The sequence below is a fragment of the Tauraco erythrolophus genome, chromosome 4, assembly GCF_009769465.1.
Source record: "Tauraco erythrolophus isolate bTauEry1 chromosome 4, bTauEry1.pri, whole genome shotgun sequence".
In the NCBI taxonomy this organism is placed as follows: domain Eukaryota; kingdom Metazoa; phylum Chordata; class Aves; order Musophagiformes; family Musophagidae; genus Tauraco; species Tauraco erythrolophus.
In genome coordinates, this window is record NC_141468.1 from 55847702 (window position 1) to 56383022 (window position 535321).

The 535321-nt window shown below is 40.3% G+C and overlaps 6 protein-coding genes across 12 annotated transcripts; 3 read left to right on the plus strand and 3 right to left on the minus strand.

Moving 5' to 3' along the window:
* Window positions 1-348: 348 nt before the first annotated feature.
* On the plus strand, window positions 349-230902 carry ANO4 (anoctamin 4). Of its 2 annotated transcripts, XM_086610056.1 has the most exons (30): window positions 349-576; window position 1105; window positions 4456-4692; window positions 94725-94931; window positions 112755-112865; window positions 122031-122167; window positions 129372-129530; window positions 157143-157243; window positions 157500-157601; window positions 160971-161015; window positions 165568-165699; window positions 177068-177174; window positions 179146-179201; window positions 179739-179860; window positions 187550-187684; window positions 188422-188518; window positions 189043-189103; window positions 195609-195691; window positions 201830-201970; window positions 204720-204884; window positions 208469-208505; window positions 211106-211217; window positions 212654-212711; window positions 215370-215467; window positions 219101-219243; window positions 220269-220421; window positions 222127-222274; window positions 224692-224811; window positions 227851-227956; window positions 230711-230902. In XM_086610056.1, exons 1-30 carry the CDS (start codon window positions 349-351, stop codon window positions 230900-230902), a joined length of 3594 nt encoding a protein of 1197 aa, XP_086466182.1. The 2 variants fall into 2 exon arrangements, with proteins under 2 accessions (XP_086466182.1, XP_086466183.1); XM_086610057.1 differs by lacking the exon at window position 1105 and having other exon boundaries at window positions 349-550.
* A 7272-nt stretch (window positions 230903-238174) lies between these two features.
* Window positions 238175-262748, minus strand: SLC5A8 (solute carrier family 5 member 8). Its single transcript, XM_086610058.1, has 15 exons — window positions 262416-262748; window positions 260027-260092; window positions 256042-256093; window positions 254399-254466; window positions 253372-253526; window positions 251175-251315; window positions 246848-246977; window positions 246409-246497; window positions 245890-246002; window positions 244502-244569; window positions 244117-244203; window positions 242894-243087; window positions 241576-241679; window positions 239838-239923; window positions 238175-238306 (listed from the first exon to the last, which is right to left on the minus strand). The coding sequence occupies exons 1-15, from the start codon at window positions 262746-262748 to the stop codon at window positions 238175-238177; spliced, it is 1818 nt and encodes a 605-aa protein (XP_086466184.1).
* Window positions 262749-281871: 19123 nt separating this feature from the next.
* UTP20 (UTP20 small subunit processome component) lies at window positions 281872-345847 on the plus strand. Its single transcript, XM_086610958.1, is given in 63 exon segments — window positions 281872-281916; window positions 282600-282680; window positions 283503-283569; window positions 283757-283889; window positions 284353-284541; window positions 287198-287279; window positions 288354-288491; window positions 288894-289049; window positions 290711-290857; window positions 291376-291510; window positions 292951-293028; window positions 293719-293897; window positions 295864-296019; window positions 296548-296636; window positions 298356-298461; window positions 299671-299821; window positions 300243-300305; window positions 300620-300778; window positions 301827-301903; window positions 302765-302844; window positions 303538-303781; window positions 304740-304952; window positions 306741-306831; window positions 308434-308519; window positions 309471-309596; window positions 310158-310324; window positions 310820-311028; window positions 314041-314184; window positions 316031-316110; window positions 317010-317230; window positions 318175-318319; window positions 318774-318861; window positions 320239-320382; window positions 321026-321076; window positions 321168-321320; window positions 321865-322020; window positions 322423-322563; window positions 323512-323649; window positions 324922-325061; window positions 325578-325657; window positions 326507-326796; window positions 327286-327425; window positions 327903-328059; window positions 328854-328952; window positions 329566-329733; window positions 330442-330608; window positions 331557-331698; window positions 331995-332111; window positions 332953-333123; window positions 333830-333958; window positions 334479-334589; window positions 335267-335346; window positions 335944-336013; window positions 337038-337220; window positions 338136-338267; window positions 339721-339853; window positions 341041-341240; window positions 341587-341658; window positions 342442-342598; window positions 342601-342710; window positions 343425-343551; window positions 345354-345499; window positions 345638-345847. Coding segments are annotated over 63 exon segments (8385 nt in total). The 3' UTR covers window positions 345794-345847.
* A 667-nt stretch (window positions 345848-346514) lies between these two features.
* Window positions 346515-355447, minus strand: ARL1 (ARF like GTPase 1). Its single transcript, XM_086610959.1, is given in 7 exon segments — window positions 346515-346874; window positions 347074-347084; window positions 347087-347252; window positions 347969-348080; window positions 349080-349161; window positions 352480-352617; window positions 355437-355447. Coding segments are annotated over 7 exon segments (555 nt in total). The 5' UTR covers window positions 355441-355447; the 3' UTR covers window positions 346515-346832.
* A 1335-nt stretch (window positions 355448-356782) lies between these two features.
* NUP205 (nucleoporin 205) lies at window positions 356783-427052 on the minus strand. 6 transcript variants are annotated; one of them, XM_086610962.1, is made up of 45 exons: window positions 426872-427052; window positions 426270-426312; window positions 424806-424985; window positions 405450-405592; window positions 403532-403703; window positions 402411-402555; window positions 401327-401486; window positions 399136-399367; window positions 398806-398970; window positions 397823-397998; window positions 394698-394814; window positions 393005-393142; window positions 391729-391879; window positions 390729-390934; window positions 389183-389365; window positions 387978-388028; window positions 387176-387385; window positions 386291-386390; window positions 384493-384630; window positions 384052-384241; window positions 382844-382964; window positions 382262-382343; window positions 381672-381836; window positions 379263-379387; window positions 378190-378304; window positions 377029-377178; window positions 375931-376005; window positions 374941-375098; window positions 373915-373995; window positions 372857-373048; window positions 370912-371182; window positions 370368-370466; window positions 369008-369156; window positions 368084-368275; window positions 367734-367855; window positions 366453-366591; window positions 366120-366246; window positions 365106-365182; window positions 363468-363596; window positions 362061-362187; window positions 361137-361303; window positions 360616-360739; window positions 359579-359707; window positions 358789-358862; window positions 356783-357139 (listed from the first exon to the last, which is right to left on the minus strand). In XM_086610962.1, exons 4-45 carry the CDS (start codon window positions 405546-405548, stop codon window positions 356987-356989), a joined length of 5976 nt encoding a protein of 1991 aa, XP_086467088.1. In that variant the 5' UTR covers window positions 405549-405592; window positions 424806-424985; window positions 426270-426312; window positions 426872-427052; the 3' UTR covers window positions 356783-356986. The 6 variants fall into 6 exon arrangements, with proteins under 6 accessions (XP_086467088.1, XP_086467089.1, XP_086467090.1 ...); XM_086610963.1 differs by having other exon boundaries at window positions 426865-426885; XM_086610964.1 differs by having other exon boundaries at window positions 426858-426872.
* A 490-nt stretch (window positions 427053-427542) lies between these two features.
* CNOT4 (CCR4-NOT transcription complex subunit 4) lies at window positions 427543-509726 on the plus strand. The gene is given in 20 exon segments (XM_086610968.1): window positions 427543-427578; window positions 464880-465123; window positions 472655-472852; window positions 475276-475362; window positions 475898-475999; window positions 476809-476934; window positions 481580-481704; window positions 485410-485456; window positions 485459-485564; window positions 488281-488338; window positions 488621-488804; window positions 488807-488869; window positions 490444-490467; window positions 490470-490490; window positions 490493-490777; window positions 490780-490848; window positions 490851-490937; window positions 508395-508607; window positions 509383-509638; window positions 509640-509726. Coding segments are annotated over 19 exon segments (2268 nt in total). The 5' UTR covers window positions 427543-427578; window positions 464880-464949; the 3' UTR covers window positions 509683-509726.
* Window positions 509727-535321: the final 25595 nt, after the last annotated feature.

Consider the following 535321-nt stretch of genomic DNA (forward strand, 5'->3'; position numbering starts at 1 on the left):
ATACGGATGCATTTGGCCCGTCCTGCAGCAGACTTACCTCTCCATGCAAGGTGGCTGTGTCTGGATATCCTTAACCACCATTGCTAAGAGAGCATTTTGCACAAAGAAAGTGTTAGCTGAATAAACACAGGTCTGTATCTGCAAATCCTCCTGCGTGTGTTGGTGTCTTCCCCAAGGGACTTCGGTTTCTCGCTGAGCAGCTTGGCTTGAGGAGCAGCCACATGCACCACGTGAAGAGACAGCAGGTCCTGCTCCACCTCGGCTGTGGGAGGGGAAAGGTGTGCCTGACTGCTAGGGCTAGGACTGGCTGGAGAAGTGAGAGAGCAGGGAGAGGAAAGAGCTTCTAGCATGTGGCCAGCGTGTGCCATACAGGCTTCAGGAGGTGGCAGGAGCACAGGCGAGAGGCTCTGGATGGGCAGCAGCAGAAGAGAGAAGAGGCATTGCAGGATGGGGGATTCCTGGGCACCAGAAAACAGGAGGGGTCTGCAGGTGCACAGGGCACAACTGATGATCCGCTGTCACCCTGCAACAAACTCTGCCCAGAGCCCAGGTAGGACAAGTGCATGGACCGTGCAGGTTACAAATTATTTTTTCATCTCCTTTGGATAGTTTTGGCTCGTTACATTATGGGGCAGAGGCAAGAGTTTAGTGAAGTTGTCTAGTTGTTGTATGGCATTGCTGCATTCATGGAGGAGGAGGAATATTAGTGGTTGTTTTTGAGGATTACTGCTTCAGGAGGATATACAAAATTTTAGGTTTTCAGGGAGAATTTTTGGGCACAGTGGTGTCTGTGAGAGATCAAGCCCAGGGGCAATCCAGGCTCAGCAGAGAGAAAACTCAGAGATGCAAAGCAACTGCTTCACAGAAAACTGCAGAGAAAAAGGGAAACAGCCAAGGGATTGCATAAAAAGCTGTTGTCTGATAGGAAAACCTGGAGAACTGGAGTAGCGAGGTTTGTATCCATTTTCAAGCTTTAAGATTTATTCCTCAGGACATTGCATCTGCAAAGCTCTGAGGGACTATCAAGTCCTTTTCAGTCCTCTTCACCAGAAGAAACAGTTCCAGGACATACAATTTAATATAATTTCCATATTGATAATAAAGGGTGCATGTGCTTGTTTTTCCACAAAGCGTAGTTATATCTAAACACCTGGGAACAGCATTAAGCTTGTGCAGGAACATTGTCTGCAGATTCATAAGTGTCCCTGTGTTTCCAACCACAAATTCTATTACGCTGCGAAGCAGCCTCCTTCAGCAAATCTCGGCAACCCTTTCCCTGCCATGCCATTGAGAAGCTGTGCTGAGAGCTAGATATCGCTTTCCTTTTTTGTTATAATTGTGACACTCTTGGCACAACTTAAAAAATATGTTATTGCTGCAGAAGCTGCTGCTTCAGATACTTTCTTCTGTTTCAGTTGTTGACTTGCTGTCAATCGGTAAAGCAAAGCAGGCAGCAACAGCCCACGCACCTATCGCGCAGTCACGTGCATCTGCCTATACTGCTGCAGGGTCAGCAGGGTCCGTGCCTTTCGCGACGATCCATGGTGTTGTGCTTACCTTGAAAGATTTGGCTTTGAACTCTGACAACTTTTTTTTTTTTTAAGTGAAACGTCTGCAGGGCCTTCCCCTCCCCCCCTCCCTCCCACCGCCCCCAAAAAACAAAGCTTTCTGCAACTTCACCAAGCACAATAGAAACTGCTGTTACGGCTTTGAAACTTAATGATTTAAAACTGTTACATTCACTTTCTGAGCGTCCCAGCTTCTCAGACATACCCATAGTTTTGCGTTTGCACAGTTTTAAGTATTACTTTTATTAGGCAATTGTTTTAATGTGGCTACAAGAAGTGGTTATGGTGAAAGCTGTTGTCAACCGATGAGACTAATGAGGTTCAACAAAGTGAGAAACTTGGAGAGCTTGCCTTCACTTGAGTTCTGACTAGTTTTATTTATAAGCTTTTAATAGTCTAACTTAGTTTTTCAGCCTCAGTCTGTACATTATACACTTAAAGCTGCAGCATATGCTCCCTTGCAGACAAAACTGAAAATGAAGCTGAAGGTTTTAGTATAGGCAAAATAGCTTTGCACTGGTGAAGAGATAAAAAGATGACTAATAGTCTCTTTGATATGAAGTGTCTGTGTTGGATCTGTTTCTCAGAAATGATCAATTCCATGTACTTTCAGGTAAGTTTATGGAACGACTCTCTATTGGTGAAAGTGAAAATCAGTGTCTACTGGAAATGATACCAGAGAAAGGAGTGACTACAAGCATGTTTAAAAAATGTGAACATAAAATAGGATGCTAGAAGTGCTTATGGATTTTTCATGATTATATCGACAGTTAAAAAACAGACATAAATATTATATCCTATATACACAGGTACATATTAATGCTCTAATTTTCCTGAGCATTCAGGATAAAGCAGTCAGGTAGTATGGGATAAGCATAGTCTTTAGTTAGTGGATATCTGTATAGAAAGAAATCCAAAGTAGAACTAGGAAGGCAGAGTAAAAAAAACTGTGTCCTTTTTGGTATAGCCAGAAAAAGCCACTTGTTGCTAGCTCCACGGTCAGTATTATCGATAGGCTCAAATGTGTTGGATGTTTGCAACAGAAATATAATAATATATTGGCAGCTAACATATAATAACATATTGGCAGCTAACTCCCTACAAAATCAATCAATTTTATGTTTCCGTAAAAGCATGAACTGAAGTTTTGTGGATGAAAGTAGGGAGTTGGATGAAAGTTTTTGATGAAAGTAGGGAGGATGGGGCTTGTTGTTAAACATGAGATCTACTGCAATACTGATTATTATTGAACAATATTTTACTACAGTTCACTGAACTTTCTGCAGTGCCACCCAGCTCTTTCTCTGAAGTGGACACACTTGAGAGTCTTTGATGTATGCATCTGTCTGTCTAGTGGGTAGCTCAAATAGCTCTTGATATGCACGTTTATTTAAAGAGGTTTATATCCTAACTCCTAGAGGCTCCTCTTCTAAAAGATCTGATGAACAATTTTTGTTCTGTTGTTCCCTTTTGAGGGACCTACATTTAAACAGCTTCCACTCTTCATGTGCATTTGTTTGATGCTTAGATACAGTATCTGACATAATTGCGTTTAGGGTGGCTAAAATGTAATGTTACATTAGATACTCTCATCTTCCCCTTGCAGAAGTTATGAACCAGTAGTATGGCTTACCACTTCCATTCAGGCATGCTCTGTTGTTAAATACTTTGTTTTCTATAGAAGAATTTATTACATGATCATGTCTGAAGTCTGAGTTGTTGCATCCTATTTCAGCGCTTGACGCAACAGCACTTGTAATCTCAAGTGAGTGTTGCCATCATTGCTTGAGGGTGCTTATAGGACCATCAGAGATTTGAAGCATTTGTCTGCATTTGAGAGTCCAGTTTTGAGGATGGGACTTTTTGTATTCAGATGCTGCCAGTCTTGCAAATATCATGAACCTGAGAGTTAAAAAGAAAATAAGATGTTTTGTGTTTTTCTTGCAAAGAATCTATCAAAAGTAAGATAAAACTTGTAGGAGACATATAGAAGTCTCCTTATTTTGTAGTGATAGGTAATTTACACAGAAACATGCCAAAGGTTGCCTTTTTTTCCTGTGGGTTTTTTTTTGGACAGGGGATGGGGACAACAGTGGAAGTGATATCACTTGCAGTAGAATGATCTCTCAGGGCAGCTGTCCTCCAGAGTCTCATGGCATACTGTCATAATAAGCCCTACTGGTTTTTGTCACAATGTCATATCCAGTTAAGCTATTAGTAAGACAGAACACAAGTCTTCAAAAAGCGCAGAAATATTTAAAGAACACAAAATAAACAGCAATTTAAAGAAGATGTGAAATAGATTGAAAAAAAATCCGAGCTGTTGGTTGATGGATAAGAGAATTGCTAAGAACTATAGCAGAACAGAGTGCATTGGGGCAGGGCTGCACAACTAACAGCAGAGAAGGATCTGAAGTGGCAGTGGAGTGGTTGTGGCTCAAAATTCCCGACTTCCACTGAGCTTTGAACCTCAGAGAGTTCAGGACAGTGGCAGCAAGATGCTGATTTAAAAAATAATCAACACTGGCTTTCCAGTCTCGCTGAGAAACCTTCAGGTTGTAAAGCTTGAGCAAGGCTCTGGAGAAATCTGGTCCTGCAAGATCACAACAGATTGTAGGTTCACATTGGAGTTATGACGACTTATTTAATGTTAAATGCTGTTTTGTTCAGTATAAGGAGAAACACATACTGAAAACATACTTTCAATGTCACATCAGAATTTAACAGCATTACTGATAGTGGACTAGAATAAAATATGGCATTCCTTTTCAAGGGGCAGGCAATGATCGAAACAGAAATTGATATTACTTTATTATAGCTCCCTTCTCCAAAATTGAGCTGCTACAATACAAGGACACAGGTTTTAACTCCTGATGTTTGTTATCAGGTTCTGATGCTGTTGGCCCTCTTGCAATAGGACTGCTTCGTTGGAAAAATCCATATGTGTATGGGAACCCTCACCTGCCTCTCACTTTCTCTGAAGATACCTGTGTTCCTGTATTTCAATGTTTTGCTACACAAAATGACTTATCGTATCCATTATCCTGCCCAGCTTCACTTTCTATCACTCCAGTGCCTTCTTACAGCAGTAGTAGTCAAGAAACTTTGAGTCAAGACTCTACAGGTAAGTGAATACTTCTTTTACGTGTCAGAGCTTAGTTTAATCATCAATTTTAGTGCTCAAGTTAAATAGCTGATTCTGCTGCCAGACTGCTTTAACTGCTCCTGAGGAAGGAATAAACCACAGAAACTTCATGAAGGAAGTTACACTTATGCCAAGTAATCCTTATTCAAACAATTTGCCTCATGGTTTAAAAAGTATTAGAAACAAAAAGCATCATGTTCTCAGCCACAAGATATAGTTAGTGTATGTTTGCTTTAAAACTGGTAGACCAACTGTTTGATGAGGGCGGATCCATGGTAGCATACGGAGGCATTTGAGGACAGTAACCTCTCTTCTGTGTCCGTCATAAAACCTTGCACGATGGAGGATACCTTTATATGTCCATCATGTATCTGAAATGCTTAGGAGCGCCTGGCTAATCACAAAATAGGATGTACAAGGAGCATCTGATTACATCCATGGGAATGCACTTGTGCTCCCACCCTGTTACAAGGCTTCTAACAGCAGCATTCTGGTCAGTGATGGACTGCTTCCAAACTGGGGCTTGGAAGTGTCTCAGGGTCTGCAGGAAAGATGATGGCTGATAAAGGGCTGTGGTGTTAGGAAGAATCACATGACCCATAGTCTGCTCCCATTTGCACCTGAGAGTCTTTGATCACGATGATGATGAAAAGTGGGTGACAAGCTCAGTGAGGTTTTTCTGGCTGGCGGATGAGGCCCTGATCTATATGCTTTCTAACTGAAGCCCTGTAAAAGGACTTTAACTCATGTTGCCTTTTTTGTGTGTTGCTGAGTGGAAGGGATTAGCAATGGTTTGCCTAGGTGCCAGGTAGCAGAAAGGTATATATGGGGCGTGGGGTCTTAGTGGATTCAGTACTGAAAGCAGTAATGCTGGAAAAGCGCTGATCTAAATACCTAGTGCTGACCTAGTTCTTAAAATGTCTGTAATACTTGTTGACAACAGTGGCCCAATGTAATCTGTAGTAAAAAGTATAATCAAATATTCACATTACTGATGTTTGTATCACCATCTTTTCATTGTAAGATTTGTAGTACATTAATGTAATTTAGTTGTTCCTCTATGTTACCAAAAGACAATGGACCTGAAACTCCGTGGTGGTGCTGAAATCCAAACAAAACTGATTTTTCCCTTCCCAGAGCCTTTCAATCTAGTGGCTCATCCTGTGGAGCTGGCTGGATGTTTATGGCAGCTGAAAATTCTGGGCTCCAGAGCTTTCCTAATGCCTGCTCTGATGGTGACACCTGCGAAGCAGGAATGTTAGGGCAACTGCTAAACAATTAATGCAAGGTTAAAAGTTGTGACTTTGTTTCTTGTTCAGCTTCCAATTAAGAGCAGTGGAAATCTGCACCTCCTGTTCACAATCCAGTGTTCTTTGTATGAACTCTGTGACTGTATTCTGGAAGCTTACTTTGTATCATAGCTTATCTTATCACTTATTTTAGTGGTAGAAATACTGTATCTGCTGTGAGATACTGAATGTCTTTCCCATGTGAGGAGTGACACCTCTGGTTTTAATTGTGAAGTTGTTTTGGGATAGTGAGGTGGCAAGTGAGCCTTACTGTAAGGTTCACGGGCACCTGCCACCTAGAGGTGATGTTGTGGAGAAGGAGAGAAGTGTTAGTTTAAAAATCAAATAAAATAGTAGTAAAATAAAACTATAATAAAACTTGATAAGGAGCTGCTAACACTGCAGCACAATTTCCTAGTTCTGAAGTAGGGATGCATATAGCCAAAGGTGCCAGTATGATATTATATTAGCAACACAAATACAAAAGACCTAATTTTGATCTTGATTTAAGAAACTACAGGGTCTTTCGAGAGTTCACAGTGAGATGTTTATGAAAGTGTTTCACTGAAGAGCAGCATAGCAGCACGGTGATAGGTCAGCACAGAAGTAATGTCCTTTTCTAACAGGGTTGGGAGATCCTGGCACCAAGCATGACTCATAGCACAAGAAGGTACAATCTTCATCCTGTCATGAAGGCTTACTGTGCTACTTCTCTCTTGTGAATTTACACCAAACTCCCTATAACATTTTAATAATATAATATTAAAAATCAAACTATGCTAAACTACCAAAACACAATACTTTCAATACATACATCATAGTTTCAGAAGAATGCTTTTTTAACTACAAATGCTAGGAAAAGTTCTGGCTGCTTCCTCCCAAGCAGGACATGTTTGGGGCCTTGTAATGACCTGTGCTTGGGGATGTCTGAGCTGAATTTCAATGTTTAGAGCAAAAGATAGTGATCTTAACGGATGATTTGCATTCTACTTGAAGCATTAGTCTCCATTTAGTGCTTTTGTTGCTTCACAGCATTCTGTAATACTAGCTAATTAAGAGAGTAGTGTCAAATTTTGTCCTTGGATATAGAAATAAAATTGACATCAAAATCAATTTCATGTACTCCAGAAGGGAATTCTTGAACGTTTAATATTAATTATGATTTGAAATAACATTTTTTGAGAGAATTGCCCTGGTTAAGAAAAACTGCTTCTGTTGAGAATGGGACAAAACATGAGGAATTGGTCTGTACTAATTTCCTAACCTGGGAATCTTGTAAGGGAGTACCAAAGAGGAACTTAGTTTTGATAAATGTTTGATAACTACATACTAGTTTTTGAACTGGATTCTGAAGGGTTCCTGTTACTTAACTTTGTCTCATCTGATGATCATTACCCAATGCATAACTACCTTGAACAATATATTCCAGAATATCCAGAAGACTTTTCTAGACAACACCAGCTGGATTGACAGGAATAGATTTGCACTGGGTATAAATGAGTGGGTAGTTGAACAATACCTGTCAATTTTGTGTGATCTGCAACTTTTAAACAAATATAAGATATAAATCATGAAAATATTGAATATAACAAGACCTTTATGTCGTCTTGAAATGATTTCCCTTTTTTTACCAATAATAATCAGAATCTATTCTTTCAACCACTTCTGACCTGAAATTAGTGCACTTTCATCTAGACTGTATTTCTGTTGTTTGTTCATTACAGGGACCTGACCCCTTGTATGCTAGATCAGCTATTTTGAAAGTAATTATATTGATTTGCCATGAATTGCTCCTGACGAATCTGTTGGCTCTTTTTTATCATCTTGTTTTTTTCAAGGTGCTTACAGACTGCTTGATTTATTGCTTACTTACTAATTTGTCACCACCTCTTTTCAAATATCAATGTTAGGCTGACTGGACTATAATTACCTAAAGTACTTTATTTGCCCTTCTCCACTTCTAGGGGACTTTATTCCATCCTTACTTGGATGAAATCTTCCTTGAAATGTATTTAGGTTCCTCAGTGAGGCAGCTGAAATGTGAAGTAGGCACTGATATGTCTTTTCTGGGTCTGTGCCTGATCCCTGGTGTGTGAATGTACGAAATAGAGAGATTTCCAGATAACTTGTAATCCCAGCAGAGACAGAAAAAATGCAGAGGTCTAGAGTCAGCAGGACCCTCTTCAGGGATGCACCTATGTCTGTCTTGTAGTTAAGCAGAAACACACACTACTGGGGAAAAAAAAAAGTAGTGTTTTTATGATTGTGGTACACAACTTCTGAGAAGCATAAGAAAATCTGAAAGAGTGTTCCAGCTTCATTGTTCAAATTTCTTGGAAGTCTGGCTGCAGCTTGAGTCCCCTGTTTTGGTTATGTAAATTCCTGCAACCTCTCAATTTTATTTTGCTGATGCAATCATAGCATCAAGCCTTTTCCTTTTGTTTCTACACTGCAAGATGTAGTTTCACAGTAATATTGTCTCCTGCTGTGAATGCTATGTTTGACATAGACAAAAGCAAATTAATTTATTACATACTTCTTCATTTGTATGTAAGTACATACTTAAATGCATGCTTAAATGGATTCTTTAATTCTGCAGCTTCCATAATTTTTTTGACAAAACTATCTTGTCTCATGCAGCTTTTAAAGTTTCTTTTAAATCACACAATAACAGTAAAAAGCTATATAAAGACATAATATGTGACACTACTTTTTAGTATGGTGCAGGATTCCAGATAAATTTATTTGATAAGCTAGAAGCAAAGGAAGTGAGTGTAATAGATCTAATGTTAGCTGAATTTTGTAAAAAGAATAATATTGCTTTGGAAGTTATTTGCTCACCTGAAGAAAAATAAGACTTAGAAGAATTGTAATGTGAATAAGAAGATGATTGAGGCAGACACGGCAACAGTCTTGGGAGGAGAAGTACTAAATGGAAGGAAGATTAACAGTAGAGTTTTCCCAGTACTGGTTTGGAAACAAGGTTAATATTTTTATGGATGACTTCCTCCTGGAAAGGAGGAGTGTGTTGATGAGATGTGCTGATGAGTCTAAGCTGAGAGACATCATCACTACAGAGGAGAATATGAATGCCAGGTAGGAAGAAATGAATGGCTTTTGAGAACAGAACAAGGAAAAAGTGATGAAATACAATAGTGCAGGTTTTAAGACTGTGCGTAACAGGATTTTTTTATTATCCCTCACCACCCCCATGAGATGGTAGTCCTTATCTGGAAATGGTAGAGGAAGATAAATCCAGCTACTAATCAGAAGTGCGCTGCAGCTATAAAAAACAAATGGAAGCCTGGGATGTCTCAGGTGAAATACTTGCCACAGAGGGGGAGATTAAAATTGTTTACCCAAATTGACTGCTTATTTTCAAAAAGGATAGTGCTGTACTGGAGCTTAAGTAGAGAATAACTACCAGAACAATACGAGAAAAAGAGCTCATCTTATAAGAGGAGAGTAAAATGTTTGCTGTGTTTAGACTGGAAAACAAAAGCTGTTTAAAAAAGGAAGAACCAAGACAGTAGGACTCGGTTTCTGTTTATTTAATTATTTAACATTATTAAGGTTGGGAAATAGCTGGTTCTGAAGAACAGGCATCTGATCCATTCCCTTATTCTGACCAGCAGCCTTCAGAGTCTGAAGAAACTGTTAAGTGACCCTGGAGATGCAACTGCTGGTGTTATCACTTAGAGTTAACAGGTTCCAGTTGCAAATCTTAATTTGAAGGGCTCATAAACTGCCGGACTCCTGGGGACTGACTGCGTGAAAGCCACAAGATGGTGCTGACACTCCTTATCATGGTTAGAAAGCATCATCTAAGCTGCAGAGCAACATGCAATTGCCTGCCTGTAACTGGACAAAATTTCCATGGACCTTAGTGCCTATTAACCTATAAACAACTAATAAAGTCAGTTCGTAGTTATGCACTGATTCTTGTTAAGGAGTCCTAATACATGCTGTGTATCCTGGATGGAAAGAGGGAGATGAATATAGAAAGAAGGGAATTGGAAAGATGATAGTTATTTCTTCGAGGTTGTACCCTCTTTTTTGCCTAGCTTTCAGCTACAAAGGGATTGGTGGAATTACAAAATTGAGAAGCAGAAAGAAAACATATTTGTGTCACCTCTGATTAATATCTTTACTTGAATTTCCATGCTCTTCAACTGCCAAGGGCAAAATCTGCTGTGCCTGCAGTGCTGCTGATTGCTTGTGCTTCTCTGTTTTCTTTTTATGCTTGCTTGCATTGAGGCAGGGACCGTTTTGGGAGGCTTGTTTGGTGTTCTCTGTACGGTGTCTTAAAAAGAAGTGGCATAGGGATAGGTTTCTGCAGTTTATGAATCTAATAGAAACCTCCTAGTGAGGATTATAAAGAGGGAAAACAATGGTTTGCAACAATGCTACTTGGGAACCCTGATGTCAGCTGAACCCAAGAAATGATGCAGCTCAGCCGACAACTGCATAGACTTATCTCGGTGCCCTGACTGCCAACAGCCTGCCTTAGCTACTGTCCTGTCCTGTCTGCCAGCACAGGCATTGTGTGTCTGTTCATTAATCAGCGTGACCATGAAGAGGAGAGGTTTATCTTTCTCAACTATTTCATTCAGTCACCAGCAGAATGTCCCAGTGTTATGAATGGTAACTGCTAACTACTTTTACCAAAATTAGAGGGGAGTGAAATCAGTTATGGAATGCCTTTCCTGCAGTGCTGTGTCATCTTTTGCTCCTGAAATGCAGTGTGTGCATTTTTCCCTTGACTGAAATGAGACTAAATATATGCATACTGCACTCAATAAGTGTTATGAATTAGGATTTTTAAAAGGGCATTAAGTATTTTAGTAACATTAGTGTCCTTGCTGACTCTTGGGACAGAGAGTTCCATTAAATATATGCTTTCAAAGATCTAAATATGTGTACTTAACCAATTTCAAGGCTCTGGCTACCAATAGGATTGCTTTTATGATTAAAAGATGTGTAATATGGCTTACTCAAAATTCTGGCTTACATTAAGTGCACTGATCATTCTAAAAAACTCATGTTTAAAAGGAAGGAAATACAAATTGTGAAACTTCTGTAGCCTTCTGACCTTATTGTAGGATCAAGCCTAGAAGCTGCTGAGATGCCTGGTTCTGATCCAGCAAAGAAATTAAGTGTATGCCTAATTTTGGACTTGAGAATTTTGCTGCTGAAATAATTTTTTCTGGTTCTCTAACAGTTCTTAACACTTATCAATGAGAACCCAAAATTTGCCTAAGCACAATGAGCTGGTAGTTCCTGTCACAACAAGTGTATTTAGAAGCACTATATCAGCATTATGCTTTGTTGCTTGAAGGCAATTACCACTGGTGATGCTAACACATGCCTCCTGTACTGTGTATCAGTGGGCTTCAATCTTGTCTTTAGAGAGCATATTTAGAGCTGGAAGTGCATTTACTCTCCAGCCTTCAATTTCTGCTTTTGAAATTAACTACAAGGCCAGGCCTTTATTTTTATATAGAATGTGAATATTTTCCCTTTTTGCTTATCTGAGGTTGGCTCATTATTGCAAAAATTTAGACTTGAATCTGAGGCTATCACCATTTATTCATTGCTGGTGCTTCACGTAAACTTAAACTCAGGAGGGTCTGTAATACACAATCTCCCTCTCAGTTGCTATTTAGCTAACACAGACTTGGATTTGTAAGTTTTTGTTCTTTTTGGTCACCTTATTCTTTCTTTAATACATTTCTGCAATGTCCGTTGACCACAGTTATTGCAAAAAGAATTGATTTGAATGTCAGATTTCATGGAGACTCCTTGTCTCTGGGCAATATTCTGGTTTTGTATGCTAGTCAGTTAATGCAGAAAAGGGTTAGGATGGAGTTCTGATCAGTAGCAGAACTACTGCTTTTTACATAAGGATGTGTCTCTGTACCACTCTTCCAATTGCAGCCTTCTAGTGCTAGAGAATCTTTAAGACTTAGTGCAAGAAGGAAATGTTTAATTAGCTCTTTAAACCTCACAGGGGTTTACTGGTGCTGTGCAAAACAGCAATCTGTTTCACTCTTCTGCCAATGACGTCTTCCTTTGTGAACAGTGTACCTATCTTGCATATTTTATAACCAAAATACTAATGCATAGTAAAATACAAGCATAAAATTATTATTTAATACCTTCTTGTTAATGTTAGAGAATCAAAATAGAACATTTCCCAACTTCATTTCTCTGGAGATAGTGTCTGCAAATAGAAGGCTTTTTATTTTGTTGCTCATTAGACAATATAGCACAGTTAAACCTTGAAGTGTTGTATCTGTAACTGACTGATATATATCCTTATGCTGGAAAAACCTATTAAAAAAAAAAAAGAATCTTTTAATAAATTTCCTTTAGATAGTCATGATAAAGAGTGTGAACCAGGAAAAAAAAAAAGACTAATGTTGAAAAAACCATAATGAAATCCCATTTTTTTTAAATGAGCTTTTTCAATTTGATATGGATGATGAAGTCTTGGTCCTTTGAAAGAGAAAGGATGTGTCAGAATTTGTCAAGTAGGAAGCGTTCATGTGCAGCGCTGCAGTACAAGACTGAGACAGAGAGCGAGAGCTGTATAATTAAAATTGAATGAACTATGCACAAAAGCTCCAATAAAGACCTTATTTATTTTCTTCCTCTGTCTTTAAAGCTTAGTTTAAGATAACTTGTTTTGTTTCCCATCACTTCCCCCATTAAAAGAAGGATATTCAATTTCCAGAAAAAAGCCTGGAAATGCCCATTTGAGAAATGCAGTGTTGTCTACTCTTTCACCTACTAGGTTTCCTTCTTTTTACTCATTTTTCCTTGCATTTTTATATTTCTTCCTCTTTAGTCATTCCCCTAGTATTCATTGCATACCTCTGAAAATATTTTTGTTCTCTCTCCTGTCCAGCTCTTTCTTCTGTCTACAAACTGTGAATTTGGCCTCCTTTTTCTACCTATTATTTTGCTTTTCTCACTTATACTGTTTGCAGGAAAGAGGCACTTCCAGCTATGCATGTATGCCCTTGACTTGCTTCTGCTCGTCTTTGAGGAGGAGATAGCCACAGGAAACTCCAAGTAGCTTTTCCTCTCATGCTGGCTGTTGCAAGAGAAGTGGTTTCCCACCCTCTAGCTCACAGTCAGGGTGCTTTCCTTAGTTTGTACTTGCAGGAAAAGAAAAGGTTAAAATTGAGACCAAGAAAGAGAGCAAACCATGCTGTTACCCGCAGCTCTTACTTGGTCAGGATGGATGTCCATGGGCCCATAGAGGAGGCAAGCTGCTGAACTGGTGATTAGGGCTGAGGGAAGAGTGGATCATCACGCTCCAGAGAGCTGGTGTGTGGCCAGCTTCCAGCTGCGAGCCTGTTTCTATAAAAGGTAAGCAAGGGGCCTATTTGGCACTTGCTGACCTAATGTCCAGTAGATTATCTGCTGCTTTGTACTTGTGTCTAATCAGTTTTAATATTTCCTTAGCATTTATATCTAAGCAATGTCTTTCGGCTGAGAAGTCTGAGGAGCTTTTATTGGGGGGGGAGCAAAAAAACCTCAGAATTCCTAAGTCTACTGACGTGCTCGTATTTGAATCCTAACTATTATAGTGCAGGAGTCTCCTTAGTTTGAGTTGGAGTTTGAAAATCAGGACTTTGTTTAAACTCCTTTGGAATCAATGGAAAGACCCACTTGTGCTGCAGTATAAGGTAATCTAACCCAGGATGAACAAAACTGGTGTTCAAGTATAGCATAACTTTTTTACACATATTTTAGAACCACCCCCACTGCCTCCTGTCAGTTCACGTGTTTGCCTTTGGTATTACTGCGTTTGTAGAACAAGCCCTTTTTTGCTGTTGCACAACTGTGCTCTCTGTGCTATCTGTGCTTCCTTTCATTCTGTTGTTTCCTACCCTCCTTGTTTTCCTTCTATCTGCGAAATAAAGCTGCAGAAATCCCCTGAAATGGGTACTTACTCCTTGTGGTCTGCACAGAGGGGCAAAAAATAATGCATATATCAGATACCATTCTGCGGTTACAGGCGTAATTGCTGCTTTGCAGATGACAAGTTCTCAAAGCCCAGTCATCTTTTGCACATCAGGACTACAGACTGCAAACACACCTCATGCACAAACACGTTTCTTTCTTTTAAATACTTCCCCTGGATGCTTCTTTCTCCTTTGCCAAAAATACTATTATTCACATCCTTGAAAAACTTCAGTCTTTGAGGTAAAAATAAGTTATTGGAGATTAAGTTTGTGGGGGAAGGGAGAGCATCAGTGCAGCCCCATATATAAAGATAAGAACATCCTGCACCTAAAGCTGATTGAAAACAGACATTTTTTTTTCCTTAGGCAGATACTACACTATGTCATTCTGTGAATGGTAGGTAAGAGAGGAAGAAACAGAAAGGTGGAGCCGTTATCCAACTATTCTACATGTCACAAGGGTAGAGTTTGATAGTCAGAACAGAAATTAGACCCCTCTAGGTGACCTTCAGGATAGCAGATTAAACAAAATATTATCTGTTGTGTTGTTAGTAGAGTTGATAGCTTAGAAACTGAAATAGTAAACATCCTCTGCTACACTGGAGTAAAAGGCATCTTTGCCATAAATTATGAGCAAGCAACAAAGCTGTAACAATAAAAAATTTTAGCTATACATTTTGCTGAGTTGAGTTATATAATAGGCTTGAACTGAGACCACAAGAGGGTGAGGATGAAATTAAATGAGTCATTGTTAAAAATAGGACGTGGATCTGAATTACATGTTCAGTGTGCTGGGCAGCTGAATAGAGGATGCAATTTGCTGTGAGGAATAGGCTGTGTCTATACTACATAAATTTTGAATGCTACATAAACTCATAACGATTAGGGGTTACTGGTGATTTTAGTTGCTGTAAGAACTGCTTGACAACTGAAATAATCTGGCAATTGTATGTATTGTTACAACTAGTATTGCAGGGACAAGAAAAGCATCTGGCTGCTCCAGTGACAGATGTTCCCTCCCATGCAAGGTGATGAGGCACAACACTTTTAAATCTTTCTTTATATTGAATATCACGAGTTGTAAGTGGGAAAGTGACTATATAAGCCAAATGGAAATAGCAAAAATAAAAAGCATCTGTGTTGGTGTATATATAGGAAATCATGAGCTTGACTTGATTTTAAGCTATAGCTGGTTACAATGGGGTTCCTCTCATGGCTAGGAGGATGTGATGGTTCAGTTTATAGGGTGAGGGAAGAAGTAATCCCTTTTAATGATGATTAAGATGGCAGGAAATTATGACCTCTGGCTACTACTGGGGATAGAATGCTTCAGCAAGTGGACTAGAAGGCTTGTAGTCTGACCCAGCACATCAAATTTTAGATTATGTTCCCACACAATTTAAAGCATGATGAGCTTGAGCAGTGGTACATCTGTTTGTCACTGTCATCCAGATGGCTTTAAAGAATTCTTTGACCAGCATTTTCATCAGAGTAGAGTAGCTATTAGTAACTCGGTTGGATTGGTGTGTTTTCATAATAAGCTCACATTGATCTAGATAAAAAGCACCATGCATCATGCTGGTGCTGTGGGGGCATCTAAGTTCTCCACTTCATTTAGATATTTGAGAGCGGAAAAAAAAAGGACATTTCCCTTAGCTTACTTTGCATCCTAATTGTGGGGATGGGTGACACTGAAGAGCAAGTTCTTCAAAAAACAAAACAAAACAACAGAGTATGTCTTGGTCACCGTGGAAACCAGGCTTATGATGAAGAGGTTGTATATCTGGTAATACTTTATACTGAGTTTTGATTGCAATAAAAATCCAAGTTATTTTTTCAAATTCTTCCATTTCCTCTTCTGCTCTATAGTTTACTTTTTAGATGATAGGAAGGAGGAAACTGCAAAATATGGAGGTTCGTCTTTAAAGTACAGTAAAATACTTATTTCAGCAAAGTAGTAACCCGTTTTGCTGAAACAAGTTTTTGTGTAAGGCTAGAACATGCAAATGGAAGCTATAGCAAAGGAATTCAGTGCTTAACAACTCTTTGGACCTGCGTCAAGTTTAAAGGTCAATTACTTTAAAGAATATGTGGAAAATTCTGTCAATAAAGCAATGGCTAAAATTGGCCATTTGTAGATATAACGCATCTGCATTTCTAAACATCTAGACATCCAGCACAGAGTCTCATGATTTCAGTAAATTTATTCATGCATGTCTGTACATTGTGGGCTCTTAGTCCAGAAACACTACCTTCATGTAAATTACCAACCCTGAATTTCGTGGTATGTTAGAAGTTTTTATTAAAAATATTGTTGAAACTGCCAGTCAAGGTTTTTCTGAGCTCAGGTATATGAATCAGCAGTAAATATTTGAAAGCTGAACCAGAAGAATCATCAATGCCTGAATAAAGATGACTTTATATAAAAATGTGAGGATTGACTGATGTAAGCTTCAGTGAAACAGCTTCTGGGACACTTTAGAATAACATCAGATAAGGTTATCTTTACAGAAATGAACTCCTGAAATTCTTTTTTAATGGGCTTACGTATATAGGAGAACGGATACAGGACTGAGGTAGTTTCAGTACATATTTTAGGATGCAGTCTTTCCGTTGTCTGCAGTTTCATGAGCACACTGATATTGTTCTTAAATCATGAACACACTGTTCACTCTTACTTAGAGCAACTTACTAACTGAATACCAAAGTAGTAGTAAATCCAACTCTGAAAAACTGTAAATGCAAATTTAAATGCATATAAACTTGACAGGTGATATACATGTTTTTCCTTTAAATAAGGAGCTTGTATTATCAATTTTTATCAATAAATTATTCATCAATGTTTATTAAATTTATATCTTAGTATAATTTTAATACAATACTTTTTAGTATGGTATTTCCTGATCAGCGATAATACTGCTGATCAGAATTGTATCTGACAATGACACCATCTTCTTTCAGTACTTGTCGTGTTCATTCAAAGTTTGTCTTCCTTCTTTAGCTGTGGAAAGTATTGTAGAATTTTGCCACACTATCCTTTTGAAGTTGACGGGGTCTGTTGAGATTATGTAAAATTAGTTGCCCCCAGTGACCTCGAGCTCAAGAGTAATCAAACATGTTTTTACTTTTTATTGATAGAATCTTTTTTTAGTGGAAGACTATATTACCTTGGTTTGTGATTCTTTCAAATATCTATATGAGTCTCAGGCATACATAGAGGAGGGTTTGGCTCAGAGAAAAGCTTTGGTTTTTGTTTCCAGGCATACTGTTTAAAATTCTCTTTGGCAACTGAGGAGACACGACATAGAATATTGCAAGACTGAATAGATGTATTTTGTTCTTAACACTGTTTTACACTCATATAGGTTTCATTCTGAAGCAACTTAAAAATGCATTACACTTCAAGCATGCCGCTTGTCTAGAAATTGCTTGCATGCATGATTATTTACAGATTTAGGTATTTCATTTAAAAATATGCTTATACCTCTTTCAACAACTGTGTAATAAACATTCATTTGGCTCTGCAGATCCTGTGCACGGCTGTCTTCAAATTAAACCTCCTGCCTCCAACCCTGTATGCAATAGTCATCCTTACAAAAATATTTACTCAATCGCATTTAAGACTCTTATTTTTGTGTTAAATTCCTCCCTTTCTTTCAATCTGATCCTTCTTTATACAAAGATACTCTAGCTTTCTACAGTGCATTTGCCTAATAAATTTAGAATTTTCTATGATAGTGACAATTGTATTAATTTAATAAGATGGGATAATTTTCTATATTAATATATCTTTATGCAGAACACTTTTGGGAAAAGTAAATAGTTAAAAAGCATAAATGTGTTAATAAACCAGTCTGAAAATAGAAAATACTCATATCTGATTATTCACGTTGATATTCTTTAAAGTTATTAGAATAGTTGTTTTTTCTTAAAATATAAGCATATTTGAGGTCTGGAGCTTATGTTCAGTCTTCTGAAAAGGCTCTTAATTTCCTTAGATAAATAAGTCAATTAATCATACATACTGCTGGGACCATCATGGATGATCTAGCAAAATATTTTAGCTAATGTGTGGTTTTCACACACATTTAGATTTAGTGAGTAATCTTTTTACTTCAGTGGTGCTTTACTGTGCTTTAAGATTCATGTTAACACATCTTGATCAATTAGGTCTTGAATGGTCAGTATCTTGGTTCATGTCTCTCTCCAGCGAGGGCATTTGGTTCTCTATGCACAGGACCTCTGATTGCACCTTTGCAACTTGCAGGGAAGCTGGTCAGTAGGAGACTTCTGGGAGATTTTACTTATGAAAACCATTTTGGCAGCTTAAGTAATGAAACGATTTGATCTACATTGAAATAGAAAGAACATCTTTTACTGATGCTGCAACTTTTTGCCCTGAGATGGGACTTAACAGCCTCAAAATGCATTTATTCTTAAAAAACTTTGACATTCTGTAATGTAGGGTACCTGCAGAAACAGTCACAGGTATTTAAAAATCTCGAAGTCTTCTGATGATCGACTGTCACTTTCAGACTTCAGAAGGTTTTTCCCTCTTCATTTTATTCAATAACAACTTTCAGCTAAGAAACTCTCTCCTTGACTTAGCTGTGAGTGGAGGGAAGTGTGCTGAGGAAGATAGTCTGTACAAGAAAACCAAACTTCTCTGAACTGTGATTAAATGGGACACCTGAAAGGCTCCCTTTGCATGTCAGACCTGTCCCCTACATTTTTACATGCCCTTGTAATAAGTCCCTCTCCAGCTTTCCTGTAGGTCCCCTATAAGTAAGGGGGAACTACTAGAAGGCTGCTATAAGATCTCCCCGGAGCCTTCTCTTCTCCAGGTTGAACAACTTCACCTCTCTGAGCCTGTCTTTGTAGTAGAGGTGCTTCAGTCCTCAGATCATCTTTGTGTCCCTCCTTTGGACTCATTCCAACAGCTCCATGTCCTTCTTATCTTGAGGGCCCCAGAGCCAAACGCAGTATTCTAGATGGGATCTCACGAGAGCAGATTAGAGGGGCAGAATCACCTCCCTCGACCTGCTGGCCACTCTTCTTTTGATGCAGCCCAGGATACGGTTGGCTTTCTGGGCTGCCAGCGCGCATTGCCTGCTCTTGTTGAGCTTCTCATCAACCAACACCCCTAAGTCCTTCTCAGGGCTGCTCTCAATCCATTCTCCATCCAGCTTGTACTTGTGTTTGGGATTGCCCCAACCCATGTGCAGGACCTTGCACTTGGCCTTGTTGAACTCCATAAGGTTCTCACAGGCATATCTCTCCAGCCTGTCAAGGTCCCTCTGGATGGCATCCCTTCCCTCCAGCGTGTCGACCACACCACACAGCTTGGTGTCATCAGCAAACTTGCTGAGGGTGCACTCAATCCCACTGTCCATGTTGCTGATAAAGACGTTAAACAGCGCTGGACCAAATACCGACCTCTCAGAAATGTCACTTATCACTGGCCTCCACTTGAACATCGAGCTGTTGACCACGACTCTTTGAGCGCAACTATCCAGCTAATTCCTTATCCACCAAGTGGTCCATCCGTCAAATCTATGTCTCTCCAGTTTAGAGACAAAGATGTCGTGTGGGACAGCACCAAATGCTTTGGACAAGTCCAGGTAGATGATGTCAGTTGCTTTTCCCTTATCCACCAGCACTGTAATCCCACTGTAGAAAGCCACCAATTAGTCAGGCACAATTGAGACTGACTGACCTGTAGTTCCTTGGGACATTCTTTTTTGCCTTTTTAAAAATGGGGACTATATTTCCCATGGTGGGAACTTCACTGGACTGCCACGACTTCTCAAATATGAGGGATAGTGGCTTAGCACCTTCATCTCCCAGTTCCCTCAGGACCCGTGAATGCATCACCTCAGGTCCCATGGACTTGTGTACCTTCCGGTTTCTTAGATGGTCTTGAACCTGATCTTCTCCTACAGTGAGTGGTTCTTCATTCTCCCAGTCCTTGCCTTTGCCTTCTGTGACTTGTGCAGTGTGGTTAGAACATTCGCCAGTGAAGACTGAGGCAAAAAAGTCATTGAGTACCTCAGCCTTCTCTATATCCTGGGTAACCAGGTCTACCATTTCCTTCTGGAGAAGGCCCACATTTTCCCTTCCCTATAGAAGCTTTTCTTGTTGCCCCTGATATCGCTGTCCAGATTTAATTTTATCAAGGCTTTGGCTTTCCTAACCTGATCCCTGGTTGTTTGGACAATTTCTCTGTATTTCTCCCAGGCTATTTGTCCCTGCTTCCACCCTCTGAAGGCTTCCTTTTTCTGCTTGAGTTTGTCCAGGAGCTCCTTGTCCATCCATGCAGGACTCCTGGCATTTTTGCATGACTTCCTCTTTGTTGAGATGCATCACTTCTGAGCTTGAAGATGTTCTTTTGTATCCCAGAGTCTGGGGATGAGACTTGGAAAATGCTAGCCCCAGTTGTTGAAGAAACACATGAAGCCAAGAATAGCTTTCCTGCTTGTTAAGAAAGCAGATGAGAACAGCAACAACAGAAATCTAGGAAGCTGTGAATAAACATGGATATGAGAGCTGAGAGGCTCTGCTTGGATGGGAGGCAAGTAGTTTGGTGCAGCAGCCCCTAGGCTGCCCATAGGACTCAGCTCTGAGGGGATGCAGTTACCCCCTTTTTTTTTTCTCCCCTGTAGCAAAAAAGGTGCTTCAGGATTTTCAAGTGACAGCTCAGGGAAGGATCTATCGTCTTATAAAACAGGTTTTGGTTCTTTTGTTCTCCTCTGCAACTTTGTCATCAGGAATAAGCCTTTGGCTCTGACAGAATAAATTTGTACTGCTTTCACCTTTTCAATCTTGTTATTAAAAATGAATCCCAATGAAGCTGGCAAACTTAATGTACGTTACTCCTCCAATTACAGTGAGTATGTATAGGCAGCCACTTGGGAGGTGAAAGAAGAGGGGATGGATGCCTTCTGCCAAACTGCAAGGGCAATTTAAGGACTGGTATCATAAGAGGCCAAGTTACAGGGATAAACTTTCCTGTCTGGCATAGATTAGTGTGTCCTCACAAGCAAAGGTGGTGGAAAAACAGCTCAGTCCTCCTTTGGCCACCTCATATTGTGTTTGAGAAAGGTGTTGAAGCAGCTGAAATGGCTTCGCTTCCATGCTGGTCTGTTGAGAGGCTTTGACTGTTGTGCTGAGGAGACACCTGTGCTGTCCTGGCGCTGGTATTGCGATCTTCTCAGCGGGATTTGTGGCTCGCTGCCCCTTTCTCTGCGAGGAAGTGCTGCTGCGGTGGCAGAGGCAGGGTGGCCATGGGGCAGGATGTGCCGTGTGGGAGAAGGAGCAGCAGCGCTTCTGGAGGAGACCTGCACCCTGGGCCCACAGTGATGAAGCCGTGGGTAGATCCCTAGCACCCTCCATCAGCTCGCTCCATGAAAGTAAAAACACGCTGTTCAATGTGTGCACGTGGAAGGGGCGGAACAGCTCAGCTCAACCAAAGGAGAGAAGGTGGGTGCTGCGTCTGGCCTGCCCGTGTCCTGCAGGGTGACTGCGCATAAGGGCACAGGGTTGTTGGGTGAGGACAGGATCAGGGCCATCCGCAGGATGACGTCCGGGCCCATCCTTAGCCCCCGAGGGCTCGTGGTTACGGTGCCCCAGCCCCCTGCCTCGCTGGCCTGACTTGATGCCGGAGCATGGCTTTGTAATTGCTTTGGTCAAATTCAGGCCAGGACCAGAAAATGGAGGTGTTTCATCTACTCAGGAATCTGTCACCTGAGCTAGCATCTCTGAAAGGGAAACCGGAGATAAATTGGAAGATACTGGGGAGCAAAACCCATCTTACTCTCCTCCAGCCCGCTCCGTAACAGCGGTCATCAAGACAGCATGACCTCGTGTCATCCTGGAGACATGTGAAAGCATGAATGTAAGCTGCTTTTCTGACTTTATACACTGAATCTGACTACTTTTAAACTTAGCAACGTGTTTTTCTGAGTTTAGGGCTATGAGACGAACTGTTCTGCTGCTTCATGGAAATGTAACAAAATCTTTCTGAGCCCCAGGCAATAAAGTGCCTGAAACGTGAGGGAACAAGGTGGAAGGAGAAAAAAAAAGTTTTATAGTAAAAGTGGATATAAATCATTTGTTTGAATTATTTTCTGCATGTCATAGATAATTTTAGCCAATTGATCAGTGTCTTGTTTTGTTTTCTGTGTATGTAGATGAAAAATTATTTTTTTTCTGGCTTATCATTACTTCTTGCTCTACAGCTACTTACGGTGATCATTTTTTCTCAAGTCACTTACTTCCTGATGGTCTCTGTTTAGTGTAGAAATGGCCATTAATCTGAATAAACAAAGCAATTACTTCTTCCAGGGCCACACTAACACTTCAAATCCACAAATGTTAGATAAAAAAATTGAGGTAAACCAGGAACATTAGAAAATTATTTTGAGTCTGTGACTTTAGGAACCATGAAGTACGTTTAAAAAAGAAAAATATTAGCCTGAGGAATCTGTTGGATTTAAGGAGCTTTTTTTCAGGATAAGACAGAAAAAGAGAACTAGAGCATGTCCAGATACAAAATCTCTCCCTACCTGCAGGACTATCTTTAAATAGTGTTTTTCTTCAGATGATAACAGTATTTAAGCAGAAACAATGTAAGTGCAAATGACAGTTAATACTTCCAAGTGTGCACTGGTCATTAACCAGTCTTTGGTAGTACTGGAGAAGCTGAGGGTGGATCAAGATAAGCAAAAAGTCTTTTACATTTGGTTTGTCTTTCTAACCTCTCTTGCCCAATTATCTCCTGTACTTTGCACAGGACATTCCTCCCACAGTGTGCGCATGGGGAGCCACAGATGGAGCGTTTCGATGTATCATTAGTGCCAGCTGGACACTGCTGCTTGCATGATGCTTTTAGCAGCAGAGTAATGAGCACCTAAGTCAGCAATCTTTCCACCTAGTCTTAGTTTCATGTAATAGCAGCAGTTATCAGATCTTTAAGTAACACAACAGCTTTTTCCACCAGGGATATTCATGTCCCTTGAATCTTTTGTATAGGATTTATTGGTCTCTCAGGCAACTTGCTTAAGACCTTAAAGCAACATTAATTCCAGATATCAGTATCAATTCTTTGTAGTCAGCTACAGGAGCAGTTCCGTTGGGATACATCTGGATTTTCTTCCCGACTCTTTCTGTTGAACTATGTAGGACTTGGTACTTTTACTATCTTCCAGGGACGGCACATCCACGTGTAGCTGTCTTCCATGTTGCCAGCAACTCTCCAAGGCTGAACTGCTTTCTTTTCCTCACTACAAATGAGAAGGCACTCTAGAGTGGTTGAAATATTTTTACCTTAAATAAAACAGCAGTTACAAAGAAAATAAAAAGAAAATAAGAAGTTATAGGTTCACTACCAGAAGGGATTTGGATGTGTGTGGAGTGGGTGGGAAACGGGAACTAAACCAGTGAATAATCTTATTCAGGCAGAACTGTTGCAATGTCAGTGCCTTTTTGCTTTTGATGTTTTCAGACCAGGGTGTTTCACTTGGGAAATATTGATATTTCCCAAAATTTAGATCTTTTGGGTGCTTTTTTTTCCCTAGATGAAAATTTTAGGCATGTGACAGACCTCCCCAAACTTCCCTGGCTGGTCCCGTGTGTCTAAGCAGCAACTCTATGATTAGGTGCAAGACCTACTGCACTGCATATTTGGCTGAGGTTATTAACTTCCTACCATGCTCCCACGATAGGTGTTGAAAGTGTATGGGCAGAGCACGGTGTTACACTACAAACATTCTTTTTCAAGGTCTGAAAATCTGAAAACCAGTTGTCAAACACCTTTTTTTCAAAATTACTATTTTTCCACATTTTAAAACATAATCCATCTAAATTAAAGGATGGGGGAATCCAATACAAGGGTTTCATAAACTGGGAACTTAATAAAGCACTTCTGTTTGCTTCAGTCAAAATATCTTATGCTGTCCCATTAAGATTCTTTACTTAACTAAGCCAGTAGAATCTGTAAAAATACTGTAGAAAACATTTCTTCCTTTTTTTTTTCCTCACTGTAACTCTTCAGCTTACCTGCCAAGCTGAAGAAACAGTTGTCTTGACATCTTTAGGATCTTGCCTTTTTGTGACTTTCGACACTGGAGAATCAATAATGGTCTAAAAATATTAAATTGTGTATTTAGTTCACACATTTTTATGTGTCATTGTAGTATTGAGAGGGATAGTCATCAGTAAATACACATAAAACACTGAGTTTGTCACAAACAGATACTCTTTTTATTACATTTTGTCCATTATATTAGGTCTTAAGTGCCATGTTATGTCATTTATTTCTTGGTGGGGAGCCAGTTCTTTTGAGCTCTTTTGAAAAGATCTTTTACCAGGGGATGTGAGCTGCGATTAAACGGTTGTTTTGAAATACTGTTGTCAGTGGCTGGCAGTATTTATCAATGTGGCCGGAGTGATGCATTTATAAGTATGATTCCAATCATATAAACTACTTCAGGATTTCTCTTTTCATTTCCTTTTCCTTTTGATATAACAGAGATCCAACAGGATTATTAACGGTGGCATTTCTAGAATTTTTCTTACATTAAAAAAAAATCCATTAAAAGTCACAAAACTCAAGTACATCATGAGTCTTGTGGTTAATTTATGTCTGTTGCATTCCTAACATTTCAAAGGCTGAATGTCTGAAAATGGAGACAGTTTAAATGGTTTGTGCTACTGAATGAGCTGAAATAATAGACCAATTAAATAGATAGTAAGTTTATTTAAAAAAATAGCTTCTCTTTCTGGGAGATCACTTAAAAATAATCCTGTTACTATTTCTAATATGTACTTAAAATATTTCTATAGAAGAAAAACTCCTTTAAACTTTGATAAAGGACTAGGACATAGGGAGCTCATCCCAGCCTCAATAGGCATGATGGTATTTACTTTCCAGAGTCTGATCAGCCAATTTTTGGAACTTCTCAGTATGGGGCCTTTTATGTAGGTTATTGCTGAGAGGAAGAACCCAGGATAAAACTCTCTTCTCTTCTTGATTCTGCCTGAAATATCAGTTAAAGATATTCAGTCTCTTTGATCATGAGCAGGGGCTGTGTTTGTATGTTCATCAGTGGTTATGGTTATTATTGGTGGTTATCATTATCAATTTTGCTGTTAGTTTGTTTCTATTTGAGAGATTTCTTTGGTTGTTTGGGTTTTTTGTGGTTTTGTTGGTGGTTTTTTTTTTGTTTGTGGGTTGTTTTTTTTGAGACTTGTAAAGTAATTTAAGCTAGAAGGCATGTCAATCATCTTGTCCATCCCTTGCACTGAAAACAGCAACAGCTTAGATCAATTCAAATTTTGGTTAGTTCAAATTAGTTTCATATCCTTTAAGTGAACGGTAAACCTCACATCAAGAGTTAATAAAACACTTTGTCTCTTCATAGAGATCATGCATTCTTACTTACCATGTTTTATTTTAAATGATTCTTTATCTAAACCCCTTAAAAGTTAGCAGTGAAGGCACCAAGCGTTTACATGCTCAGCAACACTCTGTATTATTGTAAACTCTCAAATGTGTGTCGCACATATGCATGTGTGTACATACATATCCTAATCGATGATGGTTTTGTGTTTACTTCATCATTTGGGGTGTGTGACCCCAATGGACCTGCCCTCTAAATCTCAGTGGCCTGTCTGTGGCATCTAATGCTTTCTCCTGTGTCCCTGTTCTTAGTGTTCTGTTTGCAACATCTCTGACTGTCTGTTTTGCCAACTGCACTAGAAGCAGGGCTGAATGCAGCTATGAAACTGCATCACGGAACCAGCAGTGCACAGGATACAGGGCACAGTTTACCAGGTGATGCTCTGCTGGAGCCGTTCTGCTATATCTACTTGTGGTGGGTCCTTTCTCTCTTCTCCAGCATTAACTTCAGTTCATTTTTTTGCTTTCATAAAGATGAATGATTCGTGTATGATCACCTCCGATTTGATTAATGGTCTGGCACAGCTCTAAGCCACTGGCTTTAATAGCCGACTGGAAAGCCCTCACGAGTGTTCGGGGGCCTGCCTTTTCCTGGCATCTGGTGCTATGCTCTCTAGGTGGCATCTTTCTCCGTATTCCTCTCAGGAGCTCAGTATGGCAGCCTCTCCCTGCTGTGTGACCTGGTGTAACATGCCTGTTTCCTTGCAGGTAAAAAAGTCCTACCACTTCTCTTTGGTCCACAATCAAATATTAAAAAGATATTTGGGGATCAATATGTGAAGATCATTTACTTGTTTGTTTATTCATTTATTTCATACTTTGTTAAATGTTTATTGTGCTTGTCCAGTGCATCACACTGTTATCTCTGAACCTTCACCAAATTTGGATCTTGCTATTTTACACTGCTGGTAATTCAGTGCTTAAAAATTTACATAGAATCCACTCTTTGTTCTAAAGAAGCTTTTTTTTTTCTTGTCTCCACCCTAAATTCCTAGCCTGTTGACAGAAAACGTCACAGGCTTTAAAAATGTTCCTTTATTTTTCTGTTGGAAGAGTGGGAAAGCAGATCTCAGTTTTGGCAGTAAAAGATAAGCAGACCTCAGTTTAATCCCTTATTGGACAGATTGTCATCTTAGTGCTGTGGTTATCCATGCTAGGAACTAAGCTATGAGTTGGATTTGATTATGAGATTATGCATAGTCTAAATCACTGCTCTCCAATGAACCATCCTGGAAAAGTTTGTCCTTTTTGTCTTCATCTCAAATGAACAGCAAACTTCTCTGTTTGTATTGGCAGTGAAGTCCAAAGATGTGTGGCAAAATGACTTCCTGTAATTTTGAAGGAAAAGCCTTAATAGTTGTTTGTTTGGTGGTTTTTTTTTTATTTTGAGCAGATTATCTCCTGTCCATCTGTTTTAACTTTTGTAGAGATAGAAGTATAAATGTTTTGCTTAGAAGAGGGGTAATTTTTATGGGCTATGATAAGATCCATTTTATTGTTAGACGTTTAATTTTATTAGGTAAGGAAATACTAGAAATAAATGGAATATTCTGTACCATTAAATTATGATCTGTTAAGAGTGTTTTAACTGCTTCCTGTGTTATGACACTTATGTCTTGATAAGGTCCATGGTAACTTTACATATACTGCACAAAATACTGTTAATATGGAGCTATGCCGCAGCAGCATAACTGAGTTTAAAAGGTTTAAAAATGGTTAATCACTAAATATTTAGTATTGGTTCCTCAGTCTAGAAAGCTACATGAAATTAAAACTTCAATTTGGTGGAATCTATGTATCAATTTGGTGGGATCTATATGTAGGTATATCTCTGTTTATACCTATCAGCTTTGGCTTCAGGCTGCAATTGTTTTTATTAAAGATGTCTTGAAGATGCATTAATAAAACCTGTACTTTATACTTTGAGAAATATTACTTGTATATAATTTTCTTCCTTGATTTATAGAAAGTCTTATTCTGAGGTCTTCAGTTAAAGACCAAATATGATACTGTAGATAGTGGATCTAGTAATGGTGTGCTTGGTAGGAGTTGTGCCCCTCACCTACCTCTATACAGCTTTGATTTTACTGTCACCTTTGGGAAGGTAGTGAGGAGGTGAGGGAACATTCTCACATTGCTGTAAAATGAAAAATATTGTATATTTATGTCTAAATGTTAGAACTTATGAGTGTTTTGGTGTATGTAAGGTTTTTTGTTTTGTTTTGTTTTTCACATATGTCTGTACAAGCCTATGCCTCTGTAATGTATGTTATCTGTAATAACTTAATTTTCCTAGCTGTTTTATATAAATATCTGTAAGTGAAAAAACTTCCTATGGGCAGCTTGCTATTATTCCCTAGATAAATTCCTTTTAGACAAAGTCTCTGAATGCTGACATGGTCATCACAGATTTTTTTCTGCCAAATGATGGCTAAGAAACATAGGTTTAGGGGGTTTTGAGGAGTTTTTTATGAACTGTTTTTCACCTGGGGCTTTTGGCTTCATCATTGAGAAGCTCATATTTTTTTTATTCTTATTCTATAAGTCTTGGAAGCTCTCTAATTAGAATTAGAGATGCCATAGTCAGCAGTGGTCATTTCTATCCACACAGTCTTGTCAGTTACTTGTACTGCTTCCCACCTGCATTAGATTTAAATTTATGTTGCAGAAATTAAAGTCTCTCTAGATGACTACTTATTTTATTCTTCTCTATCTAGATATTTTTAGAACTTCAGAAATAGCTGTATGAATGACTTAAAAAAATAATCTAAAGTAGAAATTATTAGTGATCATTTTGATTTTGGTTAACCGATATCTTTTTCTTGAAGTCCATCATGCTTTTTAGTTTCCTTTGTCTGTTCGTGTGATTGATATTGATAATTCCTGTTTCATTGCTAAGAGATTTGAAAAATTAAGTAACTTTTTTATAATTATGAATTGTTTATTTATCTGAAAGTCATTTAGGAACATTTTACTTTTTCCAAGGAAATGATGTTTTGAAGAGTGAAGTCTTACTAAGAAAAATATATTTATTTTATAACTATAAGATAAAAATGATAGCAGGAAAAATATTTGCTGCATTGGCAGCCATGAATATTAATGTGTTTGATACAGTAGAAAATAAGTAAGGTGCCTCTTATAACCAGGAATTGTTTTACAGTATGTTAGGAATTGAATTTTTACTTAAAATGTGTTGGACTGTTATAGTTCTGTTGTAGAAATAGTAGAATTTTCCATAACAATGTTAAAAGCATTTTCCCACCTGTATTTAGGGGGAAAATGATATCATAACCTGACATACTTGTCAGGTTACTGCAGAGTATTGCAGTACTCTCTCAATAGTTTCTAACTAGAAATGGCAAATTATTTTAGAATCAACAGAAAGATATTTTCCTTTAATGTGTTTTAAAAGAATTGGTTAAATTCCTACTTGACCTCCGGGAAAAAAAAAAAGTCTTGAAAAAATGCAGAACCACCACACCATAGACTAATAGATCAGAAAACATCTAAGCCTACCAAGATGACAAGTAAGGAGAGATTTTTGTCAGTGCTCAACGTAAAGGGTAACTGATAACTGGAAAGCACTTCAGTCTAAGGGATAATCAGAAAGTTGAAGGATGTTCCAACTGAGCAGTACCAAGCACAAATTTTCCTCAGTTACCTTCGGCTAAGATAAAGTTAGCAGAAACTTTGCTGCTTTCTGTTGCTCTCATGAAGATCCTCAATACTGGGCACCACAGCTGCGTTTGAAGCCTTGGGGAGGCTCACAAGCACCCTGACCAAACAGAGAAGGAATGTTTTATGCATTTCTTACCTTCTTGGTTTTATTATTTAATTCTTGTTTGCTTCATTTAGTTCAGAACATGGAAATTTTCTTTTGCATACAGGAGTGATCCTGAAAGCTTGGAGAGCTAAATGACCCACTGAAAATTTAAACGCCTCTCCTCAAAATCTGTTTTATTCCTTTATAATCCCTCTCCTGTCTGCATCGTGTCCCGTTCACACATTCACCTGTTGATGTGTGCTCCTGAGCTGGGACCTGCACATTAGTACAGTCCATCGCCCTTGGACCTTCCTAAATCATTCACTTCTTTCTGAGCAGTTGGCAGCTCGTTTGAGGTTCCAGTAGTGAGAACGGAGCTTTATTAAATTCTGGGTATCACCTTTGCCTTTCAGCTGAGGAATGTTGATTAGAACTGTTGTCCCATAAATTATTGGGGAGGAATAGAGAGAACACCTCTGGACTACCTAGTCCTGAGTTTGTTTTGCTTTCTGGACAAACAGGTAGGATAAAACAAGCCTTAATTTTGACTGGCAACATGCTTTTGGATCTGTTGCCAAAAAAGTGAGTTTTTTCTCTCCTTTAACTAGATATAGAAGAACAGCTGGTTTCAATATTTTTTTTTTTTTTCAGGCAGAAACTGTTTTACTGAAATGGAAGAGAGAATTATCTTCTTTCTGGGGACATATGTGTGTTTTTTCCCCCTCATTACTCCTAATCCCTGAAGTGGTTTGAAAAATAACACTTAAGAAGTTTGCCAGTGTCCCTGGCATGTGGTTATGGCCTCACCAACCACAGTTGGAAGCATATGGAGAGGATCATCTGCAAATGAAGGAGGAGAGAAAAAATCAATTTTCCTAAAGAATTTACTTCAGCTATGAAAGCACCACAAAGAAATTGGGATCGTTTGTTCACCAGAAACATAGACCCCACATTAAGTCCACTCTGAACATCTGTCAGAGACTTCTTTCAAATTCTAGAATGTTGCCTCAATAGGAGCTTAAACCTAAATTGCTTGAGTGTTCAGTTCTCTGCTTTTAGCTGAAAGCTTGAATTAATTACTCTATTAGTCTTTCTTTGTATCTTTTGGTTCATTATCTCTGTCACCAGAGAGCATGTGGACGGAATTACAGCAACTCTTCCCACTTCTGTAAGCACAGCCTCTTCTCACACCTCCCATGTTTACATAGGAAAGTCAAGGACAGACCCCTCCAATGCCTTCCTTTTTATGAAATTCAGGTCCTGTTTTCTTTGCTATGAGACTCAGTGCAAAATATTCATAGCATTGTCCACTAAATTCTGCCTATGACCTCGCTTTCTTCTCTTCAGACAGCTGCTACACCAATGTTTGTTTTTTCATACATCTTTGTCGGGGAAAAAAAGAGATTTGAGAGTTTTATTTACAAAGGATTTGCCTCTGATTTCTCCTCTGTTTATTGCCCAGTTCAGGACCTTGACTATACAACATGGGGAAAAGAAAAAAACTAACCTTATTATTTTTTGGCTGTGGAATGAATATTAAAACATGATGATAAGGGTGTGTGTGGACATCCTTTCTGCTGTAATGGGTACCTTGAGAAACTTTTTGAAGGTCTCCCACAGTCAGTTTCCTGAAATAGAAACTGCCTACTTCATCAAGCATTTGGTGTGTCAAATAGTAATATTTCTGCTAGCATTGCAATATGTTTTGAAAGCTTACTGTAGAGTTTAAATGTATTTTCTACTGCTGCTTCCCTCTTTTCTTGTGCTCACTCCTGTATTGGCTGTATTTTTAATTTTGGTCATCTATATGTATATGTGCTGTTATCTGTATGTATGCCACGTGCATTATTTGTATATGGTAATTGCCCTCCTTTCTTTTCTATTCTTTTGATCTGTCCTTCACCCATGCCTTCTGTCTCTTATGCCAGTTATCTTGTGTTTTTTGAACTCGTGGTGTTTCTGAAAAGGGAAGGATAAATATCATGCATGTTCTGTTGATAGCATGAATCAAGCCTATTAAAACCTAAGTGAAATGCAAGAAAGTAATGGACTTTCCTCCAAGGGGAGAAACTTTCTTTTTTTAAAAAAAAAAGGAAAAAGAAAATTTTGTTTGTGAGCAACATGGTATGTCAGCCTGGTGGTCTGTGAAAATCACTGCTGCCGGCTAGTGGAATTTTTATGCTCTTGCACTATATTCACACTTTCAAACATTTCAGAACAGATTAGTTGTATTCAATTGCACTTTAGATTGTCAGTCTGCACTTCAAGCCATAGAACCTCTGATATTTTTTCATTTTTTCAGCCCCTCCAATAGGCTGTTGTTGTTACCTGGTATGTTCTGCAAATACTTGATACTGACCAAATAATATGGGTACCACTGCTGGAATGCTTTGAGATTTGTTTTCCCTGCATTGATCCCTTACACTACATAACCTTTTCATGTTCTGAAATGTAACTATCAGCTGGGTGATATTCATGTTTACTTTGTGATATGGCAGAAAGCCAGGATTGACCATTTTAAAAATGTTTTGAAAAGGTGAGTATCTCACTTTGTCTACTGGCAGAGTGTCTGCTTTAAGTAAATGCAAGTTTGCATGCTGTATTTAGGTTTGCTCCACAGTGGACCGCACTGTGCAGTAGGACCAGAAGAATTTCTCCCCCATAGCCAAATGCAGGCATTTGTATTTTAGAATCAGGAGCACCTTCTGGAAGTTACAGTGTTGGGCAGCTTTAATGTTGACTCCATCACTTTCCTGTGCAGGTTGGTTTGATGGGTTAAATGCTATAGAAGGGTTTGTCTCCAGATGCTGGATATCCTTATTGCAAATTAAGTTAAGGTTGTTTTTTGTTGTTGTTTTTTTTTAATTATTATTATTTTGATGTTCAATAGTATGATAGACAGCAGCACAAACAATGCAGTTGTCACCTTGGTGGGCCGGGGGAGAGGGACCTTGGTTGTGTATTTCCTCTGGATCTGGTGCTGTCAGGGGTCTGAGATGTCATGTCAAAACCAGCACCAGCTCCAACAAGGCATTTCACAGCAGTAGGGCTGTGCTGTAAAATCTCTTATAGACTTCCTTCTCCTCCAAAAAGAAACCTTTGAACAGGAAGCACTGATTAATGTATATTTTATATAGGGTTTATATATAAGTTAATGGATATTTTATATATTTTTATATATTTTATATATTTTTGTATATATTTATATACCAGAGAATAAATTGCAAGAGATGCCGATGGTTAAACCTCCAAACTTTTCTTGCTCTTGTACTATTGCACAGGTGTAGAAAACGACCTGTCAGAACAGCATCCCAGACAACCTTGAAAGCGCTGCCCCTCAGGGGAGAAGAGGCGGCGCACGGAGGCAGTTCCTTTGCACGCGGGCCCGGCAGACCTCGCTGGGGTTAAGCAGCAGATCAGGCGGGCAGCGGTGTGGGGCAAGGCGGAAAGGAGCCGGGCTGCCCGGCCTTGGGCACCGCTCACGCTGGCCCCGCTCAGTTCCCCTGCTTGGGTGCTCCCAGCGACGGATTACAAACGCTGCTGCCGTTTCTGCGCTCCGTTCCACTTGGAGGAGAAATCTCTTCTTTTTTTTTCCCCACCCCCGAGCCCACCTCTAGGATGGAAGTAATGGTGAGAAGACGAAGATGAAAACAGTGCGGTCTGAGTGACTGGAAATACAGCAGCCTGGTTTAGCTGCAGTGTGCTGTAGGAGTCGTCTTCAGACTTCTTACCTTCTGCTTTTTTCAGCACAAACTGCTTGCAGGTTTTGGAAGGCTGTGAAAGGACTTACCGTTTCTGTGTTAGTGTTTTCTGTGTATCGACATATTACCTTGTTTTTCCCTGGACAGCTGTGTTCAGAGCTTCATGTGGAAATCTTTCTATTGAAAAGAGATAAAAAGGATCCCTAATCTGATTCTCTTTGGATCTTTCTATTTTTATGGTAAGTGCCAGCATGTATTGGCTGAGCGTAGCTTCTTTGCTGCAGTGCTCGTGCTCTCTCTCTCTCTCCCCCCCCCCCCCCCCCCCATCCGTGGTCTGTTTTTCTCCCCCTGTATTCTTAGATAAGCCTCGTGACCTTCACTCAATATCTAGTCATCATTTTCAGTGTCTTCATAGCAGATGCTGGCTAACTGAAATACAAGTTTTCTCTTTATTTTGCTCTTTCCCCTCTCCGAGCTGGAGCTCTGAAGAAGTGATTGCAATCTGAGCACTGCCTCTTTGTCCTTGAAACGGGAGGCTGGAGCGTTGCTCACGATTGCCCGTGGCAGCAACGGGATAAGGTTCTGGGGAACTGGAATTACAGATTTGGTAAAGGTGACTTGTTTCTATACGTCTGCACCACTGTGCTGAAAGGGCACAGAAAGCCCCTGCTTGACTAGCCATCTAGAAAACTCTGAAGCCCCTCAGTGTTCAAGTGTGGGGCATACATGTGGTTTGATCTGATGTTTGCTGTCACTGGCACGGGAAGGACGGGCTCTTTCAGCATTTTCAACATAAGCCTATGTCATCAGGTGCTTGTAAGTTGGACCTTTTGCATCTTGTAAGTGCAGACTGGCTGGGACAAGAAGTTACTGAATAGGCAACCTGATAACCCTTGTCCCTCTCTGGGCTATACGCTTGCAAGTTCTTAGCCTCCCGAAGTGCTTTTACAACTCTGCAGTAGAAAAGAAGTGCTTTTAAGTGTCTGAAAATCTATGCTTGTTAATCCATGGTCCAAGCTATTTTAACAGCTCTGATTTTGTAAATAGGAAAGGTCATTATTTAGTCCACAGTAAACTGTGCCCTTAAGACATCTTTTTTTTTTTCCTCCCTATTTTGTTGCGTGAGATTTAAAGTAAATGCAAATATCTGATTTCTTATAGAGAGATACACTCCTTTTGATTTTGTTATGAGAGAATTACAAACATATTTAACTTAAATATGTTTCATGTTGTGAATCCATTATGTGGATTGACTATGTATAGTCCTTACATATTGCAGGAATAGTAAAAACTTAACTAAATCTTCAAAGGTCTGCTGAAGGCATAGATGTAACACCGGCTCAAACTCATCACAGGCTGGTCTGCCTTCCGAGCAAGGCAAAGAGGTGATGTGTTCTTATACCTTTATTTTGCTGAGGTAGGATAAGAATAAAGCTTTTATTCTGTCTCTGCATTGCCTTGTCTGGGTTTCAGGAAGAGATACGCTGATGTCTGGAAACTTTTCTTTTGTTTACTGTGTCTTACATTGTGGCTTAATAAAATATTTTTGTTGGTGATTTATCCTGTAATTCAGAGGAGTTTGCTTCACATTGAGCTGTTCAGTTCATCAGAGTTTGTGTACCTCCTTCCCCCTCCCAAATGAGTAAAAACTTTAAAACACTGCAGTTATTTTAAATACCCTTCAATTCTTTTCTGTGCTTGGGTGTAACATCTGGTTGTATTGATTGTGTGGGTGTGTGTGTTGGAGGGAGAAAGCTCAGGGATCAGAGCAGGACACTCAGCATTAGGCAATTGCAAAAGGCACTGAGGTACTAGCGGGTAGAGGAGGAGGCTTACACAGATCTGCAGGTAGAGGACTTGATGGTGCAGTGAGGTACCTGCTGCATTGCCTTCGCAAAAAAAGCAGTAGTGGACAGCATATAGCCCAGATGTCAGTGGCCCAAGTCATCTCCCCCATCAGACTGCACGTTCTGGCATCGCGTTGGTACAGCTGATCCTGAGACTTGTTTCTCCTCTCACTGACGTGGTCAGGGCACGCTGCAAACCTGCCTCCCTCCCACTCTCTGGTAGGGAGCAGGTCTATCTTGACACCTGCGCAGCTCAATGAACTGTTTAAAAACATTTACCACTAGAGCACTCCTCTCCACTGTCTGTTACAAAAAGGCTTTGGCACAATGTAGGGTCTATGTGTTACTTAAATATTTTTGTTTAAATGGGTAACGAAGGTGCCCAGTTTGTTCTCTTCCAGTTTCACTAAGGGCTGACACAATGACAGAAGCAAAGAAACTTTTTGCTGTGAAATGAGACTGGCAGAGGTCTTGTTAGAACACATGGGGAAGCAGTCCTGAGTGCCTGCAGGTTGTGCCAATGTCTTGGGGAGACCAGGCTTAGACTTTTCTTGATGAAATGTAACAAGTAATTGTGTGTGTGCATCTGTGCGTGGAGCATCTGCTTCCTGTACCATTTTATTCCATGTAAAATACTGTAAAACTTAAAAAACCAAAAGGGTTTGCAAAATATGTGCACAATCTAAATAATTCTGAAGATCACACAGTTAAATATGGTACAGCATGTTTTTATTTTAAAAATTATTATTAGAAAATCAAGTATTCCTGTCCCTTAAAATAATCTATGTTCTTAACTCACATTTAATCAAAAGGACTGTTTTCACTCAAATTTACTCCTGTCTAAATAAAAGCTAATTTTTAACCTAAGTGCATAATCATATGTCTTTTTCAGTAAAAGTTTAAAAGCTGAAGTGCATAACATAATGTGCTTTCCAAATAGCTTTGAGGCAAAAGGAAGGGAGGAAAAACAATAATCCTGAAGTATTTTCTCTAGTTTACATCATATGAGCTTGAAATGGGATGTTTACATTTGGAACCTGATGTCTATGTACTGCAACTGAGAAGTCTATGCACCTAAAATCCTTGTCAACGCATGCTGTTGCAGGGCGAGGGCTTAAAAATTAAAGATGCAGTCCTCTATAAAAGCGTTGAGAGGTAGAGAGAAGAGTGAAATCCCCCAAATAACATGAAATTCAAGTAGGTAGATGTGCTTTTCAGTTCTTAGGAATCCTATGAATGCTCTGTTAGGGGAATGCATGCATAGTACTTCCTTGTTTCACAGCGTGGTGTCATGTTAATTCCTTTGCAGGGTGGCTGAAGACTGCATAGAAAACAACTGCAGGGGGAAAAAAAAAAAAAAAAAGCTGTGTTCCTCAGCCAGCCAAAATCACCCAATGGTCTGATGAAGTCACTGCATTATTTTTTTTTCTTGTATATGTTCAGTATGCGTTCTTCACCTGACTTGTCTGTAGAAACAAGTTCTTTAAAGCTTTGTAGTCCACAAATATTCAACCATATACATTGATGATGCGAATGTAAAAGGGTATGTTTTTACAGAAAGCTCACTCGTTTTTTCTGTACTGCCTCAATAGTTTTATGCTTTCTATCTGCTCATATCCTTTCCGACAAAACCTGTGCAGGCAGCTATTGATTGTCGCTGGCTGAAGAATCCAGGTGGTAGATTAACCATGCCCCAGCTTCTCTCTCTGCCCCAGACTGGAAGGTGATACTGGGATAAGCAGGATGCAGAGCTGAAGTCATCAATTCCAGGCAGTGTTCTGGCTAGTGATTTTTTCAAAGCTCCTTCTGAAAACTGTTTACAAATGTTTCAAAGATAGTGCACTATACCATATTTTTACAAAGCATATGTAACTAAGTTACAGTATACACATTCTGTGTACGTATTACGTTATATTAATTGTGCTTTTACCTGGCTGTTTCTTCATACATACCAGCCCAAGCATGAGCACATGTGGATAATCAGAAGTTGAATGCAATTTCTAGGCTTTTTGTGTTATTCATAGAGCTAACTTTCACAGTTTTCCTGGACATATTCTCTCATTTAGTCTGCAGATTTTGTCCAGGATGATTTCAAGGACTTTATAGCTGTAATGTTGCAAATACTACAGATCTTCCTCTGTATGTCTGGAGATGTTAACAGGTGAGCTGTCTTCAGTCCAGTTGCTACTTTCGCAGTTCATGGATGTCTGGAAGTCCTGTGCATGAACACTGTACTGCATAACCTGTCAGAAGAAGTTTGATGCCTTTGGGAAGTGTTGGACAGGGTGTTCATGTGCTACATGCATTCTCTGTATCTATGAGGCATTGTTAAATGTGTCTTAGGTGTCTTCTCTGCATATGCTGCCCTCTTAGTAAGTGCTTGCAGTCTACACCTGTCATATCTTGGGGGAGTTGTCTTTTCTGCGTTTTTACAACTGCATAGCGCTTGTGTAGATCTGTCTGATTCTTCATGGAAACCATGGCCTTTCAGTTCATACCATGCAGATTTGCTCACATATAACTTCTGTATAGGAAACACTGGGCAATTAGGTGAGAGGTCTTCTGTATGTTAAAGAACTTTTCTCCTGCATAGCATAAAGAATGGTCATTTTGTTCCAGATTCAATGTGGTAATAATGGAGCGGCATTTGGCCTGCTTGTTTTAGGAAATATCAAAGGGCTGAAGCATTCCCAAGGGACCGCTCTGTCTCATAGACTTCTTTAGCATCTGAACATGGCATTTAATGCGAAATTTTGAAGGTAACGTGTTTACTTTCAAGCAATAGTGGAAACGTTTATAACCCTTTTTAGTGGAAGATCTGGAGAAGGCAAAACTCTTATCCTAAATTGACTCAACCAATTTTAAGTGGTCTCATTCTGGTAATCTGAGATTACTGGAATAAAGAATTTTTTATATAGTTCTGTTTGCAGTATAAAGTGAAATAATAATCTGGGTAAAAGTTATGGGCTAGTTCCTCAGCATCCCAGTGGAAGGGATCTTGGCACTGGAGCAGGTAATGCAAATGCTCAATCTCTAAGAACACCACCTCTGAGCAAGATGGATACCACTGAAGCTGCAGTTAAATCCCCAAATAGGGGAGCTAATGGCACACAGCTTTCTCCATGTGGATAGATTTTGCCCTAGGAGGGCACAGTTCTAGAGAGAATATTTTCAGGAAAGCCTCATGTTTCTAAGAGATGTATGTAGACATTTATAATACTGCAAGGCCCATCTCTCAAAATAGCTTCCCTTTACTGCCTCAGGAGGAGCTACAGCAAGCACACCTCCAAATGTGCCTCCAAATCCAGCCCTGAGAGAAGACTGGTTCCCACCAGATGGTGAAATCTGAACATGAGTTCAGAGATTTCCAGACTCTGCGTTCACAATGTGATTGTCCAAAGGCAGGTTTACTGTCTAAGAATTTTGCACAACTTGGTCCCTCAAAAGCCCATACTACCCATGGATAAATATTTTTTAAAAAATAAGCCCCATGAATTATTCTGAATGCACTCACTGGAATCACTTCAGTATTGATATTAGCTCTTTGTACTGATTGTTCCCTGCCAGATCTAAACTTCAGGTCATCCACAGGAGATTAGACCCACCAGCACATCTGGGCACCAGTCTGGCACCATAGAAACAACAATTTTCAAACAGTTGATATTCAGATAACACCAGCCAAGGTTAGAGCCATGTCATGCTGGCCATAAGTGTGCTCTTAAGATCCCAGGATTACGAAGGTATGGACGATGATCGTTGGAGATGGGCTCCTTGTCTTTTCTGCCGAGGTAGAATAGTAGAAGTTAGTGTTTCTAGATCATGGCTTCAAACATGTCTAAGACAGATGTCCTAAATCTCCTTTAGGAGGTATTAATATGTTTGATATGAAGCTAGGAAGAGCAGGCTTCTATATAATTTAAGTTATCCATAGGGTTTATATTACTACCACTGGGAGATGGTTGAAACGGACACCTGTTTCAGGACAGCTTTAACTTTTTGCTCTTGTTTGTAGCCCCCTGCAGTATTGACTTATTTTATATTCCTTATTTTATATATGGTACTTATAGCCTTCAAATACAGAAAAATGATTGTGCCTTCCTTTGGTTTTGGAGGAGGAAGTTGTTTAACAAAATCACTTGAGAAGAGCAAGACTTAATCTCCTCTCAGCCAGTTTGCTGTAGGGGAAAGCTAACCTGGTGATAGCTGGTTTGGATCACCAGGAGATATATTCCAGATAATTTTCTTTGACAAAACTGTTTTTCATGAAGATTAGGCATGATAATCTACACATGCTGTATTAGGCTCCTGGAGACTTTTTCTAAATGAGCTTAGTACTTTTGGAGAACCACTTCTTATAAAATGCCAGCTGAAACTCATAGCTTTGTGAAGTCCATTGGTATGTTTCCATGTATCCTGACAGGCATTCAACCTCTCACCATATTGTTCATCCATCCCCCAGGCTCATTTCAGATCTTCTCTTGTTTGTGCTCTGTGTCAATATCGCTCTCACTGTTTTCCCTTGACATGTACTTTTTTGCCTTTTCACATATTGATTTACCTTCATGTTTTTCTTAGTTTTGGTTTTCTTTTGTTGATTCTTCTTTGTTCTTCATAGAGATTATACCTGCGTTAGGTTGGTTGGGGTTTTATTTCATACTGATTGTCCTTTACTCTTTGTTGTTGAGGGTTTTTTACTGTTCTAGTTGCCACCCTGTACTGTATTCAGTCTAGGCAGAGCCCCACTCTGATTCGGTCCCTAGGAAATAGCAAATACTGTCTTTTCTAAATGAAGAGCTTGGGCTGCAGTCCCAATATATGTGAAGCTTGTGGAGAAAAGTGCAGAACAGGAGGCAACGATAAGCAGGCTTAGCAGGACAAAAGGTCTGGAGCCTAAGAGCCAAATAAAATGTCAGCTTCGTTAGCATGAATACTCTTCCTGCACATGCAAGGAAAACAGCATATTCTGTAGTTGTGGAATCTGAGATCAAAGAACCATAAGGAAGAAGAATTAGGCAGACAATATTGGTCAAAGTTGTTTCAAGCTCTCTGCAGTTTCATGCAGGCAACACTGCTTTGGTTTTTGCTCAATGTTTTTGAGGTTATTGCCATAAAAATTATTTATTTTACACAAGAAGGAGAAAATGAATTACATTGAAAACTGCTCTTCCCTCAGGAGAAGGAAAAGAATGCCTCTTCTAATTATTTCTTATTGTCCTTTGTTCTCAAAGACACCTGCAGCATTTGATTTTCTAACCTATGTTATTTGAATAACGAACACTTCCAGAAATGGATGGGGGGAAATTCCTGATCCCATGTAAATTAAATCTAGGGTAGTCAGCTTTCTACCCATAGACTTATTTTTGTTTTGTATGATGCTGAGTGTTGAAAATAATTGTCCTGGCTTTCTCTCTCTGCATCTTTATGTTGACCACCAGGTCAACTTAAGTATAATAAGTTCTTTCTAACTGGTCACACTGCAATTACTGTTCAGCCATAGATGGAATTTTCTTATTTTCCTTGATAACATAGAATTTGTGTCATGTGGATTTCAGAAATGCTTTGGCAAAAGATTAGATAACCCTTTGCTTCACAAACTAAACTTCACAGAATTTAGTTAGTTTATGTTTCTAATAATGATGGATTCTCAACCATTCTGATTAATATAATATGGTAAAATTCTGGATATGCAAACAACTTTTGTGAGGCTTACATCAGTACTTAGGGCCTCTTGGTGAAGTTGCTACTGCAACTTATCATTGCACTATGTCACCAGGAACAGTGCTGTAACCAATCTAAACATTCTTGTGTAAGAAAAATATTACTTTATTTTCATTTTTAACTAAAAAGCAACATTACTCAATCATTTTTGGATTAGTAAGAAGATTTATGTGTTAGCATACCACAAAATAATTTATTTGTGACAAACTTTTAGACTTAAACGATCCACTTACTTTCCTTAAAGCTCAATCAGATCAGCATTCAGGTAACTTTCTATGCTGTTTTAATTCTGCTGCTTCTATTTCAGCTTCCATCTCTGATCTTCTTCCTTCTCATTCTCCAGTCTGTGCTTCCGCTGCTCTCTGAGTGTCCCTCCCGTCCCTTGACTCTCTTCTAGGCTCTGTTCTTTTCCCCCTCCAGTATTTCTTTTTTTTCACTCCTTCTGTTCTTTACCTGCTCCTCAAGGCTATTTCTGTGTCCATGTGTCCCACTCGCATCCTAGTGTTTATTTTTTCCCACAAGTTCTGAGCTGTGAAAAAATGAACTCAGACCACTGAGTTAAGGTACTTCAGCAGTGCTTCTTGAGCAAGTTAGTGTTCTTTGCAACAGCAATAGCAAATAATGATTTTCCATTAATTGTTTGATAAATGATGCAATGAGGGTGTTAAAGGTCACACTGTAATATAGAGATGTATCAGAGCAGAAGCGTGGTGTCAGATGTCAATCTGATAATCTCATTTCCTGAATTTAAGGTAAAATGTTGGAATTGAGATGTAATATGTGTTACAGTGAGGATACTGTATGATAGGCCTGTGCTTGTCCTGATGCTCCTCGTGTGAGATTGGTTGCTGAATGGTGTCACCTCTGCTCATGAATTGTGTTGAGAAGGGAAATAGCAAGGTTTAGATATGTGCTTCGTTTCAGTCCCAAGAAGAAGAGTGAGAAGCAGCGAGATAGACGTGCCACAGATTCACTGATTTTTGATGTTTTGCTTCATGATCAGATGAAAGAAAATTTGCACGTCTGGGAATTGCTATGTACTTTCAGCTACCATGCAGTAGCATGACAGTTACTGCACAGAAACTTGTTCATTGTCAAAGATTTAAGTGTCTTGCTCAACATCATACAGAAATTTTATGTCTTAGTTGAACCTGGGGCTCTTGAAACCCATGCCAGTACCCTGTTCATGACAGGCTAGCCTGTTCTTTCCACAATGACAGTATAGGGGAAAAGGGAATTTCAGAACAGATAAACTACATTCAAATAGGCAAGGTAAAGAAGAAAACTTATAATCATCTAGGTTCTAAACCAGATAAAAATCCTCAGAGAAATTTTAACAAAGAAAAAAATTATCATATTGTTGTATAATGTGGAGTAATATTTAAGATATTTGCTGAATAACTTTGGAATCATTGCTGCTTGTTGTTGCCCGTCTAAAAATTCCCAGTTGTGTGTTTTCTAGGGCATAGTATGACTTCTGGTTAGCTTTTGATGTGCTCGGAAACTCACTCACACTTTGGTTGCAGTACACTCCGGGCTAAGTAACTTGCAATTGACGTTGTGTTTCTGCTTCATTGTTGTCAAGCAGATGTCCTCTTTGCTTTATAGACTCCAGGGGAAAAACATGTTCTGGGCTCACAGTGTTAGCACTTAATCTTTTGAACTGTATTTTTTGAAACATCTGTAAGCCTGCAAGTAGATTTTTATACCTCGGGTATGGCTTTGTGAGTGCTTCTTTACATTCTTGGGTACTAGCACTATGCAATCAAGATATGTTTTATTATACTAAAAAGCATGGGAGGAGAGTGCAGCTTTGAGCATTTAAGAACCAATAAATGCCAGAATTTTGGTTGGCTGCAATTATGCATTATCCTGGAGTCTTTAGTCATTTGTTCACCTGCAGTGGTTTTACTGAGTTCCCTTTGTGGTTTTTTTTGTTTTCCTTGTTAAGTAGTTTGTTCTAGTCCATAGTGTATATGACTCAAACTATGCTCCAAATAACAAACAAACAAATATCTCTTGACAGATGTGTTTTTTATGTTAATTGCCAAAAAACTTCTGCTAATCTCTAGATGGCACATATTTTTTCCTTCACAGAAACTGTGAGTTGAGATGATATTGTTTCCCCTGCTGGTGTTGTCTGTTCTTATTACTTTGTAGATGGGGAGCTGAGGTTCAGCATGAAAGAGAGAATGCTCATTAGCTTGGGGTGCTAAATGCCAAAGGCATGATTTTTTCCATGTCTTTAGCACATTATAACATTTCATATAATCAGAATAAGGTTTAAATTGACATTGACGGCAGCTATGAATGCCGTAACTTTAATTAATAAGGTGGTGTAAGCTGGGTGCTCAGACAGTGACATACACCCACTGAAGTCACTTCCTTAGCAGCACTGAAGTCAGAGGTGGGTGTGCAATCAAACCTCAAATTCAAATTCTTTAATTTTGAGACCAACATTTCTTTTCATGCAGTTTCAAACTGTGTTTCTGCATCCACCTCCCAGTACAGCTTCCTCTCTGCATTGAGGCTGGGGAGAAGCCACGTGGAGCTGACGGTTATCTCAGAAGTGTGTGGCCCAAGCAGGATAAAAATTCTGTGCAGTCAGGAATTAAAACCCATATCATCTTGCATAAGGACAAAAGTGCTGAGTGTATTTCACAGATGCAGCCTTAATCCTGATACTTCTTTAAGTCTGATGGCTTGATATTGCAAACTCGACAGTCTTCTGATACAGTTGTGTTATATATGAACACTTAAATATTTTAAGACAATTTAAAATCTAGAAACTTCATCTTCTGATATTAAGAAAAATGTTGGCTATATATGTAGGACAGATATTTAAGAGCCTAGATTTTCTTCCTGGGCTTGAGCATAGTGTGGAATCAGCCTGGTAGCCATGGTTGTTATTCCACAGCTGGTAGACCAGTTAGAAGGAGGAAGTGCATCTTTTGCTACAGAGCTTCCTAATAATCCATTGAGGGTAACTTAGTGGAAGAAAGTGTCCTTTACTGCCACAGGCCTTTCTACCTCGCCATTAGTGTAATTCTTCCTTCTTCACGATATGTTGTGGCTGGTAGCCATGAGATCCCAGCAGAAGAGAGCATCTCTACTCTTTTACTTCTACTGTTGCAGTGACCTCCTTGAGCTGTAAGAGGGACAAAAGCAGGGGGAAAAAAATTGCCTGTGTTAAAATATTCTTGACCAGCACAGCATGACGATAATTTCATCCAGTCACCAGGAAGGAATAGGATAGGAGCACAGCATGGCAAGGGCAGGGGGATCTTTAGAGAATTTGGATGTTAAACTGCAATAACCTTAACTGTACAGGAGAAATGCTCCTACTGAAGCTTTTTTAGTAAGAAAAATTTGGGAAGCCTGCCTTAATGGGATAATGAGCTTCTATCAAATGTCAAATCCCTGCTCTGAGATACAGAGAATACGATTATTTTTTGGCATATCAAAGTACGTTTGTTCTTATTTTTGTTATCCTAAAGGACTGAGTATCTTTTGCTTTAGAATTAAATAAACCAAAATAAAACCAGCCACTCAACTAACCTACAATAAAAGCTAGAATCAACTGCTTCACCCAGAAGATACTTTGCCACATGTATTGTTGAGAGAAAAAAAGTAAATAGCTTATACCTTTAGGTAATTTTTTTTTTTTACTATAATATCTATCTTTCTAGATCCAAATACATAAATGTTGCTGAATCATAGAATGGTTTGGGTTGGAAGGGTACCTTAAAGATCATCTAGTTTCAATCCTCCTGCCATGGGCAGGGACACTTTCCACTAGATCAGGTTGCTCAAATCCTCATCCAACCTGGCCTTGAACGCTTCCAGGGATAGGTCCATGGGTGACCTGTTCCAGTGTTTCACCACCCTCATTGTAAAAAATTTCTTCCTTAGCTCTAATCTAAATCTACCCTCTTTCAGTTTAAAGCCATTGTCCCTTGTCCTATCACTACACAGCCTTGTAAAAAGTCCCCCTCCAGCTTTTTTGTAGGCCCCCTTTAGGTACTAGAAGACTGCTATAAGATCTCCCCTGAGCCTTCTCTTCTCTGGGCTGAACAACCCCAACTCTCTCAGCCTGTCTTCATAGTAGAGGTTCTCCATCCCTCAGATCATCTTTGTGGCCCTCCTCTGGGCCCGCTCCAATAGCTCCATGTCCTTCTGTTGTGGTCCCCAGAGCTGAATGCAGTACTGCAGGTGGGGTCTCTTCTTCAGATCTTCAGAATTGAGTAGTGCTTTCCTGTGGCTAAGATGTTATAAAAGGGCCTGAAATATTTAATGTTCTCTTTCTGAATTTTAAGCAATGTTGCTTTTAAGTATGTTAAAGCAGATGTCCCAAGTCAGAAATGGTATTTTAAATTTTGAGGCACCTCTGTTTGTATGTGCAGGGCTAGTGATCTTATAGTATATTCACTGATGTGGTTAATAGTTGGAAGCTGCTGTTTTAAAAGAAAAATCAATGTTGATTAGCTATTATGTGAGCATGAATCCCATCTTTACAGTTTCAGTGTTATAAGTAAATCCAATTAAATTGTGAAAATGTTTTCATTCTACCTCATTAACACAGTTTTTAGTAAAGGACGTAATATGGATAGTGTAATTGCAATTGATCAAGTTCAAAACCCCCGTAAAAATCTTCTCCTGTCCTGTTTTAGGTGTCAGGAATAAAGCAGCTAATATTTTACTTGTGTGCCCTTCAAAATAACACAGGCATTGCCTTGTTTCAGAAGCTTTGCCAGAGGGTCTGGCCGGTGAGCCAAGGTTATGGGAATGCAAGTTTTGAATCAGCAATGCCTGCTGAATGCTGCTGGAGTGCCGTTGGCAGGAAGATGTCACAGCGTGGCATCCTACAATGCTGGTGGCTTTGTGGGGATTTGTCACTTGTGCTTTACTGTCCCAGGGCAAGAACAAGAATTGCATTTAATGCATAATCCCAGGAAAGGGCCTGACCCTGTTTCTGCCTGTTGGTTTTCAGTATACACCTTACTCTGCCTTCAGCTGAAGGAAAACCATGAGCTAAATTTTCCATGCTTTAAAATAATTTCTTTCAATAACTTTAGATTCTTTCTAGATTGAGATATATCAGTGGATATATTATGGGTTTAATAAACCCTGAAGCCAAGGCAGAGAATTGCAGAGCTCAGGAAACAGCACTAAGAATGTTCCTCCAATCATCGTTTATCACTTAAAAGTGTAACTTGAATGCATCATTTAAATGTTTTTACATGTAATCACACTTACAATTGTGTGCTAAAAATACTGACACTCAGAAGGTGGAGGCATTCATTTGCATCAATAGAAGCATAGAGAGCAAGATGGTAGGTCTAGTTACTCTACATGGCAGTTTTAAGGCAGTAAGTACCTAATTTTTTGTCAAGGATATTAAAGACTTATTGATTTCCACTGAAGGATACACAAAATGTTCATTTTCCCACAAAGACCATTTCCTTTCAGCATAAGCAGGCATTTATTAGTTGATCTAGGAAAAGTCAGGCTTGCAACCTTCAATACCTGGTTCACTTTTGTGTTGAATTTCATGCTTTGGCAAAGTCTGGAGAAGTTTTTCCTTACTCTTCGTATGAAAAGTCCAACACTAATATTATACTGTTAACTGTCAGATGCTGAGCATGTTGGTGCAACGTTAATTCTTCTGGGTTTAGTATTGCTGTTTTGCTGAGCAAGCTCAGACTGCAAGTGCGATAAAATAATTCAGAGGCAGGTGCTTTCAATAAATGGAGTCAGGCAAGAGACATTGCAGATCTGTTCTCATACAAGAACATCAGTAGGAATTGATGTAATTGAAAATCTTTGAAAGAGTGAAATAGAATCTAGTGCTGCAGTTTTTCAGGAAATCAATTATAAGTAAAAATGCATGGTTTCTGTTTTCATTCTGCTCTGTTTTCATGGTTTCTGTTTTCATTCTGTTTTCATTCTGCACCAGGGTATTGCCTGGCTCAGGCAGAAGCTGCAGTTCTGCAGTTATACCTATCTGGTTGATTTTAGAATAAATTTCCAAAAAGTTTAAAATTCAAAGCCTGACTTGGTGTAATATTTTTGATTGTAGTCACATCTTCCTTCATAGACCGGTATCAGTTTTTGTAAAGTACATCTTATTATTTCAAAAGTTTTAGTAAGTAGTCTGTACAATTAACAGTAGCAGAGAATGAGTGAGATCAAATTTCTTTTTTTCCAATTCCAGTTTATCACATTAAGTGCATCCTAGTTTCACTCTTGCTTTATTTGGCACCTTCATACAAAGACAGTAAGTGTTTGAGACAAGAGATTTTTATTTTTTAGAAGTATATGATGTCTAGCACCTGGGATTGTGGGATCTTGAATGCCATTGGGAACCAAATAACTTTTTGTGCCCTGTGCAGATTTCTAAGGTCCTAAAATTTTTTTAGGCTGTTTTGGGTAATTTCAAAGTTTTGACAGAGTAAACTCCACTGCTTACTGAAAGCCCCAAATAATACAGAGGTCAGCACAGCAGCCTGCACAGTGGAGACAGGGATCAAGTCACTCTGTGTCTGGTTTGGACAATGGATGGTTGCCTTAACTAGAAGCTCTTTGTGGAGCTGAGTTGCAAAATATCTCCTTGTTTCCATGCAGATTTTTTACTAGCTCTGATTCCCAGTGTTTGAAGAGGAATGACACTGCTAACGCAGTAGAAGTTTACGGCAATAACAAGTGGAAGTGTGAACGATGAGAAGTAGCAGGGTCAAGAGTTTTCTCCGCACAGTTTGCAGTTTGTAAGCAGCGCAGATGTGTTGAGCCTGGAGCTGGATATTACTGAGGACGTTCAAGAAATCAGGTAGGTGGGAAACAGGCAGAGAGTTTTGCATTTCTCTTGCCCATGCTGGAAGGATAACTTACGGCTCTTAATTAGTGATGGTGATGATCGGATCTCACTCCATAGGTCATCCAGCCTCCTGGAGTCTCTGGGACTCCTGGGTTAGGAAGCAACCCAGCCTCCTGTGCAGCCCCAGAGGCAGGACGCTTTCTGATGCATACCACCATAGTCTGCATGGAGCAGTTACCCACTGTAGGGAAAGTGCATAAGGCCAGGAAATTCAGAACTGTATGGTTTTGTGTTTAATTAGGCTTCTATATTCCTCAGGGTTAAAAAAAAAATAAAGAGAAAAAAGATAGTAGGGAAAGTGTTTTTTCCCCTCCTCTTCCTTTAGAAAGAAATGTGTTTTGTTTTCAAGGGGAAATGAAGGTAGAGAACAATGAACTGGGATAGGAAGTATGCTTTAGATACAGCATTTGCACAGAAAAATTGCAGAAGAGTGAATGAGGATAGGATATAAGTTACTGAAACGTACATTGTTCACTGCTGTGAAGCTCTAACGTTTCCTCGAGGTATGTTTTTCAGCCAGCACAGAGAAATAATTAGATTATTACAGTCAAATAAATGACCTGCGTCTTCATGTTATAATCACAGAAGACCCATGGATTTTATGGGCACTAAATTCTATATGAAGTTTGAAGGCTAAATTACTGGAAATTAACAATGCCTTGCTTAAAGTTTATGGAAGGATCAACTAAGGGAAAAAAATGCTGATTTACTTTAATAATAGTATTATTTCAGGATCATTACATAGAAAGAGACCTGAATTAATAAACATTTTAATTTGGCAATTAGTTTTTAATGCTAGACATTTATTTGCAGACAGAAAAAGCTCCTCGATTCTAGCTGGCTGATTACCTGGAAGGAATTCTCGTAGTTGTTTGTGTTACAGTTCCAGGAGATTAACGTGGGGCAATGCCTAATTCAAGATTGAAGTGGAGAGTATTTCTTGCCATGGCTAAATCTGTGAGCAGCCAGGGACTGCCTGGTTTGCAACAGTGAAGTCTCTGAGAAGCCTTCATGAGGACTATAGTGTTTAGGAAATTACAAACAAATGAAAGAGCTGATGCTAGTAGGAGATGAAACTGAGAAGAAAGGTATCTATCTCTAGAGCTATTGATGTCAACCACGCTTAGGTGAGGCAGTCCTGGCATCTGTTGACAACTCACAGATGAAGCTACCTTATGATAAGCAAAAGTACCATTCAAACTGGCCAGGCTCAATGCTGATTTGATCCTGCGCAAACCAGCATTCAACTTGCACAGAATTGTGATGATCATATTTAAACAGAATTCCCATAGATATGGTGCTGGCTTGCAAATTTCCAAAGAAACAGAAAACAAAATATTGACATTTAGGCAAGGAATATAGATAGTGGTGAAAGAGTTTTTGAACTGCTTAATGAAACTCCATGTGAAATGTGTCTAGATGTACAGGATTTTAAAGGAAAATCCACTAGGATGCGATATGTGCAATAATCAAGGAGGCCCATCAGAGGGACTCAGTGATGGGTAGGTACAGTAAGTAGTCTCTTGTTCAGGAATTCATCCCTAAGCATAGCAAGAAATTAATATTATTTGAATTTCAATAGAGTATGTAGTGCGTGTTTAGTTCTGAATAGCTGCGGTGCAACCTGACCAGAATCCTTACCCTGCTCTTGAAACCCAAACCAAGAGGACCTGCAGGGACACTGCACAGGCAGTCTGCAGACTGGGGGGAGAAAACACTGGCTTGGCAGAGGTCTGTCTGCTTTGGGTAGCTTATTCTGTTCTGTTGAGATAATTTATTTGAATTCTGGTAGCAAGAGATAGTGAACATAGAGACATAGAAACAGTGTACGTTGCTGTGGGTCTGTAGAGTTCATGAACAACTTGGATAAAACTTCTTCATTAACACCACAGTTATATCAAACAGAATGAAACTGTGTTAGTAACAGGAGGGTGACAAAACCATTCTAGTATTTCTGCAGACACAGGAAGATCCTGAATTTTTAAGTATGGACTTCCTTGGGCTACTTTAACGGAAACCAGATATTTTCAGACAAATGCACTATTGGTGGATTTCTTTAGATCGATTTCCCATTACAATGAGGTCAGTGTTTTAAACTGTGGTGTTTCTTAATTATTTAAATATTGTCTTATTTAAAATATTTATTCGAGAGAGAAACAGAAAATGAGGTAGTGGACTGATCTCAGCATAGTATATCGGAAGGGAGGGGACCTCTTTTCTGATTCTGCCGATATTTTGCAGTTTGACTTTTGGTCAAATCACTTGGGCCTTGTCTACTACTTTGCTGATTAGGCTCAGTTACAGCCATTGCTGTAACTGCACCAGATCCATATAGGAATAAGCAGCACATACAGGCAAGATAAGCTTTTCCCATTCATCTTGTGAGGATCTGTCAGTAATGCTACAGTGATGACTAAAACATAGGCAGCCCTTCATCTCTCTTCTCTTCTCTTCTCTTCTCTTCTCTTCTCTTCTCTTCTCTTCTCTTCTCTTCTCTTCTCTTCTCTTCTCTTCTCTTCTCTTCTCTTCTCTTCTCTTCTCTTCTCTTCTCTTCTCTTCTCTTCTCTTCTCTTCTCTGTTGTGTGTAAAATAAATTTTGTCTTGTGGGAGAGGTTTGAAATATGGATTAGCCAAAGTTTGGAAACAGTTTGGAATGTATACATTCAAAGTTGTAAATTTCTATTGAAATGTACTTTGGCTCTAAATTGAGGGGAAAATAACACAAGTTTGCTTAATTTAATTATCTGACTACAAGCATGCTTATCTGTAATAAGTTTGCCTAATCAGAATGTAGCATCTGCAGTGGGATATGGGAATGAGAGTCAGGACCAGGTCATTGGTGATGAAGCAACATGGAGTGTGCAGGTTCAGCATCACACGCTGCGCAGAGTACACTCCTTGAGTTTGAACTGGAGCTTATCTCAATTTCACTGCATTTTCACTTATGTTTGCAAGTCAATTAGAGAAATACTCTGCTGTGCTGTCAAACTAATGACATCCAAGAACTTTCTGATCTTCTGATAAAAAGAAATTGAAGGTCACTTTTTCAGATCAGTGAGTTTATCTCTAATTCAGTGCAGTAAACTAAATTGACTGTGTATTTTGCAACAACAGCAAAAGTTTCAGAAGTGCTGGAGTGCACATTCATTGCTACAATAATACACATTTGAGAGAATCACAAGGAAAGGACATAAGATTTCCATGGTATCTTAAAACTAATGAACCTCCAGGAGAATGAGATTTTGTTTTGACTTTCAATTTAATGTCTGGGCTGTTCTGAAAAATTCAGTCAAAGTCAGGTACTGTTCATGGCCATATTGTTGGTAAGATGTCCATCACTATGTTATTGTTACTGAGGAAGATATTGAAAACTCTGTCTTTATCATACTGTTGTATTCTGAAAAACATACCCAGGGGCATGGGCAAGCAAAACTTCTTTTGCAGCCAAAGCTTATTGCTAAAGTGTGAACAGATTCCTGTCTTCATAAAGAGAAATATTTAAAGTATTGGTCCATGTTTTCTCAAGTCTCATTCTTTGCTTGGAAGAAGGGTAAAAACAGTAGGAGCAACAGTTCCCAGTTCTTGCACTGCCCCATCCTGATACTGGACTTAGCTGCCTCTGCTTCATGAGCACCAGCGAACTGCAGGCAAGGATTTCTGCCTTCTGCTGTAACCCATTGCCTCTGCCCAGACTGTGCAGGGCATAGCACTGGCTACCTTCCTGCCTGCTGAGCGTTCCCCTCCATTGCTGCTGATCTCCATTTGGCAGCTGGGACCAAAGTTATGTCCTATTTGTACTTTTCAGATAATGCAGAGAGGAAAGAACTGACGCTGCAGATTTATGCTTAGTTTGGTCAGGACCATTGCAAAGCCTGGCATTTCTGTTCATGGACAACACTGATGACAGACGTTTATTCCACAGGGAAATGCGGCTACTTTAGAGGCTGATCCAAAACATTTCTTATTCATTTCCAAAGTCAATTAAAAAATTAACATCATGGCTCTTATCAGTGCCCACACACAAAAAAATAAAATCACTTGAAACGTGGTGCAGCTAGCTGTTATCTGACTTCTCTTTATATGCTTAAAAGGATGAGCAAAACCAAGGAGCACATTTCTAGCCTCTAGTTGAGTATAACACATGTGATAAGCTTCTGTTTCAGTTTTGCAGAAGAGTTGGTGGTTATTGCATTCATATTTCTGAAGCCTTGCTGATGAGCAAGAAAGCACTGGGAAGATTTTGAAACGAGACTGCTCCTCTGTGAAATGATTCCTCTAATGTTGAACATTGACAGGGCAGCAAAGAAAGGGAGTGGTGGGCAGTAAAATAAGGAGAAATTGACTCAGTTAAGCTTTAGATCTTTTTATTCGCATTTAGTTGTGGCACAGCACTGTTGCGAATCTCCAGGAAAAATGGTGTGTGATTTTTATCCTCCTTGGTTACTTTTTTTAATGTGTTGCCCTAGAGGCAAAGACAGTGGAGATGTTATGGTAGTAGGTACAACAGCATCTACAGTGTAAAGACCAGTTTTCTAAGCCAGTTCACACAAGTGAGTATACCTATGAGAGTAGTTAGCATTTATAAGCACACATCAACTGGTTATGGGCATGTGTCAAGTGGTTTCTGGATTATTTTTTTTTGCTGTTTGGTTGTGTATTGTAGCCTGGTTGACGCTGGAGGTCACTTCCCAGTGGTAGATAAGAAATGGACTGGTGGATTTAACCCTGCTCCAGTCATGTTTAGTACCTGTGTGGTCTAAACCAAGACTTGAGAGTGGCCTGAACATTGACATGTCTCTAGATTAGAGCCAATGAACTTGAGCATTGGTGTTTATGCTGCAGTGCTTAATCTGTGACAGCTTTGATTTCTCTGGAAATTGCAAACAGGAGGGAAGCAGCAGTAAAGTGTGAAGAAGCTCCATTTATTTCCATCTGGATTATTTGGCTGCTCAGAAATGCAAGGCAACTGGTTTGTATGAGGTATTTGGGCCTGTGTGTAAGCTCTGGGAGTAAGTTCTGCAAGCATTTGATAAAGCTTCAATTAAGTGTTCATCTGGCAGCCAAGCACTAGATAACCTATCTTTCCAGGTCACTAGCTATTTGCTGATTAATCCCTGCTCTCCATTTTGAAAGGACTGCTGTCATTGAAACAACTGCTTTATCTCCTGGTAGCTGACATAGCACCCTCTCTTGTCCCTATGCTCTGCTCAGGTCCAAGCAGGGAAACCACAGGAGCAGGTGGAGAGAGAGCAGGAAACATTCCTGTCTGATAAACTGCTGGGACATGAGGATGCATTCTTTCACCTAATTCCCTTCCTGACTCCTATGTCTGTGTGGTGGGGTCCAAGGAATCACTTCGATATAATAAAACTTGTCTTGCTGTGTAAGTATTGCAGCATGCATCAAAATTTTACACAGGCATAAATTCAAAAGTATCATTTTGCTAAATGAAAAGGCTGCATCCAGCTATATCCTATCCAGGACAGCCGCAGCTGCACCGGGAAGGTAGGACTTGCCGGATCATAGAATCACAGAATGGTTTGGGTCGGAAGGGGACCTCAAAGATCATCTAGTTCTAACTCGCCTGCCGCGGGCAGGGACACCTTCCACTAGATCAGATTGCTCAGAGCTCCATCCAACCTGACCTTGAACACTTCCAGGGATGGGACATCTACAGCTTCTCTGGGAAACCTTAACAGCGCTTCACCACTCTCAGAGTGAAGAATTTCTTCCTTATCTCTAATCAAAAATCTACCCTCTTTCAGTTTAAAGCCATTGCCCTTTATCCTGTCGCTACATGCCTTGCAAAATGCCCCTCTCCAGCTTTCCTGTAGGCCCCCTTCAGGTACTGAAAGACTGCTATGAGATCTCCCTGGAGCCTTCTCTTCTCCAGGCTGAACAACCCTACCTCTCTGAGCCTGTCTTCCTAGGAGAGGTGCTCCAGCCCTGGGATCATCTTCGTGGCCCTCCTCTGGACTCATTCCAACAGCTCCATGTCCTTCTTAAGTTGGGGTCCCCAGAGCTGAACACAGTACTGCAGGTGGGATCTCATCGGAGCAGATTAGATGGGCAGAATCACCTCCCTGGACCTGCTCGCCACGCTTCTTTTGATGCAGCCCAGGATACGGTTGGCTTTCTGGACTGCAAGCGCACATTACTGACTCATGTTGAGCTTCTCATGAACCAACAAAGCAGGATTTGTGCAGGAGAATAGTTAATGAAAAAGAGAATCAGGACCACTGGGAAACAAACCATACACGGAGGGCTGTCCAGTGCAAACAGAATAAAACTGCTGACGAGATAGAAAATAATCTTTCCTTCCTATAATCCTCCTCATCTTCAGTAATCCCAGCACTGCCTAGGGCAATGCCAATTTAATATATAGCAGTGTAATTATAGAATGTCACCTTACCCTAAAAAACAAGGTCTTGATGGAAAACCTGAGATTATCAAGTCAGTACAACAGATAAAGAAATTCTATGAATGATTACAAAGCAGAACAGAAAGTGCTAAATCAGACTATTTCTTCATCTACTGCATTGCATTTGGCAATGAACTGCTCTTAATGCTATAGAGAACAACGAGGCTTCCTCATGGTACATCTTGTTAAGGCCATATTATGGTGATACTTCAGAAAATAAGGCCTTTTTTTAACCCTTTCAGGTGCTTAGTTTATTTCTCTGAAAGACATGGTCTATTTTCCCATGTGACATCATCAGAATTTGCAAAATTACTAACACCTTGAAGTGATCCAGTGCACGTATAAATTCTTTTGTGCTGTTGGTGCTTGTATCTCGTGGAGTCCTGCAGGTTGTCAATGTAATGGATTTTAAATGAGACAAAACGCCCTTATTGATCCCAGTGGCTTCAAGCAGCAGTTCTTACTGCTGTCAGACGTGTAAGAATCAAGACGGGGAAAGGAGAACAAATAACAGAGGATGGCTCATATGAACTGTCCTAAATTTGCCTCAGCTCCTTTAGGACTGGAGGTGGGAGTCCTTTTTTCTGGAGTCTTTGTTCTGAGCTCAGGAGAAAGTGAGTTTCTTTTTTGTCCTTATGTTTCTCCAAGATTTCTGCATGCAGTTCTGAAGAGTCCATGGATTCTTTCTTCCTTCTACCTTGCACTGAGCTGAAAATGATATCCCTTCTGCCACAACACACCCCTGAGCAAGACACGTGGGGGATCCCTTCCCCTCTGAAAGCCCAGCCCCGAGGTGGAATGTGGCCCCTTCCACCCCACGAACTTTGCAGAGAGCCAGAAAAAGGAGGAAACAGGAGTTAATGCCTAGGATCTCAGAATAAGCATTCCCATACAGGCAGTTATTTTAGGAAGAGCTGTTCTCCCTCGGTAGAAGAGCTCCCACGATGCACGTTTATGAAAAGGAATGATCATCTGAAACTCTGTGGGGATACTTTTGTAAATCTTCAGCTGTGAACGTTTAGGTTACGCTGCCTATCGATTTTTGTCTAGTAGCTGTTAGACCTGTAGTCAGTCTTGTGTTAAGCATATTTTGGTTGATTTTTCTTGCCATTATGTTTCCTATGTTACTTCATTATTTGAACATCAAAATTGAATGTAGTGCTGTGAACAGAATAAGGTATTCTGCTGCAAGGAACTTGTAGTCTAATTCAGGCACAGTGACGCACCGGCATACATAATATACTGGATAAGGATGCAAATTCAAAGTAATAGAGGTGTCTGGGGAAAAATCAGTGCTGGAGGCTAAATTGCCACTCCTGAAGAACTACTAGGCTGCCAAACACAGGGAAAATGTTGAACAATACAAAAAATGTTTTTTGCTCTCTTTTTTTCTTTTCTTTCAAGATGTTAATTCCTAACATGCCGTCAAATAGAGGAGAAACACCAGAAGAAAACAGAGAGAGAATAAGATAGGGATCCACTCTATGTTCCTGTTTTCTGAACTGGTGCCCAAAAAACGGAATTGGAGATATGCCTTGTGAGATAAGAACTTCAATTAAAAAAAAAAAAACAACAAACAACCCACAAACAAAACCAGAACAAGGTGGATTGAGCCTGGATTACAAACCAGTATTGATGTAATCTGAGTTTTGTTGGCAATGTAACGTGAGTTTGTGAAGAAGTATGTAGTGTGTATTTGTCTTTATATGTACCTGTAAAATTGAGACGTTGTCCATTGCTTATCTTGCAGAGTGTAGCTGCAGACTGATGAGGTAATGATCATATAAGGTACCATATAAGGTACATAAAATATCAGGAATACCTAAAGTTAGTGAATCGAGATTTTAATCTGTTCCTAATCTGAATGTCTAGTGGAGATCTAGGTAGTTACATGCACGAGTAAAACGTGGGAAGAGTGATCCTATCAAATTTGCTGGCAGTCTTTTACTTTGCATTTAAACTCTTGTCTAAGCCGTGATTCTGTGCCATTTGTGGTTCTTCTGTTTCAAGAGTGGTATCCAGCATTTCTTAGGCCCAGTGCATGGTCTTTCAGTACTGAAAGTGTTTGTGGATCTAATCCACATTTCATTTAAATGGTCAGTAATGGCAGTGAAGGAATTGTCAAACATATCTTTGTGTACCAAAATCATTAACATCATGTGGCAATTTTGTCCCTGATATCGATCCTTCAAACTACAGCTGTGTCCAGCAGTGACTAGAAAGTCAGAAGAATCAGAAGGAACACAGTCCAAACATGCGTGGACAGAGAACTTCTCTGCAAACTTGCGGATGGTGGCTGCTAGGCCTGACACCAGCTGCGATTCTGACGTGCAGTGTGTTCTCAAACAAACTACCTAGCTTCTCAAGAAATATACTGGTGTCAGGTAAAGAAAATTGTTAAATACAGGACAGTTTTTGAAGGGTAGCCATCAGAAGTGTAAGAGTTATGCACAGATAGACATACAAACACATGTGTACCTGTGGATTATTTAAACACAGAACAACGGAAGAATAATGAATTTAGTTAATTCCAGAGAATTAAGTAATTATTTCTAGAAAAATCAAGTGTATTGATATATTAGCATTTTGATAATGTTACAACTGAGATTACACACTGAGAGTCAAGAATTACTTTAATTATGTTGGTGAGCCTGCAACTCTGACTCTTGTGGTAGATGAGCTATTAGCATCACACAGCCTTGAACTTTTTTACTTTTCTAAGTATTATCATTTTCATTCTGCTATATCTATAGGTTGAAAGGGATAAATTTAAGGAAGCTGGGTGGGCAGGTCTTTACAGTAGCTGTTCTGGACTACCCATAGTCTTTTAGTGTGACCACAGGAGTATTGCAGAGGCTGTGTGCATCTAGCAGGATAAGGCCAGTAACTTTTCTGTCTTACGGTTTAGGTTTTTTTTATGAGGACAAACCTATTAAAGACTTTGAGACATTCACGTCCTATGGGGCTGAGCCATATCCCTCTTTAAGATAAATAAATGCCAGCAAAATAAGCAGTATGTCTTTCTGTGACATCATTTCATGAGGCTGCAGTAATTCTCTGTTATCTTTTATAAAATGTATTTAACACAAGTTATTAGAAACCCCACAAAATATCTTGTCTAGTCATATTTTCTTATGTGCACTTGCCACTTCATATATATCATGTTGTCAGTGAAGTACTCCCATCTTTCCTCAGGAGTAAGAATGTTTTATGACACTCTGGTCAACAAATGCCAGACGCCAAATAGTGATTTGAAAGTATTCATTTTCTCCTCTACTTCCAGCACAAGCATTTTTCTGTCAATGCACTGGTAAGCATTTTAGCACTGTCAAAACTAGAAATCAAAGAACAAGTGGATAAATGTTTATAAACACCTTTGAAAACAGCAGAGTTGCCTTTCGTTTATTTGATTAAGCCACCATTTTAGAAAAGCAGAGCTCCCAGGTCTGTGTCTTTGGAGATTAAGTAAATCATCTGATTCCCAAAAGAGCCAAGCACTCAGAGGTGTCCACGGACTTCTACAAAAAAGTAATTAGCTTTGTACCGTGGGCATTTCGGAAACCTAGTCTTGCAGTCTGAAAACAGTGGTATTAGCAAATTGGGGCTGAAAAAAAACTGTACTCCAAAGTTAACATACTTTTAAATGAGAGCAAGGCAACAAACAACCACCGCAGACTCTTTAGCAGCTAAACAAATGCTCATCTGTTCTTTGCATTGTGTGAGGGCTGCAATTGTGCAAACAGAACGTTTTTATTATTGTATTAGTTTCAAAAGCTAAGTGATTCAAAGAAATAAACTGAGTCTATGAAAAATCAAAAAAAAATAGTAACAGCAGGCCTGGTGCCTAAGGGTCTTACTCATGAATGTAAAGACTGGTTTTATTATCAGCTGCGTACTCTGGTAAATAATGGGCTTGAGCTTGCAATTCCCTATTCATGTGAATATTTCTTCTGCTTTTGTATTAGCCAAGATTACTCATGTGTTTATGAGTTTGCAAGCCTACTTGAAAGCTGAACGTGATGGGAGATAGCGTACAGAACCTCGCTGTCTAATGCTGTGAAGGGGAGTGCTGGATTTCTGCTTTTTGTTGTGGTGCCTCTTTTGCCGTAAGCCTCGGTCTGCCCTGCTCCGTGTGTGAAGACAACACTCCTGTGGGGAGTTAATGTGCTGGAACAGGTTACCCAGGGCATTACCAGTCTTGTAGGTTTTAAGCTGAGAGACGGCTTCTAAGAAAGAAAAATTTGACTTATGGATGTATATGGAAAGTCCCTCAGACTAGAGAGTCATAGGGGTCTTAATGGAAACAGATCATTGTCTTCAATGCAAACAGAGTGGTTGTTGTGAGGAACAGGTTTAAGTGCCTACTGTCTAGTTTACAGCATGTGTGGAAAATGAAGTATCAATTCCTCTGTTAGACTAGAAATCCTTCTGAAAGTATTTTTTCATTTGCTTTGCACCTTTGCTGTCAATTTCAGGGATTGGTGTGACAGATCTGTGTTTGAGCTGTTTGCTTATAGTAATGAGTTTTGGATGTGCTGAGGATACTCACCTAAGCAAGCTGTAAATTAAGAAGGAAAAAATAAAAGGGACTTTGTTTTCTATGTTGGGCTGTTCCTGCTGTGAGGTATTGCAGGCTTAGGCAAGTTGGAAAATGCCTGCTGCTTTTTGTACCAAATATTTGTTATGTACTTTGGTTTTGGTCACCCATACTCAAGAGAGCTGACCTGATACTCGAGGCAGATCTCCAAGAACTGAAGACAAAAGCAGTAGTAGCTGGGACAGCATGGGACAGGGGATTCCCCTGCCCTCTATGGAAAATGCTCTTAGGACTGCTTTCTGAAAGTTGTCTTTCTTGTACATTTGCACCAAAATTCTTTTCAGGTAGTGATTGTGAGGGTCCAAGTGTGGCAGCTGCTGTCAGCAGTGGACTGTAAGTTAGGTAGTTGCTGGTCCCACTGGTGGAGGCTGCCACAGGGCTGTTCCCACCTACCCTCAAAGAAGAGGGCAGCGCATCAAACCTGGGGCTCAGCTTAGCAGCTGCCTCTCCTATTGACTGCAACCGTGGGTGATAGGTGGTTTCCACCTTCCCCCGTGTTTTGATTTCCCTGTGAATTTATTTGCTGTACTGCTCCAAAACACTTTTTCAACTCCTGTGGTCTTACAGCAATTTACTTTGTCTGGCTGTTGTATCCAGAAAAAAACTAACAGGAAATTTGGATGAGGAAAGAAAGGACTGAGGTAAAAATTGCAGGTGAGCTACAACTAAGCACTAAGAATACTTGAGATATTGTTAATATTGGATATAACACATACCTAGTGCAGAAGTTCACAGTGCTGAAAAGGCATCTAGATAGTAATCATGGAGATGTTTAAAATGATGTTGTTATGAGTGACTTAGCAGCAACTGCTGGAAGAGAGAGATTTTTCTTAACATAGTAGAAATTCTTGGATTTCAATACTGCTTATGTTTCTTTCAGTACAGTATTTTTGAATGCCAAGTGACCCTACCGTATGCTGTGAATACATCATGTATTTGTTGCAGGATTGAGGAAAACAGTGATAATTCAAATAAACTGGAAACAGAAATCTCTTCAAATATTTATTTAGAACAGGAATATATTTATCTTTTTGGACATAAAGCAGTGACACCATAATTCAGCAAAGCTCCTTCTCACCTCTGCTCCATGCTGACGACATGAAGCGGGCTGAACAACAGTGGAAAGGCAGGGAGTTTAATTAGTATGTTGTTCCTCTGTTCCCCTAATTCTAGCAACAGGGTCTTATTACCTTGCTACTTCAACTGTTTTTGCTGTTGAGGCTTCCTGAGTTGTAACACCATTTGGCAAGGTAGAATTGTGCTTGCAGGGAAAGGCCACAGATTATTCATGGGAAAACCCGGGGAAAGTTGGCACTGCTGATGTCCCTCTTACACCCTCTACCAGCTTCTCCTTTCATTTTTTTTCTCTGGTTGTTAAAACTTTTATTGAAAATTCGAGAAACTCTGAAAATACTTTTTCCTCACTGCTTTAAGATGACTAGATTTCTTACTATTTCTTTATGCAACTGTGACTGTGAAAAAATAACATACTGTCTCAGGCTCTGATTTTCTAGTACAGTCTAGTACTAGATCATCCTGATCGATCATTTTATCTCTTCTTTTTTTTTTTTTTTAAGAAATGTGAATACAGCTAAATGTTATATTCTTAATCCATCACAACAGTAATTATATTGCTGTTAAACTGTATTTGCGTTATTCAGTTCTTGTCTGGCAAGTGTGTCGTCTAATCTCAGTCGTTTGTTTTCCCCATTCACTTTCAGTTTTGCTCCCCTCAACTCCCTTACCAAGGATATATCCGTGACATTGCAGTTTAATGATCAATATAAGGCAGGTAAGGTTCATAATAAACTGGTCATGCTGCAATCTGTTAATGAAGATTTTTGACAACAGAGCTGAGTACTGATGAAGTCTGCTCCTTACCCTAGGAGAACATTTTCTGTATTTTGTTCATGAATTGACACAAAAGAATTTGTTCTCCTACAAGCTGCCCTAAGGAAGTATTTGGGAAATATTCAGAACTGATTAAATTATTCATTATGAATACCTGACCAAAATAGTTACAGTTTTTTTTTGCACAATCCTGAAAACTTGTAATTATAGTAGTCATTTTATCTGTTAAATGGGCTGTGCGCTGCAGAGTGCATGTATTATCTTCCAAAGAGGAACAAGAATTTATTCCCTCAGGCAGCTTGGCTGTAAATAAATATAAAGTTATATGTAACATTGCAGAAAGCAAAAAGAATCCAGTTTAGTCAGTGAGAAGTAAAATAAATAAATAGGGAAGACCATTAGCTCTTTGGCAATAAATTTGTATGCTTTTAACTTATTATGAGGTAATGAGGATGAAAATGGTTTGAGGTGGAAGCTGTGCAAAACCAGGCACTTTCAGACTACAGAATTAAAATGTCTGATGAAAAAGATTAATGCAAAGTATCTGAGCTAATCCAACATTTACTAGGAAAATTCAGGTCAAACCTGGGATTAGTGCTTTGTGTTCTCTACTGATAGCCTTGGTGTTTCCCTACTTACCTCTCTCACTCTTGTATAGTTACTGAACTTCCATATTTTTTATATTAAGAAAAAAACCCATGTCTCTTACAGCTGCTATCTGTTCTGTTATCACGAACAGAGCAATGCTATTCTTGTGCCCTGAAATTTTGGTGAAAAAAGCTCCAGATAAGTAAATATCAGAGATGGCGCTGAACAGCTGTTTCTCTGGGTAAAACTCATCTGTGCATCTGTGAGTAGTTGGGCTTTTTGTTATCTGACATCTAAGAGGCAGTAGCAAAGCGAGGGTGAAGGAAGAGGGCAGATTAAAAAATATCCCTCAGACTTTTTCCCAGATGTTTTTACCTCTCCAAAGTTTTTGCTAGTGTTTAAGATGTTTTATATACCATTATAGAAATGTTGTTTTGCTAATGTTAATAAGATCTTAATAATAATTCTTCTGGGCAACTTTTGCAAATCTTTGCTTTGTAACAAATCTCTGTTTTGAGCAAATGATTTTTGACAGAGTGGTATGTCCTTGCTGTTTTGACAAAGAACTATTCATGTTTGGCTAAGATATAAAACCTTATAAAAATCAAAATTCATTCATAGGCAAAGAAAAGTGATAAAATTGTGCTTTGAGACAGAAAACAGAGACACAAAGCAAATATTTCAGAATTTATTTGCCCAAAAATATATAACATATATAATTTTAGGCTGATGTAAATGATTTGCAAATTTAAGTCAAATTCAGCGTGAAGAACCTTCTGAAACAAATGGAAAATATTTGAGGAGATCGTAATGCTGTGTTTCAACAGAAGTGAGGCCCTGCATCATTCATTTCAGCATCTGAATGGTACTGTGTTCTCAAGTGGAACAAAGATAAGTTTAAACACACCTCCACACACCCCGCCAAATTGCCCAACCCAGGCACTCACACAAAAAGGTTACACTGGAGGGCAAATTGCATTTTCCAAGGAAACCATACATCTCTCTTTCCTGAAAACTGCCATATAAAATTCCAGAGTCTTGGTGTTCTGGCACTCCTGGTGTGAGAACTATGGGTAAGACTTCAATGTATATTAAGTAAAGACACTTCTGGGCAAAGCACTGCTAAGCCAGCCTAAAACATCATGATAATGGAAGCTTTGGGTATGTGCAGCCAGAGCAGCAAATGGGCAAAACTCACCCCATCAGCCCCACCAGCCCTGTCTAAAAGGCGTCTGTTGCCTTTCCAGATGTTTTAAAGCAAGCACATCTTTCAGGGCAGAGTCCTAATGGAAACGGATTACATTTTAAGCAACTAGGAAAGAGACATTTTCAAAGGCAGAGGGAAAAGAAAGAGCAGAGGCTGGCTTAAAGAGACCTATTTAGGGTAATGAGAGGGATAGCGCAATACTAGCAAGGCAGCTTGCCTGTCTTACAGTGCAAGCAAAGGAGTTAATTTGACCTTACTGTGTTGAAGAGGAACTATGCTCCATCAAGACAGTACAGGACTGTTTGCCTAGGGAAAAAAAAAATAGCACCTTTACAGAGGAAGAAAAGGCAGAGTCAGGAAATTGTTAACTAGTTAGTTTAGCATTAATCCCCCTCCCAAAAACCATGGGAAAAGTTACTAAGCAAATAAGCTTTTGATACATATGTAGAAGATAATACGGAGATGAGCAGCAGCCATCAGATTATGTCAAGAAGAAATTGTGTGAAAGCCATCTGAATTTCCCCTGTGACAGAGTAGCATGATTTCTGGATATGGGAGAAATAGTAGTTGACATATTTTTTGACTTCGGTAATGGTTTTTGACAAAGCCTTTCATGATGCTCTCCTTTGCAAACTACTGAAGCCTGATACTCATGAAACTCTCATAAATTTGGTGCAGTATTGTTCTGAAAAAAACAGGCACAGGATAAATATTAAACCTGTTACCCTGAAAGGCTATGTCAAACTGGGCTTTTTAGAGAGTCCGCCTGGTGTTTGGTACTGTACAATAATTTGTCAGAAACTGGTGTGATAGAATTTGGTCTACTCTGAGTACATTTACACATGGCACAAACCTGTCAGATATGCTGCAGATATGTTGAAGGGCAGGAGTCAAACTCAAAGTAATCACGATAAACTTGAAAAACGGTCTGAAAAAAAATGGGATTCTGTTCAGTTGGGGTGACTGCATTTAGATAGAAAAAGATCAACTGCAACTGTGGAGGACAGGGAACAAGAAGTAGCTGGTTTCTAGAAAAAGATCCGTGGGTGGGGGAGTTACAGTGATACAAAAACTGAGTATGAGCCAATAATGTTGTACTGCTGCAAAACAGGCAACACAGTGGGATGTAGGAGGAGGATAGCTGTCTGGAAGATACTTGAAGAAATCCTCCTTCTGTTGCTGGCACAAAGAAGATCTCAGCTTCAATATTTTGCCTAGTTTGGGACAGTACCCTTCTAGGAGAAGGTAGAAAAGCTAAGGAAAGAAATTTAGGAGAGAGCAGCAAGAGCAGTTAAAACCTGGAAAACAAGGTGTGCAAGAGTACAGCCACAAAGCTGTTGGTGCTCAGTCCGGCAGAGAAAAGACTGAGAATGTGCGTGTATGTCCCTTCAGTTGTGCCACATGAAAGGTGATGGCAGATGGGAAAGGAATAACCTGTTCTCTCTGTCTGCAGTGAGTAGATCAAGGACAAGAGATCTTAACCTACAGCAAAGGAGCTTTGGACACTAAGGAAAACTTTCTAATTGTGAGGACAGCAAAATACTGGAGGAGACTGCCTGGGAAGGGAGTAGGGGGCTGTGTTCTCTCTCCTGGAAGCTTTCCAGGATGTGTTAAAGTGTCTTGTGTCCTGCAGGGCTTCCATCTCCCAATACAGAGGGTAGAGGAGAGGCTGGGTGACCTTGCAAGCTCCTTTCTGCCCTGTTTCCCTTGTTGCTGTGACACTTGCCCTGATGTAGCAGGGTTCATACTTCCCAGCAGAGCCAAGTTGCCTGCTGAGCTCTGCAATGAGACGGCTCAATGCAACTATCACCTCACGTGGTGCTGTTGGAGGCATTACGATACCAGGTTTTGGGCACCGTTTTAATGTCATCATGGGCATTACCTGCTCCTGTTAAGTGGACAAGGTCTCAGAGCATATTTTACAGTGCTGCAGAGCAGCTTTACATTAGGTTAAGATCTGACCTTTTGAATCCAGATAGGTTGTCATGCTAGATGTACTTTCATGCCTGCGGTACTTGCTATGCTTTGTGTCTCTGTTAGGATTAAGACTCTAATTTGTGCTAATATTTCAGGTTTGCAAGGCTACGTGACAGACTTCTTTAGGATGCATGTCTCCAGGTAATATTCTAAAAGTGCCCCAGTTACTAAGTAACCTCATTTCACATAATGAGGTTTATCTTTCTTATGTCTTACTTCTTAAATGTCTTTTCCTACATCTGAGAACAGCTGTGGGCTAAGAAACTGTGTCTTCCTGAACTGTTACAGTGGAGAGTCTTGGTGAGAACTTGGCTGCACTCATAGTCACTTGCATTTTGTTGCTAAGCCACTGTACAACAATCCGCTGTTACTTGAGCAACTATCACTGTGTTTCAAAAGGGCTTGTGTGGTTTAGAGTGGTCACATTTTAACTGAACAGTTTCAGAAAGTTTGTCATCCAATAAAACCTGGTCGTAGTGTATCTTCAGTAAAACTGAACAGGTCTAAGCAAAATTATTTGCAATGCTTATGTGCTTTAAACAAGAAGGGGGAAAGATTCTAAAGATGTAAGGTGTTAAATGACATAAAACCTCGTGCAATGAACTTGTGATGACATTTTAATTCAGATCTGTGCTGAGAAAAAAAGATGAGTTCACTTGCCATCTCTTCTCCGCCTTCAACTCTTGTATAGGCTCAGTATGTACAATTAACTCTGACTTGCTATTGTGAATCTGAAGGGAAGTTTTATAACAAGCATAGAATTAGATAAGCAATGCACTGACACTTTCAAGTCATGGCAAAATCATGCTAGAGGCAATCCAGGTGGTAGTTATGTAGTCAAAAATCACTCCAGTCAAATTAAAATGAATTTTCCTCTCTGAGGCAACTGATGACTGAAGAAGGCTCCATTAGTTCATGGTGTTTCATAGCCTCTATGTAACAGTATTTTTCGCAATGAAATTTGAACTTTGTGGTAAGGGTTTAGGAACAGGTATTTTAATTCTATTTGCAGTAGTTACAACTGTGCTAGAGAAAAATATATGCTTGAGAAGGGATGTGATATAAAAATGATCTCTTTTCCCAGATTCTTTTGATCTCTTTTCCCAGATTCTTTAGTACCAAATGAGTGGCATTTTATTATATTATTTCGAATCCTACACCTGTAAGTCAGAGAAAACACTAAAAGACAGAAAAGTTTGGGGTTTTGTTTTTTGTTTTGTGGGGTTTTTTTTAAGTAAAGGCCATAGGCTAAGGTGACTTCAGATAAATAATAATAAAAATGAGGTTAATGTATAGCAACACAGCATTTGTCTGTGTCTTATGCTGGGAAAACATGAATCTATTAAGATATAATTTTCACAGTTACAGTTCGGCATTCAGCCAGATGAACCTGGACTTCTACAGTCAACAGCAAAGAGAAATAAGATGTTTGTATTTTCACTGAGAGTTACGACACACGTTCTCTGAGATATCACAATATCTTCAGAGCTTTGCATGTTGCTACCAGGTTCCTGTAAAAATATTAGATGAGTGTTCAACTGCTCCACATGCATGACTAGAATCACTGATGATGTGGTTGGGGGCTTTGCAGTCCATATTGCACTGATGTTCACAGATTTCATGTGGTAAAATCGAGCACTGAATGAAAAATGTAATGAAACGTAATGTGGACGGATAGTGTTCGCCATTGTGATAGGACAGGAACCACATAACCAGGAGACTGACTAAGGCTTAGTCATCTTATACTGAAATTAGTATTCCTGAGGTCGCTTCGTTTCGTGGCATTTACACCTTTTATGTCGTTCACCTCTGATTAATGCATAGATAGATACATTCCCCTCAGTTTATTCCAAAGAGGACAGCTTTTCCACATTCATATAATAAAAATAAGAAATTCAAGATGCAGTATATGACTGCAAACACAGTTAAAAGTCAGTATACTTTGGGAGTTTGCTATAAACTGAAGATAGAAGAAAGTGATCTCTTTTTCATTACTTCTTCACAAAGAAAATATATTTGAAAATAAGTAATGAGCTGTCTTTCTCAGCCACAGAATGTAGTTGCTGATTGTTTGGTTGTTTAGTTGCTAATTAGCTCACCATTAGAACAGCAGAAAACAGGATTAGGAAAAAAATCACAGATCATATGTGATCATCAAAAGAAAAGCTGTACTGAGACTGAAAGATTCACTTTGAAGTGAAAGATATAAAGATTCACCTAGACTCTGGATTATCAGACCACACTATTATATTTGCTGTTGTGCTTTTAATGTGTGATTGAAGCGTTAATGCTATGGCAATGTGGGATCTTGACGAGTTTTCACGGTGGTGCTTCTAAATGCACCCTCTAGTTTTGTGGTTTTGGCAGACTGTGGAATGTTTATCTACTTTATCTGTGGCCCAAAGCCATGTCATTTTCTGCCCACAGCCTATGCTTCAGCCCTGTCCTGCGCATCTCTCCTAACCCTGCAGGGCAACAGTTGAGTTGAAGCTTGATTTTATTCACTTGTTGGTCTGTCTACTTGCTGCCCTACCTTCTCTGAGCCTTTATACCTTTTATTAGCTTGGGTGAGCTTACTCACACTTCTGCCTTGAACTTACTTTTGTTGCAGTCGGTTGCTCAACAGCCGTGTGTTGAATGTATTCATGTCATTAGAATCAGGCTGCTTTGCGAAGTACCACACAAGCTAACAACCTCATGGCTAATCTTCAGCTCAGATATCCTGTATAGTTTTGTTTGGAAGTGTTGCTCTACCTTTCTTGTCATTATTTTTTCCACTTTTTTTGAAACAGATTGCCTCGAGGGAATTGTGCAGTATTGCTATGTTTTACTGCAGCCTGTAAGATCTTCCTTCTTTCCCTAGGGAAATCAAAAATGTTAATGTTGTTAGATTTAGAATATCCTTACGACTGTATTTTGCAGAGATGACAAGTATTGCTGTTACTGTAGTAATAGCTGTGATGACTGATTACTTATTAAATATATGTATGAGTTTTTTTTTTCAAATGTATATAAAAATACATACATAGAAAGAGAGGCAGAAAAATCCTTTTTCTATGCATTCACTTTGGTTTGGTTTTCTGATTAATTTCCTGTGGATAGGACAGAGACTTCTTTGTCTCTGTGGTTGTTTGTTTTGTTTTGTTTTGTTTTACCAGCTGGATCTTTATTGTTTTCATGTAAAGAAACATCAGTAGTGCAAGTTTTCTCTGGAGGCCAGGTATGCAAACCGCTCCAGTTGTTTGAAGATGACTCCCCAATCAAACACATTGTAGTTGGAGTTCCCTGGAGCACCACAGTCAGGGAAGTGTCTGATAATGGCATTTGTAACATTATAATATCTTAAATGTCTCTAATTCAAGCAATGACTATGAAACGTTTTAGCAGGTTGTAAGAGACTTAGATGATTTCTGCCTGTATCGCTAGAGACTGCTGCGACATTTTTCTGAAAAATAAGGAAGGTGTAGTTTCAGCCTCTGGGAATGAACTGAACACAGAAGGCAGAGATGAGGGAGAGTGAGCACGGTGTGGAAGTCATGAATGAAAACTACTGAAATTTTTCTGATGCCTTGTTGATCCAAGATTGCTTTTCTAGGAAGCAGAGATGGTTCACAGTGAAAGGGCAAACCAAAAATATGTATTTCCAAGGTAGTTTGGGGCAAAGTAAAAGGTGTGAGGCAGGAGGAGGTTGGTCATAACTGGATGTCAGAAGCTGTTACATTCACATGGGGAAGCAGGAAAGAGAGCAGAGACTGCAGTTGGGAGAGAAAATTGAAAATCTCTGTGTAGGGTGAACTCCAATGCAGCAACATTTACAACAATAAAAAATTATTTATGTAAGGCAAAACTAGAAAAGACTCTACAAATCTCTAATAGGACCCAAGAAAGTGAAGTTAATGGGCAGCAGGATGGTAGATAGAATTCAAAGTAGATAAACCCCAAATTAGGTATATATCAGGTGAAATAATTTTAATTATTTGCAAGAAACGATGTGCTAAGTCAACTATAATGATATCTTGGAAAGTACTTTAAAGCAAGTTAATTTTTCATGAGTTTTAATTTCTTTTGCTTTTTAAATAAGAACTTTAGCCATACCATGAAGATATCAGAGGAACTTTGGACTTAAAATCCCAAGTGGAAGTTGATGTTTACATGAAGAGTCTACCCTGAATTCCAGAAATGTGGCCTATTAGAATAACTGATGCATTAGGCAATCCCAGATGCAAGCTGGTATGCAATATATGGAAACCTGTAGGCCTAAACCTAAACAGTAAGCTGCTGTAGGATCCTCATCCAAAAAAAACTATCTTATAGAATGATAGAATGGTTTGGATTGGAAGGGACATGAAAGATCATCTAGTTCCAACCCTCCTGCCATGGGCAGGGACACCTTCCACTATATCAGATTGCTCAAAGCCTCGTCCAACCTGGCCTTGAACACTTCCAAGGTTGGGGCATCCACAACTTCTCTGGGAAACCTCTAACAGTGCTTCACCATTCTCATTGTAAAAAATTTCTTTGTTAGATCTAATTAAAATCTACCCTCTTTCAGTTTAAAGCCATTGCCCCTTGTCCTATCACTACAGGCCCTTGTAAAAAGTCCTTCTCCAGCTTTCCTGTAGGCCCCCTGTAGGTACTGGAAGGTGGCTGTAAGATCTCCCTGGAGCCTTGTCTTCTCCAGGCTGAACAGCCCCAACTCTCTCAGCTTGTCTTCATAGCAGAGGTGCTCCAGCCCTCGGATCATCTTTGTGGCCCTCCTCTGGACTCGCTCTAACAGGTCCATGTCCTGTTTTAACAATCAGCCTGACATTATTAAGTTGGCATTTACATCTTTCAACCAGTGTAAGCTTTTGGCTGGTAACTGAAATGACAGCATTGGCACAGGAATCCTAGAGTCCTGCAGCTAGAATCCATAAGTGAGTATTATATTAATCCTTTTATATATACACCTTTTGTCTGCAGTCATGGAGAAGTTATTCTGGTGCAAGAAGTTTCATTTACTACTCTAGTCAATAGCAACACACTGCAACACGCTGGAAAGAAAATAATGGTGGTCTCCAATCTTCTCAGCTTTCTACTGCAGCTTCAGATAGAAATATGTTTTACATGGATTCACTACATAAGGATTTCCCTGCATGCCAAGAGAGTGGGGCAGCACTGCCAGTGTGATCCAGGCAGGCTGCAGAACAGATTTTGTCCTGTGTTATGCCTGTCCCAGCAGTGCCATTTCCCAGCTGATTGAGGAGAAGGTTTGCTTTCATTAAATACTATACCCAAATACCATTTGGCATACTGGAATATTTGTGAATGACACACAGTTTACCACCTGTTGGAACAATTTTTCTGAATACTGATTTTAAAATGTAATTAATAGATAATCTTAGTGCATGCAATTACATGAGGATGTTTTTGTTTTGTTTGGGAGTAAATTGTTTTTATTATGACACCTACATTCATGATTTTGGCATTTAGGTGGTTTTTGTCCCTGGATACAAGACTTAAACAGTGGATTAAATCCACAGAATATTTCAGTGCTACTTGCACAATGATAACTTCATTTCCAGCGTAATCTAAAAACCTTCCTATAATTACATGATGTCTTGTAAATAAGCCATCTCCAGAAGGCTTCAGAGAATTAAATAACTGAGGCGATATACAGTACAGAAAATAGTGCTGCAAAGACATTGTAATGCAGTTGAACAAATTAAACCAAATTAATTAAAAGATCAAAGATAGAGGAAATGGAGGAAAGAATGTTTTAAGACAACTGAAAGGAGATGGAGAATAAGTGACACAGGGATGTTTTTAGAAAGAAGGAATATGTTTGGGTGACGAAAGAGATGGGGTGGGGAAAGGGTGGCAGGTTCTCAGGAGGGGGAGCTGCCGAGGAAGCCTAAGTAGCCTCAGAGATGATACAGTGTGATCTGAAATTGAACAAAGCGAGGGTCTAAGTGCCAGGAGAGCAGGGCTGGCTCTGGGCAGAGGTACCCCAGGCAGCTGCTGAGGGCTGCAGGAGGGAGGAGGAAGCAGCCAGCCTGGATTTTTCTGTGCTTGTGCCAGAGTCCTGGAAAGGCAGCCTGTGGGCGAGACAAGGAGATGTGAAGCAGCGACACTTAACGCTGAGATGTCTTCTCAAAAGTGAGGTTATTACTCCACCCCTTCATCCCCTGGGCAGCAGCAGAGCAGCAGACTCCAGCTCTCTCTGTTTCAGGACTGGTTTGGCCCTCCTTGGCCCAGACCAAGGACCACAACCTGGTATAGTAGTGGAGGGTGTCTCTGCCTATGGCAGGGGTTTTGGAACTAGATCTCTGAGATCCCTTCTAACCCTCACCATTCTATGATTCGATGATATTGGGGATGGCATCAGTCTGGAGCCAGGGCTGCATGACGCTGTCACCAGCTCATGGCAATGCCCTTGCTATGTGTGATGACTTGTTGCTAGTGGTCAGTGAGCCCCCACCATGACACTGCCAACTTCACTTTTTAAACAGTATTACTCGGGAATGGGCTGGTTAACAGGAGGTGGCATCATTAACAGCAGAAGCAGAACCTCTTGTGGGAAACGTGTCTACTTGCCGCAACGATCGTTTGCCCATGATTTACTACTTTCTTTTTCCCTTGTAAAAACCACAGATCAACATTATTATACCATTAGCATGAAGTAGGTCGGTATGAAACCATAAATGTCTGCATTCAGAGCAAATTACAGTGTGTCAGTGGTGCTACATGATCTATTACAATGTGACATTGCTTATGGTGTAACTCTGCTGAGGAAAAATGACTCTTCAGGAATAAAAAATTATTAATGAGTTCTCAGACAACAAGTGAAATTTCTTACCATAAGTTTACAAAAATTGCCAGGGATTTCGGTTTTGTTTGAGGTTTCCCTTTATTTATGGGGAGGGGATCTCCCCCTCTTAGCTTGGAAGGTGGTTGACTTTCATTAGGGAGATATGTTAGTGAGATACATTATCAGATGTTCACCTTCATTGTTATTGCTTCTCTTGTTGTTTCCTAAGTAGTTTTGCAGTATGTTTTCTGTTTCTTCTGGTTCCAGGTAAGCCTGGTGAAGAGAAACTGGTGACTGGGATCTACACCTGTTCTTAACTTCCCTGCAATGTTGTATAGTATTATTAATAATTATTTTGATATTAAATACAAGAAAGATTATTCTTACTCTCTTTGACATAATACATTGCAAGTTGTATTTAGTATAAAATCACCATAGCTCCAGAACTGCTAGATACATGACTAAAGCAGATTACATGCTTTCTATTGTATTTGATAATGCATTAGCAAACATAAAAGCAGGGAAGGAAAATGTTTATTTTATCAAAAACCTGGGGAGGAAAAATTCATACTAGACAGAACTAAGAATATCTAGTTACAGAAGTGGAACAGTGAAGGGAAAAAAAAAATCCCTGTTTTGGAAAACTTAAGCTTACTTTTTTTTTTAAATAACTTCAGTATTCCTTGTATTGAGTAGGTAGAAATAATGTTTTAATCTTTCCCAGCAAGAAAAAGAAAACCACTATGTTTTGTGAGTCATGTAACAGCATGCATCTGAATTAGCTATTTGCAGAGGTGTTGGAAGTATAGCTACAGAGCTAGCCATGGAGACGTGTACACAAATCAGTCCTCAACCTGCTTCCTCCATAAGATCTATTCCTCCCTCCAAGTGTTATGCAGGTTACTGCAGGTTTCTATTTCCATTTTTGTCATTGCAGGACATTTTTTTTGCAAATGTTTGCTCTTTTGTTGAGGCCAGAGGTTGCTAGTGTTTTGCCTAGCAGCCCAGACTGTCTGCTAAGCTTCAAATTCCTCTACATGAGCTCTCAATAATCTCCTACTTCTAGTTTGTCTTCACAAGAGATGATAGCAAAATTTCTTCTGTCATCTTAGAGTTTCTCTGCCAGGTGGCGTGGCACTGGGCAGCTTCCCGCTGGGCTGCTGTGGGGTTGAATTGCCAGTGTCAGACAAACTGAAGGCTGGCTCTAAGTTTACCTGACGTAGATGAACTGTTACCTCTTGTAACAGTTCATCTGCCCAACCGGTACTCTCGTGGCTGTTCCCGTGACATGTGCTTTGCAGCTCAGCACTTCACCCTCCCTGCCTGCAAACAGCCTTACTTTTCCGGCCAGCACTGGGCTGCTGTGCAGGTCCTGGGAGTTTGCAGTGGAGTGGTCCAGCATTAAAAGGTGTTGATTCCTTCCTATTTGCCTTGCCTTTGCCACTAAGCTCTTTTTATTGCTGAATATCCAGGTGAAGACGATGTGTGCATAGATTTCTGTTTGGAGTTGAACTGCTTTATTTAGGTGTGTTGTATTTTGGCTTGTCTTTTGAACCTAGTATGTTGGATAATACTGCATCTGCCTTCTGTTTACATATAATAATGCCAGCCACAGGATCATGAGGTCTTTGCATTGCCCAGGTCTCAGAATTTGGAGCAGTCATCTGCAGTGATTACACACAGTGCACAGCGAGGAGACTTTCTCCATTTTCTCCCAGATTGCTGAATCTCCCTTCTGCTCTCTTCCTCAACTTGCACTGTATGACACAGGCATGCGTCATGACCCAGGACTGGTAACCTGATATACTACTTGGCTTTCCCCTGTCCTTTCATGTGAAGCACTGTTCATCTCACGATGTCGTTCCTTAATTCTGCTAGGACCATGTGGAAATCTCCTCAGACAAAATCCAGTCTTGAGGGGAACCCTCATCTCTCATCTGGCAGGAGGAGGGTGCAGGAGGTATGTTTTGCCTCTTGCAATCTGCCTAGTCATGCAGTGTGAATGTTTTTTGAGCCCGTAACAACTCTTAGTTTTCACCATTCTCCCAGAGAATCTCCCATTCAGCGAGACATATTAAATTATTGTAAGAGACTGAAGCCTTTATCTTCTCTTCCAAAGAACTATTGGTGTGACAATGTAGAAAGTACGCACTTTTTGGTTTTTCTTCTAGCAACAGTGACCAAGGTGGTTTGAGTCTCTGTAAAATGCCTTGTGCATTGTCAGGACCGGTATCATGTATTTTGAGCTACTGGCACTGTGCTAAGGCTGCTGTGATTGGTCTGTCTGGCACAGCAGTGCAGTTCTGGCTAGTTCGTGGGGGAGCTCTTCATTAATATTAATCATGAAGTAATATGCTAGGATTACTGCTTTGCTTATTTCTTTACTTACCCAGACAAATGTCTGGTCCCAGGTCTTAGACCATCCCCGCTGTTTGCTGACACGTGCTAGGTGCCTTGAGTATCCTCAGTGTCTGCTAAGCTGTATGAAGGATATGAAGGTATAACTGTTAGTTACCCAAGTCCTTTTGTCTCCTCAATCTGAGCATTTCCTGGATGACTCAGCTGCAGTCTCTCAGATGTCCTCAAATATTTGATGTTTGATGAATAGACAGCTCCACCCCTCCTTGGTGTTCTGCTCCAAATACCTGGTAAAAGTTGGATATAACTTCATATCATGTTCCTGATGTTTCTACCTCAGCTCTGTTTCTCCTACAAGAGCGTCCTTGCTGAAGCTTTGACACTTGGTTCAGTTTACACTTCACCTCTAGGCCCTGGCTGGTGTTTGCAACAGATCAAACTCAACAGTAGTTAAGGCCTTTTTGTCAAACAAACTGAGGAACCTCATCACCTTCTCCATTATGATGGGACATCTCAATGCCGCAGGAAGTGGTAATTTTGCCTTGGGTTAAATGGGTTTTTCTATCCTTGACAGGTACTAAATAGAAATTATTCCTACTAACTAGGAATTTATATTCAGTGCTTTACTACATGGTTTTAGGCCTGTGAAGGCTTTCTGCCATACGGCTTCCTCCCTGAAATTAGGCTGCTGACTGTTTTGGTGGGAGTGATTGCCTTACAGTCAGGCCAGTTACTTTTTCAATGACTCCCCTGTGGTTAACACAATCAAGTTCTTCAGGAAGCTTGGGCTACATAGAAGGAAAACAGAGGATTTATTTATTGCTTGAGCTCTAAGCATCCAGCACCTTGGGGACACCATGTTGCCGTCATCTCCCAAAACTACCCTCAGACCTTGGCTTACCCTGCATTTCTGTCATGCAATGTGGAGGATGTCCCTCATGTCTACTTCCACAGACTCTGAATGGCAATCTCTGCTCTCTGGATATCCTAGAGGCCACACGTTTGTATAGCAGTCACAGATTGCTTCTATGGTATATTAATAGCACTTGGCCACAATTCTTCAGTCTAATGGTGCCACTTAGCAGTGCTGCAGGAGATTACATTGCAGTTGCTCCCCCATCCAGCTGGAACTGAATTGGTCATATGGATCTAATAGCAAAGTTGCAAATTTAGCAGCTGAATTGCTGGCAGCTTGTTCTGGTAGTGCAGAATACTGAGTCATTCGCTACATTCACACAACAGCGCTTTCGCATCTGGAAATGATGGGGTAGATACGACCATGGTCTAGAGTGGAAAAGAAAAGATTGACCAGTCACACTGCCCAATGTTAATGGGAAAGGCACTGAGGGAAGAGAAAAAGCTATATTTTTCTTCTCCTTTTGCAGGTAAACTTATTCCTCTTTTCTCATTTCTGGGTTCTGTTAGTTTAAGCCTAATCTCCTTATTCTGTGCTACTAGCACTCATCATTTTGATTCAATCCCAGGGTGGCTCAGCTGGCTTTCCTATTGGGAAGCATTTCTTCATATTTAGATCGGTGTCTCTGCAGTGCCGCATTGTAAGATGGAAACATCCACAAAAGTTTTATCCTAAATGATTCATTTATGTTTCCAAGATAGCTTGGAACTTCCAAGTTTATAATGAAAATATTTATTCCTCATACTGAGTTTTTCCCCCTTTCTGAGAGGAGGCTAAAATAATCCAGTGTCTCTTTTTATTCCCATTCTGTGCAAGACTAAAACTTGTCCAGAACTTTTACCATGTGTTCAAGTGTTTTGGACACTGTACTCAGCAGTTGTGTTTTCATTTGCTTCTCACCTTCATTTCCAGATGGGCAAGCTCCTGGTATACCATACCAGGTATGTTTCAAGAGGGAAGGGAGATCATAGCACAATTTTGAGCTGGTGTATGTCTGCCTGTGGTGGCCCAGGGATCTCTCTGGCTGGTTCCTTAACCACCTCCCCCACGTGCCATTCTCCCCTCACTTATGTGCTAGGATCCCTTGAACTGTGGTGGTTTTTTTTTCAAGGAGTTGGTTGTCACATACTCATGAAGTCACGAGGAAACATCACCAGTTTGAGCAAGGGTGCTAAAGGAGAAGGTACAGCTAAAACCACGCCATTTTCTTTTGGTTTATTTGATTCATTTAGCCTTGTCTTAGCTGAAAAGCACACTTCCAACTCCAGGCAACTTTTATGATATCTGGCTCTTTCACAGTATCGAGAATTAGCCAGTTGTGCTCTCCTTGCCAGCAAGCATCCTTCATGGTATGCTCAAGTATTGCTTGCTGGTTCTGAATGCTGACACCACCCTAGTGAAGGACCAAAAGGCCAACACTCGGTTTTCATCTAATTTCAAAAGCAGATGGATACCAGATACTTAACTGCTTTTACAGTCCTCCAGTATTCCCTCTATGTGCCTTTGCCTGTTTAAAGACAACACTGCCAGTTAGATTAAGTTCTAAATTAAAGCTTTCTGGGCAATATTATTTTTAAAACCTACTGCAAATTAAAAATAGAGGATAATTACACAGAATGTTCATTTCTAACGTACTTATTCTATTGCATGCCAAAGCTTAAACAGGTCAACACTGGTCTTATTCTTTCCATGTGCAACAGGTTCACAGTGCTGTGTGAGGGACTGTAAAAAAGGTTCCATTATTTCTCCTGGCTGTTTTTAGTGTCAGCTCCAAGGCTTGTGGGAGTCCCAGGCCAACAGGTAAGGTCTGGTCTCTCTCTCTCTTTCATTGTCCTTCACTGCCAGCTAGTGCAGTTGCTGGACCACCAAAGCACTTCAAAGTGCTTTGCAAGTTGAGAATTTTCAATTTGTGCGTTATCTGGTGCCTGTTGCAGACACATTGTTGTCTTTCAAAGTGGCTGTAACAGGCTTTACTGGTTTTTTATTGACCGGTATTTGGACTAGTTCCCACCTTGCTTATATTCCTTCTAAGCAGTGGTGTTTCCAAAGCAATTCACACTCAGGAAGAAACTGTTCTGCAATTTGCTGAAGCAGTGTAAATGAAAAGCAAGTTGTAGCCTGAGGAAAATGTGAGTTGAAGGAAAGGAAACAGAGAGAGACAAAAGGAAACAAAAGAAGTACAAAACATGTGAATGATGCTTCACTACTCTTCTTAGTTAGCTTAGCTTACTCATGAACGCAACATTACACTCAGCTTTCAGAGAAACGTCATGGAGCAAGTTAACTCTGCTGATCCTCAACTTTGTTCTGAGCTAAAAGGTGCTGCATAGAGACCTCCAGCAAACTCCAGAGATGGAGTTTGACCTCTGTATTTGGAAGTAGCAGGCAAGGGCTGAGTGGGTTTTCAAACCACTGAAAATGGTTACAGAGAAATATTAGCAATGTGTAATGCCCCATACCATCTCACCTCAGTCTCTTCCAGTGACAAATGGTGCTTTTCAAATGTGGTATGAACATTCGTATCTTTAAATGAAGGTAAATCAAGAACACAGAAGTTCGTCTTTGGTGACAAGTAGCAAAGCTGAGTAGTGGTCAGAGTCCTTTATCTCTCTTCTGGTGTTTCTTTCTCAGTTCCACAAATTCTGAACCCAACAAGGGTATTGTGCTTTTCTGGAGTTTAAAAGCATACAATGGTAGCAGCATGGGGTTGCTGATGATCTCTCTGGAAAGCTCTTCTGGGGCTTGCTGGAACAAATACAATCTTGAAAACGGAGCAATGTACTTTTTCAGACAAGTAACTTAGAATCATAGAATGGTTAGGGTTGGAAAGGACCTTAAAGATCATCTAGTTCCAACCCCCCTGCCATGGGCAGGGAAACCCTCCACTACACCAGGTTGCCCAAAGCCTCATCCAACCTGGCCTTGAACACTTCCAGGGATGGGGCATCCACAACTTCTCTGGGCGACCTGTTCTGCTGCCTCACCACCTTCAATGAAAAAAATTTCTTCCTTATATCTAATCTAAATCTCCCCTCCTTCAGTTTAAATACATTGCCCCTTGTCCTATCACTACACGCCCTTGTAAAAAGTCCCTCTCCAGCTTTCCTGTAGGCCCCCTTTAGGTACTGGAAAGCTGCTATAAGATCACCCCGGAGCCTTGTCTTCTCCAGGCTGAACAGCCCCAACTCTCTCAGCCTGTCTTCATAGCATAACTTTTCAGAACTGTTTACATGTTGGACTCCAGTTTTCTCCTTGCTCAGCAAATGGATTTTTCATTGCTTTAACTCTACGTGCTGCAAAATACAGTTCTATGGAACTTCTTGTTACACTGAAACCAAATTGGACTTTCTTTAAGGAGCTGGGACTTGCTGATAGGTGTGATCCTTCCCTATAAGGAGGCAAAAAAAGCATGGGGACCGGTCATTTAGGAGCAGCATTGCTGCTCTAGGGGCTGGGGAATGAGATGATGATTGTTTCCTACCCAACTTTCATTGCCTTCATATCTGTTACTCTGATGCCATGCAGATACCAGTATGTCTCCTCAAAGTCATAACGTGTAAATGCAAAGCTTATGGATTTATTAAACTTTATGGTAATGACAGAGCAGCAGTGGTAACTATTCATTTGTTCTGCCATTCTTAAATAGGTGATTTATTTCATTGTCCTCATGATCTAATCTGTTTAACTTTGAAATAATTTTATAGAACTCAGGATATATTACAATTACCATGACTGATGCGGTAGTAGATCAAGTAAAGAGCCTCTCCTGAGTAGTCATTTGAGGTAAAACGGGTGACACCCAGGCACTGCACCACAAGAGTCTCAGAATGTTTTTCCTTCTCTTTGTTTAAACCATAGAGCTTTAAGGTCAAGCAGGTCTCTGAAACAAATTTGATTGATTGTGTTAAAACCAACTCTGTCTACGTCAGACATTTTAATTGTGCTTGTGGAGATACTTCTGTCTACAGAGATAAAATATTAAACACATAATGAATAATGCAGCTGTCTCACAGTACTGTGATCTTTATGTGAATAAGGAAGTCATAAATTGCCTGGGTATTGAACTGGCACAACACTTGCTATTATTTCTGCAGTGACAGCTTAGGCAGTGACAAGTTGCATGATGTAATGTAGGACATTGTATGTTTTTTCAAGAAGAAATGGTACTTTTCCATCTCTCACTACAGAAACAGAGTTTTGCATTTGTCTGTGACCTGGCAGCTAACACAGTTGTGTGGAAAGCTAAGGTTTAATGTAGCCCTGCACAGCGTTGTGCAGAGAAGTCAATAGATGGAGACATCGTGTGAAATTGAATCTTGAGCCATGAAAAGAAAACTGCAGATGCCTTGGATAAAGAGCTGTTCATTAATGACCTTTGGCTTCAAGACTCTTTCTTTGGAGATGCAGTTCTCTCCTCTTTCTTGCCATGCAATGACACTATTTCAGCTGACTTTGTTGTTTTTTTCTACTGAGCTCCAGCTACCACTGCCATTCCCTCCTTACCTTTCCTCCTTCCTTCCACTAGTATAACCTGACCTACTGGCTGCAGTCTGACCACTGTTGCTTTTGTCCCTCAATTATTTTTTCCATTTTTAGGTAAAAATAGATATTTCCAATATTTTTCTGAAAATATCTCTGTTACTGAAGTTTGTTGCACACAGGCTATATCCTTGAATCTTCAAGATTAAGATGGGATTTTCATTCCCATTTGCCTTGCTGAGGACTGGGCCCTAGTATGGAGCATTTCTTCTTTAAAGAAAAAACTTTAAAAGGGGAGAATTTCACTTTTAAAATTAATCACCATGGCAACCTTTACAGTGAATTTCCAAACATAGAAAGTTGCCTTTAAGAAGCATGCTCGTCTAAGAGAAAGGTGAGTTTTTACAGCTTCTAACAATGTTCCCAGAAAATATGAGATTTTACAAGAATCAGTTAGAGGGAATTTTATATACAGAAAGGAAAAGTTATATGATCCTGATGATGTTTTTTTTTAAAGAGTGCTGCATGCTAACTAATCATAATGCTGGCTTAAAATAGACTTGGAGAACTAGACAGAGCCTTACAGTAATACTTGTGATATCACTAGATATCATCTAGGTGAATTTCTAGTTAACAATTTGCCAATGTTTCTCTCATACTTAAAATGTTATTTTTCCTTGTCCTAGTTCTGGGCTGCCTTTTCATGCATATTCAGAATCCTATAGGGAAATATTTTTTTTAAATCAAAAAAGAAATGTAACAGAGTAGAGAGGGATAAAACTAAGTCGTTCATGCATTAAAAGAAGCAAATACCTCACACACTGCAGTTCACTGAAATGTAACTTTAGTACTCATACCTGTGTTCCTCTGATTTTTCTCAGTACTCAGCTGAATTATTTAATATCCTATTATCTGTGTGTATTAGATATAAGGAACATGGAATTTCTTTTCCTTGAAATGAGGACTCTGATGTCACATTCTGAAATCACCAAAATAAGAACATTTTAGAACAAGACTTTCTATGTCCAGAGGAAGTGTGAGACTGGGACACGGATCTTACAGAAAGCTTCAGTCTCAGCGAAGATTTCAGAGGGTGGTAGGGAGGCTGATGGACTGGCAGGAGACAGCTGCTTTTCATCAAATTGCAAAATTACCATGGAAAACATTCTGCTAAAAAAAAATCCAGTCAGCCCTACTGAGATTCAATATAATGATTCAAAAGTGTATTGGCATGTGGGGGAGTGTTCCTGTACTGCATGAGGGAGCAGGAGAACAGGTCAGTAGAGGACTTTCCTTTTCTGCGTTTGTGCCATCTGTGATTGTAATTGTGAGGTCCGAACTGCCCACGGGCGGCTGGCTGAGCTGCAGTGCTGAGGTCCGGAGCAGGCACGGTGGGCTTCGGCCAGGCACTTCCCGAATAGTTTTATTTAGCTGTGTGGCCACAGTTCATTTGTATTTCCCTGGTCTTGTCTCCAGCTTGGAGAAGGCAACCTGGTTCTGGACTGGGTGATGCTGTCAGAGGTATTTCTCTGTGCAGGGCATATCTGGAAGAAACAGATTATAAAACACCTCTAAACGGGAAAGTTTTGGGAAGATCTTTTTAAGATTTAATTTATTAATGTAACGAGTCTTTTAAAGGTGACAGCCTTGAGTTCAATACCTCAGTAGTTCAACTAAAAGTAAATGCAGCTAAAAATAAGCTCGATTACTGAATTATTCATGTTATGTAACATCTTTAGAAAAGTTTAACTTTTAGACTGAAGTTATCAGTAAAGTTAGTAACAGTTGTCGTGGTTTAACCTCAGCCAGCAACTAAGCACACACAGCGCAGCACCTGCCCTGGTGGATGAGGAAGAGAATCAGAAGGGTAAAAGAAAGCTCATGGGTTGAGATAAAGACGGTTTAATAGGTAAAGCAACAGCTATGTGGGCAAGCAAAGCAAAACAGGAATTTATTCAGTACTGCCCATGGGCAGGCAGGTGTTCAGCCGTCTCCAGGAAAGCAAGGTTCCGTCACACATAGTGGCTTCTTGGGAAGACAAATGGCATCACTCTGTTATTCACTTCCTTCTTCCCCCAGCTTTATGTGCTGAGCATGGTGTCATATGGTATGGAATATCCCTTTGGTCAGTTGGGGCCAGCTGTGTCCCTTCTCAGCTTCTTGTGCACCCCCAACCTACTCACTGGTGGGGTGGTGCGAGCAGCAGAAAAGGCCTTGACTCTGTGTAAGCACTGCTGGGCAGTAACAAAAATGTCCCTGCGTTATCAACGCTGTTTTCAGCACAAATCCAAAACATAACACCATACTAGCTACTATAAAGAAAGTTAACTCTATCTCAGCCAAAACTGGCACACGGTTATCTGAAGTGTGTGTTCTTTTGAGATGTCTCTGCCATCATGCAATGGTATTTTTATTTCATGTGAAATGTGGGTAAGTAAAAGATTGCATTTTGTGCTTTTGTAGTGGAGGATGGGATCAGTGTGATCTGAAAGGCTGTTTTTTCTTGTGTGTGCAGGATCTTGTCAAGAACTTTATTTTAAATTCCAAAATCAGCTGAAAGCTTGACAAGTTGTTTGGTCAGTGAGCAGCTCAGCAAGCAATACATATACAAAATACCACTGAGGCATGGTGTTGTGTCTGCAAGAAACCTGATAGTGGGTCATGCCGAGTGATTGCAAGTTGAATAAAAATCTTTCAAAAAAAAGAAGTGACTGTTGTGAATTACCATGATCAAGTTTCTGAAAAATTGGCTGAAGAACTGACCTTATACAGGTTGTCAGATGTTTTCCTTCCCCAACGCTTCTGATAGATGGGATTATAGCTAGGTCAAAATATCTCTCATACCATCCATCAGCACATAGAAAAACCTAGTACATAGTCTTTTTACTGAGAAAGTTAGATTTGGGATTTGCACCTGTCAAAGGTGCACTTTATTGTCATGTTTTTACAGACAGTCCATGTTTATTTCTATAGAAAGGGTGAACAGTAGACTTTATACATCATAACTAACAGTTGTGGTTTTAAAATTAAGAAGAGATGAGCCACGGTATAGTGCAGTAAGAGAAGGGAGAACTTTGTTTCATACATTTATAGTCTGTTGCACTTGTATAAATCAGAAAGAAAGCAGTCAGGGAATTATCACTTTGTAGTAGTTAAGAACATTTGTGGTCTTTGTATTCACTGAATTGTGAATTTAGTGTCACGGAGAATAATCACTGAAATCTAAATTGTGTATATTCACATAGATTGGATTAAAGTAACTGTTTTGAGATTTTTTTTTTTAATTGAAGATAATATATTAAACATTTTTACATATACCATTAAATTCCAAGGAAAAAGCAGTTATGGAACTGATAACAGCACCAAATATCTTGAGCACATTTGGACAGCAATTTTTAGAACTTATGGAGTTTTATGAATCATCTTTGTATTTGGACTAATTTCTGATGTATTTACCTATAAAACGGATTGTTAACTGGAAAAGCTAAGAAGAAAAATACAGAAAGGCTCAATATTGTCAATGATGCAGTTCACAAGTCCGGGTGGAGACCTGTAACTGGAAAATGCATTAAGAGAGGAATAAGTTTGATGATTGCAAAGGCAGGAGCAAACCCAAAACTCCACAGTTTATGAAAAAGGGAGGAAGTGTACCAATCATTTCCTTGTGTGGCATGATCACTGAAGGAGGTATTGTCAGTAGCCATAAAATGAAGATCATGCCCAATTTTCAACAAGGAGAGATGTCATATAAGGAAACTGAAAACGTCATGAACGTTATTGAGGAATTGAGAGGAAATACTCTCTAACAAATTATATTCTTTTCTAATGTTCATTTTCTCACAAACCTTCATCCACTCCAATTCTAACTCATCTACTTCTTTCACTCCTAGGCACATAATATGCTTTATTGATTGAGGCTTTAAAATCAGCTTTGGAAATCTATTTCCAGATTGCTGTTCGTGCAATTGTAATTATGACTGCTGTGATCCATTGATAGCCTTTTGTAAGAAGGCTCCTATTGCTTTGTAAATGAAGAAAAATGTTTCTGGTTGGTGGTTAACTCCTCATAGAAATTTAACAAGAATTTTATTTCTAAACCCAGCCTTTTCAGGATTTAGGCTTGTGTTCCTAAAGGATTAGAAGGAAGAGATGAGTCTAATGGAACCCCTGATTTTCGATGCCATTTTGATTTGGGGGCTTAGATCTAATATGAAGAGGTACACATTGCTCTTTCTTTCAGGGAGTATGTAAGACAGCTTTATGTAGTTATGCTTAACCAGGCATTCACCCAGGGAAGCAGTGAGGTAGGTAGGTTCTTTGATTGCTTTTATGTTGTTATTTTTTGGTTGGTTTTGGGTTTTTTTAAACAAAAAAGGATTTTGCATTTGGAAGGCTTTGATTATTTTTGTTCGAGTCTTTTATTCATTGACTAGGCTGCACATCAGTATTTTTAGGTTTAAATACCTTAATAATGGACTTGATTATTCTCTTGGTTTCTCAATACACTACTGCTTCCTGTATTTGAGTTTTCTTTTTGTGGATCATGTACCATCATAGGAGCAGAGTACACAACTATCTGTGTTCAGATGCTGTGTATTGCTCAAAGACAGTTCCGGTTAATGACGTATTAAGCTCTTCTCAGAATCACTAAAAAGTTTCAGCGTTGTATAGGCAGTTTTGGTGATGAAATTTTGGTTTAGAAATTGTTCATGAAGATTACATTCTACACATCTGTTGAAATGCATGTTCTTGACTCTGGGCAAAGTGATATCTGTGAACAGAAACAGTCTTTCTTCCTTTACTATATGGTTGTTTTGAATACTCAAAAATCCTGTGATATTCAGAACAGGATTCTGAGACTGGAATGTTCATAACAAATATTACTTTCAATATATTTTCAATACTTAACAAATGTAACTTGTAACAAATATTGCAAATATTTATTATGTATGCATTGTAATTTTTTTAATATTTTTTTTTTACTTTCTATTCATGGTTTTGAAAATGAATGAACAGTAATGGGACATTGAGTGTCAGAGGTATTAGTGAAGAAATGAAAAGTTTTATGAAAGAGTATTTGTGAGAGTCCTTTCACTGAGAACACATCAGTCACAGGAGCTAAATTTAGGCACATGTTTCTTTTTATACGTTCTATATTCATGCTGGTTTAGGCAGATTCAGAAAATTTGTCTTTCTTCTATGTCTTCTCTTAACCTTTAGGAACATCCAACTAACGTCCAGTGTTTTATGTAGTGCATAAAACATGGCTTAAAGTTTGTCTTGCATACTTTATATGTTTTTCTGAATTGCTAACGTACCAGATAATTATTTACACATGAAAGAACAGTGGGCCTTGCCCTTGCACAAGGCTGTTATTCAGTAAATGAGTTAGAGCATGGACTGGTTTCTACACAAACAAATCTGTATGTTATAGACATCACATCCTACAATGTAGTTACTGCATTTTTGTAGCCTCCTACCATTCCTTCTGATTCTTTTATAAAGACCTCAAGAAATTAAAATATTATTGATCAGTAGAGCACTTCTTCCTCTATGTGCTAATCTGCGAAATTCAGACAATCGTTATGTGATTACTGTTGTCTTTCAGAGTTTATTGGTCTTCCATCAGCAATACAGTCTAGCTCAGAAGTGAAATAAGCCAGACCTGTGCTTCCAGATCCGCATAAGTTGAGAGCAATCAGTTGAATCCCTGTGAGGAACGCATGTATGAACATGGCAGGTTTACATAGTCTTTTCAATAGCATCTTGTTATTGTTAATTGCCTGGAGTCTTGCCAGAAAGATGAGATGGCAGATGAACATAGATTTTCACTGGCATCTGATGCACACTATAGCTGCCATCCCCTCTGGGGATCACCCTCACTTTATGACCGTTTAGAAAGCTTGGCACCATAGGCTTTATCACAAGCAAAAGTATTACTTACCAAGAGAGAGCATGCTGGAAATTAACGATGCACAAAAGAAGAACAAATAGCACACATACCTCAAAGTTTGTGATACAACTGGCGCTCGTTAACATGTCTTTTCCATGGAACAGACTGAAGTCAGGCTTAGGTGTTTCAGTGCGCGTGGCTGTGAAGGCTGGTGCTTCTTCCTTGCAGAACAATGCTTGTCCAGGCTCTGCTAAAGTGTACCACAGCATGTCCTTCCAGCCTGTGTGGGAGCCCCTTCCCCAGGAGGGGTTGGAGGCTTCTGGGCCTCCCTCTAGCTGTGCTTCAGTGTCAGACCCTGAACACATGAGGTGCTGGGGCCTGGGACGTGTCCGTTGGTCCCAGGCTGTAGGAATAACCTCTATGTCCACAATGGACAGTCATTTTGAAGGGAAAAAGTCCTCGTAGGCATTGGACTTGACCCAACATGTGACCTGTTTATGCAGATATACGTCTAACCAGATGCATTACTTTAAAAGTATTTTATTCAAGTCATACGCCTTGCTGCAATGTGGGATATAAGATTATTTTTCCCATTGAGGGAGGAGGGAGAAGAAACGAACTTTTCTTGTCTTAGGCCCTACCCCTGAAGACATTGGCTGTATAGGGTCTAATTGAAATTGTCATGAAAATTAAAGTCAATTGATAGTTAACAAAACTGTCTGCAGGCAGAGACCATTTTAACACTAAGCCTGTAAAAGGCCCCCTAGCTGGGGCACAGGGTGGGCGAAGGCAGTAGCGCACACTTGACCTGCTGCTTGCAGGTTCCCTGGGGAGCAGGGCTGGGGCTGGCCTGGTGCTGGAGCCACGAAAGAGCATGGATGGTGAACTGGTCCCCTGAAACAGGACGCAAAAAGACAAAGTTAAATTAAGCTTAGTTGCTGTGCTGAAAACTGTCACTGTCTGCGCCGTGGAGGCAGACGCGTTCAGACTTATCCTGAGCTATCTTTTTTTCCCATCTGTGAAGTCTCCTCATTTTTCTCCTGTTTCACAGATGATGTCTCAAATTGATTGCACTGTTTTGCATTATAGAGAATAACCGATTAAATGAGATAAAACAAGACTTGTGGTATTTGAAATGTGGTAGTTGACATTCAGGCAGCACATTAAGATGTTAGAGAAAAAAAAAAAAGAATTCTCTGCTTTTAAATCTACCTACACTCAATATATATCTGCATGGCTAGTGCTTCACTTCCTTCTTCAGCCAGTGAAAAGCACCTGGGTCTTGAATTTGTGCTTTGTTTCACAGGGCATTGAGGTTTGCCGTGATGTTTGTGCTACATATCACTGCTGTGTATGCCGTTACCTTTGTTGTATGCATATGGGCAAAACGTTCAAAATCACTGCAGACAGGCTTAGTTAGAACGTCCTTGATTTCGCAAATCAGAGTAATAGCTGGTTGTTAAGAAAGAAAATTTTGAACGCCGTGCTTAACACAAGTAAGTTTTAAATCACTCAGTGTTCTGAGTCTATTTCTGGCAAGTAAATGCTACGCATATATAGTAAAATGAATAAGACAACAGTTAGTGCGCAGTTTCTAAATCAGTAAGTGCCACTCTAAGAGGACAGATCCAATCTTCCAATTTTTTTTAAAAATAGATATTGTCTCAAAGAAAGAAGTGCTGACATGATGTTATTTACTGTGACAGTAACTAACATGAATCTATTGGTTTCTGTATGAACCTACATTCATTCTAGTGCAAGACTATTCCACTTGCTTATAGAGATGGTGAGTCAAAAGCCAGAACATCCAATCCACAGAAATTCTTATATTCTTGCAATTTTTTCACCTTTAAATCTCTTTTGAGCACTTTCTGAAGTCACTTTTCAGCACAATGCTTAAAATATTTATATCAGAATTTGCTTCTGGCCAGTTGAAATATTTCATCTTTGTTGGACTTCTTGGTTTCACTCTATTTGGTTTTATTATTTTGATGAGTTTTGCTTTCTGGTTTTAATTTTTGTTTTGAATTATTTGCTACTATTTGTGTATTATAGTAACATTATTTGATGATTGGTGTTACAGATGGTGTTTCAGCAATTGAAACGATAATTATTTTTTGGCTTGCTCAGAGGCAACTGGTATTCTAATTGATAATTTGTGTTCTATTTGATATGTTAAATTACAGTTTTCAAAGTGTTGTGTTATTACAAAATAAAAAGCCAGGATATTGCAATCCAGACAAGGTCAGATTTATTTCCTGAACAAAATTTTTGACAGTGACTCTTGACTTTAGGACAATTTTTTTTCCTAGCAAATTGACCGATTTTTGATAGAGAAACATTCTACTGAGAAAATTTTATCAGCCTCAGTTTTTGATGTCTGTTGTGTTTATCAGACTTCAGGAGAAGGTATTCTTTCTCACTGCTATTTCCATACCGGGGCAAGCAAAGGAACCTTTTTAAATTTTATTTCTTTTTTTCCAAATTACTCTTCAGAATGGTTGTAATATTATTAAAAGTCCAGTTGTAACAATAAAGTAAATCAAAGTAGATACTAAAACAAACAAAAAGAGCAAAGTAATAAACACAACAACAAAAATGTAAACAACCCCAGCAAGATTTCAGTTAGCTGGGATGGTGACAACACCACTGATTGCAGCTTGCTGGGTGAACTGGAGGGGCATATTTTACATGCAATTGTTAGGCATTTATCTCAGTAGCCTGGGAAAAATGGCAGCATATATACACTATACATTGTGGGGTTTTTTTGTAGAGAGGAACTAAATAACGAATTGCTAGATAGAAGTAGAAACTCAAGACTTATAAATGAATCAAATTAGATGTCTTGGGAAAAAAGTTTCATTTATTCACCCAGGTGCAAAAGACTTGCATAGGCAGCACCTTGCGTTTGGCACCGTAGTCTTGCAATGTGCCCATGATAATCATCAACAAGTCAACAGCAACTGAAATGAGCTTTATATTCACTTAGCTAAGCTTTTCTCTTCAGTCATGCCTGAGGAAGACAAGTGGTTTTTCAGACTGTCACATAGACCATTAAGGTGGGACTATTATGACTCTCTCCAAGACATTTTCATGACTTCAGGTTGTTACCCTGCATCTCTGAACACTAGTTTTTTTGTTTTCAGAACACTGAAAAACTAGTTTTTCAGTCATGCTAGATAGTCACTGTTGAATGTTAGCTTGCTGTAATTTAATAAAATACCTTTGGGGCTAGGAAAGCAACCCTTTGATGGTGGGCCTAAGGTAAGCACAATCTTGTCATTCATTAGGACTTTGGCAGACACTGGCTCTGGACACAGTTATAGCGCAGGTAAGGTAGCCACTTTTGTAGGAGAGAATAAGCTATTCTGGCCTAAAGCACATTTGCAAGTGTAAACCTATGTCCCCCTGGAGCATGTGGCTCTTTTAACTGTTCATTTCTAAATTGGTGCAGAGAAAGTTGCATGAACACAGTGTGTATTTAAGCTCTTCTTCGTGGAGTCCTGGTTCTAGTTCAGACACGCCATTGATCACAGTTGAAAAAGTAGATCCTAACACCACCAGTGACTGGCAGGCATGGGATGATGCTACCCTCCTCCCATTGAAGAAGGGTAATTGGAAAAAAAAATGCAGTGACGAGTAATACACCTTTGTGAAGATTTGTTTTGCTGATACAAAAGGATTGTACAGTGATGCTTGTACAGAAGTGATAAACATGAGACCTAGAAAGCAACTGAAGTGGAAAAAAATGCAACATACAAATGAGAGAAATAATGCAATATTGTTTCCTGCAGCCTTTGACTGACATAGGGACCTGGAGCAGGTGTTAGGAGGGAGGAGATCCCTGATTCACTAGAAATCCACCTGAAGAGCTGGCAAATGCGAAAGGGAAGCAGAGCCCATCCATAAGTATCCTGGGGCGAGTGAAATTACAAGGGAAAGAACAAAACCAGGAACACCATTGTGCCACTGTGTAAACTCTTGTTGAAGGCATAAACCTTGAACAAGAAGCCTACTTCTTGAAAATTTCTTAATGTGCATTTCAGGCCTTCATTTCTTGAAAAAGGAAAGGAACAGAGAAGGAGTGACCAGGGATGATCAGAGGTATACAACAGCTTTTTGGTGAGGAGCAACAGTGTAAACCAGATCTCCTAAGCTTAGGAACAAGAACAACAGAGAGAGGATATGATAGGGCACTGTAGTATCATGAGTGGAACAGAGCAGTAAAGAGAAGTGATTATTTGTGATCTCTTCCAATACAAAACTTTGGAGATTACATGTTTTAGGCAAAGAAAAAGAGCTGTTCCTTCACAGGCTGTATATTTAAGCTCTGTGATTTCTTTCCATGGAAAATTAATGTATGCTAAAAATTTATGTAAACTCAAGCCAGCTGGACAAATTTATTCATAGAAAATGAGGAAAAAAGTAACCTTTAAGGAATAGTTTCTGAAACTACTATGGGTCTTGAAAATCTTGTCAGCTCTCCAATACGTGAGGGGGGTGGGAGGGCAGGAAGACCATACAAAGTCTCAGAAAACTGAACTCATGTAACTTGTCAAGATACACGGTGTTATTAAGTGTTTTTTTCTCCAGCCAGTCCAGTTCCAGGGAAGTTCTGTAACTAGTAGCTCTTCTGTTTGCTCATTTGAAGGTTTGCAGTTGTGGGTTTTTTTCACATGTGAGGTAGTCCAAAGTGTTTCAACACTGGGCTTAGATGCAATGTGATGAATCATTTGCATTACCAATGGCAAGGGACTTGATGCTGTGTTAGAAAGGTGATATTTAAACTTCTGAAAAATGTTTTAATCTCATGTGAGAATCCAAATATTGTTGTAAAATTTTTCCCCAAGGTGTAGAGAAAGATAGTCATGCTTTTCTGAATGTGTTTGTTATCTAAGTAGGGCATAAGGTGGGGAAAAAAGGGAACTGCCTTTAGACTGTGCTTTCAGGCACGTGTACAGAGAGCAGCAGGTGAATTTTTCTCTCATGCTCGTACATTTCCACCTAGGATTCAGAGTAAGCTGAAGAATCCATCATGGCACCAAGCATAGCTGTCTCTGCTGAGTCTCAGATGAAACTGGTTTTACATGAGAAACCTTTTATGTTACTTGCCCTTTCTGAGCTCCCCCTTATCAAGGCTAGCTTCAAAATGTGAAAAAGCAGAGTATCATTGACATTAATGGGAAATGTGGCAATTTGCACAGGATGAGGAAAGGGTGTTTAGTAAGGTGGACAAATTAGCTCACTTTCTTCTTTCCTAGATGTAAAAATTGAAAGGATCTAAATACATAATTTGCCCTTTTATATACTACACCTTAAAGCCTCGTTTTCTGCTCTCTGCCCATGCTTCCTTATGACCTTGCTTGTCTGTGCCTTGATGACCTGACCTCAGACTTTCCAGAGTTGCTTCACTTCTTGTTGCCCTACATGACACTGCAACTGACATTTTCTTCCTCACTTCTTGAACTGTGCTCCCCTGCACTTACTCTACTCTGAAAAGGTACTTGAAGAAAGGATCTACCTCACTCTGCTCCTAAGGCATCTGCATAGGACTAAAACAGAATAAAAGACCCACATAAAGAGAAGAAATAGCTGGAGTAATCTGTCTCTGGCATGAACACTGACACTGATAATATCAAACCAAAAGAATTTACTGCATCTGCCAGCACCAGTTTGTTATCCCAGAGAGGGTCTACAAAGTGGGTCAGGGCACTCGAGGCTAATAGAGCATGGTTAGCTAATGGATCATTTATACAGCTTTGTAACTCTACATTGCATTATTATTGCTTATGCTCATATTATCTTTGACTAGAGAAAGACACATCAGGAAGGAACCTATAAAGTGGTACAGGATGGAACAGACCCCAATCTGACAGTCACTACAGGAGTGTGCCTCCCCAGATATAGAGGTGTCTCAGTCCTGGAACAGTATAATCTGGATACGGTGCCTTGCTGATGTCAGTTCTGGCGCTAGAGCCAACTCCACCAGTACCAGAGCCACTGTACTACGCTCAGTAGGATAGGGCAGGCATGCTGCTTGAGGTCCACTGGGTGCAGGTGTTGCTCCATGCAGAGGTGTGCAGTGCACAGCACCTGATAGCCAGGGCTAAGACATGACCAAAGCAAATGCCCTATCAGATACCTTGGCAGGGTGGCTTCTGAGCAGCGCAGGATGTGGTCCTTCATCACTGTAGCATTTGATGAGTCAACACAACAAATATCTCAGTAACATAAAACTTTGCATGCAGGCACACTGTAGTGCTTTCTACTTTTAGTAATTTCTCCCTCCTTTTCCTTCTTTATGCTTGATTTTATTGCTTCCTGACTTGGAAGTACTTTAGTAGTCCACTTTTAATGTTCTCATATGCAGGTTTTAACTAGAGCATTATAAATTCTTTAGTGTTATAAGCAAAATAGCACTTTATAACAGGCAAAATATGCTCAAATGTAAAAGAAATGCTGCTTTGGAAAAATTTATAATAAAAAGACATAGCCGGGAGCAATAAAATTTAGCCAGAAGCAGGATAGAGGCTGCTCTTCCCTGCTGGTGAACTGAACAGCTGAGAGGGTTTGGTAGAAAGGGAGTGAAGGTGTTTCTCTTACATGAACCTGCAAGTTCTAACAGAGGCATCGGAGGAGAACAAAAGGACAGCAAGAAGAGCAGCTTGTATGAGGAAAAAAGACAGAAATTTAGGTAAGGAAGAAAAAGACATGAAGATTTGAAAATACAGGGAAGGAATTTTGCAGCATTCAGGAAAGGAAAAGAGCTGAGTGATACACATAATGCTTGAAGGCTCGCATTGCATCCAGCTTCAAAACACTGAATTTCTACTTCTCAGTCTTAAATACTTGGTCTGCAGCCAGCCAGGGGTAGGTGACTGAACCCTGTCCAGAAGCAAGTTCTGCAAAGTGACCAGTGGCTACTGACCTTCATTTAGGCTTTTCACTTGCCTCTGCACTGCAGCCTTGGGTTTAAATGGTGCTTGTGATCCATTACATTAAGAGGCAGGAGAAACTTGTGGGTTTTGTAGCAGCCATATTGCCTGTCTGAGCATGCCAGGTTGCTCATACCCAGCAACCAAGGCTGCCAAGCTCACTTAGAAATGACCATGCTGCAGGGACAGGCACAGTCAGCAGCCATGTAGCCAGGCATGAAACAGCACTGGGATTTTGGTGTCAGCAACTATATGGCCAAGCCTGAAGGCAGGAGAAAAACGCCACCAAACATAGTTAATTGAAGACCCAGTCTGCAGTGTACTGTTCTTTCTTTCTAGATGTCTTCTGTGGGTATTGTCATGCTGCAAAAAGTAATTGATGCCAACTTTAACCTCTATTCTTCAGAGATCTCTGCACTGTTTTCTCACATCTCTGACCCACAAACCCCAGGATTCACCAGCAGCATGGGTTATTTGCAGGAAGAACAGGAGGAGTTTAAAGTCTGCTTAGTGCCAGCAGTTCATCAGGATTTCATCTCATAAGCTACACGCACTGTTCCCAATAGCTTTTCTACTTCTGATTCCCCCTCCCTTTGTCTCTGTTTTTCTGCATGTTATCTGGGGATGTATTTTCAACTGCCAGTATCTCTTTTAAAAGGACTTTCGCCCACATGAAAACAAGGTAATACTGCAGTTTACTGCAATATCACTGTCTACATTTTTGCAGACATTGGCTTTTAGTTTAACAAAAGAATCGTACATAGAAAAGCAAGATCTGATCTCTCTTTGGAAAAATCTGAAATGGTAATTAAACAAGGATGCTTGTGTCTATTTCCTGTACACGGTTCTTATGGAAATAATGGAAATTCACTCTCCTAGTCAAGAGAATGTCTTATGTGAAGAAGATATCTGCCCTGGCAAGGAGAGTGGAGTGAAGAACTCCCAAATATATTGAATATATCGGTGACATGCCTACTCTGAAGTTTTAAATAGATCCAAAGAACAATCTGTAATATTTCCAGTAATGCTAGCACATTCTTCCACATACAGTTTGGTGTTATCATTTTGTAGCGCTACGCTTCAGTGGAAGAAAAAAAAAGGTTACATATAACCAGAGTCAAATTGTTGATTGAACATAATTTTGAATGTGATCAGTCTGCAAATTTTTCAGTCTTTAGGAATAATGAACTGGATGCAGTATCCTTTATTTTGATGTCTGAAAAAATGTGCTGCACAAATAGTTTAGGAAGCTGAGTCACAGCTGCACAACAGTTTATAGACTGTTTTCAGAATGCGAAGAAGTAATTTACTTGAACCTCAGAGAAATTCAGCAGTCAGTTTATGTTTGGAACCAGTTCCTAAAATAGATCACTCATTTAATAACTAAATGAAAGCACAGTCTTACTGAGATCCAGCTATTAAGTATGTGCCTATGCCAGGTTCATGTTCAGCGTTGGTAGAATAACTTACTGACTCCATTGTAAAGCTTCAGAGAGATGGTTGTTTTAAATGATATGACAACCAGTGGTGATGCCAAAAGGAAACAGTTGTGGCTAATTTTTTAATACCTTAGGGATAACTGCATGGTATTTTGAGCAACACAAGGTTCTAGTGACTGCATAAAAAATAAAGAGCTCATTTTACAGCTGGGCCTTAGCTTCTCTCTGGTTGAAGCCCCTTATGGCTAAGTTATATGGCTATCAACACAGTCAAAGGAATGTGTTGTCCAGGCATGCTCATTGTCATTCTGCTCACTGCGCTGCCTTTCCCAAGATGAACCAGCTGAATAGGGTGACTGGGATTTGCTGTCTGTGTTAAAGAAGATGTGATTTCAACAGTCTTTAGAAACAGCTGGCAGTTACATTAGCCATGTAACCGGGAGGTATGTGAGCATTTAATGCAGGAGAGTCCTCATCTGTTCACCCTTCCTGCAGGAGATCAGCTCTGGTGAAGTGCAGAAAAGTCAGGTAGTAAGTGTGCAGTTTCAATTCTGAACAAGCAAAGCCATCTTAAAGGAGAACAATTTGCCCAGGCTTTCCTCACGTGTGCAACCCTACTGTTTTCACCATTTGCCTACAGAAGTGGCAGCTCTCTTCCTCTTGGTAGTACATTATGGATCAAAGTGTATTAAGACTTCAGAGTCAAAACTCTTCCATGAGCCTGAAGGCTCACATGCGTAGACTTTTAGTGGAACTGGAAGACTAGAGTCATTAAGGCATTCTTGGACATTTCAGTTCAGGACTCTTTTCACAAAAATGAGCAGTCTAATCAATGATGTCTGTTTTTGAGTGACCACAGATTACAATGTGATTACGGTATCCACATTTCCAGTTTTTAGAGTCTGCTTTTCCATCTGCTTCTCAGTTCACCCGTTTATAGCCGGTTAGGGTTTTTCCTTTATTTTTTTAAAACAAAGAGTGGCTGCTGCTAAAAGTAGTAAGAGTCACAATTAAATTAAGTGTAAAACAGTAGCATAGAATTATCATTCAGCTATGTTGCCTGAAAGGGATTGTCTAAAGATTTGCACCAGAGAGTGCCGAGAGTAATTTAAATGAAGTTGGAGCAATTGCATCAGTGTGAACAAAAGGAAGTCAGAATCAGCATTTTTTACTGCAAAATAGTATTTCTTTCTAAGATTGTACAGTAGATAGATAGAAAATTTCAAATTTGCTTTTGTCTTTGGAAAAGTAAAGCCTTTTTTTCATCACAATTTCTATTTAAAAATTGGCTATGTGATAGATTTGAGAATGTTTGATGTGAAAAACGATTTCTAATGTTATAGGCAACGTTTCACAGGACTGGTAAAAGTGGAATTGTTTTTCAAACGTAAAGTCATGTTGTTGTTGCTTGTAGCCTTACTATTTTCTGCAGAACAGACCTTTATTTTTCCCCTAAAAGCTAGTTGCTACCTGAAGTATAGCATCTTTTCCATATGATGAGACTTCCTAATACTTGTGAACGCTCAGAAGAAAAGAATCCATTATTGCCAAGTTCTAGCCCATCCATCAGAAAACTGTCATTTAATAAACTTTGTGGTGGTTACCTCATTAATATCATCCTGTGTGAGCTCTGTGTTTTTTTTGAAGGAATGGAAGATAATTCCTCCTGCAGGCCAGTAATGCAGTAAACCATGACTGTGTATTAATTTAAATATCTATTAGTGACTCTGATGTCTGCTGCACAGCAGCAAAGATGTTCACATTTTTAATTTTCATAGCAAATTCATGTTTTTGTAGTTTTCTTTTTTTTTTTTTTCCCCTTCAAGAAGGCTGTTACAGCTCCATTTTAAACTGTGGCAATTTTTGTATTTTAGTTTTTAGTTATTCCATGCTGGTCTCCTGTATCTAACAGCACTAATTCTTATTCCTGTCAGGTATAAGTTTATCTATTCATGGGGCTGAAAAGCGTGTGCAAATCTGCCAGAGGAGAATTGCAGCAAGCTACTCAGTGTCACAGCGTCCGCCCGTGGTCGGGCATCCTTTGCTCCCACAAGTCAGAAGGTCAATAAAAATGGAAGCCTCGTCTTCTGGATCTAGTATTTCAGCAGTCACTGGTGGAAAAGCAAAAAGTCATCAGCCAGGTAACAGATTTGGCTTGACACCTTCTTTGAGTTCCATTTCTTGTGTGATGTGCCATGATGTTGTGAAGCCGGTATTAATAGCATCAGATCATGCTTGCATGGATGGAGGTCAATCTATCGATCGTCAGAGCTGTCGATTGTTTTGTCTACATTGGTATGGTTTTGTCAGTTATAGATTATAGGGAATAATAACAATTGAGACAGCTGAAAGTGGGAAATAAAATTGTAAGTTTAATCATTAAAAAACCCCACCATAAAACATGTAGTGGTATCCAAAATGTTAATGCAAAGAGAGCTTTGGGCTATTGTTTTTTTAATACTGCTCCATACATATATGTTTAATTTTGATTATCCCTGAGCTAATGGCAATGCTCTAGAGGCTACAAGCATCCCCTGTGGAACTCAGTAATTGACACTAATGTTGATTTTGAACAAACGCACAATCCAGGGCATAGAACAAGTCTTGCTGACAGAATGCAAACAAAAAGTTTTTATCTGAAGGAGATTTTACAACATATGTTAACTGGTTAACAAAATGAAACTTTTTAAAAGAAAGCCAGAATCTCCCGGGAGCCATCAAATTTTAATTGACATCACGAGTTCATTCGTTGTTATGTTAATTGCCAGAGCTATTTTAGAAGTATCTTTTCTTATAACAGGGGAGTACATTTGTGCTGGCCATGTTCAGTCATTCTTCATAGTGAAAATTAAACTCCAAATTTCTTTCCTGAGTAGGGCGAATTAAGGCTGCCCATGAAGTCAGTTTTGTAGCATCTATATGAAGCGTTTCAATAATCTTCCAGCGTTGCTGTCCGGGAAAGAGCATGATGCACCCTGTATGCAGCTGTTTGGATGCTGTGAGGCAGAGTTTATTTGTGTGAGACAAACAGTTCTGCCTGCAAACCATTAGTGTGCTTCCATTACCTTGCAGATCTAGGCTTAATTTTCGTAGAAGTTGAAAATTTAGCTTATTTATTGTGAGTTGCTATGCAGGTCTATTGCCATGAGTTTCATGCGCCCATACTATTTAGTCACCATAATCTTTGTCAACATAGATTAATTAAGAATTTACAGTGATTCATAACCATATGCTTTGTTTATTTCAGTTCCTCTGTTCACTTGTTTGTCCTATTTTTTCAGCTTCTATGTTTTTTCTTTGAAGTACAGAAATTACTACTACAGAAGAGTTAAATGTTGCTAAAGATATATAATCATGATTACAGTTTGTTAAAAGATTGACAAAAAACCTCATGCATCACAGTTTTTGAAAAATGTATCTTGAACACGCACAGTAACTATGTTCATTTTGAGCTGCTACACATTCTACATCTATATGTTGCTAGATATGGCATGTGCTTTAATACTAAATAGTGTACAAGGAACATATGCAGGCTTCTGATTGAGAAAAAGATCCCTTTTCAGGTAGACCCCAGAGGTTTTCTAAAATGGAGCTGGTTAGTGAGCATTGTTTGGTTGATGATTCTCTGAGGAGTTTAGCTTTCAGTACAGTCATATGAGATTAGTTTTGTCTATCATATTCTGCTCTTTAGACAATAACAGCATCCATGACCTAGAGATAACATGCTTGGCAGATTAGTTCAAGGAGGCATTTAGTATTATGAACTTCACTGAAGTTAAGAGGAGTTAAGAGGAGTTAATAGCACCCAGAGCCTTAGAGGCTGCAGACTTTTATAAATATGTTGTATGACAGGAGTTTTCTCTTAAGCAATTTACAGTGTCATTGTTTCATCTGGAATGAAATAATGTTTTCATGATATGGGTCTGACTTTTTAATTCTAGATAAGAACATTAAATTTGTCTCTGTGTCCAGGTTAACTTACAACCTGGACCTTACAACCTTGCGCTGTATGCAAGTGGAGTCTAAGAAAGATTATGGTCAGGCAGCAATAGTAATAAATAGCACTCCTAAGAGAAAATTTTAATTGACTCCTAAAACTATATGTTATTCATTCTTAGTCAGTCACAAATGAACAGCTGTAGCTTCATACATACGTAGCTTAATACACTAGCTGACCAATGGCAGTGCCTTATCTAAGGCTGTACTTTGTAAATAGTTTGGTGTTTTAGAGAGAAAACGTTCTGACATATATTAATTACTCAGGTAACAGATCTTACACCATCATTTGCCAGGCTATCCTCCTTCTGTTACATACAGTAAATTCCTCAGGTTTTTGTTCAATTTAATTTTAAATAGCTCATACATCTGCCTTCTATTGGAGTGCTGTTATCACAATCAAGTGGGTCTCACTGTTGTAGTAGTATACGTTATATTCAGTCTGAAATTACCTTTGTCCAGTTAACAAATATTCTGAACACAAAGACAGTCTGGCATAATAGATTGTACAGAAAGGTGTTCCGAGGACTTAAAATGGCATTTCTAATTCTTTTCTATCAGAGAGGCTAGAACCATGGAACGATCCTTGATACAATGACAGCGTTAGGAATGAGTGTATATTTTCTCTCTAACAGGACATGGCTTCTGTTTTCTGCATACTGCTTTGTTTCTCGTGACCACTTTTCTTCTTTTCAGAATGACACCTTTTATTATTTATTATGAATTCTTAATTGGCAGCTGTTTCTTTTGACTGAAGTTCATAGGTGGCTACATGCTAAAGAGGAGGAGGAACTATATGTACTGTTGAGTTATATAGTACTCCTTTTCAGGCTGCTTCCCTGCTGGTTTTATTTTTAGCTGGTAAGGAGCCTGAGGCTGACAACTTCTGCTGGTACTCTGAGTGTTAGAGTGGCTAGTGAGCAGTAAGTTGTGTGTAATGTGCCTTATTAAAAACAAAAATAATTTAAAAATTTGTCTTCTGCAAGCTTGCAAAGAAGGTATCAAATAACTGAAACAATACACAGAGGAAAATGGAGAAATGAGTGGAAGAAAATGCCTATTAATGGTGAAATGAAAACTCATAATGCATCTGCAGGCACACCTGTATGAGGGAAGTTCCTCTTAGAAAGGAGGAAAGCAAAGAGAAGTAAAGCAATCAGATGGAAAATTTAGATGCAATATTAAGGCATTTATGCATTCCTTCTAGAATCAGGGAGAGACAGTATATTTAGTTTTGAGAAACCTCCCGTTATCACCTCCCAGTTATGCAAGCAGTTGTGGTATATTGTGGCTAATGGGATACCAGGCTACTGATGCATGGGGTTCAAAGTGCCTGGGGCAAACCTTTGGCTGCAGTAAATTCTTACAGCTTTCCTGAAGACAGTTTATAATTGATGTGTCTGTGTTGTGCACAGGAGGCCTATTTTGAAAGCGATGGTAATCAGCATTTAGGTCATCTGTAAAAGCAGCAAAGCCAAGTACTGAACAAGTGTAGAGGAGTTTAAACTGCCATCCCAAGTCCACTCCTTCAATGTCAGGTTTTGGCAAATCTGGGGCAAAGAAAAATGCTTGCCTCTCTTCTGATAAGGTTTCACCTTCACTATGGAGTAAGCAGGGCTTTAATTTCTGGGTTTCTGCCTACTCTTTCCATTGATACTCTTGATTCCAAATCAGATCAATGTTGCCTTACTTCTTCCTGTTGGTGATGAACTCCTTTATTCTTAGACTCTGCAGAACTTGTCAAACCTGCTTTCTTTAGGAGTCATTAAATGTGTTGGCTGTAGTAAAATTGCCTTATTTAGTAAATCTAAACAGCAGTAAAGTGAATTCTTTCATTACGTGAAAGTCTCGAATCTTCTTAGGTCTTCTCTACTTGCAACGCTTGCTAACAATTGTTACCCGTTTTGTAATAACAGGGATTCAAAGGTTCCTCAGCAAGATTTTCTTTCTCTATGCTTCCTGTAAAGATCTCCGGTTAAACCTTAATGCATTTTGAGGTTTATATAGAAGTGCATATATAATAATGTAGATATTCATTTACATCACTTGTACAAATCAGATCTACAGAGAATCCAACATTAAGGGTTGTCCTTGAAATAATACATTTCCAGAGTTTAGTAAATATGTTATGTAAGGAATCGTCACTTCAGGAAACACGTAAAAATATTCTAGAAATTTCTGCTTGCAATAGTTTACTGTTTAGAAAGATCTCCTTCAAAGCCAAAGAATGATACATTTTGGAATGGAGATTCCTTGCTACCTGAAGTGATACAGGCATATCCGTGGTATTTGGGAGAACTTTATGTTCAATGGCCGGGAAACACCAACTGAAAGGACTGTTTTGTGGCATTACAGTGGAAGTCTAGTGAGATCATTGGAATTCAGTGAGAATCTTTCTTTTTTGCAGTCTCTTGCCTTTTATGACAAATAGGACCTGATAGATATGTTATAAAACATATCTATCTATATCTTATGTTGTAAGGAAGATGTGTTTGCCTTAGGAATGCTTTTCTTGACTTTTGGATCCTCTTTTTTTATTGCTCATCAAACTGTAGTGCTTTTATCGATGCCTATAGTTACTGGACATGAAAATAAGAAAGAAGAGCTAGTGATGGTAGCCAACAGAGCAGCTGATTTAGGAGGCAAGGAAAAATGTATGGGTCTTGAAACTGTGACAATCAAAATTAAAGCAAAAGAGGAAATGTATGTTTAATGAGCTTAGTCACAGCTTAATGAACTTTGAATCATCAAGCAAGTTAGAACTGAGTCCTTTAAAAATGATAATATACTGTGCAAAAGATATCCTTTTCTCATGACAAAATGTGCACATGCATTCATAGTGTTCATCTGATTGTGAATGGTCTTTAGAAGATTTGTGTTAGTTAGATGTGATTTGTTGGTTACATCACATTCTCTTTTCTTTGCTGACTGGCAAGATGTGTGGCATACATCTCTCAGACTAAAAGAATAAACTCTTGCAAATAACTCCGCCAGAAAGCTCTGTCACGCAGATATTTCTTGGCAGCAAATGAATGCATGGTGTGGGAATGGCTGATGTAAACTCACCTGAAAATTTGAATTTACACTGACAGTAGTGCTGTTATCTTACTTATCTAACATTATTAGGGGAGAAGTCTTTTTCGATATGCCTTCTGCTGGGTATATATAGAACTTCCTCCTATGTGGAATGAAGCATGGAAAAAGGAAGGAGATTTTTAAAAAATTTAATATTCCCATCATTAAGCTAATTTTCATATTACAAAAAAATATGTTTACAAGAAATGTCCCTGTGCAGAAGGGACTTCAATGTCAAAGAAACCAGCATGTATACTTAACTTTTCTCTTTATTTACAGCCTGTGTTCAATACAATGCAAGTTCGTTGCACCAAACAAAATTTATCCCATGTCTATACCTCAAGTGTGAGCTGGAAATAGCTCCCTGCTGAACACAGAGACAGTTCATTCTCCTGACTATTGGTGCTCTGGAGCCTCTGCAAAGCTCCTAATGAGATGAACAGTTTGCCTCAATTACAATGCAGACCTTTTGTCACTGGGCTGAGTGACAGGTCGTCACATGGTGATTATGCGGTACTTTGAACTTAAGAGCTGAACTAGCTAGCAGATGATGCAGAGCCTTAAATCTTCTGACACTTTGCTTAGTCATTCAGACCATTTCAATCATCATTTCACTTTTCTGGGGCAAAAGCCACTTCTTTGAAAATTCCTGTTCCTAAGCTAAAGTTTCCTAAAATGTTAGTTCTAGCAGTTTGAAGAATAGTTTTGCAAACAGTATGGTAAAAAAAGCTACAGGGTAACGCACTGTTTTTCAATACTAACTGTCTTGTTTAATTTAAAAATATTTTCTTTAGTCAAAAATTGCATCCCTCTGTATCGATTTGTGCTGCACATGACACATAAGTACAGATCCTACCTGGGACCTGTGCATGCCTTCAGTAAGTGGTTTCAAAAATAATACTAATAATTTTGAGTGGTGGCTTTGAGGATGTTCTACTTCTCTGGGGAGTATATATTTTTAAACTTGTCTCTTTTCAAAGACTTCTTTTTTTCCCTTCTACTTTGATCAGTGTGCTGTTTGCTGTTGTAAAATGATTTCCCATTCACTCTTGCAATCAATTATGTATGGTTACTTTAAAATCAGTACATCTTACCCTCAGATTTGACTCCCATAGCTGTTGTTAGTTTACATCATGTAGTTGCCTCATGAAGGCTGCAAAATGCCACTTCCTGTGGATATCCTCAATCATTCCACCCTCAAAGAGTTTCCTCTCAAAGGGTAACTTATCCAAAATAGGAACAGGCAGCCAGATATGATTTGGTACCAAACAGGGAATATTGCTGATCCCAAGGCAAGGTTATAATGTCCTGAGACCAGTGTACCATAATTGTCTTAAAACAATTAAGAAAATTCTTGACCACTCTAGCTTTTACTGAAGAAAATAGACAGTATGTATAAAATTTTGTAATATTTTTGAGAAAGTAATGAGCCATTTTATTTTAAAAATAGCTTATCACTCAAGAAGCAGCAAGAGAAACTTTGAATAATTAGTTATTATGTTCCTGTAATGCTTGACTGAAAAATGTGGCTTTTTCTTAGCTTTATAGTTCTTGCTTAGAGGGGGCTCAGTATTATGTAAGCCTCTATTTCTAATGTAAAATGTATTTCGTGTATTCCAAGGAAAGATTCTTGCAGGTAGACTGTCAAAAGACGGAACAAACTAGCTTCTACTTTGGTAGATAGGCTTTTAAGATCAGAAAAGGGATTTGACTGTAACAGGGCTGCACGGCATTACTAATTTCTGCAAAAGGTTTGTTTCAATCCAGAAGATAGCAAGACCTCTTTCCTTACACCAAGCCTGCTGGTTCATTCTGAAATCTCAAAATTAAGCCAGACTTTTCTTTATAATGAAAAGAAAAGAGATTACTCCTTGGGTGAGTAGATACGATACAGGTAAGTGCATCTAGGCATCAGAACCCACTAGAAATTCCAACCAGTGCAATGTACTGTGGTGCCAAAAAAGCCCCAAATCCTGAAGCAATTGCATAAAACTCAACATCGCAGCTTACAGCAGGCATAAGGACAGCAGTGAAGCAAAGGTGGCATCATTTTTGATCTTTTCCTTATTCCAGAAGAGAACACCCTTGCATTGTGCAGACCACTGCCCTTCCCTGTGTCATAAGTGGCTGGATGTCTTGGGAAAGCAGAGATGTTCTCTGCATATTGGGTAACAGAGACATGATCTTTGGTAGTCATATCCTTGGGACATGCAGTTCTGTACTGTGCTATGCTTCAGACGCCCTATGGAGCACAAAACACGTGCGTTTTTGAGGTCTTCATTGCTGACAACATTCAGAGTACTTAGAAGAAGGGAGATAGCACTATAGTTTAGTACTTTATTTAGATTTTGCTTTAGGAACACACTTAGCACAGGAAAGGCACAGACCACAGCATCTGATGGCATAAAGTAGTAACCTGCACTTTGATGAAACTGGAAGGTTTTTAAGGGTCATCCAAACAGCACATACTTTCAAGGCCCTTTGTGCTGCCAGGATGCCTGAAAATGATGACCCTTGCCATTCAGATGCTTTTCTACTTCTTGCAAAGAAGACTCTGCTTAATGACAATGACTGGAAATAATCTTTTTTGGACAGGCATCCTGTATCAACAGTACAAAACTAGTCCATGCATTTTAATGGACTATTATTTCTATTTCTGTCTATTTCTCCTTAGTGAGTCTTGCTAACTATAGGTTGCAGGACTATGTAAGAAAGGCCAACTGCACCGGTATTAGGGGCAGGATTCCTGTTACTTGTCTCTCAAAGACAAATTAAAAATCTGAGAAAGAATATTTTACATTATTAATGTATAAATATTACCTCCATTCTTCAGCTCCAATTTATAACTGAATGATGATATTTATCTTAATCTCTCCCTAATTGTGTCTCCACAAACCCAGAGTGATAGACTAGGGTGGGATTCACTGGTCTGTGTTTAGTTTCTGTACAGCAAGGCGTATTTCAAGGGGTCAGCATGATAGCTCTTGTCTGAGACTAAAGTAATAAAGGCTTTGCTGTGACAGTGAATTTCTGGGCTTCCTGGCCTTAGCCTGGATGTTAGGGGTTATGATGACACTCTAACCAAGGAGCAAACCCACTAGCACATAAAGGCCAGAAAAAAGACAAAAGGTAGAGGGAGGAATGCAATGGCTACCTATTAGCTCACAAGCGACAGTGAGTATAACAGGAACAGACTTGTAGAGGAAAGGGGCATTGGTAGCCATCAATCATTGTCATCTAGATGAAATCCTCTACTCTGAAAATCTCTTAAGTCTCTCCAAACTGAAAGGGACAGACTGGGGATAGACGAGATGTGCTTGCTCTGTCCATATTCCCTTTGCTTAAGCATCTGCTGTCAGAAATAGGAACCTGCACTGGATAAACAGGACTGTTTCTGCTGTCCTGTGTTAACAGTTTTCACATTCCTATGCTATGTTCGTTCCTCAGTGGTCTCAGGACAACTGAAGTTCCCAAAAGGGTTTAGCTACTGGTGCTTTCTACAGGAATGATTTACCAGGATATGTTTAGACTGTGAAGGCACTGATATGCTGTGGTATAACGTGAGCCTGTATAATTGGTTGTTACATTAAAATCCACCTGGAAAAGACATTTGGTATCGTGCAAAGTGGTTTTGATGTCTCATGTTAATGTGGTGCTCTGAAGCTATCTCTTAGGTCATGCCTCTTGTCCCCGTGCAGCTAGCTTTTCTGCTTGTCTCATCAGTAAACTGCTGATGTGAGAACTGGGCAAGTTTTTTGCAATAAGCAGTTTATTCAGCAAATGTTTTCTCCCTCTTCTTTTCATGGATTACCTGCTAGCGACTCCTGATATTGTTAAAGGTAAACGGTAACTAAGGGATTTATAATTTGCAAGTTATCAAACAGACAAATGTTTGAACTTTTGTGATAGTTACATTTTTATATGTGCACTCACAGTGTACGAGGAAAGAAGCAGAACTAAAGCACAATTGTTCCTACTGTTATTTTATATAAATAAGAGTAAAAGAAAATGGACTGAATTGTTCAGTCCGTTTAAATCTGCCTTCTTTCTAAATTCTCATTTTCAACATGCAGCTGTGCAGAAATGTCTCTGCTTAGTTACACACGGTGACTTTGTGCCATTTTCAGACTGTCTCCTGTGGATTCCTATCCCAGACCTTGTGGGACTTGAAAAGGATAACTTTGTTCCCAGTAGGAGAGCACATACTTCAGTGTTCTGCCTCTTTGTGTTGCCAGAGAAGAGAAGTGCTTCTAGGGAGTAGTTCCAAACGCTCCTTGCACAACATTGTCACTCTACTGATTGTGTAAGGGTCTGCACAAGGGCCATGTAGAGCCAGGCAGTTGGAAATATTAGACATAGGAATATGTGACATGCTACACTTGGGGCTTCTGTGTGGACATTTGGGTCCTTTCAACTCTCAGAACATAGAGGCATCCCTTGAGCATAGATGGGAAATGAAGAACTGCACAGCAGTCTAATGGTTTGGGTGCTTGTCCATGTGGGAGATATGGATTATCATATCTCCTCATTGTTGTCCCATTAGAACTCACTACTTAAGAGATGCTTTCCTCTTGACAATAAGAGCACAGCATTGGTGGGCTTGACTGTCCCCATGACCACAGTTCATTTTGGGCAGTGATTGAATTAGAAATGCAAGAAATGAGCAATAGCAGGACCCTGTCCCTGTAGCCTTGTGTTTGGGATATTTTGACAGTGGAGGAGATTTTCAAGGCAGGACTTTGCACCGAGGGCTATCCATCCATTTTGTCTGTGATTGTCTGTGGAAAAAGCATACACAGCATGAGAGAGAGAGAGAGAGAACAAATGCTGAATGTAGGACTCCCCACTTCTCTGTAGTTAATGGGCTGAGTGGACTTCTCTGAGTCTGATGCCAGCCAGTGTTTATTGGAAGGGAGAATGGACACTATGTATCTTCAAAATACCTTAGTCTGTGATAAGTTAGTAATACTAGGTGTTTAGAATTTTCTCCTTCACTACTGCTGTTTCTGGAAGATAAGAAAACAGTTTATATTAACATAATTAAACATATGTCATGCCTTAGAGTATATTACAATACAAAGGGAAACTATTTTTAAATTGCCTTTCAAAAATAATTCCAGTGTTGTTATTACCATACCCTTGGCATGATCATGCACAGAGACAGCTATGGCATAGGTTCTTCATGTTAAACAGAATTATTTGGGGTTTGAATTTCTTCTTTTTTTTCCCTAGCATTCGTTGGACTTTCTTATGGAAAATGAAGTATCCCTATGTATTTATTCCAGCAACTTTCAAAACTAATGTTTCTGCATTATGTGCTGAGAAAATACTTGTGAAAGAAGACATGCAGCCTTTGCCTTGACTTAAGTGAGACTTTTGATGGAAAATCGTGCAGGTCTGAGGGAACTGCCGTTTTGTATAGATGTATCTGCAGCCACCTTGCTGGTTGCAGCGGCTCAGCTGGGAGTGAGGCCTCAATGACTGAGTAGAGTTAATGTAGGGAGCAAGGACCACAGGAGACAGGTGAGCATGACTTACCAGTGTTACTGCTCTGTGTACTGGTGGCTTGCAGATCATCAGTGTTAAGCTGACCTCCCAAAAGACCTTTGACATTTCCAAAGATTTTTGGTCTTAAATCCCTGTGGGGAGGTGAAAAATAGCTATTGAAAAATACTGATATTTCATCTTTTCATATCTGTTCAAGAGGAAAACAAGCACTGAAAGACAGAGTTATCCTTCATGATGCAAAACTCATTTCTACATGGACTTAGCCTGTACTTTCAGAAACTGTCATAGCTGTATATGGACAGGACAAACCCTTCCACCTGGACAAAGGAGTTGTAAGGAAACTCTGAAACGTCCTCTTTTTTATTTCCATGGAAGAAGGCAATATCTACACTAGAGTTAGTCAAGAGGAACTAATGTTTTATGTTTAATATGAATCTGACCAGTATCAATGTTAAATTTTGGACTTTTGTAATTACAAACCCATAAATTAAAATTTATGCTATTTTCAAAATGTGACTACTGACCACATGTATTTTAAACATACCTAGTATTTCCTTCTCTTACAATTCTGTTTCTTTATTCTTTTGTTTCGTCTCTTTAATTGTTATGTGATATTTTCTCTTATTAACAATACTTCAGTAGTGTGGAATTTTGCACTATTGCAGGTAACATTTTTAAGAGCAGGAACAATCAATTAAATAACTTTAATATATGACAGTATCTCTAATATAGTCACTGAAGTAAGATTGATACCCAGAGTAATGCTCTGGCATCCAGTTTATGCTGCAGGAGAGAAAAATGCTTAGACAGAAAGAATATTACAATACTTTACTGGTTGGTGAGGAACAAAACAGAATATGATATAGGATCTCTTACATAAAACAATCTGAGATTCTCTCTGAGCAATGTAGAAAAAGCAGCTCTCTTTTAAAGACTTGTGACACATCAGCCTTCCACCTAATGATTCATAATCAGCTATCTCTGAGCCCCTAATTTCAGGCCAACTTTATCTTGCTAGGAAGACACATGTATATTAATATATATTTGCATACATCTTATGACTCAGAGAACACCTTTTTTTTTTTTCATGCAATAATTGAACCAATATATTTTTCATGCATTGAGGTGTGTTATACAGGGCAGTCATGGGATGGATGTTGGGAAGACCCACTATGGTGTGCATATTGTTTCATTCTTGTCACAGAAATGAGAAGTGCCAGAACTGAGATCAGTTAAGCTATGGATTTCACCTGTGTGTATAGCCCTGACTAACAGGTATAGATAACACTTTACACAATTTCCATTTGAAACTGTGCTTTTGTTGTAGATGACCTGCCTAGCATCCACAGCAAGAAGCCAGTAGAAAATGTACCTGAAGGGGTGGATCCCTCACCACACGTTGACCTGAGGTTGCCTTTAGTGAAAAGGGCACCATATGCAGCAGCTTTCTGCTTGCTGTACAGAGGCTCTGGTGAGAAGGAGCAACTCTCTGCAGAAACTACAGGCAGTAGTTAATGTAGCAAAAAACCCCTGCTTATATTAGAATTTTATTTGCTCTTTCTAAATATTGCCCTGTTAGAAGTAGACAGCCCTGTGATATGAGCACCTAGTTATTTGCTACTTCTATTTAATGTCTGTGCTGAAGTACAACCATTGTGAAAGTGCATGTTTGCTGTCAAAACAAGGTGGGTTTTTTTTAAAAAAATAAATCAGCTCACTATTCTGATTGCAGTTGCTGGATAGTTGCCATATCAGAAAGATCCTCTGAAGCTGTGAATTTTTCTCTACAGAAACTTCTAGAGCTGTAGACAAAACATTTGTTTTCACTTGCTGAGTTAATTGGAAATGAGGGAGGGCAAAGAAAAGAGATTGTGATTTCAGAAAGCAACTGAGTCAAGTATTTCTATTCCGAACAACAAACAGAACCTAAGTGGTAAAACTCTTTAGGAAGCCCCAGCTGCCTCGGTGAACTGCAAAGGTCAGCTCTGTTCTCAGATGTCCATTTAAAAATATGGAGTAAAAATATGAGACCTTTATTGAATATTGAGAAATAGCACACTTGTTCCATCAGCTTAATTTTACATTCTTTATTTATGTGCATTTCTCTGTGCACCCAAGTGCTTATGTTCAATTTCAGACCACAGGGTGAGGATATCTATCTACAAATATGATTTGCACATCACAGCCCGTGTATTAACATGTGCAGGCTTTCAACGTCTGGCTCTAGGTGTTCACTGTTCAAGAAGATAGATTTTTGCTTGTAAAGTTCATGCACAAAACGATGACTGTGATAATTGTCTCAATACTTGATACACTGTAACAAAGCATCATCCAGCAAAGAACCTGAGTCTGTTCTTAATTTCAAGCAGACACAAAATCTCTATCACTGCAGTGGGAATGACCTTATTTAACATTAGTACCATATTAACTACCTTGCTACATAATTCACTTAATCTGATATATGTAATCATTTTAATTTTTAGAAGTATGTTAAATTTCTGGTTTAGAACAAGCTATCTCATTCAGCCTATAAAATGAAATGCCTTTTTAAAATCTCATTTCTTTTCCTAACCTAATCAGTAGAGACCCTTCAAAAAAAAAAAAAAAAAAGGTAAAAATATTTTATACACTACTTTATGCATCAATGAGTAAATCAAAGTGAATGCTATCGGGTAATTTAAAATATTGCTTCAGTTGAACTAAAATGTCTCACTGAGAAAAATCTCACACTGATCTTTTAATAAAATCACATAAAATTTGATAACGCTAATATTTCTTTCACTTTTTTGTATTTGTTTCTTTTTCATGTTTCTGTTGAAGGAGGGTCTTTTCCTCCTAATCTCCCAGGCAACATTGCTTAGAGTTTACTCAGTGGGACATGTCACTGATAAAACATAAATCAACAGCTGCTAAAGCAAGAAGGAAATGCTAAAGCCAGGCTAGTGATCCTTCAATAACAACAGTGATACCAGATACTATCTTGGTTCGGTTCGTTGCACTGGAGATGTGTGGTAAGATAAAGAAAATAAATCTCTTTTGGATGTGGGAGAGAACACTGTGACTTTTTCTAAACAGTTGCTGGGCTAGAACCTCTGTCCACCAACAAATCAGCAAACTTTAATTTGGTGAGTCCATGAGCTATCACATAGGGGTTGCTTCTCTCAGCTAAAAAATGCAGCACTTCCTCCTGCCAAGTGAGTGCTGAGGGGGAGGGAGGAGGGTAGAGGCGAATGTGCCCTGATTCAAGTCTGTTTATTGACACCATGAAGATCATGGGAGAAGAAAGTGTTCCTGCAACCACTTATTTAAAAGCAATATTTTTGGCAGATACATTTATGTTTCTACTTGTGTCGGTGAAGGCAAGTTTGTGATTAGCCATGTATTACGTCACAAATGATTGGTAGAAGATTATGCCTACAATTTTGAGTGAAATCAGACTGGATGATGTTGTTGATGTGATACTTGTGCAGTGAGGCCAGATATTAATGCTACTGTAAATCAGAGAAACATATATGACTGTCACTTGTGTGGATTGCTGGTGGCTCCCTGTAATGCAAATGGGTCAAATACAGGAGAGGAGATTCGAATGCAGAAAAACTTGTCTTGGCTTCCTAGGCTGAACAATAGTCAGGTTTAGGCTGGACGTTTTCTGACTACTTTCTAGACAATAATTTTCATTAATTAAATGTGGCTTTGAAATTGAATATGTACATTCTCCAATAGCTTCATTTTATTAACAGGCCTGTGGTTAGATAGTCCATCAGATATCAGCACTTCGGGACCTCCATTGCTGGCTGGCTGTCACTTCCTTTCTCCCTGGTCCAATTAGTTCAGATATGTTGGAGATGGGGCAGGGATCGTGCTACCTTCTTGCATTCTGAGGAGCAGTGATTTGCGTGTAATAAGGATGGAGAGTAATAAGGGGGAAGAGGGGATATTTTATATTTATCAGTATTGCCATTATTTTGCTTTAACTAGGGTTGAAATGGAGAAGAAAGGCTGGTGGATTTGAGGATGCAAATATGTAACGATATATGTTAAAAGTGGTAGCTGATTATTTAACACGAAACTGAATGATATCACTTGCAAAGCTGCTTAACTGAATTGCTGTCCATTGCTTGCTTCTCTACCTCCATCCTATTGTTTATATGTCTTTTCTAGCTGCTGCAGTATTTTTCCTTAGCCCCTAGAATTCTCTCCTGGGGCAAATCCTAGCCTTCCACTTCTGAGGCCATCTGCAGATTTCCCATGGCTGCTATTATATGAATAATCAGCTGTCTCACTTAAGAAATTCTCTTTGTTCTACATCATTAAGTGCTGAGTCCTGCTGCTGCTATGACAGTTCACTTTAGAGGAATCTACAAGAGGAGCTGCCTCTGATGTTAACAGTAGGTCTTTGCTGTGGAACAAAAGAATATACTGGGGCAAGCATGAAATGATTTGAATTTATAATATTTTAACATTGGGAAATAAAAAAGGCTGAAGCTGATGCACGTATACCCATTTTGAGATCTGTATTTCCTTTCCAAAAAGTGAAGAAGGGTCTATAAAATAGTGTGGTAGTTTGATGGGGGGGTGTTCTGGTGGCAGGGGAGGGGATTTGCTCCCTGTGCCACCAGATCTGAGTCCCATCCCCCCCGGGGGGGGGTTGAGCCAAATCGGCACCTCTGCGAATTGCCCTATTTAAGTTGAGACAAAGGGGCGGGAAGGGACTTTTTGCTCAGGAGCGAGGAGAGAGCAGGAGGGCGCTGCCCTCGCTCCCGGCTCCCGGCCGGGCAGCCGCTCGGGCCCCGGCCAGCGCCATGTGCTCAAGATGGCGCCGGGGGAGCCGCATGGGGGACTCGGGAAGCACCTTGCTCCCGGGGTGCCCGCCGGGCCGAGCTCCTCCAGAGAGGATTAAGATCTAAGAGAAAACAACCACAACGACCAGGTCAGTTAAGGATGGAGCAGGAGGAGGTGTGCTGGAGCTGAGGTTTTCCCTTGCAAATCGGTGTGAGATGGCAGGCGGCCCCCCTGCAGCCAGGGTGTACTCGGCGGAGCAGAGACCCACTCGTGGCCCGTGGAGAAACCCACGTCGGGGAAGAGATGCCTGAGCCCAGGAGAGGTCGTGGAGCAGGGGATGCACGACAAGGTACTGTGAATAATGGGGCATGGAATGCACGACGAGGTCGTGGAGGCATCTGGAGTCCGTGGGACGCCCCACGCCGACGCGAGTGGCAGCAGCTCCCTAAGAGGCCGAGACTGGTAAAGCCCGAACTGGTGCAATCCATGGGGAAGGATTGCAATCCTGCGGGCAGGACTCACGTTGGAAAAGTTTGGGGACTTTTTTCTTCATGAGTAGGGGATCCACTGAAGCAAGGGAAAAATGGTGTAAAGACTCCTCCTCCTTTAAGAAAGGAGCGGCAGTTAACAACGTGGATGAACTGACCTGCACTCCCCATTCCCTGTCCCCCTGCGCCGCTGGGGGCGAGGTTGAGCCAGGAACGAAAGGAAACAGGGTGGGGAGGTGTTGTTTTAAGATCTGGCCTTGTTTTCTCTTTTCTCCTCTCAAGTAACCGGTTTCGTTCCCTTATGTCTCCTGTTAAGTAACTGTTAATAAATTGTTTTGTTTTATGAAGAAAGCCTGAGTCATGTTTTGCCCGGGACCATGGGTCCCGGGGTGGGTGGGTGCTCCCTCTCGGTTCTTGTCTCGACCCTCAGTCCAAAAACCACGACAAATAGGATTGAGTAATTTTGTGCTCAGGAGTATAATTTGTACCTCTTATCAAGGTAGTGGCGAGATAGTCATTTGTCAAGGAGAGAGGGAAGATACAATGGGCTAGGAGGGAATTCAGAACAAGACCAGCTTGTTATAGGCAGACTAGAAGAAAAGAAAATCAAAAGCATGAGTGATAACCTCTCGTGCAGGCACAGTAGTGGACTAGATGACATGAAGGTTTCTTCTTCCACTATGACCTTTTTGTTGTGAAGTCCTTTCCCAGATATCTCCCTGACCATTGCAGCTCTCTGCTTAACTCTATTAGTTACTCAAGAGCATCACATCTAACAGATGCCTTTGTGAAAGGTTTTGCTGCCCCTCTTTAAAAACTAGCCATACGCCTGGTAGCTCCCTCTCTGTCTCTGACTGTAACCAAGCACCCTGTAGCCAGCAGCTTAAGCCCATTTGCCTGGTACCTTTTCCTGCCTACTCTTGATGTGCAGCTACCTTTTTCTGCATTGAAAAAGTGTGTTTTCAAAACTTCCTACTTTCTTTGCTCATGTTGAAAGAGCACTGAAATGGGCAAATCTTGTGCCTATTTGCATGTGGAAATGGGTTTGAAACTGTGACCCACTGGCTGATGTTTTTATTCTCCAGTGATTTTAAACAGCAACCATTACCTTACCAGCATGACCCTCTTCGAAATGGACTGCAGTATCAGAGTGCTTCCTAGACCATGACATGCCATCAGCTTGGCATGTGAGAACTCCAGCTCTTGTTGGAGCGAGTCCAGAGGAAGGCCATGAAGATGATCCGAGGGCTGGAGTGCCTCTCCTATGAAGACAGGCTGAGAGAGTTGAGGCTGTTCAGCCTGGAGAAGAAAAGGCTCTGGGATGATATTATTGCAGCCTGAAGGGGGCCTACAGGAAAGCTGGAGAGGGACTTTTTACAAGGGCATGTAGTGATAGGTCAAGGGGCAATGGCTTTAAACTGAAAGAGGGGAGATTTAGACTAGATCTAAGGAAGAAATTGTTTACAATGAGGGTGGTGAAACACTGGACAAGGTTTCCCAGAGAAGTTGTGGTTGCCCCATCCCTGGAAGTGTTCAAGGCCAGGTTGGATGAGGCTTTGAGTAACCTGATCAAGGCGAAGGTGTCTCTGCCCATGGCAGGGGGGTTGGAACTAGATGATCTTTAAAGTCCCCTTCCAACCCAAACCATTCTATGCTTCTATGAACTTACGGTGTCCTGTGGCTGAAACTTCCTGTCCATACTCTTTTTGTCCTAATGCTTTTTTTTTCTGTCTTGAGAGTTAATTCATCCTTTGTATGTTAGTGTGTTTTATTTTAGCCTGGTTGTTCCTGTAATGCTGTGTCGTTTGTAACAACACCTCTTGTCTGTTTTCACATTTTGAAGTAAGTTTTGTAGATGGTATGGTGAGCAGATGCTCATGGCATGGCAGCACATGTTCATCTGAATAAGAGACGAGCCAGCAGTGACTCTGCATCATTTCTGATAGCAGGGGAGGTTGTTGTTTCATTCTATTTAGCTTTGAAGAAAAATTGTTTCTACTAGGGGAAAAAATTAAGTAGCTGTATTCAATGTGTATGTTCCCTCACCTCTAAGCCTCTTAGCTGGATTTTCTGCTGCACTGTCGCAAACCCCATCAATCTCTTCAATTTCTTCAGAAGGAAGAGAAGATTTGCAGGTTAACCGGCTGGAAACACAAATATGGATAAACCCAGACATACAGAAGACAGATGTGGACTTTTCAGAAATTCTTAATGCAATGCAAGAAAGTAAGTTATTCCTTGGATGCAAAATTTGGTTTATGGTAGGAGAATCAATTGAGATACATTGAAATTGTAACTGAAGGAACATACAAAGTGATTAACTGAATAATAAGTGAGTATGTATTACTAAAATCTCTGAGAAAGTTCAGTGGGTTATTGAAGGCTACTAAGAAATATTCTACTATCAGAGAAGCCATAGTAAGACTTGAATTATTATGTGCCTAGGGATTCCAGTAGTATGTATTTCCTATGCAGAAGTAATCAGAAATATTAAGATTCCTGTTACTTCAATCTATTCTTTACACTCCTGAATGGCTGTGTGAACAGAAAATGTCATCCAAATGCTGCAGTCTAGGATCTAAGGTTGGATTTGAAGTTCCAGCTGTTCCAAAGTGTTGGGGTATATTCACATTTTTGCAACTGGTAATTTTAAAGAGTGGAAGTGATGAGCTTGTCACGACTGAAGGTCTGTGTATATTAGATACTGCATGAAACCATCTCTTCTCATGTAATGTGCTGTGGACTTGGAATTGATTGGTCCACCCTTCTTAAATGCAACTGCAGAATGATCTCAAGACTTGTGCTAGAAGAAAAACTTCTCTGGTTAACAACAGCAGATGTCCTTCGTACCCAAAACCGACGCAACTCTGGAATCCAAAATAATCTGGAATTTCAGTGAAAATTTTCCACAATAGATTGAAAAAATCTTACGCAGGCCAGGCTTCCCGGTTTCCCTCTTTTCCAGTTTTATTTTAAACTGGATGATTTGTGTAGCAATTTTCTAAAGTGAGAAACAGCAAATATATTCTTGAATGATAAAAGATGTATAAGAACATGTAAAACCCTGCACTCTCCCTGATTTTTGCCATATGAATAAGGACTCACATGGTGGTAGGATCAGGTCATTTGGTGGTGGTATTAGTTTGGAAGTGGAATGAAAACTCTCAGGTTAGTATGATGACAGGGTAATAATTTGAAATTGAATCACCTCATTCTTTAAGCTGTAGGTTTAGGATGAATCCTGTGTTTTATAACTTAGAAAGCTTTTTCCATCAGGAAATCTTAATATGAGATTTTGCTTTCTCCTCTCTTCTCCACACATGTACAGCCCAGATGTAGGCCTGGGGGCAGTTGGGGTGTTGGCTGAAAAGGCTAAAAAGGTATTATAGTCTTTCAGAGGCTGAATAGATGGGATAGATAAACAAGGATAAGCAAATTCAGGTTGGGAAGAGACCATATCGAATACAAGAAACAGTTATCTTCTCCATTTCAAGCATATGGCTGAGGAGACTAAAAATTGATTTATTTAAAACAATTTGATGTCAAGATTAGATTTATTAACGATGTTTGTCCAAGGCAGCTTCTTTTTAAAATGGCCATATCTCAGCTTCCCTTGGTACAGTGTCATATTTCAGTATCGTACTCTCTGATTATATCCCTGTGCTGAATAACCCTGAATTTTTTTTCAACAGGATGCAGGTTTACTTATAACCTCAAATGTTAAACTTCTAGCTAAAAACCTTAGTTTCTTTTAAAAGTATGCCATTTTTCTGTGGCCATAAAGAAGGCATTCATCTGACTGGAACATCGGGATTTGCAACGAAGGTATCAAGATTTGAATTCATTGTCCAAGCTTCCTTTGTGATCAACAGAATGTAACTAGTGTGTCTATAGCCAGTTTGTCTCTTTTAAATTAAGTGTCTAACATAGCTTAGATGATCTGTAACTAGGAAGTGGCTATTTGCCTCTGTTGCCTGCAGATGGAATTTAGGAAGATAAACTAACTTGAATGACTACTACAAGTTAGACACAAACATCTGCACTGAATGTGTAAATGTAGGTGAATCCTACTCTAGGTAAAACAAATATTTGCAAGTGATTAACAGGAATAACTGGAATAGAAATAGGCTCCCAAATTGTTTTAGCAATTTGAATGTAATTTCAAAACTGAATAGCATTAAACAAAGTCTTTTAAGGATTAACATTTTGATTTATAGATTATTTTAGAGCCATTTGAGAAGGATGCAGCTTTTACAGCCTTGGAGACAATGTTTTTCTTTGTCCAGACCAGACACAGTTGCTGTTGGGAAGTTAATCTCTATGTCCTTCAGCTACGTCTTCTGGAAAGACAAAAGGATTGCTATGACTGTACAACCCAGTTTGCAGAGGCTTGTTAAGTGTCCAGGGGAGTGTCTTGTCACCTGCAGTCTTTTGTGAATATCAAATAATTAGGATGAACATGCCTAAATATTCTTTGTAGGGTGGTTGCTCTAAATAATCATTGTTACTTTTATTCTCAGTTGTTGTTGGCATTGAATGAAAATTAAAAAAGGATAATGATGCTTTTAAAGACCACATATTTTTTTCTTGCTGACATGAGTTTCCTGAGCATTTCCCTATTCAGGAGGTGCCTTGTGCAACTTTAGCTAGCTGGTATATCTTTCTGTTTGGTTGACTGCCAAGAGTGATTATTCAATAGCAGAGATTTTATTTTTTTAAAAAAAATTAGTTACTTAAAATGAATATTTTGCTCTAAAGCTACTTTTTTTTTTCTTTTGACCTATTGAATCTCTTAGACTGCAACTGAAGATAAAGATTTATCATCTCATTGTTTACCTCTATGCGAATATGCTACTATTATAAGAGACTTAAAAGTAATTTCTACTATATCAGAGCTAAATTCTGCATTTAAGTACCATAGTTCATGTTAGAGTCTTAAACATATTTTTCTAAAGATTTCTGGTAAGCCTTTTATAAAACAGTTTCCTCTTGACCACACAATACTCAGAAATTATCTATAGTTTATCAGAGACAGTCAGAAACAATAATTACTAACTGAAAATGGCCATAGACATGTACTGTAAAATATAGGATTGCAAAACAGGGTGATGCATCTGACATGAAGCAAACTTGTAAACTAGACAGCAGAGGTGTCAAGATTCTGCATGAACAGATATAAACGAGAATTCCCTATTTTTGCCTACTCACAGCATGTACTCATGCCACAGCCCCAGGCAAGAGCAGAGCAGCCGGGGGGCACCTGGGGCAGCCCCAGCCCTGGTCATTGGGTACCTCCCGATGCAGTAGGGCAGGGCTGGGGGGAGCTGGAGACTGGCACTGCTGCGACATCACTGGGGCAAGGGCTGACGGTCTTGGGAGTCTGAAATGGTATCCTGGGATCTGGGAAGGATGGGGAGAGCCCCAGAGGTCTGAGTAGGGATGTTCAGGGCTGGGAGTGCCCTCAGGGGCTAGCAAAGCCTTTCATGGCTTCTTCCTAGTTATTACACTGAGAAGATGGACTTCTTGTGGAAAAGCAGTAAATAGCTTTATTTTTTAAAAAAAAAAAAGCTCAGATTTCAAGCTTTTTTTCATTAATTCCTATAATTTGCTTCAATGTATGAAACTTATTTTCATTGCCATTGCATTAAAGCCAATATTCTAAGAAGTCTCTTGCTTTTTAGAATATTTTTCAAAATCCGGTTTACATTGACTCTCACTGGATTTAATAAAAACTAATTTGATTTTTTCATTGTATTTCTCATAATCTGGTAGCTGGAAATCAGTGAGTTTCCTGAGACAGGGTTGCTGATCCACTGTGTACTAAATTTAGCATTTAGGGTGATAAAAAGTTCAGGGCTGCATGGTATCTGTAGGATGGGCTCCTTGAAGCAAAGGTTTGTAAATTGTATTTGCCAGCCTTACTGAGTGCAGAAGAATGTTTGTGTCCAAAAATACAAACAGATGCTGTAAAAACATAACATGTAGTGCAACAAATGAAGAAAGGCTCTTGGTTTTACATACTCAAACTTTTCTGCTTTGCAAGTCTCTTCTAAACAGGTATTTTCTACTCAGTATTTTTATTAGAGGGTGTTCTCCAATATTGATGCTTTTAAACCTAATCATTTTTTCCACCTCCATTAACATGTGAAAATGCTTACTTATTATAAACATTGTCACTAAGCATTTTTAAGGAGATTCACTTTTCCATGTTACTGATACGCCTAAAAGCTTCCAAAGAGCAGTTTCTGGAATATCGATCTGCACCTTGCATTATCCAAAGCTGGAGTATACTCGATGGCTTGGTGTGACAATTGGTAATAAAATGACAATTAATTAATAGGAACATGATCTCTGAGCATACTTCTATCTGGCCACACAAAAACATAGTCAGATCCTATTTTTTAATGAAAATTCTTATTTTTAGGCACCTCCATTTCTAAGTATCCATCTTCAGAAAGTTAAAGGAATTGTCTTATCTTTGAGTCCTACCTAAATCAACCTTTTTCTTCAAAGTGGCTTGTGGACCAACTGAGATCATGCAGGGACTCTCGCTCAGAATTTCCCAGCATTTAGTTTTCAGAATATATGGTTTTACTATATTTGAGATAAAAATTGACATTTTTTCAGCTTCTTAAGGGATTCTGAGTTATCAAATAATTTTGTTGTTTTTTTTTTTCCTGCAAAATGGAACATGACGGGGAGAAAAGAGCTTGCATATTTAAGCTGATCTAAAACCAGAGGGGAAATTTTTCATATCTCTTGAAGCAACTCACATGCTGCTCTGTATTCCTGTTAAATTTCACTGCTTAAAAAGACCTGAATATCCACTAGCACCGGTCTGTCTCCCAAAGAGAATAAATATATAACAACTTTATTATATCGTTCTGTTAAGATCATTTGTGGATATATGCATGTCATGATCTGAAGAGGACAGAAATGATAGAGCCCTGATTATGCCTTTAGCAACATTTTGCCATGAGGTGTTCATGTCCATTGGAATAGAATCATAGAATCATTTAGGTTGGAAGAGGCCTTGAAGATCATCAAGTCCAATCATTAACCTAACACTGCCAAATCCACTACTAAACTATGACCCTAAACACCACATCTACACGTCTTCTAAAGACCTCCAGGGATAGTGACTCAACCACTTCCCTGGGAAGCCTGTTCCAGTGCTTGACAGCCCTTTCAGTGAAGAAATTTTTTCCTAATATCCAATCTAAACTTCCTCTGGCACAACTTGAGGCCATTTCCTCTTGTTCTATCACTTGTTACTTGGGAGGAGACTGACACTTCTCTACAACCAACTTTCAGGTAGTTGTAGAAAGCAATAAGGTATCCTGTCAGCCTCCTTTTCTCCAGGCTAAACAATCCCAGTTCTCTCAGCCACTCCTCATAAGACTTGCTCTCTAGACCCTTCTTCAGCTCCCTTGCTCTTCTTTGGATGATCTCCAGCACCACAATGTCTTTCTTGTAGTGAGGGGCTCAAAACTGAACATAGTATTCAAGGTGCAGCCTCACCAGTGCTGAGTACAAAGAGACAATCACTTCCTTAGTCCTGCTGGCCATGCTATTTCTGATACAAGCGAGAATTCTGTTGGTCTTCTTGGCCACCTGGGCACATTGCTGTCTCATATTCAGCTGGCTATCAACCAACACCCCCAGGTCCTTTTCTGCCAGGTGGCTTTCCATCCACTCTTCCCCAAGAGTGGCTGAGCTAGCTACAGGCAGCAGGAGACCTGGCTTGGAAGTACCATCACCATTGTTAAAGTAAACAGGATTTGCTTTTTAAATTATTTATTTTGTTTTGTGGAACAGTATTTTATGATTTCTTTTTTTTTTTTTAAGTATCCAGTGGACTTGAGGTAGAAAAATGGTCTCAGCAAATGTTAGAGCTGTATGTTTAGTGTCTGCGTGTGAAATACTGTGTATTTTCAAAAACCTACACAGCAAGGCAACTGCAGTGTAAAGATCTCCACTTTCTCACCAGCAGCATACCTTTACTGCAACTGAAAGAGTGTAACAGACAACTTTAGCGCTGACGAGGTAGTTCAGCACATCTCTTCACTACTTATCCTATTTGCTGAAGCTACCAACAAGCATGCCAATTATCTGTGTACTTCTGATATAAGCCATTTTCTACTGTAGGCAATCTAAACAGGTCTTGGTAGATAGTTTCACTAACCAGCTGAGATTCACTGCTTCCACAACTTCTAGTAACTGCTGAAATGGGCTGGATTTTAGTGGCCTTGAAATAAGACTTTTTGCTCCTCACAAGTGCTCAGAATAATCCAATAATTCTCTGCTTGAAACCTCCAAACACATTCACTCTCTTACACGCCAAGTTGTATATCTCAAAACTTTCAATTAAAACCGATATATTTTGGAACCTAAAGCATTATTGGCACTTCAGGAAGCATCAATTCTAGTGTCTCGAAGGCCTCATCTTTTATACCAAAGCAGTCTTAATGGCAGGAAAAAACTAGTTCAAATTCCCTTGAGCATAGCATACAGGCAAAACTTTTGGTTTTATAGCTGTCATTGCCTCTGCCTGCAACAGATATATATCTTGCGTAATCTTCAGAAAGCTTCAGTATTTTATTATTTTTTGTATTTTGCACAGTTGTTTCAGACTATATTGAGGAGTTGGTCATATACAGGGTTCACATGTCGCTCTCATGGAGGCTTTCTGCTGGGTTTCAGTTCAATGAAGTTTCAAGTCATTCAAAATGTTTTCTGTTTCAGTAGTTCTTTCTGTTGAGTATTCACATGAATTCGTCTCATGTGAACATGTATGCAAAAGCTGGTCATGATCTATATCCAGATTATTACTTGACAGAGTGGAACGTTTCCAGTCTTGCCCTTTGAAACAGTAGGAGACTGAAGGGCAGGTGGTTAGACTGTGCTGTCTTGCAGCGGTTCCCCTGTCCTTTATAAGCATCTCTAGTATGACTTTTGTGGATTGAAATGGATCAAGGTGGCAAATAATTCTTTAATATTACTGCTGCATGTGCTACAAATTGGAGTCTTATTTTTGCCTTTTAAGTCTTCTGAAACCTCTGTAGGTTGGACAGGTCGGATGCAGGCACAGTGACAGTGAGGAGCTGTGGGCTCCCTCCATCGTATAAATCAAAACAACACCAGAAGGCTCTTCTCCAAGCCTGTCAGTAAGCTCACCCCTAGCTGGGAACAGGATGGTGTGAGGTGAAGGCTGGTTTTAAAGTGAAAAGAGCCATCCTGGTTATTTGTCTCTAAGAGTATCCTGGCACTTTTCACAAAAGTAAGATAAGTAAAATAAATAGACCAATAGCAAAAACAGCTTTTAAATGGCAGCAGAAACTTAATATCTGCAAAAAAAAAAGAGTGTTTATGTCTGTGATGTGTTCACAGACTATGGTGATACACACAATATAAAAGAGCGTGAAGTAGGTGAAGCTATTACTCCCAATAACTCTATAAAAGCTGATTGAGATTCTGCAGAACAGAGGGTGCTATCTAAAACTGATGAATTATGATATAAAGTGTTTAGTAGGGATTAACTGTTGTGCAATACTAATATTGGGATACAAAAAATGATAGCAGTCCCAAAATTGCTGAACTCAAGGACTAATATGTTATCCTAAAAACTGTTAATGTGGCACAGAATTTTTATTGTTATGCTGTCTACGTGAAAAAAAAATATTGTTAAAAGCATTAAAACCTCAGATTTTCTATTAAAAATTATGCTGCTTAGGTTAGTTTGTTAGCCTAGTATTTAGACTGGATTAATTTGGATGTGAAAACTGTTCTGTTGTTTCTGAAATTTTTAGTGGTTTTCTAAGCAAAAGTATTACTTTGAAAATACAGTGTATGTCATTAACCTTGTCTTTATTTTATGTATGACAATGAAGAGTTCTTGAATATTTTGGTAGGGTTTTCTTTTTTATCTACCTATGGCTGTAATAACAGACTTCAGGTACTGTAAAGGACTTACAAAAAGGGAGAAATCTCTTCCTCATGTTCATGATTGGTAGGAAAAGAATAATATATTTAAATTGCAACATAGGCGCATATTCAGGATGAATATTATGAAGAAAACTTTCTCCTGCTTTGACAGTGAAAAATAGGCCACCTGCAGAGATTGTGGAGTTGGTAGCGTCAGAGGGATTTTAAAAAGGTTTCCGGCTATAGGCCCGGAAGAAGGGAAAGGTGAAAATGAGGTCACAAAATGCTCATGATGGCTGGGAACAGTTACTGGCCTTTAATTTCTGGCAGCTATTCAGTCTCTCCACAGTGGGGGAATGGATTTTTCCACCTGCAGCCAGTGGTTAGAAATGGAACTAAGTTGCTGCCAGCAATTAGAGGTATTTGGCTGTTCCCTGTTAATATAAATTCTCATCAACAGGAATTACAACTGACTGTGACTAAGTTAAGGGAGTTGCAGAGAAGCAAAAGGATCAGGAGGTTATTGCACAAAAAAAGAATGATTCCAAAAGTCAGTCAAGTTTGCAAAAAAGTGTGAGGACTAGTGGGTTAGACAAATTTCTGTCAAGAGTAATAGATATTTGATTCTGCTGTAGGGGATCAAATTAGGAAGGGGCTCATTAGCTGACCTTTGGGGGTCCCTTCTACTGGTTACAACTCTACTGTCATAATTTTGGATTTTGCCTGTGAAACATCAGGTTGGAGAGATAAAGTCTATCCACAGTTGAAGCTTGTTCCTCAGAAAAGCCATTTTTCTCCCCATCCCCCAGCCCCCCATCTCTTCACCGCCCTCTCACAGCAGACCTGCAGAGTACATCTCTTCACTTTTTATCAGTATTGGGTTTGCTACAACATCCTGTAGATTTAACCTGTCACTTCATGAACGACTTAGGGCTGTGCAGTAGGTAGATCTGAATATGCCAGCTTTCTATACATCAAAATATGCCAAATTGTGCACAGACAAACTTCTACCCAGGCTCATTTATTCGGTGCCTTTCAAGTAACAGTACTTCTTTGAGGTCTTCTGCCTCTTGCCGCCCCACCGGTCTGTACAACTTCTAACTCAATACTTTATGTAGTAGGTTAAAAATATACTTCTTTATAATAAGAAATCTTCAGAGACCATAGTAATCCAGAAGGCAATTGTTTAAGCCACTTACTCCAAGAGATGCTGAGGAGATAGCTAATGTACGTTTTATTGTGACAGAAAATTACTTATTTGTCATCAGAGAGATATTGTGGTATCCTAAATCTTTATGTGGCTCACTGGTGAAGAAAACACTCCTCCAATGCACATGAGATTTGAAATTTACCATAGTAAATACTTAATCCAGAACTAAAAAGTGGGATTGTTGATAATGTGTTATACTTGGTGTCTTCATTTGACTCAATGGTGACTTGAATGTGTATTTTTGGTTTTGGTTTTAGTAGCTAAGGATGTCAACATTTTTTTTGATGAATTAGAAGGCGTGAACAGCCCTTCCAAAGATGACGACTCCCTGCTTCACCATGGTAATTTGACCAGTACTTCTGATGATGCCAGCAGGTTGGAAGTTGTGGGAGAGGTAAGAACATACAGAATTGTTAATATAATAATAATTCATGCCCCTTATAAAAAGGGAATAAATGTAATTTGATTTAAAATCTCATTCCGTGAAAGACAGACAACTTGTATTTGACCTTTGTCATGGGCACTGTTTTTCCATTATAAAATTATAATGCTGAACTATAAAATATCTCAAGTTAAAGGGAGGTTTTATTGAATTTGTGCACACCATTGAAAAGTCTATACAGGCCTTTGTTGTCTGCTTGTTTTCTGAACCAGTCAAGTCTAATGCTTCACTGCTTCTGAAAACAATGGAAAAGTTTTCCTTATATTAATCCTTTAGGGGGAAGGAGGGAGGAGGAGAATTTATCATTAGTCTCTCATGAGACGTGCTGGGTATCAGGTATGTGACACATTCCTTCTAATGAAGAACAAGTGACACCGTGGTGCATAACAGTGATTCAGAGAACATGCCAGGGAGGAATCATTCAGCGCATAGTCCCTTTTAAATTTTATCTTAAGGCAGGCAAAGCATCATGGACCTAAGTAGGAAAATTTGGGCCTAAATCTCTTTTTGTGTCTTTTGTGCAGCAAAGAACGTGATACTCTCTAACTTTGCCTCCAACTGACCTACAACCAATGGATTTTAGGGCTCTCTCCTCCGGGATTGAGGAGACTAGGGACTTGTCCCCTTTTCCCCACCTCAGGGGTTCAGCTGTATCCAGACTACTTACTGGAGTGGTCTGATGTTACCTGCAAGCTGTGCCTGAGGATTTTTTGCAGAGGGCTGACTGGCCCAGACCCGAACTGGCAGGGACCATACTAAGAATTAAAAAGCATGGAAAACTGTAGGATATTGCTGAAGCCCCTGCCTTGACCCTGTTTTGTTTACTAATTTAGCTAAAGTTTAGAAGATATAATTACAGATTATGTCTTCTTCAGGAGCTAGAGGGTTTTGTGGTGCAAGTTCTTTTGTGAAACAGTGCTGAGGAGAGAGTTAGAGATTTTCCTTGTGCTAGAAATTCATCCCATTGAGAGCAGCACTCCTGGAATGTTTAGACAGATAAAGCAACAAAATTCAGGGCACCCAGAGAATGTTTGACCTTGCTCACAATTTCTTCACCTTTACTCATTGCTCTTCCCCCAGCTTCCCTTACAATTTACAAAGGGCCCTCTTTGCCTACTTGCACTATAATAGGTTAATCTGACATGATATTTCTGTGTTGTATTTTGTGGTCATGTACCATATGGTCTCTAACAAAAGTGCACGGGTGAAAGACATAAGATCTTTGCATGTTAGAGAAGAAAAGTGAACAGAAAACGGTCAGAAGGACAGAGGATGAAACAGAGCAACGTATGCTGCTGTTAACGACAAAACATTTTTTTTCCTGTTGATGTATTCTTTGTTGTTTTTTAAAGGGAAATGGAAAATGTCTGAGGAATATTTTCCTACTTGAACAGATTATCTTTTCTTTTGCATAGCTATAATTGAGGAAAATAGCAATGTAGGTCATGCATATGTATAAGAGGGAAAAAAAGAAACCCAAACAAACCAGAAAATTGAAAGTCTTAATGAGAGCTGAGGGATGCTGTAGCCTACAAAAAAAATTTCAAGGTATTTGGCCCCTGCTTAGTTTCAGGATGCACTATTTAGATGTTGTGTGGTTTGTTTGGATAAATATGGGAGCTCAACTATACAGTGTTCGGGTGAACTCTGAAGCTTCAAGCTTCCTTTCAGTCTTTCAGTTTAGTTCAGCAGCTAAGAGAGCCTGCTGATCCCGCTTAATGCCGTCAGGATGGGGGATCTAGGCCCAGTGAAAGTCTCTGAATGTATTGATGTTCATTTGGTTTAGTTTTAAAGCTAACATTGCAGTCAAATAATTTTAAATGGTTTCTGTCTGAATTCATCAAAATGAATTTACAATCAAAAAAATTTGCTAGTACATAGCAAAGTCTTCTTATCACTTTTGTGAAGCTGACAAGTTGAAATATTGTTTGCTTCAACTGTGGTTCATGCTTGACCAGAGGATCCAATGAAGACTTCATGGATGGAGCTTTATCAACAGTTCCTTAACAGATGCAGAGCTAGATTGGGATTCAGCTTGTCCTTTGACTAAAGATGTTTTTTTCTTTATGTTGCATTCAAAAACAGCTACAGTCTGAGCAGATTAAAAATCACATTTCCCTTTGTGTGCGTTGATCAAAATACTTTTTACATATGCCAATATAACAATTAGGTATATACCTTACATTTTAAATCCTGGGACATATTATCACTAAAATATTGTATTATGTCCACTGAAGTTTCATTTTCTGAGAACTAGAGAGGCAGCAGAAAGAAGATAAAAAATTAAAGAAGAAATGGTTTAGGAGCTGTACTCTAGGTATGCATCCATTCCGTGTTTCTTTCTATGAATCAATAAATTAGTCTTCTTTATCCAAACAAGGGAGAATGATGGAGCTGGGACAAAATTTGAGCTTGCATGTCCCATTCTTGACTTTCCAGCTAATGTAGGTAGTTTTGTTTGAAATTAAAATTATAAGAGTCACTCCTACAGTCTTCACTTTAAGCATCAAACTGTCTTTTGGAGGCGGTATTATTAATATTGCACAGAATAGAGCTTGTTTTAGCAATCTCTTTTACAAATTGGAACTTACACTGGAGATTATGGCAGAAAAAAACATATTCATGTTGCAAAATAAGAGTTCTGATGTTCTAGCTCTGGAGTCCCCAACACAAGAAGGACATGGAGCTGCTGGAGCGGGTCCAGAGGAGGGCCACAAAGATGATCTGAGGGCTGGAGCACCTCTGCTATGAAGACAGGCTGAGGGAATTGGGGCTGTTCAGCCTGGAGAAGAGAAGGCTCTGGGGTGATCTTATTGCAGCCTTCCAGTAATTAAATGAGGCCTACAGGAAAGCTGGAGAGGGACTTTTTCCAAGGGGGTGTAGTGATAGGACAAGGGGTAATGGCTTTAAACTGAAACAGGGCAGATTTAGATTAGATATAAGGAAGAAATTTTTCACTCAGAGGATGGTGAGGCACTGGAACAGGTTGCCCAGAGAAGTTGTAGATGCCCCATCCCTGGAGGTGTTCAAGGCCAGGCTGGATGAGGCTTTGGGCAACCTGGTGTAGTGGAGGGTTTCCCTGCCCATGGCAGGGGGGTTGGAACTAGATGATCTTTGAGATCCCTTCCAACCCTTATCATTCTATGGTTCTTTATGACACTTATGGTAGCTTGTGCAATTTCAGCTCAGTTTTCTTGTGTGTATTTACCAGAATACAAGCTACATAATTTTTTTCCACCAAACTCCGTTGTGCTTCATTGATCAGGATGGATATGGAAAGAGATTCTCTAAGCTTTCAGAAAAAACTTCAAATCTGTTACATCCTAACTTTTGACACTTGATTTTGCAGCCTAAATAATTTCATTATTAGAAAAGCTCCATGTAATTAAATATATTATGGTGTCAAGAAGAATATACCAACCAGTGAAGATAAATGGAAAAATAAAGTTTCAGCTTCCACAAAATTATAATCTAAATGGGCAAAAGGATATTAAGAGAGAATACAGGGAAAATATAATATTTCTTTGATTAGAACTGTGCCTTAAACACTGTTTGGTTCTGACTTCCTCTTGTTCTGCATAAATTCATAAGTTATCACTGTTAGTGGTGCAGGTATTAACCCCCTCCACCAGCTATGAGGTTGCATGCAGGAGACTCTAATTTCAAGTAGCCACAAACAACAGGAAAAGATGATCTCTTTAGAATTCAAAGCTCCTATCTTCATTGAGCATCCATACTGATAATAACCAGGTACCAAAATAACTAGGAATCAAGAAAAAATCTAATCTGTCATTAAATTAGTGAACATTGGAATCCCATCTGATATATTTTTTTAAAGACCTACAGGTGAAGTTTCAAATGTCCTTGATTTCCCCATCTGCACTTTTGTAGAAATGTTCCATTTAAAGTCTCTATTGCTGTTAGGGTTACAAATCCTCTGATTCTGGATCATGAAACATTTGGGGTAAACCCTTTAGTCTGAAGCTCTCTTAGCATGTATGTGTGTATGAGTCATATGTCTACGAATGTTGATGGCTCCTAATGGTGAGTCTGAGAATATGAAAACTAGTGCATTCCTTGGAAAAAGGATTCCTGGTTATGCAACTTTAGATATGCATATTACAAATAAAGCTGCAAAGATAGCCAGAAACACTAAACTTATTGCTAGATCAAAGTCTCCCCTGTTTTCCCACTGTCTTCTGGCATCCTTTTTCAGATGAAGGACTAGAGGTTTGATGTACTTTACTAGACCACTTTCCCACCAAAAACTACAGTCAGATCTGATTCTAGGTATTTTTTTCAAATCAGTTTAGGTAAACTCATTTCTGAAGTCATAACACAGGGAAAGGAGATGCAATGTCTCGAGAAGGGTCAGCGAAGATCAAGGTAGGAGAAAAGTCTTTGTCTAGAATATTGCAAGCCTGCAATACTGTGGAAAACATAAAAGCCCTGCAGCTGCTATTTCCTGACACCGCTGGTCCAGCCTGACTGTCTTCATATCATATTAGATCTTCAGAGTTCTTGTAAGTCCAGGCTCAGTCTATAAATCTGAGGCTATAACAGAGGGCAACAGAAAAGGTTCTTTCTCAGAGGCCGTATCAGTCTGGTAGGGTTTATCAGTCTGGATTTGACATAGAATCATAGAATACTTTGGGTTGGAAGGGACCGTAAAGATCATTGAGTTCTAACTTCCCTGTCATAGGCAGGGACACCTTCCATTAGATCAGGTTGCTCCAAGCCTCGTCCAGCCTGACCTTGAACACTTCCAGGGATGGGGTGTCCACAATTTCTCTGGGCAACCTGTGCCAGTGCCTCACCACCCTCAGAGTGAAGAATACTATGTTCTTAAAATGAAACGGACCTCCAGATACAGATAAGAGTAAAGCTGTCTTTCTGAATAAAAAATGACAATACTGTAGCTGGGAGCATTTCATGAATCCAAGAGAAAGTAGTTGTCTCAGGAAGTCAGATTTATAGGGGAAGAAGTCCTACAAGTCAAATAACTCAGCTAAATCTCAGAGACACTCTTAAAAGTCAGGTTCTACATGCACTGATGAGTCAGTGTAGGGCAAACCAATTTTCCTCAGAGAAAGATGAAACATAGGAAGCATAAAGGGCAAATCTGTTTTTCCAGTGCAGTCACTACTGCATGCAGAGAAAGACACGTTCCTTGTGGTACGCTCTAGATGGGTCTGTGCTAACATCTTAGTTCAGATAAGGAGTATGCATTTGAATTGAATCTCTCAATTGCCTGTACCCATGCTTTGTTTGCATTCCAGAGCAGTGCTGGATTTCAATCCTGGATTCCTTCTGGTTGCAAATAAATTGTGACGTACTCCAGTGAGTATCCTGGACCTAGACTAGAGTGGGCTCAAAGTAAGCCCTCAAGCCTACATAGCGTGTACAGCAGGTCCTCATCACAGACTGTTTTGCTCTACAGATCCTTTCCTATTACACCACTTTACTCGGTAACCAAGACACAGAGTGACTCTGAGACCTACAGAACAGAAAGGATGGTTCAGCAGCACTTTTAGAAGTCAGGGCAGGACCACCGAGCTGACCCACTGTCTCTAAATCTCCTACTGCACCGTTCCTTTAAATAACCTTAAACACCCTTTTGGGTTTTTTTACGTCTTCTCAACATAGATATTTTATGGAAAAAAAATAAACTGTGTTTCCTGAGCTGTTTTCATATTTAATGCTGTGTGAAAAATACTTCTGATATCCTGATAATATCTTTTGTCAGCATGATATGCAGTATAGATACAAATGGTTTGTTACTGTTATTTCCTTAGGGCTTAAATCTTTTTTCTTGCCTTCTTTTTCAGCTCAAAGAACTGTTGCACTATATCAAGTCTGCATTAAGCTGTGTCAGGAGTCAGGCACTGTAATAACAGAATTCCCCTTTCTGCCTTCAGTAAACTGGATGTGCCAAAGGGATGGGACATTTGGGATGCTTTCTTTGGTTTTTACATTTAGATTCCTGTTTAGAATCAGGAAGAAAGCTTACACTAAGTTCTTTGAATGGGAATATTTTTTTTTCTGTAAGAATCATTTGTCCTGTTACTTTTTGCTATTTCTGGCAGAAATGGTTGAGAAAATTCTCGAAAAACAGAGGAGTTAGCCTAACCTTGGAGCTGGACTGATCTTGAGGTCTCTGAAGGCTCCTGCTCATTATACTGTCCTGAGGGAGTGCTGTTTATTCCCATATATCATTCACAAGAGTACATTTCTTGTAGGAAACACTCCAGCCCGCAAACTGCCACACAGTTTCAACTTGTTTTAAAGTGAAAGCTTAACCCCTGGACGGGACTTGTATTATGTGGAAGTAGTGCTAAATTGTGAGGAGGATCTGTAGAGAGCTTCATCTCATGAATTTCTGAAAAAAGACCATTATTTTGGTCTTTTAGATCTCAGGAGAGGGACCTGCTTGACCTCTTATTAACAGTGAAATCAAGTTGTTTCTTTCTGTCAGAACAAACATTTGAACAGGCAGGTTCTTTGCAGAAAATAGCCAAGAAACAGTATTTATTGTGTTTATATACTGCTTAGTCCAAAGACCAGGAATTATTTTCACATAAATCCAGTGGGCTTCCTCAGCTGTTCCTTAAGCCAAGAATACTTTGTAGTTAGTCTGATAAGGTATGATGAGGTAGGTACAGGACTTACTATAGTCTTCGCAAAGCAATGAGAATCTCTGTGCCAGGTCTTAGTGTTTCTCACCACATTTTGTTCATGCCCTTTTTTATTCTTCTCACATGTACAAAGATGTTCTATCATACTAAGTTCTTAATTTTAAATTTACACTTCAGTAACACTATTCTCTGCTTTATTTTATGTGTAAGAAGTTGTTCCTAGTTTTCAGGAGGGTGTAAGGGGAGGAAGGTTGGCTTGTGATCTCTAGTCTCTCCTATCCCATGCCTATATGACCAAACATCTGCCTAAGACTACCTCCTGGTTTTGAAATGGGGAAGTCTGTACTACTTTCAGATGACCTCAGAGGCACTGTATGTAAAGAACCTAATAACTTGAACAGCTTGTTCTGATTCCTTATCTTTCCTGTTGAGTATTACTTAAAACTGCTGATGCAAGGAGCAATATAGCAATTACCAAGGCAAATTAACATTGCTGAAATGTTTGACTTTTCTCTTTACAGGAAGTACCTGATAAGAATAAAGCCAATGGGCTATATTTTAGAGATGGGAAATGTCGGATTGACTACATCCTGGTATACAGAAAATCTAATACACAGACAGAAAAGAGGGAAATATTTGAGAGAAATATCAGAGCAGAAGGTCTTCAAATGGAAAAAGAGGTAAGAGAGCTTTCCTGAAAAAAACTTCCAGCATTTAAAGCTGCATAGCATCTGAAGCTGTGAGTTTTCTTTACTCTAAAACCCTTTTACTCTGTTATAGCAGTGGGAAAATGCTTTTAATCATGCCTAAATATAGGTTATTTATTGCCAGAGCAGTGGGAAAGCATAGCCTAAAGGAAAATCAGACACATGGATTGAAGGCCAAAACAGGACATTACAGTCATCTCTTTCAACCTTATGCACAAGTAGGCCACAAAATTTCATGCACTGTGCTGGGTTTGGATGTCCTGAATTATACTGAGTGCAAGCCACATTTCTGCACATAAATTTCCTTTCAGCTACCTGCTCCACTCTTTGCTGAGGCTCTTGATACTCTTTCCAGAGGCCTAATTAGACCCCTGCCTGCCTTCTCCTGTCAGCTTAGGCACAGCTACTTGAGCAGTATTTTGGTAGTTTGAAAACAGCCTAAAGTCTCTCCTTCTGTCTTAATCCTAAACATTGAAAGCATTGGACACTACACATGAATCATTGATATCAATGTTATTTCCAACACAATTTCCTAAAACAGCAAATCATTTCTGGACAAGAGTGAAAAAATGAAAGTAAAGCGTCTAAAAATGTATTGATGTAATAGGTAGCAAGAGCAAGGCTTAAAGAGACCATCTCTCTTTTGCCTAGGCTATGTTCTTTCTTAAATTTTCATTAGTTGTACTTAAACAGGGCTTAAGTCTCACTTCCGTGCAAAATAGATACTGCTAAATATTTAGCTTTAGATGTGCTTGATTGACTCACACTCCTGCTAATATGCATTGTCATGCTGCCACTGATGGAAACAGTAGAGGAGTTTTCAGGTTACAGGCTTTGATCAATTATGTAGGTGCTGTACCTTATCTCCCTTTCTTTCACAGAATTCCTGGTACATGTGTAGCTGTTCTGCCTGTGTACTTGAAAGGCACACTGTTTCTCTTCAGAATAGCGAAAATGGTTCCTTTCTTTAATTGTTTTTGAATGAACATGGTTGCTGGTGAATATAAGTTTATAGGAGCATATCACTGGTTACATCAACCAGTTACTATAAGCTATTCCTGCGAATAACCTGGAAGTTAGCATCTTTAGTGCTGCAGTAGTTGATAAATGTTTTCAATGGCAGCCATTGTTCATTACATGCTTCCTGTAAACATACCGCTGTCTGTAGGAGTTTTAACCCAACATCCAAGAACATGAGAGTGTTGCTCCAGCTGTTCAGCTTCACATCCCGGAGTTCTGCCCTGCTTCCACCAGGAAAGATGCTGAAAAAGTCTCTGAAGTTTGGGCAGTGTGGAAAATGAACCTGGAATGAATCTTCCGTAGTGATACATCTGCCCAATGGTTTTGAACCAATCTTTTCCTATTTCATGATTTTTGCAGATTTATTACTGTGCTAAGGTCAGCAGTGAAAGCTATGAAATCACTTTATATTTTAAGTATTATGAAACTTATTACAATGTTCTTCACAGAAAACTTTTTCGAATTAATGATCTGAGTGCTTACTAAAGAGTTTTCTTGTGGCTTTCAAGCCCATTTACTTGGACTTTGCTGCCTAGGCTGCATGAATGTTCTGCCCATTTGATTATTCATTTCAGTTTCTATTATGCTACTGACATGCAGCTTTATTTCTTATTAATCTCATTTGGCCTTGGTGTGACTTCTTGCCAGCATCAGTAATTTTACATTTTTTAAACTCAGAATGATCACAATGAGGTTGAGTTACATGACTCAGGCTAATGTTTTTAAAATCTAGGGTAGAAATCTTCTTTAACATATGACTCTGACCTAAAATTAAACCCTAGCATGTATATTTTATGATCACGTTAGTTTCCAAATTGAATTATAATCCTGAAGGAAATAAGTACATTCTTGGTACGCTCCCTCTCCGCAGAGTAACAACCATGCTGCATAACACTTAGGTTTAAACTAAGCGATGTGGTTGGTAAATGCCTAGATTATTTCTCATTATTTTTACTTCGCCTTTTGGTGAGACCATGCACCATTCTGAGTTTCAGTTCTGGAAGATTTTAACAGCTGGTCTGTTTTCTAATTGTTCATACATAATACATTGCTTCCACTGGGAAAATTTTGCTCCTGGATAAAATGAGAGAATTTTCTGTGGCTTTGGCCACAGAAATTATACAGAGGCAACAGGCTGTAGCCACTGGACTGAAAGAAAGCTTTTGCCTTCTATGGATTTTGTGTGGTTGTTGGTTAATTCTCCTTTGACTACTGGCTGTTTGTATATTGACATTCAATTGTGTTAGTCCTGACTTTTTAATGTGTAATCAGTGGCGGAGAGGAAAACTTACTGAGCTGTTCACACTGCAGTTTCAAAACCGTATTCCTCACTAGCACTGCAGAGAGAGAAAAATGTGCTGCAGTGGCTCGTTGACAAGTGTAGCACAGCAAAATACCCAGGAAATGGTGGATGCAGGGAGTGAAGTGTTCGCTTAACAGCATGAAATGAGAAAGTGAATCTGAAGTGATTTCATAAATGCTGAGATAACTTCAGGCACAATGTCAAGATCATGTAGCTGAGAAAAGTCTGAAAAGGTATGTGTTTCTGACTCTAGAAAAAGGTGATAACATTTTGCATATATCCCCCAACAAATTCACACTCTCATTCTTCAGCTATACCACCTCACTCTCCCATGGAAGTTCTGCCGGATTTAGTGCTTGTGTATGCACTAGTAAACAATGAGGGGATCCCAGACCAAGGAATAAATCGCTGAATTAGTGAAAGTGTGGAAAACAGAGCTCTACGAGTGAATGTTAATTGAGTGTAATAGCATAAATAGTTTGCTGACCCTTATCCCTGCTTTTCAATGTATATTGGGTCTGGATAGGATGACTATGTTCTGCCAGTCCAACATGGATCACATCCAACACATGCGATCATATGCACAGAAGCTCTAGGTAAGTTAATTGAAAATATAGGTCACTCCAGGAAAATAGACTGTGTTTTATTTTCAGCCAGAAATAAAATTTCCTATATTGATTTATCCTTTTTTTCAGTGTCTCATAAGCGAGAAAAATAACTGATAGCCTAGCTCTGGGATTCTTGATGACACTGCTGTTTTCATTTTTTAATACTCTTTGAAACATACTTATATATTGTTTAAAGTGAAGAGGGCATTCTCCAAAAGGAGTAAGTTCTTAGAGATGAGGTTCCAATAGCATTGCCAGTTTGTAGACCTTCTGTAAATATCACACAAGACTCATGCCTTACAGACTTGACTGGCAAATAGTTAACAGGAGACAGGATACTACTGTACACATTCTGAAGGTATGTTTCATATTTATCCAGAGATAAACCTAATACTAACATCAGCCCATTGACTCTCAGAAAAAAAAAAAAAAAAAAACAAAAAACAAAACCAACTTGCAATCACTTTTCTGTAAAGAGAAAATACGAATAGTGTCTGTGATTCCAAATACAGTGTTCATCCCTCTGGGACAGTAAAAACTCAGTATTTTTCTGGAAAACTTATCTGTTCAAGAGAGAATGAAGAATCAGAATTACATTTGCCTGTAGTATTTTTCACAAGAATAAAGACTTATAAATTCAGCCTCTTGGCCAAAATCCAGCCAAGTTCCCTTATCCCAAATTATTCCTGCAGATTCAACAACATATTTTAATCCCTATCATAAATGACCAGTAGAAATAAATTGCTGTAAACAGTGACTACACTGTACTGGTATGTGGATGCAGTATTGCAGATTTCTTTCAGTAAGGTTCTTTAAATTATACTACACTGATCGAGCATGCACAGAGGCAGCCACCATGGAGCAGCTAATGTAAGTGTTCAGTTGCAACCTATTTAAGCTGGACTGTAATGCAATGCAAATGCAGGATAGAGGTAAGGTAGTTCAAAGAAATCTATGCTGGATGAACAGACACAGACCACCCTTGGATCTGTAATTTTTAAGAGAGAAGATCATCTTAGATTTAAGTAAATACAGTGTTTCCAGAATGAATCTGATGTTGGGTAGGATCTGGTCATGTAGCCCTTGGAATAGACTAAATTTAGTTTGAACTCGGCATGATTTATTGGGTTTTTTTTCTTCTCATGACTGCACTAAACTAATTCATGCAGAGTAGTTCTACTACTAAATGTTCTTCATACCTTTTTGATTGGATACAGCTTATTTGAAAAAGCATTTGACATGCCAGTAGAAATTGATAGAAACGTAGTAAAGGGGAACTAATCATATAAGTAGTGAAAGTAGTATTTAGGTCCTGTATTTTATATCTTTTGCATATTATGTATACTAATGTTTCAGTGTAAAAGCAATGACCTGTTTTAGAGCAATAGCATTCCTTATTGCCTTAAAAAGCAGGTCTAGTCACAGCTACTGGATGCAGAATACGTTTCAGGAACTAGTTTCAGATATTTTACAAAAAGCAGTCCATCCATTTGGGCTTCTGCCTGCACGTTAATCTTTGCATCTCCCAGATGAAATAAGATGTTAGTGTAGTGTGCTGGTCCAGTTTTCAGGAACAATACGATTTGTGTGTTTTTTATGTTACACACTCGATTAAAAATTTAGACATTGCCACCACAGGTGTCAAGCTGCCACCAGGGCGTCTCTAATTGCATTCACTCCTTGCCTCAAGCAGCAGCTGACATTTCTGAGGCAACATCTGGCAGCTGATACGCAGCTGGTGTATATGATAGGCAATAGAAATATACAATAGATGTTCTCTGGCGAAAAATCAAAAAGACAGGGAAGAAAAACACAATATAAGCTTCACTTTTGTTGTAAGAACAAATATCTACTAGAAGGTGTAATCTGAGTCTGAAAGTTATGTTAGCTTGAGGCTGAACATTATGTTTTGAGGTCTTTTTGAGTAGTTGATGCAATACAATTTCAGGATACTATTATTTTGTGACTTTGCAAGTTTGCAAGCAGATGGAGATAGATTCATGGCAAGGTAGCAGGAGTTCTATGAAGCAGTTTCTCTTAATGTGGCTGTAACTTTGCAGTAATGAGGCAGGACTTTAGAGGCTAGAAACATGTATTCAGTAAGAGACTTATATTTAGCAGCGACTTGGAGCCTGGTTTAAAATGATGAATGTTGGGAGAAATTACAGATGACAGAAAGAACACACAATATAGTATCTCTGTGACTCTTGGCTCATCCCTGAGTGTAAAACCAAAATAGACTTATGACGATGTCAAAGTGAGGTAAAAGTTAGAAATAAAGAATGAGTATGAAAAAACTAAGAACTTCAAAGACTGAAATTTAAATATAGTTGTGCTCAGAAAGTGGCGATGTGAAAAAGAGATGTTACAATCAACAGCTATTCCTTCTAAGCATAGTCAAATATTATCGTCTTTCTCTCTGGCAAAAATGACATCTACTACTTTTGTTGTTGTTGTTGTCAGTACTGCAGAGCCAAAACAGTTACGTGAGACTGATCTGCTTTTTTTGGTTTGTGCGTCATTGCTGTGATTGTTCATGAGAGTCCTGTTACGTAAACGTTATTGCTGATTGTGATTCATGGGCAGAAAAGAATTAAGCTGACTTCCAGACCCCAAGTGGCATTTGCAGATCTGAGTGAGGAAAGGTGTTTTATAAACTAAGCTTATGTAATTCAATTCTGTGAGAAACAGTGCACAATAAAATCTCCATGCCTTTGGAGTGACTTTAAGTTTCTTTTTTGGTTATGACTTCAGTTTATTCAGTTACTGAAAGAACAGTAACTTGTTTGTAACTTATTGCTGCCATAGATGTTAATTTCATCCACCAGGCATACAGTTTATAACAGAGTGCTCAACCTAAGGCTCAATAACTATTTGCAGCTTGCCAGGAGAGTTGTTGTGATTATCAGGAGCAGGCTGTAGGACAGCTGAGGAATCTTTTCCTGGCTGCTATTTTCCTTTGGTACTCATATTCTTTTCCTGTCATATTGAGCTTATGCTGCACTTACCAAAACCCTTTATCTAGTAGAGAAAAGAGTGACTGGGGAGATCTTCCACCGCCAAAATTACATCTGCTGTCCTCTGAGGTTTTTTTTACAGAGAGGAAGATGTCTGAGTGTGTGCACTGTGTGACATATGTGCAGTATATGCCCTCCCACTAGGAAGCACCAGCACAACTGTGCACGTGATGATCATCCATACTGTGCAGGCGTGGTAGGTCAGGCCACATGGAGGATGTCACCTATGGGTAAGAGTTTTCCCTTTAGAACGAACTATATAGCTCTCCACCTAGAAAAATTAGGAGTTTCTGACCTAATGAGGCTCTTAATTCCAACACAATTCACATCTTCCTTTTCTGTTCTGTAATAATGTGTGACTCCTTTAATTTCAGTGGGGCAGATTGCTGGCTGTCACCTTATCATGTAAGTCAACAGCTTAGTGACAGTTTGTGCTAGCTGAGGGGTCTGTCTTTTACACGTTAATGCATTTTGAATTACATCATTTTGTATTTGTTACTATTTACACATCCTGTCTTTCCTTGCTGATTTAATTTTAAACCATATTCAAGGACATTTTCAAGACAAAATGAAATCAAATTCTTTCCTGTTCTTTTTTCTTTTTTTAATAGTGATCTAGTTACTGTTAGTACCTCCAGTCTTCACACGTGCTTGGACACATATATGCATATGCACGCATGTATACACACAGCAGAAACAAGGATAGACAGTATCTATCTCAAGGTAATGAAAAATACTATGTAGATGTTCCAGTCCCTTGGCATAAGGGAGAGAACTTTACTTTCGTGCCAAAGCTGCAATAAGTAAAGTAAATAGTAAGATGTGAGTAACAGTGGCATGCGTTTCCCTGTTTGAATAACTGGCATTTGGACAAAACTGGGCCCTCTTGGTCTTTAGAGATCGCATGTAGTTCAGTGTTAATCTACTACTTTAACTAATATCAAGCATTCAGTAGCTTTCATGCACTCTAATAAGTTGTTTCAGTCTCTCACTTTTCTCATCCCATTATTCAAATATCTACAGCTAATGAACTTACAGTACAAATTATGCAGCCTGCAGGAGCAGTGGTTTCACAAACAGCAAAATATCCCATTATTAGCAGGTGCAGTTTGTTATTTAATGTTTAAGCACTGTGTCTGATTCCATGCACAAACCACGGATGGGGACATCAAAGTGACATAAACTATGCCTGCAAAAAGAGAATCACACTAAAATGCAAGCCCACCACATGCATTTTAAGTGAAAGTGCTTCCAGCTATTTAATTTAAAACATTGGACCATTAATTTCCTCCAAATTCAGCCAGAACAAGTTAAAAACAGACTGGTCTTCCAAAGATTTATTGTTAGTTCATTATCTAATGCAAATAGCAAGTGGAGTCTCTTTTTGGTAGTGTTTTACAGAAAAATGTATAGGTACAAATAGAACAATGTCCTTTTCCAGAGGGTGCTCTGTACCAAAAAGCGTCATCACTAAGCAGTGGAGGAGTTTCCAGTTACCTGGGCTTCTGAGGGAAAATGTTTTAGCTTTCAGATACTATGTCCACTTTAGTGCATAGTGGTAATTTAGAAGAGAAATTTGAGGAGGAACATGGAAGTCTGGATGAATAGAGTTTGAACTCAAATTTCAGTGTGCAGTTTTCAGAAGTGACCTTCATGATTGTCTGAGGAAGCCCAGAAATGAATATGTTTCTGAGTTGACAAATTCCAGCCTTTTACAGGACTTTGTAAAGCTAGTAGACTAAGAAACTGTTGCTGAAAAATTGACCTACATTTGAAAAAGTATATCTTTTTCATGGAGTATGGAGGTAATATAGAAAATATGTACATAACTGAAAAAGGGTAAAATGGCCCTTGAGATATTTCTTTTCCTTCAGGAATGCTGAGTAGGATTTTTTTGTCAGAGTCTTCCATCATCAATCTTCACAAATCAGAATGTCAAAAACCTTTTGAAGGACACCAGGCTCATGGAAAAAAACAGACGAGCAATAGGTTAAAAAAAACGGTGACGATTACATATGATACGTCCCCAATATGTCAGAAGTCACCTTTCCCTTTACAATAATTGGTCTTAAACTGCAATTATTTTTGAGATGTTGTTTGCCTGCCAGTGGCATCAGGAACAAGCGTAATACACAAGGCTACAATCACTTAATGCACAGTGAGAGTTTTCATTGCCCAGAGGTGACGTGACTGGTTTGCTGCAACAGTCCCTGATAGTTCTGACTTAATGAGCAGAAATCTGGAGCTATTTGTAGGGAACAGAAAGACAGAGTATATAGAAATGCCAGCAGTACATTTCACATTCTCATTTCATGTTGATGATTTTGGTGTTGAATTTGTTTTGAAATGAGGACATTGTATTTACAGCATTACACTTCTAAACAAACAGTAATGATTTCAAACGGGCACAGTACTTTCTTGGTTTAGGTGATATTTACGTCTTTCCCTGAAGAATGAAGTGGTGTGCAGCTGTCCTCCCTGGAAGTAGTCCCAGGAGGGAAACATGAATCTGGAGAGGACAATTCCATTTCTCACCAACTTTTGGCACAAGAGGGCCCCTCATTGGCTGGTTGCTTTTTGTTATACCAGGTTAATTCAGCCATGGAGTGAGTGGAGCACTGGCACTGTGTGCCTTGGATTAACTGTATTTTAATTGTGGTAAGAGCCTCACAAAATAGAGCTAGTCAAATTATCTCAGTATTCAGACTTTATTGAAAAAGGTGTTTCAGTTTATGGCTCTCTGGGCCCAAATTAAATCCAGCATTATCCACTGCATATTTACGTATTTGTTTCTTGCTGCTTCAGAGTGATAATGAAGTGATGTTGTAAATGAAGTTTAATAAAGCATGACCTGAGGGAAAAATGTTTCTGAGGTAGCCGTATCAACTGAAACCTCTGACAGCCAAGTAGATATGTCCCCCTGTTTAAAGTTTTATCTAGTTCACGAAACTGTTCTGTGCATAAATCTTTCGTATTCTTATCTGAAAGCTTTTAAAACAGTTTCTAAAAGTGCCTTGTAGGCAAAGCAGTGTAAAGACTCATTTCTTTTTTCTTGGAGAGAATCTTCATGCTACAATACTTAACTACTTTTCTTAGATAGAGCTTGTTGTTGTTTCTGTTAATAGACTCAAATAAATCTTTCCATTTCTAACAAATAAGCTTGACTCCCCTTTCTGAAGTCTCCACTGTCAAGCACTAATGTAAGAACTTCACGCTTACTTTTTTTAACAACCATCTCTTACACCTTTTTGAAATTAAAAACTTTTCATAAAGAAGAAAACTTCCACAGTAAAAATATAGCTAAGAGAAGAACAAAGACATGTAAATCTGAATACCATAACTCTATACTTCATTTTCAATGTGTTTTTTTGACCTTCCCCTTTCAGGTTAGTTTATAAGTGTCTCACAACTCATCCATCTAATTTTAGTGTATTCTTTTCACTTTTTTAGTTTAATTGGCTTACGTTTCAGAAGCAGAAATTGTTTTTTGAAAGAAGTGTATCAGTAAGTTTGTTTGCTTAACTGGTAGTTGCTAAATTCCGATGAGTATATTTTTCTCCACTTTTAACATTCTCCTTTTTCTCTGATGTCATTCTCTTCAAAATGACCATTTAAATGAGACACTTACAACATTATGATGATTCCACTAGTTGTGCAAATCTGATATTCTCGATTGCCAAACATCAATAAAAATAAAGTTCTGTAATGTAATTTTTAATTTCTTTAAAATAGAAGCTATACAGATGTTATCCACATTTAGGAGAAAGCTACTCAGACATGTTTACATGTGTCACTTTTTCTGACTTCTTGGTAATTCAGGCATATAAGATAATTTTGGATATAGACTTCAATTTAATGATCTGAAAAGGATTTAGCACCTCTGGAGTGTACAAATTAAGTCTGAAAGCTCCTTTACCAGATAACAACAAGCATGGTCCAGTTCAGGAACTTCCAAATGATTATGACTAAGGAGTGAAAAGCAGAAGGAAGCTGGTTTTTTCTTTGTTGCAATCCATTTTGTTAAAAAGGAATGTATAAAGTTTCTGTATAGACTAGAAGAATCAGATGGAAGATACTTGATTTGCTTGTAATGCTGAGCACTTGTTATCTGGCTCAAAGCCAAAAGGTGCGCTCTATGAAGGTTTCTCTTAGGATTGTTTTCTTCACCAGGTCCATTCCTTTAGAATTTTTCTCCTTTCAGTGCATGCACATTGACTAGGTAGCTAGTGAAATCACTGTTTCTTAAGTTTGTTAGCAAATAAGAAAGCACTCTTGCCTAGTCCAGAGGACTGGCTCTTTCTCTGCCCTTTTATACAATCATGGAATAATTTGGGTTGGAAAAGACCTCAGGAGGCCTGTAGTCCAACCTCTTGCTGAAAACAAGTTTAGCTATGAGATCACAACTGTGTTGCTCAGGACTTTCATGTGCTTTTTTCCAGGTGGATACACCTATTCATTTTTTTGTCTGCCTTTTTTTTTTTCATCTTTCCATTCCATAAAGGAGCCCAACTACTTTTTTACATTTATCTTAAATGAAAGGCAGACATTACACTCAGTTTTAATATGGGTTAGTCTAACCTTCAGTAATTCAAATAACTCCTGCACTGCTCTTTATATGCTCTTCTCCACTCAGAACCTTGTCTTTCCATATCTAAACTTCTGTGCCTTTCTGTGCCTTGTAAATTAATAATCTGATCTGTGACCTCATTTTCTACAGAATCTAGAGAAGCTCAGGCTTCCTACTGTCATAGGAGTGCTTATGGGAAAGCACATCTGAAGGTCATCTTCCTGAAGCAGAACTGTCACCAGTGCTAGGTCAGGATGGCCATGACTTTTTTCTTCTGTATTTGTAGTTCAGTGGAGACTACACCCTGGCTCTTCATCTCTAGAATCCTTGAGTTTGCACTGTGAGTGCTATTGCTATTGGAAACTGTGGCTTTCTGAGACAGAATTGGATTAAACAAATGTCCTGAAACTGCAGTTGAGTGGATAGAAGCTGTGATATGTAGAACATCCATGGTCAACAGCCTTGTTCAAATTTATGGATTTTATCATTAGCTTCAGAAATTCACAGGAGAGAAGAATTTAAGTAATAAAATACAGAAAGTACTGACCAAAATCAAGAAGCCTTTTAAAGTCCAAAGGATACTAGTGGGAGGCTTTGTTATTTGCAAGTCTGTACTTCCCTATGTATTCTCTGTGAAGAGAATGAATAAGGTGGGATGGGGGAAATGGATGGCAACCAAGGCCTTGTAAAATGTTCTGAATCACTTGCTGTGACTATGATGTGTCCCAGACAGCTAAGCAGTGAACTAGAGCCACCCGTGAAGGTGAAATTGCAGGAAGTAATGTGTCTACACTACCACAGAAGTTAGGGTAGGTGGTGAGCAGGGTAACAATAGCCCAGGGAAAACAAGGTGGCTGTACTGCAGAGCCCCAAGAGGGAAAAGAACCATCTTACTGACTGGAGCTGTTTGCTACGTAGATATCTGGCTGGGGAGGAGCAAGACACTCCAAGCAGCAGTTCATCTCAATCTGAGGAAAACAGAACAAAAGAATTGTACTCTGAAGGTGCCTGTTCTTTTCCATTGCAGACATTTAAACATAGTTGCCCTGAATCATACCTGTGATGCCTGTTTCTTGGGAGTAAGACTTCAGGCAGCTTCTCAGGATCAGTGAGCTTAGCTCCATGATACAAATACAGCAGCCTGTCAGTGTCCAGCAGGTGAAACTGAGTCAGATGTATGGCACACACCATACCTATAAACTACTAAAGATCAGCATTTTTGTTTGTCCTGTGCCCAAGTGATATCTTTGGACTTATATGAGTAGATCTGAGGATTCCAAGATAACCCCAATACTGGTGAAGAGTAAAGCAAACAGCTAACAGAATTGTGTGACTATTGTGAAGTTTAATTCTAAAGCCTCCAAGCTATGGAACAGATTAATGCTTCTGCAGATTTTCTGTTCTTTGACATCTTCTTTCTTTGCTGTTTTGACTGTGAATTGATAAGTGCTTGCAATGCAAATTGACATTTCCATCTAGCCTGAGGTGAGCACATTGGAGTTTTGGGAAAGAGCGGGAGAAAGATGATGGTCAAAAAGCATTAAGAGGAAGCTAGTGTCAAGATGTGGAGGCATATCCACTTTAAATCACCACAGACAAGTGAGAAAAGAACTCTTCTCACTGTATAACTCCCTCTATAAAAATCGGAGTGTAAAATCTCTTTAGAAATACAGTGCAAGCCCTTAACATCTGGAAACAAATATTGTGTATTTATGGAGGATGATTTAACAGAAGGCAGGGAAGGAGAAAAGCAAGGAATTATTAGTTGTTAATATAGATTAGACTCAGCAAACAGTTTTAGCTGAGGAAAGAGGGAAACATTTTGAAAATGTGAAAGCATTTCATTTAGACAGATTCCAAATTAAATGCCTGATGTTAAAATGCCATGCTAGTTGATAAGAAGGGCTTAGCTTTACAAAAGAGAAAACAGAAATAAAAAAAAAGAAGATAAAACGTTTAGAATTGATAATATAATCCAGTAATAGACCAAAACACGCTATTTTGTGTGGATAATATTTAAGCTTAAATAAAATTGAAATTTTTCATGTGTTTGCCTACAAATTTTTCATAGAATCATAGAATCATAGAATCGTTAGGGCTGGAAGGGACCTTCAAAGGTCATCTAGTCCAACCCCCTTTTTAGAAGTATTCTTCAGTTTATTTCATTTTCGTAAAATTTATTCAGTTTGATGTTGAAACAAAATGCATTTCTCTCTTAAATGGCACCACAGATGATCACTGAAATGTTCATATGGGACTAACTATGCCAAGCTAACAAAAGTTTTTATTTGATGGTTCTATTCTTAATTTATTTTCATAGACTACCTGTAAGACATCAAGGATATCTTGAATCAGATACTGTGTAACATAAAAGAAAATCTCATTTCCTGAACTAGTTACTAGGTTCCTGATGCAGAAATGAGCTGACAGCAGCCTTTGCAGTCAGGTTCGCTGCACAGGCATTTTACTTCCTGTGACTACAGGAAAGTAAAACTAGATCATTAGCTTAAGACATGGTGCCAGGCACACAGTTTGGTTCAGATCTTATTAGGAGATAGGCGGAAGTGAATGGATTACTTGCACTTATATTTCTTGTCCCATACGCAGAGATTATGACTAAAAATTTGCAGTGGGAACATGAATATGTTTCAGATTCTCTTGAACACCTACAATTTATATTTTCTAAGAAGTGCATATGCTCCTGTCTAAACACTTTACAAACATTTTGCCTAATTCTATCCGTAAAGCCCGGGAGCACTGTCAACAAGCTGTTACCGATATCCAAAAGCACTGATCTGTTTCGTTTTGTTATTCTTGAGTACTTAGTCTCTTGTTAATTGAATTGTTCTGAGTTAAGTGTATGTCTTTAGCAAAGGGAATACATGTTTCTAACGCCCTTAAACATTTAATATTGATCTTGAAACCTATAGAACCTGAAAATCTCAGAAATTAATTTTAAATAAATTAATGTGTTCCACACTAAGTGCTACATACAAATACTGTTCAAAATATCCTAAAATTATCTCCGAAGGAAATTGGATAGATTTGGAGAAACCTACACTTTAAATATCTTTTTTGCCTGACTGATCTTTAATTTTTATCAAATAACTCTTTATTTCTTTATTGATTTTAGTATGATGAAAGCAAAACAAGGGGTGGTGGTGTTGACGATGGGTTTAGTTTTTCCAAAGTCAGAAGTCACATCTTCATTGCTGCCTTCTTGCTAGAGATCACTACAGTAACATCCACATTAGGAGCATGATATAAAGCTTCTCCTTTTATCCCAGACTGGACACTGTCAGCCCATGCCAGTGTTAGATGGGATCTGTGGATCCACTTTACTTGTGCCTGTTGCCTTTGAGATGGTGCTATGCCTTGGTCTTTTCAGATTCACCTGAGGTTCATATAAATACCAAAAAAGTTTAATGTGCAAACAAGTCTTATTTTAGCAAAAGTTTAGGTAGCAGAACTAAAGAAGAAAATATAGCACACAACACTTTTAGCTTATACTTAACACTTAAAGCTCTCCCTGCTTGAGCCGCAGTCTCAGCCACACTGGGGGCACTAAGGAAGTCTTGTCTGTCTTCCTTCTCATGCTGCAAGTCTAGCAGGACTGACTGGATCTGTGGAGCATTTTGAGATTGCTTCTTAACCCAGCCTTTTCACCAAGGTTGTACTCCCCATCTTCTTTCAAATATTTCCATGTTTCTTTTCTGGATCCTGTCCCTTGGTAGGAACGCCAGGGATTTATTCCAAATATACTAATAATGTATCAGTCTCCAGCCCTGCTCTGTATTTTTCTGACCTCTCTTTGGAAGTTTCTTTGAATTTTCCTTGCCAGTGTTATCTCTAATTATGAATTCAGTCCTAACAACGCTGTTGAGCTTCATGGCTTCTTGTAGCAGCCAGATGCAAGGTGTAGTTGTGCTGAGCATAGGACCAGTCTTCCAGATCTGTGGCTTTTAAAAGGAGGTGACACCATTATTTCCTCTCTGAATTGTCTCATTCTCTTTTTCTAGTATTTGGTTCATGCTATGCATATTTTTCCTATTGTATTGTCTCTCAAGATGAAGTGCTGTGTTTCCTGGATCTTGTATTATCACATCTTCCAGGGCAGAGTGAAGGTGAGCTGTGCCAAATTAATTGATTTTATAATGTTTTACAACTGCTTGATTCTGTTGCAAATCATAATAGAGGAGATTGGAGGAATGTGAGTGTCTCAAGAGGCTTGGAGTCTCTCCCACAGCTCCAAGGACAGACCAACTACATCCCACCAATTGTTTATCCGATTTTTTCCTATACACTAGATATCTCCCTTACTAGGTGACTAATGTTTCAGTATTATTCTGAGTACCCAGAGAAGTTGTGGATGCCCCATCCTTGGAAGTGTTCAAGGCCAGGTTGGATGAGGCTTTCAGCAATCTGATCTAGTGGAAGGTGTCGCTGCCCATGGCAGGGGGGTTTGGAACTAGATGATTCCTTCCAACCCAAACTGTTCTATGATTCTATGTTTGTTTTTTTTTTTAACGTATTTGAAGTAAATATTCTTTGCTATGATTTAATCCTGTTATTTCTTGCCTGATGCACAAGTAACATGGAGAACAGTTAATTCTCTTTCTATTCACAACTGTGTTACTTATTTTTAAAAAGTTACTTGTTATCTGCTTAACATTTTTTCTATATTTTGAATCACCCTGACTCTTTCAATTTTTTCCTCTGGGTTAAGTTTCTCAAAATGCTTTATCATTCTTATTGTCTTGCTCTGCTCTTTCTTTAATTGATCCATATATTTCTTAGTCAGGCTGGACTTTACCCTCTGCTGAATACAAAATAAAGGATCAGGGATATTTAAGCCCTATAGACACCTAATTTGATTTTTTTTTCCTCTTCATGCACTTTGCCCTACTCTGGCTTCTGTTGCTAACTTTCCTTCTTGATCCTTGTAGTGATGTTCAGTGTGTTCAGCTTTTCTGCATTTTCTACCTTTCAACCTCCTCAGTATCTCTGCCTTCTGTGCTACAATAGTGTGTCAGACCTAGAGTGTCATACAAGAGAAGCCATTTCCCTAAGCACAGAGCATGATTTTTTTCCCCTCGTTTTTCTTTGCTCTTCATTATACATTAAAAAATTTCATATACTGAGATAAATTCATCACTTTAGGCACTTGGTGACATTTCCAACATTAGATTTTCTATTTTCTCATCTCTCTTGCTGTCACTGCACTTTCAACTAACCATGTACAGTGGTGGTGATTGCTCAGTTGTTATCCAGACCTCTTTCTTTATCAGCATTTTTGATAGTTTCCTGTTAACCTTTCATCTCCCTAAAGGGCAGATGGCATCTATGCTTAAATGTTGTCAGAAACAAAAATGTTTTCAAAACTTTCAATTTGCTCCCATTTTGTGCTTAAATACCATCTGTGCAAATCCAGAACTCCCACATTTTTCTTCCCTTCGTTTGTGAAATTTTATATATGTTTATTTTATACAAGATTCCTCCAGCTCAGAACTTAAGATGACTTCCTTTTATGTCCTCAAATTGAAATTCAAAAAAAAAAACCAAACAAATATTTGTAATTTATTGTGCTCCAGAGGTTGTCCTTGACAGAGGTCTGACATTGGAAATACCTCCACTGTACATCATACAGAGTCAGAGGGTGATGGGTAGGACTTATTGCCTTCTGTGGTTGTGGAAGGGAACCTGATGAGAGAAAAGTGACATTGACTGATGTGGAGGAGACAAGCAAGACAGGTGGGATTCTGGAGAAGGAAACGAATGTATCAGCAAGAGAAGCTTGTCAGGGGGTGTGTGTGTAAGACAGAGAGAGGGAGAGGGAGCTGCTTTAAAATATTGCACTGCAGAAACCTGTTATTTTTTAATTTCTCTTTCCTCTTTGAAGAGCAATGTGATGATTGTGGACAGTAGGGCAGTGAAATTTCATTTAGGAAAGAAATTCACCAGTTGTGTTACTGTGATGGTAACGATTCAGTTTCTCAGCTTTCGGTAGCTAGTAGCAAGAACATAGATAGGTAGGTGCCATACAATTTTAATACTATTTCTTCCCTAATTGATTCACCACCTGTCCTGATATTTGAAAGAGATTATGCCTGAGGATGTATGTGTATTTGTACAGCAGAAGTAACTATAGTGACTCTATAAAGTTGCATCGAATGGTGCAAAACGTATTTCAGCACTACATTTCTTGGACATGCTTGGCATTGTATTTTAAATATTTGACAGGAACTACAGACTGCAGCGTATGAACAAATATAATTCCCTCAGTTGTGGTTTGCTGAGAAAGGGTTCTGCAGTTTGGGTATTTTTTTCCCATTATCTAGTGATGTAACACTAGTGGAATTTCCCCTCTTTTTAAAAATATCATTTTCAATATTCATTAGGCCCAGACTGTTTTTGTTTTAAGCAAATTCCTTTCAACAAAATGGTTGATTTGTAAGTTATAGAGCCCTTGATGTATGAGCCATATTGGTTGGTTGTTGTTTTTTTTTCAGAAATCATCTGTTGGAATTATAATATTCCTGTCAGGAGATCTACACAATAAAAGAAAAATCTATAATAGTGCATCTACAAAGTGTATAGAAAAGCTGGCATTATTAAGTGAAGTGAGATTTTATCTTACTTTTCTTTTCACATTGCATTTTTACACTTCCTGTATAAAAGAATGAAACAGTCTGCTGTAAATACACCAACTCTATTAGTTCCAGAAGTATAATAGGTGAGAATTTCAATTCCACTCCGAAGATTTACACTGAATAAAGGTATCCGAATAGTACTGCAGAGCTAAAAAACACTTTGGTGATTTCTTCAGACCTTTGGTCTGTGAATTCTCTGCTGCAGCTCTTAAAGGCCCAGCCCCTCTATGGAAAGTGGGCAATAAAATAATAATTCTAGAAACATGTACATATAGTGTTATTTCTGTCAATAGATAACAAAGACATTTGCACTTTTGTAAGCCAAAGAAATCTGCGTTTTGCGAGCTGGGGACTTCTTAAAAAGAATGAGTATTTCTTCATCTCCAGGGAAAGATAATACTGTCTATTAAGCAAAGATCTTCATTGCTGTTGGTTTCCATGGTGCAAGTGAATTTGGAGAGGGGGATCCTTTACCAGTGTATGTGTTAATTGAGCATTTAGTTTCACGGTGTCATAGGGATCTCAATTTTCAATATTACACAGGAAACTATTTTAGGATTAGTTCCATCACTTTGCAACATACACAATCAGATCAAAACTAACGTTACCTTATTTGATGGTGATATTGGCCTTTAAGCAAAAAAAGGTTTGCTTGTTTTCTGTAACTCCTCCCATGTCATCTTAATGGAAGAGCTCTGAGCTAGGAGAGCAAATCATCTTTGTGCTCTGTCGTATTTGTCTGAATCATTAAAACACTGAGCTCCATCTGGTACTGCTTTGCTGTGCTGTGTCATACAGGAGGTGTTTTCATCCAGCACCTTATGTCAGTAGGCACACTGGGAATGTCTATAATTAATCAATGGTAGAGCTCATGTTTAAGTGTCTGCCTTGTCAGTACATTGTGCCATATATGGATGTCACTTTATCACAACAAATTAGAATAGTCCTAAGCAAAATCATAATTTGCCCTTGTTGACTCTGTTTCATTTAAAGCACATCCTGCAAATTAAAGGATTCATATAGAGGTGCACAAAGGATACACTATTCTTCTTTCTTAGTTTAGAAGAATCTTATCTCCAGTTAGTTTCTGATTACTCTACCTTTACTTAAGAAACTTTTATTTGTCTTTTGTTTCTGGTGTATATTTTTTTAACATCAGATGGTCTAGTTATAGACATAAGTCAAACTACTTTGACCTTGGCTGAGTAGAGTCAGGTGAAAATTTGTGTAAACCATCAGTTATCGGGAATTTCCTCTCTGCACTAGACCATAACGTTTCTTTTCTTAATCAACCTGAAACTGTTACTTCGTGAAGCCAGCATATTAAGATGCATTTGCCTTTATCTCCTGTTGTTATGCATATTTAATTTTTGTGGGAAGTCTTACACAGTAAGAGTGTGCTTGGGATTTGTAAAAAGATAAACGTACATAATTATATTAGTCTGAATTGTGGGCTGAACAGTAGTAATCAATCCTGTTCTCACCATTATATTTTGCTTTGGAAAGCACTTCTCTTTCATGTAATAATGGTGTTGTATCTGGAGAGATGGCTGCCCTGTCATATAACTTGGAAGATTTCCAATACAACTTCCCTTGTAAAATTATTATTTACATCCTTTAAATGCATCAGATCTCTTGAGTACCTTTAGTAAGGCTACGGATTGCAGTTGCTCAGAAATTCACTATGGCCATCTTATTAAAGGAATATAATTTATTGGTTAAGGTTTATTTATTTAAGGTTGGAACTGAATGATCTTTGAGGTCCCTTCCAACCCAAACCATTCTATGATAACTATTTGCATAATGGAGAAGAGAAAAGGGAAGATGGCTCACTTATGTCTCTGCCTACAAATGAGCCAGACAGAAGAGTTTTGCAGCACTGAGTTGAACAATGTGAAATGAATTATCAGAAGACAGCTCCTCAAACTCTTTCCAGTTCTGATAGTCCTAGGAATAAAATAAAGCACAGAAAACTGAGATGAGAGCCAGGCAAACAGGCATTTGAGTCACCCAGACTCTAAGAGTATATGGGGAACTATAACTGGTAGAGTTATGTGTTCTTCACATGCATCTTTCACATTCATTTGGCTGAGTCTTGTTTTTTCTCTGGTACCCTTCCTTTCCTGGAAAATGGGGACCTACATTAAGTCTGAGAAGGTGCTGTCAGAGGGGTCTTCTGTGACTTTCCTTTTCCTGCAGAGCAGAACAAAATGTGTATCCTGCACAACCAGGTATGGTGCAGAGACACACACACCACACACATCCCCCGTCCCCAGGTGTTGCTGAATGCATTAGCTTGGGAATTGCAGGTATTATAGTCATGTCAGCATGGGATAGCACCCAACCTAATCAGCTGTGCTATCATGCACATGCACTAATGCCGCTACTCTGTCTACAGCTAGGGCTAACATCTCTGCTTATAATTCCTCACCTTGTGGATGTGTAGCTGACTTGAAGAACTCAAGGCTTCATTGTGCCTTGTGGACCGAACTAAAGCCTCTCTCCTGATAGTGTCATTTGGAGTAGGCTCTTCCTCAGCCATGGTTTCGTTGAGTTCACTGGCGTCTCTCTTTAGAAAGAATTTTGCATTACACTGTCTAAGATAGAGGTATACAGACTGTAACAGAGCTACAGGACAGTTCACTGCATCCTGGAAAGTGTTGACACTGAAAAGACTTTGCAGTCTAGGCTGATAGTCGTATAAGTATTTCTTGTCTTCCTTGATTGTACGAGCTGAGAAATAAGACGCTGAAGAGGGAGCTGAACAACCAAATAGCTTCATCTTGCTGCAGCATAGGCAAGTGCTCAGAACTTGGGCTGCTGCAAAGACTTCTGTGTCCACATGGGAGGTCAGTAGTGGCTTTTCTGTTCAGAGATGCTGTGGTGCCCGGAGAGATTGTAAGGTCTTCATCCACATAGATATTCAAGACCCCACAAACCACTCTAGTTGTCCTTGCTTTGAGCAGGGATTGGACTAGATGACCTCTGGATATCCCTTCCAACCTCTGTTATTCTGTGATGCTGTGATAAGCAGCTTGTTTAGTTCCTCTAGGTTATTTGTATGCAAAAAGCTATAATATGCCTGCCTGCACTTTGTATGTTTGATTGATTATTAAGTTTGTTAAATTAACTGTTGGACAAAAAATAAATTGCCTTTTTTTTTGCCAAAGCAATGTTTCTCCAATAAGCCTCTAAGAGCAAACATGAATATTTAATAGACAATTCATTAAATGTAAGTATTTTCTACTTCAAAAAACGATTAATAAGACATAAATCTGTACTAGAGAAATATTGGTTTCATATTTTACACTTGGGATAAATCACAAAGGAAGATGTCTCACAAAATGTAGTTCAATTTTATGATGTATTTTTAATGGCCTGTGATGCCAAAAGTAAAATATTGTACGTAAGAGACCTTTTTAGCCCATAGTCCAGTCAAAAAGGTTTGATAACTGTGTAAAACAATCAGCTGTGACTGTATAAAATATTAACATTTTTAACCTAAAATTGCAGTGTATAACTGATGTCTCATTTAAAGAGACTTAGTGTCAAGTAATATATTCATAAGTAAAAATGCATTATTCTGCTCAGAGGTTTTAGCTATCTGCATTTTTAAATCTTCAAATAATTAATTTCACATGTTTATACTATCTTCTGATCCAGAGGAATTAAAAGATGCATCCTACCTGTTTGTAAGATGAAATCTATATGATTAGCTATTTTGGCACATAAATTTTACCCAGATGGGTCAAACCTGTATTCATTCAGTATTTGCTAGTGGGATTACGAAGAAATGTTTTATCATTGCCTCACAGTCAGATCAATCTCTTCCATTAAGATGGTCATGCTGCAGGTATTTCTAATCTTTTTCTCTAGGAAGTGAAGTCCAAGTCAGATGATATTTTTTCTGTGGTAGATTTACGACATCCAAGTTACCTTACTGTGAAAGCCATCCTTTAGATTCAGCTGACATTAGCTAGAATTATAGACATCCTTTCTCCTTTTGTTTCTTATCTCGAAGGAATTTGTATCTCTCTACTGCAGACTGTAAACTCATCGTTGCAAAGTAAATTTGAGCAATAAGGTAGTATTTGTATTGTACTTTTAGTCAAATAACCTATCCTGTTCTTCAAGTTTCTCTCCCACTCACACATTTTTGCTACATGAAAGGACATTTGCAAACATTTCCCCTTGTTACTAACTCTGTTCTGTTCCAGCATTGCGATCCTGTCAGCTGCTGCCAGAAATTAAGCACTGTAACAATGACACCTGCTCTGAGTTGGATTAGATGACACATTGCCTGAAAGCTGGCAATAGCCAGCCACCTGCCTGCTTTACTAACTCCACTGGAGCTGAACCTCTGGAAGTATTTTGCAAAGTAAAGATGAAGCTTTACCTCATCATCAAATTTTGCCATGAGATTTCATATAAAAATAATTTTAAATTGTAATCATGTGACTCTGTCTCCTTATATCAAGTTATTCTATATTTTATATGTCAGTCTTCTCTTATGTCAAAATTGTTATATTAACAGCTTCCTATTTATTAGTTAGGGCTTTCTTTTTTACTCTTATTTTCATCCTTACTGCTTTTACCCTATAGTTTCTTGTAAGTCAAAAACTTATTAAAATCCTAGTTGAAATGTGAGCAGTATATTCCCCTTTTTCGCTAAACCTGTACTTTGATTGAAAGTGTGTATGTGAAAGATATTTGCACTATTATTTGCTAGATTCCTCTGATCCATGAATGTAGAGGTTAATGCTTGTGAGTATGTAATATTTTTCCCTGAGACCAAGCATATATTGACAGTATCTAAGTAATTACCCAGTGGTAACGTATGCACTTTTGAAAAGTATTGGCAGCATATTACTGCTGCTTTTCCAGTTCTATGGAACTACCCTTGTGAATTTACATTTACTCTGTTTTTGCAGAGGAAGAATAGTTTAACCAACTAAAATTTGCTGGTTTTTGTTCTTCCACTTTATTCACTACACATGGCAAATCAATCTGTGCTGTTAACATAACAGAGGGATTCTCAAAAACAGTGGAACCTGTAGCAGTTACTATTTACTACGTACTCAGATGTCATATGGATCCTGATTATAGAGAGAATTGTTACTACAGGAAGGATGTTGATTGTCCCTCCTTTTCTGGTTTTTCCTGCATTATGGTCTTAACAGAAATAGGCTATGTTTGCCAGAAATTAAAGCACTGTTTGCATTCTGGCTTTTTAACTTGCTTTGCAGAGTCTTGCTAAAGTACGTGAGGTTTAATTCTGGTTGCTGGATCTGTTTCAAAATCTTATTTTTCTCCTTTTACTTTTATAAGAAAGACTTAAGAAGGTGAAGAGAACCTCAGTCTTGGGTATATTTCTCTGAAGTGATGATAGGAAAAACACTTTAATGGCAAATTCTGAATTCTTTTCTCTGTAGATAGGCATACATGAATGAGAGCATTGTTTTTTTGCAGTTGCCTGCCTAGTAGCTTCAAGGCGAATAAATTAATTACACCATTCAATTGGAGACACTGTAATTTTATCATTCTTCAAGGTTATATGCCGCGAATCTCTTTTCTCAACTTTCTTAACTTTTAGACTCAAGAAATGCTTGTATTAAGGTGAGTCCTACAGTTGTTTTCGTCTTTAAATGACTTGACAATATTATTGATAACGAACAAAAAAAGTACTTGTTGGAGGAGAATATTCAAAATTATATTTGACAAAAGGCACTAATCTCCAGCCTTGATCCTGGAAGACAGCCTGCAAGTACAGCAAAATGTGAGCTTTTCAAGAGATGTTCAATGTCAGCATAACTTTACTTCCATTCAGACTAACAATGGTAACTTCAAAGAGTGGAGTCAGGTCAATAGTGAATATATGTATTTAAATCCTGCCATCAAAAGGAGTCAGAATGCCTGCAGGAGTACATGTGAGTTTAGTAGCTGGCACTTAAATTAAACTGCAGTTAACATCACTCTGTGCCTGCTTTCAGAAGGAAAATAGGAACTTGCCCTTTACAAGTTTTTCTTGGCCTAGCTAACTACTAACTCACCAAAGCAGGTGTTTATGCCTTTGGAGTTACGTAAATGGCCCCTACTATAGTCTCTTTCACTTCTTATATAGTGATACTGGAGAAAAAATATGGAGCTTTGTTTCTAAACATGTTTGTGGTTGATTTGTTTTCCTTGGGAAATGCAATGTCTGTAAAAACTTGATGGTAAAAGGGAAAAGTAGTCTTGCCAGAAGGACAAGTCTATAATACATGGATCTATGGCACTGCCTTTATTCCAGGGTTAGCAGCAATGATGTGGTACTAAAGTCATTTGTCAGTGAGTCAGAAAGTTTGGGAATAAATGAATATCTCTGATATATAGAGAGATTCATTATATAGATATTTATATGTTATATAGATATATACCTATATAGAGAGATATCTCTTTTTTATATATTATATAGACATAGATCTATATAGATATATAGAAACACAGATAAAATAGAGATATGGGCTATAGAAACCTGTGGTTATCAAATACTGATCTAATATTTTTAAGAACTATGGAATACGATTTCCAGCTGTAAAATGGGATTGTGAAGTAGAAAGAAGAAAGAGGGAAAAATTACACCTTGTGAAAAATAGTAGATTAATGGCACTGAACACTGAAACCCATTATATATTGACTATCTGTAACCCAGACTCTAGTGATTTGAATTCTACCATACAAACTTGTTTTAAAGATCAGGATTTAAATAAACTAAATACACTTTGCAAGTGCTTCTCAATCAGAATAATAATTAAAAAAAATGTTCTTGTAAGAAACAAGTTGTTTTACAAAGAATGCTATCTTTGTACTGAACATTTTGAATTTTCATGAATTCTTATGTCTAGAAACTTATAGTTTCCAACCAACATTTCTCTGGAGAAGAGTACAGTTTTTCCATAGGAAATATTCTCTTCTCCAGTCAGTTTCAGTAAGTGAGTTGCCCAGAGGCTGTGACATCTCTGCCTGTGAAGATATTCAAGACTCAAGGGGACAAGCCCCTTAGCAACCTGATCCCAGTTGGCCCTTCTTTAGCTAGAGACTTGGCTCAGATGACCCCTAGAGGTCCCTTCCAACCTAAATTAGTCTGAGATTCTCTGATTCTGACAAGTCTCTTGTCACACTGGATTTTCACTGCTCTGAAGACCAGCAAGAAAATTACCGACCAGAAGAAAATCTGTTTTGCTATGAATATTCCTCCTCAAGAAATCAGTTTGAAAAACCAGTTTATTTGAACATTGGTGACCTGGCAGTTATCATATGGTGATAGCTGTATAGGCACTGGTGCCACAGGTCGATTCCAAACACATTCCATTTTTGTGTTTGCAAAGTGTTTTATCTCATTTCCCCTTGATTCCACTGTTTTTCTTTCTTCATCATCTAGACATCACTTTCTAGCAGATCGCTCATGTCGATAGTTGTCTTATTTAAATTTCCGAGGGGAGCAATGTTACATTGATTTTTGTTTGCATCCTCCTGTAATGTGAAATTGAGTTTACTTCTGCAAACCGTTTAATGAGCCAAGCCTCGAAAGTCAATTACAACAGAAGAATGCTCCTCTCCTCTCAATGAAACATTTAGAAGCTGAAGGTTACTGTGTCTAATTACTAATCTAACAAAGAGAATTTAGCAGATTCCATTCATCAAAGTATTTTTGTAACTAAGATGGTGCTCTTGATATTTTTTTTTCAGATATTTTGATTTGCTATTTTCTCCTTAGGGTAAGCGAGTGTGACATTTTATTCAATTACTTCTCCATCTGGATTTGTTCTTCTCTTTCCAGTCTTGTTTTTCTCAATCTTTCTCAGTGCTTTCCTTGACAAATACTTAACATGAGCAAACTCAAGAGAAATGGATTTCCATATTAATAATTTAGCGTTATTGTCACTTTCTTCTGAAATAACTGAACCTCCCAAGTGTGTTTTGGTTAGATATTCTGTTGACAAAGTTGATAAAATAACATTACAAGATATTGAGTAAAAAACATTCTTTACACATCTTATTTATATTTGTGATAACTATATGGAATTTTTTCATGTTTCTTTGTGAAAACATGTAACACATAAGAAATCAAATTTAGATTAAAATTGTGTTCACTTATGAAACAGCAACTCCACAAGTCATGTTACTGTGGCTGCCATATCTAGTAAGGCTTAAACTGCAATGTGCAGGAAAATGCCTATAAGCTTTCTCTTTAACATCGATCACTAAATTTATAGACTGTTTTAATAAATTTGCTCCATTTCTCAAACTTTGTTAGTGTTTCAGGACCGTAGTTTCTTTCTGTATATTGGGCTTATCAGATGGTTCTTCTGAGTTTTGATGGAGTTTGTTTGCGTTTTTTTAATCTGAACTGTTTATGACAAAACTACCAGTCCACTGCTGACTTAACCTCATCTTTGAGAGAGTAGTTTGCAGGAAATTTTTAGGGTAGCAGAGCTTAGTCTGGGTTTTGTGGATTCTGAAGTCGCTGAAGTCGCATGGGAAAATAAAAGATAATTTGTAAAATGTACCTATAAAGAAAAACGTCGTTAGAGACCTGATTTAGAATCCATAAAAGTCAATGGAAAGAGTACAACTGAATTAATAGTCTTTGACGGAAGTGTCTTGGGTGTATTTTGTTGCTGTTGTATCATTTCATGTTGGAGTATTTTTCAGAAAGTCATCAGCAAAAGAATAGTAAGATTTTTTTAATGCAATTTTTAATACCAGAAAGTCACTTGTTCCACTATGCACTAAATCCATTTTTTTCGTGCAGCCCAATAGTACTTTGGGTATAAATACGTCTCTGTGTCCATTTTTGAGGATTCCAATATTCTATTTGTTTAAAAAAATGTTAACTGTGTGTTGACTGGGTTAGGGTTTTTTCTTTTTTTTTATGTGCTAAAAAAATCATATATATCTATCTTAACTGTTGGAGCTTTCATTCCTGTCACATCACAAGGTAGTGATAATATTTTATCTGCTTTAAAGATATAAATATGCTATAGCATATTCAATAATTCAGTATATTTTCTATATATATTCAATAATTTCAGCATGAGAATAGTGGAGGGAAGAATCAAATAGGCATCAAAAGTATAAATGTCAGCCATCCACCCATATAGTTACTGTAGCTCCCAGATAAACAATGGTAGATCTAAGAACTCCTTATAAGCTGTGTTAACCAAGAGTTAATGTGAGAAACACTGAATATCGTACAATGTCTAAAAAACTAGGAAATCATCCCTAAAGCCAACTAAAAATTTTCTTGCCTGGTTTTCTCAGTCTTCATACTTTCCTTTTCTCATACCCTGTACATGTTTACTCATTTCCTGGGTATTCCCGAAACTCAGCCTGTAGTAGTTGTCCCTGTTAATGTGATCCATTCAGTTGTCTCAAGCTGTATTGTATGCAATTTTATGAGAATTTCATTGATTTTCATTAGAATTTGAACAATTCATCTTCCAGTACTAACATGTGGCTGTCTGTGTTCTCAGGTCAGCTCCACTTGACCCAGCTGTAGCTTTCTTGTAAAGTACTATTTCTTCTCCTGAGTGCAAACAGAGCTAAAATTCTCTTCTTCTTCTCTTTATTGCATATTCTCTGTTCTTTGCCAGACAGCCTCTGTTAGGTAACAGCCATCCTGGTGCACATACCCTACAATAAAGCTCTCTTCACGCCACATACAATCCATAGAGAAGAAGACGGTAGCACTGCAAAGAGATCTTGCTGGCTTAGTCATGGCCCTCGACTTTCCTGGGGAACAAATCTGTACAGTACTATGCTGTGTGCAGCATCAGATTTCCTTTTTCCTGCTGACTTTAACATTCAGAATTCATGGGGCCAAGAGGGAAGATGGAGGAAGGGAGGCTGGAGACCAGGGCTCTGTAGCTGGGACGTCATTATTTGTCCATGTGGGGCAACAATGATAAGACCACACTGTCATACAAACTTTTCTTGATTGCTAGATGTGTCTCCATACATCCGCACTCGTGTGTGAGTGCAGAAACCCAGGTCAATTGGCAGAATCAGATCTTGACTTGCCATTTTGCTTTTAGCTGAAGTTCGGTACCAAGCTTCCAGACCCAGATTTACCCACCAACCTCATTCCCACCCACACTTGGTTAACACACAACTGCATCTCAACCTCCCCTCCATGTCCTCTTTTCCATGTGAAGGAAACGCACATGCAGGCCAGAATGGAGTCACAACATGGCTTTCAGGAAACCAGAACGAAAATGAGTTGACAAAATACTGATAAAACTACACATACTTGAGAAAGAATCAGGAAGTGGAAGGGGTGACACAAGACCAGAAAATAGATATTGATCACTGAGCATGGTTTCTTTCCTTTTTACTTGAAAAAGTAAGCCTTGGTGGCTGTTTTGTTTTTCTTTTGCAGTCATCTCTAACAAACAGTGATATCATCTTTGTGAAGTTGCATGCCCCTTGGGAGGTCCTGGGCAAATATGCTGAGCTAATGAATGTAAGAATGCCTTTCAGGTAGGTGTAGCTGTCTTTTGTCTCAACCTCTGAAATCACACTATACTGTAAAGCTAATGTAATAATAACACCAAAATACACGTGGAAAAGCTCTTCTATAAGATACCACACGTCTTTAGAAAATATAAACAGAGTACATTAGATACCATATTCATTGCTGTTTCTTGTTAATGCCTGCAATTTCAGTACAATACTGGTTTGAAATTAAGGTGAGCTGTAGCAGTGCAGCTGTTTTCATGGGGTATTCTATCCTTAGGCCCTTTAACCCCTTCAGTGCTGGAGCCCCCTGCATACTTGTGCGCTGCTGTTTTTTAAATGGACATTTCATTGAAATCAATGGGAGGTCAAGAAGATCCAGGTACGTAAGGCAGCACAGAAGGTGCATGTCTGTTGGACGTATCTGGTATGTTCAGTACCTGTAAATTGCTTGTATAGAGTGTAATTATGGAGACACAGATTACAAATAAGTATCTCATCTAATAAGAGAACAATTCAGACTATAAATGCTTTTTTCTTTGGAGAAATAAAGAACTTATATTAAATGCTACTGATAGCCAAATTCATTCCACATTGTCATTCAGATTATTTTTATTAATTATTTAATATTATTTGCATGTTGGGCTATAAAATTTTCTATGTAAAATATTGATTTTACTCTGCTGGTTATCAGAACTGTTAAAATAGCATAAAGACTTCCATTGGAACCGACCAAAACTCATGAACTGAGAGGTCTTGATTCTTCTTTCAATTAGCAGGGTTTATAGATGCATAACTCCATTGATTTTAATGGAATTACTCCTGAACAAGAAAAGGATCAGACCCAGAATATGCAACTAGTGAGCTGGTGTCCTTTGTAGGATTTCTATTCTTGTTTTCTTCTTAAGGATGAAAAATGACTCTGGTATGAGACAAGCTGTAGCAGTACAGAACTTACTAGGAAAAATGGATATATATTAAGGACAAAATTGCAATTATTATGTTTGTATTTTGGTTTTCATTTTTTCAACAAATCTTCAACTGTTGTTTCTTGTGTTTTTAATCCTAAAGAGAAAAAATATAAAAGCTATTGCAAGTCATTGCAAGATATTAGTATTCTTTTTTTAAAGTATTCTAGCCATAGAAACAATAGGCTGGGCCAAAAGTGTACCTCCTTTGACTTCTGTGACGTTCCTTGGGATGATCCTGCCCCAGTAGGAAGATAAAGTCTCATAATTAAGGAATACACCAGGAACTCAAGATTTTAGTCACTGTGAGAAGCTTGTTACCTTATCTGAATTTCTTTTTTTGAAATCTTATCTCCCAGCAGATAGCAAAGTAGATGCCATACAGATTATATAGAAAGCACCAAAAATACTAAAGGTTTCTTGACCAGTTTCAGGACCATGGCTTCATGCTTTCCACATCCATAGAAAGAGGATTATCACAGTATTGTTAAGAGGAAATTATGGTAATTTACTAATTGGAGTAATTTACTAATTGGAGTGTTGGAGTCCCCAACACAAGAAGGACATGAAGCTACTGGAACGAGTCCAGAGGAGGGCCACAAAGATAATCAGAGGGCTGGAGCACCTCTGCTATGAAGACAGGCTGAGAGAGCTGGGGCTGTTCAGCCTGGAGAAGAGAAGGCTCTGGGGTGATCTTATAGCAGCTTTCCAGTACCTAAAGAGGGCCTACAGGAAAGCTGGAGAGGGACTTTTTACAAGGGTGTGTAGTGATAGGACAAGGGGCAATAGATTTAAACTGAAAGAGGGCATGTTTAGGTTAGATATAAGAAAGAAATTCTTTACATTGAGGGTGGTGAGGTACTGGAACAGGTTGCCCAGAGAAGTTGTGGATGCCCCATCCCTGGAGGTGTTCAAGGCCAGGTTGGATGAGGCTTTGGGCAATCTGGTGTAGTGGAGGATTTCCCTGCCCATGGCAGGGGGTTTGGAACTAGATGATCTTTGAGGTCCCTTCCAACCCTAACCATTCTATGATTCTATGATTCTATAATATCTGCTGGGCAGGCTCTTAAATTTTATTTTAAGAGCAAAAGTACTTTTTACCATTTAAGAACAAGGACCAGCATTTTACAAATTGTCGACTAGTCTGTACTGCCTGTTTCCAGGTGTCCTTGTCTAACCTCTTGTTTTAAGGATTGCTGATTGCTTAAAGCTCCCAATATTTTACGTTGGAATTGTCCAAGGTCCACACATCAGTGAATAAAATCTGTGGTGTTTCAAAGCAAAGGTACCAAAACAGTGGATACCTCTGAATATTTGAAGTAAAATCAAGAAGTGGATGGCATCTTCAGAAACACTTAGCTTTAACCTTCTCTGCTCCTGATGAGTAGTGCAAGATAAATAACACTATCTTGTGGAGGAGCTGGCCAAAGAAGGCTGGCCAACATGAAATTGTTTTGAAAATTTCACTTCACCAGTGCAATATGGGCACTGATAATAAAAATAATGTCAAAATACTGTGTGTTATTTAAATTCTAAGTTCTGAAAATTAACCTGGAATACTAACCAGTTTTTTTCTCTAGTTTATAAAGCATCAGTGCTATCTTATTTTAGAAAGCTCCCAACCATGCTTGCTTCCAAGGCACTAACAGCATTCCTACAGCACCTTTAGTATAAACGAATATTGAGAATATGCGTGGTGCGAGCCCTTCATTTTCCAGAAGTGGTACAGTTCAGCATTACACAATGGAACCTCTCAGAATACATAGAAATCACCTTGATTTAGCAATGACTTTCAGTGAATGACAAAGTCAGCCTCTGGAGGAGGAAACCAGAGTTCAAGCGGGCACCCAAATCTCCCAGTAAGGAGTATCAGTGTCAAACCTGCACCTAAAAGCCCTTAGATTTTCCTAACTCTCGTGAAGATGTGATCTCTCTGCTGAAAGACAGTTTGTTGAATCCTGACAGCTGTGCTGTTATAGGCACACACAAGGAGAACAAGAGCCACCAGCAGCAGAATGGGACAGGAGGTGGACTCCCCATTCTGGATGTACACAGGATGGTTAAGGGGCCGCTCTGCCCACCTGGGGCTGGTTGGGAAGCAATCCAAGAGTGTAGTCAGCATGTGTCTGCTCATGCACTCTTGTCTGCTCACTTGTTCCCCACACGCACTCCCACGCAGCTTATTGCACTGACAACAGAAACAAGCTGTGCCTGTATGAGGGGCAGAGGGACTGGCTGCACACTTGGGGAAGGTGTCCAGCACGTGCTCATTTGCTTGTGTAGCCGATATTCTGTTTCAAGGGACGTTACCCCAACAGCAAGCACTGGTCCCAGTTGGTACTGCATGTGTTATGGCATATTGCAGCATCAGGTACCACTTTCCTGGCTTTTCTAAGTGGTTCACCTTTCTGTTTCACCAAATGCAGCCTTAAAAATTCACTAGTGGACATGAGATAATTTATCCATATTTGTATCAGTCCTATAGAATTCCTGCAACAGTTTGTGGACTTCTTTGAAAAAGATACATCTTTGGGTCGCTGCCTTTCATACATGGCAAGTAGCAGAAAAAGAGAAGACAATGGGAAAATTAGGACCTCCTTGCAATTCAAACGCCACCAGAGTCTGTGTGGCTTCCTCTGACAGTTCTGTTAATCTCTCTTTTAGTCTCTTCCTCCACCTCTTACAGGCTTCTGTCTTCAATCTCCTTTCCTTCCTTGCTAGTTCATACTGTAACTGACGATGGGTTTTCTTCTCGACTGGCTTCATTTTTGCTGTTCTTCCAGGAGAAAAATCTATTACCTGCACCGACGATACAAGTTCATGAATAGGTGAGTACAGTTCTTATGCCAGTCCAGTTTATTTTTGTTTGGACCCAATAACAAAAATAATGGTTAAGGTCAAGCTGGAAGGAAAAGTTTATTGGCTGTGTTTGTAGGAAGGCTAGAGGGAGTGATTACACATTAGGACATCTGCGAAAACAAATACAGCAGTTACATTTTTAAGACATCTGCCATATGAAAGAGGCAATTCATTTTATCAGTGTTGCCTTTTTTAGGAATACGGAAATATTTTTCAATTCATGGAGTCTTATAGAAGAATGAATGTGTTAGTGTAAGCACTGTATCTTTTTTTTCATATATCTCATTAGGGAGTTTCTTGGGATTAAAATACCACAGTAACTGCTTTTTTTTTTCATCTTCATGCACCTTGCTTACTTGTAATAGCAATGACATTATTTATTTATTGCTTCCTCTGTGGGGATGTTTAATACTTTATTGGTAGACGGGAAAGCAATGAACCAAGTTCATCTCAGCTGTAATGTTATTGAGCTTGAGAGATGAGTATTTTTCAAGAATCTTTGAAGTGCTTTCACTCAATTATTAAATATCTTTAAGGTTATGTTCAATGCATGTTTTATGCCTGACTTAATGCAATTAAAAACTTCCAATATTGCTGTTTTCATTTTATTTTTGATACCTTGGCCAATTAAATGAAAATGTCTACAAAAAGCCTAAAAAAATGTACAGGCTTGGCAAAGACCAGATCATATTTTCATATTTAATACCACGGTGCTGTTGATGCAGTTTTACAAAAGGGTCTAGTAATTGATTCACTATCTCACTCTGAGGTCAGTGGAAAAACTCCCATGAACCTCTGACAGAGAAGAATTAAATTTGAAAAATCTGCATTTTGAAGTAAACAGCTGTATCGCTTTGGAGATAATGTCAGTAGATCCACCTCCATTGGAAAATAAATCACATATTATCACTCTGCAGTATGAGCATATTGAAAAGCATTTTGTATATTAAATTCCATAACACTGTGCTGGTGACATGAGAGTACAGCATTGATCTCACAGTATAGAATTTGCTTCTTTATATTAGCAAAAAACAAATGGGTTCTTTGTGGAGTTAAGACATTTTACCTAGTAGGCACAGGCTAATAGACAAGCACAGTTCTTCTAAAGCTTGTTGATACTCCCCACATTCCTTCCCCACTTTACAGTAAATACTGAAGCACCTATTTCCTTTGGAATTTGCCTTGATTTTAATTAAGAAATGGCTGCTTTGACTAAAGCAATATATTAAATGGAAGGAGTAGGTGAATATTCTAACATTTATATGTGGTATATGAAATTCTGCTTTACATTCATTTTCTTATGAGCCAGGATGTGATTTGAAGTCAGTATGGGAAGAGGTATGATCTTTTCCTGATTTTTCAGTTTCTGAGCAATGAGAACACTTGGCTAAAATCAACTTTTATGTTCAGGTCTATAAATAACTACTTGAAGCGGAAAAGCTATAATTGAATAGTGCTGGTGGGAAAAAAAAAGTCAGATTTATTTTCATTTATGTGAAACTCAGATATACAGCTTCAGTAAAAGCATCTATTTCCTCTCTGCTCTTAGTTCGGTGAAGATTACCAGTATCTGAAACTTTGGTCCATATTTTGAGTTAAGTCAAACATTATATTGACCTTTGGCAAAATTTATTTTAAAGAGCAATTTTGTTACAAGACAAAGCCCAGAGCAGGTCACTTGAAACTTGTGAACTTTCAGAGAGAATTTTCTCTCTGAAAAATTCTAGTGATCCCAAAATTTCAAATAACGACACTCCCCTAATACATTCTAGAGGAAAGGAGTGATATCAGATACCTATAAAGTACCTAGAACTCTACCTATATTGTAGTTAAAAACTGAACTAGCACAATACCGAACACTACAATATATGTAAAGCTCTTTCAAAGCTGTGCCACAGATAAAAATCAGTTTTGATTCAAAACATTTTCTTTCATTTTTCCTCACAGCCTTTTCATGTGAGGCTAACAAGCGTTTTTAAAGAAGGAATTTCAGAAGGGTATTATTATCAGATCTTCCAGTCTTCTCTTTCATTGTGGCTAACTCTACAGTGCCTTGTCACTCCATGTGGTCTATTATTGTTCTTATGTAGGTTGCTCTGCTTTCCAAACACCATCTCCCTGTTGAGCCGAGTATATAAGCATCTGGTGCTTCTCCATAGGGTTAAGCAATACATGGGTTAGTCATGAAGAAGTGCTAGACACTGTGTGTCTGTGTTTGTTAGCATCAAAGCCCCTCTTTCAGCTTTGTTCTTGAGAGATGCTCTTGTAGAGTACAAAGTCTGGGCTGATGGCTGATGGCACTGTTGGAGTGGCCTGGAGGCAGTTTAAGAGTTTGGTTATTTTTCTTTTCCAAGGAGATAACTGGGGTTTGTTCCCTAGGGATGGCTTTGCTGTACTGTATGTTCTGGGCCTTGCAGAAAGGTTTTGCAACCTTTTCAGACCTGTTTGCCAGCAGGCTCACCGAGCATGCCAAGTAATCTGAGCCTTGGGAACCGCAAACCTGTCAAATTCCGGGTACACTCTGTGAGAAGCCAACATGAATAATGCATTGCTCTTAAGTGGGGAAAGCACTCTGCGTGCACTGTGCCTGCTTGCCTGGTGTGATAAACCTGCAGCACGGGTATCTCAAACGTGCACATTGACTTGCAGGATGAATGGGAAAGGATTGCAGATTAGCAATGGTGTTAATAGCTTAGAGAATTCATACAATTTTAGTCAACAAATGAGCACGGAATGGGATATTTAGTAAACCCTTCTGCCTGATTCCTCTTCCCTTTTCCATACTCAAAGTCACTAAGCCTGCAGTATATATATATATATATATCATATACAGTAATGCAGAGCTTGTGGCCTTTACAAAGCAAAAACGATGCCATGAGAGAGGGAATCCCCCTGGAGAGAACTTAGATTTTCCCTTGTGGTTCCTATCAGTGTCTGCACAGACTAGCTCAAGGCTGTCAGGCTGGATACTGCAACTGGAAAGTTACAGTTATCAGGCCCTTTAGAGTGCTACAATCTGACATGTCGCCTGCGCTTGGGCACAGGCATTTGCAAACTTCCTCCTCCTGTGCTCTGAACTTCTGGGCCAGGGCAAACGCTCCCCATCAAGAGTTTATGATTAATTTAGTATAAATCTTATGTTATGTTCATATACACATTCCACTTCTTCCAAGCAGTCCTGATCGTAAATTTGACCCCAGCCTCCATGCTATTCCCAGAATGGGAATACTCAGACAATACTAAAACAAGTAAAGCTAATTTGTTTACAATTTTTAAATGTGACCATATTTAAAAATTAGCATTAGCTTTCCTATTCAAGGTAAAAATGGATGGATGAAGGTTGACTGTTCCAGGAAATATTATATGTATTTTAAATGAAATTATGTAATTTCACATCACTTTCCCAAACACATATCTGCTTGAGTATGGATTGCCCTCCCTCAAAGTGACTGTGCACAGCTCAGAGCATTTACTGGTCATGGTGTTATTGCACTGACTTCTGTCAAAAGAAAAGAAGCAACTACATTTCCAGTCCTTGAGCTTCATCCAGAACTGGACTTAAAGTTCAAAGGATGCTGATTCATGCCCTTTAGCTCCAGACCTGCAAAGATTCATCCAGTGACTGAAATACGTGCATAGTCCATAATTTGTAGTCTATACTTTTTTGCGGGCAAGGATCACTGAGTAGGGCTTGAAGGTGTTAAGAACTTCTGAGAGAGTAGAGCTTGTGCCAGACATATCTCTTCTTTCTTATATGTTTTTCATTATAACATTTTAGTTTGGATTTGGATTTGGTTTAGATTGTCTTCTCCATTCAGTTCTGATTCTTCCCTTTCCCTTCATTTCAGTGTGTATCTTTGCATGTGAGCACTTGCAGTTAAATCTGCCCTATCTCCAGCTTGATCTTAGTTTGCTTTCACCTTCTAAATGTAAGAATCTGAATAGCAGTCAAGTATTAGTCTATACAATGAGTATTCTGGTTTCATGGAGGTTATAGTGTTACAATACACTAGAATTGAACCAAATGAACAAAGTAGCCTATTTCTAATAACGTCAGTTATGAGGTAAGAATCTGTACGGAGAGCAGTAAAGGAATGCAACTTGCTGGGCTTTAGCTGCCAAAGCTCTCTGTCACAGTCTCTGCTGTTCTAATGTTTATATGTTCAAAGTCTAATGTATCAATTAAGCCTGAAATTAAACTAACTGAAAAGTTGAGAAATAAAGATTTAGAGAGTTGCCAAGAGCTTACTGGGTTTAATAAGATTTGTAACAGCATGTACCATCAGCACTGTTCTTCAGTTGAGACAAAATAACATGCGGCTCTGCTGAAAGCTGATTATTAATAGTCGGGTTCAGCACGTATAATTTGGTCTGCTGTGAAAAAGTCAAAAGACATTGTATCTTTCCTAGTTGTAAATATTAAGTGGCCTAGTTTGCCAGCATGTGTTCTTTGTAAGTGTTCTGTAATGTAATGAAAAAACAGTCTCAAATGCTTTTTCATATGCTTTTCCTGTGCTGCAGGATCGAGAAACAAATAAGCAGGTTTCGAGGATGGTTACCTAGAAAGCCAATGAAACTGGACAAGGAGACACTGCCAGATCTGGAGGAGAATGACTGCTATACTGCTCCATTCAGCCAACAAAGGATCCATCAGTGAGTATTTTATTATATCTTCATTACAAGATGAAAACTCTTCCTTCTGGATTCGCCTTGGAAAAAATTAATTTCTTCCTTCATATCTTGACTAGTGTCTTCAAATTAATTCTTTGTCACAAAAAGGGAAGGAGAGAGAGTCCTGAGAGAGCCTAAACTCTGTCTACATTTCTAATAATTAAAGGTCCAGCTCAAAGCTAAAGGAAATCAGTGGAAAAGTTTCTTTTAATTCACTGAAATTTCAGTTACATCTCTGAAGTAGTTAAAGTAGTTCTCAGGTCAGAATTTCAGTTCTTTTTTGTCTCTTAAAGATGTGATTAAAATTTCTTTTTCAACATTGTCTTTAGCATAATCAAAATTAGTCCTTCTAACATTGATGGTGGAAATAAACGGATACTGTGTTTCATTCCTAGTTAGGACTGTAGAACTAATGGAACTCTAAAGAAAGAAGAGAATGTTGTTTTCTTTGTATTTCTCTTTTACTTTTACGGAAGTAAAACTGCTTGCAAAATGCCAGTGCTAAGACCTATCAGTGACACTTGTCCAAGCATATCAATGGCATCAAGTTGCACCAATGTCACTAGTGAAACATTTGACTACAAGAAGCCTTTATTCACTTGCAAAATGCAAAACAGAAAAAGCCCCATGTGACTTTCAAATCCTATGTTGAATTTCAGGGCTGTCAAATTTTTGAGAAAGAGAATGTCTTATGTGTAGTTACAGTGTTTGTAATACTGAAAACAATCATTAACTATCTGAGAACAAAATCACAAAGAATAGGCAGCAATGACTAGGATACTAATAGAAGACACGATGAATTACAGGCAGCTCAAACTCTAAATATCTGAAATATGTGATTTTATTCAGGGCAAAGCCAAGTCGAGGCTTAAATGCCTCACTTTGTATGAACAGTTTCTCAAGGACTGGATTTATTAACTGCAATAGGAATGAATAGAACAGACCTCCTCTGCAATAAGTAGTGTCTTTCCAAATATAGCAGGAAAACAAAAACAACTGCAAATCTCCAAGGAAATTTCAGGAGAAGTCTGCTCCTAGCACCAGTCACCAGCCAGGGTCAGCTCCAGTAAATATCTGTGCCCTGAACAGATACCAGAATCAGACTACAAAGTCTTCTGATACTTCACCGAAAAGATGGGTCAGTTATTGTGCCCTGCAAGAGAAAAAGTAGGTGCAAATTAGTTCAAGAATAGACCAGTAAAAAAAATGAAGAAATTGGGATGTCCGTGTTGATGCTTTTATTAATAGTAATATTAACTATTAAATTCCCTTAAATTTACAACACATAAGAAAGTGGGGTTTTTTTGTGGCTGGAAGGAAAATTGGCATATATAAACTAGAATATTTTTTTAATTCTTCTGCCTCGCTTGTCTTTGTGTTGGTAAACTGGCAGGGGGGAGTTTGTTAAATACTGTGTTAGTTTCATTAACGTTCCTGCTGTCGTTTGGCACTTCCTTTACATCATTGCAGACTTGAAGCTCTACTCCCCAGCAGGCCTGACATTTTCTGATTTGCTTTCTGTGTAGTCTTCCTTTCCTTTTGTGTGGGCTTCAATAAAATGCTGGCTGAGCTGCCCTCCTTCTCCCAAAAGGTGCTGGCTTTAACAGGATTCTTGTGTTCCCGTTGTGCTTCAACCTGTTGGCTGTGTCTGTTTTACTCTGCTTCACTAAAATTTTGAAATATAATGACTTGTTCAATACTTGTCTAGTGAGTTGCATGCACGCATTTTAATTGTTCCAAAAATTTCAGGGTATGTTGGTAAGCAGAGCATTTCAGGAACAACTTTAGTATGTGCTTTCAATCTTTGATTGTGGAGTGTAAGTATCAAATAATTGGAAATGTTAAGTTCAAAAGAATTATTTTATCAGTATCAGTTAGCAATCAGGAAGTGTATTGTGTTGGGGTTTACTTACTTTGTGCAAATTGCTGGTTCTTCCAAGATGTACACAAACATTCTGTTGAAAGACCTGTATATGGCACGCTAATAGTAAAGATGCCTCCCTAAACATGGGGAAGGAATGAGTAGAATTGGATTTTTTTATTTATGTTTATCTCAACACCTATTAACTGATGTAGCCATTACTGTGACTAGCACCTTCATCTGTCTGAGTCGGTTGTGCCAGATGAGGATTTGATCACTGAGGACATGATTTCTCTTTAACCTCTACCCGCTGCTAAGTGTAGTAACCTTCACAGGGGCAGCACTGAAAATTGCCACCTGCTCAGACCAGTAACAGAAACACTCTAAGGTTGATAAAATCCTCCTCTGTATTAGATTACAGCTTCAGTTTTCAGTTGTCACTGTTGCATTACATAAGCTTTTATTTTTTTTAACGAATAAAAAGTTATTAATTGAATAAAATTGATTTTTTTTTCAAACCTCTCAAGTCTTTTCTTTAAATTTCAAACCCAGAGACCCACAATACTGGTTTAGGAATGCGAAGATAAATAGTTACTGAAATTCTTGAGCTGCAGAAATAGAGAATTGTCACCTACAATAATGTTATAAAAATTTAGCTTGCAGTTTGTTAGTGGTAAGAAAAGTCCATGCATTTTCATATTTGGTGTAGTTAAGGTTTTGCTGAAATGCTCTTGCCATGCTATATTTTCATTACAATGCAGTTAGAATGGAGTCTACATAATTGTCATGGGCAGTTACTTGTGGAGTTTACATTGTCTTCAACAAGTACAGCATCCTACAGGCTAGAGTAACAGTGATAGTCTCTTCCCTACTCTTGGGCTTTTAGATGTGACTCTACATCCCTTTCCGTTACACACTTGTGCCAAAAACTGATTCAGACAGAACATGCACAGGACAGCGTCAGTCCCAGTACCACATCAATGTCCAGCTGGCTGACATCACTGTTTAAGACTTTTAATCCAACATACGGTCTTTTTTTGAGGAAGAAAAATGTTTGTAACACATTGAGCTCTTCAAGTCCTCAGAGAATGGGGAATAAATGCAAGGCCTTGTGTACTGTGTAAAGGCAGTAGCTGCATAATGTCACTAATGTCTGCTTTTCTCTTTTACCAGGTCTTATGTACAGATTTTGAATTTCAAGCTTTTAGGAAAAAAAAAAATATTCTTGCAAATCTGGAATCCTAAGTGAGAAGAAGAGATGAGTGAGAAGTACATTAAACTGTTCTTTAAGAAATAGCCACAGGAGCCTAAAGCATATGATCAGTCTTTAATTACACTAACAAGGATTTTTCTGGCTTTTGTACAGGTATTTCTGGAGAGCAAGATATGTACTTTTGCCAGTTGCACATATAGAATCATAGAATGGTTAGGGTTGGAAGGGATCTCAAAGATCATCTAGTTCCAACCCCCCTGCCATGGGCAGGGAAACCCTCCACTACACCAGGTTGCCCAGAGCCTCATCCGTCCTGACCTTGAACACTTCCAGGGATGGGGCATCGACAACTTCTCTGGGCAACCTGTTCCAGTGCCTCACCACCCTCTGAGTGAAAAAATTCTTCCTTATATCTAATCTAAATCTCCCCTCTTTCAGTTTAAAGCCATTGCCCCTTGTCCTGTCTCTACACGCCCTTGTAAAAAGTCCCTCTCCAGCTTTCCTGTAGGCCCCCTTTAAGTACTGGAAGGCTGCTAGAAGATCACCCCAGAGCCTTCTCTTCTCCAGGCTGAACAGCCCCAACTCTCTCAGCCTGTCTTCATAGCAGAGGTGTTCCAGCCCTCGGATCATCTTCATGGCCCTCCTCTGGACCCACTCCAGTAGCTCCATGTCCTTCTTGTGCTGGGGACTCCAGAGCTGAACACAGTATTCCAGGTGGGGTCTCACGAGAGCAGAGTAGAGGCGCAGAATCACCTCCCTCGACCTGCTGGCCACGCTCCTTTTGATACAGCCCAGGATACGGTTGGCTTTCTGGGCTGCCAGCGCACATTGCCGGCTTATGTTGAGCTTCTCATCCACCAGCACTCCCAAGTCCTTTTCCTCAGGGCTGCTCTCAATCCATTCTCCTCCCAGCCTGTACTTGTGCTTGGGATTGCCCCAACCCACATGTAGGACCTTGCACTTGGCCTTGTTGAACTTCATGAGGTTCTCACAGGCCCACCTCTCCAGCCTGTCAAGGTCCCTCTGGATGGCATCCCTTCCCTCCAGCGTGTCCAAAACACCACACAACTTAGTGTCATCTGCAAACTTGCTGAGGGTGCACTTGATCCCACTGTCCATGTCACCAACAAAGATGTTAAATAGCACTGGCCCCAGCACTGACCCCTGAGGAACACCACTCGTCACTGGCCTATCTATGATTTCTGTCTTGTTAAAACTCAATGTTTATCTAAGACATGCTGAACAATCACTTAATGGCCATGTAGTGAATCGTTCACAAATGCAGCTATCTTGGAAGTATAAATCTCTATATGCTGAGTTTTCAGATAGGCTTTGTCATATACAATAGCTGGAGGCTGAAGAATTCTTCCTTCTTTCCTGTTTTTATGTGCTTTTAATTTTCTGAAATACTATTCCTTAAATATTCATATGAGCTTGTCCATGTTTGATGTTTGTCCAGATATTGCAATATTGCAATTTCAGTCTGGAATTCCTTATTTCTTCCTTTCTTCATAGCCTTAGATATTTTTCACCTCAACAAAGAACAGGCAGTTTATTTTTTTTTGATCTAGCCACAGTTTTCGCATTCAGGTCTTCAGTCTGATTCTGATGATGTTTGAAACATGGTCTTAGTAACTAACAGTTTTCATTTGTGATAGCTGCTTCTAAAAGCACAGAATGACAGATGACTGCCAGTGCTTACAATATGGAGTCTGGGGAGGAAAATAGTTAAGACCATAACCAGCAAGGCCCAATCAGGCCTCTTTTCAACAGGAACTAATATTTTTGACATACCAATGTACAATGAACATGTACAATTTGGGTAGATCATATTGACAGTCATTTTCTTTCTGCATTTTTCTTTCTCACTCAGATGGAAAAGGCCAGATGTGGAGAAAGGCTAACTTTCAGAAAAATACTAGATTTGTATTAAAAGACACAACTGCCCTCCCTCCAAAACATGCAAAGAAGAAAACTGCAAGAATCATGTTTGTGAGATGTGCCTATAACTTTTGCAGTGTGGATTCAGGTTTACTTTTAAAGGGATTATGGCATGCCTTGTAGGGTATATCACAAAATTGTCAGTACTAGAGAAGACCAAAATTCATCCTATTTCTTAAGCAACAGGAAATCTCTTTTTGGAGTAAAGAAGCTCTGCCTGGCTGAGGCAAGCATTTTGTTAGAATTCTGTGGAATACAAAATGATTTTCAAGATAGTCTTCTGGGTAGTATCTCTCTTCTGCAGCCACAGCTTGGGAAGGACTTTATTTATGCCAGAATATTTCTTCTGGAAATTATCAGCTACAAGAATGCACAGTTCACAATATGTGAGAAATGTTTTCCATCGGACATGAGGATAATTATTTTTCTACTACATCTTATTTTTTTATGTAGTAAACTGCTAGTCAGCTGGGAATAGTAACAGTTGTAATTAGCTGCAACTTCTTAGATAGCTGTATACTAGCTAGGAAGATGTTTTAAGTTGCTGCTTAGAGATTTCAAACTTTATATCAGGAGCTGTTTCCCCTTCTTTTTCTTCCAAAGGCAATTATCTCTCTGGTTAAGTATTAATCTAATATATAATTGAATAAACCACTTAAAAATAAATATCTATTACTTCAGTGAAAATAAAATTTAAAAATTGCTCAATTAGGATGACTAGGGCAATATCTGTGTTAATTGAACAAAAATGGCCCTGTAAACCAAAGGTTAATGAAGTTATTCTCATTTGTACTATAACCCCTTCTGGTACATGAGGATCGTGTCCTGTATCTGCGTCAGATTTCCAAGATACATTTCTCTGGATGGACTTAGATTTTAAGCTTTCTCTGGTGCTCATTTGACCCTAATAAATCCCATTCCCACCAAGATGATCTGTGCCAATGTTCCCCTGAGCTGCTTCACCCCAAGATCAGGTATGGGTCAGGGAGCTGCCACCACTGGGAATCGAGGCACGGGGCTGCATGGACTCTTACTTGTTACTTATTATTACAGAATAATAGCTCTATTTTTGCAAATGGCTTTTTATAAGCAGAGAATCACAATTCTGTAAGATTCCTGCACTTTATCAGACTTTTGCACAACCAAATTTGGAAATGTCCTGTAATGTTTGGGGTTTTTTTTAATTCTTTCTGATTCTGGAATTTCTAATTACCTGGCAAACTGAATAAAACAGGGCATCTCTGAAAAAATTCATAAAGTTCATTCTATCTCAGATAAATATTCCTGAGCGAACCAATTCAAATTAAAAAGTGATTTGGGTGGCAGAGCGATTTAGGGGGAAGGGCAAAGGAAGGTGGAGCAGAGATTCAAATGCTTTCACGGCTCTTGATTTTGCTTCAGCAGTTGTGAGGCTGCGCTGTGCCAAATCTGAAACAGACAATGACAACGCCACTAATACATTCTTCATCCCAAAGTGATTCTGGTTTAGGTGCATGATGTGAAAAATCCCTGATAACCACTAATAAACATTTTCTATTAGATAAACCAAAAAGCCATCTACAGTCTTAAAAGTCACACAAAATGAAAATAAACAGAAAGTGATAATAATATGCCCATTTTCAAACAAATAAACTACAGGGATGCGTGCTAGTATTCTCACTGGAATACTGCAGGTTCATCTTGTTGCTGCTACTACAACTGATTATTTTCTTTCTCTTATGTTAAATGAGGTAAAAACCTGCTATTGCCTCAGCCAAGAACAGCTAGATACTGCCAGTGGTTTACCTGGAAGTGCAGAGGATTGGGCATTTTTCCTGTACTGAAGAATACCCTTCTCATAGAGTGATTGCTACTTGGAACAACATCTGTGCTTTTAGTTTGAACTGCTTCCAGCAGTAGGCATTTGCTTGGAACTTACTTTTTGGTATGGCAAGTGTCAGACATCGAATGTTTCAGTATCTGGGCTTCCTGTGGAGTAGATGCACATTGATACACGCGTGCACACATCCTCGCTTTGTAGCTTTGTAACCAGGCCATGAGTGTTCAGCTTTCAGGTTCTATACGCTACCAGTACAGGAGAAAATAGCCTTTTCTTGCCTTTTGTTTCTCCAAAATAAATTGAAAAGTAAAACCATTTTGTTTTCAAATGGGTGTTAGACAAAAATTCAAGAGCTAAATTTACCCCAAAAGGGTTTTTACCCCCTGCAAAATTACCAGGGAGAATGTATGAACAGCAATTCACTGACAGTTTGTTCTTGGTTGAATTTACTTTGAGTGCCTTTTTTGGACAACAGTTAGTTTTTCTGTGCTCTGTTATCCATAGAAAGATAGTTTGAAATCTCCAGTTCAGAGTCTAATTAAGAAAGCTACAAATATAATTTCAAAGCAATTAACCTTCACTGACTCTCCATGTTGCTTACAGTAGGAATGTAAGAGCAATATTTCCACAATGACATTTTTAAAAGGGACTTTAATTAAGGATCAACTCTGGAACCTTTCCTGCCAGAAGTGCTCTCATTATCTTCATTGGGATTTTCCTTTCAAGTAAGAACAGCTCAAACAAATAAGACTTACAGGACCAGGCTAATGGTTATAACTGTTGTCAAACAAATCACTGGCTTTATTATCTACCTATACATTAACTTCATGGGTAATAAAAAAAATAGTGTATTAATCCTTACTCATTTTTTGTCTCACAAATGAGATGACAAAGTGATCAAAACTTTCAATGAACAGCTTCCTAAATAAAGCCTAAGCTCTTACTGAGCCTGAAAACAAGCTGTATTGCTCCTATGAATATTCAAACCCTTATGCATATTGAAATTCTAACAAGGGCAGCAGAAAGAGAACAGCTGAGGAAATGGTTCCATCGGAAAGCAATAAGGGTTAAAAAGCTCTCTAGAAAGCCTCTGCCTTATGCAGTTTATATCTGATGAATGTTTATCTACACCTAGTTTGGAAATATCTTCAGCTCTGGCCTCTGTGAACCGAAATTTGAAGATGGAGATTCTCCATAGACTGAAAAAGACCTCCTTCTCTGAATTCCTCATTGGATGCTTTAGACCATGAAATAGCCTTGATGGCTATTCTGTGAGTATGGATTTACCACTCACATTCAGAAAGAAGACAATCTGGAGCACAAAAATTTTGGAGGAAGAAATGCCCATACAGTATAGGAGAGAAGGGTGGTGGTAGAAGGGGGTAAGTCCTACACTGAACAGCACGATTCTCATCCGACATGAGCAACTCTTGTGATTTTTGGGATTAATTGAAACCTCCCTGACATTGTCCTAGTTTACGTCAACCTCTAACTGGGATGTTGTAACACATAGTTACAACTACTTGAGCTATTCTCAACCTTTCAATGCCTCCCACTCATGTCTGCCTATTTTTGTTTCCTGTGCCAGAGCTCCCTACCCCCTTGGTTATGGTGATACAGCTCTTTCTGGGGCTACTCTATAGATAATTTCACATAAATGATCTGAGTATCTGAGATAAACAAAAGAAAAAAAAACTGTGATTTTTATACTCAAATATAGGTGAGGATTATTTTTAACCTTTTCCACATGCAATTCCATCCCAAAACAATGATATTGTTAGGGATAGCCCAGGACATCAAGAGGATTCATTTTGGCACTCCTTTTTTACCTCCAGTAAACTCTAGCATCTCTTCTGCATCCATGTCTCCATGAGAAATGTTAGAAAACAATGAAGGATATGTTCTTGGCCTACTCTAGTCATGGTGAGTTCTCCCTCTCATCTTCCCCTCCTGCCCACGGATGCCTTTTAATGGCACAAGGATGGGCAGGGCAGAACCTCTACAGCTTGTACACTTATACATGTTTTAGGACTGCTTCAGCTAGCTCTGGAATAGGCAGAGGTCTTCATGGCAATTATCATACTGAGGTGATCACATCTGCTTCACAGACACATTTGGTTGTTCCTTCTCAACCAGGTGAGATCAAAAGCGATAACAACCCAATTGCTATGTTTACAAATTAATGCAAATGACTGAAGTGTTTGTTTAAACAAGTCGTTCTTCTTTCTTTTTATTGTTGCATAATGTTTGATTTTAGCCTTTTTTTCATTTAGGACTCATGAAAATAGAAGTGACTAAACGTAGAAAACCTGATTAACCTGCTTGTCCAGAAAAGCTGTTGAAATAACTACTTGTAGTTGCAGTATGACATCATCATGATAACAGATGGGCAAAATAACTTTATATCACAAGGAGAATAGATTAACATTATTGATGTTACCTGGATCAGTGTTGCTAGTTTCCCAGATAAGGTGATTCAACTCTCAATTGAAACCTACAAGAAGTCATAGCTAAGTCAGAAGAAAAATTACTGTGCTGGTTTGTGATGACAGTTGGGGTTTTTTTTGCCAAACTCCTAAAAATTACTATTTTGTATACTAACTACTTTCAACTAAATTTGAAACAGCTTTACCAAAAGCTGTAACTGTCTCAAAGATAAGCACAGTTTTATTTACTTTGTGAGTATCAGCAGCTTGAAATGGAATAGTGGTCAAAAATTGTGCCTATGCAGAAAAGGCAGTGGCCAGTGCACACCAATTGTATGTGCTAGTTGGTAGCAGCCCATTGGTAAATTGGCATGTACATGGTGGTCAGCTAATATGTATATATCCAATTACTTTTAATAGGTAACTGTAGGGCATATGTAGGACTTTGGGAACAGTAGGGATGTGGGAGGAAGCCAGACGTACAGCACTGAATAGATTTTGGACACAGAAGTGACTTGTGAGTATCTAGGCTGGAGTGGGACATGAGACATGAGATAGTAACCTCTAGAAAAACAGGTTTCATTAATTACGGTGCTCTTGGAGAAACTTGTCTTTTATACCTTTACTTTGGGAATTTATTTACTATCTACCTTTGAAGCTGAAAATAAGGAATGTATAGATGGCCTTGTATGGAAAATTTGACAGAGAATTTTGATAGTAAAGAGGAGCATGTGGAGTACCCAAAGTCCAGAAGTTGGACTCCATGCCTGTTTTTCCAAATGACTATGGAGATGTAAAGCCATGTATGTATTCCCATGGGTAAAGAATTCTTTCTGAAAAAGCGGGTTTTCATTTAGGTAAAACTCCCTGAGGGGAAAACTGAGTAGTGGATCCCATGTTGTGCAGAAGAGAAGGTGACATAAATCCATGCCAAGCTCCCTATTAAGATGATCTCTGTTAAAGTCAGATTTGTCTAGTGTGCAGTTCTACAGGCTGGTCTCTCAATGACCTCTCTATGATGTCACCATTTTATTTATCAGTTTATTTAATTCCTTAGCTCTTCACCAACACAGAGGAGGAAAACAATCTTGCCTCCTATCCAAAGTATTTTTAAAAATATCAATCTTTCTATTTAGTCAGTTACTAAGAACCGCATTTTAAAATATAATTTCCTCAATATATGCACAGGACTACTTAACCAGAAACTCCATCTACTTATCTGCTTCTTCAAGTACTAAATGACTTTCACTGTCTATCCTGAAGCCCTACACACCTCAAGCAACTGTAAGAATTCTTTAGCAGTATTTAACTAACAAGATGAAACAGTATTTCTAACCATTTATATTGTTTGCATTTTTCCATTAATTATGATGATATGCTAAAATATCTTGTTTTTCTTGAGTATGTATGTTGGGATTAAGAAATCTATATAAAATATATTATGCCAGACAATTTAATCAAGACAATATATTTTGTGGCTTTTTTTCTTTTTTTTAATTTCCTGGACTTAACACAATTCTGTCTAAACTATTGAACCTGCATTCATACATAACTCCATAAGTAGCTTCTGAAAGCTAATTTTCAATTCTATTTTAGCTTCCAGGATCAAACATAGAAGTATAAAATATTTTCAGTTTCTAACATAGTATCTTATTTTCAGTAAGAATAATTTACCAAGTAGATGTTTCCATCTGACTCTTAATGGCAAAGCATAATAAAGAAACCTGAAATAGAAATTAAATGTGAATTTCTACAGCTGCACTTACAAATCTTATGCTTTCACAAATTTTTATTTTGTAGTTTTCAGTGAAGTATCTAGAAGTGATGCTTATCTTAATGAATGCTTAAATATCTTTGATCTTTCTTCAGACTTCTCCATGTAATTATTGGTTAAGGAATGAATATTGTTACTGACATCATCTCATCCTGTGAATCACCTCACTTTATCTTTTTATCTTTATCTTTTAATCTTCCTTGCACTTGCTCACATATTGTAGATTTTTAGTGTACTGTAGAAATGGAACTAAATATTTACTTTAAACATGCTACTATATATTCCTGAGATGCCCTTTGTCTGTATTTTTCTACAGCTTCATCATACACAACAAAGATACTTTCTTCAATAATGCTACAAGAAGTAGAATTGTACACCATATCTTACAAAGAGTGAAGTATGAAGAAGGGAAAAACAAAATTGGTAAGTGCTGAGCACCATGCTTTAAAACATGGGTGCTAAGTCCCGTCAAAAAAAGGGGAGAAGACTGCCTGGGCTCGTAACACTCTTATGCTTCCTTTTTTATCACCTCAGTTTTGAGCTGTTTACATCTCACCCACTGCTGTTGTAGGGGCTTTTCTTGGAAGACTTGATCGTTGCCCTGTAATATCAGGCTGCTTTCACAGGCACATATGTCACCACATGGGATTTATCATCTCTGCAAGGAAAGAAACTGACTTCAGCAAGAAACGTGTACAGACTAATGACCCTGGAGAAGCAGATAGACTCATGCAAAAAAGCTTTTACTCCTTCATAAAATGTATTTGGAAGGATGGCAAGATTTGTGCTGCTGTACATCTCAGCCTGTAGGGCTTCTCTCTAGATACCTGTCCATCCCTGAGGGAGATGGAAGGTTCTGTATCTCTGTAGCTGCTGCAAGTCAAAAGGGAGTTCACCAGTGACGTCCTCGGTGCAAAGGATGCCATGCATAACTATGGCATCATTTTCAAATAGTGAGTGGAGTGGACCTTTGGAGCAGCACATCTACAGATCCAGAAGAGCACCCAGTGACAGAGGAGGGCTGGAGTACAAAACAGTGGGCCTCTTCTGTCTTGTGATACAGAGCATGTGCTGCTCGTGTACCACATAGAGACTCGGACATCACAAAAGGAGAGGCAACCTCCATAAAACTCTGAAGCCTATTTCATTTGCCTGCTGTTTGAACCCTGTCCTTCCTCAAGAGGTAGAGAAACATCCCAGAACTTCACATGTTTCTTCCTCAGCTCCTGGGATGAGGGCAGCAGTAGGTCTGAGCAATGCCAGTGGGCCAAGGGGAGAGAAGAAAGGGAAGAATTCATGCAATGCATGCAGCCATTGCATCTAGCACACACGTTTGCTGTCCCTGCCTGCCGCAAAATCCCAGGCTCCCTCACGTATCTACTTGTGTTGTACCTACCATGAACACAACCTTGCATTGATCACTGGGCAGAACAAAGCCTGGCACAGCTGTACAGGTTTTGCTTTTCTGCCAGAGACTTTGGAAGAAAGCGTGTTCTGCCAAGCCGATACTAAATGCAATCACTGCAAGTGCTATTTATGTTGAATTAATACTTCTCATTGTTGTGTTCTTGCTGCTATCATTCCTCTGTGACTTAGGAAAGGACTCAGGATTCTTTGCCTCTTGGTCAATGGGGTTCAAATGCCTTCAAGTTGTTAGTGCCAGTATTTAGTTTTACATTGTCTGATAGTTGTTTAGTCTGATTTTGATGACTTTCCAAGTGAAAAGTGCCCACATCTCAGCAATCATTCATTATTTCTCTCGAGATTCTCATTAAAGAAGGACAAGGACTGACTGAGTGGGATATATGATTACTTTTTTGTGCCAAATAGCAATCATTTTGGTTCTAGTTCAAGTATATTTTCTGGTCTTGTAATACTGCAACCTGTCTTGTTGCTATTCTTTTAGTCCAGCAGCTTTCATAAAACACAAACTGAAATATTTTTCAATGTTGTTATCATATGGAAATTAAGAGTTTCAGTTGCTTTACTGGCCTGCAGTTCAAAAATTTAAAGATTTTGCCTGAAGTTTTCAACTCCCAAGAGATAGAGCCTTTTGTCTAAATAGCTTCCTTAGACCATAACTGATGGGTTCAAACTTCAGTCCTGGTGTGAGATACCTGATTTCACTGACGTTACTCTAAACATGGATTTGGCAATTAAATATTTAAAGCTCCAGCATAATAAATTATAGGTTATTATTAATATTTGAACAAGTCTTTCCTTGTATTATATCTTAGTTCATCAAAATCTATAAAAGATTAATTTTTCTACATCTTTTACTGTCAATGGGCTTCAAACTTTGTTTAGCTAGCTTATTATGAAAATGCGTTTTGCTTTCTACTTAGCAGTTTTTCTGGTCTTATTGGTAAATAATTGGATACTTTTGATTCTTAGGTCTGAATCGATTGCTCAGTAATGGCTCCTATGAAGCTGCATTTCCTCTTCATGAGGTATTTGTCTCAATTTTTTTTTTTCTTTTTGAACAGACATTTCCAAAAAAATGAATTCTTAATTGTGTAATCATTTATCCTCAATCGTATTAATGTGTTTACTCTCTTTTGCATTCTGCATCTGCCTCTGACATCCCTCCCATTTAGTAATGTTTTTTTCTCAGAAGAAAAATGCTTTTTTTTTCTCACAAAAAGAGATGAATAAGGAGACTTGTCCTGGAATTGTTCTGTAAAAAGTATTTGGGTTTGATAAATCAGAATGTTTTCAGAGGGGAAAAATATCATGCTGTGGTTTTCTCTTTGAGATTCTCCAGTTTACAGCCTTTGACTTGAACACCGTTGATCATAAATTTCTTAGGAAGAATAATCTCAAATCTTAGTGAAGTCAGAGGAAATTTTCCTTTTGATGTCATACTTAGCTTTTGGTGCACAAGTATGGAGTTTGCATAAATTGTGTTATCCATACCGCTAGTGAGAGATTTCTCAGATATTCTTTTTTGCTGCTGTTGTTCATTAATGTCCAGATTTGTATTTTAGGGAAGTTACAGAAGTAAAAATTCAATAAGAACCCACGGGGCAGAAAACCACAGACACCTCCTCTATGAGTGCTGGGCTTCCTGGGGAGTGTGGTATAAATACCAACCGTTGGACCTCGTGAGGTAAGACTTTCCTCCTTTTAGTATGTCACATTATAGTGCTCTGAGCATAGGCTATCTCTCTTTGACAAAACCATGAAAAGCTCAGTTGATTCATGTGGTTTTCTGTGCTGGGTTTATGTGATGGGGCTTTGGTAGCAGGGGAGGGACTGCAAAGATAACCCCTGTAAGGAGCTGCGAGAAGCTTCTCCAGCTCCAAAACTGGTTGGACCCACCTCTGACCAGGGCTGAGCCAATCAGCGCCTCTGTGAATGACATATTTGAGAAGGCAACGAAGAAACCCACACCATGTGGGACCTGCAGTGAAGAGAGGGGGGAGGCAGGCGGTGCTGGGCTGATGCCACTTGACTGGTGATGGCCACCGTGGCGCAGCTTGGAGCTCTCCAAAGCTCCAAAGCACTCCGCTCGGGCAACTGCTGGGCTGAGTTCATCCCACCAGGACTGCCAAGGTTTGTTGGGCCAGTTGGGCCCAATGCAGCTGCAGCAGAGAGAGGACTGAGATCTGAGAGATCTATGCAGACACTAAGGTCAGTGAAGATGGAGTGGGAGGATGTGTGCCAGAGCTCAGATTCCCCTGCAGTCTGTGGTGAGATGGCAGGCAGCCCCCCTGCAGCCCATGGAGATTGATGGTGGAGCAGAGATCCACTGGCAGCCTGTAGGAGAGGACCTCACAGTGGAGCAGAGATTCCCAAAGGACTTCATAGAGGACTGTCTCTGTGGGAAGGACCCCCACACTGCTGGAGACTGACAGTGGAGCAGAGATGCATCTGAAGTCCATATGAAGGACCCCACGCTGGAGCGAGTGGCTGTGCCTGAAGAAGCCATGACTCCATGGGAATAGCCCCTGCTGGAGCAATCCGATGGGTGAGGGATTGCATCCTGTGGGAAGGAATCACATCAGAGAAGTTTGTGGAGGGTTTTCTCCTGTGGGAAGGGACCCCATGTTGGAGCAGGAGAAGGATGTAAGGAGTCCTCCCCATTGAGGAAGGAGTGGCAGAAACAGTGTGTGACAAACTGATCTGCAGCTCCCATTCCCCATCCCCCTGCACTACTGCTGCAGGGAAGAGGTAGAGCCAGGAAGAAGTGAGGGGTAGAGGAAGGTGTTTTAAAGATCTGGCTTTATTTCTCACTATCCTCTCTGAAGTAACTGGTAACAAATTAAATTGATTTGTCTGCAAGCCAAGTCTGTTTTGCCCAGGGCCGTGGTTGGTGGGTGATCCCTCCTTGTTCTTATCTCAGCCCTCAGGCCTTTTGTTGCATTTTTCTCCTTTCCATCCCACCATGGGAGAGGAGTGAGCGAGCAACCATGTGGTAGCTTAGCTTCTGGCTGGGCTAAACCATGACATTTTTAAAAACTGATCCTGAGGTTGTGGGAATCCATTTCATTCATAGTGCCACCACATTCAAAGAAGTATCTATAGCGGAGCTTGTAGGAGCTGAAAGTGAAGAAAGTTTCCTTCTAGAGTTTCCTGACATCATAACTTCTAATGCAGGGTTTGAAGAATATTTAAGAGAGAAAAATAAAAGAGAGAAACCTATAGAGGCCGAAGAGACGAAGGAACTCGTCTACTGGACGAGTTCTTCTTCCTCCTCAGAGCATGGCTTTGGTGAAAAATAGGCTCTCATAGACTAGATCTTGTTCTTTTTTCCCAAAAAGTAACCACATAAGGAGCCTTGGATGAAGTTTAATGTTACTTACAAATGACATAGAGCAGAGCTTACAGTCACTGAGAGTGGTACATGGGTGGAAGTCTCTCCTCTACCACCTCCCTTAAACTCAGCCCAGCTACATCACCATAGTCTGGATTTGTATTCATCTCGCAAGTAGCCTGCGGAGAAGAAACACTGAGAAAGCTGAGATGTGACTCCAAATTCTTATGGCTTTTTTAAATAATGTTTTCAAATACACTTGCATGCACTAATTGAGGATTACATATTTTTAATGCATATATAGAGAGCCAGAGCCTTCACTGATCATGTTGGCAGAACTATTATTGGGCATTAATGGGCTTTTTCTACTTGAAGAGGGGAATGTGAAGCTACACAGGCCTATTAATAAAGTCTTAAGATGTACAGGAATCACTGAAGATGTTCATACATTGGGCATTGAGAAGGATCATACAGAGAATGCAATTGGTCCGCCATATTAATTTCCCCTTTTATAAGTCCTCTGACTGATAGAAACCTTTGCTTTCATTGATTCTCAAAATTGTTTTCAGATGAGAGATTTGTAGAGCGTGGCCCTGGAGACAGATGGTGTTATTGATTAAGGCCATAAAAAACCTATCCATTTCATAAAACAAGAGGTGTTCCATTTCCTTGGAGAAAAAGTTCGCAAAGAAATACAATAACAAAATTTTACTGAGTCATGTAATTTTTAAAATGCTTTAGAAAACAAAATAATGTATTTGTACCTGTAATTTAATCCTGGAAGCTTCTTATTTCTTTTTTAATACACTGGCCTTGACAGAAATATAGAATTTCTTTCAAATTACACTATGGAAATTGCTGATTTACAGAAGAGCCAATAGAATCACAGAATGTTAGGAATTAGTTATGCTGAAGTTTTTTATTTTTAATTTCCCAATATACAGTAAGATATTAATGTCATAGTATAAACGACTTATCCTAAAATGTTTTTTAATCATTTGTCTATGGTGGTCAAGGCTACTGTTCTTCAGCAACATTTGTGGTTTGTGAAAGTGCTCTTAAGCCAATATCTGGGGTTTGGTTTAACTTGGTTTGTGAATATGAAAGATCAGGCATCTGGAAGGTTTTTTAAGTATAAGAATAAATGGTAACAGAATGAGCAAGCTTAGACACGTGATTGTTCTGGACCTTGGTAGCAGCCTTCTTTGAGTAGCCTGGATTTGATGTTTAAGATATTGTAAGCTGCTTTAGCTTTTTGTCAGACAGTGACATCCACAGATTTTTCCACAGCTGTTTTACAAAAGGAAAAGCCATCAAAATATCAGACCCCCTAGCTGAGGTCATGGGTGTCCAGCGGTCGTTCAGAGCAGGTGTTTCCCCAAAGAGGAGGGGGTCAGGGGACACTATGAGTCTCCCCGAGCGTTCACAGCAGCATGAGTCTTGGTAGCCACCGAGCTCAGCAGGGTTCAAAGCTGCAGCCCCAGCCCAAGCTGCTGTTTGCTACCTGGAGCACACCCAAGGCTGCAATGAATTCACTGAAGGAGGGGTGACAGGGAAGGGGAGAAAATGGCTTTTTCTTCTAATTTCACAGATGCTAGATCCCTTGCTTTTCCTTAGTTCCTGCCAAATCTTTCTTGTCTACTGCTGCTCTCAGCAGCTCACATGTCTAGTGAGCTGGAGATTTTTCCTAGAAGAGCTGACAACACTGGCAAGACCTGTTGTTCATTTCACATGGAAGTACTCAGCATGCATACTTTAAACAGAAGGTTTTTTTAGTACCAGTTCTGCAGCAGGAGCAACTTTTTTATTTTCTCCCCATGCCAACAGCTATGTGGGGTGTGCTTGAAGGGAGTAGTGTTGCCATCTGTACAAAAGGAGTGGATGGATGTTAATTCTTCCACAGACATCTGGCCAGAACTTACTGCTGCTAGCTGACACTCTCCTTTACTATATGTTTTAGAAAAGCTGAGGAGTAAATTAGATGTAGATAATATAATTATCTCATTAATAGATATATTTCCACCTTAAAGTCAAGTTGCCACAATGGTAAGTGAAATTGTTTGTACTTTAGTGCTGTTTTATTTTTTCCTTAGCTGTTAAAATGAAGCCTTACATCTCCGGTGCTGTCAATTTGGTGCCTCCCAGATTTCATTTAATCTCATCAGTTGGCTGTTATGGAGATACTTGTCACTAGAAATAAATGAGAAAAAGTCATTTGAGGGGAACTGCATGATTCTGCTTTCACTCTGATTTGAAACATGTGGCAGTATGAAGGCACAGACTTGGCACAATTGCAAAGGCACTCTTATTTATCAACAGATATGGTGCCATGACTTCAATTACACTTCCGTTGGCATTTAGTATCCATAGTTACTTTACAAGAATAATTTAAGATCCGTAGAATTGATAGCAATTGGAAAGAGGCAAGACTTTCTATTTTTATATGTTCTGGAACCATGCAAATCAATGGAAACCGTTGCAGTGATTCCTGGGGGCTTTGGATCACCTCCTTCACACTTCTGTACATAGCTGCTTACCTCTAGGTTGTGCACAAATTGCTTCTGCTGCTGCTTGTGCATGTTATTTACAGGACAAAAAAGGAGGGAGAAAAGTATGTATTTAAAGTGATTATAAAACTACCTAAATGAACCTGAAAGCCAAAGTAAGGCCTGAGTCACTTGCATTTTACTCCATGTTTACATTAAATGACTTAGTTGCAAGCTGACAACTCCCTTTCAATCTCGTCAAGCCTTCCTCCCCACTCCATTGCTCCTGGTAAAACATGAGAACTTCATGTTTCCAAAACACCTGTTGGAAAGCTGTAGCTGCCTCACAACTTGTTTCTGTGTTGTAAAAAGTTCTGTAAGGGATTTCATTCTGACCTACAAAAGGATTGATGAAGAAAGATAGGTTCTTCACTTGAGTCCAAACCTGTCTATATTCTATCTCCATGACTTCTTTCTAGGCATCCTGAAAGCAAAATATTGTATAATGAAGGTCATTAAATATAGAGGAATGCAATATCACATTTTATGGGTCTGAAACCAGACTTCGTAGCTTAATACTTTTCAAAAATGTGCCTAATTGATTGATAAATACTGAAATTGAAATCTTGGCCTGGTTAAGCTAGTGATAGTTCTACCATTGGAATGAGGTGAGAGGAGAGACAGCTTACCACTAAGGAAGATGATATTGGAGGGCTAGAATACACAGTAGCATAAAGTTGAGAAGCTGAAATTATTTTTTTTATTATTATTCTAATGGTACAGCATATATGAGGATAGGAGAAATTGATTATTCTATTAGGTGTTTGGGATTTTTTTGTCTCTGCTTTTTAGATTAGTTGTAGAGGAAATTTTCTGTGGGAGAACCATCAAAGACACAAAACTTTTTTTTCTATTTCTTATTAGCAATCAGAAAAATTGTATGGTAATAAGTTGGCAAATTTAACAAAAATGCGAATATTATCAACCTGGAAAATTTCAAAGAGGCCTTCAATGAGCAGAGTGATAACAGGTGAAATTTAGGTATAAATAATGCACAATGATGCACCCTAGAAAAAGAATTCCTGAATTTATGTACATTACTGAGTTCTGGCTAAAGTGCCAGCATGCAGGTAAAAGAACTGCCATCACTGTGGACAGCTATATGAAATTTCTGTTTCCATATATAGTGACAGAGAAGAAACAAAGAGCTTGTTCCTCATATTTGGTGCAACTTGAAGTGAAAGAGTGGCAAAGGTATCTCTAAACTATCTTCATCTCCTGAGTGTCATGATGGTCCAGGCTAATCCAATTATGGATTCGAATAAATGTTGAATTGCTCTGAATATACCACCTGGGAAAGTCTCCAAAGACATTGTAACTGCCATAGTTTGTTTCTGTAGCACTCAACCTAGTGGTATCTGAGCAGAGACTTAAAGAAAAAAATATGCTAACCATGGGGCGAGAAGAAATATTAACTTCATCCTGATACAAATCACAGTAGCATATAGCCTGTGGAATACCAGCTGTGAAGCAAAGAGCAATAGTGGAAGATCGAGGCTATTTTTCCATATTTAAACCAATAAGCATGAAAGTAATGTCAACGTTGATCCAGCACTTATTTTTAAAACCAGGATCACAAATTACCTCAGATGTCTTTTCCTTTCATTGCAGAGATTTGGGTTGCTCCTCATCATGTTAATTCTCCTTTGTGCACACACCGAACCTTGGTTGGGTCTTCGTCTAGGATGAAGTTGTTTGCTTGATCTCCTCATCAAAAAGAGTACTATGATTTGCACTGTTAGAAGGAAAGGCTCAAAAGGATAGGAGATGAAGTCGGGGGGGTGGAACAAGGAAACATTCATCCTTGAATGTAGAGAATGAAATAAAAAAATGCATCTTGAAGAATGTTAAGTTTAAGTTTAAGTCACTACTTCGTACTATGTACATGGACAAAAACAAGTCAGTGAATATTCAGTGCAAGTAAGCTCAAAACGTGAGCTTTCTTTTTGAGTGAAGCAGGCACAGCTTGACATCCTCAGTGTCAGGTAAATAATTAGGCCACAGGGTCACTAACACTTTTAAGTCAGGTCTCAAAAAACTGTTCCCAGTGTGTCTTTTTACAATCAGACCTACTGCCCTCGTCAGAACTGAACATGTTATCATTAGCTTACCACCTCTTTAGCCTGTAAGTTTGAGCCTCTGTTGAATAACAGAAGAATGAAAACAACATGACAATATTTGGCCTCTCATACAGTGCTGGTAAACTCAAATGATAATAATCAGCGTAGGGCAGTGTCGTTCAGCAGCGCATGAGCTCAGTCCAGACAGATATTGCTCATGCTGGAAATTCTTGACATGCATTTGAAAAATGATGGTTTTGTCTGTTCCAGACCAAGTGTTTCTTTCTCTTCTCTACTGTCTTCAACCCTAGAGCCTATCAGGGGTCTTTTCCTCCTCACTGTGAAAGTGTAATCAAAGATGTTTGCTGGTAACATAAAGGAGTCAGCACCACTGGCTTACTGCATTCTTTGTCTCTGGACAGATCAGAAGTTTCATCATTAGCATAAAAGTGGGTTTTCATCAGCAGCTATTCTCAAATTCACTTCATATGCAAGTTTAAATTGTCTGCAAAGTCTCTGAAGTGCAAGAATATAATTTTGCCTTGTTCTTTAATCTTGCAAATCTCCTAAAGTCTGCATTGTAATGAGGGTAATTGCATATTGATTTGTAAAGCATCCTAATCTGATAACCAGCCTACTGTGCACAAACCATCAAACACAGGACAAGAACACATCAAGCACACAAAAAACTGAGTTCAGCAGTTTTTTGTGTGCTTGATGTGTTCTTTAACATGTAAATAAAATCTTAGTTATGTTTGGGAGAAACAAAAATGCTAATAAATATGTAGCAAATAGGACATTCCTGGCCAATTTGCTGTTAGTGTTTAAGCAATGTAGCTAGCAAATTAGGATTAATTCAGACTACTTTCCTCAAATATTTATTGGAACTCATTTGCACTGTCCACCTATGGTAGAATCATGACATTAGTTTTCCAGGAACTGAGCTAAGAAAAGAAATAAGCAAATGAAAATAAACTGAACAATAACCTCTACTTAGTTATTTTCTTAGAAATAATTTAAGCCCAAGTAATTTTTTCTGTTATAACAGTTTAAGGGATGAAACTGATTTTAATGCAATTATTTGGGAAGTACATTTACACAGCCAAAAGGCAAAGACAGCCATCAGCCTCCCAGATGTCAGCTTTACAAACTAGCTTTTAAAAGTGAACTCAGTGTTTCCTGTCTGAGGTTTCCACTCATCTCACTGTAAACTGTGGTTAGTGAATTTTTAAAATAATTTTTTAAGTTCATTCATGAGGCAGATCCCTGAGCGTGGATTTAGAAGCCTAGTTGCAGACTTTTTTCTTCAGGAAATTCTGACTGCTCTTTAATCTACTCTTCAGATATGACAGAAATATTTCTTTTCTGTTAACAAGCAAGATAAGCAGATTTATTCTAATCAGCAGGTAACTTTGCTGTGTTGTGTTTTAAAACAGACGATACTTTGGTGAGAAAATTGGGCTGTACTTTGCCTGGTTAGGCTGGTACACAGGGATGCTCTTCCCAGCTGCCTTCATTGGATTGTTTGTCTTTTTGTACGGAGTCACCACTTTGAACCACTGCCAAGTCAGGTAATGTGAGTGCTTTTATAAGGGAAATTACAGTTATGGGTTATTATTATTAATTTAAGAGATCTTCATATGAATTGTTAATTATTTCATTTTTTCAGTATATACTCAGGAAAAGACTGTGATTCTTTCTCATAAGGTACCCGGTATTGAGCTTCCCTTGTTTTGCTTATTGGGATGGCAGGCAATGTTTCTTGCCTAGGTCCAGTTGCTGATGGTGCTGGCCACTCAGAACAAAGTAGGAGAAAGTAGGGCTTTTTCATCACTGCTGTAACAGGCCAGTAGAAGAGTAGGGAATTTTCACTCTCTTCAAGGCCTTTCCCAAAGGTCCATGTCAAGGAGGCATTCTTCAGATTGAGAACTCCCTTCTGCTGAGTGCTGCATCTCTGCATTCTTGCACGCTTAAGACAATGCTTGAGAGAAGTCACAAGACTAAGTCAAACTTATCTTTAATCATTCTCACCCATATCCTACCAAGGGTCACTTCTGACTCAAGGAGAAGCTGGAAATGGTGAAGAGCTACTGCGAGGCTGGCCCTGAAGAACTGTCCTCTGCAGTTATGACTGTAAACTCTGAAGTCTTAGACAGTCAACAAATATTAATTATACACATGCGGTTATGAACATCTTGGCTTCAGTTACAGAACCAGTATTATTCAATAAGTAACTGATGTATCAATCCATTTTAAGGCTGATGGTTGTGCATCAAACTATTAACTTTTATCTTTTCTATTTTTCCAGTAAAGAAGTCTGCCAAGCTACCGATATCATAATGTGTCCTATATGTGATAAATACTGTCCCTTCATGAGATTGTCAGACAGCTGCGTTTATGCTAAGGTACATTTTAAACTGCGTAAATAGAAATACTTTCCTGGTAAAAGTATTCATTTTGTCTTTTGCATTTGCCTTTAGTGAACTTGGGAAGATAAAATCTTCAAAGGACAGATCAAGTTCAGCCAATATTATCATCCATTGTCTTTTACCAGGACTTAGTTTGGGTTGTAAAGCACTTGAACGCAATTTGCACTTAGAGACTCAGCAGTCCCAGATGTCATGTCCTAGATGCATATGCCACGGTGTCCTTGGCATCAACCTTTATCTTAATATCCATCCTTTGTACGTAGCTCTGTAAAATGAATGCTTTGGTCTGAAATGATGCTCATACCCAGTGTTAGAAGGGGTCAGTCCCAGGCCAGGCTGGCAAATAATCCAGTTGATTGACAGATGCATTTCACGTGTCAAGGGAAGGATTCTCAGGATTATCAGGCCAGCTGCGCTCATGATGGTGATAATTTTATTTGAATAAAATAGGAAATAAAGCCTTATTATCATAAATTGATCACAATAAATATCTCCCTCAGGTGACCCACCTTTTTGACAATGGAGCTACTGTCTTTTTTGCTGTTTTCATGGCAGTGTGGGGTAAGTTTTTGGTTTTATATAAATAATTGTGCAATCTTTTTCTTAAAATTGTCATGCAACATAGGCTTTTGTGATTTCCGGCACACTTTTTCCAGACACTGAGAAAAACAATATAGGCTTTATTCTTTTCTCTTTCTGCAAAAGGAAGATGGAAGTGGTTGAAATCAAGTTTTTTATGTGATAATAATTTTGATTAAAAAAATAAACATGAATACAGTATGCAGTGTCTATGTAGACAGTTATATTCTGGGGGTTTTGTAAGTGTTTTTCAATCTGTTGGCACTAAGGCCTTTTCTCTGTTACCGATTAGGGCTTCTCTCAGCTTAAGGCAGCTCAGTTTAGTGTCTGCACTAAAATGAATTAATGTATGTTTTTTCCCTCCTTGCAGAAAGACAGTAAAGCTTAAATACATGTAACCTGGTTGTAACTAAAGCAAAACTGATGAAATAAATGAAAGATTTAGTTGAATGACAGATTGATCCAAGAGTGGTCTAACTGTTGCCATGGAGGCTGAATTTTGCCCATAGGACAGTTCTATTTCTGGCTCAGCTGTTTTTCCTGCTGTGGTCTTGTAGGCAGAATTGAAGGCAAGAGGAAACAATAATTTCAGGCAGCACAAAAAGTCTTTCAAAGATTCCCTGAGCATGGCCAGGTTCTTAACTGCTACCATGCTGTTGTGAAAGAAGGTTAACACCTTTAGAAAATGGCACAATGATGTGCCTCAAAAATGGCATCCATCTCACAGCTCTGGGTGCTTGAGCTGTCCTGACTCAGCCATTGTTCTCCAATTCTTACTCGCATATCTCCAACAGCTTTGGAAAGGTATCAAAGTAATTCTCATAATCTCCATTTTAAACTGTAAATCTCTTTACTGAGCCACAAGAGATATCCAGGAGCCAACACAAGTCATCAGGACAACATAGACTAGCCTACCAGTCTGTCTCAGTTTCTTCCTCCAAAACTGTGGTTTTGTCTTGGTTAACTAAGACCTATTCATGCCATGAATGACCTATTCATGCCATTGCATGTAATATTGATGGTATTAAAATACCACAAGTTACATTACAGAAAAAATCCACAGATCGTACAGATCTTATGTTTCTCTCTGGTATTTCAGCATTGTTTTAGAGCTACTCTAGAGCTGAGAATCACCATAAATTGCTAAGTCAAGCCTTAAAGATTTTTTAGATGTTTATTCAGCTTTTCCAACCACTTTCTCTACATGTTCACAGAAGCTGAGAATTTCCAAGGCAGTTTAGAGACAAGGACTTCCATCTCAGCTAGGAAAATTGATAGACTAACAGATTGTTGAACATTTGTGCCACTGTTCCTAACTACTGGTGAGCATGTCTTGGGAGTGCAGCTTTTTGCCCCAGTGCTTTTGTTCCTCCTTAACAGTAACACCACTTTCAGGAAACAGCTATGCTCAGAGCATTATACCTGTGTCTTAGCACTGCCCAGAACCAGGGCTGTAGGAAAAGCAGGTAAGGGGAGTCCCTCACTCAGGTAACCGTGCCTCGTCCTGCCTCATGGTTATTTCCTGGGAGAAGGCTGAGCATGCCTGCCTGCAAAATATTGTGAGTCCTCTCTCTTTCTTGTCCATAGTTAACAGGAGCTGCACCTCACTTTGGTTAGCCTCTCCTTCCTCCCCCTCCTTCAGCATCACTGTCAGAATCCCAGACTCAATTCTGTCTGGGGATATCTTCACAGCAGCCTCCCAGGACTGGGAAATGCACTGCCCATCCATGCATCTCCAGCACCTAAGCCCACAGAGAGATAAGAAAAAATATAAGAAATGCTGCCCTCTAGATGACTTGGCTAGTGGAGAAGAGACTATAGAACAGCTGCTGGGGTGAGAGCTTTCCCCATCGCTTTTGTTGGTTTACACTGTATGGGCAGGAAGGAGGTTGTGAGTGTAGGTTAATGGTTTGGGGAAACGGGGCAATCCCATGGCTCCACCCAAACTATAGTTTCTTAAATAAGGCTTTGCTGAGACAACAGTGAGATTGTGGAGATATTTTCCATATAGTTAGGGCTAAGACAACATTAGAACAAGGAAAACCACACTCCCCAGGGGTTTTCTGGTACTGTATTTATGAGCTGGCTTACTGCCTGTCTTAAATGGATTTTCAGTCTGCAGTAGGCCTATTGGCAGCTGCAGGCACTACCATCATCTCAGTAAATTGTAAGGGAAGAGAAGAAACAATGATAGCAGTTTAATCGTGGAAATGTTTTTTCTGTCAGCATGAAGCAACTGGCAAGTGCATGACAAATTGGCTGTGAAAAGTTCAGCCTTCTAGATGATCCAGTTTGACAGACACTAGCATACAGAATAATGATAGCAGTGCTTTTAAAAAAAGAGAATTAAAGCAAAAAAAAAAGCAGCTAGAATTGTGTTACCTCTTCACCTTGAGCTTAGCCACTGTTTTATTATCTAAAGTACTTTATTCACTGTCTTTAGATCCATTAGTTATCTCTCATCTTGAGGGAGAAATCTCAGCTATTTGCTTGGGGTTTTCAAAACCAGGCATGCTCAGGTTAGGCTTTCCATGAAGAAGTGATATGTATGGAGGCTTCCTCCTTTTACTCTAAAGACATCTTTAATTGATGGACAAAGTGAGTTGCTCACTTTTTGAATAGAAATAAAATGCTTCTCCAAATGATGAGCAAACTGCTGTGCCCAGGCTAGGGAGAGGAATTACCACAATGAATATCATTATGGGCTGCTTGATTTGTGGAGCAGCAGTGAGCCTGGCTGTAGGATTCTGAAGCACAGGGACTCAGATTTTATAGTGCTTCATTGTGGGATAAGTGGGTCCCATCAAAGTAAGTTGGAATTATCAAGTACACCAGGAGATACTGGAACAGAAACACATTTTTCTTCAAAAAAATTAATCGACCTATCACTTCACTTGTATTTCTGCCCTGTTTAAGCAAAGTTCTATTTCAGAAGTAAAAGTAATTGATATAACAGGAAAAAAAAAGAAGCTACTTACTAAATTGTACCCGAAAGACATGACTTAAGACAACTTTCATTTTAAACTGGTGTAGCGAAGAACAAAAGCTGGTCTCCCTTCAGTACACTGAAGGAATTTACTGGTAGTTTCTATAAGCTTTTTTGTATTGGAGCTTCTGTTGAAAGGGAAAACCTTTGCAAAAGAATTGAAGCTATACATCTCTGTGGTTTATAGGAAATAGTAAGTCCCTATAAACACTAATACTTTTTTTTGTTGGTGAACAGATTATCATTGATGCTCACTGAGATGTCATCATCTCAGAAACTAGAATTTTTTCTTCAGAGAATCTCTAGACTTGATGATGTTTTCCAGATGCTCAAAGCTTTCAGAAAGAGAGGAGCAATAGCATTTTTTGTATTTCTGTACAAGAGGGAAACACCTACACTTTGCCTTTTATGAATGCCTTGAGATATGTTGAGCTTGGTGAAAATGTAGGTTCAATTTCTAGGAAAAACTCTCTTTTCACTGTCTGAACTGGATTCTTTAACAAAGACAGAAAATGAGAAAAAGGCATTCATTCTGAATAAATGTTGACACTTAAAGTGCAGAAAAAAGTAATTCTCAGAAAAAAATCTAGGTAAACTTAATAATCAGTTGGCTTCCAGCATGTTGCTGTAAAGCCAAATGAAATTGCAGCTTTTCCTTTTCTGACTGAAGTACTGGGAAAAGTTAGTGCAAAGATGTCACTATCTAGATGTTTCCTGAAGCTCAGTAGCAAAGTTCTGTAACTGACCAGCTGGAAGGTCCAGCTGTTTATCATTTCTAGTGCTTTGCTAGAGACAAAGTGGGCTGATGGTAGTTTCTCTGTCTCTGCATATCTTTAGGAACTAAGGGCCACAAGAAAAGTCCTTTTGAAATTTATTTTTGCCTACCTAGAAGCGTGTTTCCTTTGATAAAAGAAGTAGCTTTAGAACACTTGCTGAAAGGCAAAGTTGGGAAAGGAAAAAAGGTCTGGCATGAAGAATTTAACACTTTTTTCAAGCAATAAGAAACGCCAACATGAAACATTTTTTCTGAATATATCAGTTTTCTCTAGCGTAAAACATTCACATTGATCTGCTCTCTGAGGAGAGAGAATTTAAGGAGGTTCTCAGCAATATTCCTGGTATACAGAGTATATTCCAGAAATTTGGATAGATATGTTAAATAATCTTCTGAAATACAATAGGGAGAGGATTTCTGAGAGAGGATCAGGATTAAGCTATTTTCTAAGAGAGGCCAATATCACAACTTGTTTCAAAAGCATCTGAGGAAATGATCTTAAGACGGTTGTTCATACAAGTGGATGTTGAGGACCAAGCTGCGAGGTTGAGCTCTGAAGCAGGGCAAGCATAGTATAGAAAAAGCTAGCAAAATACCTGGGAGTTAAGGCCAATGAGAAATTCAAAATTCCAAGCAGGATTTTTGAAGAATTCTCAGCATATGGTTTAAACGTGCCGATTGGGAAATGGGAGAACGATAAGTACAACTGTGTCCCGTTGAGCCATCAAAGTCAGAAAAGAATGCTGAAGTGTGATATAGGGTATTAGTGATTACTTGACTAGAAAAGAAGCAGAGAAATTTCAAAATGCAATACTTTTCAGGAGACCTCAGTAGTACAGTGAATCAATCAAAGATGTTTATTTATAGCATATTTTAAAATATCTAGCAAGGGAAGAGTGCATAGTGGCCTGGATAGAGGGAGAAAAGTGTAGCATGGTAAAACCTAAACGAGCACTGTGTAGATCATCCTATTTGCTACTTAATGATTTGAAAATAGCTTTCTAAAGAAGCTTCAGGAACTGCACATACTTACTCTGACAGATGCTAAGTATGCTAAATATAACATGTATAGATTCCTCACCCCAGGTGTGTGAAAAACAAAAAAGAAAAGAAGTACAGTTCAGCACAGACATATCTGAGATGTTCATGCCTGTGGACTCATACGCCCACTTGAGTCCTGCTTCCAGCTGCTTTTTGGAATGGGAACAGAGTGGTAGTAATCAATCAGGCTTGTTTCTCCCAGGTCTCCAGAAAGTACAGGGCTACTTGTTTAGCCTGTACAAAGTAATTCAATATGATTAGGAGAGAAGCAGCTCCACCAGAAGACAAGTCAAGGAATGAACAATGTGGTGGTTCATCAGTGGCGGAGCCTCATTAGCACTTACTAGTTTTGCTGATCCCAACCAATCGTACTGCAATTATTACAAAAAGTCATAGAAACATTAGGCTCGGGAGATTGAATTAACTTTCTTTATTAGATTAAATCAAAGCAACTGGTTACCTGGCATAGTATAACTCCAGCTTTCAGAAAAAGGATGACGCGATATATGAAAATTCCTTCAAAACAAATGGCTGCCTTCTTAAATATTCTTTTGATATCTCTACCTTATCTGCAGTGTTCATTTTCTAAACATATCCTAGCTGCGTTGGCTAATTCATTAAAACATAATAATTCCTACTGGCTGAAAATTCACTTTCACCAAACTGATGCTAGTGATTAGCATCATGTCACATCACTATCAATATGCTGCAGCAGGGCAGATAGTCCATTAAGGAGATGCTTTTAGGACTGGATGTGGAACATATTGCCAGGCTATTGTGACGCTGTTACAGCTGATACTGTGCTAGCTCATGGACAGAGGTTTATGTTCTCTGTGGTTATCAGCCTGATGCTTTTCAGTGAGCAATAAAGAGAAGAGTTAAACCTCATAGTGGGAGAGGAAGCCTTTCCATTGGTTTGTGTTAGCTTTAGGCAGCTTCTACATTCTTTTAAAATAACAAATTAAAAAAAAAAACATAACTGTATGCAGGCTCAGTATTAATCTCCTTTATGACTGAGTGCTTCCTTGGTTGTTCTTTCCATCACAGAATGGAAGCACAGTCATGTACAGGCATATTACACTGTCTTGAACCCTGTCTATAAGGGCTGTATAGCACAGAACGTTTAACTGTCAGATGTTAATGCCACACCACGTATACACACTCATGTAGTGTAGAAGAAATGGTCTGAATTAGAAAGGTGTAAGACAAAATTTCCCATTTCCTGAGTAGTACTCTACAGATTTACGCTTGCACTGGAGTGTGCTTCCTCTGGCTTCTGGTTTCCATGTATTGTAAATGGTCTTCAAATAAAGTTGTTACTTTATCTACAATAGCCCCAAGAAACCTTTAGCTTCATCAGAAATCTGCTGTATCTAGTAATGATGACTCACAGGAACAGTTTTATTCTTTGACAGTCCTCCCTTGGTTGGTTAGAAATTAAACATTCTCATTTAGCACTAAATGAAATCTCTAAAGCCTCAATCATACTTGAAGCAAGCAAAGTAATCCTTAGAAAGCCATGCTTTTGAAAGCAGTTTTGATAATCAGCATGATTTGCTGTTCAAAGGAACTCATTTATGCAAAGAAATGAAAATAATGTAACAGCTTCATTCAACAGTTCTGTGATAGTAGTTAACATTTTCTTGCCTTAAAAATAATCTTGTATTTTTTTTCTATTTGCCCAGCAACTGTTTTTCTGGAGTTTTGGAAAAGAAGGCGAGCAGTAATTGCTTATGACTGGGACTTGATAGACTGGGAAGAAGAAGAGGTTTGTATTAAAAAATGTACTCCTTAATCTTTAACACAAAAAGATTTGGTTAAAAATGTAAGCATGTTTTTCTTTTGGATTTATTTTCAATTCATTCTTCAGATCTTCATAAACTAGGAAATAAGCATTTTTCTCCTCACATGTTTCCTCTGGGATGTGAAGAAACTTTCCCCAGGCCAAACGGTCCTCTCTTCTTGTCGCTCACCAGCCTGGGCTGCGGCACCAAGGACGCTGTTGCATCCTCCCCAGCCAGGAGGAAATGGCCTGCCTCTTGTAGGCAGGATAGGTACCTTGAGTTGATTAGTAATTAGTTCATTATCTCAACTCAGTCCAGCTGGGTAAGAATGATTGGTGCCGTATCTTCTTACACCTTTGTAAATCTGAATTAATTTCAGCATATCGGTAGCTGTCATTGTGGGAGACTACAGGAAAAAAATGCGCTTTGGGGGAAGCTAATAAATTTTGCTTTTGAATCCAAGGAAATCCCTGACAGCCCAGGGTGCCATGAATTTTGGCAAATGAGCTTTTATCTATTCTTTTAGATAACCGCTAAGAATAGTGACGGAGAGAAAGCCTTAGGAGGCTTGTACCAGCTTCTGAACGTTAAGGTGCTGATTACCTGAGTATACAGTGCTGCAGAGAGACTGAGGGAGAGGAACCAACTCAAAGGACTTAATTCATCCTCTGTTGGCAGAGGAAATCCCCTTAGGGAGCAAATTAAACAGCGAAAAATAGCCTTAACTTTTTTCTCTGGTAGTTGTCAGAAAGAAATAGCATGCTTTTGGGACAGAGAGCTGAGGTCTAAGTGGAACTAGGAGGTTTTGTTATGCAGAAGAGAACCAAGATTTAGTCAGTATGGCAGAAAAAGGGCTCCTGAGAGAGATTTGGGCATACAGGTGTCCACAGAGTCTGCTTTCTTTCCTCTCCAGAGGCTGTTCCGAAGCTCTTGGAGGGACTGTAAGAGGCTGCTGTAGTGGTCTCAATGCAGTTGAATATCTATATTTCTGCCTCTGTGGAAGAATTTCTTTTTCATTAATCTTGCCTGTAGAGAAACAGACTTCTGAGTTATGGGATTTCTGTCTCTACAAGACAATGTAGTTCAATGAGGCCATGAAAAAGTACAGTTGCTTATTTGCTGGTAGGATTTTTTTAAAATGCTTAATGACTAAGAAAATAATCCAAGAACATAAAATGAAATCACTTACACAACTGGAAATTGAGTTACTTATAACAACAGGACCGTCATTATTTGTGCACATATGTTGTCAATTCTTGGTGATACTTCAGGACTATTGTCATATATTTAGAAAACACTCTAATACTGATTTAACTCTCCTGAGATTCACAGCCTGCTCTTGCCAATGTTCACGAGTCACAGAGAGACCACACTGAGATAGTCCTGCCTGAAGTTCAAATATTGGTCAGGATTGATCTGCAGCAACCATGTCCCCTCATGGCTAGTTACAAAAAAGTCACTGCTGCTGCTGACAGCTAAGGCAAAAGATGGATGTACCAAATTGCAATTTTCAAGTCAGTCTCAGTGTTCCCAGAATGAGAATGAGCCTTTAAACTAACAAAAGCAGGTGCAGTATGAGGCCCTTTTTGTTTTTCGCGGGAAGCCTCATCTTGCAGATGTTTATAGTGTGGGATATTATATATCTGCACCTTTCACCATTTGACCTGCTCGGATTTGGGATTATGCTGATTTATAAAGCCATCCACCTGAATCTTGTATGATCAGTTAATTTACAAATATTGATATCCTGGTAAGATTGTCCTTAAGTGATGCTTTGCTTTTTTTTTTTTAAATTTTCCTTTCCCTGTAATAATACTAAGTGATTTCTGGTTGCTGTGGTAATGCTTAGAGGAGTCTTTTGCTCAGGTGTGAGCACAACAGCTCCAAGCCCACTCAGGACCACTCTTTATTCTGTTTCACTTTCCTCCCTATACACATGACCAAACTCCACTTACAACCTTGCTGCTACTGCTGAAAGTGCATGTCCTCTTGCACAGCCTGGACAAAAGCATTCCCATGGCAAATTTTCTCTGTGCTTTCTAAGCTTTTTTGGAAGAGCATTACCATGCCTATGCAACTGAACGTTTAGCTGGAATAAACACTGAAATGAGAGAAGAGAGTAGAGTTGCTAATTTTTCCTTTTCCAGTCAGAAAGCCTGAAAGAGCTTCTGGTAGTTGAAACTATGTGCATAGAAATATGACATGTTTATTTTACGATATCTATCAAATAACTTTTTTTTTTTATAAGAGATGCTTACATTTCACTGGCAGATTATTTCAGTTTGGCCTGCAGGATGTCATATGCATGTCGGTAATTTTCAGAGGATATCTGCTCCCTGCGGATCATCATTCTCACACCAGACTTTTTCCAATGAGTTCTGTCAACAAGACCTCAGTCAGATACCCTGGGGCAGCGATGAGTGTACCTGCTCCAGAGCTATTCATTGCACCTTCTCACAGTTCTAGAGGGAGATTTTTAAGTCTCTACAGCAAGAGGTAGCAGTCTTTTCAGAAGCAGTGTACCAGATGGTGCCTTTCTGTCTCAAATTAGAGATTTAAAATGCCAATGGGAATTCAACTGGCTGCTTCTCAAAGACTTATGTGACCAGTCATCAGAGCATCAGCGTCTCATTGGCATTTGAGGCAGCAGTTCCTCCTTCGTTCAGCAGTCAGTGGGATCCCAACAGTAGGAGCAGATTGCCTCCCAAAGGCATCTTCTTTGAAGATGCTACAGCTGCCAGTGCCCATACGTACTACACAACTCAAGCATGTCCTTGCTTTAAGGTCAGCTCTGTGGACTGCTGCCTCTGCTTCTTGAGTATCAAATGCTGCACTTTTCCATTGGCACTGGGGTCTTTGCAGGACTTTTCTCCTGAGATGGTCACAGTTCGGAAGCAGATGTCCCAGGTGAAAACATGTTGAGATCATTTCCCTATCCTGAGGTTCAAAGTCCACCTCTTCACTTTGCCATTGCTTTCAGCTGCAAGCAGGATGACCTGCAAACCACAGGCTTTGCAAGGAGACTTACTTCTGGGGATGCTGTCGTTGTCCCAGTGACCAAGATTCAGATTTTCAATCTTTTGCAAATCCCTTTTGTGCATCTGAGGTATAGAGGACAATATATCCTCAGACTAGGAAGGATAAGATTCCTGAAAGAATTCACTTATTGAAGGACTCGGAGACCTCCCAAAAGAAAAGGATCTATTTCACAAAGAAACTTAGAGTAGCTCTTCTAGTGCAGAAGAGTGCCTAAGGCAGTGCACATTAATCCATATTTGATACTTCAGCAATCAGTGTGGTTTCCTCCTGTGAGCAAAGAATGATCCATGTTTGAGAAGTGGGAAGGAAATAGAACGGTCTGTTTTATGGAGATTGAAAAAGACAAATCCTGTGAAGTTTGATCATGAAGTTGTATATGTCAGTGAGATGTCAGTGAGAATTTTGTCTCCATAAGGTGAAAATTTTACTCCTAAAAGTGCTGTTTTCTAATAAAATAGCTGCTAATTAAATTTCCTCTCTACATTCTGTTCAGTTATCACTGGACAAAATCAGCCTATTTCTTTTATTAATCATTTCAACGAAATCAATTAAAGAGTTCTAATTACCATTTGAAGTTACAAGCTTTTGTTAATGAGGATTGTTATTTTTCTTAACATATCTGCCATGTCTAGCTTTTGCTTGCTTTAATTTTCATTATCAAATTGGAAAATAAGATTTTGCTACAAAGGGAAATTTATTAATTCCTGCCAACAATGGATTAAAAAAACAAAACAAAACATTTTTAAGACTTCCTATCACTTCATTATCACTTCTCTGTTCTATATGAAAAGACAAAGAAATGAAACAATGAAGATGATGGGAAAGAGAATTAAATTTGTTCAGATATGCAGCCTTGTGAATTCCTTGCCACTTTGGATTTTCATCCAAGGCAGGCATGAAGAAGGCCCTGCACTGTCCAGGTCTCCCAGCCTGGGCACATGGGCTGAATGTGTTCTCACTCTTTCAACCCTGCATATCTGGATTTCCTTTTCTCGTAAACTAAGTGCAAGGTGAGAGACATGGACAATAACTGGGCCTTGGCTGGATGTGCTACAGGAAACTAACTGGGCAGAGTTCTTGGCACTCCCAGCTGAAATATGGCTTCTGTTGCTATTTACAGCATACTTGTTTCTTTTTCTTCAGTGTCACTTTCTTTGTATCATTAACTTCAGCCAGATACAGCACTGTTCGCTTCCTGCCCCAAGCTGTGCTCAGCGTTGCTGAGTGTCATTAAACAAGTATGAAGGTTCATGCCAGAGTATCAGTTTTGTGTGGAGATGTATCTGGAAAAATAGCGTTTGCATTATCTGATTTGACTGGAGATGATAGGAGGTACCTAGGTTCATGGACAGGTGGATGTGATAAGGACTTTCCTATAGCGCAGATTGTAAAAGATAATCAAACCTTGGCTTGGAGAGAGCTGCAGAGAAGAAAGGCTTTCTTGTATACAACTCAGTAAGACAGCTGGCAGAACCCTTGCACAATCTGCAGGGTGCAATTCTCAAGTGCCCTGCTTCCGTGCTGTCACACTCTGTCCTTTTGCATGACCCTGGGCACACGGGAATACTGCTTGCATTGCTTCTCTTGCTAGATTATGGTCCACTCCGCAGCCTTCAGCCTTCATATGGCAAGAACGGCTTGAGCAAGGTAAAATAAGAGTAAGATGTTACTCTGCCTCCACAGAAACATACCTACTCTTTGTATATAACTAATGTAGGGCTGGTTCCCTCAAGCACATAATTAGTTACACAGGCATTACAGCTGAGCATACACGCCTCTTAACTTTTTTGAAAACTGTATTACCAGGTTGCTGCTTGAATTTGGAAATTAACTGTATTGAGAAAGTGCCTTCAAAATTTGAGAGAATGAGAATGAGTCATGATTTTTTCCCCAGGGAAATTTTATAAAAAGGATGTAGGATTTTAGGATATCTTATTTTTATTCACATTCTAAAGACTTGTATGAGCAATTAACATTCACCTATTTCAATGCGGTCATTTAAGGTCCGGGCATTTACGACTTTCAGTCAGTCAAAGTTCAATTAATGCAGTTCAAAGATTAGAAGTGACTGAAATTGGTAGACTGGGTTTTTGGCTGTTACAAAGAAATGCACAGAAGAGGCCTGGTGGAAAAGCTGCAATGACAATCCATAGCTGCTTTTGTGCTCCCTTGTAGCCAGCTGTACCATGGGCCAGCTCTCCCGTACACATCAGAGCATTGTAAAATTTGATTTAATGTATATGGACCTCCAGGAGCTGTGAGAGTCCATCTTTGCAGCCTGATGCTTTCTCTCATCTGTGATAGCATCCCTGATGTCAGACTTGGGTGAGGTGGCACAGGATACGTGGCTATTGGTGAACCTCCCAGATGGCAGGGCAGTGGGGTAGCCCTGCTGCAGCTGAAAACTATGAGGTCTTACCTGAACTAAGGGTGAACCCTACCTTTTGAATAGGCTATAGACAGACATAACCAAGTCTCTCCCCAAGAAATTCCAGATATCATTTCAGAAGAGGGTTTTTATGGCAAAGCAGGACTTGACATTTCTGCTGCTGAAAGCTGTTCCTGCTAATAATATTGTCCAAGTTAGGAAGGAACTGAGCAATATTAGATGGCATGGCTCCTTTTTCATATGCTGAGAAACTTTTGCTCATAATGGGACAGTAATCAATTACCTAGCAAATAGCAATTGGATTTGGAAAACAGTTTCTTTTGTTTTGTTTTTTTTTTTTTAGGCTTTGTTGTAGAATTCCAGTATCAATAGGATAATACCAGGCTGGAAAACTGTGGTATCAATCTTAAAATTTTTTGGCTTACAGCCATATAATTTGAAAGAACATTGTTTAGATGAGTAGCTAATTGGGGAGTTTACTAAATATTTCCAATATGATTTTATACGTATAGTGATTTATTCTAGTTTTCGTGAAGCAGACCTGATTTCCCAGTTCAGCTTTTATAGTAGCTGTGCCAGCTGCTAAATTCAAAGATGTCATTCCCAATAACAGTGATTCGATAAATGATCTGAAGTTTCCTACAGAATCTTTCCTAGCTATGCTGTATGTGAACGTTGTCTGTCTGTTCTTTAGGAGGAAATACGTCCACAGTTTGAAGCCAAGTACTCCAAGAAAGAACGGATGAACCCCATATCTGGGAAGCCAGAGCCTTATCAAGCATTTGCAGATAAATGCAGCAGACTCATTGTTTCTGCATCTGGAATATTTTTTATGGTTTGAGAACTTTTGTTTATTAACTGATTGAAAAAATACAAAACAATATTGTCTCTGCTGAGAGAGTATGGAGATATTAGATATGACTGCTTGAAAGTGAAATAAGCTCTAGGATGTTTACTGCAGGCTGAAAATCTGTATATAGCAAATCACCTGAGTTTTCTGTAAAGTCTTGCACTAGTTTACTCTTCACTGAGTCTCACAGGTAATAAAGTCCTTCCTTCAAGGCTATACACAGAACACTATACACACAACGCTATACATAGTGATACACGTGCTGGAATAGTGACACTATCACATTTAGACACCAACTTCAGATGACTGAATCAGCTCACTGATTTCCTTGCCTTCCCTGTGTAGACAGTGTAGAGTGATGGAGAAAGATGCCATGGAAGAGGCAGTTGTTCTTTGTTTTCTACAGAGAACCTAAGGTGATTGGAGCGCTTAATGATGTTAATATGTCCTAGTTTTCCAGTGTATTGAGGAGGTAAGAAAAGAGGGTTCATGCTCCTAGTGCAATTGAAATGGGGAAACCAATGTTCGTTGTCTAAAATGAGACATCTCTCCCCTTGCAAAGTGCAAAACTAAATACAGCAGCAAAATCTCTCCTAACAGAGCACTGCATGCATTTCTGCTGAAATGGTCCCATCTTTTAACTTCACAGAAGCTGTTATTCACTGTTATTTACATGACAATAGCGGTGGTAGGACTGGTCTTGAAAACATAGCTGGCATCAACTCAGACCCTCATGGAATTTACTAGGGCTTTTCCAGGAGGCTAGAAAATCATAGAATCATAGAATGGTTTGGGTTGGAAGGGACCTTAAAGATCATCTATTTCCAACCCCCCTGCCATGGGCAGAGAAATCCTCCACTACACCAGGTTGCCCAAAGCCTCATCTAACTTGGCCTTGAACACTTCCAGGGATGGGGCAATGATATCTCTGTATAACTTCAGGAGCTGTGGAGAGCCAGATAGGTGAGCTAGCCCAGGAGCTTTATGTTTGAATGAGAAGGGAGGGAACAGGACAAAGGGCTTGTAAGAAACTAATGGCTTCAAAATTATCCAAAGCAATCTTGGACAAGAAAGGCGAGACCGTTATTGAGATGAGCTGTGCTCTGTTATGTCAGGTGGATGAACAGAGACACACAGAGAAACACTGGGCACGAGGAGCCAGTGTACTGTCTGACTCAGCCCTTGAAGACACATACCACTGCTCAGGACTGCAGTCTCTGCTCAGAATTGATTCTACATCTGCAGCATTTTGTGTATTTTCCTTACATTTTTTTCTTGAAGAGGGACAGTTTTCACTCTCTACCCTTTGCAAATGCAGTCGTTAATCTTCTTAGCCTAGTGATAGATCTTGTTCAAGTGCCAGAAGGAGTAGCCTTTATCTGAATTGCGTGCACCACAAATTGTCCCCATAACAGTCCTTGAAACAGGGAAAGGATTATTTTCACTGAAAATATTTGCTGGGATAGCGTAGGCTTCCAATGAGTTAGAGAAACTCTGAATTTTCCCCCATTTAGGTAAAAATGTTCCTTAAAAGTCACAGCTTTAAGCACAGGAGATATATGCTTACCAAAACTTCAAGTCAGAGAAGTTCTCAAAATTTCACGACGTTGACTCTCACAGTCCAGTTACTAACACAGCTTGAACCAGGTTAGTAGTTCCCTGTTAACCAAGGAAAGTGGCCCTTCTTTCCCTCAACACTATGCAGGGAATCCGGAGACAATCCTTCACATTCACACAAACTTTTCTTTTTCTTCTGCACTGGGATTATGTCAATCAATTTTATAACTAATAAAATATGAAACCTGCTTGATTAGCATTCAGTGTTTTCAAAATCATTTTACCCATTCAATTAAATTAGATGTATTTCAATTTTAATAAGTTTAAGTGTCTATCCTTAACCATGGAATACACCTATCTTTTGCAAATAATCGTCTGTCTTCTACTGAAGAAACTCTCCGTCTAATAAGGTAGCTAAAGGGTACTGTGTCAGAGTTTCTATGAGATTAGCCACCCATGCTAATTCTCAACTGTTTGTTCTTTAGGTGGCTTGCTAAACTGTGAGGTAAATTGGTCTCGACCTAAAACAGTTGTCACTTAGTGCTCAACTGTTGCATGTAGGACATCAAGTGATTTAGCAGCCTGGCTCAGCTGCGTAGTTTTCACATTATAACTGTCACATTTGCTGAAAGTCTTATCAGAGAAGAAATTACAAGGGCAATTGAATTTGTTACCTTCTCTGGATAAAATCTTTCCAGAACTGTAGCAAGAAACAGCTCGCTGGAGTAGCTTGCCAGAGTTGCTGTTGGAGACATTTTTTCCTGTAAGTGTGAAGTCCATCAAAGCGCAAAATCCGCCACAAATGTGACACCATCAAGCTGGGACATCAGCTTGAGACTAGCCTTTGCACATCCAGAACATGGATGTAAGGAAAATCTCTGATTCCTGGAGCTGACAACACTATTTCCCACATTAATGCTAAGGAGGAGATACATTTTCAATAATTTTTTTAAAACTAAAAATTATTTTAGTATTATTTCAAAGATACTTTGCATTATGTAAATAAAAAGGACTTTGCAATAAAAAGAATATTCATGATGAAACCTTTCTCTGGAATCAAAATGGTTGTTTTTCAAGTCTTTCATTTCATTGTTTTAGTTTTCAAAGTTTCAGGGAAAAGTTATCTCCTATTATATTGAAAGTTTTCAGGTTCTTCTCTGATTTTTTCTTCCTTTAGATCTGTGTGGTGATTGCTGCTGTTTTTGGCATTGTTATTTACCGTGTTGTGACTGTCAGCACTTTTGCTGCCTTTAAGTGGGCTTTAATCAGGAATAACTCTCAGGTTGCAACTACAGGAACTGCAGTGTGCATCAACTTTTGCATCATCATGCTACTGAATGTGGTGAGTAAAACTAACATAACTCAAGCCAGCAGATCAGCAGATATCTCAGTCTGCAGACCACTGAATGCTTTCATTTGCTTTTTCAGCAAATGCAGTGTCTTGCTAAGCTAGTCATGACATTATTGTTTATGGACATCATTCGCTATTATGTAAAGTACAATGTCAAACCCAAAACATTATGTAAAGTGTGCTTAAATGTTCTAAAAAGTCTTTTAGGGACACATGTCCATGTTCCTGTTTTATCCTCTGCCTCTTTTTTCCTTTCATATGTTTGAAGGTTTCAGTCTGTTTCATTAATATTCTTCTTTTTAATTAGTATTTTGATGTTATTTTTTAAATGCAGTAGTCAATTCTTATTTGTACTAGTTTCAATAATTCCAGACTCAATTTTCAAGGTAGTTTACTAGTGAGGATATATATATATATATATATATAGACAGAATGTCCATATGAAGAATAACTCCCTTGGGCTGAAGACTTCAAGAGGCTTGAGCAAATGTGACTTGTTCCATGAGCTGCCTATGGCCTTTCCCAGACTACCCCAGAGACATGGTCTGGGTGCAACGTAGCTGGGATGGCTGAGGTAAGGCTATTTTTGTGAACTGGTTTGGAACCAGACCTGGGACAAAGACAAAAATGGAATTTCTACATGGTAACAGCCCCAGTAAGACAGTATAACACAGACTAGATGGGGAATGAGTTTCATCCTTGCGTCGAGATGCAGGTACTTCTGTACGTTGCTGTGATAGCAACGTGTCTTCTACAAGTTGCTCTTGGAAAGAGGTGTATGGCCTTTTGCTATCAGGTTTTTGCGAACTGACATAAGAATGCATTTTAAGAGGAAAGAGGGATCAGCCTCTTACAAACCATCCAGGTACTGGAGCCAGGGCAGAGTGTCTACCCACTCAGTAGCAAGTGCGTTCTGCAAAAAGCATGTTAGGCTTTGCTCCAGGAGATATGCTGACTTCCTAGGGGAACTATGAGATGTTATTTCAGGCCTGCACATTTCCAAGTGCTGGTTTGGAGATTACTTTCTTTCCTGTGCAATACCCAAGCATTTCCATCATCTCAAAATGAATTTGAACAGCCTCTCGTTTATATAGCAGGAAATTCCAAGAGCCTTTGCTTCAGGACTTCACTTCTTCCTTTCATATAGGCAAGACTGGATTGGTGACTAGGACAGTCTATCAAGAACTATTGACTTTCCTATGTTTTCCCTAAAGTGGGACTATAGGCTGAGAAAGGGCAGAAAGGAGAGATGGAAGCTGTTATTCTCTCTGGATTTGTACTGAGGGCTCTCTTCTTTTGTGTTATTTTTGATTTATTATTTGTTATCTGCAGCTTTTGGGGGTTTTCTTTAATCCATCTAGAGCACACAATAAGTGTAGAAGAAATAAAAAAAAACTATATATATCTATGTCAGTACAACATGCATTTCCAAGCTCTCAGTATAAGTCATTGTATATGCAGTGAAGCAGCAACAAACGAACAAAATTATTTGGTTCTCAAATAGTTTTACAGCTTAGAGAAATTTTTAAAATAAAGGAAGTTGTCTTGAAGGTGCCTTTTGAGAAACTTTTATTTCCTAAAATATATCAAATAAATAAAGCACTGCAAAGATGGATTTCTTAAACCTTATACTCATTACCATGCAATAAATACCACAGCCTTAGATCTGGATATAGCTCATGGAAATAAAAGATCCCCAAAATATGAAACTGCATGAGCTTTCCAAAAGAAGGACTTAAGAACATAATCCCTTACTTCCCATGAAGGATTGATGTAGTTTACTGAAGGACAGAAATGGGATTTCTTTAAAAAAAAAAAAAAAAAATTTTCCCCAGGAGCAATTCAGGTAGTTGAATCCTCTACAAACTATGACTCTAGAAAAGTAGCAGGAAAGCAAGCAAAGATACAGTAATAAAATCAGAATGAAGAAAAATGTATATAACAGTAGGGAATTCACTGCTAGGAAGCCTGGAAACCCACCAGTGATTCCGATACGAGTTGACAATCTCTCTAAGCATCAGGGGAAAGGTCTAGACAACGAGTAACTTCTAGACTGCATGCTCTGAGAACTAGGTACGTATACTACCACATCCATCATGACAAAACTAAATGACTTTCAATCATAATGTCTCTCAGATACGTGGGAACAATCATTAACTTTACCTAGGTTAATAAAACCTGTTAATTTCAGTGATATTGCCCATAGAAAATACGAACACAGCACAGAACATGATCCTAAACAAGGCCCCTCGAGGCTAATAGTGATAAACTGCAGTGGCAGATAATTAGATCCAAACATTGTTAACAGAATCTCTAACACAGTCTTACTGTTCCAGGAGGAATAGTAACAAAATAGTTTTGATACTCTCTTCTGCAGACCGATGTACGTTTATATTCTGCAGAGGAATGTACATTTATAACATAGGATGCTCCCTGCTGGGATCAGGATATAAACACCCAGACTTTTAGCACTTTTACAGTTGCCCTTAAGAGGTGCTTTTAAACCTAGACGAAACCACCTTTTTCATTGCTTGAAACAAAACTGTTTACTCCAAAGGCAGCAAAAAGTGATTCTAAGCAAGAAGTGGTTATACATGGATGAGATCATTCAGAATTACTTCAGTTCTTAAGTAGGCAGTTTGACCTGCAAATGGTACATCACTCACTTTAAGCAAGATTTTATAAGGATAACTGCAAATTAAAAGAAACATTGCTGATACGAGTAAGTACTTGAGCCTGAAATATGAGGAGTTTTGTACCCATGTAGGCAACAGTGAGAGTTAAGAACATTTAGCATTTTGTGGGACCAGGCTCCGGACTCACTTAAAGCAAACGGAAATCATTATCATAATTTACACTAATACTGATGGTGGTGTGCTTTATAGGTTCAAAAGCCCTTTGCAAATACTGATTGTGAAAACCCTCCAAGCTAGTTTTTGTAAGCTTTATGAAGTTAGCAGTCTCTCAGAGAGTTTGAGAGCATGGTATCTGCTAAGTGCAGAAAGTACCACTTAGGATTTAGAACAATGTTACTGACTCAGAGTAAGAAATGTGTCTGGTGGTGGGAATTACTAAAGAGTTTATCTAAAGCAGCTCTGTCTCCCCAGTGTCTTTTCTTTCAGCACAAAAAAAATACCAAACAAAACCAAAAAGACCAAAATACCCAACATACCAGAGCATGATCTTACTAGAGTGATTTTTTTTTTTGTGAGATAAATGTTCCAAAAGTAACTTTAACAAAAATCCCAGTTGTGCTATTGTTCTGCTTTATGTTTGTGGAAAAGGTATCTCACCCTTTTTCACTATGTATGTAAAACAGACAGTGATAGCAATTTTTCTCCATGTATTGTGGATGAAGACTGCTGAGTATAAGCTTTAAGAATATTACTGTTCCTTGTTTGATTATATCATTATTGTATTATTACTATATCATTTTATTATTATCATTCTCAGAACATCACAGAGACCATCTGAATGTCAGATTTAATATGTAAGAGCAGTTACTCTACCCAGAAAGCAGTGCTACATTTCTGAGCTGGTCACATATCTAAGAGGCTATTTCTTCTCTGTTACAGCTATATGAAAAGGTTGCCCTTTTCCTGACCAATTTAGGTAAGCAACATTAAATACTAAATTCAATGATATTGTACTGATTTTTTGGTCCCTATACTGTGATAAAATTCAAACTGTGTATAAATACAAAAGATCCTGAGTAATTTGCAAACTATAGGAATTAACGTTTTTTCTTAAGTTTGTAACAAAGGAGTATATAAAATAAGCATTCAGTCAGAGGTGACAATCGCCTACGTGCCATGCTTGGTTCTTGTTCCAACCCCTCTACCTTATAAGAACTTAAACAAATTGTTGCCTTGGGGGAAAAAGCATGGACTTTCAGAGATACTGAGCACTCACAACCCTCAGGTTTTGTGAAGACCTGGAAATGGGGCAATCACTTCTAGAAGCTAAATTATAGCTTGAAACTAAGGTGCTTACAGACTATCAAACATATATGTTGAAGAGGGGCAGTAATCTGGAAGGAAAGTAACTCGAGGACTCATCAACTGTACCAACACCTAAACTGTAATGGTGTTCTAAGTTTCAGTAATCTTTTCAGCTCACCCATAGAGGTGATCTTTATACTAGAGTAAGGACATGTTTTCTAAGGACATCGTGTACTGTCACTGAGGTAGCAATAGGCTATCACTCATATATTGATGGCTCAGGCAGAGTCTCTGGAGGTCCTGACCGTGCTTGAAGATTGCAGTATTTGGTGGCAATTGGCAAGGGCTCTTTAGTGTCAAGAAGCCTGAAATAAGACTCTTGCTGAATGCCTATTAAGTGAATCATGTTATGGCATGCGTAGAAGTGGTATGAGGAGATTATTTTGAGCTTCTGGATACATCTGTGTACATTGATGATGTTCAAGTAAGGTATTCTGGACCAAGTGAACGGATTTTGCTACCTGCTCAGGGGAAATGCACAGCTGATTTTAGCTAGTGTTAGGGCTTTCTATATCTGGGAAGTCATAGGCGACGTGTTTAAAGCACGTCTGTGTAAGATAGCATTTTATCCTGTTGTTTCTTATTAGACTGATAGTCCTCATTTGTATGCTGTAAATTTAAGATATTTATATATATATATAAAAGCTATATAGATATATCCATGGAAAAGATACGTGCAGTTACAGTTGAGAAATATGACTTTGAAGTATGTGCAGAGGCTGTGCCTTTTTACTAACTGACACCCTGGGGACAGTAAGATATGGTCTAGAGACCTCGAAGCTTGATTACTTTCTGCCAGGTCATCAAGATAGGTCTGCTTCTTGTAGCCTGTGCAGAAAGCACTTGTATGAAGACTCTGTGGGTCAAGCTGTTCTGTCCTTGCTCAGACTATTTTGTGGTTTTTGCTCTGATGGCCTAATTAGCTGATTTGGTTTGAACGATCTTTATCAGTGCAATAAGCTCAGAGTAGGATTGGCAGCAAAGCTACAATCAGGATGTCCTTCTTCAGCCTCTACATGACCTTTTTCAGTGCACATGTCCGTGCTCCTCCAGAGCATTGCCATTGTCTCTGATGGGCATATGAGCAAAGCTTCAGCTGCAGCAGCCTTGTTAAAGTCAAACTTGTCCTTCCCACAAACTGGCATCAAAAATCCACGATGCTTTGTTTCTTTCTGCTTAGCTAAATATATTTATACTGCCATACACACAAACTTGGGTTTCTTGACAGGCATTTCCGAATCGTTAACACAGTCATCAATTTATGGTCTGTTTTCTGGTTTTGCTGATGCATCTATTTGAAATTTCCTCATGGGTAGGACAGCTTTAATTAAAGAGAATCTAGTTGATCATTGTTGTTTCCGTACTTTCAGTACTTTACTGGAGGCTCCTTTGGAAGTAGTATACAAGTACTACCATTATGATACTTAAAATCACCATTAGTATCTAGACTTGTCCATTGATTACTCCTGCTCACAGCTATGGTTGACTAACAAGCTCCTGCCAACTGGAAAGTAGTTCCAGGACACAATACTAGTGTGTTGGCATAGAAGTTGTTTTGTTAACTTCAGTCTTGGTATCTCTAGATGGAGATTAAAAGCCTACCTGAAGGGAAGAATACGTCTTCACCTTTCCCATTTGCCTTACCCCATCCATTGCAAAATATATTTTCCCAGTCTTCTGTGGTAAGTTCCCTGAGACAGGAAAGGGAGTCATGCAGTGGCACTCTACTGATACCTGTGTAGCATCCTTAGGTGCCAGCATGGTGGGCAAATCCATGAAACAGAATTACAAGGAGGATTTTCTTGTTCAGCGTGACATCTCTAACAAAAAGGCACTTACATAGTTTGTAGTGGGGTGCTTTCTGGCAATGTCATTATGGTAGGATGCAGAAAAGGGAACAAGAGAAGAGCTTGAGTCTGTAAAGCACACAGGAATCCAGGAGGGATGTTTAATATACACATTATCTCGACCACTTTCTGACAGTCTCCTGGGAATATACAAATCCAGATAGCTGAAGAGATTTCTAAGACTTTACAAGTTCGCTTGCTGTGTGCTGCTTTTGGATAAAGTTTCTTCTGTCAGCTTATATTTTAAAATCAGCAGGCTAATTTAAAAATACATTGCCAGCTCTGATAGGTGTGTGCAGCCTTTGTGCCAAGGGAAATTGTTAATCTGATTAAAGCTCTGAAACTCTGCTCTCTTTCTTCACAGAGCAGCCTCGTACCGAATCCGAGTGGGAGAACAGCTTCACTCTGAAAATGTTTCTTTTTCAATTTGTCAATCTGAACAGCTCTACCTTTTATATAGCATTCTTCCTTGGAAGGTAGGATTGATGCTTGCACCTCAATATGTCCAAAATGAAGTAGAGAGAAAAATTGTCTGTAATTAAATAAAATGAGACCATATTATCACACATCTCAAAATGCAAATTCCGTGCTAGCGAAGCAGGACAGATTGCAGTTTTATTTTCCTTTCGAAAGCCCAGAAACAGATATAGTTTTCATTTCTTAGCACCACATTGGCTCAATGTTAACATTTAATAATTTCACTACTGGGAACTGGTGTGTCCCACAATACTATACGTGCAGGTCACTTCATTCTGTTTTTATGTGTGTAATTTGTACAGATAAGTAAATAACTTAACACTATGCCTTTTTCTTTCAGAATAGAATAGAATAGAATAGAGTAGAATAGAATAGAATAGAATAGTTTAGCTGGAAAATGATACAATGATCATTTAGTCCAACTGCCTGAATACTTTGCTGATTCTGTTATATGATTTGGACTATTAAGAGTGAATTATGAGCTATCAGTTGTTTTTCTTCCACAGAAAATGAAATATATATATTTGTATGTCTCTTTCTGCAAGTCCCCTAAAAGCAAAAGAGGAGCCTTTAAGTAGAGAAGGCTTGAGTAGAAGAATCCATCAGTATGGATTATTTGCATGTGGGAAGCTATGAGAATCATTTTGGGACAAAACATGGGAAAATAGTAAGAAAATTATGTTTTCCTAATGAAAATTAACATTTTCACTGATTTCACAGAAAGGCAGATATCAAAGCCCACATTACAGTGTAAGGAAATGGACTGGCAGTTGAAAGCCATTTTCCAAACTGATACAAACAGTTTTATTCTGGAGAAGAGAAGGCTCCAGGGAAATGATCTGTCAGCCTTCCATTACCTAAAGGGGGCCTACAGGAAAGCTGGAGAGGGACTTTTTGCAAGGGCGTGTAGTGATAGGACAAGGGGCAATGGCTTTAAACTGAAAGAGGGCAGATTTTGATTAGATATAAGGAAGAAATTTTTTACCATGAGGGTGCTGAAACACTGGAACAGGTTGCCCAGAGAAGTTGTGGTTGCCCCATCCCTGGAAGTGTTCAAGAACAGATTGGATGAGTCTTTGAGCAACCTGATCTAGTGGAAGGTGTCCCTGCCCATGGCAGGGGCATTGGAATTAGATGATCTTTAAAGTCCCTTCCAACTCAAACCATCCTGTGATTCTACGATTTTCTCTCTTCCCTGCATATGCTGAATATCCAATAGCTGGGTATTTGATATTGAAATAAAACTGAAATTAAAAATACCCTTTGCCCTTCATGGAAATTGTTCCAGGAATCCCTAAAGCTGTTTTGCAGCATAACATATTTCATATCAATCACACTAAAATGACATTAGATTAAAACAACAGTGTGAGCTTTCTTCTACTACTGTGAGCAGACTGCTTACACAACATGGTTGATGCATATTCCTGTGTTAAAGATTTACAGGACACCCTGGTGCCTACTTAAGGCTGATAAACCGGTGGAGACTGGAAGAGGTGAGTGTTTGATAACTACACACTGATTTATCTGCTGCCCACAGATGCAGTGAATGCAAGCGGAGGCAGACACATAACTGTCTAGGTATTTTTGAGTGTGTTAATGGGTTTTCAGTTGCTGTCTAATTCCACACTACTGACACTACCATCTGCTACGCCCTTTTCAACGCTAGCAGTTTTAGTGTTTGCATCATATTTGGATAGTGGTATTCCATGGTTTAAACATTACTCACATTTTTACATTGGAAATATTTCATCCTTGAAATTAATCAAAGTCAGATATGAATCTGACAACTTTTTGCTTCTAAATAAATCCTTTCTTCTCAGTTTTTCTAGCCTTGCTGATCAGGAAGCTAAAATAATAAAATAACAACTTAAAAATCCATACACATAAAATGTACTTCAAAGTTGACCAAAATAACTGAACAAACTTCCCAAAAGAGCTACTGGCATAATGTTCCATGTGTATAAAACCAAATGGATTTGGAGAGCAATGAGAGGCTGGCTTTGCAAGTCACTCAAGGACCAACTCTATTTTTTTGGTAAATACATTCAGAATTCAAAACCATTTGACGGTTATTGGAGGTGAACAGCAGCAGTTTCTGGACCAGTCACGTAACTTCTGGGGCTGCCATTTGCACACTCAAATCCCATGGTTTCTTTCCTGCTTCACAGTTCAATAACTGAAACAACTTTGCAAATATATGACAAACAGCAAGTGGAAAATACAGGTCTTACATTGCCAACATGAATTTACAAACGCTTCCAGATATATAAATATTTTGGTTAAGAGAAGTCATCCAAGTACCAACCAAAAAGGGAATAATTTGAAAAAGCTATTCTGATTTTGAAGTAGTGAATTCAGTACATTCGGGGAAACAATACTTGATAAATGGGCAGACAGAAATTCACTGAACAAACCTCCAACGGCTGAGAGGGGCTGAGCTGACCTAACAGCATGCTGCTACCAGAAGACAGGTCTGCTTTTCCTTTGAGCATTCCCACAGAAGTTTGCTCCTTCCTCCTCCTCTGCACTGTTTCTGGCTTGTCCAGCGATGTGAGGAGCCTATTCAGTTCCCTGTATCAGCAGAAAACTCCCTCTTTTTCTGGCTGAATTAGTTTTCTGATGAGTTACCAGGCTGAAACACCTCACAGAGGGATCAGAGAACAGGGAAAGAACCTCACGTCTCTGCGGGAACAGAGATGGGAGGAAGAAAGAACCAGGTTTGGCAGAGAAGTGCAATAGTGAGGTGTTACAGGTTGTGTCAGTTGCTGGTGGAAGCTACTGTTTGTAGTCCCTACTATTTTGCTTTTCTCAGGGGGGAAAAAAGTCTAATAATATAAGAAATGTCTAATAAAAAAAAGTATTGACTTTATTGACCATATCTGTGCTAGGTATTATTAGGAACATATTTTGGAATATAATGACTAGATATCTCTCCAATAGCCTTCTCTTCACCTGTTAGGTGAGGCCAAAATACTTAATAATATGATATAGTATAGTCCAGTGTCCATGGGCATATTCAGACTACAATTTATATATTAGTGATGTTACGGTTGTAGTATCACTGCTACTTCATTAAGACTGCCCCTACCTCTCTCAGGTTATATTGGCTTGTGCGACTGATTCCTAAAAACAGAAGGATGATGATTTAATAATAGTACCAGAGAAGTTAATTTTCTTAAAAAATAATAATTATCTGCCACTCTATTAATCTAAAAAGAAGCTGAATAAGGTCAACAGAAAACTCATCAAGGACCCAGGTTCTAAGCACTCTATAATGCAGGATGTATAAAAAATTCATATCACAATTTGTCTCAGGTCGTAACTAATTTTTCTCCCTAAAAGTTAAAAGACGGATAGTTCCAGTTCTGTGGCAGTGATCTGTTCGACTTATCCATAAATCTAGGATTTAACAATACGGCTTGGTATCCACTGTTTGGATTTACAAAGTCAATCGTGCAAAATGCTATTTGAAGGCAGAAAGTTTTTGGTTCTTTTCTGTTTCTTCCAATACTAGATGAAAAATTGAGGAATTACCTATATTTGTACTAACTGACCATCTGTCCCAAAAGCAGCACCACTTCTTTAAGATCTGGAGCCACTGCTAAAGCAAGCAAGCCCTCAGCAAGAGACACTAAGAACTGTTGTTTGACAGAAATTTTTAGTTCTTCAAGAAAAGAATATCTTTGCATGGTCCACTCAGTCATATACATTACATAGTGCTCAATAAACACTATTAAGTCTATTCTCTAGGCATAAACAGTTTGCCTGTGCAGCCAGGAGGAATTTTCTCTTCATTCTTTGACTTGATGCACAGTCAATCTCCTCAAAAACTACTGAAATCATTGGAGAAACTTGGTAGCCTTTGCCTCTGTCCCACCCACAGCTACACAACATATTAGAAGCACTGATGTGAAAACTGCGTTGGTTTCAGCTGATTCTGACCTCTGTGGAGAATTAGATGATAGGCTGAAAAGGCGGACAGTATGATACAGTCTTATATATTCCCATGAGTTTACATTAAAAAAAAAAAAAAAGAGAATTTAATTTGTTTTCCTTTAAGTAAATTATTTAATATCCATTTTTAGTCTTTAAGAAATGCTTTAAAACTCAGCATTATTTCTGTTTAACCTTTTGTTTCTTTTCTTCTGTAGTGCCACCCTAGTGGATGCCTTATTGATCTCTGTATGCAAATGGGTATTATAATGGTGTTAAAGCAGACCTGGAATAACTTCATGGAACTGGGCTACCCGTGAGTAAATATGATGGCTATGCTTCTGCAGGTCACAGAAGAATACTAAGTTTATGCTTTACTTATGACCAGTTACACAAAAGCAAGCTACAGTAGTTATTAAAATAGAAAATCCTCCCTAGGATACAGAACTCTCTTAAGACAGATTTCCAGACATATAGATGGTGTTCGTTTCTTTTTTTCACACTGGACATAGTTTGCAAAAGTGAAAGTGTAATATAAATATTAACAAATAATATATGGGAAGTGTTTGATTTCATTAAATTGTATTCTGTGTTTTAAAGCTCCTTAAAAATAACTGTAGGACCACTGTATTCCTTACACAGGAAATATTATATGCATCATTTTTTATCTATGCCAATAAGTTCTAAATTGGATTTCTCCTTGCTGGGTGATAAAAGATGCCTGAAAGGGCAGGTATGAGCTGGAAAAAATGCACTGCTGGCAAATACACTCTCAGAGATAGAAAAATGTACTGACTGGTATGTAGGCAAGTTCCCTGGTGATCTTCAGGGTATTATGGCGCTGTGCCCTAGGTAAAAAAGTTGACAATTTTTCATTTCCTATTGGTTCATTTCTTATTGATTAGTATTTAATGAGCATGTTTAATACAATTAATATAGACAGTTGATGCTAGAGACAGTGTGGCAGGTCATCAAGGGAAATTAGCAAGTGTGGAAATATAAGAGAGACTGACATTGCCAGAAAGTTTGCCCTTGCAAAGTTCAGAGGGGTTTGCTTTGCTGCAGGATCCACAGCAGAGCTAGTGCAGGGTTCCGTCCCTGAACTGCAGAAACATGGTGCAGAAGCATTTCAGGCAGCCTCAGTGATGAACCCATCTAGCTATAATGAGAACGAAGTAAATGATTTAAATGCACAGAGTAATTGGCAATCAAGATACTCAAAGCTCGCTCACTCTCTGTCTTCCCAGGTTTGTGCCTAGCACAGCTTGCCAGGATTTTGCAGCTGTTAGGGCTGGAGGAATTAGCTGGAGTGGGAAGGTGGGAACGGCAGCAGCAGTATTGATCCTTTTCTTTCCACTCCCTGCCTCTTTTGTCAGTTTTCATTAGATCCTTCTCCTACCTATTAATAGGGATTTTGAAACCTAATAGCACAGAAAGAGACTGAAGAAGGTGATTGAAGGAGATAGGAGGAGATTGTTTAAGAGCTAGTGATTTAATAGGAACAAACTGTTTCAGGTGAAGTCAGTCCTTCAGAGTCACAATAAAAATCACAATACAAAACACACAGTCACAACAATGTGAGATGCTTCAACTTATTCTGATGAGAGATGTATTTCCACCTTTTAGCCCTGAAATGCTGCAGACAAGTGCATTTTCTTTTTGTGTGAAAAAAACACGATCATTTCTGCAAAGAGCATGTTTGGAGCCCACACCATGTGGATGGCCAGAGGATTTGGAAGCAATCCTATAATCTATAGTAGAACATCGCTGTACCTCCACCCATATGCTGGCCCTGCCTGTCGAGACCCAGGCAGAGCCAGCACTGCGCAATGCCAAAGCTGATAGCAGAGTATTTCCCCGTAAGCCAGCACTAAGAGAGCAGCACAAGCAGCCTATTTTGGAGAGTAGGTTTTTTGCACCATTTCAGGGTGGCAGCCCAGCTCTCGTGTAGGCATGTGGTCTCACAGGGACTAGAGAGACACACACGGCAAGTCAGAATTACCAACGGGTGTTTCTTGGCGACAGGAACTCCAGTGCCTGCCATCTCATTTCTCAGTAATATATGTGGCATTGGCTTCTCTTCTGAAATTTTTGCATGAGAGTTAAAAACTAGGTTTCAAAGGTATCAAAGAGAGGCACTAGGGTGTGTGTTAGAGCACTGATTAGTGGTTGCATTTTTAATGCAAATACTGTCATGTCAGAGTGCTACTTCTGCTTCATACAAACACTACCTCGAAACCTCTGTGCATCGGTTCTCCTCTCCTGCATAGATACATTTGCAATAACTAAAAAACAAAGTATAAATTATTGTTTCATTTGGAGGTGGAAAACTGCAATTTCAAGTTTGTGTTTTTCTTGGAGTAACATACATTCATATTAAAACAATGTTACATCACATTGCTCACATTTTGCTCACACATAAATCAGAAAATGACATCTCTCTGAATTTTACTAGGAGTCTTAGATATTTAGTAGCACTGGCTATGGGTTTTCCCTCTCGCAAAGGAGGATGTTAACTGGGATCCGTCTCTGAGTATTGGTCTCGCATCCACCTCATCTCTCAATTTGCAGGAATTCAGTTCTCAGCTCTCACTTTCTCAGTGGCAAGACACAAGAGGTAAAGTCCCAAAGGATGCTGTGGACTACGAAGATGTGCCCTTAACTGTCCCACAGTTCATCAGTCACAACCATGGTCATTCATAGGAAAGATCTTTTTCAGCTTTTTACGCACTGGTGACTGGCTGCGAGCTGCTAAACCAAAATATTTTAATAATTACTTGTACTTCCAAATTTTGACTTGAAGTCCATGCTTGTACTTCTATATTTTTTCTCGCACTTCTAAACTCTAGATTGTAATGCCTTGCACTCAGGTGTACCTACACTTCTTTAAGGGAGACAAGAAAAGCTATAACCTCTCCAGTAAATGGCCCAAATGGAAAAATAATCTTTAAGCATTAAGAAAACAAGTAATTGGCCAAACCCTTATCCAAATTCAATGGCCATTTGCCTACCATTCACAGACCAGACCAGGCCACTGTGGAGAGAAGAAGTGAAGCACAGTCAGGGAGACAATTGAATTGGGTGAGCCATCTCTTTCTATCTTGCTGAGATGAAGGGGTCAACAACAACTTCGGAGAAAATCTGTCATGTGGGGTTTTTTTTTTTTGTTCTCTGTACTAACTGTAACTTATATCCTTTGTTGGCCAAACCAGTGCAACTCTGTGACCTGGAGAGGCAAAGATGTTTATTTCAGATGTGAGCACTCATTTCTCTTGTGGCTCAGTGCCTCCCACAGTGCGTCTACACATGCATTTCTTCAGGAACAATATCTTCCCCCTGAAGCCCAGTACAGCTCCCCCATTTCTTGAGCTGGAGATAGTTCTCATGTCAGCCATCCACCTCCTGACTGCCACGTGTTGTCAGTAGTCCACACACTTCTTTCTACCTTTTGTTCCTCTGAATATCTGACTGCAGACACCATTCAAGGTTGCTTTTTCCCTTTCCAGGATTTCCCAGGGACTGTCACCCTGCGCACTGTAGAGCCATGTAGGGATGCCGGTTCGAACACAGGAAGGGATCAAACAGCGTTAGTGCTTTCTTTACTGATTTCTCAACTATCTCCACACAGCATTGCATTCTGCCCTATAAACAGACCCTGAAGTGATTTGCTATTCTTTGTAGAGAAAAAAGAGGTAAATAAGCAATGAAAAGATATCAAAATCCCTCCCTATTTGAACACTTAGGCCTGGATTACAGCCCATCAGCTCTATCTGTTTTCATACCTATTACGCCATGTCATCAGCCACGCGTATTACTAATGCTCCATTTTCCTGTGCATTGGGAAATTAGTTTTGCAAGGTAAGATGTGCACACTTAGCGTCTTCCAATATTGTGATAAGTGGCCACTAATGTTATTTACCTTGTTTCTTTAATTTATTTGAAAATGTAGGCTAATTCAAAACTGGTGGACCAGAAGAAAACTACGACAAGAGTATGGCACACAGAGAAAAACAAGCTTCCCACAGTGGGAAAAGGACTACAATCTGCAACCTATGAATGCTTATGGGCTCTTTGATGAATACCTAGAAATGAGTATGGCGCTGACATTTATTTATTTTTCACTAGATTTTAATGTTGTTGCTTTTTTGTTGATGTGGGCTGGTGTATTCTTTTAGTTATTGCTGTACGAAGTGAAAGAGGCTGCAAAATGGTTTTCATTCTCACAGGTCAGGTGAGGAATGGGATTGAGTTTGCAACAACCAAAACAAAAGAAAACAATGTGGCTAACCACACTGCTGCTGGTTTGCTAACCTCGCATCAATGAAACACTTCTTGTTCTGGCTTTGTGTGAGGAAGGTTGTTTTCCAAACTAGAACCCACCACTTTACCTACATACAGTTCTGAAGAACTTTGCTGTTATTTACAGAATGAAGTTCCCCATAGCTTTTATTTTTAAGCCACGTGGTACAGACCTGCATGCTTATTTATGTTTAAAATTCACTGTCATTTACTACCTCACGTTTACAAAGTAGCTTGCTGCCAAAAGGCTTTGTTCTGTCCAGAGGAGAGGATAACTTCTCAAAGAAACATTAAAGAAAAAGAACTTTTGCCCTGTGTGACTGAACTATGTATGTCATGGTTGGGTTTTTCTTTTCTCCCTCACACAATTCTTTTCAAATTAATGGAAAATTTGGAAGTCTTAAAACCTACCACCAGAAACTTACAGTTTCAAACTGCTGCCCATCTGCCCTACAAAAAGGAATGTATGTATGTAAAGGCCCTAATCTTTGCAGGCATTGAGAGATCCTAGTTGATGCTAAAGCAAAATGTCCCTTTCTAAAAGCATAATTGATCCACCTCCAAACTTTGCTCCAAATTACAAAATCTAGGTGTTGCTGTCCATCCTAGGGACAGAAGTGCATTTGTTCCTGTCATTCTTGCTCTGAACCTTTGGCAAGGAATTGCTGTACAAGTGTCACTAAACTATTGTATGGTATGGCATAATAAGGAATATGCGTGTATTTATATATAATGTTTGTATGCATATGTTACTTGGTATTTTAGGCCTTGGGATCAGATCTTAACAGTTACACTGTGATCTTTGCTTTTTTTCCTAGTTCTTCAGTTTGGATTCACAACCATTTTTGTGGCAGCTTTTCCACTGGCACCTCTTCTGGCCTTACTTAACAATATTATTGAAATTCGACTTGATGCATACAAATTTGTTACCCAGTGGAGAAGACCTTTAGCTTCAAGAGCCAAAGATATAGGTGAGATCTTTGTATGTGTGTTTGTTATATGTGTGTGTGTGTTATTTTTAAGGCAAAGTATTGACCACTTCAATTAAGAGCAGATTAAGGTATTTTCGGTCATATTTTCTATTAGCAGCACATGATTTGATTGTTCAAAAAAACCTTCAAGTATCTAATGCCAGTCTGCTCATGCAATTAATAGTTTATATTGAAAAATGTCTTTTAATGATTTCTGGGTGACTTAGCAGCCAAGATGTTTTAATGAAGTGATCAGTGTTCTTTGCATGTTTTTTCCTTGTGGCAGACACACTGTGTGAACATATGCTGCAGCTCAGTTTGAATACAATAACCAGACAGAGCAGTTGAAACATGAAAGTTGAGTTAAAGCAGCCACCATCCTGTAGCGTATCTGTGTGTTTTATACTTACCTGTCTAAAACCAAGCTCCCCTGTGACTCAGGGGCTATGCCCACTAGGTCCCTGGTGGGTCAGACAGGATGGGTCTGGATCCCAAGAGATGACTTGCTCTCAGTGAGGCACACCTACATTGCTAAACACAGGGTCCATATACCTTTGAGTTCACCCAGCCACATACTACTGCAAGGGCTCTCCAAACATTTTGACTATAAATCTCTTCTATCCTTGCAGTGTGCAAATCAGAACACATTTAGGAAGGATTCTGTGAAACAAAGTCATCTACCCAACACTAAATCCCTGGTGTCTTTGGAGGGGTAGATAGGATGCCTCGCTGCCTATCTGCATTGCAAAAAACAGTAGCCCACACCTTGAAATACCAGAAGCCTGGGCTTTGTGCTCTCAGAGTGGTCTATGATGTACCTAAAATTTGTGTCTGAGTAAAGCTTTATATGTGAACAGTGTGGATCTATGAGTTTAAGTACAAGCCTGGACATTAGCCAGTACACAGCATACACTGCCGACATGATTCCTGAAAAACAGTTATATAATGTAAAAAAGAAAAGCATGGAAAGATAGACTATTTTTTTTCAGGCTGATTCATGTGTGATTTCTCAAAATAAGTTGTATATGCTCCCTATTCAGCAAAGTTTTCAGGGACAGCTTGATGCCTCATTAAAATGAGCAGGTATGTCTAACCTTCCTTTGGTGTGGTTCTCAGTGATGGCCCTCATGACCAGAGTTGCTGCGTGACTGTACCACAAGATCTGTCAGACAGTTGAGGATGGGCCAAAAAGCCCAGGTGATGCCTAGGGGCTGTGTGCATTGTATAGCATTAGCATGCCGTGAAGATTTTGATGCCAATAGGTACATGCTGACCAGCTACGCATGAGTTACACACAAGGCCCCTGTGACTGGCAGATCATGAATTGCATATATTCATGACTACTCTGGCAGACCCTCCTCAGAGGGTCTGGATAGCCATCAACGTAAGCAGAGAGGCTTACAGCATTTCTTAAAACTGCCCACATGATTACGTGGCTTGGTGGAGACAAGGCCTTCATGAGCATTTTTGCAGCTTCTTTGAGATTATTTGCAGGATAAACAAAATTCCCACTCAGTGGGAACTGAAATCTGATCCACTGAGGCCCTGCTGTTCAATGAAAAAACAATTTTTACTCAGTGACTCTCAGATAGAAACTGCATAAAAAGACCTTGGGTGGTGGGGACCACTGCTTCAGAGTGTGCAGAACCTCAGGCACTTTTGTTGTTGTTTTTCCTGGAGCTAACATACTCTCTTTGTTGAACAGGAATCTGGTACGGGATCCTAGAAGGCATTGGAATTCTTTCTGTTATCACAAATGCATTTGTTATAGCTGTGACATCAGATTTCATCCCTCGCCTTGTTTATGCTTACAAATATGGACCTTGTGCTGGCCAAGGAGAAGCTGGACAAAAGTAAGATTTTCCTTGGGAAAACAGATGCGTATGAAAATCACTTGTTACTTGGATAGATACAGCAGTACTATCTGGGTCTCAAATTTATTATTTGTGCTTCGATAACAGATATCAGCCATAGATATTGGTGCTTTGCATATTCACAGAATGGGTTGCTGAGTGACTACATTTATGACATTAATTCAAGAAAAACATGGCAGAGCTGTTACAGAGATTTGGTGTGTGTAACAGTATGCTGCACAGGCTGTGCTTCCCAGCTGGTGTGCATAGATGTAACCCTCTTTTCATTCTGAAGCAATGCTGATATTTATCTGGTATGGATTTAATGAGCATTTTAAACTTTTTCACAAGGCTTTTTTTCCTGATGTAGTATTCAGCATGTATTGCTCAAAAAAAAAAAAGTAGCATCCAACAAGAGGAAGCAATTCACAAGTAATAAATCAAGATATACTTACAGAGCAAAGTAATTTGCTTTTCTTCTAAGACTAGAGTCCTTAGATTAAATCTTTCAGGAGATGTTTGTGAACTGAATCCCTGCTGCCTAAGTGGATTTTCTTTCAGTGTTGCTAAACACTGAGATTACATTAGCGTGTGCACACTACCAGCAAGGATGAGTATAGCTGCTACATGACAACTTGTAAAATCTAGGCTGTTGGACTCGAGGAAGGTTATTGAATCCAGCTAAACACAAATAGACACAGTTTGCAAACGATCTCCTAGCAGCTCCATTAGCAAGGACCCTACTGTTCAAAGAAACCCAAGCTAAACAGTAGACAGTGACCGACAGCTCGCATTCTGCTATTAGACATATGGCAGATTGATTTTTTTGTTCCCCGATACAGAAAGCAAGTTCTTCTGTTGCTACTTTTTTGCCGTCTGTTGGTTGTCAATACTGTTTAATCATATTGATGGAAGAAGGGCAGCTGGTGTGGCAGCTCCTGATTAGCCGTGCTGCTAACTTGCTGTCCAGCAAGGAGTTTGGCATTTTAGTTGGTGCCAGGGGAAATGTTCCATTTATTTTCGTGATGAGTTAAAGTCCCTTCATGGGTAAAGTGTTTTATCTGGTGCCAGTCGTTCCTGAGCATGTGCCTCTGCTTGTGCCATTATGAAGATCCATAGGACATTGAGGCACTACCAGCAACTTTCCTTGCTACTGATTTTCTCAGGACCATCGTGCATGAAAAAACTACACCTTTAGAAATTCTGTTTTTATGAAGACTCAAATATGACTCACTGGCTTTGAAGCTAGCTCGGCATAGGGAAAGTAGCTTGGCTCACAGAGGAAGCTTTTATCATCTTTTCACAAACCTCTTGTACAGTGTTTTCACACTTCTGCTTTTCCGGGTGAATTTCTAGATGAAACCATCAGACAGTAATCTTTTGAAGGAGTCAACTTGAATAAAAACTATTTATATCAGCATTCTGGATATTTTTATTAATAAGCACTGTTACAAAAGCAGGAAGCTATTAAAAAATCCACAGGAATATTGATTTTTTCTCAAGTTAAGGAGTCAAGAACATCTGCTATTGAATAACTTAAATGAGAGGTGCTTTTTTCTTTCAAAAACCATCTGTAGCTATTAGATCCATATGATACCCAGTGATAACTAGAAAAACATTGTAATTAAATTAAGTTCCGAATCCAATCAATATGCAGATTATAAGACAAAGCCAGATGGTGTTTAAATGTAATTTCTGAAAGACTGTAAAATCCATAATTTTTTTAAAAAAAAACAACCCAACCTTTACTGTACATTATTCTCTGCACCAAGCTGAGCAGTGTGCCTAGACTTACCTGTGCTTGAGCAGTGCAAAGTGAACAGTACAACACACTTGCCATATCTATCCTCAGCTTTACTAACACCAAACGTGAGCCTTCTAGTGACTCCCACAGCTCTTCATCAAGCAATGTACATTCTCCTACTCTGTGTTCTCCAAACACTGCCTGACCCTCCCAGTGCTCAGCCACCCTGGGATCTTCTAGTACTGAGTTCTTCTGATTAACTGGACATTTTGTAAAAAGTTGTTTTAAGTGTATTGCCTTTCCATCTGATTTAATGTCCCTTTGTGCAAATACCATGAGGGTAACAGTGGGAATATTCTGATTATCTTCCTGGTGCTACTCATTACTTTCTCGACCTCTATTGTGTCACCTTTTACATGACATTCTTTTCAAAAGTAATCAATCCTAGTCTTCACCATTTCTTCTCCCATAGAAATCTACCATTGCTTCACTTTTATTGTCCATCTGACCTACCTGAGCATTTCTTTTATGTTGCCTCAACATCCTTTTGCAATATTAATAAGCGTCACAGTTATATTGTGGATTTCATGAAACCCAGAGAACATCCTCCTGGGTACAACAGTTAATGAAAAAACCTTGCTGTGTCCTAACTACAGGATTTTTTCCCCTCTAGGTGTATGGTTGGATATGTTAATGCCAGTTTATCAGTATTTCTGGTGTCTGACTTTGAAAACCGTTCAGAGCCAACATCAAATGGAAGTGAGTTCTCTGGTTCACCATTAAAATATTGCAGGTAAGTATCTGAACAAAATACCTCTCTGCTTTAAGACATGGCAAGGCAGAAGCATCATGATAAATTTGGAGTTGGAACTAATTTTCAGAACTTACTTAAAAAACAGTAATGGAAGGAATTAAGTGTGCTATTCAGGGACATGCTTATGGTGCTGCTTGGCTGTTACCTACATAATTCCTTCCTTAGATACAGGAGAAGCCAAAAAGTGGACATCTGGCAGATGTTCCTAGTGCAGGATTTCTATGGTGTCATAGCTTGAGTCAGAAACAACCTTTATGGAGAAATATGGTATCAAAGGGCCAATTATAGGTGACTGATTACTTAGATACCAGCGAGATGAAGCTGTGATCAGATTATATCATAGCACATGCATGGGGAAGTCAAAGTTGCACAGAAGTGACCACACTAAGTTATTTCATGGTTCTTCCAAGCATAAACAGGGTCTTTCCTAAGCCACCTTTACGAAACCTGAAATCCAGCACTTCCTAATTATTGAATCATGAATACGTTTCTGTCATTGCTTACAGGTGTAATTATTATTAGTAATCATATACTTGTGAATTGAATCAAAATAAAATGAGCAGTTAATTATTTGTACGTCTTTGTCCTCAGCTGACAGATTGGAGAAATAGCAGTCTGAGATTAGTCTGATTGATTGTTATGGTCCAAAGAATCAAGGATCTACATAAAGGTCTTAAATGAGGTCCCAACCAAAAATAATAAACAGCAAATACAGCTACTATTCTTTTATTGCAACATTGGTTTACAAGCATGAGTCCTGGTAGCCGCAGATATACTTAGTCCCAGTATTTTTCACTATGAAGAATTGAAATACCCTTTCACAAGTGCCTAAAGAACAAAAGATACTCTGTGATACAGCAAAAGTCAGTGATACTTTGTGATATTGTGCTATTTTTATTAATAATAAGATGTTTGAGTGGTATAGCATAATAAACAGGGCGGGGGAGATGGCATTAATGCTCTTGTTTAACTAACTGATTTAAGGCTTGCGACTTATTTGGCAGAAAGAACATCCCAATGTTGAATCCATAGATAACATTTCCTGTGGAGCAGAACCACTTTGAGAATATTCCATTCCACATTGTTTGCAGTACCACCATTTAGTAATGTTGTGTAACTCTGATCGTTCTCTTCCGCTTTTTTGATATCTTTCTTCCCCAACTTCAAGCACAAGGTTGCTGGTACTCAAAGCCAATGATGGAAATCCCATCAATAAAAAAATTGGCTCCTCAATATCCCACAAACAGGACAGTACTAAAATTGATGCCATAAATCTCCAGAAGATAAATCTGTTCTTTTGGGGGACACTGAATTGTTATGTATATCTACCCTTGAAAGAAAATCAACATCTTATTTTCTTTAACTGAGTTTATCAGCTACTTAACCCACTTGAATTCTGCTAAAACATTCGTCATTTTAATTGCACTTCAAGACAGGTATTGATAGTGAGGTAAGGAAACACTGTTCTACTGTGCAATAGCGTAGGCATTTTTCCAGGAAGGCAGTCTGTCCAAACAAAAACCGGTGGCCATGTTCAGTTAATTTCTGCTCATCTGGAGCCCAGATGGCGCCGTGCTATTCTGATTGTTTACAAACGGTTTCCCCATTTCTTCCTGTGTAGTGCTTGGTTCCTAGCAAGTACAAAAAGGAGTCATACTCTACTGACTTGGGGCTTGGTCCAGGGACTTCTGTTCTGTATTCAGGATACTGTAAAACATCCTAAACTGTGAAGTCAGAATGCTGCTTGCAGAAGGGAAGATCATTTCAATTTTAAGAACTTGCACCAGAGATTCTGCGATTTAAGAGAAGTTTGTTGCTGAGTAAGATGTCAAGACAGATTATTTCATCTTGTGTAGCACTCTCTGCGATGTAAGAAGGTGAACTTTCAGGAAGAAATACAGATTATCACAGAGATTAAATAACTGTCTATTTCTTTTGCTTATTTGAGTTTTCTTTAGTTTCCTAAAAGTAACTTGGAGATCAAATTTGAGTGTATTATTTACTATGCTATTTTCAGTATTTTTTGTAATGAGTTTTCTGTCCCATGCAGGAAAAAGATTAAGGAGAAAACAATTTTTACACTACTATTAAGTTTCTGTAATAGTATTTTGGAAATAACATACTACTAGTAGAAATGGACTCCAGAATGTGTGACTTAAACAGTTTCATGATTTGTTAACGTAATTTTGGAGTCTTCCTGGATCTAGCATTCCCAATAGAAATCTCAAGTTATGTTACCAAGACCTAAAGTCTTTAAAGATACATTCTGTGAGAAAAGACACTAGATCCCTTTCTTACACAGCCCTTGCCCTGTTGGTATACCAAGAGGTCTAGCTCTGGCTCCACCAAAGTCTGATTGAGTCATGCTTTACAACAGGAATGGCCAACTAATTGACCAAGGGCCAGATGGAGCCCTCGTGGCAGTTTTATAGGGATTTCGGAGGACCATCAGGCTGACAAAACTGGGAATGTTTATGGCTTTAAAACAAACTTATAGTGGGAAGAAAATGGCCCTCAAAACAGCAGAGCATCCCACCTTGCTCCATGTTCTGAGGAAGTGCCACACGTTGTGCTGCCAGGGGAGATGCTGTAGGGTCAACCTGCTGGTGCTGAGCACCCAGCATCCTCTGTATTTGCCTCAGTAGTTTCTCTTCATACAGGCACTGGCCTGATCCTTTGCTCTAAATTTCCATTAGCAGCTGGAGCGTGAAGTGCGTTCCTGGAGTGCAACTTGCCATTAGGTTTCATCTGAAAGTAAACCCACTTAAGTGAACCGAAGCGTGGTAAGTGGAGGTGATCAGGACACTTGCTTCAAAAGCAGGCACCTGATCTGAAATAAAACACTGGGGTAGGTGCAGCCTAAGAAGCAAGCAGTGTTGCGGTAACTCGTACAGTCTGAACTGAGATAATTTTGCTGCCGAAAATGCAATGACCAAGAGCAACTGGGTTTCGGTTTTGCCTTCCTCCCAGGCAGCAGGGCAGGAGCTTGCTAACTACCGTACTCTGCTTGTCTTTCAGGTACAGGGACTACCGAGACCCTCCTCACTCCCCAGTCCCCTACGGTTACACACTGCAGTTCTGGCATGTCTTAGCAGCGCGGTTGGCTTTCATTATTGTATTTGAGGTCAGTGACCATTCCAGTGGCAAAACAAAAATGACAAAATGAAGCAAATTTCTCTTTGAAGTTTTTTCATTGGGCTGATCTATGATGGCAGCTGCTTTTTGTGTTAGTTTCTGCTGTTTATATTGTGCTTTGTATTCTCAGGTCTGTTTTCTGAACAGTCACAGGTATTTAGGTTCTAACAAAAAGAAGAATGCAGCACTTTGAAAACTGTAACAGTGACTTGCAAAGAGGGGAAATAAATGAAGCTTTTATTTACTTTCTGAGGTCTGGCATTCATAACCTGTCTAGGCTGGGAAGCCATATGCAGACTAGTGTGTGAGGAAGGGTGAAGGAACATGAGAAGAGATGAAATCTGAACAACTGAAAAACCAAGATAGTTTAAGTTACAGTATTTACACATCTAGATTTTTCTCTATTTTTTTAATACCATTCGTTTCCCCAGGATGATTAGCATCACAAAGATGATGATAAAGACGAAAAGGATTCAATACCTTTGCCAATGTTCATAATATTAGTACTTACTGTCAATATATCAGAAATCTTTAAGACAAACCAGAGAAGATAATACCAACTTCACGACTGGTATTCCCATGCTGGTTTTGAAAAAGAGAAACAGGAGGATAGATAAATAGGATGAGATAATTTACAAAACAAAATGCAGTTTTTAAGGCCTGATTTTCAGGTGCCTGAATATCCCTACCAGAAACCAGTATTTCTCCAGCACAAGCAGTTTGAAATGCCTTTTACACTGCAAAGAAGCCAAACAGCAAACAAATTATTTTTTAAAACTCTGTACTCAATCCTTTGCTCTGAAATCACAACAGGGCATTCAACACAGATATGGAACCTGTAATCACCATAAATTATTGGCATAATATTTATGAACATATACTGCATTTCTGACTCACATGACTGTGTGAATTCATTCTGAACTCAAATTTCGAAGCAGCTCTTTGGATCACAGAACAGAAGCATTTGAATTAGAGGAAAGGTGAAGGGGAAACATTTTCCAGATTATTTATGGCGTAGGGATGTCTTGGTGGCTCAGCAGAAGCCTGAGATCTGCAGTGAGTTCCCCTTGATAGTCATTTTCAGCCCTTCATAGATGAAGAGGGAATATGGCACTGCAACTTGTGCTCTCTCCTTCCTCTGCACTGAGATAACTCATTAGAGGTTGGTCCTAAGGAGACTGGCCGTTCCATCATCTCTGCCACACTCAGGGAAACATGAACGGAAAGAAAGAAAGGTTTGATAGAGGCCTGCTGGCCTTGGTCATGTCTTTGCTTCTTGAGCTGTCGGTACTGAGAGCTAGGGTGTCTGTCTCCAAAAAGGACTACAAGAACGGCTTTGTTAGGTCAGCCTAAGCAGTTTTAAGGTTGAAGAGAGCCTGGCTTCTTGATATACACTTGGCATGAAGGCAGCATGGCATAAGAGCAAAGATAACTGAGGGAAGAAAAATCAGCCCTGCTCAAGTCTCTGTGCCCAGCCAAATTTGTGACCTCCTGTGGAACAGCTTTTTGTGTCTGCCCAATACTTGCAAAGGAGATTTAACTTTGCTTTGCCCCAACCAAAGCCATAGGCTGGCTCACAGCTGTCTCCCTCAATAGGGGCCACTCTGTTTATTGGCACAGTAAACTGTTTCCTTAACTACGTCTATGGAATCAAAAAGATAATTGCAGCAGGAATCATGACTATCTTTCTCTGTGGAAAACACTAACGGGTGTACTGTGATTGCTACAGCAATTACATTTAAAAATTGCACTAAGAGAGAGACACCATTTTGGCACTGGGTGTGGTTATCTTGGCTATCTTGATCTCCCTCAAAAACAAACAAAAGTATTTCCTATCACTGCAAAAGAAATTATTTGTCCAGGCTAATCTGACAGAAGCAGCTTTTTTTTGCTTTTTTTTTCAGGTTTGGCAAAAAAACAGCAATTAAAGTATTGCGGTTTTATTCCTTGTGAGGGAAAAAATACATGGGAAAACATATTACATTCTCTTTCAGTGGCTTTCAAAGGAAGGGTTCTGCTTGGATAAAAGAACTACCTTTATTTCTCCAATCTAGAATGAGTGTCCTTTCTGAGATGGAGGATTTTTCTGTTTCTCTGTTCCTCCTTTAAAGTGGAGTGAGTAAATCTCCAAGCAGCATCTTTGATCAAACAAAAAATGACACTCTTAATTAAAATTGTTTATCTTCCCCATCACACTCAAACTTTGCTGTGGCATGCCTAAAACATGAGGGACAAAGGATCAGCTACCTTTTATTTAATTGTGATATTTAGTAAATGCAAATATGTCTTCGGATGAGCAACACAGTATAAGAAAAAATGTTTTGTTTTGCATAGGTAATTCATGGGTTCCAAAACTGATGCAAGGGTTTTCTGGCAACAGGAAAGTATTATATTATTTGATCCTCCTCTCCCTGCAGAGCAATCCACTAATGCCAGGCCCTGCCCAAACAACCTTAGAGCAAATCATGGCCCCAGAGGTTTGAAAACACAGATCATACAACAGTTTTGAGGCCTTATTTGAACCCAGCTGCTCATAACCTTTGCTGCAATCCATACTCCACTGACTTTGGCTGGAGTTTTTGTGGGGAAAAAAAATCATGGTTTGGTTTCTTCAAATTCAGTAATGGATTTAGTTCTAACACAGCATCTTTTTGTGAATCAGAAGGAGAGGGTTTTCAGAACATACGGAAAGTACTTGTTTTCTTCCTAGGATTTTCATTTTTCATCCTTTTTGTTTTCACAGCATCTTGTCTTTTGCATAAAGCACCTGATTTCCTACTTAATCCCAGATCTCCCAAAAGATCTGAGAGATCGCATGAGGAGAGAAAAGTACCTGATTCAGGAAATGATGTATGAAGCTGAACTAGAACGTCTGCAGAAAGAGCGGAAAGAAAGGAAGAAAAACGGAAAGTCTTATCACAATGAGTGGCCATGATGGGGTGAGGAAGAAACTGCTTAAAAAGAAGATATGAGTTCTGTTTATAAAAATTTCCTGGTTTTCCACAGTGGAGAGTGCACTGAAAGGAATAGTCAGTCAATGTTGTGTGCACTTAGAACGTGTGCATCCATGTTTAACAGGGTGCATATTGTCATAAAGCTTTTGAAATTAGACATCTTGCAAGGTTTAGTCTTCTCCAGAGCTAATGTCAGCATGAGCAGATCAGACCACTGCGTAAGTCTCTGCACTCTTTCCCTGACTTAAATTCAAGGCCCTGAACTTCAAAGCAGTTTTATATCTTACAGTGCTTTACAGTACTCAGTGGTCTTATGGCTTGTTCTCATGATCAAGTTGCTACATCACAACCAGTGACTGTGCATTGGCAACATGGCAGTACTTTTTCATGTGTGTGGCCACCACCTGCAGCACGTGCATGCCAACATTGCCCTCTTCCATAATGGACTAAGCTGTGTTAGCCTGCATTTACCATGAGTTAAGGTCATATATGTGGCCCATTTCCATCACTCTAACAATATTGAAGTATTTTTTAGGAGGAGATGCTTGATCGTGAGTCTAAGCAACTGGTCTAACAACGCTGAAAAATTTAGGTGTGCAGAGGTCCTGACAGATAGACAAGCATCTAAATGTGGCCAGAGGTATCCAACTGCAGGGACATTTATTTGGAAATAATACTGTGACAAGCTGGTAATATGATTTAAAGATTTGAACAGTGCCTTTTCAGCTATAGAACTGTCTGATCTCCGAAGGAAACTAATCAGTATAGGGCATCTTGCCCAGAACGGCCTCTGTATTTGTATTGCAAGATCACATTGAGGCCTCGTCAGAAATTAGGGTGTATGATACATATAACAGAAGACAGACTGTGTCTTAAAGACCTATCTGCACAAGTAAAACAAAAAAACACAATAGATGAGCAAGGTCAGCAGAGCAAAAGAACATAGTCATCCAGAATCTCTACACTTGTAACACTTTCTTTATTCATCCTTCCATTATCTATGGAAGGGTGGAAGAGAAAAATAAAACAACTGACTGTGGCATGAAATAGCTTGAAATCCTTCATGCAGAGCAATTATACACAGGCTGCAGAATTAGATTTAGGCGAAATGGACCACTGTCTATATCCTTTTGCAAATTCTTTAGCATTAAGAAATTAAAAATTTCCCAGATCATTAACCCAAAATAGTGGAGTTGTAGGTCTGAAGACTGCAGACGTGTTGGTTTGAGAAACATGAGTCAAAATGCTGAGTGTTGTGAAAGTTCTGCCACCTCTTGCGTCAAAGTGGTAATACTGCAATTCTTGCAGAACATGCAGTGGCATAATCAGCCACAATACGAAGAAGGAGGTTCAAAAGCCAAGACTGTAAGAAGCCAAGTGGAAGCAAGCCTATGTCCTGGTGAGAATACAGATAGATACAAAATGCTGGAGCTAATCCACTTGCTTAGCCCTTTTCCAAATACCTGGAGCTCCATAAAAATTAGTTTTCTCAGAAATCTTAAGGAATTGTGACCTTGTTAGTTTGAAGATTTTAAGAGGGAGGAAAATTCAGCAAGTTGTTTCTACAAGTTCTCCTAGAAATCATTTGATAGAAGGGCTAGAATTTGCTCTTCTGGACAGACCACACAATGCAAGACCCTAAGGATGGACGCCTCAAGCTCCACAAGACATCAGGACAGCTCACACCAAGACCTTGTATCGCCAAAATAGATTTATTAACTTCTTTCCACTGCAAGGGAGAACTGTGCTATTTCCATGCGAGACGAAGGTTTTAATGAAAGGTAATATATGGCTTGAGGAAGGAGAGGGATGGAAGAAAAATGTATGCACCCTTATCTCTGTAGCTACTGCCTGCCTACAGTTTGCTTCCTCGCAGCAAGGAACCTCCTCCAGTAGTGACCCATCATGCTATATGAAGAGGATAAATGGCACAGCAGCTCCCATTTACCAGGTGCTCCTGGCCCAAGCCTGAATGTCCCATGAGGCAACATAAGCACTGAAGGAATTTCAGGACTAATCTGTTCTGTTCTGACTCGGTACCAGACAGAGTGCCAACACTAGTGCTTGTGGGGTGTATTCCTGCCTAATGAGGAAGTGGACCTGTCATCTTTGCCTCAGCTTACAGCAGCTGTGGACACATCCCATGTGGGCAGTGGTGAAATGGGGGCACTTCTGTCTTTGTAAATAAGGGGTGGGGATTAGGCAACATCATCCTCTGACACACACGTGCCAGATGGGCTGGTATTTACCATCCACCACGTATAGGTGTGTACTGCACTTGCAGTCCAGGGACTCTCGGGCAGGATCGCTGTGCAAAGTCACATTCAGACCAAATTCACATGAGCAATTGGATCAGTTTGCATACCCTCTGTTTAATATCTAAAACACCAGATGACAAGAGCTTAGAAACTGTTTGCTAAGTAGTAAAGCGAGACATGAATCATGCATAAAATCAGTGTCACCCGAATGAGTGGGAATCTTTGCGAACTCCTGCAGTAAGATACAGCTTCGTCAACGTAGATCTCAATAACTTCCGAGAACTGAACTGAAACCTAGTAGAATATAAACTGACTTCCCCTTCAGAGGAACCACCACAATATAATGTGCCAAAACAAATAAAATGCAGCAGAAATACAATAGATAATAATTGCTTTTGAGACTAGTTTTCAACATAGCTATATTATGACGAATTTTCATGACAATACATTACTAGAAGTTGTGTCCTGTTCTGCTCTAAATGAGAGCATGAGTTGGCTGCTTGCCAAGCTTGTGTTGAGTATGACACTGAAAGGGGCTCTGACCTACCTGGCAGATCCTGAGTATGTTTCTGTCGCTTAATGTTGACCAGTCAACCCACCGAGGTTTCTGTGCTGCTGGTCTGCTGAATAGATTTCCCGTGAGTCCTTCAGAGCTATATAGCAGAACACTCAGGAAAGACGACCCCTTTTTATTTATTTTCTTGGTCAGGAAAATATGATACTAGTAATAGGCTAATAATAATAAAAGGAATTTTAATGGTCTCTAGATAGCAAATTTATGCCATTCCCTTGTTTCTGATCTTATAATGGGTTCTGTTTAAACCTCCAGGTAACCGTCCTATATGTTGTTTACTTATTGCAGCTCCACAAGAGCACTACCTTCAAGGGAATGAGAAAAAATGCAACCTCAATGCATGCCACAGACATTTTACATAGCAAGCAGGACAGCACACATCCAAGGATTTACTGTGAAATCATCTTGCAATCAGCATAGGATTGATCTCCATAGACCACTCTTGACAGCAAGCATGTATTTCATGAGCAGTTACACGCCAGTTTTTAAAACCAAGGAAAAAAAATTGTATATTGGGACTGTTTTTCAGCCTGTTTGCTACGTTTTTTGCATTCTGTCCCATGTTGGTTTTACAGATCTAAGAACAAAAAATGTAAATGAACAACCTGGATACTTTGACAAAAGAAAAATCCAAGGTATAGATCATCATCTATGTTCAAGCCACCATATACTACAACAGAAACCGTGTTTACAAATCAGTTCTTTTTTATTTTAACTCTTTCTGAGGGATGTTATGTTATTTACCATATATATAATATATAAATAAAGTATATAGAGAGATTGTTTATTTGTAAATAGAAAAATCCTATGGAGAAGAATGTCAAGTTTTCACACTTTAAAGAAAATCATCAACATAAAGCCATGTTTAATGCTTGTATAATGTGACGCAATAAACTTTAAAATAAATTATGCATATGAAATATTTGCTGTTTGGCATTCTTGAGTTACTTTCTGTTTACCCTAATGTTCAGCAAGCAAACAGACCAGTCAGGTGGAAGGAAATTTAAAGGCAGGCCAAAAAGGGCCAAAATCTGCCACTACTTTCTCTCTGTGGATCCTTTGTGTATTCACGTAGTCAAATATTGTTCCTGTTGTGTTTTTAGTTGTTTTTTTAATGTTCTTACTTGTTTTGTCTCTTGACCCTGCCAGATGCTGCATGTAATTTGGACAGCATGGAGCACTCCCACTCCCATGGAATTAATTGGCTTTGAGCATCCTGCATGTCTTTGTCGGGTGAGCTTTTAGCTGGGAGAGATGAAGGCTCAGGGTGCAGGAGTGCGATGGAAATGCCAAGAATTATCTTGCTGCTGCGTTTACACAGACAAGGCCCTGGCTGAGAGTCCGACTAGCAGAGGACAGTATATGATCCCAGAGAAATATTATTCAAAATTAATTAATTGCTTTAATTAGTGATGTCATTTAAAACAAGAAGCATATAGAAAAAAAGTAAAGCAGAAAAAGTCACTTTGTAGCTCTGCGGCAATCATGGGAGGTTAGCAAGAAACAGGGTAGCTGCAGAGGTCATCTGCAAAGCTTAAGAATATTTGTCTCTAAACCGCTTACAGCAAGATATTCTCCCCACTGAAAACTCATCATGACGTTCTGACTGGGGGCCAAAAGATATCACCTGGCCCAAACTTTCACTGCATACCAAAATTAGAGTTAAATGACTGCTCAGTGCTCAAATAGTGACTTCAAGCAGTAAGTGAAGATAAGTTGGTCATTTACACGATTTCTCTGTTTTAAACAACTATGTGAATTCAAAGTACCGAGAAAAAACTCTGTGGTGCTACATTTTTTAGCTATGATTAATGGGAAGATTAGTCTTTACTCCATAAACAGAACAGGTAGAAGTCACAGATCATCCAAGACTATTTAAGGCAGCATCAATTACAGTGCAGTGATCTCAGCACAGAGTGGTGCAACAAAGGCCACGCTGATGCTGTCTAACACAGCAGTGACCAGCCACCCTCCCGAGATGCACATGCAGATGGGAGTTCAGCATTTGTGTAGGGAGGGGGCTGCAGCTGTACCAGCAAGCAACAGGTCAAGGGCTTGCTACAGGCTTCTGTTCTCTCTGTCCACAGCTCACTCTGTGCCATAAAGCACAGGTACACAGAGACACACCAGTCCTCCTCGTTTCAGCACTCTGCAGCAGTGTGGAAATACCACTACTTACCCTGTTTCAGATCTGTGGGCTGAAAGCACCTGGTAAGTACAAATTATTATATTCCAAGGCTCAAGAACTACTGTGGAGCACAAAATGCAGTATCTATTTCTGTGTCATGAAGACAAGGCACAAGGCTGAATGAGCTGCACTTATCTTCTGAGCCTTGAGAAGCATAGCCAGCTCATTCAGCCAGTCGCCTCAGAGTGACTAGGATAGTCCCAGACAGAGACCCCTGTCCTGAATCCCAGACTTTATTCAGGATGGTGGTTTTTGTCTCAGATCTTAGATATAGAGACACAAGACATAACTCACAGGATCTATCCTGCTCACTCACAGCCCTTCCATATGGTGGCTTTGAGGCACTTACCTGGTCACAGAGCGGCAGCAGAGGAGTGCGAGACAAGGGGCTGACCCTAAACTCTGCATTGGATCATGCAAACCAGTGCTACAGGAGGCAAAGGGGAAACCTGCCTCCATCTCGTAGTTTCACACTGGGTTAGCCGATGAAGGCATGCCTCTAGTGCAACCCATATAGAGTCTGTCTGGCCTGTACTCCTCTAGCAGAGTTCTATTCTTTGGAACTCATTTTTTCTTCCTAATGTTTTCTGATCCTGTCAGTTCACCTTATGCAGTAGACCATCAAGTGCCCTCTGTCACATTTAGATGCTAAAAGGCCCCAGTCAAGGTAGATAAACTTGCACTGTCTCACATTCCAACTTACAGCGGCTCAGCACCTGGTAAAAATGCAGCACAAGTTGTATAAAGCATTTAAGACACACAGTCAGTTTTTCATTTGATTCTCAAGCATGACTGCTTTATAAGCTTCACAGCTCAACTTTCCTGCAATGGCTTTTATTTTTCAACTTGATTCTGCTGCTGTAGAGGAGTTTTAAGTACCCATATATAGCCATAGGAAGAAGTCTGCAGTACAAAACCAACACAGTAGGTCAGAGCCTATTCTCTGCTGTACCAGAAAGCACACAGGAGAAGGAAGCAATGGGGATTTTTACCCTCCCAAATCACCAGTACAGTGCATGGTCTGGACTGCATGTGCTGTTCAGCCTTTCTTGGCAGCTGAGCGAGAGGATAAGCCATCCCGTGCTTTCCAGCCCTGGAGAAGCCTACACCAAATGAGATCCTCTGTGATCCCTTCCCCGTCCTGGGGGATCACACAGTGTCCTCTGCCTGCCTGCCAAAACACATGACATGCTCTTACCTGATCTGGATCAACCTTGAATTTGAATCCCCAGAGTGACCACAGGGACTGCATGAACACAAATAGCTACATGAGCTTTCAGCTCAGAGCTCCACAGATAACAGCAGTGGCAACTGCAGATGCAGCCTTCCCTCTCATTCAGTACAGCAAAGAGGGCCCTCTTCTTGCTTTACCATCTCTGCTGCAGAATGCCCAGCCCAGTCCAAGAGCGGTTCTAGGCCAGCATGCTGGGCATGAAGTAGAAGACTATTGTGGTTCTGCTATACAGCATTGAATAAAAAGCCCAAATAGCTCATTTCCTTCATGAGGACCAGTTCTGTAAAGGCAAGACAGGGCACAAGGGGAAGATGGGGCATGAAGGGAAGGATATTACTGATTCTTGCCTCCACCTATCACCAAAGACACTCTTGTAGCTTCCAGCAGTGAGCACAAAGGAGGAGATGCAGGTAACCAAGAAAGAAGCAGCTTAATAAAAACAAACACATACATCTAAAACAGCAAAATAAATATGCTCTCAGGATCAGTTCTACAAAGGAACCAGATGGCACTAAATACACCTCCTGTACTAAAAAAAGACCCACTGTTTCTTGCAAACTGATAAGATCCCACAGCCCTAATCTCTTCATACTTCCAATGCCTTAAAAGAAAAAAATAAAAAAAACACAAACCAGAAAAACGGCTATGTCTGGGGGAACAGTGCTCTTCCCAAATAAAAAAAATGTATTCTGAGAGTGAACTGAGATTAAAAGCAGATATTTTTCCAGGAGGCTCAAGAACATCAGGCAAATATTTCACATAGAAACATTGCCTTGAGCCCTGTCACCAAGATCCAGAGTGAGAGAAAGAGCGAGGAAGTGCAAGAAAGACCTGATTCCTTTCTTGACTAATGTCAAGGTCATGCAAGGGTGACAGTGCTTCGAAGGTCAGCAGATGCCTGCCCATGACCCCAGCAGGGCTGGTAACTGACCCATCACAGGAATGTCAACAGTGCTTTACATGAAAAAAACTCTCATTGTGGGCTGACAAGGCCCCATGTCATATATGAAGGCCATTGACTTTGTTCTTATTGCTTGCAACATCCATTTCAATGTGGCTGAAAGCAGGGTTGTCAGTTCCTTCAGCTGCCACGGCAAATGGTTTCCAGTTCAACACTTCCACTTTCTCTGGCTACAAAAACAAAAGACAAAAGTCATGCTGTGAAGTGGAAGAAACGATCTTCTCCTTGACCTGCATGCAAGCAGAGTCAGGCCTGACATACAGGATGCCTTGCAGGAAAACTCATGTTGGTTGCTGACAGAGCATAAATAGTTATTCATTGCAGTAGCTGGTATTTTTCTAGGGCATGGAAAGTTTTTTATTGCATAAGGTACTAATCGTGTAAAATGCTGTAATCACATAAAATGTTCTTGTCCTGCAAAGCTTCTGAAGTATTTTTGGGTGTACAAAGTTCTAATTGCTGTTTTCATCTCTAATGATCTGTCATTAACAGGTCCTTGAGCTACTGACTCTCAACCCTTGGTCCTCACCCCATCTTTGACGTGAAGAGCAGAGTAAAATGCATCATAGCTTTGAAGTTCCATCCCTGTTAAACATAACAAGATGCTGAGCTCTTCACGTGCAGGAAGTTGCTCAGTTCCCCGATTCTTTTTCTCAACAACTTTCTGCATTATTCATGACACCAACCACTTGTTATCCAGCTCCTAGCTGTATAACCAGACAGATACATTTTTCTGACTCTGGACATAAAATAGCATGGCTGTGGACATTAGCTTCCATGTGGGTGGGGTTTTTTTCAAAAGACTTCAGAGACTGAAATTCCCAGATAGTGAAAACAGATGTTGGCCCTTTTAAGACAGTGAACAACAATAATTGGATAGCTGGTCTCCAGTCCTGAGGGCAAATAGCATCACAACAGTATAGTAAAAATCCCTTTCTCTCTCTGGTGTTCATATCCAGAACTCAAAATACATGAGATCATATCAAAGGGAGTTGTCATCATGGAGGAAAAACATTTTGCAAACTGGACCATCTCAAAAATATGATCATTGCCTGTACTGCAGCACTCAATAAAGCACTGAACAAAGCTGAGCTTGAATGTTCAGCATCCTGATAATACTGATGGAAGAGTGACCTACAGTTTATTTAAAAAAAAAAACAAAAAAAACCCAAAACAAACCACAACAATGCAAAAAAACCCAAACAAATTTCCCCTGCATTCTCCCTTCTAAGGGAGGTGATTACCCAATAACATCTCCTCTTTTCTTATATCTTAGGGATTGAGCTAGGAAATAGATACTCTGATTATTATAAATGTTTTCTCTCAAACAGTTGCAAAAGAATCCAGACTTTAGAGAACACATGTTTACAATCAAAGGAAGCTTTGCTGAGTCCAAAGTGTGCCTTGAGCCAGCTTCCAAGAGACTAGTGAGGGAGTATTTTGGCAGAAACCTGGAGAACAATCGTCCCTTGTCTCAGCTTTGGCTCTGTTGTTCACTGAAGTCAAGCGGTGGCCAAACATAGCCTCCCTGCCTATGCCAGCTGCTCTGCTCCTACCCGCCCTGTGCTCTGCTACTGCCTTAAAGCAGACAGTCATGTCAGGCACTATTCATCCTGGCGGGGAAAAATAAGCCAGGGACTGCTTGCCTTTGTCCCCAGGAGGAAAGACTGATTTAAATGAGAGATGTATAATTACACTTACTGTCTCAGATTTAGACCATGAGAAGTTGGACAGGAAATCTTCCTTGGTCAGCAGGAATTTACGATCTGTGTTCTGCTTTAGTCCTCCTGCAAAGCAGGCAGGTTTCAATCAGCCAGGTTTCCCCATGCAAATGATATGTCAGAGCCCAGCTACAGGCACCAAGCCAGGTGAGCAGGACAGAGTTATGCAAAAGCCACGAAGCAATCACAGGCCTTAGGGATATTTCTTTACAATGACGTATATCCTGCAACTCTCAAAATACAAAATGGTCCCTCAAGGTCCATTTGCAATGCCTTAGTCACTTCCCTGAGTTACCTAGATCCTCCTCAGATTTCTTATTGTGTAAAAAATGTAAAACAATCATCAGAAAAGGACAAATCCCATACAATGATATCTTAGACCACCCTGCCAGTCCAGGAGCTGTGGCACCAAATGCTGCCCTGGAGCTTGAGCCTCAGTCCTCTGCTCCCTGTCAGCAAGACTCCTGCCCCAACAGCCACCAGCAATTTTTATAGTGAGTTATTTAAGGGCAGCCTCAAGGTGGGGGAATAGGTGTTAATGGGATGTTTGGGCATTTTTAAGGCATAGAAGATTAACTATTCTTGTATGGGAATGCGTGTGGGAAAGGAGATGCAGGTGATGGGAATTAGCTCTAATTGCCACCTGAAGCTTAAATGGGATCTTGCTCCCCAAAAAGCTGAGTGGTGTTGTGGTTGGGTTAGTTCTTTCGGGTTTCTGTTTCTTGGGCTGAGGATTTCTCATCTGGATTTACTGAATTGCCCAGTTTTCATGCTTTGTTTCATGGCTTGTGGGTGATCTGATCCCAACCTGGTAAGAAGCAAAATTTGTCTACAAGTATCACTATAGCAATGGGAAAAGCTTGTGATGGGAAGAAAACAAGGAGAAAAGCCTCTAGAAACTCACAAGGAAAAGAAAATGGTAGATGTGTAACTTGCGCTTAGTAATTGCAAGGCACAGGGAAGCCACTGGAAGTGAGTTTGTCTGCTGGGTTTGGAGTTTCATAGTCCTGGAGTAGTTGTAGGTCAGACTAATAGGTCTGAAATCTATCAGCCTCAAAGATAAGGGCTGTCAGAGGAATCTTGTTGGGCATTCTGGGGAAAGCTGTGAGAGCAGCTGCTTTTGTGCCATATCTGCCATGCAAGAGGTGGGTTACAGGTGCACTTTGCATCTCACTTAGATGCAAAAGTAGTGAGGCCATAGGCTGGAGCTGCAGTCCCTGTTCTTACCTGTGGGGTGTTGCTTTTTTGCCTCTTGCACAAATAGTAGAGGGAAACTGAGAAAGAAGCTAACATAGTTATGTGCAGGGTCTGCAGCTCAGGTATATGGTGAAAAGCATGTGCTGTGCAGGTGCAGACAATAATCCTTGAGTGCTCTGAACTCACTCAAAACTGCTTTTGTCCTCTAGAAGCATGGGTGTACCTCCTTGCTTGGAGCTGTTGCCATGTTCAGGTACAACTCTTAAACCTCAGTCCCTGCTGGCATCTGAAAACTGCTGAAACTTATTTCTCCTTAGAAATTTGAAGTAACCTTTGCTGTGAGCAGATACTAGGAGTGGGATGCAGAAGGGCTGAGAGGAGAAAACGAGAGTTAGGATGATAACCTGTACACAATGTTTGCAATAGGGTCGTCGACACTTCCAGTGACAATGACAGCTGTCTGGTCATCTTAGTTTGAAAGAGATCTAAGACACATTAAAGCACAGCTCTGGAACTAGTACCTGTTAGGAGGCTGATAATTATTCCCACAACTACTGTGACAAGTGTCCCAAGTGTGCTGAAGTAGAGATAAGACAAGGAATACCAGTTGTCTGCCAGAGCAGGCCTGAAAAAGAGCAGAAAAATGTTAATTTCCACTTTCCTATTCCAAGCAACTTGAAAATGTTGTGTTTCCAGATATAGTATAGATACAGAGTTACTTCTGAACCAATCGACCTATTACTCTTGAACTACCTCTGTACAACAAAATGTGCATTGAAAATCTGTTTTAAAATTTGCAGGGCAAGTTCCTTCGTAGGGGAGGAGACTGGTCAGTACGGTAAAGCAATGCATGGGACAGAGCAAGTAAAACAGGACAGTCCTGTCTTTGCTAGGAATCTAGCGTAGAGCTGAGAACTCCAGCTATCCAGATGAAGGGATAACATCTTTAGAAGGGAAGGGCATTGTTAAAGGAGGGGACACAAAAAAAAAAAGTAGGAAATCAGCCATGCGCAACTCCAAACAGCCAAAAATAATAGGGCAACTGTCATGCCTCAGGTTACACCTTATTTTGTTCTCTTGACAATGGGCTCTGTTGCAGGAGTTTCTTCCCCACAGCCACAAGCAAGCTGGAGGCCTTGTGTGAGAGGTGTAGTATATGAAACTGAATGTTGGGCACCCGTGCGTGTACCAGGGTATCTGTTGATTGTACAGTGCTCAGAAGTGTAAGGATTAGGAATCCCTAGAAATGTGTCTGTTTAGCTTTTTTTTGTTCCTGCTGTTGCCTATATTATCATTCATAACTATTACACTTAATTGTGACTGTCCCAAGTAAGACATATGGTAATTGCAGAGGGAAGAAAATCCCTTATATTTTGCCCATTATATGGATTATGCCCTCTTTTGAATTTCCTCAATAGAACTATTTCTGCACGGACAAGCTGTTATAGGTGGAGCTGTTAAGCTGGCAAATTGCCCTTTAACTGCCTACTACTTTAATTCACGTGACAGACTAGAAGTTAATCCAATAACCATAAATAATATGCTTGCTTTAACACTATGTTTCCTGGTAAGGCATATCCAAGCCCTTAGACTGAAATATTGAACTGAAGCTTTTCAGATCAATAGGAAGATTCACTTTGACTTCTGTTCTGGGATAATTCAGATGAACTTCACTCTGACAGGCAAAAAAGAAAAATCAGAGAAAACTGCTTCCTCTTAAACAGCCTGGTAGTTAAACCTAGGGAGGGACAATTATAGTAACCCAAATGCTAGGCAGATGTTCAGGTCACTTTAAAACAAATACATGCTTTGTTGACTGCGCATAATGAACTTGTATACCTCTCTGCAGTTGGTGTGCTGAAGACTGTTGTTAACGGATTTTCTGTTGATGTCAAATTTCCTGAGGATATATTACAGCCTGAAGTTGAGAGATATAGTGGATTGGTCCTCTCTGCGAGTGGAGGATAAATCTGAGATCCAATTCCAACCCAAAGTGAAATAGCAAAGCCACAGACAAGTCCCACAAATGCACCCTGCAACACAGAAAATGAAACTTGGATTTACATGAAAAGCAAAAGGATATTTGAAAAAAAAAAAAAAAAACAAAAACAACAACAAAAAAAAAAAAAAAAACACAAAAAAAACAAACAACAAACCCTAGATGAGTAAGAAATAGCCAAGATAATCTAAACTGTAGGCTCCATAGCAAAAATGAACTATACAGCTAGGTAGAGCTGGGGAGTTTACTTCATCCTGCGTTTGGGAAATGCAGTGTGTACTCACAGCTCCTGAGTATATCTCTTTATTTTGCCACTATGCCTTCACAATCAAAGGATAGCTTTGGGCTGCATGGTATATGGGAAAATACTGCTTTATTTGAAGCCCTTCTTGAACAAATGCAGAGGCAATTAGTGGGTTTTTTTGCTGACAGCTAGTGATTTTTTATTATTATTATTTTAAGAAGATATATAAAATTTTCAACTGCAAAGTGAAAGTTAGTTATTAGTGAACCTTACTAAATAGCAATCCTGTCAGACTAACCCATGGACTATATTCCCAAAGTTCATCAATTCCACTTTTTGATGGAATAGCTTTTTCCTCTGGAAATTATAATTTCACGACACTGAAGCACTCTGAGAACACCTCAATTCAGTCTGCAAATTCTTGGGCCCTGTTTTCCCAGTCTGATCCCCTTCTGCTCAGACAAGCCAGCATTCTCTGAGTTTACTGGTTGTTCAGCTACATCTCAAGACACATTGTTCCTTGCTTCTAAAACAGTGTTTTGCAGAAATTGTTGCCAAAGTTTCATTTTTATTCAGACTTTTTTTCCCCTTTTGTCATGTAAATCTCTTAATGGGACAGAAATTCAAGTTCTTATACAGCTCTTTTCATCAATACCGTGGGATAAGGACGAAAGGGAGAAAGATGTAATGTCCTCATGAAAAATATCAAAGACTTTCTACCTTGCCGCCCAACACAAAATTATTGACGGGAAAGGGGGAAGGAGACGCTGAAAATTATTAATGAATTTTGGCCCAACAGGGCTTTAAACTTTTACTTACAATTCCATTTGCAAAGGAGCAGAGGATTCCCAAGGAAAACAGTCCTAAAAGGGGGCCACCGACCATGCCAAAAATGCTGAGCGCTGCCTGAGGAAGGAAAAGAGTCTTCTATCAGGTGCTGTGCAAGAAAGTTAAAGTCTCTGACACATAAGAGGAGAAGATGTTGAGAAGAAAATTATGAGGTTTTTAATCGATGTGTACTCAGCCGGCAGGACTTGATATAATCACATGGGTGCTTAGAGCAGAGGCTGAGCCGTGGGCTGTTTGAGGCCAGTACTCAACAAAGAATAAAAACTAATCTCATAATGGTATCCAGCAATTATTTTCTTACATCATTCATTCTGGGTCATTCAACATGGGCAAGAAAAAGCAGCCTGACACTCACCTGCAACAAGGCTCCCAGGAGAGATGCCAGTGCAGCCATAGCGATGCAGACTCCGCCGTAAAACAGGCCTGTGTGGGAAATGCAGAACAATGCTTAAATCTGCCAAGGTCTGAAAATCACTAATGGAAATGTTTCCATGTAACCCAGCATGGCCCCTGACATCTCCAAAACAAACCTGCTAGCATCCGGGTTTTTTCTAAGAGAGTCTGAATAGGCCAAATGGTCAGGTTTCTGTTTACATTAAGAGGAGATCATGCAAATTTCACAAAATCCTCTTCCTGTGTATTACTAAAGATCAGTTAATAAATGGCAACCATATGGATTAGTCATTACGACAATATCACAAGTATTGTTCATATTTCTCAGTTAATCTCCTGTGTCATAGTCCTTATTTTGAGGGAATGATTTTTGCTTCTCAGTCTAAAATCTTTGAAGGAAGAAAGTAAATGCTGGCAGATTACTGGGAGCTGGCTCTGTGACAAAGAACACCCTGGGGATGACCAGGATGTAGTGTCCCTTTCTAAGACTCCTAACACTGGCTTATTTGTTCTTTCCACCTTCGCCCCTGTTGAGTTTCACTGCACAATCAATAGGTCAGTTGCACTGTTTAATGTGATATGTCAGGCAACTCATGATAAGACCAACAACAATTTTGGCATAAACATTGTTTTCAATAATGTTTAAGAAACTGCTCTCAGGTGAAAATATTTAATACTTGTCACCTGACAGCAGTCTGCTGTGTTCACTGGTATGGGCTATGACACCATGTTAGGACTCTGTTTTTTTCCATGCTTACTACCAACACTGTCTTGGGCTACACCTGCAGCTGGTCACAGTATAACAGAGACTTCAGAGATTTAAACCATCTGCTCAGCCTAGTTCTGACCCTCTTCTTTGAACTACATTAAACAGAGGAGCTAAAAAGACTGAAGGTCTGAGGGTATATGAGAGACAAGTTTTTCATTCTCTGTAATATTACTGGGACAGGATGCCATTGCTCACCTATCACTCATTTCGAAAGATTTGTTGCAAAATTGTTTCCTCCACCTCTCTTTTTTGACAGATGAAAGAAAAGTAACAGCTGTTTCAGTTGGAGACATTTGGCTTTGTAGTATCGCGAATCAATATTTAATATAGATGCAGTGCATCTTTACTCCTTAAAGATCAAAAAAGATGGCTTTTTTTTCCCTTATGCTCACTTGAAATAGCTTGTCACCATTCTGTGTAAAACCTACACAGCTAATCTCATCTCCCTCAAGTACTGCACCAATGTAGCCCTGTTGGTGTGAATACACTTACTGCTGACTGACTTACACTGCCATAAGCCAGATCTGAATCAAGCCCTCAGTTTGTAAAGCAAAAGCAGAAAAGATATTTTCCAGACATACTCATCCCCATGGAAATCCATGACAGCTTCTTTTCAGAGAGGGATCTGAAGTAAGGCCTGATGAGGTCTTCGACAGTCACAGCAGCCAAAGCATTGATGCTGGAGGACACTGTACTACAGAAGGCAAGATTTATACTTTTTTTTTTTTATCTTAGAATCTGAAATCACAGATAACAGATGGGTTACTGGCAGAGAGAAACTGCCACTGTCTAGAACAGTGTCAGAAAACTAATGTAACTGCTGTATTGCTTGAAATAACTTATTATTCCAGGTGATGTAGTTGATAGCTTACAAAAACAGTTGAAAATAATGCTTTTAGTGAAGATAAGGCAAATCTTGATGAAAAAATGGTCCTAGAGAAGTCAATGAAAATATCTATTACTTGTGGCTAAGCTGTAAACATTACTAGTACACGTGATAATGATGTGCACAGCAGATATCTGGATAGGTAAAATTCCTACCTCTAACAAAAAAAAAGAAAAAGAAAAAAAAGACACTAAGTTCCAAATTACTAAATTACCTTAATGTTCCACTGTAGGCACTAGCCACAAAAAGTCCAGGCACTCCTGGAAAATCATGAAGAATATCCAGCACTAGGTATGGCATTAGCTGAAAAATTCAGAAAGTAAGAAATATTACTATCTTGCCCTAATTTTTCCTTTTTTTCACTGCATTATTTTTGTTATAGCCTTCTCGCTGGCACTGTGCCCAGCTGTTCTAACCTTGAATGTTCCATCTCGCACAGTCTATTGGTTTTCTACAGAGACAATCAACCCTAAAACATCCACTCGAGATACAGCAAAGTCTGTTTAGACCACGTAGCGGAGGCGAGCACACAGCCCTCCCAGCTCTTAAACTCCTCTCCTGCAGTTGTGATGGCTGGAGAGGAAGGACCCTCCCTCGCCTTCTTCCTTAGGGAGGCAAGCCCCCTTCCTCCCCGCGGAGCACAGCGGCCCTACCTGGTCGAGCGCCGACACCTGCTTTGCCGTCCACGGGTCGCAGTCCTTGTAGATGGAGTAAAGGGCCAGACCGCAGAGCGCCGCGCAGGCCAGGATCGCCCAGAGGCCCACCAGGTTGATGTAGAGGGACCTGCACGACATGCATGGCAGTGCCGTGTCAGAGCTCGCCATCCGCATGGCTCCTCCGGCACCACGCATGGCAGCGCCTGCGCCCGCACTGAGCAACCTCCCGGGCGCTGGGGAGGACAGTCCCAGTACGGCTCCCAGCATCTCATCTGAAGTGCGACCGTGTTTTTAAATATATGAATGACATTCCTGGTTGTGGTGGTACAGTCTGAGTGCCCATCCTCGGAGAAAGTCTGCCGAGGAGGTGATGGGAGCGATACGATAATCCCCATGTTTTGTCGTGGACGCAAGTTTTACACCGCGGGCAGTTGGTAAGAAGGCGCTCTCTGCCCCTCACCACACCCCTCAGTAAAGACAAACCCCAGACAGATTTGTAAGGCGGGGTGCCCCAGATCAAAGCGTGGCAGCACCAGCACTCCTTTGCCTCTGGAGCTGCAGTGCAGTGCTTACACAATGCTGGAGTTGCCCTTGTAAAGCAACAAATCTCCTATTTCCTCCCAGGACAGTCGCCGTGAAAGGCAGCAATAAGGCACTGGGACCTGGTCTGGAGCCATCCACACAGCTGCCTCTTTCAGAGAGCAGGGGATTGCCACCTACTCCAGGGCTTCCCCTTTAGTAACTGAAAAACTTGAAGCCTGGTCTGGTCCAAGAGCCCCATCACCTCCCCACATCATGAGGGAAACTACAGCAAACGCTAAGACAGAGCAGAAACGGATTGTGGCCAGGCCTTAACGTACTTTTTCCACATACAACAGGCAGCCCCTATTAACCGTGAAAAACAAATTCTTCTCCCCACCCCTGTCCTCCCCTAGTGAGGTTCTTTTCCTTCCATCTAACTACACAGTGTTCCCAAGTGTTTCTCAGCTCTTGATGACTTCTGGGTCACAAAGTTCTTCTCACCTAGGGTGGTCAGTTCAAGCAAACACGCACACTGGGAGCCTGGCCTTGAAAAACCACGTTCCTTTCCAGCAGTTGCCTCCCAGTTATCTGTGTACCAGCCACAGATAGTGATTTAACCACCTGACAGATCAGATCACATACCCTGGACCTGTGCCAGCTGCTAAGACCTCCACTGGGAGGACCTTTGGTATCTGTGCAAATACATCCATGCCTGTAATGGTTCAGGACGCCTTTCAGTGCTTTCAGTTCCCAAGAAGGTAAGGGACATCAGCTTTGGCACAGCTCTAGAGGACCGTCAGGATGAATGAAGAAGTAAACCTAACTTAATAGGCCTTGTTAGGCATTGAAATGGACATTTTCAAAATGGCATAATGTAGATTAACTAGTTGAACGATCAGTTTTATACTATAGGAAAATTATTGGCAAGCATAGTGTAAACTCTTAAAAAAAACCCCTATACAAATAAAAGCTGATACATTTATAGTATTTATGCTGCATTTATGCTTTGTATTTGTAACTAGGGGCAGTCTAAACACAGAACCAGCAGCACTTTAAATTTCTCTCTAGACTAATTTAGTAAAGATGAAGTAGTCCTCTTACAGATGCTTACATACTGGTTGGATGTCTTGCATCCATTTAGCTGAATGTTCCTGCATTGGCATAATCTACCTTGATATAAGGCACTCAGAAGCTCATTTAGCATCAAATTTAACCAACAGGTTAAATCAATCCAACTCTCCTGAACAGATGTAACAGCAGGATGAGCCTAGAGCCTGCAGTAAAGATTAAAAAGCCAAGAGAAACACATGGAAGCAAACGTAATTGTCTGAATCTGGCAATTCTTTTTTTTAAACCATGTCAGCATTTGACAGTGAAAAGCAAGCTGTTTATTTTCTTCTGATTTACATCCCAGCTCACGATACACCCTATGACTAAGCACTGGAGTATAATAATTGTAGCCCTATTGAAGGCAGGTGTTCCTATTAATTCTGGATGAGGAACACGGGGTGGAGTCTGGGTGAAGTAGGCACTGTGACTGCGCAAGGCGTTTTTTTGGTTGTTTGTTTTAGGCTGGCTCTAAGATTTTAGAACTGAAACGTGACAGATGATGACCTCAAAAGGAAAGTAGAGAAAAATGTGTTAGTAGCCCATATTTTTCTGAAAGTATAGTTCTCCTGCTCTGAGTACCTCTTATGGTTCGTATGTGAGCATTATGTTCAATTTGGCCAGTTACTGTTTGAGGATGACAGCACGTGCTCCTACCTACTGGTGTGTTTCTTGAATGGGGTGAAATCTTTTCCCAAAGCCTGAGAAAATTTCTATTCTTGTGCCACTGTTAGAGGACTTCCCAAACACTGCAAGTGGGATCTGTGGAAGAATTCTTTTCTCAGCTCTTATTTATTATTGTGCTGTCTCTTATAAAGCCTTACAGTAAATGCCTCAGGGGTACAAAACCCTATCACTTCGATCTGATGACGTTTTACACTTGTATGTACAGGTTAAATGCGAATAAGAGGTGCGGGCCACCAATGTGACTTTCCAGACATGTCTAATGTAATGTAATGCAATGTTATCATTTGCAAATGAACTATACAGTCACCACAGAATGGCAGTGTTTATAGTTGTGACAAGCTGCAACCATTATACAAAATGATTTCTCCATGCAGGTGAAATTCCCTGCACAAGCGAGGCACAAGCAAGATGCCATGGAGTCCAACCACCCACACCAGCAGGAGAGGGCTCCACTGGTTAAGGCTGTGCCATCGCTAATACAGTTTGAGCTACAAATCCCATCCAAACCCCTCCAGAACCAGACAGCCTCCAGGCCTGGTCAAACCTGCTGCAACAGCTCAGAAAATCTGCTCAGAAGCTGCCATGGTGCCAGATTCCCCCTGGCCACACTCTGCTTCTGGAACACACCAGAGGTGTCCCTCCTTACAAAGAGGGTAGCGAGGCTGTGAGGGAGGAGGAGCTCAGCCCTAAGTGGAGTAGGTGGTCAGGAAAAACAGTCTCACTGGCACACAGATCTGGCACAATGAATGCGGCTGTTTTCCTATACGCAATCATGCCAGGCAGTATTACAGATGCAGGATGCACCTCCTGCCTCTGCAGTGCCGAGAATCTGAACCCAGCCACATGCCAGAGATTGTGGAGAAGCCACGTGGTGTGTTGGAGATGTGGCACTGTATGCTGGAAATGTGGCTGCTGACGAGCATCAGCTCGTTCCTGCCTGCAGCATAAATGGCTGAAAAGTAGATTTTCTTTTCTGCCATAACCAAAATATTTCAGTTCTAAACTGTGCATGATTTTGTGGGTATTTTGCTGACTTTATGAAGCGAAAGCCTTCATGAAACTCCTTCTCTGTATGTCACTGTGTTGTAGAATGTATAGGAGACTATAGTTATGATGTGCATTTATATATTTCTCCTATTAATTGACTTTATAAGCTGATTAATAATTCTTAAATCCTGAGTTAGTGAACTACTGGAATAATATTAATGATAAAGGTAAGATAATAGAGTTACTAAGTATACCCCATTCTAGAGTAAAAGCTGATGAGAAATGTTTAAACTCAAGGAAAACAGAACTCTCTGCCAGTTTCCATCGTGAATTCCTAAAAAAAAAAAGTAATTTTTATTATGAAAACAAAACATATGATTCTTCAGGAATTTTATCACTGAAAAAAAACATTTCTGCATTTTCCCATGCCTATACTCACTGGTATGGAAAAATCTTTTAGTCTTTACGCATGAAAAATTCTGACGCAATGTTTGAGGTTTAGTAGAGTAGCAATTCAAGATCCCACTTGTTTTGGTTTCAGCACAAGGACTATATTATTTGGTCTTTAGGTTGCATATAAACTTAATGCAGCTATTTGTATACAAGAATACCGACACAGTGAAACATTCTGGCACAAAGTTCAATGTTACAACAACTATATTTAATTCAAATACCAGTATTTACTGTGCTGATTTATAGAATCATAGAGTCATAGAATGGTTAGGGTTGGAAGGGACCTTAAAGATCATCTAGGTCCAACCCCCCTGCCATGGGCAGAGAAACCCTCCACTACACCAGGTTGCCCAAAGCCTCATCCAACCTGGCCCCAGGGATGGGGCATCCACAACTTCTCTGGGCATTTGTCTTCTACTTGGTCCACAAAACAGAAAGCAAAAGTTATTACCCTTTACAAATGGATTTTATGCAGACAAAAACCATGTCTTTTAAAAAAATCTCCCTTATAAAGTACAGTCACTGCTAAATTCAGACATTAAAAGTTACTGTAGGCAGACTTACTTACATTTTTGCGTGGAATCTGCTTTTGCAAGCAATGTATCTCTGTACTTGAGACTGGTTGACCCCATACACGCCAGTCCATGTGAAGGTCCCACCTATAACAATCGTCCAGAAGGTGTGCCTTTGCAAAGGATTGGGATTAAAGCTACAATGAGAGGGAAACAAGAAAACAAATTTAGAATATGAAAATTATGAGAAGACTTTAATGGCTAGGAGAAAAAATTTTGTCGTGCTTGTTCTAACACAAACTCTCTTAATTTGGCCAGATTTTGAACATTCAGATATGTGAAATCTGAACTCACAGAAAGCAAATTTAAAGGTCAGAGCTGAAATCACAATCTAGTGAAAAACTCTGATCTGTCAAAAGGTGAAGTTTAACTACTTTATTTGCCTATAAACTACAGTCTTATGTAAAGCAATATGATGTCTGTGACTGTTATGATGAAATGATGCTCCAATAAAAAGTCTAATATGCCTGCTTATCTAGAGGGACATCACACTGACACAACTATAAAGGTGTGTTTACAAGCCCAGCCTTTGTGGACAGAGCCTCTGTAAAACATTTTGCTGATTTCGCTCTAACAGAATAACAGATTTTGAATGGCCATGAATATATATATTTTTAAATCAGGCTTTAATGTAGCAATAAATTATGTTTATCTTGATGAAAAATATAATATTATTATAATATTATTTATTCTTTTTCTTTTCTCATCTGTGAACTCCATGATTGAGGGAAGAATCAGTGCAGTACAACAACTGGTAATCAGCCAAACAGATTGAAAAAATGACTGTTCATGAGAAGAAAAAAAAATTCCCACAGATAAATTATTTACTGAAGGACCTGGTGCAGAATTTTATGGAACAACTTGATGAGTATTGTGAACTGATAGACAAAAGGACAAAAGGTAAGACTTATCGCACTGAACTTTCATTAATAGCACTGGGTGAAGCTTCTCATCAAAAGTACAGTAACTTTTTTCTTTTTTTTTAACTTAAAGTGGGTTCTGATTCAACACTGACAGAAGAGATATTCTTGACCTTGCAAAATGGTATTTTTAGGCTATGATTAGTTATAATAATGGGGAGTAAAATACTATTGAAAGAATTTTTAATTTTTCTTTCAAGGAAAAGAAAAACATTTCCCTTTTTTGGATTAGACAAAAACTATTATTTTCCCAGCTTTTTTGGTTCAATAGCTGAAATGTCAAATCAGCTGTTTGCTGATATAAAGCAAGTATATCATAGAATCATAGAATGGTTAGAGTTGGAAGGGACCTCAAAGATCATCTAGTTCCAACCTCCCTGCCATGGGCAGGGAAACCCTCCACTACACCAGGTTGCCCAAAGCCTCATCCAACCTGGCCTTGAACACCTCCAGGGATGGGGCATCTACAATTTCTCTGGGAAACATGTTCCAGTGCCTCACCACCCTGTGAGTGAAAAATTTCTTCCTTATATCTAATCTAAATCTGCCCTCTTTCAATTTAAAGCCATTGCCCCTTGTCCTATCACTACATGCCCTTGTAAAAAGTCCCTCTCCAGCTTTCCTGTAAGCCCCCTTTAAGTACTGGAAGGCTGCTAGAAGATCACCCGGAGCCTTCTCTTCTCCAGGCTGAACAGCCCCAACTCTCTCAGCCTGTCTTCATAGCAGAGGTGCTCCAGCCCTCGGATCATCTTTGTGGCCCTCCTCTGGACCCGCTCTAGCAGCTCCATGTCTTTCTTGCGTTGGGGACTCCAGAGCTGAACGGAGTATTCCAGGTGGGGTCTCACGAGAGCAGAGTAGAGGGGCAGAATCACCTCCCTCGACCTGCTGGCCACACTTCTTTTGATGCAGCCCAGGACACAGTTGGCTTTCTGGGCTGCCAGTGCACATTGCCAGCTCATGTTGCGCTTCTATATATCGTAAGTATAACTACGATTGTCCTCTCCTATTCACCATTCGCTTTCAGCGGAATCCAAAATGTATCCTTAAGACACCTACTTGACGAAGTAAAAAGATTTTTTTCTGTACAGGATTTTACATGGTCTAAAACTTAAAAAATATCCCTCAAACTAGGTAGGCTTGTTTAAAAATATATAAAAATTGGGTCACAACTCCTCGCCTCCTCCTCCTTCAGGAGCAATTTAATGTCACACTTAGTCACATGGACTCTATTTGTAGCAATAAAGAAGTACATCATCTGCAAGTACAAACTCACTCCCAGAAGTTTAATCTTCCTCCATAGTAGGAATCATTTACAATGCGTCCAATTCCTTCCTGAACCACCACCGCTCGTATAATCACAGCCGAAAATCCAGCTATCATGATTCCAACCTGGAAAACGTCTGTCCACACCACTGCCTTCAGACCACCCTGTATGAGGAACAGCATGTATCAGGTACAACAGGACAGCAGCACTCTTGCTTTGCACACATTCAACTGAGAGAAATGTTACCATCCGTATTATGCATAACAGATTAATGTCAGCTTCTTCTTTAATAGAAATAATTCTGTACTGGAGAGTTTAGGAATTGCATCCTAGAACCTATTCAGGACATCCTGGTCCTTTTTTGAAGTGCAATGAGATTTACTTTGGCCATGCACATAGTTTAATCTAGTATTTTGTTCATCACATAACCTGACTCAGAAGTTTGTATCAAAAGACATATTGGCAGATAGTGCTCATCTTACATATATACAGTACCACTAACTCCAGACGGCATACCATTCGTGTGAATAAAAATAAACATGATTTAATCCAACATATACAAATCACAAATGTCACTGAGGTTCCATTTAATAATTTCTAGACACTTGGTCAATTAATGCTCATGTAAAGACCAATCTGTTCATGTGGCACTTGCTATTTTCAGTGGCTCTGTTCAATAACAGACAGGACTATTACAGTTGCAGTAAGCAGGTGCTTGAGAAATTACACAGCTAAATCCTGCTAGATTCGAAGAAAAATCATAGGAGGATTTTTAGGAAGAGAAATCTGTCTTTTTGCTATTCTTTCAGCAACACAGAAGTTTGAATGTATCAAACCAGAAAATGTTTGAGTCACATCATGGCTACCTTTGCATTCAGAGATGTCCCGGGGTGAATACGGCCCTGCAGCTACAGCTACACTGTGAAATGTACTCCCATGGAGTAACCCGGTTATTAGGCTACTTTCCAATAAATTTCATATTTGATGTGAATGGTGAAAAGAACAGAGATTTTTCTCAGCCACAGGGCCCACGTACCAGCGTGCAGTAGAAAGTGCAGACCACGCCAGTCGCCACCACTGCACCCCACAAGTCGAAGCCAGTGACTGAAAAAGAGGGAAATGGCACCAGTGTGAATAATGCACTGGGAACACAAAAACGAAGGTTGATTTTTCACCTCAATCTAATTGCTGAAAAAAAATAGAAATAAGTTAAATGCAAAAGTAGGAAGTAATAAAAAATGGCAACAAAAAGATTTGTGTATCTAAACCAGAGGATTCACCCTACCCAATTCTAAAAATGAAACAGTTGTTACAGACATTGGAAACTGCTAAACAGTTAGACATATTTCAGGACCTAAGAAGCTATTTGTCTTTAATGGAAATGCTGCCAAACTATACATTCAATATGTTTGCAGGCCCCAAATCAGGAAGGTTTTAAAATACATGTCCTTCCTTGAAGCCTGGGTAGTCCCACAGAGTCCTTAGGCAGGGATTTAAACCAGTAAATAGCATGGGGATGCCCCATGGAGGCAAGGTAGTTCAAGCATGGTCTGAAAGAAATGTGTCAGACTAAAAGCCTTTCTTTTATTCTTTTTTCTTTTAGGGAAACATGATAGTATGTTTATGCCAGACAACACTGTGCTGTGGTTGGCATACAAGCTGTCACTGCCCCAGCTTGGCATGCTCATGTGCTGCCAGGCAGGGCGCTGGGAGCTCCCTGACAGATAGCTCGGGCTGCTGAGAAACTGCAAATAAACTAATGCAAATCATTGCTTCTAGTTGGGAGCCAGCTAGGTCATAGCTTGGTTTAGTAAGTATTTGCAGGACAAATATAAACATCAAGGACAAAAAACCTGTGGGACTTGTACACTGGAGGAGATGACGGCAGACAGTGTTGGGTTTTTTCTTCCATTTTTTAAAATGAATAGGGAAAAAAAATACACAACAAACGGAACAAGTGTGATTTTCATTCTAGCCAAAATTATTCATTTTTATTTGCATTTTGATATTGCCTTTTCTTGCCAAGTGAACAAATTAATTGTGTCAGATTAAAAGTTTAATTTTGCTCCACATAAAAGCTTTTCTCCTCTTTAGACATAAATGTGGCTCATTTTCAAAGCACAGTCATTTTGAAGTAGAAAATGGAAATATTTCCTTTAGTAAATATCACAACAAAGATCTTAAGTTCAAGATCTCTTTGCTATTGATTTGTTTTTCCAGGCAAAATGATAGGCCAAGTTAAACAGTTCCAAGCAGCCCAAAACCATATTTACAGAACTTTGGCCTAGCCCTTCTTTTGAAGAAGAGCACTTAACCAGGGGAATCAAACATGTATTTAGTCTCTCCATTGCCTTCAAAATTTACTTAAGGCTTCTTAACTTTTCTGAATGTAGCCATGACCTAAGGATATTGCATTAGAGGTAGAGTAAATGAAAGCAGTTTTTCACCTCGAGCCTCTTCCATAATTCCTTACAGGTAGGGATTAAGGGACTAGAATTACAACTGAGAGGCCTATTATCATAGTCTCCAACAGGATCGAGAGAAATCTTAGAAGACTCCACAGTTAATCTTTGAGTGATATCTTTAGGTGTGCATTTAAAAAAAAAAAAAGCATACCAGTATTATATAGAGAAAAAATTATAACATAATACAAGAACAGTTGCAGTATACTCATCTTACCTTGATTTAGTGCTAAAGCTGGAGCGTAAATGACAATACCAGTGTATAAAGTCTAGAATGGGAAAAAAAGAAATGTAAATTCCTGGAAAAGGTAATAGCTTTCTGAGATGGTTTCTCTTCAAGAATTTATACAGTCTATATTTCCTAAATTCATAACTGTTGAGAAATAATTCCAGTTGTTGGAAAATGAATGTCTGAGACTAACCAGTACTGCAGTTTCACAGCCTAGTGTTCTTAAATACCAGGGACTCTTGAATACCAAATCCCTCTTCAACTTCTCCTGGCTTTTATAATTAACTTGTTTTGTTGCTTTAAAACTGCAGTCATATGGCAGAAACAAGAATAAAAGGAATTTGATGAGGTTTACACATGGTTTGCTAAGGAATCTATTACAATTTATTCTCTCAGTCTTGGGATCAATATGCCTCTCAGTATGCAACTATAATGCACGAGTAAGAACAGAAAATACAGCATTATTTAGACATTATGGAAAGCATTATAAGAAATTACACTCCTGTAAGATGAAGCCATGCATGATTATCAGCAGATTTGTATTTTCATTCAATACAGTAAAGATAGAGACAAATCAAGGAGCTAGTCCATTCACTTTTGTGGGCACAATGGGATTCATACACTGATATCCTTTATAATCTCTTTGTGTATGTTTTTAAATCCTGTTTGCCTTTTTACCAGTGTTATTACTGCCTTGTACTACTAAGACAAGCCCAGCTGTGACATGGTTCAGGGGAACACAGCTTGCAATGATCCAAGACTTCTGTGAAGGTCTGTGATCTTGAATTAAAGAATCTAAACCACAGTCAGGTCCTGAGCTGACTTGCATCAGCTTTCCATGACTGAACTCTTCTGACTCCCTGATTTACATGAGTGGAACTTGGGCATCAAAAAGCAGCAGAATCAGACATCATCCAGCATTCAGCAAGCCTTTGCCCTTCCCATGAGTATGGAGACCACCCCAGGCACAGGCGGTAAACCAAAGCAGGATGGTTAACTGGTGGATCACTTGCTGTGGCTCTTGAGCAGGTCAAATCCAGTCCCCATGGTGGAGCTCTGCCACATGGCCAGTGGCTACACTGGCGAGACAGCCAAGAGGTAACTCAAGTGAGCAGTAACCCAGCTGTGGGAGAAAATCAGCATGGAGAGGCTGCTTCACCCAGCATGACCAGATTGCCCTGGCTCCTTGCTGCACACCGGCTACAAGCACAGGCCAGAAAGGATGGTGGGGCCATTGGGGAAATAGTCATTCCTACCTTTGTATTACTGCCCGCCTGCGTGTACACGTTTGTTTCCCTCAGTGCCATGAGTCCTCTCTAGGTTTTCACATATAGCTTGTATGCCAAGAAAGCTGCCAGTCCTGACCCATCCCTGGGGAATGTCTTCTCAGAACTAGCTGCATCACTTCACAGCCAACTACTGACACTTGTCAAGCCCAGTCAATGTTTGACTTGCTGTCCAGACAGTAACTGTCAGCATGGGTTGCATCATAGAATGGTTTGGGTGGGAGGGATCCTTTAAAAATCACCTAGTCCAACTCCCCTGCTATGGGGACATCTTCCACTAGATCAGGTTGCTCAGAGTTCCATCCAACCTGACCTTGAGCACTTCCAGGGATGAGGCATCCATAACTTCTCTGGGCAACCTGATCCAGTGTCCCATCACTCTCGTTGCAAAAAATGTCTTCCTTATATCCAACCTAAATCTATCCTCTTTCAGTTTAAAACCATTGTCCCTTGTCCTGTCACTACAGGACTTGATAAAAAGTCTCTCTCCATCTTTCTCATAAGCCCCCTTTACATATTGAAAGGCTGCAATATGATCTCCCTGCAGCTTTCTCTTCTCCAGGCTGAACAACCCCAACTTTCTCAGTCGTTCTTCATAGGAGAGGTGTTCCATCCCTCTGGTTGTTTTCGTGGCCCTTCTCTGAACCTGCTCCAACAGGTCCTGTCTTTCTTGTGCTGTGGACCCCAGAGCTGGATGCAATACTCCAGGTGGGATCTCACAAGAGTGGAGCAGAAGGGGAGAATCACCTGTTGGCCATGCGTCTTTTTATGCAGCCCAGGATAGCATTAGCTTTCTGGGCTGCAAGCATGCATTGCTGGCTCGTGTCCAATTTTTCATCCACCAGTATCCCCACATCTTTCTCCACAGGGCTGCTCTCAATCAGTTTATCCTCCAGTCTGTACTGACATTGGGGATTGCCCCGACTCAGGTGCAGGACCTTATACTTGGCCTTGTTGAACTTCATGAGGTTCACATGGGCCCACTTGTCAAGCCTGTAGAAGTACCTCTGGATGGCATCCCTTCCCTCTAGCAAATCAGCTTCACCACTAAGTTTGGTGTCACCCACAAACTTGCTGAGGGTGATCTCAATTCCACTATCTCATTAATGAAAGTATTAAATAGCATTGGTCCCAGTACAGATGCTTGAAGAACACCACTCATTACTGGTTTCCATTAGGACATTTAGCTGTGGACTGCAACTCTTTGGATGCAACCATTCAGCCAACTCCTTATCCAATAGTCCATCAATCAAATCCATATCTCTCCAATCCTTCTAATTCAGGGATTTGGCATGAGAAAGTGGCTTTCTCACACGTAGCAAACAAGTGTCAGAAGCTTTGAACCATCAGAAAATAAAATTTGTCACAAGTATGATCACACTTTTGTGTAAATTAAAATAGGATCCATGATTCAATCTTTCCACTTCTTCAGTGGTTTTTCAGATCGTATTACTACATACCCTTTTTTTTTTCTTTTAAACACATGCCAATATTCATAGAACAGTTAAAACTACACCATTAAAATCTTGGGAGGTTTCCTTTCCTCACTATTCTTTTCATTAATCAGGTTAAGTTGGTAGCACTTGGCACAGAAAAACACCTGTAGACCTTTAGTCAATTTCCTTGGGCACATATCTAAGTTCTATATAATTATTTTTGTGATCTTTGCAAGCAAAGATTATGCTTGGCTTGCTCTAATTTATGCAACTGTGGTGTCTTTGTATTTGCTGATGAAACAGTGTCATGATTCACACATGCTAGCACTTAACTTTTCCTATGGGCTTGTGTATCTATAAATGCCAGCTAAGCAGCACTGTTCAAATAAGTAATTAGCACTGCATTCACCACCATCTCATTGGTGCAAGTGGGATTGTCCTGTTACTCCTGGTGTGCCTTAAAAATACAAAAAGGGCAAAAAGCAAGCATGTAACTTGAAAAGCTTTCTGATTGTATATTCATTCTTGCTTTGAATTTCCCAAAAAGTCCACTTCAAAATTGTGAAAAGAAAACATTTTTGTTCCTGGTGCCTTTGGCACATGCTCACTGTGTATTTAAAAGCTGTGGTCTCATACTGACTCACCGAATGGGCTGGATACAGCAAACTGCACCAACAATGATTGCAGGGACTGCTTTAGTTTAACATTCCCCAAGGCAGTAATTTGCTACTTCTCAGTTTGCGGACACCCAGGTTTTTTACAGAGGTTGTGGTACAAACCCTTGTGCAGCAAATGAGAGCTCCTGACAGCTTGTTTTGTCACCTTTCACAGACCCTTGAGAACTAGTCAGCTTCCCAGAATCTGTAGTCTGGAGGATGAATACTGCCACTGTAGATAATTGGGGCATGTTTACATTTTGAACTCGTTGTGGGTTTATCGAGCAGGCAGGCGAACGACTGCTCTTCACACTGCTACCCTGCAATGAAGGGTCACTCGTCTCTTGGCATGGCAGTAATGCCAAGTGACTGCTCTGAGAGCTCGGCAATGCACACAGAGACCAAAGGGGCAGGTAGTCCAGAGTCCCCTCCCCACCTCATTGCTTTGGAGCAGAAAGAGCTTTGTTTCTCCCACTCCCAGCCACCCATGCGCTGTGGTAACCTCATCAACTGTTCAGAGGAAATATCCAGTTACGCTTAGCTGAAGAATCTTGGTGGCCACAAGGACCACAGAACAGCTTCAAGGTTTACTTGCCGTTTGTATAACGAAGAGGATTGTTCCACAGAGGCGAAGGTATTTATTAAATCGAAGTTCTAAATACTGCAAAAGAGGAGAATAGACATATGTTAATACCAAAACTTAGCACTATTCATAGGACTAGAGTGAAGTGATGAGCAATACAGAAAGGGCACAGTTTTTACATTTTCATGAATGGCCAAAACTCCCACTCCCACAGTCACCTTGACTGATATCTCTTTCAACTTGATATTTTGATATCTCTTTCAACTTGATATTTCTTTACAGACCTCCTCACTGGGTAATGACACACGAGTAAGTGAAGTAGACATAAGCTAGTCAGTATACGACAGATTCTGCAGAATGGAAACTAGTGCTACTCAGCTGCCTCAGGACACTCAAGAGACAAGGAGCTGCGGACCGTACACCTGGAAAAGACCAGCACGTATTAACACAGAATCATTGAATATCCTGAGTTGGAAGGGACCCACAAAGATCATCAGGTCCAACTCTTGAGTCTGCACAAGGCAACCTAAAATGATGTACCAGCAAACAACCATACCCACTTGTGTTGTGAAAACAGAAAAAAAGAAAACATAATTGCTATTACAGAATCATACAATGGTTTGGGTTGGAAGGTACTTAAAGATCATTTAGTTCCAACCCCCTGCCATGGGCAGGGACATCTTCCACTAGATCAAGTTGCTCAAAGCTTCATCCAACCTGGCCTTGAACACCTCCAGGGATGGAGCATCCACAGTTTCTCTGGGCAACCTGTACTAGTGTTTCACCACCTTCATTACTAAGCCTCAGTCAATTTTGAAAGTCTGGCATTATGTGTGTTCCTCCGAAGTGTTGCAATAGAGGGCAGAAGGTTTTCAATGGTCAAAAGTTTCCTCTGCACTGCCCAAAGCAGCTTGCCACATTCTACGTGCAAGTGGAAAGATAGCCTTTTGCAAAACAGCACCCCTCACTTTTCTGTCTAGTCTGGGACAGCATAACCTCTGAATGAGTTTGTCATGCTGTAGGGCAGATTTCTTCCCACCATCTGTCCTAACAACCCTCTAGTGTGTGTGGTTGCACAAAAGGGATTTCCTTTGCCTGCCAAGCTGTTTAGTTGACAGAGACAAACACTGAATTATCTCAAAGTGCTCACTCGTGAACGGAGTCTTTAAAATGTGATCTGTGAGCATGTCCACACAAGGAAGCAGTGTGCTGAACCCCTGGACAGACGCAAAAAGTTGTTTAATCTCTGAACTCTGTCCACATACAGAAGATATATCTTTTATAGGTGCATTACGCTGATTTAACCGCAAGATTACCAGTGAGTTTCCAGTCATAATTACAAGTCTTTATTTAGAAGCACCCTATTTTAAATATCATCATAACTGATAGTCCAAAGATTAGTAGTTTAAAACACACTAGAAGCCACCAGAGATTATCTAAATCTAATCACAGAAACCTTGTTTTCAGCCTGCAGTGCTGCAATACCCCTGTTCAATGTAATAAAATGCAAAAGACCAAAGTAGCTAGTCAAGGACTTTCACCTGCACCAATGCCTCTTTCCCAATGTCCTCTGTGAAAAAAGCAATTTGCCTCCAAATCTTCATCTAGGAACTATCTCCTCTCTATAAAGGAAGACGAACAGGTTGCACAGACCTTATAAATCAGAAGAAAGTTCTGACCAGATGCTTCCTCACCTCTAAACAGTCAGACTCGACCTGTGATGTGTCCCACCACCCTAGATGCCTCTCTGCTGTCAGCTACAGCTTTGACTTACATGCTGAGCTGAAGATCAGCTCAGCTATACTTTGGTGGAAATAAGAAAACTCTCGCAGACACAGAGCACTTGCTGACCTCCCTGTATAAGCATGATGGAGAAGACGCTCACTGATGGGAACAGCCTCAGGTGGAAAGGGTATCTCCCCAAAATCTCTAGGAACAGCACAAGCATACGCTCTGATAGAAGGAGACTTTCGTGGCAGCGCTTGAGCTTAGAAACCTATCTGGAGGGAGCATGATGTGAGAACTCTGATTCCTGTATTAGTTCTTGCGCTCTGCTCTTGGTATATTAATTATACATCATTAACCACGTGTCACCATCCAAGCTACATGAGGATTAATCAACCTGCTAAACTGAGTATCTGGAGTGAGGAAACAGATCTGGCATGGTGCACAGTTCCTGAGCCAAGGCAGCAGGGTTGAGCATCTCCTCTGTGAAGAGGCAGCGTGGGCAGTCTTGGGGACAGAGCAGGCTGCAGCCTGCCCTTGGGAGCGTGAAAATATGGGGCAGAAGAGAGTGCAAGGGGATTTGGAGGAAGAGACTGAAGGCAGACATGTAGAAAGCAGGCTGAGAAGACCCCAGCTCCCTGAAGGTTGTGGAAAGGCTCCTTCTACTCTACCTTACCTCATAGGTGCTGGTAATGCCCAGCCTGTAGAAGACGGGCAGGAAGATCTCGGCACTGCACAGCACCACCAGCCCGTAGGTGATGGCGAAGATGCAGAAGATGGCACCATATCGGTAGATCTCGGCAGGGGTGCCCAACACAGTGACAGCTGACATGAAGCTGGCAGTGAGGGAGAGCGCAACGGGGAGAGCGTTCATGCTGCGGCCCCCCATGAGGAAGTCTTTGGATGTCTTCTGCCCTCCCCCTGCGAAGGCATAGTAGACGCCGATGACGGCCGAGACCACCAGCATGGCCGCAAAGACCACATAGTCCCAGACGGTGAAGTACCTCATGCTACCGAAAGGACTCGCCCTCGGAGCCAAGGATCTGCCCCAAAATCAGAGAGGCTGCTGCTGCCCCCCGCAGGGCTCGCACGGGGCGGGCGCTGCACGAGGAAGGGGATGGGGACGGGACCCCGCGGAGGTGCCGCGGCACCGTGCGCCCCGCCGGGGCAGGCGCGGTACGGTGCGGAGCGGAGCGGAGCGGTGCGGTGCGGTGCGGAGCGCTCCGCGCAGGTCTCCGCCCGTCTGTCTACGGTGTGGGCTGCGCCGGGAGCGGCAGTGCGAGTGCCGGAGCCGGGACGGCGGGCGGGCCTTATACGATGCCGGTGCCCGCTCCTCCCCGCGACGGTGAGCGGCGCCGCGGAGCGGGAAGGGGCGGCGATCCGCGCGGCGCGGCCCCGGCCGGGCCATCCCGGGGTATTCCCGCCCGCCTCGTTCCTCCAGGCCCTGCCGCGCCGACGCTGGGGGGATGGCCCCGCCGCAGAGCCCCGCCTGAACGGAGTTACACCGCAAAGCAGAGTCGCGGTCCAGGGATTGGGAAGGAAGACAATTCACCCGACAATTCCTCAGGATGGCATTTCCTACCCTTCTTCATTAGCATATGCCACCATCGCCCCAAATGAAGACGGTGAAAAAATGTTTTAATAGACACGTTTCTATGGGTTGAGCAATCAGGAAGATAAGTCACTGAATCAGATACCATAGCAATTTGCCAAGGCGGGTCGCTGAACGCCCCACTACCTGCCTGCGCCATGCTCATGGAAGTTTTGCTAATGCTCTTCAACTCATTGCAGGTTCAAAAGTCAAAGCACCCAGGAATATCACAGCTGGAGCTTCACATATCTTACCCATAGGGGAATGCATCAAAAGCACCCATGGGATTTCAAGGTGATGGATGTCAAGCGGTGGAGATGTGCCTGTTTCCCTAGCTAGCAGCACACACAGGACTAACACAGCAAATACAGCATTTGGCCGCTTTGCCGTATGTTAGCAACCACAGATGGCGGATTAAGATGTAAGGATGCCAAAACTGATGAAGGCGAGACCGACAGCAGCACAGCTGCACACAGCGGACCTTGCAGCAGGGCCCAGTAGGTTTGCACAGAGGCTTTCGGGCTTGAACTATGCATTGGCAAAGTGCTATACTGGAGGTGATTTCCTAGCATAAGTCAGCACCAGCTTGAGGATTAAAAATTCCCCAGTTTTTTTTTTTGTGGCAGGTAGATAAGCTTCTTTCCTGCCCAGCCTCTCTCAGAAATTATCCACAGCTGGATTTGCTGCACGCGCTCTGGGTTCAGCACAAGGCATTCTCACCTGCCTGCACCTGACCAATTTGAGATGCCATTTTCAGCAGCCTTCTGTATCTTAGACAGAAATGATTGACCAGACACCCGACAGCCAAACCCAGCTCACGGAGCGCTTTTATCAACTTGAGAGCTACAGATTTGGCAGGCTGTTTGGAGATATTTCTGAGTGCGTGTTGGAAGCGGGGGATGCAGGCAGAAGTCTGGTCTGGCAGGGTTATTAAGTTGAGCTGTGAAATCATGCCTGTGTTGGTCTGGCCTCTAGATGCCCATCTGGGAGTATGAATGTCCCTGAACATACAGAAGCTGGCCACTGTGGTGCAAGTGGCATGTCCCAATCTCACCACAGCAGGTTAGGGCGTCAGTTTCTCTGGCCCAATTGCTCTTTAATTACTTATACAATGAGTAACAGCTTCCAGATGTCCTGCTAAGGAAGAGCAAGAAAGGTACCTATCGTGTACCCCTACCAATTAGGCGACTGAGCTATTGATTATCTGAGGTGGTTGCCCTAATTTGCTATTAACTTTTGACTACATGAAAGATGAGAAACCCTCCCAGCAGAGCTTCAATCAAAACCAGTGCCTTCCCACACAGTGCAATGAACTGGTGGTGTCCAACAAAAATACATGTTCTCAAAAACCATGACCCACTTTCTCACAGGAAGGACATAAGCAGCCTCCTGTCCAGACCCACAGCTTGTGCTGCTCAGAGCTCCATGCTTGGTATCACTTGTTTGCGCTCCCTAAGGTGTATGTTGCTCAAACCATTCAAACAATAACATGCATTTAAAGTATTAACTACACAGTATTAATATAGTTTTGATTCTGCTGCTCTATTATTTTTGACATAATGTAAACACAGCAAGTGATAACATGTATTGGAAAACAAGTCATGTTTCTTAACTGAAACACAAGCAGCTATGAGGAAATGCATGTCACTGGTTTCAGGTGACATCTTTGATTCTTTTTACAGGAGTGTTAAGCTAATTGTGTTTCAAATGTCATCATGACCGATATGGTAAGAAAGGCTGGATCGTCCCATTCATAGATTTCATAGATTTCACAGATTTCTAGGTTGGAAAAGACCTTAGAGATCATCCAGTCCAACTGTCCCTAATCCCCCATTAAACCATATCCCTAAGTAGTTCATCCACCCTTTTCTTAAACACATTCAGGGATGGGGACTCAACCACCTCCCTGGGCAGCCTATTCCAGTGGCTGACAACCCTTTCAGAGAAGAAATACTTTCTAACATCCAACCTGTACCTCCCCTGACTAAGCTTATACCCATTTCCTCTTGTTCTATCGCCCATCACTAATGTAAAGAGCCCTTCCCCTACCTCCCCACCACCCCTTCTCAAGTATTTGTAGGCTGTAATCAGGTCTCTCCTCAGCCTCCTCTTCTCCAGGCTAAACAGCCCCAACTCCCTTAGCCGCTCCCCATAAGTTTTATTTTCCAGCCCCTTGACCAGTTTAGTCGCCCTTCTTTGGACCCGCTCCAGGAGCTCAATATCTCTCTTAAAGCGAGGGGCCCAAAACTGGACACAATATTCCAGGTGCGGCCTCACCAGTGCCGAGTACAGGGGCAGGATCACTTCCCTATTCCTGCTGGTTACACTATTCTTGATACACGCCAGTATCCCATTGGCCTTTTTGGCCACCTGGGCACACTGCTGGCTCATATCAAGCCGGTGGTCAACTAACACCCCCAGGTCCTTCAGATGTTTCCATCTTAGGAATCATGTCCTAAATGACAGTGAGTGGACCTGGAGAACAAGCCTAAATGTTTTTCTTCTGGATTTTTCACACACGAAATCAAATCAGCTCCATGGAACACGGTGGGCTTGTGCCATGTAGCAGAGACAGAACTACAGGTGTTTGCTTTTTCTCATTGCTACAATAGATATTTAAATGTTTTCCAAACTCACAGAGCTTATTTCATTGTTTTTTCGTAGCATCTTGTACCATCTCCATTGGGTCTTATGTGGTCCCTTGCCTCACTGGCTCTGTGATTCTGTTCTTGTGAGATCAGTGGGATTTGGTGTTTAATAGCAGGAAGTGTAAAATTCACATCTCTCCAACACCCTCAAGTCAAAAAGGCTGTGAATCTGCCTAAACAAACCCCTGACTGCCCTATGGGGTCCAAATGGTTCCTTCCTTGTGCTGGTATTGGGCTCATTTCCATCACTGGACGCCTCTGTGAGGTGTTACTGGAAGTATCTGTATTTCTTGGAAGCACAGTTCCTTGCTGCTCCTTTTCATGTGGATGGGCCACAGCATTGGGAGATGGGTGGGATGGGTTTCCCTCTATAGATAAGAGACAAATATATCAAGCTGTACACTTGGAAATACGCTGCCCACCTCTCTGAACTAAGTTGTGAAAATAATTTTGAGGGGTTCTCCTGCTTGTAGGCAAATGCGGGCATGGGCAAAAGCAACTGGAAATGATGTAGGAAAGCTCTGGAGGCCCAGTGAGTACGGCTCAGCAGTGCTGTGAGACCCTTTGCAATTTGCCCTGGCAGCCTGGGAGCTCTCCATCTTCCAGTGGTTCCTTGCTTGAGTGTGCAGTTTCAGACTGTGTGGGGTTTAGCTGTACCTACACCAGCAGAGCTGAGTTTGCAGGTGAAGGGCAGTTCACACTCAATGGTGCTCCTGTGTAGTACCAAGACTGGTTTTGGAAGTCTGAGCTCTGTTCTCTTCTGCTTACACAGGGATCAGTTTGGAACCCTTGCCAGAGAATGGCTGGCCATTGGTAAAAACAAACAAACAAGCAAAGCCATTTCAAACCAAAATCTGCAAAAACTGATCTTTGGCCTTTTTGTACTCAGTTTGGCCTTTTCTGGGAACAGTGTTCTGATTTTTCACTTTGAAAAACTCTGTTTGTTTTTGTTTGGATTATTTTCTTAAGAAATTAGGGGCATGGGATCATGCTCTGTGTGTATACATTCATGTATGCATGTGGAAGGTGTTTACCCTCCATCCAACAACCATTAAACACCATGACTAAATTTACAGAGGGATAGAGGCCTCAGAGATCTTAAGGTGCTAACAGCTTCATGAAAGTAGATGGGCAAAAAAGAGGGATCCTGTAAATGTTGAAAGGAAGACTGCAGCAGGAGTGAACTTCTGTTGAATAACAGTGAAATCATGTGAGAGAGAGACCTTAAAAGCCCCCACATCTTTGTAAATACATAAGCCAACCAACAACCCCAGACACAAGGCTATGGGGATCCACGTTCCATTTACTCCTCTGTTCGTGGAGCTACCTGTTAAATTTCCTTGTGGTCATTGGTATTATTAGGAATAATATATCAAAATTAATCACTGAGTCCTAATTAGACGGTTCAATGTTTCTCACAATGTGATGTTTCAAGTCAAAATGCAGTTCTTTTACTTCTGAAAGATTTTGATTCCAGAAAAATTAATAAAACTGCAACTGCTTCCTGCACAGCATCACTTACCACATTGAAAAGTCTGCTTGGATTTTGGTATAATGGAAGTTCATTGCTTGATGGTGTTTTGTATTTCTGAAGATCAGTTAGTGTTGGGCTCCATCCTAAGCTCTTCTGCTTGCTGTTCTTGTCTGCACACTGCTGGTTTGAGTTACTGGGCTTGGTATAGCTATTACCTGACTACCATCATCATTGACTTTACTCCCCCTGGTTCAATGCTATCTTAGAGAAATCTTCCATAATGTCATTTAGTGATGTTCTTAGCTGTCTGTTTAATTAATTTTTTTGTCAGTTCTTCTTCTGTTAACAGTGTTTGAACATGACAGAATGCCCCTGCAAGGGTATTCAGAAAAGCAGGAGCATCATCAATATTCCTTGTGAAATTTGGATGAGTTCTTTAGAAATAGTCACATGGCACCTGTATTTTGAGCGCTAGGATTTTCTTCCAGAGATGTCCTGCAGTTGTCACCTCTTTATTTCCAAGAATATCAATAGAGTACATTCCCAAGCATACTTTTAGAAACTTCTTTCCAGCTAATTGGATCTGCAGTGTTCAAAGCGCAAAATAGTATGTTTAAAAGCCCCTTCCGTGCAGACTGTGTGCTGTTTATGGGCAATAGCAAGAATGTGATGCAATTTGCAAGTGTCTTATGCCTTAAAACACCACCATAAATGTAAGAAGATAAATATATCAAGAAACATAGTTCCCTAATTCTATGTCTGTCTTATTTCCAATCCTCATCCAAATCCTAAATTTGCAGGGGCACAGGTTTGCAAAAGGTCTTTGCGTAAAACCCTATTCACGGGAAGTCTTTCATGGTAACAACTTGTTTACTTAAAGTGATTGTCCTCTCCTGCTTAGCTTGTTCGGGTTATGAAGAGAGATGGAGTGAATTCCAGAGAAAGAGATCAATGTGGGGAAAAGAGCCAGAGAGATGCATAATTATCACAGGAGCGAATTACGTTTCTATTGACATTTTGAAGGAAAACTCCTTGGTGGTTGGGATTTTTTTCTACTTTTGCTTTCCACAGAAATTTGAACCAATGCAATTTGCAAACAAAATGATTTAAATGTGAATGCTTAATGGCCTAGAGAAGGAAACTTCAGATTGTGTAACCCCCTAATACCAACACACCTTTTAAAATCAATAGTCAGTGCCTCAGGATTGAAGGAAGTACTTAAGTTAGCCTTGGATACTAAGCATATAAATTGGAATGATTTGGAGCCTATAATGTATTTGCTGGAGAATTCTGCTCTTTCATTCAAAATAACAAATTTCAATTTTTTTTTTATGGACTGGCTATGCAGTGAGATGTGGCATGCATAATTATTTGCTCAAGAGAATAGTGTGGGAATAAAATTGTGGTACAGATTTTACTTCTTTAACTCAAAAGGACAAATAAGTTACATGCTTGAACTTTATTCTCATGGCTTTGGGATCTTTTGTTTATTTAAGGTGTTCGATTTGCATAAACAGAATTACAATTCAACTAGTTTGCTTACTTGCAGTTAATGTATGAGAAAAGGCTGTCAAATGTTCACCAAAATGATCAACGAAAAATTGATTTTTTTTCTGAGCAGATCTTTTCTGCATTTCCTTATTTTATTTCTGTTGTTTTCCCTTTTTCCACTACCTGCTAGCCAAACTATCTGTTCACATGTTCTAGTTGATGTTATTTTGAGATGTGTTTGCTTTAGGTGTACAGTGTAGGTACTTCCGTTATGCAGCTTGGCTCCCTACATTTCCTTTCTAACTGGAGGAGAGAAATGGGGTCTTCAGAAAGAAACTTTGCTGCTTTGATACACTCCCTGGAGGAGCCTGTCTCTTTCCCTGACCTACAGAGGAAGCCTCTGGAAATGGTACTTAAAAATACTCTGAAAAATATTCCCTGCCACTGCCCCAGTGCCCTAAGTAGCTCTTCTTTTTGATTATTCTGATTTATTCTTCCATTCATACTCTGGAGTGCCTGTCATCAGTTCTGACATCTCCCTTATTATCTCCCTCCCATCCTTGTTTGTACTCCTACTGCTAAATGTCTTGTGCTCCTTTATTTCTTTCATCCCCTTGTCTCCTTAAATTAGATTTTCTCTTTCTCCTCCTTCCCACATTTCTTCAGCCTGAATCCCTTCTTTTTTGGACCCTCAGTCCCAAGAGGCTTTTCCCCAAAAATTGCTGTTTGCTATTCAGCTCATTCTTCTGTTTTTCGAGTGTCTCTATGAACTGACTGCCTTGCCTCTCTTTTAAACCTGTTTTTAGTCCTCTCCAGTCCCTCTTCAGCATGCTGTCGAGGCTGCCCATGCTGGAGATCATGCAGACACATACATTACTTGGAAACGTTTGAAGGCAGCTATGCGTACTTGCACCAGCTCTTATATTTAACTGATTTGCTTGTCAAACAACCTCAAAGTGATATTCATCATCAAACGTAGGTAAGAAAGGTTTTCCCTCAGGTCCAACTGTCTGCAGCTGTTGGCTTTGATTTGGTTTGTTTCTTCTCTTTTCCTCTATAACATGGGACTCATTGCACCTATTTCTGACGCTATCTGGACATTTCAAATAGCAAATCCCTGTTTTTTCAGAGAGTGAAAACACTTCCAGGATCCTTGGTTTCTCCCAGTATGCTGCTGGGATACACTGTAGCTTTTGTGGCCTCTTGGACTGCAGTCTTATGTCTGTTGCCGGATGCTGGAGAGTGGTGGGTGATCTGTGGTAGATGGGGGACAGTGATAATGCGTTTTGTGGATTTTCATGACCAGACTCCATGGGAGGGGGACTTTACCAATACAGGCACACTGAGACTCTTACAGTGAATGTCTATGTTATTGTAGTGTATTGATATTCAGTGTTAGCATGCATTCAAATAAATGGGCTATTGAGAGGTTTTTGATAAAAACGTGAATTGTGAGCTAAGGCAAAGGGGAAGAAATAATAACTTTAACATGCATTTCTGAAGATGCAAAAAAGAATGGTGCAGATCCAGCATCATAAAGCTCCCACAACTTCTGCACAGCCGGGTTAATACCTGTAACGGAAATGCTATGTGATAGTGTTAGCAATTTGCAAACTCAGTGAATGCCGTGATGCACAAGGGAGCACAGAGGTAGAAATGGCAGTCGAGGGAGAAGCACTGTGGCCACAGCTGGTTTTAAGAGAGTTCATCTCTTGGCACATCAGACACTATGTCTGTACAGTAGCATAAGCTGATCACCATTTTAAGGGGGCTCATTTCATCTCACTTCAAAACAGGTGCTGGTGGAGCACCTGTTAACTCATCTATGTGGCATCCTGTAAGCACTTATCTTCTTCCACTGGCTATGAACACTAGGTCAAATATAGCCATCAGTGCAGCAGGTGACTATAAGCCAGAGAGGTGAACTGCACCCTTATGGTAAGTGCCTGCCAAGTACAAACAACGAGGACTTTACCTGCTTCAGTGTCTTTTTACTTTCCTCACTTGGAGGTTGATGCTCATTTCTGTTTTCTCTTTTTCTGAAGTGTCAGTCTCCACTTAGATATCTTTTGCGCAGGGATCAATTATTTCAGTACGTTTTTTGTATCGGTTGTTTTAATGGCTCCTATTTAATCTTATCATAATTTAGACCCACAAGTCAGTATTAGAAGCAGCAGCAGAGTCCAAAAGCTTATTTAAGTTTTGTGGAAAGAAGGAACAGCCCCATTTCCTTAGCATTATCAACATCTCTACAGTCAGAGCATTGAAAAAGTTTTGCATCTCTTCCTCCAGAGACAACTGCTTTCCAAGCAAAGTGCAGTTGTATCTCTTTGTAAAGTTTTTATTACAGAGAGGGACTCATTGACTTGCAGAAACTTGGGGTGCTAGGAGTTAAGGACACACACCTGAAGTGTCTCTAAAAGTCCTACTGCAGTATGACTAGGGACATTGTCTGGAAGCGGAACGGATTCTGGTGGCAAATCCTTCTTCAGGGAACACGGAATTTTAGAAACCAAACAAAGAATCAAGTCATGTTTTTTTTTTCTGGTTTATATAGACCAATGCTGGATCTTTCTCATGAACGCCTTGATTTACCAACGGCCAGTGACACAGTGGAAGCGGCAAGAAGGGCTGCTTTGTCTCTTGATGTTATATAAGTTCTTTCATTTTTCTAAGCTACCAATGAATATACATCAAGATTGACTGTTTCATAACAGTCTCAGTTTAAGGGTATGTGTCAGCTTAAATGGTTTTTCCCTAAAGGGCTCTGCAGTGCTAAGATTATTAGACCTTTTCTTGAGAGTTTCAGCTTTTGTACGCTATGTCTCTTGGATCCATGAGGTCAGGAATGGTCTCTTTTGGAACCTGAGAGCAAAGTTAGAGCTGAATGAATATTAGGAAAGGCTCATGCTTCAAATAAGAAAAAAAAAAAGTGCAAATTAATTAGCCAAAATCTCAAATCTAGGTACCTAAATTTTGGATCTATCTTGTATGAATGAGATGGATGCAGAGACATGAAGAATAGTATCAATTGCTTTGTATGTTACCTTCTATTCAATGGCAGGAACATCTCATTCCTTTCAGTAACAAAATGCTGAGCCTGGCCTTATTTGTCCCTGAATGTCATGCACTGACCTTACAAGTTTGAAGGAATAAACTATCTGAGAAAGGAAATATCCTTGACCCCATCTTTTTATGATTTTGTGTTTTCTACTCACAATTAGCTTCTCAACATCATTATGAGAAATTGCTGTCTTGGATTATTGATTTAGTGTTTCCTCAGTGGCCTTTTACAGATAAAGGAATCATAGAATCATAGAATGGTTCGGGATGGAAGGGACCTCAAAGATCTTCTAGTTCCAACCCCCTTGCCATGGGCAGGGAAACCCTCCACTACACCAGGTTGCCCAAAGCCTCATCCAACCTGGCCTTGAACACTTCCAGAGATGGGGCATCTACAACTTCTCTGGGCAACCTGTTCCAGTGCCTCACCACCCTGTGAGTGAAAAATTTCTTCCTTATATCTAATCTAAATCTGCCCTCTTTCAACTTAAAGCCATTGCCCCTTGTCCTGTCTCTACACGCCCTTGTAAAAAGTCCCTCTCCAGCTTTCCTGTAGGCCCCCTTTAAGTACTGGAAGGCTGCAAGAAGATCACCCCAGAGCCTTCTCTTCTGCAGGCTGAACAGCCCCAACTCTCTCAGCCTGTCTTCATAGCAGAGGTGCTCCAGCCCTCGGATCATCTTTGTGGCCCTCCTCTGGACCCGCTCTAGCAGCTCCATGTCCTTCTTGTGTTGGGGACTCCAGAGCTGAACGCAGTATTCCAGGTGGGGTCTCACAAGAGCAGAGTAGAGGGGCAGAATCACCTCCCTCGACCTGCTGGCCACACTTCTTTTGATGCAGCCCAGGACACAGTTGGCTTTCTGGGCGGCCAGTGCATATTGCCGGCTCATGTTGAGCTTCTCATCCACCAGCACTCCCAAGTCCTTTTCCTCAGGGCTGCTCTCAATCCATTCTCTGCCCAGCCTGTACTTGTGCTTGGGATTGCCCCGACCCACGTGCAGGACCTTGCACTTGGCCTTGTTGAACTTCATGAGGTTCTCACAGGCCCACCTCTCCAGCCTGTCAAGGTCCCTCTGGATGGCATCCCTTCCCTCCAGCGTGTCCACACCACCACATAACTTGGTGTCATCTGCAAACTTGCTGAGGGTGCACTACAAAGATGTTAAATAGCACTGGTCCCAGTACTGACCCCTGAGGAACACCACTTGTTACTGGCCTCCACTTAAACATTGAACCGTTGACCACAACTCTTTGAGTGCAACCATCCAGCCAATTCCTTATCCACCGAGTGGTCCATTCATCAAAACCATGTCTTTCCAGTTTAGAGAGAAGGATGTCGCGTGGGACAGTATCAAATGCTTTGGATAAGTCCAGGTAGACGATGTCAGTTGCTCTTCCCCTATCCATCAATGCTGTAACCTCATCATAGAAGGCCACCAAATTAGTCAGGCAGGATTTGCCCTTAGTGAAGCCATGTTGGCTGTCACCAATCACCTCCTTATTTTCTATGTGCCTTAGCATAGTCGCCAGGAGGATCTGCTCTATGATCTTGCTGGGCACAGAGGTGAGACTGACTGGCCTCCAGTTCCATGGGTCTTCTTTTTTTCCCTTTTTAAAGATGGGGGCTATGTTTCCCCTTTTCCAGTCATTGGGAACTTCACCAGATTGCCACGACTTCTGAAATATGATGTATAGTGGCTTAGCAACTTCATCTGCCAGTTCCCTCAGGACCCGCGGATGCACCTCATCAGGTCCCATGGACTTGTCCACCTTCAGGTTCTTTAGATGGTCTCGAACCTGATCTTCTCCTACAGTGGGCGGTTCTTCATTCTCCCAGTCCCTGCCTTTGCCTTCTGTGACTTGGGCTGTGCAGCTGGAGCTCTTGCCAGTGAAGACTGAGGCAAAGAAGTCATTGAGAACCTCAGCCTTCTCCACATCCCCTGTTTCCTTCTGGAGAGGGCCTACATTTTCCCTAGATTTCTTTTTATCACTGACATATCTATAGAAGTTTTTCTTGTTGCCCTTGATGTCCCTGGCCAGATTTAACTCTATCAGGGCTTTAGCTTTCCTAACCTGATCTCTGGTTGCTCGGACAATCACTCTGTATTCTTCCCAGGCTACCTGTCCTTGTTTCCACCCTCTGCAGGCCTTCTTTTTGTGCCCAAGTTGGTCCAGGAGCTCTTTGTTCATCCATGCAGGCCTCCTTGTGTTCCCACCTGACTTTCTCTTTGTTGGGATGCACTGCTCCTGAGCTTGGAGGAGGTGATCCTTAAACAATAACCAGCTTTTTTGGGCCCCTCTTCCCTCCAGGGCTTCATCCCTTTGTACTCTACCAAGGAGATCCCTGAAGAGGCCGAAGTCTGCTCTCCTGAAAGCCAGGGTAGTGAGCTTGCTGTGCACCGTCCTTGATTCCCTAAGAATCTTGAATTCCACCATTTCATGATCACTGCAGTCAAGGCTGTCCTTGAGTGTCACGTTCCCCATCAGCCCTTCTTTGTTGGTGAGAACAAGGTCAAGCAAAGCACCTCTCCTCATTGTTTCCTCTGCCACTTGGAGAAGGATGTTATCATCCATGCATTCCAGGAACCTCCTGGATTGCCTATGCCCTGCTGTGTTGTCCTTCCAACAGATATCAGGGTGGCTGAAGACCCCCATGAGGACCAGGGCTCGTGAACATGAGGCAGCTCCTATCTGTCTGTAGAGGGCCTCATCCACCCGGTCCTCCTGGTCAGGTGGTCTGTAGCAGACCCCCACTACTATGTCCCTTGTCTCTGCTCTTCCTTTAATCCTAACCCATAAGCTCTTAGTTGGGACCTCATCCGTCCCAAGGTGCAGCTCCATGCACTCCAGCTGGTCTTTGACATAGAGGGCAACCCTTCCTCATCTTCTCCCCTGCCTATCCTTCCTAAAGAGCCTGTACCCTTCTATTCTGACACTCCAGTCATAGGATTTATCCCACCACATCTCTGATGCCAAAAAGATCATATTCCGATAGGCGCGCACACACTTCTAACTCCTCTTGCTTATTCCCCATGCAGCGCGCATTGGCATAAAGGCATTTAAGTTGGGCCCCAGATGAACCTGACTTCCTGGCTGGAGCGGCTGGAATTCCTTTCTTCTGTTCTTCAGGTACTTCCAGCATATCTTTATCATTCTTGATATTATCCCCCTCCCCCTTCGAATCTAGAATCAATAAAGACAGAGAAAAAGAGGAAAAAAAAAAAAAACAGAAAGAAAATTGTATATGGGAGACAGCAATGATTCTGAGGGAAGCATTCCCTTGCGTGCACGTGTTTCTAAGATATTTTTACCATTTTCCATCTTCTTTTTTTGGAAGGTTTAACTTTACCGTAAAACTTACAGTTGTGATCCCTCAGCCTCAGTTTATCATCTTACACTGTTATTTCAAGCTTCCAAATAGACAAGAGTGATCTAGGGTAAGGTGGAAGAAGAGATTTGGGAGCATAGCTTCAGAATCACTGCTAAAGGCTTTATGCTTTGTTCCTGGACATGCCAAACAGCCAGGTTTTGGGATGGTTGTCAGAAATCTGAGTTAGACTAATGTCATGGTTTGATGGGGGTTGGGGGGGGCTGGTTCTGGTGGCAGGAGAGGGGTTTTTCTCCCTGTGACCTCCCTGGTTTTGGAACCGGGTTAGACTTGGTTCTGGCCACCAGATCAGACTGCCATCCCCCTCGGGGTTGAGCCAATGGCGCCTCTGCGAATTGCCCTATTTAAGTCCGGACAAAGGAACCGGAAAAGGTGCTTTGCCCAGGAGCGAGGAGAGAAGGGAGGAGGGCACTGCCCCCGCTCCCTGGCTCCCGGCCGGGCAGCTGCCTGTGTCGGGCCGGCACCGCCCACTGAGGATGGCGGCTGCGGAGCCGGCTGGGGAACTTGGGGAGCACCCCACTCCCGGGGTGCCCACTGGGCTGAGTTCACCTGGAGAGGACTGAGATCTGAGAGAAACGGCCACACCGACACCAGGTCAGTGAGGATGGAGCGGAAGGAGGTGTGCTGGAGCCGAGTCTCCCCTGCAGCTGGTGGTGAGACGGCAGGCGGCCCCCCTGCAACCAGGACAGCCTCGATGGAGTAGAGACCCACTCGCAGCCCGTGGAGAGGAGATGCCTGAGCCTGAGGACGGTCATGTTGGGACGCACGACAAGGCAGAGAGGCATCTGGAGTCTGCATGACGACCCACGCCGGAGCGAGTGGCTACAACTCTCTAAGAATCCGAGACTGTGGTAAAGCCCACACTGGGGCAAATCCGATGGGGAAGGATTGCTTCCTGTGGGCTGGACTCACGCTGGAGAAGTTTGTGGATTTTTCCTCGTGAGTAGGGGATCCATTGGAGCAGGGGAAAAGGGTGTAAGGACTCCTCCTCCTTTAAGAAAGAAGCAGCAGTAACAGCATGGAATGAACTGACCTGCACTCCCCCAGTCCCTGCCCCCTGTGCTGCTGGGGGGAGGAGGTAGAGCCAGGAGGAAAAGGAAAGGGGCTGAGGGGAAGAGGAAGGTGCCAGTTTTAAGATCTGGCTTTGTTCCTTTTTATCCTCTCAAGTAACCAGTTTTGTTTCCCTTTGTCCTTTTAAGTAACCATCAATAAATTGTTTTGCTTTTAAGAAAGCCAAGTCTGTTTTGCCCGGGACCATCGTTGGTGGGTGCTTCCTCTGTTCTTGTCTCAACCCTCAGTCCCTTTATTATATTTTCTCCTCTCCACTTTACTGGAGAAGGAGAGACTGTGTGAGTTTTAGTTGCTGCATCAGCCTAAAACCATGACAAGTGTAATCAGACATTTAGTAGTCCCAGACAGCTGACAGATAGCCTGAAATTCAGATGACCTCTGTCAAATCCAGATGCCTCTTGTTCTAGAGGTGACGGCAAAATGTAGGAGAGAATTCGCATCCTTTTTGGGGACAAGACTCCATCCCCCCTGTTCATTTTCCTTTCCACTCCCCCTGCTTCCTCTGTGGGTCCTCCTCCTGCTGCCTCTGTTGCTTTCCACAAGGCTGAAGTCAGTTCTGCTGCTGCCACTGTGGCAGAGAAATGCGACGAAGAATAGCAGCAGTGGTCAACACTGCAATCCCTTCCCGTATCAGGGCCATCTATATAAAAGCTGTCCATGCGGAAACCAGACCCTTTTCCTTTCCAAGACAAATTAAACTCTCAAACTTTCTTCCCCATCTCAAAAAAAACCAAAGGTGTGGCTTCCTACTGGCAGAAACCTTGGAATAGTACTAGTTGGCATGGATCAAAATTGTGCCAGGGATCGTGTTGATGATTAATTGGTGTGGATGATCTCTGTGCACTGGCACTACTTGGTTTACTTCTAGGGATGAAGCTAGTACAGCCCACCTGTTCCAGCTCTGCAGCAGGACCCTGACTTGCAATGGAGGAGCCACTGGCCTAGATGTCTCAAGGGGCTGAATCAGGTTGTCAGTGCCCTGTTCTGTGAGGGAAGTCTCTTAAGTTCAAGATACTTCAGGTATGAACACTCACCCCCCCTACCCAAATAGCTGCAGAAATCTGGGATCTATACTCCAGCTCCTTGTCCAAAACCTTCTCTGATCTGCAAACCTAAAGGTACGTGAAATTCTCCCCAGGACTCAGCCAGCATTGACCTGGAGTTGCATTATTTGCGGAATTTCCGTGCTTCAGGCATATTAGAAAAAAATGTGGTCAAACGGTTCCACCAGTTTGCAGAACAGGATTCCAGCATCTTGTCTGCTTTGTTCCTGAAAATGCAAATGCTCTTGTCGATATCCTACATAACCTTGTGGGGTTTTCTCCACAAGGCAAGGCAAAATGCCAATTAGAAGCTGAGGAGGAAATTGGCAGTGAAAATATGTCATTGTGTTTCAAAGTGCTCTTCTTATTTTCCAGATAAATTAAAAAAAAAATAATAAATGTTTGCTTCAGTTGAATGAGTACACCAAAGACATCATGCACTTGTACAACCTGCCTTCAAACTCATGCCAGCTTCCCCCTCACTGAGGATTACGGAGAGCTCCTGTGATGCAGTGGAGTTCCAGCCACATTCACCCAGCCCGTGCACCCCAAGTTGTTCTGTGGGGTGACTCAGGACAAGGAAAGAGAAAGGCTTCTAGGTTCACAACCCAGGCAGGTAACTTTCACCACTTCAAGACCCCTGTTGCTTATTTAATGTCTTTACTATTGATTGAGGAACCTACCTTTGGGCATCCGAGCCTCGAAGTTGTTTGGCTGAATTCATGGGTGTTTCTGTTAATCTATTTGCCCATTATAATTTGTTTTGAAAAGCAAGATCTTCTCACAATGAAATTCCCTATGTGAACTCCTTTCTTGGCACATCTCCACCATGCCCATATGAATAGAGTAGAAAAATGAAAATTTGATCTTACACTTGTGCACCTACGCAATTTACAATATCCTGGGGTTAAAAACAGGCTGTCCTGGCTGCTCATTGGCTTGTACCAGATAGCATGTCCTTTAGGTTAGAAACTCAGTGTCGTACAAGCTTCAGGAGTATGCGTTGTGCTCTTGATTAATATGCATAAGAATATGATTAAAGTAGGGAAACTCTACAATGATTTCAATACTGCATATTTAGGTAGTTATTGAGCCATGTCATGGGGGGCATTCACAGGGTCATTTGTAGATATGCACATATAATGGGGTCATCTAGACTCTCTGAGACTACCAATTCTAAGGCACTATTCATTTTATTCTAACATCGATGTTTCAAGTACAAGAATGTGCCTAGATCTGCAGTGAATATAAAAGGAGCCTAAAGTGACTGCTCAGAGGCAGACATGTGCATTGTAAACATTGCAGGTTATGTGAGATGAATTCTGCCCTGTGAGACAATCCTAAGCTAAATATTGAGGTATTTTACCCAAATTACTATTATTGGGCTAAACTGGCAGTGCTTATTTAAAAAACAACCAAACAGACAAACAAACAAAAAAAAAACCCTAAACAATTGGAAAGTGTAACACTGACTCAAAGTAAAACATTTCTAGAGGACAAGCCTGCTTTGCTTCTACATAGAGTGGCCCTGGCTCTTGCTGAGTCCAGCAAATAGATTTTGGACAGCAGAACTAAAAAGCCCAGGAACGGAGAAGACATAGGAATCTTAGACATGTCGCCAAGCACTGATGGATTACTGCCAGGGACTAGTGGTTGTAGCCCACAGCAGGTGTTTGAAGAAGCCAGATCTGCACAGGTGACTGCTCTGATAGATGTGTATGTGCTGGTTTACAATGGCTTCCTCTACGTGCCTCTACAGGTATTACTACCAATAAGCCATCGCTTTTCAGAAGGCCATCTGCTTGCCGTTAGCATGGATTTCTGAAGGAGACTTGCTGACAGCTGGGCTCATCAGATAATCACAGGGTGTTGGAGCTGGGGCTTGCCCAGAGACAGGAGAGCTGCATCTCTTCCTGGAAAAGTAAAAGAACAAGGCCTGAGGCTTGAGGCATTGCAGTCGTCAGAGAGGAGTATATGTAGAAAGGATATTGTTAACATAGCTGTAATTCATACAGAAGTGGGGAAGGGACATTCTGGGTCACTAAACCTTCCCAGCTGAAGTGCCAGACCTACTGTCATTGTCATACTGGTATCAATACCTGAGTTACTACCTTGAGGCTCACTCAGATGTATCTCCAAGTGCTGTACTCAGTGCTGGCTGAAATGCAGTCCATCAGTAGTTCTTGTGGGCGGAAGCTCTCATGAACATCAGCAGCTGCAGGTCTAACCTGTCTCACTCTTCTGAGAAGTTGCCAGTTTACAAACATAAAGAAGCACTTGCAACCTTTTAAAAACTTCCTTTAATGTCTTTTATTTTTACTGCTGACTCCTCTCCTGCAACAGGGAGAGCACACCTGAGTTGTTCTCCTGCTTGCTTTCCATGAATAGAATCATAGAATCATAGAATCGTTAGGGCTGGAAGGGACCTTCAAAGGTCATCTAGTCCAAATCCCCTGCAAGGAACAGGGATATCTCCAACTAGATCAGGTTGCTCAGGGCCTCATCCAACCTGGCCTTGAACGTCTCCAGGGATGGAGCATCCACCACCTCTCTGGGCAACCTGTTCCAGTGTTCTACAACTCTCATGGTAAAAAATTTTTTCCTAATATCCAACCTGAATCTACCTCCCTCTATTTTAAAACCATTACCCCTTGTCCTATCACAACTGGCCCTCCTGAACAGCCTCACCCCATCTTTCTTGTAGGCCCCCTTGAGGTACTGGAAGACCGCTATAAGGTCACCCTGGAGCCTCCTCTTCTCCAGGCTGAACAGCCCCAACTCTTTCAGCCTGTCCTCATAGCAAAGGTGCTCCAGCCCTCTTATCATCTTCGTGGCCCTCCTCTGGACCCTCTCCAACTGGTCCATGTCAAAATATTAGATTTTGCTCATTCTCTTGGATGATTTTGGAGTGCTTGCATCCCAGGAAGTTCCAAACCTCTACAAGATGCTACTCATAATGGAAAAAAGATCTTGTGGACTGTTTTTCACAAGTTCACAATACATAGGAGACATATTAGGTGAATTTACTAACCATGTCTGGAGAGGTCTTTGTGCTCTTAAACAGCTGCATATTGGTGCCTAAGCTCTTTTGTGGATCTAGACCTCTCCACGTGCTTTTAGCTGCACTTTCTCATGGAAATATTTGAGCTTGAAAACACTTAAGCTGACCTTTTCGAACTCAAGTGCCTAAATTTGGCATTCTCTTCCCATTTAATGCAAATGCCAGAAGACCTTTCTATTCCAGCAGGAGAAGAGCACGCTCTAGAGCTAACAGCTGTCTCCGTAGTTCTCTGACTTCGCAGGTATTGGACTGAGCACGCTCCCCTGCCTGTCCAGATGACTATCCTGTTAACGGCCTATTGCCTGCCCACGGGCAGCTTTTCTGGATGCACCTGGCAGTGTTTAAACCTGTAGGGTCTGTTCAAAGTTGTGGGTCCCTACGTGCTCCTAACAGTGGCCTTTAGTCGTGGTCAAATCCAACCTTGTGTCTTGCTGTCTGAATAAGCTGCAAGGCTGGCTTCTGAAAGCGGCCTTGAGCTGCCTCTTAACAGGCAGGACCGGCAGGCACAGAACTCCCAACACTCGTAAACTGCAACCCAAAACAGCCATGTAGTTTTGGGCTGCTCGTACTGCACCTGCCCAGACCAAAGCTTCATCCAGCTTCTCTTCACCTCCCACCTCCCCCGTGCACGTTCTCTGCCTCCTCAGATTGGAGCCACAGGCAGAGGCTCCCACACGCCTGGCACTGCTGCGAGCGCACGTCGTGAGCGACGATCAGTCCCGTAATCATTCGCTCTTGCGCCAGGATTTACTTTGCACGTACTCTGCCTGGGATAAGCTTTGTGGGTTTTGTTTCTTTTTGAGGCCTGGACAAACGCCTGCGCTACAATCGGGGCTGCAGCAGCTGGGCGGTGCCCGTTCCAGGCTGAGCCACCGATGCTGCGCTGGGGGCTGCGCTCTCCCGCACGACGTTCTTTTCCCGGTACCGGTTTCTGCTCCTCAGGCCCCGCCGGGGCCGCCCTCCGCTACCGGGGTGCCCCGGCCCTCCGCGCTGCACCAGAGAGCCGAGACGCGGGCGAAGGTGGACTCCTCTGCCCACAGTCCCCAGGGAAACGCCGCTCACCGCCAAGGTACGACGGGGACAGCTGCCGTTCCAGCCCTTCCCCAGAGTCTGACCTCAGAACCCCCTCAGCAGCACCCGTCCGGCCCCCCGCAGTCGCCGCCCGCCCCTTCCGCCGGCGATCCCGCCTCCTCCTCCCGGCAGCCCGCGGCCGGCATGGCGGCGCCCGGAGCCTAGGGCTGCACGTGTGGCTGTCGGTGTGGGGCTGCGCCGCGCCGCGGGGCCCGGGCCGCCCCGCTGCCGCCATGAAGAGCAAGTCTGCAGCCCACAAGTCGGGGAACACGCACCGGGTGAGGGCCCGCCCGTGCGGGCCGCGCCGGCTCACCGCGGCCGGGTCTTTTAGGTTTTTCATCGTCGGTGTTAGTTTAGCGGTGGTGTCGGGCTGCCGGCGCGCGGCGGGGGGGAGGAGGAGCTGTGAGGGCGGGTGGTGTGGCGCGGCCGCGCCGCGTCGGGTCTCCGTAGCGCTGCTGGCCGGGCCGCCCGCGCCCGAGTGCGGCTTCTCCCTTTCCTGGCGCTCCGTGATACCTCCGTGAGCCGAGTCAGCCTCCGTGCAACGCCGCAGGCACTCCGCAGCCTTAGTGTAAGAAACTGACATAGTTTAATAAAAAAAGATAGCATCCGACGGGGGTGTTAACGTGGGCGTTGTTTTAGGAAAGGCGAGAGCCGTGCAGTCTGTTGAAATTCGTGTAGATTTCTCTGCATCTTTTTCACCTTGTGGGCGTGTGGGGTGCAAGCCCGGATTGTGCAGAATGAGGGGGGAAAGGGTCAGTCCTATTCGTGGCTCTTGTAAGCATTTTTTTGCCTTAACATTCTGGTAGGACTGTTTAAAGATTGATGGGTACTATCTGGCAGCCCGTCTCTGCAAGCGGGGTTTCTAGTGCGTGGGGTTTCTAGTGCGTGTGCTATTGAGAAGGACTTACAAGGGCTGTTCTCAGAATTGAGCAAGAAACATGTACTTTGTTTTGTTTTACAGTTTCTTACCTTTTCGGAGCGCTTAAGCAACGTTAATATAGATATTATTCATCGGATTGACAGAACTGGAAGCTACGCTGAGGTGAGAACAGCAATTGCGATCGTTTTCTGAAATCGCATCACAAGTAGATACGTACCGTGAAAGACTGACTTAAATTTATTCAGGAGGAAATTGAAAAGAAGCTCCTGCAAGAGTTGCCGTTCCTAGAGCCTCATTTCGTGCTTCATTCCCCTTTACTTTTTGACCTGCTTCGCAGTATTGCCATAGAGACTCTTTGTCAGCACCGCCCTGATGGCTTCCATGTGGCTGGTGGGCCTGTGGGTGTTTCTGAGCATGGAAGATGCTGCTGTGACCATCAGCAGTCCTAGGTCTGGATCTGCAAAGTCTTACAGGTGCTGGGTAGTTGCAATACTCGCAGCATGTATACAAAGCGTGTGCATGTTTCTTCATGGATCATAAAGAAGAGTCATCTATATGTGACCTACAGATCATCATCGTGAATATGGTGCTTTGCACATTGTTACCTCCTGGCCTGCTGGATTGTTCTTCTGAACTTCCCACTTGGTAGCTGTGAGGATGCCAAAAGAAATGCCAAAGCGTTTGTGCTGAGTGGGCTATGGCTAAGCATCTTAAATTACCAAGGCCAGTCAACAGAGGTTTAAAATGCCATCACATAAACAAGTCCTGTCACCAGAAAGTATTTTCAAATGTGTTTTTAATATAGAAAGAAAGGTCTTATTTTCAGGGAAGTTCCATAGCACCTTTTGAAATGAAATAATCAAGATTTCTTGAAGTATTCTTAAAATATTTAAGGTACTCGATAGTGTTCTTCATTTGAACTCTCATCTTTGCAGGCTACCTTCATTAGGGTTGGTAGCTATTATTTGATCTTTCTTTTGACAGGAAGTTGAAACCTACTTTTTTGAAGGACTACGGAAATGGAGGGAACTGAACCTCACTCAGCATTTTGGTAAGTCATTTTTGTCCATGTTTCCTTAAACTGCTAAAATAGATTTCTTCTGCATCCAGAACTCAATGGGAGATTTTCTGTTGACTGGTTTTGGATTGGGCTCTGGAGAGCCATTATTCTTTAACATCCTGCATGTTTACCAGGAGCTGAACTAGTTTTCAGGGCTTTTCTCTTGTGCTTCAAACAGTGCAGTTCTTCAGTGAAGTGGCCAACAAATGCCAGTCCTTCAACCAGCTGGTCTACTACCAGAGTGCCATTGTGCAGAGCTTGAAGACACATTTGCAAGTCAAAGGCAGTCTTGCTTATCAACCCTTATTAGAGTAAGTACATGGTGACAAAATGTAGCCTCATCAGTATTACAAGTAAGCATGAATCCTGTTGTGAGTGTTCTTTTTCTTTATTACGCCTGAGAAAATTTAGCAATGAGAAACACAAAGTGGTTGTATTTCCCTGATAGAGCTTTATGGTTCTAAGTCTTAAAAAAACCCAACCAACTATGACAAGGCAAGCAAATTAGCCTGAGTGCTTACTGAGTGTCAGACAGAATATTAATGCGCTTTGTTTGGTGTTCTCTTCTTGTTTACTGTTATCTGCTTGATTTTTAAAAAAATCTTAAGATTCTTGACATCCAGGTTGCCTAATAGATGATATTTAAATAAATGTGAGAAGTAAAAGTGATGCTGTCTTTCCGAAGAGACTGTGCTGGATTATGCAGTGTTTGACGAGGCTTTTATTGGTTTGTTTTTGAAACGCACTAACACTGGTGTATTTTCTGAAACGCAGTCTAGTGGTGCAGCTGGCTCGAGATCTTCAGGCTGATTTCTATCCTCACTTTCATGACTTTTTCCTGGCCATCACCAAGTTACTGGATACACAGGACACAGAGCTGCTAGAATGGGCTTTTACCTCTCTTTCCTATCTCTACAAATACTTGTGGAGATTGATGGTGAAGGACATACACAACATATACAGGTAAAAGCTGTGTTTAATGTCTGTCTTGATTAGCAGTTATTTGTAAATGCCACACGAAACATGGGTTAATGCTTCAGTATACTTGTTAGCATGCTTTTCCTGCTTTCTGAGAAACTTGGAGGCTTGTTATCATACGCAGCTTCTTTGAGATCCTACTGACTTTCTTGGGTAACTGTATTGGAGAAGGGATGTGGGTTGAGCTGCAGGTTTGGGCATTCAGTCCCCTTTTCTCCTGTGGGGACAGGAGAGGAAACATCCACCTCAGCTTGCTAAACAAAGCTCAGAAAGACACTGAATTGTCAGAGTCATTTCGGAAAACTGTGACCAAGTCTAAATTCAACACAGGCCTCTTGAGTGTCAAGTACCTCAGTCATAGTTATATCATTTCTGTCTTTCCCAGTGGCAGATGCCTTGACTTATGACATTGAGTGAGTTTCTTTGAGTCTTTAATTGTTCTTTTCACAGTATTTTCCCCTTTATGTTTTTCCCTTCTTCCTGTGAGAGAGCAGATGAGGTATGCACAGTTCTGTATGCTTTGAAACTCCTTGCCGCAGGACGCTGTGGATGTGGAAGGTTGGCATGGGCGCAAAGGGAAACCGGCCAAGTTGGAGGGAGTTACCAAATGCACAGGAGCCACTTCTGGCTCGGGCAGTCTCTGAGCTGCAGATGGTTGAAGGCTGATTTTGCATCTGCTTGCCTTGTTTTTAAGCCTTTTCCAGGCATCTACTTCTGGCTGCTGCCGTAGACTGAATACTGGGCTGGATGGACCTGTGGCCAGGCCCAGTATGACTGCTTGTTTAATCTCACATTGCTCTGATAGCAGGGCTCTTCTTTTTGTCATAGCCAGTGGGTTCTGGTTGCTTCTTCCTAGTTTCAGTTTGTAACAGATGGAGCAAAAGAGGGAATACACATTTCCTCCACAACCCAGCAAAAGCTGTGGAGCATGTTGAAAAAACATCTGCTTGGCTGTGAATCTGAGGCACCCCTCGCTCTGCACTGAACATGTGCTGAGCCACCTGCAACTGTTAATCACCCCTGTAAATTGTATCTTTACAAACTTTTAAGTGCACAGGAGAGCCTGTTGGCTCAACTGACATACAGATCTGGTTTATCAAATTGGCTCTGGTTTTACTTGCTCCTGCTGAGTACATACATTGAAAATCTTGGTGCTGCAATTGAATCTATGTGGATCCAGAAATTTTAGAGGTATATCTGAATGTGACTTCATTTGCCTGGCATTGTCATTTGACCTTCTTTGCAAAACTTGGTTCTTTATCCAGGGAAGTGGGAAGGAATCGAGTTGAGGAAGGTATTTTCTCTCTCTGGGACACATTCTTAGTGTTTGTAAAAAGTAGCAGTGTGAACTGAAAACAAAAGTTTTAAAACCAGTTGGGGGCTATTCTTGTGTTGCCAATGTCATGGTTTGATGTGGAGGGGGGGTGGTTCTGGTGGCAGGAGAGGGGTTTTGCTCCCTGCGACCTCCCCGGTTTTGGAATTGGGTTAGGCTTAGTTCTGGCCACCAGATCAGACTGCCATCCCCCTCGGGGTTGAGCCAATAGGGCGCCTCTGCGAATTGCCCTATTTAAGTCAGGACAAAGGAACCGGAAAAGGTGCTACTTCGCCCAGGATCAAGCAGAGAAGGGAGGAGGGCACTGCCCCTGCTCCCTGGCTCCCGGCCGGGCAGCTGCCTGTGTCGGGCTGGTGCCGCCCACGGAGGATGGCGGCGGCGGAGCCAGCTGGGGAACTCGGGGGCGCCCCACTCCCGGGGTGCCAACTGGGCTGAGTTCACCTGGAGAGGACTGAGATCTGAGAGAAACAGCCGCATCGACAGCAGGTCAGTGAGGATGGAGTGGGAGGAGGTGTGCCGGAGCCGAGTTTCCCCTGCGGCTGATGGTGAGATAGCAGGCGGCCCCCCTGCAACCAGGACGGCCTTGGTGGAGCAGAGACCCACTCGCAGCCCGTGGGGAGAAGATGCCTGAGCCTGAGGATGGTCGTGTTGGGGTGCACGACAAGGCAGAGAGGCATCTGGAGTCTGCGTGACGACCCACACCGGAGCGAGTGGCTACAGCTCCCTAAGTATCCGAGACTGTGGTAAAGCCCACACCGGAGCAATCTGTGGGGAAGGATTGTTTCCAGTGGGCTGGACTCACGCTGGAGAAGTTTGTGGATTTTTCCTCGTGGGTAGGGGATCCACTGGAGCAGGGGAAAAGGGTGTAAGGACTCCTTCTCCTTTAAGAAAGAAGCAGCAGTAACAGCACAGAATGAACTGACCTGCACTCCCCCAGTCCCTGCCCCCTGTGCTGCTGGGGGGAGGAGGTAGAGCCGGGAGGAAAAGGAAAGAGGGGGGGGAAGGTGTCGGTTTTAAGATCTGGTTTTGTTTCTTTCTGTCCTCTCGAGTAATTGTTTTTTTTGTTTCTCTTTGTCCTTCTAAGTAATCATTAATAAACTGTTTTGCTTTGAGAAAGCCCTGTCTGTTTTGCCCAGGACCATGGTTGGTGGGTGCTCCCTGTGTTCTTGTCTCAACCCTCAGTCCCTTTTTTTTTTTTTTTCTCTCCTCTCTACTTTACTGGAGAAGGAGAGACTGTGAGTTTTAGTTGCTGGATCAGCCTAAAACCACGACACCTTTAAGACAGTGGATTATTTTGTGTCTTTGTAGCCTGTACAGCACCCTGCTGGCTCACCACAAACTTCACATCAGAAACTTTGCTGCCGAAAGTTTTGTCTTTCTAATGAGAAAGGTGAGTGAGGTGTTTGTATTTTGATGCTATCTCCATTCTGTGGTGGCTCTTGGATTCAATGTGTAATATTAGGTTTTCTCCAAAGGATTAACAAGGCCTGAACTGGCGTTGAGTGTGTTCTGAGTAGTCATTTCTATTGAGTGTTATTACTGAGAATGTCGTGCACTTCATATTAGCAGTGGCAAATAGAGGCCTTAGCACTCTCTGTTTTAAGAGCAGTTAAACCAAACATTTGTGATTGGTTTACCTAAAATGACTAAGAAATGGTAAGGTAATCTTGCAAAACGGAGGCCTTAGTCTGTAAATGCGCGTTTGCTCACTGGCTTTTTCATTAATGCTTTAAGGCCTTTGTAGAACTGAAATTCTTGTGGCAACCTTTTTGCACACCTGAATATCAGAATATATACTGTTCCCAGGCAAATCAGTCAAGATCAGACAGCAGCATTTCATGGAGTAAGGAAAGGGAGTGGTAGTTGTTGTTTTTTATTTAGTCAAAATATACAAAAGATTCCTGAGACTGTCTAACAAATTTGGGTATCCTCATTTTTGTCCTAGATTGAAAGACCTTAATAAAGCACAATTGTTTAGTTGATTGTTTTCAGAAATTGTTGAACTCCAAGTCAAATCCTCAGAAATGGAGTGTTTTAAAATCTTGGGCCAGAAGTCCTTGCAGTATTCCCAAGTATAGTTTTGGATGACTGGATTCTGTGTTCAACTGATACACGTCTCTTTGCACACCAGTGCAGCGACCTTTGTGTTTCAGTTGAGACCAGTTTAATGGTGCATTTATGCACATGTTTAACTCTAAAATCACAGTAGTCAAAACCACGTATTTCAGCTGCAGTGACCTGAGTAGACCTGTGTACGTCTTGCGGGGGGAGCTGTAGTGACTGAACAGCTGATCATTTTTCCCCTTTCAGTTTCCTTATGTGGTTGCAGAAATAATGAGCTTGAACTGTTGTGGGAAGGCAGGACTGGGAGAGTGATGTGGTGCTGTAGAGCCATTTAATTGTCTCTATCCAGCTGGCAGCTCTGAATACAAAATAACTTTTTTTTTCTTCTTATGTTTTGTAGGTTTCTGATAAAAATGAAATCTTCAATTTAATGCTCCGTGACCTGGGGGAGCACCCTGAGAAGGTGGAAGGTGTAGGACAGCTACTTTTTGAGATGTGCAAGGGTGTTCGAAACATGTTCCACTCTTGTACAGAGACGGTAAAGACAAGAAAAGATTGCTGGTTTAAATGTTGCTGTAATGGAGCATTAGGTAGCGCTCAGTGAAACCACTGAGTGTTGTCTTGTTCACCTCGGTGGATCCTTGGTGATAAGCATGCTGTTCATTACTTAAGAAAATCTGAAAGCCTTCTTCTAAGAATATTCTATGAGATAGGAAGATTGTTTTTAGTAATTCCTATGCAGTATTCCTGTATGTTAAAATAGTACTGCTTGCTGATATTTCAGATTTTAAGTGATAGCCTGTTTTTTTTTCCCTGGTAGTTGTTCTAGAAAGAGTGAACGTCACTGGAGTATTTTAGCAGTGTATTGCACTAACTAATTTTAGGATTGCTAGATTTATTTTCTAAGTATAAGGACATGATGTGCTCTTTTCCTGTGCAGGCTATGAAGTTAATTCTGTCAAAGCTGGGGCCTATTACTGAAGAAGAAATTGAACTACCATGGGTAACTGTAGGAGAAGCTTTTGTGAGGATGATCAGATCAGCTGCACTCCATATCCATAAGGAGAATTTTGACATTGTCTTCAAGTGCCTGGAGGTACACTGATTTATTTATTTATTTATCTTAATTCACGAGAGACTGAAAAAAAGCCCTGTGCATTTATCAAGAAAAGTATTTGTGTCTTATGGGAACAGAATTGGGGTTTTTTTCTGCTTTGGAAGCATTAAGTACAGCATCATGCACATGAGAAAAATCCCACTCTTCTTTTAGATGTTCAGAGTGACCCTGATGGGTGTGCTGTGCTGTGAGTGAGAAAGGAACTGCTGTGTGCCAGACTTGGAGCTCAGTCTGGATAGGAACCTGGGCAAGGAGGTTTTGTAGGATCTGCTTTTGCAGAGGCAGACATCACAGGCCCCTTGCTGGAGTGGGAGTGCTAGGGCTTGCTTTTTTATTGCTGAGCTGGGTATGTTGGCTGTTCTAAAACTGCTTAGTGGCAGTAAAGGAGAAGCTTTTTGCCCCGCAGCTCTCTTTACAGCAAAGACCTGGGCTGAACCTGGAGAGCCTCAGAGCCAAGTGCTGAAAAATCAGTGTTTTCAGTCTGGATGTTCCCATGTTGCTGCTTGGGGATTACACTCTGAGGTTTGAGGGAGCACGACTGAGTGCCGTGGGCTGCGCTGTGTTGAGTCAGGGTGATGTCGAATGATGAGCAAGGGCCTGGCAGGTGCTCTTTACTTACCTGAGCAACACCAGATTTTTTTGCTAGCAATTGGGATTCGCTAAGGGGGATCAAAACCTCTTGCAACCGACAGCTGGGTCTGTTGTGCTGCTCAGATGGGTGAAATAGGAAACTGGAGGAAATGGTACATGCAGACTTCAGGGTAGTCCTTCCAGCATGGCTAAATAGCCGTGTTTGTTCCATCTTGGAACTCCCTTCCTGTGACTATTCATAGGTTCCCAGAAAATCCCATCTTTTTCCTTCTACCTCACCGGGTATGGTAACAGTTATTGCTTAACTGTTATTAGCTATAGAATGGTTTGCCACTGGATGTTTTGTATCCCTGGGAGCTAAGTCACTCAGCATCTGCAATTGAAATGAAATCTTGGAAATTGGTGACATAATTCCCTTTATTTTTAATGAGGCTTGGTTTTCTTTTTTTTACCCTGGGAACCAGTGGATGTGGGGAGTGTCTTGCTCGGAGGGAAATATTCACATAGTCACATGATAGCTCTCTAAATTGGGTTCAATTTATAGGATCAAAGATGGGAGTTTATATCCTCTGGACAGAAAGGGACAGTAATGGGAGTGATCCAGGGTAGCTCCATTATCTGTATAATGCAGATGATATGAGTAACCTCTCAGCATCCACATTAGCATAGTGATGCATAAAGTGTAAAAGTACTTAAGTTCTAATAATTCCACTGGAAGCTGTTTGCTTCCATACCACTGTGGATCTGGGGCCAAGTATTTTTCTTCCTCTTTCCTGTTTTGTATGTTGTGTGTTGGCCTTTCAGGAGACCTTCATCTTGGGAGGTATTTGTGTTTCTGTCCCAGGAATCTCGGATGTGTGTTTTTGCATCATGGGAATCACACAGTGTTTCTGCAAGGTGTAGTTTGTTGAACATGAACGAGAACGTCAACAGTAGTTTGTCGGACAGATGAGTTGTTGATTCTTTAGAATGCCTTTCAAATAGCAGTGAGTGAAACAGGATCTGATCATTTCCCTGAAACATTTTGCTTTCCTTTTTTATTTAAACAGGAGTCAGTCTTAGTCTTGCAGAGGAAAATAACTAAGGCCAACTGCTGTATGGCTTCAGAGCAGATGGAAAGGATCTTGCAAGCTTATCTGATCCTAGTGGAACATGGAAATGGATCCAAAATCTCACTGCCTGAAGATGTCTGCCAGGTAGGTCAGACCATTGCTTTGGCTGATGTGCCAAAGAAGTACCAATTGAATATTGAAGAGGTGTGGTCAGCTGAAGCACTCGTACACATTTCTGATGCATCAGTGGGCTTGGGATTTGAGCTGAGTGAACAGAGACATTTATTGTGAGCATTATTACCTCTCTGATCCTGTGAGAATTTACCTCTGTACTGTGATGCTGATGTAGTCCTCCTTTAAATGAACAAGAGGAAAAGTAGGCTGCTGCTGCTAGAGACCATGCTGAGCTGTAGTTCCTGCCACTGTGGAAGACATCTAGACCTCCATATCAATGGTAGAGCAGTTCTACCAGATTCATATACATTTGACCGCGCTGGGTTCAAATGTAGATTTAATGCCTTTAAACTTTAACAGGACTGTTAGGATTCAGTTCTGTGGGCTTAGAACACTACGCCTTCCAGCTCCAGCGGCTGTCCAAATCATTCAGACCATACAATCACTGTCTTCATAGACAAATATCAGTGCTCTCTCTTTCATTTCAGATTTTAATAAGAATGTTGCAAACACCAGATCTCTCATCATCTTGCTGCAAGACCCTGTTGAACACCATCTCTGCATTGCTGTTGGCTCAGAAGGTGTTCTTGCCTGATTCTTTGACCAAGGAAGCTATTGAGAAGGTAACAAAGATAGCTGCTTGTAGCAGTTCAAGTTCCCTAGAGCAGGCTGATTTCAGGACATTACACTTCAAGCTAGGAAATAGACTATAAGGATCCCTTTAGCCTTTTGCACAGATAAGGGAGAAGCGGCGCAGTGCATTAAATAATGTCTGCTGTGATCTTGGGACTCCTTGAGAGTCTCACACAGACTGTCAATGTAGCAGTGCCTTTGTGGCAGACATCTTTGCAGTGAAAACCAGGCTCTGACTCGAACACCTACAGCCTCTGGAGAAAGGAGTGAGAACAGAGAAGGGGCACGTTCAGCCTTAGATTATAAAGCAGGTCAGTGAGTTGAACTTAGTGAAAAAAGTACATTTTTCACTAAGCTGCCAGACATTTAGACAGCGTGGCTTAGCCTTGTGAACAAGGTTCAGGCAAGTGCAGTTTGATTTAGAAAATACAGGGGAAGGCATATTTCAGTACTGTTATTGCTCTTATAGTATTGACAGGATTAGCTGCATACGTTCTTATCAAATGCAGTGTTGCAAAGATTAATAGGAGATGCTACTATGGAGTCTTAATTCTTCAGCTTTTCTGTTACAGTACATTATAATTTTGCGGTTTACAATGTGGACCGTAGTTGTACTGTGTATGTAAAAAAACATTTGAAATAAAAAATGTCCTGTGATTTACAATGGGAGAACAAGGCTGTTGCAATTGTTTAAAAAAGATCAAATTTCATCTGGTCTTCAATGTTGGCTGGTGTTGAAGTGAGATTAGTTCTGCCTGTGGCATGAGTCCAGTTTTACTCAAGAGACGTGGTCCTTGAAACAGTTGAGGATATTTGTCTGGGCTTCTGTTAAACTGGAGGAGGCTTAAAGCTGTCCTTGTCTTCCGAAGGGTCTGGGAAAGGGAGATATGGATGCGTGTTCCTGTGTTGCACATCTCAGCCTTGAGGAGCACTGATCCTCAGTATCTCAAAGGACTGTTCCTGTGTTGGGTCCTTCAGAAGCACAGAGGTTGGCTTTGCCAATATGGTGGTAAACTTTCTGCAACCTGCCACACAGGAAAAATGCTGAGTTGAATGATCTTCTAGGCCTAAGCTTTTTTCTACCTGTTGATGTATCTGTGCTGCAGTCCCAGAACTTTCAGCTTACATTTTCCACATCACCCTAACGAGATACCTAAGCTGTCTATGTACAGAGCCAGCTTAGATCCAGCAGGGTTTGTTAGAAGGGCTGTGTTGTTCTGTCTCTGAATTATCACTGCAAACAGTGTTGCTGTGTCTACCTGAACTAACAAGCCCTGCTAGCTGAGAACAGAGAGCCAGGCTGAGTACCTCAGAGTTCAAAGCATGGTTGATTCATAAACTGGAAAAAAGATCTCATGGGTAATGGAGAGTCGACTATGAAACATCTCCTGTTAATGCGTTCCTGTCAACCTTTCATTTGCATCTTGCAGGTATTTGAAAGTGGATTTGAACGGCGCTTTCTTTTGAGCTTCTCTGAAGTGATGTTCTCAATGAAGCAATTTGAGAGGGTAGGTGGAAGCTTTGGTACATTTCGTTTATTTTTGTTGCCAAAGACAACAACTGGGAAATCCACAGTATATTTACTTGCCTTGTGTGCTAAAGCATTTTTGTGTATTGACATGATGTTTATTTGAACTTCCGGTGTGATCTGGTAAGAATGAAAGAGGTTACTTATGCCACTGTGTTGAAGCTTGGTAATGATGCTCAGGGTTGGAGAAGGTGATGGGTATCTGTGCACACAAAAAGAAGCTTGTCTGTTGGGAATTAAGGGGGTGGGCTTGTTACGGGTGGAATGAAGAGAAGGAGTTCTGGCGAAAGTAAATGGAAATTAAGAATAAGTGATGTCTGATAGGGTCATGTCTGGAACTGGTGATACAGGAGGAATCAAATTAATGAAGCAGAATGGGAGGTAAAAGTAAAGTCAGGGATCTGGAGTGTCCTGATGAGACCAGATTTGGGCAAACTGAGTTTTTATGTCAAATCACTGTCCCTGCTGGGATAAGAGGTTGTCTGTGTGCTGGTGGCTTGGGGCACCAGGACTGATAAATCTGGCGGTTTGCTGGCTCATTTGTGAGTGCGTGAAATCCTCTGTGGCTAGTGTTGTGTGTTTTTTGTGAATTCGATCATGGTTAAAGAGACTTACTAACCCTTGACTTTATTATTTTGTTTGTTTGGTTTTTTTACTTCCCCCCCTTCAGCATTTTCTTCCATGCTTTCTAGAGTACATTGAGCATTGCTTCTCTGGCACAGATGCCCTCGCAAAGGATGAGGCAATGGCAATTCTGGCTAAACTCATTCTGGTGAAAGCAGAGCCTCCTACCATTGGTTCAATGGCGTTTGAAAAGTATCCTCTCATTTTCACTGAATCATCCATCAGGTGAGACGTCTCAAGTTTAGCAAACACTAGATGTGTCTGCATGACTGCAAGCCTGAAAGCAGTGCAGAGCTACATAAAAGTTGCCTCCAGTATTTACTAGAGTTGTGTAAATGGCAATGTTGCCAGCAGATTTGCAAAACAAGTGATACAGTAGAATCCCATTTTTCCTTCCGAGATTATTTGAGAAGAGATACTGCTCTGGAAAGGTTATCACTGATGCGAAAAGACTAGTGAGTGTTGCGGTAGGTGTGTGATGGGGTTTTGTTACACCAAGATGTATGCTGCATCCTTGGCTAGTTAATCTTTGTAGTGAGTGCTACAGTCCAAGTTCTTATCACTACTAACCTGCCTTTCCCCCTTGTTTCTTCCCTGTCTTGTCCGGGGCCTTTCTTGGCAGCAGTACTATGGTCTTACCACAGAGCACAGCTGGGTGCTGAAGGGCATATAATTAATCCAGATACAGCACTGTGTTGGCACAGCTTGACTGCTTCTAGTTGCAAAGCTAGCTTGGTTGCTATGAAGAGGTTGCTTTTCCCAGGGAGCCTCTTGGGAAAGGTTTGGGGTGGTAACCACTGTCAAGCACAGAATGACCGTTGCTAATCTACTGATAACAGTTGTTCTAATCACTCAGCACAGATAATTCAAAACTTTCACCTGCAGAGTGGTGACTTGTATTGCCTTTTATGTAAGGTTTTATCTTTCCTAAAAGCAATTCGCTCTGAGTTTTTCTTGTTTTTATTTAATAGAGATGAGGTATTAGGGTTTAGGGAGCAGAAGGTTGAGTCAAAAGAATTAAATTTGCTTTTCTTCCCTTGTCTGTTGTTCTCTCTGTATTTTCAGTGCTATGGAGTACATAGCTAAGAGGACCTTGTGCTTGGGACTTCTTTGTGCTCTTGCAATGTCAGTGGCAAAAAATAGGGCTGGGAGACATCTCAAGAGTTGTGTATCACATCTCCTACCTAGGATGGAATTGGCGAGTCCCAAACCAGTCCTGAAAGATGTCTGACCAATTTGTTACTACATACTCCAATTCTGGAGATTACCAAGCTGCCCCTGGCAGTCTGTGCCAGTACTTTACTGTCTTTATGGTTATACAGGATTTGATTATTATTTTTTCCCCTCCAGTCCTCAGTGTATGAACTGAACTTCTCTTACTGCAGTTTAAATCCATTGCTGCTTATCTGCAGAGAGCATAAAGAGCAGATTATTTCTTTCTCTTTGCATCCAGCTTTTACAAGTAAGGAGCTCTGATCATCAGAAACATCTGAAATCTTTTTTCTCTGGACCAAAAATCCTAATTCCTTGAGGTTTATCTCAGAAGTGTTGTTTCTTAAACCTCTAATCGTTCTTGATGCTGTCTTTTTGTTTAGCTTCTGCCTGTCTTGAAAGGTGGAGCCTATGCAGCCTTCTGAGTCTGACAAGTGCTGGGTGGAATGGAAAGATTATTGTCCGTGGGGTGTGAAGTGCTCGTGTTCATATGTTCCAGATTGGTGTCAGCCCTTTCTGCCTGCAGATAGGCTTATTGGTTTGGGCTCAGCTTGTGATTCCTCTTAAGTCCCCAAACTTTTACCTCATTGGATCTTTTCCGTCATCCATTAATATATCTACGTCAGCATGATCATGATTTGTTAACAACAATCACAGACACATCTCCAGGGTGCTCCTAGAGGCTATACCTCCTTGTTGTGAGGGTGTCCAACTGAAAACTAGTATCTTTCCTTCTAGAAATATTATTTGAACTTGGAATAGAGACCTCACATTTCTCGTGGGCCATGTTTTGTGATCCTCAGCCTTGACATGACTAGATGGTATTTTGTGCTGTGGAGGACATTAAAAAAATCTCTTTTGAGTTGTTCAAGTCCTTTTTGCTAGAAATAGCAAACATGATTTTGAATATCATGGGAGGAAAAGAAACAATCTCTGATATGCAGTGGAGGGTTGCTGAAAAGTCTGGTTTTCTTTTTAGTTCTAACACAAGACAACAAACAAGTAAAAGACAAGGAGCAAAGGCAGAAGTACCAGTGTTGGATTATGTACTGTCTTTAATGCATTTACCAGAGAAGGAAGACATCACTGACCTTTCACAGCCTTGGGTTGCCTTGGTTGTACTGCCACATATTAGGTAAGGGATATTGTAAGGTACTGTTGTCATGTATTTCTGTAGCATTGTCTACTTTGCTATCTGTCAGAAATCATTTTACTAAGGGAATGACAATAATTGCTAATTCTAGTTTGAGGAAACTGGGGTTAGAAGGCAAAAAAATACTGTGTGGAAAAACCGTAAGTCAATAGTAATGTTAGGAATAGAATATCAGTTTCTTGATTGCCGACTCCCTAAATTTAATACTCTAGTACATAGAGATATTCTTGACACATTTCAGTTTCTGTGTTTTAAGCACTGTCCTCTCTAGACAGTGTTTTTTTCACTAATTATGAAGTTCTTGTATGGAAGAAGTAGTTAGAAGGGAGGTGCAATGAATGCTGCAACTTAAATTGTGAATCTGAAATAGCAAAAATGGTTTGCTGCCAGTTTCAAACTTGGGGTGAGCTATCTGTAATTTAATACAAGATAAGTATGAAAGAAAGCTTTCATATGTGTGTAGGTGTCTGTAACACAGAGGCAGAAATTCTTCCCATTTATTTTGGACAGGCCAATGGACAAAGAACACATTCTATCCCATGTGACAAGTTTTATAGACACTCTCTTCACAGCCATTGACAAAGGAAGCCTCTTTAAAGGTCAGTTATGGTTATTTCCTGTTTATTTGCTTTTCGTTGATATATAGCAGCTCTGCACCAGCTCTGTGTGTGTTACTATTTCTTCCTTTGCCCATAAGAGAAAAGAAATGCGACCTGAGTCCTACACTCCTGCCTCCTTTTGCCCCATCCTTCTTTGCCTGATTTTCCTCACTCTCCTCCCAAATTAGGATTCTTCATCCTCTGATGTTCTTTCCAGCTCCATGATCTTTGCAATTCCTTCACCTTCTGCTGTGACTCTGGTCTTCTCTCATTGCCCATGCAAGGCATACCCTAGCCCGGGGCTCCCTGGGTGACCTGCCTGGCTTCTGTAGCCTCAGGCAAAGTGCAAGTCCCAGAACTGGGTGGTTTTCTACAGTTGCTGTGGACTGCAGGGAAGCAGGCTTTTGAACAAGGACAGAGCAACAGCAAGTTATCCATGGGAAGTGTTCAGGGTTAACTGCCTGTATGGAAATGCTTGGCCTATTGATCATATTGGTGTGTCCACAGTGAAGTCAGAGCCACTATCTTTGTCCAGCACGGACATACTACTACTAGGTTGGATGAGGCTTTGGGCAACCTGGTGTAGTGGAGGGTTTCCCTGCCCATGGCAGGGGGGTTGGAACTAGATGGTCTTTGAGGTCCCTTCCAACCCTAACCATTCTGTGATTCTATGATTTTATGATGGTATGCAGATTACAGTTTAGGAACCTGTGTCCTTACACTATAGATAGAGAAAGCTTCATCCTGCCATTACTTGCTGTTTCTTCTCCTCTCTTTGAGGAGCTCCTTTGGGAGGTTAATGGTGAGCAGGATTCGGCACACACCTGGGGAGTTAAGCAATTTGGAATGAGGGACGTTTTCAAAGGAATAAATGGGAAATGCATGCTCACTTCCGCATATGGCAGCTGGCAGCATATGAGAAAATTATGTCCTTTCAAAACCTTCTTCAATTTGCTTGGTTTAGGAACAGTATTTCTTCTACTTGAGAAGAGACAAAGGAGAGGGAATTTTTATATTTTTTATTTTAAACAACCTACTTGCTAAATTAGGAGTGACAGGGGACAGCAATTGCCCTTTCCCTTTCTTGCCTGGAAGGGCTTTGGCTCTCCTATGCCACTGGAAAGCCCTCCATCCCCAAAGGTGGCTGAGAGGTTTAGGAAGGAGACAACATTCAGTAACAAAATTCAGCAAACCCACCTTCAATTCACTAACAAATGCTTAGTCTTTAAGTATATGGGGTAGCTTCGAAGATCTCAGAGTAGTGTATTGCTGAAGTGCCAAAGTTTATAGGCACTTGTGTGGTAGCATCAGTGTATATTTTTGCTTCTATTGTGCTGCAGTTATATCAATTTGAGCAGCATTTCTTCATTTCTGAGTGCCATTTGTAGCACAGAGCTGTCTGAGCCTCCTGCAACAGTGTTTAGCTCCAGATCTCTGCTCTCTGTGTATATGGGTATGACAGAAACAGATGCAAACTAGGAGCTGCTCACAGTTTTCAATGCTGGCTTGTTGGGGTAGGTACTTACTTTTATAGCCAGAGGAGTATTTCCTTCATGGGTTATGATAATGGTATAGAAAATACACATGTCGGTTTTGGGATCCATATGTTACCCTATTTCTGTGACTCTAGCCATTTCCAGATGGGCAAGCACCAAACAAACATAAGTCGTTGAGAGCTGAGTAAATATACAGGCTGTTCTTGTTCTCTGTCTGCTCCAGGAAGCCTGTTCGTGGCCTGCCAAGCTGTAAGTACTCTTCTTAGTTTGGTAGAGTCGTCTGAAATACTCCATTTGTTACCTGTGGAGCGTGTCAAGAGCTTGGTGACGTAAGTAAACTCTGCCTGTTCTGTGATCATTCATTATTCCTTGGTACAGTAAAGAGTTGACTTTGCCTTTGTGTAAGGGCTTGTTAAATGCCTCTTTGTGTGTTGCCTGTTCTGTTAGGCCAGCGTGTTGTTCAGTATTGTGATTATGTAAGGTGGCAATGTTGTAGGCACTGTTTGTTGGGAGAACCAAGTAGACATAGTGCCTGTTCGGTGACATTTTCTCTGCAAGCTGAAGCTTTCTTAGTTGCAGAGTAACGTGTCAAGTAAGTTGGTTCTAGTTTTGCCTGGAAGCACTAAGCTTAGTTAACTCTGTTACACTGTAATGATAAAAGAGGCAGAAACAGTGCGTTCTGAGTTGTGTCAAAAGCCTGAACTTCTGTAATCTGTTGGCGGTGTTGTGATTCCACCATGTCCCTATGTAGGCACGTGTGTGCTTGCTCCACAATAGGAGGAAGCTTTGTATGCTCCATTTTGTTTATTGTAACTCTCTTCTAGTTATAATTAGTACATCTAACTGAGTGGCTGGAGGGATTGAGGGAGATTGTTGATCTCTCTCAAGCAAATCCTGCTGAACTTGTCTTCTCTCATCACTGCAGAGCTGGAGCATCTCCAATTCTTTGGTGGCTTGAGCTTCAAAACATCCTGTTCAGTTAGGAAAGCATGGTGCCCATGTCTGAGACATGATGGAGATGAAACAGCTTGCCCGGATCAAGCAGGATGTCTTGGCAGTGAGCTTCAGTCTAGTGCTTTTCTGCCAGCTTTGAGCTAGGGGTGTGAAACTCGCTTGGTGCAAGGAATATTAGGTGACAGAAGGAGATTTCGCTCTGGACACGGAGGTTTCCTGGTGTCTCACCTGAACCCAGATTATTTTTTTTTCTGTTGAAGTTGATGGCTGACTTGTCTGACCTATGCAGATTTGTTTTCTGCAGCTATGTGTGTCTGGGTCCAGCCTGTTAGCTCCAGCTTGACAGACCTGGTTAGTACAAAGGAGAAATCTCGTGCCTCTTGGGATCTCATAGGTAATTGGGCTTTGAGGCTGTAAGCCAGCATGCTGGTGAAGTCTAACTTCCCCAGCCTGCTAGTGCCAGCAGAGTCTGAATTCATGAGGAATTTTCTCTTAATATTGTTGTTGTCACTACTGCCTTATTTTCAAATACCTGTATGGTTGCAGTGCTCTCTGTATGCTAATAAAACACTCCATTGTTTTAGCACTTTTCCTTCAGACCCCTCTGCGTTGCTGTTGGCTGATCTCTATTACACGAGGTTGGCATTGAGTGGCTGCCAGGAACCCCTTTCCCAAGGGAACCTAATGGACTTGTTTGAGAAGTTGCATCCTAATATTTCCACTGGTGTTTCCAAGGTAATCTGCTTTTTTGAGCCAGTGCAAGATAATTTGTATTTTAACAATGTAATTTAAGTAAACTTAAATGACAAAGGCTGAAAGGAGAAACACAAGACTGTAAAGCTGTTACTTCCATAGTATCTCTTTAGGTCTGTTCAATTGTAAGAGGCTGCTGTGGAGCATGAGTTAACAGAGGTTAAAAGTTTTAGCCCTAGGAGGCTTGCTGCTTCCCTAGAGGTGAATCAGAGCAGGAGCCTGACATATTCATTTCAAATTGCCTGCTAGGCTACAGGAGCTCATCTGTTTCTCAGCTCTAGGAGGAACCTAGTGACATCAGCCTCCGGTGCAGAACTTTAACCTCTGTGTAGGTGCGTTCGTGTCTCCGTATGTAGCCTGCATTCTCCTGCATGCTTCTGACGTATACTTCCACTTCGGATAGGTCCGGCTGTTGACTGTTCGAATTCTAAACCATTTTGAGAATCTACCTTCTGCACAGATTGAGGTAGGGCTAAAACATTTCATTTAACATTTCAAAGCCATCTGCATTTCGTGTCGTGTGTGAACTTCACACAAACAAAGCACGTGTGGCAGAGGCTGTCCTCTGCTTTTGTTCTTTCACATTCCAGTTCTATCTCTTTGTCCTCCTGCCTCCTAATGTTTTCAAATGTGTGAGTTGTAATCCCCAAGCGGTGGAAACTGGAGCAAGCCCCTTGACTTTGTTCTGTCATCCAAAATGGCTGGGACTCTCTATAGTTTTGTTAAAATACCTTTCAGTGAGAAAAGGATACTCTTAACGCATGTCACTTGTTTGTTCAGAGTGATGGCACTGGGGAGCTCCAGCCAGTATTTGCCACATTGCTCCAAGCAGAACTTGTGCCAGCAACAGTGAATGATTACAGAGAGAAACTTCTCCATTTGAGGAAACTAAGGTGTGATATAGTGCAGTCTGCAATACCAAGTGGATCTTTGCAGGAGGTAAGTAGTTATTGTGAAAAAGCAGTTGTCACATTCTATTATTCTTTTATTCCAAGAGAATGTTCTTATTCTATCACATGGATTGCAGAGTTTTTAATAAGGCTTCATCAAAAAATTAATTATCTCCCAGATTAGGTTTTAGAAAACTTACTTGTTAGTAGAGATCACGCCTCCCGTTGTCCTTGTGACTATTATGTTCTCTTGAATGTTTGATAGAACAATAATGCTAGCCAGATAAATGGCCCACAATGAGATTAACCAGGTTTCGGTATCATGGAAGGGAAGACAAATGATTCCAGGGGGAAGTAAGTCATATGCAAATTTAAAATCATAACCTTGCCATACCCTCAGCATGGTTGAACGTTGAGCCCCCATTGGCCACAGGAGAGCCTAGGGTAAAAATCTTGTATGCCTTTGACTGTTGAATCTTCACTGCTGCTGAGCTAAAGGGAGCCTCACTTCCTAGATGTTGGAAGGGTCACAGTTTTACTAGTTAAATGGTCATGGATTTGATGGGAGGGTTTTTTTTATTATTTTTGTGTCTATCACTGTACCTGTTTAATTTTTTTTACCTTGACTTGTAACTTCAGTGAGGAAGGGTTGTAGGTCAGTCCTACTACGTATAGGTCAGCAAGGAGCTAGTCCAGAGGACATGCTTCTAGGCCTAATGCAGTGAAGACTCCTCAGGGCAAACTTTCTTCATTCTGAGGTCCGTAATGCTACTATGGCAGTCCTGAATTTTGAGAGGGAGGCAGGTAATCCAGATAATCTGCTGTGCCGAACTGGTTTTTGCATATTCGTGATATGGATATGTAGGTGTCGTGACAAGATCTCAGTGCAGTTTACAATAAATGGGCTCTAGTTTTCCTCATGCAGCTATGAGGCAAGGAGTGATGATGTGTCTGACTTGCCTCGTTATTTGTAGTACTTCTGAGAACTTCTTTGATCAAAGTTTCCTCTTTGAGAGGAAGAAAGGTTAGAGGAGGTTGGTTGGTCTTTAAGTATTGTTTTTTACATCTCAACAAGATGGTTTTATATGTCATTCTAGGTGCCTCTTCGGTATTTACTGGGAATGCTTTATATTAACTTCAGCCCTCTCTGGGATCCTGTAATTGAACTCATAACGTGAGTATATGCGGTTGATTGCTGCAATCTGTGGTGATCTCGCAGAACAATTCCTTCTATTGTTCTGTGAACAAAGAGCTGAGGTAAAAATGTCCGATTTAGAGAGAGCTGTGCATAGGAATGTTCATGTGAATAATTTAATCTCTCAAATAAATTGCAACCTGTGTAGACTCTTTTTAATTTTAGTTTCTGATTTTTCTTTCTATTAAAGGGAAGTTGCAACAAATATTGTCAAATACCATCAGAGTTTTGAGTCAAAAGTAGCAGGATTTGATTAGTTTTTCACAAATGCTTAAAGGAGCAAGAAGTCCCTCTCATTTTCCCCGTTTCTGACTTTGCTGTCCTTACTGGAAAACCTTTAAATCCTGTTAAAGAGTAGGGAAGGCTTACCATGGTGACAGCTGATCTAAATACCAAAATCAGTGTCTGCTTTCAGCATGACTTTATCTTCTTGGTTTTTCTCCTCTGTTGTGTGATTCAAAAGGATGGCATTTACCCCTTCAAGCTAATGAATTAATAAAAAAAAATTAAACCAGTTCTTCAAAAGACATATCCATGCTAATTCTTCCTTTGGTTCTATATGATGTTACTGTACAGAAGTCAGTATAAAGCTTGAGAAATTTTTACTCAATTTGAGTTCATTTGAAGTCATGAGATACAACCAGATTATTTTAATAACAATTGACATTTGGGATCCATGAGTAAAGGCAAAGAAGTGCTACAGCTGTATTGTGCAGATGTCCTGTACTTGGACACCCACATTAAAGCAGTGATCAAAGCTACTTAGTTGTCAGCTTGCCTAGTGATGACTGGCTTTTTTTTATTTTCCTTTTAATTTCTTGCTGTCTTATGCTTTGTTAGTTCTCATGCGAAGGAAATGGAGAATAAACAGTTCTGGAAAGTCTTATATGAACATTTGGAGAGAGCTGCTACCTATGCTGGTAAGTCATAGCTCTTAAAAGTTGTTATGACAGTATCCCAGCCAGTTGTGAATGACTTGACTGTCTTTTTTGTGCTCCAAATCTATGTGTGATGAGGGAATTCAGAATCAGGGCTCTTGACTACCAGTGTCATGTCCAGGGCAGAAATGGAGAGGCTTGGGAGAAAACCGTGACTCCTTCTGTCCTAAACATGGAGAATTAAATGGAAAAGACACCTGTGTTCACAGGAGGGAGTTGCAGGTTATGGGAAGCCATGCAACAGTTTCATCTCTGCTTAAATCTAGCTCTGCCCAGATGGATCAGGAACAATGACAAAACCTGTATAATAGACCTGACCATCTTTCTGCTCCATAGATTCAGTGGAATTCCTGCAGTCAGTGTCTTTGTTGGGTGTGCTCTTGAGGTTTACCTATGGGTGTACGAAATATATGATTTCATGATAGACCCATGAGCGTGCAGCCATTTGTGGGCTTCTCTGTTATTCGAGAGAACTGAGCTTAATTGAGATGCGTCAGGGCTGTAAGGTGTCCTAAAATATTTTTGAAGGAATGCGAGTCTTTCAAGTCAGTGTTAAACACAGTTGTCCAAATAGGTACATGTCCCCAAAAGTATTATTTTTGTAGTGGAGGACTGATCCCTCAGTCCTGGTGATTATGAAGTAACCTGAAGAGGTTTTCTTCATCTGTTCTATAGAAATGGAGCTGCAAAATGAACTAGATGAACAGGAGGAAAGCATTGCTGAAGCAGAAAGTGAAAATATGCCAGAAGGAGGGGTGGGGACTGTCTTCCTGGAGCAGCTAAGGACTAGAACAGATTGCAGCGAGCGGCTGGACCACACAAACTTCCGTTTTCTACTGTGGAAAGCACTGGATAAGTTTCCAGACAGAGTGGAGCCTAGGTCACGGGAACTTTCCCCACTTCTTTTGAGATTTATTAGGTAAGTAAGGTTTATTTTTAGTTGAGAGGACACATTGCTTTCACTGTGTTGCTGAGATTTAAGGCTATGGCTATCCCATTATAGACTTTTATTTCTTGAGTGCATCAGTGATGAGATGTCTGTTTCCAGTAAAGATAACCTTTTTATTGAAATGTGGATTCTGTTAGAAACAACACACAAGAAGCAGGCTGAAATGAAAGTGGCAGTATGTTTCTGCTGCTCTATCTCTTATTTGTTGTCGCAGCTGCCACAGCCTCGTTGCTTCATTAGGTATTGATTTCAGTGGAAATAAAGTTCCCTTTTTTAAAAATGAAAATACATTTTAATTTGGAATCACAGAAGATGAAACTATTTTCCCCCAAGATGGGGAAAACAACTGGTTTTGTTAGAGGCTGATTCAATTTCCTGCCCCTGGAGGGAGCGCAGTGGTGCGCTTACATGCGTGCACATATCAGGTAGTATGTGCATGTGCATGAGGTAGATGTGATCTCATGGCAGGGGCAGATTTCTGATACTCCTTTTCTGTGATTAGAAAACCTACATTTTGCTTACCTTCCTGGAAAAATTGAACCATACTGTAGTAGATTAGTTTTCTCACTTATTCTCACACTGCTGTACTCAAGCAAACACAACCTCTATGTCCTCCATGTAACCTCTTTACAGACCTCTAGTAATTCAGTGATGCATGTCTCTCTTCTCTGCACCAGGTACCTCCAGTCTCCGTTAGTTTATTTGGTGACTGCCTTATATCTCTGCAACTTGTAGGCAAAGAGGTGTATATGTGCTGAAATATGCTTCTTTGGGAATTTTTAGCCATATAGTGTCCCGAGACACAGTGCCATTAATAATGAGAATGGTGGATTGTGGAGTTTTTAGTTGTTCTTGCCCTGAAACCCTGAAAAATGCTATACTGCTTAATTCATTCCTCCTCATTTGTTTTTTTTTTTTTTAACCACAGAAATGAGTACTACCCAGCAGATTCATTAGTGGCTCCATCTCAGGATCTTAGAAAGAAAACTAGTGGTACAGCAGCAGCAAAAGAAATACTGGGTGAAGAAGTGAATGATGCTGCTATGGAAGAGGAGGAGGAGGAGGAGGAAGAAGAAAAGGAAGAAGGGGGACCAATTACTATAGGACTACCAAAAAAGAAAACCAGAAGAGCTGCTGCTAAGTAAGTACTTTTAGTTTTACTCTGCTAGTGCTTTCACAGAAAGGCAAATTCAGCAGCTCATGTTGAGATAAAAGCAATGTTTTTATATAGAGTTCTTTTTCTTCTTTTGCTTGCACTTCATATTTTTTCAGTGTATTAGAAGCACTTTAGAGTCAGGAACTGCCTGCACAGTACTAAACATCCAAAGACCCTGCCCAGGCTTTATCATTAACTCGTTATCTGCTGACGGTCTGTGGTTTGTGTTACTCTAAGCAAAAACTATGTGGTATTCTGAAGCCATTCTGAAGTTTTTGGGGGCCATTGTACCTGCGTTCCCCTGGCTTATCTGTTGGTCTTTTAAAACAGTGGATATTGCCAAACATTTTGAAAAATGAGACTATTCATTTAGGTATTTTAGTGTTGGCATTCTGCCATTGCCTGCCTGTTACAAGTCTTGGCCCTGGTGGTCTTAGGGATGAAGATTTTTATTTGGTGGTGTTTTCAACTGAAGTTACATGCTGTTGTAATGTCATTGTTTGCAGTGCTAAATACATGGAGAAAGTGACTCTCTGCTTGAATTCTCCACAATTTCTCTAATCAGAGTCTTTTTACCCTGATGACCTCTTGTCCAATGTCCATTACAAATACATCACAAAGATTTGTATTATGCTACGTTTTCTGCAAAGGGCGGCCCTTTTAGTGACAGAGAACTTCAAAACGTCACCCTGTGTGTTGGAACACGACAAGTATTTGATATGTAACCTGAATTGTTATTTAACCTCAAGTGTCCTATAGGTGTTTCATTTTGTTCCCAGATTCTGACTTGTATCTGCAAATTAGCAGCAATTAAAATACAATGAAGGTCCAAGATTATTTTATTTTTTTTAACATCCATCTCAGAATGTTCTTGTACTTAAGTAGAAACATTACTTCCTGGTAGCAGTAACAAAGGTGTAAAAGATTTGCCGGAGGCATGTTAATGAGTTCTGCAGCGACCTCCCTTCATCTTTGCCCTGGAGAGTTGGTGCAGCTGGGCCCGTGCCGCAGCGCACGGGGTCTGGCTGGAGCAGCAGGAGGGCTCAGCCTGCCCCGAGCGCATCGTGGCACCACCGGAAGGAGTTGTGCTCGTCCTTTGGCTGAACCCAGCCACGGAGGAGCGTGTCCGGAGAGTTCGGTGTGAGCTACCAGGCAGACCAGCTGGATGAGGACAGCCTCTGCCAGCCCCACAGCGTATATGGTAGAGGAGGTCTCACACCTTTCTCATCCTGGTCACCTCTCTCCCCTCCCACAAAGTGGAGGTGCGGCAGATGTGGGGTGACACAGCCACTTCTAGAAGAACTCACTCCCATCTGTGCTTGCAGTCCAGCTTAAGTCCAGCACATTCTGTGGCTAAATGCAGCCCCTTCATGTTGATAGGAGAGAAATGAGCACCAGTTAAGGACACATGAATAAATAAAGAGGTAAATTCACCTGTTTGATGTTCCAAGCTGGGCTGGCAGAGGGAAATAAGCTGCACCCTGACTGTTTTTAATCCGTTCTCATCAAAAGCTGAGCCCATCTAGTTCTACTGAGGAAATGGCCTTCTCTGTGCAGTGAAGTGACATCTAGAAGGAGCTGCTTAGGAGAGGGAACTGGATACCTCTTGCTTTGTCACTGAAATGGAGGCCTATAGGCTTGGGATCCTGTTGTTTGGGGTTTTTTTTCTTTCTTGTTAATTGATTTTAAGAGAAGTTCCCTGTTTGTTTATGGTAATGCAGGATTGTCTCTTCTGGTCATTTTGAAAAATGATTGTTTTGTTTTGTTTTACAGGCAACTAATAGCTCACTTACAAGTTTTCTCTAAATTCTCAAATCCTCGTGCATTGTATCTGGAGCAGAAGTTGAACGCGTTATATACCCAGGTGATGCTATTTGCTGGCTTTTAGAACTATTGCTAATAAATGATCTCATTGAGTGCAGGGTCTGAGATTGCAGAAACCTGTCATTTTTTGAACCCAGTCATGATAGCTGAAAAAGGAGCAGTCCTTGAGAGGGCTTCCAAGCAGGCTTCACTTGAAATGTTCCCCTTTAGCAAAGACCTGCTTGAGATAGCTGACTGTTTGCCAGGAGCGGCTCATGCAAACTGATCTGGTAGCAGACAAGTAGTTGTCTTTGGCATGGTGGAAGAGCAGCTGTGGAGGGAGTCTGTCCCACTTGCATAGCAGGATCTGGAAGAGGATTTTGGATCTAAAGCTTGGGGAAGACCTGAGGAGATTTGTCCTAGTCCTACAGTGTTTTGTCTACAAAGAGTGTGGTCAGTCTGAACAACAGATCATTTTGCATCAAAAAAAGAAAACAGAATTTCTTCTTGAAGAATATTCAATTTGATAAGATTCCTTCTGAGGGATTTCCCTGAAGGAATTGTCAAAAATGTGACTCTCAAGAGGGATGCTAAGTCTTTATCCTATGCTCCTTAAATGGATATTTTATTGATTTTACTGGGTTTGGTTGGTTCCTGATTTTTGGATTTGTTCAGATTGTTGGGGTTTGCTCTAATTGTTCCAAGTCTGTATTATCTGAGGCTGTGGTCACTGGGCTGTAGAACTGTATTAAATGGTACAAACCTGGTGGTTCCCTGGATTTTACCTGGCACCCGGTGTGGGAGTTGGAGGGTCCATTCATTAGTCCCCAGATTTAAGAATCTCTAATGAACACCCACTCTTATTTCAGTCAACTTCCAAGTTTTCCTTAGGAAAAGATTTGGTCCATGTGTTTTCTTGCCTGTATACTTAGGAAAATATTGAACAGATGTATATAGGTCAAACTGTGTGAAGAACAGCCTGACATAAGAGGAGAAATTACTTAATCACTTACTGTTTGCCATTTCTTTGTCTTAGCCTATGTATTGTCATGGCTGGTGTGTCCATCTGGCTTAGGGACCTCACGGTGAAGTGACCTTTGATGATTCTAGCCTGTGCTGTTGGGTAGGAGATTGAGAGACTGATATGGATGCCGCTTGGGCAAATGGTCTGTATTTCTTAGTGCCTAGGTTATGAGGAATCATCTTCAAGAAAGGGCAAATCTCAGTGAGACTTTGCGATCAAGTCTTGGCAGTATTTTGTGTTTGCCATAGGAAAGAAATACATGTGTCTTGGGATGTTTTGGGTAGCCTGCTTTTTAATCCAGTCTTGCCCGATACACAACTAATAACTGGTTTTGGAGGTTGAAAATACAAACTGACATTGGTCCGAAAGACAATTAAGAAAAAAAAAATATTATAACTATCCTATGTAGGTTGGAGGGAAAGTATATATGAATTACCAGCAACCACATCTGCTTTTTATGATTGCCAGTTGTGTATTCATGTTTTGGCTTTATACTGACAACACATACATTCTGTTTCCATTTTGATAAATTAATCCAAAACCTACTTGAGCTCGAAGCCTTTGGGTTGTTTCACTATTCTCAGTAAGCACTTCTGTCTTTTAGGTAGGGACTCATTTTCTTTCTTTTGTTGTTTCCAGTTACTTTCCCATCAAGACCAGAATGTACAGAGAATAGCTCTTGACTGTATAATGACATACAAGCATCCTCATCTACTGCTGTACAGGTAAAAGCTTTTAATTAATTTATCACTGGCGAACAAGCCTGCTGTCATATCAGAAGCCTGTTTAGGGTCAGTTGCCTCAAAGAGAGAGTCTTTGTCGTGGACCGCTGGTATCTCGTCTTTAGGAATCACAACCCAAAAGGCCGTTGTGATTCCCCTCGTATATCAGAAGGCTTTATCTCAACTCTTAAGGGTCTCAATCCCAATGGACCCAATCGAAGGCTATCCAACAGAGAGCCTCAACTTACTGCTCTCTCAATCAGAAGGCTATTCAACCGAGAGCTCCAATACACCACTCTCCGGGAAGCTCCTACCTCTCCAATCTCCAGGAGAGAACTGCCCCCCTCCCTGAGGGGAGTGCCCCGCCTTTAAGCCTCCCATAGGTCACGTGGTCTCCGGCTGACCAATGTGACTCGCAGCACCTGTCTCGACAAGGCACAGGTGCTTCCCATGTAGCAGCCAGGAAACTTCTCCGACAAGTCTTTCCTGTATTTATTGAAGACATATGTATAAGTTTTCATTCTAGCCAGCTGTGTGTTGGCTATCTAAAACAGGAAATAAGGTCTTGAGGTTGGTCAGTGTCTCTCTTTTGTGTACAGGAAAATGGCAGAACTTTCATTCTATCCCAGAATATTGTGTGCTTAGTAGTTGCATCATTTTCAAAGAGGTCTTTTGTACCGGTGATTTATGACCACCTAGAGAAAGTGACAGCATAAAACTGTAGTTTGTGGTTGCATAATCTCTTCAGAATATGTCCAGGAGGTACTTTACTACATAATTAGCTTGAATTTGCTAGCTTTTAAAATATTTTTTGTTAAAAGATTGGGAACATAGTACTTTATGTTTTGTATACAGCATAGATTAAATAGGTAGGTAATTAGATACAGATGTGTGTGTGTGTGTTTGTTTATTCTTATAACCCCTACCTTCCCTTAAATAATGTTTATTACTCAGGGAGAACTTGCAAAGGCTACTGGAGGACAAGAATTTTAAGGAAGAAATAGTCCATTTCAGTATTTCTGAGGAGACCGCAGTAGTAAAAACGGAGCATCGACCAGATCTCATCCCTGTTCTTATGAGGTGTGTCATGAAGCACAAGTTAGAAAGTTTCACATCAAAGTACTGTGAGCAGAGATGTCATGCTGCTGCTGCTTCTCATTTTAAACAGTTGAGATAAACCTGTGGTTAGTGGTATGGTTTTACGACTTAGTTAGTGATTTTTGTATGGTTTTCTTATTAATGCATTTATGTAACGTTTTGTGCAAATGGTGTTTTTAATTAAAAACAGCATTTTGGTAAATGCAGTTTCTGCTAAGGCTTACAAAGAACTGTGAGAACATTTCAGTTCACTGGTATTGCCACTTATTTTTATTAAGATACAGTGATGCAAGTTGTCATGCAGATAACCAGTTTTATACCTGAAGTCTCCAGCAAAGCTTCTATTATAGTAGCAGAAGCTGATCTTTCACTGGGATGATTTGGGGCAATGTGTAGTAATTCAGCAGAGACCCTGAAGGGGAGACTTCCACTCAGCTTATTCTCACTAGAGAATGTGTTTAAATGGAGTTTCTCCTGCAGAATAAGAGGCTAGGAAACAGGTGACTTGCTGAAAGCTAATGCAACCTCTTTTTGGCTCTGAAGAATTCTCTATGGCAGAATGAGAAATAAAACAGGGAGCAAAACACAGGGCAAGTCTTCAGCGGGCACTCGCATGTCCATCGTTCTGCGATTTCTTGCCGGCTCACTGCCAGAAGAGATACGGATGTTCTTGGATCTACTCTTTGAAGCTGTGAAGCAGTTCAGTAATGGTAGGTACAGGCAGTAGAACCTGAGGGTATGGTACTTCCTGACCTGTAGAGGTGTGGGAGGATAAATACACTTAGTACTGTTATGTGCTTCAGTTTTTCTCTTAACAGGGCCTTGGAAGGATGAAAATAAACTTTTGATAAGGACTGGGATTCCCCTGAGCTTTTCCTTACAAAGCACAATTGCTCTGTTTTACAGGTTCAAGGTCAGAAAAACTGAATGACTTGCCATAGCTGTGCCAGTAAGGTGTAGCAGGCCAGGAATGAGCAATCGCTGGCAGGCTAGCCTTCGTATGATGGCATCAAACAGAGGTTGTAAAGTGCTCTGATACTGTAGCGGTGGGAGACAGCTGAGTGTCACAGGGAGATGGAAACCCAGAGCTGTCCTTATTTAAAAAGCTGAATGTGAAGATCTGTAATTTAGGGCTAGATTATACTGTTTTTCATTGAAAATTGGTGTTGGTAGTGGTTCTCTACTTCTCCCTTTGCCTATCACAGGACCTTGCCAGACTGCGGTGCTTCGAAGTATGTCAGAGTTGGATTTAGCTAAAGTCTTGCCTCTTGGTCGTCAGCATAGCCTCTTCAACGGTCTTGAAGTTGTGTTGAAAAACATGGGACACTTGATCCATCAGTACCTGCCTGAAATTCTGCAGATTCTGCTCTGCATGACAGCTGTGGTATCCTGCATCCTCCAGCAAAGAGAGAAGGTACTATACATGCAAAAGATATACAAACAAACCTGTAAATAAATGAAATTCCTTTCCCTCCTCCTCTCCTTAGCTTGCAGATGTACACACACCTTCACTGATTCAGGTAAAGATAAGTTTAATGCCAGCATGGAGTGAAGGTTGGTCAAAATAGAGATGTCTGTCAAAATAAGAGGCCAGCAATGTTTGTCTGAAAGTGCTACACGGCTCAGGCAGTACAGGCAGAGTTGATGTATTTAGAAAGCTGCTTTGGACTGCGTTTTTGTTTGAGTTACTGAAGAGAGAGTTGGAGGTGATCTCTGTGTGTTGCTACCTATCTGCTCTGTGGAGAGATGGGTATGACGGAGGGCTAAGTGATTTTTTTTTTTTAAGAATGTAACAAGATCTTATGGCTGGAAGTTGAAATTGGCCTTAAAGATGTAGTTTCTTGACTGCACATATAAAACATTTGAGCAGGGGAAGGAGAGGATTTAAAAGTTCCTTGCCTGAGGACTTTAGAGCAAAAATTGTCTTTGAGGTGTTTTGTTGCAGTGCTAGACCCCAAGGGGAGCTCAGCATTGTCGATGATCACAGTGATCATCTACAGTGATTGTCTCCTGTCGTGGGACACAGAGCCTTCAGCATGCTGGAAGCATGTTCAGCTTTGTATCAGGAGTAGTCATGCTAAACCAGTGTCACAATTTGGGTCTCAGCCAGGTATCTGCAGAGCACTGGGAATGTTTTTTCCCTTGCTGTGCAATAGCTGTACATGCAGAGAGGGTCAGATGAGGAAAACATTCTGTTAAAGATTTGCTGTACCTAAAGATGGGGCATGTTGGCTTACTGCTGCCCTGTGCAGGAGAGCAGCACAGAGATCCCTGAGCTTTAGCCCAGCTAGCTCAGGGGGTCTGCTGACAGCTGTTTGGAAGCTATGACACTGAGCTAGGCTTTTCTATCTTCCTGAAACCAGTGCCTTTTGCAGGCTTTAATCTAAAGAGGAAAAGGAAAGCTCAAGTCTGGTCTGCTGCAGAGCCTGATTGTATATTAGGTGCGAAACAAGCAAACTGCACAGTCATCATCATCATCATCATTGCAATGCTGAAAGGAATTATGAGATGATAGACTGAGGAAGTGGTGTGTTGAAAGGAATTATGTGATGATAGACTGAGCAAGTGATTTTAGGTAATGAATGTTCTGTGGCCGTGTGCGTGTTCTTGCCAAGATCTGTCTGTGAGCATTGGAGGTTAGAACTTGCCTTGAAAACAATCCATCAAACAAAGCAAGCCCTTGCAGTCAGGCAGCATCCGAGGTCCCATAGTTGCCTGCAGGCTGCACAAAACCTTGTAACTGTCTTTGTTTATGAAGGGGATGAGAAAATTTTAGGACAGCAGCATCTCAGAGTCCGACTTAAGCAATGGATTGCATGTGTCTACATGTTTTAAACTGGGAAAGGAGTTTTAAAAGCTGCTTCATTCATTGCTGGGATAGTCACATTTTGCTAGGGTTACTATGGTAATCCTATCATCATTGTGTAATGCGTGGAGTGACAGTCTGTCATTCGTCTAAACTTAATTTAGCACTTCATTAGCTTGTGAGATGTTAAAAGCTCAAGGAAGAGTGTGAGAAATCTGTTTATCTTGGCTAATGATTAGAAGATGTTCTTGGAGTTTGAGAGTAATTTATTGCATGCTGATACTGCCTGGAGAGTTAAACATCAACTTTGACCGTTTTAAGCCAAGTTACTCATTTACCGTTTCCTGTTCATTGCGTTCATTATTGAGTTTCTTTGTCCTCTCAAAGACTTGATCTCAGAGGACTGCTCTTAGGGCAATTGAACAGTGGGAGACTCAAAATTATTTTGTTTGAGGGTCACCATTAGCAATAGCAGCCTGGTTTGTGCTTGCTTTGGCCCTTCATGCAGCTCATTTGCCGCCTGGAGGCTGACTGCACACCTTTAGAACATGTTCAGCACAGCTTGGGAGGTCCTGGGCAAGGGGACATTTGGTTTCTTTTCCACTATCTCCTCTTTGTCTTTTTACCTGTGATTTTGGGTGCAAAGGGAGTATAAAAGTGTGTTGCATGGTACAGAGTAATGTCTTCAGAAGTCCATAGGTATCTTATGTTAATGTTTCTCAGTGAGGCTTTGACACCAAAGCTGCTTTGCAAAATAAGAGATACAAATGTTTATTCTGTGTGGTGGATCATGATATGTACTGGAGACCCTGAGGAACTGAGGACATATCTCCAGTCTTGGAGAGCAGCCTTTATTTGCTCTGATGTGACTCTTGTTCCTGAGACTGGAGTTCAGTACCTCTGCACTGTGAAGCTACCTCATGTGTTTGTGCTGTGGGTTGCATTGCACAGTATGAAAATGATTTAGGTTGCTCAAGTCAAGCAGCAGTTCATGAATAACTTCATGATTAGCTGTGTGGCTGATTTTCTTACTGAAGTGTTTTCCCCAAGAAAGGCTATGGAACGTAACCGCTAAATGGGTACAGGAAGCAATCTCCTGTAACCAAATGCTGTACTCCCCCACTGTGCCATCGGAGGAGGTGATTCACGTTCTTTCTTTCTCTATTCCTTTCCTTCTCTTTGTCTGTTGATTTCTTTTGTTCCCAGTAGATCACAGTGTGCAAAGTACAACTTCACTTTCAAGAGCTGATTTGGGTCTTTTCCTGTGCAAAACAGAATTATTTAAATGTCAGGGCTGGACATGTGGTGTAGCTTTCTGTGTTTTGTCCAAAAAGGGCAGATGCTACTTCAGACCTGCCAGCATAGACTTTTGTGAGCTGAAGGAGTCCTGTGTAACTGGCTCAGTGCAGGAACAGGCACCTTTTAATAAAATTTAGGTCAGCTGTGAGAGGTAGATTGCTACTGCGAGCAAGTTACAGGAGAAAACAGAAGAACATTGTGATAGTTCCAGCAAAGGTTGTATCTGTTGTCAATGACTTGCTATATTTACTTTCAGAACAAGTAGCTAGTAGTTGTTCTACAAAGGTCTTACGGGGATTTCGTTTAATTTTGTTTTTTCAGGTCCAACCTAGATTGATTAATCCACTGAAGAGTTTGAGACGTCTTGGACTCAAGCTCCTGGTGGAGTTTTTTTCTGATTATGAGACCTACAGCTTTAGTGTGGAAGAGATTGATGCGGTTTTTCATGCAGTGGTATGGCCTCAGGTAAGTATTTCTTGTTCTTCCAGACAGCTTGTGTGTGACATGTAGCATGCAGAGAACTCCAGCTGCACTGGAGTCCATTGTGTCAGCTATGTCCATCACAAGATTGGATGTGGCCTCAGACAGATACTGGCGTTGTGATGTGTTTGTACAAGGCCAGTTTCTTGGCTCATGTCTGATTAGTCCTGGAAAAATCAAGTCATAGACTAAAGTACAAATTAATTCATCTGACTAAAATGGATGCCATTTCTTTGTTCTTTAACCACAGAAGCAGACTTCTTCCCTGGATGCTTCAGGGAAGCAAAATAATACTAGTCACTTCTGAGTGCACTTTGCTACTTTTCTGTGTGACAGTTATTGGACCTGTGGTGGGGGACTGCAGAAATAAATGCTTTTAGCTTTGTGTTTCACTGTGCTGAGCAACAGGGAGTTGTATGTTCCTGGTTTGTCCATGGAGTCTTTTCAAGACCAGGGTTGCACGTGGTCAAAGCAGTGAATGATTACTGCAGTCCCAGAGAAGTTCAAGCATATGGTTCAGGCTTTAAGTCAGCAAACCACTTAATGCTTTTGAGGAGAATTGTGTTTGGAAACACTGAGTAAATATGAAAAAGATGTAAAATTGTTGTTAAATAGTTAGAATTCATGTTGTCCTTGCAGATGTCAGAAAGACAGAGGTGGTTTTGAAACTTGGATGGTAGTACGATCCAGAAGCTCCCTCTAGAGGGCAGCTCTACCAGTGAACTTGATGAAGATTGGTTTTCACAGAAGAATCTCTTGGCTGTGTGCTTTCCTTTTTTAAGGCTCTAGAACTGAGGTGTATAAAAACTCGTGGAGAGGGTAAATTATTTTAAGCCTGTTGTACTTGGAACTAGAGTTCACTGCTCTTCATACCACAGAAGTATGCTGCAGAGGCTCGGTATCGTTAGCCTGCACAGAGGCATTCCTGAAGGATTGGATTAAGGGTTTACTCTTATATGTACATCATCCAGAAAAGCTGTTTTATGCAGAGCAATAACATTACCAGTTTTTAGGGGCAGGAGAAGCAACTTTCTAAGACCCTGGCTGTGGTGGTCAGACGTGCCTTCTTTTCTGTTACACTCAGGTCTTAAGCCCAGACTGAGCTAGTCCACACCCCACATGCACTATCCTGGCTCTTGCCCCTGAATGCACTGGAGCCCTCCCTACCTGTGTGTTCACTAATGGTGCCTGGCTGACAGTCCAGCTGTGGTCAGGGTGGAAACCCAGCTGTGTGACTTGCGTGCATCCTGTCGGGTTGCAGAGTGGCAGAGGAGCCTGTGTCTGGTCGTGTGAAGGAGCAGCAGCTATTGTGAGGGGCTTAGGCTGGGAAACTCTTAGGTGGGGTTGTTTTGGACACAGAACCCTGTTAGGAGATCCCATTTCTGGGGTGCAGTGCAGTGCTCCGAGCCTCTCCCTGGGCAGATAAGGTGTTTTTATAGCAGCAAGGCCATGGAGACATAGAGCAGATGCTGGAATGGCAGATGCTGCGGCCAGAGCATAGGAGGTATGGGAGGAATGAGTCTTGGATGTTGAGCTTAAGATCTCATAGATATGTCTGGAAGAGGTTGCTAGGTCTCTGTGGCAAATGTGAGGCTCTATGGGGAGCCAATTTCAAGCAGGGAGCAAAATGGTAGCTGGAATAGTGTATAAATAGGAGTGAGGTAATCTAAGAGTGATTCCACAAATATTGAGGAAGCTGGAAAAATGATGATGAAACTACTTTCTGAAAAATGGTAAACTATAGATTGTAGTGAGGTCTATCTTAGACATGAGGTTTTAAGTGGCTTTACCTACTCATGCTGCATTGGTATCTGATTTTTATCTTGTTTAGATCTGCAGATTGGCTCCGGAGAGTCAGTATTCTCCAACTTTTCTGCTCAAACTCATTCATACCTGGAGTAAGAATCCCAGGTAAGTGTTCTCCTCACAAAGAAGCATAAGTACTTCTCCTGAGTACACAAAATTCAAGGAAAAACCAGCACACTAATAGGTTATGAATAATTGTGTCAAAACCCATATGTTCTTTTTCCTGTTATTCTGTTATAAAAGACTGTTATTCTTTTGATAGCAGTCTAGATGTAGTTAGGAAGCTTTCCAGTGTATGCAATTTCTGTCTTTTTAGTGGGCTGCTTTTCCTTAATATTAAAACTAAGCACATATGTAGCCCAAACCCAGCTGATGAGTGAGGAAGAGGACTGACTTTTTTGAACATGTCAGTGTCTTGACCAATGATTTCTTAGACTTGGGAGATGGAAAGTCAGTTTTACAATGTATCGTTTCATTCATGGTTTTTGGTTCCGTTTCTTTCTCTTTTAATGTAGGCAGGTTCAGCACAGAATCTGTTGACTGAGATTCTGATACCGAAAGTTCTAAGAGAGGTTTTTTTTGATGCAGAGACTGTGACAAATTCCAGCTTTTGCCTCTTCCATAGACTTACTGCTTTTTCTTTGCCAGAGTATCCAGTATCTGTTTTAAGACATGTAGTTTGTAGGCATGAAGAACTTACAAACATCTGTAAAAAATAGTATTGGATCATTAGGTTGGGAGCAGACTAGCAGAAGACTTGAACAAACATCTGTGGAGAAAGGGTTAGGTTTAGGTGATGCTATCTTGAAGCAAGAAAAGGGACTTGATTACCTCTCAACCTCCATTCGTTCTATTTTTCATGGCACTGTCATTCTGTGATTGCGGTTTTTCCTTGTTTGAAGTAGAAGACAGTCGTTACCTTTTTGTGTGACTTTTTGCACAAAAGAATTACAAAGTTCTGAACTTAAATTTTCAGCCAAACTTTTTTATAATCTTTCTCTCAGGTATTTCCCCTTGCTGGCCAAGCAGCAGCCAGATCACCCAGAGTGTGATATACTGTCAAATGTATTTGCTGTGCTGTCAACTAAGAATTTGTCTGAGGCCACATCCAGTCTTGTGATGGACATAGCTGATAGCCTTCTCAACAGCCCAGATTTTGAACCCACGGAGCAGGTTTCCAGTTTGAGCGTGACTGACTGTGTTGTCACGGGAGATGTGACAGAAGGTATGCCTGTGTAAGAATCGTGAGAGGCCTGTTGGGTGCTTTGGATGGAGGTGTTAGATTATGTTGAGATTGTCTTTGCACTGGCTGAGAATACTGAGGAAGGTCACATCCCAGTGGAGATGGAAAAGTCAATTTACAAATTTGTCTTGACATACTCAAGAATTGTAAAGTTCTACTTGTCTCGTGACTGGTGAGATCCATGTTTGAGTGTCAGAGTCCTGAGCATGGAGAAATTCCCTATGAAGAGGGAAAATGTTTTTGACCTGTTTTGTCTGTGAAGCTTTAATGATAGGGTAACTTTAAGAGTTGCATTGCTGACTTGACTCTGGGCATAACATCAAGTTTTGTATGAAAGCCCGCACACATGGTCACGTGTCACTGATGTTTAGTCTCTGCTCCCTGACAAGAAAGACCTGCCATTTATTCCTTTTATCTTTGAGTGATAATAGACTGGAAGGGTGGTGTGCTGTACTTGATGCTGTGGAGCCATCTTTCATCTGTAACACTCAAAGGTAGTGGGAAGGAGAGCACTTATCGCTGTGCCTGATTTGCACAAGAGGTCAGTGGTAGAATAAAGAAAACTGCATCCATAAATGCTCCAGCCATTTTAGGAGATGGTTACTACCTTTGAGGAACCTCCTCGGTATCTTTGGAAAAGTCTACGCTTCCATGGCTGTTACTGAAATCTATGAGAAGAGCTTTTATTTTCTGTGTGCGTTTTCTTTGGTCCCAGCTCAGACACGTTAGACTTGGTCTCAACAGGTGCTGGTGCATGTTCCCAGCAACCAGGTGCCCTATGCATTCGTAGCTTCCGTTGACTTTTTTACTTCTGCTGATGAAACCTGCTTTGTCTGCATTTCCCTCTTTGTCTGTGTAGGGTTGGATCTCCTTTCTGTTGCTTGCAGCACAGAGTTGGATGTTACTAACTGTTATATCCCTTACAGAGACCCTTAGCCTAGGTTGCCACTTGGTTCTCCCTCATGTTCCTGCCATACTTCAGTACTTCAGCAAAACAATGTTAAATGTGGAGAAGGTGAAAAAGAAGAAGTATAGAGCTCAAGTCAGCAAAGAGCTGAGTATACTTTCCAAGTAAGTGATTCTTTAGAGCTCAAAACAGTTAAAAAGTCGGAAGGAGGGAGGAAGAAAGAAGCTTTTTGTAATAGGTTGCAAATTAAAAAACATTAGGTCTCAGACTACTTGAATTTAGAGCAGTTGAAAATACCTGGCTCTGTCATTGACCTTGCAAGTTGCTAGTGACTGAGGGGAAAAGTTTTCAGAAATTGATTCTAGTGGTTTCTATTGCTGGTCTCAAAACCAGTGCCTCTTGGGTGGAGGAAAAGGTACAGAAGTGCCTGCAGTCACGTGGAACTGAATACTTGGGCTGATACCATGATTTTGGTGGGTACGCTCTATTAGCTTGGGTACAGATGGATGGGCTGACAAAGTCCTATCATACAGCACTAGTGCTGATGAAGTTCTTCTTTGCTCTGTACTGGTGATCGGATTGATATAAAATAGTGAATTATCTTGTCTCATTGTGCAGGATCAGCAAATTTATACAAGAAAAGAGTCAGAATTCAGTGCTTGTGAGCCTTCTCCTCCCTTTCCTTTACCAGAGCAACATGGAGCAGGTAAGTAGAAATTACTTTTCTCCTCCTATTAAGCATACATTTTTCTTTTAATAAAGTAGATTTGTTTAAGATGCAGTTAAAAACCTTAGTGATTACCTGCCATTTCTCATGATTAGGCTGAAATCAAATCATCTTGTGTTTGTAGTCTGCTTGGCATGCTGTGCTATTGCACGTTGGCGTGTACAAGCCACTGGGTGCTTTGCAGGGATGCCAGTGCTCAGGTTGGCTCTGTTCACCCTTTTCATGGGGAAGGTCTGCAGAAGTTTTTGTGCAGTCTTTACCTTCTTTGCCACTGTAGTCAATCCACCAAATTTCTTGCTGTGTTAGAAATAAATGTTGTTCTTCACTGTGGATTTTATGCACCTCAAATCCAAAGCCACGGCGTCTGGACGTGAATACATATGGTTGAGTATGTAGTACATGCTGTGTAATGGGCAGTGCTGTATTGTTCTGTTGCAGCGTAAAAGGCGAACATTGTACAGTGCTATTAACATGCTCCCATATCTCCTGCTTCCATTCTGTTGTCCTTCCATTCTTAAGGAATCCCCTTGTGGATACAGAAGTGTATCTCAGAACTAAAACCTTCCTAAAATCCTAAATTCCTTAGGCATGCAAAGGATAGGGGCTGCAGTTGAAAGAACCAGAGCTCTCCATGGCTTAGACTTTTGTAAACTGTTAAATAAAATCAAGCACCGAGGATACTGGTAAACTGTTTTGTCTGGGTTTCCCTCTCTGCCAAACCTTGTTTTCAGAAATATAGTCCCATCTACAATGAATGAATCTATTGATTATTCAACTTGATGGCCTGAATCTTTGGATCAAGGCTTGGGTCTTGTTTTTCTTTAAATGTGCAGTTGCTTAGTGAGAAATTCTAGGTTTGCAGAAAGGATTTCTAGGCAGTAACCTGTATTTTCTGCTTTGCAGGTGATCATTTAGTTGTTCACAGACGATTCTTGGTTTTTAAATCTCTGAATCATTAGGAGACCATATATGATTTCCGTTCAGGGAGATCATACAAGTATATGGTCCTGTTAATGTTTGTTTCACAGATTAAAGAAAGGCTGCTTTTTAAAGCTCTATTAGTTCTCCAGACCTTTGAGTCATTTGAGGAAAGACACAAGCAAGAAGCCTTCATCGTGATGGCATTCTTCTCTAACACTGTGCTTGTGTCTAATTGAAAGGTTGCAAGTGCTTCTGAGAGATTTGATGATTGCATTGAGCGTGTCCTCCTAATTCTTTATTCTTATTCAATATCTGTGATCTGAATAAAATACAACAAAGTAATTAAGTTCACTCTGTGTCTTGAAATGTTTCCCAAGGAAATGAAATAATCTTGTAATCTTTCAGTATTTATTGACAGTTTTCTGTTTGTTTCAGGCTACAGAGATTGACATTCTGGAGACAGTGCAGAACTTACTGAGGCATTGTTCAAACCCTACAAACTTTCTCAAACCACTGGCAAAGCTTTTTTCTGTCATCCAAAACAAACTGTCTCGACATAAATTGTGCTTGGTATTTCAGGTATTGCATTTTTAGGTGTCTTTCTGTGCTTTTTTCATTTGTTCTAAGAGATGAACAACAAAATAATTAGGAGTATTTATCTTTGTTGTATATGAACTTAAAAACTTTTTTAGTCTACGTATCTGTTAAGTGAAAATAACAGAATTGCATATGATAGAAATTAATGAGCTGCAAGAAGGCTTTTGAAAGTTTTGGCTTACAACCTGGTTGATGTGAGCATCACCAGGGTTCTTCTGTGTAAGAGAAGCCAAATAAAGCACACTTCATCTGTAACAAATCCTGTATCTTTACGAAATAAGAATGACTTTCAGCATTCTGAAGATGATTTTTACTTGTATTCTTCTCTCACAGATTTATAGCAGTCAGGCTGTTTTGTACTTCTTTGAAGTGACTTACATAACTTTTTTTCATCAGTAAAACCCAGGAAACACTCGATGTAGATATTTAGAAACTTAGGAACTTAAAACACACATCTTCCAACTTATGGAAGATTATGGAAGAATGGCTTTTGTTAAGCTTCTAAGAGGAGAAAAATTGATACTGTTGCTTTCTTTATTTTTTGTCTGAAGTGGTAAAGTTTTCAGTTCTCTAAATTTTTAACAACTATAACAGTTAAACTATTTTCTCTTATGTTTCTTTTTAGACTTTATCTGATTTGGACAGTGAATTGAAGTATATTACTGATGTTGTTAAGGTATGCACAGTTTCTTTGCTCACTTTTTTCCCCGACATTATATTGTCATGTTTCTGGCCTTTTTCGTGAATGACTTGTTACTCTTTCTTAGCTCAATGCCTTTGATCAACGGCATCTCGATGATATCGACTTCGATGTACGTCTGTCAGCATTCCAGTCAATCACAACACACATCAAAGAAATGCAAGCAGTGGATATCAACTTCCTCATCCCTGTTATGCACAACTGCTTCTATACCATCCAGGTTGGCTGAATGTTCCTTCTCTTGCTTTGTGCACCATGTGTCCATGATGAATTTTAACTTCTAAATTATTTCCATTGACTGTTTTTTGACACTGCAAAACATTCAGAGAGCACATTCGAGTCTTCTTACAAACACCTGGGGTTTTTTTGTCCGCTTGCATTTTCAGCTGCGTGTCCAGAAGGGCAAATACAGTGCAGCAAGAAGGCTCACTCAAGGACAGTGCACTTTTCTGTCCGTGAACCCTGGAACCATTTGGTCAATTTGCTCTGTATAAAAAGCATATTACAGTCTCGAAAGGCTGCTTTTCTTTTTGTTGCAGCATGTTCTGATTGTGTGAGCCAGCTGGTAAATCTAAAAGGACTTTTCCTATTTGGGAGGGTGGCCATAAATTCAGAGCCAGAACTTCTATAGGAAGGATCTCAAGACTTATTTGGTCTCTACAGGCTTTGTTATTTCTGTCCAGTGGTACTGTTGTGTCTAGTCTTTTGGGGAGAAAAAGGTGTCATATCCAGACTCACGTGATACAATTTCTTTATCCATTCAGCTAGGGGATATGGCTCTTAGTGACAACGCAAGCCTTTGCTTGACCAGTTTTATCCGCCGACTGGCAGAAATCAACCACACAGATGCTGACTACAAGGAGCTAATCCAGCACACTCTCCTGGAGTCTGTGAGAAGGGGGCTGAAGAGTAAGACTGAGGTAAAGCAGTGCTATCTGATTACGCATCTCCAGGTGTCTTCAGAACGCCAGGGCATGCGAGACTTCTTATAGATGAGTTCTTTGAGTCTCTTGCTGGGACGAGAAATGCAGATGCCCACTGTAATCTAACTTAGCCTGCATTTGAAATCTTATAAAAATCTAACAAGTTATAGAACTCCACTGTCTTAAGTTTCTTTGCCGTTGTTCAGCTTTTCTCAGTTGTAGCTCGTTCTTTGGAGGGGAGAGTTTAATTTGTGTCCAGTCCAAAACACAGGTGTATTTGCTTTTACTGGAGAATAGGACATGGCCTGAAACAGTCTGTAAATGACAGCAGTGCTGTTCTGAGGAGTGTGTAGCAGACTCTCTTAGGGGTACTTAACCTTCATGGCTTGCTGTTTGCAGAGCATCCAGCAGGACTACACATCATTGCTTTCCTGCCTCATTCAAACGTTCCCAGCAAATCCTGAATTCCGGGATTTGGTTCAGTTGACTAACCGCCATGATCCCGACATGGACTTCTTTGAGAACATGAAACACATACAGGTAAAAGACAACAGGCATTCCCTAGTGCCTCTCTTCCACTGCCAAAGCAAAAGCATGTTACTGTGGGGTAGTGTTTTCCAAAGCATCTATGCACTGTCTTTACAGAGAAATTGAACCTGTGTCATTAGATACCGGTTTGGTGAGGTTGGGTTTTTTTTAAAAAAAGAAGTATGTGGGTGTTGTCACGTAGGTGATTGCAAATCAAACTCATATTTCTACTTAGAAATTTCTTGGTTGTGTGATTTAGCAGCACTGTTTTTTACCTCTTCTTGATTTAGCTAAAAGAATTACTTACATTTTAAGTGACTGTTCATGATCTCGAGCAGGCAACTCCATATTACAACCTGTGTGTGACCCAGCCCACAGTTAGCAACGGTGTCCTGAGGATCCCGCTGACATAGGCAGGGAACAGATCTTTTTGGTTTTAATAGCCTGTTCCCTGCTACTCTCTGTCTGAACGCACTGCAGCCTCTTTTGATTCACAGACCTTTGTAACATAAATGTTGCACAAAGTCTGGTCTCCTGGTTTTTCTTGCAGTATGAAAAGACAGTGTTTGTCTTGCTTTCAGAGATGGAATCAGAGGGAGCCTTTGCTACATCTGCAGTTATATGTAGGATCTAAATTTTTTTTTCCCTGCAATTTTATCAGGCCTTCTCATCTTGTATCAGTTGCCTCCCTTGTCTGATACCTGAAGATGGCACAGTCTTATGATTGTGAATTTACAGTGAAGTGTCCCATTGAATTAGAATATTTATTGAGGCAAAAAGCTAGAGAAAGCCCAGAGACTGAAGGAAAAGGTCATGGCCTTTTCCTTGGGAAATGACCAGAATATATTTATGTCATTAATTAAAACTGAGGCATTTTCAGAACTGCTGAATGTATGTGCTCCCTCATGCTAGCTGTGACTCAAGGGCCACCTCATTCACTGTCTCTCGTGTTTGGCTCAGATCCACAGGAGGGCACGAGCTCTGAGGAAACTGGCTAAGCAACTCACGGAAAAAAATCTTGTACTGTCTTCTAAATCCCTGCAGAACTACATCATGCCTTATGCTACTACTGCCATTTTTAATGAAAAAATGCTTAAGGTAGGCTTTTAAATTGGATGCATCCATTTGTGTATTTTCACCTTTCTTGTATACTAGTCTCCTTAAAAGACTAACCACTTTGAAAGGCTGATATTTTTGTGGAGTGAGTGTTTCCCTTTTGGACAAGAGTGCTCTGCTTCTTTAGGTGGCAGAAAGAGGGTTTGAAAGGTGCAGATGCAGTCTGGGCCCAATCCTGTATCTGCTAAACCTGTCCTGTTTCTCAAAGGTGGATCTCTTAACTGTTTGGGGGTTGTTTTTTGTTTCTTTTTTCTGCTTGAGGTTATATTTGTTTGCATCTTTCATAATCACGTTATTACTTTTTCCCCTCTGCCTCCAAACTGCTCTCTTACTGTTCAGTTGTGAGATTAGTTGCTCTTTGGCAGCAGAATGTGTATGATGGGGAACATAGGCTGTGCCTAGTAATTGAGGTAGGAATAAAAACTGTTTTCTCTGGAGTTATGGAGGAACTGCAGGAATCAGCTGAAAACCTCTGAAATCATTAGTAGCTTTATAATTAAAGGGTGACATTTTTTAGTCACTTTCCATACATTTTATTGAAAACACACGTGGTGAAGTTATGTGTAATGTCAATGTGGATAGACATTCTACTTGCAACTTGGAAAAGCAAGGCTTCACACTTCTGTACAGTTCACTGCACGCTATCAGGAGAACAGCAGAGCTGCTTGTGTCAGACCAAGCGAATGTCTAATTCACTTACTGTCAGAAATATTCTTCTGAAGCTGAAACAATTACGGCTTAGGCACAGGACCCAGCACCTGCAACTACACAGACTGTGCTGGTCAGTAGAGTGATTACAGTCGCTCTTTGACCAACAGGAGGTAAAATACATTGATTGAAACCTTGGTGAAGAAACAAACGCCTTTTATTTCGCATTAGAAATGGGCTAACGATGTGTATTTCTAGTTGATCGGTGTAGCTTAGCAATGTGCCATGTGTCTGCAGTTAGATGTCTTGGCTGGTTTTTTAGTTCTTCGCACAAGTGAGTGCATAGATTTGGTTATGTGAGAAAAGTTAAATGTGTGCAGAAATACTTGGAGGAAGTGGGTCTGGAGATCTGCTTGTTGAGCTGTGATTTATTTATTTATTTATTTTCACCTGGTGATCAGGAGGAGATCTAAAAGAACCAAATACCAAGCATCCCCACTAGACAGACGTTACTTCTTCTGGCTCTTTTTGCTTGGAGTAAAGTGTGCTTTAGACACATGTTCGTCCTGGATGCTAACAGCAACTGAATTTCTATCTTTTGGGCAGCATGAAAACATGGTAACAGCCTCAGTAGAAGTTGTTGGAGCTGCCTGCCGACATCTCTCATGGTCAGCATACTTGTACCACTTAAAGCATTTCATTCATGTCCTGCAAACAGGACAGATCAGCCCGAAGCTGGGAGTCAGGTAGGTACTGTGAGTGGTGTTGGTCTAGGTTTCTCCAAAGACTGCTACAGCAAAATTCAGTGTCTTAAGGAGCATGACATGGATTTTAGCCTCTTCCCTGGGATGAGATTGCCGACTTTGAGGTGGGTTTATGCTAGTGAAAGTTGGCATGGCCTTGCAGACTGCAACTATGAAGGATTAATAGGTCGTTACTTTTTTACGCTGCGGCTCACTGAGTGCATGCTAGTGTTAGCAGCTTCTGCTTATTTAAAGCTGTCCCTGCTTCTGGGACACCTCCATTGCTCCAGTACCACTGTCTGTGAGGTTTCACAGAGCTAGGTCACAGAATGCATCTAGCTGAAAAGCAACCGGTTTTTATTTTTTAGGTTGTTGTTTCTGGATAAACCTCCCTATTCTGCAGTGTCACTGAGTCTAATGTTTTCCAAAAAGTGCTTTTAAGATTTCCTATTGTGTTGGCCTATGCAGCCTCTCTTTTTGTGTGAAGAGCTGATCTCTCTTCATGTTCTCCTTTCGCAGCTTGTTAGAGACAGTGCTGGAAGCCTTTCATTTTGACCATGAAACGCTTGAAAAACAGCTTTTGACCATTGGCAACCAAGGTGAGCTTTTTACTCCTGATTGTAGAAATACTACCTCTGACTGCTCAAAGTAGTTTACTCTTGAGATCAGTTACTCCCAGCTTTTTAAAATGTGCATATTGGAAGCTAGTTTTGACTTGACTTGCAGGCAGTTTGACTTTGACTTGACCTTTGCAGGAGCAGTGCAGACTGTCCTCCTGTGTGTTGAGAAAGTGAGGAGAGGTAAGGGGAACCATCTCCACATTACCTCTCCATCCCAGGCCTCCATAAGCCCAAACTGCCCAGGCTGGGTTTATGCAAATTTGGGGAGTTCTCCACCCACGTGTCTGCCAACACATCTGAGTTTTTTGTCTTTGATTTTGGCTCCTCTGCTGGTTAATCTGCAGCCTGAGAAGGGTGCTGTATGTCGTCGCCTTGCTTCCCCAGCCATTTCATGGGAAGAAGTGATATCTTTGGCTTCTTCAGTGGTGTGGTTACTTATGTTTTGGCATTTGGGATATTCTGCGGAAGGAGGAGGATGTTTCACACCTGTGCTTGTCAGTACCTCTTGCCTTGTGAAATTCTCAAATGTGAGTGAGTGGCAGTTCTCTAAGGTTCAAGCACATAGACCTTTGCTAACCTGTCTATGAAGTTCAGCTGAAGAGTAACCTAGTCTTTGCTTTAAGCCTGTCCCTGAGGGATGACTATTGGAAACTGGCATGTGAGAACTTCTCTACCCTGTAAAACATCTCTGGTGCTTACTGATTGTTTGCTGTCACTGATGATAGGTAGGAGCTTTGTCCAGAAGAAAGCCATCACAAGAGTTTCTCTTAAGGGCTCAGTTTTTGTTGCATCCTATGTTTACCTGTGCTTTTGACAATTACTTGACAGAAGCTGCTGCCATGGACCTTGAGCCAGTGGTGGAGGCTGAAGAAGCCATGGAGCTGGAGCAGAGTGAAGGGGAAGAGGAGGTGGTTGAGGAAAAGAAAGGAAAGAATCTCCCTGAGGAGCCAGCAGAACCTGAGCAAGCAGCTGAGACATCTGAAGAGACCGAGCAAGTGACCAAACCTGTTTGTTTCTTACCCCGAAATAAAGAGGAGCTGGAGTGTCTGATCAGGCATATTCAAGATACAGTTACAGTCAACATCTTGCCCAAATTGCACAGGTGCATTGTTGCAAAGGTGAGGAGTTGGCATTGGAAGGGTGTTTTGCAGGCCTGTGCTGCTATTATAAAGGTTGGGGTACTACTTCAGAGCCCAGTGGAAATGCAGCACGTAAGAAAAAAAATAGACGAAACTGGAGAGAGACCACCTGAAAATACAAGAGACTTCATCTCCTTTGTTGTGTCGTGGAGATTACTTTCAGACCCTCTTGTCAGTGTGGGTATCGTGTCTTTACTTCCCTGCTGAGAACTGGCTTGAACCACACACGTGTAATGAGTCACTTTGTGCAGCCTGTTGAAAAGTTCTCAGCCCCTTGCTAGCACCCAGCTTCGCTTCTGTATTGAAAACAGAGGGATTCATCTCACCTATCCTTTAGCTGTCTGGGTTTTTCCTGTAGTCAGCAGAGGTTAGCAGCTTGCCTTGTTGGTCTCTTCTAGGGTTTGTTGAGAAAAAGCAGGATTTGTTTATGTATATTAAAAGCGCGTTGTGTCTTGCTCTCTTCAAAAGGTTAAAAGAGATGAGGAACACAAGCTTGTGAAATCCAACGTTGTGAATGATGATGAGGTAGTTCGTATTCCATTAGCTTTTGCAATGGTCAGGATGATGCAGTGTCTTCCCCAGGAAGTGATGGAAGCCAATCTGCCAAGGTAAATCCCCTCAGAGCTCCTTAAATGCTGTCCATTGTGCTGCGAATGAGTGCAGGCACCTTTCTCAAGCTGTGGTTACATACAAAGCTAAATCCAAGAGAGACATCCTAACAGTCCTTACATACGTTTTTTGGAAACTCATTTTCCTAGTGACATTCCCCGCTGTCAGCATTTGACTTCTGTAAAAATAAGTTTGAAAGGAACTTGGTAAATCTTTAACTAAAATCAGAGCTGAGAAGCAAGGTGCAGAGCTAGGGGTGGCAGAGCTCGGGAAAGAATAATGTACAGAAAGAAAGGACAATCGGTAAAATGTCTTGAAGGGCAGTAGGTGTGTGTATGACTGAAGCCTTTTGGTGAGGCTGGCTTTGAGTATAACTCTGGTTGTGAAACAGCCCTGAAAAGCAGCTTGCTTAGCTAGCAGTGACATTAGTTCTGCTCTGTTTGGGGGTGAGCTAAGTTGTCTATCTCTCTTGCCAGCATCCTGCTGAAAGTCTGCACGTTTCTGAGGAACAGATTTCAGGAAATACGGGACATCGCCCGTAACACCCTCACTAAAATCATGGAAGTGTTGGGAGTGCAGTACCTTCTGTACATCTTAAAAGAGATGCAGTCCACTCTTGTCCATGGGTACCAGGTAATGCTGAAATTCTTCCTCTTCTCCTCTCGGTAGGTTTTTTTTAATGTGTTAGGAGGAGAATCCAAAGGGAAGTTGCTACTCAAATTGTTTTGCACTGGTAGAATAGCTTGGTATAATACAACTAAGTACTATTGCTAGTGCCTACATCAGTCTTTGTTATGTCAAATGAAGGTCTGTACCCGAATAACTTAGAGTCTAAGAAGGGAAGAAGAGAGGATCTCCGTTTTCCCAGTGAAGGATTGAGGTACAGAGGTGAAGGATGAATTTCTGGTTCCAATAAGATTAGTGAAAATCTTTCCAGTAAGGTCATTAGGGCCCAGCATCATCTGAGGAGAGTTGCCACAGAGACTGCACAGACAGTATGTGAAGATGCTAACTGAGGTCTTACTTCCTAGATCCAGAGCTCAGGCTCTGACTATTACTTTGTCTTTCCTCTTTCCATGGTGGTTGAGGTTAAGAATAATTTTCTGTGTGAATTACCACAGTGGAATAGCCTGTGCTTCTAGCTGCTGTAACAGTGAAAACACCAATTAGCACAGCCTAAAAATATCAGTAAGACCACTGGGGAAAGAGGAGATTCCAGCCCTCCTGCCGATATGTGGAGGGACAGGGATCCTCTTCCTGCTGCTGGTACATGGATTCTCTTCCTCTCCATGACTTTTTTTCCCTGTAATGAGAGTTCAAGTGCAGTGTCTGAGTTGTGATATCTCTGCTGTGAGAGCCTCCCCATCCGGTATTATTACAGATGTCTATGAAGATTTGAAAACATGATCTATTGTCTTTTTCTCTAGCTCCATGTGCTGACTTTCACTGTGAACCTGTTACTGAAGGGCCTTACTACCAGGCTCAGTGCTGGTGATTTGGACCCCTGCTTAGATATCCTGATTGAGGTAAAACGCTGTTCAAGATTGAAGGAAAGAGCATCATGAAGTGCCTTGGGCAGGTTCTGGGAGGAAAAGGTTTTGTGTAGATTGTCTTGGACTTGGTGGCAAACAGAGCTGATTGTGTGCGTACTGCAAAAGAAGGGGACTGTTTTTTACTGAGGCATCAGCAGACCCCTTGTAGAGTAGCAGAGTATCTCTGGGGCTGAATCCTGAGCCTTGCATCCTGAGAGGGAATGGATTCAAGATTAAGATACCTAACTATGTTCCCCTGTGCTCTAAATGGCTGAGCCAGGCAACACACATCTAGTCAGTGCAGTGCACAGAGCCCAGGAGCTCAGGTGGCCACCCAGATGGAGCGTATTTGGATGTCTTGGTCTGACTGACGTCTCACTCCTTGTATCACAACACCACAGGGGGGTGTGAGAACAGCTTCCTCATCTGGTGTGCTCAAGCTGGGGTGTTTTGTGTTGACAGAGGAAAGGTAGACATGATTTGTGGGAAACCTGAAGAATTCTTTTTTATACGAGAGGAGAAAAATAGTGTTGTTCTGCTGCTACTGGAGGAATCTGGCTCTTCTTTTCTGCTCCTCTCATTCACTTCTCTTGCTTGATTTCCAAAGATTTTCAACCAAGAGTTGTTCGGGAATGTAGCTGAAGAGAAGGAAGTGAAGGGAATTGTCTCCAAGGTCATGGAAGCGCGCAAGAACAAGAGTTATGATTCCTATGAAATTCTGGGAAAGTTCATAGGAAAGGGCCAGGTGACAAAACTTATTCTGCCGCTGAAAGAGGTAAGAAAAACCAGCAAGAGTCTTTCTTAACTCTGAGGGCTCTCAATTCTGTATGATCTGAAAGAAACTCTAGAGCCTCCAGGTTACTACTGTGAAATTAGCTGTATAATCCTGCTTTGGCTTCCTATTTTTCTTTTGGAAAGCAGTATGCACCCAGCTCATAAAATGAGACTTTACTATTGGTGTCCAGGGCAGGGAATGGCATTCTGGGAAGCTTTCAGCCCCTGCTAGAGAGGAAATATCCCGCTGTGAGTTCTCTGTACCCTCTCCCTCTGCCAACTCTTGTTTCCTCTGGAGCTCCAAAGTCCTGCAAGGCTGCTCTGTGGTTTGATCTCTTGTGCGTGAAGGAAATGTCACCAAAACGTATTCAGGGTCTGTCCATGTACAATAATTGCCTTTTCAGAGATGTAGTTTTTTAAGTAGAGTGTGAGCTCATGCAGAAATTGAGCCCTGCTTTGCTCATGAGTTCTGGAGTGTCCTGGTGGTGCTAGGTGAACTGGCTGGAGGTCGAGAAGAGGCTGGAGAGAAAGGGAGGGATGTTGGGGCAGAGCTGAGTCAATGGGATGTTGTTCATGTAGAGAGCTGGAGACTTACAGTAGCACGTGGTGAGAGAGGAATCTCTCTGGCTTTTCCCGGGATTTCTGAGTACAGATAGCAAATCATTGCCCTCATATTGCCCTTCTGACTCTCATGGTTGTGCCTTTTCAGGTTTTGGAGAGCACCACAAGCTTGAAGATAGTCCGGAAGGTGCATGAGGCACTGCGTCACATCATGGCAGGGCTGATCTTCAATTCAGACATGAATGCAGAATCCCTCCTCCTCCTCAGTCATGGTCTCATCAGTGAAAACTTGCCTCTGCTCACTGAGAAGGCCAAGTGAGTTCCAGGATGTTATCCAGATAGTCTGTTATCAATTAGGAGGTTTGCTTGCAGAAATGACAGCTCTCAAATAATCAATGGCAGCTCTTCAACCAATCAAATGTATGAGAGTTTCCTTGCTTTCATCTGCCTTTTGTTTGCAATGTAAGTGAATTATTGGGCAGTCAGAGGGCAAGGAGAAAACATGGAAGTGGGAATGAGCACTTGCTGAACTCATGGGAGCCTACTTTTGCAAGTGCTCAGGGCCTTCAGCAAGACTTTTCACCATCTGGTAAGCTGGTGTATGCATTTGGGTGTTTGGATGAAGGGATGAGGGGCAATGTTTAGAAGTGAGCTACAAACTGCCATTTAAGAGATGTTTGGGGTCCTGGGTGTTTTCATGGGGTGGGGAATAAGAGAAACTCTGAGCTGTCACTTTATCACTTTGGTGCTGGTGCAGAAGTCAGGGCAAACCATCAGGTTTCCTCTCCGTCTGGTCATGCCACTGCGCAGAGCTGGGTCTGGGTGTCTTGCATGTCCTGTGTTACACAGGCCGGCTTGCTCTAGGAGCTGACAGCTGTTTGCAGACTTCTTGGAGCAGCTTTTATAAGCCATCAGAAGTTGAAGTAAATATCAGTAAACGAAGTGTAGTGGGCAGTGGCAGGAGGTGTGTTTGCTTGAAGGAACTACTGAAGTTCATCTATCCACTGAGAGGAACAAAGTGAGGATGTCAAGCAAATCAGCGTGCATTCATTATCTTCACAACGGTGACATTGTTCTCAATATTGAGTCTGTCATGCTGCTCTCAAGTTCGTTTTATTTCCTTGTGTTCTGGCTGTGACCTGCTTTTGCCTGGTGTGTGGGTAGCAGCCGAGCACAATCCAGCTCTCTTCACTCCCAATAGCAAGCCTGTTGTGGAGAGAGTTGAAATCTGAATGTTCTCCTTTTTCATATGCTGCTTTTCAGAAAAAAAGTTACCCCTCCTCCAGATCCTCGACTGCAACCAGAGAGCTGCCTGCTGCTCCAGCCCACTCCCACGAGAGGAGGACAGAAAGCACGTGTCAGCAGCAGGACTAACACATATATCTTGGTTGATTCAGGGCTCCGGGTAAGAACCTCCTCAGATACAAAGCTTTGCAATCAAAATTTTTGTTGAGAGTATTCAAAGGAAGGTGTTCTGGATATACTGTGTTAACAGCACAGCCACTAGCTTTGGCTTTATTTTGCATATGGTAACTCCAACGATGCCTCTTAGAGAGCTATAAAAAGTGCTCAGCCTGTTGCAGGTACTTGGATGGGATATGGCATAAATTCTACTATAACTTGAAATAATGTTAGTCCTTACTTGACTTATTTGAGTCCCAGCTTGACTTTGAGATGAATGTCCTGTGTTTTCTATGCCAGCTGCTGCACATGAGCCTGAAGAGGTCCAAAGTAAATTCTTCTGAGGAGCATGCTTTGGAAATGTTAGACCCTTTTGTTCAGCTACTTATAGACTGCCTGAAATCTATGGATGTCAAGGTACAATTCTGAGCTGGAGTCTGCCTGTTCTGTCTGTTCTACTAAGAAGGGTCCTGCGCACAAATGTCCTCTTGCAGTTGATCTGCAAGAGAAGAGAAAGCCATCCAGTTTGCAAACCTGATTTCAGAGGTGTGCAGATAAAGTTGTTTGAGGACACGATATCCCAAGGGGGAGGAAGGATTATGGCTGACGGAGGACTGAATGCTCTGCCCCTAGTGCTGCACGTTCAAGTATGGACAATTTCTTCTGGATCATGTTCGTACAAAGACTTTTGCAGACTTTGTAGGCTATCTATAAGGAGGTGATGAGGTCCTGTGGCTGCTGGGAGCAGTGTTTTCGCAATTGTGGCTTCTTTTAATCCAACTCCAATGTCTTTATTCCCAGTACCATAGGCAGCCTCCTTTTTGGGCAGCTTAGGGTTTGAGTTGAGCCTAGGAAGGAATCTGTTAAACCTTGAGTTTCCTGGGAGTGGAAGACATGCCTCATACACCATCAAATACCTGGAGCAGAGCTTTCAGGTGACCTGGGTTTTGGCAGAACAACTTGAATGTCTTGAAGGCACTTCTGCTTGAGAAAGAGTTCCTGCCATCTGCTGAATCAGCACTGTGTTAATGTCTTTACCTAGTAAAATCACAGTTAGGGAATTAGGGAGTGGCAGATAGTGTTTTTAGAACTGAGAAACCCTTTGTATTGTATATGAATGGTTTGAAAGAGATGGATTTTGTTCGCTAAATTGCCTTTTACCACAGTTGCAGATAGCCTGACCATGTCTGTAACGGTGAGAAAAGTGTTATTTCAGTGTCATTGTACCCACTTGCTCTCCTTTGGCTCTTTCTTACAGGTGATAACTGGTGCTCTGCAGTCCTTGGTATGGATTTTAAAGTTCCCTTTGCCTTCTGTTAGTACGAATCTGGAGTCACTAATCAAGCAGCTTTTCCTCTTACTGAAAGAATTTGCCAAGACAGGAATAGCCAAAGGCCAGAATTTCCACCTGGTTGTGAGCTGTTTCAAAGTAAGTCAGACTCAGCTCTGCTCTTTTCTACTTTAGGATTAACTTTGTAGGATAGGACTCTTCCATATGTAGATCCCTCCTGCAGCTGTCCCTAGAAAGGTAGTTTGAGGATCACAGGGTAGTGAGGGAAACGTGGCCTTGCTGATTGTTTCCCAAGTGCAAACTTAAAAGAAAGTTAGTCCTCAAAAATGCACAGCTTGAATCTGAAGAAGTGTTTTTATAGAAGCATATTTACCTTCTTTCTTCCTTATAATAGGATCTTGTTACCACCCTGTCTTTTGAGAGGTGGCAGCAGTTTTGTACTTGAATAGCTTGCTTCTAACATCATTCATTGGAGTAAACCCTGACAGCTGAAGTGAGACAAGGGATGGGGGCAATTAATAGTAGTAATAACGACACTTGCAGTACGCAGTGTCTTCCTGTAGAGTTTTTCCCTCTTCCTGGCTGTGTTTTTGCATCATGGTTCATGTCTGTGAGCATCCCCACTCATTTCAAAGACTAGTCTGAATTCATGTATTTACTTGCGTTCACTTTTTGTCACAAAATTGCAAGCTGAAAGCAAAATGTGATAACTGTGTTAGCTGCATGTTTCAGTGCAGCAGTTTGTCTTTTCAAACCTGAGTGGTACAAATGGAGTCAGACTTTGGTGTAGGTTTATGTTTTATGGCACTGCGTGTGTATTGACAATGTGCAATTTGATTTGTAGTGTGTAACAATACTTGTGAAGAACGCAAAGAGTCAGATAACAAGCAAACAGCTCCAAGTGTTGCTTGGCTTTGCTGAAGAAGACATTTATGATTCATCACGCCAAGCCACTGCCTTTGGCCTTCTCAAGGTATTTCTGTGCAGCAGGCATACGGGTTCTGTGAGCCACTGAAATGGCAATGATTCTGCCTTCTGGTGAGAGTCTGTACAATCTCACGTCAGGAACAGGCCACAGAATGCTGTTAAGGCTCTCTGTTGTACAGGGGAGGGAAAGCAGCAAAGCTTTCATGTTTGACCTGTAGTCACACTTTAAAATTGTTTGGGAGGCTGTTTTATACACATGCATATGAGGACATATTTCGATCTGAGGATGTTTTTGCTAAAGAATTGGCATCCGTAATCATTAGACCAATTATTCTGTCTGAAAGAAATTATTGTCTGAAAGAAACAGATACAGATTTGTAAGCCATCTGGGTTTCTTTGGTTTGGTGTTTGTTGTTTTTTTTAAAGTTGCTCTGGCTATATTTGAAGACGTGAGAAAGTCAGTGTTAATGTACCACCTGATACCCGTGTAGTCCCAGGTTATAGTCCTGCATCTCACACTGTGCAAGCAAAATGATATGACTCCAACTGTGCGTTCATGTTTTTAGGCTATTTTATCCAGGAAGCTGATTGTCCCTGAAATCGATGATGTGCTGCAGAAGGTTGCCCAGTTGGCCATCACGGGTCAGAGTGAGCCTGTGCGTGTCCAGTGCAGGCAGGTTAGTAGAATGGAAAGTCTCTTGTCTCACTTTACTTACAACTGTCTAACAGGTAGAGGGCTTAGCGTGGCCATCCCAGCTCTCACAGATGTCTGCCTTAGTCCTGCTGAACCCCTAACCCCATTCCCCCTTCTTACTAATCTTTGTTCCCCGTGTTACCTGGCTGGCTTGAGTTCTTGTGACTGGTACGTAGCAGAACTGCAAGACTGCTTGCCATGGCATACCTATGTAACTAAGAGCCTTACCCTTGCCAGAAATCCTTGGTTCCTTCCCACTACTTCCTCATTCTTTCCAAGCTAAAAGCAACCGAAAGGCAGAATTGGTTGCTTCATTTTGAGCATTAGGATACAGATGCAGCAGGAGCTGTGCATAGCCAAATAGTGCATTTCTATAGTTACAGGATGAATTTTGAAGGATGCAGAATCTCTTTTAACAGAAGCCTGCACAAATCACAGTAATACTCTAAAGACTGATCTGGCAGCTGTCAAACGCCTGCAGATCCTGTTCTGGGCACAGAGCTTGAGAGCAGTTGTTGGCCCCTTGTGTAATAGAAATGAGATGAAAGGGATGATTCTTGAAAACTTGCTGCTCGATCACTGAATTTTCTTCATGTTTTTACAAGGTTTCCTGAGTGTTTCTTGTAACTCCTCTCTGTGGTGTTGTTTTTTTCTTTCCAGATTTACTTAAAATATATTCTGGACTACCCCCTTGGTGACAAGCTGAAGCCCAATTTGGATTTCATACTTGCACAACTGGAGTGAGTTTATATTCCTGACATCTCTGTCAGAAGAGAACCTTGTTGCTTAAATAAAACTTTAGTGGCCACCTTGTGTGCCAAAGGGCTATTTGTGAGGAGCAGAGAGTGTGAGTGAAGTCTTGATTTTCCTACCTCTAAAACACTTAACCCTTTTTCAGAGGCTTTTTGATAAAGCAAGTGCTTTTTTCTCTTCCCTGTCTCACAGCTGGTTTTGTTGTTCTTTATCTCTTTCTATGCTAAGGTTCTATTGTTTGCTTAGTGGTTAACCAGCTCCACTGGTTGTGAACCAGGTGAACTAGAAAATCCAGAAAGTGTAAGGGAAGATGGCAGTAGTTAAACATGTTCCCCAGCACCATAGCACAGTACGACTGTGCTGACTCAAGTTGACTAGAGCCATTTTTTGTCTGTTTATCTTCCTGTGCCCGTTCTCTGAGAGATGGAGTTGGTGGGCCTGCTGCTTCTCCTCTCCTAAGTATCAGACCAGGTCTGGTAGCTGTTCCCTGTTGGTGTGTGTTTCTGGCATTGGCCATTCTTGTAAATGGTTAGCAACTTTCTAGAGTATGAACCCAGCCCTAACTGTTAATCATTTCCTTGCAGGTACGAGTATGAAACTGGAAGAGAATCTGCACTGGAGATGATTGCATACCTCCTCGACATGTTCCCAAAGGTAACGAGCACCCCTCGGTGTTCCAGGCATCAAGCAGTTAGTGTGGTTTTCAGAGCAGTTCATTTTGGAAGCACTCAGTAGTTCCTGTTATCTCTTATCATGAGCAGAACATTCACTTAACTCCAAAGAACTTGGCTTTGTTTCAAAAGAGAAATGACATGCTGGAAAGCGTGCAGTACTTCTTTATCTCATGTGCTCAGTCTGCAAGTAAAATAAAGCTCTGTCAGCTGGATTTTGGATAAACTTCATGGTGATTTATGCCAGAAAGAAACGCAGCCAGTTAAAGAAATGGGGTATAAATAGAAAGTGAAGCTTGTTTCATTGTGTCTTTTTTTTTTAATGTTTATGAGGGATGTTGTTGACTGGACTGGTAAGTGATGTACCCTCTCTGTTTTGTTGGCCTGACTGGGAGGGAGGGCTTCTCAGTGAGGTAGATCAAAATGAAAGCTAAAAAATAACCGTGCATCTCTGCAGGATAATATACACAAAATGCTAAGCTGCCTTGAAGCTCTGCAGCTGGAGCTTGACTGAGCATTCAGGAGACTGAGAGGAGTGCAAGCAAGCAAGAATTTGGGAGGAAGGAGGAGAAATTCTGCACAGTTAAGCTGTGTTTCACCACTGCCTGATTAGATTTAGTATCTCAACTTGCTTCCCAACAACTCTGTGAAGTAGCAAAGATCTATCTCTGAGAGAAGGGCCTTTGGACTGATTGCTGCAGTGCTGAGGGTCTTAAGCCTGTTTCAATGAGAGCTGGCATGAAAATGCCCTTTTAAGATTTGACAAGCTGCTGTCTCAGGGGCAAGTAAGAGCCAGGACAGAGCTGGAGCTGCTGTACACTCCCTGTGTGCTCCAACAACTGGAGCATCCCCTCGTTTCAGTTCACCTGCCTTGATGTGGACCCTGCTCGGAGCTGACATTGTTCCTGTATGCGATACAACAAATACCCCCAAATACTCCTCTTTTCCCCTCTAAATGCCAGAAGCTCCTTGGGATGTGCTATTGGCTAATGATTGTTTCTTTTTAGGATCTCCTCCACAAATACTGCGGACTGTTTTTTCTCTCTCTTTGTATGATGATGATAAATGATGACTCTGCCAAATGCAAAAAGATGGCGGCTTTGACGTGTAAATCTCTCCTCAGTAAGATAAACAATGAAAAACAAGATCTGATGTTTTCGCTGGTCACAGAGTGGTTTCACAGCCAGAAGGTATTCTTTGGTCTTTTCACTGACCAGGTCTGGATTCTGTTTGGGGGCTGAGTAAGATTAAGGCAAGTGAGGGATTGCTACTACCAGGTCTAGTGGATTGGGGAGTTCAGTTATGCCTCACTTGGTAGTTTTAGGAAAGGAGTATGAGCAAGGTTCAGCCCAGAATAAAAGCTCTTTAGAGCTGTGCTCAGCACCATAGCTCTTGCTGGTAAGAAGAGGAAGAAATGATATAGCTTAGTATGGCTGCGCAAATGTAGGGAACTGCTGCCACTGTAGGGCAGCCTACAGACTTCTCAGCGGCATTACGTTGCTCACTAACAGTTCCTCTTTTGGGTCAGGAATTTTGCCAAGCGTAGTCTTTGCTCAGGTTAAAGGTTTGAGCAAATTCCTTAAAGCTCTTCTGATCCCAGTAATTGGCTTTTTGTACTGTCTTTAGCTCAGACTTGCTTCATTATGTTGCCAGCAGCTGGAAGGCGGCAAACCTGGTCGTACAGATCTCCCATTTTGATCCTGGATATTTAGTTATTCTCAAACTGGATTCAGATTCTGTCCCCCTACACTGGTGGAATAAGTGTTCCTCAACACTTCATTCTTTTCATCTCTAATAGCTGTAAGCTGCCTGTTGCGTTGTGAAGAGTGCAAAGTAGCTCCCAGAGCTTTGCAGCTGGGAACTAGGCTGGAAAAGGCTGTTTGGCATTCAGTTTTAGGATGTGTTTCCAGGGATAACTTGTGCTGCCAGGCGCTTTTGTCCCTAGCTGGCAGCATCTCCTTTTTAGATAGTACTCTGACAATCAGTTTCTCTTAAGGTGCTGTTGCTACAGGCAGAAGTAGGAGTTGCTACCAGCTCCTGCACATGGGAGCTGCGGGATATGATTATCAAGAAGTAACAAGGAGTGTTATTCTTTCTGTTGGCAGAGCTCACACAGGAGGTTGGCTGCCCAGGCATGCGGCTTGTTTGTTGAAGTGGAGGGAGTAATGTTTGAACGGCGGCTTGAAGCTGTTCTCACCTTGATTGAAAAAGAAATCAACCCAATTAAATTTGAAAACGTAAGTAATTTTTCCTGTGTGTGAGGTTTGGGGAAGGAGAAATAAGAAAACAGAAAAAAGGGAAGAAGTGCAGGAGAGATTTAACTGTTGGACCTACTGTTTGGGACTGAGGAAAGGCACGAAACACACATTTGTTCTGAAGGGGACCTCACTGACCTAGAACCATATTTTTTGTCTGCAAGGCCAAGTCTGATGTTGTGTGTCACTGCACAAGAGGCAAAGGAACTGCAAAGCTACGTGGCCTGAGCCTGCAGACATACTATGTAACCGGCAGACATATTGCTCCTTGCCCCAGACTCTTGTCAAGATCTCTGTGAGTGGAAGGGGTTCTTGAGACAGCCCTTAAGTCTCAGGCTTTTGGTTTTTACCTGTATGATTTGGTGGGTTAACAGCATGTAGCAGTAGGTATGTTGAGGCAGTTTTCCTGGCTCCTGGTCTTTTCTGTGGTAGCAGGAAAGGAGGGACTTCTGTATTTTGTTTGGAGTTACAAAAACTACCATCACAAAGAACAGCAGGGTGCACAGGTAGCACTGGGATGGGTTAGAGTCTGTTTAGTTGGAAATCACACTGACAACATCCCTTTCACTGGGAAACGTGACTGCTAGCTGCAAACTTGTGTAAGCGTGGGAGGTCAGGAGCGCATCGCTTGTGACTGTCTGCTTTGTTCAGTGTTATCTACAGCTTTAACTTTCAGAGGAGCTCCCTTCCTGTACTTCAGACCATGGTTTTGTTTTATGGAAAATCTTTTGAGTGCACATGATTAACTCAGAATAACAAGGCTGCCTCAGATTCTGTTTGGCGTGTAATAATCCCAAAGGGATCTCAGTCACTGCAGCTGGGGAGTGGCCACGTATGTTACTCATGTGCAAAGGCAACACGCTGAGCAAGAACCACCTCAGGGTATGTAAATTGTAAAGAGGGGAAAACGAAATACCTGCAGTGAGGAGAAATTCAGTGTAATCACTCCCTGTGCTGCAACACGTAGGTAAAGCACTGACTAGTTATATCAAGCCAGCTGGTGACTGCAGGCAGGGTGAGGGTGATTTAGTAAAACACAGCACACACGGTGTTGTCATAACAACGTGGGGCTTCCCAGGTGACACAAGCAAATCAGTGCTCAGCTTGACTCTAATGAGACTCAAATGCACACAAATACATGTAGACATAAATGATACACGATGTGAGTGTAATTGCCTGCATTTGGAAACCTAACAGTTTGTTATAGTAACATCTGTATGAAACCCGAGAAGAATGATTCCAGTAACAATCTCCTGCAGAGGTTTAGTCTCCAGAGGAAATGCTTTAGTGGAGCTACTTCTCTTCTGTTTATTTTGGGAATTGAGTACAAGTCAGTCTTCTATTTCTTTGCAGGGTTGATCTGAAATTTATCTAGTAAATAATCACTGTCTTCAGGTTCTCATAAGTGTCTTTCTTGACTTGCTGATTTTATTAGATAACTGAAGAGGAGGAGGAGAAGGCTGCAGATAGGCTGCTGTTCAGCTTTCTTGTGCTGATAACAAAGCTTATCACAGAGTGCAACTTGATTCAATTAACTAAGAATAGTGACATTGTGACCAATATCTGGGGTAAGTATTAAGAATTATTACAGCTGTGTTACAAGGAAGATTCTTTGTGTGCTGTGGGTTTTTCACATGCTAATACAAACAGTTGAACTTTGTTGTACAAGGTTTGCATGCTGCAAAATGCAAATACACGGCAGTTACTGGGCAGTGAAAGAGAAGGTGTTAACAGAAAAACTTCCATGTTGATGAAAACAATACGCCCTCTGTCTCAGTTGCTGGGAGGTATTTTCTATTATCCCAAGAGCAAATAGTTGCAAACTATTGCATATTTGACCATAATTACATCCTCTTAGACGAAAATGTTGAGTTCTCCTGGGATGATGAGATTTTCCTGATGAGATCATACATACCAGACAGCAAGTGATGAGAAATGGTAATAGTGTATAAATACTGTGTGTTTGCTGGGATATTAAGGCCTGGAGGTCGTTTGATTCAAGCAGTTTTCCTATGAGTGAGATTGTACAGTGTCAGGTTGGCTTATTGGCATTTAATTGCCTTGTTTTTAACTGCTTCACTTGCTGCTGTCAGAAGGCCTGGACCTGGCTGGTCAAACCGTTCGAAGAGTTCAGCCTGCCATGTGCCTTTAGTGAGATACGAGATAAGCCTTGTAAATCCTGGGTTGCTTGGTGATGTGCAGCTTGGGCAGAGGCAAGACAAGAGGGAAGCTCCATCTCTTCTCTGAAGCATCCTCAGCCTTCATCCACAGGTTCAATCTGACCATCTACAGCAGGGCCAGTTCACCTGAGTCTCACAGCAGCCAGTCCCCAGACATTGCGGACAGATGAGCTGTGTCACTGAGTCCCTCAGGGGGCCATTGTTGCTGCAGAAACACAACTTGTCACCGAGATTGGAGCAAGTGTCTTTTCTGTGCTATGCCCACTTTTCCTGCCCAGTTGTCGTTGCTTTCCAGCAATGGCCCCGTCTTTGAATGTTTGGACAGGCTGTGGTTGCATTCAAGAGCTCCTGGTCACTGTGAGGACATTTGGCTACCTGTAGCGTTATGTCGCTCTCTGCTTTGGCTGAGTAGAGATGCTAGGAAGTCTTTGATTATGTTCTGAGCAGATGAGCACAGTTCATTTCCTTCATCTCTTTATTGTAGCATGTGCTGCGGTAATTCTTTGAGGGAGCTGGTTCTTTTTCTGCTCTCACTGGACCAGCTCCTGTGCTGAAAGAGGTTTTCTTTCCCCCAGGTCATGTCCAGTCTCACCTTTGGTATCCCCACAGCTGGGTCTGGCTGACAGCTACTGAGATCTTTGGCTTGTTGTTTGCATCTTACAAGCCAGAAGATCTTGTCAGCAAGTGGAGGGAAAGAAAGGCAGGCAAGAGGAAAAAGGTGTTAGAGGAGCTGTCTGCATCCACAGTCTTCTTGACTGCTGAACTGGACAAAAAGGTATTGATGTCCGTACTACTCCTTCCCCCATGTCTATTCCCTGGTTGAGACATAAAAGTAGTGTTAATAGTGTGGCACGCATGTTTAGTTGCTTGTCTTCTGCCTAATCCTGATCACTTGAAGCATTTGAGGAGGTGTTTCTGCTGCTGGAAGGGGGTTTCTCTGGTGTCTTATTCCCAGCAGCACAAAGATTCCCCTAAGGCTGCAAGATGCAGGCAGAAAAGTAGTGCTGAGCCAATCTCTTGGCCTCTCCTGGGAACCACCTTTGGTGACTGCAAAACACTGCTTTGGGTTTCTGCTACTGGCTCCTTTCATGAACTAATTTCCTTCTTCTTCTTCTCCTCAGATGAAGGAACTCGTGTTTGCATTCTGCCATCAGCTGCAGTCCAAGTTCCTGGACCTGTCTCTGGGAGAGCAGGTAAGAGCAGGAGCAGGTCTGGGGCTGCAGGAGGGCACGGAGCAGGCCCTGGCCCATAACGTGAGCGAGCATTATGTCCTAGTCAGGACAGCAGCGCTGCTGGATCGGGGCGGCTCAGGGTAAATACCCAGGGCAGGGCCAGCCGCTCTGTGGTGAGGCATCTGAGCAGGTGCATGTCTCAGAGAAGCCCAGAAAGTCCCCTTTGTGGTGTCACTCTGCTGCAAGGGCTGAGGGGTGGCAGGGACAGAAAGGGGGGGCACAATGCAGGGCAGGACTGGAGTCCCTTCTGCCCAGCCCTCCGTCAGGGAGAGTCTGGCTATGCAGCCCAGACTGGACTAGGTTGGACAACCACATCCTGGAGCAGGAATCCAGATCTCTGGTGCTGGTTCCCTGCAGCTGCACTGGAGCCCTGGCTGTTTGCTGGGAATGTTTAGTCCAGCTTTATGCTGTTGGTTGAAGGTGTGACAGCTTCACAGGTCTGTGAACCTGGTCAGAGATTTTCTGGGGCTGCCAGAGGTGAAGACAAAAGGAGAAGCCCTGCCTTAGGAAGAGCTGGAGCCCAAAAGGCACAGTAGCTCATGGAGGAAGACTCTCCCAAACTGCAGGAGGATACTGAGGTAGACCTTCCTGTTACAAGCAACATGCTCGCTCACATGGCAGGGGTTGAAGCCATTACAGCCTCTTCAGTTGGCAGGTTGCTCTTTCAGATCTAGTCTCTTACATGCCCTGGTGCTGACAATGAGGGAACCTACAGTGACTGACTACTCTGTTTTTACACTTCAGGTTATAAAGAATTTGCTTTTTGTGGCCAAAGTTGTCTACTTGCTAGCCCCTGCCTTAGAAGAGGGTAAAGAAGCTGAAGGAGAACTTGGCTGTGAAATGGAAGAGCAGGAGGCCTCAGATGAGGAAGATAAAGACGTTTCTGCTCAAGGAGAGGAAGAAAAGAGGACACGGAAGAGAAAGGCCAGGCAGCCACATTGCTGTGGTTAATGAAGAAGCTCTCTCTCATGGCAAAGCGTGAAGCAGCGTATTCCCCTAAGGTCCCTTTAAAGGTAAGAACAGGGTTAGATCAACTGCTTTTGATGTGGTAGGCGCTTTGCACAGGAGCATTGCTCTGGCTTTTTGCTTCCAGGGGACCAGCTTTCGGAGGGTGCTGGGAGCTGGTGCTGAAGCAAGCATTAGTGGCTGCCAAAGAAGAAACAAATGTTTCCATTCGGGATTCTGAGGAAAGGCTTGTGCCAATCTGCTTCTCCTTGCTGTTGCCTCCAGCCCTTGTGTGTGGTGATGAAGGGTGGGAAGGCCAAAGGCACCAAGCTGAGAGGGACAGAGCATTGCCTTTGAAAGCCCAAGAGTGCTAGGTTTATGCAGGGTGGGAAATGGCAGTGGAAATTGCTAGAAGGGGAGGATGTGGGAGAGCATGAGGGAAAGCACTGTGGTTCCCTGTGGTGCAGAGTTAGAGAGGTTGAGCTTTCCTGTCTTCAGCTGCCTCATGACAGGACAGTGAGAACAAGCCTGTTGTTCAAAGTGTTAACAGCTGCCAAGCCGGTGAAGTCACACCTCACTTGTTTACAGATCCCATGGGGTTGTGTCTCGTCTAAAGGTGTTACTTGGCTGCAGTAAGACCTGCTAACAGCAGTGTTCTGACTCGAGTGTCTGAAACAACGCCTTGTACGTTGATCAGTGATGCACAGCCCTCTTTGCAGCAGTTCAGTGAGGCAGTTTCCTTCTAACCATCCTTACTTCACGTCCCACGCACTCATTTTCAGAGAAGCTGTATCTTTAAGTTCCTGGGAGCAATCTCAGTGGATCTGGGAAAAGACAGGATCAAGCCATACCTTCCAACAATTCTCACCCCTCTCTACAGGGAGCTGAACAGCACCTATGCAGAGCAAGGTAAGTGGTTTCCCTCTCAAAGACTAGCAGAGAAGAAAGCATGTCAGAGCTCTGTCTCTGCACAAACACCACCTGTCATTCCTTTTGTCTGTTGAGGCACAGATGCCATAATTGGTGAATTTCACCTGCTTGCAGTCTGGAGAGTCCTTGACAGCTGGAACACAAATGTACGCATTGACAAAGAAAAAAGAGTGAACTTAAGTTAGGCAGGCTCCTACATGCAAGGGGGTAAAGCTTGAGCATGTGATATAGTGGAAAAAGTGTCATAATCCGGGGTGGACTCATGGTGGCAAGACTCATGGAGTCCTTGCTGAGGAGTGGAACAGAGTGTGGGTGTTAAGGAAGACAGAGTAAGGCTGTTACTAACTGCCATTCTTTCTGAATTGCCTTGTTAGATCTGCTGTGACGCTTAGGGGCATGAAGATCCATGCCCTGTGGTTAAAAGCGTGTTTCACTTTTAATGTAAAACAGGGTGTTTTATGGCTGCTTGTTACTGTAGAGCAAGGGACTGCACAAGTTGGAATCATCAGTTTGTTGGTTGCTTGATGTTCTTCCCAAGCTCCCCTTTTTGAATATTTAGCATGTGCCATGTGTGCACAGTGACTGAAAGTTAACTGTCCTGCTGGAGAGTACCTGAGCAAAGCCACTTGTTCCTCCCTGGAGATCCATGTTTGTTTAAAAGATCTTAAGAAGTCATGTCTGCTGGGGGAAAGACAAACTAAGTTACCATTTAACACAACAGACTCTTGGCTTTAGAGCAAGGCACTGGTGTTTAGGTAGTTTGTGAAAATGTGTTAAGTCATGCAAAATCCAATGTCAGGAAAAGAACAGACAGCAAACCAATCTACATGGGTGGTTTGTATATGCCATGAAAATGAAGTGTGCAGCACTGGGTCCCCACATCTCAGAAGGGATACAAAAGAACTGAAAAAACTTGGAGGAGGGCAGTAACAGTGCTCTAGGTAAGGAACAGCTGCCTTGGCTGCCCTTTTTTTTTGAGCTGAGCAAGTAAGAGACTTGGGAAAGATATGGCAGAGATTAACAATATCCTGAGTGGATAAAGATCAACTTTTTGCTTTCTCTGCCAGCAAAAGAACCTGGGGCCTTCAAATAATTTTTCAGAATAACTGCAGAGATGGTTTTCCACATGATAGGGCGTGTAGACCAGGGAACTTGTCACTGAAGGACGTTGCGGAGGCAAGCAGCTTACACAAGCTCCTCCGGATGCTGTACAAGCACTTCGAAGAAGGATCTGTTGGAGAACTGAGGGAAACATTTGCCCTGCAAAATCTCAGTTCTGCCTTAGCATCTCTTTGTAGCTGTTTTTTTTCCCCCCAGTATCTTTTTTTTTTTTTTGCAGTGAGTGTAGTCAATGTATTGTAACTAAGTAGTGATCCTAACCATTAAGCCAGCCCTTATTGTGCGGACTGGACAGATATGTTGACTGACAAAGCTGGAATCATCTCTAGTTCCAACAAAGTCTATTCCAAAAGAGCCCTGGTTGCTGTAGAAGGCAAGCCACTTTTCATAATCTCTGGCATGCCATTATCCTTCTGAAAAAAACTTTTGCTTCTGAGAATCATTATGTTTTTATTTGTCTGTGTGAAGGGCTACTTGTCCTCTGGGAAAGCTAGTGAAGAACCAGCAGATTTCACAAGCACCTTTGCTCTGGTCCCTACAGTATATTGGGCAAGACGAGTCATTACAGTCATCCTTTAGTGAAGAAAGGGGAATCCTTATTGGGCTCTTGGCTTTCCTTCCATGTGCTGAAAAGATCTGGCAAGTTAATTTTGTTTTATTAGATCCAACACTGAAGAATCTTTCCCAAGAAATCATAGAACTGCTCAAGAAGTTAGTTGGACTGGAGGCTTTTTCGCTTGCCTTTTCTTCTGTGCAGAAACAGGCCAATCAGAAAAGAGCCATGAGGAAAAAGCAGAGGGCTTTGCAGGTAAGATGCTGTGTTTTCTTCTGGGAAAAAGAAATAGGGTTTTCCTAAAGGCTTGAGAGCTGACTGGGAAGGCGAGTCCCTGTTTACAAGGACAGTTGTTTGTTTATTTACAACTAACCAATTATTGTTTTTCACTAGACTGTAGCAAACCCTGACATTGCTGCAAGGAGGAAGCTGAAGAGACATAAGAATAAAGCAGAAACTAGGAAAAGAAAAATAGAATTCCTGCGGCCTACCTACAAGGCCAAGAGACCTCGAAGTCACGCACTGAAAGATTTAGCGATGGTGGAATGAAAAGGCTTTTTCTTCCTGGAGGACTAATTTATAAAAAGTAATTTCAAACTTAGGGAACTAATGACTGCTTTAAAAGTATTTACATATTTTAATTTTATTTATTAGTATTTTTTCATGTCCTCTTTTTCAGCTAGGATCTTAAATAAAATAAAAGCTTTTCAATTTTTTTCCAAACCTGTACATTTACCAGAGCATGTACAGCTGAATGAACAACCACCGTGATCTTTTATATTAAATTTTACTTGATTTTTAAAAGATGGGTTATGTGATGACTGTGTTCATGCCTGTGAACATCCTAGCTCCTGGAGAGAAAACAGTCTGCCTCCTGCTTTGTCTTCCAGTTTCTGCAGCTACACTGAGTGGCTTAACCATCATTTCTGGTGAAGCTGAGAGCAACAGTTCATGAAGGTGGAAGTTAAATTCAAATTATGGCCCTGGCACATCAGGGCAGGAGGTAGCTACTGGTTTTCTGAAAGAAAAAAAAAGGTCTTCAATGCTACGTGAACAGCTAGAGGTACAGTATTTATCTCTGTTGCTGTACTTCATTGTAGCAGCACATCCAACTGAAGGATTCTGAAGTGCAACAATATCAGCTTAAGGAAACTTTCCTCTTTAAATGTTCAGCTACGTGATTCTTAGAACTGGCAGTAGTTGGACTCGTTTCTGTGAGCAGGCAGCCTCTAGCAAGCAACACACCTATGAGTACAGTTGACAGTTCCAGATTTTATTAGTGTTTTAATTACATGAATATAGTGACCACTCAAAACCACCAAGGGGCAGAAGGGGCACAAAAAAAACACCTTTCCCAGCCAGTAAGACTTTCATACAAATTAACATAAGTACATCCTTTAAACAGAAAGAAAGAAATGGAATATCATAACGTACACAGACATTGACTTGGTTCAGTTTTACAATTCAAGAGAGGAATCCACGTTACAGGAGTCAAACTCAAATCTGTCCTATGTACAAGTATTTGTGGCCTGAAGATGCTTGACTGCAGAGAGGGATGTCGGCTATAGCTGAAACTTCCTTGCAACGGTCAGCTTTTTATCACTGCCTGCTCTTCAAGGCCTCCACCAACCTAGAAAAAGGTTAAGTCAGTTTACTGAAAAGTCATTTCAATTAATGTTGGGACACTTTAGAAGAAAGAGTAGCTTTCTCCTGAATGTGGACTGACTGAATGTCTTTTGTGTCAGACTTTCCACAGATCCAGTCTTCTAAAAAAACCACAGTAAAAGATAGTTTTCTAATAAAGCTGGCATAATTAGACTGTTACTCACCATTCCATTGCTTCATCAAGCCCGGTGCCTTTAGTTGCAGAGGTTTTGAATATCTGCCATTTTCGGTCCTTCAAAGCCGGTAAGCCAAGTGCGTTTGCCATTTCTGTGGGAGTCATGGCCTGTTCCATGTCCTGCTTATTTGCAAACACCACCAAAATGGCCTTCTTCAACTCTTCTTCCTAAAAAGGAAATCATGAAAATTGTTGCAGAGACTTTTTACTGAATTTATTTAAGCAGAAAAACCCATAGAATTATAAGAAACTTCAGCAACTCTCATAATCATTTTCAGCTTGCTGATGTTTGTTCCTCAGAAAGTTCTTCAGTGAAAGAATGGTATTTACTTTCAATTCCAGTTCCTCCCAGCATGATACCACATAGAAACAATTTCAAAACATTGTTATGCCTGTTACATTATGAAACAAGCTGGTAGTTGGATTGAACAAAGCATATCAAAGAGTTTGCAGGAACTTTGGAAAAATAGAATAATTAAGTTTTGCTCAGCTCATCTTCTTACTCCTATTACTCTGTCCTATGTGTGTTCATCAGCTTCAGAGCAGAGTAGGATACTAATTACTGTTAATTCTTCAGGGCCCGATTTTGCCACCACAGAAGTACTGAGCAGCTGTCCTTGCAGACAGATAAATTTTCATATGACCACAAGGCTACATGTAACTTACTGCCCAGACAGTGATGCACAAAACTCTGAAATATCTGCAGCGGATTTAGTGCTTTTCAGGCAGAAGTGTTGCACAGGCCTGCTCTGAGGGCTGAAGTTTCACAAGTGAAACTGAGCTTCACTTGATTCCCTGAATCAAATTTCACATTCACACCAAAAAAAGGCTTTAATTTCTCAGTTTCTGTTCTACTGATGCAATCGTCATCGTTGTTTTCTCACCTCTAACATAGCAACAAGCTCTGATTTTGAAGTGCCAATTCTGTCTCGATCACAGCTGTCCACTACGTAAATGACTGCATCTGTATTTGAATAGTAACACCGCCAATATGGCCTGCAGAAGAAATATAAGTTCCAGTCACATAATTTGCACTTTTAGCCATGCTTTTTAGCAAGATAATAAAAACCAGATTACCCAGAAGTAAAAACTGTCTCTGGGGTGAAAGGCCCCAGGAAGCAAGTTAGAAGATATCTTCAAAAGGCTACAAAAAGGAACAGATAGTACAAATACTCTCAATATCCGGGAAAAAAAAAAAAACCAAAACACCCCCCCCACCACCAACCAGCCTGAAAACAGGCAAAGGACAGAAGTGCTGGGGAAAGATTTATTTGGTAATCAGCCTGCAGGACATCAGGTCCGTAACTGAGGGAGAGGGCAACAAAAGAGTTCAAACACAAGCTTCTGTCATAGACAGTCATTATGTTCATCAAAGAAGGATAAACAGAAATCTTAAATGACTTAATTCATATGGGCAAGTAATTAACAAGCATCACAACAAATCACCTTTTTCAGAATTAATCTTAAAGGGGTGGAGCCTGCACCTCACTTACTGACTAACTATGTTGCACCTTATTGCCTAGGGTTCAAAAAGGAATCACAAAACGATCACACAAGGGTTCTGAAGAGTTCGCTACAATTAGGCACATGACTCATAACAAAACTTGCAAAGCTCGCTGCACACACAAAAAAATTATCATCTACACTGAAAGTCAACTTCCTAGATTTTCATTCTTAAGAACATCTAAGTATCTTGGATTTGGGTGTACCTCACTGACTCCCCTCTTTCTCAGAATGCTGCACAATTGCCTACTACACAGGTAAACTTGTTTTTCAAAGCAAGCTGTATACATGTGAAAACATTCACTTGTTTCTTTCCAATCTGTGCTTCAAAACAGGTTGTACCACCTGAATTGTCAGATGAAAGTGGTTTCCTAATGATGGCCTGGATTTAAAGCTTAAAAGAACCAATTTTCAAAAGTGCCAGCTATAAGAATTCCAAGAACTTAGGACTTTTTAGAGAAGCTGTCTTTTCATTTTAAGAGTTTTTTTTACCTTATGCTTGTCTGTCCTCCCAAGTCCCAAACTTGAAATTTCAGATTCTTGTATGTCACTGTCTCAACATTGAAGCCAATGGCTGAAACAAAGTTAAACAATTCCACTGTTGGTGATTTTTCTTTCTTTTTCTGAATAACATTACAGCACTTAGTTTAAGATTTTCATGCCCAAGAATTCTCAGTAGCTACCTAATGAAGTTCACGCCCCTTGAGAAGTTACCCCAGTGAACACATACGGCTCAGAATAATGCAGTATTTTACTTTTTTTAACAATAAAAACACATTGTAAACATATTGTAGAGATTTGTAACAAATGCTAAGGTTGTTAAAAATGAACAAAAGCGCGCCTGAAATCATCAGAAGAAACCAAGCAAGGGTTAAAGGAATGGCCCGTGTGGATAAGCAAGTACACAACTGACAGCAATAAAACACTAAGGAATGTGTCCTTTGTGTCAACACCACATCTGCGCTCCGTAAAACCGCAGCAGAACCAACTTCTCAGTGAAGACTTGACACTGTGGTATTAAGATGGCAATAAAGTTACAGTGTATCATCTATGTCATTCCTTTTCCTTCCAGCCCAGAGAAACACAACACAGGGAAATGAACGATGGACACGCACTGCCTAAAATTTACGGAGGCTGGAATAACCAAAACCCTAGCAAAAGGATTATGGCATAGTAAAGCGCTGGCTTCTAAAAGGTAGAAAAAGACCTGACCAAAGTCAGTGTATCATGACTGTTCAGGAGGAACCCAAGAGACATGACAGGGACTCAGAAGCCAAGCATCCCTCGTCCTTCGCATTACACAGGGTGATCCTAGACAGACCACTTCAGCACACACGTGGGTGTTTGTAATAGGTGGGTTTGGCTGCGTGAATACCAAGAAGATCAGTGAAATCAGTTACATTTTTTTTTAAGTAAGCAGCATCTCCTTCCTTGAGATGTCACACTGAGTTTTGTTAGGCTTTCTACATAATGTAAAGCTAAACCACCTGATTTCTTCTTCTCTGTGTCAAGCAGAAGTGTGTGTGTCTAAGTGGCTTAGCGGGTCGATAATGATTTCCTCTTGGATTATGGAGGCTTCATTCTGCTCCTTGTCCCTCTCTTCCAGCTCGGTGGCTGGGCACCCTGAGAACGACGGGTCTTACTATTAAAGACTGAGGCAAAGAAGGCGTGAAGTACCTCAGCCTTTTCCTCATCCTTTGTCACTATGTTTCCCCTGCATTCGATAAAGGATGGAGACTCTCCTTAGTCCTCTTTTTGTTGCTAACGTATTTATAGAAACTTTTTTTGTTGTATTTTATGACAGAAGCCAGATTTTCTACTTGGGCATTGGCCCTTCTAATTTTCTCCCTGCATAACCTCACGACATCTTTGTAGTCCTCCTGACCAGCCTGCCCTTTCTTCCAAAGAAATTCTCCTTTTTTTTTCCCCTGAGTTCCAGGCAAAGCTTTCTGTTCAGCCAGGCTGGTCTTCTTCCCCTCTGGCTCCTCCTTTGGCACATCGGGACAGCCAGCTCCCGCACCTTTAGGATTTCATTCTTGAAGAATGTCCAGTCTTCCTGGACTCCTTTGCGCTTCAGGAGTGCCTCTCAAGGGATTCTGTCAACCAGGCTCCTAAACAGGCCAAAGCCTGCCCTCCGAAAGTCCAGGGTGGCAGTTCTGCTGACCCTCCTCCTTACTTCTCCAAGAATTAAAAACTCTATCTTTTGTGCTCACTCTGTCCAAGATGGCCTCCAGCTATCACATCAACCACAACACCTTCACTGTTCACAAAGAACAGGTCCAGTGGGGCTTGGCTCCCTCACCAGCTATGTCAGAAGTTATCTTCTACACACTCCAGGAACCTCGTAGACTGTTTCCTCTCTGCTGTATTGTATTTCCAGTAGACATCTGGTAAGTTGAAGTCCCCCACTTCTCCCAGCTGCTTATAGAATATTTCATCTGCTTCTTCCTCATTGTGTGGTCTATAACGGACTTCCACCATCGTATCTGACTTGCTTGCCTTCCTCCTGATTCTTACCCATAAACAATCATATCGCCACCGTTATTAAGCTCTAGACAATCAAAACACTCCCTAACATACAGGGCTACCCCACTGCCTCTCTTTCCTCGTCTATCCCTTCTGAAAAGTTTATAGCCATCCATTGCAGAAGTCCAGTTGTGCAGGTCATCCCACCATGCTTCCGTGATGGCAACCAAATCATATTTTTCCTGTTGCACAATTGCTTCCAGCTCCTCCTGTTCACTGCCCATGCTGCACGCATTGGTGTAAATGCACTTCAGTTGGGCTACTGATCACACCAACTTTTTGGGGGGAGAAGCCCTAATTCCTGCGTGACCATTCTCAGGTGCTTTCACGATTTCTAATACATCAATAACCCTTGTGTCTTTGCTGCTGCATGGATCTCCATCTCCTGCCTCCACTGAGACAGCAGACCAAAGGACCTCGCTAGCACACCATCCTTCAAACACTGGCATGTCGCCTCCAGGCTAATCTCTAATAAGCCTGGTTTTATCCCTTTCCCCCTTCAAATCTAGTTTAAAGTTCTTTCAATAAGCCCTGCTAACTCCTGTGCAAAGATCCTTTTCCTTCTTTGAGACAGGTGTACCCCATCTGTCACCAGCAGGCCTGGTGTTGTGTAGACCAACCCATGATCAAAAAACTCAAAATTCTGCTGGTGACATCAGGCTCAGAGCCAGGTATTGCTCTGCTGCCTCTTCCTGTTTCTTCCCTCATCATTCCCTGCAACTGAAAGAATAGAGGAGGACACTACTTGTGCTCCTGATCCCTTAACCAGTCATCCCAAGGCCCTGAAGTCTCTCTTGATTGCCCTTGGGCTTCTCGTTGCGACTTCATTGCTGCCTACCTGAAAAATCAATAATGGATAATAATCTGAGGGCTGTACCAGGATAGGAAGATTTCTCTTCACATCTTTAACCTGGGCCCCAGGGAGGCAACAGACTTCCTTAAGAAGCGGGTCCGGTCTGCGTATTGGGCCTCTGTTCTCTTCAGAAGGCAGTCTCCTATAACAATGACCCGTCTTTTTTTCTTTATGGAAGCAGTTTTGACACAGGGCGTAGGCTGACTTAACCTTGGCAATACCTCCAAGCTAGACGAACCATCATCCTCGTTATTGTTTGGTTCCACTTGCAGAGCCTCATATGAATTTTGCAAGGTTACCTGGGTGCATAAAATACTCCTTTTTGCAGTACTTCTATAGGACACTGTAATACTGTTATGCAACAAAGTTGCCGTTAAACGCAACAGTGCGAGGCTCCAACAATGGAAAGTCCTTTTGTTTACGAAGGAAGCATTTAGGAAGTTCAACTGACAAAGCTCAGGAGTTAGAACTACAGGTAAATCAGGTACTTTCACTAAGGGACTAATCACTTACTTGGAATGGTGGTAACAACTTCTCCAACTTGTAATCTGTAGAGAATGGTTGTTTTTCCTGCTCCGTCCAGTCCCAGGATGAGAATCCTCATCTCTCGAGTTCCAAACAAACTGGAAAAGATGGTGGAGAAAAAGCCCCCTACAAAGAAGAGAAAGACGTTTCAATGTCAGCTAGCAATATGAGGGATACGGAAAGGCAGACTGACTGACCTCTTTTCTTACTGAGCAACATTTCTTTTCTCTAGGGAAAACAGACAAGGGTTTTGCTCAGATATAATGTGGTTCAGCACACAGGTATTTTCCTGGTCTTACACTGCTATTTTATCGCAGACCAACCCAGCAAAATCAAGTTGCAGAAGCAACAACCTTCCTCATTGTGGTTAGGATTTTTTTTCCTTTTCTCTCATTTGCCAAAATCTGAGGCAACTTCTTTTTTTGTTTGCATTGAAAAGACAGAGGCTGATACAAGAGACTATACAAGGACGCACTGAAGCCTGAAAGAATTCTTTCTGATGTCTATGGCCTTCAACAGGACCATCCGCTTCTTTTTTCTTAAAATGAAATATAAATCAGTAGGTCCATGTTAAATCACAGTCCATTACAAACTATGAAGCTGCACGAAATTAAGTACATTAATGCTACAGAGAAGTCTAGGAGCTGATTTTAAATGCCCCCCTTTTTTTCTTCCTTTTTTTTCCAAAACTGGCTTCCACCAACATCTCATTTAGTCTTTAAATGCATGTAAGAATACTTGTGGCCAGACTAACATCTGATCTGTGCCTATTAGATGTTTAAGTGTAGAAACAATACTAATGTTTTAAGCCAGTAACAATGACATTTTCCAATGATTTTTATAAGAAATACATCAAATGTTAAATAATGATTTCGTAAATCCACCTAAACTCTGTAAAATGTAATAAAACACCAAACAAGCTAAAATAACATTTGATATATATATGAGAGAGGACACAAATTAGAGAAGATTTACAAACAAAATCTTATTGAAAGAGGTTTTGATAAAAATTATTCCCCAAGTTTGCCTTTCTAGGCATCTCTGATGCCTTTCCAGGGAAAGGAGAGAGCAATGAGTTGTGTGCTTATGCACAAGAAGGAACTGAAGCTGGTAACAGGTCACTTTACTTATTTTAAACCCATCCCATCATAGAAGCCATGCACACTACAGACCTGGAAAACAGAGAAGGTATAAGGGGCCACCTGTTACCAGTTTGAATAGTGCTGCTGTCATGGTTTAACCCAGCCAGCAATTAAAGCCACGCAGCCACTCACTCATCCTCCCCCACCCCCAGGGGAATGGGGGAGAGAATTAAAGGGGAAAAGGGAGGGAGACCTGTGGGTTGAGATAAGAATGATTTAATAATAATAATAAAAAAGTAAAAGTAATAATGATAAAATAATAATATATGAATGTATATAAAATATGATGATAATAAAATACACCAACAAGTGATGCACAGTATAATGGCTCACCACCTGCTGACCAATGCCTGTCTCATCCCTGCAAGCGATCCCGAAAAAGGTAAGTCCTGACACTGCAATCCCGGATGAGTGAGAGGTCCAAAAAGGTAAGGAGAGAGAGACTGAACTTCGAGAAACAGAGAGTCCATGACAGCCCTCGGAAAAGAATTCTCTGAAGAGACAGACCAACTTCCCAGTTAACCCTCATCTATATACTGGGCATGATGTCACACGATATGGAATACTCCATTGGCCGATTTAGCCCTCAATCCTAAGTCTAAATTCAAATCACAACGGGAGTTGTGGGCCCTTTGTCCCAGCTGTGCTCCCCACCAGCCTGTTGTGCTCCTGCACACCGGCAAAAATACGGGAAGTTGAAAGGTCCTTGATGTCTCAGCACCAACTATAAACATCAATGGGCTATCAATGTTCTTCTTGCAACAAATCCCATAGTAAATCCAAAACATGGAGCTCTTCTGGCTGCCAAAAAGAAAAATTAACTCTGTCCCAGCGGAAACCAGGACAGCTGCTCAAGGCGCTGTTTACTGCGAGACGAGCAAACAACCTTTAGAGAGTAGAGCTGCAAAAGGTATTTCAATGGAAACATTTCAAGTAGAAGGCTACTATAGGAGCCATGGAGGCCTAAGAGAGGATAACCCTTTCCTCTCCGTCAGTAACTTTGCTTACTGCCAGACACTCTCATTCCCTCTTTTTACATTCTAATACGCTTTTCCCACACTAAAACACTGCTCAAATACCACCTGTAATAGGGCAGATTAATGCTAATCACTTGACCTCTAGAGATTCAGGGCCTCTCACTATTTTTTCTATTTACCATTCTACACAACCTCTTTCCATAATTAATTCCTTATTAGCAAATCATTATGTACCTGAGCCATTCAGGGAAGCCTCAGGAGCACAAAAGCACTATAATCTTTGACCAAACGCATCCTCCTGCTACCCTGATCACACGATTCGCCACCGCACAAGCAGTAACGAGCCGCTGGGAACGCTGCCTTGAGGCACTTCGGCAGCAGCAGGACGCAGGAGGAGAGGAGGCCCTGTGGTCCCAGGAGGGCCACACCGGCGCCAGGAACCGACCGCCGACAGGGACCCGCTGCCGGGCCCGGTCCGCGTTACGGGCTCAGACTGAGGGCGGGCGGGCAGCAACCGCGCCCGCGGCCGGCCGTGCCCGGCGCTCCGCTTCCCGCCGCCGCCGGGTAGAGCTGGCAGCCAGCAGGCGACGCCCGCCCCTCATCCCGCCTCGTTCAACACCGATCCCGGCGGCTGCCCCGGCGGCGCCGCTCCCGCCCACCCCGCGGGCCTCCCCCCCCTCAGCGGTCCCGCAGCCTCCCTTCCCCCACAACTCCACGGGCCGCCGGGGCGGGACGGACGGGAGCTCTCGCGCCCCTCCACGGGCCGCCGCGCCCGCCGCCTTCCCCCACCCAGCGGAGGGCGCCGGGGCCGCCGCCCGCTCCTCACCCATGTCGAGCCGCTAGGCCGCGCCGCGGGCACTCCGCCACGCTCCGGTCCGCTCCGCTGGCCCTGCTGCCGCCGAGGCGCCGCTGCTCGCAGGGTCCACGTCGAACGCCGCAGCGAGTAAACACGGCGCTCCCTCCCCCGCGACCTCGCCGTTTCGACTCGGAGCCGAGACGGCGCCCACTCGCCCTCGGTGAAGAAGAGAAGGGCCGGGCCGAGCGCGGGGCGTCCCTTTGCCCTCCCTGTGCGGATACACCCGACGGGAAGAAGAGCGGGAGGAAAGATTTTCTTTAAAAAAAAAAAAAAAAAAAGCGGGCCGGAGACGAAACGTGACGAATCTGCGGCGGCGGAAGCGCGGCAAGCTGCGGCAGGGGCGGGGCTCGGCTCCGCGCGTGCCGCGGGTAGGGGGGGGCCCGCTGCCGCCCGCCGCCGTCGCGCTCCACCGCCCGCCCGGACCGGCGCAGCGCGGCGAGCGTCCGGTCGAGCCGAGCGGCGCAGCCCGCCCCCTCCCTCTCACCCCGCTCTAAACATAAATAAAGGCGAGGGCGCCATCCGTGCTGATCGCTCCAGCCCCGCGCCGGGTGCAGCTCGTGCGCGGCAGAAGGCGCAGCCAACGAGGCGGCCGCGTCGCGCTTCCAACGGGAAGCGGAGAACAGCCCCAGTTCATGGGGAAGACGGGACAAGATGGAATTTACAATGCACACATGGAGAACTGGGATTTAAGAACAACTGTAATAAGAGAATCCAACAGATCCCATGTCAATAATCCATGGTTACACTTTTTTTTTTTTACATAAGGGATATTCATACTAATTGTCTCTTATGAGAACATGTAACTACAAAACCAATCTACCACTCAAGCATGTTGGCTTCCTCTTCATGCATTTTATTCTGTCTTTATATTCCTGTTCCAGCAAGAACAAAGAAAACTTTACTCCCCAACCATTAAGAACCAAACCCAGTGCAGTCACCATCCGTGACTTTTCCCTTTTTTTTTTTTTTTTTTTTTTTCCTCCTTATCTAGACTTGTCCAAAGAGAAGGAGCTTGTACTTCTGTCAGCTGAAAAAAAGGCAGGGCAAGAGGGGACAGAAACAAGCAGTTCACAGTGCAAAACGATCACCTTTCATATAGAATCCACAGATTCACAGATCAGTCTGCAAATGCTGCAACTCACAGCCCATGTTTGCATTAAACCTGTGTGTGAAGCAAGAGCAGCATAAACAGACACAGATGGTTTTGTTCTCTCTGAAAGCATCCATAAATGTAGTATCATCACAGTTGCAGAACTTCCTTTGTTTCATTTTGAAATAGAATTCTTTCGTGCTTGAAATTTTACATTAATCATAACTCAGTTAAAACCAATCCTTTATTTTTCCTGCCAAGTTGAGAGCAGTAGGAAAGAATACACAAACTGATCCATAGGGATAAGAAAAAAAGTAACAAAATATTTTTGACGTTCTTTAGAAAACGTATGATCTATAAAATCTCATGATCCAGAAGGCCTGCCCTAGTACACTGCTTCAAGGGACAAAGCAACACATATCAGTGTCTTTTAGGTCCTTGATATCCTTAGGAGACCACGGATTCGTCTAACAAGAGCTTGAATAAAGGTGTATCGCGACCGAACCTTAGAATACAACCCTTCGATGTCCAGAAGCTTCTTCTGCAGAGATTCACCAAAGCTGTTTGTGGCTTCGATCTGAAGCTGAGAAACAGAGATGTGTTGCAGTCATCAGTACAAAAATCTCTTTCTGTAATGTCAGCATATCCGTCATCAACTACCTGTCAACCCTTTCATTATGATTTATTCTCTAAACCACTTTCAAAAGCATGTTTTTTCTGACTCCCCTAATAAGTACTACTTGCATTCCTCCCTTATATTTTTCTCTCTAAATTATATAACGGATAGGCTTTCTGTGGAAGTTTTTGGGAGACTCGGGGCAATTACAGATTATCCAAATATTACCACCTTGCAACCTCTCCAAGTTTTAGGAATGAAATTCTTGGTTTTGGAATGAAACAGTCTTACATAATTCTCAGCTTCTTCAGTTATAGTCATACAAACACTTCTTCCAATTAAAGTTTTCCTAGTCCTTTAAACTAGTCCTTTAAGAGTCCTTTAAAATTTTCCTAAGTCCTTTAACATGGACCCTAGTTCAGGGTCCATGTGCCTAGACAAGATTTTTTTCATTAATACGTATGTAAGCAATCTCTGAAAAAATTACTTACATTCTAGGTATTTTAGCAAGATGTTGCTATATATTTTACTTTTGAACAAATGAAATAAGAGAGAGATGCCTCATCACAAAAAACATGTACAACTGTTCTTACAGTTCTAGATCTTATAAAGGTACTTGAGACTGCACAGGTTTTTGAGCACAGGCTTTTTCTGCACAAACAGCAGTAGAAATGTCAGTGGGATTTATTAACAAAAATGTTTTTTTTCTGCCACCTCTGCATCACATTTACACAAACTATTAAATTGCTGTGTAAGCCAAAATCACTTCTTTGCCTGGAGAAGAGAAGGCTCCGGGCTGATCTTATAGCAATCTTCCAGTACTTAAAGGGGGCCTATAGGAAAGCTGGAGAGGGACTTTTTACAAGGGCATGTAGTGACAGGACAGGGAGCAATGGCTTTAAACTGAAAGAAGGCGGATTTAGATTAGATATAAGGAAGACATTTTTCACTCAGAGAGTGATGAGGCACTGGAACAGGTTGCCCAGAGGAGTTGTAGATGCCCCATCCCTGGAAGTGTTCAAGGCCAGGTTGGATGAGGCTTTGGGCAACCTAGTGTAGTGGAGGGTTTCCCTGCCCATGGCAGGGGGGTTGGAACTAGATGATCTTTGAGGTCCTTTCCAACTCTAACCATTCTATGATTCACATTTTATAGTCTCCTCAGTTTCTGTTAACCCTTTTCGATCTCATTTATTTACAGCCTTGCTGCAGCTGACCTGTAGTAAAAAACTGCAGGATCACAGAAAATTTGGAATCCTGCCCTCATATTGCGAGTCTTTCAAGGGTAACTGATGTTTTCAGAAAGCTATTATTAAAAAAATACATACTGTTTGACTGGTTTACAAAGAGAAAAAGAATGATAAATATTTTCTAAGTCTAGCTCATTTTTCATTTAACTTTTTATATTAGGACTTGAAAATATGTGTGTGGCAGCACAACTGCTACCTGCTTCACAATACTTTCCAAAAATAATTTGCAACGTTTCATTAATCGTAAATGAAGTTATGTCCTGTGGGTGTTACCACAGATTAGAGGTGAGAAAACTACAGTCAGACTGCTCTCAATAGCTGTATGGTAATCAAGCACATTCTGTACTTTTCAGCACTGTCACATCTCACCTGTTCTATATCATGCTGGCTCACTCGATTCAGTCTGCTACCGAAATCCAAGTTAGGCTCTGAACCAAAGGAATCTAGTGATGGAAAATGAGATGTTAAAATTACGTTAGGTGCTCCACACTATCTTCTCCATATCAAGTTATAAAATGAGTGTAAAATGCAGTGTTCCAAATTGGTCAGTAAACTTGTGCGTTATAAATGGCACTAATTTTTCTACTTAAATGGTTTAGAGAAAATATGCTAAGAGCCATAAATAATTTTGATCACACAACATGGCACTTTGAGCAAAAATCTTCTCTGCAGATCACTTCTCCCTTTCTGACTTCCTACCATTCCTAATTTTTAGTTTTTCTAAAAACCAAAATTCAACAAACTTAAAATGTTCTGGTGAATCAATGGTGCCTAAAATTCTAAAAATACTGTTAAACCCACCAATATTAATTTTAGTTCTTAATTTACATTATTTCAATTACATTGAATTCTTTTCCTATAAATTGTTTTGAATCACTGATCTGATTATATTATTTGAACTTCACTTGGTTTGAACAACAGAAATAATATAGTTAATTTTACTTTCCTTTGGAGATTATGTGTAATAGATAAAACCCAAAAGTCTATGGCTCAACAATATTTGTATTGCCAATTCTCCAGCAGAAAATCTAAAGGTATGCTAAATCCAAACAAAATCTCTTATTAACTATAAACAGCAAAATATTAATAGTAGCAAATCAGTTTTAAAGTTAACCATCAGAAGTTATTCAAAGGCACTTTGACGTTTGAGAAATTTTACCTTGCAGCCTTCCTTTCTTAAATGACATTCTGGAGGACAGCAGCGGATCTTGGGAGTCAGCGGGTGTGCAATGCAGTAGATAGTGTTCCAGATGACGCCAAAGAATGAAGAGACATGTTTCTACAATATCTGTAGACACATCTCAGTGAAGGAGTCTAATTCTGTTGTCTTTAGATTGTGCATTTACTATATGAGCATATTTACACGCTTTGAAGCGGCTAAAGATGATAGCTCAACCATCTGTCACCTCCTCCAGCAGAAGCGTCTCACCCCCACTGCTATGGCCTGCTAATGGATCGCGTGCACTCTCGTTACCGGCTTCAGCGCAGTGCTGGCTACGGCACTCCAATGACTGCTCCTCACCCTGAGCAGGCTTTAAACCAACACTCTGCACCAGAGCCGAGTGTGAGTGCCAACGGGATTTGTAATGGTAGCTCAGTTGCAGAGACCGAATCAAAGCTGAGGTCATAAAGCTGGGGATGGCGGTAACATCTTATCTTAAGTTACAACAGTTAAGTCTGCAAGAGCACGTCATCTTTCCCAAAGTAGGTTTCAGAGAAACATTCTCATGCACTGCAGACAGTTATTTCGTGCGTGACCAGTTATTTCCATAGAACTACTGGTGTTTATGAGAATAGGTTTATGCAAGGTTGACTATAAGACTAGAAACTCCAGTTACTCTGATAGGCACCTCAAAATTATTTTTCAAAATATTTCTTCCACCACACTTGTACATATATAAATGTTTAGTGGGTCTGGATACTGAATTGAAGAGCTGGGCTGTAATAACTCCTCCATTAACATGTTGCAGAAAGTTCTTGAAGGATCTCCATGATGGGAATTACTAACTTGAAAATAATTACATCTGACAATAGCAGAACAATACACTCTTACTAATTTAAATTTTCAGTATTTCAGATTTCCTTTTTGCAAAAAGTGTTTGAAGTGGCCAGAAATCTAGGCAAAAAGAACCTGTTTCTATTTCTCTACTTTTCTGGAGCATCACCTTGGAGGTCATTTCCATTTTAGAAGGATACAAGAACAAAGAGAAAGCAGCTTGGCTCGGTTGTTTATTAGCTTCACCAGGCGTCGCCTTGCCAAAAGGTATTTTTGGGAAGTGGAGATTTTGTCAACCCCAGCTGGCATAACCGACTGACATAGCTGTGACAAGAAGAGAAAAAACAAGAAGATTGTAGCAAATCACAGAGCATCAAAAGAAATAAGCAAATAAAATTACTTCTCAGTATCTAGAACTTCCTTGTCAGCTACTATTTCTTCAAAACTGTGCTGTCTATTTTGAATTTGCATAACCCTGCTGACCAAAAAAAAAGGAGAAATTAAACGTATTCCCAGGCAACTATAATGGAAATCACAACTTTTACAAAGTTAAGCCAAATATTTTCCCGAAAGTTTTAGATCACTCATTCTATGGACTCCATCAACAGTAGAAAGGAAAATGCCCAAGAGCTGGAAATATTTACTTACCTAAGATGTTTTGGAGTCTCTGCTATGTCTAAGTTACAAGCAATAGGGACTACAGAGTCAGAAGTAGTATTACCTCTTTTATTTCATCTGGTGGGAGTTGCTCCACATTTTGCAGTTTGTTAACACTCTGACGATGGCTATCATAGTAACTGAAGAAATCACTAGTGCTCTGTTTCAGGAGGTAGACAATAATGCCCAAGCCAGGCAAGTGCCAGTATGGGACCACCGGTGCTTGTGTGTCTAGAAAAGATGATGAACAAGTTACAATGAATTAAAAAAAAAAACAAAAAAAACAACCAACCAAAACTGAAAAAAGAACAAGAAATCAATAAGGTATGCAGTCTGTCAATAAAGTAGTGAAAGACATGAAAGAACTGGCAAGTTTATATCTTATATTTCTGTGTCAGAAGTAATCCAAATGAAAATCTAGGCAAAAAGTTCTGTGGCTGCAGTATTAGAAGGCAGTCAGTGTAGTACAGTACTGAGTGTAACATGTGAAATGGAACTAGAATAGAAGACTTACTATTTAAACATTTTAACCACTCAGCTGCATAATAGTACACTGTAAACTCCTGCCATGTGGTGTAACGAAGAGTTCCAGTCACCATCAAAACACATCTTGTGACTTACAAATGAGGTCCTAGTTTCACATAATGTAATCCAGCACAGATGCCGGAAAAAAAAAAATTTCTCACCTTCCCCTGTCTTGTGCTATTTTTTTTATATACACTTTTTTTTTTTACTGATATGTGTGTTTCTGAGCTGCCATGGCAAATGAATTAAAAAGGATTTTTTGGTCACGTTTGTTCTAACTTGGATTAGTTTCCTGATTTGGCTTAGTGCAAGGCTGCACAAGCATGTGTTCCAGAATTAGAAAACAGGCAACTACAGAACTGGCATAAAGTGTTTGTGAAATTACAGCCTCTGGTTCATTATTTTCTACTAGCCCAAATGTCACACCATTCAGTCTCATAAAACAGCAAGCCAAAAATCTCACCCTGACGAGGCCCATCTCGGTTGGTTGATTCTGACAGGCTAGGAGTAAACAGACAAACAGCGTGCTGAAAACTGGGGGCGCTTTGCAACATAAGTGACTCACAGTATTCCATCACATTTGCACAGATCTGCCAAAAAAAAAAAATGACAGCATGTCAGTTGCAATAGCTACAGGCTTTGCAGCATTAAATTTTAAACAGATAAATGTCAATAAAAACCACATTTTGCTCCCTCTCTTCTCACCAGAATGTGATGATTCTCTTTTTCTGATCAGTTACAGCCTCTCTTCTATTTCAATTCTAGGATTTGCAACCTTGCCTTTTTCCCAAACCTGCTAGTTAAAATGTCTCCTCAATTTTAAGTCCCTTTTGTCTCTAACTTAGTGTTAGCCATTGCCTTAATTTTCAAAATTTCTGATCGGTTTAAGGCTTCAAAGATCAGTGTATACCCAGAACAATAATGGTTGCTGATGCAAATTTAAGTAAACAGATTTTCAAGGTTTACTTTAGAAAGAAATAAAACGTGGGATTGTCCTGGTTTTGACTGGGACAGAGTTAAGGTTTTCTTTTTAGCAGCCAGAAGAGCTCTGTGTTTTGGATTTACTATGGGATTTGCTGTAAGAAGAACATGGATAGTGCACTGATGTTTATAGTTGGTGCTGAGACATCAAGGACCTTTCAACTTCCTGTTTTTTTTGCCACTGTGCAGGAGCACAACAGGCTGGTGGGGAGCACAGCTGGGACAAAGGGCCCACAACTCCCATTGTGATTTGAATTTAGACTTAGGATTGAGGGCCAAATCGGCCAATAGAGTATTCCATATTATGCAGTGTCATGCCCAGTATATAGACGAGGGTTGACCGGGAAGAAGCTCTTGCTCTTCTGAGGGCTCTGGGACTCTCGGTCTCTTGGAGTGTGTACTCTCTCTCGTTCTCTTCTCGGGCCTCTCGCTCATCTAGGATCATGGTGTCGGGACTTACCCATTTTGGGATCGCTTGCCAAGATGGGAAAAGCATTGGTCAACAGGTGGTGAGCAATTACACTGTGCATCACTCGTTTGTATATATTGTTTTTCATATATATACACATATTATTATTTTATCATTATTACTTTTAATTTCATATTATTGTTATTATTAATAAATTGTTCTTATCTCAACCTACAGGTCTCTCCCGCTTTTCCCCTTTAATTCTCTTCCCCATTCCTCAAGTGTGGGGAGGGTGAGCGAGTGGCTGTGGTGTTTAGTTGCCGGCTGGGTTAAACCCCAACAGAGATCCTATACCAAACTAAAAAACAGTGTAGAGCCTTACCACTTTCATATGAAAGTATGACAATTAAACAAATCTGCACCACAGGTAAAACGTCACAATTTGAGACTGAAGGTTCTAGCAGCTTCTTGTGTCCTTACCTGTTGCATGGCCAATTCAATTTCATCCCTCTTGTTCACTCTGTCTCCCTCTGCATTGTCATCTTGTAGTTTAAACTGACGCAGTCTGTCTGAACCACCAAACCGACTGAGAAGTCCTAAGCACTGGCGCTGCCATAAGAAATGAACATTTTAATTAGTATCTCAACAAACGATGCTTTTCACTTAAATGATACACATCCCTTAAAACACAATAGCAAGAGAGCAATGCAGATAAAACTTTTAGCGTTTTGTAAACAAAATTTAAATTTTTAAACCACAGTGTTTTAACTCACCTTTAATTAATTTAAAAATTAATGGCACCCTAAAACAGTTCCTGGAGAAATGAATGCAATTCAAAAGTGCACAACTTTGTCTTGTGTCTCTACCAGACTATCATACTGACTAGCATCAATCACAGTTTAGGTTTACCCATTTCTACTTAAAACACCTTTACCTATACAGACAAACTAATAAAATCTGGATATGAAGATAATAAGCTCCATAAAAGTAGAGTGCAAAAACCAATTCAATAGTTTCACAAAAAGAAGTAACTATCAGTAAATTTTAGTTTACATGTGGCTGTTAAGATCGCCAAAGTGCGTCAGCCTGTAAGTCAGTTTTATACGAACAGCAAAAAAAGGTATCAAAGATTAAAGATTTTTTTGGGAAAAGTAAAACACTTAAATCCTCTTGTTGCTTTATGAAAATAACATGACAAACTAGAACGAAAAGTTACAGTAACAGATGAGTGATTCCTACAGTTTTGGTCAGAACAGCTCAGTTTTCAAATTAACTAATTTATACTCCTTATAACAACAACAACAACCACCTTTCTTCTTTCCCACGGGAGCTTCTTGCTGACATGATACAGCAGAATACTGAGTACCCCAAGCATTACAGTAATCATTTAGAGCTTGCTACTTTGCTTAAGCCTGGTCACCCTAACCATCACTATCACAGTGTCCAGAGAGAAGACATCCTTCTCTTGCAACCAGAAGTATTTGATAGGACAGCCCTTTTTACAGATAGTTTTCAGTGAAATATTTCTTTATGAAAGTCCTTACTTACATGAACCACAAAGGTTCAAAAACATTGCTGGATGCTGAGCTGCAAAGAGGTCTGCAACGATAGCTTTTGAGCAAGACTTACTCTATCCTGGCTTTCATTCTGGTTTCTAAGTCAGGGTTATTTTTAAAAGGGGAGGAAAGAAATAAAACACTGGCATGTTTGATACTCCGAAATTGTTGAGCTGGAGACATGCTTGTGGCAAAAGAGGTAACAGAGTATTTCTGCATTACTTCACATGCTTTGGTGTTGACCTCAAATTCTTCTTCTCCACATAAGGTGAATCCTAAGCCAGAGAGGGCAACAAAGCCCCTGATGCAACTCCGATGTTGCCAAATGTTATCCTTCGTACTTGGGAGGGGGTGGGGGGAATAAAACCACCAAAACCAAACACCACAAAAACCACTACACTCACACACAAACCACCCCAAAAAACCCAAACCAGCACATATTCTTCTTAATGGTGGAAAATATCCCTTTCATAACCGCTACTTGTCAGAGTACAAAACCAGGGAAAACTCAACGACATACAAAATTCTAAAAGGAAACGAGTTAAACATACAACTTCATTACCTGAAATCGGCCTATATGTCCTTGTAGCTCCATCTGTGTCCCTTCATTAACATCAACATCCAGCTCACTTAGCACTCCTGATAAAAGATACAGTCATTAAATTAACTGGGGTTTTTTTTTTTGAAGAAAACATTTATGCAGTACATACATTTAAATGCAAACATTGATCAGAAAAATTTCAGCCAAACATACATTTTGCACATTGGTTGACAAAAACATTCAGATATGAATGCAGCTACTAGGAGATGCACGGAAGCATGTAGCTTACCGTTCTGCTAAGTAATTAAAAGGGAGGAGGAAGAAAGGTTAGCATGAAAATTGCAGCTGTTGTGCAAAGCTCAGTATATATACTGTATGCAAAGAAACATTTGGGCTCAACCTACAGCTCTGCACTTCTTTCTGTTGTAGTCAGACATCTCTCCTGAACTAAGCAAGCCATTAAATCAAAATAGAATTCTGGAATGGTAAGCAAGTCTTGTAGCATGCAGAAGAAATCACTATATCCATCACAATAATTATTAATTCTCTGAAGATAAGCCACTCGAGAAATGTCAATGTGCTAATCCACAGTGCTTCTCCTCAAAGCATTTTTTTAAATAAATAAAAATGGAGAAGACATTAACAAAGAATGGGTACGCAAACAATTTTCTGTCTTTACTTCCTCAGTCATAGAATTTGCTGAATTAAAATTCTTTTTGGAGATACCACATGCACTTTGAACACTACTATTTGCAAGTCATCTCAAAGACAAAAAAGTACTTACCGTCAGGTAGCATAATGAAAAGAAAATGAGAAATCAAACGCATATTGATAAGGGCACTATGTCCATTGCAAATCCACCATGCTTACTTTAAGAACAATTAACATTTCTTTATTTTTACCCAGAGCTCTACATGTCAAGAAAATTCTGTATTGTAATAGAAATTCCCTTATATGTCTTACTAATTTGTTAGAGAAAGAAAGCCCGAGATTCATGCAGATGGGGCTAAGAGACTTCAAAACTGCAGTTCCTACCAGGCAAAGCTGCCTTGCTGATTATTCCTGTCAGGGAGGCCAACTCCTGGAGCGATCCAACACTTACGTCTTGACACCTCAGGATTGCCTGGATAGTATCTGAATGGGAAATTAGAAACTGCAAAACCTGTACCACAAGAAGAAAAGGGAAAATATGAATGACTCAAAATTTGGCAGTGAGTAGAGAGGAAGCAATGCTTTTACTTTTGGAGAATTTTCAAGTGATCTCCCATACCAGTGAGGATAGGATTTTTGAAAAAGCTTACTTTCAGAGTAAAAGACACATAATTTCTTTGAATTAGCAGCGACACTCTAGAATCTTTCAGAACTCACTTGTCCTGCTGCTTGCAGGTGCTGTGCCATGCTGGATGTGAGGATCACTTGGCACAGTTGAAGAGCTGGAAGAAGAATCTGGCGATAACGTTCCACTGGAGCAGGAATGAAAACCGGGGGATCTCTCATTCCATACATTCTTAAGAGATTTAAAAAGAAGAAAGAAAAGAAAAAAGAAAAAAAAGAAAAAAGATAAACAGTGCAAGAAAAGCAAATTCCCTAGTGAGGCAGAGCCTAAGCCTACAATCACCCGCAAGAACCTGCAAACATTCATATTTCAATAATAGGTTTGTTCTTGAATGGAGTTTATATTGGAAAACCAACAAATTTATGATACACAAATGCTGCAATTTACCTAGAAAGCTGCTGCCATTTTCTCTAAGCAGAGAAAATCACTTCTTTGTACTGTACTACATTAAATCAGATTACTTTGTTGTAGAAATACGACATCTGTTTTCTTTACTTACATATAAACCAAATATTCTCAAATATTTTAGCAAGAGGTGTGCTGAATTCTAAAGCAACTGATACATACAGTCCTCAACAAATGCCCTGTTAAGTTTCAGATAATAGTACACATCTCATTGGCATTTTTTAAACAGAGTACTTGTCTAAGTCTCAAATTTTTCTGAAGTGTTTGAATCCCCAGTGTGTCACTAAGAACTGTAAACTTAAAAGAAGTACCAAGGTTTGAAATCAACTGAAGTGATTTCCCCTAAATAAGCAATCTTTCTCTGAGATCTTCTCTCAGTCATTTCACGACGACTAACAACATGGCAACACATCAGTAAATTTGTCAAGCAATATATAACAGTGAATTTTTTTTTTTTTAAAAACACATCATAAAATATTTCTGAAATAACATTTACTTCACTGCTCTCTCATTAGTGCTTTATGGGGGAGGACGAACTCTGCACTTTCTGTTCACAAACTGCAAAACCCCCGAAATAAGTTTACAGTGTAGGCTGTTTTTCAAACATTACAGTCTAAATTATGTAATTATGATATATAACAATTCCTATCTAAGGTATCAAACAAAAAAGATTTTACATAGTCTAAGTAACTGGACATGCAACTACAACAACTTCACACCTAAGTATTTGGAATTTTTCTCTCAATACAAGGTAGTTTTAAACTGAACTGATAGGTTTAAGAAATACATATACACAAAAAGAATATATCTACAAATACTTACTCAAAAGACTTGTGGCTATAAAAAGACATCACACGCTTCCAAGACTGTATTACAATTTCAAAATCAGCCAGGGAACCACCACTTACCCCTGATGGTCTGTTTCGGGTCGCATGTCGTACACTTGACACTGTGCCAGCCTCACAATCACTCCAGACCGTAACAGCTCTAATGCCCCTTGCTGACTTTTAGCTACTCTGGTGAGCAACGCCTAGAGAAGAGTAGAGAAGGGTAAGTATTGGAGATTTATTATGACTATTGTCTCTCTTAATTCTAAGATCATTTCAAATCTTATTATTTTAGTAAAGTATCTCTTGAGTACAATCAATGTGAAGTATAGACAAACAATGTTTATTTGGAAAAAAAAACCAAAAACAAGCCACAAAACAAAAAACACCAAAACCACCATACCACAAAATCATTTCTGAGGTATTATTACCATTTTGGACTCATAGGTGTACAGTGCTTTAAGTAAAGGGGGCTGAGGTGTGAGCAAGCTCTGAAGAGTCAGATCATCATCTGCTAGGCTATCCACAAGCACCTTCAGGTAGCCACTATTGGACAGATACAAGAGCCACTGCTGCTGCTTGTCTACTGAAACAATACGATCAAGCAAAGCCAGTGCCAGCATCTGGGATGGGAAAAGAAAAAACAACAATAAAAAAAAAGAAAACCAAACCAGAATTACATCTATGAGATCAATGAGATTTTTAACAAATACCTAGAAATATGAAATGCTAAGCAGTTTCTTCCAAGAGCTTCTTAAAAGCAGAATGCATTTGTGCACTACAATCATAATACTTTATGTGGAAAATATTTTAAGGTTTCTTGATGTTTTAATATAGTATGAGCCAATTACCTTTCTCTATTATTTTTTAACAAAATATTACAGATACTGTTGAACAATAACTATGTCAAAATATTTTAATGAAGTACTGCTGCAAGCATTATTGCTATTTAAAACTCGTTTGCATTCTGACTAGATTCCTGTCCACTGGAGTTAATATGAGAAAATATTTCTTCCTGAAGTCACCAAACCTTCCCAAAGTGGGAAAATAAACTGGTAAGTCCACAATTTAAAAATAGTAACAAATAAATACCCACAATCTTTTGCAGCAGTGCTTGCTACCCTTATATTTAAACAGTAAGACGCTTAGCTTTTTTGAGAAAAAAAATTAATATGCATGTATGCCCCTACTTTCAACAGCTTGAAGGATGAGTAGGAGGACAGAAACGTGACAGAGATTAAGTATCTACAAAATATATTCTAGTTCAACCTCATAAAATTTCCCTTTTCTGCACAGTAGTGAAGTGTTCTTTAAGACAAACCGAACAGCAATTGCAAAGGAATAGATGTATTTACCCGGCCTATCTCATGACCATCACAAGCATCGCGACAGACCACCTCCATGAGAGCTGCCCCATAACTCTCAATAATTGCCATGTTTTCTCGTTGCAATTTACTAAACACATCTTCAGGAGCTGTCAGACGTTCCCACATCGTTTTTTTAGCTGCAAAAAGCAAGTAAAACAAAAAATGAAAAATGCACAGATGGGCAGCTTAGCACTAGCTTAGCTACAGCACAGGCTAAGGCTACGTCCTTCAGGGCATTCTCTTATATTGCAACAGAAATGCCCCAAACAACGGACAGGGTTTTTGACTGAAGAGTAAATGTTTTCCTATAAATTCATTCTTTCCTGAATATCACACACAGGCCAGCCAGCACAAAAAATTTGTGTGCCTGCATACATATACCACCCTTACAAATCTATATTCTATGTCTATATTCTATGTTACATGTATTGAATCTTAGAATAATTTTAAGCAGGCTATTAGGCCTAAGAACTTTCACTGGGACCAAAACACTCAGTTTTGAAGGCAAGTAAACAAGGTGACTTAAGTGGGAAAGGGCTGAATCCAAAGCCAGCAATAAACTCCAAAGGAGTCATAACAAATTCAAAGGTATTTTTACTACTGTAGCTCTAAATGGTGATCAAGTAACAGCAGTAGGAGTCTGCATGCACAAGTACTAGCCCCAAGTTTGGTTTTCAGTCCTTATCCAAGCTCTAAGATGAATCAATGATTAGAAACACTGACAAATCAAGTATTTAAGCCATTAACGAGAGCATGTGATATTCACCATAAGCTCTCTTGGTTAAGCAGCAACAACTCTGGCTGGCATTTTTTTTTTTTTGTGGGGGGGAGGAGTGATGCTTTTTTGTTTGTTTGTTTTCCCCCTACAAGTCTTTAGCTAAACGAACAGAATAGTTCATCATCTTTGGTTCTGGTGTGTTGGGGTTTTTTTTTAATAGAATCACTGTGGTACAAGTGTACATACAGATGTGGAGGGAATACATTTCTACAGCTGTAACTGTTCTCAAGTAGGTCCAAGTAATCTCTAGTCCTTTGACAATTTTGTAGCTATGATGCATAGCTTTAAATGGATACAAATGAAATATTTTCTTTAGTGCTGGAGGTCAGAAATTTAATATCCTCATCCAGAACAATGCATTTTGAATGTATATGTAAACTAGACAGGTCAGAATAGAGGAAAATTTGCATCATTTAACATAAGCTACTAATTTCAGAAACTCTTGGAGTAAGATAGAAAGCATCTACATAATCTATTTCCAGAAGACAACCCTGCACGCAGAAACTGTATCATTCAGGGTTAAATAATATTTTTTTTATTGCTCTTTTTCGTAATACAATTGGACCATACCCGATTCTAAAGTGTCCGGTTCATCTGGTCTCTGGGCTATCTGCAAATAATAAAGCAGCGATCCATAAAGGTGTGTTCTCACTCTCTGGAAGCCACCACCTGTTCACAAGAAACATTCATAATTAAAACTAAATAGACGTAAATTCCGTAACGCTATCTTCCACTGGCACTTAATTTAACTTTCCTATGGCAATGCTGGCAGAAATAAATAAACCAAATAGATTTCTTAAGTCAGAGTTCTACTGTTCAGATAAAAGTGTATTTGCGAGTAAATTCAGCAAGTTTATGCTGCTCCAAAAAAGTAGCAATATTTAAACATCTCTATTCTGCTTGTTGTTTGGATTAAAAAAATAATACGCCTTTATTCAATTTTTTTGCATTAGTAAAACCATTTAGACCTATATTAATCATGCAAGATCCGCCTAATTGACTGCAATAAAAATCCTCACTGCAGTAACAGGAAGCAGCTTAGTCCATCCTTCTACTCTTGGCGGTTGGAATTCTCACACAAAGGTGACAATTTCACCTGCAAAGGTCAACACACCTGTTTTCAAAATGAAATCCAGCAGCTTTTTTAAGATGATGTGGAGAGAGGAGTCACCAATGGAAGCAAAACCCATGGATATGCTCTCAGAGCCAGGTGATGAGGTAAAAGAACCATCCAGCATCAAGACATATTGGGACTGTCCTGTCATGGGGAGCACAAGTGGCTGTCTCTGTTCAGTTTTCACAGACTGGCTCAGGTGGGCAGTCAGGGTGAACACAGCCCCTGCTACCACTGGCATCAACTCCTGAGCTGCATCATCATCTAAGACCTTAATACAGAAGAAAAAAAGAAAAAAAGAAGTAGAAAAATGCCTGATTTCATGAACTATTAAAGCCATTAATTTAGCTTCTTATAGCTATTTCATTTATGTATGCATATGGATTTCATTAACATGGCACTATTGAAAGTAAATCAAAATCAGTAGTGTCAGAAACTTGTTCAGAAAGATAAGTTGAACACATTTTAATTGAAAAGACCATTAACTTTTTTTTTTATTTACACAAATCACAGGCAGGATGATAATTTAATCTGGATGGGGAAAAGGGAAGGAACATGCTGACATTTGAGTTGCTTTATTAGTAAAATATCTAAATCTGAGCTAGGGAAAGAACAACTGACACCCTCTTGGCTTTACAGCTATTTAAGAAAACTATTTCCATTAAAAATGTGAAGATACAATTTAGAAAACTCAAAGGGGTGAGCATCAAAGGAGCATTTAAGATAAGAAAACACTAATGAGAAGTTAGCATTTACTGAATTATTTGACTTTATCATTTAAAAGGTAAATCTGGTATTTTTATCACTGACACTCAAGGAGCTTTCCTTTTAAGCAATATAGTTGCTTAATACAAGAGATCAATTATTTTCAAAAGACAATAATGATAATTGTTTTCTCAAATGAACAAAAATCTTCACTAAAAATTAAGTATTACAGAAAATTAAGAGTCTGAAATTTCTGCTCTGTAAAGGTTTAGGAAAGAAAGAAATTCCTTCAACTACCAAAGGCCTCTCTTTTCTTATTTTAAAAATTTTGTTAACATAAAAAACAAAACCAGCAATTCACTAAAAAATAGTTTTTAGGTAACTCCTACAGAAAAAATAATGGAAACAATAACAAAAAAAAATCAAAAGGTTACTTTTTGCTTAAAGAAAATGTTAAATTTTCATATATACTTCTCAAAACACAACTTGTCTATTCAGGAGAAGTACAAACAGTGTAACTCTCACAATAAAGAAATAAACAAAACAAAACAGAAAAAAAAAACACCAACAAACACTAAAGCCCCAGCAGCCTAAAGAATACAAGGATCCTTCATTAAATTTTGTCTTTGAGAAAGGCAGTTACTACTGACCCAGTCAATCTCAAACATTACTAAATTACTACTATAATTCAGCAGTAAACCACCTAAATCTTAAATATTTTAAGACAAAGCAAATTCTCACATTTCCAAAGCCCTTCTAACTGTAAAATCTCTACTTTTTCCTACTTTGAAGCTTCATTCAACTCTTTTAATTTTTCAAAAGAAGCAGCGGCAGGATTTTCAGTGAGTCATCTAAACGCAGTACATGAGCAACTGCAGTACTGTTTGCCTTCATCCCTTCCATGAATCCTTCTATGTTCCTCATCAAATCGGTCTTTTTCCTTTTCGCACACCCTTTCCAGACTACTGCCATACTGGATTATACTGAAATGTCTTTGAAACTTGTCAATATATGGTTCACAGCTCAATAGTAGCCTTGCAAGAATACAGAGTATCCTCTGTCCACAGTGCATTTCACTTCAACATAGCAGCAATCAGAAAACTAAAAAGAGCACTACAGGGAGACAAATTTTTTTTTTGTATTACAATGAAGAATGCTGCTTGATGAGTAGTTTCTTGTTCATGTAAAAAGATATATCAATAAGGTTCAAGGAGAGGGTTGATTTCCAGTACAGCATTACCTTGTCATGCATATCCTGCAATAGATCGCGGATAATCAGTTGTCTGTCCTCAGCCTGTATGAGATCCTGGGGGCAGGCAGTGAGTATGATTTCCACCAGTTGTCTCCATGACTCTAAAGCATGCCTCTTGGCATGGAGGCACTGCAGCAGCTTGTTCCGCTCCACTACATACTGCAGGATAGTGTTGATCTCCTGAACACCCACAACAAAGAAAATGAGTTATGATATGGTGAAAGAAGTTAATGGCAAAGACAGATTTTAAGATGACAATCTTATCTATTAGTAATAGTCTTTTGGGGGGGGGGGGGGGGGGGGGCGGGAGGGGGAAAGGTAAGTCTTCAGCTTATCAGAAACAAGCTGCTATTAATCATTTTAACAAGATAAACCAATCCATTTCTGAGCTGCTTTTCACAAGGCCTGTCCATCATTAATGTCTCAAGCTTGTAGTAAAAAAAAAAAAAAATCAACCAGGGAAATTCTTTTCTAACATACACTTTAATATCAAAACAAAAACTATAAAAAAATCTATTTGTGCGTTTTCTTCCCATTTTAGTCTGAGTCATTTCAACTTTCAAATATATTTAGCCAATTTCAACTAAGTTTAAAAGATGGCACGAACCTCAGAAAATAATTAAGCTTCAAGTTCCCTAAAACTATAGCTGTGTAGAAGAAAGGAGAAATAAATGGGTATTCCCTGTGAGAGAAGGGCAAGATGAACTCGGCTGCTACACACTGTACTTGTCAACAGCCAATCTTGGCATCAGTCTGTACTGCTTTCTGTACAGTGGGGTTGGAGCAGCAATTGTTGTCAGTAGTGGGGAGGTTAAAGGTTCCAGAAGAAAACACAGTCCAGGTCTGCTGTTTAGAGAACAGTATGTTAAGAAGTCATTTATCTTACCAAATTTCAATGTTGGTTGTTTTTTTTTTTTCCTTCAGGAATTACTAACTCAAAGTTAGGACTCAAATCCACAAGCTTTCATAGGAAAGCTTACTGCTTGACAGTACATGAAATCTACCAAGAGCAACAACTAATAGCAGTTTACTTCTTCTGTACTTACCTCCATAAGTAAAGGTCTCTGGCCTATTGCTGCCATTCCTTGAAGGGCATTGACTTCTGCAACCAGAACTCTGTGAAGGTACTGAAATTAAAAAGTTAAAAAAGAAACTTCAATGACAAGGAAAATGTTTTTGTCCCTCCTAAAAGTATTTAGGAGATGGCTACATGATGACAGATGCAACTAAATGACAGATTCAAATAAGTTTTACTCATTTTTTAGGCTTCTCCCATACTTCATTCTCTAACTGCAGTACTCCTAGCTGTTTAGTCTCTCTCCCTGCTCACTGCACTTCTCATTTTTGCACTCCTTCATTTCCCTCTGGTCCTAAGTTGTTCTGTCCTTTCACAAGCTCTTCTACCACACCACACTCCCTTTCCTCTTCAACCTCCAGTACAGTCCTCTTGCACAGATGAAAGAGTTTATTTCCTCTCAAGTCAAAAATACATTTTACAGTATAGAATAGCTGATTCCTAATACAGAATAGCTGCATTCCTATCACCATCAATATCACTTTTACATTACGTTCCACTCCTGCTCCATCCCTTGTCTCTCAGATCACAATTTTTTCAGGACTATTTATCATACATTTGTCAGGTACTCATCACAACATGAGACTATCTTAACTAAAGCCTCTAAGAACTACTGTAGTACACAACTATGTTGTGCATGTAACTGTGTACACATATGTAGTACCTCATAGTTGTGTACTGGAGACCAATGAAATGCATAAGGTAGATGTCACATCTGCAGTATCACTTGAGTGTTCCAAGATGGGAGAAACATTAAGACACTAAAGATTTCCTGAAAGTGTCTTAAAGTGATGCATCTGTCTACTGCAAACAAGAAATCAGTGTGTGCAGAAGAAATAAACTAATCGAAATAGTTTGCATAAATTATGTGCATATCTGAAACAGCTAGACATTTTATGTGAAAGCAAGTTTCAAAGTATTATTAGTATACTGATCGTTTTTATTATTCAAGATATAAAATAGCGCATGCAACTTGAGAACATAGACCACTGCGCACCTTGACGTTGCAGATCACTTGTCCACGTGCATTCTTGTGCTCACAATTAGCAATGACTTGCTCGATCTGAACCCGGTCAAAAAAATCCAGTTGTAAAGGCTCTGGAATGTCCTGACTGAAGTCAATTGAATCCAGGATACTTAAGATCTTCCTGCGAACTGGAAATGTAAATCAATTCAAACTGTATTCAGAAATATCAAGGGAAAAAACAACAAAAAAAAAGACAATAGGAGCCTAACTTGTCTTTGTATATCTAAATCTTAATGTATAAAGTTTCAAAATAAAACACCAAATCTTCAGAAAGTGCTATTAATCTATATAAGGGGTTAACAAACATTTTTTAGAGCCTTAAATTCTTAACTTGTGTTATACTGTATTGTTCTCCTGTTATGTATGCATGTAACCCAATATTTACAAATACAAGATGCTAGCGGAAGGTGTCCCTGCCCATGGCAGGGGAGTTGGAACTAGGTGATATTTAAGGTCCCTTCAAACCCAAACCATTCTATGATTCTGTGATTCTAATTTTTCCTCCGTAACAAAAGCAGGCTAGTTTTCAATGAGAACATGCAGTCTTTTGTTGAGACTTAGAAACATTACAAGGAATCTGAAGTTACTTACTTGGGTTTTATATTATTTGCCATGGAAATACAAATATGTTCAGCCTTAGCAACAGTCTCACTGTTTTTACTGTCAGCAGTAAATTTATAGACTGTCACCCTCCTATTCTGCCCTTCCATATATACTTAAACATAGACTCTTCTAACTTCCTTCCCAGTCCAGTGTTTTCCTCTAGATATTCAATTATCTACATCAAGGTTCTAAAATTCACTTTTTCCCCCCACACTAAACAAAACTGTTCCACATAGTGCTGCTGTTTAGAAAGTCTATTATTTTCTTTTTTCAAAGTGTCCTTTCTAGTGGTGGCCCTCTCCCCATTCAGGATCAGAAAAAAATTACAGAGAAATAATCAGCAGCTATAATGCTTACCTTTGGAAGCAGTGTCAAAGTGGAGAAATCTACTGACTGATCGACTTTCATCTTCCATCCCTCCTTCACCATCAGCTGAAGGCAATGAAACATAAGAAATAATTGGGAAAAAAAAATAGAAGTGAAAAATACCACCTACTTTATTAATGCCGAAAGACTTAGAGAGGCACACTGACAAACCTTTCACGTGGAAGTCTTCTAATACAAATACAGCCTTGACTATTAACAACATGAAAACAGTACTTATCTCACAGAAGCCACCCAATTATCAAATACAGATTAGACAGTACTACAAGTTTCTAAAGACACCTCACCCTCCAGTATGAATAACGTAGTTGGATGAACACTGTAAAGTGAGTAAGGTATCTGGACACAGTTTCCTGTACTCAGATCTCCACAAGGATGGAGAGACAGTATTCAGACCTATAAAAGTGAGGGAAAACATCATACCTGCTGCAGCCCGTTACATCTTCCAGTTACTCTGTTTGTTGTCTTCATGTAAAGAGTTTTATTGCCACCTGTTTCTATTTCTCTTGATTCACACCACTTCTCTGTTCTGAAACTCTGAAACCTTGCCTGTTTAACTAACGTTGCATTTTACATCACACTGGGATGAAACACCATTTTTGCGATGTTATAATGTCAAAAGCCAAATTAACCTGTAGCTACTATCTTCTGTGACAGAGGGCTGAACATGTGTCACAGATAGACAGAAATTAAGACAGAAAATTTTGTCTAAAACTGTTTATCAAGGAAGACCCTCCACCTTCTCTACACAATTACAATTCTGGATAGCATCCCAATTTTTTTATTTTTTAATATTCTCCTCTCCTACTCATAAACTATGTTTTATTTTTTATACCAGTGTATACACTGAGATGTTTCAAAAATGAAACACAAACAAAGCAGCAATGAAAGAGATTTCTTTCACTTTGGAGTCTATAACCACCATCATCTTTCTTCCATGTCTCTATTGGCAATTCAAGACCCGCTATCACAAATGAATTGTCACAAGCTTATAGAGAAAAGAATTCAAATAAAGTCTCTCATACTTCTGTTTAATCAAGCTTATTTACCCTCACAATAAATTCCTCTTACCCAAGTATGGTTTCACAGGCATGTCATCAAGCAGCAGATGCAGCAGTCTCTGTGTGTGGGAGCGCTGGCGGTTCAGCGATGTCACTCGCATTTCTATAGCTGCAGTCTTCATCAGCCAAGACATTTGGTTCAGTGTTGAAATCTCGTGTTCTGGGTGGGAATAAGGAAACAATTATCAAATTGAATATAAATAATTTTACTTACTCCAAGGAAAGCACTTTTCAGAAAACTTTTAGAGGATGTCATCACTTATTATCTGCTCACCATTTGTTTATGAGACAAAAGGACAGAGATCTGACAAAAGCCATTAAGTGAACATGTGAATATTGCAAAAACAAATCATACACGTACACAAAAAAATCTGGATATAACCCGTACTAACAGCCATTGTGGAGAATTCAGTGCTTCATGAGCAAATAGAGTCAGTTATAATCTCAGGGAAAATCATCAGACATTTACCCAAAATGAACTATAACTGTAATCCAAGTTGATAAGGCTTGAACATGGGTCTCCAAGAATCTTCATATTCTATATTCACCTAATTTAGATTCTTAAGTCATATAAGAATCATCTAAAGTACTTTACCCATGCTGGATACATATATTCGAATGCTAAATTCACTATAATTTACCAAAGGACTAGTGGTCAAGCATCTGATAAAATGAATAAATACATTTTCATTCAGTTCAAGACACCTGAAAAATGTTGGTCTGAAACACTAAAAACACATCTCTTAACTTAAAAATTAATACCATCACCAAATAAAAATTCTTTATTCAAAGGAAGAGAAGATACAGGTGGTTACAACCACCAGTCTTCTGTTCTCTCAGTTCTTTGTAGCATTCTTAATTTTCAAAAATAGTTTTCATTTTTTCCTGTAGCATAATCTAACAAAACTACAATGATAATTGAAACATAGATTAGGACTTGCTTCTGGAGACTTGATGCATTTCAAAACTAACACTTTTTTTGTAAAAGTTCAGCGCTAATAATCTGAACTTCCTAAACAGATAAAGTTCAATCTTTGCAGAATTAAAAGGTTAGCAGAGGCAGTAATTAATTCAGTTTACTAATGCTACCTGTTTCTTCTACAATTCCTAGGGAGTCAAAAGACGCATCGAATTTTAAGCATGCACAATCTCATGTTAATATAAAAATTACCTTTGATAGAAAATGGCAAATACTGCAGCTGAGTGAATAAGAAATCCTGACTGGTCCTCAGATATCTCATAGTTGGACCTGATGTGTCAGAGCATGCACACAACTGATAGATCACCTGAAAATTAAAAGCCATAGATACCCATTTATGGAATTTTAAAACAAACCAATCACCAAATCAAAAGATGCATAACACTGTTTTACTGCTCAAACAATATTACCTGTATCTACAGTAAGTCTTCCATCAGCTTACTCCAAAGCTGAGCATATTATTTATAACAGATATTGAATTACGATGTTAAAGGTCTACCAGCATGTGGATGATTCCAGTAGCAATCTGCCCACACATGACACTATATAAGCCTTTTTGTTTGTTGAGCTCACTTAAAAATGAGTCTTTTTCAGTCTCCAGGTTCACCAAGACAGGAAATGTCATCTCTTTTTTTTCCTCCTTCTACAGTATGGCCTCTATCTCATTTAATAATGTTTAAAATCCTTTCTAGATTCCACATATTTTAAACATGATACAGGTGTGTAATCATATGATTCCATAATTTAAGGCCAAATATCAGGTACCTTCCACATTCATCTAATTCAGCTATGTTCCCCATCTCACCCCCTCAGACAAACTTACATACATACGTTCTGTCACTGCAACTGAATAAAGAAGATAATTTTATTGGCTTATTTGGGATTATTTGTCATCTTACTTGCTGGCAAACTGCAGTTCCAAATTTAAAAACAAACAAACAAAAAAAAACCCCAAAAACCCACAACCCTGGCATACGGTCACAACAGATTCAAAGGCTCACCAAAAGTGTTTAGAACATTAGTTTTATAAGTACATCCCAATTCTAAGCTCTGACACGAGTGCAGATTCTTTATTTTCTGTGCTGCTATAAGGTAATACTTTTTCCCCACAGAAAAAGGTAGAATAGAAAGAGTTTATGTATATAGAAACCTGACAGATGAATTTTAAAAATGAAACTACTACCAAAATCTTCAACCATTAGTGTTCACCAATCAAGAAGTAGCTAATTTTATTTAGAGCCTTCTTTCAGTATACGCCAGAATACCTGGTAACAGAGTTCTGCAAGATGAGGAGATTCCTGAACTGCTGTAGGCCCATTCCTTGTTTTGGTACCCTTCTTCAGTATGTCCAAAATAGCATGAAGGCAAGTCCGTGGACAACCCAAGACACCTTAAAATACAAAACCAATTTCTTAACATTCTTGATCTCACTTGAATTCATCGCAAATATAGGTTAGTACACAGAATTACAGAAACTAAATTGTTCAGATACCTTGGGCTGCACTATACTGCTCCACAGAGCTGCAGCAAAAATATCTAGCAAAGTTTTTTCTCCGTTAATTAAAATAAAAGAAGGAATTCAGTTTCAGCAAAAATCTAAATAAAACATTTATAGTTAGTCTGTAGGCTCTTGAGGTGCTTGCAAAAGAGGATAAATTATGCAATCAGAACTTATTTAAGAACTTTCTTTTCAGTTTTATAAAAAAAAATCATTTATTCTTTAATATTAAGCATGAAGCAAATGAAAATTTGGATTCTTGCTTTTAAACTTTAACTGAATACTCATTTGACAATTTCAAAGAAGAGCTTTAAATTCCTGTCTTTATTTTACAATTACAGCCATTTTATGACTAATGCTCCTAAAAGCACCTGACACTGCAACCAAGGGGAACGGGGAGGAGATTTTAATACTGAAGTCAAAATCCTGTCTTTTTGCATTCTTCCTTTAGTCGATTAATTCTTTAATCAACTCAGAAAGATGTCCTGAAGCAGTAAAGGGATCAATAACCACAGTTCTTACAGAGGAAATCATCTTCTCTCTCTGGACACATATAATTTATGCTTTAGTAGGAAATTATTATCTCGAAGGAAATGGCTTATGGTCATTATTTCTTCACATTATTAGTGAAATAATTCAGAGGTGTGCAAAGCTCTCTCATAGTTTTGAGACAAAGACATCTATCACTGACCGAACATACAAAACCCTATAGAACTGTGTGGGTGCAGATCAGTTACCTGTGTTGTGTAACTACCAAATTTCAAAACATCCAAAACATAGTCTGCAATTGTAAGCTACTTTGCAGATGAAAAAAAGAGGTTGGCATCTTCTTTTCGTCTTTCTGATATATCAAATAATTTTAGGACTTTTTTTTCCCAAATAAAATTCAGGTCCTATCTACCCTTTATTTAGAACTATGAAGGACTGAAACCAGTGTGCAATAGAAACCTAAAGATAATGAGAAGTATTCTTCTCTAAATAACTAAAATCAAATGTTTGTTCAAACCTGTTCATACAAAACATCCTTTAAAATAGTTGAGAAAAATCTCATACTTCAAATTGGAGGGGACTCCAGGATGTCTCAACTCCAAACTAGTGCTCAGTTATGGTATCAGACCAGATTGTTCATGGCTTTATATGGTTGGGTCTTGAAAACTTCCAAGCATGAAGACTGCATGACCTCTCTTGCCAGCCCACTTCACTGATTCACCGTATTCATGGTGAAAAAGTTTCTTCTATATCCAGTTGGAGCCTCTCTTGTTTCAGTTTATGCCTACTGTCTCTCATCTTCCTGCCACGCACCTCTGAAGAGTCTGACTTGATCCTCTCATTAACCTCCTCGTAGGTATTCAAAGACTGCTATTAGGTCCCCCCAAAGCCTTCTCTCCTCCAGTATGAAGAAGTCCCATTCCCTCAGCTTCTCCTCACAGGCTGAGTGCTCCAGCCTCCTGACCATCTCTGCTGAATTTGCTCAAGTTTATCAATATCTGTCTTGTACAAGTTAGAAGCTGAGGCAGCAAACAAGACACATACTATTCTTCTCACAAATTCAAGAAACATTAGAAGTGTCATTCCTATTACTTGAAAGTTCATATTCTCATACAAATACATGAATGTACCTAGCAGTGTATTTAAGATCCACATATTCTAAAGGGTTTTTCTTCTACAATGTTAAACAACAAAACTGTTTTTCTTCCCTATAAAACTGTTATTCTTCCCTATAATTAATTTTAAACAGGAGTTTGAGGAGGGACAGGAGATTAGTCAAGTAATATAACTAGCTCAAAGTGACAATCTGCTTTGTAGATTCCCATGTTGTCATAGGTAGGTACTTCTTGGATCATCAAATCAATTTCTTTGTACTGTGGACACAACCATGCTGCATAAAATAGTAAATAAATTCATGTTTCACTTCTAAATTATAATTTTCCCCACAACTCTAATTACAAGTCTGTTCCAAAATCCAACTTAAAGAAAGATCAAATCCTGAAGCTGTTTAAACTCTGCATCTGGGTATCAACGTATTTTTTAATTTAGCTTTTGAGGATTAGAACAAAGCCTATTATCTTATTCTTAGCATTAAGATGAACTGCTTCTCCCCAGGAATTTTCTAATAAACAGCCTGAGTGTTGGTAACAGAATTGATTAAATGCTAGATAAATTTTCCTCTTCATACCTGGATCTTGCAGATTTGTGGTGCTGACAGGTTTCTTTAGTTCATACCCCAAGAGATACAGAGCAAGGCTGGGAGGACTACACTCAAGAGAAGTAATAAGGAGATTCAGAATATGGATCCTTGTTTCATGATGGATTCGTGCCCGCTTCTTTTCAGGCTCCAGCTCTTGATTTTTTTGTTGGGAAAAAAAAAAGAAAAGAGATTAGGTGAATAACAAAGAAATCCATTTAATGGAATAAACCTCAGAGCCTTCAAGTTAAGTACAAGAAAGCTAAGGGATCAACTTATATTTGTACAGAGGGATACAAGACCAAAATTTCAAATTACTATTAATACAGCTCTGAAGAATACATTCAGAGCAATGTTAAATACTTGTCTTCCATAAACAGACTCAGTTTATAGTTGGCTTATCATACTGTGGATATATTTTAAGACATTGGTGCTTGTCATTCTGTCAAGGTCCAATTCTACAGAAAACAACACAAGAGAAGAGTATTCTGATTTAAAAGCACTTTCTTCACCTCTTTCATTAACTTCATTCTACGCAAAAGACAACAGCGTAAGTCATTTTTAAGAAGCCTTTTACATACCTTCATCTGGATTAATTAATTCTTCTGCATCTTCATTGTCCAAACATTCCACAAACCCAGCCATCAGCTTCTGGCTAATACTCTGTATTCAACAACAGAAGGATGGAAATGAAAAGGATTTTAAGAGTATTAAAAACAATATCTTTCATTATTCCCTCCACATAAGTTGACAGAAGTTCTAGATAAAAAAAATATAGAACCTAGTTAATAAGCAGGAGTTAAAGAGTTGAAGCTGTTCTAAGCACAGGATAGCAATTAGCCATTGAACAGAAAAAAAAAATCTACTTTGTTACATATGCTAAATTATCCTTGCAGGACTATAAAGACAAAAAAAGTCTCGGTAACTCAAAGAATATTGTCCTTTTCCTTCTTGCAAACATTCATGATTTTGTTTTTTTCAGTTAATGAAGTATTTGTTTTTCACAATGCCACAGTAAAAGACTTTTTAGAGGTAGGCAGATATAAGTCAAAACATAGTTTAAATATACTTGTTCTAGAAACCTGCCCTTTAAAGTAACATTATGAAACACTGATATTTCTCCACCAGTTTCTCTTTCCAGATCCAAAGAAACTAGCACTTACCTGATCATGCGTGAAATCATCAACAAGCTTTATCTGGATGTTGGAATTATAAGAAATACAGCACAAAATCTTGGCACTTTCAAAACCCAGTTCAGGATTGCTGTTTCCATGATAAAGATACCTTAAAAAATACAAGATTATTGCAATGAAATTGCTAGGAGTGTTACTATTTCAAGATAGTAATACACAGATGAGAAATTAACATTTAGAACTAAAACATTTACAAATCAAACTACATAAGAAAACGTTAAAGATACAAACAAAATTTCACTCCACATGAAGCACTTAACACTCCTCCATCAAAAGCAGGGTAGGAGGCCGAGTAGGGATAATAATGTCTCCTGGAATTTTTACCTTTCTTTTTGTCCAAAATCTACCTCAAACACTGCAGTATAAGTTAAAACAATTGGTCAAAGGTGCACACAAGAAACATGGAGAAAATACCTTCAGATCACACAGAAATGAGCATCACTGAAGATCAAAACTAGCTAAAATGAACTACTGTGTTTACCCAAAATAGGCAAGATTAAAAAAAGAAATTTAAAAGTATCTTAAAAGGCATGCTTTTTTTGAACTATTTGTTGACTATTGTTATGTGAAAAAGTAATATAAATGAACAACAAAAACACACATGTAGAAAAAGTTCAATTTTTTAGTCCATTCCATGTCAGAATATCACTGCTTTTTATGCACTCAATTCTACTCTTCATCAATGTTGCTTTGTATGTAAAGTTATTATAAAACCAAACAGTAACAGAAGGTATCAGTGGGAAGTGGAAATCCTAAAGTTTCACATTTGAAATAGAGTTTCAGATTACTGGCCTGATACTTTGAATATAGTAACTAACAGATTATACTGTAAAACATTTAAGTGGCCAAGAGCAACCAAATGAAGTTCTATTCTCCCACCCTGTGACAGCCAAAGTCTGGGGCAAACTGAAAGTTACATGCAAGGGAATCACTGCACATAAGGCAACCAGGAAGAAATCATGAGGGGTAAAAATTCAGAAAGGAAAACTATAAATGCAGATCCCAATCTTGCGCTAGACAATAAAGAGATCATGCCACCTGCAAAGGCACCTCTCTCCACCAAGAAAAAAGTTACTGTGCGCAAAGAGAAGCATCGGCTAGTAGAACTACCGAAAAGACCAGGATTCAAACACTTCTGTGCCTCCAGAACTCCTCCCTTCTCAACACTTTACACATACCTAGCAATATTCACCACATGATCTGCCTTTTTAGTGCGAGGATTGATCCCTTGAAGCAGTTGCTCCAGTGGCGTGACAATAAGGGAAAGGTGGCTCTCCCGCAACAGATCCATAAAAAGATTCTCCTTCTGCAGGGTTAAGTTTAGAAGCGCAAGGCAATGCTGTACAGCTTTCTCTAAATGCTTCTTCCCTACGGTGCACAAACAACAAAGAACCATAAGAAAAACAAAGGAGCAGTTAAATAGACTACATTCATAAACCTCATTCATCAAGCCTTGCACCAAGAACTTGTCAGTTGTTTACTACTAGGAGAATTTCCCCAAAACCACAATTTTTATATGCAAGGGAAACAACATGAAGTTGAAGATATGCAATAGCAGCTTTAAATACTACTTAGTGTGCATTTTAACTTTACATGCAAAATAAATTCTAGGCACATACCAGGAAACGGAGCATACATATCGAGCTGCTTAACCCCTTCTTCTAGCAAACTAAGGGACAATTCCAGCATGGGGGATTCATTCAATAGATGATACATCAAATTAAATCCAGGTGGCTTATATGCTATTATTTCTTCTCCTAAAGAGAGGAAGGGGAAAAAAAAAATTAGCGTCCAATAGAAAAGACTTCCATTACTCAAGCTAGCCTGAGCTACAAAACATAACAGTCCCTGTTGTTGTAAGCAACATCTAAATAAATGAAAAGTACTGCATACAAGGTCTTCAGAGGTTTTCTTTACACTTAAGCCATTTAGGCAATTTTAAAAGTTCAGAAAGAGTAGTAAGAGCAATTACCATTACTTTTCAATATCTAATAGTATAATTGCAACTTTAACCAGTTAGACTTTCCCTAAGCAGATCTGACCTTGGATTCAAGTCTATGCCAGGACTTTATACCACATTGGAGCTACAATAAATGGTTTTGCAAGACTGAAAAGTAACTGGATAAAGTTGACATCCCCCCAAACCTGCATGAACACCCTGGATGAGGGAAAAAGCATTTCCCAAAAATCAAAGCTGAGAAGGTCTACTGAAACCCTGATGCTCATAGTGTACTTGCATGTCTGTTACAACAATGTATGCAAAAATGAAACTACTAGCCTAAAACTCAGACTCTCATAAAACAAAATAAAAGGGAAAGTCAAGACTAATGTTTCTGGTATCTAATATCCTAATAAACTATGCTGGATAAAAGCAGGAAAGCAGTAAGAATCTTCCTTAATATGTAAGTGACAACGAGGGTGCAGTTTCTTTTGGCATCAGCTTAAACTGATGGAAGTTTCTCCTTCCATTCATGACACATTTGTGCTGCCCCCTAATATGCCAACAGACATTCCACAACACTGTGAAGCCACACACTGAATCAGTTCAAGAAATGGATCTAGTCAAAAAGATCAGTTTTAACCCATTTCTCCACTACGTAACCCACAAATAATGACACAAGCTGAAGGACTAGCTGAGGACAGGAATAAGCTAAGAGGAATTGCTCAAGCCAGTAAAGCTGTCAAGAACTGTTTGTCAAAGCACAGGGCACAAAGGCCTCCTAGATCGAGGCAAGCTCACAGAAGAGGCATATCTTAAAGTTGTTCACTTAAGAAATTATTCTAATAGCTTTCTACTGCTACATGCAAAATCACTGGCATCAGGATTGGCAATGTTAAGAAGAAACTTTGTATTAAAAAAACCCAACACAATCTGCAGCCCAAATAAGCCTTACATTTCCTATAACAAGACAACTACCACCTACTTTGTCCTTTTAAAGACTAGTTGTCCAGAATTAAATGAGTTCAAATCATAATTCTACTGGTACTGTCTTCTCTGAATAAATATAACAATAATATTAATATTAGAGGATATATCAAATACATTGAACACCTGTAAGTTAATCCTATGAATAGTGGTGATTTAGATATAGACCAAAGAAATCCAGAGTAACAAGCCCAAAACCAAGGGTTTTTTTAAGCATCAAATACTGCTGTTTAATCAAATCAGCAATGCAAGAGAGACAAAAGTCACCCTACTAGTAGAGCTAGAGAAGTAGGAAATAGTGTACATGAAGCCTTACTGAATCAGCAACACAGCTCCTCATTGCATGTGGACATTTTTTGAACATCTTCCTATCTTAAAGCCTTGGTCTAGCTTTCCACCAGCTTGCAATATTAGACAAGATCACAGAATAGAGGCAAGAGAGCAAAGCAAGTTACAATTCTGTTTGTCTGAGAATAAATGAACAAGTTAACCTTGTAATTCCACATATTGGTCCACAAAGTCTTCAAGTTGAGGTTCATAGTCCCGCAGCAATTTGTAAAACACTTCCAGAACTACCTCAGCTACTTCCCACTGTAGATAATCACAAAATGAAGAAAATGTCACACACAGAATAAGACTGATACTGCAGCAAAAGGACCAGAATGACAAAAGAATACAACAGGCAGCACAGTGATGTATTGGATCAGAAACATGGCATGACTACCTAATTCTGAAATGCTATCCAACACCACTTAATTCATCATGCCAAACAAGTTGAAAGGCCAAGCTTTCTTTTTGAAGTAAAATGGAACAATAAACAGATTTATTGCCTATTTTAGGTTCTATTATACAATATACATACCAGTATATTGAAACTACAAGCAATAAAGAGTCTTTATTAGGTATACAGCTAATAACAGATCATTAATTGCTTCCAGGATACAGTTTAGCATGCACTTTCATCCAGAAGCACCATAAAGGAAACTAAAATTTCTTGGCTCAGCAAGTCAGAAACGTTCTCTGAAGCAACAAAGAGGAAAGAACAAATCTGACTTGTAGATTTGGGAATGCGATGTTTAGAAGTCATTAGCCATGTAGTAGAGTTGCAGAATCCTGTATAGCAAATTGAAATTTAGCAATAATCTAACAACCATTTTTAAAAAAAAAAAAAAATATACTTTACACAGGCTCCTTAGAAGTAGTTCATAGATCCTGACGACCCATGAGTTGAAAATCACCTGTTTACAGAATCAAAACACTATCAACTGCTCCAGGTTACTTCTGCTGCATCAAACTTGCATAGCTTCTCAAACAGACCCAAGCCACATCAGCAGTGCCAAGTCATTTTAAAAAAAAGATTTTCAAACAAAAAGTACCTTTTCAGCAGCTCTCCGGTAAGCTCTGGTGCGGAATCGGAGAAACACAGAATCCCTGAGGAACTGAAGATAGGGATCAAAGCCTGGTGGGCGAAGACCTGCTCCCAAGTTAGACGGAAATGAACTCTCCACTAATGTGCTGATGAGTCGACAGAACGCACGAGTTAAAGGATATTCCTCACATCGGGACTCAATCTCATTCAATTCAACCTTCCCAAGAGAACAGCAAAAACAGGAGAAAAATCAAAGATTTTGAGAGTAGAAGAAACACATGAGAACAAAGAATATGCCATTAGTTGTGAATTACTTCACAGCGAATTGAGTTTGCTGCATTTTTGTCTATGGTAAACCACAGCCAAAGCAAAAGCAGTGAAGTAACAATATTGTCATTTCAGTACAGCAATACACCATTCATGCCTGAGCTACTAGAAGACACACCTCAACATTCACATACTTTGCTTTTATTTACCACTTTTATTAGAAGCGAAGTGAGCTTTACTAAGATGTAACAAAAGTGAGGCCCATTTAAGAAAACAGGAAAATCTTAATAAGAAGTGCTAATAAGGAATTTGAGGGTTTAGATGCCACTCTGTTACTAGTATGAAACTCGACTAGATTCATAAATAGATAAAGTTTGCAGAAATTACAAGTAGGCCTGATAGTAAATTAAGCAGCAGTGCAATGGCAGTGCCTATTCCAAGGGTTTCCTGTAGACATAGCGGCAGATGCAGCCTCTGCAAGTGTTTCCCGAATTCATACACAGACGGTTAGAGAGGCTGTCTAGGTACACAGAAGCCCTTACCTCAATACCAATTGCTTGTCTCTGGCCTGGACTTCTCACAGTTTGTAATACCTTCAAAACAGAAAGGGAAATGAAAACAGACAAACCATACATTTCACATAATCAGAGTGCATCTCCGTCATTTCTATCAGGACTAAAAGGTACTCATCACTTTTTAGCTGTAAAAAGAGGTTTCCTAAATGCTCTTAAAAGGTAAAAATCTAAGATTTTTCTATCTGAAAGGCTGAATTATATGTTGTATACTTGTATGCTTACATCCTCAAAGATCTGCATCATGTTTATTGTTAAACGAAACAGAATAGAAATACTTTCACATTAATGATTTTTGTCTTGTATTGGCTAGGGAAAGACACTTTCTTTGTTATCTCTTAGAATAGTATATTTTAAGGAACATCATAAATTAGGAAGCAAAGATGGTGAGTGTTTCAAATGCTACTATTAAAAAGATATCATTATTGTCAGGGTCTTTTAATTAGTAATTAACAATAAACCAGGAGATGCAGTTCAAACGCCTCAAGTTCCTCCAAATAAAACAGCAATTAGCCTGAACCATAAATACAGACTACACAATAAGCCCATCCCATTATGATCTTTGAATTAATACCACCAAGAGCATTTTCACTTGATACTCATCTTCCATAGGATTCGTATTTAAATTTTTTCTCTGAAATCAAGACAGAAAGGAAAAGACATTTTTAAAAAAGATAGGGCTTTTTAATATATATCTGACGTCTGTCATCTAAATGTGAAAGCTGGCAACAATTTTCTATAAATTGCGATTAAATTCCTCTGAAAATTAAATGCCTGAAAGTGGAGTTTTTTAGTCAGTTCCTTCTTTCTATGAGCACCATTCACAGTAGCAGAATGTTGTGCACACACACACACAAAAAATATCCAAACAAAAAAAAGATGTAACCTGCAGAACATTTATTACTGATGACATACACTGAGGAAAAAACATAATGAATACACAGGACTGTCTGTTAGGAAACCTGTATTTATGTAAAATAAGCACAGCCAATGAAATTTCTGAGGTATAAAACCACACTGTCATTTTCAAAATCATTTCAAAGTGGAAAAAAAAACCTACATTCCACAATGGCAACAAGAACATTTAGGAGGAAATACAAGAGTATTTCAAATACACTGACAATTTCAACAGATTACAATGCTATATTTCTAAGCACTGAAAATCCCTAAAATACCTGTGTATATTCCATGGATTGCCAGAGCGAAGCAGCTATTTCAGGAGATCTTCCAAAAGCAGTAAGGGTTTCTATTAGCTCCGCTTTCAAAATAGGAGGAATGCTGCACTGCAGAAGTCCCAGAATGACCACTACTGGTGTCCACTGAGGGTGCTCACAAAGAGCCAAGCGAGCATTCTCGCTCTACAGAGTTCAACAAAAACAAAACTGCAGATTATTACTTTGAAGATTATTCATGTCTTACCATCTCTAACTCACAGCTCAGTATCAACAACTCTGCTTCGTACTTGAAGGTACACAAAACATCAGAAGAATGGCAGACCATTCCAAAGCAAACAATTTTAATTAAACAAAAAGACCAATTTAATGACTCACGAGTACTAAAATTGTGCCTATCCATACAGAAAAATTAGGTTCATAATATAAGCTTCTTATAACAACCCAATTATTTTTTTTTTTTAGTAGACACATATTCATGGAATTAGTCTTAAGTAAATTTAAGTATTTACACTCTAGATGATTTCTTCAAGCACTGGTAGAGCAACTTGCATCAATATTTCTATTATGAACTTAAATTGCATTTGGACATTTGCTAGGAACTTGTATGAATTTGTTTAAGTCTAAGAGCAGGGTCATCGCCACTGTAAGCTCATTTGAGGCTCTCAGATGAACCACTGGACAGGAACAAGCCTCTAGCTTCATCAAATGATAACTCCTTGCATCCTTAGAACAAATTTACTTCTTCCCAGGTTATGGTTTGATGATGCCAGGAAATATCAGTTTTAAGAGTTGCTTTTCCCCCATGCTTATCCAATACTGACATGAAAGTGTACAAAAGAACAGCCCATTATCACCACCACCAAGGATGATTTTTGGAAAGCCTAATTAACTTCACTGATCTGTCTTGTGTTTCTGCCAGCAAAACCAAGGGTATCTGACTACATCACTGAACTTTTAGGCTGCAGAGTCTGGTGGGTACTGAAGAGCTGAATTCCACACTCTCCAGAATTACCCAGACAATTCACAATACAAAATCTGCATTGCCATTTTATTCTTTTGGAATCCTCTTCCAAACAATTCATAGCACATTTGACAATCTTGGTTTGGAACATTTTAAAACTAACTCTAGAGGCAAGTTTCATAGTTGATGAGTTTCCTTGCCAAATTTATACTATTTCCTTTTAAATTCATCTATTATTTTTGCCTTTTCAAACTTAAAATTAAATGCAAAGAACTTTCCTACTCTGCAGTCATTTCTTCTGAATATACCTCACTTCTGAAAGACATATCCATGACATCAAAGCATTAGGAAAACAAGAAAGTCAGTAACACCAGCAACACAGGAAAAAGTGTCTCCTCTTCCTGCTTCATACAGGCTGAATGTTCGGTTATAACAGTTATTCCTGATGGTTCCCATACTTTTGAAGTTCACTAATCAAATGACAACAACTGCTAAGTGAATTTGCCCTACATACCTTTTAGATCAAGCGAATGTCACAGCTGAATGATGATGTTTTGCAAGAAAACCAAATTAAAGGCTACTTACCCAATTTACTATAACAGTGGTCAGCTGTAAAAAGGCAATTAATCCATCCTGTTCTTTCTGTGTGATTCCTCGGAGAGGCAAGTGACGATACTGGACAGTGTCTGCACTTGGCAAGTCTTTCCTTAAGTGCTCATGATAAAGCATCAAAGAGTGGAAGAAATGCTCCCAGGAGACAGGGCTGCCACCTGCTCCTTGGATGTTTTCCACTAGAAAAATTACAAATAGGTGACAAGATTTTCTTCCTACTCTTTCACAGGGTATCAAACAGGGTAGTTAAATTTAAAAGGAAACCTTTCTTATCTAGAGGGAAAAATAAAGTTCAAAGTAAAGCTATTGTTTCTGAAATTAGTGGTTCTGGTTTGTTTTTTGTTGTTGGGTTGTTTGGCTTTTTTTTTTTTAATAGAGACAGAAAAGTGCTGCTATGAAAAGCCAATACAAATATGTTTTTCATTTTATGAATCTGAACATTTGCAGCACTATTTATATCTGCAAAGTAAGGGTTTTTCTAATTTGATCAAGATAACATTAATGCAAAACATAGGACTGACCAGCATCTCCTACTTAGAGAAAGTGCTAGTATATTACAGGTATCAAAAAATTCTAACAGAACAAAGTGCTTCTTAAAAAGTCAGATATACTGATACTATAAGTTATAAAGATAACTATATTTACAAAATATACAACTTTGAGACATTACTCATTTTATATTTTACAATAAGCACTATTGATATTCTGCAACTTTTATGGTGCTAAGACACAGCTTTTTAAAAAAATGCATTATTTCATTATGTGAATTACTTGCTAAGGTGCTTGGACCTTTAATTACCTAATCAGTCTTTTTTTTTCCCCCAGATTACACTTTCAAGTGAGGCTTTCCAATTTCATCTTTGTAATACTAATGAAATGTTAAAAGTATGAAGCCACGATCAATCTCAAATGAGTCTTCATACTTTTCTAAAGAAAAAGTGTTGAGAAAGAGCTGAAATGTCACTTTTCTTACCATGACTACTGCCATTGACTTTTAGCAAACTAAAGCAGTAATGGGCACACTGAGGCCCACTAGCCAGTCCCCGCAGCATTTTCAAGTATGGGATGTAAATTGTGGAAGGAAGCAGATCTCCCATTTGCCTAACAAACTTTGACAAGACAACCTAGAACAAAGAAAGATTAGTGTTTAAAAAAAGAAAAAGAATTAAATCTGAGTATTTTAGGAAAACAGTTGGCAGCCAAAGTCAGAAAACAGATTCTAATGTAATCAGGGCAGGGTAGAGGGGCAGAATCACAACTCCAAAAGAAAAAAAAAATCCTTTTAGACTGGTCTATTCAGGTTCCCTGAAGGTGAAAAACGTGTTTCAAAGAGGAAATAAACAAAACAAAATAATTTGTGCTATTGCAAAAGTATACTAACTCTCCAACTCTGCATTTCTAGTAATAAAATTGACTTCAGCTCACAAATGCTGCGCAGCAGTGTTATTAACACAGCTCACAGTGCAAGTTAAGTGATATTGGGACAGAATTCACTACGCTTGTCATATCCCTGCACGGTAACTCGCACACCCAGTGGTTCCTCCAAGGGTCACATTAGGGTGTCTGCAGATTGCCTCAGGCTTAACTTGTCTGTATTATGGGTGGGTCTTGGGATGTGTACGATACGTCTCGCACTAGGTTTTGCCTAACACGGCACAGTCCTTTAAGAAGCATTGAATGCTGACAGCACCCCAGGTATCCAATGAGTTTTGGAATGCCTGCTTCATCTGTTTAGATTGCTTTTTCATTTTAATTTTGAGTTCTGTCTCCCACAGGCTATAACCTTTGGGCTTTAAATAATTACAATATTCTTACGGACTTTTACCCCCCAAAATACTATCAACGACAGTTAATAAAGATTTTTTTTAGTTAAGGAATTTAACTTCTCAGTTACACCAAAAAGCTGTACCTAGTGGTCATCAGACAGAAAGACACCAGAGCATTGTTATCAGAATTCATTTAGCAACTGCAGCAAAATCAGACCTAAAGAAAATTTTCAAAGATGTTTTTCAGGACTCTTTCTTACTAGGTTTATTGACAACCATGAATAACTGGTGGTAGCTCATTTTAGAGTAAGCAACAATAACCATGCCATACGGAGCAGGACACATGCAGATAAACCACTGATAAAAGATACTGTCTTCTTAGAGGCTAGCTGTAATAAGGATACCAAAAACTCTGTTTCCTGTTTTTTTTTTTATTATTTTAATTTCAAATTACTAGTAATTACTCAAGAAAATCTAGATAACCTGGCGCTGAGGGGGTCGCTGATGAGCAACTCCAAGGTACGACCCCATGATGGTAGACGTCTGCAAAGGTTCTGATGGACACCAGTATTCAAGGGCAAGTTCCAGATTAAAGGGGTCTTTCCTATACAATTCAGCAATCTATCAGAGAAAGGAAGATGTTAGAAAAATATAAACGATATGAAGAAAAGATGAATACTTCAACAATAAGCATTGCTTCTAGATAAGCTAAACACATCTGAGAGGCAAAGCATCCCACGGCTGGTGTTCTGTTCCTTAAAACTCTCTGAAAATGACAGCTTCTAAATAGCAGTATCAGAACAAATGACAGCCAGAAAAATTCAAAATGCACACATAAGTGAAACTTTCATAACTTTCTATCTAATTATTATAGATTAAATCATCACTAAGAAGACAGTGTCATTTCTCCTTAAATAACCATTTGCATACCTTGATATATTAACTTAAAAACAAGTTAGCCAGTATCGGGATTAGAAGTCTTCTCTGTTATCCGAACATACAAATTCCTCAGAAGAAGTTTTCATCTCTAGCTCTTCATTTAAGTTTACTCTCTCTCTCTCTCTGAGCTACTTACTTAAGAAAGCATTTCACTGTATATTTTCCTGTTAATGTCCTACAACTTAAAGGACTACTGTTGGAAAAGACAGGTCATCCCTACATTAAAGAATGCTATATTGACAATTGCACGCTTGTACATTTTCACGCTAAGTAAGGGAAAATACACGTTTTTAATTTATTCATGAACAGAAAATATGAAATGCACTAGTTCGATATGTAAATCTGTTTTCTGATGTGGGTTTTTTTTTGAAAGTGCAGTTAGGTAACCTTAATAACTAATATTTAACTAAACATATTTATTTACATTTTCTTTCAATTTTATTTTATTTCAATTATCTTTTTATTAATAAATATGACAGAAAGAGAAAGGTCCTTCTTTTAAATATATGCTTGCAGTCAAAATTATACTGAAATCAGAGAATATGTAATTCCAGCAGCCTTATTGGGGTCACCTTGTCTAGCCTACTCTACGGCAAATACAAAACAGACTTACAAAATTCTCATTACAAATATAACACCACATGAAAATTATTTAAACATTTCAATTATTTATCATGAGAATTGTCAATAGTGGGGGGAAAACCCCTAAAGCCTAATTATAGTTTACCCACAGTAAATAAGGAGAAATTCCAAGACTTATAGAAACATAAACCACTGTGTAAACATTAAGGTCTAGATACAAAAAGGTGTTCCATTCCAAAGAACTTCCATGCATTTAGCCAGATCTCAACTTCAGTAATAGCCATTAGTCTTAAAATTCTTATTTCTAAGTTACATTAAAATAAGATGGCTTAAGATAATAGATATGTTAAGATAATCTTATTATAATTTAAATTTTAAATATTTAAATACTTTGCAAAATAACTTCAGCTCAAGAATTCTTCAAATCTAAGAGACAATGCAGTATTTCCTTACTAAACAAGAATTAAATGACACTTCATTAACATCAAAAGTCAAGGCAATAAATCAATTCCTTTACAAGAAAAGTTAAAGAAAGTGTCTATGTTTAAGAAAAAAAACAACCTTTAATCCAAAAAGGGAAAGATCCAGCACTGTATGTTAATATTCAGTTGCAATAACTTTTTGCCACAGTAATTTAAAAGAAAATAGGGCTTACTAAAAGCATTAAATGTTCCAGATCTCTCCGAAGGGAAATAGGTGGATCATTACCCATCTGAATACTCATGTGAATCATGCGAGCATCTTCATCGGCACGGTTTCTCAGTTGTTTTACCTACACAGTTTATGAAGTGGAGAAAAACACTGGTCTATATTTAGCCAAGAACAGAACAGCACTAACGGAATTGTCTAAACAGCCTAGTAAAAACTAAGAAAGCAAATGAATTTGCATATACGTGACAAGAATATTTAACCGTTTTTTATTTAATCTCCGCCCCCCCCAAGAGCTTACATTCAAAGATATATTCAATCACTTTCCTACTGCCAAGGCCCTCAGTTCATAGAAAAGCCCTGAAAGTACACCGTGGCAGTTTTTCCAAACTCACTTCACCAGATCCTCTGGTTTGGCCCCAAAAGGTGGATCCTTTTCCTGTTTTTACTTCAAAAGCTAGATGGGTTAGCTTCAAACAAAGTTAGACTATTATCCACAAGGAATGAAAGGAAAACACTGTAAAATAATGTTTTCTGTATACAGATCTGTGGATTGCATCTTTCTTAGCCATTTAAGGCTACTTCTACCTACAGCTACTTTATGTTTTGAAAAATTTTAGATTGATGTAATTACTTATGGACCCGGTCTGTCACAACTAAAAGCATTATTGCATGTCAATAAATACAATACTGGAAAAATTAAAAAAAAAAGAGAGAGAGAGAAGGGAGGGGAAGAACTGCAGCAATTTAAAAAAATAAAAAAGACCTTTAATTGGTATCCTAAAATTCTTTGCGTGAAAAAAAATTAAACAAAAACAGTTAACATTTAAGGTCAAAAAGCCTTTGATAAAACACTTCATCAGAGGCTTATAGAAAGCAAATAGCCATGAGATGAAAAGTTAAGTTTTGTTAAATATTAAGCAGACATTGAGGGACAAGAAACAGAAATAAGCAATGAATTCAACACACCAAAAATTAAAACATAGTGATGGTCAATAAAGATCGGTTCATGGACTACAATATATCTTCATTTGCAAAATAATTGTGCCTCATCAAGAAAAAATAGTTAAAAACTAGAAATAACTGTGGAAAGGGTCAGAGGAAACTAATTAAATTAGTATACTAATAAAATTAATACACAGACAAAATTGAGTGTTGATAAATGAAATAATTAATTATCTGAACTACTAAAGCTTAATATAGAGTGCTGAATGTAATGCAGTCAACCAAAAGATTTACCCAAATAATCACCGGCAAGCAGCATAAATGTTAAACCTATACAGAAGAGTTAAATAAAATGCTGACTTACAGATTTAAATAAAACTGAACAAAGGTTATATATATACACAAAAAAACTCAAAACACCATCCTGCGAAGCAGACACTTCTCTTTACCTAAAATTTGAGATTCAGTAGAAATAGCTGAGTACATAAGGCAACCACTAACTAACAGCAGTTAAGACAAAAAATTCCCTTGTAGTGCTATATCCCAATTGCCTGCTAACAAAGTCTTTCCTGTAAAACAATTAGTAGTGGCCTCTATCACACTGGAATACAAGTCAACGGTCAGAATTTTGTTTATATGCTGTATTACAAAACCCTACTTGTAATGAAAAATACCTCTTCACCTTTAGGCATTAGCTACAATCAACTGCAGATCTGAAGCAAAAAAAAATGAAAGGGAAGAGAAGTACTCTTCCCAGAGATAAAGCCTCCAATTCCATAACGCAATGAAGACGAGAGATGTACCAACCAAACAAACAATAGTCTTGGGATTTCCAGGCAGTTCTGTGCATACGGGAGACATCTGTTTTAAATCTAATCTGGTAGCAACCTCGGCCTGGTTCAGTCTCCAGCTCTTCCACCTGCATTCAAAAACTACCTTACATTTCTTTCATAAAAACCGGTATCATTACAGGGAGACATTTCATCTTTTGTAAAGCAATACCATCCAACAAAGAATTGCCTCATAAAAAAGTTCCCAGTTCTAAGCCTGTTTGCACTTGATTGTTTAAGGAACTTCTATAAAATATACTTCACATATTCCTCATATAATCAAAAGGTTCCTAAGGGCTACTGTGTCTGTATTACAGAAAACACCATTGCAAACAGCCTTCAAAGGATGCCCAAAGCCTCTTAACATGCTAAGTGTTGTATGCAGGCAGCCACTGCAGCAGAAACGTAGCTGTAAAGTTATCAACATGAACTTGTTTGAACTTGTTCTATGGATATTCTGTGGGTTAAAAAAACAGCTTGAGAAAACAACATGGAACACCAACAGATTATAAATAAATTAGCATTAAACCTAGAAGCTGTCTAGAACATGTCCATATATGCCCTCAAAGATTCTTAAGGCTCAAAAATTGTTTTTCCTGTAAATATTGTTCTCATTCTGCGAGGTTACAATGAACAAAATATATTTTCAAATCTTTCTTTTTGCACATTGAAAAAAGTAACTATTTGGCCACTCCAACTACAGTCCAACACAATGAAGGTCATAAAATAAAGCCTCCATTAATTAAAGTGTTTTCATGAAATTTTAATTTTTCATGTCTAGATACAAGGTCTTGCACAAATGAAGCTGTTGTAATTGCTTCCAACTTTTTTTTAAAAACACCTTTTGCAGCATTTCTACTGTTGTGTTGAAAACAGCATCTCATTTTCCCAATGACTGATACTACTGAAAAAGCAGAATCCCTCCCCTCAAAAATGGAAGATCATTAGTAAAAGAATAAGTTAAAAATGAGAGACAAAAAAACCATACGTTAGTTTAGGTTACACTACTGTCTGTATCAAAAGAAAAAACAACCACAAAATCAATACCTGCATACATTGTCATCAATTTCAGCATTCATTTAAATTTTAATCATGTAAAACAGAAGCAAACCACTGCCACCACAAAAGTTTGCTTTGCAAATCTCATCACACTGAAGCGTTTTAAAAATTACATTCTACTTCAGTGTGGAAAACAAACCCCAAACCACACGGGTTCCATGAAGTCAACAAGTTTTCTGAACTGCAGCACCTCAAGCTGAGGGTCGTATCTGAATTTCTATGCCACCTGTCCTAATGTTGGAAACATCGAAGAGATGCCTGCACTTCTCAACAACTGCTATTCACACAAACCACTTACTTTCATGGGCATGAGTGCAAGGAAGTCTGTGACAAGGTTATGAATTTTGCGAATGTAAAATTCCTCCTGGTAGAAATTTTCAGACCCCACAACAGATTCAGTCAGGAACAAGAAGACATTATCAGCAACTGCTAGCTCTGCCATTGCTTCATCTGCCTCAGTGAATTCTGCAAGAGCTGTGCAACAACAACAAAAAAAAAAACAAAAAAAAAACAAAAAAAAAAAAATCACAAGAGGGGAAAGAATAAGTTACAATTATGTTACCAAATAGAACATATTTCAGAATACCTGGCTGACATGCAAGTCAACATGCTTCTGTCAACTCTGTTTTTTCTATCATACAGGAAAACACAAGTTAATGTTGGGTGATGATCTCAACTTTCTTCTTTAATAAAGTGTTAAAGTGCATAATCTATTTACCCAGCCAATCTAAGGCTGTGAACCAGGAATCACAAACCAACCTTAATTAAACATTGTAATTAATGTTTACATTTTCTTTAATAGATATTCTGGAGTAGACAATTCTGATATAGTAGGGGAAACTGGAAAGCTTGTGAAGTACAGAGAGGAAAAAAAAAATAGACTTGTCCTCTCAAGATACTGAGGTTTAATATTTACAGATGTAAAAAGCCATAAGCATGAATCTATTCTTGAAGTGTTCAAATTATAACTAAAGCTGCTAAAACGCAGTCTCTCACATTTTTCAGTACATTAAAATCTCCTTCACTTCAGTGAGACACTACACAATATTACTGTCTAATAACTGTTTCTAAATCTGTGTACATTTCAGAGCAATTCAATTCTCGACAACCAAACTCACATACTGAGAAAGCTTTAAAGGAGTGTCAACCGTAATTTCATCATAAAGGTAAATACTAACACTAAATAAATACTAATACTAAAAAGGTAAAAGATACTTTGACTTACACCACTTGTGAGCTCTGAATACTAATGTGCAGCAACTGCACTTTAGGGTAATTTACCTGTCACATCAGATAATTGGGATATTCCTCGTAATGCCAGCGCCCAGGCTAATCTAACAGTAGCTTGCAGGCCTGGTGATTTCCAAGGCTGAGACTCCTGAAGACGAGTGTGTATCGTTGCTATATACTGTCTTTCCGTTAGCAGAGGTAGCCGGTGCATCAAATCTTGAAGAACAACAAAAACAAACACAATATCAACACTTAGTAAATGAATGGGAAAACAAACATGCAAAATCCTACCAATTTGTTACTAGTCAATAACGGAATTGGTTAAATAACAATTTATCCATCTGCACAACATAACCTCTTTGGGAAACCTGCCAACATTACCTTCACGATCCTCTGTGCCTTGTTCCAGAAAGCTGACATCGAAGCAGTAAAGGAGAGCCATAAGAAGAGACAAGTTCACACCGTCCAAAGAGCCATCAGCTTCCACTGTTACTTTCTCCAGGTAACTTATGAGGATCAGAGTGTCATCCTTACTCACTGGTGATGAGTGGCAGGTCCAGACAAACAGACTTTCAGCTAAGGCCTGCCGGCATTCTTTAATGAGGTCAGAAACCTTTAAAAGAAAGGCCAAACAAAAACCAGTGAATATACATATTCTGGCAACATGTTCAATTAGTCCTTCTCAGTCAATCAGTACAACTAGGTTAAGTTAAAAATCACTCTAAAGACAGCACCTACAGAAAGTGTCAGGGTTTTTTAATTGCTAAACAACAAAAGCACACTTCTGCTTGTTAAATGCATTCATATTCCCATGTATTTCATGTGAGGTGTGAGCAGATATCCTAGAACACGACTACATGCAAACCAGCATCTCCGTCAAGGTCAGGAGACATGAATCTACCTAGAATTTTTGTAACTGTAAACAAATCACACAGAGTCACATTTCCTGTCTCTAATACACAACTGCACCGGTAGTTTTAACCGGATAAGGTCATAGTCTTACCCTTGACCCAAAAGAGTTGCCCTCAACTGACTATACGAATACCTAACTTTTAAGACATTGAGAAATATGAAAGACATTTAAAATTGGAACTTTCTTCCCCCACATGAAATATTTATATCAACTTTAGAATATAAACAAATGAAATCTATCATTCCTCATCACATATGGAAAAGATATTATGCTCAACACAAAGACTACCAAACATTTTCATACTAAAAATATTTTTTTCTTTTTATTTGGAAAAATATTGCATGCTATGATACAATTAAGTGCAACGACTCTTGAAAACAAAGTTTGGGGTTTTTTTTCCAACAGTTACAGCAAAATCACCTGTTTTCAAACAAGGACAAACATTTATTTCACTTGTTAACTTAGTTCCTCCCTCAAGCTGAATTTTAACTGCTTAAAGTCTTATGAAAATGTATAAGTTCAAAAAAAATTAAAAAATAAAAAGCCACTAATGACCTTTCATAATGGTCTTCGTAAAACTATTTTATTTTGCTAAATTACAAGCTTCTGATAATATTCTTACCCTATATCCATTGTATCTGGTTAATTAAGAAATAAAGAGCTATAAGCATTCTCCTTCCAGTAAAATCAAATGCATGATGATAAAAACATTTCAACATTTAACATAGAAAGAGATATGCATAGACTCCAGCAGAATAATAGTTCTAATGAATACAGAAGGAAATATGGTAGTTCATCTAAAAGAAAAAAAAAAACTAATATTAAGCGTTAAAATAATTTTAAGATAAAATTAAGGTAATTTAAGGGAAATCAGAAGGATATTCTTTGCATAGTTTCTAGATTAATAGCAAAAATGTAAAACTAGTTCTTTATTTGGTGGAAAACAAGCTGACTGATTAAAACATAGAATAATTTTTAGACCAATCACCCTTTAGAAAGAAATTCAGAAATCAAAACAATAATGTTTAAAATCTTCCTACTAGAAACATACTCTGCACTTAGTCACAGTCTCAATTACGTTCAAGGATAACATAAATGAGAACTCAGTTTCAAACAGTTCTCACTTTGCTATTAGAAACGCTTCTGTTTATATTAACACAATTGGATTATTAAAAAGAACATTATTTGCCTGCCTAGACTTGGTTTCAATCTGTTTTAATAATTCGTGAATTTTAGTTTGCTGGTTTTATTCCAATGGTGCTGATTTTCAATGGTGTTGAGAGCAGATGATTTAACATGCGATCTATAGAATAAAATCAGAAAAAAAAAAAAAAAGAAATTTACACACAGCGCAAATGTTAAGCTTACTTTTTTTCGGTCCTTGATTATACTTCTTCACTAAAAATAAGGTATGTCCTAGCATCAGGGAGCAACAGCAAAACAGAAATGCAGGAAATAATCTGGATCGCACACTGGTATAACAGAAGCTGTGGAGTAGTTACTATGATCTCTCAGACAGTAACAGAGCTTGCAAAGTAGAGAACGGAAACTAGAAGGAGGGAGGGGGGGAGAAAAATTACTCCATATCTCTTGGCAGTCTAACTGTATTCTAATCTGTGCAGTAATTCAGAAGAATCTTCACACCCAGTGAATATTTACCTCTTTGCGATGTTTCTCACTACCCAATCCTCGCTCTCTCTGGAGTTTATCAAATTCATTATTCAAATCAATGTGAGACACAAGAGTGAGGATCTTCTGAGTCAAACCCTGCTCCATTAGGTCATCTGTAAAGCGTGTTGTCATGGATATTAACTCTTGACTGTAATGGAAAGAATATAAATTTAACAATTAATCATACTATTCTCAGTCACAGAGGAAGTCTAAAATAATGAATCCCATCAAATGTATTCACTGACAAAAGATGTTCAAGTAGATTATATATATATAAATTAAATGTACATTGCTAATCAGTAAGCAGTGCCCTCTCAAAACATTATGCTGAATGAACACGAAGTCTTTAGGTAACTGTAGGTTCAAGAACATGGAATATGGATCAGCTAGTTAAGATTTCAATCAAAAGGAAAAAGTACTATACATAAGATGTACATAACTCACAACCTTACAGTCTCTTTCTTACTAGTAAACACAATTGTCCAATTACGTACACCCCACTGAAATGGTGGAGCTAGTTCTAAAGTAATCATTTATTTTCTGTTTCAGAATATGTATTTACACATCTTTTATTCTTTCTCTAGTCAAGCAATCACTGTGAATTGGAAGTAAACAGTGCATACTGTTTTCTTCTTAAAATAAAAAAATGTTAGCATATTACATTCACCAGTAGATAGTGCATCCATTTTAAGCAAAGGTAAGAGCACAATTCTCTGTTCTGCAGGACATGGGAAGTCAGAACACAGCAAGGGGAGAAAACCCAGTCTCTGAAATACTGAGGAAACCATCACTAGTTAGAGCAACACTGACTGAGAGGGTGCCTGAAGCAAAATCCTGCCAAAAGGTGAAGTAGCATGAAAGAAATGTAAGTAAAATGGAAATCCTTATAATCCAATAAAAATATGTGTAAAAAAAAAAAAGAATATTATGCTTAAAAAACAAACATGAAAGCAGCTGCATCAGGTTATGAGAAACAAACAAATTTGAGAATATTCATATTCCCTTGAGTCTAATTCGTCCTAAAAGCACTCAAAGCAAAGAGCTTTAATCAGCTCATTGCCCTAATACAGACCTGAGTTCCATTGTCCATGCCTTGCCTTGGCGTGACTGGATGAGGGTTCGTAGTGAATTGGCAATGCATCTTTTTCCATCCCAGTACAACAGAACAGCCACTAGACCTCTTGTAAGGCCAGGAAAACGAGGTTGCTGCTGTTGTCCTATTGAATGAAAATGCACAGAATAGTCACAGAAAGTTGAAAATACACACTTTGATAACAGCCCTGTATCTTTGTATTTCTAATTGCAATACAAGTGTAGCATTCAAAAATTCAAAAGCAATGGTTATTCACTACCACTTTGATTTGTTTCAGGCATTTAAAACAAACCACAGGTATTCTGGGTACTATTACTGAAATTTATATTCGACTATTAAAACATTCAAAATTTTAAGAAAAATAGAGGTACAAGTCCATAAATATTCTAGTCCAAATGGTATTTGTAACTGATATCTAGCCATTTTAATAATCAACTCAAGCTGATCATCAGCAAAATCTTTTCTTTATTCACAATGAAATTTTCTGTCTGAATTTACACTGAAAATTCAAGTTCAAAATAGAAAGCAAGGTTGACTTGAAGATGGTTTTCCAAAGAAGACAAATTTGCAAGCTACGACTTTGATGAATTTTTAAAGTTAATAACGAACAGCAGCTAGTAATAATAACTAACAATTACATTTTAATAACTCTGAAGTAAATTTTCTGCATGCAAAGGATGTGCCACCTTCCAGAATACTTCTCTTATTAATCAGTTATTAGATTATGATCCAAATAGAGTCGCATATGAATGCACAACTAATACATAATTTGAAGAACCAATATCTACTACATTGCTTTATGGAAAAACTCTCAATCACTTATTTTTAAACTATTTTTTAATTTTGTGATAGAGAAAGTAAATCATAAAAACCCCCAAATTATTCCCCCTTTTGCGGTAGTTGCATAAAATATGAACACCACAGTTCAGAACACTGCTATTGCATCCCATTACAGTGAGAGTGGATTTCTTTCTAAGAAGACTCTATGTTAGGAAGCTAAGGCCTTGACTGAATCATGCATTCGTGTTAAGCATACCCTTAAGTAAGAGGGCCCTATTTAAGTTGCATTTCTCCAGGTCTTAAATATTTTCCCTTCTCACCAGCTAGAAGGAGCTCAACAGCTGCCAACTCTCCAATATCAAAGAGGTCACTGAGGATAAAGGCTTCTCTGATGAGTTGCTCTGGCAAAAGCCTAGTTCCCTGCTGACCCTGGATAGCAACCCCTTCTGTACTTGCTTTCTGAATTTTCTCATGCTGCTGAACGTCCTTTGGCTACAAGAGAAACAAGCATCAGAAGTTACTCAAAATGGCAAGATCAAATACTGAATACAGCTTTACACATCAATCCTTCCTCACAAATACAGTTCTCACAGATTAGGTTGCGGTCATAGAAACAAAGGCAGCATTTTTAAACACACAAGTAGTAAAGGCATCCTAAAAATGCTTCACACTTGCACAGCAATGGTCTCTTTGTGGGAACATACCAAAAATAATCTCATACAATCGGTGCTGGCATTTAGTTTACTCAGAATAATGGAAATGAAAAGTAAATTTTGATACAATTCTCAACAGGAATTGGTATCAACTCAATGAAAGGCATCTGGGTTGTTGATCAGAACTGTTGTGTTACTCCAAAGCATTATTTGCTACATCATTCTTTTTTCTATTGAACTCAGACGCTAAAATATACTGACAAAACTCTATAGATGACTGCTAAATTTTCTGACCTATCAGTTTAAAAAGCCATATACTATTCCAGAAGTAACACCAGTGAAAGAAAACATATTTCTACTTGCTATCTTATGATCCATCAGTCAAAACCCAGTGAGTTTTTCAACATCATCTCACATTCCTAACTAGATACATTCTATATTTTGTAAATTCATGTGTTCACCTGTTCTGTGTGTTCATTAACCTGACTGAAACATAAGCATGGACCAAAATCAGACAAAATAGTTTTGCACTTTATTTCAGACACACAAGAGTAGCGGAAAAAAAGCTAATACTTGACAGATGGATCATCAGATACTTTTACTACTCCTTTCAAATTTAAATAATCATAGAATGGTTTAGGTTAGGAGAGACCTCAAAGATCATCTAGTTCCAACCCCCTTGCCATGGGCAGGGACACCTTCCAACACACCAGGTTGCTCAAAGTCTCATCCAACCTGGCCTTGAACACTTCCAGGGATGGGGCATCCACAGCTCCTCTGGGCAACCTGTTCCAGCGTTTCACCATCCTCATAATAAAAAATTACTTCCTTTTATTTAATCTAAATCTATCCTCTTTCAGTTTAAAGCCATTACCCCTCATCCTATCACTACACACCCCTGTAAAAAAGTCCCTCTCCAGCTTTCCTGTAGGTGCCCTTTAAGTACTGGAAGGCTGCAATAAGATCACCCCAGAGCCTGCTCTTCTTCAGGCTGAACAGCCCCAACTCTCTCAGCCTGTCTTCATAGCAGAGGTGCTCCAGCCCTTGGATCATCTTTGTGGCCCTCCTCTGGACCCGCTCCAGCAGCTCCATGTCCTTCTTGTGTTGGGGACTCCAGAGCTGAAGGCAGTATTCCAGGTGGGGTCTCATAAGAGCAGAGTAGAGGGGCAGAATCACCTCCTTTGACCTGCTGGCCACGCTTCTTCGGATGAAGCCCAGGATATGGTTGGCTTTCTGGGCTGCAAGTGCACATTGCCAGCTCATGTTGAGCTTCTCATCATTTTTATGATAGAAAAAAATATGTTATAGATATAATTATCCTGTACAAGACATAAAATAATATGTCTAATATAATAATATATGTAATATAATATGTCTAATACAAGACATAAAAAAAAACATGTATTATTCAAGCTATTTGTATTCTTATAGCAGAACAAGATTGTTATGACACATTTGTTATGTACTGTAAAAACATAGAATTAAAAGAACGGTCAGGGCCTAAATGGTATGTAATACAACAATGTAAGACAGAGTAAATCATCAACTCTGCAACTCATTCCACAAGACAGCGTTAGTCCAGTACCGGATTTCTGAAGAGAGAAATGAAGTCAGATTTGTGCTTCTTTAAAACCTGGTCGAGGCGATGAATAGCTTCAGGTTGCTTTTTCCAAACGGCATTCATTACAGTCTGCCATATGTCCTGATATGGACCCCACAAGCTGGCAGCTAAAAGAAGAAATAAAACAACGCATTCGAAATGAAGAAAGAAAGAAAACAAAATATTTATACACAATTTTCAATAAGTGGACTTTTTTAACTTATTGTTAGTCTCAGTTTGATAGTATAGGGTGTTATGTCCATCAAGCAAAGCGTATTTCCCTTTTTTAAGGCACAAAAAAGTAAAAACAATGCTCTGATATAAAACCTAATTGCATTTAGGGAGCTAAAGAAGTAGAAAAGATGATGTATGCAGCTAAGTTCCAGGGCTGAAAGTCATCTTCTAAAGATGAGCTCTGTAATCTTTCATCCTTATATGCCTAAGAAATTCCATTCACTTTGGTAAGATTACAGGATAAGTAAGAACTGGACAGCAGACCTTGAATGTGAATACAACTCGGCAAGGCAGGCTTCCAGCTTTCCATTTTTGACAGAAAAATCCAAAACACAGGAATATGTAATGTATGAGGGACTGAAAATGAACAGCAGTGCTAGGAGAATTTGACGCATCATTGCGTCAGTCTGTGTAGAATAAAATAAATTAGAAACCCAAAACCTAAGATTAAAGGCAGTATTACACACAAAACAAAAATCATAAGCCTAAGGACACTTTCGCGTTTACTCATCTTTCTCATTTTAATTTAAAAAATAAATACATGTACTTTTGATCCCTAAGACACATTTACTGCTAACATTCTGTACAAGAGCTTCATAAAGATATAAATTTCCTTTACTAGAAATAGATCAATATAAATAATTACCTAGCTATGTTTAGAAGAGACCGGATTATTTCTGGAAGCTAGCAAGCACAAATACATTATTTAAAAGAAATCTGACCCTAGTCTATAAATACAATCTCTTCTCTTCCTCAACACTAAAAAAAGTTTCCTTTCCATATTTCAAATCTGTATTTAGTACTACAGTTGAACAATCTCTTCCTCACTAGAAGTTGTATCATTCAGAACCCAAAGTCTGTACCATGAAGACTGCACTAGAAGTTTCCTTATCATCAGGTCTCACGAAAACAGTATACCAAACTACTCTCAAGACTTCAGCAAGAATCGTTGTCTAAATCGAAAACTTTACAGACGGAAAATTATTCTTACTACCTAGTATTAACACCCTGTTTTTAAAAATCTCAAAATCTTAAGACCCACATTAAACAGAAGTACCAAAACGTTTCCCTTGCTAGATATCATTTGTATTTGTGAAAGTTTCAGATTCGACACGCTACAATTCACTACTAAACATACCTGATAAATTTATTATCAGTTGTATCATTTGCCTCCAGGCTATGATATAACAACCACTGCCTGATTGCATGTAGTGTTACATGTTTCTAAGCACTTACTGAGATAGTCCCTGACTCAAAGATATTACGAGCTAGCAACAGTTTTTGCATGCTACAATTTTGCTGGTGGAAAAGCTTCTTTAAGAGGTTGCTGCCCTCCTTCATTCAGAGCCACTAGTTCCCAACTGTACACGTGTCTGCTTCTCTCTCTGATGAACTGCACTATAAGTCATGTTAGTCAAACGATCCAAGTTAGACAAGGGAAAAAAAAAAAAAGCAACGTTTTCTAGAGTTCTTCCAATCTTGTTTTTAAAATCAGAGTATTTTATTAACACAGGTTACAAACTGGTCCTGCTAATCATAAAAACCACTGAAAGAGCAAAGCATGAAGCACAGATGGAAAGAACAAGTGGGTAGTGAACGGCAGAGACTTCTGAAACTGGCTTTGTTTCTGGAGAAATTATAAAAATAGGACTATGCTTTGCAGAGTAGCCTATACACAAAAAATACTAGCATTTCACTTAAAACTGGCTTAACTTCACATACACTCATCTTCTTCTTTTTAACGTACCAGGTAACCCTGTGGTATAAAATCAAGTACAGAGGCAACATTTTATCTTCACGTAGCTTGTTCTGACCAGCTCTAACTCTTAAGGCAAACCTGACTAGGTGCACCAGAGTCAAACATATCCACACCTCGTCTTGACCAGGCTGTTTACATCAACACAGCAAGCCAGAGGTAGCTACTCCAATGCGAAGATGCCCTCTTTTTCATACAGTCAGGACACCACCTCAAAGCAACACACACAGGTACATGAATGCCCTGAATAATAAGGCAGCATAAGCCAAGTCAAAGTGTAGCAAGAGAGCACGGAGACAAGAGCAGGTCTCAGAGCGAGACCACTGACTTCAGTCAGTTTTACCAGTACCTAAGGTGTCTTGGAAGCAGCAACCAAGCAAAACTTTGCCAGTTTTGTTCTGTTGCAAAAGAAGGAATCACATAAAACAGGAATAAAACCAGAACAAATCCTCTCACTCCAAACCCAGTACTAACAAAAACTACTGTCTCACTCGCTGTCATTTACAATGCAATTAGTATTAACTAGTCACTATGATACACATCACCTTAGTTACAGACCTTTTGGCCATGCCTCTATTCCAGCAATGACTGCTTTTCACAGTCTCCGTTCTCCATCTATTACCCTAATGAAGCTCATGCAAATGCAGCATCTCACACCTGAGACAGAATAACTCCACACAACAGTACAAGCTAGGGGCCAAGAGGCTCGAAAGCAGCTGTACAGAAAAACACCCAAGTGTCCCTGTAGATGGGAAGCTGAACACTAGTCAGCAGCACACCCTCGCAGCAAAGAAAGCCTCTACGCACCGGGCTGTGGTAACAGAGTTGCAGCCAGCAGGTGTTGGGAAGCGATTATTTAGGCATCTCTGAGAGACCTTCACTCCAGTACTGTGTCCAGTTTTGGCCTACCAAAAGACACTGAAATAGGGGGCCAGAGAACACCAATGAATGAGAAGAGGCTAAAAGAATTTACATTGTCCAGTCTTAAGACAAAAAGGCTATAAAGAGATGGGAGCTTCGTTGTCTTCAACTACTGAATGGCACTATACAAAGAGAATAGAGACAGAGGTACCCCAGGAGAAGATAACCAGCAACTGACACGAGCTGCCATACAAAAACTTCCAATTAGCCACCAGGAAAAAAAAAATTACAGTGAGGGTGGTCGCACATTGAGAGAAGTCTCTAGGAGGATCTTCATCCTCCCAAGTATTCAAGACTGGTTTGGATAAGGCCCTGAGACACCCGATGGAGCTGGCCCTGCTTTATGGAGGAGAAAGAGAAGGGGTGTTAGACCAGATGACCTCCTAAGTTATTCTCTGATTATCCAGTTATTTTCTTTCGTATTAGACCTACTCCCCAATCATATTAGGTAATTACTGCCTTGGTAACCCAAAACTGCTCCTTGTGACAGACTCTGAAAGGACCATGGATGATCTTTCTGCTCCTAATCCTTAGCAAAACTCAATACAAGACAAACCAGCTCAACATTTCCAGACTGCCTGTGTAGCACAGGATAAAATTAATCGGTTTGGGGTTTGGGTGTTGGGGTTTTTTTTTCATTTTATTACACGTGGCATTAAGAGAAGAGTGCAGTACGGATACGATGCTTAATCACGCGTGCACCGAGCTACCACCGTTCTCTCGTGCCAAGGTGGCCTTTGCCATCCCACGTCACCGGCTTCACGCACTCCCTGCCAGGATCACCAGGAGCTCCGTCACCAGCCACCTTCGCCCCGGGTACCCCCGCAGGACAAGGCCCACGCGGAGGCCGCTCTTCCTTCCCACCGCGGGCCCCGCAGCCCGGCGCCCCGCCGCCCGCGCGGGCCGCGCCGCCTCCGCACGCCTGGCCCTCGCACGGCCGCCCCCCGGCTCTGCGGGCTCTGAGAGGCGAGAGCCCGGCGCCCGCCAGCCGGCTGACTGGCCGGTGGCGGGGGAGACGGCGAGCGGCACCGTCGCGGAGAAGAAGGAGAAGCCGCGGCCCCGCGCTCGGGTTCCTCTTACCCGAATTTACCGCCAACGGCGCCGCCATCTTGGCGAGAGGGAGGCGCGATGGCGGTCGCCGCCGCCCGAGGAAGGCCCGCCAGCACCCCGGGCTGCCCGCGGCAGCGCCTCCCGAGGAGAGGAGCGGGGCAGCGTCCCGCCGGCTCCTCCCTGTTGCGGCTTATGGGGCAGCCCAGCTGGAAAAAAGTTCACAAACGGCTGTTTCCGCGGCGGCAGGGGCAGGCCGGCACTGCGGGCCGGCGGGAGTTGTAGTCGCAGCGGGAGGCGGAGCCCCGGCTGGGGCGGCGGCAGCGACGTGCTCGGCTTTTGCAGGTGTGAGTTGCCGGTTGATAGTTCATCGCGTCAGTCAGTTTCGCGTCCAGACCTTCCCGAGGCTGCTGCGGAAAAGGGCGAGCAGCGGCGTCCTGCATTCCCGCCTTCATCTTCTGATGTAAATAACACAGCGCTTCTGTGCCGCTCTCCTTTCCCCTCCCTTTTCCCTATCGCGCTGGAGGGAGTCTTCCCTTTCAAGCCCTGCCCTATAAGCCGTGTTCATTGAATAAGGCAAAATGCCAGAAGTCAGGCGCTGCAGCGGGAGGTAAATTTATTAGAATCTTTTCCTTTTTTTTTTTTTGTTTTTTTTTAGTGGAAAAAAAGAAGTGCTACTATTCTTTTTTCAAAACCAGAATGGTTTCAGTTTCTATGGTTTCAGATTGAAGTCTTTAAAAAAATATGAAAGAAGTAATTTGTAAATGTTTTAGTGATGGATGATCGTTATTTAAAATGCAGATAATTAAAGCAGCGATATTCACTTAAAACGAGTAAACAAAGTTTTTCGTTCAACTTTTTTAGCAGGCATGTGGCGTTTAAAACTCATGTTTCTTGGGCTCCGATTGGTGAACTAGGGTTTACAATCTATACGGGGCGGGGGGGGAGAAAAAAGCAGCCCCAATAGGGCTTATCCTGTGAAGAAAGCTGCATTTAAACTCAAAGTACATGCAATAAAAAAGTACCAGAAATGAAGAAAAGAAAGTAAAAGGGACATTTGTACATGTATGTATCTGGAGCTAAGGAACGAATAGTAGTATCTTAGAAGTGTCCTGTTTCTGAAGTCAATTTACCAAACTCTGTCACAGTAGTAATCAAGTCTCCTCCAGAAATTCCCTCTTGTATTACCTTTAAAATAAAAGATTCCACCAAAAGTGTGTATTCATTTTTAGTGCCAATGGTTTCGCCTCTTGAACTTTATTAAAACAATATTTCATAGTTGCAAAATCATGTCCAATGAACTACACCCATGGGAAACTGGCAAAATAACTATCTTTGCCTCTCTAGATCTTCCCTATAATGGGATGGCAGAGGGGGCAATACAGAGACAGCAGTGGTCCTGGGGTGAGAGTGAATTGGCAAAGCAGCTGTAAGAAAAAAAAGAGACAGAAATCAGAGAAATAGTGTCAGAAGAGAAAGAGGAGAGAGAAAAGGAAATTTAAAAAGAGGGGAGAAAAACGTCTGTGCTGTCAAGAACAACTCCTCTCAGAGTTCAACAGATGAAACAGCTCTCATTAATTTGACCTAATTTGTTCATTGAGTCAAAGGGCTCATATTTCCTTGAGATTTCCCTTTTCCTGCTCTTAGCCACAAACCAGAACAGACCTATTGCAATGAGAATGATAGACAGTGAGTTATTTATTTTATTCTAGGAAAGGAAGAGTGCCAGGCAAGAGGTGAAAGTAGAAGATAATTTATTCCACAAACAGCAGAACTAAAGCAGCTTCGGTACCTGGGTAGGGCATTGCTGTATCTTCTACTGTGTACCCATCACTGTGAAGCCATAGCTCTTCTCCTGTGCTGCCCATGTGCAACCCCAAGATCCATGACTATGAAAGGCAGGTATCATGATGAACTTGGAGATGCATGTGCTGATCATCTGGCCATGACAAACATAACAGATAGGTTGAGGTTTTTCTTCAGCCTTTTGAACCACAGAGATTCTAATTTTCATCTTTTTTTCTTTCTACATTCCTTGATTTTCACAAAGTTTGCGAGGACATAACTTTTTGAGCCCTTTAGCCCTTGATCAGATTAGGTCAGAACTGGTTCAGGAATTGCAACAGGTTCAAAAGTTACAGAAAAAGTTTGGCAGGCAGAGGGTGATTTCCTAAGCCTTGTTTCCTTAAGAAAAAAGACTAAAAAAAAAAGAGAGAAAGAAATAAATGAATCAATTTTTTTTAAAGCCTTTCCCAGGCATTAAGAGCTGTTGTATTTCTTTTGGCATTCAGATACAGCCAGATTGCAGACACTTTTTTTTAATCTTTGTTGGAGAAAAAAATCCTTTCTAACCTCTGCGGATTTAATATTTTAAATTTCCAGATAATTTTTCCTCTCTCTGCCAATTGGCTAATGGTCACATAGCACCATGAAGAAAAAAACACCCTTAAAAGAGTGAATGGCATGGGGCAGGTCATTGGGCAGCTGAGCTTCAGAAGAAAAATACCACATTTAGCTCCAGCTGCACAGCTTTTCTTATACTCTTTCTCTGTCAGCAGTGTGATATTTTATGGCAAAACAGTTGTGACAGTAGAGCTCCTAGTATGGATGAAGTAAGAGAGGTATCTAGATACACCATACCATACATTCTGCACATATTTATATTGGCATAACTGCATCCATCCATGCTTTGATGAGTAGGCAAGTCCATGAATAGTAATTCTTTGCTTATTCTCACTTTATTTGCTGTCCTTTAATTTAAGATTATATTACTTACCCAGGATCGCTGGCTGGTTTGGTAGATTATTTTTGCCAGGTCACTATAGGGAAAGAATACCTCATGCCTCTTCCTAACAATAGCTCTCAGCAAGTTCTCCAACACAGCTGGGTTCAGTGAGGGACACCGGCTTCTTTCATCCTTAATTACTAGACAGAAATCTGTGAAGTATCAAAGGCAGGCTGACACTAAATACCTGAGATGGATATTAATTCCTCTGGATTCCAGGGAAAGGAGGTCCCAGATCACCTGTGGGGTAGAGAATTCTGCTTGTGCAGTGCGAGATCTTTGTGTAAGAGATGTTATTTTCTGTAGGCAGAAATAACATCTAGTAATAATTAAAATGAGCTGCACAATGGGAACCTCCTCTTTGACTGGAACTTCTACGTGGTTTATGATGTAGTACAGGTGTAACATTATTATTTTTAATAATACTAAATTTAGTCACTGGGGTTCATGGCCAAATCACACATCAAGATATGAAGATAACGATGATGACAATATAATTTATATTCTTTACATTTTATTACAATCAGGAAGAACAATTATTAGCAGTAAAAAAGTATTATTCAAATGCCCAAAAGGCCACACTTAATTTCCTACCTTTAATCTTGAGTGTCATTGTGATCATATCCTATGTGATGGAGTAAAATGAAATTAAAAGGCTTTGCTGCATTACAGCTGAAAAAGATGCCTTGTAGAAGTGCATGTACCTAAATAGATCAGTCTTTACATTGTGAAATATGCCTCTTTACCCAAAAAGTCAAAAGCATTTCTGGCTACTGATTAGACCATGAAACTTTCTTCAGCTTGTATTTTGACTGACACTAACTCTGTCTGTGCATCTCAGCTTACTGGTCTGTAAAAATGGGTATAACGTTTCACAGCAGGCCTGGAATGCCGATCAACTGGATGTTTAGCCTGGCTGTATCTAAACAGAGAAAAAGAATGTGTTTTCAGGTTACGTTAAGTTGACAGAGTAAAAAACCGTGAATTCTCTTACTATGCCAGCTAATTTTCTTAAAAACTTCTTAGGTGGATGTAATCCTGTCTTTGTTACAAAAAGGTGTGTTTTATACATCAATATCGTTAGCTCAATATCAAATCTTAGAAGAAAGTCTAAGACCTGTCCCTGCAGCAATTCTCAACAAAATAACTTTTTAATTTCTCTGTCTTCCATCCTAGATATTTCTACTGTCACCATGGTATCTAAGCTCATCAGAGAAACTGCATGAGGTTTTTGCTAGCTTGAGTAAGTGGTTTGTCTAGTCTAAGGCAACAAAGAGCTAAATGTTCTCAAAGTTATACAAATACCTTCCTCAGGGTCCAGGAGCAGGGAGAGAGGAGCTGAACAATGGTGAGTGATGCTTCCTGTGTAGGTGAGAACAATTACTGACTATAGGCATCTGGCCAGAAATGAATGCCTTGATAAACAGTATCAGTAATTTTCCTGCTTGACAATTGGGTCTTTATGATCCCCGTTCAGGCTACATAGGTGAAATGAAAATACTGTTCCTGGCTGTGTGATTTAGAGTTGAGTCAATTTGTTCCTAATTCCTGCTTTGAGCCCTTAGAGCTATCCGTTGTTATTTTTTGTTCTCCATCCTAGAATGAAGAGTAGCTTTTTTTTTTCTGTAATAATTTCTCCATTCTGAAGGGAAGCTTCTGAAGGGAATGAGGCAGTTTATAGCCTGGAAGATAATCTGACTATTGTAGTGATGTAGCTGCTAGTAACTGACAACAAGAGGTGGAGAAACACACAAAAGAGGAAATGGTAGAAAGACACAGTATGTGTGGAGATATTTGATACAGTAAGTAGAAGTGTTTGCACCTCAACTGCCTTATTGATATTCATTCTGTTCAGTGATTTCCTGTCAGATTTACAGATGGTTGATGTTTTTGCTAGTTGCCAGTCCCTCAAATTTGGGCTTCGTCCTGAAATTCACACTGAGCTCTTTCTGAAGCATGTTGTATATGTTCTGCAGGCTGAATTATAGACTTATTGTATCCTTTTGGGTTCCCATCAGAGAATGCATGTGTTGTAATAGGTGTAAAGCTACAGAAATGTAATTAGGTCATTTGGGCAACACTGAAGGTGTGTGAAGTTGCTAATGTGTCTGTGCTAATAATGTAAAGCACAGGGTTTCTGTAAGTGAACATAATACGGGAGATGGGAGAGAAAGTACCTTGACAGTCATTTGGAGCTAAATTGGAAGCAAGCATGACTTTGTACTTACAAACAGAGTGAATTTGATATGGGGACCAGTGAGACTCAGAAAAAACAGCATTCCCAATGCCATCTCTACTGTCATGTATAATGTCTTCACAAATTATATTACCATTCTGTTAATTATCTTCCCAACACTGTCCACTTCTTTGGAGCTCTCTTGGTACAAGATAAGAAGCTCCTGTACACTAAAGATGTGTGCAGAATTTAGCTTGTGCACTACTGACAGTCAGTTACTGAAATACTTTCCCTGGCCTGATGCTTGGAGATACCTTATTTGAAGGAAGGCCTTGTTTGACTAGGTAGCATAAGAAAGGATTTGCTTTCTGCCCTAGTCCATTTTTATTTTGTTGACGTTTCCTGAGGATCAGGGAGAATTATCCTCAGGAGCAAGAATCTTAAGGACATGGACTGAACAAATCCAATTTCTGGAACAGACAACTGAATTAATTCGCTCAAGCGTCAAAATATTTCACTGGAAATCACATCTCTATTAAAGTCTCCTCCTACCTTATTTGGTTATGACTGTGCTGCAGAGGGATAATGAGAAGCAGTATTAGCTGTTCTCAATTAATGGTGCAATTGTTGAGACCACATGTTCAGTAACTCCTACCAAGGTGACACCTTAGACATTGGAGCACTAAACTATATTATGTGCTTGAGTGATCAAGGCTGGAGTTTATGGCTTATGCTTATTCAGTTGCTTCAGTGCTTAAGAGTAGAATAGTGGAAAACCTTTATCTTATGTGCAGGTTTGAGCTGCTTGGCACATATAACTCATACCTTTCTTCTAGATGGTGTCAGATGGTCAAAATTAATTTCCCTTATCATTCGAGAACATTCCTATTCTAAATGAGACGAAGCTAAATCTTTGTCTTTGAAATGTAGTGCTGAAAAACACCTGGTCAGCTAATCTGAACTCTCAGATAAAATAAGACCCAGTGGTGAAGATGAAATTCTCAGAGTTAATTGTTTGTGTCTGTAGATGTCCAACATTGTGGAATAGTAATCCTTTAGTTCCTTCTGCAAGCCACAATTACTGCTATTTTAGACTAACTTTAGTGGAATTATAACAAAGCATACTTAGGAGAATATTCCACTCCGAAGTTAATAACCTGTTGAAAGCATGCATACAAGAAATACTGATTTGAAGAAGAGAAATTCAAAGGTCACGACCTACATTCATCATTATGGTTGGTTTCTGCATAAAGAGTCATACCAGTTCCCTTTCAGCAGACAGCAGTAAATTATGATTATGATCTTAGGATAGCTTTACATCTTGTGCTATCTCTTTACAAACGACAATCAATATTTGCTTGGAAATAGCACTCAGAATGTGTCACTCAGCTGCATTCCTAGGCATCTGCCTGTTAACAATATAATTTTGTTTTTCTTATGCACCACTCTCAGTCTTATTTAATGCACAGTCTGTCTGCAGAAACAAGAAGTTGCAGTGAGGTCCAGCCCAGGAGAAGCTGGAGGTACTGACTCATTCTGAGACGCTGAGGGAAACGTTCGCTTGCAGGTATATTTATACTGTAGCTACACAAGGACACTAAGCTATGAGAAACCCCTAAAAATCAGGTAGCCTTATTTTTAATGAAGATTTGATTGTGCCTCTTGGGTGGCTTAGTTTGACATTGCTTTATAGTGGCAGATGGTAAACATGTTTCAAAGTGTGATTCCCTAGAATTTCTCAGAAGTCCCAGTGCCAATTTTGAGGTGAGACCCAAACAGCATTATAGGAAAGATTAACGCCTCCCTTTCTCTGAGGGGTTCAGATCACTTGTTCAGGTTGTGAGATGCTTGCTAAGTTCTGCCCCTCCAGCTTAACATACATCTCCTACCTCCTACAAAGGTTGGAGAGGACTTTGGCATTGTATGCTCTCAACCTCTTATTAGTGCCACTTCGTCTTGCAAAAATAATTAAGCTTTCACTGGATATGGAACTGGAACCTGCCAAAGGAATGGGCTAGAGATAATCCCACCGTTCAAAGACTAATCTGACCACCAGGTATAGAATATTTCTCCTGTGATCTGTCTCGGTGATTAAGTCTTTTGGACAAAAGCATCAGCATCTACTAAAAAATTTCAGGGATGTACAACCCAAGGCCCTCAACTGCCTAGAGGTCTTCCACAAGTAAGGTGAGACTCAAATACTAATTCACTTTCTGCCTAAATCACAAAAAAATGTAACTTAAGTGTCTCCTACTTTGGAGAGTCCTTGAAAACCTGAGCTATATGTGAAAGAGAACACCACTTCCACTAACCAGCTCTGTCAACCTTACCAGCTATAACCATTTTTTCCTTTACAGGTATTCCAAACCAAGGCAGATGTACAGATGTATTCTAAGGGTGGCTTTTTTTTCTGATCTCAGCAAGAACAAAAACATGTTTTTATTTTTATTGATCAGAGCCACTCTTTTAATACTTTTTTGTTTGTTTTCCTACTCAGATAAATCAGTGATTCATATAGCTCCAGTGCTCTCAATAAACTGGTTTCTTGTCTGAAAGTTCAGTGTCTTTTCTCTCTGTTCATGGCTCCATAAAATAATGATCCAACTCCAAGTCTAACCTCACAGCAACTTTCATGCATAACACCAGAAAAAGGACTTTTTGAGGAGTTAGTCTCCCTCTAAAGCTAATAGCCTTCTGCATTGCTAGGACTCCTTGTTCACAAAACAACTTACCTCCTCTTTAAATACTGTGCAAACATAGACTTAGAGAAAGTTAAGGGGCCAGTATTAATTGTTGGTATTTAAAATTAAGGGGAAAGAATAAGGAGACAGTAACTACACACACAGCTAGTATCACCCAGGGCAGTGTATGTTGGTACTCATATGATGCTTCTTTGCCCACATCCTTCTCTCATCCAAATCATGGCTGGAGTCAGTCATGTCATAGCAAGAAGTTCTTCAATGGGAAGTCTGGCTGCTATTGCTAGAGCCAATTGACACAAGGACTGCTGTAGTAGGACAGGAGTAATCACCTTTCTGGTAACCTTTTGTCACATGCTGCGACATGAACAAACTGCCCAAGTTCAGCCTTTTCCCAGCAGGGCACACCTCACAGGTAATTGTGCTGTCAGTCTGCTCCACAACAGTTGTCAGCTCTCTGCAGACAGACCTGCCAGGGCTCACTTTTGGAGCTTTTATTTAAAACAACTGCTTGAATTTCACAGGTGCAAAAGCTTAAGCACTGGAGCACTTGCTAAAAAGAGGGCTTAGAGACATCATTCTTTTGAATTTCTGTGTGCTGAATTTTTTGGAGGCTTCTTTCATGATCTCATTGTTTCATGACATGCAGAGCTATTTTATCTGAACGAAAGAGGGACATAATATGCTACTAAACTTTAAAGGTCTATACGAGTTACAGATGAGCCATGAAAACCTAAGGTGACTCTATTTATCTTCTTAATTCCTCAGCTATCTGAGATGAAAGGTACCAATTAAGGGTGAATGCTGTATCATAGCTAAGTTTTCTTACGGATGTACACTGCTCAGAATATTCGCCAAGCACCTTTTACAGTTTTGATTGTTCAGTCAGATCAACAATTAGAAAGCAAAAATAAAACTCAGTTAGGCCATCATGTTCTGCTTTGTATAAGAATACAACAGAACCATTGTTATTCTTTCAGCGGTTTTATTTCAGGTTTTGAGACCTGTGCTCTTTGTTTCTGCTCTTTTACTATTCATCAAAACAGCGGTACCTCAATAAATAGATACTGTACATATTTAATTATTTTTAAATAAAATCCACAACGGTATTTTCACTAAATTGAGATAAGCTTGGATTTTAACTAGAGCTTGAAGATGAAAAAATAACTTCCTCATCTTTAGTAAGATCTCAGCCGAGACAACTTACTGTTTACCTGTCCTGAGGTGAGAATATGACTTCACTCTAGTGAGAAAAGGTCTGAGAGTGCTCCCTCTGATTTCTGTGCCTTTGAAGTAGGCCTGCAATGAGTCAAGGTATACACTACTTGGAAGAATGAGGAAAGGTATATATTACTCAGAAGGAAGAAAGTCCAGTGTCTAGATTCCTATCTGCAAAGAGGAGTGAAGAAGCAAACAACCAGTAACTCGCTTCCCTCTCATCTTTGATTTTGGGAATGTCTTTTTACCTGAGTGGAAAGTATCTGGCTGCCCACCCGATCTTAATGCTCTTACCCTGCTGCTTCTGCACTGGAGAGTGAAGAAAGGGATGGTCCACCATGTCAGTTGAGTGAATGGGTTGCCTCTGAAGAACAATGAAGCTGCCCACATGCTTATGGCAGAACCTACTGTTAGACATCACTCTGTGCGTATTACTCTGCTGTACATGCCCTGCTCTCTTCTCTCAGAATATTCTTCATTACCTACTATTCTGCTTAGTCATAGCTTTACCCTGAAGTCTTTTCAAAATTTATTCCAACATAATACACCAAAGAGACTAAATACAGAAGAGTCTAGATACATTTGGTAGACTCTAGTGAGTGCCCACCTTTTTTTTTTTGTATTACAGTACTGTACCCAGTGTTTTCCACAGAGTGGGTCTAATATTCTACATGGCAGTCCTGTGTGGGAAACTTGCGGAATAGAACTGTCTTTCGGAGAAGATGAGTTTTCATTGACCTCAGCAGAAGTTGCAAATGCTCACCTGTTTTGGAAGTCAGGCTACTTTCATGGTATCCCATGCGAATGTAAACACCTAAAAGTTTTGAAAGTTGTGGCTTTTAGACATCACACTGTTTTATTCACTAGTTGGGAGAAATACTGCTAGGCATGGACTGAACGCATACAAAAAACTCAGCATATCCTTCCTTATTCCCATGTCAATCCAACAACTGCGCAGTACATTTTAAGGCTCGGCACACTGTGATGTTTGCATAAAACAAATTACAAGCACTTCAGGCAAGCATGACACAATACACTATCAGTGGAAGTGCTGGTGGCACATCTGTGCTGAAGCTTACCATGCAAAAATTCATTTTGTTTTCCCAGGTATGATATTAATACAAAGAGAGGAGAACAAAACAAATGAAAGTAAGTTAAAGTAAAAATCAGCACGAGTTACACGGTTTAGTAAAACAGGGTGCATATCAGAGGCTGACTGGCTACAGTTTAAAATAACCTATTTAAGAATCAGAGGCAATTTATCATTCCTTAAAAAAAGCATGTGCTTCATTATTAGGAGTAAAACAAACTAGGTCCACCCAGGGCTTTAATTCTATGTCTGGCCTGTTAGCAGAGAATTCTCCTACTTATGCACTAATGCGCCAATGATTTTTAAATGTTGCAGAGGAAAACACGGTAAAATTTTAAAATTCATATGAAAGAATAAAAAAATATATATTAAAATAGAAAAATATCTACTATCCTTTAGGTGTCTTGGTTAATCTGTACAATATGGTCACGATGCCAGCCTGGTCTCTGCTCCCTCTGGATATGATCGCAGCCCTTGGTGGCTCTCAGCCTGGCCCCGTCATGCTGCAGGGTGCTGGAGGGAAGATGGAGCAGAAGGGGAAAGAGAGCAGAGCAGTGCAAGGCACACAGCACAACCTTCACTCTGTCAGCGTGTCAAGCACAGGCTGTTAAGAGGAGGAAATGTTCTCTGTCAGAATATAAGGGCTCAATTTCTCCATACAACAAGCGCATCTGTGTCATACGGAGTCTCAGTTATGGTGCTGCCTATATGCAAGACTGATCTTATTATTCCGGGATCTCTCATTTGTCATCATTACAGTCAAGTTCCTGCAGCTCCTTAAGGAACATACTCATATTTCTGATTAACAAATGCTTCTACTTTCCTATTTAGTCTATTATTTTGCCTATCTAACCCATCTAATTTCAGGCTTGTCTCTTTATCAGCATTATTTATATAGCATAAAATTAGCTGCGGTAGCTCACATTCCTTTGGCAAAAGGAAGTAGATCTGCGTGGAAAACTGCAAGGTTGCAGGTGGAATTTGGCTGGTGCAATATATTTACAAACATCAAAGTTCACCCCAGACCTTTAACATAACATCACACTTTATTGATAGGTGAGCTCCTGTCACACCTGGCCTATGCAGAACACGAGCTTCAATGCCAATCGAGTTGGTGGAAATTCTTCTAACTAACAGTTCCTGTTTATACAGTGGCTATGGAATCAATATGCAGGATCAAGTGTTGCATTTTCTCAAGTCATGCACTTTTTATTTCGTCTCAGCAAATCCCATACGGCTGAGGCGTTTTTATAAGAATGCGAGCAATTTTGAGCTTTGTGGAAAATGCTGAGTGCTGGCAGATGCAGGCAGAGAACGGCAGAAGAGAAAAAATACATTCCTTTGAACATATTAATATAGAAGGCAATTAAGAAATACAACAATAATGAGCACTCCTTCTCTCTCGTAATGTATGTTGCGCTTTAAAGAGCAGGTGAGGACTCCCTGAAAACAATAACAAGCAACATAATGAAGTCCTGTCTACACAGGAATGTTACTTCAAATATTTCAGATGAGTTGGCTTGAGTGCATTTGCAAAGATTGTTTTAAAGTGGCTGGGCTTGCTTTTTGCATGTACAAAACCCAGGCTTACCAGCCCACGGCCTTCAGCTGCTTCAAGCTCATGAGAGGATTCTGTCCATTTTGAGTGACTTTCCCTCATTGTATAATGTGACAAGTTTTATCTGCTGTCTGGCCCCTGAGTGCTCTCTTCTGTTATGAGATCAGCTGGATTAAGTATGTTATCACTCTCGCTGAAGGCTGATGGCTTCCTTTGCAATTCCAGTGCGTGTGTCTTTAGATTCACACATTTTTTAGAGCAGTGCCTCTTTTTCCTCCCCTGATATTGTCTCATGGGTTGTGTGTAGCACGTCCAGCCCCAACTCTATGACACTGACTCAAATATTAAGATTTGTGAGTGTTGGCCAAACTGAATGCAAGAGAGGGACATTCCTGAGAATGGACCACCATAAAGCAAAATAATGCTGGCTGGTCTACAAGAGCACAAGGGATGTGAACAGCACCTCCAGGACTTCTAACTGTCCAGAATAGGATGAGCTGTGAAAGATTTATCCATTGGAAGTCACTATTGAACCCCAGTATTGTAACATACCTGGATGATCTACAACAGCTGTCAAATTATGTCACTTCAAATAGGGACTTGTAGAGCTAACGTTTTTTTTCAAACGACTAAACTGAAAAGCAAAGGCTGAGGTTACAAAAATGCTGTTTGAAATCTAGATAGGCGGTCAGCTTGGAAATGCTGCAGAGGGAAATATTTCTATCATGTCCTGTATCATATTGTAGCTCTGCATCTCTAAACCAGTTAGTATCTGGATGCCAAAACCAACGATGGAAATGAGCTGTATGAACCACAAGCCTCTTTCCATCTGTCTGTCACTGCCTTCCCTAGTGTGGTCATTGTGGTGCTCCACTAACCAGAACTCAATCTTCTGTCCCCACCTCGTGCTGTTTGACTATGCATCTGGGCTTGCTGCTACTCGTCCTGCCACTCAAATAACGCGGCAGCACCGCATGAGTTAAAGGGAATACAGATTGCAGGGCAGGTGTATTTATTGCAACAGCGGATGCAGAAAAAAGCAATAGCAAATATACTTTGGCTCATAGTTCGTTCAGCGCTCTTAAGCTCCTCTCACATTTTATGAGACGAATTACCAAAATAAAACATTTCAAAATGCTGAGATTATAAGACACTTATAATCAAATCTTTAGCAATACAAAATTCTTGGATTCAGGCCTGTTCTAGTGCAGATGATGCTGACCTCTATGTTATAGGAGATCTTAAGGCAAAGACTCTGCTCCATTTTACTATGCACAGAGCAAAGCAATATCGCCGCCTTGGTTGCTTATCTGCATGGTGTCTCTCGCGCTTCTGCAATTGAATATATTTCAGTACTCTTCTACGCAATGCTGCATATCTTTCTGATTTATCCATTGCCTGTTTCGGTAAGACTTTTTTTCATCTCTTGGAAGCACACTTCAAGGTAACATTGCTACAGAAGTGCACAAAGAACTGCAAACTTGAATTCTGTTACTATTCAGCTCTCACTAGCCTAGCATCTTCTTCCCTCCTTCCCATTCCAACACCAGCACAGGAGTTCTATGGAAAGGAGATGTAGACAGGGAGGTATCTTATTTTATTACACATTACTGAGTTTCCTGAGAACATCCATTTCCTAGGGAAGCCCAGACTGGAAAAACAGATTGGAAAGCTGTTCCAAAATTGAGGAAAAAAAAAAGAAACCTATTATCATTGGCACTGAGTTCAGTGTAGAAATGACAAATATTTGCAATTTGTCTCTGGCAACTGAGGCACCGTTATGATGAGGAACACGAGCCTTGAAAGCTGCTTGATGCATAAAAAATGTTTCAGAAAAGAAAAGGAGGGTAGGAAGAAGAAGTCCAAGGATTCCGTGAATGGATAGGAGCCAGAAGGCAAAAAAAGAGCTGGAAGAATGCTCTTGACAACTTGTGTTAACTTTCACACGAGTGCCTAGATTCAAAGGAGCTTGGGACAAGGAAAACAACATACAGGAAGATTTGCTGTAAATTGTGCAGAAAGAAACAGACCTCTGAAGAATATTAGGACGTTGTACTTGTACCACTACCTCAAGGGCACCTTGAGGTTTACAAGAGTAGGGGGAGCTTCCCAGAGGTCCCCACTGCACCCTTTCCAGAAATCAGGAGTGATTTCTGCTGTCATTTGCAAAGACGTGCACTTAGCAGAAAAGGTGCACTGTAACAGTTATGCTGTGTAAGTAAATATTATCATGAAAAGATTGGCTGAGCCATCCCACCAAAGTTCTCATTTTCCCCTAATGACACAAACACATTAACAAAGATGCCTCTCTCTCATTCTTTGGCTACAATACGTTAATTTTTCACCACCGTATTGTCTCATTTAAGAAAGAGCAGGACAAACCCCTCATCCTTTTTCCCTGAGCAGCATGGACACCTCCTCCTTCTCTCATGGATTTCAAACAAGACATGGTGAACATCTGCCTCTTGCAGCAACCATTGATCAGAGTGTTTGTAAGGCTGCTCCACCTGCCCTTCAATTTCCTAACAAAACCCTTCATTATTATTCTACTGTTAGTCAGAACAGTCATACAGTTCCTTTCTCCAAGACATTTGCTCAGTAAAAGGCATTGTTAGCCAGAGCAGCAGAAAGATGTCCAGATCTCTCAGAATGACCAAAGGATGGACACATCATTAACATCCATTGCAGTCTGGGGAGTAATTCTTATTTTTGTTGTAGTAAATAAGGCTGAATTTCTAAAAAAACTGTCGTCAACTATTGTGTATCATTCTGCATTAATATCTGTGAACTTTCCATAGTAATCAATGAATCTTTGCAGAAACCTGAAAAAAACACCTTTTTTTTTTTCTATTTATGAAACCTGACTTTCATTTTGAAATACAGGCACACATGTCCAACCGCCGCTTCCAGCACGACTCGGGAACATGAACTTTCCAACTCTTGAAGTATTTTCTCAGTACCACATATGTAATACATATTTCCAGCACACACTGGTAGACCAGCATCAATCCTGTGAGCAGTGAGCCAACTGGATTGCTGGCAAGAACTGAGGCACTACTGGGTACACGTGTCCACATGCAAAGGTGCTGCTGTATTGGGTTTTTGTTGCTGAATATTCAGACTGCAGTCCGTAGAGATGCTTTGCAAACTTTACCATCCCAAAGTCCCAGCATAATTACTCTTCATTCCAATCAGGTATGGGAATTACTCAATCTCCACCTTCTCCTTTTCTGCCGGTATAGGTACACCACCATTGTGTCTCTTTCTAATCCCTTCTTAGGACACTCCACTGTCAGTCTCCGCCGCATTTGCTCCATACAGCTTGGCAGCCATTTGAAATGGCAGTAACTTAACACCAGAGGAGTCATGAAAATAGATTGGTTTCACCCCAAACTGCAGAATCCCAGTAGGTTCCTATGTTAGTTCCACAAAACAGCGACCGTGGAGCATTGCCTGGGAGAGTGCCTTCCCAGCATTCAGTGTGAATCAATGCACAACAGCGTATATGCAACGAATCACGGGGAAATGGGGGCCAAACTGCAATAAATAAATCATACGGCTACACATTTTCACTCTAGCTAGTACTCATTGGTTATTTCCAAGAAAAATGTATTCTGAAAGCTTTTCCTTGTAGATATGGAAACAATTTCTTAGAAACCAGTCCTGCTCAGTTATCAGATCTATTCACAACAAATGAGAAACAAACATTTCCAAAAGCAAATAAGATGTCAAAATGTGGCTATGTAAGACTAATCTAAGGAAAACAATTACAATGACTTAAAAGCAAGAAAATAATTAATTTAAGGACATCTTAAATCTTACAATGGCCACATGATGGCCTAGTGAATTATTCTTACCAGATTAAAACAGAGGTGGAAGCAGGGCTATTGGTAAACTTCAGTAACATCAGCCAACGTAATCTTCAGCCATGTAGATTTTTGTCTACATTATTAGTGGACGCTGCTGAAATTTGTGTTGATGCCGGGCTCAGCAAAGGGATATGAACAGATTCTCACTAAGGGAAAGACTCCTCAATACTGGATTAAAAGAAATTGCAGAATTCACTTAATAAACAGCCTCAACTCTGACAAAGAATTGCAGCTTTTAGATATATTATATTTAATCTTCCTTTCCAAGTCAGAGAACTTGCTTTTATTCAACAGGAAACATTGCCAGGTATAAGGTGTGTCAACAATTACATTACTTACATAAATTACTTACATAATGGGTACTTCTGGAACCTAATGGTTTATATAGAGGTTGATGTGAAAATGTGAAAACTATAAACTTTTTGATAAATATCTTATTTTATGTATGTTTTTTCACCTGGATTTGATTAATATGTAGCTATATATACGACGTATACGTTACAGTTGAATATATATGCAGAGAAACACGGAATTTCTCACATATACAGGTATTTATATTCCATTGTATGTTTTGTTTTCAAAAGAAATTGTATTTGTATTCACATGTCAAGACTACTACTGAAAACACCATTTATTTTTATGCAGACCTGGGTTTTGCCTACAGCCAGAAGCGGTAAAGTTAATTCATAGAACTTTCCTGTTGTGGATATACGTGTATCAATATAAAATTTAATATGCATAAGGTAATGTTAACTTGGTTTAGGAAGGAGAATAAGCTATACCAACACAAGGCACTTCACTGTTAGTGGAACAGGCATATTGTACGAGGCTGTACTAGTATAACAGTTCAATCTAAGACACAAAAGTAAGGAAGAAAAACATAATGCCACTAAACAAAAGTTATGCCAGTGCATTCTGGGATGAACACTTGTCTTTCCTATCAATTGCTGAAATAAGTAAAATTGTCAGGTGAGTATTGTCACGGCAAAAGCAGTAATAGCTTGTGCATTGGAGATTATAACTGATAATTAAACACCCAGAATGAGGCTGCCTGTTTGGAGAGCTAAGGATGCTGGTAAAAAAGAGAAAAGAGACAGTGAAGAGCTATAAAGGCAGTGAGTAAAAGCTCTCTTTTTGTCTGTTAGTTGAGGTGATGAGATCTTTTATATGGTGTGAGGAATACACAAAAAAGTAACGGAGAGTTATGGGTTCAGTTTTAAGAGGCCCATGGCCCAGGGTGTCTGCAGGAGAAAAGAGAGACAGAAGCAATGAGGTCTGTGCAAGTTTCTGACAATGCAAAGACCAAAAAAAAGTAGCCTTTTTGGCAGGGAGGAGATCCTCTCCTTGAGAATTTGCAGGAAGTTGCTTTTGTCAGAATTACTTACAGCCCCTATGCATGAAAACAGAATTTGACTGGATTTTGTAAGTGGGGAGAGAAAACCAAGAAAATACCTTTTTCTGTGCCATTGGCTTCTGTTCCAAACGGAGAATGGACCTGGGAAAAAATAAAATTACTATTATTTTTATTTTATTATTAATAATAAAAATAATAATAATCTGTTCAGCACCAGAAAGGCGCTGGGCAGATAAGGGAGATGAGCTTCGGCCACCCGAAGCTGGGCCTCGTGGGACAGCAGCACAGCGACCTGGGAACCAGGGGGACGTAGAAGGGGTCTCCAGTAAGAGGGGAGGTGGTGCGGCGGTCCCCTCCCGGAGGACGGGACTGCAAGCGGGGGCGATGGGAGCAGTCGCCACCGGGTTGGTGCAGGGGCACAGTCCCGCTCTCCCGGCGTGCGAGGGGAAAGACGCGCTGTGAGAAACCGCTGCCTGTGTTGAATTTAGCGAGAGCCGCGTCCAGTCCCGACCCAAGTACCGGGACAGGTGCCCTTGCTGCCTGGGAGGACATTCCCTCCCCAGACGTTACAGCCAACAACCACCAGAGTCTGAGGGGGAGGCAGACGAGGTCGCTTCGACCTGGTGGGGGGGAAAAAAAAAAACAAAGCAACATCAACGAGAGAGGAAAACAAACAAACAAACAACCCAGTACTTCAAACCTGCGCTGGCCAGCAACAGGTGGCTGAAATTGCAGCAGGTTTACGGCCGGGGACTCCCCGGAGCGGGGCGCCGAGCGGTGGGGCAGCCCTGCCTGGAAAGAGGGGTTCCGGTCCCCGGCCTTATCCAGGCGGCAGCGGAAGGGGACCGGCCCCTCCCCGGCTCAGGACTGCACGGAGGCCACCTCCGCCCGCACTTCCCCGGCCGGCTCCGCCGCCTACAAGTTCCATCGTGCCCAGCGCCGTCGCGGTTGTTGCCGTCACGCCCTGTTTCCCCCCCACCCGCCGTTGCTCCCCGCCCACTGCCGGCGGCGCAAGCGCAGACGAGGCGGCGTCCAAGGCAAGTCTCCCTAATGTAAGATGGTGGCCGGGCTGGCAGCGGAGCGCCCCGAGCTCGGAGATTACTCGTCTCTCGCGTAAAGGTCGTCGGAGCAGCCGCCCAAGCGCCCGGCCGGCCGCCGCCGCAGGTCCCGCCCCAGGAGCGTCGCTGCGGTTTTCTCCCCCCTGCTTCTCCTCTCTTTCCTCGCCGCCTCTTTCCTTCCCTCCCCACCCTTCTCCTCCTTCTCCCGTCGCCTCCTTCCCCGCACGCTCACCCACCCACCCACCCACCCACCCACCCGCCCGCCCCCGCCGGCCCGGCCGCCGCGCCGGGCAGCGTGAGGGAGAGCCGCGCACACGCACCGCGGGCCGGGCAGGGAGGAGGAAGGCGGGTGAGTGCGAGCTGAAGGCCGGGCCGGGGAAGGAAGGAGGGAGGGAAGGAGAGGCGAGGAGGAGGGGGGGGGAGCCGGGCCGCTCTGACTACGAGAGCGCCGAGGCTTCGCTGGGACGGCGCAGGCCTCAGCCCACCCCCCGGTGCCAGTCCCGGCGGCGGGGGAGACGCGCCGGGCCGCTGCCGTGCGCGGAGGGCAGCGGGCCGTGTGGGGAGGGCGAGGGGGCGAGCGGGCGGCTCCTGCCCGGGGGTCGCTGGGGAAGGGGGCTCCCTGCGTGCCGCTGCCCGGGGGAGGCTTTATTTATTTCCACCTTGCCGCTCCGGCGCGCTGCGGGGCGGCTGTTGGGCCGGGCCGCTGGCCGGGGCCGCAGAGGGGGACGGTGCCCCCGGAGCCGCTCGTCTCTGCCGGAGGAGGCCGGCGCGGCCGGGCGCGGGGATCCCGGCGTGGTTCACTTAGGATTTGCGTGGAAATTTCCTCTCTCCCCTTCTTCCTCCTCCCTGGAGCCAGGCTCCATTTGTTCTTGTGATCTGCACTTTTTTTTTTTTTTTCCCTGAGAGAGAGAGGCAGACAGATGGTAAATGGCAGCCTCTTATTTTTGGTCTTATTTTGGACGGTCCGTGTAACCTCCCGAGATTTGTCTGTCAGTAAAATAACTGGTACATAACTTTCTGTCTCCTACTTGTAAAATGCTAGAAGCTCTTTTCATTTTGTGCGTTAGCAGAAGCAAATGACAAGGCTGCGTACGGGCTCTCATCCTACTTCCAGCGACAGCCGTACAGCTCTACCTGTCAGTCTGAAAGTGAGCTGCCGGTGCCTTCGTCTGTACAGTAAAAGGGGAGGGAAAAGACACTAGATAATTATGTTAAAATGCTTCGTTACCATACCTGAAAGGATTTAATTGTCTATGGCTTATATATTTGTGTCAGTATGGTAATATCAAGTACATAGTTCATAGGAGAAGTAATTCTCTCTAGAGCATATGTTAATATAAGCAAAACCCATCAGCTGGTTAAAGCTGTGGAAACTCTAGGCCTGCAGATGTTAGCTTATTCCTGCTCAAAAGTTTTAGAAGTTAATGTTGGCTAATCGCATGTTTACTGAGCCTGTAGAGATTTCTGACTTGCTGGTTTTTAACTGTCTGTGTTTTGTTTTAGTTTTAAAATGTCTTGACTTAAATATCCTTGTACTTTAACTTCATATTCTTGGAAATGTGAGGACTGACACTAATAGAAGAGAAATTCATACCAAAACATGAATATGTAGAGGAATGAAATTCCTTCTAGTCCCTTTTTCTCTCTACTTTAAAAAGGAAAGAGAAAAAGAAAAAAAAATAAAATACAGGCTTATGCAGAGCAGAGAATAAAATACCTGTTTGGCTTGGAAGGGTGAATTAGTTTTAGATAGCCTACAAATAAATATACTTCTAATTTCTTAGCATCTCTCTAATGTAATGTAGTGAATTAGTGCATGGTCTAGGGTTCAGATGTGTTGTACGTTAGACTTTTGGGATTCTGTGATAGCATTTCCATTTCATAAACAAGATGAACACATGCAAGCGTTTAGAAATGTTCAGCAGTTGAACTTGGCTGAATTGCAAACAAAGTTCATTCTAGGGGAAAGGATTGTTTTGGAAAGGGGGAATACAATGATAAACTGGTCTCTGCTTTTGACTTGCGTGTTTCCTCAGGTGCTCCTTTATTAGTTTTTAAAATGCTGAGTCTTGGAGGATCCTGACAGCTTTTCTTTTTACAGAGGAAAGGTGGTAAGCACCTGTCGGGAGTAGTGCTCTGTTAGTTTCTTGGTACCTTTTCTTCAGCAAATTTAAGACGACCTCTACAGTACCCACTAAATAAAAGACTTGAGTTAAAGAAGCTGGTGGGAGAATATACACAAGTATGTGGCTTTTTTGTTTAATTAAAAATACTCATTATAAACAGATACGCCTTGTCCTTCATGGCTGTTGTTCAGGAAAGTTAGGATTTTCTTTGTAAGTGAAATGTTTTTAAATTTCTGAGACCAACATCTTAAGTATGGGCCCTGAAGGCTTAACTCTGGCAACTATTTCTCAAAATTTTGCCTGCCTCTTTGAAATAAATGAGATTATTTCAAATAGCAGTTACCTGTGCTTACAAAACGCTAAGTGGCTGATCAGAGATTGGCCTATCTTAGGCCTTGGACAACTAAATTCGTTGTTCTGGTAAGATGAGAGTGATCTATAGGCCTTACCACATGTTGAAAGGAAATTACTTGCTCAGCAAGACCGCCAGGATCAAGGGTTCTTAAACTTTCACATGGCGAATGGTGTCTTAGGTTGTACAAACCACCTTTTGTCCTGCCTGTGGTTGTATAGCGTTGCTGAGATAACTTGAGCAAGTGCATATGTGAAAGACCACATGACTTACCTTGCTTCAATGTCCTGAATGTTTCAGTGCTTTAAAAATGTTGATGCTTTCTTTGCTTTCCAGTGTGTATCTTTCTACCTGCTTTACCCGGGTTTTTATTGGATGGAAACAGCGTGAGAAGTCAGAGCTCTCTGAATAAATAGAGCCCGCATCTCTCTTATGGTTCTTGGAGAATAGTCCAGGAATTTATTCCTTTCAGGAGACTGGTTAACATTTGTTATAATTTTAACAATTGTAAACACCTAACTTGGAAAGTGAAATATAGCAGCAAACGGTTTGGCATGGCTTGAGATGCTGCTCAGACCTTCTGGTTCTTCCTGCAAGCAAATTGGGAGGGCAATATAAATATCTATCAGGAAATATGAATATAATCTCTGTAAGTAAAGGCCTGTATTTTTGCATTAAACTTTCTGGATCAGTTAAGTGCATGTTTTCATCAAACTGGATTTTGTTATGTTGTGCCAGAAACTTTGATGATATGCTTGGTTTTGTCAGATGGCATTTTTCTTGCGCGAGCTTGAAAAGGGAATCCTCGTTGTTCTCTTACTTCAAAATTGTATCAAAGATTCTACTAATTTAATGACCATTCAGAATACATGTTCTTGACTCTGGCTAGCTCTTATTAGACTGGCTTCACCAGCTTAAAGGAAAGAGTTTGTGTTTAAACTAGTGATTTCCACGTAGTACTAAGATCAAGTAGGTTTTGTGGTAGTGTGGTGCTTTTTTTTTCTTTCCTTCTCCTTGGCTGTTTTGGGAACATGACAACTCCAAGGTATTTCTTGTAGGAGTCGATCATTTAAACGGAGCTTACAAGTGTTTTCTAAACACACACGTACAAAATAATGCATTCATAAGCTACCTTATGCACATGGTTTAACAATTTGAGGAAGCTTGCATCCAAAACTATCAGTACAGGCCGAGAGAATGACACTCCTTCTCGTCCCTTTCTGTGTACCCTGAAAGCTATGTACTGTGGTTTTATTTTGGAGCATAATACGTTACTGTTAATTTCATAGTGATTAATCAATCATTTGTGTATTTTTATTAGGTACTTCATCTGTTGCTGGCTTTCAAACTGTGGCAACGTGGGTTGGGGTCGACATAAGGGGAATTTTTTTATCTTTTTTGTCACCGAGTTAAAAATAAAGGTGAATGTAAAGATCAGGCAAACATGCTACTTGGTGGAAAGGGAGCTTAGCTTTTTCTGAGGCTTGTGCCCTGAGCAGTGCTGTCTGCTTTTGATCAAGTTCTGTTTTCTTGCAAGGGAAGAAAGGAAAACTTCATCTGTCTGTGAGTGGCTTTCTAACATGCTCTGATCCCACTATCATTTTTTTCTATCTTGCTGCTGTCTCAGGAAGAATAGACGCCTAATATGCAGTGGGTTCCAAATGACTGCCATATCTGTTATAAAGTAACTGTACTTCTGCGTATTTTGGCTGTGAGACGAAGGGTCCCCAGTTGTAGCGCAGATCCTTGGACTGTCCTCTTCTGGGCTTCGGGTGTTTTATTTGTCACAACTTAGCAGTCCTTGATTGCTGGAAGGTAACACTGCAGTATCTTCTGTATGATTGCAAGTGTTCGTTATTAGCACTAGGAATTTGGGGTGGTGTTTTTGTTTGTTTTCTTTTTCAAAAGAGATGAAGTGAATAGAGAAAGAAACTGTAAAAATGACAGCATGCTTCCCTTTCTTGACTTTAAACTTCTAATGAATTCTTGAAGTTCTGAACAGAATCACAGGACTTTTGTAGGAATGACCAGAAAGCATGACAGGAGTGAGTGAGAGCATACTATGGTTTTCAGTAGTGCTTCATTCTGGGTTTTACTTTGGCACGTTTTTAGGCCTTATTTGTGGTGGACTGCAGCCTGATCTTGTGTTTTGAACTACTGAGCTCTCATCTCTTCCGTGCTTAACAGAAGGGGCATTTACTTTTCCCAGTGTAGGTGTTCTTAAATGGTTTCTTCCATGTAAGATTCAATACAGAAAAGTAACTAAAAGGGGTAGCAATCTTGCTCACTGTAGGACAAAATATAGTGCATAGGAAGACTTGTTACCAGTTTACCAGTTTAATGCAGTGGAAGAGTGAGAAGCTGGGCAATTTGTTTCAGGAACACTGAATTCAGCAGATGAGATCTATTTGAAAGCAGGCTACATGTTGTGTTTTGGTTTAAAGTTTCTATCACCAGTGCAGATTTAATGTGAATCCTGTTTGAATCGTGTATATTAATTTTAACTTGCAAGATCTATGGGCTAAGACACTTGGAGTGTGAAATACTGTACTTGCAGGTGGAGTAATTTCATTACTTCTAAACCCATCTCCTATTGCATGTTACAATAACTTACAATCTTAAAAAAAATTTAACAGAATTTGAGTGCAGGAATGGGAGGAAGTAATTTGATTATATCTATACGTGCTTTGGAGCTGCCTGCCTGAGGGAAATTAAGTGATAGAAGTTTTGATGAAGGTAGTGTCCCAGATAGGTACCATGGTGGCTGTTGTCCAGAGTTTCTGTTTTGCAGTACAGCCTAGAAATCTAGAAACATGGGATGGGAAAAGTACATTGCAGTGATCTTTAGATACGTGTAGAAAGTGTTCTGCTACCTTTTTTTTGTTCTCTACCTTCTCTCCAAATATAAAGAATGAAGATAGGTGAGTGTGCCTATAGCTGTGCCTGTAAGTTAAAGACCTAAAGCTTCTCGATGATCTGTAGAAGTTACCTTCTGTTGGATGTTGCAAAAATGAAAAGTATTCTCTCTTTTTGAATAGCTACTGCTTCATTACATGTGACTTCTTTTTTATTGAATGAAGTCTAGAATTAGTCTTCAGTATTTCATTCATAAAAAGTGTCCTCTGAGAGCTTCTAAACTAGCATAAAATGAAAGGGCAAAACTTGCTAGGTCAAAATTAGTGTTTATAGGTCAGCTTGCCAGATCATAGAATGGCATAGGCTGGAAGGGACCTTAGAGATCATCTAATCCAACCTCCCTGTCGTGGGCAGGGACGCCTCTCAACTAGATCAGCCTATTCAAGGCTCCGTCCAACCTGGCCTTGAACACCTCCAGGGAGGGGGCATCCGCAAACTCTCTGGGCAATTTATTCCAAAGTCTTACCACCCTCGTACTGAAGAATTTCTTCCTAAGATCTAATCTAAATCTGTTCTCCTTCAACTTAAACCCATTTCCCCTTGTCCTGTCCATGGACACTCTTGTAAAAAGTCCCTCCCCAGCCTTCCTGTAAGTTCCCTTCAGGTATTGGAAGGCAGCTATTAGGTCTCCCCAAAGTCTTCTCTTTTCAAGGCTGAACAATCCCAGCTCCCGCAACCTGTCCTCATAGCAGAGGTGCTCCAGCCCCTGGATCATCTTTGTGGCCCTCCTCTGAACATGCTCTGACAAATCTATGCCTCTCTTATGGTGGGGACATCAGAATTGGATGCAGTATTCTAGGTGGGGTCTCACAAGAGCAGAATAAAGGGGGAAAATCACCTCTCTTGACCTGCGGACCATGCTTCTCTTGATACATCCCAGGATGCAGTTGATCTTCTGGGCCGCATGAGCGCACTGCCGGCTCATGTTGAGCTTCTCATCTATAAACACCCCCAAATCCTTCTCTCCAGGGCTACTCTCAACCCACTCTGTGCCCAGCTTGTATTTGTGCCTAGGATTGGCCCGACCCAGGTGAAGGACCTTGCATTTTGACTTGTTGAAGCTGATGCAGTTAGCACTGGCCCATTTCTCAAGCCTATCAAGGTCCCTCTGGATGGCATCTCTTCCCTCAAGTGAGTCCACGGCACCACACAACTTGGTGTCAGATAGTTAATTTGAATGCGTTTCCCCCAGTCAGTGTGAATTGTAGGGGCCCCTAAACTGCTGAAGTTATGTTAAAGGCACTGGTCTGAATGAGAGAGGCCCAGTAGCATTAATCAAATTTATCTAGTGACTTAATCTTCCTGTCATATATCATATAACTTCTGCTCCTCTGAAGGAGCCTGATTGCATGTGCTTCTGTTGGTTGTTTAGCAAGTTAAATCCCTTTTCCTAAGAAGGTAAGCTTTTCCTTTTATGAAACTTCATCCTAGTTTAAAGGTAAAGGAAGTTATAACTGAGGAACCATATTTGAGAAATTATAGCTTCTTCCCATCTTTGCAAGCTTCTTTGCTAATCCTTTCATTTAGTAAAGGGTATATTTAACGTATTAATGTTGTGGTTTTACAGTTAGTGGCAAATTGGTTCTTGAACATCAGGTGGTAAGTCCGAAACTAGAGGATGATCACTAGTTTTCTATTACATAACTGTTAGTGTACGTTGAAAATATGGAAGAACAGCTGGGGAGTTTAAGGAAATATCAGCTCTTATACTCATCAGTCTGTCTTCTGCACACGGATAGTATCATCTTCTGGCTGGATTACAGTTTCATTTCTGTCTTGAATAGTAGTTGTAATTGTAAGCATGCTTCAAGGTAGGTCCATTCTCATGTTTTCACCAGTGTAGTGGCTTCCTGCTGTAATTGAGCCCTTTTAGAGTCATTAATTTCTTAATTCTTTTGCTCATGGTCTCATTCTGACTTAACCTTGAGGCTTGTGATTCCCTGGGGATGGGGCAGCATCATACCTTGTATTAGAACTATTGCTCTGGTTACTACTATATAAATACATAGCACAGTGAAACTTGGTAAGAACCAGCTGCGTTGTGTGACCATATGACTCTTGACAGTGTTAAGAAAACATCATACCTCAGGCAGAAACTGCCTAGAATTAGTTCTGTAGACAACAGTATCTGTTTCTGGGAAACCAGCTAACTGGTTTCAAGTTTGACGACCAGAAAGGGAACACCATACAGCCATCTTTATAAGGAAGCCTGCAGTGGCATGGCATTTATTTTTTGAGCTTAGTTATACAGAGTATAATTAAGGTGAAGAATCAGAAAACAGGCACTTAGAAGTAAAATGCTTATTCTGTCTCTTTACGGATAATTAATACCAGTTACCATGAGTCTTTTTAAATTCTTTGCAAATATATCTGTATCTATCTATCTCTATATATACCTGTTGAGTAGAGAGGTGAAGCAAAATTTGTTTTCAAACAAATGTAATTTGTTAGAACAAGGTGAGAGGGGCAGGTTCCTTTTGGCACTTGCAGTGCTGTAGTCATCGATCCTTAATAAATGAGCCACTTACTGGTTGAGAGAAGCAACCAGCTGCTGTTTCTGCTGTGTTCGGTGTGTGCCAACTCTGAAAGCGTGGTGAAGGTAACTTCCATAGAGGTGCAGTACAGCATCTTTTGACGGTGACTTTTTTTTTGGAGACTCATAAGAAAGACCCTAGTGTATGGAAGAGCAAGAAAGGGGATGAACTCAGTGTTCCACTCTGTTTTGTTTTGGTTTTTTACTAAATATAAAGCCGGATACTAGAGAGCATCCCCTCAAACAGAGCTGACATCAGCATAAATGTTTCAGAAGCCTCCTTAATATTGTCTTCATTTTGTATTTTTTCTTGTGTTTTTTAAAGAAACTTAAACCTAATAGCCAGTTCTTCACTCTCTTAAGACAGTTATTTGAATATTGTATGGGTTCTGCTTAATGTGGGTCTCACATGGGCTTAGGTTTGTCTGAAGGAACTGTGTTCAACTGCTGTTGATCAGTAAAAACTCAGAACTGTCTCTGTTAGTATTAAAAAGTCACAGCATTTAAAGGATATGCTGGGCAAGTGCATTTGCAGTCATCTTGAACTTCTGTGCTTTTTGTAACCTATATTTGTCATAGTCTGACAGATAATTTATTTGGGATTTAATTCAGCACTTTGTACGTATCAGCTGACTCCTTAACTTCACCTGCCTGAGTTAATGGAGCTCCATATAGTTGAGGTAGCAGTAGAAGGAATTTATCTAAAACCAGTACTGCTCATCCTACTTAAGTTTGTGGAAACTGATACTCTGGTTTTGAGTATTTTACTAGATTGTTTCTTTTTAGAATACTAAATTAGTTTTCCATTTCTGCCCAGCCGTTTTAGAAGAATGACCTGGAAAACCATTTCCCCGGGATACTTCTTAATGCTCTCCCTTTCCTTTTTTTCTTTTAAGACAACTTTTTTGTATGTGACTGTCTTTAGAATTTACTTGCAACAGCATACAGGTTGTCTTCAAGCAGTTATATGTTCTCTTTCCCATTGAGATAAAGGTACTTCCCTGAATGCAGGTCCTGGTCTTTCTCAACCTTGTTCTTTAGTAACAAATACGTATTTCCCTGAAAAGTAGAAGCAGAAGACTGTAGCTTGTGTGCCACATATGTGGGAATTGGGATTTATGATGTGAGTGAATATTGCACAAAACAACTACCTCTCTGGATTTCTAGCAGGTATGTGGAGTGAGTGATATAAAGATTCTTCCATCCTCTGAAGTTCTGCTGTGCTTAAACACTTGGTTTGCTTTTTGAAACAAAACTAAATTTTTTGCAAATACAAAATGAATGTCTACAGTAATGCTGCAACTTATTTTGACCAGTTTTGGACTCGAGTCTATGTAAGTAGTTATACCTTGTTGTTAATTTGTGAACCCTTAAAACTTTGTAGTTTTTATCCCATTGGGAGACGCAACCTTCACTTGAAGGCAGTGCTGCAAGAATCTTACCTGGAGTCTTTAAACTTATATGTTTAGGAATAATAAATATCAACTTCTGAATAACTTATTGTCATCCCTAATTTCTTCCCCAAGGGAATGGAGTTTCATTTCCTTGTAATGTAACTTTTACCCTTGGGACAATCTTGTGATTGTAGTTTCCACCTTTATCTTCATTTGCGTAGATTACAGAATTTCTTGTCCTTATTCTTGTCTGATAAAAGTGAACCATAATCAATTTCTGAGAGTTTTTGCCTAAAATACGTGGACTTGTAGGTTTGAGCTCTGCTTTGTACTAATTTTTCTTATGATGGCAATCTCGTTGGCTAAAGAATGCTAAATTAAGTGTAATCTTCCACCTTCTGAAAGGTATATTTTATAGAAAACTGTGATGTATACTGAAGTAGCAGAAATGCTGGGAATGAAGTGGCTGCTTCTGAAGTGAATTTCACCTGCAGTTGGTAATATTTCTCCTTCTTGTCCCCGCGATGTCTTCAGGGTGTGTAAGATTCTGAAGTACAGCCTAGAAAAAAGTGAGTGTGGGGGAGAGATTTAGGGGTTTTTTTTGTTGATCTGTTTTCCAGTTCTATGTTTGTGGGGTGGTGTTTTGTTTTTTTTTCATTCTTTTGTTTTTTTTCCTCAGAAAGTAAAATTCTAAAGTATTCTCTTCAGAAGGCAACAATAATCCCAAAGTGTGATTGAGTGTGACTGTGACATGGTAGACATTTGTGCTGTTTTCTCTTGACTCAGATGTCAGTGAATCTTTTTGAAACAGCATCCTGCTCTTGTTTGTCCCAAGCAGACATCCTAAGCACAGCATTCTTATTTTCCATACTTAATGTTGACTTAAAGTTCTTTTTTTTTTTTTCCTTCAGCCAATAGATCATAGGATTTATTTCGTAGAATCATAGACTGGTTTGGGTTGGAAGGGATGTTAAAGATCATGTAGTCAAACCCCCCTGCCGTAGGCAGGGACACATTCTACTAGATCAGGTTGCTCAGAACCTTATCCAACCTGGCCTTAAACGGTTCCACAGAGGGGACATCCACAGCTTCTCTGGGCAACCTGTTCCAGTGTTTTACCAGCCTCATAATAAAGAATTTCTTCCTTCTATCTAGTCTAAATCTACCCTCTTTCAGTTTAAAACCGTTACCCCTTGTCCTATCATTACATGCCCTGATAAAGAAGCCCTCTTCGTCTTTCCTGTAGGCCCCCTTTAAATTCTGGAAGGCTGCTGTAAGGTCTCCCCAGAGACTTCTCTTGGCTGAACAGCCCCAGCTGTCTCAGCCGGTCCTCCTCATAGGGAGAGGGTGCTCCAGCACCCTGATTGTCTTTGCAGCCCTCTTCTGGACCTGCTCAAGCAGTTCCATGTTTGTCTTATGCTGAGAGCCCCAGTTAGTTATTCAACTAATAAATTCTATCTGCAGATTGTTAAGTGTCCGTTTGCCTGAGGCTCAAACCAACTTGGCTGCTCCTTTGCAGTGAGAGGCAAGTGTTAACACTTCTTGCAAATATCAAGTTTGCTTTGTTTCGCTCTCTTGTGGCTGTAAGGATATTAAGAGTGTGAATGGCTGAGAGTGAATCTGGGGACAGTGACCGTGCTGTTTCCCAAGTTTAGGATGAGGTCAAAGAGACTGGCCAAACCCTTTTCCTGCTGTGCAATTCTTGGTATCTTTTCAAGGATTATGAAGAATTTTTTTAGGCAAGTGCAAGGGTTTCATTTATTTGTAGGGATTTTTTTAAAAAAGAGGCTGGATGAGGAGTACAGACTTTTGATATATTTGTTCCCCTTCAGCTAGGAATGGAGGAAAGGATATGGGTTTTCCAGAGAGATATGGAGATCTGTAGAGGAGATTACTTTTTTCTGTTAAGAAAGCATCACTGCTGATTCCAGTATCTGTAGACCCTCCCCTTCCTTTTGAGAAAAAATAACTGGCACGCATCTCAATTACTGCTAGGAGGTCTGAAGTAAATCTTTGAATGCATCTCTTCTTCACTCCTTCTCCTCCTGTCTCTGGGATTCATTGACTGACTAGTCATAACATGGATTTTCCAGTAGTTAACAACTCCTGATGTTACTTCTTTTACCAAAGAGTAAGTGTCTGTGTCTGAAGAACTGATACTGTCCTAAAATACCTTGCTGTTAGCCTGATAAGTAATTTTGTAGGACTGGATGGAGGAATGGGAAAACTGATACAGGAATCTTTGCTTGTAATTGTTAGTAGGACACTATACCAGAAACTTACTTCAGATTCACTTTTTTTATAACATTGTAGTGGTTCGGACAGCAGCCCTAGTTATGTACTCTTAACTCTCCTTCCTGGTGTATTTCTGATCTACATACTTTGAGAGTTCCCCCTACCTTCAGTCCTGGGCATCTTTACTTCTTCCTGTGTATCTGAGTGAGTGTGTGTGTGTATATGCTCTACTCAGCAGAACTGTCATTCAACTGTGTGGGTTTTTTTAGAAGTTCTTCCATAACTCTTAATTCCAGTTTAGAAACAGATCTACAGGCTGAACAGGAGACCATCTCTTTTTAGTGTTGAGGTATGTCCTAGAGAAGGATTATAGTGAGCCTACAAAGGTGGTGTACAACTCATTTCAGCTTGTATTAGAACAGGTTTTAGTATGAGGTCTTAGTTTCTGCAGTTGTATCTGAGGTAGTGCAGGGATGAAGATCAAAAGCCACTCTGAATCAAAACTTTAGATTTGTAATGGAAGACTTTAAGCCTAGCAGATTAGAAGTAAGAGTTTGCTAAAATTCTGTTGGTCCTTAGGGAAATGGGTTTTCAGCCTACAGAAGAGAAGGCTTTGGGAAGCAGGGGGTGCTAATAATAACCTTCTGGTACCTATGGGCAGTGATGGAGAATGCCAAGCCAGGTTCTTCATAGCAGTGTGTGGAAGGCAGGCAAGAGACAGCAGACATGCATTAAAATTAACTGCGTTTAAGAAGAAGGTGTTTCACTATGGCATGGGACAATCGCTGGGACAGGTGAAAGTGGTTCTGTGGTGTCCATCCTCACATGTTTTGATGCCCAACTGGGTAAAGCCCTGAGTAATCTAGACTGATCTTGCTGACCTTGCTTTGAGCAGGAGGTTGACTAGAGAACCCTCGAGATTCTTTCCAACTGGAATTATTTTATGATTCTGTAGCAAAAAATGTGAAAATTCTAAACTTCATGAATATAAAGTTGTCCATGATAGAGCTTGAAACGAAATATTAGGAACGGGCCTATGTAAAAGGCCTTAATGTAGATAGTATGGCTTCACTGGAAGTGCAAGATGGTTTTTAAACTTAAAGGTACTCCTTGATGTAAACATTGACACTTATTGATGTAATACAGAAGATTGCTGAATCTCTTGCACTGTCAAAGGATGTTTGTTGGTTTCCTTGAAGTTTGAGCTGGTTGTTTAACAATTCAGTGATGAAATCCTCAGAAGTGAAAGAACTTTTCCATACACTGTCCATGGTACTGCAGGTGCAGGCATTGCCCTTCCACAGTGGCAGTCAGTCTGAGGATGTGCTGAAATAAAAGTGGTTTAGTGTTGAAGTTGGGGTAGGCTGTGTTTGTGGTGGGTTCTTGTGGGTGTTTTTCTTCCTCTCTCTCCTGTAAGGTTTTTCTTTTCATTTGTCCTTTGGGCTAGTTGATTCTGTTCAAAGCCTTGAATGAAGGAAGGCTGGTCCTAGCATCCAAAACTTATTTTCTTCATCTTTGCACTCTACTTGTGGATAGTGTCCTTTACACTAGTTATTCTAGATTTTGCAGGTATTCTTTCTTAAGCTTTAGAGTTTGTTTGTGGAGTTAGAAAAGTGTTTTTAAACTAACCCTTTGTTGTGCTGATATTGCTGTTAGATGAAAGCTGAAGGACACATAATTTTTCAGTACCTTAGTACCTGTATTTCCTTTAAAAACAAACACTGAACAATAATTTTCACTGTTATATACTAAGACTTGTTATGTTTTAACAACGCTTGTGAACTAAAACTAATTAGGGATTGATGAACTAATATAGGTGTTTGTAAATTATCCAATACCTTTATAGAATGCTGTAAAGAAAGAGAGTGTGTTTGAGAGCTTGTTGTGTGTCCAGTAATATTCTTTGGCCCTCTGTCAAGCAAGTTTAGCAGGAATAATATAAATATTCATAAAAATGTACCTTAATTTTGGCCTGGAGGAATGCAAAAGTAGTTCATTCTTCAAGTTGACCTTTTTTTGGCTTCTCACCACAGCTGGTAACTTAGTGTGGTATGGGCAAACTGGGGTGCTGTGGCTACTGGAGACCCAGACTCTAGCTGACACGTATAATAAGTAGTTTATATGTCATGGTCACTAACCTTCAACTAGATGTAGATGCCAACTAAAAGGTCAGAGTTCTAAAATATTCAGTGACTACTAGAGAAGTAGAGCTCTGCAAACATAATTTTGTCATTCTACTCTAAGAAGAGCAGAGATGATGGACAGGCTCTTCACCTAAATGTATGATTTTTTTTTTGTTTGTTTTAATTTTTCTTGGAAATGTTGAACATGACAGTACCTTTTTGATTATTGTGGGTTGTTGCCTCCTATATAATTCATCAGTGAATTACATTTGGTACTTTGACTGTTGCTAGATATATTGAAAATAAACTTTAAATACTATTGCCTTTCTCCATCCAAAAATACAAGTGTAACATTTATCTTGAGTTAAATTTTTGAAGGGTAGAGAGGGAAAGGTATATACCATATAAGCAATTCTGCATCATGCTCCTTTTACAGATAATTAGTATAAGAGAACCGTTTTGAAAGACAAAATACATTTAGAAGGCTGAAAAAAGTTGAGAGGCAGATCCTGTATCTTTTGTGGAAAGTAGTAAATTCCTAAGCTTTTTTCAGTTTATGCTTGTGTCAGTTAGTGATATGTTTTTTCCTGTGCAAAGTGTATTGTGGTAACAGATTCTAGCAGTACATGACTGCAGTTTCATCTAAAATACTTGGCATTGTTTACATACCTATATGTAATGGATTTTGTCACCTATACCTCAAGTTTGTCTTGAGCTGTGAGAAAAGACTAAATGCAAGATTTGTAAACATGCTTAAATAGGAAGCAAAAGTAGGTGGGATGTTCAGCAACCATAATGCTGCCTGTTACGGACACTGTGTGATGTCTGTATAATAGATACTTCAGGTATTTTTTTGATCGCTCGTAACTGATGCAAGATACTTATTTTACTGCTCAGATGTAGTATGCTGAAGGCTCTGTTTTTCTCCTTCTCTGAAAAGACTTTGGTATAGAGAGTAACTTATGATATGTTTTGTTCTAATAGTATCTTAAAGATCTCTTCTACCCTTTCCACCCCCCAAGTGTAGCTGTTGGCTTCCTTTGCTATGCCACAGGTGGTCTTAATCAATTTACTTTCAAAATGACCACACTTCTCTTCTTGTTGTTCACTGATGATAAAAAGGTAAATGACTATTAATTTTAATTTTTATACACACCCTGAGAACCATTTTTAATTTAATTTAACAAACTTCTCTTTAATTCTGAGGAAAACTTGGGACATCAGAACTTATATATATTAAAGAACCTATTTATAACTTGTATCAGTCAGTAATTACTGAATTTTTGGAAGCATCAAATTTCGTCATCCCATTCCCCTGTGCAAGATGAGGGATGCAGAAGTAGTATCGTGTTGGATGCAGAGATAGTATCTTGTGTTAGACCAATATATCAGTTGATTATATATGTTGGTCTAAAAAGATACGATCTCAGCCTACAGACCTTGTGGCTGTTTTGGTGTAGAATGAATGTGGGAGTGAATGCAAGGCACAAGGATGTGGCTTCTCCATCTTTAGCAGTCTCAGGACTCTGCAGAGGTGTGCAGTGCTAGGAGGAAGACAAGTTTTCTTTCCCTCTGTGCTTCCTGTCATCTCTGCCTGTGGCTATCCTTGATCTGTGTCCTGCTGTTTAGGAAGAGCTGCTGTGGGCACCTGCTTTGTTTCTGGTATTGATACCTCTGCGTTCAGGTGTAACAAAGTGACTTGTGACTTAGTGTTGAAAACTTTAATTCTTCGTAGTGATATCTTATGCTGTTTTATATGCTGTCTATGATCTTAACCTAGAGAGAATATTCAGTGTGCTCTAGCATTCTTAGTCTTATGCATAGCTGTGTGTCTCAAGGAATTAAAAAACCCTGTGGCTATAAATGTCCCTTTAGAAGTGTTTAGAACACTAAACAGTTTTCAAGCTTTCATTGAAACTATTTTCATATGAAAGTTGAAAAACTAAACTGGAGTTTTCATTGAAAGATGATTTCTGGGAAGTAGTACTTTACCTTGGGACTCCTTGCAGGGGAGAAATAATGTGAATTCTGTGCATGGTTAGTTTGGAGTTCTTGTCTTGCAGAGAAGGCAACTAACCTGGCAGCTGCTGTAATCTGTAACCCTAAGGAATGGGGCAGTGGAAGTACATCCCTGCCACTGATGTCACCAGGCTTTCTTCCTCCTGGGAGAGGATGTTACTTTTCTGTTAGTCTCTGACTTTGGATTTCTCCTCTGCACTACCTGCTCCACCCAATGAGCATTTCCTTCTAGAGGGTCTGGGAATTGAGTTGCTGACGTTCCAGCAGCAGTAGGAATCCTTTAATCCTTTCCACAGGTTTACTGTTTATATGAGAGTTGGGAATTTGTCCAACTGATGTTCTAGTGTAAATCTGGGAACAATAATGTAGTTGAAATGTGTGTATGTAATAAAGTTTTAATAAATGGGGCTGGGGGAGAAAACCCAGAAAACCAAAGGTGTCATTTATTCACCCTACGTATTAATTGTTAGCTAACTATTGCCATGTTCATCCTTTATGGGCAATCTGAACTACCTGTGTCTTTCTATGTGCATTATTTTATCAACTAAAACTCTTCATAATATCTGATTTACCTATCTGTATGCCCAATACTGATCACAAGCCTTTTCTGTTACAGTAGGTAAGGAGAAAACACTAACATGCTTTTCAAAGACAAATGTCTGTTCTTAAAAAGCAGATAAAACACTGTTATTTTATTGAGTTACAGGAGCAAAGATAGCTACTGTATGTGATGTTGTGGTCTGTACAGATTATTTTACACCCTCTTTATTACTGTATGGATCTGGGCCTTGTGCAGATGGATATTAAAAGAACTTGGAACGTGTAGCCTGTTCCTTGTGAGGTGGCTACAGCGCTTGTCAGGAGGCACATAACCTGGGTGCCATGTCCCTGAATAATATGATACCACCCCTCCCTCTCCAAGTCTCCAGGAAAGATGCTTCTATAATTATGCTGTTTACTAGATAAATGCTGAGAAATATCTTTTTAATATCCAGGGAGTAAGTATTTGGTGTGGTGACTTAGCATTACTTTGAAAGTGGACATTTCTATTAGAGACAGTGAAACCACTCGGCTGTGATGTAGGAACACTAATAAGGGTTTTCTGGTTGCTCTTTAAAACACTTAATTACTATTCAGCACCTGCAGATGAAGACTAAACCACACTGTAAAGTTTCTATTATAGGTTTGTAACCATGCACTAGCCCACACAAAAGTGCAGTGCAGTATGACCCATTGTTTTATTTTCTTATTTCTGCACGCACATTTCAAATGGAGCTTCTGTGGTTCTAAGAGTAATTTTGGAAAACTTTTTCTCATCAATTTAAGCTTCATGCTTAACTGTTCTCCTAAATGTAGCATGTCACATACCAGCCAGTGCTGTTGATCCTGTAGTTAATACACACAGTAAGCATAAATGTAAAAATCACACATTTGTATTTCATTCTGGTTCATTATTGCTTGACCTCCTGATGCCAAGACCCTAGAAATTCTGAACATTGAAACAATAGACTTAGACTTGAATTCAACTTTCTTGTTGAATTTAGCTGATTTAGGCTTATTTACATATTAATATTTCAGATACCTTGATTAGCAGGGGTGTGTCGCTGTTTATAATAGCCACATATGCTAGCCATTTTCTCTTTTAAAATTGAATTTTCAAATGATTTTTATCTAAACTAGAAGTGTCAGTTGGTTTTTTGAAAATCAATTTTAGGATGTGTGTGAGTAACGCAGTAGTTATGTCCAAGACACAAATATAATAAAGCTTACTAAGTGAAATGTCCTAATGAAAAGAGGATGATGTTGTCAGAAAAGTAGTCATAAATGATCGAGCTCTGAATACTGAAGGACAAGAGTCAATAACAACAAGGGAAAAGCATGTTTTTCTGATGCTTGCTGGGTTCTGTTCTCAGGGGTCTTGTATGCGAGTCTGGACACACTGAACAGCTCAGTCCTGAGAAGCTGCTGTACCTGGCCTGAGTGGCTAAAATAATAAGGAAAAGTGAGGGTGCAGCTGCTTCTTGACTTTGTCTTGCTTGAATTCAGGAATTGCTATTCAAACGTGTGTAATAGATTATATGACTGCTTTCACTGTGAGTGTTGTTTGGAATATATCGCTCATTCCGATTGCTGTTCGTTGCTAATGACTTTCAGAGTAAAGCATCTGATACTTTTTTTTTAAGAAAACCCTGGAGCTTGTAACTGAATTTCTTGATGGCCTCCTTTTGATCCATTTTTATAAGGGTTCAGCTTCTCTGGAAGAAAGGCTTGGAGAGCCAGGGAGGCTCTAGAGGCATCTCCTGTGGCCAGTGCCTTGAAAGAGAAAGGAGCGTCTGCTGAAAGATTTAGGATGGATTGCTATACTGATCAAAAAACCTAAGATGTTCTTCATGCGTTTAATCTTCTAGACCTACTACTTCTAGACTTCTCTGGAATCTCTGTTCCTGACTTTTTATCTACAGAGGACACTGATGCTTCTTTGACTGTTTCGCACTGAGGACTTGGGTAATTATCCCTGTGATGGTCATGCAGAGTCTGGCACTGGAACAGATCACAATAAACAAAACTTTAGTTGGCTCAGAGTAGAGAAACTTGCAGCCAATATAAGGGTACAGTCCAAAAAAACTCCTTTCCTAATTTGAGACACTAACATCTCTGTGGCCCCAAACAAAAAACCGTTGCGCCGCTATTAGTGGAAGACAGCTGTATTTCTTCCTGTGCTTCTTCCCATAGAGTGAAAAAGGGCAGTGATAATCCGAGGATTTTCAGAGGGGTCTACAGTTTTTCAGAGAGGTCATGATGGGCATACTAGGTTTTTGGTTTGTAGGTGGGTGTTGTGTTTTGGTTTTCCCCCACTTGCTTTTTTTGATGCTTCCACAGTCTTTATTCATACTAGTGTGGATGGTAATAATAAAGTAAACTACCTTCTGCAAAGACAAGGCTCTCGGCTTCTAGAGAAGGCTACAAGGCAAACTCATTCAGCTTAATTTATAGAAAGGTAAGAAATATTTTTACAAGTATATTCAGATTTTACTGAGATCTAAGCATTCAGCCTCATAAGTCTATTTATATCAGTCTCTAATACAATTAAGGAATAAGTTACAGATTTTCCAGGAATGGAACATATTTGCTAATATGTTATGAAAGTTGACTCTGGATATAAAGGCCGTGGCACCTGACATTGGTATGAGATCTCTGTTGTAGTTTCAACCGTTAATTGCTTCAATAGTGGCCTAGTCATTCAATGACCATGGAGAATATGTTCTCCTTAGAAGCAAATATTTTTCCTCCTTTGCTCTTGAAATCTTGTGTAGCCATATCTCAGGGAAAACCCGTGGTGTCTTCTTGTGAAGTGGAGCGTTACTACAGTTTTCTCAGCTTTGTCGTTAGCACCAGCCCTCTGAATTCCCCTTCTGCAACACAGGGTTTGTAGACATAGTGTACGATGTCACCTTTGTCTAATGCAATGATTGAGCCCAGTGGACCTTCTTTAGAAGTGACTCTGATTCTTCTGTAAAACAAGCTGTGCAAACAGCCTGTAGCTTGGGTAATATGCCTGACTTGCAAGATTTAATGTTGCTATTTCACATGCATTGTTGGAAAGCAAGAAAAGACCTCTCCTTGATGCAAGTTGCCATTTAGCTGATGGGGCTAACTGCAGCCTCTTAAATATTAAAACAATATTCTTGTATACTGACTTCCCTTATCAGAGAAATGCTATGACACTTCTCTACAGGATTTTCTTGTAAATGAAAAGTTTTGGAACATGCATAGAGTTGTGGCTCTGGTCTGTGATTGGTGTATTTTCTTTGCAAGGAACTGGTTCAGGCTTTTCTCAAATTCCTGTGATATGACCAGATTTGTAAAAATTATCTGATGCTTGTGTGCTGACTGTGTGAATGTCTTTCTAGAGACTTATCTCTGATTGCTGGTTGTTACTGTTGTATGTTTGATCATCACCTGAAAAAGTGAATAATTTCTTCATGCTTCTTCATTGTGATACTGACCTGTCTGGGATACTTGCCCTTGCTGAGGAAATATGGGCTTTTTCTGAACCTGCTCAGGCTGCACGTGATGCCTATCAATAGACATTGTTTATGCCTATTGATGCTGATCAGAGGAGGTACTCTGTGCTTCTGCCATCCTTCCCATTACAGCAGAACTCCTATAAAGTCTTTTCCATGTTTTTTTGTTCCATTGTGGAGCCTTCCTCATGCCTTGAATCCTAAAGATTTGGATAGCCTGACTTAATCCATGGCAGCCTGCGTCCTCTATTTTATACCTGTGAGGGCAGAATACAATGAGGACAAGCTTACTCTGGCAGCTAACCAGAGGGATCACTGGAATATAGGCTCTTAAAGCTTGGCTGAGATTTACTTTACAGCAATGCTATACTTATGATAAAGTCTAGCCCTAAATTATTGGCAGAAGTGGACTTGAACTCTTAATCTGAACAAATACATGATTAACTTTCTTCCCAGAAACCTTATCCAAGGCAAAGTGAAAACGTGTGGATTTGAATTCCTGATTATATTGTCCAGCTGAGAGGATACAAGCAGAAAATGTTTGAGGATGATCTTTCTCCACCTAGTGGGAGTCTTGATGCAATAAAGTTTGCTACCAGGTGATAAACAGGGACCCTCCTGGAGGCTGCTCAAACTGAGTTTATGTAGTGCCTCTTGTTATCTCTTCGCATTTCCCATGTAGCAGTACCTGTAAGTCTTGGCAGCTCTGAGCTCTGTGTATTTTGATGCTACTCTTTTCCAGAATTGACTTCAGCCACTCTTTAGATTAAAACTACTGTGCTGTTGAAAGCCATTTGCTCATGAGAAGGGACAGCACCAGTGTGAAAAACATTAGAAGAGAATCCTTCTAACCAGACAATATGAGGCTGTGAAATCTACTGACTGTTGATGTGTCGCTGCTTTTTCTTTAATCAGTTAAGATTCGAGTTGTGACTGCCACTACAGATTATGTACTAACTTGCAGTACGTTAGGAGGTCTGAGGTGCTTGGATGTGGTTATTTGAGATATTGCTGTGTCAAGAAACAGTTTTGTTTATCATAACAAGTGAACAAACCAAAAATAGTGTGGTTGCAAACAGTTCATTCCAAGCAATATTAGCAGTAGGTAAGTTAGTCTCTTCTGTGAATGCTGAAGCTTCAGAGCGGGGTTATAGCTTTTTTTTTAATTTTTCTGTAGTGGTGTTCAAGTAAGACTACAGAAACACCTCTTTACTCCCATTTTACGAGTAGATTAAACCAATCCTGATCTAACTAATGTCTTAAATTTTTATCAGTTGCGAGAGTCTAGAAAATCCTACTTACGGACAGTATCTCAGTGCTGTGACTAAGTGTTTCTCCGTCATAATGTGTGATATCACTGGACACAGAAATGCTTTTTGCTGTAGATTTGCTCATGATGTCTTTTAAAGGCTTGTAACTGGAAGCATTACTAGACAGCAGTGAATTTTTGGAACTGCAGGGTACTACCTATAGTGTGAAAATAGAAGTGGTGCAGCTGGGATTCTGCTCATGTAGTACACGTGTGGTTATCTGGCAGACACAGAGATTGTAACATTAAATTAGAATCATAGAATGGTTAGAGGTGGCAGGGACCTCAAAGATCATTCTCATAGTTTTTGTTGATCAAAATTGGGGCATATGTTTCAGCAGTTGAGTATAATTTCTTGATGTACTTCTGCAGAGAGCTGTGAAATTTGTGTGTATATCTGTTGCCTGGCTAACTACTGGTAAGCAGCTTCAGGGCTTCTAATGAAGTTATGGAAGGAGAACTTTTCTTGATTTAAGTTAAACATGGAAGCATGTTTATAAAAATGCTAAAGTTAGCTCTAGGGATAGGAAATAAAATTAAAAAGGTGCGGAAGGAGTCCAGTACCCAAACCCACTCAAACTCAGTAATATGTATTAATGATTCTTTTCGCCTTTTATGTTTCTGTAAGTGTGAAACTTCGTAATAAATTAGACCAATACCACATGCAAGAACTGCTGTACTGGATCAGAATGAAATTATCTAGCCCAGTTTCTTGCTGTTGTTGGTGGCTAGCAGGAGATGCACTAGGGAAGACCTAAGATCAGGGTGAACACAGTAATACTTCCTGGGATACTTTCTGATAGCAGTCCTTAAGACTATGGACTTCCCCAGCCCAGGAAGTGTCTAGCCCAGCCACTTCCTTGGCAGTATATTTTCAGCTTAATAGTATTTGAGCTACTCACTTTACACTGCGTCTTCTGCCCTGGTCAGCTTGTCTGATTATTTTTACATTCTGTCATCTGCAACCTTTGATAGCAAGGAGTTTCATGGTTTAACCAGGCACAGTGTTTGGTTTTTTTTGTGTGTGTGTATATACGTGTGTGTATATATATGAAAAAGTAACATATATAAAGGTGAACATATGCATGTTCTCTGTTTCTCTTCCGTTCTACTTGTGTACCCACAGTACTCTTTTTCCAGTGGGTCAATTTTGTTCCTTATGATACATTTGGTAATTCTTGTTATTTCTTCTGTATTTGCTAGTTCTTTCTTCATGTGGGGAGAGGAAAGCAGAGTTGTTCTGAGTACAGGATGCCAGTGCACTGTAGACTTTTACAGTGATGTTGTTTGGTGCTCTTTTCCTAATTATTCCTTGTATTTAGTTTGGCTTTGGACAGTGTCTGCTGAGCCGACGTTATAGGAGATACTTAGGAGAGCTCAGAGAGCTTGTTCCTTAAAATTGCTAAGTAGATTGGCTCATCATTGTGCTCATTTAGAAGTCATTTTTCCTCTGTTGCATCATTTGGCGTTTAGCAACAATGTATTTCATACTATTTTATCACTTCAATCTCATGAGATCCTTCAGACTTCCGTGCTGGTCTTAAATGGCAAGTCCCTTGGTGCAGTAACTTTTGTCTGCTTCTTCCTTGCTTTCTTTTTCAGATTACTAATAAATAGAATGACTTATGTCTGTGATATCAGAGCTTCCATGATTGACTTCCCTGGTTATTTCTTTTGTTTCCAAGTTATTAAAATCCATTCTTAATCCATAAGAGGACAGATGCTTCTCATGACTGCTTAGCTTCTTCAGAGAGCTCAGCAGAACCCTATTGAACGCCTTTTTGAAATTTAAAGGGAGAACAAAATTGTTCTGGTCCACATGATCTGTGACTTTCCTCAAAAAATTATTTGTGGGAGATGACTTGTCTCGCTATGAGCAGTTGGATACTTTTTTGTTTTGACTGCCTGTTAACTCTAGCTTTAACTAGCGTGATCGTTGAACTTGATTATAGGCTAAATCTTAAAAGCTGCAGGCTTTGCGGTATTTGTTCACACCTGGAGAATCCAATGTGTTTCTGTTTATGAATGGATGGTTAATACCTGACTGGAAGGTGAAATAATGTGCAGTACTGAAAGTACCAGTGTACCTCTGAGTCTGTAAACTGAATGGGAGGAGAGGCAAAGAAATTCAAGCTACTTATTTTCTCTGAAATATCTTAACACTTTTCTAAGTAAAACATTTCCCTTCAGTAAAGGACAAGTATGCAAAGTCCCTTCTAAAACATTTTTACTACTAATTCCTCCTCTTAAAAATCTGCTACTGCAGCTACCTGCTAAAAAGGATCTGTGTATACATTAGCAAAAGTTCTGAAGTTCGGATTGGTAGGTAAGAACTGTGCTTCTCGCTTCTCAGTTGCCTGATCAATGTGTATGACTGACCAGACCTAGTGAAAGTAAACCTTCCAAACTAAGCTTGCAGAGACAAACCCAGTCAAACTCTTAAGCAAAACGGCTTTACAAATAAATATAGCTCTCTTGTACAAAATATTTGTGAAGAACTTGTCCTTTGCCTTAGTGAAATTTGAATCAAATTTGTCTGATGAAGCATTAATTATGTTTGGTTTTATAAATTTGCACTCATTTGTAACAAGTACGGTTTGTATTGAAAACAGTTATCAGATAAAGAATGAATGTGCAGGTAATGAGAGGAAGACTCTTTGCCAATTTTTCAGGCCATGTGTATTAACACATTGGGGCTTTTACAATTATATTCTAATAAATAGAGGCAAGAAATCCCAGTTCTAGACTACTGTTTAATATATTCAGGATTTCTGTAGTGTTTAATGACTGGGAATGGCAATTCATGTGTCAGTGTTCTGTGACTGGTTGCTGGCTGTCACTAACTTTCCAAAACTGTGTGTTTTCCTTGAAAATTGAAACTGCAACTTAACATTAACTTTGGCTTGATGATCCTAAAGAGAAATTCTGGCTTTGTTCTTTCTGTGCTGAATCAGGAACACTTTGAACCAGGGGATGGTTTTGTGGTTTTTTTTTCTCCTTTTTATTTTCCCCTCACCTCCCAAGCCCCATGTCAAGAAATGACTGGACAAAATGTAATGGCTTATTTTTACATCAGACCTTAATTTGGAAATTTCATGGTGTTGTCAGGTATTGCAGTCATCTGCATTATGTCTGCTCTGTACCAGTGAGCTCTTGACTAAAGCATTGTCAAAAAAATGTGATGTACATGAAGAGAAATTACTGCTGAGTTACTTGATTTTTTTTTTTTGTGTTAAAAAAAGCTATTCATCTTGGGTTTTGACCATATGTAACTAGAGTCATTAAAAGGCAAAGTATTTGATTCAGACTTGAAAATGTTTTAAATGGTATATTGTAAAAAATAGATATGATATACTGATAGAGTATACCACAAACTCTGTCAGAAGCTGTTATTGATCCAGCGGTTTTCTTTGTACTCCCTTCTACACAGAGGAGTGGCAGCAGCTGCGCTATTACTCCTACACCATATCTCTGAGTCCAGAAATATAAAGTGATTCAATAATTTTAAAATTTAACTTTTACTGTCTCTATTCTGTTCCTCACCTTCTCAAGAATGTCTTGTGTGGTGATTAGCACTTCTTCCTTACTCTCTTGCTGTCATCTTCAGTTAAAGCCAAGAGGTCTAGTTAGTAGCCACCTGCTGAGGTTCCTGCTCATAGGGCCAACCTTGGCATGGGAACTTCTGCCTTGAGAAGAGAGAGGTAAAGTGTGATTCCTGCTAGCTTTCCAGGGGAGCAGTTTCAGCTCTGGAGAAGGGGTATCTGGAGTTCTCTCCATTGTTTTCTGACTCTTTTTAAAGAATGTATGTTTTCTTATATACACATTGAGCTGCTTTTCTCTTACTATTTTTTTTTCCTTTTGAGATCTATAGAAACTTTCAGGAGTGAGACATGTTTCCTGCTGATAGTGAATCTGTACCATTCAGACTATTCTGGTTATCACAGTTCTTATTTAAATAAGTCTTTTGAAGGCTTCATGGCATCCAGTAGGACGCTTTGAATTGTCAGGAATAAAGCTACAGCCTAGAGAATGAGAAGATGATTTGAGATCTTCATAAAGCATCCATGTAATTCCAGAGTGAAATGAAGATCGAGAATTACTGTGGTTATTTTTTTCATAAGTTAAGGCTAGACTTAAAGTACAAACTACTACTAGAACCAAGGGGGAGGCACTGACCTAGGTGCGTTGCAGTTTCTGACCAGGGAAGTGATGAAGTAGTAGTTTGTTTTTTACTTGTATAAGAATAAGTAGACATGTTCAATTTAGTACCCTATGTGGCTCTTGATTTGTTAATCAACGTGTCACACAGCATACTTCACATCAGTTCTCTAATCTCTGGCATCAGTTGCCAGTGAGTTTCACGATAGCGTTGTGGGCACTGAGGAGTACATGGACTTTAACAAAGAGTTTTTATTCTTCCGAGCTCAATGCTTTGCATTATTACTTGATTAGGAGAAGCACTCAAGCTGGAATCACTGCTCATCCAGAACCTATAGATGAATTGTGTAAGGCTTTCTCTGTGCAGATTTCTCAGTCTTAAGACTTGTTTTGGTGCTTCTCTCCCCTCCAACACAGCTAAAAAGTCTTTATTCTTTTGTGGATTATGGAAGAACACGGGAGACCTAATACCGTTGTTGCTAAGAAAACAATAATTAGGCTGATATTATGTTGATGTTTACTGTTTAAAATGTCTTGAAAAATGCATAATAGGTCTGTCGTTCTGCAATACTTAAAGGTCAAGTTATCCTTTTGTTCTGTCCTGAAAATGTTGAACAACTGCAGGAGTTGAAGCCTAGAATATATATACCTTAATTGAGAAGATGGGGAGAAAACAAATCAACATTAAGTAGTATATCATCCATTTTCTGATGGTTGTTTTAAACAAATTGAGAATTATTTAAAATGTCTTCTCTCAGATTTTCCAGTGTCTTAGTTTATGCTTTCCTAATTTCAAGGATGCTACTGAAGTGAACTGAGGGGTTGTTGTTAGCACTGGCTGGATCTCCCATTCACTAAATCTGAAGTGTATTCAGCTGTGTTATTAAGCTTTGGAGTGAATATCTTAGTTTTATTCATGTCTTGGTAACATGGTGAAAAGGGTTACCTAGTACATTCACTTAATACTCTTTCTGTAGCATCTCAAGCAGTCAGTGGAATTACGAACAATGTTCAAGGGGGCTCTCGGCTAGAGGCAAGGGTGCTCCATCTTCCCCGCTTGTGCATAAACAGAAAATTTACTGCTTGCCATGTGTTGTGTTTTTTAATAGTACTAATATGTGGCTGATAACGCTTTTCTGTTTTTTATCACTTAATATTGCTGTGACAACTCAGCAATTCCTAAGGGAGAGTTGAGTAATTAGGAAGGTTCCTGACATACTTAGCAGGTAGAGACAAGAAGACACAACCTGTGATCATCCAGTCTTTCATTTTATACCTAGTTTTCTACAAGTTATTTTGGGATTTCTTATGGGTTAAAGGAATACATGTGCATCTTTATAATGCATGATGCTACAAATAAGAATGTGTATCTCTTTGGTGTGATCGGCTTTTATCCCCCTATTGTGTCTGTCTTCTCCCTTGCCACCAGCAGCTTTTACTTTTAGTATTGTCCTCAAGATAATTTCAGAAGTGTGTGTGTTAGCTACTGGATACCGTTCGCCTAAGAACAAAAGTTAGTGCTGCATTTTTAACAATTAAAGATCCTTGAATTTTTGTAAAAAACCCAAAGAGAAAAATTTGATTTATAGTGCACCTTAGTTCCAAGGGCATTTTCCTTAGTTACGCTGTCTGTGGAAGGTTACAGTTTCTGTAACTCCTTCTCCATAGGCAAATAATAGATAATCCTTTTCCTACAGAAGAATGTATTTACCTAATAGATAATTAAAAAATCTCTGGAGATCTGTTTGCAGGAGGCTTAACTGAATATTCTTTTTCCTTCATTTACATAATATAAATATCCAGGAATAAGTAAGAAAACTGGTTACAAGGTTTTTGTGCTGGATAGTACAACTATAATTACTGAGTACAGCTGGAAAGATGCTGCAGTGATCTTGTTCATGCTGCACTACGAAAATGCAAGTGAGAGGGTTTTTTAATGTAAAAGCTGAGCTGTTCTTTAATGCAAGTTTTTTTTTAAAAAAAATGCATATGCTTCTTTCTCAGCATACGGCATTGATGGTTCTCTGTGTCAGATTGTACTTCAGTGACGATATGACTCTTGCTCTTCAGGCATCCTTTTAGATCAGACTAGTTGTAATATTAAGTGTATGTGAGTTAATGCAGCTGGAGCAGCAGGTCAAAAATAAGACCTTCTGGTAAATTATCCAGAAGGTGATTGCTGCTGGCAGGATGTTGCAAACTGGGTTATAGTCAAATACAGTCTTGGAACCTCAATTGGGGGTGGTTTGTTGTTTTTTTTTTTCTTTTTTCTTCCTCCTGTGTGTGAGAGTTTCTGGATCATCTCTCTTTAAAGGCTGTGGAGCTCCTCAGAGCTGAGCTTTTCTTTATAATTGGATCTGGGAATACTGGCCATCGTTATTAAGTATGCAGTTTAATACAAGCTAGCACAAGAAGTTTTCATTATAGAATAGCATGTTCTTACTTCTCCAATGAAGAAAGAAACAGACTGATAAAAACTCTAGTAGCTGGAAGCCTGGAGCAAACACTGATTTTCTCTTCTTTTGGCATCCGAGGAAAATGTGAGTAGGCTGAAGGGTACCAGGGAGACTGATGAAAAGTGGGAGATGGTGAGAGGAATGCCTTGGAGACAGGCAGAGTGCTGAGCTGTGTCATGGGAGAGGGAGGACAACAGCCTGAGCTGCTGTGCGAAGGGAAAGGGTAGCACTGGTGTGGTGACTTGGGCAGCATGTTGTGGTTTTTGGGTTGTGGGGCTTTTTTTTTTAAGTGGTCCATAGGTCATGTCTCAAGTTTGTTTGCTCAACTCCCCCATCAAAATCAGTTATAATGTAAGTCTTCTACTTAGTGATCTTTGTGACTTAAATTAGCCTTTCCTCTAGTTGTCAATGTATTCAACATATAATCAGTGCACACTGATACTAGTACTGAGTTCTAGCATTAGTTGTACTAGTAGAATTCAAAAGGTAAAGAACTGAAATCCATTTACCTGCTGAACCAGCCTTTCTTAAAGGCACAGCCAGGTCATTTCACTTTAATTTACTAGTTCAATGATGTGTTCACTTTCACTGGAGGAACCGATTCTCTTAAGGTGAAAAAGCTTTTTTCTTTTTTTACCCTCAGGAAAGGAAAATGAGGATATGCTATACTAGTTCTGAAATCTTGAAGGATTTGGAGATATAACCTACTGTTAACATTGCTACTTTTAGATAACTTAATTGGTTTTAAGTTTTGTGAACACACCGTCTTACTGTACTTACATGCTTACATACAAGCACATCTAAGAGTTTTTAAAGTAGCAAAGCGTACAAAAGTCATACGAAGTCCATGTAGATTTTTAAAAAGTTACTAAATGCATCAAGGATATTGTATTAAGAAACAAACCCTCCAATATCAGAACAACATATTACATACTGAAACAGCAACAGCTGAAGTGTGGGTAATGCAGACTTTCTGCTGAGTTAGTTTTTTTAAAAGAGCTTTGTTTAGTTGTAGATCACCATATATAATGGTTGTCAATAGAAAAAAATATACTTTGTAGTTGAAAAGTTAAAATCACTTTAAATTGAAGCAAGAATTAACTTGCAGTTTCTTGAAATCTAATGATTATAAGTCATAGTGATTAAAAGGCAGCAGAAGGAAAAGAAATTCATAGATGAGTGAGATGTACAAAGTCATGGTTCAGGAGTTTGCAACATGGGATAAGTTGAAGCTTAAAGCTGTTCCAGCCAGCATCCCCAAATTTATTTAGGAAAGGAGCAATGAAACATCTGTGTCTGGGGTTTTTAATCTGTAGAGGTAGAAGCACTGAAAAACTGGGTGTTGGAGACTTCTGTGAAACAGATGGAGGTGCAGGTCAGTGAGGTCAAACTGCCATCACTCACCTGGCCTCTGTGCCATGCTGTAAGGAGTTTGAGTGGCTGAACAATGTTAGCTTGTTTATGTTATTAAAAACCTCAGTCTGATGGAGAATTCTGCTCTGGTGCTGAATATGCGTTATTATGTTATTGACTACCTTTACAATTAATGTCATATCACAAACAAATTACTGTATGTATATTCATAAACAAAGCTTTTAATCTCTAAGTCACCTTTTACAAAATACTTTGTTGTTCCAAAGTACTATTCTAACTGTCTGATAGTGCTTCTGTGCTAGAATGTGACTCTTCTACAATTAAATCAATACGGTAGTTTTCAAACACAGAAAACTGGTATACTAGGATGTGGGAAGCATAGGAGTTTTCCAATGCTAGTCGTGCTTTACAGATTTACAAGGAGGACAAGCATGTGCTTTAGTATGTATCACTTGACTGGGGACTAAATAGAACGCAGCATTATGGAAAAATTGAACTATGGTACGCTGATGGGTAGGTACCTCGACTACAGAATGAGTGTTTTGTGCTAGAGTGCTGTGTGAACAGAATAAAGACTCTCCATTCCCCAGATAGCCTGTTTAATAGCTGCCTGTGGTTGCTGCATGATTGGCAAGCTGATCTGTCTAGATCTTTCTGACGGTGACTGGTTCTCTGAAGAAAAAGTACAGTAAATGGAGTAGCACCCTTTTTCCCAGTAATGAGATATTGAGGGAGTTCAGAATAGTTCAGATAGAACGTATTTCATGTTTAACAGGAGCTGATGGATCTGGTTTTTGACAGATTTTTTTGCATGATATGTTATGGTCTCCGCAATGTTCTTTGGCAACAATTTGTAATACATAACTTGCTGTATACAAATCTATGTAGGTATGGCTATTTTGTTTCACCTGTTGCTTGAGCATCTCCTGCTGTGTCCTGAGGAGTTGAAAATAATCGTGCTGGAATATGTTTACCAATATTAGATGGTCACAGTCTGTGACATATGCTTTTAAAATATTTAAGCTAATAAGTATACAGCCCGCTTTTAATTCATTATCCAAATGGTTTTGGCATATCATAGAATCATAGAATGGTTTGGGTTGGAAGGGACCTCAAAGATCATCTAGTTCCAACCCCCCTGCCATGGGCAGGAACACCTTCCAATACACCAGGTTGCTCAAAGCCTCATCCAACCTGGCCTTAAACACTTCCAGGGATGGGGCAGCCACAACTTCTCTGGGCGACCTGTTGCAGTGCCTCACCACTCTGAGTGAAGAATTTCTTCCTTATATCTAATCTAAATCTGCCCTCTTTCAATTTAAAGCCATTGCCCCTTGTCTTGTCACCATATACCCTTGTAAAAAGTCCCTCTCTCGCTTTCTTGTAGGCCTCCTTCAGGTACTGGAAGGCTGCAATAAGATCACCCCAGAGCCTTCTCTTCTTCAGGCTGAACAGCCCCAACTCTCTCAGTCTGTCTTCATAGCAGAGGTGCTCCAGCCCTCAGATGATCTTTGTGGTCCTCCTCGGGGCTTGCTCCAGCGGCTCCATGTCATTCTTGTGTTGGGGACTCCAGAGCTGAATGCAGTATTCCAGGTGGGGTCCCACAAGAGCTGAGCATAGGGGCAGAATCACCTCCCTCGACCTGCTGGCCACACTTCTTTGGATGCAGCCCAGGATACGGTTGGCTTTCTGGGCTGCAAGCGCACATTGCCGGCTCATGTTGAGCTTCCTGTTGACTAGCATTCCCAAGTCCTTTTCCTCAGGAAAGGACCAGCATTCTCCAGTCCTTTTCCTGCGCTCAATCCATTCTCTGCCCAGCCTGTACGTGTGCATGAGATTGACCATACATGTCTATGTATAGTGATGCTATAAGCACAAAAATGAAATGGGGACATGCAGAAAGAGAAAATAAGGAATACTAGCATTAAGTTCTAATGTGAATGAATGTGGGAAATTAATTTAGACAATTATAGAGCAATATTATGCTTTTAATTTCATTGAATTAGTTGACCTAGATGCTAGGATAGTATTGTCGTCTTGGATAATTGTGTCCAAAGCTTTATGTGCTCATGGATGAATTTATCAAAATCTTATTTGGCCTATTTTCTTTCTAAATAAAATTTAACGCCTTCATTCTGTTCATGACTTGTAAGAAAGTAATTTATTTGAGTAAATAATCTCCTACTTGGCTTTCATGTGTCACCGATAGTATGTAGCACTTTTATGTATAAAAGCTCTGCGTTCTATAACAATAAGCCTACAGTAACCAATTCTTGGTGCAGTTTAAATGAGAGAAAGACATCTTTTTGTGGAACATAACTTTCTTTGTCACATAACTCTCTTGAAATAGTTTGTTTTCACAGACGGTAATGATTAGTTCCCTTTTCTTTTAACAAGTGGTATCTGACTCTTCTATTAGGATGCCTTGAGGGCATTAGGTCAAAACTTACCTAGTGAATTCTTTGGCTGATTTTTTTTTTTTTTTTACTATTGCTGAATATGCTGCTGGAGCAGTTGCTACCCGTATGTGCTTGTTTCTACATCATCACTGTGCTGGTGCAGGCTTCTGCATGGCTGTATGATGAACTTGAAGGACTGACTTAGGTAAAATATGACCCAGCAAAAATAGTTACGTTTCAGTCTTGTTTGGTTCAAGTGACAGTGCAGTTGCTTATGCTGGCAGAATTCAAAGTCTGAAACTGTGAGAGTGAGCTCCCTGAGCACCTGCACGGAGGCTTAAAGCAGAAGAGTCTCTGGAGACTTCAGTTTTGACCCGTTTGAGCTAAATAACTCGGGGATAATCCTAGTCAGTGTAACAGTGGTTTTAGAAATACTGAGGTGACTACTTGATTCCTGATCATACTTTCTAAACATTCGGGCCTTTGTCTGCCTCTTACTTTTCTTACGGATTGTTTGTACTGAGATCAAAATGTATCTGCAGACCACAGACAGAATAACAAACGTTATTCCGAGAGAAGACATGAAACAAAATGGACTGTGCAGTTGCTGGGCATGATTTTGCAATTAGTAGTACAGTTTGCTTTAAGTTTTCAGCACAGTCAGGAAAAAGAAGTAGGAAGTGAACTTTCCCTCTGTCTCAAATGAAAATTAACTTGGATGAATTCAAGAGCCTGGTCGCTTGCCACTGACTGGTGCCACTTTGTTCTCAGTCAGTAAAAGAGCCATAAAACTTAGAGAAGCATAACCCATTTTCAGAAGTCCTGCCGTCTCCTGTATCGGTGTTGCTAACCAGGTGATTGTAAAATATCAGTGTATTTTGACGTGAGTGAAGGGCTGGAAGGAGAAAGGGATCACTCTCCTTGTGTAGTGCTCAAAAAAGTGACAGGCAAGTAGAGGGTAGCATATCAAAGAGGTGGCCTGGGAAAGTTCCCCAGATTTCTTCCAGATTGCGTGGATGACTTAAGACACAAGACCAGATATTTTCATGATTAGACCATCTGTCCATCATTTGGGACATGCATATGTGAACTTGCCCCAAATGGGTTCTCTGTGGGGCCCTGAACAATGTAACACGTTGGCTCTCCTTCAGTTCTATGTGCTTAAAAAAGTAAAAATGAGCTTTTCCCTGCAGGCCACCTGTGGAGGGTTTTGATGTAAACCTTCCAGTGGTCACTGCAATGCAGTGGAAGCGATAGCCTTTCTTACGTTCAGAGACTGCAGGAGGTGAAAGCTGCTTTCCTTTCAGAAGTCACCAGCGGGAAGTAGTGCTCCAGGCGTGGGCCTCGGGCCACTGTGTCCTTGTGCAGCCTGGAGGAGAGCACTGTGCTGACAGAACTGCTGCTGCTCCCCAGATTCCAGGAAGGAGTAACCCCGTACAGCTGCTGCTTGCAGTCTGCTCGCCTTTCTGCTTCCAGCTTGTATGTGGGATTACTGCAGAGGCGAAGTGTGGGAAGGGAACCGATCCTTCGGTAGGGTGGGAGCGAGGGTCTTGGGGGCCACCGTCTCTGTGGTGTTACACAGGCGTCACCCGCAGCGCTTTTTTGAGACTGCTCGGGGTTGATGGGCTTCAAAAGATACAAGGCCGTGGAAAAAAGTACAAGTTTCTGTTTGCGTAAGTTTAATGAGCCCTCACTAAAGGTTTAGTGCATAGACTCCGACCTGTTTCACTTCAAGTGTCAGGTATGTTTGAACTTTAAGTGAAACATTAGCTAACACATGTCTGGATTTTTCTCATCAAGAGGCCCTATGTCTCCAGATATTTTCTGGGATGCGAGTCCTTTACTCAGGTTTTTCATGACTAGATTTTGACAACTTTTGTCTGTGATGCTTTTAGTGTCTTAAAGCAAGTAGCAAGGTTGGATTCAGCCCATCATGTGAGAGGGAGAACATGTCTGTATTCCCTGGAGCTAGCTGCCCTCCTGGGGGAAGACTTAAAGGGACACGTTTACTAAAATGAACTGCTAGCAAGTGGAGATATTCTGGTGTCTGCTCTGGGGAGATGAGGGGGAGTGTGTGTCAAGCCTGTGCACTTAAGGAAAAAGAATGGATAACAAGCTAGTTGGTTTTCCCCTGCCCCATTTTATGACCTCTTTTACAATTAAATAGGGAAGATAAACTGCTGGAAGCTAAACTTACCTCAAGTGAAAAAGGGAAAGGCAGTATCTGTATCCTAAATGGACTAAAATCGCTAGCTATATTAAAAGTAAAACTGTGTATAGGTAAGTGCCCTCAAGTAGTAGGATCTCTCCTTCCTGACTGCAAAATTTGGAGGATTTCATCAAGAGACACATTTGTACAGTGAAGCTGATTAGACACAGCTGTCAAATCCACTATGTAAGCAATTTTAAAAGTTAATGGAAAATTATCTTTTTCTATTTTGCATATGTGTTTGGAAAGGAAAGGAACTTACTAGTTGGTATGGTGGAAGGAATAAGACACACCACTATATATTTCTATGTTTTGGTTATTATCTATTACAAATTCACTAAACAAAAAAGATGCTGCTGGACATTGTCCACCTCTGCTTCATCCCTGTGTGCATGAATGTTTTGGCAGAGTCTCCTGTAAACAGGATGTGGAGCTGTGAGAGCCCTGTTTGACTGCAGTTGTCAGTGTTTTGGAAAGCGTATGGACAAATTCTAGCTGCTTGTATCGTGTGTGCGTACACGCGCGCGCAACCTTCCTGTGTTGCTTCTCCTGAGATACTATTAATTTAATCTCTTTGAACTTGATCCCAAAGACCAAATACTCTGGATTAAAACCAGCCTGTAATATTGCCTTTTGTTTTTTGCCATTGCTGCATTACTTTTCCTGTGACGTTAATCTTGAATTGTTTGAAAAAGCCTTAAAGCTGACTAGTTAGTACGTGTTTCTTGGTAGTACTATATGAACAATGTTTTAATGATGTTGAAAAAACAAGCTTTGTTGCAGAGCTGAGACACAGACCTTGGTATATAAACCCTCCTGAAATGGAGACACACTTCGGTGGAGAATCTCTAAATGGGATGCTTGAATGGTTTTTTTCCAAGTAAATAAATATTGCCTCTTACTTAGTTTCAAGAAACATGGCACACAGCTGCTCTTTACTTCTTGTTGTAAAATAACGGACCATTTGCTGACTGAAACAAGCTATTGGCATTATTGCTAGCAGCTGCTGAACTCTTAGCGTTAACTTAAGCAGCCCATAAATGTTAATCATGTTGCAGTTTTCTTAGAACTTGTCTGCGCATCCCAGAGGCACTAGCTAATATGTCATGCTTTTTTCACATGAACTGATGACATTTTGTAGTGGAGATTCCAAATAGTAACTTCATAATTCAGTAGTTTTACTGTGGTGACTGAAGTTTCTGCAAAACTGCACTTTTAACTACAGCTTCGCTAGTACTAGTATAGCTTTATTTAGACATGTTTCAGTAGGCTCAATGCTGCTGAGCATGCGGTGGAATGAGTACACAGTCGAAGGGAATATGCTGTCTGCTTACTGACCTGTTGTTTGGAGATCTATGACAGTCAAATCCAGATCTAAACTGAACAAAATCGCTTCAGTTTATCCCATGTTTCAGTTTAAAGTCACTCTCTATTGTAATGGTTTTGTTGCTGTGCAAGTGTGAAAAGTTTACAGGAAATGTAAGAGTTGCTATAGAAATGTATATTAAGTTATCTGCATAATAAGCAATTAAATAATATGCTGTGGTCTTTTAACAGTCCCTCCCACTCTTCTGCCAGTGGGAATGTGTTCTTAAAAACAAGACAAAGCTCCCAAACAAACTAATCCTTTCCTTCCTTCAGGTCAGATTCTACTAGTGTTCTCTGTAAAAAAACAAACAACAACAACAACAAAAACCAACCAAACAAACAAAAAACCAAACAAACACAAACCCACAAAAAAAAAAACCACAAAAAAAACCCCACCACTGTTAAGGTCCCAGAACCTGGTTTTGAGCTTGTCAAAATGATTGTAAATGTAGCACTAATGAAAGCATAGATAATAAAGTAAAAGCTGCTGTGTTGTTTTAGAAGTTTAACTTTTTGATTTTAATCATTGTGTAGGTCAGAAAGAGGATAATGTTGTTGCTAGTGCATTCCATATAGAGAAATTATGCTTACTGCGTTTAAAATCCTTCTCTCATTTTTATGTGAACGTTAGTGGAACTTTTTCTCTCTAGGGCAGTGGTATATGTTTACCAGAACTGCTCTTTTGTGCCTCAAGGCATACTGCCTACCAAACCAGTTGAAATTGCAGTTAGTCTAAGCTTTTGATATTGGCCTGTGAATGCCAGATAGGTCTTAACTTCAGCACGACCTACAAAGCTATATATGTAGTCTCTGCTGTGTGTTTGGATGATGTTTTGGTTATATGCATGTATGCTGTTCCTCTTTAGAGTTCTCTCTTGGCTGCTTACAGAGGAGTTTGTGCCCCTGACAAGATGTACAGGACAGGGCCAAGTATTGCAGACTGATGTTGAACAGATCCTATCCTGTAAGGTGGGAGGTCCCAATTTGAGCTGGAACCTCTTGGGCTTTGCAAGATAGACTTCCTGCAAGGAAATGTAGTTTGGAGTGTGGAAGATCATAAACAGGACTAGCTTTTTTGTGGTTGTTAAAATATCACACCAAGTATATGTAAGGCTAACGCTACAACATACAGAAATCTGTGAGCAAGATTTTGATCTCAGAACATTCAGTCATCTTATTTCCAAGGACAGGAGTAAATGCCACTCTTCAAGTAGGTGGATGTGAGAATTTATGTTTGGTCTTGCTTCTAGAAGCCCAGAGGAAGATTGGATGGTACACAATCTAGTAGTTTTTGGTTACAAATGAAACAGAAAACTCCCTGGAAAAGCAGAGGGGACTCCAGATTGTGTGTGTGGTTAAATTAGAACTGCATGACTGATGTTTTGGGAAAGACATAATTGTAAAAAGAATTTTAGATTTTTTGTAAACTTTCAAGCTCACTTATTTGTAAAGTGGTGGTGTAGTTCATTACGGAAAGTAACTGACCATACAACTATCAGTTCTGGTCACATCTTTTTCAGTGGTTTTCAATGCGTTTCTAGTTTATTTCCCTCCTCCTCCAAGGTCCACCTGAAAATTCTGCTGTCGCCTTTTAATTCAGTCTCATCTATATGCATGTCTCATGCAGGAGATCAAGACAGCTCACTGAGATTAAATACAACTTCAAATATCCAGAGTGGTGCTTTAAATGAAAAAAGAAAGAAGAAAAACCTCAAACTGAGTATCTCAGTGATGCCTGTATATGCCTTGAGCCTGAAAGTAATTTTCTTGTGCCATATTCTTAAACTGACAGCATAGAAGCATGCACAAATGACTGGGTCCAAGAAATGAGTTAAGAAAATGATGACCTGAATTTTGATTCTCCTCAAAATTCTGATCCAGAAATACCTTATTGTGGCTGTACTCTAAGTTAAACACTTAGAGTTTTTTCAACCACATGCATATATTTGGGCTTTAGTGTGAATTGGGTGCTGATGAAAAGCATAAATGACTTATTGAAAGTTGTCTGACAGATGTAGAAATCCATGTACCTGACAAGTCTTGATTAATGCTATAGTCTGAAGACTAATCTCAGAGATTAATCTCTGGACCAAAAAATGAGATGGACAAAGAAACAAATCCTCCTGAGTAAGAAGCTTTCCTTGTTTGTTGGGTTTTGGGTTTTTTTTGATAATTCTGTAACCCTACTGAAAAGTGTGAATGTGTGACCTAAATGTTTTTCCAAATCAGTGACTGTTCAGAGTCTCTGAGTGAAGGAATAATTTGATCTTAAACGTGAGGTCCTGCATTCAAGGATTTGACTTTGGGTATGCAGAAGATTTCAAGAAAGCAATAAAGGAGCTGGCAGAACTTAGAAGCAATTCTTTGCAGCTATACAGTTTGAAACCCAAATAGGCTAGTGAACTGCTATTCAAGAAGCGCTTGCCTGTCCAGGTAGCTCTGGAGGTACATCACCAGTACCGTCTTTCATATTACTTGTGTGACTCATAAGTAGGAAGAGACACTCAAGTTTATTAGGGAGTAACTTGTGTGTTAGTGGATAATTTGTGTGGGGAGAAGGAAAGTGGTGAAGAACTGAAACATTAAAAGTGGCAAAAGAGAGGTTGTCGAAAGTACTAATCACTCTTTTTTTAAAATTTTTTTCTCTCTTGCAGACCTTCAAGTGCTGACCTTATCGGTCTATTAAGTTATTATAAACTTTTGCTGCTCTGCGAACATATAAAGATGTCTCGCAGCCCCGATGCTAAGGAAGACCCTGTGGAATGTCCCCTTTGCATGGAGCCTCTGGAAATTGATGACATCAACTTCTTCCCTTGCACCTGTGGCTACCAAATCTGTCGTTTCTGTTGGCATCGTATCCGCACTGATGAGAATGGACTTTGTCCTGCTTGCAGAAAGGTAAATATCCTGGAAACAGCAGCTTGTCTTGCACTTATCGCAAGGCTCTTGCATTGTGTTGGTACCAAAGACATCCTTTTCCTTCGGGGAAACATTCCTCTAGTCATGGCCTAGATCAAGGGTGAGGTGTTGGATCTTTCTGTCTGCATATGCGTTGAAGCTGTTGTGCAGCAGCTAGTCTTGTTTTGTTAAATTCAGAACTGGATTAAGAGGGGAAGCTGTGGATCAGAACCAAGGCATGCTGATTCTGGGAGAACTGCCAAAAAAACCCCAAATCCTTTGAGTTGGGGTGCTCATGCATTGACAAGTCTTTTCAGGAAGGACAGAGAGGATTGCAGCACCAGGGGTTTGCTGAGGGCCAAGGTTCAGCTAAACTAGCAGAGCTGTCTGAGGCAAGCTTATAAAGCACCTGCTTGTTTTGTTTGTGGCACTGGAGCTTTTAATCCATATTTTTCTGGACGCTAAACATGTAAAACCTTTGGAAAATACATCCAATGGTGTTAAACTTCAAAGCATTTCAAAATCTAGGCTAAGTCTGTTTGTCTAGTATTCTGATCTTGTTGCCAAATGCTTAAAGGTAGTACTTTGAGAGTCACACTTAATTTCTCCCTGTCTCTTTATTGATGTCTGGCTGATACTTTGGTTGGCCACAACTATAAACTTCAGCTTCACTAAGTTGCCTGCTTTTTCCTTTGAATTATTTTCCTCCTCCTTTTAGTGTTTTGCTTAACCTCATTATTTCCTGATCTTCGGTATTTAATAAAATTCTTTCTCAATATCTTCTTCTCTTTAATGGTTTCCCTTGACTTAACTTTCTTGCCTGGCCTTCCTCTTTTTGTAATCACAGCTACTTATGTCTCCTCTTTCTCCTGCTATTTAATCGTGATCCTGTCCTCAGTTTATGCCTTTGTTGGCTTCCTGTCTCATATTACAGCTCCCTTTTCAGACCCCAAGCAGTCTTACTTGGTCTTGCTATCTTTATTCACTGCCACAGCTTTTTATAAGCACTTCCAGTCATATTTTCCTGCTGCTCTTTTGGGCTTTGGCTACACTAGAGCTTTGACTGCTAACCTGTGTTTGAACACCTCTGCAAGCCTGAAGGCTCTTCCACAGCAGCATACGTTTGTTAACAAAGCGCACAGATTTTCTGAAATACTTGTGCTGTATGTTCTACAAGGAAGATCCACCTGTCGTCAGCCAGATCAGTCTCCACATGTGATACCTGCTGTAGATGCTGTATAGTAATTTTCATATTACAAGCAAATTCTGCTCTTCTGGTACAACATGAGATTTCTGGAATTTCCTTGTCTGTAAGTCGCTTGATTTACCTGGATTTATTATACCACTTTTTGCCAACAACTATTTGATTCATCTCTGGCTGTTTCTTATTGGAAGTTCGTGGAATATATCTGAAAAATCACAGAAGCAGCATGCTGTTCACTGCCTCTGGGTATCTGAATTATTTGAAATACGGATACTGCAACAGCTGAACTTTTTAATGTGGAATAATCTGGCATATGATTGGATGTGCAAATATTTTGCTGAATGGGATATAGTTTGCTCAGAAAAACAGTTTCAGAAAAAAAGCTAGAAGGAGTGCTGCAATTGGAATGAAGCACACTGACCATTTCAGGAGAAGAAGGAGAATTCTTTCACAATGGACGAGGATTATGTTGTCGATACTTTCTTCATCCATGGATTGCAAGATACTCTTGAGTAGAGTGGTACCTGTATTGCTGGATTGTAGGAGATATGCGTGGAGGAGGCTGAGGAATACACTCCTTTTGTGGCATAGACAGAGACATTGTGGTGCAGAGACCACAACAGGATTTTGGGAATAAATAATTTCAAGATACACAGTTGATGGCAGTATCAAATAAGTCTGAAGAAGCCACCTTTTGAAGTGTGCTGGACCTTCTGAACAAGGTATGTGTCTTTGCGTGCAGTGTGTCTAAATAGTTCCTGTCTGTATGTAGTACAGTTTTCTGGGGAAAATGTCTAAGCAGTTTTCTAATTCATATCTACTACGATGTGTATCTGTTGTGGCCACTTAAAACGCTGAAGCGCAAAAAATGGCAAAGCAACAAAATCTTTGCAGGAAAGTTTATAGTAGGTACTATGGTTTCAACAGGTGCATCGTGTATAATGCGTATACCACTGCAGGATACTTACTGCAAAATGGACTGAAAATAAACATATTTTAAAGCAAGACTGAGTATGTTATGCACAGTTACGTAATTGAAAACTGCTGTTTGTGCCAATGGTATTGAATGCAATGAGAATTTGATCACTAGTCTGTGGAGACGAGCAATGAACAAGTTCCCTATGCAGGGATTTTAGTTGAAAAGTTTGGGGGAGATTTTGGAAGAGTCTGTGATATGGCTATACACTGTAGTGGCACCTATGCCATTAGTTTCATATATGTTAAACATGCATTGCATATATACCATTATTTTCTTAAGCTTCTCTATTGTACTTCTAACTAAAAAGATGTTAGTTTGCAGTTTTTTCTGCCAAGGAGAACGTGCTTCTAACTGTTACATAGCTTAACACTGGCATGTGCAGAATGTGTTCAAATGGTTGCAGTCAATTGAGTTACTGTGTCTTAAGTTTCCTCCTGTTAGTAACAGTAGTAGACAAACATTTTCTTTGTTTTGGTTTGTGAAAGTAAGGTGCTAGTAAGATTTTAACTTGAATGCTGGTTGGAAACTAGTATTTGTTAGTCTTAACACATTAAAAGCTTTCTAAACTTTGTCTGAATGTTCTGAAATAGACTCAGAAATTGTTTCTGTTCGATTCATTAAATACAAAAAGTACTTCCTTAAAAAATAGAACTGACCTGCTTCGAGTTCCTGATGCCCTTCAGAATTGTAGGTGTAGTCAGTTGTAAGATGCTAAGCAAGCATTCCTGTTTTTTCCAGTCAATTAATTTCTTAACTGTGAGTGAAATAGCTACTAACTAGTCAAATTAGAATGAAAATACGCTGTCTTCAAAAGAGACTTCTGTAGCCAAAAGCTGGTTTACAGGTCACCAGACTCACTGGTTCTGGTTGATTTTTATCTTTGTGGTGATTTTTCTTTGCAGTGACTTTTCCTTAAAATTCAGCGGCCTAGGTACTGTGTGTCACAGGAATAATACGTACTGTTTCAGTTGCTTGTGTTGCTTTAATAGAGCGTAGCGCTTTCAGACCTTAGTGAGAGTTCCTGCAATTTTAAAATCCAACAATAAAAAAGCCTAGCTCCTTCACTTTTCTTAATTGCTTTGCCCTTCCACCAAATACTATAACTTGATACACAGCTGTTCCTGTGGTGTGGCTTTGCCATGTTCTCCAGTTCATTTATGTAGCGAGCTTTATTCCTCCTAGCACCTTGTGTTAGAGATGGAAAGAAATAGTAAACTGCTGCACTTATGACCAAGAAACTAACATGTTCTAAGCATGTTTTTGTCCATGTTTCTCCTCCTTCTGTGCAAGAGGAATACCTGGTGAGAATGCACAGTCTCCAAATGTCAGTTGTTTCCTCTGGTGCTTTTAATCCCACAACTGAGTAGTTTGGTGCAACAATTGATATTTAGAAATACATAGGAAACTGCTATTTTTTATTCTTGATATAAGTAGTATGGTGTATACTATGCGTAAACCTCATTGACTTTCTCTATATTTCTCATTTCAGAACCTATTCGATAGCAAGGCAACAACTGGGAAATGTTGGTACATCCATTGTGTGGAAGGAATGTGACCCATCTGGCAATGACAAAAGCAAAGTGCTTGATAAATCCTAGCTCAGCTTTCAACAACTGGGAAAATAATGGGGAAAAAAGTCTGAAAGAAAACAAAACTTAAATGACAAGACAAACTTAGTCAGGAAGACTGAGAATTCATCAAGGGCTGTCTCTGATTAAAGAAGCAAGACTGCAGAAGAGACATTCGAACTTTTGAAGTTCTTGTAGAACTGCCAGCAACTTACAGTTAGTGTGAACAAAATCTGGTCATTTTCCATGTTGACATATCTTGCTCAGGTGGCTTCCATGATTTTTAATGAAGAGGATTTTGTAACTTAAGTCAAGGGTGTCAGCTACACTTAGTGAATCAGTGATGTTGATGTCTCTTAATGTCTTGCATCTCAAAATACATAAAGGCTGATAATACTTGATGTAGCTAGTTTGCTTGGATATCAAATCCTCTACTAGCTAAGGAATCAGTGATACAGTTAAACAAGTATCTTATGCCTCCTGGATGGTGGGGAGCAGGAAAAGTGGTCATGTCAGTAGCTTTGCCACTTTAGCTGTTGCAAGGCCTGAGAGCTTCTGGTACCCGTGTTCCTCCCTCTACCACTATTTTGCAGGGTTCAACAGAGTAAACAGATGAAATGGTACTGTGAGATACATCAGCAGTCAATCCACCTTGCTTGGCCTTCAGAGCCACGTTCCACCAGCTTTCCCTGCATGCATTCTGTGTGTAGTTGAACTGTATCGTCTGAGTTCATGAACTTCAACACTGTGGGAAGCAATCACTCTGAAGATGAAATCATTTACTGTCGTATTTCTAGAATGACTTTGTGTCCATATTTGAAAGGAACAAGATTTCAAATACTTACTATTTTTTAGAATTAGCTTCTGAAATGTTGGTGCTGTGCTTACTTGCCTTCCTCTCTCCTTAAATGTGCAATGTCTCTTATCTGTCATCATGCCACACATGATATATAGATAGGAAAATAATCTATTCCTACTTAGGATTGGGGTTCTGATTTATTCTTGGAATTCAAGAGGTGCATGCAGATTCATTTACAAGTCCAGCAAGTCAGGATATCGCAACTACTCATATTCCTTAGAAGCATTAAACATGTCATAAGGGATAAACATACATATGAAACATTACATATATATAATACAGCTCTACAGTATCTAGTGAGAGCTTTTGATGATTCTGTTGCTCAAACAAGTGCTGTTACCTATGGTGACAAATCAACTTCTGCTACTTTTTAATGCTTGATGTCCTTATTCAGGCAGTCTTGTACTTTCTGCTGAGATGAAGACGTTTCTCTTTCCTGATTCTGAAATTGCTTTTCAGCTCTGTGCCTCCCAACAGTTGTTGTGCTTATCTGTACAAATACAACCTACTAGTTTTACTATGGACAAATAAACGTTCTGCTCAGAGTTATGCTTGAGCTACCCAGGATGTTTCCTGACTAATATTCAGGACTTTCAGTAGCAAATAGTTGTACAGAGAAGGAACATACTGTCTGACTTGCTTGTCATTTGAGAATATGCTCTTAATGTGGCTATACTTGGCAAGAAGGGAGCTAATGAACTTTGTCACTGTGTGCTGTAGTTTTCTTGGACCTTCAGGAGCCTTAATGAACCTACTGAAAACCATGAATTGGTTTCTTGCATAGTACCAGAGCAGCACACTTGCAAGCCTTGCCTTGTGTAGTGTGAGATGTGGAAAATGAATTAATCTCTGGAAGGATGGATTGTGGGTATGATACCACATCACTTGATGTAGGATGAGCCTACTTCTGGAACTTATAGTACTTCTGGAACTGTATCTGCCTTACACTGCTGCATTTGTTTTCCTCCCATCCCTACTTGAACTCAGCTTGACTGTGATAATTGAATTAACTCTTTGTGCCAAGCAGTCTTTCTCTTCCCTAAAACAGAACAATGTCTGTTCTTTATTCGACATGATTGACTAACACAGACTTTGAGAAGCTCTTCAAAGAAGTGAAATGCCTTGCAGAATTATTCTGCATCTCTGAAGTCCTCATGTGTGCATGTGTTAAAGTGTGCATGTGTTTAAACTCGAGATAATCATTGGCTATAGGTAATCTCAAATGACCTTACTAACAGGTCATTGCTCTTCATCAAGTATGTTGTGAAATCTGTGCACGATATTCAGTGTTACTTGTGAGTAACATAATTTAAAGAAATGGTATGGTTTCAACTGTTCTTCAAGGGTAACGTGAGTCCTTATTGTGCTTTCATGCTAAGGACTTAGTTGTGTACCTTTTGGCTACTGCTGAAGTATCTTAGCAGTTTAAATTCTTTTGTGATAATAAAAACATGTTCCAGAGGATTTCGTGTTTAACCATGAGATGCCATCTGCTGAAGTCACTGCAGTGTGTTTACAGATGTCTCAAGTATAGCATAACAATGCTCAACTTTAAACTCTTCAAACTGTAAAATGGATCTTGTTTTGTTTGGGGTTGTACTCAGAAGACTACCAGGTCTGAGCACTTGATGGATCTTCCAGTAGCATCATAAAAGTATGAGGAATATATGCTTTTAACCTAAACCTTATTTTCATCCACTGCTGTAGATTTTTCTCAGGTCATTTAGTATGACGACTAGTTTTGTATTTTACCATTAACAGAGGACAGTCAGGAAAAAGTTAAATTGATTTTTTTTTTTTAAGACTTGCACACTGAAACCTTTGGTTATGGTAGTACAAGCAAAGAACTTAGTTCAACATATTGGTGAGCTTAATTTCTTTATCTTAAGTCTTTCCTTAATGCACTTTTCCTGTATTTTTCTCATTTTTTACATTATCTCAGTGTTTAGAAACACTTCTTTTTGCTTGAGATGATGGTTTTATATATTTGCTTCTGTGCTTAGCATCGCTTTGTATATAAAGTGTGAAATCTGACTTTCCAGTCTGAGAAAACTGGGACAGGTAAGGAATAAGGGACTGCTTTGAGGAGTAATCTGGGACAGAGGACAGTGCACTGTAGTCTACAAGACCAGGCTAAGATAGTGCCTTTATAGCATGCTCTGCACGTATAGAACAATCTTTCTAGGTAACTCTGAGGACACTTGTACTTCTGCTAGGTACTTTTGAGATTAAAATCTACAGTTTTATGTCTGTGTTTGAGGAGTTATCTGTAGATGATAATCTTGAGGTTAAAAATGTACCTTTGTCCAGGGAAGACAAAGTCCAGGTTTCAAACTGGTACACAGGCTTGGCAAGAATATTGTTAAATCAGTATGCAGAAACTATATTGAAATCTATCTCTTCACTAGGAGAAGTTAACCATATAAAGATTGAGCTTTGTAATGGTGTTACTGTCTTGACCTTGGTGGGCCACTGAAATTACATTTGTATTTTGATTTCTTATCCTGTGGTCTTTACTTTAATACACTTAAGTATCCAAATCTGTATCAGACAACTAAACATAACGTGAATATGCAAGGCATGCTTTCACCCTGCTTACTATACTACCTTGGTGAATAGGATGTGTTGGCTGTTGTGTTGCAGCTGCTTGTAGTGTTACCAAACTGACTAGGCAGCCAGGTTACAATGTGGCTATTGCTCAAATCAGTATTATTTCTATGGACATGGAATTCCATTAAAATATGCAAGATGTTCACCTTTCCCAAAGGACTGAATATGATACTCCTATAATGTGGCTGGCCATAGCAATCAGAACAATGTAACAGAAGAAATAAGTTTGTGCATTAAAACATCAGGATTAATGATTTTCAAATGTGTTGTTTCTTATATGGGTTGTTTTTAATGGTATATATTATATTTAGCCATATCCAGAAGATCCAGCAGTGTACAAACCACTCTCCCAGGAAGAGCTGCAAAGGATAAAAAATGAAAAGAAACAGAAACAAAATGAGAGGAAACAGAAGATATCAGAGAATCGCAAACATTTGGCCAGTGTACGGGTTGTACAGAAGAACCTCGTCTTTGTGGTAGGGCTATCTCAGCGCCTAGCAGATCCAGAGGTGAGCAGTTCACACTTGCAGATCTTGCTCTTAACTTACTGCTCAGGAACCATTGGAATACCCTTGTGCCCACCCTTGTCTGTCTCCCTAATGGATACAAAATGAAACAGCATTTAAAAGATTCAGTGCTGTTGAGGCCCCCTCTTCTTAAGGGAGCCTACTTAGCTTCCTCCTCCAAAATAATTTCAGTAAGTGTTTGTCTCTGCATTTTTAGAATTTTTTTAGGTACTCATTTTCCTGTGCTGGATCTGCTGTCACTATACAGCTGTCATGCACCAGCAATTCTAAAATGGGAGCTTGGTTGCATTATAAAGAACAAATATAAAGTGTAGCACAAACCTGTAGGGACAGAAGAAAAAGGCCAACGCTTGAAGTGTAGCTGGGAGGGTGCATAAGAATGATGTTTGTTGAGGGGGGGAAAAGAATTAGTGAGAGGAAGACCCAGGAAAGAGTTGGCTTGCTACTCTGCGTCATCAAAAAGAAGCTTTTCACTTGAGAAAACTGATTGTGTTTCAGATGTTTTATTTACTTCCATCACCCGTCAGCTGCAGGTGGCTAATGGAATTGGTGGTAATGATTAAAAGTGCTTTGAATTAGAATATGGAGGGAATGTACTACAGGATAAGATTGATGTCTTCGAAACTACTGTGCTAAGTTCAGTTCATCTGATCAGACTAAGTTGTCTGGAGAAATCTTAAATAGAAGCGACTGTTTCTGAGGACTCACAGAGTGTGAGCTACATCTTGGTAAACTGGGAGAGCGCAAATGTAAAAAGCTGCTTTTTAACCTCAGGTAAATCCACACGGAATACCTGAAGTGATTAGAAATGCATTTATTGGTGTAGTAAGGGGCAGGAAGGTTGTACTAGGTTTGTTGGTAGCAGTATTCTCACTGACATACCAGAAGATAACGTGTACTTACTGAGTATTGCGTATAGCACCAAGATCACTTGATTTCTAAGAAACCTAGTCTGAAAGAGAGAGATGAGCTGAAAAAAAGTGTTCAATATATTCGATTTAAATTTTCCACTTAAGCAGGCAAAAAACTCCTGCACAAATAAAGACGATTTAGAAGGGGAGATTGGCTGCTATGTGCTGTTTCTGGAAATAGATCTGTGGATCATAACGTAGTACAGGTGGATCCACTTCTGTTGACAGACTCTTGTGAAAATTGTGAAGACCATGCTGCTATATCTTATCAAAGAGTATAATTTGCAAGACACTTGAAGAAACTCTTCTGCTTTACTCAGGATTGTCAGTCTTCTCTGGAATGATGCCTGAGGGTGGGTGTAGGATCTTTCAAGAGGGCGTAGATCAAGAGAAGAGCAGTGAGAAGAGACCAGTGAGTGACTGGTTGTCTGTGCAGTGTGCCTTGTAGTTCTACATGATATTCCAAATGTGGTTAATGCTCTTAGATCTTGAAGACATTGATGCTCCCTTAAGAAGAGAGAGGAGGTGGTTAGTTATAGAAGTTCGTGGATCAGTATGGTTTAACTGTACTATCCAGAGTTAATATGAAGATGGAGCTGGGGAAACAAATCTTCCTTTTTAACCTCTCAAGTTATTGTCTAGAACTAGAAATACCCTTAGCTTATCTAGCTTCAGTCTGAGTAGACAGTACTTCTGCACCTCCTTCCATCACAGGGATAGAAAAAGAAGCCTTTTGGTACCAAGTGTGTCAGATATATTGCCAATTCCATTGGCACACAGGTAACTTATTCAACAGAGTTGCTTAATATGCTAGCGATGTTCCTGCTTTGCACACGATCCCTGAATGTTGTGTTAGCAATACTGATGCAGGGAAGGGCAAGACAGGAGTTGTTTTTTTTTAATTTTCTTCAGAGATACGATATTCACTCATTCATTTCAGCATGATATTGACTCTGAAAAGTTTTTTCTTGCCCCTGGGAAGTGTCATATGTTGTCTTCCTGTACTTGGTCTGATCTTCTGAAAACTTAAGGCTATCTTGAGCCAATTGGTTTACTCTCTTTCTGTCTGGAATGGGGCAAGTGAATCAGGATTCAGTGTTTTGTTCTTAGCAGTGAATGTATCTGAATGCAAGTTTAAGGTAGTTATTTATTTTAAAACTGGGATGAATGTGCTTTTTTATTTTTTCCTCAAAATATATAATAGACACAGAGGAATATTTCATGCTGAATGGGATGTATTTTGCCAGGGTAGAGTTTGGGTAATCTGAGTGCCTCATTGAAGTTCTTTACTGCAGTGACAACGTTGTCAGTATTGCAAATAACCATGTTTTACATTGGAAACCAAATCTACATCTATATGCTCTCTTCCTGTTTGTAGAAGAGGCCTGTTTTATATTAGTTAAAGGCTTTAGTTGCACAGTTACACAAAAGAATAAGTACAGCCCTGTATGAATTAATTTTCCAATATACCACTTAAACTTTCCTTTCTCGTAGGTTTTGAAACGACCAGAATATTTTGGGAAATTTGGTAAAATACACAAAGTTGTCATTAATAACAGCACATCATATGCAGGCTCACAGGTAAGGCAGAAACCTTTGTGATTTCTTTATTGCTTTAGAGGAAATACATGGGTGCAGAATTAATCTAGGGCTCCCTATTTCTGATTAAACAATAGGTAAAAGAAGTAAAAAGAAAAAAAAAATACAGCATTGCAAAAATCAAATTATCGTTAAGCTACTGAGGCATTGTCCAACCAGACTCTCAAAGTTGGATGCGAGATGCAATATAGAAAGATTAAAGACTGGGAGACAGGATGAGAACCTTCAAAGAAGCAGCAATGTGACATTTATTCACTAATGTGCATTTCAGGGATAAAATGTCTTGAATTATTTCTAGGACTTTCAAACAACATTTTGATGCATTTCTTTTTTCCCCCTGTTCTTTATGCATCATCTAAATTTTTATGAATTCTACCATTTTTGTCAGTTTTGCTGTTAAAAGCATCTAGCAGTGAATGTACCAGTTTATGAAGTGAGCTGCTAAAAAACAACTTAATGTTCAGATCTGTCTAAGGGGAGAAATATGTATATTAAATATGGTATGCTTTCTTTCTAGGGTCCAAGTGCCAGTGCATATGTAACCTACATCCGGTCAGAAGATGCTCTCAGAGCTATACAGTGTGTCAATAATGTGGTGGTAGATGGCAGAACACTTAAGGTGGTAATATTTTTACATTCTTACATATGTGTGCTAGGACACTAGTATCAGTGCATAGTATAAAGTTTTATTTGTATGGGCATGCTTGTGTTGATGAACAAAAATGTCTGTTTTATTGGGTATTGGGTTTTGACTGATATTCCTAGTATTCATTACAACACGGAAGTTCAGTGAGCTTCCAGCATGCAATCTTTTAGTGGGTTAGCAGGTAACTTCTTAAAACAAAAGTCTGAGACAAAGGAAGAGATGCACCACCTCCCCCTTCCCACAGGAGCTTTTTTTTGCTGTATAGCTTAATAGAATGGTGTGAAAACCTGATTATTCACTTTTACAGAGCATTTCTGTAGTCCAAACACCACACCTCTCAAAAGCGCCCTGGGAAATGCAAGTTTTTTCCTTTTGGTATCTGTGTAAATAGGTATTCAGGCTGACTTGGCCAAATTGGTGGCTATAGAAAATCATCTAGTTAATATTCATTTCCTGACCCTGCTACAAAACATTAACCAGTTTCATGTAATACAAACTCATAACTACTTCTTTGGCTGCTTATAATTATGAATGGAAATATTTACTGAGGCTTTATTTAGGTTGTATGAAAATAGAAATACATCCTAATTATCTAATCCTCAAGTACATAAATTTCTTACTCATGGACTTCTTAGTCCATCTGCATCAAAAAATGCATTATGATGGAACGCTAAATCTTGGGAGGGAATATTTTTTTTTACAAATACAGCTTTTTACTCATGCAGCAAAAGACATTCTTAACTTCCAGTACTTAAGTAATGAATTTTTTTTTCTTTCTTCAGGCATCATTAGGTACAACAAAGTATTGCAGTTATTTTCTAAAAAATATGCAGTGTCCAAAACCAGACTGCATGTATCTACATGAGCTGGGAGATGAAGCAGCTAGTTTCACAAAAGAAGAAATGCAGGTAAGTGTGGTGAATGGGAAACACATGAAATGTGACATGTATGTATTTTGTTGTATGTAATTCAGTCTAATATGTGTATAATATAGCCTTTTGCTGAATGTTATGGCAGAGATGAATTTTGAAATCCGAAAGGTGATTAACCAGTTGAATATTGGAAGTAAACAGTTATTTTTTTTCAGTACATGCTGCTTTTAAAGGCTGAAAAGTCCACTGCATGTTCATGAGTCAAAAAGATGGAGGTAAACTCCTAGCCAAAGAGTTCAAATCACCTTGAGTTAGCTACTTCCCCTTCGTTCATGCCAATGCAAGATAATGTGTTATTTTAAATCTCCATAAAAGAAATTAGTGAAGATCTGGGTTTTCCTGTAGGTGTTGTGTGTGTGGCCGGTTATTATGGCTTAACTATTGTACTGTGATTTGGCCGTGCTATCTGAATTCTGATATCCCTTTTAGCCTACGAAGGGTATAGAAACTGTTTGGGAATAAAACATTGAGGGTAACTGTAACAGAGGATAAATACTGATGTGGAGATTTTTTAATATCTCAACATAAAAGTGCTCATTATCTAGGATAGAAATGCAAGCAACTGGATAGCTTTACTTTCTCAAAGCTGGTAGATTCTGAGGTCTTTTGGATCTGAGTGTCTTTCTGTATGAGGTATGGTAAAGGTTTTGAACTCAATCTCAAGTATGCCAGCCTTGCATCCATGCTGTAATTTTTACATGTGGTCTGTCACAAAGCAGGTGGTCCCCATCTCTAGTACTAGCACAAATGTTGCACAAGTAGATTTTATTTTGTGTGTTAGGCTGATATAAGCCGGACAATTATTAAACTATTAAACGTTTTTCTACGAATTAGCAGTTATTTCTGAGGATTCCAGTTACATTTTCATAAATTAAAAAAATACCATGCTAGTTTAGGTAAATAGTCCCTGTAGTATATGTTTTGTCTCAGATAATGGCAATAGGAGGAAAAATTCAAGGAGAGCTTGCAAATCGGGCCACCTTCCCTGTTCATTTTTTCTGTATTTCTCCCACCACCTAGATCTGTTACGTTATACATGTTTGAGGGTATGTTCCTGTCTAGGCTTTTTAGATTTTTATAGAGCTGTCAGCCATGAATTTATTTAATCAATTTTGATAATGTCAACCCTGTAGTCTTTTGTGGCAGCAAGCCCCAGAAGTTCACCAGGTGTTTTGTAAAGTGCTTTCTTTTGCCTGTGTTAAACTAATCTCCAGTTAGTTTTGTCAAATGTCCCCTAGTCTTAGCATTGTAGAACTTGCTGAAAGCAAAACCCTTATTCACCTTATCCATTGCTCTTGAGATGTTGTAAAAAATGATATTACCTCTCAGCCTTCTCTCCACGTTACCCAGTTTCTGGGCTTTTATACTTCTTTGTAAAGCAGTTCCTCCCTTTCTGTGATAATTTTGGTTGCCCTTCTCTGTACCTTCTGTGTCCTCCTTGAGATGCAGAAGTCAGCTGCATCATACTCATGATGTGGGGAAGCAAAGTTTAATATAGCAGTCATGAATGTTTTGTGTGTAGTGTGGTGTGTGGGGTTTTTTGTTGTTGTTTGGTTTGGTTTTGTTCGTGGTGTTTTTTTTTTTAAGTGCCCTTTCTAATGTTGCCTAGCATGTTTTTCATGTTTGGCTGCCAGTGCATCATCAACTAACAATTTCAGAGATCTGTTGGCAGTAACCTCGGTATGTCTTCTCTGATCTGTAACAGCCAGTTCACAGATCAATAGAGTGTTAGTACGGTTTAGGCTACCTTTCCCTTGGTGCATTACTTGATAACGTCTCTGAAGCTTATTCGCCACCTTTTTTTGCCTGTTTGCTGAGTTCTCTGGCAAAGAGCTTGGTATTGTCAGCAAAGAACTTGCTCTTCACTCCTTTCTCATGCGTGCCGTTGCATAAAACTGATGCCAGTCATCAGTTCTCATTGCTTGCTTCTGCACCCTAAAATAGTGACCAGGAAGTCTTACCTTTGCCTTTCTATCTTTGAACAAGCTTCAATCCACACAAGAACATTCTGTCACAGGGCAGCTTTGTAAATAACTTCTGGTGTGAAACCTTATCAAACGCTTTTTCGAAAATTTTGCGAATCTTCTTTATTTATGTTTATTGACACTATCATAAAATTGCATCATTAGTTACGTCGGATTCCCCTTTATAGAAGATGTTCAGATTTGTTCCCAGGAGATTGTTTTTATCAATGAACTTGTATCTTCTCTTGTGTTGTTTTTTTTTTAAGATATACTTTATAATCTGAGGAGGGATGGAGGTTGAATTTAGCAGTCCGTAGTTCACAGGATTTTTTTTCTATAGCCCTTTTTGTAGAAGGCAATGGCAATCTGTCAGTCGTCTGGCCTAACTGCCAGTTAAAACTGATAGACTACATACCTTGGCTAGGAATTCAATTTCACATATGACTTCCTTCAGAAGTCTTGAGTGGATAATACTTGATCTTGGTAGCTTAAATCAATCTTTCCATTCCTTGTTACATTCCTTTAAACTTTCTTCTTGGTTTCATATTGCTTTCTTGGAAATCACTGGAAATTGCACAGCTATTCAAAAGTACCTTGTACTTTCAGTGTACCAGCTTTCTGGGGTTTGGGTTAGTGTCAATGAATTTACAGGTCCATTTAATGACATTGAATGTTCATTGTCACAGACTTTGATTCTCTATTTAAAAAAAAAATAAAATTGTCAATGGATGAACTTACATTCTAGGTTCAGTAATTGTCAATACTGAGTTAGTAATATCACAACATTTAGCTCTATTAACAAACTGAAAAGAACTGTTAAAACTCCGGGAAGTCTCTGAAAGTGAAGTTGGGAATTTAGGTGACGTAGGTTGGAGATGCTAAGTTTGGTCTCTGGTTTGCCTGTTATAAATAAAGCACGATTTCCGCAAGCTTTCTTGGTTTTTTTCTTACATTTATGTGACAAGTAATTGAGGTTAGGACTGGCCTGATGTTCCTGGCCATGACATTCAGTCTTTTGCTACTGAAGTCTTAAGCAAGATAAGATATCCAGGGAGGTTTCTTCTTAGTCAGCTGCTTAATGTTTGCAGTGCAGATCTGTGCATCTGAGCTGGTTGCTTGTATTGTATTTGTAGTGGATGGTGCAAGAAGCATTCCCAGCAAGCAGTATATCTCAAAGTTTGCATTTAGGTGAACCACACTTTTTTTGACTGTAGGTAGTAGCTTGGATGTAGACACTGACAAAATTTAGTACGATGATCCATACATCAGACGTTTCAATGTCCTTTTTTGAGGATTGTGTAAGTTGATTAAATAGAGAAAGATACATTCAGAATCAGCCAGTAATAGAGAACTGGAGAATTAAGTAGCAAAAACTGGAGATATTTGTAGCATTTGAATGACTTGGAGTATTCAAATGTCGTCTGCAGTTGCCCTTCTAAAGGAGTCCATAAGGAAATTTAGTTCCTCAGCAGTACTGTTTTTTGAATTTTGTCAAATATTCATGCTAATTTTTTTTTAAAGCAAGTGATAGGGTTTTTTTGTAATATTTTTCTAGCAGAACATCCATGTTGTCGGTGCATCAGTTCCATTCCTGTTGCAACAAAATATTTATAAAGGGAATGAATTTAGTAATGTACAAATATTAATATTTTAGAGGTACAAGTAGTGTGAGAGCTTTTAAATCATACTGAAGATATGATAGGTAATAGCATACATATTCCAGACTTAAGATTCCGAAGGCCTGACTATAAATCTCGGCACTTGTTTCCTTTGCTAAAGGACATCTCTTAGTATCTGGAAACTAGATAAAAGCTTTTGACAACTTCAAATTCACTATCCTATTTTGCCTCTTGATTCAACTCATTAGAATACTTAACTTGCAAATACTAGTTCTTAGGTTGGAGTAGTATAACAAGCTACAAAAAATGTGAATGCTTATCTAGAATTTGTTTCAGATGTCACTTTAAATGTTGGGGGAGGTGGATTTTGCTGATTTTGTTTTAAATATTTAGCCACAGAATGTTATAGATAAGCTAGACTGAAAAATATTCTCTTCCTTCACTTATCAGATTAAATATTTTGGAGTTGGATTTGACCTCCTCAATTTCTGAAAGCAAGAAATTGTCCTCAATTAATTCAATTAGTTAAAACAATATTTCAATTTTTCAGTTATTAAAAAGAATGATTTATCAGTTATTGCTCAGAATATACTCCTTGTCAGATGATAGTTAACACTCAGACCACCTCAGCTGTTTTTATTAAACTGTTATAAAATGGCTTCCATTTTGGAACTTTTGATTTAAGAGAGAGACTCTTTGCTGCTTCCCATCTTCTGAAAAGCTTAGTATGGTTGATTATGTCAAATGCAGATTGACTTGGAGATTTAGCTGTTTGTGATTTAAGAGGTAGATTCTGTTTTAGAAGTCTTCAATAAAATTATAAATGGGTAAATACATCCAAGTGATTTCTAGGCAAGCTGTAGATTCATTGAGATCATGTCTGTGCTGAGATTGAGAAGCACTGTTCTGAGTTTGTCAAGAGTGACCTGTTAAATTGTTAAAGCCCAATCACTAAGCTTTGGGACATACACATGTACATTTTTAGTATCAATCAATATTAAACCAGTATTCATTCATTGTGCGTTTCTCTTTCCTTAGGCGGGTAAGCACCAGGAATATGAACAGAAACTACTGCAAGAATTATACAAATTAAATCCCAACTTTCTCCAGTTATCTACGGGTACAGTTGACAAGAACAAGAACAAAGTGACAGCACTGCAGAGGTATGATGTGTAAGTACTGATGCTGGACCGCCTGGCTCTGCTTTCTTTCTGGTTATTCCCAAAGAAAACTTTCTTATTCCTATTGCATCCTCTAAGTTGCCTGCTGTTTTTAGTGGCTGTTATATGATAAACTTGATAAACTCTGCTACCAGTTTTCTCTGTACAGAGACATTTGCACTGCTTTATGCTAATACAAAGTGAGTGTGAGTCTTACTTAGTAAAGAAATGTTTTTCTGCTGTGTGCATTTGGATCACTAGTACAGAATGAGGTACTCTTATTCTGAAAAAAGTCTGTATATTTTATATTTGCATAAACACATAATATTTATTAAAGACCAGCTGTCAGCTTTCTTGGTACAGTGTCATGATGAATGCAGTCTGTACTCTCACAGCTGAGACACTTTGTAGTCTTGATGTGTGTTTTATTGTGTTTTTTACATAGTGATTTATAGTGAAGTCCTTACATGAGGTATAAGGACCTTGGAAATTGAAAGTAAAATCTTTCTTTTGTGTGAGTAAGAATTCATGTTATGTGAATAAAAGATTTCTTGCTTTCATCTAGTAAACTTAAATGTTATATTTTTCGCTACATTGTAATTGCTGATATCACTTATTACTGCTTGTTAAAATAATATTCTGTTGAAGTAGTTTGTTCAGTAAGTTATGAAAAGCTTTCTGTCCATATGAATACATAGTGATAAAAAGATAAATGAAAGCCTAAGATCATCTGTCCTTATCCACTCAAATGTCACATTGCAAGTAAAGAAATAAAAACTGTTAACAACTTCCTCCATCCTTTTTGTAGGATTTTCATAACGAGATGAGCCGAGTGGAATGTAAAAGTTACATGGCACCTCGTATGCACCTTGGCCTTGTAATCAGTGTTTGTGTTTTGTGCCAGCTTATCCAGTACTGAATTTTTCAGAAAGACAATAATTTGACACTGGCAGCATCACTGCATAACAGTTTAAGCAAGAAAGTGGCTGCTGTATCTAAAATATTGCCAATGTAGCTTGAATAAGCAGAATATAGTTCTGAGAACTGGTATCCCAGCTCGTGTCCTGAGATTATTTTCTTTTACTTCTAGAGGAAGTGTCATGTGCTCTGACTGCAAGTAGTCCAGACCTCCAATTGGATTTTTTCTTAAGGATTGTGCCACTTCTTATTTCTTGGGCACTGGTTCAGTATTGACTAGGAAGGTGGAGTGCAGTGGTAAAGCAAGTACACCATTTCATGAATTTGAGTATTGATTTATTTTATGTTTAAGTCCGAACTAATCTTAATTTGAAACCTGATTAGATCCCAGCAAAGCAAATTATACCAGTGAGGAAAGACTGCTCTATCTGAAACGGCAATGCACTTTTAAGCCTTCAGAAGGCACTTATGAATTGGAGCTTGGCCAGTCTGTGATGCTAACATTTTGGCACTTGTGGAAAAAGTGGCAAGTTACTCTAAAGGCAACAAGGGGTCTGGAGTTAATTTCTCTTGTCAGCTGAACAGCATCATCACAACACAGACTCTGTTCTTTGCTAACAGCTAGGCACCACCTTTTGTGTTGAAAAGTGAGTTTCTTCTTGCAGCTGAGATTTTGAAATGTTTCTTCAAGTCCCATCTCATCAGTACAAAACGTAGCTGATGAGCTAGTGAATGTGTGTTGTTGTTCTTCACGGCTTTCCACCCAGTCGGATTTGTGGTTTTGTCTTGATTCATTGATAAAAAAATTAATATTTCTGGCAGTTTGTTAGAGCCTCTGACAGTTTTGTGGTGGTTCTTGTGTTTCCAGGGTGCAAGATTTCTGTTTCAACAGAAGCTGAATTCTATATAGTAGATATTTAGTTATAAATAACCAGTAGTAGAAAACAGTTTCTTAAACTGTGCATAATGCTTTTTCACAATTGTGTTCTAATTTGAAAGGTCCTACTTGCAGAACCTCTTTTCTTGCTGCTGAACGCAAATGTTAAAATCCTCCAGTGCCACTTTGTGTACTCATCTCTTAGTATGTCACTTGATAGTTACGGTGACTGCATTCTCTTACAATTAGACGTATATTCCACATTTAAAATGGATCAAGCACTTTTCCTACTGACTTTTTCCTAAAGAACAGAAATGAAGGCTTTCTTATGCTACAAGTGGAAACACTTGTTAAGCACTTGCTGGTCTTTTAGAGAACAGCCCTTTAGAAATATGCAGCTTTGAACTTAAACAAACAAACAAACAAAAACTCACCAACAAACCAAAAAAACCCACACTCAAAAAACCCCACCCCAAAACATGAAACAGTTCCTTTCTCTTTACCTTTCTCTTTGGATGCAAAACTGACTTTAACTGTGAGGTTTTAAGGTTAGTTTTAGTGTAGAGATGGCTTTGCATTGCGGCAGATATAAATTTGGTATTTAATCTGTTAGTGGGTTGAAAGTTTTCTTATATCTAGATTACAACTCATTTTTGTAAGGATGAGAATATTGACTGAAATTGTGCTGCTGATGGTGTATCTCTGTTCCTAGATGTTCAGTATCTGATCAGCTCGTTATCTCTAACATTTTAAATGAGGTATATGAGAAAAGGTGGAGGTAGAATAGCAAATCTTAAAGTACTAACTGAGATTTGAGGGTAGCTAGTAATAACAATTTTATCTGAATAGAGGTAGGAACACTTGTGTTGCTATCAGCAGCTATAGGAATTTCCAGATTCTGACTGTGAATTTACTAGTTTGACCTAGAGATGTAGAGTAAATGTTGGACTGTGTAATAAAAACATGTTAAGGGGGACATCAGGAGCAGCATGTGTATTTAAAACAATGTTTTTTGAAAGCTTCTTCCTTACAAAAACAGCACTTGGACACTAAGAACGGCATCCTGATTGAAGCAAATGAAAAGCTAAAGTTAATATAAAAACTGGAGAGCACAAAGGCAGATCTTTTGTAGTAAGATTGTAGGCTTAGCAGGTGACACTGTATTTGAATGCATTCAGTTATAGATGATATTCCAGCTTGCTTCAACTTGTATAAAATGTAACTATTTTCAGCAAAAACTTGGGCTTTGCGTCCTCTCTTGAACTTCTCAGACCTAATATGTACTCCGAAATTAAATTTAATGTTACTTTATAAAAGGGAAGCAATTATGGCTTTAAACTAGAAATGAAGGGAGCAGTAACTTGAATGAACAGTGTGTTGGTCTGACTGGTCTCATGGTCTGTTAGTGAAGCTGTGGACTCTTGTGTAGGCGTGACACAAACTTCATCTGTCGGGGCCAGGCATGATAGGGCCTGGAATATAAAGCGTGGATTAAAAAAAGTGATTTAGTTCATGATTTACAGAACTTAAAAATACTTATGGGATAAAACAAATAATTCTAAATGAGATGTGTGTACGTCTGGATACTTGAAGCTGTCGATGGATTTTTATTTGTGGCTTCCTGCCCCCCTCTCCCCGCAAATGGACAAGTTTGGACTTCAGCACTGCAGAGCAGCTATCTAGTCAGTGAAGAAAACAGAATTCCCCCCAGTTTTCTCTCTCCCCTCCCTACCCCACTAATTCTTTTTTAAGTCGTCACCATTTAAAATCTGAGAAATAATATCCAGATAAATCTATTCTTATGGATTGTCTGGCACACGGATTCATTTCCCAGTGCTTACAATTTTTAAGAACACTTCTTCATAACTTGAACTCTTTTTCTTTTTTTTTTTTCCACTCTTGCCTTTTTCCAGACCCAACAGTAATAACAAAGATGCCTGGCCATCATTACAGAGTTCAAGTAATCAGCCAACGGTTTAACAATGGAACACAGGAAAACGCCTCCTATATTAGAAAATGGCACAGACCCAGAACACATGACTCCAGATGGTGCAGACTCAGATTTCGGGTAATTGTGCTGCCTTTTATACTTCAGATAGCTTACTTTCTCTCTCACTGATTGGTGTGGAGGGAATGATTCTCCAGTCTCTCTCTTTTGGTTGGAGAACTGGATTCAAATCCTGATCAGGTCACAAAAAGCTGGGCTTAGCCTAAGCCCATGTCAAAAAGACTGATTGGCAGATTCTGCAGGAGAACCCTAATGTGAAGTTAGTAAGTGATGGTACAGGTAAGGGCTGAGGGGAACTAAATAACTGCTGGATCAACAGCTTATACAGCATGCATGGTCCCAGCCAGAGCTGAGCCCTTCATTTCTATACAGAAGCTTCCACAAAAGTAACATGCTAGTTGCTATACATGAGGAGGCTTGTCACTTGGAAAAGCTTCAACAGAAGGAAGCTAAATGTTAGGGCTGAATATCCGTCATCTCTTTACAGTGGTGTGTTCCAGAAACACAACTGCAGAGGTAAGGGTTCCGTGATTATCACTCCGTAGCAGGAACAGGGCAGCAGATTCAGCTGTGGCTTCTTTGTGCAGAGGAAGCAATTCATCTGCTTGCAGTAACTTCCTTATTGCTAACCAACATTTTTCCTTCTTTTGATGCCCTCCTTGAATAGAACTTATGTCTTCTTCCATCATAAGCATCACTTGTCGTTTCAATGGTAGTCTGTAGTCATGCTGGTTTGTTTTTTATGGACCCCATTAGGTAATATCGGTTGGGCTCATTCAGAGGTTGCATGGACAAATAACAAGATACTGTAGTATTTCAAGAAGTGGCATTGCCAATCAGGTAGCTGGTCTTCGTTTTAAATCAATAATGGACCAACGCATTAACATCGTGAGTGCTGTTGAAGTGCTACCTTCTTGTTAGGCTTAATAGCAGTCCTGTTGAGGTGTGATCAGAGATCCTATCATTGTCTCTCAGTAGTGACATGCAGCTTCCTTCTTTTCTGAAAATAAGGTATTAAATGTAGGTAAAGATATTATAGCCAATAGATAATGAATCTTGTTCATTCTTGAGGACAGGAAGTGTGTCTTAAAATGAAAGTCTCCTTAGGCAAGTTCAAGTAAATAATTAAATAAACATTTTCAGCACTTAGATTGACATTAAAAGTTGTCTTACACATAGCTTTTGAAACTGCAGCATTTTGTGACTTTGTGTCAGCAGCTTTGGGAAAAGAATTTGGCTGGAATATCAGTACTACAATCAGAATGATTGTGTAGTGAAAAGCCTACAGCGAACTTTTGTGTTATAGGTATTAGGAAATTACTAACCAAAGGCAGCTGGTTCCAAATGGAATAACTTTATTCATGCTGTTCGACCGCTGAGTAGAAAGTATGTGTAAATCTTCAGTAGGGTGATGCTTGTTTGCAAATATATTCCTTTGATTTTCCTTTTACAGTCATAAATACTTCAGTTTAAGTTTTCTTTTTTAGATACTGACTCAGTGTCCTTTTGCACAAAAATGGTTTTTATATATGGATTACTCTTACACAGTTTCTTTAGAATGGAGAAGAATTAATTCTGCTGGGTTTTGACTCTAATTTAATTATTCTAGGATCAGGAGAACAAATATGGGGGGAAGCAATCTTAGGAATTTTTGATCTTGATATGTAGGTCTACACAATATTTAAAATTTGCAGCAGCAAGAGGTGTTTGAAAACAAGGTGTAGCTAGAATCTGGAGTCTGCACCCAGTTAAAGTAGTTACTATATATTCGTTAAAATAGTTACTATGTGTATTAATTTGTCTTGTGCTAACATATCATACCTGTAATTTGACTTGTATCACATTCTGACCTCTTAATGGAACTGAAATTCATGTTGTTCTGATCCTTGTTTGTAGGACTGGTGTTTGGGCTATGCAGCCCGATGCTTGTTCATCTTCTCTCATGGGTAGATAAAAATGAAAGTACCTTGAAGTTATAATCTGAACTTGAATTAATACTGTTTCATTAGTGTGGTATTTAGGATAATTAAGGCAACTCACAGATGCTGGTCAGAATCTTGAATCCTGAGAAGTGCCATTTCAGCTGAGTCATGTTAGTTCCCAGTGAATAGCTTTCTGAGGATATTTTCTGCTGTGTCTTATCTTTTATTCTCTACATTTGTTGGCAGTTTTTTATGCTCTGTCTTTTCCTGCATTTTACCCTTCTGTCATCTCAAACTCAACTTTCTTACCTTAGAACTAATTTCTGCTAGCTCAATCTTGAAGGCTGGTGAGAAGCTTAACTTGCCACTGGGACTAAATAGTTAATTTAATTTTCTATCTCTCCCCAGATTTTTCCAGGACTTGTATGGGAACCGATAGGTTAGGTATTTGGAAAACAAATCTATCCGCAGGTTTCTCTTGAGTAGTAGCCTAGATGAAACTAACCACTATGAAATACCGCCACAGTACAAGAATTCTGGTTTTGTGGATGGTGTAAAGTTACTATTAACATGTTTAAAACTTTCCTTTGTTCCTTGACAGGGCAATCAACAAGCTGAGTGGAGACTGGTGGGAAGTAGTATTACAGGATATGGCAAATGATTGAAATAGTTATGGTTAAAAAAAATAACAGTCTCATAAATACTAAGCGGACTTTTTCTGTCTTAATGCCTCCTAATTAATTTCACTTTGTCTTTATTTCAAGGCTTTTCTTCCACTACAAAAGCAAATGTGGATTTTTCCCCTTAAATACTTGAGTGTCTTATTGTCTCTTTTCCCTTCCCACTTTTTGCAGCCCTATCGACAAACCTTCGGATTCCCTCAGTATAGGAAATGGTGACAGCTCTCAGCAGGTAAGACAATAAATATAAATGCTGTGAAAGTAAGAGTTGAGTTTGAGGGTTTGGTGCAATTTGTAGTTGGAGAAGCAGATACTTTCTGAAGTTTATCATAGTTTTAAACAAACTAAAAAATGCTGCTGCTAAATTGATTTTTGTTCACCTGTACTGAGCTATATAGTAACTAAGCTAATTGCAGACAAAAGTTTTGAGGAAATTTTTCAACGCTATTAGTGAAGAATACTTTCTATAGAAACGCTCATGCGCTAATTGTTTCTCTTCCTCTCTTGCTTGTAGATAACAAACAGTGACACACCTTCACCACCGCCTGGTTTAACAAAACCCAATCCAGTTATACCCATCAGTTCATCTAATCACAGTGCACGGTCTCCTTTTGAAGGGGCTGTAACAGAATCACAGTCACTCTTCTCTGACAACTTTCGGCACCCTAACCCCATCCCTAGTGGGCTTCCTCCATTCCCAGCTCTCCACAGACTTCAAATGACTGGCCCACAGCACCAGAACCACAGAGCCTCTTCACATCAGGTATGTACACACGGTTACATGGCTGAGTATTGCTTGCTTCTGCAACTAATGTCTGTGTAGAACTGTGTAGAACTAAAATTCTAGAACTTGCTCCATACTGTTTTTTACTCCTTTATGAATGATTAAAATTTGTCACTTAACTACAAATGAATTGCACTGACATAAGGGTTTATTCTAAAAGAAGCTTTACAGAGTTTTCCAGCTGTGTGGCTAAATTATCAGAGTGCTTATTTTAGTTTTTCTTAGCCATGTGCCTGTCTACTAATAAGATGTGACATGTATGCTTAATATTTAATGTTACAGGTTTTTATTGAGTGGGGAAAATACGTGGTGTCAGTATATGTTGGTGTAATAATCTGTTATAATCTATAATTTGAAAATCAGAAGCTGTGCAGTGGAATTCAGAATTTTCTTTAGCATCCTGCATAGTTACCTGGAGATGCCTAATCTTTCTGAAGTGAGATTATACATTCAGAAAGGACGAAAAATATGGTTGATTACATCAACTGAAAGATACTTGTATTTTCCAGGTACTTCATAGAATGAAAACTTGTTTTAGGTGCGTTTGTATAGTCTTGGGAATGGTTAACAGTATTTAAGGGCGTATTTCAGCATTTAAAATTATAAATTGAGCGAGTTGTTAGAAAATTAAGGAAGCATATCAGTAATAAACATAATGTAAATGATCTTTAGAATGCGGTTTACTTAGTGACTAGTCTTTTGATGTTTATTGGACTTCTGGATGTCCTAATCCTGTTTGTAAACATACTTATTACCAAGACTTGTGGCTAAGGTACTATATGCACCAATTTGTGAGGATTAAGCAGCAGAGAGACACAACTTCTAGGTAGTAGACGTTTTGGTTAGTTTCGTATTACTGTAAAAATCTATGGTTGTTATTTAAAGAGAATACAAATAACAAGTTTTGTCTGTCTGGCAACTGTTTTTATTTATTGCATGGATTTTAGAGTAAAAATAGAAGTGTAGATTCTTTTCTGAGACAGGATACCGAGTTTGATTTTAACTACTTGAAGCAGACCAGGTTCCCTACCAGCAGAGGGAGTTAATGTTGTGAGTCATACTACTTTGCACTCATCCACTTGTATTAGCACAGTTTTGAGGAAAAATATGGTGAAACTAGACCCAGCATTCACTGAACCTGAATAAGAAACCTAAACAGTATAAACAAGTAGTAATTGAAAATGCAGGGAAATTCTGATAGGCCTTTTTTGCAACGCTGCCTCAAATATTTAACAGTATCTTGTAGTGCAGCTCCTTATTTCCTTTTGTTTTATCAAGTTGTCTGCTCAAGACTTTGGCTTGTTTTGCTTCATAAGGGGCAGACAGTAGGGTTTGTCTTTGACGTTTTTTTAACTTACCGCTCCCCTTAAGTAGAAATCTGTGACAGTTCGATCTGAAAATGGCATCTAAACTGTGACTAAGGTGTCTTTGGGGAATGTATAAAGTAGTGTTATATGAAAGATAACTAGCAATATAGATTCAGATTCACTGAGGCTGAAATTTTATATGGGTAAACACTAATTTTTGTTCTAAATTCCATTCCCCTCCGACAGAAACTATACCAGTATCCTCCTCCACAACTGGCAAGCGGCTTTTGGGTTTGTTCCTCCAAACAGCAAGAGGACGACTTAGGGTTTGACCCCTTTGACATCACCCGCAAAGCCTTAGCAGACCTGATTGAGAAGGAACTGTCAGTTCAAGACCAACCTTCCCTCTCGCCCACAATCTCTCAGAACCCTACCCCACACACTACAACTGCCAAAGGGCCGGGCTCTGGATTCCTGCATCCTGCTGCACCCACAAATGCCAACTCTCTCAGTAGCACCTTTCCAGTTATGCCACAGAGGTTCCCACAGTTTCAACAGCATCGAGCAGTTTACAACTCCTTCAGTTTCCAGGCCAAGCAGCTCGCTATCCTTGGATGGCCTTCCCACGCAATAGCATCAGGCACTTGAACCACCAGCAAATCCCACCTCAAATAGTAATTTCTTGGACTTGAATCTCCCACCACAACACAGCACAGGTCTGGGAGGGATCCCTATATCAGGTAGGTGAATCAGGACAGCTGTGAATATGACTTAATTCATGCTTTCAGCTTCTCTGAGCCAGTTCAGGAAATGGGAATAGCCAGCTACAAGTGGTATCTCTTGACTGTCATGCTAGGTTATGAACAGGGGGAGGAATATTGTTTTAAATAGGCCCTTTCCATTAAAAAAAAAGTGTATCTGGATTTTTAGCCTTGTAATATTGAGCTTTATAAGGAAGGTGGAGTATTCTGTGCCCGCTTAATTTGTGCCAAAGCAGATTGGTATTTTGGTTCTTCAGTCTTGCCGTACTGGCTTTCCTTAGGAGTAGACCCTGGGAGTGCATTGCAACTTCCATGTCAACATGCAGGTGCTGACCAGACATCTTAAAATTGTGAGGAAAAACTATAATGATGGTAATTTGTGCCAGATGTCTTAGCTGGGTTGTTCCCTCTTGCGCATAACCAAATGGCTACACAATAAAACATTCAGTGCTGTTCATTTCTGTACTTCAGATGGCCTTAATATTATGCTAATCTTTCACTGAATGGATGCTTGCAATGTGTGTAAGAGGATTCATCCTGATTGTAAGGGTCGTAATGTTGGAAGAAAATAAATGTGCAGTCAGGCCAGTTGAGGCTGCACTGAGTGGATTGCTAGGCTCTTGCAGCAAGCGTTACAGATAAGGAGCTAATTGTAACAATAATTGTCTTGGTCAAAAATTCGCTTCTGGAGTTTGAAGTCCTTCTATGCTTCCAATTTAGCTTGGCCTGAACAGGCTCTCTTTTCATAACAGGAGAAAAAAGTTGTATTAAATGTATAGTGAACTGCAGGTAGAAAGTCTCTATAAGCTCTTTGTAGCCTTGAGATGGAGGAAACTGCTTCTTGAGATGTTGCCAGTGTTGTTTTCTTTTCATGGGTTTTGAGAAGTACTAGCTATACTGTAAGAAAGTAGCCTAGAAAAAGTCAATGTACAAGAGCTAATTTTGGCTGTTACTTCCGTTTACTTTGTCCTCTTTGAAGGCTTGTTGAAGCTACAGTACTGTTGTAGGGTCCTTAGGCTGATTCATAGTATAAACACTTGGTCCAGACTACAAATCCAAGTAGTTCAAACTATACTGGCAGTGGCAAAGTTTGTTGGGTTTTTTTTTTTAGTCTAAAATGACTGGTATTTGTTACACTGAAGTGTTAAAAAAACAAACAAACAAACACAACAAAAACATTCAAAAAAATGCAACCAACTTTTTTTTTTTTTGACGTGGAGTCAAAAATGCAGCATCCATAACACTGCAAATTGTTGCTTGCTTTTTGCTAAACCACATAGAACTTCCAGGAACGTTGCAAGACATCAAGTTTTGATTTTACCACTCAGTTCTTAAAATTGCTAGTTCAAACGGCCTATAACAAGACTATGTTCTGGACTAGGGGACCAGAAAAATCCTTTAGTGTTGAAAAATATCTGTTTGTAGTACAGGTTGATTCTAGGTTTGCAGAATTATTCTCTAAATGACATTACTTTCATTGTCTTTGGCAGTTTGAAAGTGGACCTCTTTGGTTTGTAGAAGACTCCTAGATCCTTGGTACAACTCCTGAAAAGCCAGTTGTGTAGTATTGGTTGATGTACATGATTGTGTCATGTATTTTCCCCGTATGTTATAAGGCAACAGAGTTGATATTTAAGTATGCCTTTTTTTGTATGCAACTGCTAGAACCAATTAATCTCAAAGTTTTTTTGGCAGATACAGTGCTAAAAACGGAAAATAAACATCTGCTGTAGCCTCTATGGAAAGTTCCTTTGAGTTGGTCTTAATCTCATTATAGAAAACATTGTTAGTTGCCTGGCTGACAATTAGATAGCAGCAGTTGCTGCAGTGCAAACACTTCTCAGCTGATCTACATGTCAGCTTGATTTATCTTGAAAAAAGTGTCATTTGCACAAGCACAGATTACTCCTTTTTGTTTTTCTGTTGTCAGAAATCAGCTCAAGTCTCAGATAGTTCTGGTTTTGTTTGCTAGGTTATGGATTTATATTGTTTGTATAGTATTTAGTGCCTAGGGCTTTTGTTAGTGATCTAACTGCTTCAGAAATACAAATAATTTGAAAGTCAGGAGATGCCCTCATACCTCTTTTTTTTTTTGTGCTGACTTAATAGTTTCTAATTTATTTATTATTCTGTCTTTTTAAATCCATATCTTGTGTACAGGTCTCAACTAATTCATTCTATTTTCTTTTTGAAAGAATCGTTCCAGTTCTTTATGCTTGCTTTTAATCCATCAGTAGCAGGTATATAGTTATAGAATTTTTCTAGTTTCCTCGTTTCATGTACAGATAGAGCTGTCTGGTGGGGTTGGAGGAGGAAAATGTTGTACGAGTACAGAGAAATCATGTTGATGGGGACTTCATTTCAGTGCTTTATAAGAGACGCTAGCTGACCTGCTAAAAAGGTGGTGTGTATCATAATAGCTGTTTAGGAGTATGGAGACATTAGTTGTACACCTGAAGCTCCTTTTTTGTTACCTCTTTTGTTAGTCTGTATTAAGGTATTTTAGAAATCAACTCAGCTGTTTCAGATTAACAAAAAAGGAAAACTAGTTCATGTTCTGTCTTCTAGCAGTGACCTTCAACTGCTGTCAAAGTTGCATGTTTCCTAAGGTCTTTGATCTCCATTTTTTTATAGGAGTATAAATTCCTAAAGCACATAATACTGGACCAGTTGCTTAAAAAAAACCAAAACAAAACAACCAAACCCCGCAACCAAAACACAACAACAACAAAAACTACAAAAATCCCTCAAACCCACAAGAGAATTCATTTGTACTGTGTGTTTGCCTGCTCTATTTAATCAGCCCTTTTCAACTTTTCTATTGCGTTTATGTGAACAGAAGCAGATCTAAAAACTTTTATAACTTCATATGAAGTTAGTATACTGTTTTCTAGGCTTTCTAAATCCAGTTTTAGTTTATTTGTGACTTGGAAGCTTGTATGAAGAAAATTATATCTTTTAACCTGCTGCTGCTTCTTCTTTAGGTAGGCGTTAGTATTCACCATGAATTTGAAATGCTCACGTGTGACATGTTAAATGTAATGCTCTGACGCTGCCTGTTGTTCAGCTGAGAATCAGAGCTGTGCTGTATTCATAACCCCGCAGCTCTAGGTACTGCGTCTTGTGATGTGCAACAGATCTAAATGGAGCAATACAGGCACTATATACTTTTTTTAAGCTCTTATTTAAAAATAATTTCTAGATGGAATTTGGTAGCCTGTTTCTCAGAGAAAGCAGCATTTATTAAACTCATTCTGCACTTTCCAGTGAAATGACACGATTGACTTAATTTTTATTAGGCATATACTTGAAATGCGTCATATTCATCAGGCATACATTTGTCTCCAACCATGTTTAAATGAATGTTTGATTGACAGATTCCTATACTAGCGTTTTTTTCTCCCCTTGCCATATGATTTTGGCAAACCATAGCAGATGTTACATGTTCTTATTGTAAGGGACAATATAGGCTTCTTGCTGTTCTGTGGCATGGGATGGATTAGATGATTTACTGTGGAGTAGATGATTTACACAGATAACTGTGTAACTATGCATCAGAGGAAGGTTCAGTGACTTCTTATTCATGGACAGCATGGTTGTTGCTAAAAGCAATCTTACCACAGATTGTGTGCAAGCTATCCTAAGAGTATAGGACACTGGCTACCTTGTATTCTGCAGATAACGCCAAAGGAAAGATCCACTGATGACAGTGTGGGTGGTGTGTGCCTTTTATTTTCTGTTACTTTAGGATAACAGGAAACCTTTGTAATTTGATAGCTCATATGCTATATTTGCTGCCCTATTGCCTGGTGGTGTTCTAAACTAATAGGTATAGTGTTGGATCAGAGAGTAAAGTAGGTCTCAGATTAATAGTGTGTTTTGAGGCAGACACTTATAAAATGCGATGCATGCATATTAATAATGGGAAAAGAGAAGTATATAGTTTTATTTCTTGAGTTTACTGAGTGGTTGGTAGTCAATGATTTACATAGAAAAAGTATAAGAACAAATTCACACAGTTAAAAGTATGAGGAAAAAGTTGTAAATGGTTAATCTACCTTTCTCGTCACTTCTATGCAAGATAAGTACTTGACACTTTAGAACACTGGCTGTTATTTCATTTATTAGTTTCATAATTACCCTGAACATAATTCCAAATGAGGAAAAAAATTTAACTGTAAGAACTTATCAATTCAATAATAATGAGGTAGTTTGAAATTTGAACTCTTTCAAGACTAATGCTACACAGTATTGTACGTATATTCTTCCACGTATATCATTGAAACTCCTTGAGTTTGAAAGAGACCCCCAAGAATCAATCCAACTCCTGACTCCACATCAGGCAGCCTTAAAATTAAACCATGCATCTCAAGCATTGTCCAAATGCTTCTTGAACAGGCAATTTATGTATATCATGCATATATTAAAAATCTAAGATAGAGGAAAATAGTCAAGTGAACACAGAGACCGATAGGAAGCACGAAGAATTAAACCCTGTTTTGGATAGGGGAAGAAAAAGTTTTACCTGTTGTCCTTGAAGATAACTAGTGCAAAATCCATCAAGTTACTTTAGCCATCAATCTCACTGATGTGGAGATTGCACTAAACTTACGTGAACTGCTCCTTCAAAACAGGGACTTCAATGTCATAAGTCTTTGTAGTTGAATATAATTGACAAATCAAAATTTTGTTCTCTCAGACCTTTTTATTTTGGTGTGGCTTCTCTCTTGAATACGCACAGCCTGATTGATGGAATTATGTATATTTAAAGATGAGATTGAGACAATAAATAGGTAGACAGTGCTATTAAGTTTGGGTGCCATCCAGCAGTCTTTGTGGTAGTGGTGTTGTATTCCTTCCTGATTAGTGAGCACATCTTTGAGTGTTACCTGCGTTGGGGTTTTGTGAAGCAATAGCTGGTCGCAGGGAGGGCGAAGCAATTAGGTTATATTAAGAAGATCCAACTTTTTCCCGCTTAAAAGTCCTGAGCTCTTCCATATCTGAACAACTTAAGTTGCTGCATCTTCACCCACTTGAACTTTTTCTGGCCTCTATGCCCCAGCATTGAACTTATCTTGAACATGATATCCTTTCTTGCCTAATGCTACGTTTTGGACAACGTTTTAGTAAAACAAGGGAAGATCCCTATATGTCAACTATGATCATATTGTTTAAAATCCTTCGTTTAGATCACGGAGAAGAGTAAAGTATCAGAATTAGTGTTGACATGCTCTGCCTTTAATACTGAAGAGTCCTTGTCTGAGTTGATGTTTTCTCAGAATGTAACCTCACTTCCATTTGAGGCACACATTTCTCATTTGACCTGTGTACTTTTGACTTTGTCTTCTCTCTCTGGATTGATTCTTAATAATTGATTCGGTCTCCTGAACAAAGAAAAACACAGCTTGTTTTATACAGCCATGGAACGAAAAATTGAATTTGCAGCATGGCAGCTGACACTTTTCTGTGGTCTCAAGATAATAATTTGGTATGGGGTTTTGGAGGGTTCTGCTTCTGCTGCTATGCCTTTTTAAAAGAGAATCTTGTTCTGTGTGGTATGGCTGTTGAATTCAGCATGTTATAAAACTTAAAATTCCCTGAATGCTCTGCACAAAATGCATTTAATCCCATACCCTAGCAGCAGGCAATGTGACTTAAACAGTGCTGCCTCACATCCCTTTATTTGGATGCAATGGTTGAAAGAGTGTTTTGCTATGCTTTTCCTCTTCACCTGACAATATGTGAAAGGTTTAATGCTGTTTTTTTAGTATCTGTGGCCTTATTCTTAATAGTAAGAGATGCATTAGGCCAATAATTTTCTATCCCAATCCTTTAAAGAAGACTGGTTGCTCACTTGATGGTTCTTCTTGAAGTTTGGCTTTCTAACAGCAGCTGGGCAGAAAGCATGGCAGCTGAATGTCGTTTTCCTGTCTCCCTCGTTAGATCTACGGCTGCCTGTAGCTGATGCCTTTCTCAGATTAGATATGAGAACTGAAAATAGGAAATCCGGTGAAAATCTTGGCTGATACAACTATTAGTTGTAGGTGGCACACGTGACACCTCCAAAGGCCTGTATTTTTGAAGAGTGCAGGGCAGCTCTTCTCAGAAGTGCATGTGTTACCCTGACACAAAGGTCACTCCTCACTTGAAAATAGAGGCCTGAACATTGCTTTGAAATTGTAAAATCAAAAGTACTGTTTGTAAGTGACCCTCAGCTCTTTCCAGTTTTGCTTTTACTGACCCTTGCATAGACCTTGTGTCCTATTTTCCTCAACAAGGATGTCTGTTCTTAGTGTGGCCTTTGCCACTGAACGTTTTGTTGTTCTTATAAGTCTTTATGCTCGCTGCATCCCATTTCTCTGTGGAGGTTTTTGGGCCTCCACTCCACTTCTTTAGGAGGTGCTTTGTGTCTGTGTATCCCACCCTGAAACTTGTTCTCCTTTTGTTTTCCATCATAATTCATTTTCTATTTCACTGCTGAAGAGGTGGAATGTTCAGCACAATATGGAACAAATTGAATTTGAAAATAAACTTTTGGCTTGACCACTTCCCTTGCTCTGGAGGTGTTTTGTTTTTTGTTGGATTTTTTTAATGCACTCAAGGTAGTGCTGCTGGATTTAAAATAAAGTAAACGGAAGTAGGATTTTGGTTTCATTTTCAAAGTATTAAATCAGTGTCAAAATTGAAGTCACACTGTTGGAAATCTGCTATGGATATTCCTTGTCCTACCTCTGGTGTCTTGTCCCTTAACTCCCGTACCCGTGCTGCATTCCCTACTAAGGCCTGCCTGCCTTACTGTAATCTTGTCATGATCTCTGAGAGAACTTCATCCACAGCACCTGTCTTTTAAGTCCTTCTACTTCTCCATCTGTTCCAAAATCTCATTTCACACACCCACTCTTCCTCCCAGTGCCTTTTCAGTGCTAATATTATTCCAACTGTTTTTAAAACGCTGTGGAATTTTTTCTTATGATCATATAGGACATACTGTTCCAAATAAATTTCAATATATAAATATCTGTGCCCTCATCTCTGGGAGCTTGGTTTTAAGCTCTTACGAATTTCTTAAAATCTTTGATTGTAAGATTATTAGGGAGGGCAGTGAAGGACAGGCATCTTGGTTTTTTGAGTAGCAAGATGCCTATTTTTAAATGTGTAATTTTATTTTGGAAGAAGAAAATGTAACCAAAAAAATATAAGACAAAAAGTGTTAAAAAAAAAAAATAATAATCCTGTAACTTCTCTTGGCTGCAATACATCAGAGGAATGACTAATCCCATTAACACTGCTAGACTTGAAATAAATGCAGTGTTGGCTGAAACAGGTGGCCTGAGTGGATGACCCAATTTTCATTCTGGATCATCAGTCCTGACAGCCTTTTGGGTAAGTCTTCCTCAGAAACAAAGGGAAACAAGCACATCAAACTTCCTGACCGTTCATGTCTGTAGTAGTGTCACTAAATGAGCTTCAGCTGCACTAAATGTCAGGCCTTTGCCTGTGTTTTAGGGATGGAAGACTGCATTTATTGCTTATAGAACAAGAACTTTTTCTTTCCTCTTTAGGACTGCTTCTCCAAAAGTTAAAAAGGCTGTTTTTTCCACAGGTAACCCGTAAGATCTCAGGACTGCTCTGCAGTTGCATAAAAGGCAGCTCTGTTGGCTGGTGTAGCATCTCTCACTCCTCCAGCAAGCAGATGCTTAGCCTTGGAGTGCTGTGTTCTTGGATGCTTTTCTAAAATACAAACTGGCACTTCAAAATACGCAGTAAACCACTAGCATGAGTTAAGAGATGTAATTGACTTAGTGATGTTAAAACCTGGCATTTTCCCTCTAAAGACTGGAAAATAGTACACTTTGCTACTAACAGGTGGCACTACCGTGCCTAAGAGGAGGCTGTGCCTTGGGCATGGACCCGAAAATTCATGTCCTTCTGAGTTGAGTCTGTTTCACAAAATACCAATTATGACTGATAAATTTTAGCAAAAAGCACAGATAGTTCATAGGCTTTCTGCATAAACACATTTCAAAATGCACCAATTTGAAAAGACATTGAGAAAGGGCAAACATAATCTTTTTAAAATTGTATTGGAGGAGCATAAATCCTGAAGGGATAACAGCAACTGAAAGAGCAGCTTTACAAAAAAGCTTCTCCTCCCAGCTATACCAAATCACATTTGGAAGGGAGGAGGGGAAATCTGATGTTTTCCATCCTTTGTTATATCTTGGTTCCTTCTACATCACAACCTTATTTGAATTTCAGCTTGTTCCCAAAGGAATTATTTTTAAAAAAAACCCATGTATTTAAAAAGTGAGTCACCTCTGTTGGAAGACAGTATTTAGTAATCAGAATTAATTTAATTTCATGGAAGGCTTCTTTTTCTTCTCAGCTTTCTTGCAGTTTATCTAATCTTCCCACAGAGTGCTTGAAGTATCTACAAATATACATCAGCCTTAATTGTTACAGATGTGGAAAAATTAAAAATGAGTTTATCATTTCTTAAGAGTATGCATTCACTGTGCTAGTGCTGATCTCACAGCCTTGGTCAGATGATTGGTTATGTATTCTTGGAATCCGGACCTTCATAACTAGATTGGCTCTTTCTAATTACTGATACAGCTTTGAAGATCTGATTTTTCTTTGCCAATTCTAGTCATTGCACTGGCCATAGAGCAAATTCCATCAATTTTGCTTTTATTTATGCATATATCTATGACTGTACCAAAAAGTACGCTTGTACACACAGGATTTTCATTTGAGGTCAAAGCTGGAGTTTTTTAATAACAAATAGGATAACCTGGTGAGATTGAACCCCGTTAAGAGTAAGCAGCAGATATACTTAGGTTAAAGTAAACTTTATTTTCTCAGATGAATGGTATTGCATGTTTTTCAGAGCTTTTTAATCAAACTGTCCTATATGCAGGACTCAGGTATCTGTTTCCTTAGTTTCAGTATCTTAAGTCTTTGTGCACTCAGTTTAGGTTTATGTTAATATTTAAGATTGTCAGTGGCGAGAACTGGATATTTTTTTGAGGTTTTTTTGAACGAGAAGCATCTTGTTAGCTTACACAAAAAAGGTTATTTGTTGACTAAGGTTGAAGCATTACAGAATATATTGTCTTTTTGTATGCAGGACATCAGGCCCCAACTTGATCGAAGTCCTGCAGTTGACCACTATGTGTTTTCTAGCAATAAATGATAAAAAGTCAGTAATAAAAAAATGGTGGGATGCTGTGGAAATATCTGATCTGAAGTCAAGCATGTTTTTCAAAGCAAGTTAGAGTCTCAATTTGAAATTTACTTATAGGTTAAAATTGGGTGGCTAGCTGCTATAATTATGTATTAGATTTGGTCTCTTGAGTCATGGTAAGTAACGCAATCAGAAGAACTCTCCAGAATACTTAATGTAAAATTGCTTTTCTCAAACCTAACAAAATTCTGACACTGTATATACAAGCAAATATGGATCTTCCTATTGAATATCTTAAGAAGAGCTGTCCCCTCACTGATGTTGTAGAAGGGATTTCCCTGAAAATAAATTTTCTGACTCTTAACACTTAGAGAGAAAGCTTAAAAGTTGTACTGTCAGATCTTAATCAAAAAGGAAAATTATTTAGAAAAACTTACTTTCCCTTTTAAAGTGTGTACTTTAGAGTTCAATTATTCCTCTTCTACTTGATAGTTTGGCTTATGGGCATGTTAAGTTGCACTTAACATGTTATTTTAAATTGAAAAATAGTGCTTTGTTTTGGTAACATGGTTATCTCTTAAATTTGGTACATGTGGAATTAATATATCCATAAAACCAATGTGGAACCAAGATAAAAGCTGCTTTGCTTGCATTGTTTTAAAGCTGAGGGCAAACTGGTGTCTCTTGACTACTGAAGCCAGTTTTGTAGATGTGTGTATGTACGTATACGTGTGTGTATGCATGTACACTTCTTTTTATTTCCCCAGCTCATAGAGCTCATGACTATAAGACTTTCATTTGAAATCTGCACTGCGGAATGACACCTAGAAAGCTGTTTTGGTGGATTGCCAACTTGCTTCCCCTGTGTGGAGAATGTCAGTGAGTCTTTTGAGTGTTCCCTTCAAACAGCTTTATCTTCTGGTGCTCCTGTCTTTTGATGTTTCCCTAATATGAAAGGACTACTTGTATTCCTGATGGGCGGCACTGCTGTTTAAATGTGAACAGGTCAGTCTTCTTTAATCTGCCAGTGACATTCTCAGGCCTCTGTGAATGGGTAAAATTTTGAATCATTTGGTTTAAGCATTGTGGGATTCCTAGAAGTCATAGATACACAGAATCAAAAAGTCTGAGAGTGAAATCCTTCAGACTGTAGCAGTTTAAATGGGATTTTACTCATGGCTTTAAAAAATCCATAAGCAAACAAGCTTATTATTCATATTAAAGTGACACAGGTACAGTTTTATCTAACTGCTTTGATGATTTAAGTATGTAAGCTTTGGATGAAAGGCTTTTGAGTTTATCTAACATGATGAGCGTAATTTCATTTTAGGATGTGGCAAACTGTCCACAACTCTTCTCCCTCAGAGTGAAATATTGGACAACTTTTTGCAAAATGGAAACACTAATAGCGGACAGTCATTTCAAGTTGAAAACAGAGAAACCCCAGTCACTTCTCGGAGCAGGGAAACAGGCTGTTTCATGGAAAGCACAGACTGTCTGTGGTTATCCATGAAAATGTTAGCATAAACTGCAGGCTGGGACTAACAGGGATGCCACTGCGAAGGGTATGCTTTTCTGGTGGCCCCGCTTGTTTCTAATCGAGTTGAAAGACTCCTGGTAAACTCCTTCTGGTAGTCTCCCTGTTCCTTTTTTTTTTTTCCCCTTTTCTGCCCCCTGAGCCAGCTTTGTCATTCTGGTTGTCTTGCCAAGGCTTCAAAACTAACTGTTACTGTACAGTGTCCTTGAAGGTTTTACAAGGGCCTTCTTGCAAGCAGGTCATTGGAATGCCCGTTGTAACACCAAATGCACCTTGATGATCTGTTCACTTCTTTTGTTGCTACTCTATGCAGTCAGGTATGTGACAGCACTAATAAGCTTATTTTCTCTCGTATGATGGTTTTCCTCTGAATTTCTTTTGTGTTGTTGAAGCTTTTCTGTAGCACAGTTGTGTGCCTTGGTCACACACATAGCATACTGATGGGTTCTTGAAAAAGAAATAAACAATTGCAACCTAGATTTGCAGGACAGCTTGCTTTTCAGTAGGGCTAGAATATTCAGGAATCTTGGCATAAAGATATTTAATGATTGCTGTGGTTTAGCTCAGCCGGCAACTAAACTCCACACAGCTGCTTGCTCACCTTCACCTACCCCCAGGGAATAGGAAAGAGGATTAAAGGGGAAAAGGGAAGGAGACCCCTGGGTTGAGATAAGTACAATTTAATATTAATAATAGTATAAAATTTGAAGGGATGATAATAATGTGCATGTATGTATAATTATAATATATGCAAAAAAGTGATGCACAGTATACTTGCTCACCACCTGGTGACCAACACATCCTATTCTGGCAAACAATTCCAAAACAGATAAGTCCTGACACCACAATCCCTGATGAGCGAGAGGCCAGAAAAGAGAACAAGAGTGAGAGCTCCAAGAGAGTGCGCCCTGGAAGAGCAAGAGCGTTTCTTCCTGGCCAACCTCATCTATATGCTGGACATGATGCTGCATGATATGGAATACTCCATTGGCTAATTTGGCCCTCAATCCTAAGTCTTAGTTGAAATCATAAGGAGAGTTGTGGACCCTTTGTCCATGCCATGCTCCCTGTCAGCTCGTTGTGCTCCTGCACACTGGCAAAAACACGGCAAGCTGAAAGATCTTTGATGTCTCAGTACCAACTATAAACATCAGTGCGCTATCAACATTCTTCTCATAACAAACCCGTAGTAAATCCAAAACACGAAGCTCTTCTAGCTGCTAAAAGAAAGACTGCTCAATCAAAACCAGGAGACTGATTTTACACAATTAGTATAAAATCAGGCTCTTGTAATAGACTGGAATAGTTTTGGCAGAGCAGAGAAATACAGTTGCTTTTACACTTACTTAATGTGATGATCTTGTGATATTTGCTATTAGTTGTATTTATTTAAGCATGTACTGTGTGAATTTTGATGTGGATTTAACCATAGACGTATATCAGAATTGGGGCAATAATTTGAAATTATCTAGTCTCTGTAGGACACTCATTGTAGCGGACTTGTCTCCTGATGAATAAACTGTAAGACATGCTGTCACATTACCCTCAATATAAAAGATCAAGTGCATCAACATCACAAATGTGGTGCAGCCAAATCTGAGATACATTTGGGTCTACATTGTGGTGTCATTTGTCAGAATTTATGATGTCATGAAACAACCTTTGTCAACGCAGCTCATGCTTGTGCAAACACCTTCTAAAGTATTGATTATGTGCAACAGAACAGTGTTTCTGACTTGGCCATCGTCATCTTTGCCCTCTGACCCCCAACTACACATTGCTTTGCCTGATTTGAAGGAATAATGTTAAAGTATTCTAGTAGAGGGTATTGAACTAACACCACCAGACTGTCTGGTAGGATGTCATGACGGGGCAATGATTTTGTTTAGAAATTCATTAAATGACCAGTTTGTATACATGTGAATGTTCAGGCTTCTCAGTCATACTCTATTTTAAGCTAACTTTAAATTTTTTAATTTAAATTGAGTGGAGTTTGTGATTAAGATTTTTTTTTCTTCCCTTTGCTCACTTTAAGACAGTGGTTGACACTGAAAATTTTAAATACAAGTGGTTTTTTATTTCATGTTGGCATACTACCTCAGACACATGAAAAAGTTCGCTGCTAGAACTGTGGGTGGCATCTGCTCACTTCTGTAAATACAAGTTTCCAGTAGACCAGACAGGATTATGAAATGCACATCAAGGGAATACTGGAGTTCAGGATATGTATTTGAGCCTATTTTTCATATGAATAGTGGTGGTTTCAGTGAGCTTCACCAGGTTATTCCCTCCCCTTAGACAAACCTGGAGCATGAGGGAAGGAATCTCCAATTTATCTGGGTATGTAAAATCTTCTTACCGCAGTCAACTGGGTTTTAACTTTTCTTCTATTTTTTCCCACTGTCTGTGGACATACTGCTTTAAATTAGGATGAGGCTATGGAAGGAGAGTGTGTTTCCACTCCTTGAGAGAGGGAAACATTGATGTATTGGTTCCCATGCCCCTAGGTTATGATGTCCAACTAAAAGGTCTGCTAGCTAGTCAAAAAATTACTCCCTTTAACCAAGTAAGTTTAGAAGCTGAGAAAGATAATAGGCAAATGCCCTTTTTAATAGATCTGTATTAACTGAGAGCTAACCTCCTAATTTTCAACCATGGTGAAGCATAAATGTAATTAACAAATAGGATAAACTAGCTGAGGGATGAGTAGTAATTTCTTCTGAAGATACTTGTTTTCTTCAGGTGGTGGCAGTAACTCCTGCCTCAGAGGTAGACCTGGATCTTCACTTCAACCTCTTGTTTAAAACTGTCGGACTCCAGCAGACATGCTATTTTCATTTTTGCTTTGTTTGGGTATTGCTGTATAATGTCTGGAGACTGCTCATGTACTTTGGTTGCATCAGGAGTTTTTCTGACTGGGTGTTTTACCTGTCATATCCAGTGACCAAGGCCTCGGAGGGCAGTGCAGGGAGTGCTGTAGAGCATTGCATTCTCTATCGATCCCATCTACTTTAACACCTTAATGCATTTTAATCCCTTGCCAAATCCCATATTACAAGAATAATTTAATTGCAGCATTTCTTGTTAGAGGCTGGGAGTCTGACAAAGCTGTGAAACTTTGGTCATGTTTGGGGTTGGTTTGGTTTTTTTTTTCCCACTCTGTGCATTTATTAGCCAGGCTGGAAAACCCTGTTACAGACACCTGAGTAATGTGTTGCTTGCTTTTTCTTTGGTGTCAAAGAGCAGTGTGTTTGTCATAGCTTGCCTTTCAGCCCCACAAACCCAGCTGTCTGGGAAAGACAGTAAATCCTTTGGAGTTCTCTGTTTTGTCACTTTTGTACCCAGGAGCATAAGATCTTAATAAACTTCGTTATTGCTAGCAAATAATACAGCTTTTATGGATACTGAATCCTTTTAGACCTTTCATCTCTTGACTTGTGAGATTCCAAGTGGATTTTATACTAACAGTTGAAAGAAAGGACCGTCTTCCTCAATTTCTTCTTATTTTCTTTTGTTCTGTGTTAGGGTACACAGCAATGGTGCACTATGCCTGCCTTACAGATTAGTATCTCCTCACCAAACAGTGCCAGCCTCTTCTGTTCCATGAAAATCTTGTATCTCAACCGCTTGCTGTCTTTCTGGACTCTTAAACATGTTGTATTATATATTTTTAAATGAAGAATAACATGACAAAAGTATGTGTATTTTCTTAGCCCAAGGCGGCCTAATGCCCTCCTACATTTATTTTCCTATCCTATTCCTTCTAAGCATGACATCTTGCTGGCTTTGTCTTCATTACAATTCCTCAATGACATGTTGCAGATGTACAGTTTACAACACATGTTTATTTTCTTGCACGTGAGCTTTGAGGGCATGTTGGGGGTTAATGTCTATGATGAAGATCACCATGAGCTTGCAGATCCCCAGCTCCCAGGTATTTTCACTCATGTGTGGTCCTAGTAAGCATCTTGTGCGTGCTTTTTGCCTTGTAGTAGAAGCAAGTAATTAAACTGTGTGCTGCATTTCTTTGCACAAGCTATTGGAAGCAGCAGTAAGGAAAAAGTAAAAAGTAATGGTGTACCATGCAGAATCTGCTGCACAGTTACTTCTGTGATGGTGAGCTGGCTACTTTTGTTCTGAAAAAGGAATTCAGAACTGGGCCCAAATAGGCTTATGGATGTTCAGGAGGATTATGAGCAAATATTTATTGAGCATATTTCTGACTAATGCTTTTTAAATTTGTTTTGTTTTGGTTTTTGGTTTTTTTTAACCCCAGGATCATAGGTTTGAATGAAAAATGTATTGCACCAAACTCCTTAAAGCTGTTTATTGTGCGCATTAGTGTTGCAAAGAAAAAAGCAGGAGCTCTGGAGGGAACAGGGAGTAGATTTGATTTACAGTAGGAGAAATGAAAGTAGAAGTGAAAGCCAGTTGTATACACTCTGGCTTGATGTGAAATGAACACAGAACAAAATGCTGATAAGCCTGCTTTTTTTTCACCCAAAGTGACTTGCATACCAGGCCCGACAGAGCAGGTTGACTGTATCCACACGCTGTGTGCCTCACTCTCATGTCTAGAGGCTTGATTGTATCTGCATGCTAAGGTGTTACTAAAAAGCTGATCTTAGGTGACTTGCTTGAGGCAGAGCTGCAGTTCTGTTAAGGCGGTTTTTTTCTCCTGTAGCACTTTAAAAGTTTAATCTTTAGATGTAACATGGTGCATGTAGTAACAGGCAGGCTTTTGGTTTTACTTCCATTACCTGATTTTTGACCGGTCTTGTCTTTGTGGGAATGCTTAGTAGTTGTCTGTCTTTCCCATGGATGTACTTCACGCTGTAAAGTCTGAGGAAGAGTGATTCCCGAGTCTCAGCCAGTGAGTGGGGGATAACGACAATGGACTGTAAACTTTCCAGAGTCTATGGTCAAATGTATTCTGCAGACTTGCCAGGCACAGATGATGATTTTCATAGTATGCTCTTTGCATCTGTTCTGTTATCCCTGTTCAGACACCATGTGCAGCATTAGTCTGTCTGGCCACAGACTTCTAGGTGTTATGTGCCATCCTGCTATGTGGGGACGTTTATGCATGCAGGGGGATGCTTATACTAGAACAGCTGCATTAGGCACGCGTAGGGTTAGAACCAAATACATTGCTCCACCAGTCGTCATAGGCAAAGTGGATATAGCAGATTTGCATAGTAATTTGTTTTGAAGTTCAGCTGGTGACAAGGACTGAGGTATAACTTGCTGTTATTTGTGATTGAAGTGGCTTGCAGTAATTCTGTACAGAAGCAGAACCTTATATAAAGTTTATGCTAAAAAAAACTTTGGCCTGAGGAAGGAAAGTTCTGCATGAAAGCACAGGATTTCAAGAACTTGCTTTTTTTCTCCCCCTCTAGTTACAAAAAGGTAATTGCTCAAGACATCAGTTCTTTCTGAGCATTCAGCTGTACACAAATTGCCAAGGCAGGTTTTGATAGCAAGTGAGACTTTCTTCACTCTCCAACATAGAGTTGCAAATTAGTGATACCTTCTGATTTTCCATGAAGATTTAAGTATCTTCCGTTGTTGATGAAGTAGCAGTATTATGTAAGTATCTCATTGCAACACTTTGGATAGACATCAAAGTCCTTTCTCCAATCAGGACAGACAGAGATGGTTTTAAAAAACCCTATGAAGTTGTATTCCAGTTTTTTGTCAGAAAGAGCGTGCTGCCAGCACTTTCTTTTCAAATATATTTGACCACAAGTGAATTAAGTATGACTTTCTATATTGGCTCATAAATACTAGGATGCTTGGGTCTGGTTTGTTTTGCTCCGAGATACCTAAAGCAGCAGAGGGATTGTAGAATCTCAGTCTGTTCTTCTAGATAGCATGGTTTAATGATTGTGTTAAGGCATCGTTTGCTGTAGTGCCAATAGCCACGTTATCTTGTTGTCCTGTTTCAATACATTCCCTGAAACATTTAGGTAAATAATTGAAACGACTGTTTTGGTGTCCAGCTAGTTTACTCTTAACCAAGGTTTCGAGGATGTTGGTGTGTCAGGAATTATTCTGAAAGGTCTCTAAAGAATTTTCACTACTGTTCTTCAACTGCAAGAGGAAATTGCACTCTCTCCAACTTCTTAAGAACCCAATTACCATTTCCTTCAGAAGAGCATCTGTAGAGCTGTGAATGAGCGAGCTATAACAAAACAAAACACTTTTGTGATATTCCTCCACCTCTCTGGTTCCTCATGTTCAGTTTCTATTGCAAAGCCCTACCGAGCCTTTCCTCATTTTAATATAGTTCAAAGAAAATGATCCTTTCAAGCCTGCTGCCCATTAATAAAGCAGTCGAATTGGTTTATCTAGCTTGCAACAGAGGTATTATTGTGAAGCATCTGGTCGGTTTTCCCCTATTATTAATAGGGGGACAACCATTGTGCCCTTGACTATTAGAGTCTCTGAACTAAAAAAAAAATGGGGAAATTGGGGGAGGAGTTAAATCTTTCCCCCACTCCCTTACACTTCGTTTAAAACGTGCCAGCCCCTCTGGGTAATTCATCAATCATATAAACATTGACCCTAGTTTTTGGCCAGAGGAAGTATTACATGCTTAGCTTAAAAAGTAAAAACAAAATCCCATACCCCACCAAAGAAGGACATCTGTTTCTAACTTCAGCTTTTTATTTTTTTATCTTTCATTTTTTTTTGTTGGTAAATCTCCCAGACAACAGCAGTTCTGTAGAGAGTTTAAATATGAAGGAATGGCAGGACGGGCTAAGGGCACTTCTACCGAACATTAACATCAACTTTGGTGGACTGCCCAATGCTTCTTCCCCCTCCAACGCCAACCACAGTGTACCAACGTCCAACACTGCCACCACCGACAGCCTGAATTGGGACAGCCCTGGCAGCTGGATGGACCCCGCAATTATCACAGGTAACCATTTCTCACTCCTTCAGCTCCGCTGGCAAACCATCAAATGGGTATTTGGCACAAACTGATTTACATCTGGAAAAAAATAAAAAGTCAGTATGCGGTGGTCACTTCCAGCTTCCATCCACAAAACCTCAAGGGTCCAGGAATTTTCGTGGAACTGCTAGGTATAACAAAGCATCACTTAGGCCTTTGCAATGCATGCCCGGGACCTTTGCAGGCAGTCAGGCTGATCAGCGCTTATCTACAGGGTCAACATAGGTGTCCCTTCTGCTGGATGGCATGTCCGGTATGTGCGCCCGCTGGTCCTGAGGCACTGAAGACATTCACTGGACTTTGTTATTTAAAAAGGGACATACTCCACTTGTTTATAAAGCTCTCTTTTATAAGGCTGTTTGGTTTGGTTGTGTTTCCCTGTTAGAGAGGCTGAAGCATGATTCAAGTAGGCAGAGTAGGAGGTGAAGCATGCAGTGTGCTGGTAGTTTGGTGTGGTAAGGTCATGTCAACAGGAATGCAGTCCTTGTGCAGGATCTTTGATAGAAAAATGTATGTTTTATGAAGAAGTGCTCTGAGGAGGAACTTTCTCCTATCTGGATTTAATGTTAAATGTTTTGTGGGCAGGGTAATTATATAATAATGTAAAATGTGTTCTCTATACAAACTAATCATGTTTTCTCACTGTTGCTTTTTGTTAGGTTAAATTGACCTCCTTCGTGCTCAGCTTATTGCTTCTGCTCTGACTTGCCTATATCCCTGTTTTGTTTTCTTTTCTTCGTAGGTATCCCAGCCTCCACAGGAAACAGTTTAGACACCCTTCAAGATGACAATCCTCCACATTGGCTAAAATCTCTTCAGGCCCTCACAGAAGTGGACGGCCCCAGTGCAGCACCGTCACAAACGCACCACAGTAACCCCTTTGGCACACAGATCCCTCTGCACAGAGCCAGTTGGAATCCCTACTCTCCTCCTTCAAACCCCACCAGCTTCCATTCCCCACCTCCAGGCTTTCAGACAGCCTTCAGACCCCCAGTAAAACCCCACAGATCTACTACAGAGCTCAGCGCTGGATCGTCATTAGGAAAGGAGGAAAAAGAAAAAAAAAAAAGAAAAATAAAACCCAAAACGTTAGAAATGCAGGAAGTGTCCCACCCTGACTCCTCCCCATGCCCACCTACTGTTCCCTGTCATATCTTTCTTTCTGAAGAATCCAGTTCCTGATCAAACCTCCCCCCCCAAATGCAATGCCATCACAGGGTCATGACTGTATCTTTTTGTTAAGTTTCTGCTGTAAGCCAGTGTTTAAAATACACTGTTTGAAATATTTTCTAACCATTCTAAGGAAAAAAAAAAGAGAGAGAGAAATCAAAATGCAGTCTCAATGCTTAAGGAGAATATTACTGTCTTAAGTCTTTTGCACATGAGTATTTCTGCCTAGTGGAAAAGTGTCAATCTGCAGTGGAGGAAAAAAAATGCAATGCAGAATCAAATGCAGAAACATGAAAAAGGTATTTAATTTAAATGAAGTTACTGAACATGTGGGGCAAGCAGTGGCCTAGCATTTATTTTGCATTCAGTGTGGCACTACACAGGGGAATTGCTATGTTGGTTTTTTTTTTTTTTGAGAAGGGGATTTTATTGTGTCAGAGTTTGACATGAAGTGTGTTGAAAGACAAAACACAGCTATAAGTAACTGGCATGTTGCTAAAGAGCAGTTTAAAGGGGGAGAATAAGATTTTTCTTTAATTTTGGCTTTAGATTTAAAGTAAACTTTAATGTTTTAAAAGTATTCACAGATTTAATACCTAGTGTATACATAATATAATTATAAGCAGCTGAAACACGAGTGATATTTACTTCAGTCTTTCTGTCTCCTCTGTCAGTCTCTCTTTCTTTTTTTTTGAAAAAAAACAAAGATTCACCTGATTAGGGCACTCTGGGATAGCACTGCATTGGGGCCACATGATCACCATCAGGAGCAACCTCTGACCTCCTCTGCCTGCAGCTTTTACTTAACCCTGTAGTTTCTGGACGTTTGTGCAGTATTGAAAAGACAGGAAAAAAGAAACAGATAAATAAACATGGTTATAACCTGACGCTAAAACTAAAACCAAGGAAATGTACCTCTTTCTTCAGAATTAAAACTAAAATCTTAAATAAACCAGAAAACTTGATGATGACTTTGCGTTTGCTTTTTTTTTTTAAACTTGGATTTTTGATTACTACATCTGGTAAAACTGTATGTCATTGTGTGGTGGTTTGTTTTTTTTTTTCCTCTTCATCTAAACTGGAGCTACTTTTTAATGGAATATTGCTTTGCATGATGACTTCTGTATTGAAGGGTGGAAAAAGTATACACACTTCAAATTTTTAAAGGGATTCTCTTGTCTTTACTCATGGCAATAGCTAGAGGCTCTCTGGCCTTTATTGGTTGTATCCTTTTAAATCTGAAGCATAAAAAACTTGTTTATACTTTCTGAATTAAATGCCATGGCACTTGGGACAGATAGCATGCAATAATGTGTCTGAAGGCGTGGCAGAGAATTCTAGTTACAGCTCCCTGTTTCCCTCAGCATCTTCACTTAAAGGTGTAAAATACTGTCGCTGCACAACAGAGGATGCAGAGCTGTTAACATACAGAAGGCCTCCAACAAGCTCTTACACTTCCAGCCAGAGATACTCAAAACCAGCAACTCTGTGATTGGGGTGCTGGTTTGATGTAGCTCATGAGGATGGCAGAGCGCCTGAAATCCTAGAGATGCCTGTGCAGGAGGATTTCTTACCTGGTGTGAGCTGTGTAGTTCAGGCTGGCTGCCCTCCTAAAATGTTTGCTAGTGGCAGGGGCAAGGAAGGGAATTGATGGAGGTGGAGAAGACTGGCCTTTCATGGTCCAGGGAGTGTGGAAGCAAGTCCTGAATCAATGGCTGGACAGGGAAACTGGGCATTCAGGCTGCAGAAAGTGACGCTAAAATATGCTGCTTTGTAAAACATTGCGCGTTGGTGATTGCCCAGTTTTGCTCTTCTCTTACCTGTGTTGCCATTCAGTGCTGTGTTCACTGTCTGCATTAAGGAACTGCATGTGCTGTTTCTGGACAGGCAGCATTGCTGCGGATCAGTCGTGTGCCCTGGTTGCTTGGGAGAACGGCACACCCTTTGAAGCCAACGCTCTCCTGCAAAGCAAACAATGTTTTTGTCACCCTGTCAGCCCCTGCACATCCCCTGCTGTCGCTGCTGGTGGTGGAAGGAAAAGCGCTGCCCGCTGGCATTGCAGGCTGGGAAGGTCCTCTCCTGTGGCAGTGCCTGCTGCTGCCCCGGGCACTGGGCATGCAACCCAGTGGGAGCAGTCTGCTGGAGGTGCTGGTGAAGATGCAACAGGCTTTTTGTTGTTGGTTTTTTTTTTTTTGTCTCTCCTTCCAGAGTTGTTAGACACAGACATTTTTTGACCTTTACCATTTCTCTTTTAGAAGGTGGCCTTCCTGACCCTGAAAATAAGCAAACCTCCAGAAGTAGCTCTAACTGCTTCTTATGTACCACAGCAGTTCCTGGAGCTGCTCCCTTTGGTTCATGATTCGCCTCTTTGTTGCAGTTCAGGATGTGCTAAGGGAAACCTGTGCCCCTGGTCTGCTACCACTAGAAAATAGGATTCGGCCGCTCAGGAGAGCGTTTACTGTCTTCTGCCATACAACCGCTTGTGTGGTGGCCTACTGACAAACTCTTAGCCTTCAGGAAAAGGTTTGCAACTGGAATGATTTTTCTCTTTAAGGTGCTGCCCCTAATAAAGCCTTCTTGGTAGGTAACATCATAACATTAAAATATATCTGTGTTTGGGTTGACGTGTGGGGCTGCAGCTTCTGCCTCTTTCAGCCTAGTCTTGTCTACTGTCTGATGCTGATTCCTGCATCCCCCCAGTTGGGAAGCAACCTGGCATTTCACTCTGTTCGTCTGTGTGGAGCTCAGTTAGTTTCTTCTGAGGATTTTGTTGTTGAAGGACTCTTCCTGCGACGAGAAATTCTGTACAGGAACCTTTATTGAAGGGAGAGCATCCATGTGTCTGCTTTATCCGTGTGCCTGCTTTGTCCATGCAATCACCTTGATGCATAATCTGTTGTGTTTTATATATTGTATGGACACTTGCAGCTCTTTCTTGCACTAAGTGAAGAACAGTGCTTGGCTAAGAGGCTGGTGACCCAGGACTAGCAACAGATTTGGTAGATGAGGTCTGGTGGAGATGAACTGGAGGAAGAGGGTGGACCAGACTCCTCCTCCAAAGTGGGTATGAATGTTTTGAGGGAAGGGAGGGAGTTGCTAGCCATGAACATGTTGGTACAAGAAGTTGTGTTGTACTTCTCAAAGAATTCTCAATCTAAGTGTGGTGATTTGGGAGTTGGCAGTGCTGGACTGAGGATAAGCATTCCTGGCTGCTGCTTTTTTTTTTCTTTCCAATATCTGATAAGGGAATGATGTTTCTCTGGATTACAGCAAGATGTATAATGTCACCTTCCAAGTAAGGTGAAGAGCTGTTGCATAAATTCCTTTTCCTTCCTTTTACAACTTCCCTTTCCTACTTGCAAGTCAAGTGTGAGCAGATATGTGCCCTTATGAATGCAGTGTCTTGACAGGGCTGCTCTAACCATACTTAAAACACCATTGCCAACTTCCATGACAGTTTTGATCATGCAGTGGAGTTTGTATTCTAGTTCCTGATCTCCAAACTTTTGTTTTCCTTCCTCTCCATCATAGACTCTTGTCCAAAAAGTTGAGTTTTTTTTCTGAGATGTTCATTTAATTACAGGCATTCAAGATGTTGGATTTTAGGGAAAATACAGTGTGTTTGGGTTTTCTTAGGGGAGTGGTTTGGTTTCAGTTTGGAGTTGTTTTTTTTTGGTGGTGGTTTGCAGTTTTTTGGCTTTGTGTTTTTGTTTTGGTTTGGATTTTTACAGTTCGGTAGAGCTGGCTGTAATGCTGTAGAGGTTTTTGGCTTGGACACCATTTTTCTCTAGGGGGAGAAGGGGTCATGCACCCATTTCCTGCCTCACCCTTGCAAGGGAGCTTAGAAAGATACACTTGAAACGGTTGTAGAACAGTTCCCTGGGTGCTGCTTGTTCGTCTCCTCAGAGTGTGCAGAAGTTCCCTAAAGTTGCAGAGGAGCTTAGGTTTGGTGTTGGACTCTAGCATATGTAAATCCACTGCGTGGCAGGTGCTGTATTGCCTGGGATTAATCCCCTCTGGGGAAAGCTGGAGTGCTGGAATACAAGTTTACTGCTCGTAACTGTGTGTCAGGAAACACTGAGAGGTCACAGAGCGCTTGAAAGGTTAGGGGGCTGGAGTTGTCACCAGCCCTACTTGAAAGGGTTGGAGGTACTCATAACTTCTTGAGGAGAATGAACTCTCCTCCAGTCCAGCTGCCAGTGATACGAATTTTTAGTGCTCACAGCAAATAATGTGAAGTGATATTTGACATGAATCCATGCATTAAGAGCAGTTGTTGCTTTACATCTTCCAGCAGTGTGTGGCTATATGGCTAGCTACGGAAGTGCTTTCCACTTCACTGATTTATTATCATCTGTGTGAGCTGAATGTGGATGTAGTAACTGTATGAACTTGTGCTCCTTCCTCTTCGCCCAAATCCCAGCATCTCTTTTCCCTACTTAGGGACTTTCCACTGATGGGAAATGACTCTCAGGTCCTGTTCTGTTTATTACTGTGGCTGTAAACACAGGTCCTAAAGAGGAAAAAGGCAAAGTATCATTCGTAGCTTTGGGTTACAGTGTAAGAAATGGTGTAGCCTCAGTACCCTCTGATCTACATATGAGAGCATTGTGTATGAGCAAAATCTTCGTCTTCCCTTCTTCCTAGGGTTTGCCTTTGCCCTAGGCTTACTGCTGTTACGGTGATGTGGTGAAATGAAGGCTTCTGAGATGGAAATGGCCAAATTAAGTTCTTGCCATACAAGTACAGGGAGCGAGAGCCACTTGCGGGAGATGCAGGAGCCTCATCTGCTGCATGGTGGAGGTTTGGGGTGAGTTGGGTGATCCTGGCAGCAACAGGTTTGTTACCGGCTTTGCTAATGAAAAGCGCTGTTGTCGAGTGGTCTGATGCAGCAATAGTAGGTGAGGAAGTTGTTTGAACAGAGGTGGTGTCACTGTGGAGGAAAACGGTGTAGAAAAGTCCTTGTTACAATCTAAAGCTGATGGGGGAGTGGGCTCCTCATGACCACCATAGGTCAGGCAGATCATCTCCTACAACACAGATGAGGTGGAGTTTTTCACTGGGATGCAGTCAGTGCACAGCTACTGTTGCTTCCTCCTGTGAAATTTTGCTGGATTACTACTTTGTTGCACTAGTCTTCAGACTTAAAAATTTGACAAATGTCTCTCCATTTCAGAGATGTTTGGAGAGACGGTGGGAGTTGCTCAGCTCTCTCCTCTTCCCTTCCTACCAGCACAGCAACACTTACAAGTTTTCTAGATGACCATTTTACTGGCAGGGATTGGCCATTCTTTTCAAGATCACAATGAATATATTTTTGGAATTTCATGGCTTTAGCATTTGAATGCTGGTCCCAGTGTTAACCTTGCCCAGATCTTCAGACTGGGCCTGAAACCTCCTGTCAGTGCTGACAGTCTTAAGAGGTTGATATGCTGAGCTTCACTGAAGAATTTAAAGTTGTGACCAAAACTTGTTTAGCTCTTTCTAGACAAGCCTGCAGGCTGAGGTTCCCAGTGTGGACTCTGAAGCTTAAAATCCTGTTTTAAAAAAAGCCTGAGGGTGCTTTCTCTTTGCTCAGACACTGAGCAGAAAGTGACGGCTTGTGCGGTTTGCCTGGGATAGAATTGGCAATGAGCTGGCCTCGCAGCTATCTCCATCCCTCTTCAGAGGGTTTCTTCCAGTTCTGGGACCCTCTTTTCTGTTGACCGTTGTGTGTATATAATTTAAAAAAATAAATAGAAATGTGATCTGTATTGCATAATTGGATATTCCATTTGATGTTGCGTAAAACCTCTTGAAGCTTCAGCTTCCCTGTAGGGAGGCCAAGCTCTTAGACAGCCGGAAGCCCCCTTCCCTAGTGTGGAGAAAGCTGGAGTTTCTCTGGTGGTCTGCAGGAGGGAAACGGTGGGGAGGGCAGCACCTCATGTGCTCCTCTGATGAGGGAAGGTTGGGTAGATGGTGGCTCCAACAGGAGCCACTGGGTAACGTAGTGAGAAGTCGTGGCATCGTAGGCTTGTGAGACTTGTTTCTTCCCGTTTACAGATTACTTAAAGCTTCTACATAGTTACCTTCCTTCTTCCTCTTTTGGCAAAAAAAATGCAAATTGTGCTTCTTGGTGACTTACTGATGGTGCCTTCCTGGGGTGAAGCTGAGCGTGGCTCTTCACAACCTTAACTCAGTTCTTTGCCATGCTGGTCCAAGGTGAGAAGGAACTGAGGCAAAGACTAAGGGAGTGGTAGGGAAACTCATAGTAGAGTTGGGCTTCCTGCCCTTAACTGATAGGGATAACTCTCTTATCCCTTAACTCATCTTTCTTCTGTCAATTTCAGTCTCCTGCAAGCTTGAGATGACTTTTGAGGAAGACCTGGCTGTGCTTCTCCCCACTGGAGGAACTTAGCTACGTCTGCCAAGGTTTTGGGATCAAATTTTTGTGGTAGAAAGCTTAACTTTGCACACAGAAAAAAGTCAGGAAAATGTTACCCCCAGGGAAACTTTTCAATTTTGTCAAGTAAATAATTTTTAAAATATCAGTTGTATAAAATGCTTGTTGACAGTTTTGAGTATGAAGTTGACAGTTTTCTCTGTATGAAAAACTACTGTCAGTTTTTTATTGAAAATGCTTTTTGTTATGACACTTCAAAATCAGCCCCTTTATGGACGTGTTTGGTGAAAGATTTTTATATCTAAAATGTGCGTCATTTCAGTTTGCAGTGAAAGCAGGTGTCATTCCCATCTTATGTAGCAAAAAAATCCCATTTTGGTTTTAAAGCCTCCCTCAGATCCAAGGAACAGCAAACTGTGTCCCAAATGTGGTTTTGTTGTTAGGTTTGGGGCTTTTTTAACAAAAATCTCTTTGGAGAGAGGAAATTGTTGTGAGGCTTTATTTATTCCTTAAAACATGACAGAGAGAAACAGAGAAGGAAACAGATATGGAAAGTCTCATTCCTGACCACTTCAGTTTCCCTTCTGTTTTTTTCCCGATTTCATCTCTTAACGAGACAACTCCTTCCTATATGAACAAGAAATTAGGCAGGGCAGATCTTGGACTGAATTCCCAGCCACGAAACCTATTTTGGTGAGACAGAAGTGGAAGCATAGTCCGAGGGTATGGCATCGATGTACTCGTGAGAGCCTAAAACACCCGTAGCGCTGTGTCCGAATTCATGGCTGGCACGTCTGCACGCAGAGCACCTTTTCCACGGGTAGTCTGCGGAGCATCTGGGAGGTGACCACAGAACAGCTTACTACCTTGAAGCAGGATTATCCTCCTCCCTGTGTGTTATGGCTTGGGTGGAAAAAGGAAAGGTTAGGACATGAGTGGAAGGGAAGCACAGAGCAGGTCTGGTTTTCCTGTTCTTTCTACAGCTTCAGTTGTCTCAGGAGAATGAAAGGTTTTTTTCCTTCTCATGGTGCAGTTGCTGGTAAATGGCCACTGCAGGCATTGTCATCTTTTGCAAGGGGTCTGTAAAAGCTTTACCACCCACTCCCTCCCCCATCAAACCCTGCCCCCAAACCAGTTTTCCCATAGCTTGGTAATGTGAAAAGAAGACATAGGAGGTGGAATGGGGAGAGATTGCTTTAGTATTAGAAATAGAAAAAACAATGTCCCTAGCCCTCTTTCCAGGGATTGATGGCAGTGGTTCTCAGACATCTGCTAGTAGGTCTTGCTTTATCACAAAAATGTGCTACCTTGCATCTTTTAAGGCTTCTTTCCTTGACGTGTGATGCAAATGTTGACAGAAAAGGAGTTGACAGACTAAAACTCCTAGACTTTGTTAGCAGGATTGTTTGAGCATCGCAGTTTGGATCCTTGAGCATGGGATGGCAGGTGATGCTGGGGGTTCGTGTCCTGGGTGCTCGTTCTTATTCCCTGCCCCGAACATGCAGCAGCTCTTGGGGCTGCCAGCACCTCTCCTAACACCATAAGGCCTCCCGAGATACAAACAGCACCTCTGTGTGCACGTGATGCCGCGTTACTCAATAAGTCCCGTGTGCCCAGACTGCATTGGGCATGCTATGCCGGCCTAGATCTGTCCTGCGGTGCAAACTGGGGCTGGGATGTCATGAAGCTGCTTGGCCAGGCTCTGCATGCACTGCCTAGAATGCACCCCTGTATTTCCACCCAGGAAATCCTGGACAGAAATATGGGTGTCATCGCTTTCTGAATGCAAATATGGCACTTCGGGTAGGTCTTCAGGCACTGCTGTAGGTCCTGATACACCTGATGTAAATTTCTAATGCAGGACAGAAGGGACAAAAACCCCCAAGTTTGGTTTGGATGTTGTTTGGGGTAGTTTTGTGTGTGTTTTGTTTGGGTTTTTTTTTCTCAAAATGCGCTAGGTCCTTTGTATTAAAGATAAATTCATGTTTTCCTCTTGACTGTTGTCTTTGCACACTTGTCACTGCATCTTGCAAATCTAAGATAGTCTGTGTAGAAATGGGAGGATGTGGTGAGTTTTGAACAACAAAAACCCTCCCTTAAAAATCTCACTCTCAGCTACGTTCAAGTGCAATGAATTGTAAATGCTTCTAATTATCTAATGACATAGATTCCTTGTTCCTGGTAACTGGCTGTCTTCACTTTCAGCCTTTAAAAGAGGCCTTAACAGAAAATCACTCTTGTGTTTAAAACCTGGAAGTCTGTGCATGCTCAGCCCATAGGTTAAGCTGGAGCTGCTCAGACCTGGCTTTATGCAGCTCACCGAACTGATCAATTAAGAAGCTTGTAACCCCGGAAATGTGCATTTCTGGACATGGGGGAGGGAAATAAAAGGATTACATCAAAAAAGCCTTTCAACATGAAGTGTCACACTTTCTCCATTTGAAAAACCCAGGTGCAGTAATTGGCTCTTGTAAAATTCTTTCCTTAGTTTTGCAGAGTTTCAAGGAATTGATGGTGTTAAAAGAAAAAATGGAAAAAAAATAGCTGAATGGCAGTTTAAATTTTTCAAACTGGCCTCTCAAACTTCTTGAAAAGCTTATGTTCCTCATAGCTTCTGTAGTAGAGGGGGGGCAGGTCCCTGGGGAGGTGGGCACGGCAGGGCATGGCAGGCAGCAGTACGTTGTGGGGCGTCTGGCTGGGCAGGGCGGCGATGGGTGGTGTGCTGGGCTGTAACACCAGCTGGGGCAAGACCTGCACTTCAGGGTCCCAGCTCTGCAGGGGCAGCTTTGGCAGGTTTTCAGGGCTCCTGGTAAAGACAAGAGGGAGAGGGGGTAGTAAGAGGGGGCTGCAGTGCTGATGGGAGCCTGTAGCCCACCCAGGTGATGGTGAGGCAGGGTGAAGAGGAGCCCTGGTCTTCTGGCTCACCTCCCCCTTGAAGAAGAGCAAGTGCAAGAGTTTCATTGCTGTGAAGTGCTAGGTGGGGAACAGGTAAGAGGGTGAGGCAGGGGATCAACTGCCCAAGTGATGTGGGCTTTTACGTCTGGCTGCTTCTGCCTCTGGGTCGTCTGGGAGCAGCTCTTGCCCCTGCATGAGGAGCTGGGGGGCATTACCAGTGCTGGGGCTCAGTGGTACCTTTGGAAAGCCAGATTGTTGCAGCCTGCGAACGCCCCCGGGAACACAGAGCTGGAGAGGGCCGAGAGGTGGTAATCACGCCGGTGGTAGTGTTTCAGTCTCCCAAAAGCATTCCTCCCCCTCTCTGGGGCGGAGGGGTTCTGTTTTCGTTCTCCTCTGACTTTCCTCCCATGCTGTTGCCTGCAAGGTGGAGAGAGATGCCCATGCAGGTGCTTTCTTTGCACTCTGTGGGCTGGCTCTTTCATTTACCCTCCGTGGAAAGACGGCATGTTTGTATCCTAAACCGAAGTTGTCACCCAGTGGTTTTGACCCCATCCCTCCACTTCCAGAAGAAAAAAACGAAGTTGTTTCAGCTCTGGAGAAAAGGAGTGCTGGGTGAGGCTGGACCAGCAAGGCACCAGCCAGGCTGGGGGAAGAGCGGGCTGGTGAAGAGAGATATGGGTGATGTCTGCTAAAAGACCAAGGTGTTATCTCTTAGAGGGATTTTTTTTCCCCACTCCTTGCACTTGTGGACTTCTCATAATAAGGAATTAGGCTCTTGATTAAAGCTGCATCCTTGGTAGGCTTCTGCATCATCCCTGTCGCTGCCGTCCCTTGTCTGGTTTACCATCACTGGCAAAACCAAAGAGGTCCTGCTGGATCATATGCTGGGAAACCAGCGAAGCGCTGCTGCAGAGATGCTGCTCTGAGCATGGTCCTGGCTGGTGGCACCTCTGCTTGCCCACCCCACAGCTTCTCTTCTTGTCCTTCCCAGGGGAGGATGCTCCTCCTTTTTCCCTCATGGGACGTGTGCGCACAGTTGCACTGAACTTGGCCTCAGAAGAGGGACATTCCCACTAACCTGTTCTCTTCTTTTTCCATTATGAGAGGGCTTTTTGGAAAGCTGTTACCTCACCGTTTTACATGTGCCACGGCTTTCCTCGCAGCAGGCCTCTCCGCAATCACCAGCAGCATCCCTGCCACCACGACCCCTTGCAAAGTCTTCCTCATCGGAGCCAAACATTTAACCTTTTTTTAATTTTTTTTTTTTTTTTAAATGCATGATTGTGCCGAACTGCAGGTGGTTTGAGATGCAGGAGGAGAGAGATCCTAAGTGGGTGCAACCCGCCCGGCTCCGTGTCTCAGCAGATGGCAGCAGCGACTCTCCTTCAGCTCCAGCAGCCCCGGTTGCTCCTTAACCCCCTTCCCGTCTCCTCGCCCCGTACTCACCCCCAGCGGCTCTTCCTCGCTCTATCCCGCCAGCAGCAGACGGCGAAGGAGACGGACAGGGCCAGGATGACGGCTCCGCTCAGCAGCGAGGCGGCCACCGCAGCGCGGGAGCCCGTTCCCGAGGTCTGCGGAGCGGCTGCGGGAGCAGAGCGGGAACCGGGAGGTGGGGGGGGGAGAGGGGGGCGCAACGCCCGCGCACGCGGGCGTTGCGCCCCCCTCTCCCCCCCCCCACCTCCCCCCGACCCCGGTGGGTAACTTAAAATTATGTTTCAGGGTGTATTTTTTTATTACCCATTTTTAAAAAATAACAGTGAAGGTGGGTGAGGCCGCGCTGGCTGAATAAGCAGGAAAGTTTATGGAGGAGGGGAGAAAAAAAAAAAACAAACCACCATCAACCAACAAAAAATCGTATGAAAAGTTAATGTTTTCTTCGGGTCGTCGGAGTAAAATAATCAGACGGGGAGAGAAAGCGTAACGCGTCGGGCGTGTGTTGCGTAAAGCGCAAAGGTAGCGCGAATTGAGCCCTGAATGAAAGAATAAATGAGCGATGGTAATTTGGTGGTTTGGGGTTTTGTTTGTTGTTTGGTTTGGGTTGTTTGTTGTTTGTTTTTGTTTTTTTTAACTGGAATGTGTATTTTTGCTTAATGGTTGCTTGGGAAAAATGTTTAAAGGGGGGGGAAGTTTAAAAGGGGCGGAGTTAAAAGGGGAGGAAGTTAAGAAGGGGGGAAAAGTTCAAGTTAGGAAAAAAAGTTAGGGAAAAAAGTTAAAGAGGATTAAGGAAGGATGAGTATTTGAAAGAAAAATAGGCTTGTGAAATTAAAAATTGGAAACTTTGGACATAATCATAGAATAGTTTGGGTTGGAAGAGACCTTTTAAAGTCATCGAATCCAACTCCCTTGTGGTGAGCAGGGACATCTTCCACTAGATAAAGTTGCTCAGAGCCCCATCCAACCTGACCTTGAATATTTCCAGGGATGGGGCATCTACCACCTCTCTGGGCAACCTGTCCAGTGTTTCACCACCCTCATCGTAAAAAATAGCCACTTCCTTCAGAATTTTCTTGAATGGGTATACACTCCATCTGAGTCTGTGGTCTACCTGCCCTAAGATGGATATCTGGAAAGAGCAGATGAACTACGTCCTGTTCAAACCGTAAATGGAACCTAATGGTGTATGTGTTGTAAAGTCTGAAGTTAGGGACGTGGCTCCCGTCCCAAGGGCAAAATAATATGAACGAATTTGCTAATATCTGCAAAAGTGGTATGTTTAGGTTTTCAAAGTAATAAATAGACAGATTCAAAAAAACTCAACCTTATGACACTGGCAAAATAAGCAAAGTAAGACTTCTGAAAGTACAGAGACTTGCTTTTTGTTTCAAAGAGAACAAGCGCATGGGGATTTTTTTCCTTAAAACTGTCTTAAAATCTATTTTGGAGAACCCAAAGTGTGATTTAAAGTTTGGAGCGTTTTTTTTTTGTTCATCCAAGTTGTTTCTGCATTAAGCAGTGCACAAACTGCAGCCTCCGTTTAGGGCTGAGAAGACAAGGTTTGCTAATGAGCTTTATGAATGTTTTACTACAGGAGTACCTGTAACCTATTTCAACAAAGTCCATTACTTTTATTTTACTGTGATTACTCTTATGAACAAAAGGTGCTCACTGACTGTATATCACCAGATTTTACAGCTTGGAATTAGGGTGAACTGCTTTATTTTTGTTTTTGTTTTTAAAGGGCAAGGTGCCTGGGGTACTTCGGAGATGAAACACCTACAGAGATGTCCTATGGTTGAAGCACTTTGGTTTCTAAATTGACCTTCGTGAGATGCTATCTTTTAAAAATGAATTTGTTTATCTTGAGCAAGCAAAAGAGAAGTGGCAAAAGCAAACATGGCAGACCTTTTCCATTTTGAACTTTTTTTTAGTGAGCTTTTGCACCACAGGTTTGCCCATAAATGGTTTCTGAAAGGGCCGCGGGTCTTTCATTCTCGGTGGCTGGCACAAGCAATATAATTCACATGTAAGCTATATAGTATTTACAACTTCTCTGGTTTTGCTTGCTGCTGCAAAAAATATAACTTTCTTAAGGGCAGTTTTCCTGACATTATTTTATGTATGCACATGCAATACACAGTGCATGAGAGAAAGCTTTTAAACCAACAAACTTCGTTCTTGATGAGCTCATACCACAAAAAATGTTGGGGCCATGTGCACCTGGTCCATGGTCTATATGGGCAGCACGTGCTGCATTATTAGAGTTCAGCTTCCTGCCTGCTGGTTTGGCTGTGCCCCAGAGTTGAGTGTCAGCTGGTACCAGGTTTTGACCCAACTTGGTGACTTCTGTATCAGTTACTGGAAGCGAGATAAGCTTATCTGGTTATCTGCTGAGCCAATCAATACCAGGTGAATCCACTCTTTTGGCAACCCCATCCCTATGCAACTCATGAAACGCTGCTGCTGGGACCATGCTGAAGCATGGCGTTTCACGTGTGCTGACAACCACCAACTGGGTCAAGCTGTATGTCTGCTGTCCGCTCTCAGGGTGACTGGGGCACCCCATCTCTTCCTCCTGCCCTTGCCAGCTTGGCCAGAGTGAGGTAATCCCCATGCAAGGGTGGGTGGCTGCACCTCCCCTCCAGAGTTAGCGGTTGGGTAGCGATCACCTGCACCCTGTTGAGACCCTATAAATTGGGCAGGGGGGCTGGGTCACACCTGCAGGCTCCTTACCCTGGCAGTGGGGCGGGGGTGGCTCCAGGAGGAAGCGCTCTCCTGGTGGCAGGACAGCCTCTCGCTGCCCACCAGCTGGTACCCCTCCTGGCACCAGTAGACAAGGACCGAGCCCAAGGAGACGCCCGAGCCTCTGTCCACGTAGTAGTATCCGTAGCGTGGTGGGGGGAGAGCTGTACACGGAGCTGGGGGAGAAGGGGAGATGTTAAGCGGAGGTGGTGACAAGGTGCCTGCTGGTGATGCTTTTCAAAAGGCCACGTGGCCCCTGCGTTGCTCCTGCGGGTCCTGTAGATCTCCAAATTGTTTTTTGGGTAATTCGAAAGGACAGATGTTGGGATGTCTAGCACCTTTATCTGGAAAATAAGTCTTCTAGTTGTAAACTTTGCAATATGAGCAGCTACTGGATAGCAGAAGTGGGACTGGAAAGGTACAGGATGGTGACAGCGTGTAGGGAGCAACCCTTAGGAGGGAAAAGAAGAGGACAGGCGTTTTTTAATATGTCAGTTTCTGGGAGAATATTGTTGGTGGGAACTCAAAGCAATAAAAATACTACTCTATGCTATAGAGAGATACTTTTTCCATCCCAGCCTTTAATTTTCTTTTTTCTAATTTGTTACCCACAACTATTCAGAGCTACTCGATTGTCCTGCTTAGATCATCCTTTCTGCATTTCACCCTTTGCATCTTCACCATTGTCCTTGTTCCAGCTTGCTAGTACCAGGTGACAGCCGGGACTGAGGCAGGCTCCAAAAGGAATGCCAGTCTGACTGTGTGCTTGCAAAAAAGCCCTGGACGTACTAACACAAGGCCAAGAAAATGTGGTGAGTAGCTGTTTCCTTGTGCAACAGGTATCACAGGTACCAATATCCTGAATTAAAGGAAAATACTCTGATCAACTCTAGTCAAGCCAAGCTTAAAACCTGCAGGCAGAAATGTGCTCTGTACAGCTTAGGGGAACTTTTGAGAGAAATTCCAAGCACAGCAGTAAAGCTAATGTGAGAGAGGGGTTTGGCTTGCCTGTGCTTTTGCTGAGATGACGTAGGCTTGTCCTCCAGAGGGGCTGGCAAGAAAAAATCTGGTTGAGTAAGATCAAACTTTCTCCAGGTCCGGCAATACCATTAGCAGGTAGTGGAGATGTCTATATGAGTAAATTCAGCAGTGCCAGGGAGCCTGCCCAGATGCCTGGGCTGGATCTGTTGTACAGTTAAATTGTCCAGCACTAGCTAGCACCTTCCCCAAAAATCCCTCATCGTGATTTGGAGATACGGGACTGTTTGCAACAGGCATTTTGGAAAAAACATATAGTTCATAAAGGTTTGGGAAGGTGAAGGGTTCAATAGTATGGCACGGGCTGGGGCGTGGCTGCTCTGCCTGCACTGCGTGGGCAGTCCCCCCTCGGCAGCCCTGATGCTGTGTCCCACTTGCTGGGGAATGGCACGTGCTCTGCTTTAGGAAGTGGATTAAAAAAAAATAATCACCCTCAGCATTTGGAGATTATTTGTGCTTTTAAAAAACCTCCATTCTCATTTCTTCCCAAGGGTCTCAGCTCACCCCTTGGGGACAGGGATGCGTTCAATGTGCCCATAACCTGGCAAGGGAGCTGGTCCATCATGATATGCATAGATGTTAACGTGGAGGAGGACTTTACTCTCAAAGGAAGACAGTCAAGCATGACATTTCCTCCCTGTGCCTAGTGACTTTGCCTCTGACGTGACACGTCTCTCCTAGATCACAGAAGATACTGTGGCCATGAGGACCACGCAAAGCCCTAGAGCCCCTAGGCATGCCTCCGTGCCCGCCAGGAAAAGCATCGTCATGCCATCATCAACACATCCCCATGTCCTTCACCCTCTGCCTCTATGCAGTGGGACCCCGAGCAGCCCTGCAGAAGGAGAGATGGGCGATCCTTCGCTCGAGTACCTGAGATGTTGCTGTGCACGTAGGTCCCGTTGGCAAGGTCTCTGGGCAGCCCCTTTCTGACGTGTCCTGCCCCAGGTGAGGCGTCCTGGGTCCAGCAGCATAGCTCCAGACAAAGCTCAGGTAGCTCCAAGGCAGCAGGCAAAAGGTGATGCCTTTCCCAAACCTTTGTCCTGTCATGGTTCGGGGAAACACAGCATCGTCGGGTGCCTGGCTGTCCCGAGTGCCTGCAGTTTCCCTTTGCTTCTGAGCAGGAGTCAGCTGGGCTCTTAGGGCATTAAGCCTTGAGCAGCAAAGCTAGCAGCCGCTCTCCCCCGGGCTTGCCTCTCCTCTGTGTCGGCACAAACCCCATGCCCCTGCTCCTAACACTGCCAGCCCTGCTCCGGCCTCCATTGAGTGCTTCCAAAGCCCCACAGAGAAATGAGGCGTGGGAAAGGGAAGGAGAAGCAGCAAGCACTCAAAATCCATCTTTTACAGCTCCCTTCTGCAGGGACTGGCTGTTGCCATCTTTCTGGGTGCTGGAGCCATGCATCAGGTGCCCTCTCCTCTACATATTGAAATCCACCCTGGAGCTCGCTGCTGAGACTCCTGAGCTGCAGACCTTCCCGTGCTCTTCTCTTCCCTCCTGCCAGAGCCAGGGCTGATTTTCTGTAAACAGCAGCAGAGCGAGATATGTGCCGTGGGAATCAAAAGGGTTTTGTAGCAGCAACTCTGCCAGCTTTGCTGCTGCAGTAACTGCAGAGAAACCTGGTTTCCCTTTTCCTTGGGGTTCCCTTCACGCAGTGTCTCTCTGCCTGTCACTTCAGGCTGTGATGTTTTCCAATGTTCTTTGAGTCTGTGCAGCCTGCCAGCCAGCTCTTGCCTCTCGGGTTGTTGGTTGTTCTTACTCTTACTTTCCTACAGCCGGCCCTTGGTACCCCTGCATGTACCGTGCCCACACGCTCAAGGCTGAGATGTTTTAGTGCAGGCAATGCCCTGTGGTGAGGCTTTCTACAGCAGCCCGTACACCAACTGCGTGACCAGCGGGACTTTGTGGTGGTTTCGGAGCATCCCCTGCTGTGGCCATCTTCTCCCCTCCTTACATCCCTCGGAGCTCCCCTCACTCTGTGGGTCTTCTATATCCCTCCTGTCCTGCATCCTTCCCTGTCCTGGGGCAACCTGGGACTTACTGCAGGTACAAGAGTGAAAGCCCAGGCCACTATTCGTTAATAGCATTGGCAGAAATACAGTGGCTTCAGCATACAGCTGGGTGTGAGGGCGTTTGCAAGCGCTCACAGCTTGGCAGGGAGATGCTCTGGCTCTGTGGGTCCATTTTGTTGCCCTCTGTTTTATATCGTGGTCTGTAGCTGCAGCCGATGTTCTTGAGCATGGCTGCCCGAATGGGTCTAGAGGGCCAAAACGTTGCCTTGGATATGTGGGCAACTCCTGTTTGTAAAACCAAACAACGGTCTTAACATGATTTACTGCAGTGCATAAAGGGGAAGTAAAAGCGTCATATGGACTCAAACCCCTGTTCCATCCTGTCCCGGGGATGCAGCTGAGGGGGTTTTTGGCAAGGAGTGGAACTGTGGGGCCAGGCAGCGGCTGGACCTCACTTGCCATCCTTCCCTGGCACTGTGACTCGCTGTTGGATACACACAGGGTGGCTCAGCAGTGCTTCAGTCCCCTTGCACTTGCAGAGGGGTTTCTTGTTGCCTCCATGGGCCTTAATGTGGACCTGGGAATGCCTAATCCTACACTGTCTGTCTGTCCATCCATCTTTCAGACATTCCTTTTTGGTTTCGGCTGTGCTGGTACCTCTCTGGGCTTCTCTCCAGGGGATTTACTTGTTTTCTCAGGAAAACCTGTTTCAGCCTCCCATGACTCATAATGATCTTGCTCAGAAACTACTTTAATTTCTTCTCTTTCATGGTTAATCCTTCTTAAACAGTGAACTTTCCTTGGCTCCCCTTGGAGAATGGGCTGAGAAGGGAGGGTTTCTCCCTGGCTCAGCCAATATTGCTGGTGTCTTGTTTCAGTTTTTCGTTCCTTTCCCTTCTGACTGTGGGGATTTTGCTGTGTGTTTGTGCAGTGAAGGAAAGCTTTGAGGTAGGCTGGGATGTCAAGTGTCGTAACACTGATGGCAGAGGAGCCGGCCACGGGCCACGTGGCACTGGCCACTGCAGTCATCTCCTGGCAGCCAGGAGCTGGCACATGGGCAGCCCTGTGGATGCTGGGGATGCAGCCATCCGTTTGGATGGGACTGACCTTCAACTGACCCATCCGCTGAGCCCAAGCCTAGTGCTGGGTGTGCCATCTCCAGCTGGGGCTTATGAGCTGGCCCCACTGCTGCCCATGGCTGGGGGATGGTGGGAAGAGCCAAGGGCCATGCCCTCTGTTCCCTCCTTGCTGCCAGATTGTCCCGACACTGAATATCTGGGGACTGAGCATGTGCTGCAAGCGTGGCCTTCGGCACAGGGCCGGCGGCGGTAAGTCTCGTCACATGTGCCGGGGAATAAACGGGCTCAGCAAAAGCTTGAGGACACAATAACCATGCTTGAGCTTGTGCTGAAAATGCCGAGTAGATGACATGGATTATTCCTTCATTAATGCTCTTAAGAGCTATTCCTGGGGCCGAGGGAGATAAAGGGGCTTATTATTGCAAAATCTATATCCTGCCAAGGTGGGATTTCAATGCCGTTCCCTGCATCCTGCTTTCTGGTAGTGGCCGTCCATGCAGAGCAGAGCACTGGGCTGTGCAGGCAAAGGCAGGGGGTGACCCTGGGCTCAGGTGAGGAGCATGTCTGTGCCCCAGCTCAGTGAGCCCTTTCCTTGTGGGGAAGGCAAGAAGGAAGGGGGAGCTGGTGTAGCCGAGGGGCTGCAGGTCTTCTAGCACCAGGGTCTTGGCTGGAGGCTCCCACCTTCCTGGCAGATCACCAATGGGCAATCTCCTTCAAGGCCTGCTTCTCCACCACAGCAGCCTGCAAAGCAAAGCTCAGCTGTTGTGTTTCAAAGCTGGCTCTAAGGTCTCTCACACCTGCACTCAGAGCTCCCTGCTTGCTGATGGGCATCCACTCGAGGATAAAGCTTTGCTGAGCCACGGTGGGTTTTCCCCCACCTTCTCCTGTGCCTCTTTGAACCTTTTAAATATCCCCTTTGCAAACATGCCTCTCTCACACGCTCCTGCCTGCATGAGTGTTGCCCTGCCTTGGACAATTTTCTCCTCCAATCTCTGCTCTACAGCTTCAAAGCTGGCACGCCAGCTCAGATCAGCTGCTGGGTCTCTTCTGGCCCCTGTCCCACAGCCTCACCAGGCCAGGATGCCCCCTGAGGATGGCACATGGCCACCCTCCACCTTGTCTCATCCCTTCATCCTGCCTCCCTTTGTGCTGGTGCACCTGGCCAGAGAGAGCAGCATCCCCCTTCCTGTGGCACAGGCAGCAGAGCAGCGGTGCATTGGCATCCACATGGCACCATGACACGTAGGAGATCCCTTCTTTAATCTCCTGTAGGTGTTTTTTGGATCCTGGCATGGCCCACACCCTTGTGCCATTCTCCTGACTTTGACACAGCCCCCATCACCTCTGCAGTTTGTTGCTGTGCTGCTTTGATACCAAAAACCACCAGTCCTGGAGAAGAACTGGTGTTTTTCTTCTACCTCATGAGGCAAGGGTGTCTGGACGATGGTCTCCGGAGTAGCGCAGGTAAATGAACTGTGAGGGTAACCAGAAAAGGCTATGTGGTGCTGTGTCTTGTGGTGTTTTGATTGCAGTGTGCCTCAGGGTTTGGCGTGCACGAGGGCTGCACATGGTGAGCAGGAGCAGCCCTGCATGGAGAAGTCCTCATCCCTGGGACTGACAAGCTGCCCTGGCAGTGGTGGGATGACCTGCACCCAGGGCAGGGCTGTGGTGCTACTGAATGAACAGTGACAGGAGGAAAGAAGAAGAAGGGACTGGGTGAAGAGAGACCTGCTGGGAGAGCTGGGCCACTGCAGGGGTCTTGCCAGAAAAGAGCCAGGGAAGCTTATACGTTGCACCCAGCTTGGTGGGTCTTGCTGTCTGACTGTAGCCTGTGCAATTTCCCCATGATGCTTGCTTTTGCTTACACAGAAAACTGACAATGGGAATGTAGATGTGTGTGCCTCAGTCGTCTTTGTATGTCAGGTCCTTTGGAGGAGAAAAGGCAATCGAGAGACATGGGAGGGGGAAGGTGATTCTCTGTCTAGGACTCTTCACTCGGTTTCTTGCTGTGCCATAGAGATCCTCATGTAAAAATAGAAAGCAATGATCTCTGACTATTTAAGGGAATTTACTTTGGTCATGTTTATTCCCTTGTTGTGTTCTAATCAAACATTCTTGCAAGTAAACTTTGTTGTGCAGCCCAAGTACATTGCAGTGTGTCACATTGGTTTCACTGAAGTGATAAGATCCTATTTCTTGTGGGAAATAGTGTTTATGCACTCTGGCAGTCCTAGGCTAAAAGCTCTGGGCTCAGCCAGGTCCGTGAATGAGCAGTGCAGAACTTTTCTGCAGAAGCCGATTTCCCCTGCCGAACACGAAAATGCTGATTTCAAGTCAGTGACTGTGGGTGATCCTATTTGCTTGCAGAAGGTTCTGCGGACAGAAGGACGTAGAGGAATTTGGTGACTAAAACTCATTGCAGGTCATTTGCTTAGCTCTCTTGCTAGTTCATCCTTCATGCAAGCCAACCAGGACTAGCTCTGTGGAAAAACAAACCATTTTTAGGGAAGACGATTCCATGTTTTCTTGTGCACGGTCTCCATGTCACACCTGTTCTATATGGCAGTACTTTTATTTCATAGGCCTGAATACCCTCTACATCCACCTTTTCCCAGCTCCAGTAGCTGGGGCTCAGTGCCACAGGTTTGTGAGAGCACTGTGGATGAACCTGACCTCCCAGCAAGGGGCTTGGTGTGACTCACTGAGCCTGCACCTCCCTGGGTTGTGTGTGCACAGCCCCACACGGAGGGACTCCTCTCACTCAACTGTAGACATCTTCATCTGTGCAAGTCACTCTTGGTTGTTTCATAGTTTTTGAAAGAAATGGATTTGTTTTATCTAGCCCATTTGAGATTCCTATTTTAAGATGCAGTGTAAGTTTTAGAGGTGCCCACTGAGCGCAAAGGAAGCTCATGTGTCAGTGCCTGCATTGCAGATGGGTACAGGCAGCGGGAGGACTCCCTCACCAAACCTGCCTGTAGTTGATGGCAGCAGAGGGCACTGCCAGCACGTTCAGATTTGTCACTGCCCAGATTTTTGGAGGATTGCATGTGGCAGGCACTTGCCACATCTATATCTACCAGTAGGTTCTTGGAAGGTGCCATGCTGGTGCCACCCCAACTGCAATTCGGTGGAGATACCTAAGGAGTGCAGGAAGCTCCTTGGTCATGGAGGCATAATCAGGGACAGTTCAGGTTTGCATCTCAGGGTGCCATTATAAATTGATCCATTGTGAAACACACCCTGGGAAAGACTTTGAGTTTCAGGTGGAAGCACAGAGTAAGAAAGAAAATGACACTGTCAGGAGAGTCAGGATACAGATGGTCCAGGCTCTCCTTGTGGATACAAGAGACTTGCAGTTGAGACTGAAGATTCGAGCTCGGTCTCCCATGTCTCCAAGCTTTTCTTTGATTAGTTGCTTTTAACAGTTAGTTGGCTGCTTCTGCCTCAGGGGTATAAACTGAGACAGCCTTTACTGACATGACCAGCTGGCTAGGTAGCAGGAGATATGCCAGACACACAAGTCTAAAGGGAATCCATATTATATTTTCTTTTGTTTTCATTCCTGACACATCACAAATGAGTTGAACAGGTAGATACCTGCACGTTTATTCCTAAAAGCCATTCATACAATTGATTAGGCTGCCATTAAGTGACGACATTACCGGTTAAGCATGCATCTTTGCTAATTGAGTAATTCCTTGCTGTGAAAAACCTCACAATTTAGTAATTTATTGCTAATCTTGTTCTATATACACAAATAGTACATACACATATGATGTACATAGACATTTACATACACACAGAGACTTCTTACATGTTTTGCTTATTTCCAAGGGCGGGATATTCCAGGCTGGGGCACCTCAAATGGGCTCCATAAACTTCTACTTTGGCGTGTACATTGTGCTATTTCGTAACCTTCCTCTAGGTTCTAGATTATGGCATTAACCTTTTGCTGGCCACAGGCTGGTACTATTACATTCTTCATTCCTAATAGATCTACTCTGAATCCCCGGCTTTTGGCCAGATAGGACTTATTTCCCACATTTTTCGTGAAAACCTGCAGTCTCTTGGTACTGTTGAAGTGCATTTTTGGCACGTCAGTTTCCCAGAATGGCAAAATTGTTTTCTGCCCAGATTTTTAGAGAAAAGAGATTGTTGTTGTTACTGGTTTTTTGGTTTTTTTTTTTTTTAATTAATATTTTATTCTTCTCATCCTGTTCATTAATAGTCTTTGCGTGGGCAGTTTCACATACCGGTCTAGATGACACAGGCTTTGTTATGCATCTGCACCTTTGGTTGTTACACAAGTTTATACAACCAAAGAGGAGGAGAAACCCTGATCACTGAGTGCCTAGGTCTCATTTGAAAACAAGTTATGGCAGGACCGAGAGCCATTGAACAGATGCTGGGCTGAAATTAAAAGGTGGAGGATTTTTTGAAGGGAGATCTCATAAAAGTCTACTGGGAAGACAGACTAGTCCTAGAGGAATATTGTACTGTGGCTGTGGTGAAAAAGTTAACGACAAGAGAGGCACAGAGAGTGGCTGATTCGTGGAGTGGAGTAGGGTTAATGTACGATATCAGAATGAACAGATGTAGATGGCTGCTCGGAGGAATGGCGCTGTATCCATTGAGAAATGCAAGCAGGGATATACCTTCAAAAAAGGAATGGAAAAATTCAATTCTCCTTTTCTTAGAGCCTTGCTATGGTGCATCCTCCGGTATTGCATCCTCCCTGGTACTGCTTAATGTACACTGCCAATATATATAATGAAATGGTAAATATGCAATGAACTGCAACCATATAGTGCAGTGGATAACAAGAGATGAGTAAGTCTGTACAACGGGGGTTTTGTCCTGCTCGCTTCTGCACTGGGAATGGTAAAGTCAAGAGTGAAAGTCTCCAGGGTAGTTTGACTAGGGAAAGAATGCTTGTTTAGAGCTTGCAGAAAACCGTGGACTAGTCTCTCTTCCCAGTAGACTTTTATGAGATCTCCCTTCAAAAAATCCTCATGCCAAGATCAGTGGGGCTGGAAGCGCACCCCCTGCCGTAAAAACACGGGGAGATCTTTATATAATGGGAGTTCAGACAGGAGATCTGGCAAAACCGTGAACATCTGGTGATTTGATGCCTTAAGATTTGGCTGTCTGGCAGCTCAAAGCTTCACTGATAGTGTTTAGGGCAAGGTTGTCTCACCCTGTAATGCAGGCCGGATCTGAAGAGAAGGTCTGAGAACACCAAAGCTCTACAGGAGAAGCAGGGACCAGAGTTTATTTCTGTTATGCTGCTTTCTGTGTGGAAACCGGAAAAGTTCCCGATGGGCAATTACTGTGTGTAGGCGATAGCATGCCCCTCTCCGCAGGAGCTCTCTGCAGCTGGTCTGGGAAGTCACTACCTCGGGAAGCCTTTAAATCAATAGATACTTAATCTGAGGAGGGTTGAGGAGGGGTGGCTGAATGGCTTGATGAAGCATTAACACCATTTGCTGCTTTTAAGAGAAGGTTGCTGTTGCTTCAGGCCATCCAATGATCACCACTTAGCGAGGATCCTTAGCTGAATGGAGATAACCAGATGACCTGAAGTAGTCCTTTTTCAATCTTACGTCTTTTATACCTCCCTGCTGTCATGTTCTGAAGACTTGATTATTGTTTGCTGTCTTAAATCGGTTCCCAGCAAAATCCTCATTCTTTCATCTTATAATAGGATTATCATAGAAGATGACGATGTTTGTACCTAAGCCAAAATACACAGCAGTTCACAGGCGGAATAAGTGAAACCATCTAGAAACGAATTTTCTGAAGATAAGCACAAAGCCAGTTGCTATTGAATCAATAATGAAGCAAGTTTCAAGGCTGTGCCAAGAGAAGAAGGAAATGTCTCGCCTCTCTGATACGCCTTCACATCCTTACCTACAGAGGAAGTTTTTTTCTGCCATCAGTTACTGATTCTTCAGTCCAGGGAAGGGCTGCTTTCCAGTTTGGTTTGAATGCCGGTCCCTCTGCTCAGCTGGAGAAAAGAGTCACTTACATAAGCCAAGGGAAAGGAAAAGCTTGTGATACGGCTCACATGAATAGCTAGGACTGAGCGCTGGTTGAGTGCCGAAGTCCAGCTTCCGCATCTTCTCAACCCTGTTTCTTTAAGGCTGTGTTGACTGGGAGAAGTGGCAAATCTGGGAGGCTTTCGTCTTATTGGTCTTTCTTTTTCAAGGCAGTTGGTGAAGGAAATGGAAGGCATGACCCCCTCCTCAGACAAGAGCTCAACGGGCTAGATAACCCCAGCTTCATGGTGAGTCTGCTCTTCTCTGAAGGGTAATGCTTGCATAAAACGGTGCGAGCCCTGCAAAGGAGGAGGAAGGGAAAAACAGGGGGCTCGGACTGGCTGCAAGGAGTTGGTGTGCGCTAAACGTCTGTCTTGCTCCTTTATTGACAGGAATCCGAGGAATGATTTCCTCACTACAGCTTGCTGCTGCTGCAGACTCGGCATACTTTCTACTGACTGGCACCCTTGTCACTTTTTTCTCTCCATTATTTCTAAAACAATAGCAGAAATGAATGGCAGTGCAAGTGTGTCTGTACTGGAAAGCAAGCAAGCTCATGGCCCCTTGTGGTTGTGTCCCTGAGTAGAGTATTTTATGTATTAATTAGTAAAATTACAATAGAAATTTAGCTTAGTGAAGACTGTGTTTCTTGTCTTCTGGATCTATTTCTAGTGGGGTAAATTGTCAGATAGGTGGGGGAAAAGGGGATTTTGAGAGTCAGCAGGGAGAGCACGCTGTAGGGGTACAGCAGGGTGGTAAAAGCTGTAAATGATGTGTCTGTTCAGTGTGGTGCAGAGCACTGGAAATGCTGTGGGCTATAACAGCCATAGAGCAAGGGCCTGGGGCACGGCAGCCCCCTTCGTACCTCATGGCAGGGGTCATCTCCATCAGAAGCTAAAAGAGCTGCTTCTGTTCTGACAGCAAGTGTGAGAGTGGGGTCCTGACACTGTCTTTGTACCACGGTACAGACCATCCCCACTGGGGACCTTGGAGGAGGCATTTAATGTTCCTGGGGTCCAGGTTTCCCATTTCTCAGATAAGTCCTGGTGAGCTGGCCGTGAGCAGCGAGGGTGCCGTGCCAGCTGCAGGCACAGCCTCACGGAGGTACTCAGAGCAATGCAGAAGTTTTCTTTGCTGTTAGTATCAGTCTCTGTTTCTACCTGTTCTGCCATAATGCCGATCAGGCTTGTGACTTCCTCTAGTTTGAATCACTCCAAAGAAGGTAGAAGACAGACGTCTTTTACCTGTGGTTCAAGTAGCTCAATTTCTGACCCACCTTCCTGATATGCTTATTTAAAATGCTGTTGAGGGCCCTGATGGCTCTATCTGGAGACTGAGGCACATGGAAGGTGTCCTGGTCCCCTGGGTGCATGGGAGCAACTGAGCTGAGATCCACTGCAGTGGTTCCCTGTTCCCCACGCTGAACTGCTCCTGTCCGTGTCCTCCTAACAATATCTCAGCATGGTGGACTGGCTGAGGTTGGCAGGGACCTCTGAAAGTCAACTTGTCCAACACCCCTGCTCAAGCAGGCTCGCCTAAAAGCCATTTGCCCAAGACTGTGTTTAGACAGTTTTTTAATATCTCTAGCAATGGAGACTCCACAACCTCCTTGGGCAATCTGTGCAGTACTTGATCACTCTCACAGTGAAAAAGTGTTTCCTGATGTTACGACAGCGTCTTCTGTCCTTCAGTTTGAACCTGTTGCTCTGGGCCTTTCTTATCCTGCTATCTCCACTCCATCCTTCTCCCACTGAACCCTGCTCGATCCCTCCAGCTCCTGGGGAGGCTCAGGCATTCATGTGATGGTCATGTGGGGCTGTTACTGACACAGGCTCTGCCTGGCTGGAATATGCCTCCTGGTTAACACAGGAGAAGTTGCAATGCAAG

Excerpts from the sequence above, each read along its gene's own strand:
- ANO4 (XM_086610056.1), top strand. The coding sequence starts at position 349 with ATGTGGCCAGCGTGTGCCATACAGGCTTCAGGAGGTGGCAGGAGCACA. Across the intron at positions 195,692-201,829 it reads TAGACTGGGAAGAAGAAGAG|GAGGAAATACGTCCACAGTT; the intron begins GTTTGTATTAAA and ends TCTGTTCTTTAG. Across the intron at positions 224,812-227,850 it reads TCACCATTAAAATATTGCAG|GTACAGGGACTACCGAGACC; the intron begins GTAAGTATCTGA and ends CTTGTCTTTCAG.
- SLC5A8 (XM_086610058.1), bottom strand. The coding sequence starts at position 262,748 with ATGAGGTACTTCACCGTCTGGGACTATGTGGTCTTTGCGGCCATGCTG. Across the intron at positions 254,467-256,041 it reads AGCTTTAGCACTAAATCAAG|TCACTGGCTTCGACTTGTGG; the intron begins GTAAGATGAGTA and ends CCTCTTTTTCAG. Across the intron at positions 241,680-242,893 it reads AGCACACCAACTGCAGAGAG|GCCTGCTCTGGCAGACAACT; the intron begins GTATACAAGTTC and ends GCTCTTTTTCAG.
- NUP205 (XM_086610961.1), bottom strand. The coding sequence starts at position 409,483 with ATGGCGGCGCCGTTGGCGGTAAATTCGG. Across the intron at positions 402,556-403,531 it reads TGTTGAGCTCCTTCTAGCTG|GACAACAGCAGCAACCTCGT; the intron begins GTGAGAAGGGAA and ends TTCATTCAATAG. Across the intron at positions 398,971-399,135 it reads AGGCACAGAGGATCGTGAAG|ATTTGATGCACCGGCTACCT; the intron begins GTAATGTTGGCA and ends TTGTTCTTCAAG.